We start from the raw sequence: 576,716 nt of genomic DNA, 5'->3' as shown, positions 1-576,716 counted from the left end.
TGGAATTTGAACTGCCCGGGATTTGAACTCCAGAACTGTGTTTGTGTCCCTGTCGGCTTTTATATGTGTTAGGTATTGCGCACTGCGATCTTGGTTGGAGCAGCGTTTGTCAACCACTTCAGCTTGCGGACCGGTGAAATTTAATGACAGATTTTGCGGACAGGTGAACTTTCAAAAATCAATGTCAACCCACGAGAAAACTACGACTAAACTATGCAATTCTAAACAAGGAATTGAAGATTTAACCTATCGAGATATTTTTTGCTGTCTCTTTGATAGTACACGTGTTATGTGTTATGTGTTATGTGTTGGAGGTTTATCTAAGGTCCTCCTCGCCGTATCATCCGTGTAAGCGGTGTCTTATAAAAGCCTCGAAGTGGGCCGTGCTACAAGTCCGCAGCTGCAAAATAAAAATGAAAAAGATTGGCCCGGTGTAAATGACCATAGTAGTGGTCAAACACCACGAACACCACAAACAACAAGGCAAAGTCTTGCTAAAATCACAAACTTGATTTTGCCATAGCTTTGCGCCCTTACGCCCTACTCCCGTACCCCACCGTGTAAACATCTTACTCAGAATTCGCACACGTTCCGAGACGGTTGACACTGTGAGAATGAGGTGTATTTTATGAATTAAAAGCGCAGATTCACGCGTTTGGGTTCAGATATTGTTTAATTTAACCGCGGCGCCGATTCCTAACTCAGATATACGACCATATCCGCTCTCCGGCTCATTATGATTATCGCCGCCGGCATCAACCATAATGGCGCTCGAGCGCCGAAATGCATATTTATCATGGGTGACTACCGCGAGGGGTCAAAAGGACAAGCGCGATTTTTTTTCTGCCTTGAAACACGGGGCTATCAATCTCTGCACTGATACAAACGGGTATCACACGCTCGCGCGACCGGTATCGGGGGTTCACTCATGTTCATTGTAAACTGCGCCAGACACTATACTGTTTCCAGAGTGTCAATTACGTCTCAGTAACGGAAAATATGGATCCCTGGCATGAGTTATAAGATAGATTACCGGCGCGGGGACTTTCCGACGTGTTTGCCGTGCCCTCTGAATCATCCGATAAGATGATCTTGCCCTAGGATGGAATAGTGATGTCGGGTTTGCGAAGTAGGATTTCAAGTCTGGGTAAAAAAGGCACTTGACTAGTTGTTTTGATCCTTTGTGTATTGTGACGCATCGCGGTCTGCGGCGTGAACTCAGCCGACTCCTGATAAGTAGCACAAGGCCTACTTTTCGTTGCGATATGACATTCGGCGAAAATGTCCACCTTGCGACAATATGCGGCGCGCTCTTTTTCGCATTTCATGTCGCTCCGTTGGTAATCGAAATTTTTTACTCATCTGGTTGAATGTTGGATGTGTCATTGTGACGAAACAGCAGTGGTTTTACCGACCTCGGTTATTTACCCTATCACATTATAATCAAGCGCTGGCAATACATGTTTGTTGGAGAACTGCGTACCTACAATTCTAATTGTAACTTAATTTGGAAAAGCTTATACATTCGCATTTGTCCAATTGCAATCCCATCAACCATGTATTAAAGTTTTGTATGGCGTGTGGGGCTAGATTAGGGATGTGGTAGCCTACTCAACCGCCGGTTCGTGGCAAGTTTCCTGCCGGTCCGCCATATGTTTTAGAATTTTATATCTCAATTCCAACATGACAGAAGTTTGGCCCTTGTCCATTAATTAGAGATATAAAACAGCAAATTAAATTAGAATTGCGGAACGTGCCTTTTGGTATGTTATCGCAATACACGGTTTTTGTCTACTTTGGGCGTGCGTTACAATGGTGCGAGTGTTAAATAGTAGCCTACAACTCGTTTTGGGCGATTTTTGCGTGAAAACTGCGGAGACTTTCAAACAACAAACTCTGTTAAATTCCGACACTTCGCAGTACAATAGAGGTTATAGCAAATAGCATAGTCGCATTTCCTTCAAATGGTACGGAACAATCACAATCAGGTTAGTATGTGCGCCTTGCAGAAACTTCAATAGAACCACGTGTTGATATCCAGTATCAAAACACATCGTTAAATGAAGTTTCCCACATTACATTTACGTTGCATGTATTTCTGGTATTTAACTTGACGGGAAATTTTGGTTCACGAGGACAAAAAGGTTGAGAACCACTGGGTAGGGTAAGGTTTGATTTCTGGGTTGGACTTGTGGTTCGGTATTATTACGGGTTTGTAAAATCCCATGCACAAGTGTTCCATGCAAAGTTTGGCATGCCGAACCATTGTGTGCACTGTGCATGCTCAAATGTCGGCACCTAACCGCGGCAAAATAACGCCGCCCGCAATAGCAGCTGGATTCGGTGTGCTCGAGGTCGCAACGTCATGAATCATGATCTCAAGCACGTTTAGCGGTAAAATGCGGCCGGCCTATTCTTCGGCAAGACGCCATATGGAGCGCGATTGTCGGCGAACGGAAACCCTCGTGGTAGTTAAAATTGCCATCGCACAGTTGACGGTGGCCTGACCTTTGCCTGAGCGAGAAATTGAGTATAGTTCAGGTTCGATTTGGCCGGCGTAGTAGCATTCACGTTTTGAGAATGCAGAGGCTTTTAGATTGAACGCTTGAAGTATATAGTGTCCTCGCGTTGTGATTATTGTAGGTTGTAGCCGTGTTGGTCGAATTGTTGTTGCTAATGACTAGTTGCTTATGTTGACCTGCTCGTTGATTGTAATCGTAAAGTATCGATGTGTGTGTTCGCTGCTCAAAACTGTGTACGCCTGTTCAATTCGTTGTGACATTATTTAAGTTTTCAAATCGCAACGCGATGTTTACGCTGGAAACTGAAAATGCACGCATTTAGATGTAGCGCAGTCCTCAGTACTGATAAGAAGAGGTCGTAAATAATGAAGTAATTCTACTTTATGACAACACTAAAGTAGCTTTGGGCTACTTACTGATGTGATTATGTTTTTAAACTACTTCTACTTAGCTGTAGCTAATGAAAATGACTTAATTTTTACCCTTATATTTTCTAAAGTAAACGTAGTTTGGGATAGGTAAGGTATGCATCAGTGTTGCGAGTGAAATTGCCCAAAAAACCTGGCGGAATATCCCCTATCAGGATAGACTGAACAGTGAATATTTTTTCAAAAATTATGTACTTGTGTAATCTGACTACAGAAGGTTACTTGTACTGTTCTCTGCGTACAAGTACATCTTACTTCGACCGCAGAGCCTGTCTCGTACACGCGCATATCAATATCACACGGGCAGCTTTCTTTTTTTCTGTCTCCACGGATTACACTGATTTATAATGTCATATCAGTAATTTTGTGTTAGGCTTCCAATTTCGAACCCAAAGTGTGCGACACCTTGTTCAAATATACTTTTTGACGCAGCTTGAAGGTTTCTATGAACTTCATTTCCTCATTGGAATTGGAGTAGTTTTGTCGTGTTCTGAGAATCGCCACCGTACTTCTACCTACGAATCACCAACGCCTACTACTTTTTGGCGACCTCTGTTGATAAGATCGCAGTCCATATAGGTGGGATTTAAGGTTATTTCCGTCCAAGGCTGAAAATTCAACGACCGTGACCCTTATCTGGAATCGCGGTGGTCCGAATTCAGCATAGTAGCGCGTTGCGATATGGGTGACGGTACTTGAACCGAGGAAGCGTGCTAGCGATCAATGCTACGGGATTAACTCCCTGTCATGCTTCGAAAAATTGCCCTGGGTCGAGGTTTTCGACAACGCGAACCGCGGTTCAGACTTGCTCAGAATTGGCGAGGCGTATCTGAGGCGTGACTAGAAACAGGGGGTAGTAGTGTGCCGTCGCGTCTAAGACAAATCGCGTGTCGATCATTACGTCACTGCTTTCGTTCTGAGTCCAATTATTTTTTTAATCTTCTCAACAGTATAGATTATCCACCACGACCACCAAGAACGAAGGTGTCGATATCCAAAATTAACAAAAAAACTTGGATTTCAAACCGGCGTTTTTCTTCTACAAGCGTGTTTTTACTCCAAAAAGTGGACGAACTCCGATACTTAACACCCCTGTAGTTGGACACAATCATGAAAAGGCAAAATTCCGGTCGCACCTGAAAAATGATGTTGGTCAAATTTTTATCGTGAATAACCCTTCAACGTGCCCTATTTCGGCACTTGGTGACATCTAACCTAACCTTGACCACGAACCCGAATAGATGAATTCATACCTACCGATACCAAGTAACGAATTCACGAAATGCCGTACCGGTACATCTCGATTCATGCTCATTGCTAATATTCAGTTAAACATTCAATTTCGAACATATTACGGTAAGACAATATTAATGTATTGCTTTCATAATAATGATAGGTATTACATTTGTAATGCCGAATTCGCCCAGGGCTTGCACATGAATTAAACCGCGTATCAGTGAAGCACTTATTTCCAAATTTATTGATGCGATATTGATGCATCGATTCCATAATAATAGTTGTCACAATTTTAATGCCGAATTCAATAGTTCCAGAATTCACTGGTAAACGCCAATGCAAGGCCGTACCCTTTCGATGCCCTATCTCTCTATATCGTATTCGTCTGTTGTCCCATGACCCGTATCTGTCGCCGTGCTTTACCTCTAGTCTGCCGCGTGCGGGATTAGATGACGCGCGCTCGCCGAGACAATGACTTTCCCCCAACCCCTGCCGCGCTGCCCCGCGCGATATCCGTATCCCGGCGGCCGACACCTGTTGCCGCGCGCCCGTCGAAATTCCCCGTCGCGTGACGTCATGCGGCGAACCGCTTGATATACGAGAGGCGCGGAGGGCAGAGTTTTCCGACCTTGTTACTTGATCTAGGACGGGTGAGTCGTTGTTTGCCGAAGACGGGCCCCCGCGCTTACTCGTGAGGTCAATGGGATATTGGCTTGTGCGGGAGCGCGTTCGTCACGTGTGAGTGGAAATGTGGTCATGTGTTGGTACTTTGAGATTTCCGGGCAAGATCTAGTGAACTGGCTCTTAACTTTTAGTATCCCGCGGTCTGCAAGCCTTCAAGGAACCCTAAATGTTCGCCGAGTCATAAAAACAAAAATCGACCACGACACACATCACGCTAAACATTTAGTACATTACTGTATATAGAAACTGGAGCACAAAATGTGTGTGTGTGCGCACCAGGAGAATGGTAAAGGAACAAAACAACTAAGATGAGGTTTTCAAGCAAAACGAAGACATTACAATTGCAAATTAATCTGACTTCTGCAGCACCTTTCAACTGCCGGTTCAGAAATGCGAGGCTTCACATTGGAAAGTGTCACCGTATTGTTCGGCCGAAACGCAAAATCGTAATACCAATTGCATAATTAGGCTACAAATGAGCTTCTAAATATTGGAGGTAGAACAGGCATTTCTGAAGGTCGGGGTTTGGGTGTCGTACCCCAGCGAGCCCCTCCAACACCTACGGTTAGGACTCTATCCCAAATGCGGGATTATAAGCGTTCGCTATTTCGGACTGTTAGGGCACTGCCCGATGATTGACTCATACCCGTTGCCAGACATGAGGTGCAAACGGCCTCGCGCTACTCCATTCGTTTGTTTTGCATACGCTCCGCCTGAATGCCACTTTCCTGTAAGAGATAGCTTGAACTTTACCGAGGAGGCAAATTAAGTTCAAGCGTCTTCACCTGCATATAGAATTTGCATCGAATGGGGCGATTTCGCTTTGTCTGTTTTGATACAAAGCCGCTTTCTTTGAATGGCTACACCGGGCATTATGCAAAAAGATTTCAGAGGACTGTTCACTGTTCAGTGTTGATATCTTCAGGTCATCCGAATTAACTGCAGATATGAGCTGATTTGATATTCTGAAATGCAAATTATGAGATTGTGCTATATCATGCCAAATCCATATCCGATATTGACTGAAATTTTTTTTAAATAATCGCGTGAAAATGGCAAATTAGTATAAATTCAATGTCCGCCAAGTTCAAATCCTGCTTCGAAAAAATCTTAAATACGAATCCGGTCCCACTCCGGCCAAAATCCCCAAATCCGCTTTTCACGAATTCTAATCAATCCCTGCTATCGCGCGAGTTAATTTATGACTGAAGTACTATCGCGCGGAGGTTATGGCTCACAGACTGCGGGACATATTTGCGGTGTCATCCATGATTATCTCGGCACAGGCGAACCTTGATCCACAGGTACAACACCAATGGGTTGTTGGTTCGAGTCCGACCGAGGTCGACTCCGGAATTCCTAAGTGTTGCAGGTTTATCTCGGCTCGTCCTCGCCACGTGATCCGCGTAAGCGGTGTCTTATAAAAAGCCTAGAAGTGGGCCGTGATACAAGTCGGTAAATACCGAATGAAAAATAGAGAATATCGGCCTGGTGTAAAATGACCGATGTAGTCGAAACACCAGGAGTATCAAACAAACGAACAAACCAGAATTGAACGAATTATTTTTCTTTTTAATCCACTCAGCTACTTTTGTGATATTCGTCGAATAGCACTGGCGTAGCTTTAGCTTTGGAACATTGCAGTTAGCGTAACGTTCACAGACACGGAGCGTAAAGTTCCCGGGTCATGACCACGCAGCGTATGTTTTAGTCCTTGTTTCCTTGTTTGTTTTTATTATGCAAACTATCGCACGCCTTCGATGAATGTTGCTGTCGATCTCGTACTCGGGGGCAATTTCCTCGTGTACTAATGTTATCTCCTAATGTTGTCCTTTTCCTTGCTTGGTGCACCTGATCCAGATCTTAAACTCATATCATGCCACGCATCGAAGTCGCGTTAAAATCCGTCGGCTGATTCGCAATCGAAGCTCAATATGAGCATGAGCATTAGGGCTCTTCAAAAATGATTTTTTTTTCTCAAATCGTACTGGCTACTTGATAAAATTGTTAGGTTACCTAATTTAAGCCTACACACAAAATTTGGTTCAATTCCAGCCAGTAACCGCTTAGCTACAGGAGAAGAGAGTTTCTATTTATTATATAAAAATAAATAATAAAAAATTTGAAAATTTTCTGTTCACCCCATGAAAGTGTTAGGCTGTCTATAGAAACGATGCTCACCAAATTTGGTTCAATTCCAACCAGTGGAAGCGGCGTTATTGCCGTCGAAAAATTTGGATTTGAATAAAATAGTATTTACGGTGACCGATTCTTTGTTTATTTATTATAGTTGTGCTCACCGTAAATACTATTTTATTCAAATCCGAATTTTTCGAGGGCAATAACTCCGCTTCCACTGGTTGGAATTGAACCAAATTTGGTGAGGATCGTTTCTATACACAGCCTAACACTTTCATGGGGTGAACAGAAAATTTTCAAATTTTTTAATATTCATTTTTTTATAATAAATAGAAACTCTCTTCTCCTGTAGCAAAGCGGTTACTGGCTGGAATTGAACCAAATTTTGTGTGTAGGCTTAAATTAGGTAACCTAACAATTTTATCAAGTAGCCAGTACGATTTGAGAAAAAAAGTCATTTTTGAAGAGCCCTAATGAGCATGTTGATCAAAGTTAGGGTTTGGGCTGGGTCACGTTTATGGTGACACTAGGGTTGTTTGGGTTTAGGTAAGGGTAATGTCTGATTTAGGGTTCGTTTTTATCTTGTTAAGTCGTGAACTCTGAGGTCGGACTTCCACTGCTCAATAGTAGTGCGCGATTTAGGAACGCGCCCGTCTAATGGCAGCAATACAATTCGACTCTCACCGGCCACAATCAATTTCTCCCTATGCGAATACCGGGTTTATCCTATCCGCATTCAAGTTTCGTATTTTCGAGCATCCGGTTTGTCTTCCATAACGGGACGCTAATAACCGCAGACGGCCAAGTACGAAGCCGTTTTTTCGATTTTATACACGCTGCTAATACGGCATCGGACCGTCGGACCGTCCGCGTGTAGCAATTTGAAACCGCGCGGATGTTGGCGTGTGCGCGTTTTCTTGCTGGTGCAACGCGCCGGTTTTGCTTGCACTTCCTTGTTTTTATACCGCTATTGATGGTATACGTGACCTTTTCTATACGCGGGACGGTGGAGGTGTAGGTTAGCAGCGTTGGTGACAGCGTTGAATTAAAGTGAAGGCGTAGATTCGCAGTTCGCTATCGCGAGGAAATGTGTTGTGCTGCAGCGCGCATGGCTTTATTCGGGCTTTGATTTTGGAGTTTTTTATGACCTTCAGGCGTTTTTTGTCAGAGAACTCTACAATACTGATTCGCTTTGTATATTGTAAATCAGAGGTTACCAATCTTTTGTAAACCAAGAGCAATTTGGTTCAGTTCCAACCAGTGGAAGCGGAGTTATTGCCGTCGAAAAATTTGGATTTGAATAAAATAGTATTTACGGTGACCGATTCTTTGTTTATTTATTATAGTTGTGCTCACCGTAAATACTATTTTATTCACATCTAAATTTTTCGACGGCAATAACTCCGCTTCCACTGGTTGGAATTGAACCAAATTTGGTGAGCATCGTTTCTACAGACAGCCTAACACTTTCATGGGGTGAACAGAAAATGTTCAAATTTTTTATCATTTATTTTTACATAATAAATGGAAACTTACTTCTCCTGTAGCAAAGCGGTTACTGGCTGGAATTGAACCAAATTTTGTATGTAGGCTTAAATTAGGTAACCTAACAATTTTATCAAGTAGCCAGTACGATTTGAGAAAAAAAGTCATTTTTGAAAAGCCCTAGTATCCATGCTCAGTTGAATTTCTTCATTTAGAGTTTAGGCATTCAGAGCATTGGGCGGCTGGGCTGCGTTGCCGCACTGTGCCTTGTAGGGTTGGTACACAACACAGAACTCCGCCCCGGGTTGGGTACGCTTGTTGTAAGAATGAACTCCTAGTTTTCGCGAATTCAGAAATTTTAATTCCAGTATAATTTGAAAAAAATGTAGCTACGATTTTATTTCTAATCTGATGTAGAAAAAATGAAAATTTGTCCTAGCCTGTATCTCAATAGGAATTGGTGTGTTCGATTTTCACCTATTGGCAGAATTTTTCACCGGAAAGTGAAGTTAACCTAATTTTCAGCTTACGCTATGTGGTGGACATCTGCGAAACACATCATTTTCGCTAACAATGTATAGCAGCTGATCTTGTTTGTCGCGTATGCAGTGTCTTGCCGTCGCCTACGCGTGTTGCAACGTGGATGACACCGGTGTTGTATATGCATGTGGGTTTTTTGTTGAACCGATCTGGCCTGTCTCAGAAACAATACGCATCGCAATTCACAATGGACTGTCGTGCCGAGCCACGCATCCCGGTGCCGGCAGGCAACGTTGGTACCGCCCACTGCTGGTTATCGTTGAGGTGTTGTACTTGTAAACGTTTTTTTTTCGAATTTGGCAGACCTAAGCTATACGTATATCTTATATCTCTTCAAGACAGACGTGGACAACTAAATGATAATAGTTGACTACTTAGACTAATTCTAATCTAATTTATAGTTTTCCTGAAAATGCTACAGGAGATCAGTGTATTGAGAATCGAACCAAGCTTAGTGTACAGACATTTGCGGTTCTGGTTTGATATGTACTGAACTTGATTGAATTTCCAAGTTTTCGCGAATTCAGTAGTTCTAATTTTGATGAAAATAACAGTGCAGCTAATATTCTAATTCTAGTCTAATTTGAAAAATTGTGTAGCTATAATTCTAATTCTAATCTAATTTGGAAAACGTGGAAATTTTCTGGTTTCTATAGTATTCTATTTCAGGGCTACAGTATGAACGGAATTGATGTCGCTATGACGTCAGACCGCTGATCGTTTACGCGACGTACCTGTTATCGCTTATCAGCGCTCGGAATGCGATTGTGATTCTTTCCCTCCATAAACTCAGAAATTTCGACTGATACATTCAAATTTTCACAGCATTTAACACATCACGTGTTTTTCCTCACTATGAGGTAACCGCCAAGTGCGTTTGTTTCAACTCTAGAAAAATGCTGTAATTCGTGAAACAAGATCATGCTAACGCAGGCATTCCGTAATGTTCTCGTAAACTGCATATCGTTGTAATACTATTTCACCTTATCTGACGTACCATATAGTAATGTCCAATATAGTGGTGTTGGTTCAAACGCATTTTATAAGTCTAGGCGTCGCAAAGGGCGCTGTATCGCGTTCTAAGTAAGATCAGCGTGTAAAGGTTAAGAGACCTGAAACGTGACGCCATCATTAGCAACTTAATCGTGACAGACACCGGCTCCATTAACTTTTAATCTTGGACCTTGGACACTGGTCACCTGTGACGTTGCGCCGGCGATGTCGGGTATAATTTGACTACACTTTCGCGCCGGGAAAATTCCGTTTATTAGGCATAGGCATATTCTATAAAATGCATGTCAGGTCCTGCGGATGAATGCAAATTATCTCGCAACAATGCCAGTGTCATCAAATATCGCGCGTTCATCTTTTCCTGTTGGAGGGAACAGGTGTGTCAGCGCATGCATGGATTCGACTCCGTGTCAAGTGCGTCATGCGGGCGGGGGACCTTTTAGGCAAATTTTCAATGGCACACCTACGCCGTCATTGGTGTTTTACGAATGTAACGCCATACACGCGGAGTTACTCTATCAATAGCGCGTGCAAACCGCGCGATACAGTCATAAGCCGTTTGTCCGGCGTTATGTAATTTATTGTATTGTGGGCTTTTGGCTATGTCGTGACTTAGGTCACGTGGCTTGGTTGGTTCAGAGTTTTGCTTGCTCGTTTCGTGTTATCGGTTGGCGTCTGATAAACTTGTCGGGCCTCGGTCGAGACTTTGGTTTTACGCCGACCTCGCCGTGGCACGGTTCCAGTTTGCTTTTCGATCTTGTACGCAGCATCATCTCTCGCGGTGCATATTTCGACATATCTTGACACCGCCGTACCTTTACTGTACTGTGCAGTAAAACTGTGAAGCATCTTTTTCGTACGATTCACTGCGACTCGCGGGTTGTTTTCTGTGCCGGAACTATATGTACCTTTTTGAATTCTCGAATCTCTGTGCTGTTAATCCGGGATTTTTGATGTGTCTGGTCGGTTTCATGCGTTATGTATGTGTTGATGCGGGATGCTCTTGATATCGGCTGATTGCTAAGTATAACTGACACGTCGTATTAATTTATTACAATATTGACAAATTGTACGTATTCAGTGTTGGGTGCTAGATGACCTTGGTTTGGACGGATATTTCAACGAGATGAAACTGGAGAATTTATCGTTGACTTTCGGAAATAACATCGGTCATAAGAACCGAATATATCGGGTTCCCAATTGGCCGTTTCGTGACATGTAGACTTGGAAACAACGCGTATTTCTGTTATTGACGATAACAACGGCCCGTTTATAATTACTGTACTTCAGTAGCTATGTTGCACGTGTTTCGTATTTGTCATCTGTGTAGGGTTTGCCATAGCGTGTCAGCGATCCGCAATATAGTTTGGTTGAAGTTTTACGCGACCCAGTCTATTTCCGAGGTTTGGGATCAGCACTGGAATGAATGAATGAATGAATGAATGTAGCTTTAAGAATTGTCTCCCACTTTTGTTAATACCACTTCACGACTCCTGATCGCAATCCAAAATCCTCTCCTAAATTTATGTTTTACACAACCCCCGGCACGGGAAGACCTGTTTGCAAGTCACGGGCATGCCTGAAATTCAGCGTAATTTGACTACGCTTCGCGCATCTGTAATCAAATCGCAGGCGATGATTGCCACTTTCGGTTCCAATATCACGTCTGTCGGCGAAGCGGTTTCGTTTGAAATTATTTTTAAAAATGAAGAAGTAATTACGCCGCGATTCCCCGAAAAGGCGTCGTTTGGGATTTTTCGTTTATTTTTGAATTCGTTCAGATCAACGGCTCTGCGAACTTGTCTTTACAATTGCTACACTTCATGCCAACGTATCCCAGACGATGGTACTTTCCGTTTTCGAATTTTTATCACGATGTGCGAAGGCTCGGCACGCTAACATTTGATTTTCAACTTCGTCCCGTCTGACTTTACTTTATGGGGCTCGACTAAAACTCGCGTGTACGGACTTGGTATCAGCGCGCGCGTGTCCGCAAAAACGCGAACGTTCATCTCCCTGCTCTGTGCAGTCGTTTATGCCGAGTCTGCTGATACAAGTTGAAAATTGGTGTGATACATATCGTTTTATTGTTTTTTTTGTCAAATCACGATACCGTAGTGTGGATCAGGGGGTCTCGACCCAAGTACATCTCAATTGCAACATGCCCGTAGTTGGACGCTTTTCCGTTAATTAGAGAAATAAAACATCAAATTTCAAAATGATTTAGAAATTTGTATCGTCTTTTTCTGCATGGTGTCGAAATATAGGGTTCATGGTATATTTTGGAGTGCTTATCCTGCTTCGCAATGTTGCAAATGCTGTACTAAACTGTTTGACAACTCGTTTAAGGCCATTAGACCAATTATATGTCAAAGCAAATAACACTTTTTAAAAGCAGAATTCGTTACGATTTGTATATACTAGTTTCCAATATTTACATTTTTCGCAATGCATTTTGGTTAATTTTGGCTTTTGAAGGTTCGACAGATCCGCAAAATTAGTTTTGTAATTTTACCAGCTATGAAGGAGCCTATAACTCACTTAAAACCAGCTCTATATGGAAGCGAAGGCACCTACATTGCTTTCTCTAAATATACAATTGAATAGCATATATTCACATATTGCAATAAACCCGAATATTTTCGACTGAGACTCGTCAGGGAGTAATCGTCAGCAACTGGTAGAGAATTGGAAAAAATATCGTACAGTACAAAAGCAACCGTATCTCAGTAATTCAGCGCGTGTGTAATCCGATTTTGCGAAAACACTGCTCTGGATGAGAACTATATTTTCTTCGCGTATTTAGCGGCATCCAATTCCGTGGGATCTCACCGCGCGGTAAGCTGTGTACGACAGATCTGGTGCACTGCAAGTTTGCGTTGCACTTTTGCGTTGAACTGGCAATCAAAGGTCGTCTCGGTACGTTTCGCGGGAGATGCCCGAGCGCCCGTATCATTTAACGAGAGCGCAATTTTGTGGGTGTCGAGTGTTTCCGATGCACAGTCATGGCGTACTTTGCAGTTGCGTGACCTTATGATAGGTCGATTATGATATGCATAATGTTCTCTGCGTATTGGCGTACGCCGTTGAAGTACGCCTTTGATAGACTTTTGTTAAGGCAGGATGTGCAGACGCTGAATCGCGCGATCACGGGATTGGTGTTTTGATGAGTGAACTGCCTGCATAAAGTTGGGTGCGCACTTTATGGTATCTGTAAATTCGTATTGGATGTCGTGAAGTTCGATAGGGCTCTTGGTGGTTAAAGGTCGCTTTTGACTGCTAGTGACACGCGTTGATCGGATGGATCGTTAGCTGATTTGCCATTTAAGGTCTGAATTGATGCTATCAGGCTAAGTTCCCCTTGAGGACATTTCACCGGACATACTGACGGGACCTTAGGAGTGTTCTGGTATGGTTGCCACTTTTTTAGGTCATGGAGAACACGGGATTTCGTTTTTGAGAATTGGAGACACATTAGGACAACCAGAAAATTTTCAGCATTTCCGAATTAGCTTAGAATTAGAATTATATCCTCCAGTGTTTCTAACTTACTGGATTCCTAAAAAGTTTGAAATTAGAATTAGGAAAAAAATACAGCAACATCAAGTGGAGTTCATATTAAATCCGAGTTCATTGTCGTGACTACCGGTATGAGAATGGAAAATGTCTGTACTGTAAGTAATTCAACTAGCGGTTTTTCAATACTTTAAACGTAGCTTTACATCGGATTTCAGTCACATCGGAAAGACTGATGATACAAATTGCACGCACCATACATTTTCGACACGCCTCCGCGATAGTAGCTCCGGCCCGTTCAGTTCTGGTTATAGCGGGAGGCCAATTCACTTCCGGCCGTGAGCATAAGCAACTTTCTTAGGTTAATGAACTAGAAAGTTTCGCGGCGCGAGCATAGGATAGCGGTTTCGTGCGGGGCGCAACGGGTTCACGAGTGCGCACGAACTCAACTAGAGTATTGTTATGTAAAGGAGCAGTGTGCAGCATGAGGTGTCCTCGCGGATGCGAAGGTCAATGCAGCAAGCGTCCCGGCGATTGTTGTTGTCTTTTAGCGGTGCTGCCATTGTTTAGGTCACAGTTGAAGTCGTGTTCCGCTTGCGTTTAGTAGATTTTGGTGAACTTTGTCCTTTCCTGGGTCGAGATTCGTTGTTGCGTTTGTGATCGTGCAATTGCGCATGATCTGGCGTTGTGTTTAGCGCGGAATCGCGAATTTGTGCGTGCGCGTCACTTTTTACTGTGTGTAATACATTGGGTATGGCTGCCGGTTGTTTTGCTGATAAAATATCGTGTAAGTAAGTCTCACTGCAGTTGCTGTATTGTTGGCTGAATGTTCGCGTCACGTCACAATAGGCGGGTACCGTCCCGAATTACATATAGGCACTTCCTGACTCTCTTACATTGGACTCTTTCCCTTTTGGTATTCGTGTGGATTAGCCGTGATATCTCCCTACGACCATGGGATATTTCAGATGAAGCAAACATGACTTCTTGGGCAAGTTTTTGTTGCAGTCAAACCCGTGGAAAGCTGCATTGATTTTTTTTGTCAAGTTGCAGTAAAAAATTTGCGTTTATTTTTCACAGAAGTTTCGCGAAAAAGTTGAATTTATGGGCAAGTTCCTTGAAATTGTTGGGGTACGAGATACTCGAATCGATTCGTATCCAAGGCACTGTAGCGAAACTCAGTGTTGGCGACTTCAACAAAATCAATAGCCTGAAAAAAATTGACCCAGCGATAATATAATTTTCGGGGGTCTAGCCTGAATGTGCGTCAATTCAGAAAGGATCTCAAATTTAAACTACAGTGAAATGATAATCTATTTACATATAGTGCCAAATATTTCCAGTAAAAAGTTAGTTGCATGAAAAGTTGCAAAAAGTTGCATGGAACAGAATGGAGAAAAGTTGCAATATAAGATTCCTCCAAACAGCTTAAAACACCATACTACATAACTTCTGAGTATTTAGGAAGCTGCCGGAAGCTGTAAAAAAGTTGCAGGAGTTGCAAAAACTTGCCCTAGATTTCTAATCAGAGATGGCCAAAGAAGTCAGCGTTGCTACTCAAGTACAAGTAGTCATTTCCAAGCTATGCCAAAACTACTTCAAATACTCAAGTAACTAGCTTCAAAATGTAGAGGCCGCATACTTTAAGTAGCTGGTTGGAGGTTGCTTTCTATTGAGTTGAATTGAACGATGTGAGTGAACAGTCTTTTTTTTCGAGTGAACTTCATCCCCGGCGCAAAGCAATCGCGTTTTTTCGCTCCTTGCGTGTAACAGCGCGAGACGCGACGCATTCCCGGGACCGGCGATTGCGAAACTGACCGGTGGTCAGTCGAGTTCATTTTTGCGGTTCCGTTCCTTTCCCAGCACAGTGCGGATTGACCTTTCTCTTGTTGTTTTTCCCGTGCGCGCTGTCTGTTCAACCGTGGACGTCTGACCCAATTTCGAGCGACGAGAGCGAGGGTCTGACCTAGTTTTTGACGCGGGATGGGCGGATCAGGGCAGACTTGACAACTAGCAAATTTTCAGCTTTGCGAAATCAGATTACGATTATTTACCAGATTTGATTTGAATTAGAATTACTGAACTCGCAAAAACTTGAGAATTGAATTAAGTACCAAATTACGAGGGTGTCTGATTTCAAAGACTACTCCAAGTCGTTTCGACACCTTCCCATCTTGTCATTGTATCACAATCTTGTGGTGTATTGATTGGATGAAATTTTAATGTTTAACTGAACCGAAATTTGAAAGAAATTCAACAAAACCCAAGTTCAGTTCATATAAAATTGGAGCTTATGCTCGTAAGCATGAATGGCAAATGTCCCTACGTTATGCTTGGGTCGTGTCGCACTATACAGTTTCCCTGCAACATTTTCGGGAAAACAAGGAATTAGCATTAAAATTAGAGCATGTAAACATTTCAGAAATTAGATTCGGATTAAATTACCGGAATTTGGCTCGAATTAATCTGATTATATAACTGTGAACTAGAATTATTTAGTTGCCTGAGATGCAGCCTTGTCGGCTCTGTGGATACTGTCGACTGGAAAATTTTTTTTTTTCCATCCGTCAAAATTCGGTTTTGGCCTTGAGGACAATTTGTCGCCATTTTGTTTCTATTTTTTAAAAATTCACTCGCTTTTGAGCGTGCGCCAGGAATTCGGTCTCGTCTAGGCGAACGCAATTGGCAATGTCGCTTGGGAATTGGCTAGTGCAACTCCGGCGGCACTTAACCCAGTGAAGCTCATGTCGGGCTCGACGCAACATGCGTCTGGTTATGTAATTTCGTTCCGATGCGTCGCACGGGAGAAATATTAAGAGGTGAACCGGGTTCTTTACTACGTCACGCGGCGATCGAAAAAGAGGTCACGTCGGTGCTTCTTAAATACATTAGATGAGCACTTTACCCCTCTACGTCTGGTTTTGTGTCACAATTCGGCTACACCGACAGGATTGCTATTAGTTTTATCGATTTGTTCTGGTGCGAAATAATATTAGCCCAGAAGTTTGCGCGGGGCAGCGCACCAAACTGCGGCCTCATTCTTCACCGCTATTGCGGCGTGTCAATAAACCTAATATAACGTAGATATAAGCGAGCATGCACCTGTCGTGCTACCTGGCCGAGATTGCAGCGATTCGACTGCGTAATAATGTGTGTTTGTGTAGGAACGCGTATCGGATAACGCCGTTTACGGCTCTTGTGACGTAATATAGCAAGTATTTTTAACTCCGCTTGCCGTCAACCGCGACTGCCGGCCTCGCTGCGTAGCGCAGGTCTGTGTACAATGGAATTTCGTGACCTTGTGTTGATGTGCTGCCGCTGCGACTGTGATCAGCCAGAATTGTGTAGCATTCGACAGTAGGTTAGAATTGAAATTATAGGTACGCATTTTTCCGAATTACATTAGAATTAGAAAGAAAAACAATAAAGATAGAGTTCAGTATCAGTTCATTATTTCCAAACACCACAAGACTGCGGTATATTGAAAAGATAGGAAGGTATCGAAACGACTTGGAGTAGTCTTTCAAATAAGACACACATCTGGGCCATAGGAACGTAAATGGGAGCCATGCACACTGGATGGCAAGAAATGAGGGATAGCGTAAAGCTACAAATTCAGTTCATATCTAATCAGAGTTCATCCTCGTAAGCACGAGAATGGCAAATGTCTACGTGATACTTGGTGCGTTTTCCTGTAGCATTGTCTCGATAACTAGAAATTAGATTAGAATTAAAATTACAGCATAAAAACATTTCTTAAATTAGATTACCGGCATTTCACACTACAGTTAGTATTGTTGTCCAAGTCTGTAATTTACTCTGTCATGTGTGGAGCATAAGTTGTAGTTGTAGTACGGCGTGTCAGCCCCACCCCCGCACTCTTTCAACGGCACTCGCGTCGAGTTGTTTACACAAAGCCGGTCCAAGTCCATATCGATGCGATAGCAGACCTCCAAGTGGGTTTCCCGTTTGTACGTTGACCCGTGAGTCATGCGTGACGAATCTGTTTTGTTGGGTCTGTTATTTAGTCCAAGTCATTTTTTCGCGGTTCTTATTTGCGCTGTGTGTGCCGCCTGTGAAGTTGGTATTGTAGTAATACGGTCGACTTTTGTGGCGACCGCCTGCGTCATGCGAGCGCGAGCCTATGACAAATTTGAGTAAACAGTCGTACTATTGAATGTATCAAATTCAAATTTTTTATGTTCAGGATGTAGAGCGTTATTCAGTTGCCGGTTGACTCCCGGTGGAAGGCAGATTTTTCTATATATATAATCTGATCGTGCACTCCCTCAATTGCTTACTACACGCGACCGACAAGGTCTCAGCTATGCTTGTTATGTAAGCACGCCAGGATTGTGCTGATATTGCAAATTACAAAGTGCCACCAAGTGAAATCAAATTAGTCCTGACATTACTAATTTTGTCAAGTTCTTACTTAAGGACATGCCAGAATGTTGTGCCAGGGCTGCGTTAGAATCTGTTTTGATGCTATGGTGTCGTTTTAAAGTTTAATGCGTACCAGATACGGGAACACCAAGAATTTGACATCCCGTCAATTGAGACATTTTATAGTCTGCCGGTGGAGTTCATTCGAGTTGACCTGTCGCGGTGTCATCAGATTTATGCGCTGCACAATTGCTGTTTAGAACGTTATTGTCAGTGTTGTTGTGCTGCGTATTTCAAATAGATAGCACTTGATGATTGCGCCATCGGCATTGAGAGAGACAGAAAAACCTTACGCGCCCGCATTAAGATCAAGGCATCCCACGCGTTCACCTACCAGCACCGCGATTTACACCCACTTTCGTACCGTCGTAATGTCATGTGTCTGTGCCTTTCACGACTTGAAATACTTCCAGCACGGTCAGGCGCGCCTTTTTCTTGCAATTTCCTTTATTAAACACCAATCTATGCGTCACGAATTACAGTCATGTACGTGCTTCACGGCAATCACGACCACATGGCGTATTGAGGTCGTTACAGATAGATCATTAATAAGTTCGCGAGAACGGGCTAGTGTGTCCAGTTGGCCGTTATCGTGGCGGGCAGAGGTTTCAGGCGGGCGCTGTGTGCTGCAAACGCGAATGCCCTCGTTAAGATAAGGTCATATTCTGCATACTCGGACCGGCGTAGTATAGGCACGCCGGCCGGTGTTGATATGAACCTTGGACTAATTGTAGACCTAGGACAATTATGCGACAAGCTTTACTACAGTGGATGAAGTTCATGTTTTATATGCTTTTTGTTTTATTATCATAATTTTCTAACTATAGAGGGATGTTGGACACCAGTTCATTGGTTTCGTGTTTAAAGTTAGCCCGAGCCGGTTTCTTTGATCTGGAGAAAAGTAAAGCCTATCATGAGGAATGCATTTTGTTTTTCTTATCGTAATTATCTGAACTATAGGATGTTGGACACAAGTTCAATGGTTTCGTGTTTAAAGTTAGCCTGGGCCTGTTACTTTAATCTGGAGAAAACTAAAGCCTATCATGCTGAATGCATTTTGTTTTTTATATAGTAACTACTATATAACTATAGTGGGATGTTGGACACAAGTTCAATGGTTTCCTGTTGGAAGTTAGCCTGAGCCGGATTGCTTAATCTGGAGAAAACTAAAGCTTACCTAAAGCCTATCATGTTGGATGCATTTTTTTTAAATAATTATTTGTACTATAGGGAGGTGTTGACACAAGTTCATCGGTTTCATGCCGAAAGTTAGCTTGAGCGTGATTACTTCAATCAGAAAAAAACGAACTTAAGCCTACCTCATTACGTGATAGCCTGTCGTTCATAAGTTTGGTATTGGCGTAGGTGTCATCTTACGCCAATCAGCCAAAGTGGAGAATGGTAACGAGATATCCAGGCATATTCAGCGTTCGGGGTTGTTGTTGACTACTGGATCATTCCGATTGTCGTCTTTGAAATATAATGGGACGTTGGCTTACCGTTGGTATACTATTTCATTTTAACAAAGGAATTGACACCAATCGAGTTCACACAGAATTATCTTCACTCTCATAGCTCTTGTAAATTCACATCGGCTATTCTGTCAAGGCTACGAATCGCGGTTGCATCTCCGTATATTTGTCCGTTGAGTTTATATAAGGTTGCCTTCGTGAATAGTAGGTCTTGTTTACAGGTTCAGCGAATCGATCGGGTTAAAATAGGCGCTCTGAATGAATTTTATGTGAAGGACGCATACGCTCTTGAATCGGTCAATATTCATTTGTCATTAAATGTTCTTTGTATTATTTCGCGATAAGAATAGCTGTTTGATCAATGCGTGCGCATATACTCGGTCAGGTATGTGGATAGCGATGGTATCCTTCCGGCCGTGAACCGATTTGTATTTGATCAAATACACCGCTCATTGTAACGCCGGACTCAATAGCACCATATTGCGCTGTTAGCACACCTACGTATCGCTGCTGTGGATGACTGAAAACAGCGATATTCCGTATTGTGATGTCACAAATAATGTAAAATGAATCCAAGCGGAAACTAGCCTCGGTGCTGTATGATAGAGATATTCACGCCATAGGAAGTGATTCTACCGTTGAAAGGATAAGTGTGACGAAGCAATACATGGCATTGTACACTTGTGTATGATTTCACTATGTGTGATAATATATATATGGAATGCAAACCACACAGTTAGCATTAGTTCGTGAATGGGAGCTTCCACAGAGCGTTTCGTGCAGACTACTCTAGATGGGCTCGGTTCAAGGGGTGGTGGTCAGGGCTTCGCCAAGTATATTGAGGATTCGTTTCAATTCTGGTTGAAGAAGCTGTCCAATTCATTTTTTATATCGGTACATGTTGCGCCAATGTTTCTGGCTCTGCAATACTTGATGAAAATGGCCTAAATCATGTTTCTACGTACATGGAATTCGTGCTTTATTGCGGGACCAGGGATTCCAACTAATTTTTATTTGATATACCAGCCTGGGCAGTGAGCAGTGTAAAATATCATAACGACAGTCCCGGTTAAAGTTAGCCCAACATAACTGGAACACGGTGTATTTGATAGTCAGTAACTGGAAAGTATCTACTTCAACTTGAACACGCGCGTTAATCATTGAACAATGTCCGCGAACAATTGTTCATGATATCATTGACCCGCACGCAAATTTGATATCATTTATTGTGTAAATATGCGCGGCATAGGAGTTGTGGTGTTATCTGCAATATTGCCAATGGAAGCACGTTTGTCATTCCCACGGCTAAATAGACAGCTCCCGGTTTATACTAGTCGAGGGAACTTGGTCGAGGACAATAGACAGGTGATCAAAAAAGCCGAATTAATAACGCGGAAACAAAAGACGTTAACTGTCACTCTCGGGCGCTTGGCTTTGTGTTTGTAACATCACAACACCATAGAACGACTCTTGTTAATTGATCTTGATTGCGCCCGCTTGTTTGCCGTACCCGGGAGTCGTTTTGATAATTGATTAATAGTGCGACTCCTGGTCGAATTTTCTTAACTGTCCGTTAAGCGCACTAATGACATAGAACTCTGTGACGTTCTAAAGTGCGCCGTGCTCTTGCAGTCAAGTTATAACACGCTGGGTGCCGGTGTCGTTAGCCAGTGTACTTGTGGGTTGGTAAGTTTGTGTTTGCTGACCGCGCAGTGCATTTGTAAATACAAGCTCGAATTTGCTAGGCTGTTGTTGTAGGTTCGCATACTGTGCGTGTATGCAGGAACGCAGGAAGTACGCAGCCTCTGCTTCGTGGCACACTTGGAACTAACGGATGTGCATTGGCAAAAACGCTGACTTGTATACAATCTATTCTATGTTTTTGCGACTTTATGAAAATCGTGTGCGTTTTCTTTGCAGTAGCATTAACATTAGCGTGTATACCACACTGTGTACAGTATCGATAATAACTGGAAGCCAAGTAGAAATTGTCTTCGTCACGATGAGTCTCGACTTGACACTGCGTCGGTTCGAGAACGTCAGCGGTTTGTCGCTGATGGATCACGCGCGGGCTATAGGCATGGGCGGTTTGATGACGTCCATTTCGCCTCCGTCGACGTCACAGTTTTCGGTGTCGCCTCTGTTTCAAAACTCGCCCGCTGCCGCGCAGGCACGCGACAAGTTCTCGCCGAGAAACCCGATGCTGCCTTTGAACTTCTTGCCCAGCCCCAACGGCCTGCGCCTTGCCAAATACGAACCGCCGTCCTTGAAATTCGAAGAGAATCCGTATATTTCTAGAGGTACGCGCGTCTGCCGTGTCTGGATACTGCCGTTGATAGATATTTTACACGAGATCAATAATTCCAATATCGCAGCAGACAATGTACAATTGTACATACTCAATTGCTCATTCGATGGTCTATCTCGGGTTTTAGGGACTTTTGGACCTTTTTTAAACTTCTGAAATGTTGTTATCTGCTCATGAGTTCAATTATAGAAAAACTTACTATAAACTTGCTATATTGAACTTCAATATGTTAGGTTTTTGTATATTAGGGCAAATGTTCTACCTTTTGAAGATTTTCGGGGGTCTAAAAACTCTTAAAATGTTAAAATTATGTGCAAAATGATTCTAAACGGTCAATAGCGTCAGTATGTTTGCAAATTTTGTAAACAGATTACGTTTCAGCTATGACCAATTGACCACGGTTGACTAATGCGCATTGCCAAATCTATTTACTCCAGCTATTCAACTACCTCTTAGGAGCGCACCCAGTAAATGTAGTTATTCAAATTATTTTTGTATGTCAAATTTCATTTTGTATTTACTAACACCCACTGTCGAAAGGCTTGAAATGCGTAAATTTTGCAGTACGAATACTTTGATTTGCTTCTACAATCTACATTGATTTCGAAAATTATTGCCGTGGTCAGCCCCATTTCACACCGTGACCTGTTGCAGATGACGGGAAAGAGGCAAAGAGCTGCCTCATCTGCGGCGACCGCGCCACGGGCCTGCACTACGGTATCATCTCGTGCGAGGGATGCAAAGGCTTCTTCAAACGCAGCATATGCAACAAGCGCGTGTACCGATGCACGCGCAACAGAAACTGTGTCATGTCGCGCAAGCAGCGGAATCGCTGCCAGTACTGTAGGCTTCTGAAATGTCTGCAGATGGGAATGAACAGAAAAGGTGTGTGGCAATAGTTATTGTGTTTGAGTTGAACTTGCGTCAACGCTTGTCGTGGTTTCGATTTATGATTTTCACTTTCCTGTTGCTGTTATGAGTCGCGTTCTCGTGACGACGGATGTGCGATTGTTCGCGGCATTGCATTGTTGCGCAATAAGTGACGGGCTATCTTGTTTTCAGCCATAAGAGAAGACGGCATGCCAGGCGGGCGAAATAAAAGCATCGGGCCGGTCCAGGTACATACTTATCTTGTTATTTCACAAGTTCAGCTGTGACCTGGTGCGGTGCCTTGAAATGTGAATGTATATTCAAGGGTCCTTAGACGTACGAGCATGCGATAATTTACCTTGTGGATTGAAGAAGACATGGTAAGGGTTTGGGGTAGCATCTGTTTTCGGCAATTAGGTCCGCATTACAAAGTGTCGCGAGTCGAAATGTCTGCCTAGGATATTTATGCGCTGGGTAATAATGTCGTGAATTTGAAATGTAAGCGTATCATCGTGTAGGCCTGTGGGTTTTAAATCGACTGTTCTTTCCCCCTGAACGGGGGGGGGGGGTACCAGTGATGCTTTTTCAGGATATAATTTTTCGTTATTGCACCCCCCCTCCCGGCCGTTTAAACAATCCTGTGCTCAACCGCGGGCTGAAATCTATCATGATCCCTAAAGCGGAGCATGCGATACAGTCTTGAATACTATCGCTATCGTGTAATTATTGCTGATTGGTTGATTGTGTCTGAGCGTTCTATTTTGTGGGCCAGGGGTCATCGATCGCGGTCGGCGTATTTAATGATTTATTCAATGCATATCAAGTTTGATGGCGAAAATCTGCATTGATTGTCGCGTGTAACTTATCTATGTCTTAATGTTGCCATATTGCGAACCGGGGCGTTAATCAGGTTGTCCGTTTACCCGGGTTGAGTCGGTGACCCTTGCTGTAAGCATACCTGTGAAACCTTCGATTACCTTTGTAAATACGCTTACCTAATAAAGAGTTGTCGTCAATTCAATACAGTCGCAATTGCATGCGACACTTGTCATGTGGGTCAAATTTGAGTTAGATTTAGGGCGCAATTACTGTTTGTGTTTTAGTTGATGTTAGTTTTGGGGTTGCATGTGCGATATTCATTATAATCTTATTGCTTTGTTCGCAAATCATGTTTTCATGCTGTGAATGCGCAGTTGATTGCGTGTACATGTTTTCATGCTGTGAATGCACAGTTGATTGCGTGTACCAGTATTTTATAGAATGCACAGTTGATTGTGTGTACCAGTATTTTATAGTAATGTATTTGATTTTTGTGCAAGTTTGGGGATCGCTAGGTTGGTGAGGGTTAGTACACCACTGGGCTAGAGCATTTGAATCCGCATTTGCGCCCACGGGCCTTTCTCTCTTTGTTAAACCATATTTCCTTTTTGTTCCGCTCAGATCTCGGAAGACGAAATCGACCGGATCATGTCGGGCAAGGAGTTCGAGGACGAGAACTTCCGCGAGAGCCAGTTCCGGCTGGACGGCGGCATGAACAACCTGTCGCCGGCGGCCTCGATGAACCCGTTCATTCCGTTCTATGCATCCACGATGAGCAACGCCCCCATCTCGCCATCCATGTCGCTGTCCACGCAGAACAACCACTTTCCAGCCACGTCTACCTCCGTTTTTAGTTCTACTTTTTCGCCAGGGTGAGTGCACGGGACTAAGACCACATGTACGAATGATGGTTAAGTTGTAAAATGTAGGACGAATAAAGCTAAATTCCCGTGAATAATCCAGTTAGCGAAATGTTTCTGTGCTGCATTTTAATTGTAATCCAATTATTATGCGAATGATCTGAACACGAGTTTTGTATTTCTTCGTAATTCGAAATTTAATTCAATTTCTAGTTTCTGCGAATTCAGTAACTCTAATTTGGAGAGCTTGACATTTTCTAGTCGCGTGTTTACTGCGAAGCGAACCAAGCCTGGCGAAGAGACATTTGCCGTTATCGTGCTTATTAGAATGAACTCCAGTTTGACACGAAGTGAACGTGGTTTTTGTTGCATATCTTTCCAGTTTCTCAAGTTTTTTGCGAATTCAATAATTCTGATATAATTTTAAAAACAAACTGTGACTATGACTCTAATTCTAATCTAAGAGGGTAACTTTTAACTATAATTCTAATCTGATATGGATTATTTTTTCAGTTTCCCAAGCCCCGCCTCGCGCTACAATCCGTACTTGGCTATGTCCGGCCAGCGAATGTGAGTGTATTTTTTGTGATCTTGCCCCGTGTTGGTTAATGATAAACTTGGATTTCTCGTAGACGCGTGTTTGCCGACCGCTTTTAGTCATGGCCGTGTTGACCGAGAGCGTGCGTTTGATACTTGCCCCGATCTGTACTCGGCCTTTTTCTTGTTGTTTTTCGAAATTGGTGCCGCCGGGAGAACGGCGCGGCTTTGAACGCGCTGGCCTTTCAACGGAGCGGTGGGCGTGGGGATTCGCGATGCGATGTGCGCCGATTTACGTTCGCGGCGTTTTAGAATTGAAATTGTCGGCGATTCTATTACTCTTTACGATGTGTAATATCGGCAGCGGATGTGTTTTGTCGGAATATTTACGGCCGCGTGCCGGATCACTCTATACCGCATATCGCGACTAGATCTGCGCGCAATGATTCGATTACTGGAATACGAACCTAGTATTGATTTTAATGATTATAGTTGAGTGGTTGGATTGGTTGGATGTGCTGATACCAAGAGTTATTTACCAACGAGAATTATAGCTTGAGACACTTTTCCACTGTGGAAGGCTTGAAATCTCGGATGGTCGTAACGCCGCATACGGAACGTGTAGTGCAAAGCTACGCATGTTAGTGGAACTTACTCCTGATAAACTATCAGCATCGCCGCAAAGTACGGTTGAAAAATGCCGAATTATTTTCAATGTGATGCAGGACTGGCCTTATATTCTTTGTGGTGGCATAAAAAAGGGCGTATTTGAAAAACGCGCCACGGTCACGTGACTAGGGACGATTGACGATTTGTGTGGAAGTTGCTTACCAGCCAACTCGTTATCTATGATTCGGGAAGCCGCGTGTTAATGAGCTGGCGCGATGCGGTGTGGTGGTTATCTGACTTTGGAACGTATTGCCGTGAACGTATCGCGACGTGAGATATCACCCAGATAACGTTTTCCGTATTTGTGGCTAGTTGCGTTTGCCTTTCGGCTTTTGACCGCGCCAGCGAGTGCGGATGGGCTACGCTGTGAATATATGCGCGGAAAAGAGGTGTTTTCGTCAGGTTTCCGCCTTAGCGATGGTGAAAATCGGGCTGTGACACTTTCCTGGTAGCAAATCCTGTTTCAACATCGATTCCCATTGGTAAAACGAGTCAACTGCATCAATCCCAGTGAGGATGTATCCCAGAGGTGTGATAGGTGGTACTCGAAAACACACCCCACACCGCTGCTAGGATATAACTATCATTGAGGTTTCGCGTGTTTGACTCGCCGCGAGGGCTGTGAAAGCAAAAAACTGTGGCAGAATGTGCACTTTGCAGTGATTTACACTCTGTTCTTAAGTGCCTTGGTGGATATCGCTGAAACGTACCATTTTGACTGACTTTTTGAGTTATTTGAAATGGTGATATGTTCTCGACTTTACTCTACTATACTATTTCCGCTTAAAAAGTATCGTCTTGGTTTACAGGCGTTCTCCCGACTCATCCACGGAGCTGAGCAGCGGCGCGCTGGTCGAGCAGCTCTTGAAAGCTGAGGACAGGTCCGATCTGAACTCGCTGTCGCAATGTAAATTAATGGAGGCCGGTCAGGTTACTAAGGTACGTGCGGTGTCTTTGCGGCGCCTTTTTTGTCTGCCGGCCGGTCGCCAAACTTCCGATGTATGATACTAGGTCTAGATTATTTCCTTTACTACTCCCTGCGACGCAGAGTCCAATGACGAAGTCCGTCCGATGTAAATATACTTGAGTTGAAGTTTCGCTCAAAAGTGCAGCTAGCTTATTCCAAAACTGCTTTGTACTTTTCAAGTCTAAATTACAAAGGATAGCTGGTATTGCTTAAATCCTGTACAAGAGGAAGTATTTTAAAACGTAACCACTTCAGTAAGAAGCGCCAAAGAGAAACGCGTTCTTGAGTGCTGCTAGAAAGTATGAACACTCCGTAATTGACCACCTCTGGAGGTGATGCGAGTATATTCTTTGCATGTAGCTGTTCATGTCCGGAAGATCGTAGAGTATGGTTGGAGATCGCTCGAGATCGGCCTCTATCTCTGTTATGTAATTGGAGCGTATCCATTGTTACAGTCTTGCGCCGCCACTTCGATTCGTTCACCAGAATAGGAAGGTTCCTACTATGGGAATGTATCCTTAAAGGCGCGAAACGTGCTCCCTCGGGTTTTAGCGTCGCTGGCTAGAGTGCGCCGCGCGCAACACGAGGTGAAACGAGTCCTTATTCCTCGTTTTCCGGCGTCTAGACGCCGTAGGAATTCGATTTGATCGTGTCGGGCGATTCCGGCGGGTCATGTTCGCTAATTTCTTAATCCTAGCGACATACGGAGTCGCGTACCGCGGGCCGAGAGAATACTTAACGACTGTCGTAGCGTCGAGTCCTTGATCTGATTTTCGAGCGATGCGTTGCTGTTGTCGCGGTGCTCCGATGCTGGTAGATTGATAGGACGTGTGTTGGCGTGATGGATTCTCTTGAATTATTTACAATGCCGAGTTCGGTGCGTGTTCGCTGTGACGGAATTGGTCGCGGTGGTTTTAAGGATTCATACCTCGGTCGATGTTTTTCAAATTTGATGTTTGGAAGTCCGTACTGACAATGTGCTCCAGTTTGGTGTTTGAGCTATATGTGGTGAATATGTGATCGACGCAGTTATCGTTGGTAATCTGTTAGTAATGAAAACGTTGTGAATTTATGCTCTTGTACAAGTAGAAGTAGTGATTACAAAGTCACTGAACAGGGAAGTATTTTAACATTAGTTTTGACTAAAAAACTGAAGGCAAAGTTCTTCAAGTTCTAGTAGTAATGGTACTACTGGAACACTGAAGTAGAAGCAGGGTAACTTGTAACTGTACTTCTGTTTTGTGGGCAAAACTAAGGCTAAACTGGTATTATTGCTCATGACCATCTCTACCACGGAGTGATGCTTTTGTCTCTTCCGAAAAATGGCTAACAAAGCCGATTATACATAAATGTCAGCCCTTCTCTTGTATTTTACGCAGGACGATCTATTCAGCTGTCTATGCACTATCGCCGATGAGATGCTGTACCGTCAGATTGTGTGGGTGAAGAAATTGCCGTTTTTCGAGTCGCTCTCCATCAAAGGTGTTTATCCAACGCGAAATCGCGGTTTGTTTCGCTTGCTGAACGTGCGTCTGTTTTTCTTGTAGACCACACGACCCTGCTGAGCACCACTTGGGCCGAGATTATTTTGCTTGCCGCGCTCTGCATACATGAACATCAACTCTTCGGGATCCTGACTGATATAACAAGCAAATACCTGCCCGAACCGGATGAGCTGTCGAGGTAAGCGTGTGGGTGGCGCAATGTATTGCTGTTTTCCTGGATGTGCGCTGTTGGTACTTGGTGTAAGGTCATTTCTGTTGTCTACCTTGAGTGCGGTGTGGGATGCGAGCTAGTCATATCTTTTGCTATGCTGTTCTATATTCAAGAAATTGACTAGTGACTACATATTTCCCGACACCTATTGCTTGTTTTGTCCGAGTGACTGGGTAAGGTCGACCCACTAAGATACTAGAAACGGCTGGTGTTAGTGGCAGTGGCTTTCATTTCAGTTCCTATTTTTCATGGATTCATGCGCGCTGACATTACAATTTCGGTTTAAAGCGACCTCGTCTTGTTTACAACACTCTTGGCATAGTTAGGAAGGAGTAGCTGTTGTTGTGATCGCGGTTGTTATTGTGGGCGGATCGTATCTGTGTGACGGTCTAGTTACCTAATTCTACGCGATTTAACCGTACGTTTGCGCGTTGCCGTGTGTATGGCGCAGGGTTCATGTCGGTTCGGGTGTTATTGCGCCGAAATTTTGATACTTGACCTTCTTACGCGCTGCGGAAGAGTGTTGTTGTCGCGTATGCGAAGATATCGCGTATGCGCGAATACATTCATGCCGACATTTTGTCGGCTGGTAGCTTGTAACTCGATTCTTGACAATATTGCGGAGAGCACTCAAAATTTGTGCTATCTTGGCTGTGGAGTAGATCTTGTTTCAACCGATAAGTGTTATGGACAAGTACATTCGGTTGAATTAGCAAAGAAGCTGCTATTTCATCAGCAACCGATTGTACCGCGACCCACTCACTATTTCTGCAGACTTGTTATTGACTTTTTGCGTGCGATATCGCAAGTGTCTATTTTTGCAAATTCGTGTCCGTGAATTGTAGTCTGAAAGTTGCCGACTTGTCGATTAGCTGCCGTGCAAGTGCATTTCTATCGCGATGTTGCAATATCTTGGGTCAATGTTAGTTCGTCTACAGTTGCCGACATGGTGAACTTTGTCAACGTTGAATGAGTCGACACTTTCCATATGGCTGTGCGGGCAAGACTTTGCTAAAGCTTATATTCATTACATGTGCTCCTGCCTAGGTTTGGGGACCGCGAAATGGAGATTTTGGAGCAGATGACGGTTTTGTATCATAAATTCTCGCAGCTGAAAGTTGACAAGGAGGAATACGTCATCATGAAAGTCATAAATTTCCTCAATCAAGGTGAGATCGTAGTCTTAATTCCCTACTTCGGTCGTGTTCTAGTCGAGACCTGCGCGGAAGAAGTCGACTTGAGAGAATCGACGCTTTAGTTGTTTGCCATTGTGGCCTGCTATTTAGGCTTGGGCGACTAAATGATTGCAGTTGTCCGTCTAACTAGTTGAACGTAATGTCGGTAATCTAATTCTAATCTCATTTGTGAGGTGTTTCCATCCTCTTATTTTCAATTCCATTTAATTTCTGGTTTTCCTGAAAATGCTACAGGAAACGAGCCAAGCTTGGTGTACTACGGGCATATTCTATTCCCAAGCTCGTGAGAATGATGAACTGAATACTTGATACGAACTGAAATTTCTTTCTCATCGTGGAATTAATTCAATTCAAGTTTCTGTGAATTCAGTGATTCTAGTTCTAATCTAATTTAAAAAATAGAAGTGCTAATTTCGCTTTATGGAATTTGAAATTCACCGTGTGGCGATATCTTCAGACGTGAACGGCCTGCAGGAGGTTGAGCAGGTGGAGGAGATCAACAAGAGGTACTGGTACGCTTGTCAGAGGTTCACCGAGCTGCGGGCGTTGGAGAGGAATTCGGACAGGCCCAACGGAGTCGGCGCTACGCGGTTCCGAGATCTGATGCTTTGCCTGCCCGAGATACGCCTGATGGCCAGGAAGATGATGAACACGGACATCTCGAAGCTGCCGCTCCTTTTCAAGGTGAGATACGGTGGTGATCAGTATTCAGTCACCAAGTACTTCTGATTTTTTTTTGATGCTAAACTGGATTTTGCCTAATGCCTGCTTATACTATTGTTACTCGCACATCTATTTACATTTGTAAGCAAAAGTACTTTTTAAACGTCGGTTTTCTTAAAGTAGAGAATAGTTTGTGATGCATGCTTTTATGAGTGAAACTGTCATGGCGGCAAGGTGAAATAGCCCTGCATCACGGTTACTTGATATATTTCCAAAAATTGTAGCCATTTGTGATGTCATTTTGCGTCGGTCGCTACTCTACCACCGGCAATTCCGAAAATTAACTACAGTCCACCGACTGTAGACCAAATCTACTTTTTCAAGTGCTTACTCCAGAGTAATTTTCACGCACTTGAACTACTTCTCACGCCTTTTCTCATTACCACTTGAAGTAGCTCTGACATGTTTTGCAAATGGATGACCTTTATTTAATTTCTGTCGAGTACCAACGCTGACTCGTTTAACCACGTTTATTAGGAAGCTGTCGATGTAATTTCAAAGCGAATAATATTAGAATCCGTGCTTGCGCGAGATTAAATAAGCGCTGGCTTCATCTCGGTCAGTGTGACCACGCGCGCGCGCTCCGCATCGCTTCCCCGCTGACGTAATAACAACTCTCTCCCGCGACTTTTCTCGTTTGACACGCTAGGTTACAATGTCTCTTGCTGGTAAACGTTTTGCGGCTCATCCGGTATCGTAAAGTGTATATAATCTTGATGGGATTGCGATGGGGTCGTTTGTTTAGTGTGAAGTTCGATTATTGTATGATGCGATGCTACGCTGTTTTTACAGGCCGTACTGCACACCTGCCGACTGCAAAAGATACAGGCCGGACGACACGGCGACGCGCAGTCCTTGCACGACGACAACGACGAAAGCGGCAGTGCGAACGAAAACAGGTCATCGCCAACTTGCAGCGAAAGCGCCGTCTCCGGCGAAAACCCGTCTCCCTCCGGAAAAACCGGACAGCCTTGGAACATTCCCCAGCCTTGACACGCTTGTAGCAATATGCAACTCGCGAATCGCGCCGTGTAGCGCGCGCGCGACTGTTTTCTGACCACGACAAAATATACCTCGACCTGTTTCGATACTGTGTTTGGTTTTCATCGTACTCAAACGCTCTAATTTCCCAGGACCACAATAGGACCGTCGCGTCTGTAAATCAGTGACCACGCGTATAATTGAAAGCGCACATTCCAACGAAATCGTGTTGTAAATACCAGCGATTATTTTCATGTTTTTCAGAGTCTCAGGTCGACGGCTAGAAAATCTTATTCTTCATTGCTTTTTTTGTTGATATGGCGTGCCCGACTTGAGCGTGGCCTACCCTTTTTTATTATCAATGCCTATTCTTACTGTCGAAGGTTGGGTTGTTATTGTTGCGTGACCCTATGCTTTTGACGAGACCCTCCAGACTAATTCGTTTTATCGTATTCCGTTTATATCAGGCTTTGGCCGCTCAGGGGATTGTGTAACTGTGAATTTGCGATTTATAAAAACACCTCTTATTCTAAACCGACTAACTCCGTAGTTTGCGCGCGAACTTAACCCAGCATCCTTGCCCGAATAACCCTCGACACTAATTCAGTTCGTACTGTTATTTTTCTGTTATGAAACGCGTAGTTGAAATTAGTCTTGATACTGACACCAGCTTTCCTGTGATGCGTACGGCGTTTTTGAAATGATATTTCGATGTGTGCGAATGTGACAGAGTTTTCTCCGTCATGATTGATATATATTATATACCTCTATTCCTCAATTGTTGAGCGGATTTGGTCTGCTCTCTATACGTTATATGTTCCTGTCATCGACGATTCGATAACTAGTGGTACTACCGCTAATTCCCTTCACCTGTAATTAATACTTTGTACAATTTGTGTGTTTCGGATATATTGATATTTTGGCCGGTTTCAAGCACGCTGTGGACTGCAGAGTTGGTGTTCTTGTGAACTATTGGAAGCACTGTGTAGCTACCGACACTGACGTATACGCTCGACCTCGCAGCATGATTCTGTTAAACACTCTACCGCCGTCATCCCTACCACGATAAAGAAAAGTCGCCTTTTTTATAACGCAGCATGCATTATTTCTAGTCGCCACGCGCGAGTGTGCCTATGCTTCACCGATTTGTCAAATTTCCTTTTATATATCTCGTGTTTCTTCAAGCTTGCTCACGACTTCAAATCGAATCACCAAAGACAAGTCGGGCGCCTTTTTCGCCACTTCTTCAACGCGTCTGTGTGTTTACCGTGAAATGTTATTTTTCTTCTATATATTGTCCCTCGTTTATCAGCTTCTGTGTTCTTCAGCAACGTAGAGACGCCGCCCTCAAAACGCTCTTTATACGCCTACTATGCAGCTTGTGTGTATCAGTAATATGTCGGCTGTCGCGGACGCTTGGTTCTGCCAGGCGCAGTCCTGTTATTTTGCCGTCGAAGGCTGCCGTAGGCCACGTATTTATGTGTCCCTCAAGGCTGGGTTTTAAACACCGATCTGTGTAGTATACTATAATTTTGTGTTACACTCTATCCTTGTAATCGGACGCTTGTAAAAAGTGGAATAGCGATCGTCGCTTTTTTCATATCAGCCTCAGTCGGTTCTGCTTGGATACAGTACCCCGGACGTGACGTCAAAACACCATTTCAGACCGCGCGCATCTTCGCCGGCCATAGTACAAGTGTAAAATCACGATAAGTTGATGTGGAAAGAATATTTGTGCTTTGAACCAGATTCTGTTCGTGAGCGATTTCGCTCTATAGCAATCTTTCTACCTCAGACTTGCTTTTTTAGTTATCTTTCTCTAGTCACCAACCGTGTGGGTGTCGTACTTTTAAGATGCTTCGTTTTTTGCTTTTCCGGATAGGTTTATTGAATTTCTGGTGGCGACTGATGTTATTTATTCCTCGTTTCCTGGAACGCCGGGACCTTTATTCCGTGCTTTTACGTTATTTTTTGTTCGATTGCGAGTCGATGCGACCGGAAAATAAATTCTGATGACAGGGCGTGCTTGTACCATTGCGCATGGGTGCTTAGGGTGCGTATTCCATTTCTACCGTGACCGGGACAGTGGACGAATGGTAGGTACGAGTTGAGCAATTGTACCAAGAGCACGGGCAGTCAGAGGTGGTCAGTAACGAAGTACTTCTACTTTTTGGAAGTACTCAAGTAGTTTTCCTCCACATTTGGTGCTTACTCAAGTAGATCTGATTTTCTCTACTTCTACTTGGTAATATTTAGTGACCTACTTTTCGCTATTTTTCAGTTTGTCAAGTAGAAGTAGTTTAATCCCCCAATACGAAAGATAGCCTGAGGAATTTCGTGGCTGGTTTCACGGAGTACCAACAATTAATATTCACAAATGTTGAGTGAAGCTCATAAATTTTATTCCGCTTCGCGCACAGCAGTTATGGAGTGACAAATATGTTTTCGCAGAAGTATCAGTGAATATAATTTAGGTATCGGATTGCTTGGTTCCGCTCACACCGCATTTTCGCATATATAAAATATTTCAACACAATAAATAGGGCCAGCACCGTAACTGCCGCACCCCAAACCTCCAATTGGGGGGTCCCGAGCTCGAAGGGGGCCCAAAATTATTTCGTGAATTAGCATAAATCATAGAGTATTTTTTGAAAATTTATGCAATTTTTTTTCGCGTTGCGCGCGAATTCAAGTAGCCGTTTATTTGTATTATTGGGTATTAGGCCATTGCCGCGCAACGACCCACCAAGACATACAATCTAGTTTTAGGCCATATAACATGCGACTCCAAGAAGTGTGCCAGAACGATCGGCAGCGAGAAAACCTTGGCTGAAAAGGTCTATGCCCTTATGCTGACCAAAGACTTCGGTATATATACAAACTACATAAAGGTTTAATTGTCCATAGGCGCCTAAATGACTGGCGCCGAATGTTCCTGTCTTTGCAATCTGAACCTCAAGACAAAAACCATCTCGCTGGAAAAAATTTCATGCCAGTGAAGAAATACCAATTTGAAATCGTGTGCGTCTCTTAGTTTAGAAGCCTACGTTCGAGCGATTCTATATTTTTTGATATAGCAGACTGGAAGTCACGAAAGAACACCATGTAAAGAAGTCATATCAACGGGTCCGCCCGCCCGAAGATGTGCAATTATTATTTACGGGTCCTCCCGTTTTCAAGACACTTCACTCAGCTCTACCGGTAAATCTAATTACGTGAGTAGAGAGGACAATAAATTGATAACATAATGTATATGCATGCAATCGCCGATCTGATTGACCGATTTTATCATAAATTATCGAAAATTTTCGCGCCTCGCGCTGGCTCACAATACAGTACAGATGATTTCGTGACAAATGCGAACATCGTGATGGAGGGGTCGTTTCATCACCCTATGGGAGCCCAAGACCCAAGTTTTTGGGGGCATGACGAGGTGCTGTTTCGTTCCTGCCAACGGGTATGCGCCCGAAGATGTTTAATTATTATTGAGTGGTCCTACCTTTTCAAATACACCTCACTCAGCTCTACCGGCAAATCTGATTACGTGAGCACAGAGAAGATAAAAAATGATTACAATACAATTCCCGATCATACTGACCGATTCAATCATGAATTCTAGAAATTTCCCGCGCTTCGCGCGCTTAGGCGACAAAAGCTGATTCACTAAACAAACTCCTAACGAAAATGATAAATAGCGGTAAACAGGGTATCGCCGAAGGGGGGTCTGGTGGGCGAAGCCCCCCAGAAGTTCAGTCTATAACCGTATGGGGGCCCCAAGACCAAAGTTTTTCGGGGGGGGGGGGCTGACGAAGTTCTGTTACGGCCTTGAATAGGGCTCATGATAACGTTTGAAACCACCGTTTGGCAATCTAGCAATTACCTATCATCGTAATCTAGCAGCCCATGACGTGTCCTGCTAATCTGGAAAATCCATCTTTTTTGAAGGTTACACCTGTTTTAGCAGATCACCTTTGAAGCTTTATGGACAAAAGACACGAAATATATTTTCCGTTTTTTTGAAGTGGTATTTGAATTTCAGTTTCAATCCCGAGCATCATACTTTGAGTTCTAATTAGTTTCAGTTCTTTTGTCTGCAGAACACACATGTTGAAGCATGAAAGCAAGTGTAGTAATTAATGCCTCTATTTTTCGAAAATAAAGCTACACTAAATATAAATTTTATGATCCACAATATTTGTCATTAACGCATACTAATCGCGAAAAATGTTTAAACCGTATCCGATACAACTAACTTCTCCGTATTGCTCTTCGCCCAAACTTGGGGCCTTATAATATGGGGTAGGGCGCCATACCATGATATTATCTAAAACGGGGTCTTCTAGTAAACAAAGGGTTAGTACTGCATTTCCATATCAATACTATAATTTGCATCCGATGATGCGAAGAATGCTTATTCTGCCGAAAATCGATACCTCCTGGGATGCATCAATACGAATCAAGTTCTATGCACCTTCCGCAAAGCTCAATTTGCAGCTTTTGTCAGTCCATGCGAACGAATTAAGACTGCTTTCGAAACTACTTACTTGAGTAAATTTGAAGTCAATCAATTCTACTTCTACTTCAAGTAGTTTTAGGGGGCTTATTGATGAGGTACTTCTACTCGTACTTGAGTAGATTTGTTCGCCGTTACTTCTACTTCTACTTGAGTAGCTTTCTTGACTACTTTGACCACCTCTGCTGGCAGTCTTGTAAAGTAGCAGACTCAAGACGCGCACCACTTATCTTTTTCCGCATTGGGTTTTGTGAAGTCAACGGTAGTTTTGGTTAGGCTTGTATCGCTTTAGCGAGTAAAATTATCGCGAAAAATAGTCCATGTACGATAAACACCAAAATCGCTGAGAGAAATGCATTAATTTGCATAGTCGGTCGGTATGACCTGTGCTTGCCTCGATGATGCATCTTTCAAATTGGACTGCTTCTTGGAGGTACAGAACTTCAATATACAATTGAATAGTATATACTATTCAATCTTTCAAATTATAAATTAGCAACCCTCGATTTATTACTAATAGTATGCGGCGACTCGACCCAATGTACTTGTTAGAGACGTGAAGAAGCTAGATGTTGCCAAGTCTGTATCTGTTCCATTGCAGACTCTATCCCACAAATTTCAACGACTGCTTCACCTCGGAATCATTAGCGCATAAGCAGGGCCGTAACAGCCCTTCGTAAGGCCCCCCCAAAACGTTGGTCTTGGGCCCCCCATAGGGTGATATACCGAACTTCTGGGGAGCTCAGATCCCCCTTTGGCAGTCCGCTCTTAGTCGCTACTTGTCATATACATTGGTTGTATGTTTGGCGAGACAGATATTCTCGCTCAGACGTGCGAAAAAAGTCAATAATCCATGATTAAATCGGTCAATGCGATCGGGAATTGCATGTATATTACTGTCAAATTTTATCCTCTCTGTGCTCACGTAATCAGATTTACCGGTAGAGCTGAGTGAGGTGTGTTTGAAAAGGTAGGACCCCTCAATAACAATTAAACATCTTCGAGCGTATACCCGTTGGCAAGAACGACACTGCACTTCGTCAGTCCCCCCCCCAAACTTGGTTCTTGGGCTCCCATAGAGTGATAAACCGGCCCCTCCCATAACGTTGTTCGCTTTTGCCACGAAATTAGCTGTACTGTTTAGTGAGCCAGCGCGAGGCGCAAAATTTTTCGATAATTCATGATAAGAATTCAATAAGATCGGGAATTGCATATATATTGCTATCAATTTCTTGTCCTCGCCGCTCACGTAATCAGATTTTGGCTACCGGCAGAGCTGCGTAAGGTGTCTTGGAAACTGAAGGGCCCGTGAATAATAATTAAACATCTTCGGGCGGGTGGACCCGTTGGTTTGACTTCGTGACATGGTGTTATTTCGTGACCTCCTGTCTGCTATATCAAAAAATATAGAATCACCCAAACGCACTAAACTAAAAGATCACACGATTTCAAATTGGTATTTCTTCACGTGCATATGGAGTCGCATGTTACATGGCCTGAAACTGTATATGTCTTGGTGCGTTAAGGCACGGTAATGGCCAACGCCTATATGCCCATCTCTATCAATCTTGCGTATTTATTTCTTGGGGGAAGAATAAGGGAGACGGGGGACAATTGTAACACTTTTTGTATTTTTTAACATTACGTGTTTTTCTCATGGAAATTTCATTTCTTAAGTTTTATATAAAAAAGCCAACAACTCGATAGTTGATATAAAGACTAAAATGGAGCTCAATCAACAATCAATCATGGAAGTTTTGGGTCGCGAAAATCGCCGCTCAAATGTTACAATCGCCCCGTACCCAGGGGCAATTGTATAGCCTATGCAGCGCAATTATAACGAAATGAACAACGAAAACGGGAGCAAAATTGTATTTTTGCATTAAACTAAAGAAAGAGAAGTTTGAACGCTTTCCAGGCTCTGAATACAATATCACCTTTCGTGCCTTTTTTCATGAGCTCAAAGTATAGAAGAAACACATTCATTCCATCATCTCCCTACACATAGATTCGGCCTCTTTTACCAAGGTGCTGCTGTTCAGCGTCCATAATGGGTTGGGCATTCGGTCACCTGCGAAGTTACGAAACCGACCTGGCTAAATATCTTGGTTGAATGGGCCGAGGATAGTGTAGCAAAACGAGGACACAACATTGTGAGGCGCCAAAGCTAATGGCAGTCTTCTGTTCTGTACAAAACTAAAACAAATTGTCCACACCAAATGACAAAATGTAAGTGGGCCATGCTCAAAGTTAGAGGATGAGGATTCAGTCATGGATAAGTTCTTAATTGACCATTGAAGGTCGACACACCGACAGCCGATCAACATGAAAAAGGGTGGTAGAATCACGGAAATAACCTAACCCTAAGATTCACATCACCACTTCTGTATGGCTGTTCCGACAGATGATCAATGATCATGTTAGAATTGGTATGAGAAGGTAGTATTATTATATGCTAAGATATATTCTAATTTATTGGTTTCCAACCGGTGGGTTACGGTAACGGTAACGGTATCAGTTGCGCCAGTGGTTCTCAAAGTATGAGTAGCGAAAGGTATAAATTCTGGTGACAAACGCACAACAACTATCATTTAACCCTAGGCTGCTCAGGTTGGGGTCCCAAAGACCCCAGGCGAGCAAAAATGTGAGCCATATTTTTATGTGCCGTCGGATTGTTCTTGCCAGACATGTAATCCTAAATGGTGTTATACACTATCATTCGGAATAAAGCATTAGCTGGTTTTCTCTAATTCCTCGCCGCTATGAGCTATTGATTTAGCATGGGTCAGATTTTGAAGGTATAGTGGCCAGACTAAGTATTTTTCTCCTCTTTGTAATCGGACCGATTCCGGCTGTTTATATGATTCTTTCGCATTGTTTATGTCACGTGGCAGTGATTGGTGGTTATGAAAAGACGGTACCACGTTTTGGAGAAAGACTGATCCGACTGCTATAGTCGAAGAAGTGCAGCGAATATGATAAAGTTTTCACCGTGTCTCACTAGGCCCGCACTAGAAGCTGATAACTGCATTGATTATTGGAAGCTCTTCTTTATACCACAAGTGATAGATTTACTGGTTGAAAGAAGATACCTGAAGAAGCCCAAAACTACAAAGAGAAGTACAGGGTAGGGCCAACTAATTCGGTGGAGATGGAAGCTGTCATTGGTCTTCTTCTTCTGGCTGGGGTTCATAAAAGCTCAAGATAGTCACTTGATAAGATTTGGGCAGATGACGGCACAGGACTTGATATCTTCAAGGTAACAATGTCATGCGAAAGATTCCGATTCATTTTGCGATGTCTTCGGTTTGATGACATTACCACACGCGAAGATAGAAAAAATGACAAATTGGCGAAAATTCGAACAATATCGGATATGATATTGAACACCTTCAAGAAAAATTACGTGTTGTCTGAATTTGTGACAATTGACGAAATGCTTTGAGGGCTCCGAGGACGTTGTTCTTTTCGACAGTATATTCGAAACAAACCGGCAAAATATGGCATCAAACTACATGCCTTGTGTGATGCAATTTTGAAATTTATTGCGGGAAGCAACTGGAAGGGCCGTACAAAGTCGACAACTCGGCCAAAGAAGTAGTGACACGGCTGGTGTCTGATATATCAGCATCTGGCCGAAACATCACATTCGATAACTGGTACACCAGTATACCATTGGTGACGTCATTGCTTCACGACCATAAACTGACAGCAGTTGGCACCCTTCGAAAGAACAAGAGACAGATACCTCCTACGTTCATTTCTCTGCGAAGGAGGGAGGTGTACAGCAGCATTTTGGGATTTCAAAAAGTTGACACTGCTGTCATATCTTCCAAAGGGCAAAGGCTCAAAGAAAATTCTTACCATGGTGAGCAGCCAGCATCACGATGATAAAATTGATGAAAGCTCTGGTGACGCTCGGAAATCAGATATAATAACATTTTATAATCAAACAAAAGGTGGCGTCGACGTGGCAGACAGAATGGTGGCAAACTATTCCTGTTCTCGCAATAGTCACCGCTGGCCTCTGACGATCTTCTTTGGATTGGTGAACTTGTCTGCATGTAACGGCCATATATTATCTTTGCTGGCTAAAGGTAGCCGCGCGAAGAAACAAACACACAGAGGATTTGTAATGGAAATTGCGCTGGCCCTAACAAAGAAAAATGCAGTGTCCAGGCAATCAAATACTCACTTACGCGTCCGCACAAGACTCGCGTCTAAAAGAATTTTTCCGGGAGAAGACAATAAAATGCCACCAGCGAAGCTCTCCAAAGCTGCACGTGGCAGATGCTGTCTTTGCGGTAGAACACCAGACCGGAAAACAACCGAGAAATGTGTAGAATGTGGGGACTTTGTCTGCCAAGCACACTCTGTGAAAATAGTGATATGTCAAAAGTGCATGGAGCTGGAGGGTTCGGATTGAATCTACTTTGTTGTTGTCGTTGTTACTCTGTTGCATGGCTGTATTGTCTTATATTGTATTGTTGTTATTTCTTTGTTATTATGATTAACTGGTGGGGGGTGTTTGACCCCATATCGCCATTCGTGTAATGGTGAGCGTCAGCGGGAACTTTTAAATGGGTAGACAGTAGGGTTCAAAAAGGGAAGATGCATCGTTATAACGTCAAGCAAAGAAGTTATTAGACAGCTGTATAGCGAAGTTGGTAAGACTAATCGACCCCACCAAAGCAATCGTGTAACGATATCCCGCCTGAGCAGCCTAGGGTTAATATACATAGTATTTGCTTAATTTATTGCAAAAAAATTTAAAACGCTAAGGTTGCTTTTGTAGTTTCGATGTTCAGTACCATAACCAATAAGCGACACGCGCATCAACGTTGTTACGGCGGTATGGCTTGGTCATGAAAAATGCACGCGCTCGAAATATCGCGGTAAAGACTGTACAAAATAATTGGAGTCACTTACCTTTCGTGAGACGAATGCGCATTTCGCATTTCGTCGCGGGGCTCAATATTTTTTTTATCTGTGGGTCTCATTTGCAGTGTGCGATGCAGGCACAGGACTATTTTGCCCCGGTCATTTCGACGCTTGGACACATATCAATATTGAACGTTTTGCCAACATGTGGCGGTTATTTAATTTCATGGTTTTGTCGCCGACAATCATTTTAGGAGCACAGTTACCAGAGTCGCAAGTTTCCGAAACGTTCTATGTGCTGGTGTCTCCTGGCTTAGAAACACCGAGCGCCAAAATGTCGGTTTCTAATAGTCGCGCTCCCAGAGGTTGCACAGAGCGCACCCCTAAACTAAAGCATCCCAACGGCCGCATACGTTTGTAGTCATTGCTGTATATTTTAAGCATATTTTGTATTTTGTCGATGTATTTTTGGGGGTATCCACATTAAAATTAAAACTGGTCCAACTAAATCGCATGAAGCGCGTATAAAATTTTCAAGATAAATAGAATCTGCCTCTAAAGACTCTACTATATATATTGATATATTCTTTCATTCGCATCCCATCGCCAAGTGATGCCTGTAAAGTCAAAACGGTCATCATTCCCGCCAATGGTCCCTCAATCTTTTGACGAGTCTGCGCAAACTCACCAACTCACTGCGCAGACCATTGGACAACAGTTCGTAACAACTAAAAAAAGGTTATCACTTCAAAATTTTTGCGCGTAACTTAGATTTTCCGTGCGCAGAGACGTGTCAGCACTGCGCATTTGTGTACGTGCGCAGCTTAGAGGGAACATTGAATTTCCCGCCCACTTCACGGCCCATACCTTCGTTGACGTCGGAAAATCTAGCTGATAACTTTTTTGTTGTTTTCCTCTATAATCATCGTATAAACAATATCGTTTTCCCAACAAATATCTATATTATTAGTGTGACAGCCCACCCGTTGTGGGTGTATGTGATGATTGTTTGTTACTATTGTGATGGTACTGTTATTTCTAGGGCCGCCAAGTGTCTAGTACCGACTACGTGAAATGGACACTTGGTGGACCCATGATAATGCATGGGCCTCTTCTCTGAACTTGCTGCCGTGAGGACGCGGAAATAAAGCTGTCTAAAAACTATTGTGAATCTCTTTACAACGACCATATTAGGAGGTCTTCCACATTAGCACCTCCTCGTCAATTTCGAAGATAAGAAACGTTTCAGAGTGGGACGAAACACATTTTCGTGGTGCCTTGCTAATTGCCCACTATCCATCGCCAGACATACTACGAATAGGCATGGTATTAAGAGGCAACAGCGAGACCCGCGAAGGTGGTGTATTACAAAAAGCCTAGAATTGGGTCGTGCCATAAGTCGGCAGTTATGGATTTAAATGAAGAATATCGGCCTGGTGTAAATGACCACAGTAGTCGACAAACACCATGAATTACCTAAATAAAAAGTTAGCGAAGGATCATGTAAACGCGGCACTTTTGCGGGTCAGCTCGGAGATGTCGCGTGAAGTCACTGGAGACGGCTTAAAATTCAAATCGAGTCGAACGTGTAACCAAGCCTTCTGACTCGAGTCTTTATAACCCTGTCATCTATCTCTACCGTCATCACCTGACATGGCTAGCGATCAGGTGAGCAAGACCGAACTGTCACGTTCTAGGTCTTTTGAGAACCAACAACTGATACAGTAACTGACACTAACTATCTTTACAACGGAATGACTAAACAAACGTAACAGGAACTATAGTATCCCAAGCCGACGACGCATTTTTGAGGCAATATTTATTAGCTTCGAGGTTTGAGCAGAAAACAGAACAGAAAACCGATTGTCTTAAACAGTGGTGCGATCAATGGGGAATGAAAGTCAATACAACAAAAACGGTGTCAGTTGTCTTTAGCCACAAAAGGAAAATACCAAATCTCCAATTTAAATACAGTGGTCAGAACATAGCGACAGCAGAATCTGCAAAATACCTCGGAATTACCTTCGACAAGAGGTTATCATATAAACTACATGTTGAATCTGTTTTACATAAATGCACTGCTCGAATAAACTTTCTGCGAATGATTTCAGGAACCTCTTGGGGAGCTGCAAAAGAAACTATGCTAACCTTGTATCGAACTCTTATTCGATCTATAATTGAATATGGAATTGAAGCGTTTCATTTTGGTCACCGACGATATCTAGAAAAAGTCGAGCGTCTACAAAACAACGCGCTGCGGCTTTGTTGCGGATGGATGAGGAGCACCCCAGTTATTTCCATACTGTCTGCGTGTGGGGAAATGCCACTATGGACCTACTACAAAGGTATTTATGTATGAAATTCAGATCCAAGGTGAATGCTGATTTGAAGCACCCGTGGCGAGAGCAGCTTCTCCAGTTATCGTGGGAGGAACAATGGCCGAAAAGAAAGCAATTCGTTTGCTTCAATCAAATTACATATCGACCGAATTGCGACGAAAATGGAGATGGTCTGTTGCAGTTGAGTAAGATAACCCATCCACCTTGGACGTTGCGTCGAGCACGTATAGATTTAACATTGACGAGTCTGCAGTTTAAACAATGCTCCTCTTTGTTACCGCTAATCAATGAACATATCTGTAGACGATTCCCGGGATACTTGCAGATTTTCACTGACGGATCAAAAACTACGATGGGCACTGCGCAGTGATGAGCGGATAGTGATTTACGAGACTCCGAATCCCTCCGACAACTTTAGAATCAGAGGAAAGCTCCCTCCGACTCCGAAGAGCTCAATCTCAGACTCCGAGATACTCCGATGAATCTCGTCAAGTATCCGAAACAGTGGCAAGCATGGTACATGATATAACATGGTACATGTGATAATATGGTTGGCCTCATAGTATTGTTTACTCTCCAGTCCCCAATTGCAGTGAAGATGGCTGATTTTTATGCACTTGGCAATCATTTTTGCATGTTACCCGTCATATTACAACTTTACAAGATGTCAACTGTCTGTGTTTTGGTGTGTAATCATAATCAATAGTGTATTCTGGTCAGAGCTATCCAAAGATATCGGAGACAAAAGTTACAATACTCCGAAAAATTATCTGTAGTAAACTCCGACTCCGCTCCGACCGCCACAAATTCGGCAAAACTCCGCTCCGAATCCACTCCGACTCCGCTCCGATGCTCATCACTGGCACTGCGGCGGCGTTTTATGTATCGCGAACTATCAACGGCGCAACCACTATCATAAAGGAATCAAGTTCCTTCACTGCAGAATTGGTGGGAATAAGCTTAGCTCCACAATGGGCTGTGGAAAACAGCAATACCAGCATACTAATACTCGTGGACTGCTTGAGCGCAATTCAAGCGATTGACAATATTTATGGGCGATCACATCACCTCGTCGCACCAATTTCACTGACGATCCATCGGATATCGGAGGCAGGATACGAGATCGCTATTGTTTGGATACCTGGTCATTATCAAATTCCCGGGAATGAAAAGGCAGATGAATTGGCCAGACGAGCGAGTCAAGCCAGTGTGCAAACGACTGAATTCAAACCTTTCGTACGAGACATCGCTGCTTCGCGTCGGAAGGCGTGCATCGAACTATGGAATAACCGCTATTCACAATCGGATAAGTCACAACAATATAAGGAATGTTTTCCAACCGTCTACCACAGAGCAGACGTGAATGGACTACCGAAAAGGTATCAAGCGATTATGTTCCGACTACAAACCGGACATTGTGGACTAAAAGCACATCTATTCAAATCGGGAATAGCAGATTCAGCCAATTGCTGAACGTGCCGCCAAGAAGAGAGTGTCGCCCATTATTTATTGACGTGTCGAAATTATAGACACCAGAGTAGAGTTCTCGAGGACACGTGTCGGAGGAAGAATATCGCTCCCACCGTAACAAACTTTTTGACTGACACGCATATTTTTCCATACGTTGTGGAATTCGTTCTCGCAACAAAGCCATATATTTGAGTTTATATTTTTTAATGCAATACCCACCCCTAGATGATAAATGACTTTTTGGATATGGTGAACAAAACCACTTGCGTTATAATTGCCAATCAAATAATAATCAACAACAAAAAGAACAGAAAACCACTTTCACACAGTGTTCAGTGAATATAAAACAAACTCTATTGGCTAACGACATTCAGATTCTAATCCTTCCTGATGTTCGTATGCTTAAATCTCTAAGCACATCACCGAATCTCCAGCCAGCGACTTACAGAAAGAGGGTACTGACGAGAATGGAAACAGGGTCGTCTTGCGTAGAAAAAATGTCGAGTTCAGGGGGAGCACAGCTTGATATCATGTGAAACACGTCACATAGTGACACATGGCGACCTGTTTATGGGAGCATTATTGATCGGTACCATGGAAAACACTGACTCTCTCCGATCGTAAAACAAAGAAGCGCCGACATTTTTATCTAAAACTTTCATAACATACTATATTTTCGAAAAGCCTTATTTTTGACATTTTAAAATTTTTATTTTGGGCAGTTTTGGTATTTGGTTCCCGAAATGCCCAAAATAACACGGCCTGCTCATTCTTTATTCCCTATTGCTAGCCCGGAAATGGTTGCGGCCTGCGCTGGCGTAATTATTATCAAGTTGATTGTTGAACACAATGCTTTATCGTTGATTGATGCCAGACATTTATTGTTACGGGAGAAACGTTCACGTGAACTCGATGCAAGAGTTCAATTGCAAACTTCTAACCCTGCAGTGCCACCTTCCCCGAAATTTTACAAGTCTTGCGTAAACCACAAGGAAAGAGACATCAGGAAGACAATATGCATCAGAGGTGGTCAGTAACGAAGTAGTTCTACTTTTTGAAGTACTTGAAGTAGATTTTGCCTACTCACACTACTTTTTAAGTAGTTATGATTTTAGACTACTTCAACTTCTACTTCGCAGTTTTCAGTTTTGTAGGCAAAAATAAGAGTAGAATACCTACTTACTTACTTGTGAACCACCCCTCCTACTTCTACTTGAGTAGAAATTCCGGCGTTACTTCTACTTCTACTTGAGTAGCGACGGTGACTACTTTGACCACCTCTGATATGCATGCTGGTAATACGCGATAAAATGCATCAATTTATAATCAGGTTGAACATATCAAGCAAAATGGCGAAATGCGTGTGGATATTGTGCATATGCATTGTGATATCCTTAAAGAGCCTCAATCAAAGGCTGATAAAGACGCATGCGGCTCCGCAGTTTGACCCCCCCCCCCCCCCGGTCTATAGTCTCACTACTTTAACGTCTCTAAATGAATCTGCAAGTGATGCGATTGTATTTGATAGATATACAAAATGAAAATGACAGTATCGGCGTTCACGATGTGGCAATAGGCCACACTATCGGAATCGATTGTGGGTAATATTCCAATGCCTGTAAGAAACAAGTCACGCAAATCCAAAAGGCAAAGTCAAATACAGATAGGCTGACAGAACTTATAAGGAAATGGTGTGAATGAAAGACAATCAGACACTTTCGTGAACAAGTTGGAAATATACACTTGACAGCGTTCGTGAATTTGATGACAGCGTATCTGGATCCATCATGCTGCACCATAGGGCAAACTTTTCTCATTGTTATTTTCCAAAGCGAAGCCGGAATTGGTGTAGGGGAGGTTAAGGTTTGACGAAAGTTGAGGCCGAGTGGAACAGCATTTTTTGTAGAGCCGTCTTCTTACAACATGCAGTAAGTACATGACGAAATGAACGACGCTACATCCCACGATGCATCCCACACTATAACCGACGGCGACTCCAGGGCTGTCTTGCCAGCTCAGAATAGGGTAGACGGCCGGAGTTATCCCGGTGGCGTAGTAAATAAGAGTAGCCACGGTGTACACGACACCAAATATCATAGGGTATACGAAATGCAGAACATGCATAGGAAATGCGACGACAAAAATTTCGATTACATACACGACGGAATTGATTGCGTGCTGGTGAATGTTAAATGGAACGCCTAACGTCCCCGGGGCTGCCGTTGGCGCTAGTGTCACCCAATACACTATGGTTATTATAATGGCGCTTGTTTGACCAACTGAGTGAAGGATCCACGCAATCGAACGAAGCACGATCAGACATTTTGAATCTGCAAACAAGTTTGTAAAGAAGTAATATTTTATGAACGTGCCCTTTGGAATTGCTAGAATGTCACAAGGTTTTCCAAGCTATGTTCACGAATTTGACTAGGACACAGGGGAATGGGCGGGGTACAGTACGATATTTGGTACATTATACGATAAGATTGGCTGCCTCACGATAAATCTTATCGTATGAGTACTGGACCGATTCCATGTGTGCAAAAAATTCATGCACGGTTCATCTGTAGTGTCATCTTATCTCCACATCATAATAATTATCATTTACAATGTTTTAAAAGTTATCATATCTGCGACAGGATTAATGTGCGTCTCAATTGCGGTTATAAGACCATTACTGCGACCCTACATCTGAAATTTTAATTTTAATTTACTGGCTTATAATCAACTTACTATTTATTATGAAGTTGCCTCTATTCACGTATCCGATGATTGCAAGAATCAAGCTCAGCATGAAATAGATTGCGTTGATGGCATTTCCCCATAACGTCAGGTAGAAATAGCTGGACTGTATACCCGATGGATTGTTGATTCCGCCGTAGATGTAATATGCCATGAGCCATCCGAATTGATAGATGAACATTGCCGCGCGGTAGATGAGATATACCAGCCTGTTTTCAGAATACTGGAAAGGAGTTAGGTTTGAGATATGTTAATTGCTCACATCAAAATTGTGGTCAGCTGTTTAGAGCTACTTGATTCTGAGCGCATTTGGTATGCAGAAGAGGTCAGTGGTCACAGCAGTGATTGTTGCTACTCTAGTAGAAGTTTAGTTTGGGACGAGGCCATCCAAAAATTAATTTATAGTTCATACGGCAGCAGTTGCAGATTCCTCTCTATGGTTGCCGGACATTTGAGCATGTGGCTCTATAAACCCAACCCTAGCCCTCAAATTGAGACGTAGCCTTAGCATAATTTATCCCCAACTTAAAGTCACGCGCGCAAGTGTGGCATGCCCAAATGCCCATTGACCCTGTTGCTACCAATATAAAAGGTGTCAAGATCCTGCTACAGATTATGTATGTTCCCGCGCTATATCAGGGGCGGGCAACATACGGTCCGCGGGCCGGGCCGGCGGACAGTTTCCTGTCTTACATGAAAGTGGCCCGCGGCCCCAGTATGCCGATATTCCCCACTACTTGCTCACTCCGTCAAATTTCAATGAATGTTTGTTATTATATACGTGTGTGTGCAGTGTGCGAGAGCGGAGCTTACGCGTGAGCTCGTCGAAGCGAGAAGACTTGCATTATCGGCATTTACGATGTACTCAACCCTTATGTTGTTTGTGATAATCATGGTCTTTGTCGACTACAATGGTCATTACCACCAGGCCGATATTTCCTATTTTCGATTCCGCAACCACCGACTTGTAGCATGGCACGCACTTATAGGCTTATGTAAGACACCGCTGCAGCAGATGAGATGGCGAGGATGAGCCTAGATAAACCTCCAATACTTAGGTAGGAGTTCTGGAGTCGACCTCGGTCGGACTCGAACCCACAACCCATTGGTTGTAGCTGTGGAATGTGGATTATACCGCTACGCTATCCCGCCACCAACTCAACCCTTATGAATTGATATTTTGGTAAATCTGGGGTACCGGGTAGGGATGGTGTGAACCTCTGAAAGGTTCAGGTTCGTGTGAACGCAAACCTTTTTGAAAGGTTCTGTGTGAACGCGAACGTGAACCTCATGACGTCACGTGACGACATATTGCTAATTCCAACCCTATCTTTCAATGAAGTGATAGCCTATATTAATGTACCCGATAATGAACACGATACCCAGCGACGACTCGGGCCACATATTGCCTCAATGCTTAAGTACATATTGGCGTTTTAGGTCGCTAAATGTATCAAATCAGGCAATCAGATGATATATTAATCCCATAAAATCAATATCATCCGTCACTTTGCCTACAATTTCGACGAGGACTTGCCAGGGAATATAAGCTTACGCCTCAACGGTCTTGGCCATACCGGACAATGTATTCGGCCTCTGAGTGTCGCTACATTGATATTGAGCAGAGTGTAAAACAGGCTGTAGCCAATACCGCAGTCGCACGGATTTGGGTTTAATGATGCAGTAAACACATGAAGACAAGATCCCGCACGCCTGCTAGATTTGTTACATTAAAAAACGATATCAATCTTATTGATTGGTTGAATAAGCATCATTCGCTGAAAACGTGTAGTGTATTTTGCTCGTGATCTTGTGTGATTGCGGGTTAAGCTCATGTTAAGCTGGATGTTTCGAGCAAACTTTTGTAACGAAGCAAGTAAAATTTTTGAGATTATCAAGGTTAATGCTCGTTTTGTGATGATTTTTGTTATGCTGCCAGCGCCATGCATAGAGTGACCCGCAGTTAAAATGCAATAAATTCGAACCAAAGATGTCATAATAAATTGTAATATATGAAAAAGGTTCACAGTGCAGAACCTACCAAGGTTCTGTTGCGAACGCGAACCTCTAAATTTCCGAGGTTCACACACAGAACGCGAACGTGAACCTCACGTTCACACCATCCCTAGTACCGGACTTATTGAACGCCTTGATATCTTGCACCGTTTGTTGATTGATCACAATGATCAGAGAGAAGAAGATATGGCGGCGCCTGTATGACAATGCTGTTATCAAATTGACATTGTCTTCGTCATTATCAAGAGAATTGGCGTTGAAGTGACATTGCTGCTGTTACCATGCATTCAATAAATACGATTTATTCCTTCTATGTGTGGCTAAATGGGCGAATAATGTATCGATCCAGTAATCCGGCCCGCCAAGTACTTAATTTTTCTATGTCCGGCCCGCCGACTGGAGAAGTTGCCCGCCCCTGCGCTATATAGTGGTCAAGGAGGTTTCACACATCAGATTAATGAAAATCTCTCCACCGAGTAGCCTATTTCTGCTTGGCAAAATTTGTAAAGTAGACGCTACTAGGGATTGCATTCATGTACTATATTAAAGAAGAAGCAGTACCAAGTATAGTGCTAAGGAAATGACATATGTTTAGGTAATCTGAAAAAATATAGTAACCTATATGCGATTGACTACTGGTCAATGACCAGTATGGCCATTGACCAGTGACCACCGTTACGCTATCTAAAGTTAGCCAGTGTGATATAATAATGTAGAACATACACCTATTTGAGATGAGGTGTGCAACTGTGCATTTATGTCAGTATTTAGTAAAGTACAATTGTTACATATAAATAATAAACGATGAAGGTTTACTTTCCATCCACTCTATACCTATTATCTAATGTTATCATTCCAATACCTCTGTTCTATAGAAAAGTTTGGCATCTTCATAATCGCAATGGAATCCAAATTTTTTGCATCGAAATTCTTCTCTCAGTCTTGCCATTTTGGCTGTAGTCCATACCTGGTTGGGTTGTGTTCGTATATTCGTTTGGGATTCTATCTTTGTTCTACCAACGATATTAACATACGGCTATGAGCATCGTCAAGCTCAGCTAAAATAGATCGAAAACACGCGTCGGCGTCATTGTTGCGGATGAGCTTACAATGTATGAATGATATGCTGTTCCAAGTTCGTGAATTTGTACTTCCATAGACTTTAACTTATCAAAACACTACCAAGCATATGCCCAGGGTCCTAATTCTTAACAGATCCACATTAATGAGAAGTCAGCAATCCTTGTTCTCAAGCACCTGAACAATATGCCTCAGATCGCAGAGATTCCGCTAATTCAAAATCCAAACTCTATCCAATTTAGAGCATATATGCAAGAATTTTGGTCCTAATCAGAAAAGATTATATGCATACATTATAAATACAGCCACCAAACATGTTCTTAGATATTCGTAGAGATTTTGTTTTGACTTCTAGGTGAGAATGTGTGAGCAGTGAGCACTGCGTTGTGAACTTGTGACTAAGGCTGGGCGAAATCTAGAACCTGAGTGATTCGATTCTAAATCGAGTAGTAGGCTTCGAGCCGTGTCCGCCATTCGAGGATCACCCGTTACGATACAGCCGTAAAAATGATGTGGACATTTCAAATATGTACCTTTCATGCGACTACAAAGAATATAATGCCATTTCTACATCACATCACATATTGTTTGGTATTTTTTCGACCATGTCCTTTCTGATCTTAAAATAGGGTAGCCCTATACGACTTCACAAATATGTAATTTCTACTAACGCGCGCATGTTTCGTATGGTGCGATATGTCCAATCGGGCTTGACAAATTTCCGCTGTGGAAAATAGTATCGAAACTATAATTCCCGCTAATAAATTAACTGTTGAGTGGTTCTGAGGTCAGTTCACGTGCCATAGTTCTTACTTCAATCATAATTGGAAGCTATAGAATGTAGATCATTGTGGAAATACAATCGGAGGCCAAGGTGGTGGCGAGAGGTGTTAAGATTGAATATCGTCGCTAAGCTATAGCTGGATGCCACATAGGAATGGTGAGATAAAATAGAAAGCCGAACATATATTCAGTCAGGCGAATCGGATTCTAAGTAGTGAGGGGATCCGGTTTTGTTACCGGCAATCAGATGGCGCACTACTTCCTATTTGCCACGCCCATTTTCACACCCGAATGTTATATTTTATAAAAGTTACCTTTGTTGTATTAGTACTAACCTTGGTTGGATATAATTTGACGGTGATCACCGTTAGACTATCTCGCAGACTTCTCATACCAGCGGTTCTCAACCCTTTTGTACATGCGCACCCCTTGGCGATGGTTAAAAAAATTGCGACCGACCTGACCCCCATGTACTTATCGTCATGTCAGAAAGAGCACATCAAACAACATAGAGGTGGGCAACCTTTTTGCTAATCACGGCCGCATTTCGATTACTTATGTAGCCTAAGGTCGCATTCCAGGGCATAGCCGCATTGAACTATCTGGACGCAAAATACCCATGGTAAACTGTCTATATCCATTCCCGGTGAACTCCGGATTATTGTAGTTTTCACAACGGCCTATTGTACGCACCGAAATCGCGAGACCAGCCTATACTTTTTTTTCTTTTTTTAGGGGTAACCGGGAGGAACCGCAGTAAACCTCCCCCCCCCCGTCACGCTTGTGACAGCGACTTGGCGTTACACCAAGGCACCATTGCCACAAGCGCCCGTAATAGGGCACTTAAGAGTCGTAGGACTCAAAAGCACCCATCAGGGTTTGCTTCCGTTTCTTTTTACCTTCAAGTTTCTCTTCACTTTTAGGTGCAAACGGCTGGAACAAGTAGGCTTTGGCTGGGGGCGTCTGCGGAGGCTTGTCCCGCCGCCACCATACTTGTGCCTGGGATACTGGCCCGTCAAGCGGACTCAGATCCCGGGGTCGGAATATGAAGGCCAAAGGCCATACTCTTCCTGGGTGTGAGAGTGATTGGAAGTATTATGGTTGGACCACTAGGGTTTCGCACCGGCCAGCGTCCAGTAAGCCGATGCTTATTTTTTTTTTTTTTTTTTTAGGGGTAACCTGGAGGAACCGCAGTAAACCTCCACCCCGTTACGCTTGCGGCAGCCCATGTGGCACTACACCACCGGACTATTGCCACAAGCGCCTTAATAGGTCACTCTTGGGTCCAAAGTACCCAAGAGCTCCCATCTTCAGGTTGCTTCTGGTTGCTTTCCCTTCAAAGTTTCTCTACACTTTTTGGTACTAACAGCTGTCACAAGCAGGCTTTGGCTGGGGGCGTCTGTGGAGGCTTGTCCCGCCGCCACCATACTTGTGACTGGGATACTGGCCCGTCAAGCGGACACAGATCCCGGGTCGGAGCATGAAGGCCTGACGGCCATACTTCTCCTGGGTGTGCAAGTGATTGGAAGTACCGGTTGTACCACGAGGGTTTCGCACCGCCCAGCGTCCAGTAAGGCGATGCTTATTTTTTTATTTTTTTATTTTTTTTTTTAGGGGTAACCTGGAGGAACCGCAGTAAACCTCCACCCGTTACGCTTGTGGCAGCCGCATGGCACTACACCATGTTGCTATTGCCACAAGCGCCTTAATAGGTCACTCTTGGGTCGAAAGGACCCAAGAGCTCCCAAAAGGTTGCTTCTGGTTACCATTTTTACCTTCAAAGTTTCTCTTCTTTTTAGGTTCAAACGGCTGTCACAAGCAGGCTTTGGCTGGGGGCGTCTGCGGAGGCTTGTCCCGCCGCCACCATACTTGTGACTGGGATACTGCCCCGTCAAGCGGTTTCAGATCCCGGGTCGGAGCATGAAGGCCTGACGGCCATACTTCTCCTGGGTGTGCAAGTGATTGGAAGTACCGGTTGTTCCACGAGGGTTTCGCACCGCCCAGCGTCCAGTAAGCCGATGCTTACCTTAATACAACCAAATACTCCAATCAGCCTATACTCCGTTGAGCGCGACAAACACATTCGCCGCATGTACACGATCCCCACGGTTATAAACAAATTAGTCGCATAGACGCGAATTCAAAGGTTATAACAATAGAAATAGATTAGCCGCATGCACTTGGACGTAGCAAAATCAGTCACCACCGTTAAAGTTATTCGAAGCTATTTCCGTCCGATTATTATAGCAACACTCTTGAGCTTAGGACTTTTTATACGTTAAGTCGAAAATACAAATGCAACCAGAGGTGGTCAGTAACGAAGTACTTCTACTTTTTGGAAGTACCCAAGTAATTTTCCTCTACTTCTGGTACTTACTCAAGTAGATCTGATTTTCTCTACTTCTACTTCGTAATATTTTGTGATCTACTTACTTACTTTTCGCTCTTTTTAGTTTGTCAAGTAGAAGTAGTTTATTTCCCCAATACGAAAGATAGCCTGAGGAATTTCGGGGCTGTTTTCGCGGAGTACCAACATTCAACATTCATAAAAGTCAGGTAAAGCCCAGAAATTTTGTTGCGCTTCGCGCACAGTAGTTATTGCGTGACAAATATGTTTTCGCGAAAGTATCAGTGAATATAATTTAGGTACCGGATTGCTTATGGCTCCGCTCACACCGCATTGCTGCCAATATCAAATATTTCATCACTGTAAATATGGCCCACCATAACGTTTGAAACTACCGTTTCGCAATCTAGCAATTACCTATCCTATCGTTATCTAGCTGCCCATGACGTGTCCTGCTAATCTGGAAAATCAGGCTATGTGGAGCGTTACACCTGTTTTACCAAATCACTTTATGGACTTTATGGACAAAAGACGTAAAATATATTTTCCGCTTTTTAGAAGTGGTATTTGTATTTCACTTTTCATTCCGAGTACCATACTCGCAGTACCATACTTCGAGTTCTTTTGTCTGCAGAACATACATGTTGAAGCATAGAAGCGAGTGTAGGCTAATGCCTCTATTTTCCGAAAATAAAGCTACACTAAATATAGATTTTACGATCCACAATATTTGTTACAACTTCTCCGTTTTACAACTTCTCCGTATTGCTCTTCGCCTAAACTTGGGGCCTTATAATATGGGTAGAGAGCCATGCCACGATATTCTCTAAACCCGTAGTTCTAGAAAACAAAGGGTTAACATCGCATTTTCATACCAATACCATAATTTGCATCCCATGATGCGAAAGAATGCTTCTTCTGTCGAAAATTGATACTTCCTGGGATGCACCAATACGGATCAAACTCTCTGCACCTTCAGTATAGCTCAATTTGCAGCTTTTGACAGTCCAAGCGAACGAATTAAGACTGTTTTCAAACTACTTACTTACTTGAGTAGATTTTAAGTCAGTCAATTCTACTTCTACTTCAAGCAGTTTTAGTTTGCTTATGGAAGAAATACTTCTACTCGTACTTGAGTAGATTTTAAGTCAGTCAATTCTACTTCTACTTCAAGCAGTTTTAGTTTGCTTATGGAAGAAATACTTCTACTCGTACTTGAGTAGATTTTGTCGTCACTTCTTCTACTTCTACTTGAGTAGCTTTCTTGACTACTTTGACCCCTCTGAAAGCAACGCTGCCCACATAAAATGCTAGGCAATTCATAGCATGGAACAACTAAAGACATTTCAACATACTAAAGACCTTTACGCTACGGATTTTGTAAAATAAATACTGATTATATGAAACTACCGAACACTTTTACACTGAATTTTGTAAAGTAGATAGAAACTACTTTTTCCAATGTACTAAAGATCTTTGCACGTCGTTTTCTTCTTTGTAAATTAACTAATTTTATTAACAAGTCGAATACTTTTATATCGAATTATTCGAATCGACTATGTACATTGTATAGGTGCGAGGTGAACTAGAACTAGCCTAGCGCAAAACGGATTTTACGCAAAAGTTGCTATTGATCTATGTTGATTTTGATAGTGTTCGATATTGAAGTCGGAGAGAAGGTTTTGCATTCTATATCATGACGATATCATCAAACACTGTGCCGAGTTTCAGGGTTGTCGTTAGATGATTATGTAGTTAATTCAGTTATGGAAGTCGAGTTTGCATACGGCCTATGAGCTCTGCAACCTAGTCAAACACATAACTGAATTTACGCAAAAGTCGGTATTGCTCTGTGATGATTTTGAAGTTGTTCTACATCGTAAACTTTTACACCTCTACTGAACTTCTACACTGAATCTTCAAAAGTAGATATGAAAGGAAGACTAATTGATAGTAACTTAAGTTTTCGACATAAGGTAAGCGCGAAGTATGCAAATTTCGATTTCATACAAATACCACAAACTGTGCCACTTTTCAGAGTTGATAACTAAAGACACAGTACTCAAGTAGGTTTTACCTACATGCACCAAATACTTATGTGTTTAAGATATAGGACCGCTTCAACTTCAAGACAGTTTCATTATTAAGCAAAATTAGACCTAGAACTCTAAGTTTTACTTACTCGGGAATAGCTACTTCTACCGTAATTTATAAGATTTCTCAGACATCGTAGCTTTACTTGAGTGCTCTAAGATGTACATTATACAAGTATTTTGCTATTTAAGCCCGGAAAACTACTTCTACTAAACTCTTACATTTCTACTAAACTTCTACACTGAATCTTGTAAGTAAAGTAGATATGAAAAAGAAAACTAGTCGAAAAATACACGAAGGCCCGATACCCTATATTGGAGTTTTAAAAAATCATTCATCTCTATGAGTCGAGATGTTGTTAAATAACTTATGTTTTCGACATAAGGTAAGCGCGAAGTGTACAAATTTCGATGTCATACAAAGTACCACAACCTGTGCTAGCTTTCAGAGTTGGTAAATAAAGACAGAATACTCAAGTAAGTTTTTGCCTACATGCACCAAATACTCAAGTATCTAAAATATAGGACTGCTTCAACTTCAAGACAGTTTCAGTATTAAGCAAAAACAGACCTGGAATACTAACTTTTACTGATGTAATTTTATACGCATAAACGAATAAACGTCACTTTTACAATGGTTCGGCTTGGCTCCTATACTATTCCACTCGAAGCCTTCGCTATTGGATTGCGCTCTGACCCTGAGCTGTGTCTCGATGCCTACGGGACTCTGCATTTTTTTTCGACTTATTCTCCCCTATGCTAATTTAACATTAGGAAGGTCATTTCACTCATAAAATCCGAAATACTCGTTCGCTCGAGTTAAAGCCTTGGCGCTTGGAGTGGAATTTTATGATGAGGTTCTGGCCAATGTCCAACATGTGGCACATTTCGAAGGATAATTTGTAAAACTCTCGAGGTCTCCACGTTTACGACTTATTTTCAGCTCGCAGTACAACTGAATGCTTTTTTGAATATACACTATGGTAATACCCTACTCAACTATGTGCGGGTATATCACTCTATTGCCCGGAGATAACTCATCCGTCTGTATCAGTTAAACATGATTTTATGCGTATTCAAGACTATGTATGTTCGCGAGGGTTGTGATAGTACATTGATAAATACATCATCACTAATTAATCAATCTAAATATGATTTCGAGCGTAGAGGGATCGTATGGTTACGGTTTCTGCAGTCTCCACATTTTACGACTTATTTTCATTAGACGCAGGCAAGCGATTCCCAAGGTTGGAGCGATGGAAACAGATCAATCGCATGAACGCGATTCTAAAGTAAACACATTAGTCTCATATACGTGAATCCCAAGGATAAAGCAATTGAAACGAATTAGCCGTAGGCGCTCGAATCTCGGGGTTATGGTGATACAAACACATTCGCCGCATGCACGCGATCCCTAAGGTTATAAACAAATGGGCCGCAGTTACGTGAAACCAGAGATTATACCAATAGTAATAGATTAGCCGCATGTACGTCATTCCCTGGAATACTATCTTCTTCAGCGTAATGAGCACTTTCACATCATGGCTTTCGTAAATTAGAACTACTCTCAGTAAACCACTGCGCACTCTTACACTGAACCACAAACTTTAATTCCACTATGTACAATTGTACATTGTATAGGTGCGCGGTGAACTAGAACTAGCCTATAGCGCAAAACGGATTTTACGCAAAAGTTGCTATTGATCCATGTTGATTTTGATCGTGTTCGATATTGATCTAGGAGACAAGGTTTCGCATTCTATATCGTGACGATATCTTCAAACACTGCGCCAAGTTTCAGGGTTGTCATTCGATGATTAAGTAATTAATTCAGTATGAAAGTCGAGTTTGCATACGGCCCATGAGCTCTGCAATCTAATCAAACGCATAAAAGAATTTACGCAAAAGTCGGTATTGCTCTGTGATGATTTTGATGTAGATCCATACCGTAAACTCTTACACTTCTACTAAACTTCTACACTGAGTCTTGTAAAGTATATTGAAATGGGAAGCTAATCAAAAATTCACGAAGTTCCGAAAGCCTATATTGGAGTTTTCAAAAATTATTCATACCTATGAGTCGAGATGTTGTTAAGTAACTCTTGTTTTCGACATAATGTAAGTTCGAAATGCGCAAATGTCGATGTTGTACAAATAACTAAAATCGTACTAGCTTTCAGAGTTGCTAACTAAATGCATAACAGAATTTACACAAAAGTCGGCATTGCTCTGTTATGATGTGGACGTTGTTCCCTACCGATTGGGGAAATATTACATTTAATTTCATAAAGTAGATAGAAAACGACTTCTACTTAACTCTCACACTTCTACTAAACTCCTACACTGAATCTTGTAAAGTAGATAGAAAAGGAAAAGTACTCGAAAAATTCACGAAGTCCCGATACGCTATATTTGAGTTTTAAAAAATTATTCATCATCACGACTCGAAATGTTGTTAAGTAACTCTTGTTTTCGACATAAGGTAAGCGCGAACTATACAAATTGCCACAAACTGTGCCAGCTTTCAGAGTTGATAACTAAAGACACAATACTCGAGTAGGTTTTGCCTACATGCACCACATACTTAAATGCTTAAAATAGAGGACCGCTTCAAGTTCAAGACAGTTTCAATATTAAGCAAAATTAGACCTAGAATTCTAACTTTTACTTATGCAATTTTATACGCATAAACGAAGAAATGTCACTTTTACAATGGTTCGGCTTGGTCCTAGAATATTCCAGTCGAAACCCTCGTTATTGGGCTGTGTTCTGACCTTGAGCTGTGTCTCGATGCCTACGGGACTCTGCAACTTCTTTCGATTTATTCTCCTCTATGTTAACTTAACATAAGGAAGGTTATTTCACCCATAAAATCCGAAATACTTGTTCGCTCGAGGTAAAGCCGTAGCGCTTGGAATGGAATTTTACGAGGTTTTACGATAATATATTCAACATGCGGGCACATTACGAAGGGTAATTTGTAAAACTCAAATATCGCATAGAGGGACTTCGCAAATTTTCGATATATTTTTGCTCTATTTCATAACGATGAGTCATTCTGTACCGCGAAAATGCATTGTAGGGTATAGACGAAACTGATGCCGTTCATCATGGCCATTAAAGAAAGTACATTTCAGCATTTTATTACCAGTAAGTTTATAGTCGAGTACAAGGAGTGGTGATTTCCAAGCGAGTAAAAAAATAAGTATATTGAAGGTGTAGTTTGCCGAAAAACTGAAAACTCTGAAGTAGAAGTAGATGCATTATAAATAGACAATCACTTGATTAAGTATAGTGCAAGCTGCCAAAACCTACTTGAGTACTCCAATATGTACTAGTCCTACTTCGCTATTGAGTCTCGCCCCATAAAAAGTGACTACGGTTTTAGACTATACTTTTACTCGTACTTAACAGTTTCAGTTTTAGATAAAGTTATGAATAAAACACTAGCTCGTTCACCAACTTGGAAATCTTTACATTAACCTATACTTGAGTGGATCAAGTAAATCACATTTAATAATTATAATTTGAATTGTATACTTTACCATATTTTATACAGTAGCCAACACCCCAATCGCAAGGATTTAGTTTTTAGGACACAATAAACATATCAAATCAAGATGGATCACGTACGTCTTCTAGATTTTTTACATTACTCGACGATGCGTTCTTTATATAAAGTTCATTTATTGGTTGAATAATCATCATCATTCGCTGACTACCTACATGTAGTGTATTTTGTTCTTGATGTTGTGTGATTGCGGGTCAAGCTCACAGCAGAAAGTCAGTAAATATTCACAAACGGAAAGCTGATTATTTCAAGCAAACTTTTGAAACAAAGCGAGTAAAGTTTCCGAGATTGGCAAGGTGCATGCTCGTTTAGTGTTTATTTTTTTATGCTGTCAGCGCCATGCATATAGTGTTCCGAAGTTGAAATGCAAAGAATTTCAACCAACTATGATTCCAATTCTGCTAATAAGTTCACAGATTGGATTGTGTCATTGCCATTTTATCAGTTTCTAATGATACAGTAGCCTGCGACGTTATCAGACTCTAGATTCACTGTTATCTAAATAGGCCACGTTTCGAATGTAAATTGTTTATAATTTGTAATGTGTCTGAGCTTCAAGTGATCACGGAGATGTTCATTGCTCAATATGTTCATTTTATCTACCGGGGCTCGTATTGTTCCTAATCGCCGCCGCAGCGCTTACTAACCCTGCTGTCATTTGCGACGTGTAACTTGTGGTACACATGTTTCTCTACGAACACAACAAAGCAAATGAACGGTTGTCGTTATTGTCAGCGCACGTTGAGCCGTCTCAAGACTACGGGCACTCGTTGATTGATTGATTGATTGATTGATTGAAAATCTTGTTAACCTGAATTACTCCACTTCGCTTTGCTGTATGTTATTATATTTTAAATTGGCGTTAAATGCACGTAAATCGAGATCGATACACGTCTCTTCATTGCCCATTGACGGACCAAAGAACTATCTCACTGTTGGTCCGGTTCACAACGACCAAACGGTTAGGGACCACTCTGACGGATTGCTCCAAAGCACCTATGCGAATGGGGTCAATTCCATTCCGTTTTTGCGATTTAGGCTATGAGAACGGAACGAGACGCATCGGGTAAGTCTGGACTTTTTGTCAATATGCGTTTTGCCTGTAGTCATACTACCTTAACTAGAAGTACGCAACTCTAAATGAATCTGCAAGTGATGCGATTGTGTTTGATTGATATGCAAATGACAGAATCATCGTTCGCGATGTGGCGATAGGCAACAGTATCTGAATCGATCGTGTGTAATACTTCAAGATATGTAAGAAACAAGTCATGTAAATCCGAAAGGGAAAATCAAATACAGATAGACTGACCGAGCCTACAAGGAAAGTCGCAGAAATGCAATGGCGTGAATGAACGGCAACCAGACACTTTCGTGAACACGTTGGAAATATATATACTTGACAGCGATAGTGGATTTGATGACAACGTAGCTGGATCCCTCATGCTGCACCATAGGGCAAACTTTTCTCATTGTTATTCTCCATAGCGAACCCGGAATTAGTGTAAGCAAGGTGACGGTTTGACGTAAGTGGATCCCGAGTGGAACAGCATTTTTTGTTGAGCCATCTTCTTACAGCATGCAGTAAATACATGACGAAATGAATCACGCTACATCCCACGATGCATCCCACGCTATATCCGACGGCGACTCCAGGGCTGTCTTGCCAATTCAAAATAGGGTAGACGGCCGAGGTTATCCCGGTGGCGTGGTAAATAAGAGTAGCCACGATGTACACAACACCAAATATCATCGGGTATACGAAATGCAGAACATGCATTGGAAATGCGACGACAAAAATTTCGATGAGATACACGACGGAATTGATTGCGTGCTGATGAATGTTGAATGGATCGTCTAACGTCCCCGGGGCTGCCGCTGGCGCTAGTGCCACCCAATACACGATGGTTATTATAATGGCGCCTGTTTGACCAACTGAGTGAAGAGTCCACACAATCGAACGAAACACGATCAGACCTTTTGAATCTGCAAACAAATTGTAAAGAAATAATATTTTATGGACGTGCTCTTTAAAATAGCTACAATTGCAAAGCTATGTTTAACGAAATTGAATAGGACACAGGGGAATTGGCGAGGTTATATTTGGTACAGTGCGATAATATTGGTTATCGTACGATAAATATGCCGATTCCCTGTGTGCAAAAGATTCATCCATGGTTCATCTGTAGTGTTATCATTATACTCACCACATATTATAATAATTATCATTTACAATATTGTAAAAGTTATCATATCTGCGTCAGGATTAATGTGTATCGCAATTGCGGTGGTAAGACGATTACTGCGACTAGGGAGGGTGTGAACCTTTGAAAGGTTCAGGTTCGTGTGAACGCGAACCTTTGTTAATGGTTCAGTGTGAACGCGAACGTGAACCTCATGACGTCACGTGACGTCATATTGCTAATCCCAACCCTTCATTTTAGTGAAGTGATAGCCTATATCAGTGGTCGGGAACCTTTTTCGTCTGAAGAGCCATGTTAGCCCTATATTTTCCATTTCAACTCCCAAAGAACCACACATGTCAATCAGTTGTTACGTCACAATTGAAAATTCGTGACGTCATGGTAGTACTAATTCAAACTCACTACATGGTATTCGTCGTGTGCGCCATATTTTCTCTGTAAAAACACGTAGGCTACTAATCATCCTGTGATAGCGCAATTCATCGTAAATTGCTCAGAATTTATAATATCTTATATTAATCTAGTATAACTAGAATTTATAATATCTTATATTAATCTAGTATAACTATAGCACTGATTCCGAAAATAAATCTTGATCGACTTTTCACTTAGGCGCGGACATACACGCTGCACTACACGCTTACATTTTAACGGCAGTACTAGAAAGCTACTTATCAATTTGGACGTGGATAGCGAAGCGTCTTTCGTAATTTGGATTTGTAATTGGAATGTCACTTCCAAGGCAGTTTATTTCGCAGTGTCGATCAAGAAGACAATGTGTATTTGAAAAGTAAATTGTCATATAGGCGTCCCCATGTCTGCTACTCTCTTAGTCAACCAACGTATGGTACACTCCAAGACTACGCAGCGGCCGATGCCGGTACATTGAATTCGCGAGGGATATTGGTCGCTGGCGCTACAGCAACATAAATTTTAGGATTTTGTAAACGGGTCCGAGCCCTATTAACCATGGATACGCAACCGGCTTGACCTCTCAAATACGTGTTTATGCTGCTACGAGAATAATTATTCTGGCCGTTAAGAAAATTTACTAACAAGTTGCTGCAATATCGATCAAATTAAGTACAAAATTAAAAATTTGCCAAAGAGCCATATCTTATACCCAAAAGAGCCATATATGGCTCGCGAGCCATAGGTTCCCGACCACTGGCCTATATCATTGCACACGAAACCTAACGACGACTCGGCCCACATAATGCCATAATGCTGAAGTACATATTGACGTTTTAAGCGTTGCCAAATGTATCAACTGGGGAAATCAAATGATTTAATACTCCCATAAAATCAATATCTTCAGTCGCTTCGCCAAAAAGTTCGACGAGGACTTGCAAGGGAATAAAAGCTTTCGTCGTAACGGTCTCGGCCAGACCGGACAATGTATTCGGCGTCTGAGTATTGCTACGTTGATATTGAACGAAGTGTTAAATGGGTTTCCATACTTGCTACCGATATTACCGCATTAACATGTTATACAGCAGTAGCCAACACTCCAATCGCACGGATTTGGTTTTTATGACACAATCAACATAAAATCAAGATTGACTCCCTACGCCTGCTAGATTTTTTACATAAGACAACGATATCAACTTCATTGATTGGTTGAGTAAGCATCATTCGCTGACTGCCTACATGTAGTGTATTTAGCTATTGATGTTGTGTAACAATGCAAGTAAAACTTGTTGAGATTGTCAAGGTGCGTGCTCGTTTAGTGTTGATTTTTTATGCTGCCAGCGTCATGCATATAGTTGCCCGTAGTTGAAATGCAATAACTTTCAACCAAAAATGTTATATTGAAGTGGAAATTATAATATATGAAAAAGGTTCACAGTGCAGAACCCACCAAGGTTCGTTTGCGAACGTGAACCTCTAAATTTCTAAGGTTCACACACAGAACGCGAACGTGAACCTTACGTTCACACCATCCCTAACTGCGACCCTAAAAACTGAAAGTTCAGTTTGGATTTGCTGGCTTATAATCAACTTACAATCTATCATGAAGTTGCCTCTATTCACGTATCCGATGATTGCGAGAATCAAGCTCAGCATGAAATAGATTGCGTTGATGGCATTTCCCCATAACGTCAGGTACAAATAGCTGAACTGTATACCCGACGGATTATTGATTCCTCCGTAGATGTAATATGCCAGGAACCATCCGATTTGATAAAGGAACATTGCAGCGCGGTAGATGAGATACACCAGCCTGTTTTCAGAGTACTGAAAAAGGAGTTAGGGCAGGGATATATTAATTGCTCACATGAAGTGTGGTCAGCTGTTTAGGGATATAAAGAAATGAAATGAACAAATAGATGTTTAGTATACATAAAACGTCTAGTTTGGGACTACGCCATCCAAACATTAATTTATAATTTCATACGGCAGCTTACGGAATTGGTAAATGCCAATTTATGGTTACCGGTCATTTGAGCATATGACGTAATGTAAGGTGACATTTGAGCATGCGACTTTGTAACCCCGACCCTAGCCCCGAAATTGAGCCTTCCCCTGTCATATTTGATCCATAACTCCACACCACACGCTCAAGTGCTGTATGCCCAGATGTCAGTTGACCCTATTTGCTATCAACGCAAAAGTCATCACGTCACGGTCGTGCTACCGATTACATATGTTCCGCTAGTGGTCAAGAAAATTTCACTCATCAAAGTAATGAAAGTCACTCCATCGAGTAGCCTACTTTCTACTTGACAAAATTTGAAAAGTAGACGCTACTAGGGATCGCATTCATGTACTATTGACGTAGTAGCAGTATCAAGTATAGTGCTAAGGAGAGAGCATCTGAAACAGGATATTAGCCTATATTACCATGCTACTGACAAGTGACCACCGGTATGCTATCTAAATTTAGCTATAGTTTGGTACAATAATGGAGAACATATACCTATTTGAGATACGGTGTGCAACAATGCATTTATGTCAGTATTAGTAAAGTACAATTGGTACATATAGACTATAAATCATGATGGTTTAATTTTCATTCCCTACATAACTATTAATAGGGATGGTGTGACCGCGAACCTTTTTGAAAGGTTCTGTATATGTGAACGCGGACGTGAACCTATGACGTCACGCGACGTCATATTTCTAATTCCAACCCTACATTTCCATAAAGTTTTAATGTCCACGATATCTAGCGACGACTCAGGCAACATTAAGCCGCAATGCTGAAGTAAAAGCGCATTTTGTAAGCAACACTAACTTTATGATACAATACCCATATCCACTGAAGACAAATCCAATAAGCCTGCTGTACCTTTTACATGAGACAACGATGCATTGTTTATATCTATTTCGTTGATGTCAATCATTGATACCGATTATTATTGCGGACCAAACTCGCAGCAGGGAGTCACTAAATATTCACAAACGGAAAGCTGAATATTTTGAGTATACTTATTTAACAAAAGCAATTCAAATTATTGAAAAGGGTAAGGTGCATGCTTGTTTAGTGCTGAATTTATTTCCTAGCTGCCAACACTATGCAGAGAGTGGTCCTAAGTTTAAATGGAACGAATTTACAACAAAAGATGTTATAATGACGGTCAAAATTGGAATTCATGAAAAGGTTCACAGTGCAGAACCTACCAAGGTTCGTTTGTGAACACGAACCTTCAAATTTCTGAGGTTCACACACAGAACGCGAACGTGTACCTCACCTTACGTTGAAACCATCCCTAGCTATTAACTATTGTTATCATTCCAATACCTCTGTTCTATAGAAAAGTTTGGCATCCTCATAATCGCAATAGAATCCAAATTTTTTGCATCGAAATTCTTCTCTCAGTCTTGTCATCTTGGCTGCAGTCTACCTGGTTGAGTTGCGTTCGTCTATTCGTTGAGGATTCTATAGCTTTGTTCTATGAGCATCGTCAAGCTTAGCTAAAATATATCGAAAATACTCGCCATTGTTGCGGATGAGCTTACGGTGTATGAATGATATGCTGTTCTAAGTGAATTTCCATAGATTTTAGCTTATCATAACACTACCATGCATCCCGGGCTCCTTATTCTGAGCAACTCCACATCATTAAGAAGTCAGCAAACCTCGTGAGGAAGCAGCTGAATAATATTCCTCAGATCGCGGAGATCGCGCTATTTCCGAATCCAAACTCTACCCAATATATAGGGCATATTTATGCAAGAATTTCGGCCAGAAGAATTTCATATGCATTGCTGAGATTATGGTTATTGAGTGCAATGTATTGGAAGTCGCAAGACCGAAATATGGCAAATGCAAGGATTCTTTGTGCTGACATACGTCCCATCCTTATTATATACCTATGAGTGACACACGGCGTAGTGTAGATTAGATCGTTGAACCCTCTTCCCTCAAATATCCCTCATCATCTAACAGTGGTTCCCAACCTCTTTCGACTCATCGCCCCCCTTATCTATCTCGACACAAATTTTCGCCCACCCCCAATATTTACGGCACCGAAAATGAAAACATATAAACGGGGAATTTATTCTCCTAACTATGATCGCTGGTGAATTAACTAAAAAAACTTAATTTTTTCGAGTACGTGCTGCTTGGAAAACCGGTTTCCGCGTCTTTTCCGCGTGATATTGAGAATAAGCCGTCGTCACGTGCATTTTTGGCCGTGTTTATTGAATATATTTAACTGACATTTTCGCACCAAGTCGCCCCCTTTGGTATTTTCGCCCCTTGTTTCTAAGCGGGGGGGGGTGATATCGCACACGTTGGGAACAACTGATCTGACGCCTGCCAAGTCTCACTTCAAATCCACCCGGATTCAATCAACATAGAAAATATTCCAAACCCAACGCAGGTCTGTCAGAACTCGCAACGACAAATCTAGAAATGCAGTATAGGCTATACAACTGTTGACAAAAGAATAGGTTCGCTCAGGTTGCCATACGGAAACGAATCGTGTGCGAAGTTTATGAGCTACACAAACCGATGTAATATTTACCAGGTCATATTATCAGTTAATTGTCTTTCAACGGAGGATTCAATGTACTGTCGGTAACAAAACGACGACTTCGAATATCTGAAGGCCGCACATCATCCGTATCTATATAAATATTGTCACTATTTGTTCGCCGAGAATCCTGGCACGCACTAACCCATGCGCAAATTCATCAAATTCAATTTTGCTGATGATCAAAATAGCCGCTACCAATATCGTAATAGCGAGTGCCATAACAGCGATCCATTCAACATAGCGAGTTAATGTTAGGGTTGGCTTGGGCTGGGGTTAGGGTATATAGTTATCTTGCTTTCCTGTGATCGATTTGGGGGTTGCGTGTTACGTTAGGGTTAGCTTGGTTTATATTGAATAATTCACTCTCATAACATTCGTCTCTCGGCTATTTTGTATGCGTCGCTATTATGATCTCTTTATCTTGAGAGTCGGCTATTTTAGACGATTACGAAGGAAAGGTTTTGTGGTGCCGCCTCAATATCCACCGTTTGCGTCATTTTTATTCAAGTATGTACATAAAATAGCAATAATTCCATAAAAGAAAACCTTTCCCCATCATCTTGTCATTACGTGTCAGCCGTTACCGAAGTCGGATTTGTAGTCGAGGTCGTAGTAGAAGCCGTCGTTAGTTGGCGCTCGTATTCGCCCGGTTCATCTCATCGCAGCAGTCGATTTGTAGTCGCGGTCGTAGCATGAGCCGCCGGTAGTTGGCGCTCGCGCTCATCAGTCCCAATCATGCATCAGTAAATTCATCGGTAGTTATATTGACCTAATACATCGGCACTGAAACCATAGTGTCCTATATGGTGTCGACTGTCGACACAGGCAAATCTCACGTCTCAGTGAAATTGTATCACGTCACAATTTTCATTTGGCTACAGGCAATTTGACGGTCATTTTTGACCGGCTTGCCGAGCATTAAATTTGGTAAAACAGGTATCAGTCGAAAGCTGACTCTGCACTGATTACGAAAATATCAATTTTATTCCGCTCGTGGCCCTGGAACTCCCACAATCAGCCTCGAATTTTTCATTGTTATGGAGATTGGCATTGGGACGCAACAATGCTGTCTGGCGAAACGAGAGAGTAGCTCAAGAGAAAAAGAGCCAGACAGCATTGTTATCTCACGGGCGCAAAATATCCCATTTGTAAATCTATACTCACTCAATCTCTTCATTGAAACCTCATAGTTACGTCCAGTTCATCGAGGAATGACCATAATCGATCGATGTCGCGACTTAACTCTATGTGACTCTAGTGCAATACTATATGTCTTCATGAACAATATATTTCGAAATTTTGAACATACTAAAATCTCTCTGCGAGCGAGAATTCTTTTATTAATCTGCATTTTCATATGGACGCAACTCGTTTGATCCTATGTATATACCTTGAGAAACGTCACCCTATACCTAACAGCCCGCCTCAGTCTTCATACCGTGATCCGTGCAGAAGTCTCAAAGGAGGTCGAGCAGTCGATGGTCGAGTAGAAGAAGCAATAAATTTCTATTCATCATTTCCACTCTACAATTAGAAGAAGAGGTGGCCAAGACACATGTCAAAACTGGGTCAAGCTAAAGTAGAAAACGAATATATGAAAAGTACTTGTCGAGATAGTGTAATGGTTATGCGTCCGGCTTCTCGGGCGGTAGGTCGTGGGTTCGATCCCGGGTCATACCAAATACTTGAAAATTGGTATCCGCAGCTATCCTGCTAGGCGCTCAGCAATTACGGACAGCATGGAGGAGAAAAAACGGGGGCGCAGACTAGATGACCTCATGGGGCCGTATCGCAACTCCGTCGTCAAAAGCATCTCGATGGTGCAGGCGAAAAAGAATATCATATCTCTCTCTCTACTTGGGTAAAATGTTTAAAAAGGAGTGTTTGGTGAAGACGTCGCATACTTTTTGACGGTATGGCTTCGAAATTGCAATTCTCATCTTAGCGAGTACAGTGCAATTTGGCTAAAAATCTCTCAAGTACGAATAGTTAAAAAGACTTGAGTAGGTAGTGCGAGTATAGGCGATACCTATTTCAGAGCTCCGAAAAAGTCGTACACTGTAAAAGATGTACCGCTATTAGTGATTACGTAACCCACGTACGTCGTATGCGTATAGTACAGGTTCAACATAGAGTCGATAGAGCAAAGTATGACGTAACAATTAATGTTACAAGTAACTGTTTCCAAACATTGCCGTGCACGCGTTGATGGGGCTACCATATTTTCAGCACCCAAAAATACGACATATATTGCCGGCAATAAAAACGAAAGTAAAATTGTTACGTTTAAATTTAACAACATTTTATATTTCCTTGTAGTTGCAGGAAAAAGTTACCAAAACACACACAAAAACAACGAATCAAAAACATTTTTCAGATTCAGTCCATGAATACTTTGCGGTTCCCTTAACATTTGCCAATAAGGAATGGCCATTTTCAAAGGGTTCGTCAAAAATTGTTTACACGAAATATTATTGAAATTATAAAATCCTCAAGATGCTCGAAACCAGGGATGTAACCAAGTCATAAGGTTCCGAGTCACAAGTCAATCTCATTTTTATAGTTTGACTCGAGACGAGTCGAGTCATTTTCAATTAACCTCCGAGTCAAGTCAGAGTCCAAGTTAGCTAGTAGAGGGTCGAGTCCGGGTTTGAGTCATTATGTTCACTGTTCAGTTTTCAGTTCAATCCGGTTCAATCCATTTTTTTCAACTCTGCTCGAGTGATATAGAATGACTCGCATTCATGATATAGTAATTTTCCTCAGTCTTTAAAGTTTCTGGCCCTATTTTCCAAGGATCAGGACTAATAAACGAAATACCAATACTGTGGTAACTTTACTATTCTTCGAAGTTACAATGAAATGTCTGTCTTGGCCGTCCTAGTCGCGAATCAGGTGACTTGGTTCGAGTCATGCACAATGACTCGAGTGCAAGTCGAGTCAATACAAAAATTGACTCGGGTTGAGTCGAGTCGTTTTACGTATTTGGAAAAATTACTCGAGTCAAGTCGAGTCTCCAACAAATCGCGACTCGAGTCATTACAACCCTGCTCGAGACTGAGTCAACGATAGTTCCGTTAAGTTCGATCTTGCGCCAGAAAAATTGTGACAGATATTCGCATGTCAAAACGCCCAGATGTGATAGAGAACGTCGAACCACGTTTGCAATAACAGGAAACGCTATATATATACGTGAATCGCGTGATTTCGCCATGTTTCCGTGTCGCGATGCCTGCGTCTCCATAATGTGTGGTATCGCCGTATTGCCTTATTTTATTTTAAGGCGTAGTATTGAGTCTCCGCACATGTGTGACTGGCATATTTTGGTAGGCAAGTAATTCCAATTCTTTACGATTAGTTCTCTATCTCTCTATCTCTGTCGGTCGTTATGGTTATAGGTGAACTTGACCCTGTCGACGCTAGTAAGTGGATTACGAAGTGTCTAGGTTTGCTTATTTCCTCTTTTGCAATCACGATGCTACTATGTCCTGAAGCTGGAAACCCATCCAGGCCATTTCCTGAATTTAACATCCAAAGGGGCGACCCACCCCATTTTCACCTAAAATTCCAGCGCGCTTCGTTATTGACCACCTGATACTTGATCAGATACGCCACACTGCACTTTGGAAACGATGGCCAAGTTCTGCGTGATGAAGGTGGAAAACGAAAATGTTCTTGTGCCAACCTAAATTTCTATTATCCCCCAAAATCATAAAATCCCAGTCACACACCCCATACCTCGCGCAAACGAAACAACATTTCATGTGATAAATGCTTCTGGCAGACTGCAATTGACAAAAGGCAAACGACGCAAAATTATTGGTCTATCATATGGAACTGTGAATGTATTCTGATCCACTGCATCATCGTAAGCATATCTGTACCTATATATTGTGAAACTTTTTTCTACGGAGAAGTGGGGTTATAATTTGACTCACGTTGAGGCTGAGTCGAAAAGTAGTTTTTCTTTAGCCATCTTCTTAACATATGCAGTAAATACATGATGAAATGAACGATACCACACAAAAATATAAGTGATACAGCACAAGCGACTACGATCCCGGGGTTGTTCCAGTTCAGAATAGGATAGACGGCCGACGTGATTCCGGTCATGTGGTAAATTAGAGTAGCCACTAGGTACGCGAATCCAAATATCACCGGGTATATGAAATGCAAAAGCCGCATAGGGAAAGCAACGACGAAAATTTCGATGAGATACAGGACAGTGTTGATTGCGTGATAATGGATGTTGAATGGATCATCTAATGCTCCCGGAGCTGCCAACAAAGCCCAAGAAATCCAATAAACAACTGTAATTATAACGGCACCTGTTTGACCAACTGAGTGTAGGAGCCACACGATCGATCGGAATGTGATGCGACCTGCATACAAGTTGCATGCAGTGCAGTCATCTTTTATCAAATCCATATGATAGATGCAAAGAATGTAGGCCTATTTGTAACCGCTCGCGAAAAGAGCATCAATCTCATACGGTTTCCGTAGCTACGTCGTCTATATTACGCATAGCAATACGAGCTTCGGTGGTAACACAGATTACGGAATTTGTTATTTCATACGGTACCTTGCATACACGCATTCCCAAAACATTGTGAAAATTTAATTTACTATTGTACTATTCACGTTTGGCACGGAAAAATCGCATTTTCAAATATTTGAATAAAATTGTTTTTGTGCTGGGTATAATTTGTTAAATAATGAGTTATAAACATCATCCGCGAGGACGCATCATGACATCGTAAAAGCTGTCGGGTTAGAATATTGTAGCCAGTGGAGCATTGACGTGTCACCATTTTATGTAGAATATTTTGAAATTTACTGAAGATTAATCTGATATCAGTGGATTTGAGCGGCGTAGCCTAATCCGGGTTTCTGATATAGTCGTGATAAGTAGGCTATTGTTACTGTCAGTTCCTAAGCCAAATTAAATCAGCCTTATATTTGCCTGCGATTATTATCGGAGCAGATCAATAATGACTTGAATATAATAGTAACTGTGCCATCGTAATAGCATTGTTTCTTAACCTGTTTAGCGATGGTACCTCTTGTGCTTTCAATAAGATTTCTCGTACCCCCTGCCCATTTCAACACAATTTCTGATGGTAGCCTATCTATATTAAAATCAGAATGCCCATTCTCATAAAATCGCACATATAGCGGGAAGAAAATTTTCCAGTTGAATAAATTGGTCCGGAAAATATTTCACAGCATATATAGGCGTAATTCCATAATGCATCACGTACCCCTGATGTGGTGCTTCGTGCCCCCAAGGGGTCTAAGGACCCCTGCTCAAGAACCCCTGGAATAAAATCTCCAATCGCCGAAGAATCCATCGTGGTTACAGCTGTGGATCTTACCACTATCTTACTCGTCACCGATACTAACATGTATAAATAGAGCAAACAACACCTAGGATGTAACCAACAATACGTCACAGAATGCCAAGGGTTTCCATACTGATCTGATTAGATATACCACGCAACGCAAGCTACGACCTTCTGATATATTACTATTCCCGATGGCAGTTTCCTAGATTGTTGCGTCTGTAGTATTACCAAGTCACCGTTCCGAGTTGCAAGTCCTTCCCTGATTTTAACGTTTGAACCGACACAACTAGAGCCATTTTTATTTAATCACCCAGTCAATCCGAAATCGAGTAATTTTTAGGGGTGCGGTGTGAACTGTGAACCTCTGAAAGGTTCAGGCTCGTGTGAACGCGAACCTTTTCGAAAGGTTCTGTGTGAACACGAACGTGAACCTCATGACGTCACGTGACGTCATTTTGCTAATTCCAACCTTACATTTCCGTGAAGTGATAGCCTATATTAATGTACACGATACCCAGCGACGACTCGGGTCACATAATGCCATAATGCTGAAGCCAAATGTATCAACATGGGCCCATAAAATCACTATCGTCGCTATCGTCGCTTTGCCAACAATTTCGACGAGTACTTGCAGGGGAATATAAGCTTACGCCTTAACGGTCAAGGCCAGACCGGACAATTTAGTCTATTCGGCGTCCGAGTATTGCTACATTAATATTGAGCAGAGTGTAAAATGGGTTTCTATACTTGCTACCGATATTACCCAATTAACAAAATTATACAGCAGTATCCAACACCCCAATCGTACGGATTTGGTTTTTATGATACAATAACACATGAAGTCAAGATTGACCCCGTACGCCTGCTAGATTTTTTGCATCAGACAGTGATATTAATTTCATTGATTGGTTGAATAAGCATCATTCGCTAACTACCTACATGTAGTGTATTTCGCTTTTGGTATTGTGTGATTGGGGGTCAAGCTCACAACAGAGAGTCACTAAATATTCACAAACGGAAAGCTGGATATTTCGAGCAAACTTTCGTAACAAAGCAAGTAAATTTTTTGAGGTTGTCAAGGTGCATGCTCGTTAAGTGTTGGATTTTTTATGTTGACAGTACCATGCATAGAGTGGCCCGCAGTTGAAATACAATAAATTTCAACTAAAGATGCTACAATGAAGTGAAAATTGTAATATATGAAAAAGGTTCACAGTGCAGAACCTACCAAGGTTCGTTTGTGAACATGAACCTCAAAATTTCTAAGGTTCACACACAGAACGCGAACGTGAACCATACGTTCACACCATCCCTAGTAATTTTACGAAAGGTCGCACCAAACCAAATGACAATTTTCATTGACGAATCATCAACGGGTCATGTTTTATAGGGTTACCATACGTCCTCCTTTAGGAGGATTTGTCCTCCTTTTTCGGGTTTTTAAAAATGTCCTCCGAGGACGCCTTTTTGAGATTTTGTCTTCTTTTTTGAGAATTTTGGTTAAACATAGGGCAAAATTCGACCGAGATACCGTAAAATAGCACTGAACTAACGCACAGGCGGGTATTTCGGGAGCTGAGCAGGAAAATTGACCATTTTTTAGTCAACCGACTGATAATGAGAAAAAAATTAACTGTTATTTGGGAGCTGAGCGAGAAAGTTGAACATTTTTTTTTCAGTCCACCGACTGATGATGAGAAAGAATTAACTGTATTTTGGGAGCTGAGCGAGAAAGTTGACCTTTTTTATTTTTTTATTTTTAGTCAACCGACCACGAAGTGCGAAAAATTTACCATTTTTCTAGATTTTACTCCGGTATTCTAAGTTTGAAAATTTTGAAAAAGTTTCCTGCTTTCCCGATTCCAAAATATGGTAACCCTATGTTTTATCATCATAAACTAGGAATGCGACGCAATGGCTGATCTTCTACCGCATAATAGCTGTTAAGAGTGATGCGATAGTCAAGTTTGTTGGGATTTCAAGTTTTAGAGTTAACTATAAGTTCCTAAATCCAAAAAAAAGATATATTGTACCTAAATATGTATTGTCGAATACTTGAAATTGAAAATGCCGTCACGGGCCGCGTGTTTGAGACCTCGATCTGGTGTACATAGTACCAATTTATTGACAGAAGTCATCCCTCGACTCAAAATATGTTCGCGCCTGGCGCGACTAGAACACACCAAGTTGTAAGCCAAAAAAAATAAATGCTTAGGTCCGGTGTACGCCGTTACATATTCCGGCTCGTTCCTGAATCGCGCAATACCGGGCCTCGTTTGCTGCGGGGGGAGAATGTGTGCTTGTAAATGGCGTGTTTCAAGGACAATGATGGAATTAATCGTATATACGGAGGGGGATCTAGGGGCGAAGCTACACATTACTTGAGTTGAACACCCTGTGGGGGATAAAGACTATCGGTTTCGGGGAGTTGTCCAAGGGACCGCGCTGGGAGATATGGTTTGTTTGCTCAGACTTGTTGAAAATGTGAAGGAGCATTGCTTATTAGTCGTCGGTACTTACAATTACGATGCTGTTGTATGCGGTTGGGTCCATTTCGATATCCAATGAATGCGAGGATAAAGCTCAGCGTGAAATAGACTACGTTGAGAGCATTTCCCCATTGCGTCAGGAACAAAAAACTGAACCTCACTCTCCACCACCGGTTTATTCCGCCATAGATATAATATGCCAGAAACCAACCGACTTGATACACGAACATTGTGGTGCGATAGATGAGATATACCAGCCTGTTTTGAGAATACTGAAAAAAGAATTTAGTCATTAGCACTCTCCCCAATGGTAATCAACTGTGTACTACGTGTAAGCCCATGATAGGTATGAATAGTCATTGATGCAATTCAAGTAGTATTAATGATAATGAGTATGCCTGTAAGAGTATATTCCTGTTATTTGAATGAAATAATGGTTTCTCAATTCTGGGATGGACCTGAATTCTCGCAAGTAGAAAAACAAAACGATATTTTTAGTGCTCACGTGAGTCGTATAGTGAGAGTCTACAGATGTCCCAGACATTTATCTGTTGTGCCTGTTACGGCTTTCAAGCCACAGGAAGCATACCCGATGAATGGCGTGCAGTGTCGGCAAAAAATCGTTTCATTGAGCCGGCAAAAACCTTTACATCTAGAATCTGCATAACTTAGTTGCTTGTTGTTTACGCCAGAATCATCGCGTCACTACAACGGTTATGGTAGCCTACGTTATAAGCTACTGTCTGGCAACACTTTATTGCAATGCAATCGCTCTTGGTGCCTACTGCAGCTTTGCAGCATCCTGAATGGCAAGGTTTATGAAATCGCACAATATTGTTAATTTTCACAGAATCGCACTGTACAAAATACTGATGGTGCTGCTTTAAATATGGGAAATTTCTATATACCAATGGTTTATAAAGAAGTAACGCCAGTATATTTTCGGCTTAATGTATGCGTTCTATGTCCATGACCAGCGTACAAAAGTTAATGGTGCTTCTCCGCACACGGTAAATTTATATATGCTGTCAGCGGTTTACTGCAGAATGAAGTGACACACGATATGTCTGGCTTATGCGCCCTGATAAAGTTAGAAGTACAACCATTGTAAGTTGAGCCGTAACTGCCACACGGGGGATGAGAGGGGGGCGAGCTCGAAGCGGATCGAAATTATTTCACTCACTCACTCACTCACTCCCTCCCTCCCTCACTCACTCTCTCACTCACTCACTCACTCACTCACTCACTCACTCACTCACTCACTCACTCACTCACTCACTCACTCACTCACTCACTCACTCACTCACTCACTCACTCACTCACTCACTCACTCACTCACTCACTCACTCACTCACTCACTCACTCACTCACTCACTCACTCACTCACTCACTCACTCACTCACTCACTCACTCACTCACTCACTCACTCACTCACTCACTCACTCACTCACTCACTCACTCACTCACTCACTCACTCACTCACTCACTCACTCACTCGATCACTCACTCACTCACTCACTCACTCACTCACTCACTCACTCACTCACTCACTCACTCACTCACTCACTCACTCGCTAAATCCGCATCACTTACTTACTTATTTACCGCTCCATGTCACACCAAAACTTCTGAAGTTTTGGCCATCATGCAACTTCGCGAAGTGTGTTACCAAATAAAACCTGGCCGAAAATGGCCGCCACATGTTGACCGAAACCATCGATATATATAACACTGGTCAACACTATTTTTGTTGACTTTGATCAGACAATTGATTTTGACTAACTTATGGGCGCTGAATTCAAAAATGACTTCCGTTTTTCTCTATCACGTCAATTTTTTGAGTTAGGCACCCACCACATTGTCTCATAACCCATATAATAGCACTATTTTCAATATTTTGTGTTTATTGTATAAAACGTTTCAAAAACCACAAGCAGTCGAAAGTGAATCAATGGACTTCAAATAAACATTTGCACTGCTATATTTGGTTGATTTAAACTGAAATTGCTTCTACATGTCAAATAAAGTGCGAGTTTCAGGGTCCAAATTTACGCTAATAACGTATAATTCTGTAGGTCGTCTGGTTTGATACTCGAGCAATAGTCAGCTAACATATGTAAGCTCCAACCTCCTCTGATATCTTACCCCAATCATCTTCAGATGTTGGAGCATGGACTTTTCTCCTTGTCCATCTCTGACTATGTCAAGGTTTCTAGGGAAATTATTTAGATATTTTAGATTTTTTGAAGTCTGCTCTCCGACATAAACATATGGCAGTGACACATGTGTATCAGGGTTACAGCATGTGTATCCTTATTGTCTGACCACAAAAAAACACAATAATCCAAATCTGACTCATATGATCCAAACGTGCTCGTGATATTGCAATAATTCAATGTTTCTGTATTACTCTTAATGTTTCTGTATTATTCACGAAGACTAACTGAGTGTGCAATTCTTACTGCACCTAAGACTTTGCCATCTTGGAGAATGGCACACTTTAGGATCCCTTTTGAGCTACCTATAGGCATTTGCCATTCACTGGACTTGTAAATCGGGATTCCTTACTCATCCAGTAATCCATGGTAACGGTATCATGCCGATGCCAGTATCACGGCAATATCACAAAGCTACCGGAAGTAGGCCTACGAAGAAAAGGCTGTTTCTCTTGATCGAAAGTGAGATGCCTTCTCTACCTTGCCAAGTAATCTTTTCTCACTTCATAAGGATGTTAAAAGTTCCAAAGATTTATATTCCAAGTCCCCAAGCTTATGTCAGATCAATAACTCGTGTTGATGGACTACTCTACGTTCTGAATCAACTTCGATTTCAAAATCTTCATCATTTGGCCTGCTATCCCTAAAATCTTCATCTTGATCCAAATTGTCGAGCGTATAGGAGTTTCAGGTTACACTGGATAAGCTGAATGGGGCATTGAACCTATAGCTCAGTGGTTCCCAACCTGGGGGTAAATTACCCCCCGGGGGTAATTTGGCATTTTTGGGGGGGTAAAAAGGGGTCGGATTTTAAGTAAAAAAATAATTGTTGTATTCATTGTTTTCTTCGTACTTTTGTGAAAAAAAATATAAAAATTCAAAGGTGACTTTCGTCAGTGGGTGTGCACAGCTTTTCCAAACTTCATAATGGCGCCGTCCTATCATAGCAATTTACAGCGTAGCTGGCATGGAGAGTTCCATCTGAATACGATCGATGTTGTGGTTTACAGCGACACCTATCGCTAGCGTAATACTTTTTAGCCGTCATTCAGATTTCAGAACAGAGATGTAAACATTAGCCGTACTAACGCTGTCTTCCGATACTTGTGGAGATCATTTCAATAGTTGCTAAATTAGGATATATAAAAGCAATGTTTTCTTCTGTGTGATGACTGCATCTATTCTGCTGAAGCAGATTCCGAGTGTACATTATTCCAACGAGTGGAACCTGCCTGATTTTTTACATTCTGTATATTTATATCCAGTTATTGCAAATACTCCAGAAAGAACATATTTACAGTGGCCATAATGTGACAACTTGATTGAACAGTGAGCAGTCCGAGCACTTATGTATGAACTACAGACTGACAATATGTGAACCAAGAATGAGTGCAAATTTTGCTGACCTAACTATAAAAGTTGAAATTCCAACTGCAACTCCATACGCTGACAGATCAGTGACATCATTTTTCCAAAAATAGTCAAGTAACTTCTTCTACGATGATATGCGGAGGCTTCTGTGTTATACCGTGTATTTATCGACGGTTGTGTAAATGCGCATTGCGCAACGACGTGAACTACCGTACTGGTATTGGGATACGCGTTACAGCACGGCTCATCTCCGCTCAGTGGCGTCACAATCATACGAAAAGTTAATCGGCGATTGTCGGCCGGCGACCCCATTGTGTGAAACAATGACGATTTAAGACTTTGAAGTCAATTTTCAGAGGGTTTCAGTTCCCGGGCCGGATTTCCACTTATGTTTTTGGAATCAGTGCGAAATTTGCTTTCGATTGATACCAGTTTCATTTACTTTTGTGCTCTGGTCCCAGCTGGAAGATTACCCAGAAACACACTAAAGCAGGTTGAAGCAGCAGCATCTGTACGCCACCACTGGAGGCAGTGCAAAACGCAACATTGCTTACGGAGTTTCCATGCCAGCTACGCTGTAAATTGCTATGGTCCTATACTTCTTGAAGTTGTTTTTTTTCCTCCGTGACTGCTCTCATAGCTCATAGGTCAGTTTATAATTGAGTTTGTTAGAGATTTTATTCTTTGTGTGATAAAAGTTCCTTATTACCACATTACTTCACCTTAGCATTTGATGCACTCTAATCATCCGCTTTTTACGCTCCTCAGAAGAACTGTCATTATGCCGGGCAAGAAGCGACATTATGCAGAGGCGTTTTTGAATCACGGCTTTGTAAACACACCACAACTGAATGGTGACGATCGACCACAGTGTGTCATTTGTCTCAAAGTTTTGACCAACGAAAGCCTAAAGCCGTCAAAACTGAACGAGCACCTCATGAAGCGTCATCCGCTACTGGCCGGAAAGAGTCGAGGATACTTTGAGGGCAAATCGAAGCAACTTCGAGGCATTCAATTTGGATCAGGTGGCATGGCTTCGGAGAAGCTAACGGCCGCTGTTGAAGTTTCGTACGAGGTGGCATACCGAATTGCAAAAAGTTCCAAGAACCACACAATCGCAGAAGACCTTATTATGCCTTGTACCAAGTTGATCGTTTCCAAAATGTGTGGGGAAGATCAGGCCAAGAAGCTGGAAGGAGTATCAGTCTCGAACACCACAATTCGAAGAAGGGTTGATGATCTTGCAGCTGACATCCTTGCCCAAGTCGTTGCCGAAGTGAAGGCAAGTCCTCACAAAATGTTTTCTCTCCAGTTCGATGAATCCACGGATGTAAGCAGCTGCGCAGTTTTACTCGGATACGTTCGATACATTCACGAGTACTCTGTCAAGGAGGAATTTTTGCTTGCCAAGAACTTGAAGACAACAACGAAAGGAGAAGATATCTTCAACCTTGTGAACGATTTCTTGGGCATGCACGGTTTGGAGTGGAACAATGTGCAGCAAATCTCTGTTGACGGCTGTCCCGCTATGATGGGTGGAAACCGCGGTTTCAGGGGCTTTGTGCAGCGGGAAAACTCGGACATTCATGTGGATCATTGCGCACTGCACCGCTACTCGCTTGCGTCCAAATCTCTGCCGGAGAGCTTGAAAATAGTGTTCGACCAAGCAGTGAAGGTTGTAAACTTCATAAAAGCGAAGGAGTTGAACAGTCGTCTTTTCAAGGAACTGTGCAAGGAGATGGGGCAAAAATATGAGGCATTACTGTACCACACAGAGGTGCGATGGCTATCTCGTGGCAAAGTGATCACCCGTTTGTTTGAACTTCGTGAGGCTGTTGAGATTTTCTTGATAGAAAAGAAGTCGGGCTTGGCCGAATACTTTTCAGACCCCCATTGGATTGCCCAGCTTGGCTACCTGGCCGATATTTTTGTTGAGTTGAACAAAGGGAATCTGTCAATTCAAGGCAAGTGTGTGACTGTGATCCACTCGAAAGAAGCTGTAGCAGCATTTATCGCGAAGATGAAGTTGTGGATTAAGCGGGTCAACAGAGGTGTACTGGCACAGTTTCCAACGCTCGACATGTATCTCGAAGGCCTGGAGACAGAGAATGAACCCGACTTCACAGAGGCGTTGAAAGGGAACATAGCTGACCACTTGGGACAGCTAGTCGAGAAAATGGAAGAATATTTTCCGGATTTGGACACCACTAACATGGGATGGCTAACTGAACCGTTCAGGTGTCTTGACAGCCAAGTGGACGACGATGACTTTCCCGCCAAGGAGGAATTCATCGCCCTCAGAATGAGTGAGGCCTTGAAAATTGATTTCAAAGAAAAGAATTTGGATGCATTCTGGATAGAAAGACTTCAGGATGCACCAACATTGGCCACACGGGCATTGAATGTTCTCATCTCCTTTTCGACATCATATCGTTGCGAACAAGGATTTTCGACCATTGTAGGGTTGAAAACCAAAAAGCGGAATCGCCTGGATGTCGAAAACGACGCAAGAATTGCCCTCAGTACAACCAAACCCAGAATTGCAAAGCTAGTGGTAGATATGCAAGCTCAACCTTCGCACTGATTGAATATTATCTTTGTCATTCCACGACAGTTGTCTTGGTGTTTGCTATCCCTTGCTTGCATTTGTTCCTTGGCAACGAACGTCTGCAGCCTTTTTCCACTGATAAACCAATTTATTTCTCTTTCAAACTTGATGTCGCTTTTTCTCAGGTCGGTCTCTCCCTCAGGTAAAACTCCCATCCTGGACTGGACGATCGTTTTTGAGTGTTTAGTGATGAAACGTGGTTTTGATGGAAGAGGGGGGTAAAAACCTGTCTGGAAAGTCTGGTTTTGGGTAACGGGGAGAAAAAGGTTGGGAACCACTGCTATAGCTGATAGCAAATGTCATGTTTATTTTTTTTTTGCCATATCCTGTAGTTTGTATCAAATATGTGTGTGAAATATCCTCGGATGATTGCATCCTCTAACCAAAAATGGGTGAAAACATCGGCCTAGATCGATACCAGTACCTTTTCCTACATAATTTAATCGAGCCCTTGACTATATAACTTATTATATGTTAAAAGTGTGGATTTTTATATGATATGGAAAAGTATAATATGGCTAAATTTATGAAAATTTGCATATTTGGGGCATATGTCGTAGAGAAAAAAGTTGACGTGATAGAAGAAAACCAGTGGCATTTTTGAAATCAGCACGCCAAAATTAGCCTAAATCGAGTGCAAAATCAAAGTCAACAAATTTTTCGTTCAAAATTGGTGCCCAGTGTAGTGGCAATTGCCCATTGGCTATAGGCGCGAAATAGTTCTTCGCTTGCTATTTGAAGTCACCCCCTCAGCTCTAACAGTAAATATGACCGCGTGAACTAAGACAGGATAAAAATGAATCGCTACATGAATAATTACCACTATTATAGACAAAATTCAATCCTAAATATGAAATTTGTTCGCGCTGCACTGGTTGTCTCTCACAGTAAAAGAGCTTTTCCTGTTAGTTGTAAAAAGACTCTTCGCGAAGGGGGTCTGGTTTTTCATCCTATGGGGGAGGGCCAAGACCAAAGTGTTTTTTTTAGTGGGTGGGGGACTGACGAAGTGCTGTTTCATCCCTGATTGCAAGACACGTCTATTTGGGTAAGTATTGAGTAGTGATAAAAAAGAATATCTATTCAAATACATGTAATTGAAAACGGCAGTGTTCATTTTACTATCTGTAACGGGCGATGGTGACAAGAAAATGATGGAACTTGACGTTGCATACCCTACTGCTCAAGTACTTTATTGACTTTTTCGTAATACAGTATATACCTCAGTTCTGTAAAAACGTTCAGACTCTTCATCGTCGCAATGAAATCCAACATTTTTGCATTGAAATTCATCTCTCAATGTTTCCATTGCTTGGTCTAGTTGACTGATTCGCATTCGGATAATCGTTATTGGTAATAATTCTATAAAAATACACGGTTATAAGCAATGCTAATCTAAGCTAAAATACATTGCAAACAGGCTAAATCGCATTCGACGAGCTTACAGTTACAGTGTATGTACGCTGTGCTGTAAATTCGCTTGCTTGGGTGGAACTTGTGGGGTACAGTGTCTTCTTCGTGGTTAAGGAACCACTGCCGTAGCCCGTATAATCATAACACTTTCGAACACTTGTCGGTGTGATTTCATAAGTGCTGTTCGCTCCCAGTAAATCCGCATCCGAAAGCAATAAATAGGGATGGTGCGAACCCTTGAAATTAGTATGGATATTACCTTTCACAAAAGGTTCGCCGCGAAGAATACGAACACTAACCGAAATTACGTAAGCGGTTTCTTACAAAAGCCTGTTCCAACACTAACCGAAGCCTGTCAAGACCAGGTCAAATTCGCAGTGAATAAATAACCATAAACAGTATTTTCGACCGAGTGCATTTCCATCTCACAAGCTACTGATTTCCCTTCAAATACCGCAAATGATCACTGATCCCAATGATCAGGCAGAATACAATTCTATTACAACTTCAAAACTCCATACATGTCACAAATAAACACAAATACGGTATAGAACAATGCAATGTAACAATAGAGACTGACAATATTCTAATTGACAATGCTTGTATAGTATATACATCGCAAACGTTGGAGACAAATGAGGGTCCGCGTCTCGAGGCATTCGATGACAAAACCGAGCACTGATTAGACCAGGAGTAGCCAACCCGTATGGCCCGCGAGGTAATTTTCGAAATAAGTTATATTATTAGGAAACAAATTACCCAGGTAATTTAATATGACCTTAGAAGGCCAACTAAAAATTTGATTAGCCTGACCGCGAAATTTGGGATGTTGATGGCTAAAATATCAGTTCCGACGCAATAGCGTAGCCAGGGGCCAGCCACATATTTTGTATATCTTCGTATATGACCAATTGACCATAAAGTAGAATATTTTGCGTCAGATTTATTTCACTTGAATATTTTCTCTGCACTTTATTGTCACTCGACAATAGTTGGCGTTGGTGAATTGTGACAATTCATATTTTACTATAACGACTTACTGCTATAGGCCTATAGTACTTCGTTTTGACTTGAGCCGATGCAATTTATTGAAGTATTTGCGGAAGGTGCTTGATAACTCTCTCTGTGTCTCTGTGATATCGAAGAAGTTACCGAGAAACGAGAGAATGCACCGCTGACGACGTGATTCACATTCACGCGACGGGTCAGAAGAAGGCGCTCATAACCACTCGCGCTCGATGGCTCATTGTTATTATTATTACCAAGTTAGTCCTTTATATGCGTACTCTTCTGAGAATATCCCTAACGACGTTATTTCTGACGAAAAATTGAAAAAAAGAGTAAGTCGCCTTTAGTTTTCATCCGCGCTTGTCACACGTATCACCCACTTTGGCCTACTCTATTATTAACCGATAATCTTGAAGGTGTCAGCGTACTCCTCAACGGTGGGAATCGAACCAACGCGCTAACCATCGATATATAGGCTACGGATACGTCAACCCTCCTGCGTCCTGACGAGAGTATCTTGTATGTGTTTACACTCAATACTCAATATCCATACGTAGTTAAGGTTGCATTTAAAACAAATAGTTGTTTGAAACACTTTGCTTAAAACATGTTTACAACGGTGTTTTTGAACAAAGGCCTTTTCAAAAAAAATGTGTTTTTTTTTAAGTTGCATAATTATGCCATAATTGTGTAAATACTTTCCGAAATCATGTGGTATGAGTGAGCCTACGGACGACGAATACCACCCGATTTAGCCGACGTTTACGATATGTGGAATGGTTAGAACCCTCGAAATAGTCGGTTCAACAGCGATAGTATACGTAGATATAGATCATTGGTACGGAATAAATGTTCTGATGATGATCACCGCCAACCGTAAAAATGCTGCAAGACGATGTATAGTCCTGGTTAAAGATATTTTTGGTCCGTATATGACAGGGGTTGGAAGCCTACTTCGTCAAAGCAGCTATAATTACCCCTATATTGTCAATTGTCAACACCAATCCTATATGACGTCACAATTGAATATATGGGACGTCACGGCTTAGAAAAATACAAAAAAAAAAAAAATAACAACATGTTCTAAACAAGTCCCTTGTTTTAGACATGTTTGTTTTGAATTGATTTTTTTAAACACAACCCTTCCAATACTATAAGGATAATCAAAGTTAAAACAAGCTATTTTACATCCTTCGTTTTGGAAAGCTCATGTCACACTTACAGAATATGGAAGGTGTCAGTGCCGAGAATCGAGCTTATATTTCCTTGTTGTGCCATCCCACCAACCTGGAAACGGCAACATCTTGTATGTAGTTATAGTCCAGCGTTGAGAATTGGGATGAATCGAGTCCTGAGTCCTGACTTGACTCGAATCACCATTTTTGTATGCTTTGACTTGACTCGAGTCACTTTACAAAAATGTCTTGGCTTGACTAGGCGTATTAGAAAGTGGATGGACTAGTGACTCGACGGAGCAAAATTTACGAGTCAATTTCAAGTCATCACAATAATCGGTGTCGATAAAAACCACGGTATCTTGTAGGGATGGTGTGAACGTGAGGTTCACGTTCGCGTTCTGCGTGTGAACCTCAGAAATGTAGAGGTTCACGTTCACATACAAACCTTGGTAGGTTCTGCACTGCGAACCTTTTTCATAAATTACAATTTTCACTTCATTATAACATCTTTGGTTGAAATTTATTGCATTTTAACTTCAGGCCACTCTATGAACGGTGCTGGCAGCACAAAAAATCAACACTAAACGAGCATGCACCTTGACCATCTCAAAACTTTTACTTACTTTGTTACAAAAGTTCGCTCGAAATATCCGCCGAAAATAGTACTCTCTGCTGTGAGCTTGACCCGCAATGACACAACATCAAGAGCGAAATGCAATACATGCAATCAGCGAATGATGCTTATTCAACCAATCAATGGAATTGATATCGTTGTCTTACGTAAAAAAATCTAACAGGCGTACGGGGTCCATCTTGACTTCATATGTTTATTGTATCATAAAAATAAAATCTGTGTGGTTGGGGTATTGGTTACTGCTGTATAACTCGTTAATGGGGTAATATCGGTAGTTGGAGTATTTGGTTGTATTAGGGCAAGCATCCCTTTGTTGGACGCTGGGGGATGCGAAGCCCTAGCGGTACAACCAATACTTCCAATCACTCTCACACCCAGGAAGAGTATGGCCCTAGGCCTTCATATTCCTGAACGGGATCTGAAACCGCTTGACGGGGCAGTATCCCATGCATAGCCATGGTGGCGAGGACAAGCTTGTGGCCGCAGACTCAAGCCCCTCAAAGCCTGGCTATGCAGACTCGTTGCACCAGAAACAAGAGAGAAACTGAAGCAAAACGAGATGGGTGTCTATGTGTACCACATAGACACCCTGGCAAACCCTACAGGGGGAGGTTGGCTGCGGTCCCTCCAGACCCTAAAAAAAAAAAAAAATATCGGTAGCAAGTATAGAAACTCGTTTTACAATCTGCTCAATATCAACGTGGAAATACTCAGACGCCCAATACATTGTCCGGTCTGACCTAAACCGTTAAGGCGTAAGCTTATATTCCCTTGCAAGTCCGCGTCGAAATTGTTGGCAAAGCGACGGAAGATATTGATATTATGGGATTATAAAATCATTTGATTGCCCCAGTTGATACATTTGACGACGTTTAGAACGTCAATATGTAGGCTACTTCAGCATTGTAGCATTATGTGGCCCGAGTCATCGCTAGGTATCGTGTAAGTACATTAATATATCACTTCACGGAAATGCACGGTTGAAATTAGCAGTATGACGTCACATGACGTCGTGAGGATCACGTTCGTGTTCACACAGAACCTTTAAAAAAGGTTCGCGTCCAGACGAACCTGAACCTTTCAGAGGTTCACACCATCCCTAGTATTTTGCATATGATCGGCTTGTTCGCGAAATAGCTGGTGTAACCTGTGAGAGAGACCAATTATTCAATAATCTTGCGTTTTACTGAGCCTTAATCACAACTAAATTGACCGCCAACGAAGTAATCGGAGCTTACAGCTTACGTTGTCGTAAACTAGTAGTAAAGTAATCTAATAGCAAAATATACCTCTCTCTTCTATACACCGCTCATTGTGTTCTGTTCTAACTTTAACCAAATCTCATGCTTGATTTAAATAGAATTCGAATATAGTTTATAATAGCCTACTCGTCAACCATTGACTAACGCTTGAATTGTATCTCGATCATGGATGTGTAGGTGGGTAGTGTTTAGCATCATCATATCAATTCGTTTCTGCTTTCTATTGTCTATTTTGGCTGATAATTATAGACTGAGGCTATAGTCAAGTTACTCACGTAGTTTAGCAGTTATACGTAGCCTATGTGTGAGCGATACATCGCCCTTTTGCATTCAACTCCATATTCGTTCCTCAATTCAAAATAGATGACCACTCAATTTGCATTTCAAACAGCTAACAAAATGCAATGACGTAATCCTGCCTCGCACTCCGAAAGGGTAACTTGACTTAAATTGTGACTTGATTTGACCCGACGAAGTGGACGAAGAAGCGCTCGATGATGCCGCATTCAATCAATTTAAAACATCAGCCATCCCCCACATCTCGATAAACAACTTCGACGAAAAATTTGTAGAGTTTATGTCTGCTATCAAATCACTGCTGGAACAATTTGCACCTCTACAGTGCCTTTCGAGACGTCAAAGAAAATTGAAGCGAAATCCATGGATGACCACAAAGCTGATTCAACTTATCCGTAAACGTAACCGGTGGCATAACCGATTAGACACGAAGAACTGCCCAGAACATGAACGAGAAAGATTTCGACGTTTCAGGAATCGCACCGTGCATCTCATTTCCAAGGCAAAAGCAAAGTACAATGAGAGATTTTTCAACAGAAACAAAAAGGACACTCGAAAAACATGGTCAGGACTTAACTCTCTCCTACATCGGAAAAAAGGCCATAAGTCTGTTTCGGAAATTGTGAATTCGGATACCGGAAACAAACTTTCAGACCCGGCGGCCATCGCGAATCACTTCAATGAATATTTTTGTAACGTTGGCCCTAATATTGCTTCTTCTATTACAAAACCTGTGTTGGCCAGGTCAGAGGTGAGATCGATATCCCAGTCGATTGTGCTTGAACCTACGACCAAATACGAAGTAGAAGTAGCCATCCACAAACTGAAATCGCACAAGGCCGTCGGCTATGACCAAATCCCATCATGGTTTTTAAAAATGATAAGCCTGCATATCGGTCAATATATGGCCCATTTTTTCAACTTCATCATAGAAAATGGAGTCTACCCAAGCTATCTAAAAAAAGCCAGAGTAGTCCCTGTACACAAAGCTGGTGATAGAACTAATGTTACCAACTACCGTCCGATATCCGTTCTCCCATGCATCGGGGTTGTATTCGAAAAGTTGCTCCTCTCCCGCCTGTCCTCATTCCTCGCCAAAATGTCTATCATTTCCCCTCAACAATTTGGCCTCCGACACAAACACCAAACCACACATGCCCTCCTAACAGTGGCCGAGCAGTATTATGATATCTCAGAGAAGCGAAATGTGGGATGTTGCATTTTTCTCGATCTAAAAAAAGCGTTTGACTGCGTGGATCATAAAATTCTCATCTCGAAATTGGCGCGTTACGGACTTCGGGGCCCACAACTTGAGCTCATGAAAAGTTACCTCACTGGACGCCAACAAATGGTTGCGATCTCAGACACCTTGTCCTCTCCTCACCTGGTGACCTGTGGTGTGCCCCAGTACTCAGTACTTGGACCGGTCCTCTTCACCTTATATGTCAACGACATTTTTGAAACCTCCTCATTGAACACCACACTGTTCGCTGATGATACTCACCTCCTCTCCTCCGCATCTTCGACGGCAGAGCTGGATGCCCTGACTGGTGACCAGATGCCTAAAGTCCATGAGTGGACGGCCCAGAATAACCTTTGCATAAACGCCTCGAAAACCCAATTGCTGACAGTAAATTCAAAAAATAACCTAACCGTGAATATCGCTGGTCAGCCCGTTTCCAACACAGATAATGCCAAATATCTCGGGGTTTTACTGGACTCGAACATGTCCTGGAAGAGTCATATTCAGTCCCTAGAAACTAAATTATCACCGAAGTGCGGCCTGTTCTACAGCCTTGGGCGCTTCATGCCAGCATATGGGTTCTTCTGATGCTCTTTAAATCCTTAATCCAATCGAAGTTACATTATGGCATCCTCTGTTGGGGGGGCTGCCAGTAAAACTGCACTCAAGCCACTGCAGAAACTACAACAATAAGTACTCCGAATCATAGCTAGGGCTCCAAAGGGGCCTGGCTGCCCATCCAATAAGTCGCTGCTGAAGATATTCGGCGTCCTAAACATAGAAGATATGCGGAAACTAGAAATCGCCAAGTTTATGTATCAGTTTCACTGCGGTCGTTGCCCCGAATACTTCAATGACTTCTTTACCTCTGAATCAAAAGCGCACAAGTACAACACACGCGCGTCCACGTCGTCCAAATATCATATGATCGACCGAAAAGATCATCGCTCTATCAAATATGCCGGACCTGATGTGTGGAACAGTATCCCGCCGGCCATCCGGCAGTCGACGAGCATGTCCACATTCAAGTCGAAATACAAGCAATTACTACTAAATAAATACAGTCCATCCTCAAGATTACCGGACCACGACTGACCTATCGATCTCGCTTCCCATGACATGCCGCCCTATTCTTGTCGCTTCTTTTTTCTATACTATCTTCTTTACTTTCATTCAGTGTGCATGCCTCCTCTTTACATCGCCTAGGCCAAGGTGGGTGTCCGATTCCATAGACAACTCCTAGTCGCTTCGACATCTTCCTTTCTTTTCATTGTATCGCATTTTTTGTGGTGTATTGAACTGATAAAATTGCTAATAAACCAATGATGATGATGATGATGATGACTTGAGTCACTTCCAAAAAATGAGTGACTTGACTTTACTCGAGTCACCTTCGACAATCGATTGACTTGATTCGAGTCAAAATGTGCAAGGACTTGAAGGTAGTGACTAGATCCCAACACTACCTCTATACTTGGCGACCGGACTTGTATAACTTCAACACATCGAAATCAATTCAAGATACACCAATTTTGACAGTATCTGTTGATCCACCCAAGTGAACCTATAAACGCGGGTAGGCGTTGCCGACGGGATTCGAACTTGCAATATCTTGCTTCATGTCGGAGGCGTTAGCCAACTTACAAGCAGTAGCACGTTGTAAGTATTCGTGCTACTGTACTGCGACTGTTGCATTAAAATCTCTGTTGTGTCTACGATAGCCGCATTAGTGACTACTTTGACGTCTCTGATGTTACCACATCATTAGAGGATTAGCTCATTGCTATTACACTATTACAAACTCTAGAAGACGAAGTGCTGGGATCCGGATTGTAACACAAAATACCTGTACATCGTGGGTATTTTATACCAGTGATAGGACGCAGTTAGGCTAACTGACGGAAGTACAGTGCGGAAACACGGCGAGATACACCAAAAACCCACCAGCAGATTCATCAGTATTTATTGACACGACACCGATACAAAAGTGTATAAAAAGATTCATAATACTGTATTAGGTAAAGTATAATTACATCTATCACGAGTACAAATTTCACAGATATCAATCGCGCTAATGAGACAAGTAGCTAGGTAAAAAAATACTCCAACTGGCAAGTTACCTACGAAAGAACACAGTTTGTCGGTACAATTCTAGTTAAATCAGTAACGTAATATATCAAAAGTTGAGTTCAAAAAGGGATTTCAATACGCCTGATCAGTGTTTCTCAAATTATTCACAAGAGTCGTATAGTTAGATCTTTGGTATTGTACGGATACACAATTTGGTTGAGATCGATATTTCGGCAGTACTGCACTTTGGATAGAATCGTAACACTAGCACACTACTTTTCTAGAATCTAGGTGTTATGCATAATTTCTCTATGTATCATGAAAACGCACAATCAGCAGCGGTTGCGCGACCAAATTTCTCGTGAGATAAGTCATATCAACAACGCTATAAATTTGACCATGTATCTACGATGATTTTCTACTCAATTGGGTTTGCTCGCAGCTAACAAAAGATGCCTTTAATACCTTCCCAAGGTTTGAGAATCTCAACGGTCGATTTACAGAACTACGGAACCGAAAGAATGACACGCAATCGTCCTATTACTGCAAACGTGCTTCTATGGTACAGTAGAAATTCAGGCATGGCTTTAAGCCGCTCAGTCATGTTGCCTTGACACCGAGCTGCCGATGAAGAAACTGATCCACTTGGGGCAAAGGAGATTCGACCTGTGAAAGTAAATACAGCCCATGACATGACTCACTGCATATCGCTAGAGGTTCAGATAAGTGAAAGCGTGGTGGTAATACCTTCAAATATCAGATTTGACTGTAACACTATGCTCTACTCTGCATATCTGACTGTACATATTATACATCATATACATCATATACATATTTGACTGTACAGTGTACATATTATACATCATATATATATACATCATACATATACATCATCATATACATCATATACATATTTGACAGTAACACTATGCTCTACTCTGCATAGCGCTAAAGGTTCAGATAAGTGAAAGCGTCGTTGTAATACCTTCAACTATCAGATTTTACTGTGACACTATGCTCTACCGTTGCAACGTAACGTATCTGAGCGAGTGAGCAGTCCCCGCCAAATTTACATGGTGCGGGCAGAGGCGGTCAATGTAATTATCGTTGATACTAAAGTAGAAATATAAGAAATGCCCTGCCTCTACTGAATTACAGGACCACGAGAATTAGATACTTCTGATTGTCTAATGAAGGGTTACCATACGCAGGACCGTAACTGCCGCACCCCAAACTCCTCAATTGAGGGGGGGGGGGCGAGCTCGAAGGGGGCCCAAAATTATTTCGTGAATTAGCATAAATTATAGAGTATTTTTTGAAAATTTATGCAACTTTTTCAAGCACACGATTTCAAGTTGGCAGATGTCTTGATTATTTGGTACTCTTCCCCCAAGAAAAACACGCAAATGGACATATCGGCGTTGGCCATTACCGCACCAAGACCTATCACGATTTAGGACATATTACATGCGACTCCAAGAAGTGTTCCAGAACGATCGGCAGCGCGAAAACCTTGGCCGAAAAGGACTGCCCTTACACTGACCGAAAACTTCGTAATATATACAAAATACATATGGGTTTAATGGTCCATAGGCGCCTAAATGACTGGCACCGAATGTTCCTGTTTTGTCAATCTGAACCTCAGAAGACGAATACCATCCCGTAGGGAGAAATTATATGCCAGTGAAGAAATACCAATTTGAAATCGTGTGATCTTTTAGTTTAGTACGTTTGGGCGATTCTATATTTTTTTGATATAGCAGACAGAAGGTCACGAAATAACATCATATGTAACGAAGTCATACCAACGGGCCCGCCCGCCCGAAGATTTTTAAATATTATTTACGGGCCCTATAGTTTCCAAGACACCTCACTCAGCTCTACCGGTAAATCTGATAACGTGAGCAGAGAGGACAAGAAATTGATAGCAATATACATGCAATTCCCGATCTCATTGACTGATTTTATGATGAATTATCGAAAATTTTCGCGCCTAGCGCTGGCTCGCTACACAGTACTGCAGACTTCGTGGCAAAAGCGAACAACTGGGTGATGGGGGGGGGGGGGGCGGTCTTATTATCACCCTATGGAAGCCCAAGACCCAAGTTTTTAGGGGGTCTGACAAAGTGCTGTTTCGTTCCTGCCAACGGGTATACGCCCGAAGATGTTTAATTATTATTGAGGGGTCCAACCATTTTGAACACAACTCACCCAGCTCTACCTGTAAATCTGATTACGTGAGCAGAGAGAGGATAAAAATTGATGGCAATAAATATGCAATTCCCGATCATATTGACCGAATCATGAATTATTTAAATTTTTCACGCTAGGGGGGGGGGGTTTGGTTTATCCCCATATGGGGGGCCCAAGACCAACGTTTGATGGGGGGAGCCTGACGAAGTGCTGTTACGGCCCTGACCATACGCCCTCTTTCAAGAGGGTTTGTCCTCTTTTTCCAATAAATGGAAAGTGTCCCGGGAGGACGCCTAAATGTCCTCTTTTCTAGAAAAAGTTTTAGAACCCTATCTAGTAAGACTAATGAGAGCGATATGCCGGTAATCTAATCCTAATCTAATTTGTGAAATCGTTTATGCTCTAATATTAATCTTCATCTAATTTCTGGTTTTCCCGGACACGCACAGTAGAACTATTCAGTGCGAAATGAGACAAGGTTATGCCAAGCTTGGCGTACAGACATTTGCCATTCTCATGCTTATGCGGATGAAATCTGATTTGATACGGGCTGAATTTGATTCTTGTTGCATTTCTTTAAAATCCAGACGTAAAGGATGTAATGTATTTCTGTCTTCTCAGTTTTTTTGCGTCATATACACCGACTCATGATATAGGCCTACATACACACGATCTGTGCATCTGCATACATTAGTGCATTATGGGCATATGCCGCTGGACAGTGGACAAGGTAGGTGCAGATATAGCCCTCCATGCTATCCCGGTAATGCTGAGCACCAAGCGGGAAGTCATGGATACCAGTGTTACTAATTTAGTCTTTGGTCTGGCCCGGCCGGGGATTGAACCCACGACCGACCGATCAAAGGCGGACGCTTCAACATCACGCTATCAATTTCCAAGTCTTTACGAACTCAGTAATTCTAATTAAAATCCGAAAAATACTGTAGCTTTCATTCTAATTCTAATCTAATTTGGAAATTCTGAAAATTTTCTGGCTGTTCAACTCTACAATCGATACGGCGCACTTTCCGATCCACATAAAATGAAATCATAAACAGAGTAACCCACTTCTTTTCTTTTGTAGCGCTCATCCTGCCCGGACACGAGAGCGAAATTGAGTCGCAACGGGTCCAAAATCGGCTCGGAATGCGCGGTGCGGCTTCGCCGACGAACGTCTGTAACACGAAGTGGGTAGAAAGTGACTTTCGGAATGTGCAGCCGAGCGCGAAAGGAAACACGAGACGGTGTTCTGTCGAATACACGAAACCTATCCGACAGAATCGATGCTTTAATTGCAAACACTCTGGTTTCTCTTTGTAACGTTTTTTTTTTTAATTTGGAAATAGCGGGTGCGAAATTTTGCACTGTCGTCAAGGAGGGCGCGTCTCAAAAAGATAAATAACCCATTTACCAGATCTGGTCAGAGTAGTTAGCGTTAGATAATCAAGTAGAAGCAGAAGTAATGTAAAGTTTTACTCAAAAACAAATTAAATAGCAATTTCCAAGTAGGAATAGTCTTGCGTAAAAAACTCAAAGTAGAAGTAGTCTACAGTCAGAGTAAGTTAAGTAAGTACTGCAAGCAAGCAAAACCTATACTCGAGTACTCGAAAAACCTGGAAGTAATCGGTTGCTGACCAGCACCTATACAGTACCTACGTGTGACCACTGCAATTTTTATTGTTAAAGATAATCAGGAAAAGTCGAGACACAGTTACTCACCATCTGGCGAATAGCCTTCCTTGAGAACGGATTTGATCTCACAAATCTCATCCTCTTGCGTGCTGAATTTCCCAATGAAAACTTTCGGTGCAGTCCGCCGTGAAATCGCACCGGCTAAAATGAGAATTGAAGAGCTTCTTGGAGGTACAGAACTCCAATATACAATTGAATAGTATATTCATATTGAAATGAACCCGAATATTTTCGGCCGACACTCGTCAGGGGTAATCGTCAGCAACTAGTAGAGAATTGGAAAGAACATCGTATATCAACAATCGTATCATAAAATATGACGTCACCAGCATGAAATTTCGAATAAGAGAGCGTTCAATGTACTATTTTTAGATGGTACACAAACTCCTTTCGTTGACACAGCCTTGGCTGGTGTATTTTGCTAAAAGTCGACGCTGAGAAATTGTGCACTGAAGCTGTCTCTTTTATAACCCTTATTTGCGATTAGACAAAGGCGGGCGACTATTATCCACCAGAGATACCCTCGCGAGTGTGATGAGACACCGGGGTCGTGGCTTAACGCAGAACAAGATTGCGTGAAAAGGGCATTCTTCAATTCAAGACAAATCCACACTTCAACTTGATTTAATGCAGTAGGACTTACAGACTTAGAGACTTCTTCAAATGAATCTTTGATACAATTGAATAACATATTCATGTTGAAATAAACTCGTATATTTTCAGTTTACGCTTGTCAGGGGTAATCGTAAGCAACTAGTAAAGAATTCAAAAGGACTTGGTATATGAACCTAAGATGTGTCATCTGTAAAGATGGGTTTTATTTCAATATGGATAATTTAATATACTGTACAAGTGTAGATAGAAGTTCTGTACTCCCAAAAGTAGCTTGATTATTATATCTGCAAGATTGGTTGTCCAACCAGTATAATATATAAGATTTTACGATAAAACAAACCTGTGTGTGCAGTCGCAGCCGAACGAACTCGGGAGTCTTCACGCTTTGGATACATCCTGCAACAACAAAAATGATATCGAAAAAGGTTAACGGACTGCTCTGGTCTCGCTCCAACAAACAGGAAAGACTCATGAAAGATTGTAATCCACCCACAAATTGAGTTGGGCATAATGATACATTATGATTCTGACGTGTCTACAAAGGATTCGATCACACATACCGGTAATTACAAATAACGATCAATATATCAGTGTTCATCTAGTAACTAGTTCTCCTTTTTCATATAAGCTCCGTATTACCATATAAAAAACCCATCATGGTCTTAGGGAGGGGGGGGGGCAGTTTCGTCTCTAGGTAATTTAAAAAAAATGAAGTGAGCAGCTTTATTCACACTGCATAATTCGGATATGCAAAATAACTTGAGTCAAGTCAAGTCATACGAAAAAGTTGACTCGAGTCATCCCAACTATGATACCATCAAATGGTGTCGTCATATGTTGTATATCGTGAACACATCAGCGAAAATGTTGCGAGTCCAAGTTTATTTCTTTTGTAAACAACAGCATTAACGTCTGCGGATAGCATCAAATTAAATCTTCGCGAATACCGTTCACCGCAAACACAGCACCTGTCGAAATAACTGATCGAATTCATTTCGGTATTGACGTTGTGCTCTTCGTTCTTTCGCACGTTGCTCAGCATGCCGACCCGCATCAATACGCCGTCTCTTGCCAGTTGAGTGTGTTTGTTTCCAAGCGGCCATATTTTCGGGGATGGGGCAGGTTCAAGTTTCGATCTGCCTGAAGTATAACGATAAGGTTCATTGTTTCGTGAAGACATGGATAATAATTGGATAATGCTAGTCGTATAAGAATAGCACAAATGTCTTTTTTCAACGATAACTAATGTAATGGATGTTTTTGTGATAGCTGATACGTGGAATATCACAAAATTCGTGGACGAGCCTACAACACCTTGCACTTGGTAATTCAGAAAAAAATTAAATGTATTTCGGGGTCCGGCCAGAAAATTGATGCAGACTGGTTGAGAACCATTGCTTCAGCCTATTCCATTATGATTTTTTTGTCATTACGAGACAATTTACTCACTAGAAGACTTTCAAATCCTTCGTTATTGCCTATGTGGAGAAAAATATCAACCGCCAGAATCAAGTACAAACATTGCATCTTCTTGTGTGAAAATAAGCTCGAAACATGAAATGTCTGAAACACTTACTGCCGCTTTTGAGAGAGACGCTACGTCTGGTCGAAGTTGCAGAAACGAGTCGCGACGGACATTTTGAGACGTTGTCGGCCACGGAACTGTCGTTTCGCACGCTCATAACGGACGACTATAAAGAACATAATACAATTATTTTAAGAATTACATCCACAGCAACATACAGAACTTTATCAATCTCGAGTAACAAGGTATGCTACCGTTAATGGGATCGAGTAGCGATCAATGCAAAATAATTATTGACTAGGGCAGTTATTTTTTTTTATCTAAAAACGGTAAAAACGGAAGATTTTGCTCTAAAAATGCCAATTTTGACATTAAACAACTTCATTTTGACAAAATTTTGCACCAAGTATTCATACTAAGCATTGCTGCACGTAATGTTGGAATCGTAGTACTTTTCTACATTTTTGGTTGGAAATGAATGCCTTTTCGAAGGAGCTTGGCAAGAACAAAGAAAAAGATTCAACAGAAGCAGTTGTTTGCTGGCAGCATTAAAGTTCAGTGTAGGCTATACTGCTTGAGTGTCATTGACACACCTGTTACTCCATACCAAGTCAATGTGTTCACTATTCAGTTTTGAGTTCAATCCGGTTCAAACCACTTTTTTCAACACTGCTCGAGTGATATAGAATGGCTCGCATTCATAATATCATAATTGTTCCTCAGTCCAAACAGTTTCTGGCCCTATTTTCCAAGTATCAGGACTGATAGACGAAATAACAATCACGTGGCGACTTGACTATTCTTCGAAGTTAAAATGAAACGTCTGTCCTGGCCGTCATAGTCTCGAGTCATACGACCTGGTTCGAGTCATGCACACAAATTGACTCGAGTCGAGTCATTTTAAGCAGTTCAAAAAAATGACTCAGGTCAATTTGAGTCAAAATTGTGATTCGAGTCATTAAAACCCTGCCGACCACCCATGGAAATAACGTATGCTATCAAATTCCTGGTAGAAGAGTGATTGCAAGACAGCCTCCCCCCACTCCTTACCGTAACTCCGCTACGGGGCCGTCGAAATTCCGGTTGCAGGTCGATATAATGAGAAGCCGGCCTGCGTCCGCTGATTACAGTAGATTTTTGCAGTGCCTGTGGCGGTGCGCTGTACGTTCTGAAAATTTATGGTGGTTGTTACTGAAATAATTTATGGTGTTTCGTCTATCAGTCCTGCTACTTGGAAAATAGGGCTACAAACTGTTACGATCAGGGAAAAATATGATATTATCAATTTGCGCCATTCTATATCATTCAAGCAGAGTTGAAAAAAAGTGGGTGGAACTCAAAACTGAACAGTGAACACAATGACTTGGACTCAGGTCACCACACTGTGACTCGGACTTGACCCTCTACTCACTGACTTGGACTTGACTCGGTGGTGAATTGAAAATGACTCGACCTGACTCGATTCAAAACTATATAAGTGAGATTGACTTGTGACTTGGTTACAACTTTTTTTGCAAAGAGGCATCTGGCAATTTAGAAAGTAGCCGACCACGGTCAACTGCAAAAAGTGATCCAACTCATAAAGGTGACCCAAACTCATCCCAAATCTGGTTTCTAATTTGAAATCTAAAAACATAACAACTTGAGTACACTGAAAAAGTAGTACCTCGTTACTGACCCGCGATTGCAGCCAACAAGTTTTTTTTATATTGTCTACGTTCGTCATGAGGGTGTGATTATTTGAAATCTAACAGATTAAAAGCGTGATTGAATAGTATACTCATATTGAAATGAGCCCGAATATTTTCGGCTGATAGAATTAAAAACTACGTTCTCATAATATACTCACCTCTTGAACACCCTTTTGTCAGAAGCGCTCGCGAGGCCTAGCCTCTTAGCTCTAGCGACCGAGTGAAGAATGGTTGAGGAAACGGGTCTCTTCGAGGTAAATTCCCACTCTTTTTGCTTCCTGCTCTGCGCCTTTGCGGTGGGATGGTCGTATTTCCACTCCACCGGTTCGAAATGCATCACCAAGCAGTTGCTCGACGTATTCACCAACAATCTGTCGTATAAACACATGAAATGCGTAACTGTTCCCATCTTAAGGAGAGTTATTACTGCAAATTTTCAAATTAAACTCGATATCAACGTCAGAACTTAGGAAATGACGATCCGTTGATGAAAGTATTGAAACATCCAAAGTAATGTCCAGAATAAAGTAGGTAGTGGAATCGGGTTTTAAAATAGTTGTTGTCTGCCTTTAGGGAGAACAAACCTATACTAAGAAGAAGCATGAGTCCATAACTAGCCCGCATAACATAACATAACTAACTCAGGATATTAAGTTCAATCAACAGTTATAAGAAGTCCCTTGATTAATTGATTATTCCTGCAGTAATTACTCGATTTCCCTCACCTGTCTTCTGTGGCGACGATATTCACGATCGGGTCGCATTGGCTGTTTCCCCTCAACACGCGCAGAGACTCACCCGTGAAAATGTTGAGAACTCGAATTTTGCCGTCTGCGCACCCGCTTATCGCGCACATGTACTTGAACTCCAGGCACAGGACCGGTCTGAAGATGAAACACACAACCCTGGACCTTGACCGAGACCCTTTAGCCTAGCTTCATTGTACAGCACATGGTGTGTATTGAGCAGATAAAAATAATAGAGTCGCCGAACATGGTTGTAATGACTCGAATCGCGATTTTCTGTACGAATTTCTGTTTCAAATACGGAAATGACTCGACTTGGACTTGAGTCATTGAGCCTGAATCGAACCAAGTCATATGACTCGAGTCTCAGACGGCCAAGACCGACATTTCATTGTAATTTCGAAGAATAGTAAAGTAACCACACTGTTGATATTTCGCTTATTGGTACTGGTACCGTACTTGAAAATGTGATCAGTTAATATATTTCAAATGCGAACCATGCGATATCACCAAACAGAGTTTTAAAAATGGTTTTCACAAGACTCAAACTCGAAACTGAGCAGTCGACTTGACTCGGACCCGACCCTCTGCTCGCTGACTTGGACTCGAATTTTACTCGGTGGTGGATTAAAATTGACTCAACTTGACTCAAGTCAAAACTATCAAAGTGAGATCGACTTGTGTTCGGAGCCTTGTGACTTGGTTACAACCCTGCTGACGAATGAATTAAATTTTAAAAACACACCTAAAACTGTGTCAATCTTGAAAAGGCCGCTAAATCATTAAAAATGTAAGGGGAGGGCAAAAAAACTTTTACTTCCCATTTGAGGAAGGTAGAGGCTAGAGACTATGGTTTGATCACGGATTCCTGACAAAGAGTTTAATTTTGGTTTAGGTCATATCTAGTTACGAAAATTCAGTGCCTGTACTTAACAACGTGGATTTCGATTATCCTGCTATATTTATGAAATTCCGTGTGGTTTCGAATAGTACCAGGGAGTCTCAAAAAGGTGGAAACTAACGCATCTGAATACTTACTGGGGATGTCTGAATGCTTTCAAACAGATTTTCTGACGTCCAGGCATGCTCCAAAGCAGCAGATAGTCATCGTTACCGCCGCTCAGCAAAAAGTTATCGTCGAATCGCACGCAATTCACCTTCATCCCGCCATGATTATTTAACGTCTTTCGATCAAAACACATAGCATTCGTTACTCATGCATTGTAAGCGTATGCCTATAACTCACTTTTACAATTCTTCTAGATTTGAGACTCCACACTTTGACGAGACCACGTTCGCAAGCGCTGACAATTGTGTCGCCCCTTACTTGAACACAAGTAACCGAAAACTTCTTTGTGTGCTTGAAGGTACATAAGCAATTCCCGGTGGTAATATTCCACGCTGTGAAATCATTTAAAAGTATGGATACCCCGTAAATTCGATGCAGTGGCATATAACTGATTGAAGTAGCAAGAAATTAGAGCACGACCGATATCGCATTTTTGGGCAGATATTTGTTTTGCGAGAATGTATATCAAACACTGGTATCGCTCGAATTATGATAGCATCTGATAGGATATTCATATCTCATGCTTGCAGTGAGAAATATAGATAAGAAATATTATGTGGTTGATGCGCTTGTATTTGTGTGAAAAAATATGCATTGTTATAAATTAATATACACATTCTAATATGGAATTAGTTCTTTAAACACAATACAACAAAATCAGCGTGGTCTTGGTGTCTGTGTCTATGAGACAGGCCGTCACGGTACGCCAAGCTGACCGAGCCGTTTACATGCAGGAAACCTGATTAACCAAGGAAGAATACAAAGTAGCGTACACAAGCAGCATCCGGGAGTCAGAACATAACAGGAAGATAAAACACGCACCAAAACCTCCGGGCTGCCTTATAACAGGTTTTCTACTGATTGGCACCGTGTGAACATCACTCGGGTTCAATTGTATGCGATCGATTCTTACCTTTCACAAGTCCGTCTAAAGAACCCGAAACAAGGATATTTCCGCCTAAATCGAGGGTATTAACGGAGCTTCTATGCCCGTGCATGATCGATTGGCAATATCCAGTGTTGATGTTCCATTTTCTAAATAACAATTGGTCATCGGCAATCAAGATACATATCATTTTCATTGCATATCAGATTTTATAACACTGCAGCATTGTACATCAAATAGTAAACCATGAAAAATTAGTCTGCGAAGAAAATAACTGCATTCAGCAGGTACCTGTAGTTGAAGTCGTTATAGATGATACTTGAGTAAGAGTACAAGTAGTAAGGTGAATCTCTACTCAATTACAAGTAGAGCTTTCACTTGAAGAAAATACTTGATGACTACCGGTACTTGATAGGGATGATGGGTCACCAACTTTTGTTAGTCAATCGTCTGTGATAGCTTTCAAATTTGCAAGACATACCTTCGAAGAAGAAGTACTTTACAACTCGGCACCTGTGTTAAGCTGTCATTTCTATGGTAGGAATGTACCAAAATCTGGGTTTCACATTTGGCCTATTTGCAAAGGTATAAAATGAATTCAATTGCAAAAATGCCAAACCTGACGGTTGTATCATAACTTCCACTGTACACGGAACCTTGGTCTTTAGTTCCCATATAGAGAGCTGTGACAGAGGCCGGATGACCGTGCATACTTGGCTTCTTGTCACGACCTGAATAATGTTCACACTTTGATACGCTAACATAGTTGGGTTGCAGTCAATAGTTGGTACTGGCTATACAATCCGAAACTGTGAGATGAATCGAAAACGCAACCACAAGCGAGAATAATGAATGATTTTCCACTCATTTTAAACTAGCATTTGTCCCAAAATTTGTGTTGACAAATAATGAGATTATTTTCGTGTTTAGATGTGTAATCCTATAACCGCAAGGAAGTGTGTCCTACGCAACAAAGCATCACAAAATAAAGCTTTCAAATGACATATAATTCCAACACTAGTTGTAGTTACGATATTAAAGATTAGCAGGAACTATCTTCCAAATTTCCTTTTCAAGTCACCAAAGTACTTTTGTTTTATACCTCTACCCTAGTGTTAGCCGTCGTTGAAAGTCGCTACTTATACTTGAGAAGGACCATTTGACTATTTTAGAAACTTGGTGTAACTCTGAGTACGAGGCGGTACATGGCCTTTCTTGGTTCAACAATAGAGATTAAATCTCTAGAAAGCACATCCCACATTAGCCCCCCATAGTTTATACCATAATTGCATGTCCTTAGAGAGTATACTCAAAGGATTTTGTCCAACCAGACACTGAATAACTCGGATATTCGATTCTACTAAGCTCTGGTACTGACCTGACGAAATATCTACTGTCCGAATAACTTTGTCCGTCGAGCCAATCACAAGATTATCACCGCCAGCATAACTGATCACGCGATTGGAATTGGATCTGAAAAGAAAAATTGTGATATACATTATCAGAATGTGAATTTGTATAGCTGGAAAACGCCAGGTATAAACGCAGCCATGGTCAAAATATAGGACTACATGTTCCGATATAAAGGCTGATCAAACTTAAGCAAAGCCCAGACTCAGTATGGTATGGAGATATCATATGTTTGGAAATTTGAAAAATGAACAGATACTTCAAAATTACAATAAGGGAATTAAAAAGGGTCGTATGGCAAATAAGCATGACAAAATTTGGTGAATAAAAGATTCTTTGGGACAAATAAATGTGAGATACAGTTTGATAGCTTTCGCAATAGGAACCAAAATAAACCTATTTGAGGTTTGCATACAATAGAAAATATATGTGTAATGAGTCTTCAGTTGTTGATATCCAATAGTAACTTATATGGTTATGTAAAAAAATATAGGAGCATTGTATAGCAAGCATCAGTTACTACTTCATATTTGTAAGGTGGGAAATTATCGAGTGTCAACATAGCCTACCGCACAATAGAACGCCCTAATGCCAATCCAAAGCATATAGGATACAAAACGTTGTCCATATTACATTTGTTTGATGTTAAACTCTAAAAATTTGTTACAAAATCCTATCGCAAGCTTCCATCCATGGATGTGACAACACACAATCTGATTGATCGCCAAATATAAAGTTACACCGCGCACATTGTTTCAGTACAGATCATAACCCAATTTATAAGAGGTATCACCGGTGTTGAGTCTTGAATACATCATTTAATTGTTGCTTCATAATAGCAGACAACATATAAGGCACTGTAACAATGGCCATTATTACCGCACAGATTTCAGAAATGACATTACTAAACATTTTCATTTTAGTTCTTAAATGGATTGGATTAATATATTTTTATAGCATATGCTCAATACAGCTAATCCAGTTATGACAGCTATTTTACACAGCATCTCCACAGGAAATGAATGCGTTTCATTAAAACTTATCAAAGCACAGGATGTTCTGAACAAACACGCCGTAACAATTTTAATCTCAGTGCCTCTACGCACACTAAATCTGTGACAAGGACTCATTTCACAAGTACCACTTAAGGAGGATCGCGTCACAATCCCAAGTTGAAATAAAGACAAAATAAAAAACAGCTCAAACGGCCTTTGTACATCAAAGTTCCGGCTCACAGGAAGAGAGAGTATCGAGTGCTGAATCACTGACAAAGCAAACAAAATCTTGAAATTTCATATCTTTACAATTTATAGATTGTCAACGTAATGGAAGTTACCTTGGTTTTAAATAAACAAATTCTGTTTATGAGACATAGTTGTGTAATGCTGGGAATTTCAAAATTAAGATTACGGTAGTCCAGCTCATATAAAACAACTTACCTTTGGTCAAGCACTAGTAAATTGTACGCTCCACAGTATAAGTTGCGTTCCTCCACTTCCACATGCTTTGTTTCCAATCCGATAAAAAGCGATTCAAACAATTCTTCTTCTCCGTCCATTTTTGGCACCACTCTATCGGTGCCGCGCGAATCTAAAATTATCACGATAAATATTTTGTAGAGCGAGTTTCACACATGTTATACAAAGACTCATAATATGTGCAGTTTTCAAAATTAGACAGCAAGGAAATACAAAAACAGATATTATGAGGGTACTTACAGATATTCCTAGTTTTGACATCCTCCGTCACATCATCTACCACAGGAACGAGTACTCTTCTGATGTTGGCACGGGTGGGATTCGATCCTATGGCAGATACCCCCTGATAATATTTAAAAAAATAATGTGAAAGAAAATGAAAATTCAGGAGAGGCCAATAACACGTCAAAAATGAATTAATTCCATCAGTGGACTGTGATATGCAAAAATAATGTCAAAATTTATGACCTGCAACCTCTACTTTTCTTGCCACAAGCTTTACAGCAATAACAATAATAATTTGGTGCAAACCTGCATGAGAATCGCTTCTTCTTTTATGATTTGGAGATGGAATTCGTCTGACCTGACTTGTGACACGAGTTGGTGCCAGGTTTCATGCACCAGTGCGCAGCTGGATAAATCCTTCTTTGACAGCATGCCTGGAATAGAGTTACTTTTGGTAAACGCATGACAGCAGCAAAGGCAGGGGTTGCGGGGTTCATTAAATTGTTGGCAGCCTTTCCAATTATAGCCCAATAGGTCGAATAGGAAGTAGACTATGACAGGTGTGAGAAGTACTCGAGTATGGCAAGTAATTTGAAGTAGTTTGTGAAATGCTTCGTAGACTTTGGTTAGTCAAGCACTGGTGACAATTTTTAAAATTGCAAGATGCAAGAGTAATGCTGGTGAGTTTGGTCCCAAAACCATTGAAGTAGAAGTGGAAATGTAGCCCCCATGAGAAATCAGTGGAAGCACACAAGACCTTTGAAAAAGTAGCTCTACTATGTTACAACTCTGGGTGAAAAGTACCCGCAATGGCCTGCACCAAAATTCATACTCACCCAGAATATTTTTAGACAGATGTACGGGCAGCAGAGCTATGAAATCGCAGCACTGCGATATCCCGCTCAACGCGGCGTGTGACGTGGTGATGAGGCACACGCGTGAATATTCATTTTCCGAAGTAGAGCTTGCCGACTGCGGAGTATGTGGGAGAGAGTTACGAGCACTCGATTTAGTAATTTTAATCATAGAGGGCGTTGCTTCCCGTAGTCTAGAATCATCTTGCTCCTGGATATCGAGCATCCTAAATATGAAAGTAAATGCAATCAGTAAATGCAACTAGACACCGTATGTAAGAATATCCAACCACGATATCATTGTGACATTTTCCTTTCTTACAAAGATGAAAAAGGATGTACATTTTAACAGAGATATCAACAATGCTACGATCAGTTGTGACTTGCCAACTATCACAATATCAAAATATCATCAATTTAAGGTCTTCATGACTACATGTAAGTGGAGGCAGGTGATTTTTTACTGGGCAATGTAACTATTAGGAAAAGGATAGTATATTAGTATCGATATACAAGTAAAGTAAAGTTTCAAGTAAAACTACGTCATGTACGATGAAAGATCCAACTCTTTTCCGTCACAGAAAAATAAACATTCAGGGACATCACTTCGAATGATGTTGACAGATCTGGCCATCGCATGTTTATGAAACCAATGTTAGAAGGGTTACACTTGACAAAAGTGAAAGGCGGGAAGATCATGACAAACATGGATTAGAGCAGAATAAATAAAGTCAGTGATTCATCGTTCTTGGGATTTCCTGCGAATGAATCAAAGTGGTTCTACCATCGCAAATAATACCGTTACAGTAAAAGCAAAGAGAATCGCCTGCCCAAAAGTGTCTGAAGTAGCGTGTAGTGAGTTAATTTTATATTTCAAATTTGCGAAAGAAGGAAATAGAATCGCACCGGCATATGTCTAGTTTGTGACGTCACTATTTTGAGAGATAACGGTAATAGAAGAATTATATAAAAGCTTTCTACTTTTCTATGTTACTTACTAATTAAATGGCTATTTTACTACATGCATTTTTTTACATGCATAATATCAGTGACCAAATCTAGCCCCTACTGTACATTTTCTCCATAGAGTCGACAACATAGCCTATTTGCTGCGATAAAATATTGTACCGAAATTATGCACAAACCCATATTCCGAAGCGATGGTTGCAATGTCATATACGTCTGGGTGTTCGTCAGTATGGTAGCTATATCTTGAGCTGGTAATGGAGGAAGTATCGAGACCATCGATATCTGCCATGTATGAAAAGTAGGCAGTGTTGATAGTCATAGTAGGCTATAAGTAGAAGTAACGCTGTGAATCTTTACCCAAGTGCAAGTAAAAGTAGCGATATACAACATTATGTCAAAACTACTTCTAAGTCTAGGTAGAAAAAATGAAAAGTAGGCATGCTTAAGTAAGTAGTTTCAACAAAAGTAAATTTGGTCGAGGGGTCGTATAGTTATCGCAATTTTGCATATAAAAGTGGAAAAGTGGAAAAAGTAATGATCATTCTTGCTCACCAATATCCCTGGTCTCTTGCTTTGATATAAGGTCGGCCTTTCGACGATGTAGCAGAGTCTTGCATAGATTGCACGCTTGGTGAGCGATGCCTGTGTCCACACACAAATTCGCGACCGACAACATGAAAGTCCATCTGCAATGGTCGTCGGCTTCCTGAAACCATTTCATACTTTTGGCAGCGCATTCTTTAATAACTGAGGAAAAAAGAGTAATGAAATATTGCAGGTGAAGTTGGTGTTTCGATGAAATTCACAAATAATTCTGATTAGAAAAGGCATAAGTAAAGACACTTGAAAAGAAGGAACACAAACAAGCAATATCCAGCGGTAGGTAGAATGCTAAATGAAATGGTTGTTCACAGATTTTGCAGTGTTCAATCTGATGGCTACAGCTACATAATTATAGGTATTTATGTTGATACCCTGGCTAAACCATGCTTGATCGATCTCCTTATTCATTATCTGCTTTCTCAGCTTATCAATAATTTTGCAGTAGTCGGAGGAAATTTTATTTACAAATGATACCATTCCCTGAGTAATGAAACTATGCTCATTTATTAACATCATAGCTAACTAGTTAGTTAGAGTAACTTTTCATTTGTATGATGCTATAAATTTTGTAATATCATTTTCTCCGTACCAGCATAAAGGCGGTCAAATACTAAAGGGCTATTCATCACCATCGTCATTTTTATTATCGTTCTTGTCAACTCAAAACGACTTGAAAAGGCTAATCAATCAAACTAGCTCTTTGGACTACAAATACAGCAACAAAATGGAAGAATTTGCTAAAAAGAGGCATGCACATCGTACACTCAATGAACTAGCCTGCAGAGTTATCTAAAAGTGGGCAGGCTTTTATCAGGCTGCCTAGTTTTAGTGTAATGTACTCACAGATCGAACAGTCTACTGTAGAACGGAGGAAACTGCATGGTATATTCAACTTGGGAAATAAAATAGCTGTGTAAGTCTGCTAATAATTTTGAAAATTTCTTACCATCTTAGAAGCCTTCTCTGCTTCTCAATTTCTACCTTTCCATATCTCTTGGTAGTCGGTACTGCCTCAACGCTCATCTCGTCTGCTCTAATTTAAAGACTCGTAATACATTACACACTACAGCCTCTGATACAATGTGCAGATGGTTTGCTTACTTTCCGATGAAAATTCTTTATTCCACGGCTTTGTTGCAATGTCATTTGCCAACCCAGGATTTGATCTTGACCGTGTGTATATGTAATCCTTTTGCGATGCCGATGATAAAAGAATTATCAATTTCCTTAGTACAGTTTCATCTTCAGTCCTGAAATGTGAAGATTGTAGTTTGAAATGAAATGGATGTTGTGAGAATTTGCATTCAAGACATGGCATCACAAAAATATGTCCTAATACAATTAAAATCGAATTAAATCAATGAAAATCGATAGAATGTTAATCTGCATTTGTCATGAACTCTTTTATGATTGTAAAATTCCATTATCATTTCATACCTCCTTATGAGTCCTAAAAAGAACTTGCTAATGCCACTTTTGCCAGCACGGAGCAACCAATCTCGAGTGTCATGGAACACATGCTGCAGCTTCTGTATGTTCGGCTGGTGTAGGCTTTGAAACGATGTCGATCCAGTATTCAGGGGTTCGTGATTCATTCTAGATGGGTGCAGCTAAAGATTCTTGAAAACGCCTAATCCTCGTAACTATGATGAAGGACGCATGTTTGATGTCTCCGGTCAGTGATTCGGTCCAGATTCTGATTGATAAAAACTGCTTTCCGACTCCTCAAGATTGTGTCACGAACTCACAATGGCCGCCTAAGTATATACTGACATCGAGCGCATAGTATCAAAATACCAAAAGAGTAACGAGAGATATAGACACAGCAATTTCGATCAATGAACTACTGAACAATGATACTATTTACGAAACTGCACGAACTCATGCGTAACGGAAATGTAAACATATGGTTGCCATGGTTGAATTTTGTTATGCACCACTTCCCGAAATAGTGAGCCATACCATGACTGCTGCTGCCGTAGCGGTACTGCCGAAAACATTACCGATAGAAAAGAGAGAGAGAGAGAGAGAGAGATATGATATTCTTTTTTGCCTGCACCATCGAGATGCTTTGACGACGGAGTTGCGATACGGCCCCATGAGGTCATCTAGTCTGCGCCCCCGTTTTTTTTCTCCTCCATGCTATCCGTAATTGCTGAGCGCCTAGCAGGATAGCTGCGGATACCAATTTTCGAGTCTTTGGTATGACCCGGCCGGGGATCGAACCCACGACCTACCGCTCGAGAAGCCGGACGCATAACCATTACACTATCTCGCTCGGTAGAAAAGAAAGTCATGAATTTTGAAATGTCGAAGTGTGCAATAATTAATGCAGGTTTCTACATTTCATTAGCATAGAAATTTGCGGATTGAACTCGTCAATACCTACATTGCTTACGAACCGGTTACCTACCTAAACCTACATACTAACATACCTTGATTTTTGTGGATGGAAATATTTTGGTGGGGTTGGATACATACCCCAGGATCGTTTTATTGGCATGGTTAGTAATCAAATAAAGTGAAATGTGGAGTTATTCAATGTTTCCTTAGTAATCGCTGCTATACTTTCAGAGTGATAGTACGTATAGTGTACTCCTTACTTAAAATCAGCTCTACGTCTGGTCTATACGCTCTACGGAATGAAAATGTGTTAACATGTGAATGACTGGACAATTTGGGGCGCGCAAAGCATTGAAAAGTCTCGAATAGTGATATAAAATGTCTGGGCTTGAGTCACTTTCCGACATACAGGATGCTTTGGAGAAGATTCTCATAGCTTCAAAAAATCAACCAGGCAACCAAGAAGAGATTTTAAAATTGATCAAACAAATTCCACTGTTATCAAAATCAATTCTGCCCATCCCACAAAATGTATATGCTGTTTCACCTGCGCACAGTGATATCTTGGATTTATTCCAATCAATCTCCAAGCATTTGATCAGCAAACTGAAGCATATCATCCATGATGATGGTACTGAAATGGACCGTCCAAAATCCATATGTGTTTGCCTGGAAAATTTATCACTTCTTGCGGGGTGTGAATTTACGAAGCAGACGATGTCAGAAATCATATCTCACGTTACTGATCTTCTGATTCAGGAAAATATGGAGTTCATGGAAGATATTGTTGGGAATCTCCCTCAAGTCGCGAGCAACATGTTATCTCTGATTTTTCACGTTAAAACATTCACTTTGGACATTTCCAAAGCACTCTTCCTATGTGACTCTCTGAACATGACATCAAGTGAGCAGGAAAGCTTCATTACAGAAGCTATTCTTGAAAAATTAAGTACCGAACTCCTGACAGTAGTCGATGCATTAAAACAACACTCTATCATGTCATCTTCGAGCAAGGTGGCAAACCAGTTGGAATCCAGCGCATGCATAGATTCTGTATCGACCAGTAACCTATTTTCTTTGGGCTCAATTTTGAATGGCTTCATTGACCTGGAGCAGTGTTTGAACGATGGAATACCCTCGAAAGCGAAAAAGTTGAGGTACAGTCCTGACAGAATGATGAAGAGCTTGTTAAAGCATCGCTTGACGAACATGTTGAGATCCAGTCAAGAAGGCAGCTGGTCAAGATCGACCACGATCTATGGGAATTGGGACTGGCAGGTAATCAAAGATATGAATTTTTGGATGAATTATGAATTTTTTTACATTTAATGTTATTTTTTGCCCCTAAAAACTTAATTTTGACCTAATATATGTAAATTAGGTGTTTTCCCACGTAATGTTAGAATCGAACTTACTTATCTTCATTCCTGGTTGGAACTGCCTGTAGGCTACTACTGTAATTATGCCTGAAAAAACTTTTTTGACTCGAAAACTGACAAATTTTTACATGAAAAAATGATATAAAAACCATGCAATGCCCACACAGTCTTGCTTCAGTTAGGATATTGCGGTACGTTGAGCATAACTCCATGTCAACCAATGTGTTTCATTTGACCGTTTATGATTCACAATGGGCCGTCTACATTCTACTATGGTAAAATGTCAAATGATAAGTTCATTCATAGCCTTTATATAGGCTATTGTTCATCGACAGCGCAAACATCTACGATACAAAAGAAATACAGGTTGCAAAAAAAATTTGACTTTATAAACAATATTGACAATAATATTGACAATTTCTGACCTAACGCTACAATTTTAACTTATTTTGACATGTCAAAAAAATCGCCCTAGTCATCAGAGATGATAAAAGTAGTAATTGACGATACTCCTGTACAAGTACTGCTGTACAAGTAGCAGTACTGTAACGATGTCGGTGTGCAGTTGACTGCAGGATTGTAACTAAGTCACAAGGCTCCGAGTCACAAGTCAATCTCACTTTTATATTTTTCACTCGAGTCAAGTCGAGTCATTTTCAATTCCCACCGAGTCAAGTCCGAGTCCAAGTCAGCGAACAGAGGATCGAGTCCGAGTCATGGTATTATGACTCGAGTCCAAGTCCAAGTCATTGTGTTGACTGCTCAGCTTCCAGTTAAAGTCTTCCTAAACCCACTTTTTTAACTCTGTTCGGTGATATTGAATGGTTCGCATTTATAATACATCAATTTTCCTCACTTTTAGCAGTTTCTGGTGGCATTTTCACGCACCAGTACCAACAAACGAAATCCCAATAGTGTGTTGGCTTCGAAATTACAAGGAAATGTCGATCTTCGCCGTCTGAATCTCGAGTCAATGACTTGCTTCGAGTCATGCGCAATGACTCGAGTCCAAGTCGAGTCAATACACAGATCGACTCGAGTCGAGTCATTTCCGTATTTTGAGAAAATGACTCGAATCGAGTCATCCGAAAATCGTGACTCGAGTCGAGTCATGACTCGAGTCATTACAACCCTGGTTGACTGCATGTAAAAGTACTGATATTAATGCAAAACTGCTTAAAATAGAAACATGGTAAGTGGCTGGAAAAGATATTGAGATGAGGCATTGCAGCGGAATGATTAATGATGACTAAAGCACTTTTCAAATTACCGGTATATTTGGTTGCCACATCATCTTGTCATTCCGATTTCACCCACAAACCTCCTATTGTACGTCAATTTCACTCGCAATTTAAGTGAATGCAAATGTATCCAAACGCTACTGTCTACTTGAAAAGAACTGTAGTTTGTCTTAAAAATCTGATATATAGAAACGGAAGAGCATATAAATGTGAGTTGTGACCACTTGAGTAAGTCGTGCAAGTCGACAGAACCAACTTGTGTAGGCTACTCTAAAAAAGGAGTAGGCCTACTTGATTTATGCTCACCCCTGGATACATTTTAACCCAGGCTCCAAACTCTGTGAGTTGGGAACACAAAGCTCGATTTTGACTCTGCATATGATTTAATGTTCATAAGTTCATACAATATTTCATTGTGAACCTTGCATGATAGCCATTGACGGCATTGGAGTTGCAATTGACGCATAATTTGTTCTCCGAGTTGTTGCATCAATTACACTAGGTGTTTTACTAAGCAGCAATTATTATCTTACAGGATATACTACGAGAAATCGCTGCAGCAGTCGGCAATAGCATCACGGAAGCTTTCGAGAATTTCCACACAAAAGAATTGAGCGTGCTGAAAAATAATCAAGAGGACGCTTATCACATTGACAGCTTGCGTTCTCTATCATCCGAGTGGCTGTCCACAGCTCCAAAGAAAACCATCTCGCAATTTAAAGAAGTTCTGGTGCTCATAAAATCATTGTTACCTTACGCAGTGGTAGGCAGTCACCACAAGCCACTGTCATCTCTACTATCTTGTTACATTGACGAAAGCAGCCAATGCTTGAAGATTATGCATTCATATCTTTTGGTTATTATGAATGATTTCCCTGAGAAAGTCACTGCTTCTACCCTTTTTCATGTTATCGCCACCGCGGAAGATGTGATTGAAAGTCTGCAGTTTTGTTCGGTCAATATAAACGCCGACGTCAGAGCTCCTTTTCAAGGGATATGCCAGACTTACAATCACACGAGCGAAACATTGAGAAGTATGGTCATCCAGTACTTGCAAGCTCGCATAAGAAATTGTATTTTACACGATGGTGAGAGCAATCACTTCACCGATCCTAAAGAGTTTGCCGACGGAGATCGCTGTTCCTACGCTGTTGAAAACTGGAACAGATTTTTAGACAGGGTCTGGCGAGATTCAAATTCCACTTTATCGGATGATGACAGAAATGAGATCTTCAGAGAAATATTTCTCAATTCTTTGAACGTCTTGAAATCGAGATATTCACGCTGCCAGCCTTCATACAACAGAACGAAGCAGTTGTCACTAGATATACTGCACATAATTCGAACTTGTGAACGATACTTATCCCTCAACGACAGCCCGCTTTTTTCCAAAAACGATACCGATCACATCCTGTACACTTGCAAAGTTCTGAATGCAGTCCGCTATCTTCTGACCACTCCGATAAATATCCTACGGGAATCCTTGACTAATCTGAGAAGTTACCCGGAAAAGTCGAAAGCCAACGATCGCAAAACGCCGTTGCGTGTTTTTCTTTTGAAATCGACAAAGGGGCATTCGTCTTTGGAACAGTGCTTGTGTGCGTTATTGTGTCATGAAAAATCTGTGCTACGTTTTATATCATCCGACTCTTTCAAGGCGAAGTTAAATTCTGCCGAAGCAAAGGAGTTTTGCGGGTGTCTGTACACTTTCCTTACATCTGGTGTGTCCTTGTGGAGTGACGAGTTCTTCAATTGCGCCCTTGCGTCCGTCAATAATGACTGTCGCGTTTTGTTAGATAGCTGTGTATTTCCGTCGGCATCTCGCACTCCGTATTCTTGGCAGCCGATTTTCTTCCGCAAATTGGACGAAGTCCTGTGCAAGTCGCTCGCGACTCCGATGCAGTTTTTGTGTCATCCGTGCTGGTCGACATTTACGAGGAACGTTATTTCCACGCTTCCTCCAAACGTTAAATCGTCAGTGAGTGACATGGCGGCTAATGACGGATGCTCAAACGACCGCTTGGTAGCGTCACTGATTCTGATATTTTTGGGGTTGAAGCATGCTTTATGCGCGCTTCCTGAATGGCTAATCAAGTTCCTCTCAAAAATCGAAACCATGCTGCAGCATCAAAGTGACGCGCCCGCGATTAACAGCGCAGTCAATGTAATTATTAATGAAACGCAAAGGCTTCTTCGTAATCCTGATATATGGGAAGAACATTGCCAAGTTGATCTTACTAAAGATGGGTTACTTGCTATGCAAAGGGTGGGTTCGTTGTTGTCACAGGTATGCCGAAAAGATTTCAGTTCTGCGTCGGATGGGGGAAGAGTTGCGATCGAATGCTTGCATTCTTTTGCCAAAGAAGTACAGGAATGCTTCAAGCTTTTGCCAGAAGTGGAGACGCATTTGTCGGACGAAGAGCTGTTGCAAGAGTGCCGGTTTGAGATCGCTAACTTACGAGACAGCGATGACGAGTCTTATCAATCCTTGAAAAAGATCAAAGAAGTTCTTTGCAAGCACACCGGAGTGCTGAAATCCACGTTCGGAGATAGACCCGAGTCTGCCGCGGACGTGCTGAAGGTTATGCTCGACTCTGGAACATGTGACGCTTTCAGCCAACTGGACAGGAAAACGGTGGCTCATATTGTGTCGCATCGATGGGAGGCAAGGAATGGGGCTGCTTTAACAGACGAACAAGCGGACGATTTGGGTGAAATTCAAACGCTGCTGCGAGGTTATCTGTGACGGTGGCATTTTAAACGTTGCTACGCAGATTTCCAGTGTCAGAAAGGATGGTTCATGTCACAAATTGTGTGAAATTATCGAACAAAGCGACCGCACTCAAATCGCATGTATGGTTAGGAAAAACCAAGTACCGACTGATTCAATTCCAAGTCGAGTACGGTACCAATCATTGTGACATTGGATGGCAGTTGAAATATGTAGGCCTGACTTTTCCTCAATACCAACTAAATATGAAAATAAATTGTTTGACCCAACAACGAAATTTTTACCACGATACTCTCCCGCGAACATGCATAGCCCGGTACTGATTGCTTGAAGGCTCCTGCATCGGCAGATATCGAAACGATAATTCTCTCAAGTTATCTGATCTGGGTGCAAGTCGAATTGCTGCAATTGATACTCCAATCGTTATGCGCTGCCCTGCTTAACGAATCCAAATGTGAGAGTACCACTTATTTTGTACCTTTTTTAAGCTTTCGACACTTTTACACAATCAGCATTTTATACGATTCTGTATTATGATTTTATTTACTGTAATGCTACCTCTTTTTAGATATGTCAATTGATACATATAAATCTGGGTACGAGTGGTTGATGTTGTATGGAATTAGTATTATCAATGCACCCTTCTATATTGCAATGTCAACCAGGAGTAATATTACACTCTTATTTCAGTTATGTGTTTGTAGTAATATACATATTTTGCTGGTCAAAGATCATGATTTTCTGTAAAGAGCTACCCAGTGTCCGTCCAGCCAAATCTGTAGACACAAAACGTGATAAGCGATATTATACATGTATTTTATTGTCAGATGCAGTGTGTTTCGCTGAGAGCATGTAGCTAGAAATAGCATGTCATGTTCCTGCCAGTAGCAGTGTATTTTTGTGGGGTGTTAAATATCGAGTCCCCCGAAGTCGAGCAAAGTTAGTGGATAGTATTGGTGTTTAGTGCAATGCTAGGATTCGACAGAACAATTTCTAACACTATCATATGTTGGTACAACATTCAAGCAACTGTAAGCGTTAGCTTAAAGCACATTTGTACATAGGAAGCTCTTCCTGAGCATTGAGCAACTTATGTGTGAACCCACTTCTTCTGGCTATACTAATTTTGTAATAGTGGCACATGCAACAATTACTAAAAGTACAACTGAAGGGAAGCATGGTCCTAAACTAACTTTCAATGATACTGGAATACTTTTCAAACCCTGAATTTTCCAAATGACATAGTATTACAGCAACACCCCAACTTGATCAATAACTATGTTGGTAATCTCCGGTGAGGCATGGACGTGTCATAAATAAATCATCATGAACCAGCAGCAGGCAAGACTAGAAATCAAAATAATGAGCCACAATTCGTAACACAAGTTAATTTTGTTTATTACATAATTTCAATTACAGTATAAATACTATGCTCAGAAGCTTGGAAAATAACAACTGAAAAAAAAAGAAAATAGCATTGTTCAACTCCACGGAACACTGCCGCCAGAAAACCCATGCTTGGGAGTTATTTCCAGCCTCCCTTTATAGATATTAAATATTGTAGCACCATTATCTATAAGTATTACAAAGTAGAAGAACTATCACACCTAATCGACAATACGACCATAATCTTCAAGAGGATGTTGGCGGTACACTGTATATGAAAGCATGACCGTTATTTATTTGCATTAACAACATTGCGCATCTTGATGGATCACCGGACTGCTAACATACCGAAATGAACACAGAAACTTGAAACAAAAACATCGTTTTAACGCCTATGCAACAACAACTGAAACGCTTGAACTTACAATCTAAATTTGCCGAAAGAAAAGGAACATCTGCAAGGTTGCAGTTGGTCAAAAATAAATGATGTTTACTAGACTTGTCATGAAACGTGTAAATACTATCTAGAAATTATGTCTACTACCATATTTTGACATTCCTGTAGCGTGGCATCAAGAACAAACACGGACTGAATGTTCGAATAAGTAGAAAGTCACACATTTAGAATTAGAAGTGAGATTTTGGGCAAGTATTCATTCTTAGCGAAGCAGCTCAACGTCACACCCGTAAATATACAGGTTTGGATCACAGGGGTAGAGGGTAGGAAATATGACATCAAGGTCTACAAGTTTTTTCCTCAAGACCGCATGAACAACTGTTCATAATGAAAAAACGACTTTAGACATCAACATCCCAGTGTAGACGCGCGACGCCTCTTACCATGAAATTTCACAGTTCAAGTGTTTTCATCTTTTATAATAAAAACACTAATTGTCTAAAGGTAGCCATGATAACAGTTATAGTTTTAACAGTTTCTATTTACCACAAATGACTGAAAAGTACGGGCTTATCTATGTCACTTTATCTGAAAGTGGAGGTGTCATGTATTGTACTTGGGTAGAGCAAATTGAAATTTTATCATATCTTTAATCCTGGCCAGTTCATTTCCATCAATCAATAGCATCCAAACTCCCCATTTTCAGACAAACACTCCTAAATTGCCCTAAGAACGTCCGTCAGATGTTACGAGGCACTATTTCCCATAATTGCCATGGATCGCAAACACAGTAACAAAATCCACGATACAGACAAACTAGCAGCAGATTCAATACAGAATTCTCCAATACGAAATTGTAGTCTACAGCACATTCGACGCCTGGCGGGCGAATACCGTAACAATATTCTCCGCTAAATCCTGCAATTTCCAGTCAAGCTTTCCACATGCTCAACGTCAATTTGATATAGTCCAAAAACAGTATGACATTATTAATTTTCGCAAGTGCTCTGGATGCCACAGCGTTGTGTTTTGAACCGTCCGTACGTTCCTCCGGGAGGTCAAGATCCTTTTTTCTCGCTGTTTCCAAAATAATGCCTCGACACCTCTTGTATTTTCTTACACCACTTTGTGGCGTTGTTCGTCTTGTCGATTAGGTGGTAGGTACGGTTGGGCGTGTGGACGTAGAAGTTTTTGAACGTCTTCAGCTCGACGGACAGTTTGCTCGTCCAGGGAATCTCGCCCTTCAGCTGCAGGGTCGCGGGGTCAATGTAGATCAACCTGGGACCTTCCGTCAAGAGAAACTGACGCAGCTTCACCGAGAAGCCACGCTTTTTTTCCATCATTCCTGATGAGAAAATGGTATTTAGTTAGTGAGAATTCACTCAACGTTATGATACAATTGAGGTCAAAGCGGTCATCGTTAACATTAAGCGGCATATCATGTCAACTAGCACATAATCCAAACCAAATTTCACAATCACCGAATTCCATCCACAACTCAAAATCCGACACCATAACATCCGTCACAGGAAAAATCCCTAACACATCATGATATGCAAATTTCTTAGAATCACACCGGGAAGTGACGAGACTTTTGGTTAAACCTTTTTGCTCGCGATCGGGTTCATTCTACTGAAATCTCTCGAGAATAATATGATAAACAGCGAGGGGTAAAAATACTCCACAGGCATGTTGCATTGGAAATAATGCTATGGTGTATAGATGTCATCAAACTTTTCAACCTCCTCATTCTCAATGCAGTTACATAATTTCAATGTGCACGGTTCATGTGGAATACGCCTCTACCGCTGCCATGAAATCATCTGCGGTAGGCAAACTTCAGCTCTTGTTTGATTATTCTAAATCATCTATTAATTAATTTGATTAGTGTTACATGTTCCTGTTTAATGGTAGGCCCCTACCGCAGTTGCAGGTGTAACCATAGTGTCCTATATGGTGTCGACACAGGCTAATCTCACGCCTCAGTGAAATTGTAGCACGTCACAATTTATATTTGGCTACAGGCAATTTGACGGTCATTTTTGACCGGCTTGCCGAGCATTAAATTTGGTAAAACGGGTATCAATCGAAAGCTGACTCTGCACTCATTACGAAAATATAAATTTTATTCCGCTCGTGGCCCTGGAACCCCCACAATCAGCCTCGAATTTTTCATTGTTATGGAGATTGGCATTGGGACGCAACAATGCTGAACAATGCTGTGTGGCTCTTTTTCTCTTGAGCTACTCTCTCGTTTCGCCAGACAGCATTGTTGTGTCGCAATGCCAATGTCCATAACAATGAAAAATTTGAGGCTGATTGTGGGAGTTCCAGGGCCACGAGCGGGATAAAATTTATATTTTCGTAATCAGTGCAGAGTCAGCTTACGATTGATACCTGTTTTACCAAGTTTAATGCTCGGCAAGCCGGTCAAAAATGACCGTCAACTTGTCTGTAGCCAAATGGAAATTGTGACGTGATACAATTTCACTGAGGCGTGAGATTTGCCTGTGTCGACACCATATAGGACACTATGGTGTAACCCAGGGGTGGGCAACATACGGCCCGCGGGCCGGATCCGGCCCGCGAAGGGATTTTGTCCGGCCCGCGGACAGTTTTCCGTCTTACATGATAATGTGGCCCGCGGCCCCAGTCTTCCGAGATTCCCCACTATACTTGCTTACATATGTTAAATTTTAGTGACTGTCTGTTATTATTAGGGTAAGTTTTTGCAACTTTTGCAACTTTTTTTTGCAGCTTCTGGAAGCTTCGTAAATACCGATAATGTATGTAGTATGGTGTTTTAATCTGTTTGGAGGAGTTTTATGTTGCTACTTTTTGCATCTTTTGTCTATATTTTTCATGAAACTTTTTTCTGCAACTTTTGTCAAGTATTGCGCAAAATATGCTATAAAACTATAATAAAGACTAAATTAATGGATTTCAAGTGACAATGCGGCCCACCATAGGCGCCGGACGCAGGTATACTGGGTATGCCGTGTTTATCTAGCAATTTTTTCGGGTATGCAGCATACCCACTATTCCGTTAGTCATGAAACTCCCTGAACTAACTGGTAAATTGTGCGAACCCTATGTAAATAAAAATGTAAACATGATCGATTGAATAGCGAAGGAAGAAACAGAACAAGCAGACACCATGCAAATTCTAAACGGCTGGAACCTTTCGAGTATCTCATACCCTCATGATTTCAAAAAATTGTATAAATGCAACTACTGCAACTTTTGTTAAAATTAAAAAAATAAATGCAACTTTTAGTGCTACAAAAACTTGCCCTAGTTATTATACACATGTATGCGCACTTGCGAAGCGAGTGAGGGTGGTGCTTATGCTTACGATTAAGTTCATCGAAGCGAGAAGACTTGCATTATCGGCATTTACGATGTAGGCTACGCAACCCTAGTCCCTAATGTCATTTGTGGTGATCATGGTGTTTGTCGACTACAATGGTCAATTACACTGGGCCGATATTTCTTATTTTTTATTCCGTAACCGTCGACTTGTAGCATGGCACACTTCTAGGCTTTTGTAAGGCACCGCTTGTACCAAGGGTCGCCAACTCGAAACGGTTCGCGGGCCACTTTCAAATTTCTTAGAGGCCGCGGGCCGCATTAATCCAATATCGAGATAAAATAGGCCAAACAGTTGAACAACCACGCTATGTCGTCACCTTCTAAACTCTAATGAATTGACATCTTGGTAAATTTTGGGTACCGGGCTTATCGAACGCCTTGAAATCTTAATCAAGGATTGCACCGTGTGTTTATTGGTCTGAAAGAAGCAGACATGGTGGTGCCTGTATGACAATGCTGTTCTCAAATCCACATTGTCTTCGTCATTATTGGCCAGAAATGGCTTTGAAGTTACATTGCTGTCGTTAAAATACATTCATTAAATACGATTTATTCCTTGTATATGTGGGTGGATAAATGGGCGAATAATGTATCGATTCAGCAATCCGGCCCGCCAAGTACTTAATTTTCCTATATCCGGCCCGCCGACTGGAGAAGTTGCCCGCCCCTGGTGTAACCTATATTATGAGCGGGCCAGATCACTAAGAGCAATAAGCCTGTGTGCCGTTCAGTCGCGAGCACTTTTTAACAAATGAATTTTAACTTGAAATGGTTTGGGAATAAAAATTAGGCTAAGCATTATGATCATTGGTAATGAAACAGACCCATGAATCAAATTCTACCATGGTAGACCCACATCACAATCTGATTTTTATTGCAGTTCGCAGGATGTTGAAAAAGATTTTCACATTTATGCAGGCGGCTCAAGTCAGTACATGCACAATGCTGTGTATCCTTATCACTAGGGCGATTTTTTTTACCTAAAATATCAAAATTTTGACATTTTTTGACCTTAGAAATCTTAATTTTGATCAAATTTGACCTAACGTATGCAAATTAGGTGTTTTCCCAAATAATGTTAGAATTGTAGGCTACTACTTAAATTCAGTTCTGGTTGAAACTGTCTGTCCTTACGGAGTATTTTGGTCTGATAAAAACCTTTTTTGCCTCAAAAGCTGACAAATTGTTACATGAAAAAACTTTTATTTTTACAAAATCTGGCCCTATGAAGAATTCCAGTGTTAACATTACCGTACATATTACGGCAGAAATAATTTAAAAAATTTGTAGTAGACCTACAACAAAAGACTCTTCCCTACATTCTCGGGTAGAAAGTGTCTGTCCTTACTAAGTAGCTTGCCAAGAATGGGGAAAGAACGTTCAACAGCAGCAGTTGTTGGCTGACAAAACGTGTTTCTTCATTCTGGCAATGGTGTCTACATCGCAATTTTTCATCATGCGCGTGTTGATATAAAATCCATGCAATGCCCATGCAGTTTTGCTTCAGTTGGGATATCGCGGTGCGTTGAGCATAACACCATGCCAACCTATTTGTCTATGATTCATGCTGAGCAGACAATGGGCCGTCTACAACAGTAGGCCTATAAAGTAGGCTACAAATGTAAAATGTCCAATGATAAGTTCACCGGCAGTGCAAAACCGACAATCAAAAAAAACTTTGTAAAAAATTTTGACATTTTTTGACTCAACGCTACAATTTTGACCTAATTTTGACCCTACATATTACATATTTCATGGTAGTTGTCCTTGTCAATATTCTCTCTCAAACTATTACACAATGATGCCTTTGCGCAGTAGGCATTAAAGAATTGAAATTTCAAGACAAACTTTTGAAAAGACAGTTCAAAAATGATTACTGGGAATATATGCATTTTAAAAATACAATATCATTTTCAATAGAACAAGCTCCATGGTCGATTGGACGACAGGTAATTGCAATGCATAGGCTATTACTATCATTGATCCTAATCAGTGATCAGCATATAATATCGAAATTGAACATTCAATAATTTCATCGTACAATGTGCAGTATGTGCTAGTGGACTTACACTGCGCGATAAATTGAAAGACTCCACAACTCCCGAGATTTGTTACTCGACCCCTAGTTTGGAAATTCCTGGACTAGGCTATCAAAGAGGCAATTTCCTAGTTCCCATATCCCGTCTACGGGAAGGAACACACAAATTAAGGCAATCACGGTTTTCCGGGATGCTGAATAGAGAAAAACATGGAAATGGTTTTGCCATCAGGAGGAAATCCTTCGACTATGAATTGTAGTTGTTGTTAACAGTTGAAAAAAATGTGCAGGTCTGAGGTCCTAACATGTAGTAAAGTGACCATGATGCAGCAGTAGCAAACTTATCCATACAGTGACTTGGTAATTCCAGGTATTTACAAATCCTATCTTCCATCCATTCATATAGGTACCATCATTGTCCACTGTCACATAAATACAATGTTGTCACAATACAAACTATATATATTATCAAGGTCTAGGTCACATTCGTTTTTATGAGAGCTTATATTTCCTGCTTTGAACGTCATTCTGGTTCCAGTTGAAAATCCAAAAATACCAAGTAGCCTATTGACCCACTGATGAATCATACTTGCCTGCTAGTGGAAGGCATCAGCTGTATAGAAGGGAATATAAATGTCTTATTCATCCATAACAAAACAATCATGCCAAAACAAGCCAACTAAGGATACAAAAGGGAAAAGTGACTAACATTGGCATCCGGCTATGCCTTAGGAAATTCGCTTGGATCTTGTCATAAAAAAGATTGATACCGGTATATCAGGTCAGGGTCACACACTTGTCTGCAAATTCTCCATAAAACATTATCAATGTTTGCATCCCCCATTAGAATTGACGAGTGGTATTAATTTGGAGAAAAAATTCGTCTGATAGGACTCTGTGGATAGGTACCACCTTTATAAGGGTAAATTCCTGCACACAATTTTTTTTGCTACGATACATTAGTGTAGTAGCCTACTAATTTCTAATGCTGTTATGGTTATCACAAGTCAGCAATCATACATAATAAGTCTTTGACCTAATAAACGAAAGATTTTGACCCAAAAAAATCAAAATATTGACGTCTTATTTACCTAAAAACACTCAATTTCATGACGAAATTTTTACCTCACGTATGCAAATTACGTGTTTTCACATGTTATGTTAAAATTGTACTACTCATCTTCATTTCTGGTTGGAACTGAATGTCATTACGAAGTAGTTTGGCCCAAAAAAAACGTTTTTGACTTAGAAACCAACAAATTTTTACATGAAAAAACTTGTATTTTAACGAAATCTGGCCCTATGAAGAATTCCAGTAGTTACATCGCATATTTTGGTAGAAATAATCAAAATTTGTTGTAGTTCAACAACGAAAGATACTTTCCTACATTCTCGGATAAAAAGTGTCTGTCATTACTAAGTAGCTTGCCAAGAACGTTCAATAACAGCAGTTGTTGGCTGACAACGCTGAAGTTGTGTGTACACTTCTGGTGACACACTGTGTTGCTTCATTCTGACAATGTTGTCTACATCACAATTTTTCATCATGAGCCCCTTGATATAAGAACCATGCAATGCCCAAGAAGCAGTCTTGCTTCAGTTAGGATATTGCGGTACGTTGACCATAACACCATGTCAGTCTATTTGTTTCATTTGACCGTTTATGATTCACAATGAGCAGACACGGAAGCCGTCTACAACGGTAGGCCTATAAAGTAGGCTTCAAGCTGGAAGATATCAAACGATAAGTTCATCAACAATGGAAAATCTACGATACAAACGAAATGCAGGGTTCAACAGCATTTTGACTTTGCAAACAATTTTCACAATTTTTGACCTAACGTTACAATTTTGACAAAATTTTGACTTAGTTTGACATGTCAAAAAAATCACCCTAATAATAAGATTCGGCAGGCAGCCAATAAGAATAACAGGAGTGGAAAAGACCACCCTAAGGCCTGAGAATTGAGATCACCACCTTTGATACATGAACTCATATTCAATTTGTCATTACTTGCACTAGCGGCCACAAAACCCTACTGGATGTGATCTCATTGAGACATTGGCAAAACGTCAAGTCATCTGAAACAGTGTTTTTATGCAGATATGAATCATAGCAAGAATCAGCAATCACATTCAAGTCCCGTACAGGCCTGTGACAGTTCACACTCTACAATTCGTGTTGTGATGTGCCAGTGATCTAGTTTACTCCGAGACAGACATGAGTCACAGGTACGTGCCACACAGTTTGCAAGCAGAATCAGCAAATTTGAGGATGATTGAGGATTGAGTCATACCACAATCACCAAGGTTCAACATCATAATGATAGCTACAAGTAGGCGGTACTCTAGTTTCTGCAATTGACTTTTTCGAAAACGAGGTCAACTTCAACATAGAACCCACATCAATAGCTGTACACTACAAAAACAGATATTATTGAAAAACGATTGCAAAATTTTGAAATCCAAACGCAAGTATACAACACAAACTTGTGCCACTAACTGCAACATTCTTAATATCCCAAGGGAAATTTCAGGAAGTTGTCTTGCTATAAAGACCTTCCAATATTCAATCATTATGAGTTAGGTCTATCTTAAATCGTTCAAATTCTATATTTTTATCCAATAATGATAGTGGCCACTCAGATCAATGTAGAATTTTTAATTTACATTAGCAAAATATTTAATATGATTTCAGATGAAACAAAAACAACCAATGCGTTCAAAGCAAGATACCTGAGGCCAACATTCCATGTAGTTGACTCATTCAGATATAGTAGGCTAAATTCACTAAAAATAAATTGTTGCTATCGCTGGGAACGGAATTGATATTACCATATCTTATTGTGCAGTGTTGCACCATATAGAAATAATGCATGCATCCTCACAACAAGCTACAGCGTAATTTGGAAGAAATTTCTAATGTAAATGACTAAGCATAACGATGCTATAATGGTTAATTAGTCAACGTAGCCTAATGGCCTATCCTAGCAATGTATCAAGAATATACAACCCCAAGCCACAATGACGCAATGGTGACACAGGTTACAGAGCTACACTGTGTCTACACTTCAAGTCACCATGGTATTTGTAGAGAAAGGATGCCGACTGTGTCCCAGGTAAGCATAATCATTTCAACATTATAAGAATGGAACATACTTCTACTGAAGTCATGCCATATTTTTGCTATCATTTTTGATAATATTCACTATTCAGATATGGTATTGCTAAATTCATGAAAATCATGAGATACACAAAGAGTACGAAATGCGAGAGAGCACCCAACAGAACTACAATAATCACACTATATTTAGATACGGAAACTTAGGGGGCAAAGATTATTTGTGTGCTTTGAATCATATGATTAATAATGATGACAAACAGGGCTGCAAAAGTTCAGGCGTGTTGATTACAAAAAGTTCAAAGAACAGTTCAAACAGATTACCTAATCAAAACCAGGTGACATCCCTCATCATAATAATAAACTCGGAGGAAACCAAGCTCTCAAACGAAGAAGGCTGCTCAACAGGGACAAATCGGAATGGATGGTCTCGGTGCATTAGGATCTACGAACCGCATTAATTTGATGAATATTAATCATGTTGATGATTCCATCCCATACTTTCTAGATGAATTAAGGAAATAAATGTTCAATTACAAACGATATCATTTTTATAATGATCAATTCTATGATTCTTTGCTTAAGAGCTTGATGGAAACACAATCCTTTGCGTTCAGATGTATAACCGCCAATACTGTATTTATTGCCAAGCGTGTTTAAAATGGCAAGTGCATACCTCGTTTTAGAATAAGCTGTCCTTTGCAAAATGAGTTCCATTCAGTATCTTCCTGTTTCTTCAGCCAGTCTCTCTTCTCACTAGCAGACATGTCTAGTGGCAAACCAGTGCCTTCCGCATCTGCGGGATCGTACGACGCACAGTCGGCAGAACTCTAAACAATAAAAATAGCTGTGGCGAAATACTTTATAGCTAGTTCGGAAAACCATTGGCTGACACAAATTTTAATACCGTAAACCGGGGTAACTTTGGACAATTTTCAACAATTCCGCTTTGTATCTTGGAAATGCTAGGGTGTAGGGGAGGCAAGTTTTGTGTTTTTCATGGGTCATGGAGCAAAGATTAAAATTACCTAATCCAAAATCTTCATGGTCATAAATAAGTACCTTATTTTCGTAAATTATCCGTGTCCAAAGTTACCCCTGCATGTGGGGTAACTTTGGACAATGTAGTTTTTTGTACGCCTTTACACTCTATTGTTTATGAAACCTCGTAAATGAGGCTTATTTGGTAAGTGCTGATGAGAGAAGTGGCTAAAACTGAAACAAAATAGTTTATGTCTGGCCTATTGCATGATTTTTATCTAAATAGGTAGTTTATAAAGGGTAATGTCCCCTTATCTCAATTTTTCCTCATGACTTCACCAATTGGGACTTGGGACTAACATATGGTGATGAGGGGTATCCCACTGGCAGTGTCAGCAATCGACAGCAATCATCAAGCATGTTACCGTGCTTTATTGTCGATTTCAAATATGTTACAGTTCTTTAAAAGATACACTTTCCCTTTCTTATGTCCTCTGACGGATATATTTGTCGTAATTTACGATATCCCATATTCAGCAGGCACATCTTTAGGAGTATGTGATAAGTTTTTGAAGTAGCTTACACCCGATTACAATCTCTCAGCTCATTGCGTACCCATTTTTCATATTTTGGCACAACCCTGAATTTGTTAACTTTCTCATTCCATTTTAAAAAGCCATCAGGCCGGTCATAAGGAATATAGTTGACGATACACTTTGACACAGATGAACCAGCCACTTTCCAGAGCCCTAAATGTCACATTTTCCACTGTCCAAAGTTACCCCGTTCTGATAAAATTTGACGGGCCAACTTTGGACATCATATTTTCTTGTATTGATCTAAGGGTGAGCCCACTGAGATTTTTGCCATGGATTAAGACTACTTAGAGGTATCTGCTGCCAAGTTTTGAATCTATGAATCACATGCTAACTATGCTTGGTTGCAAGAAGTTTAATGGCCATTAATTTTGATGAAATTGACCCCCGCCATTAATTTATCATGGTTGGGTCAAGTTTAACTGGTAGTGAAATGAATCCATCTTTTATTGAGACTACTTGTGGTACTCTTACCACATGAAAAAGAATTGGACATCCAGCGGCAACCCTTTTCCGTCAATAACCATTTAAATCTTTTACTGATTAGTGTCCAAAGTTACCCTCAAGTCCAAAGTTACCTCGGTTTACGGTACCTTATTTTTGTAAATTATCCGTGTCCAAAGTTACCCCTGCATGTGGGGTAACTTTGGTCAATGTAGTTTCTTGTATGCCTTTACACTTTATTGTTTATGAAACCTTGTAAAGTGAGGCTTATTTGGTAAAAGTTGATGAGAGCAGTGGCTGAAACTGAAACAGAATAGTATAATTATGTCTGGCCTATTGTATGATTTTTACCTAATCCCCCTCTCAGCTCATTGCCTACCCATTTTTTTCATATTTTGGCCTAATTTATTAACCTTCTCGTTCCATTTTAAGAAGCTATCAGGCCGGTCATAAGGAATACAGTACAGTTGACGATACACTTTGAGACAGATGAAACAGCCACTTTCCAGAGCTCTAAATGTCACATTTTCAACTGTTTAAAGTTACCCCGTTCTGATAAAATTTAACGGAGTAACTTTGAACATCACATTTTCTTGTATTGATCTAAGGGTGAGCCCACTGAGATTTTTGCCATGGATTAAGACTACTTAGAGGTATCTGCTGCCAAGTTTTGAATCTATGAATCACATGCTATCTATGTTTGGTTGTAAGAAGTTTAATGGCCATCAATTTTGATGAAATTGACCCCCGCCATTAATTTATCAATGTTTGGTCAAGTTTATCTGGTAGTGAAATGAATCCACCTTTTATTGAGACTACTTGTGATACTGTTGCCTCATGAAAAAGAATTGGACATCCAGCGGCAACCCTTTCCCATCAATAACCATTCAAATCTTTTACTGATTAGTGTCCAAAGTTACCCTAAAGTCCAAAGTTACCCCGGTTTACGGTAGGCATACAATTATCACTAGAGCCCGACCGATATTGGATTTTTGGTCGAGCTCTAATTAATAATTATAACACATTGGTAGAATAGCTCGCACTGCATAGTTGTGAGCAAATCGTTCAGTCCATTTCTATTAGAGCGAATCAATAACGCAATTATCTGTCTACTTACTAGCCTATATTTTCTCAAACTTGGTGATGACATCAACATGTGCAAGTGAATGCAACTGCCACATGCCTGGGGATCCAAGCAAAATTTGGCCCAACGAGTCTAGCTTGGGATACGAACGTGTCAAGCTATCATTAGAATATATCACTGACAAGTTTACTTTCTTATCTACTTGCAGGCTTCTAGATCTATATCGCGTAAATATTTGATGGTCACTCAACGAGATCCCAAATGCTTTACAGACGTTCGGCTCGCCCCTAAATCAAAGTCTTACCCTGATCATGACGTTCAAAGCAAGATGATGAAAGCATTACCACCACCTTAGAATCCAGCATCGGGGTATGTGAATTATTTTACTTTACAGATGAATTCTACCGATACGATTGGAGTCCGACAGTTAACGGAGTGGAGACCTAAATTAAGTTGTAGAGCAGGCCACGGTTCTTGCATTGATGGATATCAGCTTACGCCAGCATAGAGGTATCCCGGGATACGACCCACTGTTCTACATGGTTTTTCTTCGATTGATACCACGCTACCATCACCGATAGCATACAAGAGCGTATCTGATTTACGTGAGACACAAATACAAGATCTAAAATCTGAAGACACTAGGTACAGCACGAGCGGAAAATGTGGGACAATATATATCTGACATAGATGAATTCCTAGTCACAAAGTCTGTCAACCAGTAAATCACCAATGCATGAATTTGCACAAATATCAGGAACCTTGCTATGAAAAAACATCAAATACATACCTGTGACCTTGGTTTAGGGCCGGTCGCATCAGAAAGCAGCGCCTGATCAAAATCGTCAACAAGCTCATTAACTCCCTGCACCCCGTTTGTGGGATTGTTCAAAGTTTTCATGAATCTCGGGGGCTGCTCCGTCGTAATATTCTCCCAGTCGACACCTTCGAACATCAAATGCGATTTCAGTTCGGCGTATCCCGCGTCTCGATTTCCGAGACGGTCCTGAGGGTCGATTACCAGCAGCTGTTTCACCACGTCTTTCACGTCCTCGTGAAATTCTTCGGGAAACTCGTACTCGCATTTGATGATTTGTTGAAACGTGAGATATTCGTTTTGCGCTTGAAACGGCGGTTTCCCGCAATTCATTTGATAAATGATGCACCCCAAAGCCCACAAATCCGAGCCTTTCCCGGCTTGCTTATCTTTCAGCAGCTCCGGAGAGACATATTGCGCGGTGCCGACAAACGAACTAGACCTAGTTACTGACACGTCATCGGCTTCTAGCAATTTCGCAGTGCCAAAGTCTGTGATTTGAATGTGAAAGTTGTCGTCCAACAGCACATTCTCAGGTTTTAAGTCTCTGTGAATGATCTTCATCGAATGCATGTATTCGACGGCCTCGATTAGCTCCGCGGCGTAGAATCTGGTGCAAACGAAATCAAATTTCTTAGCAGCCAGAATGCGATCTAAAAGCTCCCCGTTACGAGCCACCCTCAGGCCGAAATACAGGTTTTCTTCGTCTTGAAATGTGAAATAAAGTTTGATGAAAAACTCGTGGTTTAGTTTCTTCAAGCATTCTTTCTCCCTCATGACCTGGAAAGCGTTCGAACACGATCTTAGTGATGTTTACTTACAGCTTAACGCTTAAGCAAATGGCAGATATCGATAGTCACTTGGGTTCACTTCGATTCAATGGAGTTATGTTGTTGATTAAAATTGAGGAGTTTACCTCTGTGCAATGCCTTAACATTCTATTGGGCTATTGGTAAATATCCAAAATATCCAACTGTAACTTGCAAAGGCCGTGGGCACTCAAGAGTCAAATATTTTGTTTGTTATGGAGTTGCAGTCCCGACTGGAATCTCGCCTAATATAACAGGTGAGCAGCGATGATTCTTAAAGTTGAAGTAATTATTCAAAAATGACTAAAAAATTAAAGAATTGTGTGAGCACAGGACACCGATTCCGTACATGACAGCAGTCAGAATCATAAACTCAAGTTTATGGAATCACGGACAGACGATTTCCAATTTCAGTGTAGATAGAAATGTGTGCCATTGTAAATAGAATAACATCAAAGTTTGTGTCATAAACACCACTCATTCTGTGCTTTAGCCTATAGAAACAACCACATCGCATCTAGGCATGAATTACTAGAAATTGCCTATCAAGGGGTAGTTTGGATGATTATTATTCATTAGATAGGCCTAGGCCTATTTAGACAATTTTCCAAGAAAACACTTATGTGACTTGCGAATTAGACCGGTAAATGATCGCTGGTGCGGTTTTCACCTGTCTTTGTCAATCAATACTTGCAAATTGATTCATTTTACATGGGCAGCGCCATCTATATTTTATCAAGAAAAGCACGGCACTTCCGTCCAAATGCAAACTTATCAAAGTGTTGTTTCATGTAGTTAAATCATGTAAGCGATATGCTGTTGGAATTTGTTCCTCATATCCTCAAGACCTCGACAAGACGAACTAGAACTACTTATTTCAAGCTCAAAATCGAGTTGAGGAGCTGGGAACAATTCTCGACATTTGATTTCACTCCGCCAGATGGCCCAATCGCCCAGGTTGGAATCCCGGTACGCTTAGCGCAATATCTTAGGTGTGCCAAGGCGGTTCTCAGCGTCACACCTGTGTGCAGTCAGTAGAATCTTTGGTGTGCACGAGACACCGATTCCATATTGGCCAATCGCCAAACCCAAATCTAATTTATTTACAGCGTACCAAAATTTCAAAGAGTACCGTTAGCTATACTGACCACTCAGACCATTCAACCGCAAACAAGTCTACTTATTCATTCTTAATTGTCAACAAAATATATTCACTGGAAATGAATCAAATGATTAAATGAACGTAACTGAATTCTGAATATAGCAGGTAAGTCATATACCTGCTTCGTTTTCCTCTCTTTGATGATATGGTACTTGCGTATGACTTTTATCGCGAATTCTCGCTTGGAAGTTTTTTCTTCAGCTAAAATAACCGTTGAATACGAGCCCTCGCCAAGGACTTTGCCAAATCTGAAATCACTTCGGCTTTTCTTGCGCTCCGCCATTGAAGCTCCATTCGCAGGTGCACTCTGTGCCATATCGCCCTACCAATCGAAAATATCACTCTACGTGAAAACGCCGTTACAGTCTCTTCACGCAAAATTATATGAGGTCACAACTCATGCCAATTTCTCGAAATTTACAGTCAGGAGAGTCAGCTCCTCGATGACTGAGATTTCTCGCGGATTTGCGTTCGGTTAGGAAGCCATAAAATAGACACGCTTGATCGAAGGCATAGCAATTCCTACCTATTACCATAGATGCGTTACGCGTAAACTTTTTAAATGGCAATGAGAGGGTCCCTGATGCTAATCGCAATAATCGTCAGATTATATATTTTCATCCGATCAAGACAAAAAAATTACTATGCGATACACAAGACTCAATACGATGCTGCTTGGCCAGAGGTGGTCAAAGCAGTTATCGTCGTAAATTTCTACTCAAGTACAAGAAGAAGCAGTGATTTACAAGCATTTTTACTTACATACAATTATTATTATAGACCTAGTTTTTCCTGGTAAAAAACAGACTGCCAATTAGAAATAGAAATGTAGTTTAAAACATAAACATTTGAGTGATGAACGTTAGCAAAATCTGTTCAAGTTCAAGTTAATTCATAAAATTTCGTCACTTCAAATCATCACAAGACTGAGATACCATGAAAGACAGGAAGGTGCCGAAACGACTTGGAGTAGTCTTTGAGATCAGACACCCACCTGGGCCTAGGCGATGTAAATAGGAGGCAGGCACACTGAATGGTGCGAAGCCCTGGCTCCCTTTCTCTCCTATATGTTATGGTACAATGCTATATCACGTGACTTGACCGAGATTATGAAGAGGCTCATGTACGCTGTAACTTACTGCTTGAAGTGGAGCGTTCATATCAGTTACTGCCAGTTAAGTAGGCTTACCATATTTTGAAAATGTGAAAAGAGGACAGTTTTTCAGAAATTTCAGACATGCAAAACTGGAGAAGAATTCTCAAAAACCGGTAAATTTTTCCCACTTCGTGATCGGTTGACTAAAAAAAAAAAAAAGGTCATCACTTTCGCTCACAGCTCAAAATAACGTTTTTCTCTCCACATTGCCAGGTGGATGACTAAAAAAAAGGTCTTCTTTTCGCTCAGAGCTAAAATCACCGCTTTTCCCTCCGAAATACCCGCCGGAGCGTCACTTCTCGGCTAATTTGCGGCATTTCGCTCGCAATTTGATCTAAATCTGACCTAAATTTTCAAAAAAGAGGACAAAATCTCCAAAAAGAGGACAAAAGGGCGTCCTCCGAGGACACTTTCAAAAAAGTCAAAAAAGAGGACAAAATCCTCTTAAAAGAGGACGTATGGTAAGCCTATACAGTTAAGTATTTTGTAAGCTCTGCTATCCGTAACATACGGACTTGCTGTAAATACCATCGCAGACTATCGGGCAGACAGCTCCTCCCATCGCAATTGAAGTAAAAGAAGATAATATAGAATAATAAGCGACAAAATCAGGTGCGTGACTTGTGACGGAAGGCGAGATCGATATGTCAAGTCGTGGTCCGGTACATATTGAGGACTGACTATGACTAGCATTCATTCTGAAAAAATTGCTTTGTATTTCGACTTGAATGTGGACAATGGACATGTTCAACGACTGTCGGATAGCCGGCGAGATCCTGTTCCACACTACAGCGGTCCGGCATACTTGATAGAACAATGATCTTTCGCGTCGACCATATGATACCTGGACGACGCGCGTGTGTTGTAGGGCCTACATTATATACTTTTGATACAGAGGTAAAGATGAAGTCATTGGAATTTTCGCAGCAGTGACCACAATCGTACTGATACATAAACTTGATGAGTTCTAGTTTCCGCATATCTTTTATGTTTAGGACACCGAATCTTTTCAGCAGTTACTGACATCCTCTGTAAGCTACTTGGCTTTAATATTCGGAATGTTTTTATCTCACTTCAATAAAAAATTTATTCCTGCGTTCCTCAATTTTCACAATTTCAAAATATTAATACAAGTCATTATATGAAAACCGAAAGTACTTATTTTCAAGTTGCATAAATTTAGGGTTACCATATTTTCGAATCGGGAATGAAGGACACTTTAAAAAAAATTTCAAACCCAGAATTTCGGGGAAAAATCTTGAGAAAATGGTAAATTTTTCTCACTTCGTGGTCGCGTTTGACTAAAAAATAAAAAGGTCAACTTTCTCGTTCAGCGCCCAAAATACCGTTTTTCCGTCACGTTTACAGGTGGTTGGCTAAAAAAGGTCATCTTTCCGGCTCAGCTCCCGAAATACCCGCCGGAGCTATCCTTCGGTGCTGATTTACGGTATCTCACTCCAATTGTACAGTAAATTTGATCAAAATTATTAAAAAAAGAGGACAAAATCTCAAAAAAGAGGACATTTGGACTTCCTCGGAGGACGTATGGTAACCCTACATAAATTCCCTAAAACTGCTCGATCGATTTTGCTGATATATGAAATAATTTTGGCGCCCCTTTAAGGCTGCCGTCTCTGACGAGTCTGAGTTGCGGCAGTTCTGGTCCTGGCTGAAGGGACCGATATCGGGGACGGCTTTTAATGTTCGAGAAATTCGATCGAGTGACGTCAAATTTGCGTTGAGTAATTAACACCAGAGCGCAATAATATAGCACATGTTGCACAAGTAATTTATGCTCTCCATGGATGATAACCAGGGGGCGCTAGAGCACTTCTATCTGCTATAATTACTGGTGATTGGTCTGTGCAGAGCTAACGTGTCAGACCCCCTTGAACAAATCGCTACCTGGACACCAGCGACTCTTACTTCCTTTCTTACAGTGCTATCGGGCTGGGGTCTTCATCTTCAGTTTCCGCTACATACCGTATGTATTTGTATAGGCATTTATGCTTGCACGCCGCATATACGCTGTCCCAGTGTCCCTACTCCCGTTCACGCAATACGAAATGGATACTAATAAAAGGTATCTGGTTTATCATATCACACAAATAGACAGCTGCGATACACAGACGACATTTCACAAGCTGCGCATAGAGCGAACGGTCATAAAATTAAATTAGAAACAAGAAGATAAATTTATCGCAAATAAATGAAGAAAAGAGCTGCTTGTTACATTAGCTGCGGATACACGTAGCGTAACCTACACTGAAAAAGTAAAAGTACGTAAATTTAAGTCTGGTGCTGATATACACGAAAAGCATGCTTCGGGAAAAGGCACGTAGAACTGATTGCGGGTGGTGCCCGCAAGCTGACAGCAATCGAACAGTGTACAAAGTATCGCCGAGCCGTTGGCTGCTCGGAACAGTCTAATTATTTTCCGTTTTGATCGGGAAATTCTGTCTCTTCTTGTAAGTCCTCCTCGGCACCTTTCTTCATATCGGCGTATTTGCTCTTGAAAAATCCGAGCTGAAAACATATGATTGGTGAGTTAGTCACTCGATGCGATCAAATCAGCTCTAGTGACCTAGCTATAGATATCCATACGATATTATTGGAATCAAATTCCGCATGATTTTATCGTGATATTCGGCATATGTTCAAAGGCGATAATAATAATAGCTATTAATTTATGAATAAATTGATACTTAAATGTACTTTATTTCAAACGGGGCGCCCTACCTGCAGATACTAGTATCTGCGACAAATGAAGACATTCGGTGCTGAGATTATGCTATGCCTGGTTATGTTCCAACCCATTGAGTGTGCCTACAGAGGAGAAGCATTGATTCTCAACAAGATAACATCATCCTGACGTAATTGTCCTGACTTTGATCAATAAATGGGATGAAGGATATGACCATTGACTAATCATCTTGAGCATATCCAGAAGGAATGACCATCGTGACTTTCCATTCTGAATATAATGCAACGCGCGTTACGTAATTTTTGTTCGTTTCGTTATCGTTGAAATTGTTTTGCAAGTATTGCAAGTATTTTACTAGTATGTGTCCCCTCAATAAGACTATAATGTAGGCATCAGCATAAACTAGGTGAACCAAAATCGAACACTACACGATCACGTATCTAAAAGAAAATTTGCATGCAAATAGTACCGTAGTGTCACGTACCTTCCATAGAATTAAAACTAAAGCAATTAGAAGAAGTAGCCCGCCTATCGCGGCCACTATGTAAATCCATAAATTGTCCGCCACCGGAGCGGGGCCGCTATTCGCCGAAAATAGCCGCACGTTGATGATGGACTGTAAAAGAACCGCTTGAAGGAATTTTCCCAGTATAACGTCAAAAACTATATTTACCTCTTCTGTTTTAACGATCGGTCGAACCCCGTTTTCGTCGAGGATGTTTGGAGATTGACTCGTGGTAATTTTGAAGGTGGAACGCAATTCTATCTTTTCGTTGTTCTGCAAAGGAACAGGGAATATACATAGATATCCTATGACATGACTCATCTTTCATAGATCGGAATTTAATACGTGGAACTGAAAGGGAAAATAAGGCGGAGTGGGTCAATAAGTGAGGAGGCTGATGTTACCGCGCAATTAATTAAAACTTGACCGCGCAAGTATATATTGCACGTATGGGCTGAGAATCCCCTTGAAACATCCGTAAATTAAGAAATAACAGTGCATGTCCAATTGCTCCTTGCACAATATACACGACTTGCTTTACGTTTAAATATGCATATATTTGATAGTGTATCTACTTGTACTCGCTATAGTTACGGGTGATAGCCTACTCCGTGCATGGTACTGCATTCTGTAGCATTATGGTTGATCTCGTTTCTACCAGTTATACATAAATGATTATGCCTATATCAGGGATATCTAGAAACTTCTATCTAGATATCTAGGGATATCTAGGTATATCTAGGTATCTAGGTATCTAGATATCTAGGTATATCTAGGGATATATCTAGGGATATCTAGATATCCCTGGCCTATATGCATCTATAAATATAAAACAACTTGCCGACGTTTCGTGCACGCAAGAGATGCAACAGTAACATCACGACATGAGCGATGTAGGAAGTTTTCCTTTCAGTGAGTATATTGAGTCTATTTTAGCCTGATACTGCTTGCTGTGCCATCATGCAGCTTGACATAATTATATAGTATGTTGATGATTCGCTGTGGTGTATTTCATCTAGTACAATAATTCACCAAATCCTGTATTATCACTATAGCATCCTGGCGCATATCGCTCTATAGATAAGTATACATTCACAATTGACATACGCAAATGTAATTATTAATTACGCTTCTTCTTACGTTTGAGGAATTCAACATCAAACTATCCGTCCACACGCGATAATGCGCTTCGAATATCACTTCGTCTCGTTGTCCTAAATTCTTTATTCTGCAATTTACGGTCCGACATCCCGTCGTGTTCTTATTGAGGCAGCTCTGTAGAACAAAAAGAACATAATGAACCGCACCGCATGCCTGACTGCGACTGTGATTAACAGTAAATATGAAATGCTTCGATACATCCGACCGCAATGAGATATACGTTTTCAGCAGCTAACTGATATTCAAATATGACGTAACCATGAGGGAAACGCGTCACAATCTTCGCAATACATTGTCACGATAAAGGGTGCCTACTATGCTATACTTATTGGATTGTACTAGTTCGGCTTGAGTCGTGAGAGGTATAGGAATATATTTGAACGTGGACACCTAACAGAATACACCTAACACGGATATTTGCAACAAAAACTGATTTCCACGCATAGGGTACGATGCAAATTACGCCAGCGACACTTAATGAAAAAAAAATTTGGTTTTACGTCCATTCTGCAGAATATAATTGGTGATTATGGGCAAACAAACCAATTCATATGAAGATTGTTGTTTCTATTCAAATAAAAAAAAAAGAATACGGTGGACCTGGTTCTGTTGACGAACACAACCCTTTCGGGCGGCAGGCAACAGTCTTTTTTCCGTTAAGAGTGTACTTACGTATTGGTAAGTGTCCATCGGCGTGTTTCTTTTCGTGATAGATACTGGAGTGATCGTAGTAGTGACGTTTTCCGTGCTTTGTTGCGGTGCGCCCAGTGACAGATTATAACGGTTCACCTGATCCATATCGCAACTGCACGCAATCTACGCACAGAGATAAATACAATTGAAAAAACAGCCACTACTACACTCAAAGACATCATGAACTAACCCGGCGGTTTGAATTTGGAATTTTGCACTGCACGTCGTAGAGATAAAGAAGCATTTCATTATCGGGTGTCATCATCGGGAAGTCGAGCGTGACTCCGACGTTGGGAATGTTGCTGTAGCCATTTCCGGTGACCTGTCATGGTAGCGTCAGGATTAGGACTATGGGCAGAGTGATGCGAGTATTAACAGAGGTGGTAAAAGTAGTCATGTAATTGAGACCTAACGGTATTTTTGTTTAATAAACTGAAAACTATAAAGTAGAATAATGAAGTAGTCTGTTCGTGAATATGATACTTCTGTTGCGTATTGATCGTTATGAAGTATATATTCAAAGTCAAGAACCACAAAACTATGTCCATCCTGGATTAGTCTCAGAATTTTAATAGATTTAAGTGCTAGTAAAGACCCTAGAATGTTGAAAAGATTTGCAGATTTGGATGAGGTATATTGTGACAACGAGCTGCACCAGTGCACACTGCACATATTTCCGCGTTATAAATATAACTCGCCAAGCGTCGGATGTGTTTTTACACGATTGTGACGTCATCATTTCATTCCAGACATGACAGTGTTTATAGGGGTGGGATAATTTCGATTGCGGAACAGGCTGGACGCAAAAACGTTTTCGTCGCTCACCGTGAATGTAGATATCGCGTTTTCGGTACCGTTGCCAATTTCGGTAATCGACGTGATGTTTCTCGTGTCCTCAGTCGTGTCGTTGAAAGATATGTCTGGCGTGGCGCCCCTGAAGAGAATCAGCATGATCTACTATTGAACACAATGGAAAACTGCATTTATCAGTCACGTCGTGCCTGCTCAGAACAACGCGCACTCGCACATATAACACAGACCTACACATCACAAGCCGAATCAAGCATTCGTATTTATAACGGGACGTGACAAATTTCGGCAACAGTTCTCTGCGCAGATCATGATTCCCTTCGGTTCCATGCTGATACATCAATGCGTGAGGGTGATGTCACACAGGCGGCGCAGTGATATAGCCTACGTCAGCGGACGGGCGAGCAATTAATCAGACCATTCGGGTGGGATGTATTGTCGCAATCTACAGAGCACTGGAATGTTTGATGAGATGACCGAATCGATCTGGAATCGACTATAGCTCTTATAAATTCAAGCGATCACTTTAGATACCCGCGATTGCACACTTTCGGATATTTCCTGGTCTGTAATAAATGTCCGTATGGAAGAGTTCTTGGTAGCATGGGCCACTCTACTAATAAAGAAATTGTGGATAAAAATCGTATTTCAGATTTACACTGTGTCATCCAGCGCAAATTAGGACAGCTACATCATCACCATCCATGCCCAAGCAAGTTGGTGCTGGGAATGAGTCAAATACAGTTATACATACGACGTAATACACCAGGCCTGGCGATTTATGTGTCTCATCTGTTGGGGTTGTAAAACGCACCCATTTTGCTAACACTGAGCGTCAGTGGCCTATATACGCATTGAACCAAGATCAAGGACCACGCAGCCGTGTACTTACTGCTTCAGAGTCATATCAGAGATGTAGTCCAATTCGGTTGTTCGGGTTGCACGGTTATTCGAGGTGTCTTTCTCCTTAGTAGAGCCACTGACACAGAGAAAATACAATTATTTCAAATCTATCCAACGGCTAACCACAACGTGATGATAGCTACCTGATGAACGCTTCCACTTCTACGACAAAGTTATCGAGAGACCCGTTATTTCTAAGCGGATCCATAATCAGACTGAACTCGAAATAGCACTGTTTGAATAAGAATGAATTGAGTTGAAATCGCAGATTCTTGCGAATCTTAAAACCGTCCTAATCATCTTACGTAAGTGTTCGAAGGCATGATGTTGGTTCTGGAATTGTAACGCAAAATCTGAGTACGGAGCCCGTTTTCGTCCGCGGGGCTGGAGTCCTCGACGACGCAGGAATTAGACGGCGGGTTAGCGGCCCGTATCACAACCTTTCAAAGGAAAACAGTGGCGTATTAGATGTTTGTATTTGACTGAGGACAACTAGATATCAGAAGTGTCTTAGTAGGAGAGGTGGTGTGTTACGAAGTAATTCTACTTTTTCGGAGCACACAAATAATTACTATACTTACTCAAGTGAGGTTTTTGCCTTATTTTCACTGCTGCCTATCAGTTTTTAGGCAAAACAGTTTACTTTTTAGACCCTATATGGATTTAGAATGTAGACAGTAGCTTTAGCATCATGAGTTTGCATCACGTTCACGAGGTAAGTTCTCATAAATACCGTGTGTGTAGTCCGTGTATCACGGCAACTATACAGTGTACAGGTTTGACGATTGCACCTATTTTTAATAGCAGTCGTTTTGTGTTAGTCACAAAGATACACATTGATATTTTGAAAGCAGCTATCTCCGATTAATGTGATCCATCACCGAAATTTACTTTTTGAAACTATATATTTACTTGAGTAACTTTCAAATCTCCATGGTCTACTAACTACTTCCATATTAAGCGGATTTGATATGTCTTGGAAATAACAAGGTATGGAAAGAGCGACAAAGAGCCGCGGAATCTGGGCAAAACATGGAAAAAGAAACTGCGACATCGGGCACTAGGTCAAAGTGGTTGCCATGCAATATGAGACCGCAACTGGTCGTTCGGCATCCTCCTATCTGTTCATGACCTCGAATTGTGTCTTATCGCGTTGTACATTGTGTGTGTCTTGTCCAGAAAGAAAGAAATATAATCTGACCATAATCTTATCTTATATCACTTATACTTGTAATTTAGTATTAATTGACGGCCGTACTTCTACTTGAGAGTATCAACGAGGACTAGTTTGGCCACCTCAGGTTAATAGCGAATTTTCAGTACGAAGTGATCAAAAGGGATAGCAGGATGATAGTAGTGCTGTGTAAGGTATATATATTTACAGAAACTAAAGTGAGTACAAGAAATTGGTGCAATCTGTACTTAGTAATACGTAGTTCAAGTTTCGTTTGATACTTCGTTACTGATGATCTCCCAGTTACGTGCAGTTTCGATAAGCAAGAAGAAGCACAGAATACAAACCGACCAAAAGCTTCATAAACCGCTTACGTTTCTCAGGGTGATGACGTCAGTGTACTTTATTCTGACTTTCGCGTCGAAAGCATTTTCTCCGAAGTTGGAAAGGTTCACATGTACCGGAAGCGGAGTGCCTGCCATTTCGGAATGGATCACGAATACCTTTTTGTTTTTAGACAGGTCTTTCTCCGGCGGCCTGCGCAAGAAAAACGACGTCATAACAACAGATGTAGTATGCGACGGTGAGAGGTACTTACGCGTCTTTGGGGTATTTCGGAACGTTTAAAGTCATTACCACGTTCAAGTCGGGATCGCACGTTCCCACGCAGTTTTTGGTGAAGTTCAACGATGCAGATTGCTTGTTGGATTTTGTTCTGAAAGCAATATTTTCAACACCTCAATGACAATGTGAGACAGGCCCTGTCTGTGTGGTCATGCATGGTCGCAAACGTACATGTCATATCATCGTCGATATCAACTGCACTGACTATGATATTAAAAATATAAGGTGATATGCACTACTGTGTTCAAGCACCCACACACCTAACGTGAAACATCAAGGCTAGAGCGCCTTGTGTCTAGTTGGATGAAAAGAAAAGCTATACTCACGGATCTCGAACTGAAGACATAGCGACAGCAGTGTGCGCCTCGGTCAAGTCGTATTCAACCTCAGCTATCACAGATGCGTCGTAGTCTTTCACATTTGTCTGCAAAAACATATTTGATCATATATAGCGCCATCACCATACGAGAAGGATGAGAAGTGTCAAAGGTATATTATCCGATAGAGGGCGTTGACGAGTAGTAGTTTCGTGTCATTATTTTTATAACTTATCGACATAATGGTATGGTTATCAATATGAAAATATCGCGTTCTTGCCTTCATATGCACTTGTTGCGTGAAGCAACTCTGTTTGCTCTTCTTTAGTGCGACCACGCTGGACCACGTAAATTTAGCAGAGCCTGTTTTCTCGTTGTTGTCGCGAAACTCCAGACGCTTCTCGGCATCGGCTTTCCTGGCGTCCATGCTAACGTTGAATTTCATGCCTGTTGGAAACGCAGCCGCGTTTAGGTGGAGGTGAATCGTCTCGTGGTTATGCCTAGTTGATTGATTCCGTGGTTTTCGATAATACACCACTGGCCACAAGTTGGGCTTATGACCTCATTGAGAGTGTGGCTAGAGGGGGTCAGCGTCAGTCATGCAGTATACTATTCACGCAGCTGACAGCGTGATTCACTGCTTGACATGGGCACACGACGTAAGTACAACTATACAGAGCATAACATGCACTGCGAACCTATTCTGTACAAGAGTGCAGTACAAAGTATAAAGTAATGATTGATCTAACAGCGAAAAGAGACGGATACTTTCGCTCTTTGGAATGATGCCGTCTACACGTAATCGTGCATACACGAATCATACGTGGAATTCTAATTTTGAAATAATCAATTTTAGGTCACCATGCCAATGCATGATTTGCCATGCCGCCTATGTCCAAGTCTCCGCACGTTCGCAGAAACAAATTGGTGACGTCAGTTTCGGGTGAAAAATCGCGATTTCAATGTGCATTACTGTTCAGTTGTTCATGGCAATCCTATATAGCATCAGTTGGATCTCTAAAACTATCAGGATATCGTGATGACTAATATCAAGCCATTTTGACATGTGGCAGTTTCGTTTCCTCAAGTCCAACTCAACAGAACTTACTACATAAGAGCTGTTGAGTTCAGTTTTCTGGTGACAGCGTAGCACGTACACATGGCCTTACAAATTGTCATAAGCAATGAGATTTCTACTCACCAATCTGGTCCTCTATGGAATCTCCGGTCGGCGTGAAGCATACTTCGATTGTGGTGCAGTTGACGTATTTCTTGTCGAGTATGCATTCGAAGATATCAATGGCGGATGTCCCCGCAAACCCGATTGTAGCAGCGATGTTAACCACCGGTCTTGATCTGGAATATAGTAAAAACTGAGTATAACAAACCAAATGACGTAAAAAATAGTCTGAAGATTTGATTTGACAATTGCAAGCGACTGGTTCGCCCGTATCGAATCTTCGTATGTTCAATTATTCATGTTTGGTTGCTGGTTGCTAATGCTTAAGCCAATAAATCTCCAAGAACGAGCACGGAAATAATGATACGGTACGGTACATGCGACTTGTAATCAAAATATTCTGGTATTTGGTGCCAATGAAATTTCAGATTGCCCCCTTAGGTTTGGTCTAATGAACAGTACTTATGCACTGTATGTATATCATGCGCATTTGTGACCATTGAGATCATTGAGTTATTTAGTGAACTGTCTGATAAAAGTTCGATATGTCATTAACCTGTTTTCCGTGGAACCTTTCGCTGAGAAAATGAGATCATGCAATCATGCAATTTTTCGATACAGCACATTACCAAGCTATTGGGTCGTTTCGACAAATTCACGATAAATAGCCAGACTATTAAAATGAGTAATGATGAAAGAGTGTGGTTTCCGATACAATTTGAATGTACGGTTCATAGACGGTCATCGAAAACTAAAGGAGTTCAAAAACCGACAAATGTCATTCCGCCTCAATCGACGATGATGTGAGGCATTACCGCGATTATGTATGAAATACTATTTTGTAACGATAACAATAGTGTTTATCTAAATATGAATTGCTCATTGGCTTGACCTTGACGCTGATGCACAATGCAATCTGAGTACGTACATACATCGCCCACGTACCTGAATATGACTACAGTGTCGCTTTTCGGCGCCCCAACGGCTATGTCTGGATAACCATTCGAGTCCAAGTCAACCGCGCCTTGAAGCGATTGTCCAAAATATTTCAACGTAACTCCAGTCAGTTGTGACGCAAGTATTTTCTGAGATTGAAAATCAGAAATAAGTCTATGTTACGCCGTGTCATCGCAGAGTAATTTACCTGCTTAAACATCGGGTCAACACCGTCGGCGCTGCCATGGTATATAAAGACAGCACCGCGATCACCTTCCACTAACGGCGCGCCGATTATGACATCGTTGTAGCCGTCTTTGTTCAAATCTCCCGCGTTAGCTATGGCTGTTCCGAAACGTCCTCCCGGTAAATTATCACCGACAAGCTCGATGGGTTTGTAAGTATTTTTTGCCTGAACGAGAGTTGATAGAAAATTGTGTAGACACGCCTTTTACACAAAGTAATCATCCTACCCATTCCCCAAGAGTGTTACTTGTTTGACTGACGTACACAAATACACGGCCTTCGTCGTAGCTTTCGTTCACATACAGCGGTGCGCCCACTAAAAGATCATCCCGATTGTCGTTGTTGACGTCGAGAGCGAGTACGCTGCCTCCGAAGTAAGATCCCAATCTCCTCTTTGACGGATGGCCCATCAATCGAACGTGGTCGTTGAATTTGTTGTCATTATTCAAAGGTTTGTAGATCACCACCTAGGCGAAGATTAATCAGATAAGTTTGGTTGGGAAAGCGTTGGGTGTAACAAAATTCTAACATGGACGGAACAGGCTAGTGCATTGGCATGCTTCTAATTCGGGAAGCACGATTGAAGACCACACTTCCGCAGCTAAATGGCCATTGAAGCCATGTGTAGAACGAGTTCAAAATACTGATTCCTTATTCATAACGTGAGTCATGGCGCGGTTCCATTGGAAACTTCTGAGAATCATAGAACGGCAATTTCCGCATAATCTGGAACCTATGACTGTTTTTAAGCGCTTCGACGTGTCATCGATACCAAGACTGGATTACGATACGCTGATATCAGAAATATACTGAGTCGGGAAATAAATGCAGGAATTCTAGACTCAGTATGTATAAAGCATCCAAGCCACTTGCTGTTTTTCTCGTGAGAGTTGTTTGAACTTATACACCGGGTCTCATGGGAAAATTGGCCTCGCAGGGGAACGTGTATCGATCTTATAATAAAACTAATCCTATCGCTTTTGGTAGCTGAAATCAATGGATTGAATGATCAGCGCATCGGTACACATTTAGTTCTACAGTCTTCAATCTACTATACGGATAGGCGAAGGGATATATCGTAGAAACTAGCGCAAAATTAGCACATCAAAGTCGCATGAAAATCATGTAAAAAATGGAGGCAGCAATCTAACTTACCGCGCCCATAAGCTTATAGCGAGGAGCTCCGGTGGCGACGTACTCAGTGGTCTCGTCATTGAATGTGCCAGTGGTGACGGAATATCCTGAAGTATCAGAACAAGTCAGTAAATCACGCCATATTTGTCGTCTGGCTTATAAATATACCCATGTAAGATTCCTTTGTCCTGTTTGGCAATACCTTTTGCACCTCCGCATAGGTCGGGATGTCCGCGGTGGTATCATCCATTGTGTCATACTTTGTGACAGTACCAGACCAATCGTAGGCTCCGACAGCGCCCAGGTACAGGCGACCATTCTGAATAAACAATGCAGTTCAATACGCGAACGATATTGATAACTAGGCCTAAGCAACCATTCAGCACAGCATTCACACCACTCATTCTTCAGTCACACTCGCATACAAACGGCGACGCTTTTGCGCATTACGGACGGCGGACGCGTATCGAACACAACTGTACAATATCATGGTTTATTAACATGAAATCTTGACAACGATGATGCTTCTTTCCTGACGACGAAGTATGAAAAGGATACTTACAATCTGCGTAATAAGGAGCTCAGTAGCGACTCTGACTGCAAAGAATAATATGCCATTCTGAGTTCATAATACCCTGATCTCCTAACACAAACAGTGGAACACCTACCAGTTTAACTACTATTATTTCCGGGCGACGACAAGCACTGTCTTTGAAATTCATCACCTCATCGAAATATAAGAGTACTGGAAGGCGTCGCTATATTGCTATGCCATAAGTAGAGCAGTGCAGTGCATGAAAAAGCAGGCGCATGACGCGTTTCCGGCACGCAATACACGCACACACTCATGGCAGGAGTACCAGTCATGACACGGGACTTCGTGCCGTAAAAGGTTCGCTGACGCATCGATTTGCTTGGAATTTCACTTTCTTAGAATGATAGACATTTTGTTTAGCAGGCCTTCTAGCGAAATGCCAACCTGAACAGATTTGCACTACCTTATGGAATTGGACATTTCACTTCTTGAAGGCGTAATAGTGGAAATGCCGATATATTCAGAGTATTCTCATCTGATGTTTGTATAAAATCAGACTAATTAACTTGTCAACTTGTTAACTATTAACGTGGTGGCGATTACACGAAAATAATGGTTTATCACTATATTTCAATTCGATAATGCGCAATTGCTGAATCGATCATTTTCGGACTAGGTGATGACATCACAATCTTCGTCCTTCTTTTGTCTGGCATGGCGGAAATTACCTGACCACAATGACAGGCGCCATAGGCGGAGAATCGAATTTGTAAACTCTCAGCAATAAAAAATTTAGGCTACTTATTATCACTGGACTATAAGACACATGCATGCATCTTTATGATCTTTCACTGAGATGATAACATTTAGTGCCGCCACGCGTATAGGTGACACATTTAGAGGTGATCGATTAAAAGACTATTCCAAGTCATCTCCACTTGAAACTTTTCACTGTATCGCGTATAGTGTTATAAGCTGGTAATTTTTCAAGAAAGCTGGAAAGAAACGGAGAATTCAGAAGTATTTAACGAGAGAAACCATACAATTGCGGGAAGCTACGATGGAAATATGTGAGGGTTAAAAAAATACAAGATTATCATAGCCTACTCGTCGTTACTTTCTATTAATTACAGACGAACAATGCAGTCGCAATCCAAACTCGCATCCATAAGCTGAGTTGTACATTGATTTGAGGCAATAATAAAACTGCTGTACGAAACAGCGATAAAAGCAAATTACAAGTAAATTTCGAATGATTTCAACTGATAAATGACCTCCGACCGAGTACGGCTCATTATAAGAACGTGGTACGACTAACTTTCTATTGGACTTGATAGCGTATAAAATGAAGTTTACATTGTACAAGAAATAGAAAATCGTTGTTGTTATTCACAAGAAAGGATTTGATGCTTTGTCGATTGATGACGGCACCACCACAGCCAATACAACCACGTCCCATTGTACATTGTATGCAATAGGTCATAATGATTAAAGTTCAGCACTGGATCGATTGAATTAATTTTATTGACAGCAGTAAATATATCAATATGGATGGCAGTGGCGAATAATTTCTCTGGCCCGCAGCGGATATTCGTCCGGTAATATGTGCCGTATGGCCTGCGGGGGCATAGCGGTTTTAGCAGATCTTGGTTGATTAGGATTGTGATTTAATAACGTTCCTGGTTAATGATATTTCCCATGTATCCCCAAAATGGACTCCAAGAGAAAGTTCACACATACGCAGAATTGCATTTCATGTCTATGGGGTGTGCTCGAGTATATGTCTTGATCAGTACAACACAAAACTGCGATACAATGAAAAGATCGGAAGGTGTCGAAACGACTCGGAGTAGCTAGCGTGACGGGGGTGTTTTAACGGGTAAGTGGCAATCTATAAGTACCCCAAATTCATTTTACATGAATTGAAACAAACCACTGCATTCATGGAAACATCGTCGGTGGATAGCTCGAGATGATCGCAACGAAAAATGTTGTGATTTGGCAGATTTTGTCGAACGTTAGTTTGCAATGAGAACTATCTGGGATACATAGAACTAATATTGTTCTACTATATACTCATATGTGCTTACTACACCATCTACTGCAGCGGCGGGCAACTTCATCTCCAGTCGGGGCCGGATATGGGAAAATGAAGTAGGCCTAGTTGACGGGTCGGATTCCTGAATCGATACATTAATCGCGTATTTATCCACCTGGATCAGGGGTGGGTAACCTGCGGCCGTAGCAGGGAATTTGTGCGGCCGTCGACAAGTTATTCAATTAGTATGTGCTGGCGGCCGTCGACATGCAAATTGAAATTACGAATTCACTCCAAAATTTTTGAGAGATTTTAACTAATCTTGAAATTTTCTTCGCGTCCCGCGCGTTTCAATGCGACTCGATTTTAATATAGTAGGGTCCTACGCGATCTGAGCCGGAATCGGAATCGTGTGTTCCTCACGAAAGAAATTTGTTTCTGTTACATTCAGACGATTCCAACATATTTCCATTATACCGACAATCCTGATGAGGGGTCAAGAAATAACAGCATGCAAAAAAGTGACTAATAACAATTGGCCCACCCGAAGATGCATATCAATTGAAACTTGCCCTAAATTTTCGAAAGGCTTCCCGCTATCAATTCTACCGGTGAATCTGATCACATGGGCGGAGAAAGGATAAATATTTGATAGAAATATGTGATACCGCTACCATGAAGGAAGGCATTCGTGAGCTAAAAACTTTTCGCGCTTCGCGCGACCATATTCAGTCTTACTAGCTATTCATACCATTACCACTTGCGATTTCGGTGCGTATAAGGCCGATATGAAAAATAGAATAGTCCGAAGTTCACTGGAAATGGAAATGGACAGTTTAACATTGGTATTTTGCGTCCAGTTAGTTAATTACGGCTATGCCCTGCAATGCGACCGCAGGCTATAAGTAATTGAATTGCGGTCGTGGTTAGCAAAAAGGTTGCCCATGCACTTCTGACCTAGATACAAGGAATAAATCGTATTTTATGTAAACTTTATGTTTAAAGCATATAGACCAAAGCAATATTTAATTAATATGTTAATATAATGTACCCAATAGCTGTTGAAGTCAATGAGACATCTGTGGTCGATCACAGTTGCAAACAAGTTGTTCTAACTCTGGCTCCATATCAGACGTAGAAACCCTTATTAAAGACTAAAGACTGACGTAAACATCAGTTTATTGGGACGTAGGTTTGTCTTGTTACTGTTCATGATCGAAAATATTTGCTCGCAAATGTATGTAGACCCGAACAGAAAAGTATAGTTTCAAGGCAATCTGTCTCAGGTTGGCAGATTTGGATTCATTCATTCAGTGACGCAAAAAGTTGTCCATGTTTCAGGTTGGAATTTCTCTTTCATCGTAGAATCTGTCTGCGGGCCGGATCCGGCCTGCGGACCGTAAGTTGCCCGCCCCTGATCTACTGCGAGGCCGTTTTACTTAAGCTCCCCATACCGCACCCTGAGCCAAGCGCCACCATTTCGCCCTCTGAGTGTTCCCGCCCCTTCAAAATCCAAATCGCCCCCTGGGAGCGCTGGAGACAAGGTTAAGAATCACTGGTCTAGATTGTGGTTCTATACCAATACCGAGAAAACCATTACCGAGAATGGACATTACCGAGAAAACCATTACCGAGAATGGACATTACCGAGAATGGACATTACCGAGAATGGTCATTACCGAGAATGGACACCACCGAGAATGAACATTACCGAGAATGGCCAATGTCAAGAATATATAGCTTACTGGGACTGACGTTGTCGAGAAATTTATACCTGAGCATCGATACCGAACGTGGCGACGCCGTGATGCACACACACGACCTGTGCATATGCATAACATGCCTGCAATGCATATATTGCATTCTCGGTAATGTCCATTCTCGGTGGTGTCCATTCTCGGTAATGTCCATTCTCGGTGGTGTCCATTCTCGGTAATGCCATTCTCGGTAATGGTTTTCTCGGTATTGACCGGACACCCTAGATTGTCTACTATGGCTGCTGCTATATCATTACTAACAATAATAAGATAAGATACGGCTGATCGTATATGTAATAAACCAGACATTCGCTTGGCATCCATGGAAAGCGCTGCAATGAAATACGTTTTATAATGCTGTGTTCCAAGCATCACCATTCACCATACTGATAAACCGTAAATAAGTTGTTCGGTCGTTGTATACTGTGTTGTACAAGTGTACACTGTGTACAGTCACTACATTGGCGCGTATACATTTTATGTTGATCTGACTAATTTCTTAGCAGCACGATGTGCGCATGACAGAGTCACAACACAACAGGACTAATTCGAGGACATACACAATCATTCGAGTTCTACTACGGAATTCCTACCTAAGTCTTGGAGGTATATTTAGGCTACTCCTCGCCATCTCATCCGTGTAAGCGGTGTCTTATAAAAGCCTAGAACTGGGCCGTGCTACAAGTCGACAGCTATACGGAATGAAAATGACGAAAATTAGCCTGGTGTAAATGAGCATGAGCATAGTAGTCGGCAAACACCATGAATACCATAAACAACAGCAACACAATCATTGAATATAATCGTTTAATGCAAGTTTTCTGTCACATATTCGTACTTTGTTTTCATGCGATATAACTCCATCTTCCTCGCTGCACAATGTACAATACATATTGCGTCAATTTTTTTCTTCAAATTATACTCGATAATAGATAAAATTATTAGGTTGGCGAAAACCGTTGCACACAAAGTTTGGCTCATTTCCAACCTGTACTCATTGAGTACACATACGGATATAGTCTACTATCCCAATTTATAGAAATGAGCAGTTCAGCGACAGTGCATGGCGAGATTGAGAGAGAGAGAGTCAGGGCTGTTCAAAAAAACTTTTTTTCCTGAATCTTGCTGGCTAGGTGATTAAATCGTTAGGTTGCCTTGAAACAAGACGCACACCTAATTTGAATTCATTCCAAGCGGTAATCGCAGATTTCGTACAGTTTGAAATTTTTGAATTTACCACAAAATCCCAAAAAAATTTGAAATTTTTCTGCCAACCCCATGGAATTGTTGCGCTGTCTTCGAAAACGATGCAAAACAAATTTGACTCAATTCCAATCGTAAAAGCGGAGTTATTTGAGTTTTTCGATGAAAATTCTTGGATTATCCACCTATTTCGGTTCGCTCCTATCGGACGACTAAAAAAGGTCATCAACATTCAAGTGGCCCGTGCAGTGGTTCTTAAAACTCATGTGTCTCTTTGGTCGAAAAGGTTGGCCACCCCTGGGCGATAACCAGATGGATGTCTGCTTCCAAGAACAAGTATTATTGAAACCTTTCTATCATTTCATTATGTCGCAATCTTGTGGTGTTTTGAAAGGATAGAATTATTATTAAACTGATGATGGCTCTAAGTCCAACATTTGGTGGTGCTTGACTTCCCGTTACTCGTTCAAGAAAATGTCGGTTCGCAAATACTTGGTCGCGACACATTCCAGTCTGTGTCGCGCTGTATTTTTATGGCATAAGGTAAATAAGGATCGCGTTTTATTGAACTTCACTACTTTTGTACATTTCACTGATTCCACAAATATATCATTTCTCTTGAAAGCAACAATAGCTGAGAATATCCCGCAGATAGTTGTCGAATATAAAGCAGTGGCGGTAACGACGATATAAGTCGGCATATTTTTATGCTGCCTTTACTTTAGCCGTAATCTGACGTTAGCCATGTGTGCGATTCGATTTCTCTGGATTCCGAGTTGGAAGTGACACGACGGTGCGACCACAGATATTTTAATGATATTTTTGTGTAACTAACATATTCTTCAAGTAAACTGCATATAACGGTTCCGCTAGGCGTTTTCGCTTCTCTTACTTATTGTATTCCACTTTTCCATAAAACTCTAAACTCAATGTGTACTTTTTCTCTTTTCGAATTGGGTGTCAATGTGTTCGACTTGTTCCTAGTGGTAACTATAGGAACTAGAATGAATAACCACATCACAGCAGTCGGGTGGTTATAATGTGGTCTATGACCTTGGCCATGACCATAGACCTACTGAACAGTTGCTTTCTGGAGAGATTATTTAATGGAAGTGCATGTTTCCTTCGAAACATCTCAACATTTGTCACAAATGTGCATGTACTGGATACAACAACCATTTGTCGATCTACATTCAGAATTGCTTCGCGGGCCGGATGCGGCCCGCATGTTTGAAACCCCTGGTTTGGTGAGTCACCTTATTTCGCCTAAACGCGCTAAATCTCTATAATTCACGATTGAATCGGTCCTCTCGATCTGGATCCTCTCTCTGCTGATGTAATCAGATTTAGCGGTCGAGCTGAGTGAGGAGTGTTGTTCGGGCGGACCCGTTGGTATTTAGGGCTGGGCATAATGATTCGAGTACTCGAATCTGAATCGAGTAATAATTTTGATGATTCGAGTCGAGTAGTAAAAGACGATTTTTTCGAGTACTGAAATTATACGCATCTCACCACTGAAAGGTAATTTATCAACGAGAGTTATAGTTTCGATACTAATTTTCACTGTTGAATCCTTGACACCTAGTTTGGCGATAGCGGGGGAGATAGTGTAGTGGTTACGATAAGCGCCCAGCACGAAGAAGGACCGGGTTCGATTCCCGTCGGAGGTTTATCTGGGCTCCTCTTCCCCTGCCGTTGCCGTTCTTACGGCGACAAAAAAGCCCAGACAAAGACCCGACGAAAGAGAGCACTCACAATGAATGGAAAGAACTAGTAGAAAGGGTCGCGGCTTCAAAGAGAACAACATCGAAAAAGGACTGTGACATCGGGCACTCTAGGCCGAGGTGGATGTTAGAGTAAAGGATCGCTACTGATGCGTGTCGTTCGACATCCTCCTATCTGTTCATGACATCGCATTGTGTCTTATCGCATTGTGCATTGTGTGTGACTTGTTCAGATCAAAAATATATCCCAACCATGTTATGTTATGTTATCGTAGCGCACGAAACATATAGTACAAAGCTACGAAGGTTACTGGACGTAGCACATTTCCGAAGTCATGATCATCCCACATTGTCGCCAAGTGAAATTAAATCGGTATTGCCGAAAAAATATCAAAGTATCATTTATGAGATGGATAACAGGCGTTATATTCATTGTGGGGGCACAAACGGTACATATTTGAACTTTGACGTATTACATTCTGTTATGACGTCATAATGAGTGATACTCGATTACTCGACTCGACTCGAAGCATATTACGTAGGCTTACCATACGTCCTCTTTTAAGAGGATTTGTCCTCTTTTTTGACTTTTTTGAAAGTGTCCTCGGAGTGTGGCAGCCGTGCTCTATACTGCCCATTACGTCAGTTGTTGTATCATCGCATCGTGCTTTCACTTCCTCTTTTGCTTCTGGCCGCTTCGGCGGACGGACGTATAATAAAGCTCTGCAGCAGTTGTTGAATCGTGTGTGATCAACTACAGACGGAGGTCAGCTACAATGGCGAGCACGCTAAAAACGTTACTTCATTAATTATGCTGCAAGTCTGAAGATTCCTGGACAGTAACGGTATGCTGAAAGTTGGCGGAAATTCGATTACGGCATTGGCTATTTGAACCGATTGAAGAAGCAGTTTTGCATCGATATGAGAAGTTTGAAGACTTGACTGATGGCTTCACTTCGTAATGACCAGGCCGTGTTATTTTTGGCATTTTAGGAGCCAGATGCCAAAACTGCCAAAAATAAAAATTTGAAAATGCCAAAAATAACTTAATTTTTGGCATATGCCAAAAATAACACGGCCTGCCAATAGTGTATTTCTTTCATAGTGTTGTGTTAACAGGACCGCATTACACGCGAGAAGAGCGTGTGTGAAGGGCAGGATTCTTACTCTATGGTTCCAGCCTACCCATCAGGGCAAAAAGCATGGTGTCCTATATGGTGTGGGCACAGCGAGATTGAACGGCTGACTGCATTTGGTTTACGTCATACTTTCCATTTGTCCAAAGGCAATTTTACGGCCATTTTTGACCGGCTTGCCGAGCGCAAAATTTGATAAAACGGATATCAATGGAAAGCTGCCGCTGTACTGATTACTAAAATATAAATTGTATTCTGCTCATGGATCTGGAACCCCCAAATTCAACCACGATTTTGGCATTGTGATCGAGTTGAACATTGTGACACAACAAACAGTCCAGCTATTTCTGAGCTGCAGTCTCGTTTTGCCAGACAGTCTTGTTGCGTTAATGTTCTTAAACAAGCTAACCTTCCCAGGACTCTTCCATGTGAGTTGATAATATTAAAGCCATCTGACGTGACAAAAGTCCTCCTAAAATATATCGGTAGACTGATGGAGAGGGGATGGTCGCGCTACAAAATAGAATGTGTTGAGAGACAACACAGGTAACTCCTGGAAAAGTATCGGGAAGAAAATTCTCTCCGCGATGAGATCGATGGCACTAGCGCAATGATCTCTTTTCATGATGCTTGGAAGGCGGTTCTTGCCCTCTGAAATTTTGAAGCTCTGAAAACCTCTTTGTGGAGGACTGGCACCATTCTTTCCCTCAACGGCTACTGTTGAAGCCGATATTTCCCAGATTCGTTGGGCGAAAAATTAATTCAGGACAAATTTTGCTGACCTGAGTTTGGAAGCACTGTTACAGTGCACACAATTTAAGTCTATTCAAAAGCTGCAACAATCAAGCGTTGGGCGTGTTTGTTAGGCTTCTCATTCTTTTTGCTTATTGGCACCGATTACGAATGGATACTGCACATTTTGTGGTTTCGTTTGATATTATTAACCTATGTAATCGTTAGGTTTTTTCTTCTTATTGTTTGTTGGTACTGATTATAAGTGGATGCTGCACATTTTTTGGTCTCTATTGATAAACTGACCCAAATAAAGCGTTTTTATGACTAATTCGAGTCTGAAAATATCTATTTAGAGGTCGATGCCAAAACTGCCAAAAATAAAAATTGAAAAATGCCAAAAATAAGCTATTTTTGGCAGTTTTGGCATATGCCAAAAATAACACGGCCTGGTAATGACTGTTTCACTGGCGGAACTGATGTGAGCGCGCGTGGAGGGGATGGAGCTTGTGACTCTCCCGGTCCGATGTCATGAAGAGGGGATGGAGCATGTGACTCTCCCGTTGATGTGGCGCGGCGTTGTTAGGGTTTTAGTTTAGGGAATTGTTCACTGATGTTAGTTTAGGGTTAGTGTTCTGCTAATGTGATGCGGTCATGCGGATGTTTGCGATTTTGTTGGTGATTTTGAACTTGTCGGTTTTGATGTTGCTGTTTTTTTTTATTGTAGTTTGTGAGAGTGCTTTTATAGGCACTTCTCAAGTTTGATGGGGAATAGTGTGGCAGCCGTGCTCTATACTGCCCATTACGTCAGTTGTTGTATTATCGCATCGTGCTTTCACTTCCTCTTTAGCTTCTGGCCGCTTCGGCGGACGGACGTATAATAAAGCTCTGCAGCAGTTGTTGAATCGTGTGTGATCAACTACAGACGGAGGTCAGCTACAGGAGGACGCCCTTTTGTCCTCTTTTTTGAGATTTTGTCCTCTTTTTTGAAAATTTAGGTCAGATTTAGAGCAAATTGCGAGTGATATGCCGCAAGTTAGCACAGAAGTGACGCTCCGGCGGATATTTCGGAGTGAAAAACGGTGAATTTTAGCTCTGAGCGAAAAGATGACCTTTTTTTTTTTTTTTAGTCATCCACCTGGCAATGTGGAGAGAAAAACGGTATTTTGAGCTCTGAGCAGAAGTGATGACTTTTTTTTTTTTTAGTCAACCGATCACAAAGTGGGAAAAATTCACCGGTTTTTCAGAATTCTACTCCGGTTTTTCTGAAAAAGTGTCCTCTTTTTACATTTTCAAAATATGGTAAGCCTAATATTACGTGATTCAGAATCGAATCACTCAGGTACTCGATTTTGCCCAGCCCTAGGTATAACGACTTCGTTACATGATGATATTTCGTGGCCCTCCATATAAATGTTACGTCAAAAGATATTGAAATCGTCAGAACGTACTAAACTAGAAGACGCTCACGATTTCAAATTGGTATTTCTTTACTGGCAAATAATTTTTTCCTGTGGGGTTTAGATCGACAGGACAGGAACATTCGGCACCAGCCATTTAGGCTAATATTGGCAATTAAACATATATGCATTGTATATATTTTAGGGTTAGCCTACCATATTTTGGAAATCTGAAAAGAGGACACTTTTTCAGAATTTTCAGACTTGCATAACCGGAGAAGAATTCTCAAAAAACGTTTTTTTTCCCACTTTGTGTTCGGTTGACTACAAAAAAAAGGTCATCTTTCCCGCCCAGCGCCCAAAATACCGTTTTTTCCTCCACATTGTCAGGTGGTTGACTATAAAAAAGGTCAACTTCCCGCCCAGCTCCCGAAATACCCGCCGGACCGTCACTTCGTTGCTGATTTACGGCATTTCAGTCGCATTTTGCTATATATATGACCTACATTCTCAAAAAAGAGGACAAAAGGGCTTCCTCCGAGGACACTTTCAAAAAAGAGGACAAATCCCCTAAAATGAGGACGTATGGTAACCCTAATATTTATATATATATATCGAAGTTTTCGGTCAGTACAAGGGCATTCCTTTTCGGCTGAGGTCTTCTTGCTGCTGATCGTTCTGGCACACTTCTCGGAGTCGCATGTTACATGGCTATAGCTTCATACGTCTTGGTGCGTCGTGGCACAGTGACGCCCGACGCCAAAGTGCCTACTTCTATAAATCATGCGTTATATTTGTTGGTGGGAGGGTACCCAATAATCAAGACATTTGGCAACAGTAAATAGCGCACAGCACGACCTTTTTTTAGACAGTTGCATAAATTTCCAAAACAAGACTCTAGAATTCATGTTACTTCACGAAATAATTTAGGGCCCCCTTCGAGCTCGGGCCTCTCCAATTGCGATGATGGGGGGGGGGGCAGTTACGGTCCTGCCTACAGGTGGTACCTTCTTTCTACATTTATCCCATATCTCAACTTGTGAGTGAGGTTAAACTGATATTTGACAAAAAGTACTAACTAGTAACTATTTATGTCTCTGCTTGTGTCCAAATAATATCCTGCTGATCAGGAGAATTATTGTTGGTGTCTTGATTATATTTTCAAATAATATCAAATCAGGCAAACGTTTGCAAGGAGTGTAATATTGCACATAGCATGGTTCGCTGTCGCAATACATATATCTATATATGTTATTAATAACATAAGTCAAATCAGGCCAATAAACGAAAATTTGGAATGGTGGTGAATTTTTCCAATGATGAGAAGCACAGGACACATTGTAACGTAATAAAACAGACGACGTCACTATGTTCAGGTCGGAATTCAAGAGGCAAAGGAGTCATCTGGCTTCTTGGCTACGCCTGTGGCCAGGCGCGTAGCCAGGGGGGGGTTTCGGGGGTCGAAACCCCCTCCTTTAGAAACGCGAAACCCCCTCCTTTAGAAACGCGAAACCCCCTCCTTTAACGCGAAACCTTGCTCTTTTTAAATGACCGCTCTGACGCTAATAGTCGGTTGCAATTCAATAAGTCGTATTATCAGTATTGCGCGCGGCGAATTAACGAAAGTCGCGGCCAATTAACGAAAGGCGTGTTGCTAATTAGCCAGATTCGTCCGTGCGCATTGCACTGCACAATGTAACGCGACACGATCTCCCGCTGAGATGATTGGCGAAATCGGGTCATTCATTGTCGCGCGTTCGGCAATCATTGCTAGCCTGACTTACCGCGTCTCCGACAAGCCTAATTCCGCTGGCTTGAATAATCACATCTGCAATAGGCTCTGTGCGCACGATATCGTCACTGGCCTTCACAATCACATCTGCATTGGCTTGGTGTGCATGTGCACGATATCTTCGCTGGCAATCACAATCGCATCTGCAATAGGCCTAGTACTAAAGATATCGATAGCCTAACTACCGCGTCTTGGGCCTACCATGCTTTGGCTCCTATTTCTCGATGGCTTAGATAAAATGCTATTAAGTATAAGCTGATTAGCGATTGTGATTAAAGAGTGACATCTCGTAACTGAATGACCAGGGATATCTAGAACTTCGGGATGGGACACGGTTTTAAGGGGCGACCGATAGCAGGCCGATGTCGATGCAACCATGTACCTAGAAAAAGTACTGAGAAAACATCCAGGACATGTGTTTTGTTCATGTTTATTAGGAAACAACATAAAAAATGATGACCAGGATGTCACAGTTGTGATGGTGACGTCAAAATGGGAAATCGAACACTGGCCTAGCATTTAGCAGAAGCCTTTGAGGTCAGTTTACGGATCTTGCGAAAATTTTTCTTCGGTGCCTCCTCAAGCATCGGTTTGCTATTCAAACGCTTGAGGTGATTCTTTGCAAAACAATTAAAAGCACTTTGCACAATAAGATTGAAGTTCGAATGACTAGATTTACATTCGACTTCCATTAGGCGACAAAGAACAGAAGAAGAAGACACAACATGACGCATTGCATCTAAGAAAACATTGCGCTGATTCATACAACACATCAGCTTTTTTAATGTATCTTCATCTGCTGAAACAGCTGAGAAATACTGCACAGCCAATAATGTAATAGCATAGCAAATTTCAGTCGGTTCAGCAAGTCCTCCACGATCTGCCATGAGAAATATTGTTTTATATTTCTCAGGAATGCCGCCCTGAAGATCTGGAGCATTATTAATACCGGATATAAGCATGCCTTTGCAGTCGTCACAATTCCTACGGCGAAAAATTGAGCGACCAATGTACCCACTAACGTAGAATACAACAGATGCATCAGTATCGTCCACATCATCCGTGTCAGCAGTTTGCATAAAGTCAGCAAGCCACTGGAAATCTTCGCGGTTTGCTGATGCATCTTCCTCGCCCGGTTCATAACTGGTGATTACTCCGGACAGTTTGTCCTGTCGCAGCAGGCTTAGACACCGGATTTTCTTTTCCGCCAGCAGCAATTGCTTCACAGACATGAAGAAATTACCGCCATTGCTCTGGCGGTACATCCCAAATCGGGCTTCGATCGGGTCCGACATTATTTTGCCGGATAATAAATATTGCACATTGTGGTTTGCTTGAAGATACTCCGTCAACGATAGCACAGCCCCCATTGTCTGAATACAGGCCATGAATGTTTCATTGCTGAGACCAGCACGACCCGATTTTTGCCAATCCTTGAAAATGTCTATGGCTCTTCTTAAATAGTTAACACCGGGATGATCTTCACCCATGTGCAGTGGCGTAAAAAATGAATTCCTCTTCCGCAGGGCTGAAACGAATATTTTGTTGCATTAGGTTGAAGTCAAATTACAGCGAGAAACGTGTATAATGTAACTTACCTTTACTTGGGCTTTTAACGGACATGATATTCCAAATGGTGAGGATGAATTCAACATATCGTGAAGTTTCCTTAAATTCTGGATGTCCATCCGCTGCGAAGTGTTTTAGTCCCAGTACCGTTGATTCGCTAAACACGCTCAAAGCGTGCTGGGGCGAAGTTCGAGCAATGCTGCTGGGGTCAAGAGATACTTTTTTGAGCTGATGTGCAACTTTCAATGTCTTGCCTTCTTCCAGAGCATAGAGGTTTTTGATATGGAGGAACTTTGCATGGCATGGCCCATCAAATATATCCTCATTGCCTTTAATAGGGGGATGCATCTGCTTCTTATTCACAAAATGGTTGAAGATGTTTTTGAAATTGTGAGTAAAATCAAAAATCAGGAATAATTTTTTTCCTGGTCGATGAGGATGTTCGATGCTGTGACAAAGTTCTCCATTACAGAGATCCATGAACAATTTCCGGTTACAGACATGATTGTCCGTTGATATTGCTATCACCAGTAGCATATCGTTGATCGTTTCCATTACTATATCAAACCATGTTCGCAGCGTCTTAGTGTCAAGTTTGTCAACCGGAATGAGACAAACCACATCCTTGTACTTCCCGAAAAGTGATTGCACCATGAATGTTAGAACCGTCTTGGCGGTATTCCCACTTTCCGTTAAACCAATGAAAGAACCGCTTGTATATTCCACGCGCTGTGCTGTGTAAACCTCATCTATCATTAAGGTGACAATTTTTTCTTCTTCGGATAAAGATTTAGTCCTTTCCTTCAAATATCTCATATCAAGTTTGCCTGGCGTCACTGTCATATCTTCACATAGTCTACGCAGGTGGCGCACTGAAGATATCCCTGTGAATGACATCGAATGTCCGCAATCATGTTCGACGCGTGCGTACATGCGTAATTGATTTCCACTAGTCTTCAGTTATAGTCCAGTAGGCGTGAGTTATAAGAGGTAAGGTTTGAACCACCTGAAATCGGCGTCATTATAGCACATATTCCATAAAAACTCGTAAATTTTTACTTGCGCAAATCGTCGCCGAGGCTACGTAAGACACAAGACGCAATGATGAGCAGGCGTATTTAATTGTTGGACGCTTTGATAAGCGCGCGAATTTAATTGTTCAGCGCGTTGATAAACGCTCGTATTCAAATGTTCGACGCGTGCGTATTTCATTGTTCACGACAGATCAGGGAGTCGCTAATTACCAGTACTTCCGGACTCGTCGACAAGCTTATCATACGCCTATAATCGCCAACACGGGGATGTTGTATAATCGTTATTTACGCATCGCATGTACTTAACCCTAATGAATCGATGCTACGTTACTAAATTCGGGAAAAATCGAAACCCCCCCCTTTTATTTCAAACCCCCCCCTTATTTTTCGGCTGGCTACGCACCTGCCTGTGGCACAGATAGCAGGGTAGGCCTATATGATATGATAACCAATGAGAAACCCAAATCAAAATTACATACCATTCAAATACAAGCAATACCGTAGACTTGACTTTGAATGGATTCACTGGCTGTTGCTAAGCTGAGCGAAAACAATGAAAAGCTAAGTTCCAGCCAGAGGTGGTCAGTATCAACGTCCATCTACTTTTTTGGAGTAATTAAGTATATTTACGTACTTCCGCTTACTCAAGTAGTTGTGTTTTTAGAGTACTCCAACTGGTGCTTACCAGTTCTCAAGGAAAACTATTTACTTTTTACACTTTGGATTTTGAAAATTATTAAGTAGTTTTGCAATGAGTTTGTATAGCTTTTATGAGTGACATTGTCATGTATCACGAAAATGGAATATATTTGTATTGTATGTTAGTCGCGAAAATACATTTTGCAATTGAAAAAGTAGCCACCTATAATAAACTACTAAAAATATGCTACCTGTGATGAAATCTAATTTTCAAACTACTCGAGGATTTTTCAGACCTTTCTATTTTTACTTCAACTTGAAGTAGTTTTGACGTGGCCTAGTAATTGCTACTTCTACCTGCAATTGAGTAGAAATTTATGGCGTTAATACTTTCGACCACCTCCGACTTTGACTTGGCGTATCTGAAACGACGAATAGAATATAGAAAAAGACAGCGGCATACACACTTTTGGTCACAACAGATCACTTTACAGAAGATACATTGGTAGAATACACAAAAATCTTTACTATTCGGGGGAACATTCAAACTGCAAGACAAAATAGTCCATTTTCAATCGTATATGATCACGAAAATTGCTCTCAGTTACAGGTTGGCCAGAGTCATTTCAGGCTGCTGAAAAATCAAGCATCTATCAACATAAACAGTCAATCCTATTGCATATATTACGTGGTACAAGAAAAAAAGTCTTCAAAAAGGCTGTAAATATTCGACTCGGCCTGATCAAGAAAGCCAATCCAGATCGTCGTCATCATCCCCTTCATCAAACAACGGTGGAGGCGTAGGCTTGGAATCGTCAAGAGAAACCCTGTCACTTCGGTCAGTATCACCGTTTTCAGCAGGCATGGTTGACGATTTACCATCTGACGACTGAACACTGCTATCTTCTGAGCCAGTATTTGCTTGGACATCTGCATTCTCAGCATCACCGGTATCAGAATCAACTGCGTCTTTTTCTAGAATCTGCTCAACATCAGGGGTTACAGTAGATTTGTCAGGCTCCGGCACATTTTCCTGACGCTTACCGTCTCCAGTATCACACTGCAAATGATCTGCAGGAGAGCTGGCGTTCACCGGCTCGCTGGCGTCAACCGATTTCGGCGAAACTTCCTCTGCCGTGTCATTAGATTCTAAACGCACAGCTTCATGCTTTGTATCAGCCGCATCAACTTCCGCATCCTCGGCGCTTTCCTCGTCTCCGTCACTTTCCTCGTTTTCACTCTCCTCTTCCTCCTCAGATTCTACGGATTTCAGCAAACTCAACGTCGTCGATTTGATGACCGAAAGAACAACGGAATGCACTTTACCGCCAGCGTATTCGGTGTCAGGTTCGATTTGCGATCGGATGTCTTGGAAAACGCGATTCATCACCGCCTTTATCTTCCCTTCCGGACTCTCGACGGCGTCCTTATCAGACAGTTCCGATATCTTGTCCTCGTACTGTTGCTTCATCGATATCGCTTGCTTCCGCAAATTTTCGTACTTTTGCTGCACGCCATCCAACTCGGACAACCGGCCTCTCAAGCCTTCTTCTTCGCCGACCTTCGCTTCGTACGCTTTGCGAATTTGAAGCAGTTTTTGTTGGAAGGCTTCCGTCTTTTTAGCGAGACCCTCGTTTTCGTCTTCCAGATCTTTGATCTTGTCTTCCGCCGCTTTCGATACCCTGGCGACTGCGTTTTTACATTTCTCTTTCCAATTCTCTTCGACCGTTTCCTGCCTTTGAAGAGCGTTGTCGTGATACTTCTTTTGAGCACGAGACATTTCTTCTTCGTGCCGCGATTTCGATTCCAGGATATCTTTTTTCAACGTTTCAATTTCCGACTCTAGAGCGCGTTGGGTTTTGACACTGTCGCCTTTTTCTTGCCGCACGGCCGCCAAGTTTTCTTCTGAAGCTACCTTCAGTGTTTCGATTTCAGATTTAGCCGCCGATAATCGCGTCTGTGAGGCAGACAGCTCCTTTTCCAACTGTTCGATACGTAATTGATTCTCCTGCTGTCCGGCAGTTGCTTTTGCCACCTTTTCCAAAGACTTTGCTCTATCAGTGGCGTCAGCCAAGGCGAGTTGCAGCTCGCATATTTTCGACGCGCTATCACTCACCTTGTTCGACAACTCCAATTTCTCCTGCTCCAATTTCAAATTCTTTTCTTGCGTTAACCCCATGTGTTCGTTAAAAGTGCTGCTGCGTTTCGCCATCTGGTCATGACTTTCTTCGATCAGTTTCTGATTTTTTTGCATGAGATCTGTGATTTTATCGCTCTGCTGTTGTACGAGCTTGTCTCTGTCTACAATTTGTTTCTTCACTCGTTCGTTTTCTTGCATGATTCTCTGGATGTTGAAGGATATTTGCGCGGCGTCCATCATATCAAAAGATTGCCTGTATTCGTTATGCTCTTTCGATTTTAATTTGCCAACCTTCTCCGATACTTCATCCACTTTCTCCATCAAGGATTTCAACTTTTTATTACTGCTCTGCGACTCAGTGAGAATGGCGGGCAATATATCAACACCGGGTGTAATAAATTGCTGCTGAAACGAGGGATGATAAGCCTGCCGCGACACATCATTTAATCCTACGACTCCGGGATGATGATAATGCACGTTACTGGGCATGGCCGGTTGCATAACAGGCATTTGTGTTGCATGCATATTCTGTGGACTGTACGCGATCCTTTGATACTCAACCGGTGGAGCAACTGGATTTGATTGCAATCCTGGACTATTTGAATACACACTGCGATTATCAGCTTGATTTGGAGCGTTGTAGACTTCAGGAGTTACAGAATGAGGAGAAACAGGCGATTCTTGTGGTTGCATCGTTGGTTTCACCGGAAGCATTGGCTGGCCTACTCTAGCCATTCTTGATAAAATATCTGCTTTTCCCGTGTTCGATGGATGACCTGCCATTTGTTCATTCAAAGACGCAGTCCGTTCTTTAACCGTGTCTTGCGGAAATTCAGGAATGTTGTCCGACTGCGCAGAAGGAGCATTGTTCAATGAATTCGTGCTGCTAGTTCTTCCATCCTTTTGTACTACTGGAGGAGACGGGTCAGACTGTGGCATTGGATTCGCGTGCTTCATTCTGATGATATCGACTTCGAATGACAATATCGAATTGGCCGGCACACGATTACCAACAGCTTTAGAGCCATACGCCAGAGCTGGCGGTATAATCATAAATCTCTTTCCTCCTTTTTTCATACCCAGCATACCTTCCTCCCAGCCTTTAATTACTTTACCTTTACCAGTTTTGAAACGAAAAAATTTGTCGGTGTTATGGTTCGAATCAAACACAGAGCCCAAAGCGCCATCTTGTGGCTTGACAAGCCAACCTGTATATTTAGCCTCAACAGAATCTCCAACGGCCATGGGCTGAGAATTGGATTCACCGTGATCAAGGTCTTGGGATATCACGCCATATTCACTTTGGCAATGGTATTTTGCAAGACAAATTTGCTTAGCAAAGTTTGTCAACTGCTCCAGTGAGGGAAATAGTATCGACCACGCTTGACGCTGATCATCATGAAAGCTGGCGTAATTGTTAGGCTGAACATTGAACTGAAAGTTATGCGAAATCTTTGCTGTCGTCACTGGTTGTTGTTTGCTTACGTACATCAATATCTTGTAGTCTTTCTCTGCATAATTACTAAGTAAGGCCATCCCGAGCCTGCCCTGAGACTCGTACTGATTTCCAATGTACTTAAAAGCGGATATAGCAACAGCAGCTGCTACACCACCAGCACTAGCAGGCTTCTTTTCCTCCTTTGCCACTTGTGGTTTTTCAGATCTTGGAGGTTTCGGGGCGGTATATGTCAAACTTTGATTGCTGCCAGCTCGATTGTCCATCTGTGCGTTCATACCAAACAGGGATCCAAGGTTTGACGACATCCCGCCAAGAGATGGTGCAAAATCGTCGTCGTTCTCGTTATCACCAAGTGTTAAGTAGCTCATGGTCAAAAACGGACCCTAATCTGACATCAATACGGATCTTGAAACAAAAGGAAGGCACATATATTAGGCTAATATGGAAAAGATATTTGTGTTATAAAATTGGGTCAATTCCGTTAAATCCCATTTCATGTCACTGGCTCAACTCGAATTGACACATGCACAACACATCAGGGTTGTAATGACTCGAGTCATGACTCGACTCGTGTCTGACTCGAGTCGCGATTTTATGATGACTCGACTTGAGTCATTTTCAAAAAATGCGGAAATGACTCTACTCGAGTCAATCTGTGTATTGACTCGACTTGGACTCGAGTCATTGCGCATGAGTCGAACCAAGTCATATGACTCGAGACTCAGATGGCCAAGACCGACATTTCATTGTAATTTCGAAGAATAGTAAAGTAACCACACTATTGGGATTTCGTCTATTGGTACTTGTACTTGCGACCAGAAACTGCTAAAAATGAGGAAAATTAGTATATTGTGAATGCAAACCATGCGACATCACCAAACAGAGTTATAAAAAGCGGATTTAGCAAGACTTCAACTGGAAACTGGTCAGTCACCACAATGACTTGGACTTGTCTCGAGTCATTTACTATGACTCGGACTCGACCCTCTGCTCGCTGACTTGGACTTGACTCGGTGTTGAATTGAAAATGACTCGAGTCAAAACTATAAGTGAGATTGACTTGTGACTCGGAGCCTTTTGACTTGGTTACAACCCTGTAGCACAAACACACAAACTACCACTGAATGGGACGTTAAGCCTACATATTTCAGTCCATGATGTTTTTGCGGCATCCGGCATTTAGGCCTACATATAGGCTACGCGGGGGAGATGGCGTAGTGGTGACGATAAGCGCCTACCGCCCAGGCGGCCTGGGTACGATTCCGCGTCGGAGGTTATCTGGGTTCCTCTTCCCCCGCTTCGCTGTTGATACGGCGACAAAAAAGCCCAGAAGAAAAACCTATGAAAGAGAGGACTTACAAAGAATGGAAAGAGCTGCGGAATAGAGACGAACATAAAAAAAAGGAATAGTGACTTTGGGCACTAGGCCGAGCCGCCGAAGTGCATTGCCTTTTTTCGCATTGCACATTGTGTGTGTCTTGTTCAGATGAAAATATAATCTGACGATTATTGACTATTGATACACCAACTCTTGATATAAATATACGTACGTGATCTGTGCATGCATATACCAATATACCATGACCCGGATTGGAAACAGTGGTTGTTTTCGTCAACAAGTTGCGCGTGAAAGGGTTTCCTTCATAGAATAAAGAAGTAATTAAACGGAAAGTTGCGCGTGACGTTACCACCAATTCTACTCTGGACCACGAGTGCATGATGTACATTAGTATACATATGCCGCTGGACAAGGAAGGTACAGATAAATAGCCTTGTATATGGCTTTACAAGTTTTTCACTACCCCTCCATGCTATCCCGGAAATGCTCAACTCGCCTTGGAGTGGGAAGTCGCAGGTCGCAGCTATACCAGATTTACTGATCAGGTCTTTGTTTTGGTCCGAGCCGGCCGAGGATTGAACCCACAGCCCAGGTCCCTACTGGAATTTCGATACGTTTTGCCTGATATATCAGGTGAGAAGCAATGATTCTCCATGTTAAAGTTATTGGTAATCTTAGCGCTGGCGGCCACACCTCAAAATTCAATATAACCGGTATTATCCGAAAGCTATTGTTGTACTGATTCCGAATATATAATTTTTATCTGGTTCCGGGCACTGGAACCCCCCCAAAAACGAACCCAAAGATGAAAATTCCCATTGTTTTAGACAATCGGAAATCTCCTAAACAATGCGCGATCGAATCCGCGAGCCCATTGTGTCGCCACAAATAGTCCACTCGGACTTACGAAGTGTTCCCAGTGATACTTGGCATAATCCAAACCGTTACGCATGCTGTCGATCGCGTAGGCATTCAACTCAACGGCTTTTTTACAGTGCATTCATTGACGGACGGAGTAGAACAGTGGATCAGTATTTCGCCGGCAATCCCACAGTCGTCGAGCATGTCCAGTGTCCCAATTCAAGTCAAAATACAAGCCGATTTTACTGAAGTTATCTCGCCTATACTCAGATTCGGGAAAAGGGTGTTTTATAATCTGATCATCCCTCGTCAGTCGATCAATAGCCATGATGACTCTAACGCAGTCATATTTAGGCCCTCGCCGATCAATGTCATACCAGGAAAAGCCTTTCAATTCACTCGAACTTTTATCATATTGCTCCTCGTTTATCACTCGATTTCAATGGAAAACGACAGTTCAGCATGGAACACATCAGCGTCACTTCAGCATGTAACTGTATAACCTGTATAACTGTATAACCCAAAAACTTACCCTAACCTAACCCTCTCAACTTATAGGGGAGGACTGTTATGTTCCTGCATTTACGTTTCAGTGTCGTACAACTCTTTCTTTCTTTCTATAGGATTAGTAATTACAGCCAATCATTATTTCCTCGTGTGTCGAGCGAGATAGTGTAATGGTTATGCGTCCGGCTTCTCGAGCGGTAGGTCGTGGGTTCGATCCCCGGCCGGGTCATACCAAAGACTCGAAAAATGGTATCCGCAGCTACCGGCATCCTGCTAGGCGCTCAGCAATCACGGATAGCATGGAGGTTATATTGAATTTTGAGGTGTGGCCGCCAGCGCCAAGATTACCAAGTTATTTAATGAAAAAAATCAAAAAATGAAACATAGTGTGAGGACAGGACACCGATTTCATACAGGGCCCAGGTCAGCATTACGCTATCTTGACAGGGCCAGAGTCAGAGTGCACATCGACAGAGAATCTTGGGGACTTCAGGAGAACCACTGCTTTTAATCTTCAACAATGTGGCGCCATAAGCAAGTACCGTACAGTACAGTACAAAACATTTTCCCTTTTTAATCAGGGTCCCAGGCTGCGCACTGCAGCAGAAGCGGGCCTATGATCTCCTGACCCAATTGCCACAGCACAGCCTAGTTCTGCATTGATGCACACACTTTGACCTCTCTTGCAAGTCTCGACTCTCGAACACGCGACGAAATAATATGAAATTAAAGGTACGCTTATGCAATTCAGTATATTTAAAGGTACGCCTATGCATTATGCAACAGGGTCAAGTTACTGCTGTCAAGTTTTCCAGGCATAATAAATCTAATATGTCACGTTCGGCAAACGCGTCAAGATCATCACCATAATAATATGAGCAACCGCAATAATGGATAAGTGCTTAGTAACGCAGATATAGACTAGATATCCATGTAGTAACAAAGTCCTTCTACTTTTCAGAGTAATCATTGATTACTGTTGAAGTAAGTGTTGCTTATTTTTACTACGTACGCAAGTGTCTCTATTTTTGGACTGATGCCACCTGTACTCGAACAGATTTTAGCATAGCGCCTTTACCATTTTTATCGTATCTTATAATGGCTATGGTTTTTAGTTAAGCAAAACTACTTACTTTTTACATTTTGGATTTTGAAAAGTCATCGCTTTCATGAGTGAAATTTTCATACGAACCAAGTGTAATAGCGTCTGTAGCACGGTAACAGAATATATTTTACAAGGTTCTGCCTGTGGGACTGTACAATGTACACAGAGAGAGAGTCTTTATTTTCATCGAACCAAAATACATAACAAACGGCAGTGATGGTGGTACAGAAAATATGCGTGCACAGTATTCGGTATTAGATAGGAACAGGGTTGTAATGACTCAAGTCATGACTCGACTCGAGTCCGACTCGAGTCACGATTTTCTGATGACTCGACTTGACTCGAGTCATTTTTTTCAAAATACAGAAATGACTCGACTCGACTCGAGTCAATCTGTGTATTGACTCGACTTGGACTCGAGTCATTGCGCATGACTCGAACCAAGTCATTGACTCGAGACTCAGACGGCCAAGACCGACATTTCATTGTAATTCCGAAGCCAACACACTATTGGGATTTCGTCTGTTGGTACTGGTACTTGAATATGCGACCAGAAACTGCTAAAAGTGAGGAAAATTGGTATATTATAGGGTTGCCATACGTCCGGAATTTCCCGGACATGTCCGGAATTTCACTGTAAAAACTGCGTCCGGGAGGAATTTCTAAAATATGCCTAAATGTCCGGAATTTTGAAGGCTTGAAGTAAGCTCATAATATTTTCATAAATCAACATAAACAAGATTATTTTTAGGCAGATATATGCTAGGCCTACATGAAATTTTTCTCCGCGCTTCGCGCGATTTAGCATCATATATATTGGTTTTAATATGGGGACTATCACCCTCGCAAAAACGGCGATCAAAAATAAATAAAAAGTACCATTCATTTACAAAAATAGGTGTGATTGTAAATTTGTAATCATGTAATGGCAATTACAAGATAACGGTATATTCATAGAGTCGGTTTAGGACAGGCCGTTTGGATGATATATTCAAAGATGTTAATTCTAGACCTGGGGGTAGTTTGCCTTTTTTTCTGGGGTTCGCGAAGATGTTGAACGTAATTAGCTTCCAATATAGGCCGTGAGTAAGTCTGGGCAATTGTACCTACATTTAATTAGTAATCAGCTCATCAAATTTCTATCTGGGCCACGGCACATTTTCAAATTGGAAATGGAGTCGCGACCAAAAAAGGTTGGAAACCACCGGATGTGCGGTGTCTATATAGCTCAGTGGTGCAGTGCGCACCGGCATTAGGCTGATAAATAATCTTATCGGCGTGACATGAGCATGACTTAACGATGTACAATTACGCTCCTTGCATTTTCGAAGTCATCATCCTCCACCAGCTCTACCGCTAACTCTGATCATGTGGGCGGAGAGAGGATCAAAATCATACAGTAATATATGGAAGAACCAATAATACTGACACAATTCATTCAAATCATTTAACGACCAGAGGCATATAGTAAGCCCCCAGAAGTTGCATCGAATAGGCTACCCTACGGCGGGTCCAAGATCAGTGTTTATTTCGGCAGGAGGGGGCTGAAAAATGTGGCTTCGGCCCTGTTTACCACTTACAATACACAGCCACATACTCCTGAACCGGATCGTGACTACCTCTAGTCGATAGACAAAGCGTTACTGGTGTGACGTCATATTGATCGACGATGTTCTCACTCCTCACTTTGAAATCCGCTAGTGGGCGCTGAAAAGCGTCCGGAATTTGTAAAACAAAAATATGGCAACCATAGTATATTATAAATGGGAAACATTCGATATCACCAAACAGAGTTATAAAAAGTGGGTTTACCAAGACTTTAACTGGAAACTGAGCAGTCTACACCAGTGGTTCTCAACCTTTTTCGCCTCGCGGACCGGTAAAATTTCAAAAAATGTCTGGCGGACCGGTGAACTGTCAATATTGAAATGAAGTCAAAATGTAAAGCATGCAACCGTTTTTTGCAATTATGTGATGCTAGCGAGTGACATATAGAGGGTTTTCATCGTATTTAATTATATTCAAGATGGAATCCATGCGATTTTATGGTATAGTGCATGAGTATGCTGAGTCGAGGTAAAATTGCCTTGTCCAGATAAACGTGCTACCGCCGAGAGTCGTTTACAGTCTTTCGCGCCGAAGGCCGTGGGTTTAAACGGCCACGCCAATTCAAATAATATTCTTCTCTTTGACTATATCAAGAGAAGAAGCGCATCGGAGTCGAACCAAGCACCTTGTCGCGCTACCTTGTTGATTGCCCACTGCCACCAGACGCAGGCTACTCTGGCAACTACGAATACCATGCGTGCTGCAAGAAAACACATTACAGCAGCTATACCGGCTATCCGCAAATCCGGGCCGAAAAAGCACTTCGTCAGCCCACCCCCAAAAACATTGGTCTTGGGGCCCCCACATGGCGATAAGCCAAACTTCCGGGGGCTTCGTCCCCAGACCCTACACTTGGATAGATGTTTTCACCTGTACTTGTGATCACATCCAGTCTACTCAGCGTAATTAGAGAGTTTACGTAGCTTATCGCGACAATAGCAAAAATTTTCGATCATTCACGACTGAAGCGGTTTTCTCGCGGCCAAATTTTTGGCCCAAATTTCGGAGTCCCATATGTTAACCTAAACTTCATTATGTGTGGATACGTCGTGGTGTGGTAATGGCTGACGCCGAAAGGCATATAAATCATGCGTATTTCTCGGAGAAGGGCATTTAATAAGCAAGACATTTACGGACACCAAATCGTGCAAAGCCCCAAAAGAAATTGAAAAATGTTGGAAAAAGTTTCAAATAAAACACTATGATTTATGTTCATTTTCGAAATAATTTTGGGTCCTTTTCAAGCTCGGCCCCGCTCCAATAGGGCGGTTTGGGGTGCCCCAGTTACGGTCCTGCACAAAATAAACGAATCGAAAACCAATGATCAAACTGCGCTGTTTATCGATGAGTGAGCTCGTATCTGTTCTGTATTTGTCGCTCGCATGTCGTCAAATGAAACGTCTTTAAGTCAAATCGAACATGTTTCAAGCCCTAATGTTACCTCACGAAATTTTGAATCAGTTTAAAATTAGATGGTATATTTATTTTATCAAAGGACAAGCCTTCAACATTGCATCTTGAAATTAAAGTAAAAAATTGTAATATACCTCGTGGACCGGCAGGAATGTCGTCGCGGACCGGCACCGGTCCGCGGACCGGCGGTTGAGAACCACTGGCTACACAATGACTTGGACTCGGACTCGAGTCATAATTCCATGACTCGGACTCGACCCTCTGCTCGCTGACTTGGACTCGGACTTGACTCGGGGTGAATTGAAATGACTCGACTTGACTCGAGTCATAAGTATAAAAGTGAGATTGACTTGTGACTCGGAGCCTTGTGACTTGGTTACAACCCTGGATAGGAATGATCGATAAGACCGTGAAGGTCATCTAGTCTGATCACACCAGCATCAAACAGGTACACTTGACTCTGAACAGTCTAGCTGTAAAGAAATGTTTAGTTAAAGGAAAATAGAGGAAAAAACATTAAACAATGGTGGCAAATGATCAATGAAGCAATGTCTGGGCGAGGTAGGGCAACAGTGTTAGTGTAACGACAAGAGGTGATCAAGTAGGGCTATTTTGAATCTATTATAAGGCAATTCACGGATATGTGGTGGTAATGCATTCCAGATGATAGGTCCCGAGTAGTCGATAAGACCGTGAACTGTGTGTGCATTTGTTTGTGTGTGTGTGTGTGTGTGTGTGTGTGTGTGTGTGTGTGTGTGTGAGTTCAGTATCATCTTCGTGAACAAACTCTCCATCATTGAGGTGCTTTGAGCAAGCCCCGAACTACTGCCATCTCCGGCTAAGAAATTTGGGTGACCACCATGGGCAGATGCATTGTGGGTAGTGAGCTGGACGACTTAGTACAGGCGCTTACGGAGAAGCGTCCAATGTTTAAATATATTTGATTCGTAATGAGTTAGTAGTATTTTATACGAATGGAGCTTTGAATGAATAATTATCGTAACATTCAGGATTTGTTTCAGCCCAATATCTCGTGTTTATATCGGTGTTATCTGTGTAGTTCGAGTGTTCGACATGTCAAAGATATCTCGTTCTGGTGGTAGTGATGCTTTTCCCTAAGCTCCCGTACTAAATCGTCCAGCTTACTACCCACAATGCAATTGCTTCTAGTGATCACGCAAATATCGTGAGTAGCGCACTCCAGTGTTTATATAGCTCTATGACTTTGAGATACAATTTTTGGTAGGGTGATCAAGTCCGCACCACCATTTCTTCCTCCCTGATATCCGGGAATGCCGAGACCCTAGCGGAGAAGCCCAGGATACCAGTTTTAGGTTTACGTAAGCCTATTGGTGTGACCCAGCTGCAGGGTTGTAACCAAGTCACAAGGCACCGAGTCACAAGTCAATCTCAGTTTTATGGTTTTGACTCGAGTCAAGTCGAGTCATTTTCAATTCACCACCGAGTCAAGTCCGAGTCCAAGTCAGCTAAAATAGGGTCGAGTCCGAGTCACGGTATTATGACTCGAGTTGAGTCCAAGTCATTGTGTTGACTGCTCAGATTCCTGTTAATATCATATTAAACCCACCTTTTATAACTCTCTTTGGTGATATCGAACGGTTCACATTTATAATATACTAATTACCCTCACTTTTAGCAGTTTCTGGTCGCATTTTCAAGAACCAGTACCAATAGACGAAATCCAAATAGTGTGGTTACTATACTATTCTTCGAAATTACAATGAAATGTCGGTGTTGGCGGTCTGCGTCTCGAGTCATATGACTTGGCTCGAGTCATGCGCATGACTCGAGCCCAAGTCGAGTCAATACAGAAATTGACTCGAGTCGAGTCGAGTCATTTCTGCATTTTGAGAAAATGACTCGAGTCAAGTCGAGTCATCAGAAAATCGTGACTCGAGTCATTACAACCCTGCCCAGCTGGCTGTTGAATCCAGCACGACCTACTGAGACGAACGCCGTACCATTACGGCCCGGATGCGATTCCCGATTTCGGAGGTTATTTGGTAGGGTTCTGGTTTAAATCAAATTTCCTGACGAGACGCGTGAATGTGGTTTATTATCGGACAATCATGTGCATTTTATATAAACCGGAGATAGCATTTCGTCACCGGCACCAGTATATTTCAGCTATTTGACATAGCGGTAGTCAATCAATATGTTCGTGTTTTGCTATGGATATAGATAGTTGTCTGCGACATGTTGCTGCTATTTCCGAGGCACTGGTGGGATACCGAAAACGAAGCGCAATCCGGAATCTTTACCGAAAGATTCCCTCATCTCTGATGCCTAAGCGTTGCAAAACTATTGCGGGTGGTCCCGATTTGACGCAACACTTTTCCTCGCTACTAAAACAGATCATGCAGTAATGACTCTTGTGACCAATGATCCCTCTAATTTTTGAAGAGTCTGCGCACACTCACTAACTCACTGCGCAGACCCTTGGGTAACAGTGCGTAACGACTAAAAAATAGTCATCACTTCGGATCTTTTTGTGCGCAACTTAGATTTTATGTGCGCAGAGACCGTGTCATCACTGCGCATTTGCGCAGGTACGCAGCTTAGAGGGAATATTGCTTGTGACCAGGCCTTTGGAGCCGGAGCCGGAGCCCGGAGCCGGAGCCCCGGAGCCGTGCATTTTTACCGGAGCTGGAGCCGGAGCCGGAGCTCTACATAGAATTCAGTCGGAGCCGGAGCTGGAGCTGGAGCCAGTTATTTGAGGGGTAGCTCCGGCTCCGACGTATATTTCATAAGATGCTATTATATATGCAACAACCATATCTGCTCAGCTCACATAATTCAACAGCAGCCCTTCGTGAAATTAAGAATCGTTTCCTCTTTGGCGCTACCTTTTCCGACTAACCATGTTCCTGGGGATTTAACAGCAGAGCAGTCGCATGTTCAATGTTCAATTTTCATACATTATAAGTGCCGAACCTCGGAATGCGAAATATGCCTGTGAATATTGTGGGTTTTCGGCATACCCGCAATTTCATCATCAGCACAACCTTGTTGGTCAATTGTATACGGTTCGAAAATAATGATCACTATGTATTACGCGAAATGGGAGAGAGGATAAAAACGTGATTTCGTTGCATCATTGGTTTATTAGCAATTTTATCAGTTCAATACACCACAAAAAATGCGATACAATGAAAAGACAGGAAGATGTCGAAGCGACAAGGAGTAGTCTATGGAATCTGACACCCAACTTGGCCTAGGCGATATAAAGAGGAGGCATGCACACTGAATGAAAGTAAAGAAGATAGTATAGAAAAAGAATGCGACAAGAAATAGGGCGGCATGTCATCGGAAGCGAGATCGATAGGTCAGTCGTGGTCCGGTAATCTTGAGGATGGACTGTATTTATTTAGTAGTAATTGCTTGTATTTCGACTTGAATGTGGACATGCTCGTCGACTGTCTGATGGCCGGCGGGATACTGTTCCACACATCAGGTCCGGCATATTTGATGGAGCGATGATCTTTTCGGTCGATCATATGATATTTGGACGACGTGGACGCGCGTGTGTTGTACTTGTGCGCTTTTGATTCAGAGGTAAAGAAGTCATTGAAATATTCGGGGCAACGACCGCAGTGAAACTGATACATAAACTTGGCGATTTCTAGTTTCCGCATATCTTCTATGTTTAGGACGCCAAATCTCTTCAGCAGCGACTTATTGGATGGGCAGCCAGGCCCCTTTGGAGCCCTAGCTATGATTCGGAGTACTTTATGCTGTAGTTTCTGCAGTGGCTTGAGTGCAGTTTTACTGGCAGCCCCCCAACAGAGGATGCCATAATGTAACTTCGATTGGATTAAGGATTTAAAGAGTATCAGAAGAACCCATGCTGGCATGAAGCGCCCAAGGCTGTAGAACAGGCCGCACTTCGGTGATAATTTAGTTTCTAGGGACTGAATATGACTCTTCCAGGACATGTTCGAGTCCAGTAAAACTCCGAGATATTTGGCATTATCTGTGTTGGAAACGGGCTGACCAGCGATATTAACGGTTAGGTTATTTTTTGAATTTACTGTCAGCAATTGCGATTTCGAGGCGTTTATGCAAAGGTTGTTCTGGGCCGTCCACTCATGGACTTTGGGCATTTGGTCACCAGTCAGGGCATCCAGCTCTGCCGTCGAAGATGCGGAAGAGAGGAGGTGAGTATCATCAGCGAACAGTGTGGTGTTCAATGAGGAGGTTCCAAAAATGTCGTTGACATATAAGGTGAAAAGGACCGGTCCAAGTACTGAGCCCTGGGGCACACCACAGGTCACCGGGTGAGGAGAGGACAAGGTGTCTGAGATCGCAACCATTTGTTGGCGTCCAGTGAGGTAACTTTTCATGAGCTCAAGTTGTGGGCCCCGAAGTCCGTAACGCGCCAATTTCGAGATGAGAATTTTATGATCTACGCAGTCAAACGCTTTTTTTAGGTCGAGAAAAATGCTACATCCCACATTTCGCTTCTCTGAGATATCATAGTACTGTTCGGCCACTGTTAGGAGGGCATGAGCGGTTTGGTGTTTGTTTCGGAAGCCAAATTGTTGAGGGGAAATGACAGACATTTTGGCGAGGAATGAGGACAGGCGGGAGAGGAGCAACTTTTCGAATACAATCCCGATGCATGGGAGAACGGATATCGGACGGTAGTTGGGGACATTAGTTCTATCCCCAGCTTTGTGTACAGGGACTACTCTGGCTTTTTTTAGATAGCTTGGGTAGACTCCATTTTCTATCATGAAGTTGAAAAAATGGGCCATATATTGACCGATATGCAGGCTTATCATTTTTAAAAACCATGATGGGATTTGGTCATAGCCGTCGGCCTTGTGCGATTTCAGTTTGTGGATGGCTACTTGTACTTTGTATTTGGTCGTAGGTTCAAGCACAATTGACTGGGATATCGATCTCACCTCTGACCTGGCCGACACAGGTTTTGTAATAGAAGAAGCAATATTTGGGTCTACGTTACAAAAATATTCATTGAAGTGATTCGCGATGGCCGCCGGGTCTGAAAGTTTGTTTCCGGTATCCAAATTCACAATTTCCGAAACAGACTTATGGCCTTGTTTTCGATGTAGGAGAGAGTTAAGTCCTGACCATGTTTTTCGAGTGTCCTTTATGTGTCTGTTGAAAAATCTCTCATTGTACTTTGCTTTTGCCTTGGAAATGAGATGCACGGTGCGATTCCTGAAACGTCGAAATCTTTCTCGTTCATGTTCTGGGCAGTTCTTGGTGTCTATTCGGTTATGCCACCGGTTACGTTTACGGATAAGTTGAATCAGCTTTGTGGTCATCCACGGATTTCGCTTCAATTTTCTTTGACTTCTCGAAAGGCGCTGTAGAGGTGCAAATTGTTCCAGCAGTGATTTGATAGCAGACATAAACTCTACAAATTTTTCGTCAAAGTTGTTTACGGAGATGTGGGGGATGGCTGATGTTTTAACTTGATTGAATGCGGCATCATCGAGCGCTTCTTCGTCCACTAACTCTCGTCGTCTGCAGAGGTGATATGCTTCGGGGGGTGTCCTTTGTTGTTCTTGTGATGGAAAACCAATATGGTTGTGGTCACTGATTTTTGCCGAAATGACATATGGAATGATTTCCATGTCGCGCGAGTTGGTATATATGTGGTCGATCAAAGTCCTTGACTTTTCGGTTATGCGTGTAGGCTCGGTGATCATTTGGTAGAGACCGGCGGATTTGACGGCGTTGGAGTATGCGTTGCCTTTGTGTTTTAGAAGGTTTATATTAATATCTCCCGCAATGAAACACATCTTTTTGTCGCTGTTGACTTTGTCCAGTGAGCGCTCCAACGCTTTTGCGAATTGGTTCATGTTTTTCGTGGGATGACGGTATAATACGGCCACAAGAAAAGATTTGTGAATTCCAATTGGGTGATCAACTTCCAGCCATAGCTCTTCGCAATCTTTGACATTCAGATCGTAGTCCGTGCAAATTTCGTAAGGAAATTTTTCTTCAATGTAAAGACCAACACCTCCGTAAGATTTCTTTGACTTCGGTGCCGGAGTATACTCGAAGTTGTAGCCCGATATATCAACGTTTTGCGTGGGTTTGGTTGAAAAGTTTATTTCTGAAATTGCTACGAGGGTAGGTGACTTCAGGTCAACGATAAGGTCTTTTAACTCATCATGGTGGGAATTAGATTGCAATCCTCTGATATTTGTATGAATCAAACATGTCGATATGACGAGCACGAGCCGAGAAATTCCCTCTCATCGTTGCTATGAATTGGATGAGCAAATACTCGTTCTTTCGTGATCGGGCTGCGAAATTGGAGTGTTATTGAGTATGCAATTATGCATGCTAATTGGAATTCATTACTGCGCACCATCGTCATTCACCCCAGTAAAGGATTTTCGAGCGTAAATAGAGGATGTCAGAAGAGTAGCCCAAAACCCCATGGTATTTTATGTTGGAGACAAATTACTGATTTGATACGCGATTTCCAATTTGTAATCACCTGTTTCATAAACGTGTAAATGTGCAATGTGCATACTGCATAGTTTAATTCGTTATGGGCATGGTGCAATGTGCATGGTACAGTGCTTAATTCGATTATTCGATTCGTTTCAACGGGAAAATATTATATTCCGATAAACTTGATCGACACCAGATGGACTGGTAACGAGTGCACCAAATCGAACGTCAAACCATTGGCCATTTGGTACAAAACGAATTTCTATTGATCACATCGTTATATCCGCCCATATTGCTCTTACTGCAGTTACAGTTAAATAATAATCGCACATTTAAAAATTGAATTGAGCTGTATGGCTTAATGTTAACGAGTACAGTACCAATGTTAAAACGCCGCATCAGAATTTTAATGCTGTACACAGCAATGGCACGGAGTAAAGTGCGTTCTAGTGTAGGGTTACCATATTTTCGTGAAGCAAATTCCGTACACTCTTTAGCGCCCACTAGCGTATTCTAAAATTAGGTGCATCACATTGACGGTCAATATGACGTCACACTAGCAAAGCATTGCCCATCGACTGTATACACTACACAGGAATGGAGTGGGACAAAGGTGAGCTCTGGTGAGCTCTGGTGATTGCTACTTGCCAGGGTCTGCAATAGATTCCTCCACGGGCCGGATGAAATCATCTGGCGTGCCGTGTCTGGCCTGTCAGGATTGTGTTTGACAGCCCTGCTGTACTGTTAGGCCGGTGCGGCTATCTGTTTATGTGTTTTAATCAGGCCGGAAACAACATTTTTTCTGCCCCCTTCCGCCCAAAAAAGCACTGATCTTAGGCCCACCATAGGGTAGTCGATATAACTTTTTGGGCACTTGCTATATGCATTTGGCTGTTAAATTTTATGTATGAATTCTGTCAATAATATTGATTCTTCCATATATTAGGCTACTATAAAATGCACCAGCAGGATGCACATCCGGTGATTTCCAACCTTTTATGGTCGCGACCTCATTTCCCACTTGAAAATGTTCCGTGGCAAAGCTCAAAACTTGATAAGCTGGTTACTAAAATAATTCAGCTTGCCCAAACTTACTCACGGCCTAGGAAGCTGATTACGTCCAACATCATCGCGATCCCCAGATGAAGACGAGCGACCCCAAGATTTGGAACCACTGTCTGTTACTGAAGCATCCAATCGGCCTCAACCAACTCTAGAAATATACCGTTAGCTTATAATTGCGAATATGATCAGACTTATTTCAGTAAATGATGGTTATTTATATTTATTTAGATTGTATTTTTGGCGAGTGTGGTGCCTGGTGCCCATACTAATATCATTATACGTTGCATTAACTCGCGCGCGGCGCGAAGAACAATTTTGAATAGCATAAATCCGCTTGAAAATAATATTGTTTATGCTGATTTACGAAAAACTTTTGAGCCTGCTTCAAGCCTTCAAGCCTTGTTTCAAACAAGGGCCTTGTTTTAAACATGTTTGTTTTAAATTGATTTTTGTTTTAAATGCAGCCTTAAGTATGAATTTACGACGTTACGATTTCTTGTATGCTCAAATATATGCAGCGATTGCGGACGTTGGATTTCGTTTTGTTGGTGTGTCTTCTTGGAGTTACTATGGTGTTGGTTGGTCGGTACATTATTGTATTCGATTGTACCTACTTGTATAGCGTCACGAATAGGGTTGGGAAAAATCGAGTACCTGCGAGTTATTCGATTCTGCACTGCATCGAGTATTGGGCTTCGAGTCGAATCGAGTAAGCTATTCGAGTACATTGTAAATATGATATGGAATGTTCGAATATCCATCTTTTATGCGACCACACAGCATAAAATATCAGTTCTGCACCAAATTAAATATAATATGGTATTTTTTACCTATACCCCTTTCATTGCACGGTGTGACAATGTCGTCGGTTTATCGCAACTTCAAAGATATGTCATTTCCACTAACTTGCGAAGCTTCGTACTACATGTTTCCACAGTGGAATATAGCAGACTATCGGAACAATAATAATTCTCGTAGATGAAGTAATGGCAAGGACCGTATTATTTCAGAACTCGAAAATATCGTAGCTCATGAAGTATTCAACTCGAATCAATAAAATTAATACTATATAGCCCTACTGGGGTAGTTTTACAGACATATCATTTTCCAATTCCAGTTGAGGTAATAAATGTCAGCTTTTAATGTACTAGATCAGTGGTTCTCAACATTTTTGTCTTCACGGACCCCCGCAAGTTTCAGTTCAAATTTAGCTCAATTATCATCTAACCGTCATCTCTCTTGTGCAAATAATAACTGTAGGCTAGTGACAAACAACATACTATGTGTAGAAATTCGCTGTCAGTACGCAGTCGTGTCTTGGAAATCCGCGGCTTCGATTTGATATAAACGATTGCCGAAAATCTATTCCCCCAAAGATAGCTGGTGACGAATGTAATTATAATATTAGCGAGTAATGCTACCGACGACACCTTCGGGCATAATCGCAACATATATAGCGCCAAAATTGAGAAACAGAATTTTTTAATGACCGTTAAGCCCAGTCATTTCCATGTAGCAGCTCACATTGAATGTATTTTGGAATAGTGATAATAATGTATATTACAGGTGAAAATGGATTCCGTGGCAAGGTTTCAATCCCGTTATTGGGACAGATTAGGAAAAACTTCAGGAATTTCAAACTACTGTTCACAATACATGCTGAGACTGACGACTTCAGATCCAAGATTTGCAAACCTTTCGAAGTCACCCTGATTGACCTTACTACTCCAACTTGTTATTATGCCCACAAATTCCACCAAAACACCCCTAAACGACAATATGTTTGCATCAGTAGGCTATTGAGACTTCGGCAATTAAAATCAGTTTTCACAGTGGGATGTTTCATCTCAGACGGCCATTCTGTTGATGTGAGTCCTGAAGTTTAAGCAGGTATGAAACGAAACTGCATCGTGATTTCCTTATAATTACAAAAAAATAGAATTTAGGTTATCAATCATTTTTCAAATTTAGAAGCTTCGCGGACCCCCGACTGAGAACCACTGTAATAGATGATACACGCTTTTTTGATTTTATAAGCATTTTGCTTCGCAGACTAGAGGAAATGGTCCGACAGGCGGGATCTGATCCGTGGGTCGTATGTTCGGCATCCAAAAAAGAAATGTATTTGCTTACTGTGAAGCTGATCATCGCAACTGTTCCAAAGACTTGTTGGTTTTACAATGACTGAGCTGGGACGAAAAATTGCACACGAGTCATGAATCATGCCATGGGCATTGGCCAAGTGCGATGACAAAAACGTTACACGCTGCTGTTCCATCATTGGGTTATTGGGAACTTGTTTCCGGAGATCAATGGAAACCAAATTGAATTGCGTCATTTGCTCGGTAGTATACGAAATGGAGTCGAGCGTAATTCGAAACTAGCTTACCAGACTGAGTCTCAGTCACATTACTTCTCCAATAGTAATCGAATCTCAGGTTTTATGAAACGTCCAATTCTGACGGCGCACCAACTTTGTGGATAAACGGTACAGATCACGCTGAAGGTCGCTTCTGCAACATATTCGGCGTCGATTCACGAGTTTTACAAAAATATCTACTTGGCTGTTGCTTGTTATATGCAGAAGGATACATGTAAAGCGATTGTGGCTTAGGCTAGCGGCTATAATTATATTTTTAGTGAGATAGCTTCACGCATGATGGTACGAAGACATACTTTCGTTTTATATTACGGAGCGTACATTTACCTATCGACTATTTGCATTGGCACGGACTGCTTCAACATCGAAACTGGATACGGGACTTTTAATCTCACCCCTCCACACAGCGGTACCTATGAAACGAATCTCCAGTTTGGATACTCATTTTCTTTGACGCGCTATGAAGGCTCATCCACATCTGCCGCGAGGTAAGAATAGTAGTTGATGGTAATGCTATGAAGGCTGAATCAACCACATGAAAATTCGCTCTATAGTGCATACTTTGGCCGACGAGGCTCGACCCTAAAGTAAATATATAGCGTTGCCTCGTAAGTACGGAGCCTTATACTCATTGCGAGCATGCGGACTCGTAAAATATATAATTGATATAGGTGTTGGACGTCTCAACCACACGAATACGAATTTCACTATGCATGGCAGTGGTCTGCTTTAATGTGTTAATACTAGGGATGGCGTTCATGTTCGCGTTCTGTGTGTGAAAAGCAGGAATTTAGAAGTTTACGTTCACAAACGAACCTTGATAGGTTCTGCACTGTGAACCTTTTTCATGTATTACGATTTACCGCGTCATTATTACATACTTGGTGTAAATTCTCTGCATCTCAACTTCAGACCACTCTGTGCAAGTGTGCATGGCTCTGGCAGCATAAAAACATCAACACTAAACGAGCATATCCCTTGCCAATCTCAAAAATTTTACTTGCTTCGTTACAAGGGTTTTGCTCGAAATATTCAGCTTTCTGATTATGAATATTTAGTGACTCTCTGCTGTGAGCTTGACTCGCAATCACACAACATCAACATCATCTTGATTTGATATATTCATTGTATCATAAAAACCAAATCTGTGCGATTATGGTGTTGGCTACTGTATAACTTGTTTATGGCATAATATCGGTAGCAAGTATAGAAACCCGTTTTACACGCTGCTCAATAACAATGTCGCAATAGTCAGACGCCGAATACATTTGTCTGGGCTGGCCTTATATTCCCTTGCAAGTCGTCGTCGAGATTGTTGGCAAAGCGACGGAAGATATTGATTTTATGGGATTATTATAGCCTTCAATTGCTTCGGTTAATACATTTTGTGACGTTTAAATAGCAATATGACGTCATGTGACGTCATAAGGTTGACGTTCTCGATCACACAGAACCTTTCAAAAAGGTTCACGTTCACACGAACCTGAACCTGTCAGGGGTTCACAACACAGTTTTCCTTACATTATACCAGCATGGTAGTGATGATACTTATGACTCCAAAAAAAGGTTACTCTTAGTTTTGCGTTGAATTTGATTTCTTGCTGTCATCGTGATCCCGTTGAGATCCAATGATACTCATTATGATCGAGCAATGCACCTGAATTTGTTCCTGTCATCGCGCGACTATATTCATGCATTTTGCTATAATAATAATATAATCATTCTTCATTTTCAGTCACCAAGCCACCAAAAATTCCAATGACGAATGATTATATCGACTTTAGTTGTTTTCCGATTCAATTGCTTTGGGGAGATATTTGTATTATTAATGTTGGAAATTAATATTCTCTTTCTCTCAGACTTCTCATTGGATCACCAGAAACAAAGCAAATCCGAAACCAAGATAACACGAGATTACAGGGCGCACTTCATGAATGTGGTATGTATACGAGCGCGAAACAACATCTAAATACCCAGGTTTTCGCTAATGCGCCCGGGATCGGTCTGATTCGAACGCGACATCGGCAACTAGTCTGCCTGGCTCTGATAGACATGAATGGGACGCATATATGGGGTTCTTTTTGTCACTGTGATAAAATCGAATTTTACCTTGAAGGATTTAGATATCTGCCTGGGCGACGTCATATTGTTGAAGTTCGAAAGCGTCTCACAAGACGTGTAATGATTTGCACCAACCCAGCTGGTTTTGATCACGAAGAGTTTTTATCAGAGCATATCGTCTATTCCAGCGCTTTCCAACCGTTTTGAGCTCCATTCGCACTTTTTTTCTAAAATAAATTTCATTCGCACAAAATAATAGAAAATTGTTATACAAAAAAGAAGATGAAGCTATGCTTAACAATATTTTGTTCTGATGTGCAACAAATTGGCTACCATATGTAGCTTAAGCTATATCAAGGGTCTCATTAAAAAGGCAACTTTTTCGCTCGTTTTGATTTCAACTATTTCACTAAAACCCTTCTCGGTCAAACAAGTTGTTGGGTTTCGTACAAGAATATCTACTAGTGCTGCTTGCAGGCCAGGTCTTAAAATCTGTTCTGCTCTCCTATCCAAAATAGTGCGTATTTTTCGCGAGAGAAAATACTTGCTTGTAGAAATAGTTTTTGAGAGCTGACACAAAGGCTCCAGTTTGTCGAAAGGGTGAAAAATCCGCATGTTTGTGTTGAGACGTTTGCCCTGTCTTCGAAAATAAGGTCCAAAACGATCAAGGAAAGTATTTCTGTCCCGCGAGCATATGAGAAGAGCAAATGAACTCACGAAACTGTGTGTTCTGCTCTGTAGCTCAATCTAACTTGAGAATTCATAACAGTTTAATAACGGTAAAGCAGCTTTTTAGACTACCATCAAAATCTGAGTTTTTGTGGCATCTCGCGACCCGAGCCTCACCCATGAAAAGGAATTCATTTTTAATATTACAGTTGTATGCTACGATTTTACGGACATGTATGACGTACAGAACGCGCACGCCACAATTCTAACCAACAAAGCTCTAAAAAACATGTCGGACGCACGCGATTTCAAATTAGGGTGAATTAAATTGCATGTCGCAGTTGTAATACTGTCTACTCGATTGCAAGAACGAGATTATTCCGTGTCGACAGCGGAGCATATTAAGCCAGCATCGGTCATTTTTTGGCCACGGTTTTGTCGCCGCTTCTGTTTTTGGCACCGCATTTTATCAGCGGTTTGTTGGCCAAAACTTTACGTCTTAATATGCTCCGACCAAGAAGGGATTGACCTCGAAATTAATGAGTCTCGTAGGCCTGAACTCGCTCGTTGCACGACCCTACACTAGTTCATTCCAGCGGTCTTCGACCATGTTTTCCAGAAAAACCAGTCGGACAAATCTTATCATGAATTCTCATGATAAAGCCAAATTTTTTGCGTGTTTCGCTTATTGGCAACAGTACCCAACACAGAGACCTCAACAAAAATTACATACATATTAACAGATAGCTCTGGTACCGTGTCGACCCAAAATTATACCCTTTGCAGTCCATACTTTAATAACCCTTGAATGGGTAAAATTTGCGTTACAGTAACTTGCAAATGTGAGTCTGTGATGATGGTATTTACTACTATCCTCGTGCCTCGCGCTAATCGAATAGTTATTTCGAAAATATGATGATTGTTTAGCGAAAGAAAGCAGAAAGTCCATTTGAGGTCATTCTTCCAGCCTGTCGCAGACTCAGACAGGCTGATATACTGTTTGTCTGCCACACTCCAGATTCCAAACCAGGCTTTTAGTTGCGTAATAATTATAGTGCGACAATATTAATTCACTACGGCTAGTGAGAGCTACGATGAGTGGTGCGTCGTAAGTTAAACAAGTTTTTACAGTTGAGTCGCAACTACATAAGTTACACTGACCTTGAATCTACTATTAACCTTATTAAAATATCCCACAGCAGAAAAATTAAGAATTATTCACGATTTTGATTCGCACCACCTTCGTCATTCGCACTGCAATTTTTTTCATTCGCACAAGTGCGAACTGTTACCCAGGTTGAGAAGCACTGGTCTATTCTATGTCAATATGCCAATAATAATATATCACTGGCAGCAGACTAATCAAATTTTTGGTTCGCCATGCAAGTTCACAATCTGTGCAATCCATTTTTGATGATATAAGAAATTTCGGAAATTACCTCGCGGGCCACTCAAAACCTTCTCGCGGGCCACATGTGGCCCGCGGGCCACGGGTCGGCCGGCCCTGCCTTATGCCCTTCCTTTACTCGTGAATACTTTCTTGTCAAGCCTATGTACATAATAGCACGGTATATTATTTGGTACCACGGATCATAGGAGTTTCATTCTAGCATGTAGTAACACCTTGATTCGCGAACAATGGAATTGGGCAAAATAGGATGATTGGTCGGTTGAATAGTTATGAACCGCTAACACAGTGGCGCTAACGACGATACAAGTTGACGTCTTTCTATGCTGCCTTTGCTTCAGTCGTATTATGTGGAGAATGCTATAGAAATTTAACTCGCGGACGTTGGAATTTGGTATTAAATCGTGATTCGCGGTTCTCCGGAGTCCAGTGCGACCACAGATATTGGAATAAGTTTTTTGTGTAACTGATATATTCTCCATGTATACTGCATATACCGGTTTTGTATTGGCCTTTTCGCTTCTGTGAATAAATAACTACCTTTAAGTTCATTTCCTATAAAACTCCGAACTCAGTGTGCACCGTTTTGCCTTCGCGAAACTGGTTGTCAAATCTGTCAATATCACCCTCTTGTTCCTAATGGTGACTAGAGTGAAACTGCATCACCACAGTCGAGAGGTTTGTGGCCTGTGAACATTTGCTGTCTGGAGGGATTATTTAATGGAAATGTTACAAATGTTCAGGATACTATAGGCATTTTTCAATTTACTCATAATTGCTTCGCGGGTCGGAAGAAATTGTCTGGCGGGCAGCATGCGGATGCTGAAACGACCAGCTGCAGTCTCTTGATCTGGCATCGCTATATAAGTCCATAACGTTCACCAAATATCTTTATAGAATTGCGCTAGCTTTTATGACAATGTACAGGCCTTCAGAGCTGCACGTGCTTATTTAAATCAAGTCATCATTGAAAGGGGTAGCAATATGCATACATCCTGCTGAGCACGGCATGGTATGGTATGGTATGGAACAAGGATTTTCCATACTCAATACTTGCCTTCCTCTCTCCATACCATACTTGCAATTTTCCATACCATACCAACATTGTTCCATACCATATTTGATACATATTCCATACTTTCAAGTATAGTACCTTTTCTAGCACCTGTATTACCGGTATTGATATTTTGGATGTCATTATTGCTTAAACTAGCCATGATGCGAATCTAATTCCTGGTAATAGTTTTACAGAGTCTGTTGTGGTGAGGTGCCGTGTAGCCTACGTTTACTATACAGCTTCCGCGAGCAAAATGAGATAGTCAGCAGATTGTTATCTAGGACCGCCCATAAAAGGGACGGGCAACATACCGCCTGCGACCCGCGACGAGATTTTGTCCGGCCCGCGGACAGTTTCCCGTCTCACATGATAATGTGGCCCGCGGCCCCAGTCTGCCGAGATTCTCCACTACCTGCCTTAACGTCAAATTTTAGTGACTGTATGTTACTATACACATGTGCGCACTGCACAGCGTGCAAGAGTGGAGCTTACGCGTAAGTTCGTCGAAGCGAGAAGACTTGCACTATCGGCATTTACGATGTACTCAACCCTAATGAATTGATATCATGGTAAATTTTGGGTACCGGGCTTACCAAACACTTTGAAATGTTAATTAAGGATTGCACCGAAGCAGACATGGCGGCGCCTATGACAATACGGTTCTCAAATCCACATTGTATTCGTCATTATCAGCGAGAAATGCCTCTGAAGTGACATTGCTGTCGTTAAAATACATTCATTAAATACGATTTATTCCTTGTATATAAGGGCGAATAATGTTTCGATTCAGCAGTCCAGTCCGCCGAGTACTTAATTTTCCTATATCCGGCCCGCCGACTGGAGAAGTTGCCCGCCCCTGCTCCATAAGAATATCATCGCATTTCCGGTACATTGGCATGAGGCACATGCAAGTTTGAAGTAAATATTCGCAAAATAATTTATAATATAGGCGCACCCATAAAATATCCCAGTTGCAGGCGATCTGCGTGATTATTAGTACAGTATTTGGTTGGGGTTAGCGTGGCGAGAATTTCAAACTCTATCTACCCCACTCCCTGATCTATAATCTTAATGCGAGAGCGTTTGAAATATGACCAATAAGATATCTCGGTATGTAAATAGTGTAATTGTGCAGACAAAATTTCAGAGGAAATGTAATTATCAATCACCTTGAGCAATTAGTTCGTTTGCATCATGAGTGCTTGTAAGCTGTCGGCACTCAAGGAATGAGGTAGTTAGAGTGGCCTACATTACCAATTATTGCGTCTCATGATAGACTTTAGTTCGGAGACGAGATGTCTAGACTCAGTAGAATATCGGATCAACATTACTGTTGTCATTATTACATCACAAAATCATGTCATTCCAAGTGCTCTTATAAAACCGTTGCGTGCATTTGTTCCTGCACAGCGTTCAATAGTTCACGTTCACACATAACAAAATCGATCGTATTCCGTGAACAGCGAACAACGTACGCTTCATGAAGCTGATCACGATAAAATGTATAAAATACCAAAGTATGGAAGTATGGAAATGTCGTTCCATACCATAGATTAAAATCTTCCATTCCATACCATACTTGCATTGTTCCATATTCCATACCAAAATATCGATCCATACCATACCATACTTCCATACCATACCATACCATACCATGCCCTGCTGCTGAGGCAGAACAAAGAACACTATTCTGGCTCGTCTGCTGCATTACCCGATCAAGGATATGATATATTACAGTAAATCCTTCTGCATGATCACAGGTATCTTGGTCGGATTGAATAGCAGTTCTCAAAGTTGCAAACTAGTCGAAGCGTTCCAGTCAGAATTCCACCCCGAAGAGCTTTATTCTACCATACGAGTCGACGCGACCGGGATGTCCGTAAATACGTATACCTCAACACTGAACACGTCTTCTTCATTTGGACCGCAGCTCGTGGATATGGTACGATTGGAAACCTAAATTGACGATGAAAATAAAGCGTATACTTTCAATATTCGTATCGATCCCGAGAGTGATGATCCTGGTGATACATGAATGTATGTTCAGGAACAGGCCTAAACTGCATAAAGTGTAGCTCCAGTTAGATTTACAAAATGGGAGGATTTGACCGTAAAAGTACCACAAGATTATAAGCTGGAATGTCGTAATGACAATGCAGTGAATTGGATCGGCAAATATGGGTAACTAACTAACCTTCGTAGATTAGTTTACTACAGGCAAACAGCCATGACCGCCCATGGGCGACATTGTAATAATTGCTGACCTTGTCGATGGATAGCACTTTGTCATTGTCTGCCACTAGTCAAGCACTATGACATCCGCATCATCATTATATACATTTTAATAGGTTTATACCTGTCTATTTACATAACTGAGTCCATATATCGCAACATCTGCTTTTCAAGCCATCTACGAGATTCTCCTGACTATACTTAGTTAAGCATGGAGCCCTTTATGGTAACCTATGGACTAGGCCCGTCTTCCAATGAGACATTGTCATAAATTCTTCCACATTTTGGCATGTACAGCTCCACGAGACTGTTTCAACACGAGATTATGAAAACCATTGTCAGAGGATCGCTAGTTTTGCTTTTCAAGTATACCTCCCAGGGTATTGTGTATCAAGCGTGCCAAGTGCACATTTCTCTACACTTAACGCTCAGATATTGAACGTGTTTGATGCGAAATTTGTATTCGCAGGTGTGTAGACCATTGCGTTCTCATCACTGTGGAAACCTACCACAACTGGAAGGGGGCTGTCTCCTATACGGCGTACTACCTAACCATCACACAGGGAAGTCGTATCCCTTTGATATGGAACCCGTACTAACATGGGAAGAACGATATGAAGCTGCTAATCTCCAGGGCAGCTGGAGCATTTTGAATCCTTGTAAGACAGGTAAGTACCAGATAGTTCTCAATGGTCAGTGTGCGACGTGTGAGCGCCATTGATGTTAATTTGACTAATCGCGAAGACAAGTCCTTTATGCCGTGCTCATTCGATCTGATGTATCTTAGAATGTCGGGCGTATCACCTCATCGACCTTATATTCGTGATTGACGGCTCAGCTTCGATCAAGCAGAAAAATTTCGACTTGACGCTCAGGTGGATTAAAAACGTATCTATGGGCTTCAATATTTCATCAACAGTCAAGATTGGCGTGGTAATGTATTGGTTTTGCTTTACTTTAGAACAGGGGTCGCCAACTCAAAATGGGTATCGGGCCACTTTTCAAAATTCGTAGAGGCCGCTGGCCGCATATGACTTCAATATCGAGATAAAATACAGGCAACGCAGTTGAACAACCACATTTTGATAACTCCACGTCAGTACAACGCTGCTGTGCTCTCTAACATGGGATACGGGCATCGTTACCACAAAAGACATAATATGTTATTGAAGAAATGCAAATACAACAAAAATATCATGATCATCATTTTCATTCTATTTTGAACTATGATCTGCGCACGATGTAAAACATTGCAATATACAGGTGCAGTATTCTCACTGGGATAGATCACGCGAACTCAACGATCAGAAGTTGATTAAAACGGAGATAGCCCTCGGCGAATATACAGACAGAGACATATTCAACGCCACTGTTGACGCAATCAAGGTAAATAATTATGGAATTTTAGTGCGTCAAAACTTATACTCACGCAGTTACGTTTAATTCAACAACAACAACATTAGACGCGCATTCTTTTTACCTGAAATGCACGCATTCGCGGAAAATGAATGTTAATTTTCATTGATTGGAGGTGTTCAAGAAGACCCTTTCTTGCCTTACACGTGATGGAAATCGAGCAATATTGAGACTAGATAATTGATACCCGCCTGGAATATTTACGTTTGTACTGTATTCATCCGTTGGATGATGTGGTCGAGGCATATCCCGTGACATGTCTGCATAGGACATTGTAACAATTCCGCTAAGGGCACTTAAAACTAGCCGTATGATTAAATCATGATAAAAAATATGTTACCAAGGGCCATATTCAAACGTCTGCGTATTACACGCATTTCATTTACACACAATCAGATATAATTGAATAGTATATTCATATTGAAATAAACCCGAATATTGCCCGTCAGGGGCAATCGTCAGCAACTATAGTAGAGAATTCAGAAGAACATCGTATATGTCAACAATCGTAGCGCAAGATATGACGTCACCAGCATGAAATGTCGAATACGAGAGCGTTCAATGTAGTATTTACATCAGTGATTCCCAACCTGTGGTACGCGTACCACTAGTGGTACGCGAAGGTCTTCCAGACTGTGGTACGCGAGTAGATTCTGTTTTTTTTTTCATCGAAGGGTGTTATTGGTTCAGGTGGGGTCGATTTTGGATCTTTTTTACTAGTGATGAAAATACAATTCCATTCATCCCATCAACCGTGGCTGATAATGCCTAGTTTAATATAATTTGCTATTACTAGGGGAATTGGTATTGACTCGACTTGGACTCGAGTCATTGCGCATGACTCGAACCAAGTCATATGACTCGAGACTCGGAAGGCCAAGACCGACGTTTCAATGTAATTTCGAGGAATAGTTAGGTAATCACACTATTGGGATTTCGTACTGGTACTTGAAAATGCGTCCAGAAACGGCTAAAAATGACGAAAATTAGAATATATTAAATGAGAATCATTCGATATCACCAAACAGAGTTATATAGAGTGGATTTAACAAGCCTTTAACTGGAAACTGGGCAGTCAATACAATGACTTGGACTTGACTCGAGTCATAATACCATGACTCGGACTCGACCCTCTGCTCGGTGACTTGGACTCGGACTTGACTCGGCGGTGAATTGAAAATGACTCGACTTGACTCGAGTCAAAACTATAAAAGTGAGATTGACTTGTGACTCGGAGCCTTGTGACTTGGTTACAACCCTGTAGAAGGTCCATTGTCTGCTCATCATGAATCATAAACGGTCATACGAAACAAATAGGTTGATAATTGACATGATGTTATGGTCAATGTACCGCACTATCCCAACTGGAGCGAGACTGCTTGTGCATTTCATGGTTCTCATATCAAGAAGCGCATGATGAAAAATTATGATGTAGACAACATTGTCAGAATAAAGCAACATGGTGTGTCACGAGCAGTGTACGCACAACTTCAGTGTTGTCAGCGAACAACTGCTGCTGTTGAACGTTCCTTCTCCATTCTTGGCAAGCTACTTAGTAAGGACGGACACTTTCCACCCGAGAATGTAGGAAAGCATCTTTCGTTGTACCACAACAAATTTTAATCAACTCTACCATAATACGTGTTGTAGCATACTGGAATTCTTCATAGGGCCAGATAATGTTAAAATAAAGTTCATTCATGTAAAAATGTGTCAGTTTTTAAGTCAAAAACGCTTTTTCAGGCCAAACTACTTCGTAAGGACTGACAGTCCCAACCAAAAATGAATATTAGTAGTACAATTTTACCACTATTTCCGAAAACACCTAGTTTGCATACGTGATGTCAAAATCTGGTCAAAATTAAGTGTTTTTTGATCAAAATCCTCCGTTTTTAGGTAAAAAATCCCCCTAGTTATTATACCCCGCATAGATCAAATACGTGATGATGACGTCATAAATGGTGAGTGCATTTTGGACCGCCTACGGCGCGCGTAACTGTAGGTGGTACGCGAGCACTACATAAAACCTCGAAGTGGTACGTGGATGGAAAAAGGTTGGGAACCACTGATTTACATGATACACGAACTCTCTTTGTTGACACAGCCTTGGCTGGTGTATTTTGATAAAAGTCGACTCCAAGGCACCCAAATGAAAGTGTGAACGACCCTTTCCGAGTATGCGAAATCTGTCGTCTCGATAATTTTTCGCACAGGCGGGATTATCCAACAAGTGTTAGCCAATAGCGGAATTTATGGCCTTTGATTGTTCCGCATCAATCTTGAGCGGATGAGTTAAGGGGCAGCTTTTCACCTAGCGTGTCCTAATGAATCTAGGGGCATGCTGATTTATGCGTTCCTGCAAGCGCTTTGACGTTCACCCCACGTAGCCAAAATCACAGCGACACATTGCTCTGTTGAAGTGCGGGAAGCACGTCTTTACGTGCTGCAGAGAGCAGTTGCGTTGTCGTGACAATCACGTTGGTCTTCACTGTGTCGTAAGACTCATAACACTTTGACCGCTGAAATCAATTGCTTTTCAAAGCGGGTGGAAATAGGGTCTATCCAAGGCAGATGGATGTAAACATCTTTGGTTGTTCGTTAGACAGGCTCTGTTGACTTTTTTTGCGTTAAATTGCGTTACTTTCCTCTCTATGCCGTGGTTGATGACATGTTCAGGGTAAATCAAGTAAGATTTTGCGGATGTTGTCAAGTTCCAAGTTCAGAACCGAACATAATCAACGCACTATGCACGAGGCTGCCTATGAGGTTGATTTCTCTGCGTCTAGGACTAAATGAACTCCAACGAAGGTATTGGCCGTGAATGTCGGTTTCCAGAAGATTTTTCAAATTTATTGGTATCATGCTTTTCGACTAGAACGTCCAAAAATGACAATGAGTTATTTCGTTCTTTTTCAATTGTGTACCGCAGAGCCGGGTGAAGCGAGTTTAAGTGAATGAGAAATCGATCACAGTCGAAATCATTCCTGAATATCGTCTACATATCGGCGGTACAACAATGGTTTGACGGACACATGCTGGGAGAGAAGCTCGCCCTCATAATATCCTCCAAAAATGTTAGCCAAAATAGGTCCCAAAAGAGAACCCATATATATGCCGTCTGTTTGTTTATAGGTAACATCGTTAAAGCTAAATTCAACAGAACAGGTAGCGGCCTGTAAAAGTCCAACGAAAACTTTACGCGGCAATGATGGTGGTGCTAGCTTATCGCCGTAAAGCGCGTTGGCACAAATATCAATCAATAGTCTCTTGCAGCGGAACGCTTGTAAAAAGACTAGAGATATCAAATGAGCTCAGGCACACTTCTGAATTCGGCAGATTCAGGCTTCGTATCTCACTGGCGAAAGTGAACGAATCACGAACACATTCTGTGCCGTACATTTCACGATCAGGTTCCAAGATGCCGATAAGCCATTTTACCAATTGATGTTGAGTAGGCCCGATCATGGAAAGTATAGGTCTCGTTGGAACAATCAAAGGCCATAAATTCTGCAATTGGCAAACACTTGTTGGATAATCCCGAAAAATTATCGAGACGACAGATTTCGAATGCTCGCTAAGGGTCGTTCACACTTTCATTTGTGTGCCTTGGAGTCGACTTTTATCAAAATACACCAGCCAAGGCCGTGTCAACAAAAAGAGTTCGTGTATCATCTAAAAATAGTACATTGAACGCTCTCGTATTCGACATTTCATGCAGGTGACGTCAAATTTTGTGATACGATTGTTGATATACGATGTTTTTTTTAATTCTCTACTAGTTGCTGACGATTACCCCTGACGAGTATCAGCCGAAAATTTCCGAGTTTATTTCAATATGAATATACTATTCAATTGTATATCGACGTTCTGTACCCCCAAGAAGCTGTGCAATGATATATGCCGCACTAAAGAATCAATTGCGTTCAATTGCAGTACCAGAAATCCTCTACCTACACCGCTCACGCAATCAACAAAACCGTATTGTATGATTTTAAAGGAAATGTTGGGAGGTATCCGGATGCGGGGCGAATTATGATTCTATTAACTGATGGTAAATCAACAGACGGAACGTGAGTATAAAAGCGAACAGCGGACACGACCGGCTATTATATCGAAAATGAAATAACCCCATTAAGGAATATGAACATAGTAACTTGCATCATTTGTTTTGGAAATGGTATATACCTACGATATAACGAAAAACTGTAGCGATGATATTGCTACATACCCGATTTGATCCGATATCCGGAGACTAATAAAATCACGCACGAGTCACACACAGTCGCACACGTGAACCTGAACAAGAAGTGGAACTGGCAGATTGCTTGCAGCCTGATTTGAGCCAGAAAACTATAGTAGAAATTTTATGTCGATGATTTATGTCAAGTGATCATTCAACCCGATTTAAGTCCGAAATATTTTCTGAAGTGGATGGTGAACACGGTCCGGCCCGATCTGACTTCCCTCTACCCATATTCCAGACCAAATGGGTGACTGTTCCTGTTAAATGGGCTATAATTCTATCGTTTTCACGCTTCTTGACCCATTTAATAAAAGTACTTATTTTCAGATATCTCGCAGACAGCGCTAGATTTGCATCTGAAAATGGGGTGGTATCCTACGCAGTGGGGGTTGGTCCTCACTACGACCTGAAAGAACTCAGGACAATTGCCGGAAACGACGAGCGCGTATTTGAGGTCGCGAGGTTCAATGGGCTCGACGAAATCGTCAATGGTCTACAGCAGAGCATAGCCCAATCGTTGGAAGGTACAGTACGCAAGCGGTTCAGTTCTTCCAGGTTGCATCATTTCCAATGGTCCATTCGATTGTTATATTGATAGTCACATGTTCAAAGCAATACTTTCATGCCAATAATGATTAGTACCACGGATAAATATAGTACCATACCAAGCATTCTTGATATCCCTATTTCCTATCATCAGCCTACTTTTATATTCGAAACATAGCCTACAAAAGCCCTATATGCTCTCCATTATTTCATCCAGGTTCAACCGTGAATGAGACTAACGAACTGGTACACTGCCAAGCCGGTCTGTCATCCACCTTTGGCACGGTAAGCACTCGACTAAATTAAATGTGTGAAATGACAATAACTATAGACCTGCGTATTGTGTAGCCTACGTGTAGCTCGTGTGTTTGCGTGTTTGCAATTATGCGGATAACTGCGTGGGTATGGGGTTTTGTTGCTGGATTATGAGGTCAATGCGGCTGCGTGCACGATGGTTGTTCGTATCGTTCTGCGGTTTTGTGGTATGCTCACTGGTATTGGTACCGAAGTAATTGGATGCAGACAAAACAGTCGACTGTCAAGTCAAATTGTTTAATGAGTGGGGTACATAAGAAACGACGAGACATTACACAGCGGGAAGTTTCAACTGCAAGGATGAGAGAGAGAGAGAGAGAGAGAGAGAGAGAGAGAGAGAGAGAGAGAGAGAGAGAGAGAGAGAGAGAGAGAGAGAGAGAGAGAGACATGAGACATCCTATCCACTTTCGATTGGGGGACATGCTTGTTTACAGCAAATTTGCGAGAAATTAGCAAGCAAGCATTCATTCTTGACCCTTAACGTTTACCCAAAGCTCAAACATCCAAGTCGATCCAATACATAAAATATGTAGTAGGAAGTAGGCTACAACCCAAATCGAAATGAGGACGAAGAAAGGCCGCAAGGTATAGGAAATGAGGAGCCTTATTTAGATGAATACAAAATTTCATCAGTCATTTAATGCGGGCGTTGCTGTTTAATTTCTTCAGTAAGTTGTATGATGCCTGGCAGTAGCCGTGTTTCGACTCATCCTCTGATAAGCATATCAATATCCTAAATTCCGACAAGAGCAGAACATCCCCGTTCGCAAAGGTGTGTCATGGGCTTGTGAACATGGATGGAAGTGGCTTTTGACGGAGATTCCAGTATGCACGTATCTGTGGAACCGACACCCAAAATTCAGCATCGTCTTTACCCTCTCTTAGGCATTTCAGCGCCGGCCTTTACCGCTCCACGACACACCACGACTTCTGAAGTTTCGGCCAACATACGACTTCGGAAGTGTGCTACCAAATAAAACCTAATACGAAAATGACCGTCGCATGTTGACCGAAACCATCAATAAATACAATTGTCCATATACGGGAATAGACCTGCTCTTGCTATCTGAAGTCACCGACTCCTTCAGCTCTGCCAGTAAATCTTGGACTGAGCGAGGATGTAAAATTAATAGTATTATATGAAATTTCCAATATTATTGACAAAATTCCATCCTTAATATGAAATTTTCTCCCGCCAGGCGTTCTACATACACTAATGCCCGTAACGTACCGTAACCCCTATAACAGTAAAACGTGCCCTACTGCAAAATCAACCATTACCAACATCTATAAATCATCAGAGAAATATTTATTTATGACATCACAAGGAGGGAAGCTTATCCTAAAACTGTTTTCTATACTTTTACACAATCAAAAGTCTAACTAAAGCGTAAGTAGTTTTTCCTATGGAAAACTATCATTATGATGCACCCTGAGGATTTTAGGATACACCCGGTTGAGAGCAACGCACTTGAGTAATGTCATATGGTCACGATGAGACACCCGTAGGCTATGCGATCATGCGCGGCTAACGAGCCACCACCTTTCATTCTGAACATGACTAGCAAGAAGAGCATTATTTCCATATGGTGCGTTCTATCCTGATTGTCGTATCAGCGTTGCGAACACGGCGATGGAGGTTTCATAAAATGCATTTGAGTCAGTCCGGGTGCATTGCTTATACGCCATTATCAAATCGTGATCCATTCCATCACGGCATACCACCACTATGAATAATCTGGGTAATGATTTAATAATAAACATGTGACCATGCTATTGAATCTATTAATTGTACAGGAATCGGTACTGGGACGCTTGATATCAAATATATATATTTCATGACATCATGTAGGCCCTACAGGATGGTGACAATCATAACTGTAGTCTATATATGATATTTAATGCAATATTATGGATGACGGCACCATGTGGGTGTTTCTGAATACTTCGACGCTGACGACAAAGGAAACTGGAATGATGCAAATTCACTTCATGCATTAGTGTGGGCGACACACGTTGCCATTGTATTCACGTTAATTTGCGTATTTGCGATGAGGGCATTGTCGGGAAGAGTCGCCATTCTTAATAACGAAATGTGTGTTGGTAATGATAGCTATTTAAAGCTGATTCGAGGTAGTTCAGTATACAGTCTTATGGATTATGGCAAAATGTATAACTTTCGCTTTAACACCTGATGAAGGAGTCATATTCATTTACAAGTGGATGTTAAATAGGTGTGGAAACTAGCAAGGTTTTACGTTGAGATATATCGTTTGCTATCGGCGCAACAAAGCATTTAAATATATTTAGTTATACAAACGTTGTTTCTTTATCACAGTCTGTAATCCAAATGGGGTGTGTGGTTACCTGAGACCAAGTCGTTCGAACTCCTTCTGGTGCATCGCGATCCTGCCCTGGCCCTGTTTTGAACCTAAGTGAATATTTGTGTACCGAGATGGTAGCACGGAAGCAATAATTGAAGAGACAGTCCCCTTGAAAATATATATTTTAAATACGATATATTAGCCTACGGAGATATGAACAGATAAATCCCAGTTACGTAGTGTGCACCTTTAAAGACTATTATATTCGAGTTGAAATCATATAAAATTACCTAACTGGCAGTTACATTACTGATTACACCAGGGGTGTCAAACATACGGCCCGCGGGCCGCATCCGGCCCGCCAGACGATTTCATCCGGCCCGCAAAGCAATTCTGAGTGAATTGAATTTTCTTTTATATATTTTCAAGCATATTTGTAACAAATGTTGAGATATTTTGCAGGAAATACTTCCATATTTATAATGCCCATTACCCGACAACAACGCTGTGGTTCCACTCTAGTTACCACTATAACAACAAGTCGGTGAAATCAACATCCAATTTCAAGAAGGCAAAAAGTGCACACTAAGTTCGTAGTTTTATACAAATATGGACCAAAAAGGTAGTTCTTCACAGAAGCGAAAACGCCAATGCGAAACCGTTATAGACAGGGAAAATATATTAGTGGCACAAATATATAATTGAAAGATTTATGGTCGCACTGCTGTGTGAATTTCGACCCAATATATCCCCAGACATCAGAGAAACCGGACTCGCGGTTTAATAATAATAAACCAAACTCTAGCGTCCGCGTTTCCAATTAAATATCTTATATTCCTCGCAACCCATATGCAGGGCTAACGCCAGACTACGACTAAATCAAAGGGAGCATACAATATGGCTACTTATATCTTCGTTAACGCCACTATTTCAGCAGTTCTTAACTGTATTCAACTGGCAATCATCGTATTTTAGCCAATTTCATTGTTCGCGAATAGAGGTTATGCGACTTGCCACTCCTACTTTAAAAACCGATCTGCGTATTATCTATATATGCTTTTAAGGTATTTAAGTGAAAAGCAAGATTACGAGGTAACATTTTGGAATCAGTTGACTGATCCGGCCCGCAAGCGATTTGAAGGCTTGAATCCGGCCCGCGACGCAATTTGAGTTTGACACCCCTGGATTACACCATGTAACAAAGATTTAGTTGGGCCGATTTTTTGATATTTCCTATACCATATTCCCTGATAAAACCTGTTTCCGGCATTTTTTGCCTCAAGTGTCGTTTAGAAAGGTCATTTTAAGCTTTTTAAACTTCTCGCACGACCTTTTTCAAGCTCGTTCATTGAATTTTCTATCAACTATGACGTCACATTGATCCATCACTCAATACATAAATAGTTGGTTGTCAGTAACAATCATCTTCTCCGTCTCAGTCAGTCAGTATTGGCTACAGCAAGCAATCTCAAAATCCTTTTCGTTTTGTCCTGTTAATGCACTGGTTGTGGATCTAGTCATTCTAGTGAGTATAAGCTCGTCATTAATGTCAGCATCACAAATGTAATCTGCCTGCTGGCTGTTTTTGATATATCTGTGGTCTGTATATCAGTTTGAAACAAGTTAGGTACAAAATATAGAAGTAATGTTTTTATACTTACTAACTTTACTTTGGCATGAAAATTGGAGATAAAGATAAAAACTGGGCATTTCATGTATATTGCGAAACATACCGATGAAATATGGATGGATGGCTGAAGCGATATCGGCTGCGTGCAGATTGTAGAATAATTACGTGGCGATATATGATAATTCCTGATAACCAGCCGGAATATTTAGACGTGGTTAATGCAGAGACATGCCTTAATTCGATATGGGAGATCGGTATGCTGTCGATAGTTTCCTACAACTCGTCTTGGTTCAAACAAAGACTTCTTGTAAGTTTGTTGGATAAGAGAGGACATTAACAGACAGACAGTGATCGTAGTGATCGTGATTTGCGCCCTATTTTCAGTCAGTATTCCGCGTGAGCGTTTTCAAAATAAATGAATACTTGCTGCATAAAGTATAGGCCCAGTTGATATTAGTGAAAGTGGCACACCAGACCTTAACAGGCGACAAGTGCCAGTGAAAAATCTTGTAATAATAATATTAATATTAGTGGTAGAGTTTGCCACCGTTAATCGCTCTGCTCTCTCCATAAGATGTTTGTAGTCTGAAGACAGAACCATATGCAAATTTCGCTCACCGAATTATACAAGTGATGCAACCAAGTATCTTCAGAGCTAGGAACAGCCTCGGTTCTATTAGTACCGATACAGTCAAGCAGGGCCACAGGCAGGTTAAATCCGATCAGAATATTCTTTGCTGCATTTCCGTGTTTCGAATACGTGGGCTTCTGATTTGAGGATGTATTTCTAGAATCAGGTGGTGACCATGTTTTCATAACGGTAAGATGAACCGGCTTCGGGAAGCATTTCTAATCAGGTGGAATTTGAATCACATGAGGTTACAATACATGACGAATGAAGTTTCGAAAATGCAACCAGTCATTGCAAAATGTTTGTTTGATTTTCATGTTGTTTCGACGTTTAAATTTTCAGTCACAGTCATACCCGCTGCATACGCGTTTTGTGCTTTGCTAAACTGCCTATGCATACTTACAGCCGTACTCACACTCACCCTTTCCCTCTATAAGACAATCGTTCAAGTGCGTGTGACAGGTGAAACGCAACCAATGGGATTCGAAATTGAGTCCACGCGAGGAATACAAGCGGTTCTTCACCTTATTCCTCCACCGCCTGCTTCAGTCATTTTAATGGTCTGAAATACCTCTCCATATTTTAATGCCTTTAATAAAGACAGTGGAGTAGCGGCAGGACCGAAACAGCACTTCGCCAGCCCCCTCAAAACGTTGGTCTTGAGCCCCCCATAGGGCGATAAACTAAACTTCTGAGGGGGTTTGCCCCCAAGACCCCCAACACGCTGTACGTATTCACCGCTACTTATCAGCGATATCTGTTGCACTGTTTAGCAGTAGGTCAGCTTGTATCGCCCAACCCTGGGAGCGCGCGAAAATTTTCTATAATTCATGATTGAATCGGTCAATATGATCGTGAATCGCATGTATATTGCGATCCATTTTTTATCCTCTGTTCACGTAATCAGATTTACCAGTAGAGCTGAGTGTGGTGTCTTGGAAAATGTCGGGCACGACTTCGTTACTTGATGTTAATTCGTGACCTCCTGTCTTCTATGGTCAAACGATATTGTAATCGACCAAGGGTACTAAACTAAAAGACGCACACGATTTCATATTGGTAAATAAATTTTTCCTGTGGGATGGCACTTGTCTTGGGTGATTCAGATGTCCAGGACAGGAACATTCGGCGCCAGCCATTTAGGCGCCTATGGACAATTAAGCATCGAAGTTTTCGGTCAACATCGTTTTCGGCTAAGGTTTTCTCGCAGCCGATCGTTCTGGCACACTTCTCGGAGTCGCATATATGGCTTAAAACTTCATATGTCTTGGTGCTTCGTGGTGCGGTAATGGTCGACGTCGAAATGGCCATTTATGTAAATCATTTCGGGGGAAGAGTATCCAATAATTAATATATTTGTCAACATTAAATCGCGTATAGTGCGAGAAATCTTTGAAAAATTTGCATAAATTTTCATAAAAAAATACTCTATAATTTATGTTGATTCACGAAATTATTTTGGGTCCTCTTCGAGTACGCCCCCAAACTGAGGGGTTTCGGGTGCGGCAGTTACGGTACTGATTTGCGGTCAAATCCGGTTGGGCTTTTTGGGTTCGGACTTGACTATATTGGAAATATTACGCGCTTCAATCGCGCCGAATAACCACCGGACTAATTATCGATCTAAAGATTGTATGTAGTATTTTATAACAGCCATGTTGTACCGGGTTTAAAGTACCGGGCTCTAGCCCACCTACACACCCAGATTCTACCTCTGCGATTGGCGTAATGGGTGAAGTTGTATTGGGTTTTGTTGTTGTTGTTTTGCGACTATATGGTATTATATAGACCTTGAAAATATGCTCACATTGAGTTCGGTTCGAAAAAAATAGAAGGAATATTGCACCCATTTTTCAAATTTTCCCATGCATCTCCAAACAAAGCTATTCATACTATATGACGTATACGTGAGGTTGTGGTCACACACCAAACACAGTCAATCGTTAAGGTAAGAAGAAGAAGTATATTAGAAATTTCGTTCTGCTGCTCTCAAATTCAAGGATAATTAGTTTATCATTTTCGCCAACACTCTTTAAAGTCAGTCTGCGGTTAAAAAGTCTCTCACCTTCAAAAGTTGGCCACTTTCCCAAGGACGCCGTCTGCTGGAAGATAGAATACTGCTCAAGACAGACAATGTATAATGCAATGCACGATGTAATGTAAAGAGACAATCAACCGGCGAAGTATGGTCTCGTAAATCTACTGTCAATGTGAGCCTAATACCTGACGTAACCGGCACCCCCAGTGTTGATAGCGGCCTCGCTAACTCCCCCGCCCTACGTGGTGTGATGAAGCGGTGGGGTGTGAATAGTGTGGATTTTTATCAGTTCTGTAGAAAATTAAATTTGCAATGAGAACTTGGGGATCGCCCTAAATATATCAACGATATAACCACTATGTTTCCACAAAAACAACAGCGGTAATTAGCACCGTGTGCTGCAGGGGTGGGAAACATTTGGCCCGAAACAAGATTTTGAGCGGCTCGCAGACCTAGTCTATATACCCTGAAAGAGAAACTCCAATCTGAAAGCATTCACAAATTTTATTCGTCACTGAATGAATCCAGGTTTGCCAACCTGATAAAGATTACCTTGAATCTACTTGTTCTGTTCTGGTCTACATACATTCGCGAGCAAACATTTTCGACCATGAACATTAAAAAGGCAAAGCTGCGTTCCAATCTAATTGATGTTTACGTACAGTTGTTACTGAAGGTTTCTGTTTTACGTCCGATATGCTGACAGAATTCAAAAAAAACTTGTTGACAACTTTGATCGGCCACAGATGTCTCATTGATTTCAATAGTTACTGAAGTAAATTACGATGATAACTTCATCAAATACTGTTTATGCTCTCAATGCTTTAAACTTAAAGTTTACCTCAAATACAATTTATTACTTGTATAGGTGGATAAATAGGCGATTAATGTATCGAATAATGAATCCGGCCCGCCAAGTATTTCATATTCCCATTTCCGACCCGCCGACTGCATAGACCAGGGGTGGGCAAACTCTTTAGCTCGCGGGCTGCATTCAACATTTGAGCCTCCATTGTTCTCTCACAAATAAATTGACCGCAAGCGAAGTGATCAAGCTTACAGCTTAAGTTGTCGTAAACTATACTAGTTTAGTAAAGTAATTTATATGCAAAATGTATGTCTCTGTTCTCTGTTCTTACCTTAGCCAACCCTCTTGTTTTATTGAAATTGTTGAAATTGAATGAAGTTTATATAGTCCTCCACCATTGGCGCAGGCTGGAATTGTATCACATCAATTTGTAAATGGGTAGCCTACCTATTGCATCTTATCAATTCGTTTCTCTAGTCTTTATTTTGGCTAGTAACTATAAACTGAGGCTATGCAATTACTTACGTAGTTTAGCAGTTATACGTTGATGTGAACGATACAGCGCCTTCTGGCGTGTATATTTAACTGTATATTCGTTCAGCGGTTCAAAATCAATGACCACTCAATCTGTATTTCAAACAGCTAGCAAAATGAAAATGACGTAATCATGCCTCATACATCGAAAAGGCAACTTCACTTATTATTATCATATTCTTTATTCACAGTAAAACTGGTAAATACACACATAATCCGGGAAGCAACCTGCCCCCAGAGGAAAATGGCGAGATTGCAGTAAATTTTTAAAATTTCAGTAATACATTCAAATTGTTATTCCTATGCAATACATGGAGAAGTCAGATTACAGAATTGGCAAGGGTTACAGAGCAGAGGTAGAGATGATTGAAGATGAAGAATCGAAATTACAGAAATTATGCTGTGATTCACAATGTAATTTTAGTCCAGTGGTGCATTCAAGGCCTTCCGAAGAATATGCACAGTGCCCAATAATGTGATCTTTTGGATCATGTCGAATCGAACGTTACCCGGAATTTGTTGGATATGTCTCATGAGTTTTTTGCTTACGGCCCCTGTAGCGCCAATGACTATCGGTACAATGTTTATTTTGCATCGCCACATTTTCTCACATTCCATTTTGAGGTCTGCGTATTTGGAGTGTTTTTCTGATTCTTTTTGCAATATGTTTTGATCAGCTGGGACAGCCAGTTCAAAGAATAAGCATTCTCTTTTCTTTTTTAGTTTGACGATTATATCCGGGCGGTTGCTCCTGATTTCGCGGTCAGTTACAACTGGTACATCCCACAGAATTTTTACTTACTCGTTTTCTGTCACTGGTGTGAGGCTGTAATCGTACCAGTTTTTTGTCGAAGTTATTATTATTATTATTATGTATAAAAACATTTAGTGATGCTTTTCGCATCGAAGGCTTTTTGCACCACGGCGATTAAGACATTTTGATCAATATGGCAAGAAACGTCATGAAAACACAAAATGAGTACGTAGTTAAATGCGACGCATTGACTCTCGTACAAAGTCCAGTAGATCGGCGATAATGTTGCTGTCCGTTAAAAGGTTACATAGCTGGAAAGGTACGTTCTTTGTCTGCGCGATACGTTGTAGCTCTCTTCTTATCTCAGTCAGATGTGAGCAGGTCATAATATAGTGTTCGACCGTTTCTAATTCGCCGCAATGCTCGCACAATGGTGATTCCGAGCAGCCAATGTGGTGGAGAACTGGAGGGAGATGTGCATTGAGTCCGCAGTCGAAACAACGTATAGCTTCGTTGCGTCTTGGTGGGACTGATAATAATTTCACCTCCAGATTTGGTCGGAAGATTTTGTGCTGGCTTCCTGTTTCTGAATCGAGATATTCCCGGTTCCAAATATCTTTGCATTTATGTAAAGCGATTTTCTTTGCATCGTCTATAGGGATGTCATGAAGTGTGATGGCACGATGTGATGATGTCGCCTCCTTGGCCAGACGATCGGCTACTTCATTTCCGGGAATTCCTGCGTGGCCCGGAATCCATATGAGCGTGATTGCTTGCCTTTCCTGCTCTCGTCAACCTGTTGAGAACATTAACGATTTGATTGAGGATAAAAGGCCCATCTGTTCGGTAATTAGCTATACAGTCCAGTGCACTAAGGCAATCGCTGAGAAGAACAGCTTGGCTAACGTTGTTCGTTTCGATCCAATGAAAAGCGGATAATATGGCATATGATTCTACTGAGAATGACGACAGAGCTCCTTGGCACTTGTGAGATATTGTTACATTCCGATCTTTTACGAATATCGCATAACCAGTGGCATCCGTGGTCTTCGATCCGTCTGTGAAAAGATATGTAGATGGTTTGGGTATGAGCCCATTAGTTCGGTATAGGCTACGTCCACAATGTATCGGAATGACTTGAATTGTGACTTGACTCGCGACTTGACTTGACTTGACTAGACTTGACTCGAGTCACCTCCAAAAATCAAATGAATTGACTTGACTCGATTCAAAATGTGCAATGACTCGAAATGACTCGTGACCCGAAGGTAGTGACTTGATCCCAACACTGGTGCGCGCAGAGGGAACATTGCTCGCGGTCCGAATTAAGTCATTTACTTTCACTCTCTATGATGTTTAGCAATTCAAACCTTGCAAAATACATAAGCCTCGAGGTCGGGCTATCGTGTCATCAATGGATTAAAAAATACCATGGTAAGGACATAACTTATCATTATCATGTTGAAATATATCAAGAAAATGTTTAATCAAGTACTCACGGTTATTTGATTTTAGTACGCATTTTCTCAATTGTTTTACAACCTTTGATGAGGTTTTCGCGGGCCGCACAAAACGGCGGGCCGTAGTTTGTTCACCCCTGACATGAACGTTGCCCGCCCCTGGTCTACTGCTATTGTCAGTACACCATTTTCTTCAGGGCCACCATAGCATACGAGCTCCCCTGGATAACTGCCCCGTAGGGGCGCCAGTGTCAAGGTTTAAAAACCACAGCCCTATTCTGTTCAAGGCGCGCAAAATCATTACCCAATTTCAACACATTTAGAAACATGCCATATGGTAGTAATTGTTAAGTTGGTACAAAATATGTTGCTATATCTACCTGTGTCGATTGCCTTGATATTTGGGTCATCTGCTTCAAATGTGGAAGACAGAGCGGATTACGTCTCGACATTTAGTCTGAACTACCAGAATTCCAGCGGCTCGCCAACGTTTCTCGGAGCTGATTTCAGCGTGTTGGATATTGCAAATGATAGTATCGGGTAAGTCGCAGTGTCTGGGAGTAATCCGTGGTGAGATACGGGGAATTCTAGAACCCCACTTTTTAGTTATTGTTTGCGGTTTAGTTTGCAATGAGAGCCGCTCAGGGATATATGAAACCATTTTTTTATTGTATAATCATATGTTCTTACTATACCATCTACTGCGAGGTCATTTTTCTTCAGCGCCCCTATACCGCTCCCCTGAACCCAGAGCCCTCCATATCGCACCCTGAGCGTTTCCACCCCCTTTAAAATCGAAGTCGCCCCCTGGGGAGCGCTGGAGAAAAGGTTAAGAACCACTTGTTAACATTGTACAACATATGCCCGATGGTTTCGAAATTTGAGCTGTTTTTCGATGTCATGTACAATATTAAGAGACATAACGAGTGGTGCAATTATTATTTGCAAGGAGCATAATGAGCCAATATTATAATCACAATGAAAAAAGATGAACATGAGGATCAACATCAATGAATCTTTTTCACTATGATCATAATTTTCGTTCATTATCATCCTTATATTCATAATGGATATAGGACCATAATTATTAATAATGTATGAACTACGAACATGATACAGAAACCCATATGATATGGAATTGTGGGAGTTTACCTTTGTTTCCCCTTAAGTTGGGTCTCTCGCAATCAAAATTCGATTGAATGTCCGTTACGTGTCGTTCATGCTCTCGATTCTTTCGTCAATATATATATCGTGGGAGGCTATATATCTCATAATGAAATTCACCAGGACCAAAGTAGACATTTGTTTGTCGATTGGTCCATCCATTTGAGCATGATAGTGTGGCGAGATAGCGTAGTGGTATAATCCGTAGCCGCTAGACCAATGGGTTGCGGTCTCGAGGTCGACTCCATAATTCCTACCGAAGTGTTGGAGGTTTATCTAAGCTCGTCCTCGCCATCTCATCCGTGTAAGCGGTGTCTTATAAAAGCCTAGAAGTGGGCTGCGCTACAAGTCGGGATCTACGGAATGGTGTAATCGACCATAGTAGTCGACAAACACCACGAATACCACAAACAGACTAATTTCAGCATGATGAGTTCAGCAACCACTTGACACCGACGCACTCGATGCAATACCTATTCCATTGACAAAACCTTACAATATCACGTCAGCGATCACAATCTTAGCTACACTACCCAAGAGGCCTACATCCTGAAGTGATTCCCAAATCACATATGGAGCACTCACCACCAGGGCTTTGGAGCCGGAGCCGGAGCCCGGAGCCGGAGGCCCGGAGCCGTGCATTTTCACCGGAGCTGGAGCCGGAGCCGGAGCTCTACATAAAATTCAGCCGGAGCCGGAGCTGGAGCCCGTTATTTGAGGAGTAGCTCCGGCTCCGACCTGAATCATAAGATGCTATTATATATGCAACAACCACATCTGCTAATTTATCATAATTGGCCAGCAGGCCTGAATTTTAATGCTGTGCACAGCAATGGCATAGAGTAAAGTGTGTTCTAGTGCAACGGGTGCAACTATGTTGTCGACAATTGACAAGTATTCAGTATGACGTCACAAGCCGGCACGGCGGCACCTATATGTCTTCGTTGCTACATCGGATGTTACTGACGCTTGACAGTCTCTAGATTACTATAGATAACTAACCTATGGGTAGATTAGTAATCTATATAGACCAGGAATGGCCAACCTTTTCGGCTGAAGAGGCACATGCAATTGGCGAACGAGTGCGCGGTCTACTAGCCGCGCCAAGCGGGTAAAATTTTATAAATAAACTTGGTCAATAACATTACCTGAGTATTGCGGGTCTATTGTATACTGCCCGCTAGGCTCAGTTTGCAAGGACCCGACTATTCGGCGTCTGGCCACATCGATTTCGAAGGTCTCCGATAATATGCGACAATCATTTTGTGCCTACATTTCACCGTCGGCGATCTTTATGCGAGCGCAAACGCGATAAGACTTTCTGCCGTAATTGCGAATACAGTTAGACTCAATCGGGTAAATTAGGCGTTTTTGTCATTTTCAGTAGGGGGTAGGCTAACAAGCAAGAAATCGTGTGACAATTAAACACGCGAGGCGTGAAGAAAAATTTCGCTACTATTTTAGTTTATTGTAATGTACGACGATTTACTGAAAATGTGACAGGACTGTGGATCCGTCAATTCGTCGAAACTGATATTTTACTCATCAACATCCCAAGTGCCGCAGCCAGAATTGTAATTTTTGGTTGGCATTGCAAGTTCACAATCTGAGCAATTCATTTTCGATAATATAATATGAAATTACCTCGCGGGCCACGCAAAACTATAGGCTTACCATATTTTGGAAATCTAAAAAGAGGACACTTTTTCAGAAATTTGAGACTTGCAAAACTGGAGTAGAATTCTCAAAAACCGGTGAATTTTTCCCACTTTGTGACCGGTTGACTAAAAAAAAAGGTCATCACTCCGCGCTCAGAGCTCGAAATACCGTTTTTTTTTCTCCGCATTGCTAGGTGGATGACTAGACAAAAAAAAAAGGTCATCTTTCCGCTAGGAGCTCAATATAGCGTTTTTCGCTCCGAAATACCCTCCGGGGCGTCACTTCTGTAATAATTTACGGCATATCACTCCCAATTTGCTCTAAATCTGGCCTAAATTTTCAAAAAAGAGGAAAAAATCTGAAAAAAGAGGACAAGAGGCCGTCCTCCGAGGACACTTTAAAAAAAGTCAAAAAAGAGGACGTATGATAAGCCTACGCAAAACCCTCTTGCGGGCCAAATGTGGCCCGCGGGTTGCCCCCCCCTGATATAGACAGGCCCATTCGATAATTTCAGAGCCGGAGCTGGAGCCGGAGCAGCGGTAGTAATGCGGCTCCGGAGCTGGAGCCGGAGCTAATGTATGATAGAAGAGAGCTCGGGAGCCGGAGATGGAGCAGTTAAAATTTACGGCTGCTCCAAAGCCCTGCTCACCACTCACCACTCTTGTTATCTCGCACTGGGCTGCAAGGTGCAAGCCTACGGATGTGCGACGAGAGTGACAAGAAGAAAACGTTATGGTAGGCCCTATAGGCTAGAGTCGATTTAGCATTACTGATTAGCTCAGGCGCAAATTGCCTTTAAAGAAGATGCCACGATAAAGCCGCTGTGACGAGTTAGCTAACAATACAGAGACTAATGCCGAGATTCGCATGCAGCAACAGTATCAAGCGACTCTACTGGTGAAGATTTACTTATTTTATATTTACTCTCGTTGCACAGCGTCATTTTCGGTGAACCGAATGCCAGGAATTCCGACGGAGAGTTGATTGGAGAAACGCACCTGTGCTTAACAACATTACTGGACACGCCGACAGGAAGTAATTGATAAGTACCAATATATTGAATTTGCAATTGCGTGGTGTGAATTTAGCCTCTGTTTGATCCCGCAAGCCTAAACCAGAAAGAGCGCACTCTAATCGCAACTTGTAGAATGAATCTCTTTCGATCCGAATGCCCTAGTGCGGTGTTTCTTGACTAACCTGTTTTTCGATGGTTGCGTGGACCCCCTAACCGTGGAATTTGGGAGGCTGATGACTGAAAAAGATCATAATTTCCGCTCAGTCCTAATTATGGCCCAAAAAGATATTTAATGACTAAAAAAGTATCATCACTTTCGCTTGTGAACAACGGTGAGCTCTGAAAGTAAGGGAAAAGCGGGGCATAAGTCAAAGAAAGATACGGTCCAATGTCATGTAGTACAATGTAGCCTTATAGTTGTAGGTTCAACACTGGCCTTTCACGAACCCCTCAATACTAGTCTGCAGATCCGCCAAAGGGTCCATGACCCCAGCTTAGCAACCCCTGCTCTACATCTCTAGGGCTAGTCCGCAACGCTTATTGATTTTCACACAAGTCTAGCAGGCAATTTCGGTTTGTTCACGTCGCCCGCCCGCTTTGCCCGACTCCATCTGAATTATGCATATCCAAGTTGTGTAAGAGAAAGAAGTGTAATCATCCCTAGTATTGGCAGAAACCGAAGATGACATAACTGTCCCGACTTAGACCCTATATCCAATGACCAGGAGCGCGGAACGCCGAGTCCAATACTACTTTAATATTAGCGAGACGTACAGCTTAACAGCAACTCAGCAAATAAGGAATGACCAATGACCCTACCCACGACAGCGGGTGCAATATAAGGCAGCGTAATAATTACATAAACAATGATTACTAACATCACAATAACCCCGTAGTACGGAACTTGGAAAATATCCGAAACATAGCTCCGGCCGATGTACAATGTACATAAAGGTTTATTTCCACCGGCGAGTTATCATACCATCATGTGATGAGACATTTCGTTAACGTCTTATCGTTATGAGTAACCTCTTACGAATTGCAACAATTGTAGCCTACTCTGGTTGATGCATTATACAGACTGACGTGTGTCGAAGAAGACAAAAGCGCTTTACAACGCCACTCACATCGAACCAAAATTCTAAAGAGTTCAATTAGTATCTTTGCTGTATTTCCGTCAAGCAGGCCAACAATCCTGGATATTTGTCATCTCAAATTTAGATTACAAATAAACATGCAAGTAATATACTGTACTTTACCCGGATTACAAGCGGTGTCTCATAAAAAGCCAAAAAGTGGGCCGTACTACAAGTCGGTAAATACGGAGTAAAATATAAAGAATATCGGCCTGCAGTAAAATGGCCAACGTAGTCGAAGCACCATGAATATCAAACAAACAGACATGTACTTTACGTAAGAACATTTCTTTGGATTAGACTTTGTGACGTTCGTGTTCACAACAAATATGGTGTTTACACTAGGGTTGCCATTTTCCTGTGACCCAAATTCCGGACACTCTTTAGCGCCCACTAGTGGATTTCGAAATGAGTTATGAGCACATTGCCTGTCAATATGATGTCCCAGTACTAAAGCTTTGTTATAGACCAGAGGTGGTCACGATCCGGTTCAGGAGTATGTGGCTGTGTATTGTGTGGCCGGAATCGAAACCACATTTCCTCAGCCCCTTACGCCCAAGTAAACAATTATGTCGATGTAACTTCTGGGCTTGCTATATGGATTTGGTCGTTAAATTTTTTGAATGAATTCTGTCAATAATCTTGGTTCTTCCATATTACTATATAGTTTGATCCTCTCTCTGCCCACATGATCAGAGTAGAGCTGGTGGATAATATTGACTTCTAAAATACAGGGGGCGTATTGTACATCGTTAAGTCATGTTCGTGTATCGCCGACAACATTGTTTATCACTCTTATGCCGGTGCGCACCACGGAGCTTTAAAAACACCCTACATTAAGTGGTTTCCAATCTCCAATTTGAAAATGTTCCGCGGCCCAGATCAAAATTTGACGAGCTGATTACTAACAGAAGTCCGCACCTTTGCCCGGACTTACTCATGGGCAATTTTGGAAGCTGATTACGTGCAACATCTTCACGAACCCCAGAATAAAGGCAAACGACCCCTACGCTTGGAACCACTATCTTTGAATAAAGCATTTAAACGGCCTTAACCATCTCTAGGAGTATACCCTTCTCCTATTATTGCGATTACAATTAGGCTTATTTCAGTAAATGAAGGTTATTTTTATTTATATTTTATTGCAGTTTTTGCGAGGGTGGTAGTCCCCATATTAAAATCAGTAGATGTGATAGTATATCGCGCGCAGCCCGAAGAAGAATATCATGTAGCATAAATATTCCCAAAAATAATGTTATTATGTAGATGTACGAAAAACATTATGAGCCTACGTCAAGTCTTCAAAATTCCGGACATTTAGGCATATTTTAGGAATTCCTCCCGGACGCAAGTTTGAACAGTGAAATTCCGGACATGTCCGGGAAATTCCGGACGTATGGCAACCCTAGTTTACACGAACCAGAATCGTTAGGTTCCCAGTTCTCACCATCCTTAGTTCTTGTTCTGTGAAATTATTCCGGCTGATAATAGTCCACCAGAATGTTGGTATGGATGATCCTGAATCAAAATTGTGAGAGGTAAGATCCACTCCCTTAAAGATATGGACTAATATAGTAAAAGTCGATGTTTTCGAGCCATTATTTGGTGATTGAAAAAACTCTTAGGGCAGAGGTCACCAACACGCGGCTCGCGACTTGATCTGAGATTTCGGAAAAAGCTAAGAAAAGCGTTTGAAATGCTGAAATTGACTTCAATTTCAACATATTGTTGTTGTTGTTTCAAAATAAGCTATTCTCCTGTGCCCAACATCATTATATTCGTCACTAGCTAAAGCGGCTTTGGTGATGGCAACAACATTCCATCGAGGGAAAATAATCAGCTGATGTGAATAGGCATATTGTCTTGACGTGCAATGGCCCACACACTGCCAAGACCGAGACGCTTAGAAAACGGCATAGGGCAGTGGTTCTCAAACTGGGGGGGGGGGGGGGGGGGGGGGGCACGCCTCTCTTATGGGGGCGTGAAAGCATCTGAAAGGGTCGCAGAGCTGCGGTAATTTTTTTTTGCGCTACGCGCGATGTGCATCAATTTCAGATTTTGTGTATAGTCCGGAATTCATATAATATAATTCGCTCATCAACAGTCATAAGCTTCCATGCCATAAAACTATCCGTTGGGATTGCTAGCATTCTGGTTACATTTTGTGATATTACGATAAGGGGGAGTGAAATTACTTAGTATCATAAAGGGTGTGTGTCTGAAAAAGTTTGAGAACCAATGGCTTAGGGCTTCCACACAAGATCAACGTTTCTCGCTAGACCCAATATCGATTCCCTAGTCACTGAAAAGCGTTTCCAGGTATTGTGCACAGATCAAAGTTCAAAATAAGATGAAATGGGTGATAATGATTTTTTGTTGTATTTGTATTCATTTATTAAAATATTACTTCTTTTGTTCATGCGCCTCACGGCCGCTACGAAATTTGAAAAGTGGCCCGCGACCCGTTTTGAGTTAGCGACCCCTGTCCTAGGGGGATATTTATACATATATCTCACACACTGTCACAATGTTATGTTATAATACTAATGTATTTGAAAATCAGTGTGCCTGTACTTCCGCGGAGAACGCGAAAATTTTTCAGCGGTAATGGATGAATTCGGTCAATAATATTGTTGCTTGCATTGGTTCTGGGCCCCCATATGGTGATCAACGTAACTTCTGGGGGTGCTTCGTACCCAAGTCCCTATTTCACGGCTAATCGAAAGCGGATTTCATTGTCATGTAGGTCGACCATTCAAGCGCGTATATGAACAATTGACGATGATCATATATATATCAATGGTCTGGGCTAACATGCATCGGCATTTTCGGCGCCGAAGTGCATATTTCTAGAAATTGAAATAAAATTAAATCCTTTCTGGGGTTGAGGTACTCATATTTACATCAAAATATGTAGGCCCTACATTAAATCGCGCGGTGAAATTTTCAAGTTTATTGATTCTACCAAAAATACTCTTCAAATCTATGTTTATTTACAAAATGATTTTGGGCCCTCTTCGAGCTCGCCCCCCCCCGAATTGGCGCGTTTTGGGTTGTGGCTATATCGACCCTGCATACACGTTATCATTGTCAGATTTACCGGTAAAGCTGATAGAAGGCACTCAATTATAAATCTTCTGCTATATGTTTATACTTCACGTTAAGACTATTCCTGAGTTTCTGGAGGGTAAACGCGGGCGGGTCAATTGTAAGGAATTACTTAGTTGAAGCATGCTGTTAGGGCCTGGCCTCCGGAGAAAGCTGTCGCTACTCAAAAGATCGCTCACACGTACCACACCAAATTAGAAGAAAAACTTCTTGGAGACACGCACGATTCCCAATTTGCGTTTATACACGGAGTGGAATATTTCACTCTGCTGGTCGCATTTGTACCGCGGGACTTAGAATGCAAGAACGGGTCATCCGGCGTGATCTTTGACCACAGGTCTATCGCCTGCGATCTTTCTGGGATCGCACTTCGTTTTTGCCGAAACTTTATCTGCCTCGGTGTGTCTTTTTGGCGCCGACAAGATGGTGCCTCATAGTTCTGCAACCGCACTGCAGCACACACGAATAGTTAGCTTCAATTCTGTGCTTCATGCCTATTTTTATTTAAGTCTACTTTCTCATTTTCATTAATCGGAAGGCGAGTACACAACAACAAAAATCCACCGACACTTATATCACGCTCAAAATTTCAAGTTGAGTAGGCTAGTGCTACACCATCTCATAAGTACCCCACCTTATGTCCACCTTATGGGGAGCTGCTACATAGTCACATGGTCAGCACACACTGGCGTTATGTTCCTCGATTCAACATTTCAGCTTTCCACAACATTCCTCTTGACGGTTGTAAAAAGCTTAACGTCAACGACAGAAGCAGCGATAGTGCACCGGGAAGTGATGGCCTGGGCATGGGAATATTTGAAGCACATGCTGATGATGATCGTTTGGTTAGTATTGCTGTATGTATACAATTCAAATCCGGCTGTAGGCTATCTGTCAAATATGATATTTTCCTACATCTGCCAAAGATAATTGTTGGATCTTGAAACTCCGACACAGACTAAATTCGCCGGAATCGTTTAAATCTCAGAATGACCCTTGAACGGCGTCGTGATCACTGATTATTATTTCTCTTTTCGAATATATTTTGCTGAAGTAGTATATAGGTCACGAGGAGGTGTGATAGCAACTGACTTTAAATAAACCACCGATTAAAAATAAGTATTGTGGTTTACCGACGCCTATTAGCTTCATTCAATTCTGTAATACAATATCTGATAACGGACTATATCAGTATTGGATAGAAATCATTGTTATCTGCTGTCCGATTAGGTCTGTGCTCAACGACGGAGCAAAGTATGCACCGGGTTCGGCGGTGGGGTAACGTTGCCGGGGGATTGCTATCAAGGAAATCCGTCGAAAGATTCGTGGAACAGCCTGACGGTAATGCAACCTAGTAAGTATATGAAATCAGTCTTTTAGACATCCGTGCCCACACAACTCGAGCATATCCGAATGTTTGTTCACCTATATTCATATCTGAACAACGGATCAAAATGACATTTGAAGCCATCATTCAACTTGGACACTATCAAGCAAAACTCGGTGAAACACTATGTCCATGTCCAGTGATAAGCAGCACGACCAGTCACCTGTCCTACAAACTCACTGCAGCGTGCTCTACCGGAATCCGTAGGTGGCCCAGTTGGTTAAGCACCAGCGTCATGACATCAATGGCAGTGGTTCGAATCCCGGTTCAGATCTACTTCTATGCGTCGGAGGTTTATCTGAGCTCCTCACCGCTGACCTCACTGCATATGGGGTGTCGTACGAAAGGCCCAGGAGAACGAAGTAAAGTCGAGCTTACAAAATCCGTTGCAACAGATAAGGACGCGTGGGAGAGAGGGAGACAGGAAGATGTGAATGAGTTCGGGACTGGAAGTCGTCCGCAAAGCGTACCAAAAGCAAAAAACACACAAACATTACAATATTCATGATCGGGCGCAAATGATCGTTTTGGCGATAAGCGCCAAGAATTGTTCAATAAAAACAAAAACAGAACACTACCGGAATGTTTTCGATGGTTTATGAAGTGATGCTGCTACCAACAATAAGGGTTGCGTTTAAAACAAAAACATATTTTAAACAAACATGTTTAAAACATGGCCCTTGTTTAAAACATGTTTTTTTCTAGTCATGACGTCACGAATCTTCAATCGTGATGACACAGGGGTTTATAACAGACAATTGAAAATACAGGGTAAATAACATAATCAAGAAATTCTTTATCCAGGACTACATCGTAATGCGGCAATTTTACGGTCGGCGGTCCTCATCATCAGAACACCCATTACGTACCAATTAGTATCTATATATCCCTGCTATAACTGTTGAACTAACGACAATTTTGGGGGTTCCAGCTACTCCATATCGTGTACGTCGACTATATTGGGTACAAATCGTCCGTAGGCTCACAGTGCATGTTTTCGAAAGTATTTGCACACTTATGACAAAATTGTACAAACAAAGTGTTTTAAAACACCGTTTGTTTTATGTGCAACCCTAGTACCAACTGAACAACATACATGTAGTGCAGAGTGCAGACTTGCACAAACTACACTCATTTAGTTGGTTGGCGGTCAACTAAATAACGTTTTTTAAAGTATAGTTCTACTTCTAGTTCTAGTTACATATTTTGAAATTTAAGCAGTTCTAGTTCTACTTCTAGCCAAACAACTAGCAAGCACGTGTCGGCGTTTTGCGTGAATCGAGATACCGGAGTTATGTTGAATGATGTTTGTGCACTGTGCATCCATTAATAGCGCTGAGTCATCACTACTAACAGTGGCGTAGCCAGCGGGTGGATTTTTGTGGTCGAAGTCTCTCCCATTTCAAACTCGAAACCCCGTTCTTTTAAAATGTCGAATCTATGTCCGATATTTACGATAAAACAAGTAATGTGTTGCGTAGGAGAATGAAGTCCAGTTCAAAACGGTTCTTAACATTTAATGACTTGGGAACCCCTACGCCTGCGCTGGGTAATTATTTTTCTGGGAAGGATAAGCAGAAAATACGTTGGCAGGTTAAGTCAACAGTTTTCGCCATATTCTGCGATGTATTAATTTTTAAATGTCGTCAGTTTTAGTTGAGGGTTTTGAAAAGTGAGTAGTTCTAGTTCTAGTTCTAGTTACGGATTTTGAAAAGTTGATAGGTCTAGTTCTAGTTCTAGTTGCACTTTTCGAAAATCCAGTGTTTTGTACATGTCTGACATTTTGCTTCGGATTCACAATGATTAATATTCGCTCACAGCGCAATAATTTTGCCATCAAGTAATTGATATGCGTCACAGCTACAACATTCCCCGAGTGACAGGCAATAATATTTGTTGTTATATCTATATCTATAGCTACAGTTTTACAAAATTACTCCTGGACAACTTTGTAAAAGCCGCATTTACGCTACAAAGCAAAATATTTAACTTAATGGAAACATTCCAGGTTGTTTCGCTGATCTCATCGACATTATACTTCTGGTGGACGGGTCTGGAAGTATCGATGCAGCAGATTTCTCTTTAGCGAAAGAATGGCTAGTGAATGTCACTGATTATCTGCATGATCGATTCGGGAACGCTATCAGGACGGAGGTTCTACAATTTTCTAACAAAGATGGCTTTTTCCCCCCGTAAGATTGACCATCTTAGCATATATTCTCGCGGTATTTTCATTACCAAATGGATTTCAGCGTTGCCATCGGTGCATCCAAGAAGTTCAAAATTCCGTATGTGCTAAACGATGACTTATCAAGTGAGGAAAGACGTAACCGAATCCGAGCCATGCCACAGTTAGGGGAAACGACGTACACCTATTATGCTCTGCGAAGGGCCATGGAGGTAAGAAGTCTAAGAGGACTTGATTATGTTTTCATGAGAATTGCCTTATATGGTAACTGCATTGAAGCCAACTTTGATTTCCAGCATATCAAGCAAGTTAATCACAATGATATTTGATAGAAGAGTCTTTTTGAACATCCCCAGTGTACAAGAACATTCTTTTCCACGATTTTTCCCGTCACTTTTCCGAATCGTTGCAGTGGGAATTTCGGCAATCTGAACGTTATGACTCAAGCAAAAAGGTGATAGTAGTCATCACGGATGGTGAAGCAACGGACTCCGATGATCTGCCTCGTTGGTAAGCATATTCAGCTATTATAGTTGTAAAGATAGAGCCGTGGTACGTTTCAATAGCTGCAACACCCATGGTTGCGAGCGGGGTTGTAACGACTCGAGTCAAAATACGGAAATGACTCGACTCAACTCGAGTCAATTTGTGTATTGACTCGACTTGGACTCGAGTCATTGCGCATGACTCGAACCAAGTCATATGACTCGAGACTCAGACGGCCAAGGCCGACATTTCATTGTAATTTCGAAAAATAGTACACTAATGGGATTTCGTCTATTGGTACTGGAACTTGAAAATGCGACCAGAAACTGCTAAAAGTAAAGAAACTTAGTATGTTATAAATGCGAACCATTCGATATCACTAAACAGAGTTGTAAAATGTGGGTTTAACAAGACTTTAACTGGATACTGAGCAGTCAACACAATGACTTGAAATCAGACTCGAGACTTAATACCATGACTCGAACTCGACCATCTGCTCGCTGACTTGGGCTCGGACCTGATTCGGTCGTTATTATTATCATATTCAAAAACAATTTTAGTGACGCATATAACAACTAAGGTCTTTTGCGAAGAGGTGGTCAGTAACGAAGTACTTCTACTTTTTCGAAGTGCTCAAGTAGTCCTCTACTTCTGGTACTTACTCAAGTATATCTTTTTTTCGCTTCTTCTACTTCTACTTCGTAATATTTTGTGAACTACTTACTTACTTTTCGCTATTTTCAATTTGTCAAGTAGAAATAGTTTCATCCCCAATAAGAAAGATAGCCTAAGGAATGACGGGGCTGTTTTCACGTTAATTTTCATAAAAGTCATGTAATACCCTGAATTTTCGTTGCGCTTCGCACACAGTAGATCTGGTGTGAGAAATATGTTTTAACGAAAGTATATCTGAATATAATCTAGATACCGGGTAGCGTGGTTCCGTTAACTCCGCATTGTCGCCTACACCAAATATTTCATCACCGTAAGTATGGCCCTCCATAACCTTTGAAACTGTCGTTTCGCAATCTAGCAATAACCTATTATACCTTGCAGCCCAAGACGTGTCCTAATCTGGAAAGGGGGACTTTGACTTTTTTAACGTTAGACCTGGTTTAGCAGACCACCGTTGAAACTTTCTGGACGTAAGACATGAAATATATTTTCCGCTTTTTAGAAGTATATTTGTCTTTTTTTCAATTACGAGTATTATACGTTGATTTCTAATCATAGTTTCAGTTCTTTTGTCTGGAAAACATACATGTTGAAATATAAAAGCAAGTGTAGTAACGCCTTATATTTTTTGAAAATAAAGCCTTACACTATATATGGCATTTTTACGATCTGCTATGTCTCTAATTAACGTTAACTAATCGCGCAAAGTGTTAAAGCCGTATCCCACACAACTTCTCTGTATTGCTCTTCAACTGAACTAGGGGCCTTATACTATGGGGGAGGGCGCCATGCCATGATATTCTCTAAAACAGGGTGTTCGAGTAAACAAAGAATTAGTATCGCATTCCATATCAATGCTATCATTTCCATCCCATGATATGGACGAATGCTTATTCTGTCAAAAATTGACACCCCCTGGGACGCATCAATATGAATAAAGCTCTCCACACCTTCCGCATACCTCAATTTGCAGCTTTTGACAGTCCATGCGAACGAATTACGATCGTTTTCAAAGCTACTTACTTACTTGAGTAGATTTACCGTCAGTCAATTCTATTTCTACTTCAAGTTGTTTTAGGTTGCTTATGAAAGAAGTACTTCCACTCGTACTTGAGTAGATTTTTTCGTCGCTACTTCTACTTCTACTTGAGTAGCTTTCTTGACTACTTTGACCACCTCTGCTTTTGCGTCACTACTTAACAGTTGCTAATCGAATCGATATTGCGATAAGCAAATACAGTCAACTAAACATTTAGTACTGTCTTTTTGTCTTCGCTATGAATTCCCACAACAAAGGTAGTATATAATCGGTAGTTAGTACATTTTCCATGGTGAAGGGCACTCTCAAGTCCAGTACGGCAGCTCTAAACTTTCGTTGGCGTAATTCGCACACTCGATAATAATGTGCTCTGCAGTTTCTTCAACATGGCATGTGGTACAATCGGGGTATCGGAACACCCAATTTTGCAAAGATGGGAGTTGAGACGACAGTTTCCGGTCCGCAATCTGAAAATGGTGGTTTCGACACGGCATTGCGTAGGTATAGTTGGTAGTTTCGTGTATATGTCAGGGAAGAACTGCTTGAAATGTGCTCCAGCGGCGGTTTCGATAAAACGTTGCCTACTATGACTTGAAATCAAAGAGTTGGCCTCGCTAGAAGTAAAAGCTACACTTTGGTCAGTGAAGTCATGGGCCGCTGCCTCTATCGCAAGTCGGTCAGCGACTTCATTCCCTTTAATACCACAGTGTCCTGGAATCCATCTAAAAGAAATATCTAAATGGGTTTCATGTAAGAGACGGTGAGTCAGTTCTAATATTTGATTGGTAATATAGTTATTTTCACAAAGATGGTTTTTTAACGACAGCAATGCACTCAAAGAGTCACTCAGTATAGCAACTCGTTCGATGGAATTTTCTGAAATTCCTATCAATGCATCGAATATTGCTTCAATTGCGACAGCAGCAAAATTAATGTTTTAAAATGCAAATCCTGTTCAGGATTTGAGAGTCAGACGATAGTCCAAATCCCGAAGTTCTCTCAAATTATGTTCAGATGCAAACCGAAAAAACAGAGATGACTGAAATTGTTCAAAACTCACATCAATTTGGAAATATGGATATATCATGTCATGGTGATTTCATATCCGATCCAAATTGAAATCCCTGCTCATCTCTGAATTCTAACACTTTAGTCTCGGGATTTGCTCAATTGCGAAGCTCGTACGACTCCGATGACATCGAAATTCTAGCCAGTATTATATATCATCATTATTTATTTAGCAAAACACCAGAATGACAGGCGCACTGCAATTTTGTGTGCAGGTGGGACAATTATGGCAAAACAGGAATTGTGACCCCATACGCTGTCGGGATTGGCGAGTACCTTGATTTCTATGACCAACTGCGCACTATTGCAAATGGCGGTGCAAATGGCGGTAGAAGCAACGAAAGGGTTTACACTGTTGACGACTTCCTCCTGTTGTCGACCATATTTTCTGAGTTAACCGAGAGCATCACTTCCAATTTCATAACCGAAGGCAAGTGACGGACTATAATTTCATAAGACATATTGTTGTGGTTGTAATGTCTTTTGAGCAGGCCAATCGAACACGTTAGCCGACGACAATCCAGCAAACGATACAGCTAATAGTCAAATGGGTTCGTCAATGGTTGTGCTGCAGGTAAGGCCGACATCGAATTCTATTGCACATTCCAGTTTATAGAAAGAACTTCAACCGCAGCAGGACACCAATAGTTGCACCCTACAATACGGTTTGGACCCAGAATTCCCGTTTTTATAATTACGTTATACGGCATTCACAGTTATTACGTCAGTTATTAGGATAGTATAGTTTTAGATATGTTTTCATTCATTGTTCTAAAACCGGGCGAAAGATCCCACGTATCACGGTAACTGAATCTATCTTCGAAAATTACACCTAATATTATTTGAAGCTCCCATCAGTCATTTTGCGTTTGTCGCGAAAATCATCACTCGACCAAATTTACTTTATAAAAGTATACTTACCCCAGTATTCTTTTTCAGAATTTCGTTTTCCGCTTCCCCTTGAAATCGTTTTGACATGTCATGGAAATCAATACTTCAACTTGTAATTGAATATAGATTGCAGGCGTTACATTTTCTACTTGAGTACGAACTCCGACCACTTTGAACACTTCTGCTTAGAAGCCGACGGTTCTCGGTCACCATGCTTTACAATACCAACTAATATTATTATCACTTTCATGCTGTGCGTGTAGATGTGGTCGGTAACCAAGTACTCTTACTTTTTCGTGTAGTTTTTGTCTTTGTACATTACTTTCTGAGTGGTGATGATTTCAGATTACTCATGGTTTCACTTCGGCAGTTTTTGAAATTGAGGTATTTGCAATTCTTCAATTTTCACAAGTACAAATAGTGTTCTCTGAACGAATTTGGATGCTTGTCATATAATCTGAACGCGTTCTAATAACCTTAGTCTCACACTATAGTTTGGAAAGCGCGCCCATTCTAAGGATGCTGCAAATTCGGAATTTACAATCGGTTATTTATCAAATCAATGTCCAAAATTTACGTTTTTAAACAGACGTGGCTAACCTGCGGCCGTATGGAAGGAAATTTGCGACTTTATTTTTCGATGTTAATATATAGTAGTGCGGCACTACTAGTGCCCTTTGCAATCCGAGCCCCACAGTACAGATACGAACAACAGATGCAAATGATGCGCCCCATATAGATATACCAGCTTGGAATCGTGTGCTCCTTACGAAAGAAATTTGTTTCTGGTACGTTTTGGCGATTCCATAATCTTTTCACTATACCGACAATCCTGATGGAAGGTCAAGAAATAACAGCATGCGACAAAGTGTCTAATAACAATTGACCCACCCGAAGATGTATTATCATTTACAACTTGCCCTAAATTTTCGAAAACACTCCCTCCATCAACTCTACCGGTTGATCAGGTCACATGGGCTGAGAATGGTTAAATATTTGATGATATGATGTGAAACTACTAATTTCAATGACGAAATTCATTCGCAAATCCGAAGAAATTTGCGCGACTCGCGATTTCGGTGCGTATGAGTAAACCGATATCGAAATGGACCGGAAATGGAAATGGGCATGGGTATTTGGTGTCCAGTTCATTACGACTATGCCCCGGAATGCGGCTGCGGCCGCAGGCTACATAAGCAATCGAAATGCCGCCGTGGATAGCAAAAAGGTTGGGCTACCCTTGTGTTAAAAGTATCGGATTTCTATTCCTACGGTCAAATTGAGTGTAAAATGCTTAGCTACTTGTAACTTGCATCGCATCTCATTCTACTTTGATAAATTTTACATGTAGGATGGCTCAATACACGTTAGCCTTGTTGGAATGTACAAGAACAGCGGTGCTGTTAAGAATTACGACAATCCCGCTGATAAGAGCCCGGTTATCACGTCTTATGAATCGATCAAGAACGCACTACCGGATTACACTACAGATTCTTACCTAGGTAGGTGCAAGATGCAAATGACAATCCATCACTGTATTACTCCTTATCGCCAGGCTACACGATGGCATCGGGATATTTCAATGGGAATTTGAGCGGCCAGTATATTGCCGTTGGAGCACCGAGATATAAACTAAAAGGAGCGGTAAGAATAAGATAATCTTATTTCTCTGTCATATTCCTTTTACGTCATATATACTCGCGACATCATCGCTCTATATTTAACATCAGAATAACGTATCGACGTCACTCCGTTGCTACCCAGCTTCAATCAAAAAGAGAAGAAAACGAATATGTTGGGTGCCATGCTCGTGTCATGCTATATTTAATCTGTAGTTGTAGTTTTGTTACATCAAGGGTTGCATTTAAAACAAATAGTGTTTTGAATTACTTTGTTTGAAACTTGTTTAAAAAAATGTCTCTTAAAAATTGGTGTTTTTTCTTCATAAGTGGTATCATTATACATGAATTGTGAAAATACATTAAAAAAGTTTGTGGTATGAGCCTATACGCACGATTTGCACCCGATATAGTCGACGTATACGATATGGAATGGTTGGAACGCTCGAAATCGTCGTCGTCTCAACAGTTATAGCACGTAGTTATAGATTTGCAACGGAATGGATCATTATGTCCATCGACCGTAAAAGTGCTGCCTAACGATGTAAACCCGGTCACAGATATATTTTTGTCCGTTTAAGACAGGGGCCGGAAGCCTGTTTCGTCTAAGAAGCCATATTACCCCATATTTTTAATTGTCATTGTCGTTCCATTATGACGTCACAATTAAAGTTCGGGACGTTCTGAGTAAAAACACACACTATAAAAACATGTTTTAAACAGGCTCGTTTTAAATAGATTTTTGTTTTCAATGCTACGCTTGTTACAGCTAATATACTGAATGCTTTCAGAAACAACCCGACGAGAGACGGAATATGATTTCGTATTATCCTCCATCATGGCCTAGTAGGCCATGACTCCATCTATAACTGACTTATCATAATCCATTCAAATCTCTCACTCTCAGGGTTACCATACGTCCTCCTTTAGGAGGATTTGTCGTCCTTTCTTCCAAGTTTTGGAAATGCCCTCCGCGGACGCCCAAATGTCCTCCTTTCTGGCAATTTGCCGTCCTTTATAGTTTGAAAGCCAGGCGATTGTGCACGGACAACTAAAACGGGCCATAAATAACGCGAAATATGGATTTTGTCGGCAGTGACGGTAAGGTTGATTCAAAAAAAGCCAACCGATTTGACGCGGGAGATGGTCTTTTGCGAGTCCAGTTGGAACAATGACCTTTTTTAGTCGTGAACGCAAATACTTTTGTCAGTAATTAAAAAAAAATTAACAGATGCATGGACTGCTGCTATATATCTTTGATAACTTGTAAAATGCGTCGTCTTTTTTGGTACTCAAAATATGGTAACCCCTGGACTACCAGTGTAATAGGATAATGCATATTTCTCATCACGATTGTAACATACCACACAATCCTTATGAGGTTGCCTTTCTCAAACCATTGTCTTGCCTATTTCATATGAACGAGGTAAAATTCTGTCGCGATAAAACAATTATATAGGCCCGTGGCCTGGCCACTACATCACTCGTACGTCTGACGCTAAAATTGGCATCATATCATCTGTTCACTTCTTCGATATGGAACGAATCATTAATTCATAGCCTGAATGAACGGCTTTGGAATCCAAATTTAAGACAGTATTGAAGTGACGGTGTTCCAACAATATATAAATATTGGATAAATATCTCCGTCATAGGTAGTCGTATACAAGCCAGTGAAGGAATCTTACATGGTGAATTCCGTCACAATCCATCCTTACGAAGACCAAGTGGCTGCATATTTCGGGAGTTGCTTGCTCAGCGCTGACGTAAACAATGACGGATTCGACGATTTATTTGTGGCGTCACCTATGTTTGTTGGAGACAACTACGAAGAAGGGAGGGTGTTCTTCTACATGTCACAGGGCAATAATTCTGTGCTAGAATGGGTTAGTACAGGGGCTGGCAAACTGCAGCTCGCGAGCCGCATGTGACTCTTTCAGCCTTTGATTGCGGCTCTGTAATGATTGCACAAACGCACTTGCGTTTCGCCATTTTGCTAGACAGGTTTGACCTGATTAGAAATTGATGCATTTATCGCGCATTAACAATATGCGTATTGTTTGGTGCTGTTTCTTTCCTAGAAGGTAGCACTAAAGGGATAGAAATTTGCAATTGAACTCACGAATTGAGTTTACATAAACGTTTTACCCGCAACAACGGATGCCAGGTCATGAATCAATGATAAATCATTGTGTTCAACAATGAACTTGATAATTAATTACACCAGCGCAGGTCGCATTCATTTCCGGGCTAGCAATGGTGAATTGGGCTGTTCCATTTGAATTGTAAAGACTAGCAATAACTGCCGAGTTTGGCCAAGAAAATGTCGTCGCTGTTACTGAGGATCTTCCTTAAATTCTCATCAGCACTTGAAAGAACTGCTCCGCACTGCTTAGACGCAGGACCGTGACTGCCGTACCCCAAACTCCCCAATTAGGGGGGGGCGAGCTCGAAGGGGGCCCAAAATTATTTCGTGAATTAGCATAAGTTATAGTATATTTTTTTGAAAATATATCCAACTTTTACAAAATTTTTTCGCGCTGTGCGCGATATCAAGCTGCCAAATAGATTTATAGAAATGGTCATATCGGCGTAGGCCTTTACCGCGTCCCGACGCAGCAAGACATATAAAGTTTAAGGCCATGTAACATGCGACTATAAGAAGTGTGCCAGAACGATCGGCAGCGAGGAAACCTTGGCCGAAAAGGACTGCCCTTATGCTGATCGAAAACTTCGTTATATATACAAAATACTGTCTTGACAATCTGAACCTCACAAGACAAATACCATCCCCCAGGGAAAAATTATATGCCCGTGAAGAAATACCAATTAGAAATCGTGTGCGTCTTTTAGTTTAGTAGCCTATGTTTGGGCAATTCTATATTTTTTGAGATAGCAGATAGGGGGTCACGAAATAACATCATCATGTTACGGAGTCATATACAAACGGGCCCTACAGTTTCCAAGACACCTCACTCAGCTCTACCGGTAAATCTGATTACGTGAGCAGAGAGGACAAGAAATTGATAGCAATATATATCCAATTCCCGATCTTATTGACCAATTTTATCATGAATTATCGAAAATTTTCGCGCTTCGCGTTGGCCCACTAATCAGTACAACTAATTTCGTGGCAAAAGCGCCCAAAGATGTTAAATTATTATTGATGGGGTTCTATATTTCCAAACAGACTTCCCTCAGCTCTACCTGTGAATGTGATTACGTGAGCAGAGAGAAGATAAAAATTGATAGCAATGTATATGCAATTCCCGATCATATTGACCGATTTAATCATGAATTATTTTTAGGCGCGAAAGGTTGACTCATCTAACGGCCCCCAATGTTGATGAAAAGCAGCGGAAAACAGCGTACAGCCTGAGAGGGGTCTAGAGTTTTGCTTATCATCATATGGGGGGGGGCAGATGAAGTGCTGCCACGGCCCTGCTTAGACGTCATATCAGCCTGAATTCAAACACCTTGCAACCCTGGTGGATACGCATCGTATCACTACACTACACAATAATAAACTTCAATCGATAGCCTTCATTTCATTGTGACGTCATAGATTCGTACTTTCGAATTTCCGTGTTGCGGCTCGATAACCGAATTGCTTGTATACCTCTGATACTTCATTGAAACACGATGGTAAAATGTGATCTGAGCATAAAAAAAAACAGTTTGCTTTTCGGTGTATGGAAGTCCGCACATTTGGTCTTCACGACGTTCGCCCAGGCGTAATACCTTGTACGATCGGTGTTAGGGTTTGGACAGCGATGAAAAGACACTTTGGGTACCGAATATTGCGTATTCGAACAACCATACGCGACACAAGATGTACTTCCGTGCCTCATCATCTTCATACCTTCCATAATCGCAATCAAACCCAGTATCAGTATCCACTATCAAAATCAATCCCAACAGGAATAACTTTCTGTTTACCAGGACTTTGGCCCTGTCAGTTTCATGACGTCATTTCATATCTGAATGATTTCATATCCGTTTTTAGGCTTTTCGATTTATAATTTAAACTACTTGAAAACTATAAGGTAATTTCAATTTTCATTATTTTATTCATATTCCTAACCACATAATGTACGAAATAGGGCAAAGTCATTTTGAAGATGCAGTTGACCTTTAAAGCTAAGACTTTTGATATGCGACTCGCGCATGCAGCAGGTCTGCCTGCCCCTGGTCGTTAGTAGATCCCCCAGGCCATGAAATAACTTAAAAGAGCGGAATAAGACGCGACTCATCATCAGATGTGCCAACAAATATACCTCGTGGCCTATATTGATGCACTGCTGAGTTACTATCATTGAATTTCATTGATACTCGGTATAATATATGTGCTTATCGGAATTGAACCTACACAACAGTTCAGAACTTGTATGCCCTATTCGTTAACCCGAAAAGGTTATATTTGCAACTATAGAATTTCTTCTTTGTATTCTCAGGCTAGCACCAATTTCACACCTACTGTGTTATCCGGTGACGAATCGATGCGAGGGAGATTCGGTTCAGCAATGGCGGTTGCTGGAGACTTAAATCTCGATGGATACGTCGACGTTGTAATCGGAAATCCGCTGTCTGATGAAGGCAAAGGTTCCGTGTATATTTACAATGGCGCAAAGAACGGGATTTCTAATAATCCAAGTCAGGTAACGATGGGAAATCCACGTGCATAACTGCTGACCAGCAAAGGTGGTTAGTAACAAAGTATTCTTATGTCTGGCGTAATTGTATCTCCCACTCTGGTGGTTGTGATACGTTGACTTTTGCAACTAAACAGTTTAGCTTTAGACTATAGATGCGATTTTTAATAGGTATGGTGAAACGGTCGTAGCAATTGGGCGAAATACCCATTCCATTTCATATATTTATGGACGAATTAGTCATTTGCCCGAGTCTAGAATATGCATTTTGCAATTCCGAAAGTATGATCAACCCTCAATTATTCACTAAGAGTAGGGTTGCATTTTAAACAAAAATCAATTAAAAACAAACATGCTTAAAAAACAATGCCCTTGTTTAAAACATGTTTTTATTGTGTTTTTTTTAATGTTTGTTTTTCAGCCATGACGTCACTCATATTCATAGTGGATTGACATTGACCAGGGGCGGGCAACATACGGCCAGCGACGGGATTTTGTCTGACCCGCGGACAGTTTCCCGTCTTACGTGATAATGTGGCCCGCGGCTCCAGTCTGGCGAGATTCCCTACTACTTTCCTAAACGTCAAATTTTAGTGACTGTATGTCATTATATACGTGTGTGCGCAGCGTGCGAGTGCAGAGCTTACGCGTAAGCTCGTCGTAGCGAGAAGACTTGTATTATCGGCATTGGCCATGTACTAAACCTTAATGAATTGATATCTTGGTAAATTTGGAGTACCGCGCTTATCTAACGCTTTGAAATCTTAACCCAGGATTGCACCATACTGTTCTGGACACAAGAAAATCTCACGGCTCAGTGAAATTGGTCTACGTCACACTTTCCATTTGGCTAAGGGCAATTTGACGCTAATTTTTGACCCGCTTGCCGAGCATTAAATTTGATAAAACTGGAATCAATCGAAAGCTACCACGGTACTGATTGCGAAAATAAAAATTTCATTCTGCTCGTGGCACTGGAACTCCCCAAAATCAGCCTCGAATGTTGCATTGTAACGAAGTTTGGTGTTGTGACGCAACGATGCCGTCTGAGCAGCTCAAGAGCAAGTGCGCACGATGGTGAGAGTGTGAATACTCATTGCTCGATCGGTTGCGCAACAATGGCCAATACGTTTGCGGTTTTCGCTGCTCTCACTTGCTCCCAGACGGTATGGTTGCGTCACAATACCAAACTCCGTTACAATGCAACATTCGAGGCTGATTTTGCGGGCTTCCAGGCCACGAGCAGAATAAAATTTATATTTGCACAATCAGTACCGCGGTAGCTTTCGATTGATACCAGTTTCATCAAACTTCGCACTCGGCAAGCCGGTCACTATAGGACACGATGATTGCACCGTGTGTTAATTGATCAGAGAGAAGCAGACATGGCGGCGTCTGTATGACAATGCTGTTCTCAAATCCACATTGTCTTCGTCATTATTGGCGAGAAATGGCTATGAAGGGACATTGCTGTCGTTAAAATACATTCATTAAATACGATTTATTCCGTGTATATGTGTATAAATAGGCGAATAATGTATAGATTCAGCAATCCGGCCCGCCAAGTACTTAATTTTCCTGTATCCGGCCCGCCGACTGGAGAAGTTGCCCACCCCTGATATTGACAATTGAAAATATAGGGTAAATATAGCTCCTTTGACGAAATATCTACGTATTTGAGCTGTTGAACCGACTATTTTGAGGTTTCCAACTCTTCCATAGCGTATATGTCGGCTACATCGGGTGGTAATTGTCTGTAGGCTCATGCAACATGTTTTTTGGAAAGTATTTGCACAATTATGGCATGATTTTACAACTAAAAAAAAATCGATTTTTTTTCGAAAAGGCCTTTGTTTAAAACACTGTTTAAAACATGTTTAAAAGAAATTGTTTTAAACACCGTTTGTTTTCAATGCAACCCTAGCTATAGATATCTCAAGTTCCTAACATATATTATTGACCGTCACCCGGGGAAAATTGTAGGTGTGACGCATATTTGTTTTTTAAATGCAGCCCTAGTGGCGAGATAGCGCAGTGGTATAATCCGTGGCTGCAACACCAATGAACTGTGGGTTTGAGGCCGACCAAGGTCGACTTCAGAATTCCTACCTTACGTGTTGGAGGTTTATCTAGGCTCCTCATTCACGTGAGCGGTATCTTACAAAAAGTCTGGAAGTGGGCCGTGCTATAGGTCGGCAGTAACGGAATAAAATATGAATAATATCGGCCTGGTGTAAATGACCATAGTCGTCGAAAAACACCTTGAATACCACAAAATAAAAAATGCAACCCTAAAAGAGTATGCAGCGCTCCGACCAAATCTACTATTTTGAGGAACTGCGTACTTGATTATATTTTATACCCGTCATTTTCTTCCGCTTGAAGTAGTATTGCCATGTCTTGAAAATCGCTACCAGTAGAATAACGTTTAATCGAGTGAAAATTCAAGACAATACTTCTACGTCCACTTAAGTAGCAAGACAACCTACTTTGACCACCTCCATCGAGCGTCATGAGCAGTAAGCATATAACACAGTCGAAATCGTGGCGGTTTAATTGTATAAATAGTATACCTGTATTATTTACTGACTAAATCTTTCCAGGTAATCCAGGCATCGCAGCTAAGTAGGCAATCGTCGTTGGAATATTTCGGCCAATCATTATATGGAAATATTTTCATTGGAAAGGAGGAATACCCCGCTATTTTGGTTGGGGCACCGAAAAGTGGATCATTAACTCTGTTGAGGTTGGTATACCGGGCATTGTGGTCGCTGCTAGATACTGATTGAAGAGAAACGTGTGTCAGCAAATTGAACGTGGATCCCATCATTAAATTGCCGAGTATGATATTTACTTGGTAAAGTCAAGCATGCCAACCCTCTATTGCAGTAAATGTACTATTATAACAGACTATACGGCTTATATTACTCCGTTTAACATGAATAAGTTAGGTGCGTATTGATGTATTCAAAGCCCGGTGACATTGCGGCTAGGGACTGAAAAGGCACTGCCCACTGAAGCGTCTGCGTTGGGACGTAGATATATATCAGGAGGTTCTGGACGCAAACTGGACACCTTGATGCGACACAACAGACAGTACACGGACTGAGACATTGAAGCTAGGGATCCTGGTGGCCCCAGACGACCATAATCACCTATCCGTCCAAATTATTCCTGTGCATCATACATAAACAGCCGAACTAATTTCAGCCTGTAACTATCCGGATGCAAGGATTTCAGAAGTACCAGCTTTACTAAAGCACTGACGAAAGAGTTTTTTGATCGTTTAGATACACATAACCCAATATAATTGAATACGAAATCGTCCGATAACATCAAATCGACTTAGCAAGTTATTTTGTTAGTATACGTATAGGAAAACTACTTTAGTACAGCCCAGGGGTGGGCAATTATTTTCCTCCGCGGGCCAAATGAGAAGTAGAAAATACGTTGGCGGGACGGGTGAAAATTTTTAGCTACACTCTCCAGCGTATTTTCATTTTATTTCTAAATTACATTGTTGGCAAATGCTGCTCAGTGACTGTATTTATATTAGGTAATGAGAATGTGACGGCTAATTAAAAAAATATCTATTTGCCGTCATGATTCGAAAGAATCGAAACAATGTTAAACATGATACATTTTAAAATCTCTTTAAACCCATATCCACGTTCTTCTATTAAGACGCTAAAACAGTGGTTCTCAAACTTTTTTAGGCACGCCTCCCTTTATGATAGTGAGCAATTCCTCGCCCCCTTATGCTATCACAAAATAATAAAAAGTTCAACCAGAATGCTAGCAATCCCAACGGATCGCTTCATGGCATGGAAGATTATGGCTGTCGGACAATACACAGAGCAATAACTACAAGCTGGGGTATATCGCGCAAATTTTCAATAAAATTCGGCTTAGCGCCAACTTTCTGATGCTTTCACGCCCCCCAGTTCGAGAACCACTTCACTGACATGTATATGCAATAGTACAACACTTATTTTCTTGGTCGCTGCCTTCCGAGCAGCGTGCAGCTTAAATAGCCTTTATCCTGAGCGAAGCTTGCAGTTTTTTTTAAACTTTACCCTCCCTTGACCGAATGTTTTGTGTTTTTGTCATAAGATCGACTTTAATTAAAATCCTCAATCTCGGCGACATGCTCGGCAAAAACTGAAAGGATGGGTTTACCCCTGACTCCAGTATACAAATATTTAGTGCTCTAAATTCTACACCTAACCTCATACTTTGCCGCATTGCGTTTATTTTGAATCTGGAATAGGCAACGCATGCTAGGTACGTATAGGTAGCGTAATCGTGGCATTTTTATGAAAAAGGTTCCAAAGTAAACGATACGGCCTATTCAAAAAGTCATTCAAAAAGAAAGTTTTATATTTTGAATTCCAAGGAACCCTTTGCAGGCCACACAGAATAGCTTCGCGGGCCCTATTTTGCCCAGGTCTGGTATAGTCTGGTATGCTACGAACTGACTGAGAAATTTGTCTACTTTTAAGGATGCGACCCATTGTCCGGATAGACTCGGAACTAGACTTCAGCACGCGTTCCATTGATGTCTTCCAGTGCAAGAGGAATGGCCACCGAAACTGTGCGACTTTAACATTCTGCTTAATAGCACACGGCAGTTCGGTAGGAAATATTACGGGTAACGCAATTTCTTTACTCTAAAAATATATTCCAATGCATGCATGACTCCCTTGTCTTCGTCAAGAGATCGTCTACAACCTGACCTTGGATTTCGAACGCAGAACCAGTCCACGAGCCGTGTTTAATTTGACCTCCACCAACGTAATATCTAGAAACGCTACGCTTATAACCAACAATCAGACCTGCCGAAGCTTCATGATCAATCTTTTGGTAAGATCAAGCTTAGTTCATACATATGCCAATTAATTTGACAGCATTTTGCCACAATATTAACCTGCCGACACAGCGAAGATGTTCGTAGAATATTGTGTGCATATCGCATTGCCGCTTTTAATTATTTGATGCCGCTGTTACAGGAAGACGCTACATATTTCGAATCCAGGCTTTCGGCGAAGTTGGAGTTCGACCTGAGCGCTGATCACAGCGCGACGGAACGTTCATCAGTTCTCGATCGGTAAGTCGATACGCTCAGCTATAGATTCAGCTCTTAAAACCGTATTCCGACGTTATCACAGCACATTCGACAAATCCAATATTGCCAATATAACTTGGGTTTTGGAATGTGGAGATTTATGCTCACCGGATCTTGGAGTGTCAGCACGCATTGCGATACCTGAATTTGAGAGGTTGGAACATTGAACCAAGCGTATCGTCTAGAATCCAGATATGGTTTAATATTACGTTTAACGTCGGCGTGTAGTGACAACGCGGACTTGAATACGACTCTTGTCGTTACGGAAACAACCACAAGGACTCCAGTAAAGATAGAAGTGAACGTCACAAATCAAGGCGGAGAATCGCTCTCAACAACGTTGAAGTTATCATACCCGTCCCAAGTATCGCTCAGCGACGTATGAGACAATTTTACGTGTTACATTTCCGTATTCGCGAAAACTGAATATTCATTCTCATCATTAGTGCACAATATGCCAGTTCTCTTCAACCTTTTTTTGGTATAGTCAACCCATAAAGTTGTTGTTACGAACTCATGTATCTCTACATCCTGTTCAGTCAAACGCATGAGTATTGAGTACCAAGTATTTTTGAGGACGAATTTTTCCGAGACAAAAATGACAGATTGCTGCAGCAATATCAAGCTAAATAGCCAATAGTCGATTCGATGCGCATGCTAAAATTACCGGCATAAAGGCTACACAGTACAAACATATCACAATATTGCTTATCATCATATCAATTGATAAGGGTAGCTGACACTTGTTGCCCAAAGCGTCCACCAACGAACCAGAAGTGAATATAGGACTTTATTAGGAATCCAATTCGTGGATTCAAAAATCTGCTGATTACTATACAAAATCCTATAATTTATCTCGAGAGGATTATCTACTCTGGACTGATCAATCCACGGATTGGCCGAAAAATCCATGACACTCGACGTTTTGACCCCGACTCTAAGATTTTGTCGTACTTCAACGGACCGCTTTGTTTGTTTGATATTCCAGTTTTTCGACTACATTGGTCATTATACACCAAGCCGATACTCTTTATCATGGGTTCCATATTGATCTACTTGTAGGCTTTTTTTTTATGAGACATCGCTCCGCAGATCACGCCGCGAGGAGGAGCCTATTTAGATAAACCTGCAACACTTCGTTAGGAATTCTGGAGTCAACCTTGGTCGCATTTGAACCCCTTGAAACTAATCCGTGGATGCCCAATGGTCCTTTAGTTGAAGACCCCCTGGTTTAATGTGACAAGTTTGTGATGCGCCCATACTTTTTCGTACTGGCGCACCCCATGTATATTTCAGTGCACCGTGTACATCGGTTGAAGAGAACTTCAGTATGCAGTCTCAATATAGGCTGTATCCGTCAGTATAATATTAGAGTGGCTTTCTTTTCTTACAGGTTACGTCGGACAGTCCCGACTGTGTGACCGTCGTAGGGTTACCAGCAATTGTCGGTGCAATGAAAGAGCAGTTTTTCAAATATTACGACAGCGTTATGCCTGCGAACTCATGGGTAACTATTCTTCGAGTCGATTCAGGCGAAATACGATTCCTCCAGCTTTACGTTAGAACTCAGATTCACATATGACTTCCTCGAAACTGGTCAGCAGTTTCTATAAAAAGCTATTTATTTACAGTGCGTCTTCGAAATTAAATCTGACTTTGAAAAGCTGCGTGAAGAGGCCACCCGCTCTACCTTCGACATCCGCATTTCCATATTCTCGAAGTAAGGCAATTTGGTATTTTTGTTTTGCGTGGTTCTGCGTCGTAAATTATGTGAGTACTGCGTGCAAGGTCGTAGTTCAACAGTTTCAAAGGAATTCGAACTATTACACCAGGTGCACAGTTATGTTAAAGTGTCGTGCATTCGGCTTATGCATATTCGTGAGACTATGATGCGCATGTGAGACACCCTGCAAGTACTAGCTAATCATTGAAAATGCGCGTGCGCCGGAATATTGCTGTTGAATCTGTACCTATAAATTATATCGCAAGCATCACTTGGGTAAGAGTAACTTATCTTTTTCCGGGTTGTTCAAGAATTTTAGGATTTTATTTTCAAGCTTAATTTCATATGCATATTTGCAACAAGTCCCTCATATATTAATGTCACCGAATCTCTTCGTCCAGCCCACCTCGTCACTAGAAGCGACTATGGTCACAGTCACGTTCATATTAATCAAACTCGCCAAACGCACCAGTACTCGGAATGAGCCGATGAGCATTTCTTACGCACCTGTGATCCACAATTGGACTCATTAGGATCGATTCTGAATGTACACTATGCTTGATTTTGCAAACCCTCTGCTTTTGGATAACAAATACAATGTTCCGTGAAGGACAGGCAATTTATGTTCAATTGTAGCTCAGTTACCATTCAAACAGCGTGAAAGTACAATCGATATATGTATCAGCGTCGTTCATATAAAACTTTGCTGTTGTACTTCAAGTTCGTCCGTTTCTGTCGAGAATGATACACTCAAGGCCGATAACGTATGGGAAAAATCAATCCCGATCAGATATTTATCTGATTTGGACTTGCGCAGGTGAGTTATATTTGGCGGTTGATGAATAAAGACTGAACATTAGGGCTGTTCAAAAATAACTTTTTTTCCCCGATTCAAGCCGGTCACCTCTTAAATCGTCACGTTGCAGTAGAAAACCTTGCTCACCAAATTTCACTCGATTCCAACCAGTAAAGGCCTCCGCAGATCCAATTAAAATTTTTAATTTATTATGGAAAATTAAAAAAAAAAATTTCCAAATTTTTCTGCCAACCCCATGAAATTGTTGAGCTGTCTTCAAAGACGTTGCAAAACAAATTTGAGTCAATTCCGACCAGTAGAAGCGGAGTTATGTGAGTTTTTCGATGATATTTCTCGGATTATCCTTGATTGGTGGATAATCCGCGATTTATCAACGAAAAACTCACATAACTCCGCTTCTACTGGTCGGAATTGACTCAAATTTGTTTTGCAACGTCTTTGAAGACAGCTCAACAATTTCATGGGGTTGGCAGAAAAATTTGGAAATTTTTTTTTTTAATTTTCCATAATAAATTAAAAATTTTAATTGGATCTGCGGAGGCCTTTACTGGTTGGAATCGAGTCAAATTTGGTGAGCAAGGTTTTCTACTGCAACCTGACGATTTAAGAGGTGACCGGCTTGAATCGGGAAAAAAAAGTTATTTTTGAACAGCCCTACTGAACATATATACATGATAACATATAATTATATATATGTCTTTAACAGAGAAACAAGTGACGCATTCATACAATTCAACAACACGGCGACAAGTGCCAATTTCAGTATTAATTCGATCGAGGAAATAGGAGAGAACACTTCCGATGTTGATATTCGTTTCAAGGTATATATTGAGACGTGGTCATTCAATTGTAATGTCTCAAGTAATTATGAATGCTGTGTGAAACGTGATAGATTGAAGAAAAAGGACACAGCAATATACCGCTGTCGGAAATCTCGTTGACATTTCCATCGTACATCGATGATCGTCATCCTGTACTTTACCCGTTCAAACTGGAATGCTCAACGTCAGATAGCGAGGTATACTCTTTACGTCGGAATAAAGCTCTACTGATTATGAACACAACAGCATGATAATGCAAATTAGTAATCGAAATTAAATCTTCGAACAAAACGAAGTACAGACACAATTTACCATGAGTATACTAAGCTTTTCGGCGTGCATGAGATTGGTCACGAAATGTCACGTGGACATGCTATCGGTAATAAATGATTTGAATTATTCTTGCGTGGTCAGATATTGACTCTCTTAGGTTTTTTTTCATCGTCCGTTAATCATGTTCAGTACAGTACACCACAGAGAGTATGATTGAGATGTTTACCATATATTATAATTATAATTATAGATCATGGGTGGGCAACCTTTTTGCTATTCACGGCCGCATTTCTATTACTTATGTAGCCTACGGCCGCATTCCGCGGTATGGTCGCAACTGGACGCCAAATGTCCTCATCAAACTGCTCCACATGTCCATTTTCGGTGAACTCAAGGCAAATCTAGTTTTTCATGCCGACTTGCTATACGCACCGAAATCGCGAGTGGTCATGTTAGGAATAGTTACTGGAACTGGTTAAGATCGCGATTACAACTCACGAATGAATTTCGTCATTAATATTAGTAGTTCCACATAGGCCTACTAATTATTTATCCTTTCTCAGCCCACGTGATCAGATTCACCGGTAGAGTTGATGGAGGGAGTGTTTTCGAAAATTTAGGGCAGGTTATAAATGATGATGCATCTTCGGGTGGGCCAACTGTTATTATATATTCATGACATTAGTTGTATATCGTTATTTTTTGACCTCTTATAAGGATCGGCGGTATAGTAGAAATATATTGAAATCGCCCTAGCATACCCGAAATAAATTTCATTTGTGAGGAGCACACGATTCCAAGTTGGTATTGAAATCCATTAAATCGCGCTCAGCGCGAAGAGAATTTCAAGGTGAAGTAAAATCTCTCATAAATTCGGAAGTAAATTCGTAAATTAAATCTGCATGTCGACCGGCGCCAATACATACTAATTGAATTAGGTGGCGACGGCAGCACAAATTTCCTTCTGCGGCCGCAGGTTAGCCACCCCTGTTATAGATAAAAAATTTGGCGGTTATATTACGATGAAGAGGCATTCAAATCTAGTCTTCAAATTAGAATGCAGTATAATGACTTTTCTATCACAGACTACTTGCACATGCGATCGTTCAGTGATAAACAGACACAATCTCAGAATCAGTGAGGATACGCAAAATGCATCTGACTATTTTAACGGATCTTATGAAGTGATTCCTTCGTCGACTACGTTCGGACGCGACCGAATCGTGAGTAAACAGGGATTGATCAGTGCAGTCTGCACCATGCCTAAATTGAACAGTCATTTAAACTTGTATAACAAGGATACCAATGTGATGTTAAAAGCATTTACAATTAGAAATCCAAATTATTTCAGGAATGCCCCACGAATGACTCTGATGGTCGTCACACCTGCGAGACTTTGAAATGCACCATTTCAAATCTTCGATCTTCAGAAGTTTACTTCGAAGCCAACTTCAGATTATGGACGGAAAGCATCAAAAGCATTTTCAACAAACCGGTCTGTTCCAATATTTATACTTGCTTCAATTCGTGCCAACACAAGAAACAGAACTAAGGGTATTAATAAAATTGTTATACATAGTAAAAAATGAAACAATATCCTAACATCGAATTTCAAACCAGGTATGTTTACGTCACATATGCTCCCACTATACCAGTACGATCGAGTTCGATTACAGATCTTCCCAGCATTTTTGAGTTCGCGATTCACTTCTGATGCAAATTTTATTGCAAGACCCACAATGAGATATGATCAAATGAATGAAAAAGAAATGAGTGAGAAACGTAACCAGGAACCACGTACAGTACACTCATGCAATCTACTATCAATGCGCATTGCGCATTCTTGCATATTATATTATAGATATTATGAAATCAACTCTAGGCTTTATTGGCGTGATTTTCCTACTCGGAAGATATCCAGAAATAACTTATAATTGACGCACACCTATATATTTCACCAACCGCTACATGAATAATCGTATTTTACTTATACCTATAAAACTTTTATCATATTAATTAGTAGATTGTTGACATTCTATGCAACCAAAAGCAGCTCTCTCTGACATATTGAATAGAAAACTGTAACATTAAGAAATGCTTTGCGACCCACTCGAAATAGCTTTGCCGCCCATTATTGCATCCCAACCCACTGATTGGGAAGCGCTGGATTACAATATCACCCGTTAGTTTTCATATCATTCCTCTGGTATGCTCAGTTGATTCCAACAAAATTATACTTTATAGATTCCAAATGCGTCTGTTGAACTGAAGAAATTTCCCAAAATAACAGAATTCAAATATATTTTACGAATTTATTTGCAGCATCCGTATATGTTAATCAAGATAAATTTTTGCAGGGTGTGGATTCCATTGACATCATATCGACTTTCAGAGTTTCAATCAGGAACTCATCATGGCATATCGGAAGCGATGGAAAGACCTTGACATTCCTAGAAGAACAGGTTTCCATTGCACATTTACTGATAAGGGAATTCATGTGTGGTTATATGCTACCGAAAAGTAATAAATAAATTTCTGATATCCATATGGAAAATTATTGATTGTGTCACAATATTCCGTGAGGCATTCCCATTATTATGATCACTGTGAGCAATGACCGCAACAAAATCCGCTAGTCGGCGTCATGTCCTGAAATAATAGAAATTCTCATGATTAGCATACGACCAATGAGCTTATTCCGACAAGATAACTAACCTTTCAATCCAATTGTGAAGCACTGTAGTTAGTATGGTCGCAAATACTAATCTGGTTCATGTCATTTCAATATTATCATCATACATTCAACTATGTATGAAAGTGAGCAGGATATTGCGCCTATATAATATTCAACTTCTTGGCTTCGGTTGAATTGTAGTTTTTTGAGAGTAGCCTATTGGTTGCACCGGAGTCGAATCAATTAAGATTTGTAATATCTCACTCACACTTTAGTCCACTCACACGTAATCCTATATCTTTTACAATCTCGTTTTAGGTAGCAACGACAGCTGCTGAAATCATCCCAGAGATTGGTATTGCGCAGAATGATAACTTGTTAACTATCATATTGTGCAGCGTGGGAGGAGCATTAGTTTTTGCAACTATCATATTTTTCATGTGGAAGGTTGGTAAATATACATTGGCTGGAATATATACTATATGTAGTTGTGAGCTTGCGGTTTATTGGTGTCTCACTAATGTCATGGTATCTGTAGGATGGCAGTGAGTAACGGAGTATGTGTTTCATCAGTTCGGCTGAAGACCCCTTCACATGATTTCGAAAATATATTTTGACATTACTGTGTTGGTATAAACGCAACAAAAAACTAATGAAGAATATCCTAAAGATACCGGTAGAAATTCGATTCGACATGATCCAAAATATCTCTATACTGGGAACTGTGCATATTCTTCGGAGCAACTTGAATACACCACTGGACTAATTTAAACTTGGACTCGAAAACCATAATATAACATCTGTAATTTCGATTCTTCAGTCATCAATTATCTCTAGCCATGAAACCCTTAACTTACCTTATTATCTATTATAATGCAATTCTGTATTCTAACCTCTTCTTTTATTGCATAGGAATGACAATCTGAAATCCTAATACTTTACTTCAATCTCAACATGCCCCTCAGGCGTCAAGTTGCTCCCCGGATTGTGTGTGTATTATCACGTTTCCGTGAACAAAGATGATTATAATAGTAATAGTACTGCTAATTACTGACCTGAACATACCCGCTAGCTATAACCGGTTTGTATAGCCGATATGCTTGATTTAAACTGACGCAATACAGCGGCTGGACACCAATGAGCACTGTCATACCTCACACATCGACAATTTGTCTGGATGACCGCCGCTGGTTGGTCAAAACTTTCGAGATTGATATGTCACATTGTCCGGTCGTCCAAATCGTCGGCACCGAATAGTCTCGTCCTTGCTACATGACCCCCCCCCCCGCGCGCTGTAAACACGATTGGTAAAGGTCATGCTACGCCACACAAGGTTAATAAAACTTCGTTGCGTTCAACTGGTTGTCTGCGCAGTGTACATTCTCTATTTCACACATGACCGTAAAAAGTAGCGTACTAACATTAAAAATGCATTCATTTTGATGTGAGGCCTGGATCGCGAGATGCCAATAGAACTCATATTTTGGTCGCGGTTCAAAAAGTTTAAGAACCTCTGCTCGCGAATAATCGCCATACTCATAACATTTCAGTGCGGATTTTTCAAGAGCAACAAACCCCCCGAACAATTTCTAGAAGATAGCGAGTACGAAGAAACAAACCCATACACTGACGAAGCTTCACACCAACGCGTTTCATCCCCCGAAGACAATATCAATCACATATCTACAGAGAGCACTTTGGATGCAACCAACATCGCGACTATAGAAACTGAAAGTTTAATAGCGGGTAGCGGTTGCGAAGTTGATGCGAAAAAAGCGCCAGAACCATCGTTACAGGAGGACGACGATGAGCCAGATTACGATGAACCTCCTGATGCATATGAAACTCAATCTGGAGCACATGCGGACATATAAGCTTGCTGTGGAAAACTTACATGAAATAGCTGCGTTTCTATTATGGCACTATTGCACATAATTTGTTCGTTCATTTGCAATACTTTAAGTTTCGTGAATTGCCGTATCATATTCATAACTATATCGTAGAATAAACATATGATGCATTATCTGTTGTGCCGCTTATACGCTGCAGCAGAACTCCCTTGTGTTTCGTGCTCCAATCAACTCTTCGTGAAGATCATTCATTCTCACCGAAGAGTTATAAAAGAATGTGACAACATGCAGTCAACCCAAAGGACAGTATTTCTAAAGAAAACTATTTATTACAGTCGGCTTATCTAATGGGACATATTTTCCGGTCGAAAGGAATGTGTTTTTTTAAAGTTTTGAAGAGCTATTTTCACTGTCTTTGAAAATATATCTTTAGTCAGAAAAGGCGTAATATTTAAGATGTCGGGCATAGAACAGCAACTCTCCTCATCGACACAAAAATCACTCGACAGCCTGATACCGTCAGAGTTTGGACAGATATTTCTGTCAGCATAGTGTCCTAAACACTGGTTTAGACAAGCAAATCACAGTGCCCTCTTCGCTTCCGTCGCGCCATTTTTGTCAGTTAACCAAAGTCAATTTATTGCAATATTCGGGCTGGCTTCCTCACCGCGAAATTTGGTTAAAACGGTATCAATCAAATGCCCCTTCGATACTGATTTCGAAAATAGATATTCCATAGTTGCGTACGCTAAAAAGCGATTAGTTCCAGTTGCGGAAGTTTGAAGTGTGAGTTCTGAGTAGTTCTATGGTTTGAGTTGCGCATTTTGAAAACTTTGTAGCTTTTAAATGTCTGATTACGTGCCCTGAATATTCGAAGACACTGCCTCCATCAGTTCTACCGATAAATCTGATCACCTGTGCTGAAAAAAGATCACAAATTAGTATTTATATATTGTTCACAAAACTCATTCACAAACATGTCCGCTCTTCGCGCGACTAGACAATGAATACACACGGGCTCTCCGTGACATTAGTTCTCGCGTTCACTCATTCCAGCTCGTTAGTGAATCTCGTAATATACCAGACCTATCTCGTTACGGATAGTGAATGTGAGTTATTATGTTATCATGTTTTCCAATAATTCTTTTCATATGGACTGGACTGTAATGAACCAAATAATTTGCAAGAGCTTGCAGAGTACTTTGCCCATGCACTTTTCAACCCTTATAAGTTTTTATGTTTATGTAGGGATGGTGTGAACTTCTGAAAAGTTCAGGTTCGTGTGAACGCGAACCTTTTTGAAAGGTTCTGTGCGAACGTGAACGTGAACCTCATGACGTCAAGTCACGTCATATTGCTAATTCCAACCCGGCGGTTCAGTGAAGTGATAGCCTATATCAGTGGTTCTCAACCTTTTTGACCTCGCGGCACACTTTGAAAATGAAAAATAGTTCGCGGCACACTAGCACAATGGTTCTGAACTCTTTTGGCTTACGGCACAGGCAAACTACCAGAATGCGTTTAGCAGCAACCATAGTCTTACAGAGTTGGTCACTGATGAAGTAGCCTACTTCTACCTTTTCGGAGCAGTCAAGTAGGCTTTTCTCTGCTTGAGTTTTCTTTTATCTCAACGGACTTCCCACAAATACGTCTATGAATCGTATCATTTCACATGGGAATCGTTTTCAATTCTTCCCAATCATTTCTTGACAATTTTATTGCAGGCCGGAAGAAGAACTTTCTCCGATTCCGTGCGAGGTTTTGAATTATCCGCTATTACCTCTGATACCACATAACTGGCCTGCTGAGATCTCGTTTAAACTTCAGGCTGAGATTAATTTCATAAGATTGGCTTGACAATAAAGTCTGCCCACTACCGCATTGTCAATTAACCGTCGCATCGAAGAGTTCAATCACAATCGCCACTAACAAATACAGAGGCGTAGAGGTGTATTATGAATGGATGCCAAACGCATTGCCACGCAGATCGTGTAATAGCACCTGTGAGGATAGTATACCTGAATAGTGTTACTGGCAGCCACCCGCAGTTCAATGTTAGTTCCAACAAACCGGGATAATAAACCTCAGCGCCGGTAAAATTTGTAGGCCTAACTGCTATAATTTGATAAACTCTACTTCTCAATTCTCGAAGTTCTCGCCTGCAACATAACGTTGCGTCCTGAGCCCACATTTTACTTGCAGTGCTTGCACGCTACCTAACAATCGCAATGTGAATAACTATGTTGGCAATTCTAATTTGTAAACGTGAACATCACATCCAAATGAGTTCATTCCTCGACGTTGAGAATGCCTTCCTAGGTGTTGGAGGTTTGTATAGGCTCGCCAGACCCCCCCTCACAAACGGTGAACGAAACTTTTATTGTTGTTCATCTCGTATGCACTGTTCCTGTAGTATACATTGTCTATACATCATGATAAAACTTTCAGCATATAAAATAAGTATAATGCAATGCCAAAGTACAATAAACGACTTGTCATATATGTGAATTGATGATTGACCCCTCTTTACGGTACAATACCAAGATTCTTTATGGACAAAAAGATTCCGCGGTTATTCAGAAAATGGAAATAGTTGAAAATGTGCCTAAACCGAGGAGGGGGGCCTCGAAAGCGCGTAAATCAACCAGGGGGCCCTAGGCGACCGCTTACCTCGCCTACCCCAAAAGCCACCACTGTGTGTGGGCAAACTAGCGTATCGCACCCATTGATGATGGAGGCCCCAGTTTGATTGATGGCAGTGCAGAAGCAAGTTACGAAGCGTCGCAGATTTATTAGATTCTCCGCCCCTATGCTGTGCTGTGTTCAGAGCGTCTTTACAATAAAAAGCCCAGAGAAAGATCCAATCCATGCCCTAATGGGGATGTCATATTGAGGTACTAGATTGAGATACCGTAACTACGGTCGCCTCGACATCCTTATATCTATTCACTGCATCCGATTGTCTGTTAACTGCATCGGATTGTGCATCGCGTGTCTTGACCGGGTAAATTCAACAGAAAAACCAACGATGACACACTCAAAATATTTGGATTTTTGTTATACTTCGACATAGTTCACCACATTTGCTCGCGGTACACCTGGGGAGTCCAATTGGCACACTAGTGTGCCGCGGCACACCGGTTGAGAACCACTGGCCTATATTAATGTACACGATATCTAGCGACGACTCGGGCCACAAAATGTCACAATGCTGAAGTACATATTGACGTTTTAAACGTCAACAAATGTATCAAATGGGCCAATCAAATGATATAATAATCCCATAAAATCAATATCTTCCGTAACTTTGCCAACAATTTCGACGAGGACTTGCATAAGGAAATGTAAGCTACACACCTTAACAAACATATTGGTGAAGAAATTTATTGGTAACAATATAGTTCACAGATTTTCATAAGTTTCCCTTACTAATAGTAACCCTGATCAGTTAGAGGACGATGCCGACACCAATCCCCAGAAAAATAATCACCGATAATATCAAGTTACAGTTATTATAGTACTATACTATAGTACGCATACTTGATAAACATCTCTTATTTGCTACATGCTTTCGCCACACAGCATCCTTTTCGGCGAACCGCTCGCTAGAAATTCCAGCAGCGAGGTGATCGGAGCAACACATTATTGCGATGTATCCGTGCAGGACATACTGATAGGAAGTAAGTATTAAGTATTAAGATATACGCATAAATTTATTGACAATGCGACCGGTAGATAATAATTTTTTTATTCCGCTCATTTTCAAAGGTACTGAGGTCAACTCCAGAATTACTACCAGTGCTGGAGGTTTAAAGAATGCGGCGTCTTAAAACAGCCTAGTAGACCTAGTAGGCAGATAATACGGAATGGTATAAATGACCATTGTATAGTCGACAAACACCATGAATGCCACAAACAACAACAAAAAAAGGCACTAAAGTGTTGCATATGAACTAGTGATCACTGATTAGTAAGGCAATTTTTTACCTATAAACGGAAGATTTTGACCTAAGAAATCAAAATTTTGACATTTTATGACCCTAAAAATTCAAAATTTTCACCAAATATTGACATAACGTATGCAAGATAGGTTTTTTCCCACATAATGTTAGAATTGTACTATACTTATCATCATTTCTGGTTCGAACTGTCTGTCTTTATGAAGTATAGTTTGGCCCGAAAAAAACTTTTTTGACTCAAAAACTGAGAAATTTTTTCATGAAAAAAACTTGATTTTAACGAAATCTGGCCTACGAAGAATTCCAGTAGTTACATCACGTATTATGGTAGAAATAATAGAAATCTGTTGTTGTAGTACAACAACGAAATATACTTTCCTACATTCTCGGCTAGAAAGTGTCTGTCCCAACTAAGTAGCTTGGAGAAATGGAGAAAGAACGTTCAACAGTAGCAGTTGTCGGCTGACAACACTGAAGTTGTGTGTGCGTACGCTGCTGGTGACACACCGCGTTGCTTCATTCTGACAATGGAGTCTACATCACAAGTTTTCATAATGCGCTTCTTGATATAAGAACCATGCAATGCCCACGCGGTCTTGCTTCAATTAGGATATTGCGGTACGTTGAGCATAACACCATGTCAACCTATTTGTTTCATTTGAATGTTTAACGAAGAGCAGACAATGGGCCGTCTACAACGGTAGGCCTATACCAGGGGTGGGCAATTATTTTACTCCGCGGGCCAAATGAGAAGCCGAGATATGTTGGCGGGCCAAATCGGAAATTTCAGCTGTATTCTCCAATGTATTGATTTTTTTTTCAAATTGAAAGCAGTGAATGGTGCTCAGTGGATGTGTTGATATTGGGTAATGAGGAAGTGACCGTTAATTACCAATAAAATATTTATTCGCCGTCATATTTCGAAACAATGTTAATCATGATACATTTTGAACTCTCTTTAAACCCCTATCCACGTTTTTCTATCTATACATTAAAATGTATTTAGGGTGGTCAGAACAGCACTTCGTCAGCCCCCTTAAAGAAACGTTTGTCTTGGGCCCCCCATAGAGTTGTCCCCAGATCAAACCTCCATCGGGATACACGTTTTTAACACTACTTCTGGCGGTATTTTTTCTATCGCCAAAGCGTACTAAATTAAGAGACCTGCACGATTCCAAATTGGAATTTCTTTGCTGCAACATATTATGGACAATTGGACATCGTGGTTTTTGGTCAACATAAGGGTCGTCCTTTTCTGAAAAACTTCATACGTCTTGGTGCGTCGTGGCGCGGTAATGGCTGACGCCGAAATGCCCAATTCTACAATCCATTGATCACTAAATCGCGCGTAGGGCGAGAAAAATTTGAAGAAAAATGCATGACTTTTCAAATTAATACTCTATAATTTATATTCATTCACGAAATAATTTTGAGCCCCCTTCGAGCTCGTCCGAACTCATTTGGGGGGTTTGGGGTGCGGCAGTTACGGTCCTTGGGATACTATAAAGCTTATTGTCTTAGTCGCTGGATTCCGAGCAGTGTGCAGCTGGGTGAATTGACTTTGTTGTTGAGCCAACCTTGCAATTCTTCCGAAATTCGCCGTCCCTTGGCCGAGTGTATGTCTTCGGGTTTTTATCATAGAACCGTCTTTTATTATACTCCGTAAACATGGCGACCTGCTCGCCACTAACTACTAAAAGGACTGGTTTACCCCTGACGCCAGTAAACAAATATTTATTCCTCCAAACTTTCTTTGAATTTGAAATTTCCGCATTCTTTTTTGACATCCTTTATGAGTGATGATGACTCATAAAAATCACGGGCACTGATTGAATTGTGTTACGAATTAGGGATTGGGAAACGCATCACATAACAATTTGAAACACAGACCGTGTAATGCGTAATGTGGCAATGGCAATAGAGAAGGTCTGGTGACTTCTTGTGACTATAGTTGTAACGGCACAATTTGCTGCATTATGACTTTATTTCGAATCTGGATTACGCTTGTGAGGTACGTATCGGCTGCGTAATCACTCCTTGTTAATGTACTGGCTTGCTCGTAAACGAATTTGGGGTTCAGTATATACATCCTATGGTTTTGTTTCGCGCAGCAACATTAAAAAGTAAGTTTTATATTTTGAATTTCAAGCAACCTTTCGCGGGCCGCACAGAATAGCTTCGCGGGCCACATTTGGCCCGCGAGCCGCACTTTGCCCAGCCTGGCCTATACAATAGGCTACAAGCTGTAAAATGCCAAATGATAAATTACCCGACAGTGCAAAATATACGATACAAACGAAGTGCAGGTTGTAAAAATATTTTAACTTTGTTTACAATTTTGACTTTTTTTGACATGTCCAAAAAATTTGCCCTACTGTTCAGGTACATTTCACCGCGAACGAGTCGTATGTGGCAACTCATCCACAGGCAGAACGCCTGAGATCTTTGCTACTGATCTAGGGCAAAGTCACACCCACCTGGCATATGTAATGTAGGAAGCAAATTCAAGTTCACGATTGCGCAACCACAATAATACGATGCTATGATACAATGCAGTGCTTTTCAACCAACAAATAGGCTACTAGATTCCCTGCCACTACACCCACTTTCGAACCAGGGCTCAGTACTTGGACCGGTCCTTTTCACTTTATATGTCAACGACATTTTTGAAACCTCCTCATTGAACACCACACTGTTCGCTGATGATACTCACCTCCTCTCTTCCGCATCTTCGACGGCAGAGCTGGATGCCCTGACTGGTGACCAAATGCCCAAAGTCCATGAGTGGAAGGCCCAGAACAACCTTTGCATAAACGCCTCGAAATCGCAATTGCTGACAGTAAATTCAAAAAATAACCTAACCGTTAATATCGCTGGTCAGCCCGTTTCCAACACAGATAATGCCAAATATCTCGGAGTTTTATTGGACTCGAACATGTCCTGGAAGAGTCATATTCAGTCCCTAGAAACTAAATTATCACCGAAGTGCGGCCTGTTCTACAGCCTTGGGCGCTTCATGCCAGCATGAGTTCTTCTGATACTCTTTAAATCCTTAATCCAATCGAAGTTACATTATGGCATCCTCTGTTGGGGGGCTGCCAGTAAAATCTGCACTCAAGCCACTGCAGAAACTACAGCATAAAGTACTCCGAATCATAGCTAGGGCCCCAAAGGGGCCTGGCTGCCCATCCAATAAGTCGCTGCTGAAGAGATTCGGCGTCCTAAACATAGAAGATATGCGGAAACTAGAAATCGCCAAGTTTATGTATCAGTTTCACTGCGGTCGTTGCCCCGAATATTTCAATGACTTCTTTACCTCTGAATCAAAAGCACACAAGTACAACACACGCGCGTCCACGTCGTCCAAATATCATATGATCGACCGAAAAGATCATCGCTCCATCAAATATGCCGGACCTGATGTGTGGAACAGTATCCCGCCGGCCATCCGACAGTCGACGAGCATGTCCTGTCCACATTCAAGTCGAAATACAAGCAATTACTACTAAATAAATACAGTCCATCCTCAAGATTACCGGACCACGACTGACCTATCGATCTCGCTTCCCATGACATGCCGCCCTATTTCTTGTCGCTTTCTTTTTCTATACTATATTCTTTACTTTCATTCAGTGTGCAACTGTGCATGCCTCCTCTTTACATCGCCTAGGCCAAGGTGGGTGTCAGATTCCATAGACTACTCCTTGTCGCTTCGACATCTTCCTGTCTTTTCATTGTATCTCATTTTTTGTGGTGTATTGAACTGATATAATTACTATTAAACCAATGATGATGATGATGATGATGAGATATGTGGCGTTGCTATAGACTCTATTATACTGCCAAGAGTTGCTTAATTGAAGTTTGTTTAAAAGTCTCCATAGCTTTCACGTAACTTTTCCGAGACGAGTTGTAGGCTACTTTTTGAAGGTTTCTTATAACACTTGTACCATTGTGACAAACGCCTTAAGTAGACCATGGACTGTCTATTGCAGGGGTCGCCAACTCAAAACGGGTTGTGGGCCACTTTTAAAAATTCGTAGAGGCCGCTGGCCGCATGAGTTCAATATCGAGATAAAAATAGGTAACGCAGTTGAATAATGAGCAGCCACGTCTTGATAGACTCTGCGACAGGATAACGCTAATATGGGCGACGGCCAAATCATGAGTAGTCATGTTATCAATAACCACAAGGAAACGTCCTCTAGTCGCGCGAAGCGCGAACATTTTTCCAAATTCTTTGGTGAATTTTCCGTCATTAATACTAGTATGGTTTCACATATTACTATTAAATATTTATCCTTTCTCAGCCCATGTGATCAAATTTATCGGTAGAGTTGATGCAGGGGGCCTTTGATAATTTAGGGAAGGTATTAATTATGTGCTGCATCTTTGGGTGGGTCCATTGTTATTAGTCCCCCTCGTTGCATGCTGTTATTTGTTGACATCTGATCAGGATTCTAAGTATAGTGGGAATATATTGGATTCACCCGAACGCAGACCTACCTGAAAAAAATTCCCTACGTGAGGAGAAGAACACGATTACAAATCGGTAGCCTATTTATTTATGAAGCGCATAATTTTCCTCTGCTGTTTGCATCTGTACTGTGAGGCTCAGATTACAAAGGACACTACCATACAAATATCGAAAATCAACTCGCGTTGAACCGCGCCTAGCGCGAACAAAATTTAAAGAATAATTCAAACCTCTCATTTATTTGAGAGTCAATTCGTAAATTCAATTTGCATATTGACGGCCACTAATACATCCTCATCAAAAAGTGTCGACGGCCGCATAGTTTTCCTTCTACTGCCGCAGATTCGCCACCGCTGGACTAAGGAATCGACATTGTGGTCTTTTGGGGAGCCCTAAGTCGTTTTCCAAGCGTCTCGGTCTTGGCAAAGGTGGGCCATTGTAGGTCAAGGCAATATGCCCATTGCCCATTCATATCAGTGAATTCTTCCTCCATGGCAGGATATTACCATCGCCGAAGCAGTATCAGCTAGTGACGAATAGTGATATTGCGCACAGGAGAATCGCTTACCTTGAATAACAACAACAATATGTTTATACTGAAGTCAATTTGAGCATTTCAAAATGCTTTAGCTAAGCGTTCTTCCGAACTTTCAAATCAGGTCACGGGCCGCAAAATATGACCTCGCGGGCTGCGGGTTGGTGACCCCTGGTCTATTGTAACACCAGGTAAAAATACTTTCCAGGCTTCGAAATAAATTTATAATGTGATGTTAATGTCCCTATTTATTGGGCAAGTACACTATTTCTTGCATTTTTGGACTTGAGATATAAATTCTTATATCTGGCGGACGGACGGGAAGCTTGTCACGGACCGCCACCGGACTGCGGAAAGGCGGCTGAGAACCACTGGACTACGTGTTGAATGAACAATGTTCATTGAACATGGCTGGAGGGAGACGCATAACTAGGCCTGCGTGTCGTCAATTAGCTCCAACAGTATACCTGATCAGGTTTGTGTATTGTTCCAATTATTCATGAGCTTTGAAATAATTTCGCGCCCAGCGAGAGTAAAAAAATGAATGCACATTGCACATGCACAGTGCTTTTTTCATAACATTACCAGTAGCGATTTTGGTGAGTAGTAAACCGATAAACATAAACAGATAAGTCTCTCGTTTGACGATTCATAATCAGGCTCGCTCGTAAATCGCTTAGTGGTTTCTTAATGACTTAGTTCACGATCGAAAGGGTGTGTGTGGATCGTATGTGTAGAACAGTTGGTGACGAAATTACCCGTATGAGGCGGGGGACTTTGGGCTGACCCCTCAAATACCGTATTTATTGTTGGTATGTAGGATTATGTGATAACGTACTGTTACGATCCTGTTAAAGCAAAGCCTTTGCAGTTCCATTCAATTCACCAAATATAACTCACCATTTTATGACTGACTACAAAACTAGATGCAATATATTTCTGTACTATAAAGTGCTCACTGTGATCGGTGCGCACTTTAGCGAACCTCGTATATGATTTAAATCGATCTGATATATTTCATCGTTGCTATTAGTCGTTAACAATTGGCCCAGTCTTAAATAGAACTTATCTGTATTGACTCGTTTCAAAATGACTCGATATGACTTGTGGCTCGATGGTAGTGTCTTGTTCCCAACACTGACTGAAACCACGGTTTCCCGAATACGATCACGGACCAGATGAACTTGTTGACGAAGGCTTGCTTACCATTAGTACAAACGAGATCCGTCTGACATCATGTTGCGTAAGAAGAATAGCTTTTTAATTTTCTTTACTGCGTCAAAGGAAATATTTCATATGCCGACTATATAAATTGTTTTCCGTGATTCTACAGTGCAACATCGTTTGTTTTGGCGCTCGTCATTCAGTCTGATCATCGTAATGATGATTCACTTTCGCTAAGGACTTTAGCCATCACATGCTACGCATATATATATTTGCTATTATGCTATTGGCACAGTGAATGATCCATTTCCCATCCATCACCGTCGCCTATGTCACCACAAGTTAGATTATTGATATTACGCTTAAAATTTCCGTGATCAAGTCGGACCTATAGCCTACATAGCGTTATATTCACTTTATTTAATCCCGCTTCTTAAGTCTAATGATGAATTATGGAAAGAATGCATTACAAAATTAGTATATTACAGACACTTGTCACAACAGTGATTACTATAAAATAGCTGGTCTAGAATCACGGCTGTACAAGTGTACTGTACATGTAGGGTCGATTCTGCTTAATTCGGAGAATTTAGTCCCGCTCACTTTTGGCCGAATTAAACGAAAAAAACGGTTTTGTCCGGATTAGGTATAACATCAATTGTTCGTCACGTGGATTTGCGCAAGGCACAATGTGCATTGAAAATACTGCTATGCTCGTATTTAATGAATTGCAGCTATGCTATACTTCAGTAACTGGTACTGATCGGATAAAACTCACAAAAGTTATCCCTACAAAACGATTCAAGAGTTACTATCCACTACATTACTGTACAAAAGGCACATATAGGAATAAAATAGTACAGTAATTCTTTACGGGCTGAAAGACAATTTTCACCTGATAAAAGTAGGCCTGCTCCACAAAACAGTAGGAAAGTATAGCAAAAAGCTTTTAACTGGGCAGAAAACTTTTCTGTGCCATCCTGTTCTGCAAAACAGACGTAATTGTACTGGGGTAAAAGCTGGCAATGGCTTTTATGAGTTCGCTAGCGATTGTTGATGGATCGACTTCGTATCACTGTAATAAACCTACCTTGTGTTAAAACGAACGTAGTCCTGCTTATTGTGCCACAGCCTAACGATGACAATTGCGACTTTGTGTCCGAATTAGGCGGAGAATTGTCCGAATTAACAAGACTTTTTCACGTGCTACATTTATTTTGGTTCCGTTCCAGAGCATTTTCGCCAAATAAAACGGTTGACAGGGCTGTCCGTTATCCGTCGACTGTTCATTGCTTTAGCAGGATTGCAGCTACCGCAGTGATCGACTTGATTCACGCTTTCCCCGCGCAAGTGATTGAGAAAGGAAGATAGTGATTCAATATCCTAGCGAAAATGTGATAGGGGTGCTAAAAGTGAGTGCAAAATACTTAGACTGAGGTTTCCGCGTCGACCAATCGGTGGTGGTCGGTACATTATAAATTCAGGTATATCTATTAGTAGTAGTACCACCACCACTAAAATCCTTGCTTAAATATGGCTATATCTAGCTATGTATAACTTTAATATACCTACCGCAGCTCTGCGATCATTACATTAAAACATTGCGTCATTATTTTTCATATCGAAATATGCTTTTTCGGCAACGAAACGATATATACCGCGTGGCACCGCATATATATACTTTATAGCGACAGCGAGTTAGCTTGAGTAACGCTGGTATTGGTTGCTGCCTTATGGCGACCGCAACGAACCGCGTAGGTGGTCATCATTTATCGCGAAGTCGTTAAGTGCACCAACGGCCTCATTTCGAGAGTGCTTTCTGAAATGCTACTCACTACGATTGTTCTCCATTAGGATCCAATACAAAATTCGTGGCGAGAGGTGAAACCTCGCTATTGCGGAATGGAAAACACAATTTCGTCACATTGAGAGGATATATGCGGCGGTGTTTTAGTTTATCCCCAAACCGCACGGGTATACACCGGATATTATGATTAACGCGCTTTCGTGCTAATGCCTCGTCAGTTTACGTCGAACCAACCAGCAAATATTGAAAATATGCGGTGGCGTAAGTATTCGAGTCGTCGCATTATTCGGGGTCGTGCGCAACGCAAAAAGATTGGCATTTCGCGTGTTTTCAATTGGAAGAGTTGGAATAATAGCAGTGACGTGAGACTTAGTCATATTGCGTGTGCAATTGGTGTCTTCAGTACTATGCAGGTTGAACATTCGTGTTCGTAGTTACGCCTATTTACGTCCACAGTCCTAATCGTTGACGGCAGGGATTGGCTAATAATATGTCCCCTAGTGTGTGAAATCGGCAATTGTTGTAAGACGAGGAACGTCTGAATTCAGGACGTAGCTTAGTTAGGATAGACAATACAGTATATTAGTTGACTTGACCGTACATTCGATGAGTTTTAGTAGTGACTGCAAGAGCAGTATTGGTCTAACACTGATTATTGCATAATACACATACTCTACAGCAGTGGTTCTAAACCGGGCTGCCGTTTCGACCGATCAAGGATGTCGCGAAAAGATGAACTATCCAGAGTTGCCGTCGTCATATAACAAAATTAAGGAAGTCCAAATACTGAGCAGCGTATGGCACGCTGATGATGTAAATAAAGAGATCATCAATTAATCCAGCCAAACTGGATTGAGTCCGTGTTTAAGGCTGGGTAGAATGTGACGATCGCTTTTAATCATTACCATCAGCATCTAAAGCTTCATGAACAACGATATTAGCCTTAGTCATCTTGGTCCTGGTTCATGACCTTATTTTTTAGTCATCAGCTCTCCAAATATTGCTCTCAGGTTACTAAAAGTTCTAGGGTGCCACGAAATATTTATCTATTTCGAAGGGTGCAGAGAGGTCTAACGAGTTGATAACCACTGATCCTGGGATTCTGTACGGCGTTGATCACAGCGATCTACAGCGTGAAGCCATATCCTGTATATCGCGAGATCTTTTCATTTGATCTGGAAGCAGTTACCACGTCTCCACAAGGTCGCTTTGCCATGTCAATGGGGAGATATCAACCCCAATATAGCATAACTAGGGCATACTGATCAAGTCAATGGTTGACCATTTGCAAATCCCAAATAAAGCATCGATCACGCCTGTAACAAATCGTAACATCGCGCCAAATTCTGTTCACGTAACCGCCTCTAAAATGCCACTTCAACAGAAATACACAGCTCGAAATCGGTATAAGCTCGCGACCTAGTATACATTGTTTCCTTCCGTGACACCAGTGAACGATGAGGACAAACTGTATGACTCTGTATCATTATTCGATGCTTAAAATAATAATCCGGGAATATTAATATCCCTATCGAAAGTTCAGATTACGTTCGCCTGCTTTCGTACCCCGATGTACCTCCGGTTGCATGCTAAGAGAAGTTTTAAGATCGAATCATTGCGAGTGTGTTGGAAGAGATGTGCCATTATATTCTGTCAAATGACGAACACGTTTCTCATCCTTATACCTTGCAAGACTCTCATATCTCAGTGAATAGACAGCATGAATATGGAGGACTCGTGATATTCCAGTATGATATAGAATTAGACCGCTGGGGTCAAAGTGCAAGGATCAAATTCGTCACCGTTAGTCATCTTCGAATAATCGAGACTGGGTTAATACACATGCCAAAGTTTGTTACAGGCCTCACGGGTTGTTGACAGGTTGTTTGTCTATTCACGCGCTGCAGGGATTACCGAACCTTCGTGGTTTGACTATACTCTTGACTCGTATACATGTATTTGTATTCTATTACTATCACGCACATTTGAACCGTCAGTATACAATCGAGAGAATCCTTACGAACATTTTTGAATAAGAACTTGGGGAACCTCTTTCACCCGATCCTACATAATATAAGCGGGCAACAAACCCGATAACAGCTTCGTCCGTTTCGTTGTTGTTCATGTTCAGGTTCAATTAATTTGTGAATGTTTCGAATCATAACAAGGGATTATCGGCAGGGTTCGAGCAGATGTTATCAAAGTAGTCAGCGTTGATACTCCGTAGAATTTAAAACCTTCAATTTCTGCTCGATTACAAGTAGAGGTAAAGATTTTAAAAACATGCCAAAATCAATTCAAGTGGAACCAGAAAATGAAGGTTTGAAATGTAATCAAGTAAATGGTTTTAAAATATAGTCTTGGTCGAGTGTGGCATACCTTTACGAGTCGCTTCTTCCGGAATTGCACATTGCATCTTTGCGACGCGCAAAAAGGACTAATGTCATTACAGATAAGTGCAACTTTTGAAAATATCATCAGTTTCCGTGATAAGGGACTATTTCGCCAAGTTATTATGACAATTTCATTCATAAATGTGACAAAATGGATGCATAAAACTATGCAACAAAGTCCAAGCGTAAAAAGTAGATGGTTTTTCGAAAACGTAGAAGTGAGAGTAGTATAAAACATAACCACTTTAGGAAGTATAGTCCGAGTAGGAAAAAATCCAGTGCTAATTCACTCATACTCCGGTTTCATTAGAACTGTCAATCGTAAATCACAGAAATATCGTTTGAATAAATGCCAGGGTCTCGTGTGAAAGCCGTGATTTCGTCAGTGCGTCGACGTCATAGTGATTGCATCATATGTTGGTTGCATGCATTGTTGGCTGTGCAGTGTGCATGTGCATGGTGCAATCTTCCGAGCTTATGGAATACGCCTCACTGCAGCGCTGGAAATACCTTATAGCGACGTAGTTCGCTGTTTCTTTTGTGTCTGACTTAGATATGCAAATACATATACAATCGGAGCATCAATGCTTTTGCTATATAGACCATAACTTTAGTCTATAGGCCTACGGTTCAGAAAGAAAAGTGCTTGCGCGTATTCTAAGTTCATTTGAAATCTGCAGCATACATCACCAGATGTTTGAATGACAGATTGTAGTCGAAATGTTATCATGCATACTATTATTGGCTATCGCGTTCAGTTCTGCAAGCGATGGTTACAACATTGAAGCGCAGCAAGTCTACCCAATATATTTACGCAATGGCGGTTCGCCGACTGGTTATGATCCCTCATCAGTACCCGCGTATGCCGGGTACACCTTCGATGCGACACTGACTTCAAATAATATCAGGTAGGCGAAAATACTATGGCGTGACGAAACATGTATGTGAGATACGGAAGATTATCAGTTATTCTTTCCCCGGTGTGTAAACATATGACTGTGTTAATTCAGTTTTCACTTCGAATAGGCGATGCAATAAGTCTGGAATGTATACGTTATCGAGCATGTGATTTTCCTCAGTTTCGTCCTCGGGCAACCCAAGGATGGAATAGCTGGACGTAACTCTTCAGTCGGATCAATATACTTTTGCAACATCAATTTTACTGATATCTCGAATGGATTTCGAGGACTTTCGACATCTCCTGTCGTTACCACGGAAGCTACAGCGGTCAATGGGCTTGGGAGCACGACCACGACAGCATCGCTTAACACTGGAACTACGGGTATAAGTTATTGAATATAAAGACTGGATAATTACTGTTGTGTTTCTGTTCTTGCTACCTGTGAAATCGAATTTGGAGATTTAGTGTAACATAGTAACCGCCAACTTACTAGACATAAGTTTTAGCATATACCACTTTTTATGTATTTTCAAATATAACAGTGACTGTGCTTCGTAGCGCTGAATCCGTTTAATCAGATACGATTCGTGACAACTTGTAGGAGAGAGTTGTAATTGTCTAATGGTGCTGGTTTTAGATTACTTTCCCATGGATGAATTTTGATTCCGCGGTATGTAGGCTATTCATTCATACTTTTTCGAAGTAGAAAAATAGTTGACAGTGTAGCGCCAATTTTGCCAGCTCTTCGTCATGGCAACGGGGTCCATGTTGAATAGCAATCTATCAAGCAATCAGTATTATTGATATTTTCATCATTTCAAAACACCACAAAGCTGCAATACAATGAAAAGATAGAATAGCGTCGAAACGACTTGGAGTAGTCTTTGTAATCAAACACAATCCTTGGCCTAGGCGAAGTGAAGAAGAGGCATGTGCACTGAGTGAAAAGTAAAGCAGAGAATATAAAAGACAAACGACAAAAGGAGGTGGCATGTGCACTACGATAGCAGAATATCTGGTACTCCAACGAAAATCTTCAGTATTGTGTCTGCTACAGAGATATACTTTGACCGAATTATGTTTTGAATCAACGTATATAAAGGCGCATAATGATGAATTAGGAACTCAAGCAGTGAATCCTGTTATAGTTATACTTGTCCCATTAGCCTTGGCATATAGCCTTAAAAGCGTCTAGACACGTTGCAGTGCCTCCTCTATACATTTACAGCCACTACGCGCACGCAGGTCTCGTTTTCCAGCGACTATTCAGTACCAAACTGCAAACAATTGACGGTATTCGATTCGACAAATCGGGAACAAGTCGGCGACTTCCATAAATTTGATAACGACGCTTTGGGTTTGAATCTAAAAAGAATATCGAACAATAATAGATATGCGGTGAGTCGAATGTCAACCCTTTTATAACTCGCACCAACACGATCACGGAGCCCACGCAAAATTAATTTTAACAGCCTCTCGAAGATATCGATTTCGGTGATTCCGAAGTTGGTGCATCCAAATGGGCAAATGGAATTTTACAGATGCATTCGCTGAAAATTGCCGATCGACAATCTCTAAATGAAACTTACCCCTTAATCTGACCCAGATATTGTAAACTTACCCAGGGATATTAAGCCACTGACGGTGTTTACTGTTTAGTAATCGAGGTATTCTGGACAGGGAAACAGACCTGTTGTTGAATGCAATATCACGAGCAAATTTTTGTAACATGTAGCGTTTCCTGAATACCTAAAGCCTAGAAATTATATAAAGTTAACGCTGAAATCTGAAACCTGAAAAGCTTTTTACCGGAAGCTTAACGAACAGGGGTTGTTGCCACCATACTATACTGTTCGGTTTTCTGACTTCCGTTCCCAAGTATGATCCATTGCATATGTCATTAAAGTTGGTTGCTTACACATTTGTAAGCCTTATCTTAAGACACAAGTGATCGCAATGAAATGTTTTTTCTTTCATTCAAGTTCACTGCGATGAATATTTGATATATGTGCCAAGGTTTGCGCGCAAGGAAGACTTAGGGAATGCCCTGGCGCCAAGAAAACAATCTCCAGCCCTGGAGCCTGCTACTACGGGAATCCAATCACCGACTCATGGAAGTTCCTGAAATGGAATGAATCAAGTAGGTGCTATAAGTTGTACGGTGTAATGGTGTAATGCGATGACTTGGTTGACATGATGTCGCGCCATGCCTTATTAACGAGCCAGTTTTCTTGGAATACGTTCCCATCAAGCCATTTTTATTCGTTCTGAATTTGTCCCCCCAGCTGTTCAATGTCCACAGCAGTGAGCATAGGCGCTGACTTTTATTTTTACATGGGGTGACCAGATGAAAAAAGGGAGGGGTTTGAACAAAAAGGGAGGGATTTGAAATTGTTTAAAATTTACCAAGTTAGCATCTATTTATTACGGTTAAGTACATGCGTAAATGCCCAAAATACATTAGTAGGACAAGCTTCATCGTGTTGACGAATTTACGCGTATAAGTGCACGTAAGCTTGACAGTGAGTCCAGCGGTTAATTAGCGATTCCTCGATCTCGCCTCAATGTCAACAATTCACTATTCACCAACACGCGCGCGAACAATTGAATACGCAACCTCGGTGACGACGAACCACTTCACAAATTAATACTGCGGAAGTCTGCTGTGGAATCTGTTCTGTAATGGCCCCGATTTCGGGTGATTCAGAGCTGTCGTATCTTTTGATAACTCGGCATTACCACACATCTTCTGATGTTTTAGTATGAGCACTAATCAATTATGTCCGTTCGATTATGTCCGTTCGATTTTGTGCGTGACCAATTGCGCAGATTCAAAGTTATTTAATTTCACGCTGTCAGCGAGTATATGACATAACAATCGCACATGTAGAGATAGCAGGCAAATCATGCGAGGCCTGTAGCAGACGTTATAGTTTAGGCCGATGAAGTTATCACACGCGCCAGTCAGACTTGGACAACTAGAAAATTTTCAGCTTTTCTGAATTAGATTAGAACTAGAATTAGAGCTCCACAGTTTTTTTCAAACTAGATTAGAATTAGAATTAGAGCTACAAAGTTTCTCCAAATTAGATTAGAATTAGAATTAGAGCTACACAGCTTTTTTCAAATTAGATTAGAATTAGAATTAGAGCTACTAACCTTTTTCCAGATTAGATTAGAATTAGAATTAGAGCTACTTAGTTCACAAAAACTTGGAAATTCAATGAAATTGTATATGGGAAATGAATACAGCAAATGCAGTTCACATCAAATCACAGTGCGTGGTGCAGAAGGCCGTGAGGAGATAAGCGCCACATATTTTTGTTCAATAAACAAAAACAACAGTGCATTCCCATAACCATGAGAATGGTTAACTTCTGTACACCAAGCTTGGCTCGATTTTTACTATACTTTAATAAAATACTAGGCCTACTTCATTTATGGTAACCGCGGGCATTGCCCATGTTAGTCAGAATGGCGATGTACTAACGTAAAGTTTTAGAAACTAGAATGTTGTTTGCAGACTACAAGCTACTCTAGCAGGCTATTATTCGTCATAATATTTACTATGACTGCACGGTGTAAGTAAGGCGATGGCGACTTGGCACTGGATTTCCCTGCGCAAGAGGGATATTCTTTTTAACTCACTGCAATGGTGCAATATGCCTCGGACAAAGAGGCATTTTCAGGAAAACAATAATTAGATTAGAACTAGAATTAGAGAATACGGACATTTCACAAATTAGATTAGAATTAGAATTAGGGCATAAGAACATTTCACAAATTAGATTAGAATTAGAATTAGAGTATGGAAGCATTTCACAAATTAGATTAGAATTAGATTACTGGCATTTCGCTCTAATTTAGTGACATTAGACAACTAGAATTATCTAGTTGTCCAAGTCTGGCGCCAGTCCTGCTGTAGACTGCTGTGGACTGCTGTAACGATATCAGGCCTGGCCTGGTGCACGTGATAGTTCATACCTGCAAATATAGCGCAGGCCTGCATGCGGACGCGCTGAATCGAACCAGCGACGATAGCGCGCTTCAGATGTCAATGACACATTTTGTATACAAATGATTCTCGCTAATTTGCAGTACGCTGCATGGATAATACGAATTAGTGAATTGGCATTTCAAAAGGACGGGATTTCTAGTTTTAAATGAGAAACTCCCTGGCTACGCGCATAGGGTTTTAATACCGACAACGAGCTGGGTAATATCAGCCCGGGGCCTACCGCGATCGAGATTGACTCCAGAGTCATTTCCTAAGTGTTGACGGTATATCTAGGACAGGTGCATATAATTGTCATTCGATCCACATAAGCGGGGTCTTACAAAATTCTAGAACGAATCCTACGAATAATCATAATCAATACAAATATCGGACTGGAGAGATGTCGAAAGACCAGGAATAACAAACATTACCTAGAGCAGAGGTCTTAAACTCAGATGTGCCCGTGGGCCAATTTCCTATTTTTTGATGGCGCCGCGGCCGCAGCGCAATGTATTTCCAAGTACGCCTTATTTGACGGGACCTTGCAGACTGGCATCCCACACACATCATGAAAATGTGATTTACTATTGTGAATTCACGCCTGGCACGAAAAAATCACATTTTAATATATTTGAATAAAATTGTTGCTGTACTTGGCATAGTTGCTGTATATTAAGCTGTAGACACCAAAACACAGTACAAATGAATCAGGACATCGTAAAATTTTGCAGCTAGCGGACATTCCACGCGTCACAATTATAGGCAGACGTGGAATGTTTTAGAATTTTACAAATATTGTTCTGATATCAGAGCATTGCAGGTTGCAGCAGGACAGCCTAATCCGGGTTTCGGGCATGCATACTCCTAATAACTAGGCTATTGATCAATTCATTACCAAAGTCAAATTAAATCAGCGTTAGATTTACCTTCCAATATTGGAACAGATCTATAACGACTTGAATATAATGATTACTGTGCCATAGCAATAGAAATGTCAAATCGCCGAAAAATCCATTGGTGTTACAGCTGTGAAGGCTACTACCACTACTTTATACTCGCCACATTTAATTGGCGACGATAACAAGGATAAAGATACCCAAGATGACACAGGATGTAACTAACTATACATCAAGAGGGCAACATAATGCCAATGTATGCCTACCGGTCCTTAGATATCTAAATAAGCTACGTCGCGGGTCGCACAAAATGGTCTCGCCTGCCGCATGCGGCCCGTGGGCCGCGTGTTTGAGTATAGATAACTAACCTACGGATAGATACGCAACACACGTCGTTACGCTTGCTTGCCCGGAGGAAATTACTGCTCGGCAATCTGAACGCAACATCATTGCTAATCACATAGCTGACGCCCCGCGTGCTTAAATTCAATAAAGTTGATCTCATTTGAAAGCTACTGTAGTACTGATTCCGAAAATATACATTAAAATCTAATCAGGGCAATGGAACTCCCTTGAAATACACCTCATAGTCTGAAAATTGGCATTGTTCTGAACAATCGCAACCACGAAAAGGCCATTTGTATGGTCATTGTGATGCGCCGCTGCGATTGTTTAGAACAATGCCGATTTTCAGACTTTGAGATGATGAGATTAGCGATTATGTTGCGTTTGCTGAGCAGTAATTTCCTCCGGGCAAGCAAGCGTGACGACGGGTGTTGCGTATCTGTCCGTAGGTTAGTTATCTATAGTTTGAGACCTCTGACCTAGAGTCTTACCAATATGGTCAGTTACTAAAACTCGACTTCGGTTTTAATTCATAAAAACAATAATTACTCTGGTCTTATAGGGTGGGATCATACCACTTCTCTATATTCGCCAACGACCTTCGTTTTTCTTCAATAAGCCATACCCTAAACGTGCAATATATAGAAGAAAGTATATAAATCTTACGTTATAAATCTAAAGAACTGTAGAGGATTATAGATACCATTATGCCAAACAAAAATATAAAGCTTCGCCTTACAATCTCAGCTGTCAGGAAATATGAATGCTCTAGCCACATAGAAACAGTTGGCGGGAAGCCTTTAAACCCGGAAAAACTGTACTAACGAACTTCCTGGCTTTCTAGCATCCCCCATGACAAGCCAAGCCTACCCTAATTTATCAGTAATAACTATCCGGAACGGCGTACCTAATTGCTTAGTGTATGCAACGATTAGTGCCTATAGGTTCAATTAAAACGACACCACCTATTTAACATTGCTATTTGCTCACCTTCCTACCCAATAGATGATATCCACGTTCATGTGTAAAATGCGAGTTTCCATCACCCACGGCGCCACGGAAATTGAGTGCATATAAGCGGTGATGCGAACTCCAAAACACGAACATCAACTTTGAATATAGAGTGGACACAAAACCACTTTAAAAGCGGATCGAATTTTGCCTTCCTGTTTACGCCCACGTCTGTATAGGATAGTGCCGGAGTCCAGGAACAATATTGCACCACGGAACCACATATAATAATTTGCGGTGATACGGGGCCTACGATAAGTTATCGTAGGCTGCGGTTGGTATTAAGTAACCTATATATAACTAGACCATTTGCGTGGAAGCATAGCATCATAGCAGTAAAATACAACAAAAGCAAGCGAGTATATATCGTGCATAATACCGATATTTAAGACTGAACCATATTTACCTGAATTTCAGAATGTTTCGATAACTATATCGATGTCATATTTCTTGTGGACGGCTCCGGTAGTATTGGGAGGGCCAATTTCAAGACAGTGAAACAGTGGGTTATCAATGTCACCAGGTTATTAATGGAAACATACGGCGACGCTGTCCGAACCGAGGTGGTGCAGTATGCCAACAAGGACGCTGCTATTTTTAAGTATTGTCCGAGCTGGTCCCTATACGCATTTTGTGAAAACAATGCAATACATTTTATATTCAGCGTACCAGTGAAGAATTCCAGAATGTTTGAAATACCTTATGTCTTGAACGACCGGTTGTCAATTGAAGAGATAAAAACAAAAATTGAAAACATGATATATCTCTCTTCTCACACGTACACATACTACGGGCTGAGAAGAGCGAGCGAGGTGAGTCGCGAGACAATAATACATGAATATAGGCAGCGACGTGCGGTCCAATGAGGCAGGTGAGGCAGTGGCTCACCTGCCGTCAGGGTGAGTAAGTGAAAATTGTGAAAACCCTCCATGAGTCGATGAGTATTGATATTTTACACCGATGTTCATAAATAACTAAATTTGAACATTTTTTCACCTAACATCATCAATTTGCATATTTATTATTCAAAAATACAGGGCGAAATGAGAATTGAGGCACAGGTGACGCACGGGCGGGTCGTGCCTCACCTGCGACAATGCAATTCATCATAAATAGCACGGAATTCATAACAACGGGTATCAATCAAATGCTATCGTCACACTGATTGCGAAAATCCAAATATTAACAGTGCCAGAGCATCAGAATCCCCCCAAAATCACCAAGGATAGTGACATTCGGCTTATTACAGACAATGCCATCGCATAGAAACAATAGCCAGGTGAGGCACAAACGAATCTGCCTCATGCACTATTCGCTAACAATTGGACAATCGCTGAAACGCACTATCGATTTCGGAATACAGCAGTCCTGTAGGAATTATATAGTAGCGACGGTCAATACGTACTGCGGAGCAAATACATTCCCTTACTTATGTAGCTGTTATATATTTTCCGTTAAATTGTCGTATGTGATAGCTACTTGCATAGCTTGCATTGTCGTTGTTTGTGGCCTTTATGCTGCGTTCAACTGCAATAACTATAAACCCTTAATTGTGGTATGCGATAGCTATACTTACATAGCCTGCGTTGTCATTGTTTGTGGCCAGTGGTGCTACTCCTATAGTGTTTTTACACTAGATTTAGTGTATTTTGACTTGACCTATAGTGTGGTAGTGTATTTTCTTTCGAAATTCGGCAAATCTAGTGTTTGTTTACTGAAAAAATATTTGTAAATGAGGATGATACTTTCATGAGCTTCGAATAATTTATACCGGTACTTGAATAGATGGTAATTATTATCCGTCTTAACTTACCCATTTAGCACAATAGCGACCAGTCCTACATGTGTTGTAGAATGTGGAATTGCAACGGCTATCAGTGTGCAAAAAAATACTATGTATTCCCGCTGCTGTTGTTATTCACATTTTTGGTCTATTTATCAGGTACTTTACGTGCGTGCGTGTTTATGTGTGTGTGTGTGTGGGGGGGGGGGGGGGGAGTCCGTGCCTCATCAGCCATGAACCTCACCGCACGTCACTGATTATAGGCCTACCTAACCCGTATTCAGGGGTCGTCAAATTAGTCGCTGATTTACTATAAAAGAAGTAGTGACCTCCATGACGTGTCAAAGCTACTTCAAGGGGGAGTGGTTTATGAAAGATCCGAAATGTACTCGCGTAAACAGCTTCGTATAGTATATTTCGTCGAAGGCTCGCTTACTTTTGTTAGTTAAACGGTGGTGGCTACTTACGAGATTACAAGATGCATCTTGGCGACTAATGAAAAATGATTAATCACGCTAAAAATAGATACAATCTTCCAAAATACATTCCGTAGTCACGTTGGTATCAAGCGGCTCCCATGACGATTTCACCAGGGCTGTTTTTAACTGACCCCAGCTCCGACTCAAGAGGTTTTCAATAGATCGACTCCAACTCCGACTCTCGAATATTTAAACGCACCAACACCGATTAACACTATTTATCCATACAAAACTCCGACTTTGACTCCAACAATACTACAGATTTACTTTGAAAACTATAGGTCACAGATAGCGGTTGGATGATTTCATGCTACCAATTAACAATTACAAAACATTATTAAGGAAAACACGCTAAATTGTTTCATTGTTACGCTGCTCGAAATGATAATTGTTTTTTTGTGTGTGCAATTAACACGAATGTATTCATTTTGAAATATATATCCTTGCATCACCCTTTATGCGCAAACTTGAAATTGTCAAGTTTATGTATCAGTTCTACTGCGGTCACTACCCTCAAATATTCAATGACTTCTTTACCTCGGTGTCAAAAGTGCATAAGCACAACACACGCGCGTCAACGTCGGTCAAGTGCCATATGGTCGACATAAAATGTCATGGCTTTATCGAATTTGCCGGACCTGCAGTGAGCAACAGTATCTCGCCGGCTATCCGACAGTCGTCGAGCATGTCCACATTGAAGTCGAAAGACAAACAAATTCTACTGAAACAATACCAGTCAGCCCTCAAGTTTACTGGACCACGACCTGACATATCGATCTCGCCTTTCGACATATGCAACCTAGGGAAGGTGTAAACATGAGGTTCACGTTCGTTGATATCGTTGTCTGATGTAAAAAATCTAGCGTGCGTACGGGGCAATCTTGATTTCATATGTTCATTGTATCATAAAAACCAAATCCGTGCGATTGGGGTGCTTTAGCTACTGCTGCATAACTTGTTAAAGAGGTAATATCGGGAAGCCCGTTTTACACTCTGCTGAATATCAAAGTAGCAATACTCAGATGCCAAATACATTGTCTGGTCTGGCCTAGATCGTAAAGTCGTAAGCTGATATTCCCTTGCCAGTCCTCGTCGAAATTTCTGGCGAAGCGATATTGATTTTATGGTATTATCATAACATTTGATTGCCCCATGAGGCCTTGCAAGGGAATATAAGCCTACGCCTTTAAGGTCTAGGCCAGCCAGTAGATACATTTGGCGACGTTCAAAACGTCAATATGTATTTCAGCATTGTGGCATTATGTTGCCCGAGTCGTCACTTTGTATTGTGCGCATTAATATAGGCTATCACTTCACTGAAATGTAGGGTTGGAATTAGCAATATGACGTCACGTGACGCCATAAGTTTACGCTCGCCTTCATGAAGAACCTTTCAAAAAGGTTCGCGTTTACACGAACCTGAACCTTTCAGGGGTTCGCACCATCCCTAGTTCATACCTTGCACGTGCAATCTTGGTTGGTGCCGCTGCGCCACATTGTATGGATTGCGCCTTGGCCAGGTGCTGATGATTGCCTCCAGCGGCCTATTGAGAGGTGTCTGAAAATCTCGGAACGATACACCTTTACGTTTTTATTTTCAGTGGGAATTTCTCCAATCCAATCGCTACAGTGTCAGCAAGAAAGTCATTATCGTCATCACGGACGGAGCGGCAACCGATGCTGCTTATTTACCAAGATGGTCAGTAGCACAATGTTACTGATTCCACAACAATACCAAATCAGGAAAGATCTAGCATTCCTTCAGGCCTTCCGAACTTGAAGGTGGCAGAGATGTAACCAAGTCATCCGCTTCCGATTCACAAGTCAATCATACTTTTATAGTTTTGACTCGATTCATTTTCAATTCATCACCGAGTCAAGTCCTACAGCAAGTCTGGGTCCGGAGGTTCAAGTCCGAGTCCAATGTTAAGATCGAGTCTGGGCCCAATACATTGTGTTCACTATTCAGTTTCGAGCTCAAGCCACGTTTTCGCTACTCTGCTTAGATGTGAGGTGGGCAACCTTTTTGCTAATCACGGTTGCATTTCGATTACTTATGTAGCCTACGGCCGCATTCCAGGGCAAAGCCGTAATCAACTAACAGGTCGCAAAATACCTATGTTAAACCAGTTTTTCTTGGTCTAAGGTTAAACTGTCCATGTCCAATGTCCATTTCTGGTGAACTTCGGACTGGTCTACTTTTCATATCGGCCTATTATACGCACCGCAATCGCGAGTGGTGATGTTATGAATACAGCAGTCACTGAGAACTGTTATGGTCACGCGAAGCGCGAAAATGGTTGAGATCATCGAATGGATTCCTTCATTAATAGTAGAAGCTATCATCACATAATAATATCAAATACTTGTCCTTTCTCGGCCCATGTGATCAGATCCACCGGTAGAGTTGATAGAGGGAGTGCTTTCGAAAATTTAGGGCAAGTTATAAATAATAATGCATCTTCGGGTGGGCCCGTTGTTATTATCATTATCAGTAACTTGGCTGCATGCTGTTTTTCTTGAACCCACATCAGGATTGTCGGCATCCCAGTGCAAATATATTGGAATCGCCAAAATTTTAAGATTGAATAAAATCTCTGACAAATTCGCGAGTGAATTCGTAATTTCAATCTTCATGTCGACGGCCGCATGTTGCCCACCCCTGGCTTAGGTGATATCAGATGCCTAGCATTTATAATATGTTAATTTTCTTTATTCTAAATAGTTTCTTGCCATAATGTTCATGCACCAGTAGGCCTATTGATAGAAATACTAATAACATGGAACTTCACTATTCTTCGAAGTTACTATAAAATGCCTTAGTCGTACTAGTCACTCAATACATAATGTGACTCAAGTGAGTCATTTTTGATATTTAAGAAAATGACTCGCGTCATAACAATCCTGGCAGGTGGACTAAATACGGCCAGACCGGGATCGTTACACCCTTCGCTGTTGGCGTTGGCGATTATGAGAAAGGTGAACTGCGAACGATTGCTAACGGCGGGAAGAGCGACGAGAGAGTTTCCACAGTTGCGACTTTCGAGGATCTTGGGCCGCTCATTTCGGCATTAATCAAAGACATTGCCACCGCCGTCGCGTCTGAAGGTATATGCCTACCAACAAGCAACATAGCGCAATAGATAGCGTGGACTGGTGGTGCAAGACTTGGATGATGCGATTTATGCACCTCTCTTGCCCAGCGGCATATTCACATCATGCACTCAGCATGGTATGTAAGCATGCATGGTATGGCATGTGTATCCGGGCGTTGCTGGGCTAGATGAGCCCGTGTATATACCGCAAAACAACAAGGACAAAAATAAAAATGCCCACTTCACGGAAATCTGATTACTGTAGCCGAGTCGCGTATAAGAGTCATCTTATCTCACCTACAGGACAATCGGCCACACAGGACGACCAAACCGCGGCCAGTTCAGTCAATAATCGCCAGCTCGGATCGTCCATAACGTCGTTGGAGGTATTAAGATTAATTACACCATCAGAAGTTAATTAGGCTACACCAGAGGTAATCTGTAACAGGGTATTTCTACTTTTCCGAGAACTGAAGTATGTTTTGCCTTCTTGTGCTGCTAACTTAAGCGATGGTGCTTTGGACTACTTCCTCGTCAACATCACAATTTTTTTAGACAAAACTAGTCTTATAAAGTAGTTCTGGGATATTCTCCCATCACGTTTATGATTGATATTGTCACTACAACTGGGCGAAATAACCCCGTCATTACGGTATCTGAATATATATTAGAGCTCTTTGCTGCCGGTTAACATCAATTACGTAGGCGTTAAACCTTTCGAATATACAGGATGGTTCACTTCACGTCGGCGCAGTTGGAATGTATCTTGATAGCGGGAGCATGATGAGATTTCAGGTTAACAAAGATTCGTCACCGGACGTGTCAAGCTATAGAACGATCGAAACCGCGTTGCCGGGATTGACAACGGATTCGTATATGGGTATGTGACACGCCTATTTTACACAGTATGAAAAATAAATTTGTTCTTCGTTGAAAACAGGTTACGCCTCGGTGTCGGGGTTCTTTAACGGCAGATCGCACGGGCAATATATCGCAGCCGGAGCACCAAGACATAAAATGGCCGGCGCCGTAAGTTTTGCGATACAAAATTCTCTTTAGGTGTATTGCAATAATTGTGTATGTTAAATGAAAGCAGTTTACCAAGGATGCGATACAGGCAATACAAACCACATGAATGTCAATAAGCATGGCTGTTGGCCCTTGACTGATGGCCAGGAAAAAGTTAGGGATGAGGATAATGATTTAGTCAATGTTTCCTGATATACTGTTATCTACCGTTTTACATTGACGTGACAATGTCATATGAGAGCGACATAGGTCTTTGAAGCCCAGTAAGATAATACATCGGAAATACACTTGTTGGACTGCAATCCAACTTCTGAATTATATTTAACAGAGTCTTCAAAAACTCATCAGGTACTTTCAAATATCGCTCTTCTTCAGGTTGTCATTTACAAGCCATTGCAAAATGATGCGTACGTGGGTAGCACGTTTACGATCTTACCTCCCAATGGGCGTGACCAAGTGGCAGCATATTTCGGCGGCTGCTTAACGAGTGTCGATGTTAGCGGAGATGGACGCGAAGATTTATTTATCGCATCCCCCCTATTCGTTGGAGAAAACAACGACGAAGGACGGGTGTATGTTTACATCTCAAGCGGGAACGATTCAGTTCAAGATTGGGTAACGGGCCTTCATGTTATTCTCGTCAATGATACCTAATACACACAGCACACGTTCAGACTAACGGACTCTTTTCACCCGTTGAGTTGTTTGGGGATAAAGCAGCCCATTCGAGGTTTGGGACGGCCATCTCTGCAGCAGGGGACTTAAATCTCGATGGATACCAGGATGTTATCATTGGAGCACCTCTCGCAGACAATGGACGAGGAGGAATATTTGTTTACCTGGGCGTGGATGGTAGTATTTCTCCAGAACCAAGCCAAGTAAACAATATAATTTATCGTATTGTTCACTATATTATCTAGCACAGCGACTCTCAAGTTTCCTGCCGGTCAGCCAAATATATAAGACTTGTATATCTCAATTCAAAAATGCAGGAAGTTGGATGCTTGTCCTTCAGTTATAGAAATATAACATCAAATTTTAAATTGATTGGGAAGTTTCGAACGTATTTGTATACAAACTGTTTAAAAGTAGACTGTAACCCATTTCGGACAAGCTACATGTTAAAGCTACGGAAACATGCAGACCAGTGGTTCTCAACCTTCATGTCTTCGCGGACCCCTTTTGCACCGTCTCGGACCCCGGCGGACCCCCAAGTTTTAGTACAAATTTAGTTCAATTACCGTGCGACCGTCCTCTGTCTTGTGCAAATATTACCTGTAGGGTAGTTTTGAACAGTAATGAAATGACTTTTCTTGAAAATAACATCATGTTATTATGTAGAAATTTGGAAATTTTTTATTATTTCAAAGCGAATACTGTAGCTGCATTTCTCGAAATACGAGGCCGAGTCTTGAAAATCCGCGCCGTCGATTTGATATAAACGAGTCCAGGAAATCTATCTCCAGAAAGATGGTGGCAAATGTAATATAATAACGCGCAACGTTTTCAAACGACCCCTTCTGGTACGATCGCAAATCGTAACATATATTAGGGTCGCCATACGTCCGGAATTTCCCGGGCGAGTCCGGAATTTCACTGTGAAAACTGCGTACGGGATGAAATTATAAAATATGCCCAAATGTACGGAATTTTGAAGGTTTGAAGTAGGCTTCAAAATTTTCGTAAATCAACTTAAATAATATTCGTTTTAAGCAGATTTATGTTATTTGAAATTCTTCTTCGCGCTGGGTGCGATTTCATACAACGTGTGTTGATATTAATATGGAGACCACGAACGGCCCTCGCAAAAAATGCAATCAAAAATAAATGAAAATAACTATCATTTACAGAAATAAATGTAATTGTAATCGCAATTACAAGATAACGGCATATTCCTAGAGTTGGTTAAGGTCATTTGGATACTTTGTTCATTAATCAACCTATCATTTTTGAGCTGGACCGCGGAACATTTCCAAATTGGAAATGAGCGCGCGGTCACAAAAGGTTGGAAACCACCGGATGTGCAATCGACTGGTGTATTTGATAGTAATGCATGGATGAACCAATATTATTGACAGAATTCATTCACAAGTGTAACAAGCAGATGCATGTAGTAAACCCGCAAAAAGTTGTATTGATTACCCTATGGGGGATCCAATATTAGTGCTTTTTTGGGTGGAAGGGGGCTGAAATAATGTTGTTTCGGACCTGGTTACAACACATAACCAGATAACTACACCGACCTAACAGTATAGAAGGGCTGTCAAACGCACAACTGGCGGACCGGATAGGGTCCACCAGACGATTTCATCCGGACCGTGAAAAAATCTGTTGCAGACCCAAGCAATCACCAGAGGTCACATTAGAAATGGCCAATTGAAAACCTCTGTTTCACCCCACTCCTGTATACAGTCGATAGGCGAAGCTCTGCTAGTGTGACGTCATATCGACTGACAATGTGTTCATAACTCCGTGTAAATCCGCAAGTGGGCGCTAAAGAGTGATTCACAAATTATGGTAACCCTAAGAATTAAGGCACCAACATTGAGAAACAGATTATTAATGACCATATAACGTCCAGACTAATCGTTTGAATCCAGCACCTCATCCTAAAGTTATTCTGGAATAGCGGTTACGTATATCACAATAGAAAATGGATTTTTGCAGACAAATATTTCCAAGACCCTAACAGAACATATAGAAACAGCAATTCGTTCAAGTTATTGGCAATCAAAAGGAGTTGACACAGCAGAATATTTCATATCAGATGGCCATTATGATTATGTGGGTCTCAAAGTTTTAGTAATCAGTAGCGCAACTACATCGTGATTTCTCAAATTAAAAAAAATTACAAATTAGATTTGCAACCATTTTGCAAATTTGGAGGCTTCGCGGACCACTAGGGAACCACTGGACTAGAGGCAAACTCCTAACGAAAAGAGTGTGCATTCACACTCAAAAGGTGGTAGGCCTACACGATAACAGGACCTAACTCCGAATTATATCGCAGTTATAGTTCCCATGTGCCCACGTGCCCACCTTCCTTAGTTAGTACCTAAGTGCAAGCATTATTTGAATACACACTTTGTAGTTGAGAATTCAGAGGTAAATATTGCCGCTGGGCAGCCTTGGAGTTATATGGTGCAATCCTTACATAATTGAGCTTATCTATGGCTACCACGTCTTTTCTAAGACGACAGTTCATTAATGGCATCATCTATCCAGTCAGGGCCGTTTGTGGTAGTGTTACCTAAGAATGAGCTAGGAAGTTCTCAATTCGGTCCGTAAGGAAGCAACTATAATTCCGATCAATCCCACAAGAAGAGCATCCACGTTTGAAGGGGAAATGATGTCATCAATTCATTTCAATATGACCAATTCATTATTTCACAGTTTTCGAACCATAAACATCGATTGCATGCGGGGTATACCTGAACTTGTCACGAGACATTCCCAGTTTCGGTCATATGTGAAAGTTTGGGCGCGTAAGACACCGAACAACACAGATCAGATTCGTGAAACCAGTCAGCTATCTCCGCTATCGCCAATAACCGATCAATATGTATCAATATCGTTACCCCTGATGAATCTCAGTTGAAAATATTCGGATCTTTTCAATATGAATATAACTCTAATATTGTATAATGAAGCTCTGCACCTCCAAAAAGCTCGATCTTCGTTAAATATGTGTTGAAATATCGGAACTTTCAGAATAGCGAAAAAACTATATCTCTGAGTAATTTTCATCCATTGCGGTGAAGGCCTGTATAGCATTTTCGTCAAAATCAGAATTCCGATCTAATTACATATATAAATGGTCTTTTTATTGAAGTATTATGGAATCCTACTCACTTATAATTATTTTTTCAAATTTAATCCATGCGCGCCGCTATAACGATTTGTTAATTGCATGAAAATACTATAAAATCATACAGAAAATTCTTTCGTCAACCCTACGCGGCCCATCTCTACACTACTTCGGACATTCACTGCAAGGTGGCATTGATATTGATAACAACGGTTACCCAGATATTTTGGTGGGAGCTCCAAAAAGCGATTCAATGGTGATTTTAAGGTGAGAGCGCACCATTGTTACATTATTTTTAGCTTCAGAATTACTAAATATCTACTATGGAAAATCAGTATAGCTTACCCTCCACTCCGCATATGTCGAGGAAGTTTTGTTCGAGACTGTGGCTAGACTAGAGTCAGAGGAAGGGACTTACTTCCCTTATATCATCTTTCAGATCGAGACCAATTTCAAAAATATCGTCGACGCTTACGTTTATGAATTCTTCGTTCGAACTTTTTCGGTGTATCAATGAGGGTTACAAAAATTGCGCTACACTGCGACTTTGCATCCTTGCAAATGGTACTTCCATAGAGGATACGATAGGTAAACATATTCCTATTTATTCTTTGACCTTTTATATATCTACTGGGATAGACACACGATGTTGACGATTGGCGTATAGCCAGGAGGGGGCCAAAGGGACCACGGTCCCCAAAATCTTTCGAATGTAAATGTGTTGGTGGATTTTTAATTGATGCGTTCCCACCTCCTGATAAATAAAAATGAAAATAGGCCTAAATAAAATTATGCATGATGTGGGCCCACATGATTGAATCAACTGTATTCGCGTGTGCTACATGCAGTTGCAGGACTATTGGGCGCCATCTTTCCGCCGCCAAAATTACACACCATGGCAGATAAAGTTTTAGCCAACACGAAGTGCGATCCCAGAAAGATCGCCGGCGATAGAACCGTGGCCGAAGGTCGCGCTAGGTGACCTTGTCCTTGCAATCGGAATCCCGAGGTACGAATGCGACCAGCACAGTGAAATATTGCACCCCGTGAATAGATAAAATCTGTGAATCGTGCGCGTCTCAAAAAAGTTTCTCTTTTAATTTGTTTGGGTACGTGTCTGCGATCTTTTGTGTGGCGACAACTTTCTCCGGAGGCCAGGAAATAACAGCATGCTTCAACTAAGCAATTAATTACAATTGACCCGAACGCGTTCACCCTCCAGAAACTCCTGAATAGTCTTACCCTGTTGTATTGACATTTAGCTGAAGATGTATAATTGAGTGCCTTCCAAATATTTGAAGACGCCCCATCGATCAGTTCTACCGGTAAATCTGATAATGATAACTTACATGCAGGGCAGCATTTATGCTTACATGCAGCCGCAACCCGAAACGCCTCAATAAGGAGGAGGGGCGAGCTCGAAGGGGGTCTAAAATTATTTCATATGTAAGCATAAATTTATAGCGCATTTTTTGGTTAAATGATTAAACTTCTAAATTTCTTCGTGCGATTTAATGTACAATGCATATGTCTTGAATAATACGAGTACCACAACGTCCGATTTCATTTTTATTTTTGTTGAATCTATTGAAATAGGCACTTCGGTGCCGCAAATGACCGAGACATGTTGGCCAATCCATTTGATATATATGTGTCCAACTGTCAATTGTTAATATTCGCGCCGAAGTGGTCGACATACATGGAAATGAAGTCGGGCTTTTGTGTAACCGTGAAATAGGGGTCTTAGGGGGGTAGATACCCTATGGGGTCTCAAGACCAATCTAAGTAACAATAATTATTGACACAATTCAGCCATTGGATCTGAAAAACTTTCGCTCCACACCCGAAAGTGCATTAATATTATAACATAACTTTATAACTGTGGGTGAAATATATGTGTTAATATCCCCCTAGAGTTGACTAAATAATGGCCCAAATAAAGGCCCAAAACCATTGATTTTACTAGGCCTATATTTTTTCATATCTTAAAGGGAGGGGTTTTTACCTCTCAAATTTTTGCCCCCAAGATATTAGTTTTTTATGTCTACCTACCAGTGTTGGGATGACTCGAGTCAACTTTTTCGTATGACTTGACTTGACTCGAATCACTTTGCCAAAATGACTTGACTTGACTTGACTCGGCGCTTCAGAAATGTGGATTGACTCGTGACTCGAAGCAAAATTCACGAGTCAATTTCAAGTCATCAAGTAAACTGGCTCGATTAAATATCTGTGTCTTGTGTATGTTCGGATTGTTCGCGATACGCCGATGTCACTTATGTGAGAATAACCATTCATTCACCGATTGTACGTTTCACTCATCCTCCATTGGTACATCACAAATAAATTGACCGCAAACGAAATGAACACAGCTTACGTTGTAGCAGTAGTAGATTAATCTGGTTCTAATAGCAACGCATCTCTGTTTCTCAGACGGCTCAGTGCTCACATTGTGCAGCGCTCATCTTTACCATTTAAAAAATTTAAATCGAACGAATATAGTTTATGCGTTTATAATCTCACAGATGTGTAGATGGATGGGTAGTGCATTGTACGATATCGATTTGTTTCAACTTCCCGAGGCTTCGAATTCGATCTTGGATTTTGAATGAATATAACATACTGTAGCATGGAGCTATACAGTTATACGTAGTTACCAGTTATACGTATGCGTGAGTGACACAACACCTTTTTACTTGCATTCAACTTTATATTCGTTATTTCATTCAGGATAAATGGCTAATTAATATGTCCTTCACGCAGCGAGCAAAATGTAATGACTTTGAATCATCACTCATGGTTCGAAAATTCAATTTGACTTGAACTGTGACTTGACTCGTGACTTGACTTGACTCGACTTGACTCGACTTGACTCGACTTGACTCGACTTGACTCGACTTGACTCGACTTGACTCGACTTGACTCGACTTGACTCGACTTGACTCGACTTGACTCGACTTGACTCGACTTGACTCGACTTGACTCGACTTGACTCGACTTGACTCGACTTGACTCGACTTGACTCGACTTGACTCGACTTGACTCGAGTCACCTCCAAAAAACGAGTGACTTGACTTGACTCGAGTCACCTTCGAAAATCGATTAACTTGACTTGACTCGCGTCAAAATGTGCAATGACTCGAGATGACTCGCGACTCTAAGGTAGTGACTTGATCCCAGCACTGCTACCTACACCCTTGTATATGACGCTGCAGCTGAACGTTGAGTTGTAGAGTTTAAACATGCTATAGTAATGTTTCCCGGTCCGGTTGTATACAACATACAAGGCAATAATTTATATTTGCAACACCATTGGTTCAAGTATTAGTATGAATGATAGAAAAGTACGGCCAACACACGATGTAGCCTACACGAAAGTATTGCAAATCTAATTATAAAACCAAGTATATACGTTGGTTGATCGGTGAGCTATATGGCATACTGCCTTAATGCCCCAAAATATGTATAATCATATTTGATTAATCCGAGTATGGATGAGGGCGACTCATTGAAACCTATATGATGCTCAAAGAAATATATTTTGTCACTGCAATCAATCCTCTACTTCTACTACATTGGCGCTATCATTAATAACGTTTATGTATTTATCAGGGCTAGTATACACCATCACACTTGATTCCAACGTTTTAACCGGTAGCAGAGTAGTATTCCACGAGACAACCTTCAACAAATTGTCGAAAGATGTGACTGTACAACGGGAAAGTCTCAGTTGCTTTTATCACATTCTGGATATGCTGGTAGGTCTAACGTGCCTATGCGGACACTTCCTATCCATCGCGCGAATGCTTTGTAGAATAATATTAGGCAATTTACAAGTACCTTGAAATTCTTGAAGATCTCGATAGGCTCTTCAAGATTGACTCAAATGAATAGTTCGTTACTACTGCTACAGAAGTATAAGTATCAGATAGTTCAAATATTGAACTTAGTAGGGGGACCCATCGAGATGTCGGACTTGAATTTGAAGACGGCAATTCGACTTCAAACAATTATTGGAGTAAATAGATGAATAATTATTTTATGTAGGATAGTGAAGCATATTAGAGTAGTCAAAAGCGGTACGAGCTAGGTCATTCCTTTACTTATCAGTCCTGGATTTGGATATGTCACAAATATATTGCTTTTAATCAGCAAAATGCGACGGATTTCAAGTCTGTAATCGCAGCGCGTGCTACGTTCGACTCTAGTCCTAAATTCAGCAGCACGCCGATGTCGTCGGTCATCGAAAAGTGAGACGCATTCGCGCACTCGGCCTAAACATTTTAATTTACTGCACACGCCACATTTAGAAACAGCACGAAGCGATCCCAAGCTACGCTCGACTGGGCAACTGGATGCGTCGGTAGAGTCTGTATTCCAGACCTTCGGTTATCAGTGAACGTTGCGATACCCAAGTTTAGTAGGTAACGCCCTATTGCAAACATATATATTTGATGCTATCGATTGATTGGCTTCAATACGTGACTTCTATCAATTGAATTCAATCTCTTATTTTGCAGCCCGGATCCGGATTTGCAATCGACGCTCGTGATCACTTCTCAGTGGGATTCTGTGAATATGACAGGCAGTTTTACTAACACCGGGGAGAACTCATTCAATACGAAATTAAAAGTGCTGTATCCACCCGGAATTTCCCTCACACTGGTAAGTATGATTTTAGGGCTTCTAGTCGGTTGTTTATGGTGTTGCTGTTTGTGATGTTCATAGATATAGCCAAAGGGGAAAGCAGCCCCCGTGTCACATGACATGTGGTGACATGTCTTGGAAGTCGATACTTCTGCTTCTGTATAAATTTACGACATTACACGAGTGATAGGTTTTGTTTCCATGGTGTATTTCACAAGCAGACTAAGTAAAAAGACTGAGTTTTAACATTGAGAATCCAATTTTAGATTACTGCTGATCAGTGTCTAGAAGCAGAAGGTACTCCAAAAACAGTCAACGGCAGCACGGAACAAATTTACAAATACAGCAGCCAGGATAACGTATTTAAACCGGGCACACTGGTAACGCACTATAGCTTAGGAATCTCAATCACGGGGTTGTAATGATTTATGTATTTTTTACAGTGCTTTTTCAATTTGACTGCCGTTACCGACATCCTTGGACGAAATGCAACTCTCAGTGATTTTAAAGTCAAATTTTCGATCCTCCCTGAGTAAGTAAAGTGTTTCATTTTATGAATATAGGGTTTCCCATCATCGTCTGTGAACAGAGGGGATCGGTAACGAGGTAGGCTACATCTATACTTGTTCGAAGTGCTCAACCGTCTAACTACTACGGTCACCTTGCCTGTGAAATTATTATTTGTATCGTTTGCCTATCCAGCTCGGAGACGTCTGTAGAGAACAAAACAACCCTGGAAGACAACTACTTTGAAAAATCGGTACCTATCAAATATCAATCGGATATTAGTCTTCGGAGGTAGGTGACTATGTTGTTGTTTAACGAGGATCTGTACTCACTGTACACCTTCACCTTCTATTTGCCTGTGACATGAATACTATTCATACAATTTATATATAAATACTATACATGTAGTTAGAAACGGGCTATGCCTACATCAATCGTTGATCTGTTCCGAACGCTATTTTACAGTGATGGAGGGGATGCCCAGATTACATTCAATTACACCGAAGGGGAACTGTTTAACATCACTTCCATTCCCGAAATCGGACGGAACACCTCAGACTTCAATATCGATTTTCGGGTAAATTGTTTCATCGAATATCTTTCCATCACGGTAGGCTATATGCGGGGGATATTTGACACGGTGGGATTATGTGTATTCAGATTGACGGAAAGGGACACAGCAACATACCATCATCTGTGATCACTTTCACATATCCTTGGTTGCTCCGTGACGAACATCCACTTCTATATCTGTTCAAACTGCAGTGTTTGACTTCGAGTGGCAGGGTAAGATCGATTAATTATCCTCATACACCATGTTTTTTATATAATCGGATATATGTTCCATTTATAAGAGTCAAATTTGAAAATTAAACAATCATCTTCGTAGTCTTTCGTCGGTTCGACAATGTTCAGGATTTGCTGATATCTCGACGTATCATTCATTGAGTTTTAGAATTTGAAATCGCCATGAAGTAATCTAATCTTACGATTTCTCTTAAGGCTCATTGTACGTGTGATCAGACAAAAGTGAACGTATATAATCTCAGCATGGACGGGATAGGTCAAAATGACAACGCAGGCAGTGATGCATTTACTAAATCAACCACAGTTGCCAACTCTGGAACGTCTAGTAGCGATCAGACGGGTCAAATCACTCCTACGGACTTTGTCTTATCTGGTGACGACATAGTAAGCTAAACACTCGTTTTTACCGTTATTAGAATCAGCAAAATCATAAATTATCGCTACTCTCCCATTTTTCGAATCATATCTGTGCCATGGAGAATAAGTTTTTTTTTAGTACTGACCAAACTGTATATCCTGCTCGAAGAAGTAATTCCGTAAATAGTGGTTGGTAATTATTTTGCCTTTCAGGTGTGCCCTATTCGTGATCCTGATAGTAATTACACGTGCGAAGTTTTAACATGCACAATTTCGAACCTATATCTCTCCGAAGTTCATTTCAAAGCCAGCTTCAGACTGTGGACCGATAGCATACAAAGTATATACAACAACACGGTTAGTGATTTTACTGAAATCAGTCTCTATACTATAGCTGATACTGTGCTACTAATGATATTATACGTTGGTATTCCGCCAGAAGATCACGTCCATCGGATTTAGATCAAAGTTGAAGATTACTACAGAAAACTCACTATTATACATCAACAAGGAAGGCGGAAATGTGACCGTAATTGAGGATGAGGTTTGAACTGATTATATTGTATTGTTTATCATAGTATTTGCAAATTTGACCCTATATCAGCATGAAGTTCTCGCAGATAAGTTGTTTTCAAGTTCTATATAATTTAAAAATTGAATGTAGTCTTCACGCATAATGTATTATTGCTAATCTTATTGGTATCAATAAGCGAAGCGATTCATTAAAATAATTGGGTGTCGACATATGGTACACATTCAGTGAGAGAAACCAGGTATAGCTTTTATCCGGCGTTATGACGGTGTGTTGGTGAATTTGCTGTGCATAGCGTACAAAACGCCATCGCACAGAGGCCGCGCTATTGAGTTCTCCATTTGTTCATTGATATTCCAATACCTTAAACATGTTCATCGTTTCTAGTTTATTGTTGTGTTGTTCAGTTGTTATATTATTGATATCAATAAACTACGTTTGATCACAGGTCACTCTGACAGCAAGCCCATACTCCGAGGAGGAGATTATTCCAAGCGAATCCCTATGGATGTATGTTATATTGGGAGCTGCCGGAGGAGTGATGCTTATAGCATTTATCATATTCCTGCTATGGAAAGTACGTGGAAACTTGATAATGATTCTTACGTAATTACGGTTGAACGAATTGAACGTTCCAGAATATTAACACACTGAGGCAACGAAAACATGATATTTGCATGAAAAACGCAGCACTTACATAGTTGGCCTAATCCGAGCCGTCTACCGGTATAAATTGGATCTGATATAAGACATATACATTGTAGAACCTAACAAGGTATTTTTACGAGCGCCAACGTCTTAATTATCACGAACACAAATGTTAAGCGAACGTTTGCACCATCTCAAGTTACACATATACAAATGATACACATATTCATTCGCATATACAAAACTCAAATATCGGCACAGGCTACTTGTATTATTATTAATACAGTGTTCGAAACACAACTCTGTTTATGGTCTTAATCGCAGGGGCGATTCTTCGAGAACAAATACGCGAAAAATTTAGCCGACGAGAAGGAGCCGGACAAGGAGCTGAATTTCTCAGATGAAGGGCAAGATTGCATCGATCATTCGAACAATGGCGATCAAGAGGCCGCTACCGTTGCAGCAACGTGACGAAATGGGATGCACTTTATGAGTCGCGTGACATGGCCGAGGAATCTCGTATAGAACCATACCCGTTGATTCAGATGACACCTCAGTCTGGGAATTCATTGACTTAGCTATACACTTTACACGGACTTGAACTCCTGTTGGGTCTTTAGAAAGGAAACCTTTGACCCATTCCCGATCCACTAATGTTCAGCCGACCCGGCGAAATTTTCAGGATGACCAACTTCTTACAGACTACTGGTTCTTAAACCTGGGCTAATCTCCAAAAGCCTTCGGCGAGCCGCACATTTTAACTGATATGCAAAAACAAAAATATGCCACATAATGCATTACTTTACACTACTGGTGTAAAAATGAACTGTGCATAACCTGGAGTGTTTAAAAGGTAACATCTTTGATACACGTTTATCATGAAAAATTGTTAATTGACATTTACTGCAGTTCTCGTCCACAGACAAGTTCAGAAATGGGTTGCCCGGCATTGAAAAGTTCCTCGCAACATCGTGTTGCGGATTGCAGCATTTCAAAAACCTCCCCTGCGCACGACACTTTACACGACGTACCTCCACAATAGTCACATTAGTCAATTGTGTATTCTGATGGCGCCTAATTCCGTGCAGCCAATATGGCCCAAGGGGTGCGTGTCATCACGAATTATATGTCGAACCCGTGAGACGGGCTCGTTTGAACCCTGGTGAAGAACTAATAAAATGAAAATTAGTTCGGTCCTACATGGCATAGAAGTAGACCCTCCAATCTTGCCTGCAGGTCTAGAAGGTACCAAGATCGATAGGCGTCTTTGTTTGACTCTGCATCATGAAATATCATTCCAATGCACTTCGACACTAGGTGATATTTGTTTAATTTTATAATTAGTGATTCTTAAAGTTTCCCGCATTGAAATGTAGCTTAATATCTTTGTTGTAGTTCTTCTGTATATGACTGATTGTTAAATCACTCTCGTCACACTTTCAGAATTCTGGAAGCCCTAAAGACTCGTGTTCATACACGTATTTTTATCGACCCGTTGCAATTAGACTACTGGACCGTTTCCGTTTCATGCAGTTGCGTTGACGTATAGTTGGTGCGACCGCCATGTTGATGAGTATAACGAGATCCGACCACCTGGTCACAAGACCAGTCATAGAGTTGAGTGTGCTGAGTTTGAGTGATACAATTTTTGGTCCTTCGGTATGATGCGGCTGTTGCAATATTGTGCCTGCATTCGTTACAATATATCCGCCGAATGTGCAAGTCTCTCGATACAGTTGAGTCAGGAGGATGGTAGCCAGCCTTCCTCTTCTGACAGTTATATAGATCATCGACCGAACGGCTACATTAGGTTTACTAGATTCATCGATATTATATTGTATAGCTCAGGGCTTTTCAACCTTTGTGATGATACGCACTTGTGCGAATGAAGAAAATGCAGATGAAAATTGTGCATATTAACTATACTTTTTCTATCGTGGAATAATTCAAATAAACATAGGAAATTACTACGCAGTTTCTCCCTAACTTTTGTCGATGCGCAGCATTTCTAAAAACTTATTCCACTTACGATAAACCACTAATCCTAGCTTTTACAACAACTTTGTCTCTCACCAACCGTATAGTGCAGTGGTTCCCAACCTTTTTCCACCCACGTACCATTTCGAGGTTTCATGCAGTGCTCGCGTACCACCTATACGTTACGCGCGCCGAAGGCGGCCAAAATATTTTCAACGTGTTGAGCTGCCGAAGCAGCGAAACAGAAAATGAACTGCCCATTTTAAGGCGCAGTGTATTATTTCTCTAGTCAGTCTAGTCCAGTGGTTCTCAACCTTTATGTCCCCATTCCCCACTTCAGATTTATTCCGAGCCTTCATTCCCCACCTGGACCATAACAGCACTTTGTTGGCCCTGCCAAAAAAACGTTGGTCTTGGGCCTTGGGTCTTTGGTCTTGAATCGGTCAGTATGATTGGGAATGCATATATTTTGCTATCAATTTTTTATTCCCTCTCTGCTCACGTAATCAGATTTACGGGTAGACCTGAGTGAGGTCTGTTGGAAAAGGTAGGACCCTAAATAAGAATTGAACATCTGCGGGGGACCCGTTGGTATATTGACTTCGTTACATTATACTATTTCGTGACCGTCTACATCTGCTATGTCAAAAGATATGGAAATCGCCAAAACTCAAAGGCACACACGATTTCAAATGGATATTGCTTTACTGGACAATAATTCTCCCTGCGAGATGGTATTTGTCCTGTGGGGCTCAGATCGCCAGGACAGGAACATTTGGCGCCAGCCATTTAGCCAATTAAACATATATGTATATTCCAGTGGCGGCTCGTGACAATATCGGGTGGTGGGGCAAGGGCCGCAAGCGACTTGTTATCAATATGACGTCACAGTAGCGTTTTTCAACGTTCATGATGGTCACATGAATTTCCCGTAAACAATGATTTTGGGATTTTTGGTGCGCTTTCACACGCTCTGACAAATGCTTCAGATCGCGATAACCAATTTTGTTCCAACAAGAGCAACTGCTTCCGGTACCGGCACTGTCGAATAAAAGACAGTAAAAGCAAAACAAGGCGTTTTTATCCTCGCTATAAGTAAGCCATTCATTTTTATCGAAATGCGCTGAAGAAAAGGCACGAGTGCGTTTTCCTCCGGCGTATGATTGGACCAATGGGCAATTTCTAGGCTGATACGGACCTAGTCGCTTTACCTCTAATTTTTGCTCTAAAGGCAGCTGGCTAAACGGCGTACGGAGCAAAGATTCAACACGATTCATGTTCGCACTTGACCTGACTACTTATCTGCAGAAATGGAAATGACTATAAATCGAGAGATTGCGTATGCCTTACTGGAAAGGTCAACGAGGTCGGAAACATACGCAATTGTTATCTCATAGATTGGACAAGGAAATGTCATATTGAATCCAAAGCATCATTCTGAAGAACTACGGATAGCAGCCTCGGAAATTCGGTCCCGGTACAGCTTGGGAGATTTTGACCTTGAGGCTGGAGATTGTCACACGACACATACGGCTTACGGTCTATAGCAGTGGTTCTTAACCTTGCCCCCAGCGCCCCCCTGGGGCGCTGGCGATTTTGAAGGGGGCGGAAACGCTCAGGGGGCGATATGGGGGGCGCTGGGCTCAGGAGGGCGGTATTGGGGGCGCTGGAGAAAATGGCTTCGCAGTAGATGATGTGGTGATAGGACATATCCTTAATGAGTATTCAGAGCAAATTAACACCGAAAACTTCGTTATATATAGCCTTCAAAATACATATAGGTTTAATTGTCCATGGGCGCCTAAATCACTGGCACCGAATGTTCCTGTCTTTGCAATCTGAACCCCAGAAGACGAATTCCAGGCAGGGAAAAATATATGCCAGTGAAGAAATACCAATTTGAATTCGTGTGCGTTTTTTAGTTTAGTACGATTGGGCGACAGGGATATCCCTGTTGGCGGTTCTATATTTTTTGATATTGCAGACAGGAGGTCACGAAATAACATTATGCAACGAAGTCATACCAACGGGTTCGCCCGCCCGAATATGTTTAATTATTAGTTACGGGCCCTACAGTTTCCAAGACACCTCACAATGTTCGCTTTAAGTTTTCATGAGTCTGTGCACACTCAACAACTCACTGCGCTGACCCTTGGACAACAGTGCGTAACGACTAAAAAAAGATCATAATTTCGGATTTGTTGTGCGCAACGTAGATTTTCTTTGCGCAGAGACCGTGTCAGCACTGCGCACGTGCGCAGCTTAGAGGGAACATTGCACCTCACTCAGATCTACCGGTAAATCTGGTAACGTGAGCAGAGAGGACAAGGAATTAATAGCAATTTATATGCAATCCTCGATCTTACTGACCGATTTTAACATGAATTATCGAAAGTTTTCGCGCTTCGCACTGGCTCGCTAAACAATACAGCTGATTCCGTGGCAAAAGCGAACAACGTGATGGGGGGCGGTCGATTTATCATCCTATCGGAGCCCAATACCCAAGTTTTTTCGGGGGCCTGACGAAGTGACGTTTCGTTCCTGCCAACGGGTATATGCCCGAAGATGTATAATTATTATTGAGGGGTGCTACCTTTTCAATCACACATCACTCAGCTTTACCGGTAAATCTGTTTACGTGAGCGGAGAGAGGATAAAAATTGATCTCAATCTACATGCAATTCCCGATCATATTGACCAATTCAATCAGTAATTAGTGAAATTTTTCGCGCTTCGCGCGTCTAGGCGAGAATAGCTGCCTCAGTAAATGGACACCCAATGCAGATACCTAGTATCAGCAAATAGCGGACAGCCGAATGGTGGTCTGGGGGTCAGTATCAACAAATAGCGGACAGCCGAACGGGGGTCTGGGGGTCAAGTCCCCCGGAAGTTTGGTTTATCACACGATGGGGGCCCAGGACCAACGTTTTTTGTTTGGCGGGGGCTGACGATGTGCTGTTACGGGCCTGGTAACGAATAATTGTACCTACGGGCACGCCCGAATATGTTTAATTATTAATTACGTGCCCTTTATTTTCCTATACAACAGCTCACTCAGCGCTACTGGTAAATCTGATTACGTGGGCTGAGAGGATAAAAAGTTTATAGTGACTTATATATGTAATAACCACCTATTCATTCATGCATTATAGAAAATTTTGGCACCTAGGGCGACCAGGCCACACAAACTTTGCTGACCATCGAAATCATAATGGGGTTCGTGGGGGCGAAGCCCTCAGAAGTTTGGTTTATCACGCTATGGGTGCGCAAGGCAATCGTTTATAGGGGGGTTGACGAAGTGCTGTTACGGCCCTCCCTCTTACTCATTGTCTTTATTTCATTCCTCACAATATGAAGTTGGGGGGCGCTGGAGCCCGATAATTTTTGAAAGGGGGCGCTGGAGGAAAAAAGGTTAAGAACCACTGGTCTATAGTGTCTACTGTCTATATGTCTGCTGCAAAATTGCCTTCGGAAAATATATTACCGAATAAATACGTGGACGAAAGCCGAAAACTTGGTACACTGTTACATGAAATCATCGAGAAGTAGCCTCATGACCGTTTTCGGTATGGTACACTGTCAAAATTAATACGAATTGATCAACGCCGAATTTTGCGTAAAATTTACTGAGGAATAGGCTGATCAAGCGATAAGCTGTTAGCCGCCATCGAAAACGAAACAGCTATCGCGCTTGACAGGGGTTGTAATTGTGAGCAAATGGCCCGAAGGCCACCATTCCACGGTGAAATTGACATTGGAGAATATAAAATAAAACTAAATATTTGAATGCAAACCGAGGATGTTAGTAAACTGTTTCATGATATCATCATCTCATCACCTATCTCAGTATGGAACACAGATACACCGGCTTTTGCGTGAAATCCGCAATGCGTTAGGTAGGCTAAGTGTCAGATCAGCGCACATCTCTACCATACTCGAACTTGATAACAAAATTGCTGCCCTAATCATTGAGTGCCAACCTTGAGACTTGGCACAGCGTTCGATACTAAAATCAAGACATACCATGTAAAAGCTCATGACGGATCTAGCTAAGGAGCATCGTTAAAATTAATGAAGACCAATACCGGCTTTGCGTGAAATATGTTTGCGATGCATGACGGATCAGCACACACTCGACTTTGGAAACGGAATTACTACCCTAAACTTTGAGTAGAAACCCTGAAACTTAGGACAGTGTTAAATACCACCATCACGACATGACATACCAAGTTTCAAGAATTATCATGGTGTGAAACACCATCAAAATCGACCTATACCAGCAAAGGTCGACTCAACGCATATCACGGTATCCGAGTTCATATATAGATACGATTGTTACATCACACCTTAGGGGCGACAGGCATATATGCCCCGGTTGCTCGGCCATTTTACGAATAGGAGAGAGTATATCACCGTTTCTTAATTGTGCGCGGCTTTGAGAGAATAGATAGTGAAAGCTTGTTATGAGCGCTACCGGGGCAAGCCCCGGCTAGGCATTCACAAAGCGAAAACACAGAAGAGAATTCGATTTTCGCAGAGACTTCTCTATGTATGGACATTTGCAAGCGAAAGCACAAGAAGAACACGGGTTTCGCTGTGATCTCGGTATATATTGAGCGCTGTGCGTCTATAAATGGTTAAATTGTTATTGAACAGAATTTTAGGTGGGGCAATGCCCCAGTTGCCCTATAGGACGAGCCGCCACTGGTATATTCTATAATATATCGACGTTTTGGGGTACCACAAGGCAGTGTTGGGATCAAGTCACTACCTTCGAGTCACGAGTCATCTCGAGTCATTGCAGATTTTGACTCGAGTCAAGTCAAGTCAATCGATTTTCAAAGGTGACTCGAGTCAAGTCAAGTCACTCATTTTTTGGAGGTGACTCGAGTCAAGTCGAGTCAAGTCAAGTCAAGTCACGAGTCAAGTCACAATTCAAGTCAAATTGAATTTTCGAAGTATGAGTGATGATTCAAAGTCATTAAATTTTGCTAGCTGTGTGAAAGACAGATTAATTGATCATTTATCTTGAATCAAATAACGAATATCTAGTTAAATATACATCCAAAAAGACGTTGCCTCCCTCACGAACACATAGAACTGCTAATAAAATACGTGAGTAACTGTACAGCTCCATGCTACAGTCAGTTATTATCAGCCAATATATAGGACCTAATACGAAGCTTCGAGAAGTTGAAACAAATTGATATGGTACAATTGCCTACACTACCCAATACCCATCTACACATCCGTAAGAATGTAAACGCACAAACTATATTTGTTCGATTTAAATCATACAAGAGGGTTGGTAAATGTGAGCACTGCGCAACGTAGGCCTAAGCATTTACCCGTCTAAGAAACATAGACACATTGCTATTTATATTAATCTTCTACTCCTACTGCTACGGAAGCGTAAGCTGTGATCGTATAGTTTGCGGTCAATTTATTTGTGATCTAACAATGGAGGTTCAGTAGGGCAAGTTTTTGCAACTTTTGCAACTTTTTTTACAGCTTCCGGCAGCTTCCTAAATACTCGCAAGATATGTAGAATTCTGTTTTAAGCCCGTTGAAGGAATCTTATAGTGCAACTTTTTTGCAACTTTTGTCCATTTTTTTCATGCAACTTTTTGCAAATTTTTTCAACTTTTTCGATTTTTCATGAAAGTATTTTCGATTTTGGTGAAATACACGGCCAAATTCGACTGAAACACCGTAAATCAGCACCGAAATAACGCTTTTACGGGTATTTCGGGAGCTTAGCCGAAAAATTGCCTTTTTTTTAGTCAACCGAGCAAAATGTGGTCAAAATGCAACTTCTGCAATATTTGTTAAAATTAAAAAAATAAACGCAACTTTCTCAGGTGTTTAGTGCAACAAAAACTTGCCCTAAGGATCAGTGTAACGTACAATCAGTGAATGACTGGTTGCTCTCACGAGTGACACCGGCGTATCTCGAACAATCCGAACATACGCAAGATACAGTGATTTATTCGACAACGTTTACTTGATGACTTGAAATTGACTCGTAAATTTTGCTCCAAGTCACGAGTCAATGCACAATTTTGATGCTCCGAGTCAAGTCAAGTCAAGTCATTTTCCAAAGTGACTCGAGTCAAGTCAAGTCATACGAAAAAGTTGACTCGAGTCTGACTCGAGTCAAGTCATGACTCGAGTCATCCCAACACTGCCACAAGGGCATTCCTTCTCGGCCAAGGTCTTCTTGCTGCTGATCGCTCTGGCACACTTCTCGGAGTTGCATGTGACATGGCCTATAACTTCATATGCCTTGATGCGTCGTGGCGCAGTAATGGCCGACGCCGAAGTCTCCATTTCTACAAATTCTACGTATTTTCGTGGGGGAAGGGTACCTAATAATCAGATATTCGGCAATATTAAATCGAGTACCCAGCGCGAAAAAAATGGCATAATTAAAAAAACTGCTTTCATTTATGTTAATTCACGAAATGATTTTGGGCCCCTTCGAGCTCACCCCTCCCCACCCCCATAATTGGGGGTTTTCGGTGTGGCAGTTACGGTCCTATTCCCCACTATACCAAGCACTTTTGTCATCACAGAGCAGCCATTTGCTGGTTTGACTACGCAAGACACACAACCACACCTGTACGCAAGATAATCGCCTGTAACTGCAACATAAAACGTATCGTGAACCCATACCAGTAACGCTCAAAATTTCGCGAAAGCGTTTTTGGTTAGGTAAGAATTTGGTTAGGTAAGAATCCCAATGCGTTACGACTAGATCTCCTCCCCGTAGGCCGCCCTTGCTGGAATTGCCACTATCGACGACGACGATCTTACCACGATGACTACGGCTTCAAAAAACACAAAATTAACCCCACCTGAACTAATAACTCCCTTCGGTCAAACAATGCACACAATTTCAGTCGCGTGGATCAGACTTGTTTCGTAGAATTGTTGTCTGCGCGTTCTGTATGTCGCAGATGCCTGTAAAATCAGAAGACCACTTCGAAAATTACATATCAGCTAAATAAAATTGATCGGGTGACTAATACGAATTCAATAACAGAATGAATTGTGTATGGAGTCATTAATACGGCCTGTACTGTCACGTCGACTTGTTTCCGCCTAACTACATTTTCCAAATATCTTCTTTGGGAGACATAGACAATTTCCACGTTTCAACCTCAGTATAATAAAGGGGTGCATTCGTGAAAAGTTCAGCGCAGGAATTTCCGTGATGATAGAAAATCGAATATTAACGCATATGTAAACAGTAACCGAACCTAACAGGTTTGGATTATAAAATTGGATATCAAATTCTGTAACTATTACCATTGACAAGAGTTGACAACAGTTACCTGAATGTTTCGAAATTAGCAGAAGTGGGCTACTTCGCCATACTGACTACGTATGTTCGTCACCAAAATTATGACCCAAGGTATAACATCAGGGGCGGGAACAGGGTTGTAATGACTCAAGTCATGACTCGACTCGAGTCCGACTCGAATCACGATTTTCTGATGACTAGACTTGACTCGAGTCATTTTCTCAAAACACGGAAATGAGTCGACTCGACTCGAGTCAATCTATGTATTGACTCGACTTGGACTCGAGTCATTGCACATGACTCGGACCAAGTCATATGACTCGAGACCCAGACGGCTAAGACCGACATTTCGTTGTAATCTGGAAGAATAGTGTGGTAACCGCACTATTGGGATTTTGTCTATTGGTAATGGTACTTGAAAATGCGGCCAGAAACTGCTAAAAGTAAGGAAATTTAGTATATTATAAATGCGATCCATTCGATTACACCAACCAGAGATGTAAAAAGTGGGTCTAGCAAGACTTTAACTGGAAACTGACCAGTCAACAACGATGACTTGGACTCGGACTCGAGTCATAATACCATGACTCGGACTCGACCCTCTGCTCGCTGACTTGGACTCGGACTTGACTCGGTCGTGAATTGAAAATGACTCGACTTGACTCGAGTCAAAGCTACAAAAGTGAGATTGACTTGTGACTCGAAGCCTTGTGACTTGATTACAACCCTAGGCGGGAAACTTCTTCAGTAGCCGGTTCTTATATGGGAATATGAAATACTTGGCGGGCCGGATTCCTGAATCGATAAAATAATTGCATATTTATACACATATAAAGAATAAGTTGTATTTGATGTAAACTTTAAGTTTAAAGTATAGAGACGAACAACAGCATCTAATGAATATATAAAAGTAATGTAAAGTACATATATAGCGGATGACTGGTGAGTAGGACGATTATTTCTGACCTAAAAACAAAACATTTTGATTTAAAAAATCTAAAATTGGACACTTTTTTATGTTAAGAAACTTAATTTTAACATCGTGTATGCAAATTAGGTGTTTTCGCACATTATGTTAGAATTTTACTACTAAACTTCATATCTGGTTGTAACTGTCTGTCCTTACGAAATATTAAATAATAAAATAATTTTTCATCATGCGCTTCTTGATATAAGAACCAATGCCGACACAGTCTTGCTTCAGTTAGGATATTACGTTACGTTAAGCATCACACCATGTCAACCTATTTGTTTCATTTGACCTTTTATGATTCATAATGAGCAGACAATGGGCCGTCGACAACGGTAAGCCTATAAAGTAGACTACAACTGTAAAATGTCAAATGATAAGTTCACCTACAATGCAAACATCTACAATAAAACGAAATGCAGGTTGCAAAAAAATTGACTTTGTAAACAATTGTGAGATATCTGTTGTCGACCCAAGTTGTCAACAGGTTTTTTTTTTACTCTGGCTCCATGTCAGAGTTATCTTTACAGAGACCTTTAGTAAAGACTGCTCATGAACATCACTTGAATTGGAACGCAGATTTGTCCTGTTAATGTTCATGGTCGCAAATATTTGCTCACGAACTTATGTAGACTTGCAGCCCAAACAGAACATATAGTTTCGGGGCGATCATAGGCATACAGTGGCTGCGTGCTATCCATTATCATGTAAGACTGGAAAGTGTCACTGCGAGCCGCTCAAAGTCCCATCGCGGGCCTTACGATGCGCGCCCCTGGCCCACCTCGTGTATTTGTGACTTAATGTCAATGCATGCCTTGACTTTGATATGTGTACACCACCCCACTCAAAGAAAACCGACTTTGATTGATAGAAATAGGGACTCCGGGCACCGCGCCACGACACTCCAAGACAAATAACATCTTTTGGGCGAAAATTACCGCGTCAAAGTTGGTCGAGACCTTGATATGTGTATTAGATATGTCCTATAGTCTATTGTTCATATAAGACGTCTGAATTGCAATCTGAGAAAATTATATGCAAGAAATGTCAACCTGTGCGTCTCGCAAAAGAAGATTTTCATTTAGTCATTATTGGGCGATTCCAATATTTTGTGACTATATAGCAGGCGGGAGGTAGCGAAATAACTACATACAACCGAGTAATTAATAACAACCGGTCACCGCAGATGTATACTTAATGATCGTATATCGTTTACATTCCTTAAGTTTTCGGAGACACCGCCTCGCTCAGCTCTAACAGTTAATCTGATCACGTGGACAGTAAAATAATCCAAAAGATATACAATTGCTGATATTATTGGCAGAATTCAATAATGATAATAAACACACGCGGCGTGTTAACCTATAAGAAGAATCTCTGGAAGTAGCATAGTCGTAAAATAGGACTCCCCGAAAAACTTGGGTGATCATCCTATGGGAGGCTGACAAAGTGCTGTTTCGGCCCTGGTGACTGGTTGTAGGTTTGATTCACGGTACAGACTGTAGAATTGACAATAGCTTTGAGGGGACTGAAGATAGCCAAACCGATATCGAATGCAAGTATGTTGATTCTGAGTTATAATATGTGAATACGTGACACAACCCCTTTCAAGTGTCATCTCAACGTAACGGCAAAACGCTTGACATCACAAACATATGTTATAGTATTTTTTAACTGCTTTCACCCCTGAAGAGCACAGATGCATCATGCTTTTACATCGTATGATTGAAACAATGATCTCGAACAATGCTAAGTATTGCTACCGGAAGTACTGATGCGCAGGTCAGGCTTGCTTTGCTTTGTATGGACTCTGCTAAGCTCTTATGCTCTCGATTCGTAATAAGTTCATCAGGTGATTATCGTTGAAACAATTCAAAAACTAACCCAGAATTTTCTCAATAGTATACCGAGTAGTGTCATGATGCAAACACAAAATATCAATGACTCACAACAGCCGAACAGATTGTCATGTAGTAAGCTAGCAATTCGTAAACCAGGCCCTCTGCCCAGTTCAGGTCAGTTGGCGACGGAGTAAGTACCTGTGTTGAGATGATGATGTTAATTTCGTGTGTGTGGAAAGTGAACATGGACAATGGACACACGTCTGAGTAACTTATACTTATCCGGAGTGTATATGGACAGGGCAACCTACTCTAATGCGTCTCTGGGCCAATGGGCAAGGTGCAGTTTCACACGATACGTTAGGGTCACGGTGGCTGAGACATTGTTTTCTCGTTATTGGATAGGATATGGCGAGTTGGACCTAGGCCTGTCGAGAAAGATCCCGTACTCGTTCATCCTCTTCATCAGGGTTGGCTCTTTATCGTCTATGGAACGTATAATCCGTTGCTCACTGCCGATCAAGACGCATGATGAGTTCTATATATGTGATGCAGTAATGACAGATGAATGTAGACTTCAGAATGACAAATGACATAATTGAACCGCATTATATGTTGATTTTCAGTAATTTGATATTTGAATTCGTGCCCATTTTCTTGACTCAACTTTATCATGTGCCGTTCATTGGTCTACCTTAATACACAATTACACATGTCATGATTACATATCAGCGACAAAATTAGTCCTACTGCATTTACTGATATTCTCTCCTAATGAGAGTCGTGGGAAAGGCTTGTATTGAAATATATTAGGAATGCCAAATACCATTGTTTATCTGTAATAAAACAATGCAACCAGAGAATCAAATAAACAAAGGTTAACTTTTTCTCAACACTGCAATTTTCTAAACAGCTCGGTGACCCGCTCTTATAATACTCTTAGCCTGCAACTGGTTAAGAACCACTGCTGTACAATGTACATAAACAAAAGATGTCAACACGTATTAGTGTCATCTACTATGCTAAAATATTGCATACAAATATGAAATTCCAGGTTGGTGGTACAAAATCTGAATACTGCTTTCAGAAGTACGTTCATGATGAACGTTTATAATTTTCCATTTGGTTTTGAATTCAACTCCGCTGCATTTCCTTTATCGTGCTGGTAGCTCTTGATAAGTTGGCACACGAAAAGTTTCAATGAACGTTTATAATTAATATACTTCTAATTGCAGAATGCAAGCATCGGGCTCGACAAGTTCTTCAATGTTATGACATGGAGATGCATACTACTGTAGTTGTCCGTTCAGATGATTTAGCAGTGGAAGTAACTAGCCTATGTTATATTTGTATCCTGTCTAAAACCAGTAATGCTGAATTGTTATCCAATCGATGATGTGAGATACATCCAGAGCCTTAGGTATCTATTTGTAAGCATTAAGAGGTACATAAGATATAGCAAATATACACGTTTTGAAATCCATGCGTGAAGTACCAACATCTCAACATAACAATAATTTTTCGTAGCAGATTATTAAGCCGAAATGTTATATCACATACTTTTAGTAGGTGTGTTTATGTGCGTAACCCGAGCTTACAATATTGAAGAAAAACAAGTGCATCCGTTATATCTACGAAATGGCGGGTCGGACATGGATTATGATCCATCACAGCCTGCATTTGCCGGGTATACATTTGATGCCATGCTGCGGGGAGATAACATGAGGTGGGTAAAATAGCAGTGCGACGGAGTAAAGACCGAAGGTTCCACTGCCATATAATACATACAAATGAATATATATTTCCTTATATGCGTTATACTTTCTCAGTGATTGGCCTGTATTTTATCATTATACCGTCGTGAGTTGAGAGGTCGCCTAGCGGCTTATAGCGGCAGCGCACGCTAACGACTTGTATGCCTCGAAAAGACACTATCGGCGGTTACACGTAGTGTCGAAAAATGGAATCGAATAATTCTATTCAAAGTCAATTATTCGACTGTCATTCATTATGACGTCAATCCAGAAGTAAGCTGGACTGGAGGAATCCAAATATGTAGCCTATTACGCGATCACGAAGTAAATGACGAGAGTCACACTTAATTATAAATTGTTTCAAATTTTTTGTCCATTTCATGCGACAGCGATCTGGGACGATACTGCTGTTTGATGACTACTATATACACTATGCAGCAATGTCGTTTTCATGAACTCGGGTAGTGCAGTTAGACATGTGGTAAATGATATTCTACTTAGTATCTGGCTTTCAAGTCTACCACATTGAGATGAAATTATCGCGACTCATATGCCTGACGTTATCCAACTTATAACAGCTCTCCATTTTCCACAGTTTGGTTTTCGGACAGCCGCGCGAAGGAGTTGCTGATAGCAATTCCTCCGCTGGGGCGATTTATTCTTGCAACATGAATATACGTGACGTGCTGAGTGGACTGGAAGCGAATTCATGGAGTGAATTCAGCACGGCAGCTACAGAAGTCGAGGGGTCTGGAGGTATGGCGTTTACAACTGCATTTTACACCGCAAGAACTATGGGTATATATATATACTATATAGGTCATAGTATGTAATTCTAGGTATGTAAGGTTAACGTTCATATCCAAGTTAGGTCCAATACAGATCGGCGATAAACAAACTTTCAGATACAGTCAAATGATTCCCCCAATCTATTCCAATCCGTTACAATGCAAAATTAGAGGCTGATTTGTGGCGTTCCAAAACCACGAGCGGGATAAAATTTATATTTTGCAATAAGTATCGTGATAGCTCTCGATTGGTACCAATCTTATCAATTTTTGTGCCCGGCAAGCCAGCCTGAGTAGCGCCGTTAATTGTCTTTGGTCAAAGGGAAAGAATGACGTAAACCGATCGCAGTGAACCGGGAGATTTTCTTGTGTCCCCACCATTGTAGGACACTGTGGCTTGACCAACTTCTAATTTTATAATCGAAAAATGCATTTACACGAAGTCGCGCGTAAGGATTAAGAAAATTTGTCGAGTTCAAAATAATCTGATTAGAAATATTCCACTTTATGTTGACTTGCGGTATAATTTTGGACTCCAAGTAGTGCATAATAGGGATGGTGCGAACCCCTGAAAGGTTCGATGTGAATACGAACGTGAACATGAACATAAACCTATTACAGCGTCATGTGACGCCATAATGCTCAATCCAACACTACATTTCCGCAAAGCAGTATATTAATGTACAGTGTACACTGTGCAGTGGTACACCAAGGAAGGGATACATAAGGCCCGCGGGCCGGCGGCTCCGGCCTGCGACGTGATTTTGAGCAGTCCGCACACAATAGAGTTTACGGTAGTATATGATAATGTGGCCCGTGGCCACAGTCTGCGGCAATCCCCTACTACTTGCTTATTACGTCAAACGATAGTGACTGTAGTGCAGTGGTTCTAAACCAGGTGTCCGTTAAGCCTCTAAATTTTAGAAAATAGTTGATAACCTGAATTTGTATTTTTCAAACCAGGAAAATCTAGAGGCACTTTCGCTTCATTGCACGTAAATCTATAGAACTCACATCAACGGAAGGGCTGTCTGAGTTGAAATATCCTTCTGTTCAGGCTCATTTCAAATGCTAAATTACCAATAGCCTATATTGATATATACATTTTGCTGTTTTCGCGACATTTTGTTGGAGATTGTGGAAAAAATTAAAAGTTGGATCAGTAAGGTCAATCACAGTGGCTTCGAAATGTTCACAAAAATCCATTTTCTCTTGTGATATACGTAACCATTTCCATGATAACTTCAGTCAGTATCAGAATCAGTTTATTAATATTTTCATCATTGCAAAACACCACAAAACTGCGATACAATGAAGAGATAGGAAGGTGTCGAAACGAACTGGAGTAGCCTTTGAAATAAGACACCCAAGATTAGCTGCTTGATAAAAATGACCAGACTTGACGTTAAAGGTTCATTAAAAAGCTTGGTGATCAATTTTGGTGCCATATTTATTGCGATCATTCCCAAATGTGTCGTCGGAAGCGTCACGCGTTTTTATTGCATTCACCACCACCCATCCCCGTGGAAATGGATTTTCGGCACTCGTTCATATCAAATCGAGGGCGCTGATGTTCGAGACACGACCACGTATTTCCAGAAATGCAGTTGCAAAATTAACTTTGAAATAACAAAAGTCAATCCAATTTCATAATAGTACATAAATACATGAATAGTATGATGTTATTTTTAAAAGCAGTTAATTTGTTGCTGGTTATCACTAGCCTACGGATATCATTTGCACAAGACAGATGACGATTGCACGATAATTGAGCTAAATTTAAACTAAAACTTTGAGAGGTTCGTGGGATCCGTGACGGTCCAAAAAGAGACAAAAGACAGAGAAAAAAAGGTTGGGAACCACTGGAGTAGTGTATAGGTTATTCTTTAGCGTATGCGTGTGAGTAGAGTGCGAGAGTGGAGCTTGCCCTTAATTTCGTGAGCACGAAAAGACTTGCATTACGCATGTACTTAACCGAAATAAATTGATTTCTTGGTAAACCTGGAAAAATCCCAACCTCTCTTTCGTATGGAATACATTAAATGTAGGTTATTCATTCTTTTTTCAGATACCTATAATAGTGATTTTTAGTTATTCTTTAGTTCTTTGTGTGCGACTTGCAGCCAGATTTCAAAAATCCTGTTCAGTACTTTGATCGACCACAGATGTCTCATGGACTGCAACAGCTATTGAAATACATTACAATAATAAATTCATTGAATACTGTTTCGGTTTCTATGCTTCAAAACTACAATTTACATTAAATTCGATAAATCCTTGTGTAGGTGGATAAATACGCGTTTAATGGTCGATTCCGGAATCCGATCCACCAAGTTCTTCATTCCCCCATATCCCCCCGCCTATTGGAGAAGTTGCCCGCCCCTATGGTGTACTGTACACGATAACTATAGCGACGACTCAGCCCACATTATGACAGCATTTGAGTAACATATAATGAGTAGGCCTACATGGGGACTTATTCACCATCACCAAATGTATCAACTGAAAACATCAAATGCTATAATAATTACATAAAATCAATATCTTCCATCGCTATCCCGTTTTCCCAACAATTTCGAGAAGGTAAAGGAATGACAAGCTTAACAAGCCTTAACGGTCTAAGTTCGACCTCTAACAATGTATTTTTAGGGGCCAGTCTATTGTTACATTGATATTGACCAGAGTGAAATTTCTATACTTGCTACAAACATTACCTCAAAATTGAGTTATGCGGTAGCAGTTGCAGTAGATTTGTTTTTATGATACCATAAACATATCCAATCATGATATATCCCAAAGCCTGCTACAGTTTTTACATTAGACAACAATGCATTCTTAATATTATCAGTTTCGTTGACGTAGATCATTGATAATAATTGATATTTCGGCCAAGCTCACACCAGAGACTAACTGAATATTCACAAACGGAAAGCTGAATATTTCGAGAAAACTTTTCAAATAAAACCAACAAAATTTTCGAAAAAGGCAAGGTACATGCTCGTTTAGAGCTGAATTTCTTTTTTTAATTAAAAAAAAAGCACATCGTTCTCCCCGTATTGGTGATTCGAACCCCCAGTGGGTGGACGGAACCCCCAGGTCAAGACTCCATGATCTACTGAAGTGCAGCGTATAGCATATGCAGATAACTCCGCTCTTAATTTTCTTCAAATTCCCGGAAAAACAACAGCAATGGTATATCACTGTGTTAGCAATACTCTATTGCTCGATAAGATATAAGTCTCGTCTTGGGAAAGATTACGCTACGCATGCATATACGGAAGTGACATTTTCAGCTCTCCTTGTTTCAAAATTAACTTACCTATATGATTACTGAATATGAAGTATTGGTTAAACTGTTATGAATATGGGAGTAACATTATATAATAGGGTAAACTAACGGCAACAGACGACAGCGCCTTACCGTTACCTCACAGATGCTACAAACGACTCGTTTCCAAGAGAGTTTACAATACGCAACTGCAAAAAAAGGACGTTGTTCGACGCATCAAGTCTGGACATATACCACAAATTTGACACCGATGCCTTAGGATTGAGCCTGACACGCATAGCCGAGAGCAATAGTTATGCGGTGAGTAGCATGTCAAATCAATATATATTTGGGCATCAATAGCGCGGAGGGTTGTAGAATTTCATACAACGGATACTGATCAGACATGGGGTAATCGCGATTAGTAATCGTAATCGATTCGGACGATTACAGCATTTTCAAGTAATCGTAATCGCAATCGATTACATTCGAAAAATATCCGAAGTAATCGTAATCGTAATCGATTATTTCGCATATCTAATCGATTTCTTTGTAACAGGACGATTATTTTTTACTCCCACCAGGACTATGAAATAAACTGAATATCCGTGAACACGGAACAAGTAATAGTGCGATATTATATCGGGTTATTGGTAGCAGAAACGTCGGGTTTTCACTCCAGCGCTCATTATTACAGTATTAGCTCTGCTCGTCAATGGGTACCGATTGGTTCTTACAGACGATAGCGTAATGGTGGAGTATCAAGCTTCTTGATCGGAAGGTCGTGGGTTCAATGGTATCCATGGCTTCCCGGCTTGGCGGTCTGTATAACCGGGATAGCATTGAGGGGTATTCAGGACTTAGAAAGCCTTCCTTGTCCAGCGGCATCAATATCAATAATCGTTTCACCCGAACAAGTCAAACAATGTACAATGCGATGTAATGAACAGAGGAGGATATCGAACGAGACGCAGAGAGAGAGAGAATGGGGGTATTCGGTTTCGTCTGCACCATCGAGATGCTTTTGACGACGGAGATGCGATACGACCGTATGGTCTCAGCACCCCCGTCTTTTTCCCCTCCATGCTATCCGTGGATGCCGAGCGCCTAGCAGGATAGCGGCGGATACCAGTTTTCGAGTCTTTGGTCTGACCCGGCCGGGGATCGAACCCACAACCTACCGATCAAGTAGTCGGACGCATCACCATTACACTATATTGCTCGGTTGCAGTTGCGCAGTTGCGATCTTTTTTGACTGACATCCACCTCGGCCTCGAGTGCCCGATGTCACAGTTCATTTCGATGTTGATCTTTTTGAAGCCGCGGCCCTTTCTAGTTCTTGCCACTCCCTGTGAGTCCTTTTTTTCGTCGGGTCTTTTCCTGGGCTTTTTGTCGCCGTAAGAACGGCGACGGTGGGGGAAGAGGAGCCCAGACGAACCTCCGACGGGAATCAAACCGGCGCCGTCGATTCGTAGGCGCTTATCGTCATTACTACGCTATCTTCCCCGCAGCATATACACATCATGTATGCCTACTCATGGTATGCTTTTGCTGAGATCGTGTGATTTTATATCATGCGTCGGTGTATATGCCCCAAAAACATCTAAGACAAAAACAAACTGGGTCCTATTCCTCCCTATTCTTAACTGGTGTTCGCTGGAGGTCAGGAAACACAGGCCCGCTTTGGTTGCAGGCCCGGTTAGGATTAATATTCGAATTTCGACTGCTACGATGGTATGCCCTGTGCAGTGACATACGCAGGAAAGTGCGGTGTTCGAAATCGAAACCCCGTCTATCTGAATGCCAATTATATCGCAACTATTCAAAGAAAAGGCCTCAACTTTCTGAATGGGTATCTGAAATGGAGCAGCAGAAGTCAAACATATTTGTAATAAATATGCATAATATTATTTTCATTTTGTTTAAAATCATATTTTATTGGTTTTATTCTAATACTTTGTTGATGTGGAGTTCATTTTGTACACCAGCAATGAATAGTAATGCATCATATGCATTGACGTGGGGTGAGGTTCATAGTTGGTGAGGCACGCTCAACCCTTTCAGAATCGGATGACCGAATAGATAAACGCAAAATGGTGATAAATTCAGTTGACGACTTGTTTCTCTTCACATTGGCACTATTGTTCAGACGCATAGGCTACGCAAGACGCTAATATACATACATGCAATACGTGGAATTGAAGCTAGGTATGCATTAGAAATACGTCACAGTACTGACATGGTCTTGTCTTGGATTGTTAGCTAAAAGTCACAATTTGTTAAAAAGATTATTCTCTGTGTCTCATCTATATATTGGTTCTCTACGCTGAATTTCATACTTACTGGTTATTTTAGGGTGGTTCTGGTGATCTGACATTAATAATATTTAGATTTTTGGAATCAGTGCGACAATAGCATTCGAATAATTTCAGTCATTTTAAATTATGATCCGTTAATGATCAATTGCGCTATCATATGCGAGACTATATCCTTCACCTGTGCTTCCCTTCTCTTTTCGCTCTTTAGTTGAACAATAGATATGCCACTTCCGTGATTTTGGATGTGAAAATGTTTAGATAATCGTAAGCGTTCCCCAGGTTATTAAAGATTTAATAAGCACGTAAATAGGCGTATATAGGCCGATTACTATAAAATACACCGGTAGGTTTCACATCTGCTGGTTTCCAACCTTATATAGCCGGAAGCTCATTTCCAATTTGAAAATGTTCCGTGGTCCAGCTCAAAAATTGATAAGCTGATTATTGAAAAAGTCATCTTGCCTTCACGGCCTATTTTGGAAGCCGATGACGTGCAGTATCTTCTCGATCACCAGAACAAATGCAAATGACCCCCAGGTTTAGTATTTGACTATACTAAAGCATCCAAACGGCCTTAACCTCCTTTAGAAATATACCATTATCTTATAATTGCGATTACAAATAGACTTTTTTCAGTAAATGATGGCTATTTTTATTTATTTTTGATTGCATTTTTGCGAGGTCGGTGCGTGGGCCCCATATAGTTATGTCAATATACGTAGTATTCAACCGCGCGCAGCGCGAAGAAAAACTTCAAATAGCATAAATCTGCTTAAAAATAATCATATTTATGTCTATTTACAAGCATTTTTTTAGCCATCTTCAAGCCTTCAAAATTCCGGACATTTAGATGTATTCCGGTTTTAAAATTTTATCCCGGACGCAGTTTTTACAGTGAAATTCCGGACGTATGGCAAACCCTATTATAGCTACAATGAAACTCGCTGGGGACGAGAAATCGTCCACTATGAAGCTGGAAAACTGATGTAATGTGATATAACAAAGAAATGACGTCACATTCAAAGAAAATTGCGCTCTCATGAGGTCTTTCCATCGCATTCGTTATATTGTCTTTAAATATGTGTTGAAGGCAAAAGTATCAAGTAGTAAAATGAAAGTAATCGTGAGTAATCGTGATTACTTTTCAATAGTAATCGTAATCGTAATCGACTACTTCGAGAATTTGCTGTAATCGTAATCGTAATCGTAATCGCGTTACTCAGAAGTAATCGTAATCGCAATCGATTACATTCATGAAGTAATCACCTCCTGTGTGATACTAATATATAGGTTACAAATGCGGCATCTATATTTAAACGTTATATACGATATTTATTATAGTGCCAGTAAAGGGACATCGATTTTATTTCAGCAATTTCATATTAACATTAGTTGCATTGTTTTTATTGATTTTATATTCCAAGGTACAATTGCATAGTATATTCATGAAATGAGCCCGAATATTTTTGGCTGACACTCGTCAGCGGCAATCGTCAGCGACTGGGAAAGAACATCATATATCAACAATCGTATCGCCGAACGAACAACTAAAGATGTTTATATTCATCTACCTTGGATTGGTCCCATTTCCACCCGATTCGAAAAACAATTGATTTCCGCGGTCAGTAAGTGTTACGACACAGTCAAGAATAACATGATATTTACGACGACGCAACTGCTCCCTTCAATACGTAAAGACGTGCTTCCTGCACTTCAACAAAGTATTGTAGTGTACGACTATAAATGCCGCTGTGATTGTGGCTACGTAGAAAGAACGTTTAAGTGTTTGTATGAACGCATAAACCAGCATGTCCCTACATTTATCAGAACGCGTGCATCACGCTCGGTGAAAAGCTCGCCCTTGACCCATCCGCTCAAGCTTGATGCTGAGCGATCAAAGGCCATAAACTCTGCCATTGACAAGCATCTGTTGGATAATCCCGTTTGTGCAACATATTATCGAGACGACAAATTTCACGTCATAGGAAGGGGGCGCTCACACTGTCAGCTGTGTGCCTTGGAGTCGACCTTTATCAAAATATATTAGCGATACCATATTCTTATTGTGCACCAGTAAATTGCACATCCGGTGGTTTTTAACCTTTTATTGAGGCGATTCCATTTCTAATTTGAAAATGTTTTGTGGCTCAGCTCAAAATTTGATAAGCTTATTACTGAAAAACGGTCAGCACCTTTGCCAGACTTACTCACGGCTTATTTTGGAAGCTGATTACGTTCAACATCTTCGCGAACCCAAGAATAAAGGCAAACGACCCCGAAGTCTCGATCTTTGACTAAAGCATCTAAAAGACCTTTCGACTCTCTAGAAATATACCGTACTCCTATAATTGCGATTACAAATAGACGCATTTCGTTAAATGGTGGTTATTTTTATTAATTTTTTATTGCATGTTTAGTGAGGGTGGTGCTACACATAATAAAATCAATGAATGCGATCTAAATCGCCCGCAGCGCGAAGAAAAAAAATCAAGGGGAATACATCTGCCCCCGAAAAAGAATGTCGTTTATGTTGTTTTACGAAAAAAAAATGATCCTATTTCAAACCTTCAAAATTCCGGACATTTAGGCATATTTTAAAATGTCCCCCGGACGGAGTTTGAACAGTAAAATTCCGGACATGTCCGAGAAATTCCCGACGTATGGCAACCCTAAAATATATCAGCCCAAGCTTTGTCTACAGAAGGAGTGCGTGTACCATCTTAAAATAGTACATTGAACGCTCTCTTATTTGGGATTTCATTCCATGCCGGTGACGTCATAATTTGTGACACGATTGTTGATATACAATGTTCTTTCCAATTCTCTACTAGTCGCTGACGATTATCCCTGACGATTGTTAGCTGAAAACATTCGGGCTCATTTCAATATGAATATACTATTCAAATGTATATTGAAGTTCTGTACCTCCAAGAATCTCTTTAAATATTCCAAGGTCTGCGCATCTGGAAGACGCAAGGAATGTCCAGGTATTACCGCAACAATTTCTAGACCAGGGGCCTGTTACTATGGGGATCCTGTCAAAGATTCATGGACATTACTGAAATGGGACCAGTCAAGTAAGCGCAATTCCACATTTCATGTTCAAAATTTTGTAATTATTATAGGCTACGTATATCGAACGGCCCAACCGTACAAATTCTAATATGATGGTGATTTTGAAATTTTATTAGTCAGCTTCTATGCTGATGAATGAGTTTCTTTAAGAATAGACTCTTACGAATTCCACAATCTTATTGGGATGCAACAGGATATGGCAATATAACATATGGATCAGCTTTTGCTGGCATATTTGATTTTGTTAAAGAAGATTATAATAACAATTGATAGATAAGTTTCAAGGTCATTCAAAACGACGCTTCCCGGATTAGCTGAAATGTTATTCAAGATAGGCGTACATGACAACCTTCCACAACTTGAATTCTGAACTCTTTTTGGGAGAGTATATGCAACAACGAGGTCCAATTACTGCAAACGTATACACGTCTCGCACTCACTGACTGCCGAAAATACTTTTTCTCGCGCTGCGTTCACTCTGCATAGGAAGCTCCCTACCGTCTGCCGTTATAACCGCACCAAGCGTCGGCTCGTTCAAACACGTCAGTGTCTACCTACCAGAGATGAGCGGATTTGAAATTTCTTTGTCCTAATCAAATCCTAACCAGAACATTCAAATCCAAATCCAAATCCTAATCCATAACTTTTCCTTATTCAAGTCCATGTCCAATCCTAATCCGATTCCAACTGGAAATTCAGAAAAAATACTAATTTATGTAATGGAGGGATTCGAAAATTTTCTTTCACAACTAACGATTCACTTGATTCAAGAGAACTTAGTAACCATAAGTACATTAATAACTGATCTGAATAAAGTTTGTCGCCATTCGCCACACGACATTTCAATCTCCCAGAAAATAGGTAAATCCAATCCAAATCCTAATCCGTTCTGAAAAAAATGTCTAATCCAAATCCAATCCCAATCCGACAAAATTTGACAAATCCTGTTTTTTTCAAAACCTAATCCTAATCCATGCTCATCTCTGCTACCTACACCAGGACTGGGCAAGCTTTTTGCTATTCACGGCCGCATTTCGATTAGTCGTATAGGTTATGGCCGCATTCCAGGGTATAGTCGTAGTGAACTAGCTGGACGTCAAATGCCCATGTTAAATTGTCCGTGTCCGTTTTCGGTGAACTTCGGGCGAATCTATTTATTCATATCGGCTTACTACGCCGATATGTTACGGGATTGGTTATAGGTGCCCGAATCGCGAACTTTTTTTCAGATTTTCAGAAATATTTTATTAATATTGGTAGTTTCACAGATTGCTATCAAACATTTATCCTTTCTCGGCCCATGTGATAAGATTGCCGTCGAAAAATTTGGATTTGAATAAAATAGTATTTACGGCGGGCACCATACTATAATAAATAATTAAAGAATTGGTCACCGTAAACACCATTTTATTCATAATCCAAATTTTTTCGACTGCAATAACTTCGCTTTCACTGGTTGGAATTGAATCAATTTGTTGAACATCGTTTCTATAGACCAGGGGTGGGCAAACTTTTGAGCTCGCGAGCCGCATTCAACATCTGAATCCATTCGCGGGCCGCACTATATAAAATTGAGATTATAAACCAAAACGCATTATTGGTGTTTGATTATATAGAGAGGACATGAAGATAATATATATGCCTATTTAAAACAAACCAAAGATTGCTTTGATGATATCGTACACACGTCAGAAACAGTGGCTAGGTTTCATAGGCTGGCCGACCTCAATAACCAATTTGTCAAAACTATAGTAGAGATGAAAGTCGGTTATCCCGAATCTTAAACAAGATTGAAATTTAAATCTGTGAAGAGCGATCTGTTCATAGACTTAGTAATTCCGCTTTCGGTTCAGTTCCAGGCCACACAATGCTGACAGCATCATAACCATGGTAGCTTCAAACACGCTTCTACCATATGTGTAGATAAAATATAAATACCCTAATTCTACGCATACAGAGAACGAATGTACCTAATTAAGAGACGCGCGAATCATTTTTATAAGCACATCACTGAAATGATTAAAACTGGAGTGGCCAATCTGAAATCACACTCGTGACTCGTGAGTCGTGATCCGAATTATGTCAATGTCGTTTAGGATTTCTGTGATGTTTAGCAGTTGAAACCCTTCAAACTTCGTGGGCCTCGAGATCGGGCTGTCGCGCCAGAAATTAAATATAAGAAATAATATAGTAAGTATTTAACTTAGAACAGTTGTTCTTTTTAAGACACGCCCCCCCTTATGATGGTGAAAGATTTCGCACCCCACTTATCGTCATATCACAAAACGTGACATACTCGGATGCTAGCAAACATAGCCGATGGTTTGATGGCATGGAAGGTTACGACTGTGGATGAGAGAATTTTAAATAAGAAATTCAGACTAAATACAGAGCAATAACTATGAATTATATGTAAATCGCGCGAAGCGCGAAAAAAATTCAGTTGAGCTCAGCTTCGCGACCCCCTTCAGATGTTTTCACTCCGCGCCCACCCCAATTTGAGAACCACTGCCTTAGAATTATCATGGTGAAATATACTAAGAAAAAATTTAATCACGTCCCTGCATTAATTCGATTTTTAGTACGCTTTTTATCAATATTTTTTAAATCTGTGTCTTTAGACTCTCGCGGGCCGCACAGAACGGTGTTGCGGGCCGCATGCGGCCCGCGGGCCGTAGTTTGCCCACCCCTGCTATAGACAGACAGCCTAACACTTTCATGGGGTGAACAGAAAATTTTCAATTTTTTTGGTATTCATTTTTATATCATGAATAGAAACTTTCTTCTCCTGTAGCAATGCGGCTACTGGTTGGAGTTGAACCAAATTTGGTGTGTAGGATTCAATTAGATAATCTAACAGTTTTATCAAGTAGCCAGTACGATTTGAGAGAAAAAGTCAGTTTTGAAGACCCCTCCTGCACATGCACAGTGCAGCGTCAACACGTGTACACTGTACACGTTGGAGGAAGCGTAATTTCTGTGAAATATGGATGGAACGCAGCATTGTCATAAAGTGGTATGAAATAGATATTGTCTAAAATACCAAATTACTGGGATCATTTTGTTGGCGGTCGCATAAGAGTTATATATCGGAACTTTGCAAGCCATACATGTTGGTAAGAGCTTAGCTCCCGATTCGGTATCGCATACTCAAATTTGCCCAGTCTTAGTCACAATCAGAAGTGTACCTCTGTATATGTAAAATTAGCCGATAGCCTCAATTGGGAATACAAAACTACGAAATCTCCATTGTTGGTTTTCTTGTTGGGTGGTGCGGCGTGAATATATCGATTTGGGAGTATTCAAGGCCCACAATTGTAATATACGAGATTAAGTCAGTCACGATGTACTTTAGCATGCTTCCACCTTGATGTCATATTTGTTGTGGACGGATCCAACAGTATTGGAGTCGCCAATTTCATGATTGTGAAGAGCTGGCTCGTCAATGTTACCACGTACCTTCTGCAGACATACGGGAACAATGTCAGAACTGAGGTTCTGCAATATTCGAACAAAGATCCTGCTTATCTAGGGTATTGCCTGATGTGTGCCTTCCCTGCGCGAACAACGCAATAGCCTTACTCGATTCATTCAGACTACCAATAGAGAAATCAACCTTATTTGAAATACCATATGTTTTGAACGATCGATTATCAATTGAAGAGATCGAAAACAGAATCATGAGCATGCGGTACCTCAACTCTCAAACGTACACGTATTATGCACTCAGAAGAGTGAATGAGGTAAGATATTTTCTTGTTACCGACCAGTTTATGAATTTGTATGAGGTCTTTTTATATGCCGCGTCAATAACGCAGCAAACACCTAGTCGTCAGATATCGTCGAAATGTTGCAACCATCGGGCTGTTCTGCTATGGCAGGACCACTAGCACCCGCGATAAATTGACCACGGATATATACAATCATTAATACTGCATCTGTATCTTAAGACATTTTGAGGTCCCACTATGTAAGAGATCGTATATTCTATGTCTGAATTGATCAATGAATATCTTATTAGGTTGTGGCAAGACTGCGTAGTAGGTGCATCACCATTGGTTGGTGAGGTCGAGTCTAACCACAACAATTCTTACCTCGGTTTCTAGGCTCAACTCGCAATCCACTTCGCCTAAGCGATGTCTTGCCAAATCCTAGAATGAAAGTGGACGGTGGTTCAAGTCGGGACTAAGAATCATATAATAAAGAAAATCGGACTGATGTAAAATGACCAAAGTCGTCGAGGCATGATAAATACTGAAACAACATACAACTAGTCAGTTATGACAGTTGGTCCATTTTTGATCCAGATTTTATGTATTCCCCCTGTTTAATTGAATAATCGATTCAACGCCTGATAGTTAGGTGACTTGTTTGTTTGTTCGTTTTGTTATATGCATGGTGTTTGTCAACCACTATTGTCATTTACACCATGATTTCCGTAACTGCCGCTTCTAGGCCCACTTCTAGGCTTTCTGTAAGACACCGATTACGCGGATGATGTGGTGATGATGGTATGTATAGGAATTCTGAAGGCGAACTCGGTCGGACTCGACGCTGCACGCATTGGCGTCACAGCCGCGGATTATACCACTGCGCTATCTCGCCACAGACAGGCGACTTGATTTTAGCGATTCTGTAACCGCAGGTGTCACGAAATGAAGCAGGCATGATATAAAATATTTTATCTGGTCAATAAAAACGGCCGAACCTCGCTATTATGGTATCTGTCGGTATATGCTCTTTATAGAGAGAGAGCTGAGATTTTATGTAAACGCTGGTGTTGATATGCAAACAGGCGAAGGAATCATTTGCATGGCTACATACAGAAATGTCCGGATATACCCGTAAAATGCTCTCTGCAATCTTCGGGTTGTAATTGCAGGACATTATGACATCGTAGTATTTATAAACTTAAACAAATAATTTGATGAAATATTCGTAATTTCGCAACTGTGGTGCGGACGTTGTTCTGCTGATTCGAATTGTAAACGATTTTTGTCAATTTTTCCAGTGGGAATTTCTGCAATCTGAGCGTTACGATACCAGCAAGAAGGTGGTTGTTGTCGTTACGGACGGGGCAGCATCCGATTCTCCACTCTTGGAAACATGGTCTGATCAATAATATTTCATATTTACAGAGATATTTGATTGTCACGCCAATGCCATATGGATATGATGAGTAGGCCTATTGCCTGCGACATCCGTCTTTAATTTCCACAGGTGGAAAAAGTATGGCGAGACTGGTATCGTTACCGCATTCGCTGTCGGCGTTGGCGATTACATCGATTTCATAGATCAACTAAGAATGATTGCCAATGGCAGAAATAACAACAACAGGGTTCTAACCGTAGGTGGATTCAATGAGCTACAAACGGTGATATCCGAATTAACCGACGGTATCTACACGGCTATCGATTTAGAGGGTATAGTAAACTGATAACTATCGATGCCATTCGCGGCTTATTCGAGGCATGATGTTTTACCAGGACAATCCACTGACCAGGATTACGAAACCGCGGTTAACAATCGTCAGCTTGGCTCATCTATACTAGCCTTGGAGGTAAAATATTCATTGGCGCTGCATGACGTGACACATTCCCCCAACATGTTCAACAATTGTAGTAGGACTCTCGTTTTGTGATCGAAGTCAGGTTCATATTGTAATTTATTACCGCAAAGTCTGAGTGCCATGTCGCAGTGCATTTGATATTACTTCTACCCCTTTACAACCACTGGTGTGCGGTGCAATCTATAGCCAACGTGCTATATTCACTACCAATTACATTCGGTCACCTATACATAGGCCGGTAATATTCACACGAACGTAACATGTTCGTCTCCGCTATGAGCAATGGCTTGTGAAATGACTAAAATAACTTAAATACTAACGACATTTGAAAATATAGGATGGCTCGCTTCATGTCGGAGCTGTTGGAATGTATCTTGACAGCGGCAGCATGATGAGATTCAAGGTCTCATCTAATGCATCACCCGATGTCACAAAGTACGGCGTGCTTGAAAAGGCGTTGCCTGGAATGACAAGCGATTCCTATAAGGGTAAGTATTGCAAAATGTTATGTCATATAGCTACGATCTCATAGTAGAACATACTTTTGTCTTCTGGCTCTCAGGCTTCGCTTCCGTGTCTGGGTACTTCAACGGTAGATCCGACGGAAAATATATCGCCGCGGGGGCGCCTAGATATAACATGACCGGGGCCGTAAGTATCCCAAAATATAATTCGTTTAATGCATATATTTTACTAGCAATCATGCCTATATTGTGGCGATCATTACACTAAGCGTATATCCGTAGTGAACCCTGTACGTGAGACGATATATTTCGTATATAGGCCTACTCTGTCGCATGGATGCTGCCGGGCTTCGCGGATTGCGAATCATCATATATTGCACAGGGTCTCGAACCATGTTCCATGGAATACTAAGAACTTACCCGTTCCTCACAATTACGATTACAGTTAGATCCATTTTTGTAAATTATGCGTATTTGAAAATTGGGTTGTGTGTGACAGGTGCGACCCTCGGACGTTGGACCTTTCCAGAAAAACCTACGCCCGGAATATCTTGTCATGACATCAAACCAATTTGTACTAATTCAAAAGTCGGCACATTTTCATGATCAGCCACATTTTCATAACTACCTTTTTGCATGTGACATTTATTGGCTATAGTATGCGAACCCAGCACAGTGACTTCGGAAATATAGTAACCAACGACAGAAGATCGCGCGAAACTCGATGAAAGTTTCAGCTGCAAGAAATTCAGCAAATATCACATACTAATTGAAATATCACTCTTTGCCGGTCGCGACCCAAAATTATACCGTTCCCGACCCATGTTTGGGTCGCGACTCATATTTTAATAAGCCCTGTTCTGTTACGATTGGGCAGGTTTTAATTGATTTCATTAGTGTTATCTGCATTTTCATTATTGACCGTTTACGTTCAATGATACGCTCTACTATAACAGGGTTATGCAGCCTTAAATATTAGCGAGCCTGCATGTAAAAATATCCTGCTCTGTTATAAGTTTGATGCAGATGTGACTGATGGTGGCGTCAGATCATTTAAGGAAGGACCATGACAAATGCTTTTTTGCTTAAACTTTAGCACTGGTGCTTTCTTGCGTCATGTTTTGCAGGTTGTCGTTTACAAGCCTTTACAAAACGATACCTACATGGGCAACTCCTTCACAATACACCCTCCCGAAGGGCGTTATCACGTAGCATCTTACTTTGGTGGATGCCTGATGAGTGTCGATGTAACCGGAGATGGGCGAGACGACTTGTTTATTGCATCTCCCTTATACGTCGGAGAAACTTACGATGAAGGAAGAGTGTATGTTTACATCTCAAGCGGAAACAATTCCGTTGAAGAATGGGTCATAAACGATATTGATTGTAGGGCGATTATCCTGGAAATTTGAATCATCTACCTATTGACAGGCTAATGCAAATGATTCGTCGGTTGAGTTGTACGGAGATAAATCGCCAAATTACCGGTTTGGATCCGGGATGGCTGCCGCTGGTGACATAAATCTGGACGGATATCAGGATGTTGTCGTTGGAGCCCCTCTTGCTGATAATGGACGAGGGTGCATATTTATTTATCTTGGTATGGATGGAGATATTTCTCCCGAGCCAAGTCAGGTAAATAACGTTCAAAAATAGTTTATAAGCGCGGTTGGCTGCAATTTGACCCGTTCTCTACCAAGTCTGCTACTGCTATACGTGGTTTGTCAAGATTATACATTCATGTTATATACGCCCAATTTTCCGGACTATAGTCTTCGAATTGAATAATTGACCCATGTAGGCTACTAGCAATAAGCAAGACATCGCAATCACATTGGCATAAAATAGATCACTGGTTCGCACTGGTGGGGAATTCAGTGGTTTCTAGCAGTGTTGGGATGACTCGAGTCATGACTTGACTCGAGTCAGACTCGAGTCACCTTTTTCGAATGACTTGACTTGACTCGAGTCACTTTGTTAAAATGACTTGACTTGACTTGACTCGGCGTATCAGAAATATGGATTGACTCGTGACTCGGAGCAAAATTCACGAGTCAATTTCAAGTCATCAAGTAATCGGTGTCGATAAAAATCAATGGATCTTGCATATGTTCGGATTGTTCGCGAAACGCTGGTGAAACCCGCGAGAGCGACCAATCATTTAATGATCGTGCGTTTTACTGAGCTTCCATTGTTCCCTCACAAATAAATTGACCGCAAACGAAGTGATCGAAGAATATAGCTCAAGTTGTCGTAAACTAGTATAAGCTAGGACAGTAAAGTAATTAATCTCTGGTTTTACGTTAACCAAACCTCTTGTTTTATTGAAATTGAATTCGAATATAGTTTATATAGTCCTCAACCATTGGCGCAGGCTCGAATTGTATCAGATCGATTTGTAAATGGGTTATGTATTTCATCCTATCAATTCGTATCTATTATCTATTTTGGCTGGAAACTATATACTGTGGTTTAGCAGTTCTACGTATATGTGAGCGATACAGCGCCTTCTTGCGTGTATATTTAACTCTATGTTCGTTCATCGGTTCAAAATCAATAACCACTCAATCTGTATTTCAGACAGATAGCAAAATGCAATAACGTTGTCATGCCCCAGACTTCGAAAAGGCAACATGACTTGAATTGTGACTTGACTCGTGACTTGACTTGACTCGAGTCACCTCCAAAAATCGAGTGACTTGACTTGACTCGAGTCACCTTTGAAAATCGATTGACTTGACTTGACTCGAGTCAAAATGGGCAATGACTCGAAATGACTCGTGACTCGAAGGTAGTGACTTGATCCCAACACTGGTTTCTAGTGAGGAATAGACGCATGTGTAAACATTAAATACAGGATAGTCTACCTACATATTTACGGAGACACATGCGCGATTACCGTTACCAGTTTCCTGCTCTGGAATGTATGTATCGTAAATTATACTGCGTGTTGTTCGTAGAAAAAACTCATTTTCAACTGGATAACCAATCATGACGTCACAAACGTATGCAGCACAACCAGTATGCAGGAATATAACGCTTTCGCTAAATTTTGAGGGTTTCTGGTATACAATACGTTCTATGTTGCAGTTATAGGCAATTGTCTCGCGTACTGGTGTGGTTGTGTGTCTTGTGTACTCAAACAAGTAAATAGCTACTCCGTAATGAAAAAAGTTTTGGTAGTGGAGAATGAAAATGTAATGAATAAATCCGAAGTAGAAAATGAAGACATAACGGTTAGGAACCACTGGAATGGACGACATCTTTTCCAAATTTCGAAGTTCATTATCAAATTCGATTCGATTCGTCCAATAAAAAAAACGTATCATAAGATCTACGTATATATTTCGCATGAAATATGATTGATTTTGCAGAAAATTCTAGCATCATCCCTAAACATTCCAACACTGCAGTACTTCGGCCATTCACTACAAGGGGGTATTGATATCGATAAGAATGGTTACCCGGATATTTTGGTGGGCGCTCCGAAAAGTGATTCGTTGGTGATCTTGAAGTGAGCGCATGTTGCTGATTTTTTCCTCCTCATAAGAAGGTCGTTAAGTTTCGCATACATAATTTTATTTGCATTTAGATCAGGTACACAGCTAGAAAAGTTTTTTTTTCTCCATTTTATACTTTACCATAATTATTTTCAATCTAGTACTTAGTCTTGTTTTAGGTCCAGACCGATTTTCAGAGTATGGTCAACACTTGAATTTTTGAACGCTTCACTTGATCTGTTTCGGTGCTTGGACGAGAATCGCAAAAATTGTGCCACGCTAAGGCTTTGCGTTTCGGCAAATGGCACATCCGTAGAGGATCAGATTGGTAATATATATACTTATAAAACTGATCAACGTTTCTCTTTCGAAAGGAGATAGAGCTCACGTATCATAAACGATATTGCCCAAGGAGCTGTTTAAATGTTGGCCCATCATGCAGTCAATTGCGGCCAGCTAATAATTGTTTTCCCGAACCGAAATAAATATTACAAGTTATAGTCTCATCCACAGGTTGAGGCTTGCAGTTAATGAAACGATGCAGCTTTACTAAGAAAAATGATGGGATTCAAGATCTTTTCCTCCGTGTCACGGAAGATGTATAAAACATAATGGTACCCGCGAAATGCAACCCCGGAATTTAATTCATTAGTTTATCATGCATTTATATCGAGAAGGAAAACGACCATTGTAACGCGAGCTTATGAATCTATGGCTCCTCTTAAATAGGAAAATCACTGAGTTGAAACAACGTTAGATATGGCAAATAAGCAGGAGTGGTCAGAAACGAAGTCTGCTTCTATACGTTGTCGAAATACTCGAGTAAGGATATCTATTTTCACTATACTTACTTAAGTAGTTATATATCCAAATTGGTTACACTCCTACTTCAACACACTTTATGAGGCTAATCTTTCTGATCAATAGAGGCCACTTTCATTCAGAAAATTGCCATGACAACTTGGCGATGCAGACCCTTTACGACATTGACTGATTATAATGTCAACAGGACTAACAACGCTACAAATGGATAGAATTTTCGAAAATATATCAAGTTACCGTGATAGACAGACTCTTTGTTTCGGCTGTTTTGACAATTCAATGGACGCAACGCAAACAAAAACAAAAGACACTTTCTACTTATAAAAATCGAATGTGTAGAAAGCAAGTAGTTTTCAGATGCTTACGAGGGTAGTAAAAGGGGGGAATAGTATAAAAACACAGCCGCTGGAGTAAATAGCGTCTTAAAGGCACATCCTGCTTGAGGGATCCGAAAAAGCAGGAGTATTTCGTTGCGACCATCTCCGCAATAAACTTTCTTGAGAACTTTCCAGACCTTGCGTCTTCTAGATTTACTTGAAGAAGTTTTGAAATTCCTTGTAAATCACTAAACTTCTTCCTGATATAGAGTATAAATTTAGGGTGTGCGTTCTACGGCTATATTTCAGCATGGACAATGACTACGTTGACTACCCCCTCTGCAAGTAGTTGAGGAGGGTTTGGCGCTCAAACCAAAATTGAAGGTGATACACGACATTATCAGATGACCCCGTAAAAACATTCAGTGAGACAGAAAACTGCATGCAAACGATGGGCCAATATTAATCTACACATAACATGCAATTCTGTGTCACTGGCAACGCATAGGAAGTACATGCTAAACTAAATGCCACTCTTATATGTAGTAGTCTCATCAATTTAACGTTTGCATGTTTGCCAGGAGTGATATACACGATCGCGATCGATTCCGCTATGCCAACGGGTTCGAGATTTGTATTCGAAAATTCGATTTCTAGCAGGTTTTCGAAAGAAGTGAGCGTGCAGAGAGAAAGTGCTTGCTTTCAACACAATCTGGATATGCTGGTTGGTTAAATCTATGCTATTGCCAGAATGTAGCCTATTATAAATGGAGGATATGCAATGCGCATTGCGCTAGTGTTAAAATTATTGTGGTGATCTTCATACGTTCTTCAAGGTTGTTTTCTTAGAGGTTTCCAGACACCATGCGACTTTAAGTGGATGTTTTTTGTCGACGTGACTCAAGTCACGAATTGTGTCTATTCTTTACGTTTCATGCTCTCCTTCCCATGATTCATGGAACGAATAAACAACATTACATCCCCAAAAGACGGTTAAAGTAGTTGGATTTGGTAGCCTACTTAAAGAAAAATAACGTTATACATTTACAGTAACGATTTCTAAGACATGGTCAAAATTACTTCAGGTGGAAATGGAAAATGCATGTATATAAAGTAGCCAAGTATGTAGTAGCCAAGTTTCAATAAGTACAAGTTAGCTACTTCCGAAATCGCAGAGTATATCTTCTCCACTGATGTACGAAGACAAAATAGGTGCACTAAGTTTAATGTCACTGATACAGTAGCTGTGACTATTTCGCTGATAAAGGCGGTAGAAACATACCGCGAAACTGGTTCTACTTTCTAAAATTGGGTGCGAAAATAAGCATTTCGCCTTAAAAATTGTAATGTAACAGTGGAGGTAGCAACGATACATAACTCTACTTTAGTAAGTCGTGCAAGCAGGCAAAATCTACTTGAGTATTCTGAATAAGTAGAAATACGTTGTTACTGGACATCTTTGGACTAATACTGTATGAAATGCTTCCTACAACAAGCAATGTATATAATATCTATGACAGGGGTGGGCAAACTACGGCCCGCAGCAACGTTCTGTGCGGCCCGCGAGAGTCTAAAGAAACTTATTCAAAATATTGATAAAATGCGTAGTAAAAATCGAATTAATGGAGTGACTTGATTAAACTTTTTCTTAGTATATTTCACCATGATAATTTCAAGGAAGTGGTTCTCAAACTGGGGACGCGAAAGCATCTGAAGGGGGGGGCGCGAAGCTAAGATCAACTGAAAAAATTTTTCGCGCCGGCCGCGATTTACACCCAATTCATTATTGTTGTTGAGTATTTAGTCTGAATTTCATATTTAAAAATCACTCATCCACAATCGTAACCTTCCATGCCATCAAACTACCCGTTAGGTTTGCTAGCATCCTGTTTGCGTTTTGTGTTATGACGATAAGGGGGACGCAAAATCGTTCACCATCATCAGGGGGCGTGTCTTGAAAAGTTTGAGAACCACTGTTCTAAGGTAAATACTTCCTATGTTATTTTTCATGTTTAATGAGTGGCGCGACAGCCCGATATTAAATCCCACGCAGTTTGAAAGGTTTCAACTGCTAAACATCACAGAAATCCTAAACGAGATTGACTATAGATAACTAACCTACGGATAGATACGCAACACCAGTCGTCACGCTTGCTTGCTCGGAGGAAATTACAGCTCAGCAATCTGAACGTAACGTAATTGCCAATCCCAAAGCTGACGACCCGAGCGCTCAGATTGGATGAAGTTGATCTTGTTTGAAAGCTACTGTCGGACTGATTCCAAAAATAAACATTAAAATATGATCAGGGCAACGGAAACCCCTCGAAATACACCTCGAACTCTGAAAATTGGCATTGTTCTGAACTATTGCAGCCACGTAAGGTCCATTGTTATGGTCATTGTACTGCGTCGCTCTGACTGTTTGAAACAAAGCCGATTTTCAGACTTTGAAGGCTATTGCGGGCTGGTTCCATTGCCTTGTTGAATTTTTATTGTATATTTTTAGATTCAGCGCGGCAGTAGCTTTCAGATAAGATCAACTTCATTTAATTTGAGCGCTCGGATCGTCCGCTATGCGATTGGCAATTACGTTGCGTTCAGATTGCCGAGAAGTAATTTCCTCCGAGCCAGCAAGGGTGTTGCGTATCTATCCATAGGTTAGTTATCTATAGATTGACATAATTCGGATCACGAGTGTGATTTCAGATTGGCCACTCCAGTTTTAAGTATTTCAGTGATGTCCTTATAAAAACGATTCGCGCGTGTCTTGGGTAGATTCGCTCTCTGTATGTGTATAATTAGGGTATTTATATTTTATCTACACACGGTAGAAGCGTGTTTAAAGCCAACAAGGTTATGATGCTGTCAGGATTGTGTGTCCTGGAACTGAACCAAAAGTGGAATTAGCAAATCTATGAACAGATCGCTGCTATCAGATTTAAGCTACAATCCTGTTCTAGTAATCGGGACCACCGACTTTCATCTCTACAGTTTTGACGAATTGGTTATTGAGGTTGACCAGCCTATGAAATCTCGCTATTGTTTCTGGCCCATGTAGGCCTACTATATAATCAAATACCAATATTGCCTTTTCGTTTATAAGCCCAATTTTATATAGTGCGGCCCGCGAATGGATTCAGATGTTGAATGCGGCCCGCGAGCTCAAAAGTTTGCCTACCCCTGATCTATGACAATGATTTATAAGTTTTCGGTGAAAACTATTTCATTTGAAAGAATAGCATCTGTCCCCGTAGCATGTCTGCAATAGCGTTTAAAGTTATCTATTTATAGCCTTGGTGCAGAATTGTGGCTGTTTTTAAAAATGCATTCATTCAACAACGTGACCCACGTGATCATGATGTTCGAACATCCATGTCGCTGTTAGAATTCTGCTGACAGTAATTTTGGCAACGTGTCGCTAATTAGTATCGTTATGTTCGCAAAACGCAAGATGAAATAAGGGAGTGTACTAGTGTTTTGCAGTTTCATATATCCTCAGAGCAAAAGCATTCTTTTATCGCATATTTATTGCTCAGGAAAATGCGAAGGATTTCCACTCCACTATCGAAGCACATGTCATTTTCGAAACGAGTCCGAAACACAGCAACACACCAATGTCGTCATTGATAGACCGGTGAGATTCTCTGTCTTCTTGTTAGTTACGATACTTGGAATCCTTTTCAATTAGATTCCACAACGAACGAACTCTAGCCAAACTTGATTGGGAAAAGGAATGCAAAGGATCGGTCTGTGTTCCAAATCTTGAATTATCCGTGGATGTTTCGCTACCAGAGTCGACAAGGTGACGCTATATTGCGATCCCAATCGCCTGAGAGTTTATATTTGTCCCCATTCATTTATAAATATATTCGCCATTGACATTGCACCAATACGATATCGTCATCATGATTTAAACCAAGTCACAAGGTTCCGAGTAACAAGTCTATCTAACTTTATGTATAGTTTTGGATCAAGTCAAGTCGAATCATTTCCTATTTACCACCGAGTCAATTCAGAGTCAAAGTCAGGTAAGTATGGAGTTCAGGTCATTTTGAACTGACTTTTTTGACACTCTTGGATGATATTAATTTCCTCACTTATATAATATACTCGTTTGGTAATTCAAACAGATAAAAACAGTTTCCGGGCTTATTTTCGGGTACCGGTACTAATGGACGAGAGTGATTTAGAATGTATCAAGTCACATAACTTGATTGAGATATATGCAAAGACTCAAGAACAAGTTGAGTCAACATAGACAAAGGGATTCAAGTCGAGTTAAGGAATCGTTGTGACTCGCGTGATTACAACCCTGATCGTCATCAATATCAATCTTAGATAAATACGTAGTCGTAATTAACCTTCGTTTTACAGCGAGGTGCGGAGATTACAGTCGATGCTCGTAATCGATTCTCGTGAGGACTACGTCAACAAAACCGTCAAATTCACTAACACCGGAGAGAACTCATTCGATACGAAATTGAACATATCGTATCCGTCGGGGATATCTCTGAAATTGGTAAGATACCTTTTAGACCGGGGATCGGTATGCAGTGCCTTGCATTGTAGGGCTTCATTTAAATCAAATGACGTTTTAAAAAATTGCATTTGAAAAAAATGTATATTTTGAAATTTTGCACACTTATTATTCAATAACTTTTTTAAATGTTACTTTCGGCTTTGTTTGTTTGTGATATTCATTGTGTTTGTCGACTACTATGGTAATTTACACCAGGCTGATATTCTTCATTTATATTTCGTAACTGCCGACTTGTAGCACGGCCCACTTCTAGGCTTTTTATAAGACATCTGGTGTACATGTAGTAGGAGCCTATGGAAGATTTGCACCCGATATAGTCGACGTATACGATATGGAATGGTTGGAACCCTCGAAATCATTGTTACTTCCATAGTTATATCACCTAGTAGATATACATCATTGGTATGGAATGGGTGTTCTGGTGATGATGATGACCTCCGACCGTAAAAATGCTGCATAGCTATATGTAGTCATGGTTATTAAAGATATTTTTGATCCGATTAGGACAGGGGACATAAGCCTTTTTCGTCAAAGGAGCCATATTGACCCTATATTATTAATAGTCAATGTCAATCCAATTAGCCGTCACAATTACAATTTTGCGACGTCATGGTTAATAAACAAACAAACAAACAAACAAACAATATAAACATGTTTTAAACAAGGGCCATGTTTTAATTTTTTTTTCAAATTGATTTTTCAAATGTAACCCTACTTGTATGTAATCACATGTAACCTTTGTGAGGTGTTGCTAAATATATGTCTTGTTTATGTACCGTACTATTACCAAGGAGTTCTGTACGTAGTTTTCGAAAGGAGTGAGCATACTGTGTACTTGTGTGAACGCTGAAATAAAACCGAACGCGGGATGTAATGTATAAATTTTGGAAACAAATTTAGCCAACTCTTCGTTCCCGGTTCAACTAACTGGATCTAGTGCATCCTCGTCGTCATGAAGTGTTCAGAGGTACAATTACGGCATTCGCTAAATATGCTGACAGCAAAACCTCTTTAGAATAATCCTGACCAGTGCGTGGAGGCGGAAGATGGCCCTGTAGCAGTGCCTGGCGGAACGATGCAGATATACAAATACCGGAACAAGCATAACGTTATGAAACCGGGCACATCCGTAATGCGCTGCTGGTCTTGCTATTGAATATATTGTAATTATTTGAACATTTCTTCCAGTGCATTTTTTATTTGACCGCAGTCACCTACAACCTACGAGAGGATGCGACTCTGGGTGAATATACCGTCGCCATATCGTTACGCTCCAAGTAAATCAAATTTTTTATATTTATATTGTCTCAATTAGCAACTGTTCTGATATAAAGATTCGCCAGTTTATCTCGTCTGGGAAAGTTGCATATCGGTATTCCTTGCCTTTTCAGCTCCGAGGGGAGCGTTGAGAGCTCAACTACCTTGAATGATAACGACGTCAAAAGGTCGTTCCCGATCAGATATCAATCAGATCTGAGCATTCGGCGGTAAGTGAGATATCGACGTATGGTCGGTATGTGCTAGAGCTGGATGTGTGGAGTATACATGGACTGGATATGCACTGGGCATTGGACAATTTTAAAATTTCGCCGGAGCCAGATTGGCACTGGATTCGTACTTTTTATGATACGGCCGGATTAATAGGGAGAAGTGTGCCGGATTTAGTTAGATCATGGGTGGGTATCATTATTTTTCACCGAAGCCGGATTAGAGTCGGATTCGTCCATTTTTTGATACGGCGGAGTTGGATTGGTGCCGGATTCCATTTTGAAGAAACAGGATCGGAGTCTGACTAGGGGATTTGTCGATCTAGTATGTGCGCATTTGAATATTCTTTCGTTATAAGTAAGCTTTTTGTACTTTTTCAAAGCAATACGGTAGGTCTAACTAAACTGAAAGTAGCGCACTGTCGTGTCTCCGTATATACAGTTTGTAAATAGTTTGAGTCTTCGAAAAATGGAATATGAAGGCGGCAGTTATTTATCACACTTTGTTTAAAACATGTTATAAACACCATCATTCTAAACGAAGGCCTCTTTTGTATAATTATTAACTATGTCATAATTGAGTAAATACTTTCCAGAAAACATGTTGTATGAGCCTATATATAGGACGATAAAGATGATTACGACCCGATATAACCGACATATACGATATGGGATGGTTGGAACCCGCAAAATAGTCGTTCCAACAGCTATAGTGCGTAAATATAGATTATTGATATAAAATGAAGGTTCTGATGATGATGACAGCCACCCGTAAAAATGTTGCATGACGATGTAGTCCTGGTTAAAGATATTTTTGAGCCGTATATGACAGGGGTTGGAAGCCTATTTCGTAGGAATGGTGTGAATGTGAGGTTCACGTTCGCGTTCTGTGTGTGAACCTCAGAAATTTCGAGGTTCACGTTCACATCAGTGTTGGGATGACTCGAGTCATGACTTGACTCGAGTCAGACTCGAGTCACTTTTTCGTATGACTTGACTTGACTCGAGTCACTTTGCTAAAATGACTTGACTTGACTTGACTCGGCGTATCAGAAATGTGGTTTGACTCGTGACTCGGAGCAAAATTCACGAGTCAATTTCAAGTCATCAAGTAATCGGTGTCGATAAAAATCACTGTATCTTGCATATGTTCGGATTATTCGCGCAAGGCTGGTGTAACCCGTGAGAGCGACCAATGATTCAATGATCGTGCGTTTTACTGAGCCTCCATTGTTCTCTCACAAATATATTGATGGCAAACGAAGTGATCGAAGCTTACAGTCTACATTGTCATAAACTATAGTATAGTAAAGTAATCTAATAGTAAAATGTCTATTTCTGTTCTGTGTTCTTAACTTAACCAAACCTCTTGTTTTATTGAAATTGAATTCGAAAATAGTTTATATAGTCATCAACCATTGGCGCAGGCTCGAATTGTATCATATCAATTTGCAAAAGGGTAATGTATTGCATCTTATCTCTATTTTTGCTGGTAACTATAAACTGAGGCTGTGCAATTACTTACGTAGTTTATTCGTTCTACTTATATGTGAGAGATACATCGCCTTACTTGCGTGTATATTTAACTCTATATTCGTTGATCGGTTCAAAATCAATGACCACTCACTCTGTATTCCAGACAGCTAGTAAAATGCATTGACGTAATCATACCTCAAAAAGCAATTTGACTTGAATTGTGACTTGACTCGTGACTTGACTTGACTTGACTCGACTTGACTCGAGTCACCTCCAAAAATTGACTGACTTGACTTGACTCGAGTCACCTTCGAAAATCGATTGACTTGACTTGACTCGAGTCAAAATGTGCAATGACTCGAAATGACTCGTGACTCGAAGGTAGTGACTTGATCCCAACACTGGTTCACATACGAACCTTGGTAGGTTCTGCACTGTGTACCTTTTTCATATATTACTATTTTCACTTCCTCATAACATATTTGGTTACAATTTATTGCATTTCACATGTGGGCCACTCCGTGCATAGCGCTGGCAGCATAAAAAAAACAATAAACACTAGACGAGCATGCACCTTGGCAATCTCAAAAACTTGACATGCTTTCTTACAAAAGTTTGCTCGAAATATCTAGCTTTCCGGTTGTGAATATTTAGTGACTCACTGCTGTGAGCTTGACCCGCAATCATACAACATCAAGAGCGAAATACACTACATGTAGGTAGTCACCGAATACACCACATGTAGGTAGTGACCGAATTATGCTTATTCAACGAATCAATGAAATTGATATCGATGTCAGATGTAAAAAAACCTAGCAGGCGCACAGATTCAATCTTGATTTCATATGTTTATTGAATCATACAAACCGAATCCGCGCGACTGAGGTGTTGGCTACTTCTGTATAACTGGATAATGAGGTATTATCGGTAGCAAGAATAGAAACTCGTTTACACTCTGCTCAATATCAACGTAGCGATAGTCAGACGCCAAATACATTGTCCGCGGTCTGGCCTTGACCATCAAAGCGTAAGCTTATATTCCTTTGCAAGTCATCGTCGAAATTGTTGACAAAGCGACGGAAGATATTTAATTTATGGGATTTTTTATATCATTTGATTATCCCAGTTGATACATTAGGTAGGCTTACCATATTTTGGAAATCTAAAAAGACTTTTTCAGAAATTTGAGGCTTGCAAAACCGGAGAAGAATTCTCAAAAATCGCTGAATTTTTCTCGCTTTGTGATCGGCTGACTAAAAAAAAAGGTCAACTTTTCGCTCAGACCTCAAATCACCGTTTACCCCGAATTAACCGCCGGAGCGTCACTTCTGTGCTAATTTACGGCATATCACTCGCATTTTGCTCTAAATGTGACCTAAATTTTCAAAATAGAGGACAAAAGGGCGTCCTCCGAGGACACTTTCAAAAAAGTCAAATAAGAGGACAAATCCTCTTAAAAGACGTATGGTAACCCTACATTAGGTGACGTTTGAAACGTCAATATGTACTTTATCATTGAGGCGTTATGTGTCCCGAGTCGTCGCTATAGGCATCGTGTACATTAATATAGGCGATCACTTCACTGAAATGCAGGTTTTGAATTAGCAATATTACGTCACGTGACGTCATGAGGTTCACGTTCGCGTTGACACAGGTCCTTTCAAAAAGGTTCGCGTTCACACGATCCTGAGCCTTTCAAATGTTCATACCATCCTACTATTTCGTCAATGTCAATCCACTATGCCATCACAATTGAATATGCGTGACGTCATTGCTTTGAAAAAAACACAAAAAACAATAAACCACATGTTTTAGACAAGGGCCTTGTTTTAAACATGTTTGTTTTAAAATGATTTTTGTTTTAAATGCAACCGTGTGTCCAATGCTGTTTTAACAGTAATAAAGGTGATTCCGCAATTCTGCTCCAAGATACGTTGCGGAAAGTATCTTACATCACGTCGATTGACGAAATTGGACCGAACACGACAGACTTCATTATTGATTACATGGTGATTTGTCTTTATCCGCGGTTGCGGCTGGTTATACAATTGTTTTTGATTCGGTAAAATTATATTTAGATTGATGGGCATGGATTCAGCAACATTCCATCGTCGGAAGTCAGTTTAACATATCCGTCGATGCTTCGCGACAAACACCCACTTTTATACCCGTATAAGCTGGAATGTGAAACAAAGAGAGGCAACGTAAGTTTTTCCGGTATCGGCGTAAAACGTATCTACCATTGTCCAGTATGCCACGGTATGAAAGATTACCTTTACCACATTATTGGATTTCGGCGTTTTGTAAAATTGCTTCGAATTTGAAAGACTGCATATCCAAGATATTCTTATCCATATCTTTATCTTACTTTGCCAGAATCAACTGCTTATAATTTAAAGATATAATTTATATATCACTATAGAAAGCAGGGGTTCCAATCGTGCAGTGGCGCCCTAGGGGGGTAAGAGATCTTTCAGGAGGGTCATGGAAAAATTTGAAAAATACAACACTTCTAGGTCTAATCGACTATAACAAGAGAAATAAATGAATATTTCGTAGACATACTAGTACAGCAATAAGCAACTTGTTGATCTGAAGTTTACATTCTTCATTCCACTACCAAATAAGCAATTAAAACATTGACAGAGCGAAAACAAGCTCAACAATCACAATAACTGAATATTTAATAGCTAATTAATGTATACTATCATGGTTATTGTGTGTTGTAGGCTATATATATAATTCACGAAAAGCTGTAAAATAGTGGGACCATTGGTTTTTCAAAATTCGCAACGGGGGCCATGGTGTAAAAAAAGATGGGGATCCCTTGATATACATTATAGTACACAATAGACTGACTATATAGGACTTTAATTGGGCTCGGACTAAGGATAACCAGTCAGAAAACGTGATTTGGTATATACATCTATTCTATTTGCTACATATATTTTCACCGAATTCTATTAAGGCTCATTGCACTTGCGATCAAACAAATGTGAACGTATACAATTTCATCATCGATCGAGATAGTCGAAACGACAGCGACAGTACTGACACGTTTTCTCAGTCGACAGCAGCGATCGTCAACGCTGCGGATGAAGAATCTGGTAGTGGGCTGCCGGGATTCGAAGTCACTCCTACAAACTTTAGTTTGTCTGGGGACGACATAGTGAGCTGAGTACCCGATACTACTAACACGTTTCAACTTCCCCTCTGATCAAGCGGATCAAGCTATAAAACATTTTCGTTTCTTTCGTTAAACGGCGTATCTATATTAAACGCCTTGGCTGTAAAAAGGTGCAGTAATTGACGACAATCCATATAGCAAGATGTTTTGTGAGTTTGAACTTCGGTATTCCATGATCTCACATTACGAAACACTGAGCCAAGCTGAAGCGCTTTCGCTATGTGTCGTTACGTTATAGAACAGGGCTGGCCAAACCGTGGCCCGCGGGCCACATGTGGCCCGCGAGAAGGTTTTGAGTGGCCCGCGAGGTAATTTCCGAAATTAGCAATATTATCAATAATGTAGTGCTCATATTGTGAACTTGCAAGGCCAAAGATTTGATTAGTCTGGCCGCAACACTTGAGATGTAATGACTAAAAAATCAGTTCCGACGCATTGGCAGATCCATGAGCCAGTCACATTTTGGTAGATCTTCGTACACTACAATAAAGCAGAATAATTTGCGATGGATTTATCAAAAGTAAAAAATTTCTACACGCTTCGCGCAACATGTTGTCACTCGATTTCTTGCTTATATTGTTACCCCTTTGTGAAAATGAAAGAACGCCTAATTTATCAGATTGAGTCTAAATATATTCGCTATTACGAGACAAAAGTGTCGTTCAAAATATGCGACCTTGCGTTTGCGCTCGCAGAAAGATCGTCGACTTTGAAACCTAGGCACAAAATGATTGACGGCTGTTGGTCGAAGATTTCGAAATTGATAAGTCCAGACGCCGAATAGTCCGGTCCTTGCAAACTGAGAGCCCAGCGATATACAGAAGGCCCGCAATATAGTCAAGGGACAATATTATTGAGCTATGAACTTGGAAAAATTCTCGTGCATCGCGTGGGTAGTGGCCCGCGCAATAGTTCGTCAATCGAATGTGGCCCTTTAGCTGAAAAGGTTGGCCACCCCTGTTATAGAATCTGATAAATCGATCAATGTCCATGATATTCCAAGCACTGTATCATATACAGTAGTTGATTTCCGGTTAAACCCCCTTCCTATTCGTTTGTTACCTACAATCTTATCTGGCGTTATATCGGAATAAATCAACCTTAAATGCACAATCAATATCGTTATATGAAGGAGATTTGCGAAATTGATTTCATCTTTGTTATGCTCTCCAGGTATGCCCGAATAAAAATCCTGATAGTAATCACGCATGTAAAGTTTTAAAATGCAACATATCGAATCTTTACCTCTCCGAAGTGAATTTCAAAGTCAGCTTCAGATTGTGGACCGATAGCCTCCAAAGTATATACAACGTTTCTGTAAGTTACTAGTATCTTCGCGTGTCATATTGACTGGTTGTAAATTACTCGATCGGGTTTCTCCAGAGAATATCGTCTATCAGACTGAAATCGCGATTTAAGGTCACTACCGAGGAATCAAAGCTCATCATCAAGGAAAGCAATCGGGATTTAAAAGCGATTGAGGAGGAGGATGAGGTGAGTACCGCTCAAGAGGCTTATAATGAAGTTTCAATATTGAAGTGATTGGAATAGGTGTTGTCAATGCGATACCTAAATTAATCTTTCAGTATACGAGGGAAGGTCCATATTACAAAATATTTCCACCTTCAGATCCTTTTACACATAGATATAGTTGTAATAAGCTGTAATACTTTTTACGTGTCGCTTCGTATGGGATCCTTTGAGTCGAATTGTTCTCATTAGCAAACAAACTTCCGACAACTCATCCTTAGTGCAATCGTATCTATGCGTGTTTGCGTCAACGGTTCCTTCATCCAGCCGACTATACTTAAGTTGATAATACATGCGGATTTGAAGTGACGCGCTAACATATTGGCTACATGGTAGATAGTTTTATATTAGTCAAATGTGTTTCTGTATTCAGAAACATGTCGATATTTCATTATTCAAGTTTGTTGATATGATCCTTCTCTCGTCACGCTCCAATGTATACATAAACTATATCTGCTACCTTTCGTTCAATTCCAGGTCACTCTTACAGCTTACCAATCAATCGACGTTGCCGCCGTGAACGACATGCTATGGCTGTATATTTTGTTGGGATCTCTCGGAGGAGTGATTATTCTTGGCGTTGTAGTAGGCGGGCTCTGGAAAGTACGCGAAAACATACTCATGTTTCATACGCTATTGCGTGTATCAATGATACATTATAGAAATTTATTGAAATCTATGACGGATATAGTTGCAAGTTCAATATTTACATATAAGACCATCTTTAATGTCGCATCGAGCACCTTGGTTAACGGCTGATCGACATACACACAGTGTATGTATGCCTTATGCGGAGCAGTTAAATTGAAACTCAACACTTTAAGGACTGCGGTAATGCTAGAATCTTCTCAGTAATGGAGGAGTATCATAAACCCTCCTGCTTTCGTTTTCTGCCTCACATCAGTGGAAAACTACTAGTCATTGCGAGCCTGCGGAGGCATGATTTCTACCCATCATTGGGTATGTGGCGACTACGTGGCGAGTCGGGCAGGCACTATGATTCGAGTAGATGAATGCGCATCGATTCGAGTCGAGTATGGTGAACGAGGACGTTTTGGGTACTGAAGTAACACGCCCGATACCACTAATCAATGGGTATTACAGTTGTAACAATGTATCCTCGCAGTGTAAGCCTTGAAGTATCTATTGACCGAATTACAGCATACAAACCTACTAGGGATGGTGTGAACGTGCGGTTGACGTTCGCGTTCTGTGTGTGAACCTCGGAAATTTAGAGGTTCACGTTCACAAACGAGCCTTGGTAGGTTCTGTACTGTGAGCCTTTTCCATATATCCCAATGTTCACGTCATTATAACATCTTTGGTTGAAATTTATTTCACTTCAACTGCGAGTCACTCCATGCATGGCTCTGGCATCACAAAAATCAACACCAAACGAGCATGCACCTTAACAATCTCAAAAAATTTCCATGCTTCATTACAAATGTTTGCTCGAAATATCAACCTTTCTGTTTGTGAATATTTAGTGACTCTGTTGTGAGCTTGACCCGCAATCACACAACATCGAGAGCGAAATACGCTACACATAGGTCAGTGGTTCATAACCTTTTTGTCTTCATTCCGCACTTCAGATTTATTCCGAGCCTTCATTCCCCACCAGGACCGTAACAGCACTTCGTCAGCATGACCCAAAAAACAGACGTTGGTCTTGGGATGCCACAGGGTGATAAACCTAACCCCAAGCCCCCAAGAACCCCCGCAGCCCCCTGAGCCTGTACGCCTTTTCCCCGCTACTTATCAGGTAGATTGGGTCTACTGTTTTGTGCGTTGCCTTATTTCGACTAAACGTGGGAAGTGCGAAAAATTTGTATAATTCATATTTGAATCGGTCAATATGATGGGTAATTGCATATGTTGATATCAATATTTTATACCCTATCTGCTCACGTATTCAGATTTACCGGTAGAGCTGAGTGAGGTGTGTTGGAAAAGGTAGAACCCCTAAATAAGAATTAAACATCTTCGGGCGGACCCGTTGGTGTATTGACTTTCTTACATTATGCTACTTCGTGTCCTCCTATATCTGCTACGTCAAAAGATATTGCCGAAACTAAAAGGCATACATCATTTCAAATTGGTATTGCCTCACTGGCGAATAATTTTTCCCTGCGGGATGGCATTTGTTCTGTGGGGTTCAGATCCCCAGGACAGGAACATTCGGCGCCAGCCATTTAGCCGTCCATAGACTATTAAATATATGTCTATAATATTGTATATATGTCGAAGTTTTCGGTCACTAAAATGGCATTCCTTCTCGGCCAAGGTCTTCTCGCTGCTGATCGTTCTGGCATACTTCTTGGAATGGCATATTACACGACCTATAACTTTATATGCCTTGGTGCGTCGTGGCGCAGTAATGGCCGACGCCGAAGTCTCCATTTCTATGAATTCTACGTATTTTTGTGGGGGAAGGGTACCCAATATTCAAGATATTCGGCAATGTTAAAATCGCGAAAATTTTTTGAAAAAGTGGCATAAATTTCCAAAAAAAAAAAACTCTATAATTTATGTTAATTCACGAATAATTTTGGGCCCCTTCGAGCTCGGCCACCCCCCCAATTGGGGGGTTCAGGGTGCGGCAGTTACGGTCCTGTTCCCCATTACCCAACACTTTTGTCATCACAGAGCAGCTATTTGCCGGTTTGACTACACAAGACACACAACCACACCAGTACGCAAGACAATAGCCTATAACTGCAACATAAAACGTATTGTGAACCGATACCAGTAACGCTGAAAATTTCGCGAAAGCGTTTTTTCACGTCAAACTAGTCGTGCTGGATGCGTTTGTGATGCCATCATTGGCCATCCAGAGTTAAAAATGAGGTTTTGCGAACAATACGAAATATAATTATCGATAGCCTACGTATATTCCAGAGCAGTTAACTGGCAACGGTAATCAGGCATGTGTCTCCGTGAATACGTAGACCAGTGGTCGGGAACCCTTTTCGTCTGAAGAGCCATGTCGGCTTTATATTTTCCATTTTAACTCCCAAAGAGCCATACATATCAATCCATTGTTACGTCACAATTGAAAATTCGTGACGTCATCATGGTACTAATTCGAAGTCACAATATGTGATTCGTCGTGGGCTCCGTATTTTTGCTGTAAAAGGGTGCTAGTCATCCTGAGATAGCGCAATTCATGGTAAAGCTCAGAATTTATAATAACTGATATTAATCTGCTATAACTACAATACTGATTCCGAAAATGTAAATATTGATCGACCCCTCCACTCTCAAAGTATTCAGCGGTACACCCCAGGCCTACGTTATTTTAACGGCAGTACTAGAAAGCTACTTACCAATCAAGAAAGTGAACAGCTAAGCATTGTTGGTAATTTGGATTTGTAATTGTGATTGTCACTTCCAGGGCAGTTTATTTCTCGTCGTGGATGAGAAAGGCAATGTGTATTTAAAAACTAGATTGCAATTCTCTTCGATCAATCAAGATTACGTGGCGCGCGATGTCATGTACATCGAATTCGCGAGCGACAGTTGTCGCTGGCGCCACAGTACCTTAACTTTGAGAATTTTATAGAAGGGTCCGAGCCCTTAACCCTGGATACGCCACTGTCTTGACCTCTGAAAGATATGTTTATGCTTCCACGAGAATAATTGTTCTGGTCGTTAAGAAAATTTACCAACAGGTTGCTGCAATATCGATTAAATTTAGTACAAAATTATAAATATGCCAAAGAGCCATATCTTATACCCAGAAGAGCCATATATGGCTCGCGAGCCATAGGTTCCCGACCACTGATGTAGACTGTCCTGTATATAATTTTGAAAAAATGCGTCTATTCCCCAATAGAAACCACTGAATTCTCCACCAGTGGAGAATTCCCCACCGTTTGGGAACCACTGATATAGGTAGTCAACGAATAATGCTTAATCAACCAATCAATGAAATTGATATCGTTGTCTGATGTAAGAAATCTAGCAAGCGTAAGCTTATATTCCCTTGCAAGTCATCGTCGAAATGATTGGCAAAGCGACGAAAAATATTGATTTTTGGAGGATTAATATATTCTTTGATTGATCCAGCTGACACATTTGGCGACGTTTAAAAAGTCAGTAAATAGTAGTCTTACCATATTTTGGAAATCTAAAAAGAGGACACTTTTTCAGAAATTTGAGACTTGTAAAACTGGAGTAGAATTCTCAAAAACCGGTGAATTTTTCCCACTTTGTGACCAGTTGACTGAAAAAAAGGTCATCACTTCGCGCTCAGAGCTCAAAATACCGTCTTTTCCTTCGCATTGCTTGGTAGATGACTAAAAAAAAAAAAAAAAGTCATCTTTCCGCTCGGAGCTCAATATAGCGTTGTTCGCTCCGAAATACCCTCCGGAGCGTCACTTCTGTGCCAATTTACGGCATATCACTCGCAATTTGCTCTAAATCTGACCTAAATTTTCAAAAAAGAGGACAAAATCTCAAAAAAGAGGACAAAAGGCCGTCCTCCGAGGACACTTTCAAAAAAGTAAAAAAAGAGGACAAATCCTCTTAAAAGAGGACGTATGGTAAGCCTAGTATATAGCCTACTTCAGCATTGTGGTATTATGTGGCCCGACTCGTCGTTAGGTATCGTGTACATTGATATTTACCACTTCACTAAAATGTAGGGCTGGGATTAGCAATATGGGGTTCACACAGAACCTTTCACACTTGAGCCTTTCCGAGGCTTATACCATCCATAAAAGCTACCCAAGCCAGTTGTTGATATTTGTGTTATGTTGTGACAGCATTGTCACAAAGTGCAATAAAATAGGCATGGACGCGAAATTACAAACTTATCTCTAGTACGGCCGTTCTCAACCTTTTTGGACATGCGGCCCCCTCGGCGATGGTCAAAAAAATTACGCCCTCTGACCTTCCTGCATTTATCGTCATGTCAAAAAGAGCACATCATCTAATACAGAGGTGGACGATCTTTTTGCTAATCTTGGCCGAATTTCGATAACTTACGTAGCCTAAGGCCGCATTCCAGGGCATAGCCGTAATGAACTAACTGCTGGACGCAAAATACCTATGCTAATCCGTCTATATCCACACCCGGTAAACTCCGGACTATTCTACTTTTCACAGCGGCCCATTGTACGCACCAAAATCGCGAGTGGCAATGTTATGAATAATTGCTGGGATTGCATATTGTCGCGCCTAGCGCGAAATTTTTTCACATTCACGAATGAATTCCGTAATTAATATAATAGCAGTATCACATATTACTATAAAATATGTATCCTTTCTCAGCCAATGTGAAATGATTCACCGGTAGAGTTTATGGAGGGAGTGCTTTCGAAAATGTAGGGCTATGTTATAAAGGGTAATGCATCTTCGGGTGAGCCAATTGTTATTAGTCACATTGTTGTATACTGTTATTTCTTGACCCTCCCCATCAGGGTCGCCGATGGTATCGGTAGTGGAAATATATTGGAATCACCCAAATGTACCATAAACAAGTTTCTTTCGTGAGGAGCACACGATTCCGATTCCGGCTCAGATTGAGACGGGCGCTACTATATTAAAATCGAAAAATGAAGTAATGTTGAATTTCGCGGAGCGCGAAGAAAATTTCAAGATTAATTAAAATCTCAGATATTCGGGAGTGAATTCGAAATTTCAATTTGCATGTCGACGGCCGCCAACACATAGCCTACTAATTGAATTAGGTGTCGACGGCCGCAAAAATTCCGTTATACGGCCACAGGTTGCCCATCCCTGATCTAATAATTAGATATGGTATATTTTACGCCAAGTTTGAATCCGCATTCCAGTTGTTCAGTCTTTACCTTTTCTGACAAATTTCCCCAAACTTGTTTGAAAATAGCAAAAAACATTGAACAGGACATCAATTTATTTCAAGTTAGGTTGCACTGAGACTAATCCTAATGCTGGTGGTGACTACAGGGAGCCCGTCGTCGTTCTGTCTTGTCATGCCAAATTTGATCAGTTTTGGAATTGAATTAAATTGTGTGAAAGTAGGGTAGCCTAATTAAGGGTGAAACCAGGCAACCTATATTGCAGGGGTCACCAACACGCAGCCCGCGGGCCGCATGCGGCCCGCCAAGTCATATTCTGCGGCCCGCGACCTGATTTGAGATTTAGGAAGAAAGCTAAAATGACCAATTTGAAATGCTGAAATCAACTACAGTTTTAACATGTTGTTTTTGTTTTAAAATAAGCTATTCTCTTGTGCCCAACACCACTATTCGTCATTATAGCTAAAACGGCTGTGGTGATGGCAGCAGCACTCCATCGAGGGAGAATTAGCTGATGTGAATGGGCAGATTGTCTTGACTTGTACCGGCCCAAACACTGCCAAGACTGAGACGCATAGAAAACGGCTTAGGGCAGTGGTGCCCAAACTGGGGAGCGCGCGCTCCTTGCGGGGGCCTGAAAGCAACTGAAGGGGAGGTGGAGATGCGCTCAAATTAAAAAATTTTCGCGCTCCACGCGATTTACCTCTATTTCATAGTTATTGCTATGTGTGTAGTCCCGAATTCATCTTATAGAATTATGTTATCAAAAGCAATGACCATCCATGCCATGAAGCTAGCCGTTGTGATTGCTAGCATTCTGGTTGCATTTTGTGATATGACGATTTTTAGGTATCATAAAGGGGTGTGTGTCTAAGAAAGTTTGAGGACCACTGGCTTAGGGCTTCCCCACAAGATCAAGCTTTACGTGGCGATGGTCTTTCAGCTGGTAACGTATCTCGCTAGTCCTAATATCGATTCCTTAGTTGCTGAAAAGCGTTTCCAGGTATCGTGCACAGCTCACAGTTCAAAATTTGTGTTGTTGTATATGTATTCCTTTAATGAAATATTATTTCTTTTGTGGTCAAGTATGCCCATCGCCTATGTTAGGTAGCTCACCGTTGTACTGACGTAGAGTTTTGGAACGTGGTTTCGTATTTTACATCTATATCGAATTCATGCGGCCCGCGGCCTCTACGATATTTGCAAAGTGGCCCGCGACCCGTTTTGAGTTGGCGACCCCTGCTATATTGCCTCCAAGTATTCTCAGGCAGTGCAGTTCGCCAGCTATTAACAACAGGTTCCCAGCGCACCGAGCTTTAGGCTACTGCCAAAGCTATGAAGTAATGAATGACTTACACGCGGGAATTGCTCTAAATCCTCCAAGAATATAAAAAATTTGCTCAAATGAAACTGAAATCATGCCTATACTCCGTTGAGAGCGACTGCTGAAGTTTGCAATTGGCGAGCTTTATTGAATACGAAGTAAGTTACATCTTCAACAATCGTCGTCTCAGAATACTTGTCAAACACATGTTTATAGTCAGAATTCATAAAGACTTCGTCAATTTCTCGCGCCCCCCTGAGAGCCCCCTGCGCCTCCCAGGTCAATAACCACTGCTCTAATGTGATGTGCAATTGACAATATACTTTCCCTATTATCATAAAACTGGGGTTCATAAACGGCGGGACACAGGGGCATTTTGGTTCGATGAAAATAAAGACTCTCTCTCTCTCTCTCTCTCTCTCTCTCTCTCTCTCGAGGTAGGCCTCAGAGCTATTTAAAAAATTGTACAATTAGTGAAAATTGAGTTATATTTGTTATGATATTCTCTCAAAAATATATTCATATTATCGACTTATATAGGCTACGTAAAGCTTTTCCTCCGGCCCTGACTAGATTTACTGGCGTGTATGGAGTCACAATATACAATTCGAAACCATGGCTTTCTCCCTCGGCTATGACAACCTACGGCTAAAACCAATGGAAATAATTTCGATTACATGATAACTGGGAGGTAATGCTGAAGTGATCAAGTATTACGACAGTGTCATATGTCGAATGCCATTGCAAAGGGTGTGCATCAAACTCGGACTGCGAAGTGAAGATGGTGTGGATTTACGGTACTTCGGCATGTCATAAAAATGGCCTTAATTTGCAATTTATTCAATGATCAACTTTCTGTAGAAGTATACGGCACCACCGCACGACTCGTAATGTATTGAGGATTCAGCGCTGCACATTAATCTTTGGAGTCGGTTTGAAATGTCCGGTCTTGAAATCATTGTACAATAATGTAAGAGTCGCATGATCTGATAGTGAGATTGGATTGAATGTTCTGACACAACTTCAGAAGGTACAAGACATACTATGTATGCATTGTACAGCTTGCATATTAAAAAATAGTTTTATTTATACATTCATCACGTTATACTTCGTTTTACTCGAACATTCGATTCGAATCTAAGCATGTGCTACTCGATTTACACTCGAATCACTAAGACACTCTATTTTACTCAATCCTAGACTGGTGAGTACGGTAGTGGTTTACGTTCAACGGCCGCACCGAAAATATGTTTAAGGACTTCAGATTGCCTTCCGAAGTATTCGACTCGTGTAGCGTAGAGTAAGCGGTGTTTTACAAAAACCTAGCTACACCATAAAGGCTGTATCAGACGAGGCGATGTCGGCGGAGCGTTAGTGTTTGTTTTATCATCGCTGCCATCGGCCGAATCGCCGCCGATTTTAATTGACAGTGTCAATTAACTCGGCGACATCGCCGGCGATGAGAGAAGTGAGAGATGCGCTCATGCGTATCCATATATAAACCAGTGTCGAGACTTGAATAGCGTCACTTTTGCTCAAGCCGTTTGGCGGACGGACCTTCTGGCGAGGCATTGCGAAACGAATTACTGCGATGTAGTACTAAATTATTGAGCCGCTCCACTTATCCAGTATAAGCCGGCGTTGCAAAATCAGATGCACCCACCACCTTCGAGTAGCATCAGCACGCGCATATTCTTCTACAGCTATCATGGCAGTCAAAACTCGTGCTACCTTCAACTTTTTTGACCTACCCTTACAAATACCATACTACCATGGTTCAGAGATGGTTTCATTCGACAAGACATTGCAGCATGAACACATTGCACAGTCATCATAACCATATTGCAGAATTAGTTTCGAATATTTTCGGCTAGTTGTAACTTTGTTTCCGGATAATTTTGACCAGACGTGACTTTTGACTTCAAGTCGAAAGAAAAAAATCGTCAGCTCGACAACCAAAACGGACAGTGTACCCCTTGTTATAGGACTGGTAGCACTCTAAAGTTGTTTTGTCAAAGGTCCAAGCAAATATAAACCAGCCAACTCTAGGCCCTAAATGTATCTAGCTCCGCTGCACAATTGGGATTCTTCGGAATATTCATTCTGTTCGGATTTTCTGGATTATGGACAAGATTTTTCGGATTTGCATGGGTATTTGGATGAGATTGTTCGTATTCGGAAGGATTGCTCATCAGAGATTTGAGCTGTCGGATGGATTCGGATTCTCAGAAATCACTATCCGCCCATCACTGATCATAATACGGTAGTATGTACGTTGTACAGTACAGTGTACCTGACCTGTACAACAACAAAAAACCGATTCGCAGATGTCAATCATCCCCGAGCAGGTTTAAATGCAACGGGTCAACGCCTTCTGAAACTAATCAAGTGCAACGATCTCTCACATGATGGTAGAGAAATTATCGGCCGACATCGCCGGCATCGCCTCGTCTGATACAGCCTTAAGTGGGTGGTGCTATAACTATAAGTTGATAATTAGGAAATCGCAGATATAATATTAGTCTAAGATGTGAAATGATCCGCATAAAATACCTGACCCTATCGCTTCTGCTTCCCGAGGTCATAAATTCTGAACGATAGCACCGTTACAGGTTGGGTTCTTCAAGAGCAAATACCAATTCGTTGTATCCGAGGAAGATGCGCTACAAGGGAAACGTAAATCCCCAGAAACAACAGAAGACAAAAACTGTGACGACTACGACGAGATTCGGTCCATCTCGAACGAAGGAACAAAATCAGATACATAGCAATCAGCAGATATGGTCGAAGAGGATGGTGTTTACCTTAGGAACATACCTACAAGTTGATAAAGAATTCCGATCGTGACGTTTTAGTAAATAAGATAAACCGGGTCGTATATCCAACTAAACCATTGTACATTATATTCAATTGCATTTTATAGCATGTTACTCATATAATCCTCTTTTCTCGGCTCAAAATTCCTATCGCATATACGCCTAATTGGGGATTTACTGTCACTGTATGTCGGGTTTGCCGACAATCAGATATGCATCACCATCATTTGTTTATATATTTCATCACATATTCTCCATTCGCACCATATAATATTGGGAAAGGACTATGATTAGAAAACAGAATCGTTGATCTATTGAACGATGTATATGCGAATTGTCATCATTTAGATATGGCCTACAACCCTATCAAAATTGATATAACAGTTCACAGCTTGAGGCAGAGAAAGTAAAACTGACCAGCTTTTGTTGTTAGTATTCCAAAATGGTGATCGGCTATACCAGTGGTTCTCAACCGCTGTGCCGCGGCACACTATAGTGTGTCATTTACGTCTCGCAAGTGTGCCGCGAGAGATTTCCTGAAAATTTTGGGATTATGCGAAAAATAATTCTACTTTATAGCAAACAATCAATAATATAAATCGTTCTCGGTGTGAAGTGTGGACATTTGACGAATAAAAATTACTGTCATCCCCGCAATCAACATCAACCGCGAATTCGCTTTGAAGGTTGAATTCTGTTTTGTACGATGTCTATACGTTGATTTACCGCAAAGAAGAGCTAAGAGGGCGGCGCCGGTGTGACAATGCAGTTTTCATATCCTCATTATATTTCTAACCACCGGCGAAAACTACTCTCCTTTGGAAGTGATGTTCACGTTTACAAATTCGAAATACAAACGTCTCCAACTTCATTGTAATTGTTGGGTACTTACTTACTGGTCATTCCCTTACAATGTAGGCTCCGACCGCAACGTTACGTTACCGGTGACGAATTTGAGAATTGAGCAGTAGCCTACAGTTGATCAAATTATGTCAGTTAAGAGACTTCCGCGCCGCAGAGGTTATTATCTCGGTATGTTGGAACTGTTGGAACTATATAATTGAACTGCGGTTTGCGGGTGACTTCCAGTAGAACTATCGAGGTATTGATATCCTCACACGTGCTCCACGATCTTCGTGGCAGTGTTGGGATCAAGTCACTACTTTCGAGTCATTTCGAGTCATTGCACATTTTGACTCGAGTCAAGTCAAGTCAATCGATTTTCAAAGGTGACTCGAGTCAAGTCAAGTCACTATTTTTTTTGGAGGTGACTCGAGTCAAGTCGAGTCAAGTCAAGTCAAGTCACGAGTCAAGTCACGATTCAAGTCAAATTGAATTTTCGAAGTATGAGTGATGATGAAAAATCATTACCTTTTTCCAACTGGATTAAGGACAGATGAATTGGCCATTTATCTTGAATCAAATAACGGATAGAAAGTTAAATACATGCAAAACGATGTTGCATCGCTCACGCAAACGTAGAACTGCTAATAAAATACGCGAGTGATTATAGTTTTATGCTACAGTCTGATTTTATCGGCCAATATAGAGGATCGAATACGAAACCTCGAGAAGTTGAAGAAATTGATGTGGAACAATACACTGCCCAACTACACATCCATGAGAATATAAACGCATAAACTAAATTCGTTCGATTTATATCAAACAAGATGGTTGGTAAAGGTGAGCACTGCGCAATGTAAGCACGAGCCGTCTAAGAAACAAAGATACACGTTGCTATTAGATTAATCTATTGCTACTACGATAACGTAAGCTGTGATTGTTTCGTTCGCGGTCAATTTATTTGTGATGTGACAATGGAGAATCAGTGAAACGTACAATCAGCGAATGACTGGTTGCTTTCACAAGTGACACCGGCGTATTGCAAACAACCCTAACATACATAAGATATGGTGATTTATTCGACACAGTTTACTTAATGACTTGAAATTGACTCGTGAATTTCGCTCCGAGTCACGAGTCAATCCATATTTCTGAAGCGCCGAGTCAAGTCAAGTCAAGTCATTTTTGCAAAGTGACTCGAGTAAAGTCAAGTCACACGAAAAAGGTGACTCGAGTCTGACTCGAGTCAAGTCATGACTCGAGTCATCCCAACACTGCTTCGTGGAAATGTGTTTGGCATCCATGCATAATGTCTATTGTAGGGTTCGCCAACGCGGTGCTCGCGGGCCCCAAGTAGCCCACGATAACCAGATGAGTAGCCCGCTAGCCTGTTTCAAACATTGATCGAACAGCCACCTTTACAAATATTCGTGAGATTATTACCAGTGAGCTTTTAAATATATATAGATTTATTGATTCAGCTATTCTTGTTTCAATCCAACTAACATGTAACTTACCAATGACAATTCACATATGTAAACACTTAAAATGATATAAAATATCCTCAGTTACAGTTAGTAATATACCAACATGTAATAGAATTACAAGATATCGAAGACGTATAGGATACGGCGCGCTGCCCATACAGGCGACATGACGAAATGCCATCCAGCTCTTCTTGAAATGGCGGACGGTTCCGCTATGGTAGCACGACGCCAAGGACAATGTCAAAGTAGTAGATAACATTAGCATTAACATTAACAATATTTGTCCGTTACGTATTGCATATTTTGACACAACTTGTTTCTCTTACACTCAACACAGTTTAGTACCATGTTTCAAACTTTCTGTAACCGATGCCGCTGTCAGGTATATTGAAATCTGGAAGCTGAACAATTGGAAATTGAGATTGTAACACTGCAAAATGACCTCCATCTTAAAACCCACAAGGCTGTAGCAAACTTTTGATGCCTTGTTGACACGAAAAAGAACAGTGGTGAATGCGCAGTAGGGCTGTTCTAAAATAACTTTTTTCCTGGATTCAGGCCATTCGCTGATTAAATTGTCAGGTTACCTTAAAGACGCTGCGCACCAAATTTGGTTCAATTCTAACAAGTATACGAATCCGCAGATCCGATTAAAAATTGTAACTTATTGGGAAAAATTTTAAAAAAATCATATTTATTGACTTTATTGATATCGTTTGCGACTGCAATACGGACGTAGGTACGTCTCGGTAGCTGAGCTGGCGACGAAGTTAGGATCAGTTGAAATTAGGGTTGTTTGGTGAAAATCGCGGTGTTTTGAAGACAATCGTCAAATTTAGCTCGGCACCGAAAGAGTTCTTGACGATTTGACTGGAGTGAAATGTCATACCGTCATCTTATTGGTCACAGATTATTGATTACTTGCTCTTAAAAATTCTTTAGTTTCACCCAGTATGGATTAGCTGAACATAGGAAAAATTTGACAAAACGGGCTCCAAATATCAGTTGTGTTTAGATAAGGAATGGCGAACTGTGCCACCGCTCATGATTTCACTTTTCCGGGCCAAGCACAATATATATTAGTCACAATCGGAATACTCTCGCGAATCAGTAAAATTTTCGACCATGATGGGTTTATCTTAATTCAGAGGTCTCAAACACGCGGCCCGCGGGCCGCATGCGGCCCGCCAGAGTATTTTGTGCGGCCCGCGACAGCATTTTAGATTTTTATGTTTATATATTTCACATATATCTTTACGGATTATAAAGTGAAAATTCCCCCTTACATTGCTTCGAAAGCCTCAAACTATTCATCAAACTTCACTATCACATCAATTGCAAACGCTACCATGCAGTGGAAGATTCACTATTTCGCCACATTTCCAATTCATGATGACAATTCCTGACCCTTAGACTGAAATTTGTAAGTTGGACATAAACGCGATTTTTCCTAAATTACTCAGACTCGGGATAACTCGATGGCAAAATGAAAATGACTCGAGTGGGCTTGGAGTGACTCGGAATGCCGTGAATTTGTTAGAACCATGGACGCAACAAACTAATCGAGTATCAGGGGAATAGTAATAGATCAGAAGGTCGCAGCTTCGTATTTCGCTAACTAAGCAAGTTGTTATGGCAACCATTGGCGATCTGTTAGTTACATCTTTGGTCACTAAACCATGTTATTAAGGGCACTTAAAGGTGAGTACCGTAGTGGGCCGCTCCAACGATGTAACAGCAATGGGCCGTTCGGCGTTCCGACATTTCAATCACAGGGACACATTCATTAATATATTTATGTTATATTTATATTTTTTCTGCTCCAATATTTGAAGATATTTGGCGATGAGATTAATAGCCTACTTATCAGAAGTATACCCGAATCATGGATTGGAATTACAATGCTCAATTTAAAAATGTTTTGATATCAGATCCCTCTCTATTATCAATTTGTTAAATTCAAAATATTCATAGTAGCTGAAAAATAATAACCCGATAGCTTTTATGATGGCATCATACATTTTTCCGCCATATGGTGTCTATATTTTATAATTTATATATATCAAGTGCAACAACAATTCTGTTCAAATAGTTATAAATTTGATGATTCTTTTCGTGTCAGGCCTAAATTGATACAAGAGTAAATTACATTTTGACGATGTGTGTTTACTGTAAGTCTGCTGGATCGGCTCACTTTCAATTGGAATTCATTCCCGCAAAATAAGACATAGAATACCCCTATGAATGCTGCGGCCCGCGACGTCGTCAAAACTGGAAAACTGGCCCGCGAGCACATTTGAGTTTGAGACCTCTGTGACTTAATTTATGCGGTGCGTTCATTTCAGTGATGCAGGGACTGACTGGAAGCTTCATAAGAGATGCTAGGATTACTTTAACCTATTTCGAATTCTTGAAACGTTTCAGAGTGTAGAACAGTGATCCTTAACGTTTGTTAACCCTGAGGATCCTTAAGCAAATCTGCGCTCCTTTGAGGGGACCCGAATCTTTCCTGAGTCAAAAACAGATTTAACATCCAACTACAAATCTATTTCGTAATTGAGTGTAAAACGAACAAAACCATTTAAGATGTGATTTTCACACAACACGGTAACGGCATATAATTAATAGTTATTACAAATCAGCTTGACTTCTACTATTCCAAGGGCGGGCAATATACGGGATTTTGAGCGACCCTCGGACTGTTTTCGGTCTCACCCTCGATGACAGTCTGCCGTCATCTCCAATACTCAGCTTATCACATCAAATTATTTTTCGACCATAAACAATGTTCATTGAACATTAACAAGACAACCTGTTGGGTTCCTATCTAACTGATGTTCGCGTCCGACCAAGGTCTACTTCAAAATTCCTGTATATAAATTTTGGAGGTTTATCTAGGCCAGGGGCAGGCAACATACGACACGCGGGCCGGATCCGGCCCGCGGGCAGTTTTCCGTCTTGTATGATAATGTGGCCCGCGGCTGCAGTCTGCCAAGATTCCCCGCTACTTGCTTACTACGTCAAATTTTAGTGACTGTATTTTATTTTATACGTGTATGCGCAGCGTTCGAGTGAAGCATGTGTAATTTCGTCTAAGCGAGAAGACTTGCATCATCGGCATTTACGATGTACTCAACCCTAATATTGTTTGCGGTAATCGTGGTGTTTGTAAACTACAATGGTCATTTACACCGGAACTATATTTCTTATTTTTGATTCCGTAACCGCCGTAAGCTTGTATGCTTTTGTAAGACACCGCTTATGCCAGGGGTTGCTAACTCAAAACGGTTCGCGGGCCACTTTTCAAATTTCATAGATGCCGCGGTCTGCATGAATTCAATGTCGAGATACAATAGGCTACAAAGATGAACAACGACGCTATCTCATCACCTACTCAGCCCTAATGAATTGATATCTTGGTAATTTGGGGTACCGGGCTTATCGAAGGCCTTGAAATAATTATTAGGGATTGCGCACCGTGTGTTGATTGATCAAAGCATAGTGTCGAGCGAGATATTGTAATGGTTATGGTCCGGCTTCTCGATCGGTAGGTTGTGGGTTCGATCCCCGGCCGGGTCAGGCCAAAGACTCGAAAACTGGTATCCGCGGCTATCCCGCGAGGCGCTCAGCAACCACGGATAGCATGGAGGAGAAAAAACGGGGGTGCAGACTAGATGACCTTGCTATAAAGGCCGTATCGCATCTCCGTCGTCAAAGTATCTACATGGTGCAGGCGAAAAAGAATACCAAAGCTCTCTCTCTCCTATATCGTGTGTACACAAGCGAATCTCACGGCTCAGTGAAATAGGTCTATGTCACAATTTCCCTTTGGTCAAAGGCAATTTGACGGTAATTTTTGACCCGATTGCCGATCATTAAATTTGATAAAGCAGGTATCAATCGAAAGCTACCGTGGTACTGATTGCGAAAATATCAATTCTATTCTGCTCGTGGTCCTGGAACCCCCCAAAATCAGCTTCGAATGTTGCATTTTAACGGAGATTGGCGTTGTGACGCAACCATGCCGTGAGGAGCAGAGTAAACCGCAAGCGTATAAGCCCTTGTTGCACAACCGATTGAGCATGAGCATTCACACTCTCGTGTGCGCTTGCTCCTGAGCTGCTCAGACGGCGTGGCTGCGTCACAATACCAAAGTCCGTTACAATGCAACATTCGAGGCGGATTTTAGGTGTTTCCAGGACCACCAGCAGAATTTGGATTTTCGCAAGCTTTCGATTGATACCCGTTTTATCAAATTTATTGCTCGGCAAGTCGGTCAAAGACTACCGCCAAATTGCCTTTGACCTAATGGAAAGTGTGACGTGGACCAATTTCACATAGCTGTTAGATTTGGTTGTGTCCACACCATATAGGACACTATGATCAAAGAGCAGCAGACATGGCGGCGCCTGTATGACAATGCTGTTCTCAAATCAACATTATATCTTCGTCATTATCGGCGAGAAATGACTTTGAAGTGACATTGCTGTCGTTAAAATACATTCATTAAATACGATTTATTCCTTGTCTATGTGGCTAATTGGGCGAATAATGTTACGGTTCAGCAATCTGGCCCGCCAAGTATTTAATTTTCCTATATCCGGCCCGCCGACTAGAGAAGTTGCCCGCCCCTGATCTAGGCTGCTTCTCGCCACCTCAGCCGCGTAGGCGGTGTCTTACAAAAAGCCTAGAAGTGGACCGTGCTATAAGTCGGAAGTTACGGAATGCAATTGAAAAATATTGGTTTGGTATAAATGACCACAGTAGTGGACAAACACCACCAATATCGCAAAGCAAAAAAACAAACAGCAAGACCTGCCTAAACTTCTTCAATTGTTAAGTTTTTGAGTACATAATTAGGCATCAGTTTACATTCGTGTCTGACGCAATTTGCTTTTCTGTTCTGTTCTTTTCTATCACGAACTATCGTAAGGAAAATTTCAAGTCGGCAAAAAATTTGAAAGCATCCACTCCAAGTTCAGGAACAGCATCAAGTCGAGGCTGATGCGTCAATATATTTCCTCTACTGAATACGCTAGGAAAATGATTTCCAGAATGAGTTTAACTGCTTAGAAAATATCATCTTCGGAGTCAGATATACCGATCATACAAATCCTGAAGGGGGACATGCACATTTCGGTTTGGTCATGGTTGTACTTTGCGGTCGTGACTTTTAACTATGTAGTGAATTTAAAGTCCAAACAACCATTGTTTCTGATTGTTGGCATTTTGCCAACCTAAGTGCCAATAATGGTAAAACGTAAATATCTAATTCTAGAATCAATTTATCATTTTGAAATTTCCACAGTAGAGAGCTGCTCAAAAGTTCCCCATTGTTACTGAATATCGCTGAGCTAGTACATAAGGCACGAGAGTCATGTCAAATAATGAATCGATTTTGACAAAATGTCAACGTATGTGCCAATAAGGCCAAATGTGGCCCGCGAGAAGGTTATGTGTGGCCCGCGTGTCCACGAGGCAATTCTCGAAATTAGTTCTAACATCAGGTAAAATTGCAAAGCCAACCAAATTTTGATTAACCTTACCGCGAAATTTGATGATTACTAAAACATCAGTACCGACGCATTCGCATAACCATGGGCCAGTCACATTTATTGCAGATCTTTATGAGTGACCACAAAGTAGAATGTTTCCTAACAGAATTATTTGACTTGAACATTTTTCTTTGCACAAGATTGATCGTCATTCGATTTCTTGCATTTAGTATTGCAGCCCCCTTCTCAAAATTATAAATACGCGTAATTTACTGAATTGAGTCGAACTACATTCGCAATTACAAGATAACGTGCGATTTCACTTGTGCGCTCGTCGGCGGAAACATTTCCACAAAATGATAGAGGCATGTTGACCTAAACCTTGCTATAAACACTGAATAATCCTGTCCTTGCCAAATGAGCCCGGCGGTATACAGAGGCGACCCCCTATATTTGCAAGTAATACATATATTGAGCGAATTCACTCATTACCTTTGAAAAAATTTTGTGCTTCGCGCGACCAGGACATAAATGGGGCACACTGCACATTGTGCACATGCAGTTGCACCCAGAGTTTTCATGACATAAATGTTAACAATTTTAAAGCGTAGTAATATGAGTTTTGTTTTAAACGTTCCCTAATTCGATTCGCTCCTATCGGACGACTAAAAAAGGTCATCAACATTCAAGTGGCCCGCGTAACGGTTCGCAAATCTCATTTGGCCTTTTGACCGAAAAGGTTGGCCACCCTGCTTTAATGCATCGATTTAGGAGTCCGGCGTGCCAAGTAGGCCTATACTTCAGTTTCCCATATCAGGCCCGACGACTGTAGAAGTTGTTCTCCCCTGTCCTATTCTCTTTCAGAGGATCCAAATAACCACTGCATTAGGCTATGTTTACCGTAAATCATTCAATTTATTTGTTATAGATAAATGTATATGTTTGTATCTGAAAAAGTGTAACAAGTATATTTGCTCAACAAGCGCAATATCCGTGAATGCATAACGACTGAGGATGAAATGAGGATCTCGTTTCTTGTCGAAAACATATAGCTTGTACATATAAAAACTACGACAACGATCGAAGTGCAGCACACAATCGAAGATCGATTCTCTTGACTTAATATGGTAAAACACGCATTTCTGAGCATTTCCTGAATCATGTTAACTCGGGAAGACCGCAATGCTCTGACCACATGCATTTGAACACTGATTTTAGTCAACAGTGGATATTTGACGCCCCAATTTCTGTAGTTCATTGGATAAACGTCCCATGACATCGGCCCTACCCTATACTTGGATCATCCATTAAGCGGCACGTCTTCTATAATCAACTACATATTCAAGTTCAAGTTTATTCATAAAATTTCATCACTTCAAAACATCACAAGACTGCAATACAATGAATCACAGGAAGATACCGAAACGACTATGAGTAGTCTTAAGATCAGACACCCACCCGGGCCTAGGCGATGTAAAGAGGAGGCATGCACACTGAATGAAAGTAAAAGAAGATAATATAAAGTGACAAGCGATAACATCGGGTATCTGTAGGCTATATAGCGTTGCTGTGATCAGGTGTGCGCACATGGACATAGACTCCTATACGAGATTAAATGGAAAATGCCAAATACCCGTGTCGGTGCTTGGAGTCTTGCGGTCACAGCTCTGTTTTCATTGTATTTTTGGGAAAAATTTTTCCCTTTGAACATTATTTGCCAAAAGGTTGCGAGCAGTGTACGGTAACAGGTAAGGCCAATTTCACTGATGAATTCGAAAGAGGTCCTACATATCCCCTTGTGAATGCGTTTGACGTTCAATTATGGGCTCCTGGATGTCACCCAACTTGCGAGTATTATACTTGAGATGCACAGAACAGACTTTGCTTTCTTTATTAGTCAAAATCGCTGTAAGCGACTGGAAGGACGCGGTAAGCCCACTAAACCCGGTATAAAAAAGATTGCTCACTACAAGGTATTAAATTAAGATTGTTTCTTGATGTTACAACATCGGTTTCTAGGTTAGGAAATCCTATTTTAATCAGCGATACATAACTTCTCCTAACCTATTTCAATCGAACACAATAGACTTTACAATAACTCGTGAGGAGGTAGTTACAACAGAGAAGCAACGGTCAGCGCCGTGGTAATAAGTCCAGGGATCATGTGCGGGGTCGAGGTGCATCCGCTAGTCTGCTGCACTAGCGGTCTGGGTTGTGTCACCGTTCTTCCGTTCAGCGCCAGAACCGGTCGGAAATTATTCTCTATGATCACGTTAGCTGCTTGGTTTTCGTAATAAGCAGTGGCCAACTGTATAGCCTGCAAGGGATACAAAGACTTGCGTTATTTTCATAACGTCATCATCAATTCATGGTGGTCTATTAGAGTTTTCGCACCTGGGTGAACAGAAATCGCGTTAACATTACAACATTCTCATGTCATAGTGCTGACGACGTTATTACGAGCTCGTAACATGATTTCCTCCAGAATAAATTTACCCTTCATTTCTTTCCCGGTCTGCAGCCGCCTAAATGTTGTTCTACTGATTCATAATTTAGAAATTAAAATCCTTGTTTACATTTAAGTCTCCCGATTATCATCATTATTATTCACATCAGTGGTGCTTATAGCTTTGTGCTCCACGGCACTACAATGTATACAGTACAATGAATGCATTTATTCGTGGCTTTAATGTTCTTGCACTCTCTGAAGCACTCTCTTCAGGCAGTCTCTGTCACGTGCGCTTCATCATCGTCTCTTTTGCTGCCGACTTACAGCTCGGCCCACTGTGACTGGATTTTTTAAGTCACTGCGGCTGTAGTGAAGTCGGCGATGAGGAGCCCATATAACGAGCTCGTAACATGAATTCCTCCAGAATAAATTAACCCTTCATATCTTTCCCGGTCTGCAGCCGCCTAAATATTGTTCTACTGATTCATAATTTATAAATTATTATCCTTGTTTACATTTAAGCCTCCAGATGAAATGCCAATTGCCATCGTACCGTCACAACATGATTTGATTTGATTGAGAAATGTCTGACTCCGGCGTGGCCTGTCGCAATATAACCAATGTGGCATTCCCCTAAGAATAATTTAGATGTATATTCCTTTATATACGAATGTAGAATTTGATAATAGCTAGCTTTTGAGAAAAATACCCGAGTTTTAAACCTTGGCTTTTTTGAAGTAGAAAGTAGTTATTGGAACGGTTTGCATCACTTTTGTATAATGAAATTATGATAAAATCTCAAGACCGAACCCTTGCATATTGGCAACAATAGGCTACATGCTTCCCAGAATTTCTATATTTGTAGTGTCACCATTCGTTTTGTGTTCGAACACAGCCAACCCCCCAATTTTCTATACGAAAAGTATGCGACACCTCGGAAAATGTCAATTTTCAAAACTACTTATTTGAACCCTCCGACCACTATTAATTTGCTATTTTTCTACTATACTTGAAGTAGTTGTGATGTGTCTTGAAAATAACTACTTCTACTCATAATTAGGTGGAAATTTACCGCATTACTTCAGATGAGATTACAACCGGATGCTCTACCAATTATTTCCGATCAATATTGAGAAAAGGAATTTAGTTCGCGAGTGCTATAGGGATCGCAATCACACCAGGCAATTTAAAATCAAAAAAGAGCCTACTGCTCAACATAGCACACCCAAATATCACTATCATCCGAAAAAATTTATCAGGTGATGGAAAAATGTATACTAGGGTCGTGCACGTAACACCAATCAATTAAATTCGCCGGCATGTTTAACATGAAGCCTCACCTGGGCTTGGGTAATTTCGATAGGATCTTTGAAGACGGTCCACACGACTGACTCGTAACATGGTGGGGTAGTAAGGGATCCCTTGTATCTGTAGTAGTCGTTCAAATTTGGCGGGATGAGTGATTCTACCGAGAAACGGTTTGTAATCGTTCCGCTAGTGTCCTTGTCGACAGCATTGGTTTGTGCGAGATCCAGCAGATTCTGGATGTCCAAGTTGGTCTGAGGATAAGTCACCTGAAAACGCAGATCAATTAAATTGATTTTTAACGCGTATACATGAAACAGTCATACGCAGACTTCGAGCATGCCTGTTCGAAAATTAAGGAAATAATAATCGAAATCGATAAGAATTTCCACGAGGCCAAACGTGCTGTTATTTCGTATGACGAAGGCAGTAGTGTTTTAAAAAAAAGTTTTTAGCTATGTTACAAGCACGTGAAACTTGCATCTCGCCCACTCATATATGTACCGTGTGCAACTCGATGTCAATCTGAGCTGTATTGCCGACTGTGCTGTTAGCATCGAATCGTTACTGAAATAGAAAAAAGCTCAGATCATATAGCCTAGCCAGTACTCACGTCAATGAACCATCCAAAGACAGCTAATCCGTCACTTTGAGAAGCGGCAGTACTGAGATCGGCGTACTTGGTGTTGTAATGAACAACATGAAGTTCTCCAAAGTATTGCCTTCCATCAATGGTGTGCTCGGAACCCCCAGTGTGTGTGCTGCCTGTGGCTGTGCCCCAGTGGATATGGTATTGAGCGGCTTTCGCCGAGAAAGGAAGCAGATTGTTGTCGCTGATTGTGTACCCGTTAGTCAAGTCCACCTGAACTAAATTGCAGAAGGTTGACCTTGCTACATATCATATGAAAAAAGGGTCGTTTTGGCAAAAGACTGTTCATTGCCGATTATGTTATGTAGTTTTCGTGGCATCAACACCCGGACAATTTCTCAATGAGGTCACGAGTAACAAAAGTAATATTGAATAAGTTCCAATGAGTCTATGTATGATATGAATGATTATTCGCAAACCACTTATACCGTTGGTGGGCCTTCATACACCGCTTCAAGGATAGTGATATCTAGAGATTGTCAAAGTAGTCATGAAAGCTACTCAAGTAGAAGTAGAAGTAGTATATTCAAAAGCAAGGAAACACTGATTTAAGTAGAAGTAGAATTGATTTACTTTAAATCTACTGAAGTAAGTAAGTAGTTTTGAAAACGGGAGTAATTCGTTCGCATGCGGACACGGCAAAATCAGCAGATTGAGCTATGCGAGAGGCGCAGATTTCTTGATTCCTGTTGATGCGTAACGGTAGTTTCAAATGTCAAAATGGACCATATTCACTGCATGGAATATTTCACATGGGCGACAATGCGGCGTGAACGGGACCACACAACCCGCTACCTAAATTATATTCACCGATGCTTTCGTGAAAACATATTTGTCACTCCATATATCTACTGAGAGCGAAGTGCCACGAAAATTCTGGGCTTTTCTTAACTTTGATGAAATTTAAATTTTGGCAAACCGTGAAAACAGCCCCTAAATTCTTCAGGCTATCTTACTGATTGGACGATTAAACTACTTCTACTTGACAAACTGAAAATAGCGAAAAGTAAGTAAGTAGATCAGAAAATATTGCGAAGTAGAAGTAGCCGAAATTATATTTACTTAAGTAAGTAGCGTTAATAGCGGAATACTACTTGAGTACTTCGAAAAAATAGAAGTACTTCGTTACTGACCACCTCTGGTGATATCTTTGGCCACAACGTCGCGATATTACTCCTCAATAATTATGCCCTCTGGCGAGATGGATCTATTATTATCGATCGTTATGACGACAAAAAGCATGCACATCTATGTTTGTAAAATCCAGTGGCTTCCCCCCGGGACACATTACTTATTTGGAGACCTTCACGACTTACCTGTGTGACCATTGTTTTTTACGAGCATTGCGTCGGAGAGTGTGTAAAAGTAGCTTCTATCGACGATTGGTAAGTTATCGTCTGTTTGCGCGTTTCCCGTGACGATGTTTATCGGAGATTGGGCTTGAAGGGCACAGTCGCTATAATTGGTTCCCCAATAGGCTGGACCTATAAATCATGTTTCGATTGTAATTCACTTTTCGTACCATATGTCAATTCACAGATTTCAACTGGCGAGACATAGATTCCTCATTCAGTCACATTAGGAGAGGAACTTCACGTAATCGTGGAAAAGATATACAAGTGAATCGCAACTGCACAAAAATCCAATTAGATCAGTAGGCTTACTTCTTCAATATATACTCAGTAATTACAATCGTTGGTAATATTCTTTCGATTATATAGCCACAAACGATAATCCAATGCGTCATACCTCATGTAGCTTCAATAGTAAATTTGAAGAAACGCATTCTAATTGTTTACGGTGAGCAGCACAGCACGAATAAAATCGGTAGGCTCTGGAATAAGTAGACATGAGGGAAATGAGCAGTATGGATTTTGCTACGACTTATAGAAACAATCAAACTAAACTCGCGCGAGCTGTATATCAGTGAAATTCCATTCGATCCATGTAGTTGGATCAATAAATTAAAATCCTTTACTATCACAACCCGTAGACTTATCGGCTACGCATATATAACTATTAGGCTGGAAAAATCGACTATCTGTGTGATACGATACCGGGTCTCGTATTTCACTTCTAATCAAATCGAGTAGTCAAGTAATAACGAGGACAAGTTTTTGCATCTTCTGCCACTTTCTTTTACAGTTTTCGACAGCTTCCTAGATACTCACAATCTGTGTAGGCTTCTATGATGTTCTAATCTGTTTGGAGGGATTTTATAGTGCAACGTCTTGCATCTTTTCTCTATTTTTTGTGACAATTTTTACTGCGACTTTTATTAGATATTGCGTAAAAATGTAAAGGAGTGATTTAAAAACATGCTGTAAACTATTTCTAGTGAGGTTCTATTCTCCTTGATTTGTATAACAACGAGCTATATGATGGATTAGCTTCATCTCACTGTTATCTATGACACAATGGCTTGCAAGCAATAAGTTCAACTACCCCTGCCAAGCACGACCGTGCCCGAAAAATATGTAAATAGATCGCTATGTTAATTCTGTTTGTCTGTTTGTCTATCGATACCCTAATAATTCAACAAAAATTATGAATGCAACTTTTTACCCCCACTTTTTATTGAAATTAAGTGCAAATTTTTCTCTTGTGAAAAAAAGTTGCCCTACAATAACCGTTATGTAGGACCGCCATGGAAGGTTCGCAAATGTAACTTTCATGCAGCACAAATACAATGAATAAGCCAATTATACTGGAAATTACACATAGGAAATAGTTTAGTATTTTTCGACCATATCTGTCTGAGTGAAGATGCTGATATGCTGATACTGATTTGACGATCCTGTATGTCAATCACTATTATTTCACATAAGATTTTCTTGCGCCAGCGCACCCAGCAATGTGCTAGAAATTTTGCATGTAGGGAGAGTATCAATATTTTCACGGCGAGAGAAATTACCAAAACTATAACTCTTTTTGATAAAAGCGGTACATGAGCGTATCTGTTCAGTATACTAGAGAAAAGCCACATTTCAGTACTCGGCTCGTAACGTTAGAATCAATACTGTATTCGGGCTCGACTACTCGAAGCCCTGCCTTCATGCTTACCCGTATCCCCGGTATAGCTCCAATCCGCTGCAAAGGTTAGTTCAGCTGTAAAATTATGACACCACGCATGAGACGCCCGATTAGTAGATCACGATCACTGCAAAGCATTCACCCAGACATGTCGATAAGATGATAGCTTGCCACATATTGATTGAGCTTTGCTGTGATTGAACCTAACGTTTATGAAATGAAGCTGAAAATAGTGGCCGGGTTTAAAATTAGCAGTCGGAAAGGCGCGTGTACTGGAATTCAGTGTTCTTCAACCTTTTTCGTGTGATAGGCTAATCCCTTAAAGTTGTTGTGGCGCATACATACACCCTGTTTACTAGAAGGCATTTACCCAAGGTGATTTTGTGTCGAGATAGAGTAGTGGTAGGATAATCCACAGCTACAACACTTCTGGTAGGCTATAAGTTACTTTGAAATTCATCCACAGATAAATACAGATCAAAAATTGAAGGAGACTACGAGACGATATCACGAATTCAGACACAGGGTTCATATAGCTCGGGCTGGACCATGAGGTTAGAAGTCGTGAATGGGAAGTCGTGATTACGGCAGGACTCAATGAGAAAGGACCGCTGAAAATCATATCTTGCGCAGTTCAGTAGAAAATGGCCGACGGTTTCGGTAATATTACAACGAAGACAGAGCGGAGAGTCAGAACATCCGATTTTAAACGAATGAGCGTTAAGCTTACAGAACATGATGACCTCAGATTCCCGATATGCATGCATTGAAATGCAACTATGGAAACGCTTATAATGCACCTCTTTATCTTCACATGCGTACAGTTCTTGCCAGAATATTGGCGGACAAGTGACTTAGCGTCTCCGACGGTTACCTCAGGGAGCTGATGATTGGGGGCAGACAAGGCCGCTGATTTTGCTTCGCGGTGGGCGATCTCGTTGTTGGGGATGCCTTTGTGACTGGGAAACCATCCAAAGGCTACTTCTATAACTCTTCCAGTTGCCCGATCAAGCAGGTGGAAGAACTTGTCGAAGATATTTTTCGGCGAAGTAAGAGGACTAGATATCGTATTTAACTTCAACACACTAAGAGAGTCTGTAATAATCAAATATTCCTCTTCTTTGCATCCATTATCGGACACCCAGGACAATGCATGAAGAATCGATAAGTTCAACATGAAATACGGAATGATAAACATTACAGTTTCTACTAACCGCTACCGAGCGAGAGGGGATATAGACAGCGTATGCGGTTGGTATGGAGGTCTTGGACCTATAGGTATATATCTCGATAGCTCCGTCTGGGCATTCAACGATATAGTCATGGAAACATGCTTTTGTGATATCTTCATCATCATCATCATAATTATTATTATTATTATTGATGAAAAGATGAGTGACGCTTTTCGCCTGTAAGGCCAGGTGCGTCACGGACTAGAATGAGCGATTTACCAAAATATGGGCAAGAACCGATTTACAAGTAAGTACCACAAGATATAACAAATTCTGCAACATGGGACAACATTTCGGGGATGATCAGTTGATTTTCGAGTGTTGCAGTGATTTTGAGCTCGCGCGCCCTGTCAAATAAAAAGTTCCTATGAAAATCATATCGATTGCACTGCAGCAAAAAATGCTCGACTGTTTCAGGTACTGTACAATGGTCGCATAGGTCGGTGTCGCTACATCCAATTTTATATAGATGCGCTTTCAGGCGGCAATGGCCTGAACGAAGCCGAAATATTATTCGTTGGTAAAGCCTATGTCGATGCATCGATGGAAAGTGGCCATCAGTCAATGATCTATGGAAATTTCGATAGTGACCTCCTCGCTCATTTCGTTGATATTCGGCGTTCCAGGTCGCTCTACAGTATTGGTTTAATAGTAATTGGTTTATTAGCAATTTTATCAGTTCAATACACCACAAAAAATGCGATACAATGAAAAGACAGGAAGATGTCGAAGCGACAAGGAGTAGTCTATGAATCTGACACCAACCTTGGCCTAGGCGATGTAAAGAGGAGGCATGCACACTGAATGACAGTAAAGAAGATAGTATAGAAAAAGAAACCGACAAAAAATAGGGCGGCATATCATGGTAAGCGAGATCGATAGGTCAGTCGTGGTCCGGTAATCTTGATGATGGACTGTATTTATTTAGTAGTAATTGCTTGTATTTCGACTTGAATGTGGACATGCTCGTCGACTGTCGGATGGCCGGCGGGATATTGTTCCACACATCAGGTCCGGCATATTAGATAGAGCGATGATCTTTTCGGTCGATCATATGATATTTGGACGACGAGGACGCGCGTGTAACATTCTTTTAGTGTAAACATAGCACTTGCATATTGACGATTGATGGGCGGGTCATGGCATCCATGGAGGTTGATAGTGATTGAGGATTTTCTCCATTGAAATTTTCCGAAACAACGGGACGTTGGAGTAAATGTGCTCGCGGGCCAATTTCCTAGTTTTCGATGACACCGCGGGCCGCAGCATCTATAGTAGGGGCATTACATGTATTTCGAAGTATAGGCCTTATTTGACGGGACCTTGTATACTGGCATTCCACACACATCGTAATGTAATATCGTAATATTCACGCCTGGCATGAACATAAACACATTTTAAATATTTTCATAAAATTGTTTTTGTAGCCTACTTGGCATATCTTGTCAAAATAATGTCGGGCAACCATTTTTTACGGTGTCATGATGCATTTGTCCCCTTGCGTTATGTCTGTATCTCATTATTTTGACAAGATATGCCAAGTAGGCTACAACAACAATTTTATGAAAATATTTAAAATGTGTTTATGTTCATGCCAGGCGTGAATATTACGATATTACATTACGATGTGTGTGGAATGCCAGTGGCTGCCCGACATATGAGCATGCGACACAATGGAAAACGACAGTTCAGCATGGTACACATCAGCATGCGTCCCTTCAACATGTGACTGTATAACCCTAAAACTCACCCTTACCCGAAACATAGCCTAACCTAACCTAACCTAGACTAACCTAACCTAAAACCTAACCCTAACCCAACCATAAATCCAACCCTAACCTACCCCTAACCCGTAGTTTAACCCACATGCTCATGTGTCGCATGCCAAATTGTCGCATGCCAAAGTCTCGCATGCTGTAATGTCGCATGCTCATATGTCCACGGACCGTAAAAAATGTCGCGTGACAATTTAGAAGCTAGCGGACATTTGACGTGCCACTGTTATAGTTAGAAAGGTTTAGAATTTACCAGTGTTGGGATCAAGTCACTACCTTCGAGTCACGAGTCATTTCGAGTCATTGCACATTTTGACTCGAGTCAAGTCAAGTCAATCGATTTTCGAAGGTGACTCGAGTCAAGTCAAGTCACTCGATTTTTGAAGGTGACTCGGGTCAAGTCGAGTCAGGTCAAGTCAAGTCACGAGTCAAGTCACAATTCAAGTCAGGTTGCCTTTTCGAAGTATGAGGCATGATTAAGTCATTGCATTTTGCTAGCTGTTTGAAATACAGGTTGAGTGGTCATTGCATTTTGAACCGATAAACGAATACAGAGTACATATACAGGCAGGAAAGAGTTATATGGCTCATGTATACGTAGAACTGTTAATCTATTTAAGTAATTGCATAGCCTCAGTTTATAGTTACGAAGTTACCAGCCAAAATAGAGAATAGAGAAACGAATTGACAAAATGCAATACATGATCCACCTACTTATTCATGCGATGCAATTCAAGCATGCGCCAATGGTTGACGAGTATATAAACTAGATACGAATTCAACTTCAATAAAAAAGAAAACGGAGAAATTGGATAGATATTTTGCTTTTAACTGACTTGACAATACCAATATACGACAACAAAAGCTATAAGCTCCGATCCCTTCGTCTGTGGTCAATTTATTTGTGCGAGAACAATGGTGGCATGAGTGGTCGCTCTCACGGGTTACAGCAGAGTTTCGCGAATATGCAAGATGCAGTGATTTTTATCGATACCGATTACTTGATGACTTGAAATTGACTCGTGAATTTTGCTCCGTGTCACGAGTCAATCCACATTTCTGATGCACCGAGTCAAGTCAGGCCAAGTCATTTTTGCAAAGTGACTCGAGTCAAGTCAAGTCATACGAAAAAAGTGACTCGAGTCATCCCAACACTGGAATTTACCAAGGATTGATATGATATCAGAGCTTTTAACCATCCAGCCCAATCAAGGTTTCGGGCATACTCCCGGCAACTATAGGCTATTGGTCATGTAATTTCCAAGGTCAAATTAAATCAGTGTTAGATTTAACTGCGTCTATTGGAACAGATAAATAACTACAGGAATACAAAATTAATATGTCATTCTACGGAAATGTCCAATCACCTGACAATCCATCGGTGTAGCCACCTTTAATTGGCGATAATAACATGGATAGAGAGACTCAAGGTAACTACCTATAACTTTATACATCAGGGTACCAACAGCATGCGAATGGTTGCCATACCGACCTGCTTAGATAGTGAAAGCCGCTACGCTGCGCAGCGCTCGCCACGAGCTTTTAATATAGGCTGTTACTATTTCTCACGACAGTTTGATTGCGTTTGTTGTATCCATGGCTTTATGAACCCACGGCGGTCCAAGTCGCGAGTCCTGTGAACCGACTCCACTAAAGTCATTTTGATTTCATCACCCAGGCAGTCCGACTTCGAGTAATTCCACGAAAAATCGCGCAAAAGTCAAAATCACACTTTTCAGTCACGGATCATCAACGGGTCATTGTGTATCATCATGAACAGGTGATGTGACGTAATAGCAGATCTTCCACCGTATTGTAGTGTTGCGATATTTAAGTTTGATGAGTAATTTGAGGTATTGGGAGCAGTTTAGGAGTGAATTTTAGGTTCCCGAATAAAAGAGAGATATGTAACAGTTACTTATTGTCGAATACTTGAAAATCGGAAATGCTTGCGCGGACGGCACAAAATGATCTCGAGGGCCGCGGGTTTGACACCTCTGAATTATAACCATATATCTGTTGCCATGAATCTTGCAATAGTCAAAGCGCTGAATGTTGATCTGGATGTTGTTTGAGTAGGTAACAGTGATATATCGTACACAGATATTTGTGTCTATAAGGTAGACTTACCATACGTCCTCTTTTAAGAGGATTTGTCCTCTTTTTTGACTTTTTGAAAGTGTCCTCGGAGGACGCCCTTTTGTCCTCTTTTTTGAGATTTTGTCCTCTTTTTTGAAAATTTAGGTCAGATATAGAGCAAATTGCGAGTGATATGCCGCAAATTAGCACAGAAGTGACGCTGCGGCGGATATTTCGGAGTGAAAAACGGTGAATTTAGCTCTGAGCAAAAATATGACCTTTTTTTTTAGTCATCCACCTGGTAATGTGGAGTGAAAAACGGTATTTTGAGCTCTGAGCAGAAGTGATGACCTTTTTTTTTTTTTTTCAGTCAACCGATCACAAAGTGGGAAAAATAAATTCACCGGTTTTTGAGAATTTAACTCCGGTTTTTTTTTTCCGACAATTTCTGAAAAAGTGTCCTCTTTTTACATTTTCAAAATATGGTAAGCCTACTATAAGGTGAAGAGGGGCTCGTTGCAAACAAACAAACTGAGGTGATTTTGAGCGCTAACGTTTACAGAACAGTAAACCTTTTAGGCCTACTCATGGCATGAAAGTGGCTATGTAAATATCAATATAATTGAGAAAGACATTGGATAGCAAATTCCTTCTAGCTATCTATAGATGAGATGACCGAATGCTGCTCTAATATCAAAGCTGCCAAAAGTATTTGCTGTGCATATCAAAAATACAGACATATGCGCAGATAACCATACTAACAACCAAAACAATTGAATGGGGTGGCTGACACTTTCGCATGATTAGCTCAGAGCGACCAACACTAAGCCATGAGTGACTTCAATTTTCGATATAAAAATACGGCCTCATGCAACCAACTGCGGGAGGTGGCGCTTTTGAATCGAGTGTAGGACAACCTCGATAGCATCTCGATGGTGCAGGCGAAAAAGAATACCATATCTCTCTCTCTCTCTCTCTCTCTCTCTCACCTCACAGAACCGAAATTCTATTGCAACGAATCTCAATGACTCGAAGCAATACCAGCCCATGAACTGACAACGCTGACATTTTGACGCAGACCTCCAGACAGGAATTTTCTTTGTGAAAGAGTACCGTACACCATGTAATTATAACGATTGACCATCGGCATTGTTTTGAAATTGTAAAGAAACAATTTTAAAGAGACAGCGCCGTGGTATGAACCACAGCTGCAACAGAAATACGTTGCTGATCCGTGTAAGCGGTGTCTTAAAACGGCTTCGAAGTGGGCCGTGCTACAAGTCGACAGATGTGGAATCATAACAAAGAATATGGTGTGAATAACCATGAGTGTAGTCGAAAACAACAGGAATACCACGAAACAAACAAACAATACAAATACAGCGAAATACGATCGTTTAGCTTTATGAAATGAAAATATGTTTTGTAACACGGGCACTGATTGTCCCAAGCCTCCTTCAAATATATATAGATTTCCAGTCCCTGAGTTAACGAGGCCGATGTTATTTTTGAGGGGGCGACAATATCGAATAACCTTTGCTGATAAAAGCGGCAAACCGTGATGACTATGGCGATTTTTTATTTTGCTTAAAAAGGGAAGATTTTGACCTAAAAATCATTTTTGTTATATTTTTTACATTAAAAAACTTAATTTTGACCGAATTATGACCTTATGTATGTAAATGAGGTGTTTCCCACGCAATGTTAGAATTTAGTGCTTATCTTCATTTCTTGTTGGAACTGTCAGTCCTTACGACGTAGTTTAGCATGAAAAAACTTTTTCGACTAAAGAACTGACCATTTTGTACATGAAAAAACTTTATTTTAACGAAATCTGGACCTGTAAACAATTCCAGTAGTTACATCACGCATTATGGTAGAAAAGATTAAAATTTGTTGTAGTACAACAACGATAACTACTTTCCTACATTCCGGGTAGAAAGTGTCTGTTCTTACTAAGTAGCTTGCCAAGAATGGAGAACGTTCAACAGCAGCAGTTGTTGGCTGGTAACGTCGAAGTTGTGCGCACACTGCTGGTGACACACCGTGTGCTTCATTCTGACAGTGTTCTCTACATCACAATTTTTCACTAATATGCACTTGATGATATAAGAACCTAGGCCCACGCAGTCTTGCTTCAGTTCGGATATTGTGGTACGTTGAACATAACACCATGTCATCCTATTTGTTTCATTTTACCGTTAATGACTCATGAGCAGATAAAGGGTCGACTACAACGGTAGACCTACGAGGTAAATTACAAGCTGTAAAATTTCAAATGATATGTACAGTGTACACCGATGGTGCAACCATCTACGATACAAACGAAATTCAGATTGCAAAAGTTTTTTGCCTTTCCAAACAATTTTGACAATTTTTTTACCTAACGCTACAATTTTGACAAAATTTTGACTTATTTTGATATGTCAAAAAATCGCTCTAGTGATGACGTCGCGATATGCCGAACACACCAATTAAAAGTGGACTCTAAATATTTTGCGGAGGATCAACTCTAAATCTGGATTGCTTCGATTAACATCTGCGGTTGCAAACGTTGTATTTTAACACGCATAGAATCAACGTAAACCCATACGAAATATCCACTAGAGGCAAGAAAAAAGTTAGAATACGGGTTAAATCCTGCAGATTCATGTCAGTGATTACAGAACAATGCCTAGTCCATGATTAGAATCCGCAGATTAGCGATCTCATTCACGGATTTGAAAATCTGCTTTCGATAATGATACTTATTTGCTCAGTGATAATATACTTCCTGATTCCTGTATCGATCCATCTAAAGATTAGCTACGTATCCAGAATTTATATACTCAGCTTTTTGGCCTCTGCCCTAGTGCAGCGATTCTCAACCAAGCAGACTGAGGTGCCATTGGCAATGCTCGAGTTTGCTGTGAGATATTGCGGTATTGCAATACTGCGGCCTAATACTTTGTTTAGCTTGAATCTGTTAGGAATAGATTTCATGCATTTAAAATTCAGCGACGCTAGGATTCGCGATTGGAGCCCAATGTCTACGGTTGTGCGAAGCGGTTCGACGAATTCTCTGGTCCGACTCCGATCCTGAATTGTCCGGTCCGTTTTCGGCCGTATCAGTAAAAGTATTGATCCTGCTCCGATCCAGATCCGGTCAAAATTGAAAAAATCCAGCCGGATATTCAATCCACCTCCGGTCCATGCTATGCACTTAGGTACGGCCGCCTCTGCGTTTCGAGACAAAATCCGTCGAGAAGCACCGGAATACAACCAAACACAAAATATATATATTGTTTGGCGACATTAACGCACTGAGTTTCTTCGCTGCTCTGCGATTAGCCCGAAACATGAAGATATTCGTGATATAGCGAGATGTTTAGGAGGCGTAATGGGGTGTCTTGTCTACAATTATATTGATATTTCCGGAATAAAAGCGACATAGCTTGTAACTATAACCGGTTTGCAAATATTTTCAGTTGGGGTCGCCGGCTTGCAGCAACAAGCCCTTTCTGGCGTTGCCCCACAATTACTCGATGCTGTAGTAAAGTCTGCAAATCTACTTTAAATCAATGCTCTTCCTGCTTAATAAGCAACATTCATTGTAAGCCTACCTTACATAGGTATACATAAAATATTAATGAATAAAGACATCGGTAAGACAACGGAAAATCCAGGTATAAAAGTATCCGCGTGGTTGGCGACTTGCAAAGGTATTGACATGCACCAACCAATGTACCTACCGCAGGCCTATATATCCCGACTCGTTGCTGCCACAACTTGCATTTACCGCATTCTATGCTGTTCTTTAAAATGGCGAAATCTCATTAAGTTTATCGTGTGCTTGAGGTACCACGAACTATTGATACCTTTGACGGGGTGCTGCCAGGTAAAGTAGACTGAGAAGCACTGACTTATAGTGGGACAAGATTGTAACGCACCCTTGTATACTTTTCGTACTAGTGCGCCCGATGCATCGATGTATATTTAGTGCACCCCCGGGTGCACCATGCACGTCGGTTGAGAAGCACTGCGTATTAGATACGTTCGTAGATCTTTTTCAACGTTGTCGACCTGTGGGTATCAGCTGAGAACTATCATTAAGTGCGAGGATTCGTATTATACGATACTAAGTACACGAATTCAATATCTTCGCACATTCATCGCATGCTAAGTTTGCTGATTGATAAATTAGCAAGACGGCACACACGAAATGTCATGCTATACTATTGATGCTAAACACTAGCGAACTCAATATCTTCGTACATTCATCGCGTGTTAAGAACTCTGTTAGATAAATACACATTACAATACAATAACGAATACACGACGGGTCAGGCTACACTTGCGAATTCAATATCTTCGTACGTTCATCGCTTTTTGAAATTACTGTTTTAAACATACGCAAGATCGAAGACACGACATGCTGTACTGTGGCTGTGAGTCATTGATGACTGGATGTCCACTGCACAGCATCCAACCTAGAATGCATAATGAGGTCGCGTAATGCTGCCTTTTGCGAAAGTGAAAATAAGGGTGTGCAGGACGAGCTACCATGGGTTTTGCTCGAGTGCAAGCGAAGGTCGAGAATCGGCTGTAATTGAAATTAACGAATTGGTCCGTAAATTTAATTTTCGCTTCGAAACGCGCTTTCGTGGCATATAAAGGCTGCGAAAATAACAATTCGAAACGACAAGCTGCAGCTAATTGAGAGATTTGAAAGGGCATCATGATATTACCGTGTGATGTATTAATTTGTTACCATGCTCCAATGAAAACAAATCCAGTCAGACTTCAAGCTTTGGGAATTTAATTATCTCTTGCTATGATCAAGAGAAATTTCCTCCATGAACATTTTGAATTGCCGAGTACATTTCAATTCGATGCGAACGCAATTTTGCAGATGTTGCAAAAGAGAATGAATACAACCATGTGTGCAAGATGGCTGCGCACATCCGGGAATCTTGAAGAACAGAATTTGTAAGAGCGGAATAAAATTGACTACATCCGAAAAATAAAGACTATGAGAAATAAAATCGACGCGTTACTAATCGCGAGATTAGAGTAGCCGAATACGATTCACTCAGCCGTTGAGACACTCCCATACGGCATGGGCATGGAAACGTCGTTCAAATGCTACACAAATAATTCCACATCCCGCATGTAACTTGAGATTACCGTGTTTTACAAGCCATTTCGACCCGATACAGCCGACGTATACGATATGGGATGGTCGGAGACCGCAAAATGGTCGGCTCAACAGCTATAGTAAGAAGTACAGATCATTGATACGAAATGAAGGTTCTGATGATGATGACCGCCGCCCGTAAGAATGTTGCATGACGATGCAATAGTCCTGGTTAAAGATATTTTTGGTCCGTATATGACAGGGGTTGTAAGCCTATTTCGTCAAAGGAGCTATATTCACCCTATATTTTCTTTTGTAGAGGTCAATTCACTATGACGTCACAATTGAATATTCGTGACGTCATTGCTCTGGAAAAAACACACAAAATAAAAAACATGTTTCAAACAAGGTCCTTGTTATAAACATGTTGGTTTTAAAATGTATTTTGTCTGAAATGCAACCCTATGTCCAATGCTTATTTAACAGTGAGTGATAAAGATGATTCTGCAATTTTGCTCGAACACGCGTTGCGGAACGTATCTTACATCACTTCCATTGGCGAAATCGGTCCGAACACACCCGACTTCATTTTTGATTACCGGGTGACTTGACTTAATACGCGGTTGCGGACGGTTATGCCATTGCATTTGATTCGTTAAAATTATATTCAGATTGATGGGCACGGATACAGCAACATTCCATCGTCGGAAGTCAGTTTAGCTATACAGGGTTTCTCAAAGGGTGGGCCAGAGGAGCATTTGAGGTTGACCACAAAGCTATTTGAAAAATTTTAGAAAATATGTAAGTTTAGTTATATTTGTTATATTAATCGCTAAAATATATTCATATTATCTAATTATTATTATCTATATTAACGCAAAGCTTTTCATCCGACTCTGATGAGACGCAGTGGCACGTAGGGACTCAGCAGGTGCAAATCGAAAACGGAAAAAAGAAACGATGACTTTTCCCACTAGCTATGACAACCTACGGCTAACAGCAACTAAAATAATTTCGAGTATATATAATAACTTGAAGGTAATGCTGAAGTAACCAAGTATTCAGACAGGGTCATATGTCGTATGCCGTCGAAAGGGGTGTGCAATAAACTCGAAATGAAGTGTAATTGAGTTATAGATTTACTGTATTTAGGCAAGTCGTATCATTGTAAGATAAAAATAGCCATAATTGCCAATTATTGGAAACTTCTGGTGGAGGTATCTGCACCACCGCAACGAATCTTAATGGGTTGAGGATTTAGCGGAGCGCAGTAATCTTTGGAGTCGGTTTAAAATGTCCGTCCTTGAAATCATATTATACATAATGTCAGAGTCACGTGAATTGAATGTATCATTGGATTGAATATTCTGACATCGCAACTTCAGTTATTTGGTACAAGACATACAATGTACAATATTGCACATTGTACAATGTACAGCATGCATATATTAAATAAATCTTTCTCCACTTCTCTGTAGTACCCCATGCAGCAATGAATTGTTTCAAGCTGATACAGATTGATTATATTATTCCCCACAATAGTGGAATTAAAATCCCAATCAAACAGCGGATGCGTGGATGCGCCACGCGAATGGAGTTGAGGACGATCTTAATACACAGAGTTTTAGCCTATGATTTACCGGGGCCGTAACTGCTGGACCCAAACATCCTTTTGCGGGAGCTCGAAGGGGCCCCAAGATTATTTCGTTGGTCGTTTGTTGGAGGATATTTATTAGACATGAAAATTTTCGAATAAATACCATGGGTAAATTAAGAGAAAAATTCGCATAATTTATAGAAATAGGCTTATCGGCGACGTCGATTACCACGCATTGAACAGGATTATGACTTCAAGATAAGAGGTGGCCACAGCACATTTTTAAACCGTAAAATGGGCCACGGTCAAGAAAGGGCTGAGAACCCCTAGTGGATGCTTCGCGACAAACGTCCACTTCCATACCCGTATAAGCTTGAATGTGAAACAACCAGAGGCAAGGTAAGTTTGTCCGGTATCCGGGTAAATCGTATGCCACGGTATAAAAGTTACCGCATTATTGGATTTTGGAGATTTGTAAAATTGTTTCGAATCTGAAAGACTGCTTATCCAACATATTCTTATCTATATACTTACCTTACTTTGCCAGAATCAACTAAACTTATATTTTGAAGAAATATTATATCACTATATAAGGGGGGGGGCGAAGGGAAGCGAGTGGCGCAGTTGCTTAAACACTGCAGTCACGACATCGATGGTTGATGGTTCGAGCCTTGGCTCTGCCATGTTTCTATGTGTCGGAGGTTTATCTGGGCTCCTCATCGCCGATCCCGCTGTAATACAGCGCATTGAAAAGCTCAGACGAAGAGAGAGCCGAACTCTTGAAAGGAGGCAGCGAATGAGCCGAAAAAAAACTCGAAGTGGACAAAAAGACATTATGAAATTTACTGCGCGGGCGCAAATGACCAAGTTGTTGAAAGCGCCAATTATATGTGTCAATAAAACAAATCACTATATAAAGCAGGGGTTCTCAACTCGAGGCCCGCAGACGTTTATTTTGCGGCCCGCGACATCTTTCATTATAAACATAATTATTGCTGACAAACTGACACGGTATTGTAACAAATTAATTTAGACACTTAGCTCTGTTATCGTACCGTCTCTGTTTCGTTTGATCAGTCATTCTTGACTGCAGTGGTTCTCTAACCGGGGGGCGCGCCCCTTAAGAGCGTAAAAGCATCTGAAGGGGGCACGACGCTGCGGTCCACTAAAAAAATTCGCGCTGGGCGCAATTTATCTTCAATGCATAGTTGTTTCTCTGTGTATAGTCCGAATTTCATATTTGAGAATTCTCTCATCAACCGCCATAACCTTCCACGCCGCCAGCAAACTAGCCGTTTGTAGCATTCTGGTTGCATTTTGTTATATGACGATAAGGGGGCACGAAATTATTCTCTATCAAATTAGGGCGCTTGTCTGAAAAAGTTTGAGAACCGTTGCTTTAATGTGCTCTCGTATCTTGATGTATGCTCGACTTCAGATTGTTATTGTTTTGAATCGGTATTTTGCTGGACTCTGGTTCAAGATAATCCCGTGGTAGGCCTGCACTTTAAAAAAATGTTTGACTCACTGCGAACGGTTGTTGAGATTGCCGACGACGTGACAGACGCATCGTTCAAAATTACTTGGAATATCGCTAAATCCAAGACATCTGCTACAGAAGGTGCGATTTCAATAAGAATTTAACATTAGGGATACCATACGTCCTCTTATAAGAGGATTTGCCCTCTTTTTTGAAAGTGTCCTCGGAGGACGCCCTTTTGTCCTCTTTTTTGAGATTTGGTCCTCTTTTTTTAAGAATGTTGGTCATATTGATAGCCAAATTCGACTGAGATGCCGTTAATCAGCACCGAAGTGACGCTCTGGCGGGTATTTCTGGAGCTTTTTTTAGTCAACCACCTTACAATGTGAAGGGAAACACTCTATTTTGGTTGTCCGACCACCAAGTAGGAGAAATTAACCATTTTTTAAGAATTTTTCTCCGGTTTTGCAAGTCTGAAAATTCTGAAAAATTGTCCTCTTTTCAGATTCCCAAAATATGGTAACCCTACTGTGCGATAATTTGCTGTTTCCGGAACTCAGCAGCAAGGACAATATGATCTGACAAATTTCGAAGATACAGTCGTCTGATGCAATCGTGTCGAGACGAGTAACATCAATTTAAGTCGGTCGCAGTTTCTGAATCACGTTGCCGCGTAGACTCCTTTAATCCAACCTCGGGCAAATCCCCCGACATTGCATAACTAATTATCTGGTTGAAGTTTATCGGAGTGGACATATATGCAGAGGAAATGCTGGCTGGGCAAACGTGGGTAGGGGACCAGCGAAAAATATCAACTTGACAAAGCTAACTTCTCTAACTGTTGAAGTGTTGATGCAGGGAGCCAGGCATGGAAGGAAAGGAGAATAGTTCATTGGTTTGCTCAGAAATGGCCCTGAACGCCAGACTTCCTCTCACATCACTCAGAGCTCAATGTGATAATGGCCTCTGTAACGTAAAAGTTACCGTAATTTTATAATTGCTCGATTAAGCATTGAAACAGAGAGTTTGGTTTTCTTGTCGAAGGGTTTTAACTAAGTTGCATATACCGACTTGACAAGAATGCAATGCACGCTCCATGAAGAATTTACTTGCGCCGCTAGAAGATACATATTCTCACAATAAGCAGCAGCTGCAAACTTACGAACGCTGTCCACCGATGTTTTATAATCCATAAAAATGTAGTAAATGCCCGTATACGATTGGTAAATAGGCTGCAGTAGCCTAAATTTAAATGTAGCCCACAATTATATACATGATAATTTGATCTCCGGTCCGCAGCGTCTTTTGCTGTTAAATTGCGGCCCGTAACACAAAGGAAGTTGACAACCCCTGATATAAAACAAGGGTTCCCAACCGTGCAGTGGGCTCCACGGTGCTATAAGAGCTTTTTTCAGGAGGTTCGTGAAAGTGTTCGATAAATACAACACTACTAGGTCTACTCGACTATGACAAAAGAATTGAATGATAATTTAATAGACATACCAGTGCAGCTACAAGCTACTTACTGATATGGAGTTTATCTCATTCCCTTCACCACCAAACCAGCAATTAAGACATTGACAGGGCAAAAACACGCTCAATCATCAGATTACCTGAATTTAAAGAGCTAATTGCTGTACTATCATGTTTATTGCGTGTTGTATATGTATCATTTTATCATTCCAACTACTGATTACTGTGAAAACCAGTTTTAAACCAAAATATTGTTTATAAGTTTTTAGGAATGGCTGAAAAATTAGTGGGGCCATTGGTTTTTCAAAATTAGCGACGGGGGCCACGGTGTAAAAAAAGGTTGGGATCCCCTGATATACAGTATAGAATAGACTGACGAAAAGATTTGAATTGGAAGCTGGTAGTGGGCTGCCGGGATTCCAAATCACTCCGTCTAGTCCGTCAACATCATTGGTTTCTTAGCAATTTCTATCAGTTCAATAAACCACGAAAATGCGATACAATGAAAAGATAGGAAGGTGTGGAAGCGGCTTGGAGTAGTCTACGGGACCAGACACCCACCTTGGCCTTGGCCATGTAAAGAGGAGTTATGCACATTGCACACTGAATGAAAAGTAAAAGAAGATAGAATAGAAAAAAAGCAAGCGACAAAGATGGGGTGGCATATGATCGAAGGCGAGATCGATAGGGCAGGTCGTGGTCCGGTATTCTTGAGGATGGACTAGTATTTATTTAGTATCAATTGCTTGTATTTCGACTTGAACTTTGTTTTGTCTGGGGAAGTCACAGCGAGCTGAGTAGGCTACTCGATGCTACTAAACACGCTGTAACTGCCCCCTGAACAATCTATTCTGCGCATCAAGCTATAAAACGTATTGGTTTCTTTCGTTACGGGGTATCTATAATAAATGTCCTGACTGTAAAAGGTGCAGTAATTGACGACAGAACCTATATAGCAAGATGTTTTGTGAGTTTTAACTTCGCTATTCCACGAGTTCACATACGAAACATTGTGCCATGCAACCTGAAGCGATTTCGGTATGTTTTGTTACGTTACAGAATCTATTATATCGATCAATGTCCGTGATATTCTTAGCACTGTATCAGGAATTGATTTCTGGTTAAACTCCCTTACTATTCGTATGTTACGTAAGATCTTATCTCGCGTTATATGGGATTAAATTAACCTTAAATGCAATCAATCTATTTATATGAAAGGAATTTGCGAAATTGATTTCATCTTTGTTATGCTCTTCCGGTATGCCCGAATCAAAATCCCGATAGTTCACACACTTGTGAACATATCGAACCTTTACCTTTCCGAAGTCAATTTCAAAGTCTGCTTCATATTGTGGACCGACAGCCTCCAAATACAACATTCCGGTAAGTTATTAATATCTGCATATTTCATATTCATTGGTTGCAAATTACACGATCGGATTTCGCCAGAGCGTATCGTCTATCAGATTGAAATCGCGATTGAAGGTCACTACCGAGGAATCATTGCTGATCATCAAGGAAGGCGGTGAGAACCTGACAGTGATTGAAGACGAGATGTGCACCGATCAAGCGTCTTATTATAAAGTTTCAATATTCAAGTTATTGGAATATGTGTTGTCTATGCGATCACTAAATTAAACATTCACTACATACGGGAAGTCCAATATGACGAGATATTTCCGCCTGCAGATAATTTTACACTTAAATGTAGTTGGAATAAGTTGCGATGCTCTTTACGAAACGCTTCGTACGTGGTCATTTGCGTCGAATAGTTCCCATTGATATGAAACTTCAGACAACTCGTCCCATGTGGGAAAGGTTCCTTAATCCCGTAGACCAGTGGTTCCCAACCGATGGGGAATTCAATGGTTTCTGGTGAGGAATATATGCATTTCTTGAACATTATATACAGGACAAGCTACATATTTTGGAGAAACATACGAAATTACCGTTACCAGTTAACTGATGATGTAACTAGGGGCAAGTGTAAAAATGGACCTCACCGCTAGTAGGGTGGAGAATTCGGCGTGATATTTTTACTGCGCATGCGGAAGGTTGAGCTACGACGCGAAACCCCGTAATAATTTGAAAAAAACGAAATTTTTGACACTTGAGTAAATATTTCCAGGTCTGGAATAATTTTCTCAGACAAATAGTACCTCAAGTGGTTACAACGTAATATATATAGTTGGAACAGTGTTACCGTAGCTTACCATGATGATAAGAAAACTAGGACTTGCATCGTCGGGAAGGTACCATACTGAGACACTAATCATGGTCGAGCGTATCAGTTGCAATTATACCACAATGTTACTTTTGCACCGTTACAATATCTTTTCATTGCTGAATATCTTTGTTCATATTTTGGTATAACCATTTATCTAGCCTACTGCAGATGAATCTTGTAACAACCAGAAGTTCAATACCAGAACAGATACTACTTTGGCATACCAATTCTAACGCGATCATGTGTCGAAAAGGCCATACAAAAGTGGTGATGTGCATCTTCGGGTTCGGTTATTTCCGTGATTCTACCACCCTTTCTCATGTTGATCGAATTTTGGTGTGTCGACCTTCAATGGTCACTTGAAAACTTGCCCATGACTGAATCCTCTTCTCCTGACTTTGAACATGGCCCACTTACATTTTTTCATTTGGTGTGAACAAGTTATATTAATTTTGTACAAAACAAAAGAATGCCATTAGCTTTGACGCCACAAAATGCAGTGTACTCGTTTTTCCTAACACTATCATCGGCGTATTTAACCAAGATATTTTGACGAGGTCGGTTTCGCACCTTCGCAGGTGACCGAATGCCCAACCCATTATGCACGCTGAACAACTGCACCTTGGTAGAAGAGGTCGAATGTAGGGGGATGATGGAATGATTGTGTTTCTTGTACACTTTGAGCTCATGAAGAAGGCACGAAGGTTTTTGGTGGATATTCATGGTGTTTGTCGATTGCTATGGTCATTTACACCAGGCCGATATTCTTCATTTTTTGCGTAACCGACCGACTTATAGCCAGGGCATGGTATGGTATGGGAATATGGTATGGTATGGGAATATGGTATGGTATGGAACGAAATTTCGGTATGGAATATGGAAGAGTGCAAGTATGGTATGGTATGGAAATTTCCTAAGTATATGGTGTGGAATGTTCTTTCCATACTTCCACACTTTTCCATACTTTGGCAGTTTTGCCAGAATCATGGCAATGATCCTACTGACGATTTGTCAAATTGATTGCATACCTCAGAAAATCGCTCACTGTCTATGTTCATGTTCATATCTCAAATTGCGATTTATCACTCACCCACCCCGGGCGACATTTATTTGAAGACAACAAAGTAGCGCTACGTGCATATGAAGGAAGATAATATTTATAATGAATATTCAAATCAAATCAAATCTTAATATCGTAAAAACGAATGATATTCGACCGCTGTCGCGTTAGAACTTGCATTTCAACTTGCGCTTCCACTCAGTAAACTACCAGCGGAGTTTTAAAATCGTAGATTCTGAGAATGTAAAAGCTACATGAATATTTTTTATCAATTTTTTGAGCTTGGAAATAATTTCCGGCGCTTCGGTAGGATAATCATCACGCAATATCTATTTGACATGACCGTCATTGTAATTCAAACATATATATAGCTTTTCTTGGAGCGACGTTACGATATGCCGGCCTCCAACACGCATTACACTCCATGAAATATGGTTATCTATGATAAAAGAAGAGACTTCCTGATCTTGGCTAACGAATCTAATGAGTGGCCCGCAGATTGGCGGGAAAAATAGACATTTGATCCGCTGCACCATAATTATTGTAGTGATGTAAATTTATATATTATAAGATATATTCTAATGCAGTGGTTTCGTACCGGTGGGTAATTTAGGGGTTTCTGGTCTGGTATAGACTCACTTGTAAAAAATATTTACCTTATATTAACCTCATTTATCTCTAATATTTAGCTCATTTGCAATTCAGGGATTCGTAATGTCACATCACTGCCTCCAATTAGTGGGAATCGACTGGAAAGCGGCACGCGAACTTCCGCATATACGTTGTTATTTAGTCGCATGCAAAATGGCGAGATTGAAATCACCCGATTCGTTATAATAAGAGTTCATATGTATATGAATATTGAATGTATTCAGCACTGTAAAAACTGTGGCCACCTTACAGAGGTGTTTCAAAAATCACCCATAGGAGGAGGTATTTGTTCCCACCCTAAGGGGGTGGTGGGCTTCCCACACCTATTTTAGGTGGAATATTCTCCTCCCCTATCCTATCCGTAACCACCCCTTCATCCTAACCAGACACCACCTCATCCTATCCGGATATCTTCGTCAAACGACTTCGTTATCGTCATATCTTGATAACCGCTTACACTAGAAAGCTGCTTTTGGGCTTACAAGATGCAAAAGCCACGTGTTTCTATCTCAGTTCCATAGAACAGTGGTTCTCAACCTTTTTGTCTTCGTGGACCCCTTTCGGGTCGTCACGGATTCCGCGGACCCCCAGGAAGTTTTAGGTCAAATTTAGCTCAATTATCGTGCAATCGTCGTCTGTCTCGTGCATATGATAACTATAGGCTTAGTGATAACAAGCAACAAAATGACTTTTCTTGACAATAAGATCATACTATTCATGTAAAAATTGAGTTGACTGCTATTATTTCAAAGCGAATTCTGCAACTACATTACTTGAAATACGTGGTCGTGTCTTGAAAATCCGATCCTGCGATTGATATGAACGAGTGCCGAAAATCCATTTCCACAAATACAGATGGTGGCGAATGCAATAATCACGCGTAACGCTTCCGACGACACATCTGGGTATGATCGCAACAAATATGCCACCAAAATTGACTAATAATTTTTTTAATGAACATATAACGTCAAGCCTGATCATTTCTATTGAGCAGCTTGTCTTGAAGTTATTATGGGAAATGGTTATGTATATCACAGGAGAAATGAATTTTCGTGAACATTTCGAAGTCACCATGTAAATATTCATCCCAATTTGTTCCACAATCCCCAACAACACATCTCTAAACACCAAAATGTTTGTATCAGTAGGCTATTGGCAATTTAGCAGTCATAAAGAGTATGCACAGTAGGATATTTCATCTCAGATGTCCGATCTGTTGATGTGAGCTCTGGAGTTGTACTAGTAATGAATCGAAACTGCCTCGTGATTTTCCTAATTAAAAAAATACAAATTAGGTTATCAACTATTTTGAGGCTTCGCGGACCCCCTGAAAATGCGTCGTGGACCCCCAGGGGTCCGCGGACCCCCGGTTGAGAACCGCTGCCATAGAACATAACACTTAAAAATGAACAGAAAAAAAGTTACAAGCAAATAACTGATTTTATAGGTAAAATTAGGCACTGAAGCAGTGGATAGGATGTCAAAAGCATGTAGTGATTGATCTTGTCACTGAGCAACATACCCCATCAATTACAACTACTTTTCAAAACTTGCTCAAACAAATGAAGCCACCTCCAAGTATAAATAGGGCTCGGGCATCGAATAATGAGTGCTAAAACTGTATTTACAACGGCATTCATCGCTAGTGCGGCCTCGCGATATAGTGATAAGTTTAAATCAGTGACCGTCAAGAGATTTCTTACTAATATGCTGTTGTAAGGTTTGTATCACATGTATCACAAGGCTCCTGATTGAAAACACTAAATTCGGAAATCCACATTCAAAACACAAACATCAATTCTGCATTGGAAACAGAAAAATTTCGTACAGGCTGCCCAAACTGTAATATCATATTTAGTATTGAAATATTTCATATGCTTTTGAGACTTCAGTTTTTGTCTGATGAGGCCATCTCTACGTGTGAATCCTGAAACATGGGCAGATGCTCCAGTCACCACTGTCACAGGTCTGTCCACTGCCTGGTTGTGGCAAGGATGACATCCGTAATGGTGATGACTTGGGTTTTCCGGCTCGAGATCTGACAAGGTCTTGATTTCAGGCGGCTGTGCAATATCTTGAAGCTTAAGTTGACAATTTGGTGGTACGATGTAGCCTCGATGTTCGTAATTGGAATTAGGAAGAATCTGATTCTGGTGTCAATGTTGCGGTTTTAGGTTTGGTTTCATTTGTATATCCTCCTTCAAAGTCGTAAATTGAAATTTGGTACGGTGTGGTTGATCTAGCATAGCTGTAATCTTGTTAACTGCAAGTCTTCGGACACTTTTCTCCTCGTCACCAAGCCTTCCCAGCTAAATATTTTCTGGGTGTACAAAATAAGCATTAGCACAGATAGTGCCAGAGAACAAATCCATGTATCAGGCGGCTGTTTGACACAGGAAACTACAGTGTTGAAATTTTTTGCACCATCAACAATTGAATTGTGCAATTTTATTTCAAACCATGACACAAAATAAGCGTCCATGCCGAATAAAGAAAGACCGTTCAGATTTCTCGATGATAACTCCCCCATAGTACCTTATAAATTTGGCATGTAAGAGTCAACAATCTTGCATGAACGCCTCTAAATATTCCAGATCTGGTTCCAATTGACGACTTTGAAGGATATATAAATGAAACCAAACCTAAAAACAGCAACATTGACACCACTCGCATCAGCATCAGATTCTTCCAAATTCGAATTATGAACATCGAGACTACATCTTCCAAATTGTCAACTTAAACATCAAACATATGGAACAGCCGCCTGCAATCATGACCTTGTCAGATCTCGAGCTGGAAAACCTAAGATCATCACCAATATAGCTCAGTTATCATGGCCACAACCAGGCAGTGGAAAGACATGTGACTCAAGCATCTGCCCATGTTTCAGGATTTAAAAGTAGAGATGGCCTCATCAGACAAAAACTGAAGTCTTGAAAGCAGATAAAATCTTTTAATACTAAACATGATTGCAATGTTTGCGCAGCCTGATAACCTGTGATACTACGAATTTTTTCTGTTTCCAATATAGAATTGACATTTGTGTTTTGAAGGTGGATCTCCAATTTTTGTGCTTTCAACCAGGAGCTTTGGAAACATGTGATACAAACCCTACAACATCATGCTGGTTAGAAATCTCTTTACAGTCACTGTTTTAGACTGATCGAAATCGCGAGTATGCACTATTGATGAACGCCGTTTTAGGTACAGTTTTAGAAGTCACTATTGATGCCCGAGTCCTATTTATACTTGGAGAGGGCTTCATTTGTTTGAGCAAGTTTTGAAAAGTAGTTTTAATTGATGGAGTATGTTGCTCAGTCATAAGATCAATCACTTAACCCTTTTGACATCCTACCAACTGCGGCAGTGCTTAATTTTACCTATAAAATCAGTAATTTGCTTGTAAGTATTTTTCTGTTCATTTTTAAGGGTTAAGTTCTATGGAAGTGAGATAGAAACATGTGGCTTCTGCATCTTTTAAGCCCAAAAGCAGCTTTCTAGTGTAAGCGGTTATGAAGATATGGCAAAATTGGCTATTCTCGGCTTGTTCGGTGTAAGTGCACGACCACTACAGGGTGTACGAACCCAAAATTATGACAGAATTTATTTATTTGCTATTTGGCACCACATATCAAGACACTTTTTTGAAATTCAAAAATTTTCATTTTTCACTCCACCCTAATACATATTGGCAGCGTATTACAACTACTAAAAATACTTACTCAGTTTGAGTAGTATCAGAATACAGTCAAACTACTTCTACTTGTATCTGCTTTAAAACACCATTTGCACCTGAGCAAAATTCTGTCTTTCTACTTCTTCTTCAGTATAGCCTTGTTAACTACTTCCACCATCTCTGGCTCGGGCATATGAACATTATATGGACTTGACAGGCAGGTGTCAATCGAGTGTGCGGACATCCTGAAATTGCTTTGCGGAACGCCATAAGTATGCCACTGCTTCAATGAGACCGTAATGAAAAGGGTGAATGGGCTCGTCAACAGCAGGTCGTTTGAGCAGGAGTAAATGTTCAATTGCTCTCATCTTATTTCATCGGTTGCAGCTAGAGAAAATATGACTGCTCTGCTGTTGAATTCCCAGCAACGTCATTAGTTATGAAAGGTTGCTAGACTAAAAACAATTTATTAGCAATGGGCTATATACCTTTGAAAATAATGTGTCTAAACAAGGGGCGGGCAACATGGCCCGTAAAGGGATTTTATTCGGCCCGCGGACAGTTTTCCGTCTTACATGATAGTGATAGTGTGGCCCGAGTCCCCAGTCGTCCGAGATTCCCCACTACTTGCTTACATAGGTCAAATTTTAGTGACTGTTTGTCAAGATACACATGTATGCGCAGCGAGCGAGGGTGGAGCTTACGCGTAAGTTCGTTGAAGCGAGAAGACTTATTACATTATTGGCATTTACGATGTACTCAATCCTAATGTCATTTGTGGTAATCATGGTGTTTGTCGACTACAACGGTCATTTACACTAGGTCGATAATTCTTATTTTGGATTCCGTAACCGTCGACTTGTAGCAAGACATACTTCTAGGCTTCTGTAAGACACCGCTTATGCCAGGGGTCGCCAACTCAAAACGGGTCGGGGGTCACTTTCAAATTTCGTAGAAGCCGCGGGCAGCATGAATTCAATATCGAGATAATAGGCCACATAGTTGAACAACCATGCTATCTCGTCACTTACTAAACCCTAGGGCAGTGGTTCTCAACCGGGGGTCCGCGGACCCCTGGGGGTCCATGAAGCATTTTCAGGGGGTCCGCGAAGCCTCTAAGTTTGCAACATGATTGATTACCTAATTTTTTAAGCTACGAAGTTCATGAGGCAGATTGGCTTCGTAGCTGCTAAACCTTCAGGACTTACATAAACAGAATGGTCGTCTGAAATGAAATATCCGCGCCAGTGGTTCTTAACCGGGGGTCCGCGAGACCTCTAAATTTGCAAAATGACTTATTACCAATTTGTAACTTTTTTAAAATTAGGGAAATGACGAGGCAGTTTCGCTTCAAAACTACTAAGGCTTCAGGACTCACATCAACAGAATGACACTATAGGATATGAATTATCCGACCATGCCAACTAACTATTACCAATAGCATAGGCCTACTTATACAAGCATATTGTAGTTTAGAGATGTTTTGTTTAGGTTTGGTGAAAATTATTTTTTCCTAAAAGGGGGCTAAATCCACATCATGGAATCCATTTTTTCCTGTGTTATATAGCCTACATATGTGGCAGCCCTGCTCTATAATACTGCCCCTTATATCAGTTGTATAATAATTACGTCGTGGTTTCGCTTGCTCTTTTGTATCCAGCCGCTTCGGCGGTAGGACACTTGATAAAGTCTCTCCAACAGTTTCTGAATCGTCTGTGATTAACTCAGGTCTTACACATATAACCACTATATATTCCAGAATATCTTGAAGATGAGCTGCAGACAGAAACGACTAGTATGGATGTGATAACTTCATTGAACTCTATTTCTCAATTTGGGTGTCAAATAATATGTTTCGATGACACACGAAGGTGTCGTCGGAAGAGTCAGGTGGCAATGTTACATTCGCCTCCACCTTTACCATTTTGGAAATGGATTTTCGGCACTTGTTCATATCACATCGAAATGCGTGACACTATCACATTATTTGAGAAATGCAGCTGCAGAATACACTTCGGAATAATAAAATTCCAGCGAATTTCTACATATAGTATGATTTTATTGTCAGGAACGGTCATTATGTCGCTGTTTATCACAAGCCTATAGTTGATATATGCAAATGACAGATGCCGGTGGCAAGAGAATTGAGCTAAATTTGAACTAAAACTTGAGGGGGTCCGCGGGGTCCGTGACGGTTCAAAAGGGGTCCGCGAAGAAAAAAAGGTTGAGAACCACTGCCCTAGGGAGATCGCGGACTTCCTAATTGATAGCATACCCAGACTCGTTACAGATTAAATGACATATTTCTTTTGAGTTATCTAGCGTACGAAAGTGTAGCTTATGGCGGCTTATATCTAACAGCAGGAAGTTCATCTGGTCCATGCATTGTTTGGCATTTACAGGGATATATAGACCCATGTATCCCTGGGCATTTTCACATGTAAATTGATGTTACCTCGCTACATTTGGAAATATTTCAAGCCCTTCCTATTTTTCTGCCGGCTTATACATACATACATTCGACGGAGGCGCAGCATTGCCTTTACGGTTATCAGTTCACTGCTCATTCTTTCATTGCGTGCTGTTCAATTCTGGGGGTCCTAACTTTCACAAATACCAAGTTTTTACAAAACAAAGTCTTTTTAAATTTTATTGGATGGGGCAATTTTAAAGGGTGGGAATATAGATTTCAAGTTGTGGGGAATAAAGAAAAAAAGGGTTGGGAAACAAACTTCTAATTTCACAATATCTTTGGTATATGTAATTTTGTAGATGATGTTACTGCTAGCATTCCATTACCACACTGTAAATTTACATGTCATGAGATTCTGTTGTGATTTCCGTGTGTCTTTTCCGTGAATCCCGTGTGTAGGCCTATATATTATACGTTTCGTCTTCGATGATTAGGCAACATACATCGCTGACGACATATGATGATAAGGAACTGCGGATATCATTGGTGCATCAGGGCTGTTTAAATGGATGATTTCATCCAAAATAATTAGAATTAAAACGCTGCAACATTTCCACGTATCACTTGAGAGGTTGGGCAAGTCGCGAAAGTATGGAAAAAGTATCGAATATGGTATGGAAGAATGTTGCTATGGTATGGAAAATTGTCAAGTATGGTATGGAACGATTGGGCAGGTATGGAGTATGGAAAATTCCCATTCCATACCATACCATACCATACCATACCCTGCTATTGCACAGCCCACTTCTAGGCTTTTAGTAAGACACCGCTTACGCGGATGAGGTGGCGAGGAGGAGCCTAGATAAACCTCCAACACTTAGGTATTGGAATTCTCAAGGCACGAATAGTGATACTGTATTCAGATGCCAAAATGCGATGGGGCGTAGCCTGCTGGAATCGTTCAAACTTCTCGTTCTTTAGTTTGATGCAATCACACAATTTGTGCTCCCGCTTTCGTTGTTATTTGCGTTTTTTTAGTTGTAAATAACACTGTTATAATTGCCCAGCACGGGTGGTACAAGTGCCCTTGGGTACGGGGCGATTGTAACATTTGAGCGGCGATTTTCGCGAGCCAAAATTTCCATGATTGATTGTTGATTGAGTTCCATTTTAGTTTTTGTATCAAGTATAGAGTTGTTGGCTTCATTATATGAAACTTTGGAAATGAAATTCCCACGAGAAAAACACGTAATGTTGGAAAATGTAAAAGTGTTACAATCTGGTCTCCCCTACCTACCCCCAAATGTGTAAGTTCGAGCCAAAATCGTAAAGTTATTTTCTGCCAACATTGGAATTAATATTTAATTCTAGGCTATATGTCAAAAGTGGTGACCAAACATTCTTCTTTGATTTGCTGCAGCTTGGATTATAGTATACGCAGCAGAGTTGGATCAATTGTAATTTGTAACTGAGCTGAATGTAATATATTACATTTTTTCATGTTATTGTAATTGTAATTGCAATTTGATCAAAATTTTGCTCAATTACAATCTCAATTACATTTTCATGAAAACCTGACAATCACAACATAAAATAATAATTTAATCAATCATTTATTCGTCGCACCAGTGAAAATCCGGTACGAACCAGGATGACGACGAGGGGCCTTAGGGCCTTGGTAAACAGTCACCACATGTAATAATTAGCCTATTTTCATCGGTGTTCCATGCGTGCTGCGTTATAACTAGATAATTCAGTCACGCTAAACTGTTTCCCATACTTCAGTAGCAACAGAAAACTTTGTGAATTTCAATATAGGCTACCCTTGGGTGGCGTGAAAGCATCTGAACGGGGCGCGACGCTCCATCATCATTGCTCCATCATCATCCAGTGAACTGAGATATTTTCCGCTCTTGGCCCGATTCACCTCCATTTTATGGTTATTGCTCGTTGTATAGTCTGAATTTCGTATTGGATAATTCTCTCATCAACAGTCATAACCTTCCATACAATCAAACTATCTGTAAGGATTGCTAATTTTCTGGTTTCATTGTGTGCTATGACGACAATGGGGCAGAAAATATTCACTGTCATAAAGGGGGGGGGGGGCGTGTCTAAAAAAGTTAGAGAACCTGTGGGCTAAACAAAATCATAATATTCCAAAAATAGATGAACAGAAAATAAACTCTTCTGAAACCTGTGCTGAACCATTTCCTACACCACGGTCATTTTTTTACATCTCTGACCACTATCCAGTACCGAGGCTTGTTGCAACAATAGCAAAAACAAATTCAAGTTTCCAACCTAGGCTTTATCAAACTTGATCACGCATTTGTAGATATTATCCCAATCTTACCTCCAATCTTGGCCAAATTTCCTGGGACCAGAAACTTTTCGCACCCTATGTTCATCAAATACAATCAGTTTCCGAGCAAGTGAAAATGTAAAGGCGAACTAAAATATTGCAATTCTTAATTATCAGGAGATTCTTTCCTTTTGCATTTATTTTAATTTTACGCACCTTATCGGTATCATCCTTATCGCTGACGCCTTACCAATTACATTTCATTATCCTGACTCAGCTCTGAGTAGCCTATAATCGTTTGATTACATTTCATTGACTGTCCTGTAGCCTATTAGCTGTTAGTCGCTCAAACCTTTGTTTCTTAACAGTCGCTTGAAATCTTTTTCTGTGCTTGTAGTTTCAGTACTCATGATTAGGAATAGTTCGAATACGTTCGAGTTTTTTTAATTAAAGGGTACATATCAGGAATGAAACATGAATAGCTTGAGATTGTTGTTAATTACGTCGCTACGGTTGTCATAGAACACCTCTTCACAGAATCAATTACCTGCTTAAAAGTAATTGTAATTGTAATTATAATTGTAAATAATTACATATTTAACAGTAATTGTAATTAAATTTGATATTTTTAGCAATGAGTAATTGTAATGTAATTTAAACATACAAGGAAGTAATTGTAATTGTAATTGTAATCTATTAAAATATTGTAATTGATCCAACTCTGGTACACAGCAATAAAAGTTGGAACATCTGAGTTTTTGAGCGTATGTCTCAAATGTACCCAGGTCGTGTGCCTTTGGACCCACCCGATAGGGGTCGATGATACGTTCAAGCAACAAATTTTGAACGTTTGTAATTATATTTTGAAAAGTGTATATATCCGCTGGGGTTGCCCGACATATGAGCATAAGCATGCGACACAGCAGTGAAAAACGACTGTTGAGCATGGGACACTTCCGCATGCGTCACTTCAGCATGTGACTTGATAACCCGAACACTACAACTCTAACCGCAAACGTAGCGCTGAGATTACCATAATATTATTAACCATAACCCTAACGCAGTGGTTCCCAACCTGTGGTACGCGTACCACTAGTGGTACGCGAAGGTCTCTCCGGTGGTACGCGAGTAGATTCTGTTTCTTTCGACCGAATGGAGTTATTATTAGTTCAGGTCGGTCGATTTTGATATTTTTTAAAGTTTCTTGACAAGTGGTGAAAAAACAATTCCACGCATCCCATCAACCCTGGCTGATACTGCCTAGAATAATAGAATTTGTTATTACTAGGGCGATATTTTTGACATGTCAAAATGAGTCAACATTTTGTTAAATTTGAAGCGTTAGATCAAAAAATTGTCAAAATATTTTTGATACCTCCATTTCGTTTGTATCGTAGATTTTGCGCTATCGGGGAACTTATCATTTGATATTTTACAGCTTTTAGCCTACTTTATAGGCCTACCGTTGTAGACAGCCCATTTGTCTGCTCATCGTGAGTCTAATCGTGGAGTTCTGTACCTTCAATAAGCTCTTATCGTGAATCCTAAATGGCCAAACGAAACAAAAAGGTTGACAATTGACATGGTGTTATGGTCAACGTACCGCAATATCCTAACTGAAGCAAGACTGCTTGGCTATTGCATGGTTCTTATATCAAGCAGCGCATGATGAAAAATTGTGATGTACGCAGCATTGTCAGAATGAAGCAACATAATGCGTCACCAGCAGTGTACGCACAAATCAGTGTTGTCAGCCAACAATTACTGCTGTTAAACGTTATTTCTCCATTCTTGCCTAGTTACTTAGTAAGGACAGACAATTTATATCCGAGAATGTAGTAAAGTATCTATCGTTGTACTACAACAAATTTAAATGACTCTACCATAATACGTGGTGTAACTTATGGAATTCTTCATAGGGCCAGATATCGCTAAAATAAAGTCCAGAAATTAATATAAATAGTACAATTTTAACATTATGTTCGAAAACACCCAATTTGCATGCGTGAGGTCAAGATTTGGTCAAAATGAAGTTTTTTTAGGTCAAAATCCTCCGTTTTTAGGTAGAAAATCGTCCTAGTTATTACACCCCACATAGGTAAAATACGTGAAAATGACGTCATAAATGGTGAAAGCATTTTTGACCGCCTATGGCGAGCGCAACTTATGTAGGTGGTACGCGAGCACTGCATAAAACCTCGAAGTGGTACGTAGGTGGAAAAAGGTTTGTTTTTTTTTGGGTATTCATGGTGTTTGTCGACTACTATGGTCATTTACACCAGGCCGATATTCTTTTTCTTTTCCGTAACTGCCGACTTATAGCACGGCCCACCTCTAGGCTTTTGTAAGACATCTCGTACACGGATGAGGTGACGAGGAGGAGCCTAGGTAAACCTCCAGCACTTAGGTATCGGAATCCGGAAGTCGACCTCGGTCGGACTCGAACCCGCACCCATTGGTGTTGCAGCCGCGGATTATACCACTGCGCTATCTCGCCACCTCTTGTGTGGAAAAAGGTTGGGAACCACTGCCCTAACGTATGCCTGAATCCAACGCTAACCCGTAATTTAACCGACATGCTCAAGTGTCGCATGCATAATTGTCGCATGTCGAAGCGTCGAATGTTGTAATGAAGCATGCTCATATTTACACGGACCATCTGCGGCAGGTAGAGCTTGGATTAGAGCAGTGGTTCCTAATCTTTTTCATATCGTTACCGCCAACAAGAAAATGACGGGATGCAATTACCCCTGTTCAAAATATAACAAATTTGTGCTTACACTCAATTAGTTGTAACACTGCACAAACATGACGTCACGATGTACACTGAAATGCCTGTTAAAAAGATCAAATCAAAGGGAAGGCTAATGCTGTTTCCGTGTTATCTATACAAAGAGTAAGATAATAGACAGCATCACATGTAATTGTCAATCGCAAACACATTTCGTTTGGATAGATATTAATACAGAAAATCCTTCTTCACAGCAATAAGTTGAAGAAAATTCAAGCAGAAAGTTCAATGCCATCATGACAAAGACTGGTTATTATTCATTTTGTAATCAAAAAAGGCATTTTGATGATTTCAGAATTAATTTTATAGATTAGACTGGACCGCACTACAGTTTTCAATACTAACAACTAAATATTTCCACGGTATTGTTACTGCATTATAGGTGTGAAGCTAAACGTGGAGACCCCTTGTTTTCTTTCAATTTGCCAACATGCCCAACAATATACGATCGCAGTGCAGCAAAATAAATCGGATTACCAAGCACTTAACTACATTCGGCCCTGTTATCAGTAATTTTTACTATGATATCACAACAGGGATGGTGGGTCAAGTGAAACGTAATATATACAAGATCGCAAAAATATATGTTAGCCTGCATTCATCTTTACGTTTGAAAATATACTGCAGTGCACCGTTATAACTATATAAAAGCGTCAATTTCAATTATCCCCCAGAAATTGGTAAATTAACCCTTCGGGGGTAATTACTCTCAGGTTAAGAACCACTGGATTGGAGTGTTGATCCGACAAAAGATCTGCCGTTATCGGCTGAACATTTGGGGCCGGAGATCATTTTGTAATTTTTAATCCATCGGTAGGCCTACCCCATCTCCCTCTACTTCAGTTTTCCATATCAGGCCCACCGACTGTACAAGTTGCCCGCCCCTGTCCCATTCTCTTTCAGATACAAGTTTGAAATACGTGGCCTCGCCATACAATTTTTCGTATTGTTCGGTCGAAAGGCAACACAGTTATACCGCAGTTGCTTAATTGCAGATTAACTATTAAATATTTCAGGTAAAATTGTCATTTCGATTTCGAAACTAATGATGGTTACCATGCGTCCGCTTTTAGGAGGATTTGTCCTTCTTTTCGGCAATTCTTCATCCTTTATAGCTGCGACAGCCAGGCTATTGTAAGGGTACAACTAAAAACGCCATAAATTACGCGACATCTGGAATCTGGACGTTTCAGCGGGTCTTTCGTGAGTTGAGTTGATTGTATAATAAATTAAATTAAAGCCGATCACCAGGGACAACGGACAAGCAATCAGAAATAAACCACCATAATACGTTAATCATACTATTATTCACGGTTCATCTTCATCAATATTTTAGGAATAGGTTTAATCAAGTCACAGCGGTAATTCGATTTTCACGCAATCAGCTATCAGAATTTGGCATGTTATTGCTTGATGTTTTCGTGGGCACCAAAAATATTGTCCCTGGCCATAGTTTTCTCCCCTCTGCGTTGAAAAGATTTCTTCCCACTATCATAAGCATAAGCATCATGTAGGCTATCGGAGTTGTATTGAATGAACCATATCACTAAACCGTTCTCTGGTTAAGATTTGCTGATCCAGCTGCTTGACAAGCACCTGATGATCTGTCTAAATTTCGTGAGATACTTAGCGAGCACCTCAGTCTCTGAAGCAATGCAACATGACATACTATAATCCAATAACAACGACATTATTTTTACCGTAAATCATTCAATTTATTTGTTATAGGTAAATATATATATGCATGTATTTCAATTAGTGTAACAAATATCTATTTGTTCAACAAGTTCGATACCCGTGAATGCATAACGACTGCAAAAATCAGCGGAAAAGGTTCTCATATCTTGTCGAAACCATATAACTTGTACATATAAAAAGTACAACAACGATCGCAATGCAGCACACAATCGAAGATCGATTCTCTTGACTATAAATATGGTATTTCTGAGCATTTCATGAATTCTTTTATAAGTCGAGAAGAAATGCAGGGGCCATTAGATTTGGCTTTGTACCCATGCCTATGTATGAACACTGAATTTTGCGACAGTGGAAATTGGAAACCACAATTTCTGTATTTTATAGGATAATAGTTGTGCATACTTGGATCATCAATCAAGCGACATATCTATCATAATAAACTATCTGCTATATATTATATAGCTGGATATAACAGTGCTGTGATCAGGTGTGTGCACTCGGACACAGACTCATACACGGCAGTGAATGGAACACACTACATACTCGTATCGGTGTTTTTAGTCTTGAAGGCAAAGCTCTGTTTTGATTGTATTTTGGGAAAACATTTTTTCCGTTGAACAATTATTTGCCAAACGGTTGCGAGCAGTGTATTGGAACATGTAAGGCCAATTTCATTGATGGTTTCGAAATAGGTCCTACATATCCCTTCGCCAATGCATTGAACGCTGAATTACGGGGTCCTGGATGTTGCCCAACTTGCGAGTATATAATATATTATACCTGAGATGCACAGAACAGGCTTTCTCATTAGTCAAAATCGTTGCAATCGATTGGAAGGACGCGGTAATACCATTATACCCGGTATAAAAAAGATTACCTACTTCAAGATATTACATTAAGATTGTTTCATGATGTTATGCCACCGGCTGTTACCGATAAAGAACTTTTCCTAACCTAATTCAATTGGTTGCAATAGACTTCACAATCAATCGTGAGGAGGTAGTTACAACAGAGAAGCAACGGTCAGCGCCATGGTAATAAATCCAGTGATCATGTGCGGGGTAGATGTGCTTCCGCTGGACTGCTGCACCAGTGGTCTGGGCTTTGTCACCGTTCTTCCGTTCAGCGGCAGAACCGGTCGGAAATTATTCTCTATGACCATGTTAGCTGCTTGGTTTTCGTAATAAGCAGTGGCCAACTGGATAGCCTGCAAGGGATACAAAGACTTGCGTTATTTTTATAACGTCATCACCAATTCATGGTGGTCTAGTAGAGTTTTCGCACCTGGGTGCACAGAATCGCGTTAGCATTACAATACTCTAAGGTCACAGTGCCGACGATGTTATTACGAACTCGTAACATGATTTCCCCCATAATCAATTTACTCTTCGTTTCTTTCCCGCTCTACAGACGCCTAAACGTTGTTCTACTGATTCATAATTTAGAATTTAACACCCTTGTTTACATTTAAGTCTCCAGATGAAATCCCAATTGCCATAGTAACGTCACAGCTTGATTTGATTTGATCGTGAAATATCTGACTGCGGCATGACCTGGCGCAATATAACCAATGTGGCAATCCCCAAAGAATAATCGAAATGTCTATTCCTTTGTATACGAATGTAGAAGACATTTGATAATACTAGAGGTATTTCCACTTTTCGTGAGTTCACTGCTAATTCAAATGGTGATGTTTACAGACTACTTATGCTTCTAGTTTTTGAGAAAAATGGGTTTCACAGTTTTTGAAGTAGCAAGTAGTTTTTGCATCACTTTTATGTAATGAAATTATATTAAACACTGACGAAAGGACCCATGCATGGGTACAGTAGTATATATACTTCCCATAATTTCTGTATTTGTAATGTCATCGTTCGTTTTGTGTTCGCGCACGATTCATGCTACATTTTCGCAAACAGCCCACTCCCACAGATTACTACTAAAAGTACGCGACACCTCGGCCAAAGTCAATTTTCGAAACTAATTATTTGAATACTTTTCGGGCCATTAATTTGCTATACTTCTAATATTTGAAGTAGTTTTGACGTGTCTTGACAATACCTACTTCTACTCATAATTAAATGAAAATTTGACGCATTTCTTCAAGATGATATTGCCCCCGGATACTCTACCAATTATGGCCCAACAATATTGAGAACTGGAATTTAGTTTACCAGGAATGCTATAGTGACTGATATCTGCTGCATCGTAATCACACCAGAATATTTAAAATACAAATACAAATACAATACAAAAGTGCCCTAGCACGCCCAAGTATTACAATCATCCAAAAGAATTTATTGAGTGATGTAGAAGTGCATACTCGGGTCGTGTATGTAGCACCATTCGGTTAAATGTGCCGGTGAGTTTTAATATGAAGCTTTACCTGGGCTTGGGTAATTTCGATGGGACTTTTGAAGACTGTCCACACGACTGACTCGTAACATGGCGGGGTAGTAAGCGAGCCTTTGTATCTGTAGTATTCGTTCAAATTCGGCGGGATGAGTGTTTCTACGGAGAAGCGGTTTGTAATCGTTCCGTTATCGTTTTTGTCGGCAGCATTCGTTTGTGCGAGATCCAACAAATTCTGGATGTCCAAGTTTGTTTGGGGATAAGTCACCTGGAAACGTACATCGATGAATTTACTTTCTCGCACGTTCGAAAAACCTCGACCATGGCAGTAAGAAAATCATTAAGATAATTCTAGAAATCGATGAGAATTTCCACGAGTCGAAACGTGCCGTTATTTCGCTTTACGAAGGCATGGATATGAAACCTGCATCTCGCCCACTCATATCTACACATTGCGCGACTTTAAATAAATTATGCCACAGTGCAGAAAAAAATCAAATTAGTCTGTATTACTGACTGTGCTATTAGTAATGAATCGTTACCGAAATAGAATAAAGCTTATATCATAGTCATTACTCACGTCTATGAACCATCCAAAGACAGCTAAGCCGTCACTTTGAGAAACGGCAGCACTGAGATTGGCGTACTTGGTGTTGTAATGAACAACATGAAGTTCTCCAAAGTATTGCCTTCCATCTATGGTGTGCTCGGAACCCCCAGTGTGTGCGCTGGCTGTGGCTGTGCCCCAGTGAATATGGTATTGAGCGGCTTTCGCCGGGAAAGGAAGCAGATTGTTGTCGTTGATTGTGTACCCGTTAATCAAGTCCACCTGAACTAAATTGCAGAAGGTTGACCTTGGTACACATCATATTAAAAAAGGGTCGTTTTGGCAAAGAGACGGATTGTTCATTGTCGAACATGTTATGTAGTTTTCGTGGCATCAATACCCGGAAAATTTCTCAATGAGGTCACGAGTAACAAAGGTAGATGAATGGACGAAAAAGCATGCGCATCTATGTTTGTAAAATCCAGTGGCTTCCCCCGGGGACACATGACTTATTTGGAGACCTTCACGACTTACCTGTGTGACCATTGTTTTTGACGAGCATTCCGTCGGAGGGTTGGTAAAAGTAGCTTCTATCGACGATTGGTAAGTTATCGTCCGTTTGCGCGTTTCCCGTGACGATGTTTATCGGAGATTGGGCTTGAAGGGCACAGTCGCTATTATTGATTCCCCAATTGGCTGGACCTAAATCATGATTCGATTGTAATTCACTTTTCGTACGATGCGTCGGTGGTTTGTCAATGTACAGATGTCAAGTAGCGAAACGTGGTTTGCCAATTCAGTCGCATTATGAGAGGAACTTCACGTAATCGTGGAGCAGATAAACAAAGTGAATCGCAACTGCACGAAAATCAAATAAGATCAGCAGGCCTATACTTATCCAATATATACCATGTCTTAATAATCGTCGGTAATATTCTTTCCATTATATAGCCACAAACGATAATCCCAGGCGTCATACCAAACGACAGCAACATATCTCGGTATGCTAGAACAAGCAATATCATGTAGCTTCAACAGTAAATCTGAAGAAACGCATTTTAATTATTTCTGCGGTGAGCAACCAGTGTTGGGATCAAGTCACTACCTTCGAGTCACGAGTCATTTCGAGTCAATGCACATTTTGACTCGAGTCAAGTCAAGTCAATCGATTTTCAAAGGTGACTCGAGTCAAGTCAAGTCACTCGATTTTTGGAGGTGACTCGAGTCAAGTCGAGTCAGGTCAAGTCAAGTCAAGTCAAGTCACGAGTCAAGTCACATTTCAAGTCAAGTGGCTCCTAGAACTGTTAAACTATGCAAATGCATACTGCATAGCCTCAGTTTATAGTTACCAGCCAAAATAGAGAATAGAGAAACGAATTGATAAGATGCAATACCTTACCCATTTACAGATAGATATGATACCATTCGAGCCTGCGACAATGGTTGAGGACTATATAAACTATATTCGACTTCAATTTCAATAAAACAAGAGGTTTGGTCAAGGTAAGAACAGAGAACAGAAACATACATTTTGCTATTCTATTACTCTACTACTGGAGTTACGACAACGTAAGCTGTAAGCTTCGATCACTTCGTGTAGTCAATTTATTTGTGAGAGAACAATCGAGGCTCGGTGAAACACACGGTCATTGAATGATTGGTCGCTCTCACGGGTTACGCAAGCGTTTCGCGAACAGTCTGAACATAGGCAAGACACAGTGATTTTTATCGACACCGATTACTTCATGACTTGAAATTGACTCGAGAATTTTGCTCCGAGTCACGAGTCAATCCACATTTCTGATACACCGAGTCAAGTCAAGTCAAGTCAATTTAGCAAAGTGACTCGAGTCAAGTCGAGTCATGCGAAAAAGGTGACTCGGGTCTGACTCGAGTCAAGTCATGACTCGAGTCATCCCAACACTGTGAGCAACACAGTACGGATAAAATCGGTAGGCTTAGGAATAAGTGGACAAGAGGGAAAATGAGCAGTATGGATGGCTCTGCGACTTATAGAAACAAATAAACTAACTTGAGCGAGCTGCATATAAGTGAAATTCATTTTGATCCATGCACTATACAGCATTTGAATCAATAAATTAATATCCTTCAGTACCACAATCCGTAGACTTATCGGCTTCATATAAGGCTGAAAAAATCGACAACCTGTTTCATTCGATACCGAATCTCGTATTTCGCTTCTAATCGAATCGAGTAGTCAACTAATAACCAGGACAAGTTGTTGCAACTTTTGCAACTTTTTTTTCAGTTTTCAATAGCTTCCTTGATAATCACAATCTATGTATGTAGGGATGGTTTAAGCTGTTGGGATGGATTTTATAGTGCAACTCTTTGCAACTTCTCTCTTATTTTTCATGACAATTTTAGTGCGATTTTTATCAATATTGCGTTAAAATGTAAGGAAGTGATTTAAAAACATGCTGTAAACTATTTCTAGTCGGGTTCAATTCCCTTTGATATGCATAGCAACGAGCTATATGATGGATTAGCTGCATCTCACTGTTATCTATGACACAATGGCTTGCAATCAATAAGTTCAACTACCCCTGCCAAGCACGACCGTGCCCGAACAATATGTAAATAGATCGCTATGTTAATTCTGTCGTTTAAATTAAGATTTCACGAGCGAATAGACGAGACCGCCGACAATTACATTTTCACTGGGCCACCTTTTTCAGGCTATTGATTTTGTTGAAGTCACCAAGTGTGGGTTTTTCTGCAATGCCTAGGGTCAGGTTTGCAGACCTAGGGGCATGGGGTGTATTATATGACTTGTTTTAGGGGAAGGGAGTTATCGATATGCTGTTTAGTTTTTTTGGGGTAAATTATTCTCGCATTGCGTAATTTTCTTGCTATGTACCGGAAAAAATGTAAGTTTGGCGGTTCGAGTATCTCCTACCCTAATAATTCAACAAAAACTTTGAATGAAACTTTTTACTCCAACTTTTGGTTGAAATTAAGTGCAAATTTCTCGCGACTTTAGTGAAAAAACTTGCCCTACAATAACCGTTATGTAGGACCGCAATGGAAGATTCGCATATGTACTTTTATGCAGCACAAATACAATGAATGAGCCAATTACACTGCATTGTAGATAGTTTAGTGTTTTTCGACCGTATCTGTCAGAGTGAATATGCTGATATGCTGATTCTGATTTGACGATCCCGCATGTCAATCACTATTTCACGTAAGACTTGCTTGCGCCAACGCACCCAGCAATGTGCCAGATATTTTGCATGTAGGGAGAGTAGCAATATTTTCACGGCGAGATAAAAGACCAAAAATATAAATGATAAAAGCGGTAAAGGAGCGTATAATTTCAGCATAGTAGAGAAAAGTCATATTTCTGTACTCGGCTCGTAACGTTAGAATAAATACTGGATTCGGGCTCGACTACTCGAAGCCCTGCCTTGATGCTTACCCGTATCCCCTGTGTAGTTATATAGGTATAGGTTAGTTGAGCTGTAAAATTATGACACCACGCATGAGACGCCGGATTAGTACATCACGATCACTGCAAAGCACTCACACAGACATGCAGCAGTGCATAATTTCGGTATACTAGAGAAAAATCATATTTCAATACTCGGCTCGTATCTTTAGAAATAATTCTGAATTCGGGCTCGACCACGGAAATCATTGTGCCTAGCCTTAATGCTTACCCGTATCCCCGGTATAGCTCCAATCCGCTGCAAATGTCAGTTGAGCTGTAAAAATATGACACCGCGTATGACACTCCCGATAAGTACATCACGAGCACTTAAAATTACTCACCCAAACACGTCGATAAGATGATAGCTTGCCACATCTTGATTGAGCTTTGCTTTGATTAAACCAAACGTTTAAGAAATAAAGCTGGAAATAGTGGTCGGGTTTTAAATTACCAGTCGGAAAGACGCATGTACTAGAATTCAGTGTTCTTCGACAGTTTTCGTGTGGTAATCCCTAAAAGTTGTTGTGACGTACTTTGTGCACCCAGTTTACTAAAAAGCATTTAACCAAGATGATTTTGAGCGCTAACATTTCCAGAAGAGCAGCATTTTCATGACATGAAAGTGTGTATGTGTATGTAAATATCAATGTAATCGACCCAGACGATGGATGGAGGATTCCTTCTAGCTAGATGAAATGACCAAATGCTGCTCTAATATCAAAGCTGTCTAAACCATTTGCTGTGCATGTCATACACTCAGATCACCATACTAACAATCATAACAATTGAAAGGGGTTGCTGACACTTTTATATGTTTAGTTCACAGAGATCCCTATACCCAGCCATGAGTGGCTTCAACTTTCATTATAAAAATACAGCCTCATGCAATTATCTGCTGGCGTTGGCGCTTTTGATACGAGCGTAGGACAATTTCACCGAGCCGAAATTCTATTGCAACGAATCTCAATGACTCAAAGCAATACCAGCACATGAACTGACTGACACTGAACTGACATTATGACACAGACCTCCGGACAAGAATTTTCTTTGTGAAGCAATACCGTACTCCGTGTCATTATGATATAACCAGAGGTGGTCAAAATGGATACCGTCGCTACCGAAAAGTAGAACTAACGCCGGAATTTTTACTCAAGTAGGAGTAGGACTGGCGGTTCACAAGAAAGTAAATAAGTAGGTATTATACGCCTATTTTTGTCTAAATATCTGAACACTCCCAAGTAGAAGTGAGAGCAGTCTATAATAAAAACTACTTAATAAGTAGTGCTAGTAGGCAAAAACTTCAAGTACTTCAAAAAGTAGAAGTATACTTCGTTACTGACCACTTCTGGATATAACAATTGATCCTCGGCCTTGTTTTGGAATTGCAAAGGAATAATGCAACGTATGAGGCGAGATAGTGCAGTGGTATGACCTACAGCTGCAACACCAATGCGTTGCTGATCCGTGTAAGCGGTGTCTTTAAAGTCTCAGAAGTGGGCCATGCTACATGTTGGCAGATATGGAATCACAATAAAGAATATGGTGTAAATGACCATCCTAGTCGTAAAACACCATCAATACCACGAAACAAACAAACAATGCAAAAGAAGATAAATATGATCATTTAGCTTTATGAAATAACAATATGTTTAACAAGGTGGCTGATTGTCGTCAGTCACCTTTAAACATATATAGATCTCCGGTCCCTGAGTTAACGAGCCCGATGTTATTTTCTGAGGGGGCGACAATATCGAAGAAACTTTGCTGATCAAACGGCAAATGTTGATAACGTCGCGATATACCGAATACACTGAATAAAAGCCGACTGGAAATATATTGCGAAGGGTCAACTCCAAATTTGGATTGCTTGTATTACCATCTGATGTTGCAAAAGTTCTCTATAGTACTATAGTAACACGCAGAGAAACAACGAAAAATCCATACAAAATATCAACTAGGTAAAGAAAAAGAACCGAGATAAATCCTGCAGATTCATGTCAGTGACCAGAGAAAAATGCCTGGTCCATGATCAAGATTAGCAGATTAGGGTTCTCATCCAAAGATTTGAAAATTTGCTCACTACTTTCGAAAATCATACTTTTTGCTCAAGGATCATCTACTTCCTAAGTGCTGTATCGATCCATCCAAAGATTTGCCACATATCTAGAATTTATATACTCGGCTTTCTGTACTCCACCTTAATGCAGCTACTCTCAACCAAGATGCCCAGGGTGCCATTGGGAATGCTGAATGGCTAAAGGGTGCCGCGAGATATTGCGGTATCACAATACTGCGGCCTATATACTTTACCTATAACTTGAACCCGGAAGGAAAAGATTTCATGCATTTAAAATCCAGTGACGCCAAGATTCGTGATTGGAAGCCACTGTCTACGGCCGCTTCCGCGTTTCGATAGAAATCCGTCAAAAAGAAACGCAATATAACGAAACACAAACTGGATATATTATTTGGCGACATTAACGCAGTGCGTTTCCTCGCTGCTCTGCGATTAGCCCAAAACATGAAGATATTAGTGATATAGCGAGATTTTGGAGGCGTAATGGGGTGTGTCTTGTCTACAATTATATTGATATTTCTGGAATAAAAGCGACAGTAGCTTGCAAATATAACAGGTTTGAATTTATTTACAGTTGGGGTCGCCGGCTTGTAGCCACAAGCCCTTTCTGTCTTTGCCCCCACAAATTACTCGATGCCAGAAAGTTTGCAAATCTACGTTAAATCAATGCTCTTCCTGCTTCATAAGCAACATTCATTGTCCCTTACTAATAAAGCATGAATGAATTGGCCAGACTACGGAAAATCCAGGAATAAAAGTATCTGCGTTGTTGGCGACTTGCAAAAGTTGTTGGCATGCACCTATTAATGTACAAGGCCTATACATCTCGACTCGTCCCTACTACCACTTGCATTTACCGCATCCTATCCTGTTCTTTAAAATGTGAAATCTCATAAAGTTGAACGTGTACTTGAGGTACTAATAGTTTTTCATACCTTGGGTGCTGCCAGGTCAAATAGGTTGAAAATGGCTGCTTTAGTGTGTCAAGTCTGTGACGCACCTCTTTCGTACTGGTGCACCTGATGCGTATTTAGTGCACCCCGGGTGCACCATGCACGTCGGTTTTTGAGCACTATATTAGATACGCTACGAGATCTTTCTAGAACGTTGTTGTACTGCGGGCATCAGCTGAGAGCTGCCGTTAGGTGCAGGGATTCGTATTATACAATACTAAGTATAAGAATTCAATATTTTCGCACATTCATCGCATGCTGAGTTTGCTGTTTAACTAATAAGCAAGAACATACACACGAAATGTCATGCTATAATATTAATGCTAAACAGTAGCGAACTCAATATCTTCGTACATTCATAGCGTGTTAAGAACTCTGTTTGATAAATACATAAGAACGAATAAACGAAGCGTCAAGCTATACTGTCATTACTAAATACTAGCGAATTCATTATCTTCGTACGTTCATCCCATTTTAAAATTACTGTTTAAAAAATACGCATGATCTAAGACACGACATGATGTACTTTGGCTGTGAGTCATTGCTGACTGCACTTACAACATCTCACCTAGAATGCATAATGAGGTCGCCCAATTCTGCCTTTTGCGAAAGTGGAAATGAGGGTGCGTAGGACGAACCGATATATCTCATCATAAATGTGTACGTATGAATGTCATCAAGGAATCGTAAAAAGAATTTCGCTTCATATCGATGGTGAGCTCCCATGGGTTTAAGTTTTCTCCGATGCCGGAGTTCAAGTAAGGGTCGAGATTCGGCTGTGATTGAAATTAACGAATTGGTCTGTAAATTAAAATCTCACTTCGAAACGCGCTTACGTGACATATAAAGGGCGCGAAAAAATGAAACGACAAGCTGCAGCTATTTGAGAGCTTTGGAAGGGCATCAAGATATTACCGTGTGATGCATCAAGTTTTTACTATGTTTCTATGAAAACAAATCAAGCCAGAACTCAAGCTTTGGTAATTTAATTATATCTTGCTACGATCAAGCGAATTTTCATCCATGAACAATTTTGAATTGCTGAGTACATTTTAATTAGTTTTGCAGATGTTGCAAAAGCGAATGAAAACAGCTATGTATGCAAGATGGCTGCGCACATCCGTGAATCTTGCAGAACAGAATTGGTAAAAGAGTCAGCAAGCGGTATGAAATTGACTACAATCGAAAAATAGAGACAGTGAGAAATAAAATCGACGCTTCACTAATCGAGAGATTCGAGCAGCCGAATACGATTCACTCAGCCGTTAAGACACTCCCACACGGCATGGGCACGGAAACGTCATCTCAAACGCTATACGAAGAATCGCTAATCCCGCATGTAACTTGAGATGATCCCGGATTTTATCTGGCCGTGTTTCACAAGCCATTTCGACTCACATTACAAATCGGTCCAACATCTACATACCTAAAGAATAAGAATGAAATTACATTGGTCTAGGCAAGTAGTCAGGCAGGGTGTTTTGTTGCTATATCTACATGTACATTGTGCAATCATAGTACGAAAAATTGCAGTTACTTCTAATTAAACCAACAAGCGCATTGCTTTCACCGACTTTGAAATGGTTCACCGACAAGTAGGGCTGGGCACAATGATTCGAGTACGCGCATCTGAATCGAGTATTAATTGTGATGATTCGAGTCGAATAGTAAAAGACGATTTTTTCCGAGTACTGAAATTATACGCTCCTCGCCACTGGAAGTTAATTTATCAGCGAGAATAACAGTTTCGACAGTAATTTTCACTGTTGAAGCCTTGAAACCGTGATTGACCGTATCGTAGCATACGAAACATGTAGTACAAAGCTACGAACATTACTGGAACTAGCACTTTTCCGAAGTCATGATCGTCCCACAACATTGTCACCAAGTGCAATAAAATCCGTATGGTCGAAAAACTACCCCAATATCTTAAATATGACGAATAACAGGCTTTATATTCTTTGTGGTGGCACAAAAGGTATATATTTGAACTTTCACATATTACACTCTGTTATGACGCGATAATGAGGGATACTCGATTACTCGACTCGACTCGAGGCATATTACGTGATTAAGAATCGAATCACTCAGGTACTCGATTTTGCCCAGCCCTACCGACAAGCTGCACGAAGTGAAATGCGAGGCTGTGGGTCGAATTGACATGACGTACACATCGATGATGTCACAATTTTTCTTCGGATCGAACTTATACAATGTGAGCATGAAAAAGCGCCTAATATTGTGACTGAGACTACAGTATTTAAGCCAGTGAAACCATACACTATATGTTCATTTCATTGATTCGTCAGAAGTGTCGTTAGGTCACAGTTTGAAGTGAGACCTACATTTCTGAAACACATCAGACCGAATTGTCGTGTGGAAATATCCAAGACAGCACGTATTGTTAATAAATGGGTGACATTCGACGCATGTATCAAATTCTTAACAACCTCTGCAGTTTGCGTGAATTAGCCAAATGCACCAATCCGTATGGAGTGCACGAACGTAGGGAATTATGTTTATACCACTTTATTGTGCATTCTGGGGTCGTACACGAAATCCGAACCCCCTCCCATGGAGTATTGAATCGTGCATTTGGCTCATTTACACCAATTGGAAACGGTGTGATTTCTATGATAGGTACTGGAAAATAATGCCAACTTATTTTGCATCCCGGGTAGGGTAGGAATTGGCACGATTTTCGTATAGTGTCGTGACTATATGGTGGAGCTTATCACATCTGAGATTGTGCTGGACACTTCAACACGTTTTATGTTATTAAATATGCTATGAATTACTTGGTTTAGAAAATGATGCACGCGTGTAGAATAGAAATATTGTTGCGGATATTGATACACTGTTTGAGGTGACAGATATCAGATTGGACATCTGATGGAATGGTGGGCGACGTCCAACGGACGTGCTTGCAACCGGTGTCAAGTGAAGATGCAAAATAATTTTGAAATTCGATAAAAATATTAATAATGCGATATCAACTATACACGTGTCTATACGTCTGCGGAGATTGCATGCAAAGATTATGTCCACCCTATCAATACAATCAATTTCTAATCAAAATTTGTATCAAGTCAACTTCAGGAAATTCGATTTTTACATGTCCGATAAATCAAACAAGATGGACGCAAGGTCACGCGGGTTTAAACAAATGGCTTTTTATACGCCGATCGGCAAGCGTGACGTCGACGAATTTGGAAATTTCAATACTGCTCATTATGAGTATTAATCATCCAAGCGCTACTGACCCTGTTGATGGATCATGAGCTAATACGATCGAACAATCATCAGTTTTGTGAAAGGATCAAATAAAGGTGAATTTTACAAAGTTCGTCTTGAATGATTAAATATTTTTCGTTTCATCAACACTGGACAGTTACCGTGCTTGTTCTGCCTACAACAGAAAAGTAAAATAAAAATATACAATCATAGGGTTTACGCCGAGCCTCCGTCGGTGAGGTATACTTATATGTGTTTCGAATGTTTGTGGCAATATCAATTTCACTTGTCTAATTGTAGTCAATGCAGAGCTGTAAAAACATGCCTCGAATAAAGGCGTATTTCCATATTCCTATCATAGCTCAGGATGCAAATCAGGCCATCGCCACTTTCTGGTACGGAATTTGGCTTGCACACCAATTCTAATGAGTGAAAATAAGTCTCATCGAGATTAATGAGATATACCCCGAAGTCTAGCGGTTTCTGCGCAGGTTTACAAACTTTATTCGTCTGCTAAGAATTTGGTGTGTTTGATCCGTTTACATCCATTGGAAGAGGTGTCAGAGCAAGATTTTGCACCAGAAAGTGTCGTTCACTTGCTTTTACAGTGTGCTTCGGTGGAAATTTGGAAATACATGACTTCCAATTCTATTATATTTTTCAGTCTTTGATAAAAGCATATTGTTGACAGTGACAGATAATATTTAGGAGACGGTATGTGCATTACATATAGACTGTTCAGTGCTCAGTGCTCAGTGCCCTTCGTCTCTAACGCATACGGATGGCTGAAAATTTCCAAGCTTAATAATATAATCAGCGACCATCCGCAATGAATGTGAACGTACATATTTACTAAAACATAGCCTTCTCCTATAACGATATGACTACGAACCACTTACAAACAGTACCGGTAATGTACCGTCACTTATACCGTTTTCTGCAGTCACACACGACGGTCAACTCGTATTGAACCAATCTAGATCGACTTATTCGCGCATGGCGGGATACTAATTTTGTAATCACGGCAACGATCCATAGGCCATTACAAATACCTCGTTTCACGCCACGATGAAGCAGGCCGATTTATTTGGAACACGAAGACCCCGGTGGTCTCAACGCATCACAGGCTCACTGTCATATGGTTTGACTAAAATATTGCCCTATATACATCAGTAATTCAATTGTAAGTAAGATTTGCCGAATCTTTTCAACGGTACATTCCACTGCGTGAGGCTGGGATAACACGATGGACGGACGATTAATAGATTCGTTTATTTGACGACATAGGCATTTGCTATGAGATATATCGCGTGTGAAATACATAACGGGGAATAGGGTTGAGCTCATGTATGGTGTATTGTGATCGTGTGTATACCACGAGCTATAATACGACCCGGCGTTACTTGATGATCCGCGACATATTCATACTTAGATGACAAAGATTCTCATTTGCAAAGGTGCCAGTAATCAAATGACACCCGGTCGACTTGCGAATTACAGGCAACTTCACGGGAATAAGTACGCCTGATAAGCGTTACAAGTTGACAGTGTGCCCGAGACAACGCGTTACATTTGGCCTACCTGTCAATTCGAGAACTCATTTACTCTAGTGACATTGCTGAGTCGTGAAAGCGTACTATATATTTTTGAACACCGTACTGCCATAGTTACCGACGCTTTAATTTATTCTTAAATCCACCTATGTACGTAATACAATTATATATTGGTATTTATACGAGGATAAGTCAGTACAATCAATACGCAATAAAGTCGCGTGTATTATCGTAACACATGGAATTGACGGCGTGAATAAGATTATTCTTATCGATTGTTATGATTTCGAGAGGATAATACAGTTTGGGCTCACCGACACGATTACAGCTGTCGTGAGCAGGTTACGTTCAATTAGGGTTGAATGCATTCCTCATCACGTACTACAGTAGCGACTGTAATTTACGGCAATTGGTGTTGTGCCCCACGCGGAAACCGTGGTACTTAACGGCAACAAGCTGGAAATAGAGCTAATGCAGGGTGGCGAGATAGCGCAGTGGTATAATCCGCGGCTGCAACACTAATGGGTGCGGGTTTGAGTCCGACCGAGGTCGACTTCAGAATTCCGATACCTAAGTGTTGGAGGTTTACCTAGGCTCCTCCTCGCCACCTCATCCGCGTAAGCGGTGTCTTACAAAAAGCCTAGAGGTGGGCCGTGCTGTAAGTCGGCAGTTACGGAAAATAATGAACAATATCGGCCTGGTGTAAATGACCATAGTAGTCGATAAACACCATGAATACCACAAAACAAACAGAGCTAATGCAACACAGCTTAGCACAAGCGCACTGCTTGAAATCGCGTACATGCAACGCAAGACATATAGGTAAAATTTCTATTGTACGCAACTCTAGTTTATGGTGATTTTTTAGGTAACGGTTATATCGTTATCGTGTGATAATAAAAAACACGGATTACAATCAGACTATTGTAGGAACTCATTCCTCCGCGGGTAGATAGGCCTCCATTCTACGTGGAGCTCCAAACAGCTCTCCGTTGCGAATACTGGCACCTATTTAATCAAGTACCCAGAGAGAGAAACACAGCACTTACATTTTATGTCATATGATGAAAACTGATTAGGCGTTAAATCCGAGGATATCTAGTTCTAGATATCCCTGGGCAAATTAAAAAGTAAACCAAGCGACAAAACCCCTATTATTATTCATTGTGACTTTAAATCATATCAACCCCAGTATATAGCTACATACATCTACTACAATCCTATATATAGCCTATTACTAGAAGTGATGATATGTTCTAACCTAACTGTAAACACTGTATGGAGAACCAGAAAGAATTTTCAGATAAAATTGAAAAAAAAATAGTATAACTAGGACACAAACCAGCGAATATTTGAGAAAACCTACTGAATTTCGTTGCTCTTATTCTCTCTCTAATCCTTCCTTTCCCTTTTCACGTCTGCTGTGGCAGACAGAAAATTACATTTGCAGTAAAAGAGAGAGAGAGAGAGAGAGAGAGAGAGAGAGAGAGAGAGAGAGAGAGAGAGAGAGAGAGAGAGAGAGAGAGAGAGAGAGAGAGAGAGAGAAAGAGACAGCGAGAGAGAGAGAAAGAGAGAGGGGTTAATTTACTAAATTTACTATCGACACATCCATGAGAAGTGAGAAAACATACTGTATATTCGATAGTTATCAATAGGACTTGCGAGACAGCAGGGTAACTTTGTGCCTGATCCCTGATAGGCCTATATAAACCGAAGTAGCGCAGAATCCAAAAACTGGCGGGAAACGCCCAAAACTTGACGGAGATTAGTCTTATATACATGTACCATTGCATACTTCACGGCGGTCAGAATTTGAAAAAGGTGCTATATGAAATGCTGCCTTCTTCCAAACTTAGAGCTGTCTCAATTCGGTTTTGCTATTTCCACTGCAAAGACTCGCACGTTTGATTTTTTCTTGTCGACTGTATGATATGTGGAGCCGGTTGCGATTTTCCACGAAAAAATGTGGACGAGGTTATCAAATCGTGACTAGCTCCTAGCGTACGCAATGTTCTGCTAAAACTTCATTGTATCGTTTAGTATGTGGCATATGCCTTAAACAAAATCAGATAACGGATCGATTCGATGCCCCAGATCCATTCCCCGTCTCAGCCGAATACATATGTTTCAGACAGGGCGCGAGTCGCGATATGTAATTTACCAGTTACAATGCTGTAAGACTACTAACTTGACATGAAGTTGGCGTATATCGGACTTAATATTAGCTCTGCAAGCCATAACGAGGATATATTGTCGCGTAGCAATCGAAACAAATGCGCTATTCACTTTAACATGGATAGAACGGAATAATGTGACATTGTGCAGTATAAAGGGTGCATGCCGATTTGACGCAGTGTGAGATGCTAACAGCCAATCGCCTAGCCTAACTACTGCAAGGTGTTGATGAACTGTAATTTACAAGACGAATAATGTGTGGGGGCTAACTGCTTTTCTGGCCACCACTTTCTCAGTAGTACAATTAGCGTGTAAGTCTGACTGGAGGCTAGTAAATAAAGGGAATAGAACTCGTAATTGGGTGCGTTATCCTGTCCAGCATGATACCCTTATATAACAAGCCATCGCGAAGTAAATTAATGTAGGCGAGGAGCATATAATCACAAAGGAGTATACGACAGAAATATCCGTTTCCGAAACGCTCCGTGACGCATGTCTTTTTGCGTATAGGCATTTCCCTAAAATCTGCAAAAGAGTCCGGTATAACTGTCACAATCAATAACGTGTGGAATATTACAGGGACTATTGTAATTTTTGATATACGTGCGCTTTATATAACTGTCGCGTAATTTTATGGCGCTTGGACTGGAAGGAAAGTCGCTTGGATCTCGCTGACAAATTGCGCAGCTTATTTGGGATACTCGAACAAATACTTATGGTATCAAATTGCACACGCGGCGTTACTAACGAGGTAGTGACGCAATAAAACGGCATTGGTTTAAGTGACAGTCCCTGGAATGCGTGTATGCTGCGCAGATACTTTACACAGATAACCTTCATACCCGAAGTCTAACACAGTTGTTTGATTACTTTATTCTGCAAGACAACACATACATGCAGGACCGATACGAGATAACAAAAAAATAGCCTGTTCTCTCGCACGAGAGAAATCGGCGGGTCATAAATGACTGGGCTGGTGCCGCGAGCTGAAAAAGTATCCTTTACTCGTTGAAGGTATAGAAGCGTAAAATATTGTGGATTAGTGGCATGAATCACGTTTCAGATAACTCTGTAGATGCAAACTCAAGTATGTAAGTATGCAATGATGCATCTGCAAAAATGAATCTATATTTCGTCGCAAGTTCTAACAAATCGATGCTTCAGATTCTCGATCGAATAGAGACACTCTACTATAACTCTATCACGTACAAACGTTGCAACATATCAACACCGACGTTCGTTTTTATTTATTTATGTGAAGATGAGTGGAACCGCATCGAACAATCCACATACTGGGGGCACGTACAAAGAACTGCGACCCTCAGTCATTGAAAGGCTATCGAAAGTAGAACCAAGGCTCGAAAACGCTATTTGTCCTGCGTTTAAGAACGACATTGTAGACTGAACTACCACCCGAAAAAGATCGGATGCAGTGATTCACAACCATGCGAAGCATGTGGTACAGAAGAAACCGCAGAGCAATATCTGGTAAATTGAGGAAAATACCATAATCAAATAAAGTGCTTACGACGCCACGCATTGGCGACCAATTGTCCATAGTCCATACTGACCTTGGTGCATATATTTCAACAAGTGGGTCAATATGTGAGATCGACCGGAAGAACGTTATTAACCTATTTACACTGTTTATATACACATGTGTAATATGTAGTTTTCGTGACACATGGTGAATATGCTCTGTAACTTTAGCTTGTCTCTGTCCGTGGAGCGAAAAGCCTTGCGACATGATTAGCGCCACACGACAATATGTTTGTATCTGTAAGAATAATAACTGCAGCCGCGTCAAATTGTTCAAGTTAATTTTGGTAGCATGCGAGGTAGGGCTGTTCAAAAATAGCTTTTTTGAACAGCCCTTATGCTAGGTCAATTTGAGTGTACTCTACACATTTACGGTCAACTGAAACATCGTTCTCACGTCTCCGGGAGAATAAGTCGAAGCAGGCTACTGCATTTGCATACCCGGTGAATTCCACGATTCCCGTTCGACCAGAAAATCGACAGTCATTATTATTTTTTGTCGCACTTGGCGACCGCTCGTGTGAGTTCACAGGTTCATGAAATTATCACGCCGATTGTCGTCATTCCGCCGACTAACCTCTTGGGAAAAGACAATAAATATCTAGCAGCGAGACGTGTCGCGCGCCGCTCGTCAACCCTTAATAACAATGCGGCCATTTTATTGATTCTACCGATATACCGTAGCACAAGTTGATATTCTTCCAGTGTCAAATACTTCATTTCTCTATCATGCTCTCGCAGCTAGCGTAGGATCTGCTATCGGTGAATCATTCAACCATTTGAAATTAGTACGAGGCATGACATGAGTGAAAATGCTTGACTTATCACCTATCATTGATATCATCGGCAAGCTGAAATCACCGCAATTTAGCAGACAAAAACCATAAGACTCGAGGTGTGCTGTCAAATCATAGATCGGTTATTGCTCAGTGCACTCATGAACGCTTGTTCTCTGCAATAAATTCGATCATCGGATTAGTGCAAATCAGAGCTACTAGTGCAAACTATACCTCGCAATGCGGAAATATCAATGCGACTAACAAAATTGTGAATTACTCATAATTAGGGCTGGGCACAATGATTCGAGTACTCGAATCTGAATCGAGTATTAATTTTAATGATTCGAGTCGAGTAGTAAAAGACGATTTTTTCGAGTACTGAAATTATACGCTCCTCACCACTGAAAGTTGATTTATCCACGAGGAGTTTATCAACGATCAACGAGTTTATGCTAATTTCACTGTTGAAGCCTTGAAACCTTGATTGGCCGTATCGTAGCATACGAAACATGAACTACAAAGCTACGAACGTTACTGGAAATAGCACATTTCCGAAGTCATGATCATCCCACAATATTGTCACCAAGTGCAATGAAATCGGTATGGTCGAAAAAAATAACAAAGTATCCTTAATATGATGGATAACAGGCATTATATTCTTGTGGTCGCTTAATAGGTACATATTTGAACTTTGACAAATAATATTCTGCTATGACGTCATAATGAGTGATACTCGATGACTCGACTCGACTCGAAGCATTTTACGTGATTCAGAATCGAATCACTTAGGTACTCGATTTTGCCCAGCCCTACTCATAATATCATTAAGCTCGTTGCACCTTTGTTGGGTGAACCCGATCAATCTCGATAAGGATTGCCTGGAGTGACTGTAACATAAAGATACGACCGAAGTACTGGTGCCCAAGATAAATTTCTCCAAGTCGAAGAAAATATCGACACGCCATTCGCGTTTTGATATCGGCGATTTGTTCGCAAGTATACAGCTGCACTGTACAGTACAGTGTACACGTGAGTCGAACACTGTTAATGACACGTTATGACCTTTCGTAGGTAAATCGGAGCGTTATCGTAAAGGTTCCAGGTATTTCTTACACAGCATGGTTCGAACAACAGAGAATGTACTTCGATTATATGTATTCCAAATTTTCAGAATTTCGTATGAAATTACAGCCTGTACTTGCTCATAAGACCACATGCGTTTAAACTTCAAAATATTTCGTACCACCATCGGAACGAAATATGATGAAATCGGTCTTGCTTGATCAATTCACAAACGTTACCTATGGTGTGTATGGTTCTGTAAATGATCTTTCACCGACCCTATATTCACGCACCAGTGAAGGAGCATATGTGAAGGGGTTTATTCCCTGCCAAGTCGTGAAACTGCTTAGGAATATTGAGCAACATCAAGCAAAACGATTAAATATGAGATTGGTCTGGCGCATTAGGAAACATTTATAGCGACGTTTCGTAATCTGTATGTCATTATCATTAATATGGCCATGTGTAAAAAAAACACAATGCAATGAAAAGATACGACTGTGCCAATTTGGCCTAGGCGAGTGTATCAATCAAACGCCCATTATAACATGCAATCTTGTGGTATATCGATTTGATATAGATTGTATTAAAATGATGATGATGATAGTGCAAGAGAATTATAAAACGAAAACGCATTTTAATGAGGTATGTACATTGCGCACGCAAAGGGGAATAGAAAAAGAAGAAGTGAGAACACGCAAGCAGCTAAAATGAAGAGGCATATGCATATACGTAAAATGTATCTATATTTCAAAAAAGTCGTAATCTGAAACTAAGACTCGAATCTGCGCCCATTCTTTTGGTGTCAATTTCATGTATATACACTCCCATATAGACACATGGTTATTGCACTTGTGAAAAAAATTCCGCAAGCTAGTGCGCTATTGCCCATAATCATTGTGGTCGCGTGACTTCGACCAATTAAGCCTGATCCATTCCAATGGAATTTCACACTTCGCGATATAGGGCGTAGAGGGAATCTGCGGTGCGTGCTACGCAACATTCCCAAGTACGACGCAGGTCAACTTAGCTATGCGTGGTTACAGAACAACTTAAAAGATACAAACAATTTTCTAGACCGTGAAATTTTTATTTGCACCCTCAATGCAGCAGATGTCATATTTGTTTCTGTGGCGATATGAATGGTCAAGATTGGAAGCTCATTAATGTGAAAAATAAAACGGGAGGCTAAGATTTGGAATCTAATTTCCGTGGTTTAGGCAATGTATGCGAGTCAAGTTTGCTAGTGATGGCGCCCAGGACAACGCGTTTGAAGAGCGCGCAATGTCCAAGAATATAGTCGAACATATCTGTAAGCGGAACTGTGTGTGTGCAGTGTGCACATCCCTGAAACAACAATCGCGTTAATTTCTTCATAAATGCCGACCTATTGTGTGTGCAATGCAGCTATAAGATTACCCGAACAATTGGCGGGTTCCAAGATAACACAGGATGCCTCATCTGCAACCGCTGTAACTATCGCATTTTGAGTGTGTTTTATCTAACTCAGAAACGAACTGCTGGACCGGTTTCCGCTTGAATAGCCCACCGGCGAAATTAACACCGGAATTCCACGCCACTGTACTCTGTCTTTTCACAGGCACGCGATTTGCAGACTACGGAGCAGGTGTACTATTTCGGTTTGGCAATCTGAGAAGCATGCGGAATTCGCTCGGCGACTACTGAAAATTGTAAAACGTTTTCTAATATATATGGTATTGTTGGTGAAGTGTGTTTACTATGAATTATTATAGTATTAGAAAAGTCCACAAGGTGTGTCACATGATGAATAATCCCTAAAAGAGAAACTGACTGCAAGATGTTTAAAATGAATTGGTCGCTGCGTTCGCTGACTTACATTACACAATGATGGTATATTATTATTCACACTCAGTACAGGAGTAATCAGGACGCGATACAATATGTGAAATTGCAAATAAGATTTCGGCATTTTACCACATCTTATTGGGAACCCAAACACTACAATACTGACTTCATCTAATATTGATATAGGCTTATCATTTTCCTATGCATCAAACTGTCCAAAACGTTGGCTGTAATCGCAAAGTTCCGGAATATCGCAAACTCATCGATCACTGTGAATATGGTTTAGTTAGACCAACTATAAAGGATCCGACTTATGGGGCAAACGGATTGCTGCATAGGAGGCGATCACGCAATGCCGACAGCCGAACAAACCAGTCATTTTCTGCTGAAAAATTAATTATTGTTGAATAAAACAAAGCATATTGAAAGTGACATTTGAAATGAAAGATTATTCAAATTATCATGCCTTGTGCATTTCAATGCTGTAATTTGTGGACTATCTAAATCTGTATGTAATTTTGCTGACTGCCAACACTTGTTGCGTGTATGCCCCACTTGTTATACAATCACGGAATCAGACTGAGATGGTGGGTCGAGAGCTTGACTTCAGGGATTTCTCAATAGTTTAAGGTTGGGTCATGTCTAGCGTTTGACTTTCCCGTGACTGCAGGAAAGTAATGGGAAGGAGAGAGAAAGCTAACAACATTTATATACTTTGCAGTCCCTTATATAGTGGAAACTGCCTGGATCGATTACTGCTAATTGCATTTATCATTTGAATGTGAGGTATTTGCGATCTTGTTGTCAGGGAGCGTGTTAATAATACCGCTGTTACTTTCACAGCATAGCGCAGGACAGCAGTTCAGTGTGTTTTGTTTTGTAGTTCACCCATCCATACACAATTACAAATATACACTTAAAAAACTGTCACGATAAAGTAGTCACGTTTCATTATTGCATTCTCCCACTGAAGTGACGGTCGTCATGTTACTACCAAAATCTTAAGCATTGCAGCGAAACCAGTATGGAACACATAGCAGAGTCGCCTACGCGAAAACTTGAAAATGGGTGTGGAATTGAAGTGGATTTATAGTCATCATACGCAAGAATGAAAACAATCGAATCACAGTCCATTTAAAATCAAATAAATCATTCAAATTCATTTAAAGTCTAATCAGGTATTTAAAAAAATCGTTCATTCCTACATTCCACTATTTCCCAATGCCGCCGCTAACCGGCATGTGGAATCAACCGATATGAAGATTCCGTTCCGGCTCAAATGAGAAAAACTTAAGCCGCGCAAAGCACGGATCTCGGGAAACGAATTACTAATATATGTGCGCCACCCACATCGTATCCTTTCAATAGAACACATACCAGCGCACATGTAAGACAACAGCATTTCCAGCAACACTTTGCATTCAAAAATGTTTATGACAGCAGTCAAACTTACATATGTCGGCGAAGTAAAATTTACGATTGCATCAGTTACAGCTTTTATGTTTAAATTCGGCAGATAACTAAGATGTTTAGCAACCAACGGCCTATGTCTAATTTTCCAGCTCAAGGTTCAATATTAAGAATCTGTATACTACAGAGGCGTGTAGTCGAAACATCAAGGAAGCGATCCTATAGATTTCAATATTGGTACGAAAATTGCATCGCCGCATTATAAGGGGAGGCAAGGCCTACGATAAATTAAGTTATCGTATAGGCCCGGGGCATCTTTCATAAGACCACACCGATGTATTTTGTAGCGCCTGTTATGTATGTCTTTCGAATCGCTTCTGAAAACCGCTTCGCGAGAGCAGTGTCGTATAAGTATAAGGAATTTATCGCGATTCGATTCGTTTGCAAATCACATGATTGGACATTATACCGAATCGATTCGATTGCTTGTCCAAGTTGCCCGGCATAGGGTGGACTCCGAGTCACAGTATCGTGACTCGAGTCCGAGTCGAAGTCATTGTGTTCACTTTTCAGGTTTGCGTTCAAATCATGTTCAACAGCTCTTTTACAGCTCTGCTTGAGCGATATTGAATGGGTCGCATTCATAATCTTAACAGTTTGGGCCCTATTTTTCGAGTACTGACAGTACTGACCGACGAAATACTAATACTGTGGTAACTTTACAATTCTTTGAAGTCACAATGAAATGCCTGTCTCGGTCTCTATAGTCTCGGTCGTGAATATATGACTGGCGGTACTGAACTTGAGTATTGCTTTCAAAACTACATTCATTGCAGTAAAGAATTTGAAACCTCGAAGACTTTCCCTGTGCCCCTTATCAATAGTCTCAAGTCTCGGTCAAGTCTCAAATCTTGGTCAAGTATCAAGTCTCGGTTTTGTGATGAACAATGAATCGAGTACACGTCAATTCAATGTACAAATTGACCCAGGTCGAGTCGAGTTATCAAAAATCATAACTCGAGTCATTGCATCCCTGTTAAATCCTATGCATTAATCATCAGTTGTACTACCAGAGGTGGTCAAAGTAGCCAAGAAAGCTACTCAAGTAGAAGTAGAAGTAGCGACGAAAAAATCTACGCAAGTACGAGTAGAAGTACTTCTTCCGTAAGCCAACTAAAACTACTTGAAGTAGAAGCAGAATTGACTGACTTTAAATCTACTCAAATGAGTAAGTTGTTTTGAGAACAGTCTTAATTCGTTCGCATTGACTGTCGAAAGCTGCAAATTGAGCTATGCGGAAGGTGCTGAGACCTTGATTTGTATTGATTCATCTCAGGAGGTATCAAATTGCGACAGAATAAGCATTCTTTCACATAATTGGGTGCAAATTATAGTATTGACATGAAAATACGATCCCAATCTTTTGTTTACTGGAATACCCCGTTTTTGAGAACATCATGGCATGGCACACTACCACATATCATAAGGCCCCAGGTTTAGGCGAAGAGCAATACATAGAAGTTATATCGGATATGGTTTCAACACTTTGTGCGATTAGTATACGTTAATACCAAATATTGTGGATCGTAAAATTTATACTGAGTGTAGCAATATTTTCGTAAAATATAGAGGCATTTGCTTTTATGCTACACTTGCTTTTATGCTTCAATATGCATGTTCTGCAGACAAAAGAACTGAAAGTAATTATAACTTCAAGTATGATATTTCGAATTGAAAGTGAAATACAAATACCATTTCTAAAAAACTAGAAAATATATTTCATGTCATTTGTCCATAAAGCTTCAAAGGTGATCAGCAAAAACAGGTGTAACGTTAAAAAAAGCCGAATTTTCCAGATTAGCAGGACACGTCATGAGCTCCTATATTACGATGTGATAGGCAATTCCTAGATTATACGAAACCATAGTTTCAAACGTTATGGTGGGTCACATTTACTGTAATGAAATATTTGATATGGGCGACAATGCGGTGTGAGGAGAACCAAGCAATCCGGTACCTAAATTATATACACTGATACTTTCGTGAAAACATATTTGTCACTACATAACTACAAACTACTGTGCGCGAAACGCAAACAAATTTCTGGGCTTTACTTGACTTTTATGAATATTTAATGTTGGTAATTCGTGAAAACAGCCCCGAAATTCCTCAGGCTATATCTTTCGTATTGGAAAATTTAACTACTTCTACTTGACAAAGTGGAAATAGCGAAAAGTAAGTAAGTAGATAGCGGAATATTACGAAGTAGAAGTAGAAGTAGAGAGAATCAGATCTACTTGAGTAAGTACCAGAAGTAGATTGAAAATACTTAAGTACTTTCGAAAAGTAGAAATACTTCGTTACTGACCACCTCTGTGTACTACATTCAACCGCTCAAGACGCACAATGTATAAAACGATACACAAGACGCAATACGATTTGATGAAGAGATAGAACGATGAGTGTCGAAACGACGAAGTACACTGTCCATGTCAACCTACTGTTAGTGATACCATTGATGCCAGACGTATCAGTGTGCGATCTCGATCTGTCGGACCTCAGTTTTTTACGCTTTCTCGCGTTTGTCATTATTTTCCTTGTATTTATCCTTCATCGGGTCTTTCTCTTGTCTTTTTTGGTAAAGGATCGATGCTAATACCTCGCCATATGGTCCCCGCAAGGGGAGCCTTAAAAAGCCTAGAATGGGCCGTACTATAAGTCGGCACATACGGGATGAAAATAAAGAATATCGGCCTGATGCAAATTACCATTGTAATCTAAAAATACAATTATTATCACGATGAATATCCGCTGTCGTAGAAAATAGGTCCTGATATTGCGGAAGGAGGGCAGGTGAATTCAGATCGATGGAGGGTACACCAGCAAACGGAAGCTACGCTGCGTCAAAACTATTATCTAATCCTTTGTTTTGTTTGGGTGCAATCTACACCAATCACGAACTAGAGTTAACAATGGGCATTCATCTAATTCTTTTCCAGCTTTGCCGGAAGTGGGTACAAATCCATTAAATTATAAACATTACGCGGCAAGTACAGCGGCAAGCTGGGATTTGCCGGATTACGGGTGATTAAAATTCCACAATGTCTCAGCGCGATCATACGCTTATCCTGGATATGCACGCCACGAGTCAGCTTACGTTCGTGAAAGTATGGTTTGAATCGGCGATTCATACAAAGAAATCTTTGTCCCAAATATTCACACCGGCATTCGGATATGTAAATAATAATTCATGATGGAATAGTGTGAGAAATAAGTGTTGATGGTATGTACTAATCACTGTTGCTCATATGCCGCAAGAGTTATATTTGGTTATGTTCATCTGACGTTGGCGTATTTGAAGAAACTCTTGGAGGCACAGAAATTCAAAATACAATTGAATAAAAAATTTATATTGAGAGAGAGAGAGAATTTATTCGGTCCATGAACATTGATAATACACAGATAGATAAATACAAAGCAAAGTATATATAATTCAGAACCAGGCTGTAGCGAAGGGATCGGGAGATCATCAAGTCAGCTACAGCCTGAAAGGATGGTTGCAATATGAAACTTATCACATAACATAACACATTTGCAAGCAAAAAATATAACATATTCACAATGTATCAGAAACAGATGAAAAACTAAGTGGGATCACAGTAGGTAACCTGAATAGACGAGATAAAACAATTGCACTGGCTACATCAGGGGTCGCCAACTCAAAATAGGTCGCGGGCCACTTTTCCAAATTCCTGGAGGCCGCGGGCCGCATGACATCAATATCGATATAAAAGTAGGCAACGCAGTTCAACAACCACGTCTGATAACTCTACGTTATTACAACGCTGTGCTTTCTAACATAGGCGACGGTTATAGTCACCACAAAAGAACTAATATTTTATTGAACAAACACAAATACAACAAAAAGTATCATGATCATCAATGTCATAATATTTTGGACTATGAGCTGTACACAATACCTGACAATGACAACACTCTTTAGCCGCTAAAACAGGGGTGGCCGACATTTTTGTAATTCACGGCCGCATTTCGCGTACTCATGTAGCCTGCGGCCGCATACCGGTGGTTAGTCGTGATAAACTAGCTGGGGCCAAATACCCACGTTATCATGTCCATGTCCAAATGTCCATTGCCGGTACACTCCGAACTAATCTATATGCACATATCGGCTTACTATGCGCACTAAATCGTTAGTAGTTATGTTGTAAAGAGCCACAGAGAACCAATCTGTAGTCGCGCGAAGCGCGAAAAATTTTTCATGTTCATGAGTGAATTTCGTCAATAAATATTAGTATAGTTTCACATATTACTATAAAATATTTATCCTTTCTCGGCCAATGTGATCAGATTTCCAGATACAGCTGATGCAGGGGGTATCTGCGAAAACTTAGGGTTGTTATTACAAGTGTCGACAGCCGCATAATTTTCCTTCTACTGCTGCAGATTGGCCACCCATGGATTGAAGAATCAATATTGGGGTTAGCTATACACGGTAGGCCTACTTGCTAGACAACTATCTCCTCGTAAAGCATGGTCTTTTGGAGCGCCCGAAGTCGTTTTGCAGGCGTCTCGGTCTTGGCAGTGGTGGGCCATTGCACGTCAAGGCAATATGCCCATTCGTACCAGCAAATTCTTCATCCATGGAATGATATTACCATGCCGAAGCCGTATCAACTAGTGAGTAATAGTGATAGTGGGCACATAGAATGGCTCACTTTGAAAAACAACAACATTATGTTTCAACTGAAATCAATTTTAGCGTTTCAACATGATTTACTAAGCGTTTTTTTGAATTTTTTTCAAATCAGGTCGCGGGCCGCAAAATAGGACCTCGCGGGCCGCATGCGGCCCGCGGGCCGCGTGTTGGAGACCCCTGGGCTACATGAAAACAAACTAGGCAAAGTGATGCTGATTGACACATTTATAAAGAATGTTCATATTTTTCCTACAAGATATTCGTGAAACATTTGTTTAAAGATATGGAGTGGTTTATCTTTAATATGGGGTGGAATGGAGTTCCATATACGAGGACCTTGGAAACTGATAGTCTTAGGATGTTCTCGGGGTAAGAATAGATTCATAGAAGAGCCTCGGGTATTGTGTGAATGGTGACTGGTAAGATGAGTGAAATAGTCTAGGAAGATTTTTGGTAGGCTCTCATTGTAGTAGCCATGCATGAGCTTATCTATTTCATAAAAGTGGATATCTTCAACTTTTAAGATGTTCAAGCGACTATATAAAGGATTTACACTATCTCTGCGATTGGCGAGACAAGTCAATTTAATTGCTTTATTCTGCAGGCTTTTAATCCGATTCAAGTATTTGGCTTTAGCTGAACCCCACAATACGACCCCATAAGTCAAATGCGAGTGGAAGAGTGTGTGATATATTGTTAGTCGTGTGGAAAGTGGTAATAGGAAACGAACTTTTCTTAAGATTCCTATGGCTTTCGATAGTTTAATGCAAATTGATTTAATGTGATCACCCCAGGATAGCTTATTATCTATAATTATGCCAAGATAAGATAGAGACGTCTGGAAAGTAAGTCTTTCATTATTGAGCTTCAGTACTATGTCTTTTGGAGTACCTTTACCAAAGAACATACAGTGTGTTTTTGAAGTATTTATTGTTAGTCTATTGCTACACATCCAGTCATATATTTTTATTAGATTTGAATTACATGAATACTCAAGGTCAGCTGTATTACAACATGAGGGCATGAGAGATGTATCATCTGCAAACAGTTGAATTGTGAAGTCCGATACATTGTCTATATCATTAGTATAAATTAAAAATAGGAAAGGACCCAGAACTGATCCTTGAGGTACACCCATTTCAATTTCGAGCTTATCTGTTGAGACTTCACCATTTTTACCAAATTGCCATCTATTACGTAAATAGGACTGTAGTAGCTGATACATGTTACCCCTAACTCCATAGTGAGATAATTTCTCCAAGAGTATTGATCTATCCACTGTATCAAATGCCTTTTTAAGATCTAGAAAGATGCAGATGGTGGATAGATTATTGAAAAGGTTTTTAGAGATGTTATTTATACTATCTATAACTGCATGCTGGGTTGAGTGACGCTCTCTGAAACCAAATTGTTTTCTGGATGTTATGCTAAATTTCTCAACGAAGCAAGTTAGCCTTTTAAGTATTAATTTTTCTATGATTTAAAAACAATAGGCAAAATAGAGATTGGTCTATAATTGGTGAGATCTTTAGGATTGCCTTTCTTCAGAACAGGCGTGACTCTGGCTACTTTCAAAATATGCGGGAAGATCCCAAGCTCGAAGCATTTATTGATCAGTTTAGTGAGTATAGGTAATATTGTATATATGATCTCTTTCAGAATAAAGACTGGAATATCATCTGGGCATAAACCCAACTACCTTCGGCTGACACTCGTCAGGGGCAGAGAATTCGACAGAACTTTGTATATATCAACAGTAGAATCAATGGGGCTGCATTTAAAACAAGAATCAATTTAAAACAAACACGTTTGAAACATAACCTTTGTTTAAAAACACGTTTTAATCTGTCTTTTGTTTGTTTCTGTTTTAGCCAATTTGCAATTGTGACGTAGCAGCGATTCAAATTGAAATATCAAAATATTGGGTGAATGCAGATTCGAATTAGAATATGTTGTCGATTCGTTGTAGAGGCAATCAAAGATTTATGTGTCACTGACGTGTTCCTTTACATGTCGGTATATATGGTTATCCCCCAAACAACCACGGATATCTAAATTTTAGCAGTGAATATCAATTATATACTGTCTTAGTTTATTCCTTCGGACCTTATAGCTTGCCATCACATTTCCAAAGTCTTTGAACCAAAGATCCAATATCCTCTTCACCAATGTGAAGTTATTAGGAAAACCGCTCCGTAACGGTCGGTTTGGGGATTTGTTGCAGCGACACGTCATGCATATCTGAATTTCGACGTTATTAGATCATACACAAACGCATTGCAGATTAATAATGTTATTCATGGCGATTGATATTTCAGATTTAAGCTCCGCTGTTGATGGGCCACGATACTACGGTATATCGTTATTTATAAATGATAACTAACGTTTTGCTAAATTCGCCTATGCTTATATTTACACAGTTTGACAGTTCAATCGCTTTTTAATATATTGCACTGCATCGACGTTTAGCCTCAAGCAAACACCTCTTTAGTTGTCCAGGGCGTAATGGTCATACCAGCAATGGGACTATGACCGCTAATTGGTATTTGATTTGGGTTGAAACAACTATCATCGCATTTCGTGAAAGGCGGTGTCTTGAAAAGTTTTCGTAAGCGTTACCGAGAGCATTAGCTCCGATGGAGTACTGACTGTAAACATAATAAGACGGACTGACTCAACTTTTGATTCCGCGTAAGTGCATGGTGCAATGTTTGACAGTGCAGATCTGGCGAATCAAACCGACGAGTTGTGATGTATTGACGTTATATCATATATATATGTGTGTTCTTACGGCTATAAGACCTGTTATAAATGGCACAGCAAAGAGAAATACCAAGTATGCGACCTTTAGAAGCAATCCTCGCATCTATGATATAAGGTTTATAATATGAACGGACAATAATTTGCAACAAATGGGACGTCAATTAGAAATACCGACACCATTCAAATGTTGTGACGATTTATTCGCCAAATAACATAATATTTTGAGAGCGAGCTTACCAACCTAATATATGGCGACAGGTGATATGATAAACTGACTCAAGTGGTTTGAAATCCCCTTTTTATGATGATGATTGAGCGTTATCTTTGTCGATGATAATGCGGACCTAATGCTCGACGGAATGTCGGATAAGTGACGAGGACTCTGTTCGTCACTGTATATCTTTCGAAAATATACTAGATCTAGAACAGGGGTGTCAAACATACGGCCCGCCAGACCATTTCATCCAGCCCACGGAGCAATTCCGAGTAGATTGAAACATGCGCATTTGTAACAAATGTTGAGAATTTTTGTAGGAAATGCTTTCATCAAATAATCCCTCAAGACAGCAAATATCGAGCATGTCCATTGTCTATATGGGCCACACTATTACCACTTGACTGCAATGTTGTAGTTTTACTAGTTAGTTTCCATTGGGAACAAGTCGGCAACATTGTAACCCAATTTCGAGAAGGCAATAAGTCCATGCTAAGTTTAGAGTTTCATGGAAAACTAGACAAAAATCATAATTATTCACTGAAATGAGAACGCCATTGCGAGACCTCTGTATGCACTTTACATGTAAAATATATTTAGTTGTACATAAATAGAATACAAATATCTTTGGTTGCAATGCGGTGTCACGTCTTACTCAAAAGGGGCACAGCCTCCACAGAAACCCGAATCTCGAATCTCCAACGTCCGCGTTTACAGTTCAATCTCTTGTAGTCGTCACTCGTCACACACAGGGCTAACGTCAGATTACAACTAAAGGAGAGGCAGCATAAAAAGAAGTCAACTTATATCGCCGTTAGCGTCAGTGTTTTAGCGGTTCATATCCGTATTCAACCGGCCAATTATGGTATTTTTGCCAATTCCGTTGTCAGCGAAAAAAGTTGTTGCTACTTGTTAGAATAAAATCCATGCGATTCGTGGTGCTGTATACAATGCAATATACTATTATCTGTAGGCTATATACTTTATGTAAAGTATTCAAGTGAATAGATAGGGCATGAAGAAACAAAGTCGAATAAGTTGACTGGTTGGTGCGGCCCGCGAGAGATTTGAAGGTTCGAATCCGGCACGCGACGCAACTTGAGTTTGACACCCCAGAGATCATCCACTGCTTACAGTGAAAAATGAATGTGAAATCACAATCTATGAATCCTGCCCATATTTTCAAAGAATTGCTGTCACTTTTTAGAAAGTTAATCCTGGTCATGAGGTAGTCTACTGGTGTATTAATGTAATGTGATGTCGGATATTGTACATAATGCCATTTTTTCGCAGCCTACAACTCAATTCGATCAGTCTTGGACGCTAGAGGACAGTATAGTAAAGTAGCAGCTTATTAAATTACCCCTTCAACTTACAGGCATACCAGACGGCAAAATCACACTGTCCTATATGGTGTGGACACAAGCAAATCTCACGGCTCAGTGAAATTGGTTTACATCACACTTCCATTTCCATCACAAAGCAACTATATAGAAATTATCGACACCAGTCATCAACAGCGCAACGCGTTTCCGGACCCCTACACAACAAGCGGGCTAAGCCATTCAATATCATAATAATCGGACATATCCAATGTATACAGCTACCTAGACGGAAAGATCGTCGACGAGTTGAAGGAGAATGCGCGAAAATTCGTCAAAGGGCCCTAATGCATTCAGCGAACCCAGTTCGGCGCTTAAAAGTCATGGAAAGGCCGGTAATGTGTGCTCGCTTCTACCGAAGCACCAAAAGAAAGCATCAACAGCGGAACGTTTCTCTGCGAAGCGATTGCATTTCGAAACACAAGCTCATATTGCCCATTGCCGCGACGTCAGCTAAGCACTGTCACTCTCGCCGCGCAGCCGCTTCTTTGCTCCTGAGCTAAGCTCTCGTTTAGCCAGACAGCATGGTTGCGTCCCAATGCCAATCTTCACATCAATGAAAAATTTGAGGCTGATTGTGCGGTTCCAGGGCTATGAGCGGAATGAAATAAATATTTTCGCAATTTGTACAGCGCCAGCTTTCGTTTGATATTCGTTTAATCAAATTTAATGCTCGGCAAGCCGGTCAAAAATACCGTCAAATTGCCTTGAGCCAAATGTATAGTGTGACGTAGACCAATTTCACTGAGCCGTGAGATTTGCTTATAGGACGATATAGGACACTATGGTAAAATATCAGTGGATATACTCACACGATTAATAGGTCCAAGTCGAATATGATCGAAGATTTCACCATTTAGCTGCGCTACAAAAGGCATTAAACACGGCGACCGGGCTGCACCGCTGCAGTCGGGCCACGCTACCCTAACTGCACGCTCGTCCATTGCTCTTCCGCTATAGCGAGCCCGCAGTTTACGCGGAAAAGGACGTTCCTTCAATTTATCGATGACGCCCGAAACGAAAAGAGTGCGTATTAAAATCCAAACCGTGGTACACAAAAACATGGCCTCCTCAGAATCAAGAAACACGGTTAAATATTACAATCGAATATTACACCAGATTTGTTAGCGATTCAAAAGCATTTACTTATTTGTGTGTCTCAATTGTACGATTTGAGCCAATCAGAATTATCAATCGGCCTTTTCTCTTCCTCTGTATATTTCCAATCGCTATAGCTTACTTCTTCTAACTTCGCCATCTGGTTGGTGACAAGTCCACCATACTTTTCAAGCAACTGAATTTCTGTTTGGATGACATGAAATCCCTGAAACATCCTTCGACGTAATGGCTTGAGTTTTCCAAGTATATGCACCGCGAAAACGTATGTGACATAAAAGTTGAGATAGATGCTGCTGAAATTGGAATTTGATTTCTTCAAGATTATAAAGAAAACCTTGCCCTTGACTCGTATCGAAGGAATGTCAACAAGCAGTGTGTTGCAGTTGTGTGCTGCGTCAAGATTCCGAAAAGTCTTCCCTGGCAAATACCTATTGGTGACTATATGATGTCATGGTTATGTTATGATGTCATGTTATCGATTGCATATATTTTTAAATATGCATATGTTCGATTTTGTATTGTTTTAATTGTAATCATTCTTCAGCGAAATTATTTTTCACAATGTTGCTGCGACCTTTTCATTTATGTTCAATAGTGCTTGTCAAATTCATTACAAATATATAGCAATATGTTATGATTCCATGCAATTATAAGCATCAAGACACGTAAATTAGTATTACGTCTCGTTAGCACACACTGAGCGACAAATTTACGGTATAACCGAATGATAGAATCTGTAAGCGTTGAGGGATCTTATAGACAGGCGGTGCTTTTCGCTATCCACACCGGGTAAGAATAAATGCGCCGAGACACCTGCTTGATATCACCGCTAAGTATGCGGTAGTATTAGTACTCGGAAATGTAAGCTTTCGGAGTAATATAATATCAAAACAAGTGACAAAGCGGCCGGTTTCCGAAGCCTGGTTGCATACGAACAAGGAGGGGTTGTACACGCCGCGAAGACGCAAGCTGGAAGCCGACCGCCGATAGTATAGTAGCAGAGTTGATAGCTTTGAATTTTTGATAGAGATTTAGTTGCCTTTGCTTTCGGTCATTTTGAGAAGACGCCAAAACAAATTATCGAATGACATCATGAGCGATAATCCACCATGGCTTCAAATTTAATCGGCGTAGAAGTGGAGAGGGGAATCCTTTAGTAGAGATAAAGGCACTGCAATATCATTAGTTGCCTTTCACGTTAGTCCCAATAAAAATCGTTCAGCTACTTTCCTATAAGCTTCACCCTGAAAGTATGACGTTTCTGACTTTTCACCACAAGGTAGGATGTCGAACAGGTTTGCGACACCCCTCTGTACAAAATTCAACTTTCAAATCCTCACCAGTTAATGTGTAAATGAACGGAATACACCCATTTTTATAATGCCATATGCATGACCTGTTTACGTGAACAGAAGCTACCTCACCCCATGTATATTGTATATAGACTCATTTTGCAGTGGGGAAATAGAATAATTCACATCAACAGACGGAGGTGCGTATGCAGAATGACATACCGGAAAGCATCGTTGAGTTGACTTGCAACGTACGCCATGTAGAAAGTCTGAAAATCGACCTATTTGTTCACCCATTTAATTTACAGTGTGTGGTAGCAATCAGTATAAGTTGAAGGTCCGTTATGTCTGAAGTGTCTGAATTCGCGTGTTAAATTCAATGTGACCTTATAAGTATTGCTCAGATAGATTGTAGCTGCTAATATTATAATGGACATATAGTTTTAAAAACTTCACTTAGAATGTCATACAGCACCGCCACACGATTCTCCAAAGCTCACTTTGGTTCCACGTGCATTTCTAATGACAGTGTCGATCGGGCATATCGCCTATAACCTATTGTTGTGCTGATCGCCTAATTTCACGCAAGTTTCCTCGTCTGTGGAAGTATGCTGTGATGAAAGTACGGAAGCTATGCACATCGTATTGCGCCATGACGTCAGGCATTGCGTGTACACTGTGCAGTATAAACGAATCAACGCAGTAACCGCGTGACACAATTACAATCATCTAAATGTTATTATAATCAGTCGCCGAACGATGGAAAGTTCAGACATTAACTCACTATCACTTGATCTAGTGCGCCGCTGTCGCTACGCCTATAAATGTCTGTGCTCCTGAGCAGTAGCTGGTTTTGGGTCGGCGTATTATCGTTTGCGTTGGTGCATTGTCACAATGTAGAGATAAGGAAAAGTCACACCGTGAATCTTCGTGAAGCTGCAGAAGGTAGCAATTGGTATGGTGACCAATCGAGCTTCGCGGGGTATACGTTTGATTTGAGGATGAGAGGGGACGGTAACGCAAGGTAAGACACGGATCATACACTATGCTGCTACTAGACCGCCTTTGTTACGCTGGTTATTATCAGTAAGGCTTGGCAAAATAGAGTACCTTAGTGATTCGATTCTGCCAGTATGACGTCATAACAGTACATATGATCTAGATTCTAGAATGTGCCATTTATGCAACCGCAAAGAATATAACGCCAGTTCTGTATCATATTAAAAATAATTTGGTATTTTGAACATGCCTGTTTTATTGCACTTTGTGACGATCAGGGCGTTGATCACAAGCTCACATAAATGACTTCTGTCGCTTATTTTGACGATGATGAGACTGCGTGGTTGACGTTTCCGATCTAAGTTACCGAATATATTGGGTGTGTTTACAAATTTTTGGCTGTGATAACATCCCGTGTCTGATGCTGAAAGTCAGTATTTTGATATGAATGAAGTTTTGACCATCAATAATAAGGATGTTGCAGCGACGCTGCGTATAGTAGGCCACGGTGCTTAAGTTGCGTAATGAGCAATGTGTACTGATATGGATTAGTAAACCTCATCGAAAAACATCCGTAACTATATTCATCATGTTGGCGTGGGTTCGGAATAAATGACAAAATCTGGAAAATGAGTTGGAATAAATCCGCTTGTCAAAAATCGTCTCGGACAACTTGATCGCTTATATTTTATGAAAAAAGTCGACAAAAGCGTTGGTCGTATAATTGATACAAATCGGCAATTTCTTCAGTCATGCCATCGTATTTCGTGCGTATAGTGTGCGTTATCATGAACCGCGTATTAGCAAATCAATCTCAGTGGCATAGCCCGTACATTGTCTGTCTCGCCCGACATTGAAAGCAAACCGATGCATATTTTGTCAAGGCTAATGAATGTCTTGGCAAGGGCTGCGCATTGCAAATACAATCATCACCTTCATTTTTCAGATTAATCTTCGGGCGACCCAGGCCAGGAAGTTTGCGGGAAACCGTCTCTAAGGGAGCTATCTATTCATGCGATATTGCAGTCAATGCGTCCATGTCGTCCCGAGCGGCCGACTTTTCGGAAGTGAACTGCAGTTCCGTCGTAATCTTCCCGGAGAGCAGGCTTACGCATCGTAGACCTGACCATGACGTATCATCGGATGCATTGGGGTTGAGCATGGCGAGAAAGAACGACTCCTTTTACGCGGTACATAGACTGCGCCAATTTTGACCAAGACATATAGGCTTGCGTCACTAACGCAGGCATTAAAGAACCTATCTATAGGGGGAAACTGAGAAGACGAAAATTTGCGGTGGCCGCTTTCTACGTATACGCCACGAGTATTCTTGAGACTTCGTGAACATGAGAGTGGATTTTATGGACATGTTTGCACCACTGTTAAGAGTGAAATGGTCATAACAATCGGGCGAAATAGAATCTGTATGTCTGTCACTGAATCCGTGAATAGTCTGTAGGAAAATTGTGTTTGCGGCGTTACTATAATAGGGTTACCATATTTTTGTTTTCAAATTCCAGACATTCTTTAGCGCCCACTAGCGGCGGATTTTACAATGAGGTATGAACACATTGTCAGTAACTATGACGTCACATCAGCAAAGCTTCGCCTATCGACTTTATACAGGAGTGGAGTAGAACATACTGGTTTCGAGTTGGGCCATCTCTAATGTGAGCTCTGGTGATTGCTTAGGTCCGCAACAGATTACTTCACGGGTCGCATGAAATCGTCTGGTGAACCTTATCCGACCCGTCGGTTGTGTGTGTGACAGCCTTGCTATACTGTTAGATCGGTACGGTTATCTGGTTGTGTGTTGCAACCAATGGATTCTGTCAATAATAGTGGCTCATCCATATAATACTACTAAATACACCAGTAGATTGCATATCCGGCCGTTTGTTATCTTTTATTGCCGCGAGCTTATTTGCAATTTGAAAATGTTCCGCGGTCCAACTAAAAAAATAATAGGCTGATTAATAAAAAAAAATCACCTTGCCCAGACTTGCTCACAGCCTATTTTGGAAGCAGATAACGTCCAACATCTTCGCGATCCCCAGAATAAGGGCAAATGACCCCCAGATTTAGAAGATCTGTCTTTGACAAAACGAAAGCATCCAAACCGCCGTAACCAACTCTGGGAATATACCGCGCGTAATATGTGTTATCTTATAATTACGATGACAATTACACTTATTTCAGTGGTTATTCTTATTTATTTTTAACTCATTTTTTGCGAAGATGGTGCGTGGTCCCCTTATTAATATCAATATACGTTGTATTAAATCGCGCCGCCTGGCCGGAGTTTTCAGAGTGAAATTTCGGTCATGTCCGGGAAATTCCGGACGTATGACAACCATACACTATGACTATGCTATAGTTATGTTGCGCTTCCTCTTGCATGAAAGTACGGCCACCTGCGATTGACTGATAAAAATCTGTAGCTCTTTGTCAAAATTGGGGCACATGATAACTTATCGTTGGCCCCTGTTAAAATTTGCAAAAGTACTTATCGAAATATTTATTTTGTATATCTACTTGAATTCGTTTCGGCATGCCTGAGAATTCGTTACATCTATTTCTAATTTTCGCTGTAAAATTTGCGTACAACAGAAGTACTCGGGTATACTAACTGTACTAATACAGGCATACCGGAGTAAGAACAATGACTTTGACCACACTGTATCTGTTAATTGACAGCATATTGTCTACTCTCTTGATTAGTGCAGTGAAGTTATGACTAAAATCCAATCAATCGGACTGTGACCCGGTTCTGTTTGAGACGGCTCCAACTCTAAAGCGATAAACTCCGATTCATATTGGCATATTAGTAACGACCTCAACTTTATTCATGCTTCACGTGCTCTTTACAGGTATGCGCGCCCATTCGACGTAGATTGTGTCCAAATGTAACTTACGTTCCTGGAGCTTGCTACGTGGGTGGATTGAACGATATCTACTGGGAATATATCAGATGGCCCAATGAAACAGGTAGGCTGAAAATATGTGGTCGTTGTTTATCAGGTATAATTTTTCATTACCGACAGAAGATCCAATAATACTCACTCGTATTCATGTGTAAGCTTCAGTTTTGCAATTTCTACTCACCCGCAAGCAGTCATAGTGATGTCCAAATCATTCCAAAACTATTTTAAGTTGGGGAATAACAAAGGTGGGTTAAACTGAAGTCAATAAAACTTGGTATAGTTTGCGACAATTCATCACATATTTCGCAAATGAAAACCTCCGAAATACAGAACTACATCTTGCAGACTGCTACATAATGATCATCGCTATAGCGCCAAAAATAGCTGTGGTTTCGACCGTTATAACGTAAATCTATATCCAACAACTATTGCATCAACTACTTCAAACAATGTTGGAGTAAGGGTGAAAGTACTAAACAAATAACCAATTCGTTTAGTTTGGGCCTGGTGTAGATAGACAAAACTCAATTGAGTTCCCTGAAAAAGTAAAACTAATGTTTTGTCAAGAGTTACGGGATGTCTATTACTACTACAAATTTTTTCGTTATTCTAGATTGCTTCACCGGTTCTGTAGAGGTTGTCTTCGTTGTGGACGGGTCTGGCAGCATTAACCCAGATAATTTCAAACTTGTTAAGAATTGGGTGATAAATGTAACAGAACAGCTCGTCAGATCCTTCGGCGAAACTGTACAAACACAAGTCGTACAATATGCCCTCGAACCGTAAGTAATATCTTAAAGGGGCACTGCGCTTTAAAAATGATGTGGTCTCAAATTGAAGGTAAAAACGAACAAAAATTTTTGGCCGCAGCCATTTCCTTCGGAACGCCACCGTAATGGAGCTGCAATTTATTGAAATTTCTACAAGACCAGCTGCCGCGGCTGCTTAACCCGTTACATGGCACGATGTCTTCATCGTCGCACTTGCTCGACGCGATAAGGCAGTCACGCAGAGAACGAAACTTAGACACATTTCCTTCATAACATCGGCTGACAACTATCTAAAATTCGTTCTCTGCGTGACTGCCTAATCGCGTCGAGCAAGTGCGACGGTGAAGATATCGTGCCATGTAACGGGTTAAGCTGCCGCGGCAGCTGGTCTTGTAGAAATTTCAATAAATTGCAGCTCCATTACGGTGGCGTTCTGAAGGAAATGGCTGCGGCCAAAAATTTTTGTTCGTTTTTACCTTCAATTTGAGACCACATCATTTTTAGAGCGCAGTGCCCCTTTAAGCTATGCATGCCTGACGATACGCGTGATGCAATCCTGAATTTGTCTTTTCCCTTCCTCCAATCTGGTACATTTGCGTTAAGCCATTAGCTTTCTTTGAATAAGTTAAACACGTCCCAAGATTTATTTGATATTATCATTTAAATTGCTGGACAATAAACAGTGACGAGGAGGATTTGTGTAACTCTCCGGAGTATGTGGTGCCATATACCCTGCGGGATGGACTTACCATTGATGAAATAAAGGAGAAACTTGATGAAATGATCTATATCAACGGTCGTAGAACATACACACTTTTGGCATTGGACCGAGTCTTGAAAGTGAGTAGATGTAAATTATTTTGGAGCGGAAATATAATCGTACGCAACAAAAACATTTTACATCAGTAGCGGGGCGATTTTATAGAATTAGTGCTTATCTTCCAGTGTGATTTCAAGTCAGAAGGCGATGCACATCAAATTGTTGTTGTTCTTACTGACGGCAAGACAAGTGGAGCAACGGATATATCGAATTGGTATTCATGTTTTATTGTATAAATTAACCTACTATAAAGGCAGTGTCAACCTAACGCATATTTCGGACTGTGAGAAATCATAAATCGTAACCATATTAGTCGAATCGGGGATAGATGAATATGACGGTTGCATATCCTATGCAAATGGTGTGTGGATAGTTATCCTATTGCGCCCCAGGTTGTACATGATTACCGAGCACATGCATATGTGAGGATGATAACAAATCATTGTTCATCTGAAGTCCATATATGCAGGCGTATATACTTAAAATTATATTGCGATATCGCACCATAATGTCATAGGCACTTTGTTGTCATTGTTGTGTTCTCATCATCATCCTCAGCAATCCATTTTTGCTTAGCACCAGCCAGCCTAAATAGCCTGCAAAATAAATATATATATATACTACTGCATGTATGCATAATAGTCTGGGTACGTAATCTACACCTTAGTTGCATAGTTCACCGGTATCTTCTCTCAAAAACTCACGAAAATAACGTGGTCGGCTATGGGATCGCAAATATTCGTTTCGAGCATTGTGCGATTGAGACATAAACCGACTGCAAATGAATATAAGGGATATGGTTCAATGTGTCCTCACCCCTAAGAAATGCCAACTTGCTAATACGAAATGATTCATATCTTGCAGGTATCGTAAAAATATACAAGGAACCAAAGTAATACCGTTTGTGGTTGCTGTGGGCAACTATGAAGACTACGCCATGCAGTCATCATATATTGCACACGGGAACAAATACAGCAAAGACAGAGTGCTGACCGTGGATGATTTTCAAAAACTGAGCACCGTGATTGCACGACTGACTGATTCCATCTCGTCCGCTGTATCGTTAGAAGGTGAGATCGATGCGGTTTAAAATTTGTTGTATAGCGGTTAACTGCCCCTAACCCTGAGAAAGAAAGAAGATGATGGATTGCAATTAGCTCATTAGAGAAACAAACTATATCTTGCAAACAACAGATAAAATACCCCACAAGCTCTCCATATAATAGTGTATGTTGGCATCTCTTTCTATAGGATTGAAAATACGGTATTTTATTGGGATGACAAAGATCGATAATCTCAATTATATCCCAAAAATATCAATTTATCTCATTACAGTTTACAATTTCATTTTAATCGCAGTCCGTGGGACTTTTTTGCCTATTGTTATAAATCTACAATCTATACATGTTCATGTCCACCTGTAGCATTACTAGACGTGCATATATGAGTATTGGACTTGCTGAAGGCGAAGGAGTTATATTATAATATGGTATATCAACTATTTGTCGCCCAGCATCTGTCCATACGAAACTATATATCATCTAAAAGGCCGTTTGCTTCTTAACATCTCATCAGAAATTTATCGACGAACGTTATTGATGTCGAAATGATATTGCAGGAACTTCCGCCGGCGCTGGCTCCTCTGATCCAAATGCTGACATTGCCAACCCTCAACTCGGGATATCAATCGCTTTTGGCAAGGTTGGTATAGGTTACATATCGCATGAAATCGAAATGCCGAACGCGAATGTTGACATTTCCGACGCCACAAGAGGTTACATGTTGCCTATGAAATACATTCTATGATGCCGATTTCCGATGTCACAGGATCAATTATTTGTCGGTGGACCAGGAATGTTTCTACAGTCTGGAAATATTATGAGTGTTGATTTGAAAAGTGGCGCAACCCTAGCCCAGGAGGAATTTCCTCAGATAAACGCAGCTTTGCGAAATGGCACCGCTGACTCTCTCGCTGGTAAGCACTGAGCAGATTGATAATGTCTTTTTCCGACTCAGATATGACAAGACAGTTGTATATGTGTAGTTTGATGGATGGATGTTTCCTGCATTTGAGAATTAAACGAGTGCAGATGAATTATATACAATTTATACATACACCGGAATACGCGAATTCGTCAGGATTGAGCAAAATGCACTCACCTGACCTCGTTAGAAATTTAATCCGAAAGATGTGGAATCGTACATTGGCGATCACCGCAGATACAATAAGCAGCCTTCTAACTACTACCTTGGTAAATTTCGGTGAGAAATAGAACGGGTGCGATTTGTTCTATCTGGTCAATATTGATCGATTTGCAATCTTACCAAGCTTGAAAAGATAAGTGGATGCGCTGAACATTCAACGAAAGACCACCAACGCCAGTCAACGTAAAACAACAGTGGGTTTAAGAAAATTGCTCTTTGGACTCAAGATAACAGCAAGAGAGATAAATTAGGATACAGCAAAAATCGATAAGCCTCACACTTCGACGTACACTAATTGCGTTGAAATAGCTCACGTCTATCTCTATGACGACCGGCGACTGATCCCAGCTGTTTTGCCTCTCGCTTAATCGTTACACATACAGGCATATATATAGTATATCTTACGGATTAAGGGCTTTTCGGGGTTGTGAAAATACTTAACTCACTTTGGCACATAATATGCAACGTCTGTTCAAAGGTTTCTCTCTTGTCACTGGGAATTTTGACGGAATTGAATATGTCATAGCAGGAGCACCAAGACATCTATTTACTGGCGCGGTATGAGCATTCTGATAGGTTTATTGTAAGGTGATAACGTATGGACATTTTATTCGACTCATATCCAGGTATTGCTCTGTCAAACACGTAGTGGGGAATCTCCAGTGTGCGATAAGACAATTTTTCCAAATTACGATCAAGTAGCAACATATTTTGGGGGATCTGTTTTGACGGTGGATATAAACGGAGACAAGAATGATGATATGTTAATAAGCGCTCCTTTGTACAGTGGCGATGATATTGATTCAGGTCGAGTGTTCGTATACATGAGTGAAGATGGTAATTCGGTAGAAGCATGGGTAAGTAGTAATGAGTATATTTGGTTGTGTTAATATTTTTCACCTAGCAATGCTGTGTGTCCATGGTGTTTAGACATTTGCAACTTTATGAAGTAATATACTTACCATGTTGCGACCACCAAGCGAGACACACAAGATCGCAACATTTAGCCACTTCTGACTAGACTAGAGTAAGCAATGGTCAACATTTCGTCGTCTTGCACACCTACTGAAGAATAAATCGAGATGGCGAAAATGCGTTAAAAGAGACGCAATGTTCCGTCTAAACAGGAACATATTTCTAGCCTGTGAGTTAGTCCTATCAAACCTTGTTATCTAACCGTCAGAATCCTTCATTATTGATAGTTGCTTCGCACGAAGCGTTCGATCTATTCGTGGCAGGTGATAGCGATAATTTTTATGTAGTCGACCATAGTTACCGCGATTCACCGCAGATTCAACTGAGATCGATCGTTGTGCTATTATGACTTAACACATAGCATAGCCGATGGAAGTGGTGGCACAGCGGCAGCGACGCTTATCACCAGGTGGTATTTAGCCAAGGAATGATATAAACTCCGACTGAAAAATATTTGTATGGCTCAGCTGATATTGGTGTACAAATGCGAGCGTGTTATGTGCAATTGTGCATCCATCCCGATCTTTATGAGCAATAAGTGTAAGATGAAGTGAACTGTAACGCAGCCCGGCTGTATAAACCTATGTATTTGCACTGTAACATGCGTGGAAAACTCCCAAACTGACCGCAAAACGATACCAACCTGTTTCTGGAACTGGATACTGGAGTTCCCCTCCTATAACCAGTTTAATATTGGATGTTTGAATCCAGAATATGCGAGCTAGCTCCAAACAAAGTGCAAAACGCTGCTGCATATACGAAAAAATAGCCCACATAGTTGTATACCAGGGGTTCTTAATTTTTTTATCGATAACCTTTCTAGTGTTGTGTGGATTTGCGCGTACCCCTTATATTTCCCAGGCCGGTGACTGGAAGGTAATCACATCAAACTCAACTATATCTAGGCTATTTCATGCCTACAATTTGGTAACTAATTCAACTATATTCTTTGGCGTAATGATTTTATTTGTAACTTGAAAGCAGTGAATTACATTGTTACTAAATGCTGCTCAGTGGCTGTGTTGATATAAGGTAATGAGAAAGTGACGATAAATCAACAAAAAAATTATTTTTACTTGCCGTCATAATTCGAAACTGCCCTGCCCAGGTTTGTCTATAAAGACATCAAACTGTCCTGGAATACTACGAAGCACATTCTAGTGGTCGCTGCCTTCCGAGAAGTGTGCAGCTTGGTTCTATATATCCCTGAGACCAATTCACATTATACTTCTTTTAGACACGGCGACCAGCTGGGCACCAACTGAAGTGAACAGTAAACTCCAGTTAACAAATATTTAATGCTCCAAACCTTCTTTGCATTTCAGCTTTCGGGTTTCTTTTTTTACATGGCCTGTTCACCCTTAATGGGTGATGATGACTCATAGTAATCACAAGCACTGATTGACTTGTTTTACAAATTAGGGACTTGGAAACTAGGGATGGTGTGAACGTGAGGTTCACGTTCGCGTCCTGTGTGTGAACCTCAGTAATTTAGAGGTTCACGTTCACAAACGAACCTTGGTAGGTTCTGCACTGTGAACCTTTTTCATTTATTACAATTTTCACTTCATTATAACACCTTTGGTGGAAATTTGTTGTATTTCAACTGCGGGCCACTCTATGCATAGCGCTGCCAGCATAAAAAAATCAACATTAAACGAGCATGCACCTTGACAATCTAAAAGATTCACTTGATTTGTTTAAAAAGTTTGCTCGAAATATCCACCTTTCCGTTTGAGAATATTAATGACTCTAAGTTGTGAGCTTGACCCACAATCATCATCAAACAACATCACGGGCGAAATACACTACATATACGTAGTCAGCTAATGATGCTTATTCAACCAATCAATGGAATTGATATCGTTGTCTGATGTAAAAAAAAATCAAGCAGGCGTACGGTGTCAATCTTGATTTCATATGTTTATTGTGTCATAAAAACCAAATCCGTGCGATTGGGGTGTTGGCTTGTTGCTGTATAACTTATTGTTGATGGGTTAATATCGGTAGCAAGTATAGACACCCTTGCAAGTCGTCATCGAAATAGTTGGCGAAGCAACGGAAGATATTGATTTTATGGGATTATTATGTCATTTGATTGCCCCAGTTGATGCATTTGGCGACGTTTAACACGCCAATACGTACTTCAGCATTGCGGCATTAAGGTGCCCGAGTCGTCGCTAGGTATCGTGTACTACTGCACATTAATATAGGCTTTCAATTCACTGAAATGTAGGGTTGGAATTAACAATATGACGTCACGTGACGTCATGAGGTTCACGTTCGCGTTCACACAGAATCTTTCAAAAAGGTTCGCGTTCACGCGAACCTGAACCTTTCAGAGGTTCACACCGTCCCTATTGGAAACGTATCACGCCACAATTTGAAGCACAGTCCGTGTAATTCGTAATGTGACAATGGCAACAAAGAACGATTGAACTACACTATACGGAAAAAGTGACTGCTTGTAACCTTAATTTTTACGGCATACTTTGCTACCTTGACTTTGTTTTGAATCAGGAGTACGCATGCAAGTTACGTAGGCTGCGCAATGGGGGCATACTAATGAACAGGCTTCAAATTAAACGAATTTCCGGTTTACTTTGTTCCAGGGTTGTAATGACTCGAGTCATGACTCGACTCGAGTCCGACTCGAGTCACGATTTTCTGATGACTCGTCTTGACTCGAGTCATTTTCACAAAATACGGAAATGACTCGACCCGACTCGAGTCAATTTGTGTATTGACTCGACTTGGACTCGAGTCATTGCGCATGACTCGAACCAAGTCATATGACCCGAGACTCAGACGGCCAAGACCGACATTTCATTGTAATTTCGAGGAATATTAAAGTAACAACACTATTGGGATTTCGTCTATTGGTACTGATACTTGAAAATGCGACTAGAAACTGCTAAAAGTGATGAAAATTAGTATATTATAAATGCGAACCATTCGATATCACCTAACAGAGCTATAAAAAGTGGGTATTCAAGACTTTAACTGGAAACTGAGCAGTCAGCACAATGATTTGGATTCGGACTCGAGTCGTAACACCATGACTCGGACTCGACCCTCTGCTTGTTGACTTGGACTCGGACTTGACTCGGTGGTGAGTTCAAAATGACTCGACTTGACTCGAGTCAAAACTATAAAAGTGAGATTTACTTGTGACTCGTAGCCTTGTGACTTGGTTACAACTCTGCTTTATTCGGCCTATGGATTTAGTCCACGCTGCAACATTCTAAAATTGGTTTTATGTTTTGAATTCCTTGCAACTTTTCGCGGGCCGCAGATTGCCCAAGTCTGCCCTAAAACTGGTTTACAGACCCAGTTCAAGAACTCTATTGTAGGTTGATGGGAAATTATCTTTTCAACCCCCGCGCTAATGTGTGGCAAATTGCAGGCCAACCGATCATACGTGCCTCAGGTATTGCGTGGCGATGATATCGGAGCGCGGTTCGGCACCGCGATGGCATATGCCGGCGACTTGGACAGGGATGGATTTAATGACGTTGTTATTGGAGCACCACTTGCCCACGACGGAGCAGGGGCGGTCTACATCTTTCGCGGCACGAGTAATGGATTAGAATCAACGTTCAGTCAGGTAAATAGGGAAATTGCGGACATAGATGTGTCTGATCAGGTAGGCCTCAGAATGACTAAATTTGTAATATTATGTGAAAATTCGAAGTTTTATCACCTAATCAGACGTGACCACTAGTGGGTTTATAAGGCATTGATTCATACTCCTGACCTAAAAGATCACTTTTTCGACGATGCACTGTACATTCTATTTTGACCGCTCCAGCCGTTAAAGGGGCACTGCACTCTAAAAATGATGTGGTCTCAAATTGAAGGGCAAAACGAAAGAAAAATTTTGGCCGCATCCGTTTTCTTCAGAACGCCACCGTAATGGAGCTGTAATAAATTGAAATTTCCAGAGTTGCAGCACGCTCCGGCAGTCACGCAGAGGTCGAACTTTATATAGTTGTCAGCCGATGTTATGAAGGGAATAGAATACACTAGGCCCGATTTTGACATAAATCTCCTGACTGGACAAGTGGACATCTTCCGTTGAACGCGGTATCCAAACCACCTTGGCGTGTACGACATATTTCCTTCATAACATCGGCTGACAACTATATAAAGTTCGATCTCTGCGTGCTGCAACTCTGGAAATTTCAATACATTACAGCTCCATTACGGTGGCGTTCTGAAGAAAACGGCTGTGGCCAAAATTTTTCTTTCGTTTTGCCCTTCAATTTGAGACCACATCATTTTTAGAGTGCAGTGCCCCTTTAATACGCAGCTCTTGCTAATGCCCCCAACGCATTACACTCTATAGTGTCTATTTCGTCATAGGAGCTATATGCCTATTTCCCCTATATTTTCAATAGTGAATATCAATCCACTATGACGTCACAGTTGAATGTGCGTGACGTCATGACTTGAAAATAATGTTAAAAAATTATTGTAAAAAACATGTTTTAAACAAGGGCCTTGTTTTGAATTGGTTTTTGTTTTAAACACAACCCTACCGCGTACTATCGGGTATTTCCATGAATCCCTTTACCAGAAAATCCAACCTTCGCATATTACCGCACCTGAGCTTCAATACTTTGGCCAGTACCTACAGGGCAATGTAGATATCGACGATAACGGATTCCCGGATGTAATCGTTGCATCTCCAAAAAGCGAACATCTGACGATGTTAAGGTAACACCCGCAGCCAGTGCATACCGCTACAGGCAATCAAACTATCTACATTAACAGGACAAGACCGATAGTTGATGTTGCGGTGGAGATAAAATTTTCCGATGAAACTATGTCATTTCCTATTTGCTTGAAAAACGAAGGAATCAATTGCACGACCTTGCACTATTGTTTCAACGTCAGTGGTTCTACTTCAGCGAACGGGACAGGTTCGCATCTCGAAAGTCATATCGAAATTTGTTGCAGTTGACTGATTGCTAACATTATTGGGCTCCGTGGAGAATTGATTACCGTAACCGGTCATTTCATATCTCAAACACAGATTATTTTGGCGCTGTTATGATTTAGGGATTCGATACGTATTGCAAATTGATACCGGTAATTCACTCAAAAGAAAGCGAGTTTTATTTTCCGATTCGGACTCAACATTTTCTGAAGATGTTTCATTAACACGACTGTATTCCTGTTATCAGCAGAGCGTGAATTTGAAGGTAATTAGGAGGCATTGCACATTCATGCTTGATTGATTTGTAACTTGCAGTGTCAGTGAAGTCAGATTCATTCAATGCATACACCTCCTTTTTTATTTAAGATGGAAATGTCAAACTCCGATTACGTTCATGCACCGATCAAAGCGGAAATAACTTTTGAACTACAGCAAGAACACCTCGACGTTCTTTTCTCTTCTGTGTTGAACAGGTGAATGGTGAAATCAATTTTTAACCGGCTAGAACACTTTGATTAAAGTCTTCAGTATGACTTTGATCATACTAGGAAATGTAGATATCGCAACTATAGAATATGCTTTTCCTGGTTCGATGCGACTGGGAACAATGCCGTCAGACTCCAGCGGGGCCCATTATAATGATTTGTGGTTTGCCCCATTGATATGCAATCTTCTGTCTGTCAATACCGGGGAATGTTTTTACGACTTATCTGGTCATGGAAAATTCTATCATCATGAACAATTAGCGCAATAATGGCGTGTACAACTGTGTTTACTGTACATGTACATTGTGCAAATATATTTTACCGCAATGCCTATGATTCGGTTTCAAAAGTAAAGCATATTCAACTATTCCTCTGAGCGAATCGTACCAACAAATGTCAATTCAGTTGAGTGTGGAATACTATTTATAGATTTGACACAAATCAAATCTAAAGTTTTGATTGATGGTATACACTCATTTATTCACGGCGTGTATACGGAACGGCTTCTTCTAACTATAGAGTTCGTTGCAATCGATTTTGTAATTCCGACACTGTATATACGTAACGTAGTGTCTAATATACGACCGTCACTTTGGGCGCTTGAATGCCATGCTTGAATACGAATGTCACCAGCATTTTGTACGAAAGCATTGGCCGAGAATTTATCCATCGCGGCCACCACGTAATACAGTTATGTTTGCACCAGAAATCTGCCTACCACTTACTCCGCTGAAATAAAAGTCAGCACCGGTTGCGAGGAGATGATCTGCAACTCCGACTTGAATTTAGCTGCGTATATGCTTCCATCTCCGACATTCCAAATACAAAAGTAAGACCTCCCTATACCGTGTTTATTGTAACAACGTGTACTGTAATATACGTGGTAGAAAACAGGCGCATTTACCATATACACCATCGTAGGGTGCACATCAAACTATCGAAACTTCCTGGTACCGAATTTTGCTTTCACGCCCATACGAATGGTTGAGTATGAGTGAAATACACGTTTTTTGTTATTGTGTGCAGTCAAGATTTAATTGCATGCTGTTGGTCAGCCTACTTGCTATTATATCTTTAATACCCGATTAATATCCACTGTATTGTCGCATCTCGGGAAACAGGCATGTGAGAACTTTGATATGCTGCGAACCACTGTCCATCTGCAGTTATCAGTTTTTTTATCGGTTCGATCTTTTGTAATTACAGTGGAGCAGCAGTCCGTGACATATCTGAGAACGGAACTGTATTAGTAGTGGCACAGTCCACGGCGTCATCTGCCCTACAGATTCGAGTGAATTGGACGAATTACGGCGAATATGCCTTTGACCCTGCCATAAGCGTCAGCTATTCCAAAGGGATATCCATAAACCAGGTCGGTCAAGTCGCACTAAACCTGTCACCATCACCTGCACTTGGGCCAACATTGCGTACTACGATATGTACTATGCTTGTTTGTTTACTTTCTTAGGTCAAAACTATATCTGCGTTTCCACAATCGGAATCTTGTATTTCCCCGCTTGAAGCCACATCGCAAGAGAGCAATAACATGGTTCAACAGATTCTACGTTATCAGCAAGTACTGATGCATCCTAATTCTTGGGTAAGGACCATTATTAGAGACTGGATTTTTGCAAAGGCAGTTTACGAATATTATGTTATTCTGGGCAAGCGAGTATTATCAACGAAAATGCGATGAAAATATTTCAGAGATGAAATGATCTTATGTCATTTTAACATCACAATTTACCAACGTGTAAAACGATGCAACAAGTGTTTCATCTAGACAAAGTTTGGTCGACGTCACATTATTACTTGAATACGTTAATATTGTCGTGGAATGAAATTAAACTATATTGGCTCTTCTTTCTTTTTTAGTGTTTCTTCGAAATAAGCGTCCTAACCGACAGTTTGAAAAACACTCTATTCCTCAGTAACGCCGAATTCAACATCAGCACGTATCTAAAGTGAGAAATTTGAATTTATTTTAGTATTTTGTCCACAGTTTTAAGCTGAAATTTAGAGATGTACTTTGATATACAATTGAATAGCTTATTCATATTGAAATGAACCCCAATATTTCCGGCTGACGCTCGTCAAGGGTATTCGTCAGCAACTATAGTAGAGAATTGGAAGGAACATTGTATGTCAACAGTCGTATATCTCGAAATATGACATCACCAGCATGAAATGAGGTCTAAAATAAGAGAGCGTTCAATGTAATATTTAAATGGTACACGTGTACACATCAGAGTTGGATCAATTGTAATTTGTAATTGTAATTGAATGTACTTAATTACATTTTTCAATGTAATTGTAATTGAAGCATTTTTATTTTGTGTAATTGTAATTGTAATTGTAATTTGCCAAAAATTTTGCTCAATTACAATTTCAATTACATTAAATTGCTATTGAGACCTGACAAGCACAACATAAAATAATTGACTTATAATGCATTCTCTTTAAATGTCGACAAGGAATTTGATGGATCCATTTGCGGAAGTCCTTGACTGCGCCCTTGCGGGCGAAGTTTTTTTTATTTTTACCGCTATGCTGGCCTCGGCTGCCATTGTATACAATTATTAGCTTACTAACCAACGGATGGATTCTCAACACGCGACTCACGATTGAATACGCCGAGAAGCGAACTGCTGAGCCGGCTAAAAGCAGCAGAATTGATAGTCCCATAGCTGGCGATCCAAGCGTCGAAATTTGATATGTATGGTCCTAATCGGAAGCTAGTGTCGCACTGATTCCGCAATAAAAGTATATTTCCAGGCAATGGTACCATCCCAAAATAGTCGTGAAAGTCTGGGAATCGGCATTGTTCTGAACAATCGCTGGGCGTAATTTGTTTGTTTGTTTGTTTTTGGGGTATTCATGGTGTTTTTCGACTACTATGGTCATTTACACCAGGCCGATATTCTTGTTATTTTCCGTAACTGCCGACTTATAGCACGGCCCACCTCTAGGCTTTTTGTAAGACACCGCTGACGCGGATGAAGTGGCGAGGAGGAGCTGGGCGTAATTGATCATTGTTGTGGTCATGCTGCTGCGGCGCTCTCACTTTTCAAAACAGTCGGCCTTAAACGGCTATTTTGGAGCAGTTACATTGCCCTGACGAGATTTTAATTTGTATTTTCGGAATTAGTGCATCGATAGCGTACGATAAAGACCAGATGCATCAAATTTAGACGCTTGGATCGCCAGATCTAGGACTACAAGGTTTGCTGCTTTTAGGCGGCTCTGCAGTACGTTTGTCGGTGCATTCATCCGTGACTCACATCTTGCGCATCTATCAGTGGGTTGGCAATCTACAATACGATTTCAGATCACGATGCTGCATCGTTACTTCGTCTAGCTAACTAACCAGATCACTGGATATTATATAACGTCTTATCTGACAAAGCACGGTTCTGTTTTTACTCCTCATCCTAATTCCTACGTCCCTCGATAAAAATGATATTATTTCTTTAATTATATACTATATACGCAAATCCAACACTTGCATATATTATAATACTTTTTTCAACGACATACTGCATATAGTTCGAAAACGTTTTTTCTTTTTAATAATTAACGGGTATTTGCGCATCATGAATGAAACATGAATACTTGAATTGTTGTTAATTACGACGCTACGGTTGTCAAGGAGCACGGTTGAATTTATGATTATTCAATTACATGTTCAACAGCAGCAATTGTAATTGTAATTGTAATGTAATTGAAGCATGCAAGGAGTAATTGTAATTTGAATTGTAATTTGATATTTTTAGCATGGAGTAATTGTAATTGTAATGTAATTGAAACATGCATGAAAGTAATTGTAATTGTAATTGTAATTACACTGAAATAATGTAATTGATCCAACTCTGGTACACATGTACTTTTATAAGAAGTTGGTAGGTACAATGTTAAAGAAAATCCTGTACTTCACCGAATTCCAACATATAGCACAGGGTGCAAATTAGATAAACGACAGTTTCTGGTATATTGTTTTGCTTACACTTCTATGCCAATGTGAATAGGTCCTTATGGGCATACAAACCAGGGGCTGAGTAGCATCGGTTTTCGTGAACCAGCACAGGAAGGCTAAAAAATGTGGTATCGACGTATTCAGTACCCTCTCCAAATACAAACGCCTTACTTCCAGCCATATATATGAGCAGGTTTTTAAATGTTTCTAAAATCAGATATGCTTGGTAAAAGGATCTTTCGTGTACCTACTGTTCGGTTGCTTCTACCGCTATAATTTTACATGAAATGTAGTTTAGCCATTTGTTAGACTTTCTGCTTACCACCACAACGCTGTCCCGATGCAAATCTATTTCCTCTTTCATGCTGTGACGACTCCAGTTCACCATACTCGCAAGAAATCAATCCAGAAAACAACGCTTGGTACGGGGAGAGGCCAATCCGATATGTATCATATTTGGATGTACAAAAGTCAGTTGCTTTGTAACATTTTGTTAAAGGACTCTAATGTAGGTATATGGAGATGTTTACTGATATTTTGATTCCTTCAAAGGCAAAGCAGTGACGCGAGAGTTACAATAAATTCGACCAATATATACAATAACATCAGCAGTGTATCGAATATTGGAGGAAATTCATCCGATATCTCTATGAGATTCAAGGTAAAATAAAGTAGATAAACATTGAGTTATGGGCTACTTACATACACTAAAAGGTATACTAATATTTATAAAGCTGTTTTTTTTACAATCGCGTATTTTCCCAACCGGCGTTTAATATCTTGGATGTTATGGATGCGTAATGTGCGTGTGCAAATGTACAGTAATAAATTAGCCAAGTACAAGCACACAACGTAGGTGTTGTGTCCTTGGTATAATGTAAGTAAATCATGGTTCCTATTCACCAGATTCCATGTTTCAATAGATCAAATCTGGATATGCAGCTGTGTCGAAAAGCGTGATGAGCTTCCAATGGCCGTGGTTGATACATGACAACAATCCTCTTTTATATCTGTACGATGTCGAGTGTTCGCCCATCGACGCTGGGGTAAGATTTAGTTAGGGTTAGAAACGTCAAATTTTGCATGCTTATTTCATTTTTCAGCCACGTTGAATTGTTTTAATGATACATCATCTTTGCACTACAGGTTTCGTGTTCGTGCGATAAATCAAAGGTTAATCCATATCAGTTACCGATCCAGCCATTGGCTGGTAATGACACGAATCAAACATCTTATACGATAACGCCAGCCACGGAACCAATCGACGCTGATGAATTGGTAGGAATAATAAATTATTATTATTAAAGCACCATTGACTTTCCACTATTGAGTCCAGACGAATCATAGGTTAACTGGGCACAATTATGAACCTCACCTCGGAGTCCGAAGAGGTTTCGGATAGGGTGACCATATTTTAAGAACCGAAGAAGAGGGTACTTTTTTCAACTTACAATAAGATAAATAAATATGGGACATTTATACACATAAAGATGACCATCCAGTTAGTTTAGTTGACTACTGAAAAGATAAATAAAGTCAGCCATCCACGTCGGTAACTTACATGCGGGTTTCCATGGACAATTCCCGTTCGGTTAACCTATTTTTAGACAACCTCCGCGGCAGTTCCAGAAAAAGTCGATTTCCACGTGTACTTTGTAGCAATTTGACCGTTTTTCGTCGTCTCTGAATCGTAGCCTAATACTCAAAACATGATGAGGGCGGACTGAGAAAAATGAGGATAATCCCTGTTTCAGAAGATATAGTAATAATGCCGCAGATGTACGAGCTCTGACGCATCATTCGATAACCCATATCGTGTCAGTCTAGTATACCTGCGTGTAAAGCCATGATTTGCTTCTCGCAAGTTTCAAATGAATCAAGTGACACTGGTACGACCACAATATCGTACAAATATTCTTTTAAAGTTAAATACGTCTGTACTACTTTGCAAGTCATATCAGTCCCAGTAAAATACTGGAGAATAGTGTCGTTCCAAGCAACACGGCTACTGCACTCAATCCCAAATTGTATACTCAACGTTTCTGATCTATAACACTATAAGCCTAAATTGTAACCAGTTGGGGAATTTAGCCTTGATGGGAAGAATCTGATATTTCTATGCGCTTATACAGATGTGGTCAAAGTAGTCCAGAAAGCTACACAAGTAGAAGTAGAAGTAGTGACGAAAACATCTACTCAAGTACGAGTAAAAGTACTTCTTCCAGAAGCAACCTAAAACTACTTGAAGTAGAAGCAGAATTGACTGACTTTAAATCTACTCAAGTAAGTAAGTAGTTGTGAAAACGATCGTAATTCGTTCACATGGATTGTCAAAAGGTGCAAATTGAGCTATGCGAAAGGTGCAGAGCTTGATTCTTATTGTTGCATACCAGAAGGTATCCAATTTTCGACTGCATAAGAATTCGTCCGCATCATGGGATGAAAAAAATAGTATTGATATGGAAATGCGATACTAATCCTCTGTTTACTCGGACAGCACGTTTTAGAAAATATCATGGTATATGGCGCCCTCCCCCATCGAAGAGCAATACGGAGAAGTTGTAGGATACGGTGTAAAGACTTGGCGCAATTAGTAAACATTAATAAAAAATATGGTGGGTCGTAAAAATGCCATATTGTGTAGCTTTTTTCCGGAAATTAAAGGCATTACCACACTTGTTTTTATACTTCAACATGTATGTTATCCAGACAAAAGAACTGATATTAATTAGAACTCACGGGAATTGAAAGTGAAATATAAATACTATATCTAAAACCGGAACATGTATTTCATGGTCCAGATTAGGGCACGCCATGGACTGCTAGATTACGATTTGATAAGTAGGCATAAATGCTAGATTGCGAAACATCAGTTTCAAACGTTATGATGAGCTATAATATTATATACTGTGATGAAAAATTTGATATGGCGAAGGGCGACAACGCGGTGTGAACGGAACCACGCCAACCGGCTACCTAAATTATATTCACAGATACCATAGTGAAATCATATTGGCTATACTTCATAGCCACTGCGCGCGACGCGCAACGAAAATTCTGGGCTTTACTCAAATTTTATGAACATGAAATGTTGATGCTCCGTGAAAACAGCCCCGAAATTCCTCAGGCTATCTTCCCGATTGGAGGATTAAACTACTTCTACTTGACAAACTGAAAATAGCGAAAAGTAAGTAAGTAGATCACAAAATATTACTAAGTAGAAGTAGCGAAAATCAGATCTACCTGAGTAAGTACCAAAAGTAGAGGAAAACTACTTGAGTACTTCGAAAAAGTAGAAGTAGCCTACTTCGTTACTGACCACCTCTGCTTATAATCGCTATGGACTAAGATCGACCGGAAAAGAAGTTCCAAGTCGAGAGAAAGTGATCTATTGGTGCTATCAATATCGTGTGCATTTCCTCGATAATCATCACGGTTGGATCAAATATGCCAAAGACGCCGAGGAAGTTGGCCTATACTTATATTGACAGGATAAACGAACACATAGAAGCACCCAGCGATTTGCGTTGCACAAAGCATAAAAACATGCTTGCATATCCACTGAATATTGCTACTTTTAGAACTGTAACGGCGCATTTGAGACCAACCATAGTTGCGCAGAATTGAAATGCGAAGTTGCAAATCTCGGATTGACGAGGGAGCTCTCATTCGTAGCGCACTTCAGGCTGTGGAGCTCCAGTGTTACATTCCAACAGACCGTGAGTTGAATTACACTCGTGATATGCATATCGATAGGCGATCAATTTTTGAAAAGCGTATTTATAGGCTATCAATTGTCGCAAAGCGTATTAATGTGTATTTCGAGCGAATAATGAATGGAAATATCTGTTTTTATTCAGAACAGGACCTTCCTAAATTTGAGGTCACGACTTTCAATCGCGTCAATCGAGACTCCTGATAATTTATATAGTGAGCATGGGGAACGGATGTTTGACGAGGACGAAGTAAGCAATTTAGGCCGATTAGTGCAAGTTCAACTCTGCATTGACACCGACAAGATTTATTTTTAATATGCATAAAGATAAAAGATGAAAAGACGCAATTCATTAAAACACAATCATTATCGGATGATAAAACCACGCCTTGTCCATTGAGAAAAAACTTTAATTCCTCGTATCCCAAACGGGATATCTTCACGTACGATGGATAGTACATGTAGATTCGTAGTTAGACTGGAAACGTCATCCCAATTAGCAGGACCTAATATACAATAGAGTTGCCCTTCCGCGCTGAACATGTTCGGCTCTGACACTTACGTCTGACTTGATGTTTCCTCGCAGATTATTGTGCAAGTTCAAAAATATATTCCAATCAGGGAGACGGAGACAACAGGCGAGTTAACTTTCGTTATCGTTGCTGCGGCCGTTGGATTCCTCGTCATTTGTCTGCTGACGCTAATATTGTGGAAGGTAAGGCATTGTATGCAAAATTTTTGAGGTCTATCAGGCTACCGCGTGATGGAAAAGTGTCAATGGCCTTCTGAACTGATTTTCAGATTTCAAATTTTCAAATTTCAGATTTCAAATTCGTGTGAGCCCAAAACCATAATCTGTACTAAAAACCATGGTCTGTACTTTCAAGAATTAGATATCAGCGAATCCGAAATCATCCAAGATACACGAAATGGAAATCATCAGTGAAAATTCGCCATTGACTAACTAGATCACATAATGTTAATATTTGCTTATATTTGTGTCGCTTATCCCTTATGGCTCTTATTAAAATTAGATGGTCTCCTTTCAGGCGGGATTTTTTGAAAATAATTACCGCACAAAGCTACAGCAACACCAGTCGAGCGAACAACTCGTGAAAGAAGAAGGTGCTGCCAGCAACGAGGCCGAAAGCGAGCTGTACGAAAACACTGCTCCGTCAAATCAACCTGCATAAATCACTAACACGTTCTCATTTCATCAAGTAAACATAGAAATGACTTCTGTCAGTATGTTTCCGCGGTACTTTGTACAGTGGCCTACTCTACCACGCGAAAGCTTGGTCTACTTTCGTATGGAAATATATCAATATTTCAGTAACGTTAACTTACCATACATTTGATAGGATAGCGTAATTGGAGTTGCCACAGTTACGTACTGCCAGGAAGATATATAGTTATAGATATCCCTGACGTCTACTGCTTATAGATTACATTAATACCTTTGCTAGACCGGTGGATTCACTTTAAATCTTTTTACCAAACGTCCTACTCAGAAAATACACATACACACACACACACACACACCTATATATGTAATGCTTTATATTGACTCCCCTCATCAACTGTTCCCGGCATCCGTCTGTACTGTTAGACAGAAAGAAACACGCACAGTCACCTATATCATTGTGAATGCATTATTGTTTTCAAGTCTTCAATTTTTCTGTTGTTAATGTTCCGGTTAATGAAGCAATAAAAATCTCTCTCTCTCTCCCTCTTTTCACGTGTGCCGTAAGTTCATGGGGAAAGTCCCCGTGGTCAGGCTACAAATTGAGAGTACTGCCAAACGCTAGATCAGGAGTTCTTTACATATGGTCGTATTTAAACTGCGATCCCTGTCGGTATTTTATCGTTCGGACTGCATTGACACGATGTCGAATGAAGCCGACTGCTATAGGAAAGTCAAAACCAACCTACCAAGATGTGCACGTTGCTATTCTAGTTCTTCGTGATGAAACTGATCGGAACGTATCAGAAAAGATGTTCCTGCAATTCCCTATTCAGACCGTCATACACGAGGAGTAAAACCGTGGTGACTTACCCTCCGTACCGTTCGTCATACTGTAACCCTATCCTGCAGGATGTGATTATGCAGCTGCGTCACACATCCACTCACAAACCACTCATCACCAAATATCTCACGTTCAACGCACCAACTTATTGTGAACAGTCCCTTACCTCTTTACTATCGAACTCGACGGAACTTCCGATACCACAGTGGTCCAGGCCTGCGTTGGTTAGGTTTTGACTGAATGTGTTACCTCCTGTAAATATATATACGGCATCATCAATTACGGTGTTCCGGTCGACGTTTATGTTTGCTCTGCGTTGACTCTGATTATAAGGATTACGAACCGTAGGTTAGCAATCTATACCTTGACCATAGTGTCCTGCAGTGGTGTGGGCACAAGCAAATAGCACGGCTCATTGCGACAGGGTTACGTCATTCTCACCATTCGACCAAAGGCAATTAATATTTAGTCTGGCTTGCTGAGCGCTAAATTTGATGAAACGGGTGTTAATCGAAAGCTGTCGCGATCCTGGAACTTTGCAAAATCATCCTGGAATTTTGCATTGTTACGGCGTTCGGATTGTGACGCAAAAATGCCCTCTTCTGCGAGAGTGAGATTGTGAGTGCTCATGCTCGATGCTCAATAAGTTACTAACAATGGTCATTACGCTTGCGATTTGCGCTCCTGCTGACTTGCCTGAGCTGCGCCATCGTCATCTCAGACGGCATTGATGCGGCACAATGTCACACTCCGTAACAATGCGAAATTACAAAATACGAGGATGATTTAGGAGGGTTCCGGGATCACGAGCAGAATAAAATCCATATGTTCATAATCAGTGCCGCAGCTGCAATCGATTGTTACCCTTTTTATGCAATTTGTCTTTCGGCGATGAATGTGGGAACAAACGCATGACATCCACTCCATACATTCCAAACAAAATCCTACCTTCTAGCGCGCGTATTCGCACTTGCAGTTTTGTTATTGTATTTGACAAATTCTCGAAGTTCTTCTCGGTAAAAACCCGACTCGGGTCTCCGGCAATCATCAGCAATTCCTCCATCTCGTATTCAGCGATGCCAACAGCGAAGGCTTGGATTTTGTTCGCGCGCGCATTATTCGTGACACGCGCTAGCCTCCTAAACCGCAACATCGTTATTAGCGCATTGGATGCAATGCATGCTATTAATTGAGAATGTGAAAAACTGCAATCAAATTGTCATAACAAAAATTCGAACAGTGATCACAAAAATTCCCTACAAGCAGTTCATTAATTTAAGTAAAATTCGCTTTTTCAATCGAGAAGTGTTATAAAAATCATAAATAACTTATTCACTTACCGTGAATCTGATGATTTTCCATCGGCCAAGAATATCATTATTCTTTTCGCTTTTGGATATCTACCATTCTTCCCTCGAAATACTTGATTGACGGTTAATTGGATAGCGTTGCTGGCGGCAGAGCCACCGGGTGTGTACTGTAACATGTGAATTGTGAATATTCGTTTTACGAAATTAGCATGCAACACAGGCACCCCCAGCCCTGTTTAATGAGTGGATTTCACGGAACATTTCGGGCGCGGACTTCCTGGCCGCGACCAGAACAGTTAAGGAAGGCGAGGTATAATGAGGCGCAAAAATTACTTCTACAACCAACGAGGGCGTAACCTTGTAAATAACGCTATGAATCCGGTATCTGAATGACAAAATAGTTTACATTTACAGTGAATGTATAGCCGCAGTCTGTGTTCCCAATGTATTCACCCGACAATAGTGAAGCCTATCGTCTAGGCTGGCTGACACGCACCTACATAACTGTAGGGCCTGAACCTACCTTAATGTTGCCGATTGCAGTGGCTAAAGCTTCCTGATCGGTGTATTGGCCAAGCTGTATCTCGACTTTCGTAAATTTTGGTCTCGAAAATTTAACCTGCAGACATAATACAAATCGAAATAAATTTCGCAATATCCGCATCTTTCTCCCAGCGTCATTCGCTTCGAAACTAGGTAGACAAAGTAGCCTGCATCAACTCCACAATCTTCATATATGAAGAGTACTCACGACAGCGATTCTATAAGGCCCGGAAATATCAAAATCTCTTGAAATTCCCTGCATCCAGGCGATTACCCGTCTGAAATTTCCCGCAGTTACTGATGAGGATCCGTCAATGACAAATGCCAAGTCAACAAGCGACGGCTCACAATCTAAATGTATACATGTATGCTTAACTTGCGTCAAGACATACTCATTATCAATGCATGTGGTTAATTCAGCTTTCTCTTAACATGCTGCAATTTTACATTGAGAATTCACATGACGTGATTTACATCAGTTTAGGAGTGCCGGTACCTTTCGACCTAACCAAAGCATATCAAATATCAAAGTGGGCTCGATGCTCACGAAATGCAGATAGCAATGGAATGAGGGCGACTGGGGGGGGGGCGATGGGGGGCGAAAATTTTAGAACACACTGTGATATATAGGGGAGATGTGGTACTTATGGATCAAGAATTGCAAAATGATCTCTCGCCCCCCAATCTTCAGCTGATAAGAGCAGATCTTTTACTGGCTCAGCACTTTTATACAAGCTCTACCTATAGGATATTTTTACATGAATATCCACCAATTGAAAATATATTTATGAACGTTCAAAATTTGTTGCTCGAACGTATCATCGGTCCTCACCCGGTGGGTCGGAATGAACAAGATCTGGGGAAATTTGAGACATACTTAAATGTTCCAAATTTTCTTGCTGTGTAATATGATGTAAGCTACAGCAAGCCAAAAAAAGAATGTTTGGTCGCAACCGTCGAGAAAATAGAATAAATAATACCTCAAATGTTGTGATGAGATCACTTTCGATTTAAGCGCAAACTTAAAAATTTGAGGGTACATACATATTACCCGTAAATCGAGATTTTTACTTCAAAATAGCTCATTAGAGCTGTAAAAGATCACAGGTAAATATCAAGTACAGCGTTAGTGTGTGTAGGCGTGTTTCTGTTGTTGAATGACTAGTCAGTCCAACTATTTTGCTTGATTTGGCCATGGTATCATTGGCCTCAACTCTATAAGTTATGTATTGGAATTGAAAAAAGTCCACCCATGGATGGTATTGAATAGAATATATGTGCCGTTATATAGCCTGGTACAAGCCATACACTTCACATTGCTGGTTTGCATAATTGCTGGTTTGTTCGTGTTGAATGTTACAAAGAAAAATGGTTGCGTCGATCGAAATATGTTTTACACCCCCAAGACAGCAAACATCTGTCAGAGACCCCGTAACTCATGCAGGTCGAAGTTTTTTTGCATGAGAGGAAAGATTCTTTCAGCATACAATTGTAGTGTCCCAGTGTCTCATCGGTACCACATCTCTCCCTATTTATTACCACTGCGAAAAAATGCACGTGAAGACGGCTTATTCTGCATATGACGCGAAAGTTTACTAAAAAATGGTCAACTCAACGGAAAGTAGACGCGAAACTGGTTTTCCGAGCACCTTCTATGATAAATGACATTTTTTAGTCAATTCACCACTGAACAGAGTTAATAAATACATTTCCCGTATATAGGCTATATGTCCTCTTTTTCAAATCCGTAAATATTCCTGGGGGATGGGCGAAGATTTGTGTCGAGCTTGATAAGGGGGCGATAAGTCGAAAAAGGTTGGGAACCACTGTAGTAGAACATATTTTCACGGTTTTAATTGCTCATTGCTCAAGAACTTCAAGAAAGCGAGGATTAAAAAAGACACTTCAACACAACAGATCTTCTAAGGCAGTGGTTCCCAACCTTTTTCATCCCGTGCCTCCCTTGGCCGAAATTTAAGCCAAAGTTCCCCCCTTAGGATAAATCTGCCCGATGATTAAAAAAGGTCAGTTTTACCGCGCCAACATCTGTTGACTGAGAGAATAAGATGGGCTGTACCGAGTGTTTGTTTCTAGCACTTTGTAGACCTACAAAACAATGGTCCTGGTCCCAATCAAACAAATTCTGGAAGGCTTGACTCAACAGACCCCAACACTTCCATTTGTGTTTTCGGCTTACCATGCACCAATCGCTAATAAAACTGTTGTGAAAAATCAGTATGCATAAATTTACTGGTTTCGTGATTTTTTCCCTCAAGTTTGCGCATGCATTTGGCCAATAATATTGGTACTTTCATATATAGGAGGGTGGATCAGAGAGAGATGATATTCTTTTTCGCCTGCACCATCGATATGCTTTGACGACGGAGCTGCGATACGGCCCCATGAGGTCATCTTATCTGCGCCCCCGTTTTGTTTCTCCATGCTATCCGTGATTGCTGAGCACCTAGCAGGATAGCTGCGGATACCAATTTTAGAGTCTTCGGTGTTACCCGGCCTGGGTTCGGACCCACGGCCTACCCCCGAGAAGCCAGATGCATAACCATTACACTACCTCGCTCGAGTCTGACTCGAGTCACCATTTTCTGATGACTCGACATAACTCGAGTCATTTTCTCAAAATACGGAAACGCCTCGACTCGAGACAATCTGGGTATTGACTCGACGTGGACTCGAGTCATTGTGCATGACTCGAACCAAGCCATACGACTCGAGACTGTAAGACGGCCAAGACCGACCTTTCATTGTAATTTCGAAGAACAGTAAAGTGACCACCCCATTGGAATTTTGTCTATTGATCCTGGTAGTTGACAATGCGGCAAGAAACTGCTCAAAGTGAGGAAAATTAGTTTATCAAAAATCCGAATCATTCAATATCACCAAATCGTGTTGACCGGAGTGTGACTCGGACTCGGACTCGAGTCATAATACCATGACTCGGACTCGGCCCTCTGCTCGGTGACTTAGACTCGGACTTGACTCAATGGTGAATTGAAAATGACTCGACTTTACTCGAGTCAAAACTATGAAAGTTAGATTGACTTGTGACTCGGAGCCTCGTGATTTGGTTACAGCCCTGATATAAAACATGCACGTGATCAGGTTCCCTGCTGGGGCTCATTGAAATGTAGGACACCCATTGCGTTTCGGCAACATTCACCAAGTTTAATATGTCTTTTTTCAATCGGGTAGCTGTTCACTAAAAATAAAGCAACGCTAGCGAGCTTTTTGACTTGAATCGATGACGTTGGAATAATTTGTCACTGTCTGTAAATATTGACTTGAAAATATAAGATAAATACTTTCACTTGAGGCCTCGTTGTGATAGCTTCGGCACAACATTTGCTCGCTTAGGATATATTTGATTGAGAGGCCGTCGCTGGCCTACAAAATTTTCTTGCGAACTGCATCACATCTGAACTAGTTTTAAAAAGGGGGGGAGGGATTTGTATGTGAAAAAGAGTTTTCAAATAGCATTTGAACATACTTTCAGCGAACAACAAACAGCCATAAGGAGCATACGTTCGGATATAACTGGTTGACTACATGACAGTTCGGACATGAACAATTTGGGAAATCCGTTACAATTCTGAAGTGGAATTCCTCCCTAAAGATCGTGAAATTCCCCCCAAGGGGGGAATTCCTCCCCGGTTGGGAACCACTGTTCTAAGGTATTAGTGCCGAGGAATGGGAAGTTATCCTTGAAGTTGACCCATACGCTTTCTATTATGGTGGATGTCAAAGCTATAACAAGATTGGCTTGCTTGGGAAACTGACATGAGAATTGCTACTTCCGAGACAAAGCCTAGAATATCACGATTGGTCTCCGGAAAACAACAACAGTAGTCTCATTGATGTATTGCTATTAATGTGGTGGATAAGTTTATTTGTTTTTGTGACTCGGCGAAAATTTGAAGTTAGACGAAAGCTTGCCGGTTAGTAAATGCTAGTAACCACAGATAGAGCAAGAGCCTCTATTTCATGAAATTATTCTCTACGCAGCTTCAGAGGAGGAACATACTTTGCAAGCACGGAGATATTTCTCGCCATTCTCGCGACCGATCACCTCCTGAGTGGTCTCCGGAGTCAAGCATATTCACAGTGGTTAGGAAACAAGCACCAGGCGCGTAAGACTCCGACTCGCAAATCTGTCTGCTTTGAGGCTGACAAACCTAGACGACAAAGAAAATGAAGTGTGGACATGATTAGCATTCCAGACTGCTGCTGGCATTTACGGTATTCCAACGCATTTGGCAATATGCTCGTTTCCTGACATGTATTTGGCATGGGCATGCGTGCATTGTGAAGGAACATATACATTTCACAGGCTTCTTTCTCCATTGCGTGTAGATTGCGCGGTTCATGCAACCAGTTGTCCAATACTAAATTCACGGAAGAACGGGACGGAACAGTCTCGTCGTTGCCGCTATGTTGCCGACAAACCGAATATTGCAAATAAGTGTAGGCCTACGATAGAAGGGAATTGAATAATCCATCCCAAGTTTACAGGTTTATCTGGACTCCTCCCCATCTGATCCGCGTAAGCGGTGTATTAAAAAGCCTAAAAGTGGGCCCTGCTTCAAGTAAATCAGTCTATGGTAAATGAAAATTTTAATCGAAAACCCCGTGAATACCAAATCAACAGGTAATTGAATAAGACCAAGTAAACATCCCAGTAGGGGTATTCGACTCGTAGCCATAACCAAAATCTTTACTTTTGGGATGAAATCTTGTACCGACATCATGAGTGTATTCTATTCACCTTTTGCAATATATATCATGTGCGCTAGAGCAGTGCTCCTCAACCTTTTTCGACGTGGTACACCCTTTTAACGTTTGCTCAAAACTCGTACACCCCTGTTCATCAGGGGTCTTCAAAAATGACTTTTTTTCTCAAATCGTACTGGCTACTTGATAAAATTGTTAGGTTACCTAACTTAAGCCTACACACCAAATTTGGTTCAATTCCAACCGGTAGCCGCATTGCTACGGGAGAAGAAATTTTCTATTTATTATATAAAATAAGTAACGAAAAATTTGAAATTTTTCTGTTCACCCATGAAAGTATTAGGTTGTCTATAAAAACGATGTTCTTCAAATTTGGTTTAATTCCGACCAGTAGAAGCGGAGTTATTGCCGTCAAAAAATTTGGATTTGAATAAAATAGTATTTGGTCACAGAGTCTATTCGCAGCCAGTTAAGCCGCCCGCCACGCAAATTGGAATTTATTTCGTGTCAGCCCCAAAACAGCATGGCATTACGAACGATAATCAACCTAAATGTAACAGTATTGGGGCGAGAGTAGGTAAAGTTACTGCTGCAGAAGCGGTGATTCAGATCAGCGATGATAGCAGGCGCACCAGCCTACTGCGTATCAGGCCTGCCCCACACCACACACAGTCGATAGTAGCACTTGCATCACTAATAACAAAATACTAAATTGCAAATGCATGGCGAAATATTGGACATAAAATCGGCATTTTAAAACAAAAGGTTTTCGATTTCAACATGGAAGCTGTTTCGACACTGGCTAGCTACGTCACTTCATTTGCTGCATTCACTGCATTGCGGTATTTATTAACGTCGGGTAGGAAGCACCGATTCAAGAAGTCTGAGCTATCGCGGTGGTTCCCTCAAAAATCACTAAAAGACAAATGACTAGCTGAAAACATATTTGTTAACTGCATACTTTCCAACACCAAACGGAACCATTGGTCTATTGCCGACGGCTAAATGAATAGGAGAAATATTTGCTTATGACATCACAATCAAGTGGTATACAGTATTACACTTGAGATAACATCGTACCATATTGCTCATTAACCTGTGCGTCAACCTGTACTGGCCCATAAACCTGCCTTTTGTGATAGCTAGCCATCGGCTCATTGTAATTCGGATCTGGTACACCCCTGTACACCCCATCCGAGTGGTACACCCTTTGCAAATTCTGGTACACCCCAGGGTGTACGACAACCCCGGTTGAAGAGCACTGCGCTAGAGAACGTGCCAATATAACGTAACATTGTTGACATATATTACGCTGGTATAAAACGAATATGTACCCCACGCAGCACCATAGTTGTTGTACAGCGCGATTCAGCATCAGTTGCCGGTATACACGACCAGAAAATCATAGCTAAATACCTACCAGGGTCACGCCTTTATCAGCGTGTCGGTCGACAGTTACTGAAGTATATCCCGACGAGCTGAGATTTGCTGTTGGTGTGGGAATGTTCAGTTGAATCCCATCCGTGCATACCGGTGATGAGTTATTATCAGACAAACTTGAAAGACCTGTCAATCAATAATCATATTGAAAACTTGTATCCTACTGTACAAGTATATGCGAGACCGGTCACTAACGCGTGCTAGCCTACATCTTTGTAAGTATTACGCAATGGCATAAAATTACGCACATGCAAACTCGATTCCAGCCAGTGTTTTAACGCAAATCCATATGGCCGACCGTAATTTGACGCATCACGATTGACCCCATGAACCTAACGCGTTTGAGGACTGAAGGAATCGATACGCAGTAGAACCATAGTTCTCTAACATTTTCACGACTAAGTTAAAGTTCTTGAAAAGTTTTGAAATGCATGTTACTATCTATATACGCCATAAGAATCACGTGTTTTGCCGTTATGCAAAGTATTCACCGTATCTGTCAGTGTCCCGAGTGAACGGGACCAACCATATACGCCGTAAAGGTAAGCACGGGATGTCATTTGCGCCCTATCCCTAATACCAGTCAAAACACTGAATGTGTCCAGATGATTCCCGTTGATTTCTGCCCATTCCGTTATTCGCAACATTATAAACAAGCCATAATTGATCCATAACCAGCCACAGCAATGAACCGAGTTTAAAACCATACTTCACGTAAGTTACTGTGATTGATAGATCGTGCCCGCCAAAGGTCTTTCCAAGTACACGCGTACGATTCTCTATTTATGGTCTGACTAATTAGGCATAAATGAATGGCAACCATAGCATGGTCATTGATAGATATCGGGAAAACATGATATAATTAATTTGGGTGAATTAGATCGTCGCTGTAAATAGTGTAAATGGTCATACGTTTTCGTATCATCTCTAGAGAATTCGGATTGGGATATGAAGATCAAATTGATAACGGTATATTTGAATAGAAATTTGATATCCACTCTTTCCAGCAACCCTATATAGTTGATTACTGTACACAAATAAATGAGCATATTATTGAGAAAAGGGATGTCATGGTATCTTAAGTTTTCTTAAAATACGGAGAGGCATAGCGGAAGTACCAAACACGTGCTGTAAAGGTGACGTTATGACGTATTTCTAATGCAAATGTCAAAAATGAAAGGATAGTTTATTACTGCGAACGGATGAATTTTAGCGCGAAGCTCATAGCTATTTGATATGGAAGTCAAATTGCAAATTTATCATATGCTGTCATACAATCACAGTAAAACGAATCTTATGTCAAAGGTTAACAGTTCCCCATACATACATCTTAAATATACGCGATCTTCGTGATTATATTTGAAGATTATTTCTGTAATAATATAATTGAATGCAGAGCTTCCACATAACATTCGGGCGCAAAGTTGAAAAAAAAATTATGAGCTACCGTCAGATATAATTCCCATAGAGACAGGTGCTGTGTTGTAATGTAGGCCTACAGCAACATTCTAATTATAGAAAGCTTTGAGAAGGGACAGACATTGAGACAACTTTTGGTCATGCGCTTCGATTGTTTGGTCTATTTTAAACAACTCATAATGTACTATGTACTTCTTCCACTTGGGATCGTATAAACGACTCAGAAAGAACACTCACCGCAACCGTACTTGATGTTTATTTGATTAAGGCTATGAGCCATCTCCGGGTGCTCATGGAAAGTTCTGAAATGAATATAGATATCTAATTAGCATCAGAAGAATACACAAAGGGGCCGGTATGAAATCAAAGCCGACTTTATCACGGATAAGCACAGGCACATAGCAAAGCACGGAAGGGAAGCCGCCTGCGTACTCTGCCACATTTTTGACTTTTGCATTGTGAAGTCATGTTTTTTCACTACATCAATACACTACGATACTTTTCAAGGTACCAGTATCCTGCCTGTACCAGTAGTTCAATATTAGGGTATATTTACCCAGCCTCAATCGGTAGCCAACAATGTCCTGGGTTTAATGGGATCACGCATTCTCAATTTTGAGCGAGAGAGACAGAGTGGCTTCCGAAGATTTACGACCGTTTCCGGATAAAGGAGGCGAATATGGGACACTGTATGTCTACCATGCAGTCTGCGATCACCGAGTACATACGTTCGTAGCTCAAATTTGCGTCAAGTATGTTGCGTCGCGTTTTGTGGAAAAGATGGACTTTTTCCAACCATGATATATAGGCATGACATTTCTCCGATTAAATTTACGAGAGTGAAGCGGCGCAAGCTGAAAACTTATTACGTCAAGATTCCTTTGACGTTGTTCACTGATCGGTGAATATCATCCTAACAAATATAACTTTTAGGAAAATAAGGCCGATTTTGTGGTAACCGATTTTAATAAATAATAATCTACGAAGGTCAGATTTCGCTTGATATCGAGTTTTAGTAGAATGTTTGACGTGAAAGCAATCAGGTGACGGCAACACGAATGCAAAACTTATTGTAGCCAAAACGTATGAAGACGTGCACGTCAATACGGCCATAACGACACCCAACAAAAACGATTTGGGGCTTTGTTGTCCGGCAATGACATTATTTAACTTCTCCCTCACTTGGATCCAACCGTGTTGCTGAATTGCGTCTTCCATATATGATAAGTCCGTTCTTTGTAGGAATAACTATCGGGATTACCACGTCGATTCCTTGTCTCGGCGTTGAAAGCGGATGTCACACAGAACAACGCAAAACCACTCAACGCTGTTGTCCAAATCATGTTGTCCCAAAGCACCAAATTTTCATGCTTTGATGATGCCCGCAATAAACTTTATTATTTAGGTACGGGTATGAAACGAGATCATGTGTTACGGTAATCAGTCACGAACTATTTGGCATTAACTTTATTGAAATTTTGGATTTCGGGTGCACCAACTATGACAAAATATTTACCGGCATGCAGCTGGAGGTGACACTGTCACACTATATATAAACAGGCCTACTAACATCAATCTATCACCACAGGGCCACCCGTTTTAGCATGCCACGGGTAATCCTTCTCGTTTTATTCCAGCTACCATATCTCACAATGAGAGCAGTCATTTTATCATTTTGCTCTTTCCATGCATAAAAGCCGTTGTAAAATTGGATATGGTGACAAAATCTGATGTGCACAAAATTATGCAACTCCTCTCATATTAGACCAGTCCAGCAGTCGTGCAGTTCATGGTGATATCTACTCTCTGTTGTAGAGTATTATTCGAAATAAATGAACTATATCTATAACTATATGTCCCTTTAAAACACTTCTCTTCTATCCACATATTTAGACAATGAAAGATTTATTTTTGACAATATACACGCCTACTACACCTTGATAATTATGAGTTATGGCGCTAATGAACTATACTCATTTGTACAGTGTTACTAAAAGACGAAACTTTAATAAAACAGCATATGCCACAGCTTCCTAATTCCTACCAAAGGAAATCGTAGATTAAGTTATACAGCAACGTGTTCCGCGGCTATCGAATAAGTCGTGATTTGTATCCCGTCCAAATTTAAGAATGGACTAAGGTAAGAAAACGTGCCGTTTGCTTTTGTCTGCCGTCTGCATCAACGATTTGGCGGAAAAATCGCGGCCACATCCAGAAGTGCATAAAGTGTGCAATTATCATTGTGTCGTCTCACTTCCGCTTCGAGATAGTACATGTGCGTGACCACACTAGGCATATAACAATATAAATCGCTATCCAGTCAGTACACAGTTCATTTTCAACTAACTAGCTTTATTCGTTTCTTACTATGATCATTATCCCCAGTTGCACCTCTAATCATTATTGCTTTCATTACAATATATATCGAACGAACACTATTTAAGACTCAAACACATTTCCGGCGTGTCTTATCAAGAGTTATCGACAGCAAAGGGATTCATACTGATTCAAAGGTGAAAACAATATGACAAAGGATGATGTTGCAATCACAATTGTGGACAATAGAAGTCGCATTGTAGCAATTGCAATAACAAACAGTACAGTATTGGCAATGTTAAAGATAAATAAACGGCAGGCAGCGTATATAAAACCAAGCAAACTAAAGTGATTGGAGATTTGTAAGTTCTAAAAAAATATTTTATTTACATAAAATGGTACTGGTCAACTAAGTACTTGCTCACTCCAGCACGTTTCAATGAAACAATGACCTACCCATCGCAATGACAGTGAACTAATAGCTTTTCGTACCAGAAATATTTTCTCTGAACGCCGAGTCGCCGACCAATCGACGAAGTGTATTCTGTAAAATCGACATATCAACCTGTTTTTGCAACATGTCTTGTAAGCAACCTACAAGTTTCGTACCACGCACCTCCTATTTGAACTACTCTTAATTTTGAGCTGTCCTTACCATGATATAGCTAGTTAATTCCACGAATACGCGAATCCCACGTATCGTGCGTATTCTTTAAAAGCACGAGTGTGTATTATTGATTAGAAAATATATCCGTCATGTCTTTATGAAACACGTGGGCTTACTGAGTGTGCATGTGCAATTGTGCATTTGTGCAATTTGATTGTGTTCTTTGATAGGATCACACGATTTGTTTGCAATACGAACATTGCGGGATAATTTATGTATAGGCATGCGGCCAGCATTCCTGACCTCCAACATTGGCACTCACCTGGAGAAATCCATCGACTCTTGAACTCAGGAAATATCGACTTCTATTGATAACGTACGTGCTTGCGGATAACCGGCTCATACAACTTAAGTTAACGACATGTATATCGCCAAATTCGCGGTACAGAATTTCGCGTAAGCGTGCGCAAGCATATCGCACAGTCAGACTCTCAAACCACCACTCATCCCAATCACAAGTTACACCATTCACTCATACGATACTTACTCTTGATATGTCAGATGAGATCCCGGCTTGACATTGAGATAGTTCGTTCGTTGCCTTCGGGTCACTCTCCCCTTATAAGTATAGGATTGTTTGAAAACGGTTATGATCGGATCCAGATTCATCAGGGAAATAGGCAGGATCATGCAATCGTCAACCGTTATAATTTAACTAGTGTGATGTCACCGAAATAGTGGCGCCGAATGTTACTAGTTTACATCGTGCGGTTAGTACATTCTTTTATTACACATTCCATTTCCAAAGCTACTGTTCTCATGGTATAGTCAGCGAAACGTCGCACCCCATGCTAACCGCCGTGAAATGTTTATTCTACCATTTTATGTCTCCACTCTCTTCTTAAAGGACTTAAAAGGTAATTCTTGAATTCTCCAGGATGCAAGCAATGTCACTGAATTTGAACTCGCCGAAGCGTGGGATATTTTGCATCTATTAAGATATGTCAAATTTCGTAATACGTGGAGTACGTGACAATGACCATCATATGAATAATCGACAAAGGACTTACACAAATTCGTTATTAGGTATAGAAGTAAAACAATATTCTGGTCCGTACCTTCCAGGGACTGGATCCCGGTTTGGATTCTTTTCACGATGCGTTGCAGCAGCTCGAAATTGTTGACAGTAAATACTCTGTCTTGTGATCCCGCGATGCTGCGTAGCTCTTGACGATTAATGAACCGGCCCACACCCACCGCAAACGTTGTTACGTGCTCATCCCTCAGTAAACGTACGGCTTCGTCCAGGTACCTGGGACATGTTTAACTAGCCTAATTCATCGCTGAAATTCAGTGCTAACGCGAACCTTTTGGATGAATATGTCCCATGTATATTGTATATAATCTCTCTACGTTGGACCCTATCTTTCTGATTTTGGATTCCGATGTTTCCAACAGCACAAAGGTATTTTACAATTGTTTACGTCGGATTAATGATTACAGCAACATTTCTCGGGGGACATGACTCGCGAAGGAAATACAGTAGGGAACTGCTTGAACAACAAGAGAATTCACGTTGGATAAATTAACTACTTAAAGCCAAATGCCGGTAATATAATTCAGATCTAATTCGTGAAATGTTTCCATGCTCTAATTTTGATAATAATCTAATTTATGGTTTTCCTGAAAAGACAACAGGAAGTCCACATAGACAATGCGAAACGAGCCAAGCCTAGTGCAAAGACAGCAGCTAGAATGAACTCTGATTGAACCCGGTTTTGCTTTCTTTCAAATTCGGAATGTAGTTCAATTTCTAAGTTTTCGTGAATTCGGTACTTACGAAACTGCGTAGCTATAAATTCTAATTCTAATTTAATTATGAGAATAATTGGAAAAGTTGAAAATTTTGTAGTTGTCCAACACTGGCGCGCTGCAATACCAATCATGTATAGTACAATTTTATAATTTGCAACTCAGGTTATATATTCACGTATTCTATAACATGTACCGACTTCGTGTTTCCAATCGAGATATGATACTTACCAAATGGTACTCTAATACTGACATCTAGCGGAAGATATACGAATAAAATGGATGAAGATCGGAGTTGTTGACTTGTCGGTGGTGCGGATCTGGAGCTTTGGCAGGACCAACATCGCTAACGGTTTTAGGTATACCAACGATTGGGACAGCAATCAGTGACCTCGAGCATGGTCATTACAGTAGGCATGTCGATAGGTGACGTTACGATATGTGCATCGCCATCATCCACATCGCTCGAATTGCAGCAATTTTGAAATGTTAACTGCGACATAATTGAAGTCGCATCACCATCACGCATTTAATATATTTAGTATTCCGAATCAGATATAGAAAAAAATTTCTGCATGTTTAGATTTCGTTAGCTTTCACTTTAATATGATCGGTCATTTTCTTGCACAACATTTTGCGGGCACCGAGCGCCACATTGAACCATTTCCTGATTTGGTCTAACCAGAGTTGTTGCTGTTGTTTATTAAACAAAAATATTTGACGATTTCGCCTGACGGCCATTTGCACTACACTGTCGTTGAACCAGAGTTACTCACTCTTTATCGTCAGCACCTCCGTCTGTCAAGAGCACCATCACTCTTCTCGCTCTGGGGTAGCGAGACCGCCCGGAATTGAAATCATCTCTGACGATTTTCATGATTGCATGAGCAGTATAGGTTGTGAAGTCGTGGTACTATAGAAGTACATTCTTCCCAATTACTCCCTTTTATGTCGAATACACTGCTTGTCGTACCTCGATTGCCCGCACGGCTTCCGCGAAGTCACTCTCGTTAGTGAATTGTCCTAGTTCTATTGCGGTTTTCAGGTATGGCTGACCGTTCCTACCGGCGAAATAATGGGAATACTGCATCTAAAAAGTTTGTAATGTTAACATGAACTCGTTTATTGGACCATAGCCAGACTACATTGGGAAGGGCGCCATAAGGAAAGAAAAGGTAATCTCAGTCGCGTCAAATTGTTTAGAATTCTGCGGGGCACGAGTGATATGGTGACGATAAGCAGTGAGCGACATCAGTTGAGTTAGTCTCTCTGGTATTTCGATACTATATGGCCGACAAACATATGGCGTGAGGATGCCGGGCTCAAATCAGGCGTTTATGGAATCGGGTATTGCTAATTAGCATTTATAATTAGAAACATAACAATTAATATGTTTGACGTTGCACTGATGGGTAATTGTAACATCGCCAATAAACAGTAACGATTTTATCTAACATATTTATAATATGACTCTATTAAAAGCTAAATTTACGTGGTAGTTGGGTTTTGATATTCATATGCCTGAAATTCGCTCCCGCAAATATTTTAATCAGATATGCCATCGCATATTTGGCGTTCGCTATGTCTACGACTACAGGCTGAATCCTGGGAACATACCAATCAACACAGAATGGGGAAGACAAATTGACTCTGAAAATCACTAAAATTTCGATCGAAAACTTGAAAACCGCGAAGTAATTCAGGTGTTACTCCGATTAAAGTTCCATTAACTTGTCACGCCTTGATCACTCCGAAACCCAAATCTCATCTCATGAGTACCTCATGCAGTTTTCGCCGATAGCACGAGTATACAAGCACATTTACGATAGCTTACCACGCCGATTTGAACCGGTCCGGTGATGTTGAAGGCAGCGGCGACCGTAATTATCCAGGTTTTAACTTGTTCAAATCTACTCTTTGTTATCGATCCAGAGCCGTCCACGAGAAACATCAGGTCTATCGTCAATTTAGCGCAGCCTGATTTTGTTAAAATGACATATGGTAACCACTGCACGCCAACCGGAGTAAAAAACCAACACACTAAGAGAGATATGGAAATGTCGCGGGTATAAGGAAGTGTGGTGGCTATGTGTCATGCCTGACCTGAACGGAATTATATGATACGGGGCAGTGAAAATGGACCGGTTTGCCATATGCCAGAGTTATGATGAAATATAATCTCAACGGATTTCATGGATACTGGATGAAATTCATTGACTTTCCTATGCTATATGCGCGGTCTATGCGATATATATATTCCATATACACTCTTAGAAATATTCGTAGATTTACCCAAATTATACCGGTAAATTTGTCCCGTCAGTTATATTAACGGTAAATGCCCGTTAAATTAACATACGGACACGTCAAAAGTAAATTTACTTGTTTTTAAAGGTTAAAAAAATTGCAGATTAAGTTCGTAGAAGCAATTTACGGGATAACCAGTATTTCAGATTTACTTTTTGATTTGTAAAAGCAATTTACTGGATAATCAGTATTCCGGATTTACTTTTGCATTCGTAAAAGCGATTTACTGGATAATCATTATTTGCAACATTGCTATCGCACTTACAATTCGATCATTTTACACGCTTACGGTCTTATTATGGACATATATATGTGATTTTCGTCATTACATCATGTTTCAATCATCAAGTATATTACGACATCGATGGCCGTGCTGAATGCTAATCGGTGAGTGGTATCCGAACATTTAGGCATTTCAGATACCATCGTTTATATCGATTTATAAATAGTATCCTTTGAGACATCAAGGTCTAGCAATAGTAGCATGCCAAGCGAATTCGGTATCTTATGTAGTTTTACTGCATGTATGATCTTTTGTGTAATTATTTGCTGGACCAGTTCTGCCACCATTGTAGACTCCTTAACGCATGTTTGATGCAAACTTTATATCGAAACACTGGAGCTGGCGTATAGCCGCCATGCTCCTTTGCCGTTGCGACGAGAGTAGTAGACGTCCTTTACCTTTTTCCTGCGAATGGCCTTATGAATTGTTCGATCATGAATTCGTAGCTGCTCGAGCGAACAGTACATTATGACGTCATACATATTCCAGACGTAGCGGCGTCAGACGTCAGACATATCTGAGCAGTGAGCACGTGTGGCTGAATGTTCCGAGATAGATATTATATCGGCGCGATGTTTTCGTATTGGATAATAACAAGATGCGTTGTTGTAAGATATTGAGGGTTTCGAAGCCACAGCTTAACTTTAGCTTTAGAATATTGCAAGTGTTGATAGCAGATATTGTAGGTATAGCAGTATCCGAGCTCAAACCTGGCAAGTTGCTCTCAGTCCTGTTTCTGAAGACGTATCTATTTTCGTTACAGTTTAATGGTGAACAGAAGCTATGGCTTATAAGAATGTATTACATTTTCTGACATTGAACTACACGAAAATGGAAGCGTTATGGCATTATGAATCATGACGTCGAATGCTTATGTGATAGAAAGGGATCATTTCGCTTCTCGCTTCTAGCACTGTGCCGTGCGAAATACGTTGGACGTGCGATGCAAGGGAATATTGCCAGAAAAGTTTGCAATCACGCTGGAAAAGATTATTCAGGTACGAAGTCCTAGGCCAGGGGTATCAAAATCAACTTGCGTCGCTGGCCGGATTCAAACTTTCAAACCGCTCGCGGGCCGGATCAGTCAAAATGTTACGGTACCTCAAAACGCCCACCCTTACTTTTCGCTTGAACAGTTTATTATCAATGCTGTATACATTTTGGTATATTACATAACATTCACGATCATATCATATGTATATATTCTAGCAGCACTTTTACTCGCAAACAACGGAATTTTGGCAAAAATTCAAAGAATGGTCTTTTGAATTCAACCGCTAAACCACTGACTCTAACGACGGAATAAGCTGACATAATTGTATGCTCCCTTTGTTTTATTCGTAATCCGCCGTTAACTCGGCGTATGCGCTTCAAGGAACACAAGTGATTTAATTGTAAACGCAGACGTTGGAATTTGGCTCATTATTAATCGTCATTCGGGTTTCTCTGTCTGTCTGGGGCCTTTGAGTTGAAGTGATACAGCAGTGCGTCCAAATATATTTAAATTGTATTTTTTGTAACTAATATATTCTCCATGCGACCTGCATATAACAGTTTCTTTTTCACTTTACGAAGAACTACTTTTTGTCTCATTTTTTCATAAGAATCTGAACTCAGTGTGCACTTTCCGTAGAAATTTTAACAGTCAGTCTTTGTAAAAATAAATTACGGTCAATATTATTTCCGGGAAAATATTTTTCAAATTTACCGGTCTCAGAGTCGTAAAACTGCTGCCAGGACCAGACCAGTAATTTGGCATAGAATATTTTTAACAGTGTATATTACATCTGGGTGTAGCACCCTCTTAATGAACTCGCGCAATATACCAGTAAAGATAGACCGTTGGGATGCGAAATGGAAAGATTGGACATCAAACTCAGTAAGCTGCTAGCGTAGTCCTTACTCTCGACATTTCCTGCCATGTTCTACAAATACCGAACTGCGTGTGCGTAGAGGTCTTAGTGTTATAAGAGCTCGCAAAACAATATTTGGGCAGAACATCATCGCTTCTATATATCTTATCCTGTTGCGTCCATGGCAGTTGACACAGACTTGCATTCGTCCTATACAACGACCCCTATCGTATGCTGAGGTTATTGTCAGAAAAGGCTTTGATATAGCTTTTGAGAGTCTTGAGGCTAAAGAAACGCTGTGATGCAAAAATAAAGTATGTGGGCATTTCTCAACTTCTATGCATTACCATTGCGACACGGTGACCGCTGCTCCCAAGACACGTGATAGGTTTGACTGTCCCCGCGACCTGACGCAGACACCTTTGACAGATAGCACGCTCCCTCGACTTCGTAGTTGAGAGTGCAATTGTGAGATCTCAGGGGGGCACATGTCTAAACGAGTATAAAAGTATAGAAACATTTCAAAAACATTAGTGAATGTTAAAATGATCTATTGTGTTAATATCGAGTCATTCGGAGCTGCCAGATGCTACTTTCCTGCACCGACTGCTCCACTAGCACTACTTCACAGGGGTTTTCAACTGCCGTCCTCACAACTTTCTTAGGGGGCACGATAAATAGTTTCGATAATGAATTATAACATACATATTATCATGGCCCCATATATTCAATGAGAATTATAGTTTCGCTGTTTTTCTCTCAACCTGGAAGCCTTGAAACTTCGAATGATCGTATCAAGCATCCAAAACATGTTGTACCAAGCTACGCACGTACGCGGAAATAGCATTTCTATACAGCCCAACACCATTGTCACAGAGTCGAATGAAGTAGGGCATATATGGTGGAAAAATACGAAGCTATCGTTATGTGGCGTAGAACCAGCACTGTAATCTTTGTGGTCATATAAAAACTACTTAGTTGGCACTTATGATGTCATCGTCAATGATAATCTAATACTCGACTAGGGACCAGAGTTGGATCAATTGTAATTTGTAATTGTAATTGAATGTACTTAATTACATTTTTCAATGTAATTGTAATGTAATTGTAATTGAAGCATTTTTATTTTGTGTAATTGTAATTGTAATTGTAATTGTAATTTGACAAAAATTTTGCTCAATTACAATTTTAATTACATTAAATTGCTATTGAGACCTGACAAGCACAACATAAAATAATTGACTTATAATGCATTCTCTTTAAATGTCGACAAGGAATTTGGTGGATCCATTCGCGTAAACCCTTGACTGCGCCCTTGCGGGTGAAGTTTTTTTATTTTTACCGCTATGCTGGCCTCGGCTGCCATTGTATACAATTTTTAGATTACTAACCAACGGATGGATTCGCAACACGTGACTCAAGATTGAATACGCCGAGAAGCGAACTGCTGAGCCGGCTAAAAGCAGCAGAATTGATAGTCCCATAGCTGGCGATCCAAGCGTCGAAATTTGATATGTATGGTCCTAATCGGAAGCTAGTGTCGCACTGATTCCGCAATAAAAGTATATTTCCAGGCAATGGTACCATCCCAAAATAGTCGTGAAAGTATGGGAATCGGCATTGTTCTGAACAATCGCTGGGCGTAATTGGTAATTGTTGTGGTCATGCTGCTGCAGCGCTCTCACTTTTCAGAACAGTCGGCCTTAAACGGCTATTTTGGAGTAATTACATTGCCCTGACAAGATTTTATTTTGTATTTTCGGAATTAGTACATCAATAGCTTACGATAAAGACCAGATGCATCAAATTTGGACGCATGGATCGCCAGCTCTAGGACTACAAAGTTTGCTGCTTTTAGCCGGCTCTGCAGTACGTTTGACGATTCATTCATCCGTGACTCACATCTTGCGCATCTATCCGTGGGTTGGCAATCTACAATACGATTTCAGATCACGATGCTTCATCGTTACTTCGTCTGGCTAACTAACCAGACCACTGGATATTATATAACGTCTTATCTGACAAAGCACGGTTTTGTTTTTACTCATCATCCTAATTCCTACGTCCCTCGATAAAAATAATATTATTTCTTTAATTATATACTATATACGCAAATCCAACACGTGCATATATTATAATAATTTTTCAATGACATACTGCACCCTATCCTTAATCCTAACCCATAGGTAATTAGGTAAATAACATTTTACATTTCCAATTACGTGAGCCATAATTACCGAGCATACAAAACACGCTTATATTACGTCACAATGACATCTTACATAGCATACTATGTACGGTGTACGCACATAAACGCATTTATTACTACACAATCTGAACTAGACTTGAATCGTTGTTAAATACGACGCTACGGTTGTCAAGGAGCACGGTTGAATTTATGATTATTCAATTACATGTTCAACAGCAGCAATTGTAATTGTAATTGTAATGTAATTGAAGCATGCAAGGAGTAATTGTAATTGTAATTGTAATTTGATATTTTTAGCATGGAGTAATTGTAATTGTAATGTAATTGAAACATGCATGAAAGTAATTGTAATTGTAATTGTAATTGAACTGTAATAATGTAATTGATCCAACTCTGCAGGGACCACGGTCTTTTGAATCCACAGTCTGTGAGGCCCTGACTCCGGAAAGTTTGAGAACCACCGGGTTAGAGGGTATGGAACGTGAGTTGAGTTTGCGTTTTGTAGTAGGAAGCTTGAGTTGGTGGCTGTTGACAGATTAGGGAGTTTTTAGAAACGGTTGGGTTTGAACATGGCGGGATTTACAGCGGGATTATCAGATAAGAGTAGCCTGTTCCTTAATCACGAGAGAATAGGCGTGATTCCTGATGTAAGAGGTAGAGTTGGCGAGTTTGAGGGCGGAGCGATATCGGAGTACCCGACCTACAGCGACAAGGCGTGTACCATAACATGTTGCAATTATTCATCAGCTCTGTAGATTATGAAAATCTCAATTTCAACATTAGCAATTTTAAGCGAGGCAGTAATCGCTGTTTTGACACATGACATTCTCAAAGACTCGCAATTGTGAATTGATATTTTGTCCGTGAACAATCCTATAAACAGAAGTAATCGATGTAGCCAGCCCATTGGTATGAGATGAACACGATTTGGTCAATATCCTACCAACATACGATCCGTCGGTAATCGGTCCGTACTTGTGGCGTTTTCCTGACCGTCAGACGACAGTGATGTCCCAAGACTGTCTCGAAAAGCCATATCGCTTTGGTGCAATTGTCGCGCGATCGGCTCATGTCTTCCGCACTTGTACATTATTCCAATGGTGTAATTTTCATTAAGATCAAAGTCTTCGAGCTGCATACCTGGTAAATCGAAATAGCTAGCATGTTGGTGAGATAAATTACTTGCTGGCGCATAAATATCACCGATGCTGCAGTCATTACTTAGTGTTGCCAAAATATTTTAATATTACTCTGGTTGCTGAGGGCCAAAGGGCCCATCGCGGGGTCGTTCATACTGGAGGCTCTATATCATGTTCTTCTTAACCTTTTTCGACTCATCGCCCCCTGTCTATCTCGAAACAAATTTTCGCACTCCCCCCATATTTAGGGATCTGAAAAAGAGGACATACAAACGGGAAATTTATTCACTTAACTCCGATCGCTGGTGAATTTATGAAAAAATGTCATTTTTTCGAGGTTCTAAGTGCTCGGGAAACCGGTTTCCGCGTCTACTTCCCATTGAGTTGGCCTTTCGTATCATAATCAGAATAAGCCGCCATAACTTTCATTTTTTGGCCGTGTTTATTAAATATATCTCACTGGACATCCTAACATTTTCGCCCTTCATCGCTCCCCTGTCAACCCCTTTGGTATTTTCACCCCCTTGATCCTCAAAATTATCCACTGGAGGGGGGGGGGTATCGTCCACGTTGTGGACCGCTGCTCTATATACAATATAATAAAGACACATACTCGTTTAATACAAGAACGAATATGCGAATACTGGTATATATTCATGTTCAGCTGTATCCGTGCCAGCGAACAGAAATTTAGGGTCTGCATCTGACGTGCTATCATATACCAGTGGAGTCTTTGTCGAACGAGATGGCTCGGTTTTCGTATTCATCACATCAATAATTTCGTGTATAGGCTCTTGTATGGGCGATAGCTAGATTCTCTACTACTATATATGTAGTGATAACGGACTCTGGAGATTGTGACACTTTGGGCCAACTTAATCATCGAATTGAACGCAAGAAAGTTCCAACCGCAATTGTACAAGACTCCAGTTGATTCAGCGATCTTCTCAAGAGTATCAGGGTGGTGTGGCACACTTTCGCCGGGCCGGTTTTGCAATGGGGTGATCTCGGATACTTCGACCGCCTTTAATGGAGCACTAATGACAAATCTGCGGGTAGAAGACATGAATTATATTAGCATATTTAACATCATGTACAATGTACGAAAACACATCGTGTGGTGACACTGAAGAGCCGGGCCAAATGTCAAATGCCTGACTACAGTAGATAACTACCTTCAATACTTACGAGAGTGATCTCCCTCCCAGCACGTTTCCTTGCAACGAATACCCGAAATATACAGGAGTATTTCCGAACGATGGGTCACTACTGTTTTCGGCGCTCCACGAGAAGCCGCGCATAGTCACAGGAGCTGTTTCGATGTTGAATGCGCCAAGAAGATAGAATTTATTAAACATGAGCAATGGTAAAACGTGTAGGCCTACGTGTACAAACATAATTTTTGGAGAATCTAAATAAAACTACACGTCGTCGTCAATTCCAGCATGGTCCAATAACTAATCCAAAATATCTATTTGTAGATTAACGAATAAAAAGCCTATTAGATATATTACAGGACTATTTATGCATAATGCTGCTGTAAGCCATGCTATGCCAACAGCAGCCCCTATGTTGGCCTTGGCCAGTAATCAACTTTGTCTTTAACAAATACGGCGGCGTTCGCTTCAATGTACCGATACCATATGAACGTACCACATCACAAAAAGCGCTGCATTGGAAAACATTGACAACCAAATGCAGTCATTTAAAGATCATCATCAGTCAATAAAAGATATCCAAGACATATACCATAAACCAAATGTTTTACAATATGAATGGATGTGCTTCGCAAAACTAAAGTGTCAACATGAAATGGTTAGTTAGACACCACAGTCAAATTAAATTATAAGTCTTAACAAGGAGGTAGACAAAATAAGAAAAATATCTGAAGAGTAGGTTTTACAAATTCACCGACATAATTACTGAATTGAGTAACGGATGAAGGACCTTTATTGCGGACTGGGTGGAGGTCCAACGTTAACTGTTGTCACTAGTTTTGAAGAATGGTCCCTGTATTTTAAACGCGAAGGTGGCGATGTTTTGGAAGAGTCAGGCGAGAATTAAGGAGAACAAAGTCATAACGATGCCACAAGAGATGGACACGGGCGGTTACGCAGATTCGCGAGACGCCTTCGTGCCTTTAAATCTCCCTTCACCGCTCTCTCACTCTGAAACAAAATTCAACCAACTTGGTCAAAGGGTGTGCACTCCATGCAGTCGTATTTGTGGCCTGGGTGAGCGAAGTTAATAATGACATCATATTTCGTTTGTCTTTCGTGAGTATTTCTACGGAGAGTAAACCCAGAATATTCTGATGGGAAGCTATCATTTTACCTAGCTCCCTTCGCTATGACCGTCTCAAACAGAATCAATGGTAAAGTTTGCACCACGTCGGTATCACTGGGTTTTCACAATATTACCATTTAATATGTATAAAGTACTATTTCTATACATTCGGTACACCCTTCAACCTCGATATATTCACAAAAGCGCGCTGAAGTATGACGCACTACACTTCGAATTTTTTGAGATTGTGTACCCGAATATTACGTCCAGCTACATAATGCTCGGGATCTCAACGCCATTAATACCGTCGTCGTTCCACTCTGTCCCATGGCCTTACTTGTCAGCGACGACGAAAGCCTTGCTTGAGTTTCTTGCTACGTCCGCATCACATAATATTGGAACGCAGAGATATCCGTTTCCTGGCTGTAGCTAAATTATGCTGACATAGTCAATGAGTTATTCCCAAGAACTGTATCCGCACATTACGGTACGACGTTTCTGTGCGATAAGCACCAGTGTTGTGGTATACCAAACACAACAATAGAAATATTACCATTATTCGTCTGTTTTGGAACTATTCTTCTACCTTATCTACGAATCTACGTTATCTCTTCGAGAGCAAAATCCATAAATATGTACGGATTATATTTAACGTTTAGCTTGCATTATATTTTGATGGAAGCGCGACAGCTATCAAGCAACCAACTTACGCGACAGTGTTTTCACTAGGATTTACCTGGAAGGTACCAGTGTTGGGATGAAGTCACTATACCTTCGAGTCACGAGTCATTTCGAGTCATCGCACATTTCGACTCGAGTCAAGTCAAGTCAATCGATTTTCGAAGGTGACTCGAGTCAAGTCAAGTCACTCGATTTTTGAAGGTGACTTGAGTCAAGTCGAGTCAAGTCGAGTCAAGTCGAGTCAAGTCACGAGTCAAGTCACAATTGAAGTCAAGTCGTTGCCTTTTCGGAGTATGAGGCATGCATACCCATTGCATTTTGCCAGCTGTCTGAAATACAGATTGAGTTGTCATTGATTCTGGACCTATGAACGAATATAGAGTTAAATATAAACACAAGAAGATGCTTTATTGCTCACATACGTAGAAATGCTGAACTACGTAAGTAATTGCATAGCCTCGGATTATAGTTACCAGCCAAAATAGAGAATACGGAAACGAATTGATAAGACGCATTACATTACCCATTTACAAATTGTAATGATAAAATTCCGACCTGCGCTAATTGTTAAGGACAATATAAACTTATATCTGAATTCAATTTCAATAAAACAAGAGGTTTGGTTAAGGTAAGAACAGTACTTTACTATACTAGTATGCGACAACGTAAGCTGTGATCTTTGATCTACGATCAACAATGGAGGCTCAGTAAAACGCACGATCATTGAATGATTGGTCGCTGTCACGGGTTACACCAGCGTTTCGCGTACAATCCGAGTATATGTAAGATACAATGGTGTTTATCGACATCGATTGCTTGATGACTCGAAATTGACTCGTGAATTTTGCTCCGAGTCACGAGTCAATCCACATTTTGATACGTCGAGTCAAGTCAAGTCAAGTCATTTTAGCAAAGTGACTCGAGTGAAGTCAAGTCATACGAAAAAGGTGACTCGAGTCAAGTCATGACTCGAGTCATCCCAACACTGAAAGGTACATCGGGCCGATCTGCTATGACGCAGGAAAAACCTCGTCTAGCTTATGAAGCCGTTACGGTATTGAATGCATTGCATACACATTTACACATAATATAATTCTCTCACAGTAAGCAACATTATTAACTACGAGATGCGTAGTTGTCGATTAGGGCTGTTTAAAAACATTTTTCCAGATTCCAGTGATTCACTGATTAAATTGTCAGGTTACCCAAAAAAAACGCTGCACACCAAATTTGGTCCACTTCTAATAAGTATAAGCCGCCCTGGAGCCGATTAAGTTTTTTATTTATCATAAAAAAATTACTACAAAATTACAAATTTTTCTGTAAACCCCATGAAATTGTTGAGTTGTCTTCAAACACGACGCAAAACGAATTTGACTTGATTCCAACCCGTAGAAGCAGAGTTCTTTGAGTTTTTCATTAAGAATATTGGGATTACCCACCGTCAATGCTATTTTGGAAGATCCAGCTCTTTCAACTGCAATGACTTCACTTCTATAGGTTGGAATTGAGTCAAATTTGTTTTGCATCGTTTTTGCAGACAGCTCAACAATTTCATGTGGTTGACAGAAAAATTGAAATTTTACTTTTAAATTTTTCATAATAATTGAAAAATTTAAATTGGCTCTGCGGCGGCTTATACTTGTTGAAATTAAATCAAGTCTCGTGTAACCTGACAATTTAATCAGTGAATCCCTGGAATCCGAAAAACATTGCGTGATGAGCAGAAACAGTTGAAAGCTTAGCTCGCAGCTTACCGTTCACAATTTTACTCCTGATTCGATTACGTATAGATTACATATGGGCAAAGGGCAATGGGCATTTATCAACTATCAGATTTTCACCTGCGACCATGGATGTTTCTTGCGAATCGTAAAACGCAATGCGTACGCATTGCCATTTATACCATTCAACTAACTGTCATCAGGAACAAACTTTAGCCAAAAATCAAAAAATCAAATCAAAGGATAACGGAATCGTTACCATCTCGAAGTGATGCGTGGTTTTTTCAAAAACAATCAATGACACGTTCTGGGAATTCCCCGGATGCGACCCACAATATTCCTGGAAACCTGAATTCAAAAGTAGCGTCCACAAGAAACAACAATTAGTTGGCATTGTCAGCACGAAATAAAGAAACTTTCCCCGCAATATTTGCAATTTAAGTTATCAATCCGGGTTATCTTCTTTGCAGCTGATAATCTGTTGGCATGGCGTCAGCCCGAAGCACCATCGCACCGCCATTTTCCAGTCCCTTCAAAGTTACATAGGTGCGAAAAATAAGTTCAAATATGTGTCGACGATGCAGGTTTCGAATGACATATTACCGAACGAGAACTGACTTGAGCTCTGACACATGCCTGATAAGAAAAGGCTGTTGAAGCTACTGAAACGACATTTATTCGTCAACAGAGATGGCGTGTATTACATCAAAAAACTAGTTGAGTTGTTTTCAACCATCGGAAATTTCTTATCGATAAATGTGCTCAATTGAAAGCAAATTTACGTATTACCGATTTACTCCTCGATTCTGAAATAATTCTAATGTCGCTAAATTTCTGTTATCGTGCAACCGCAATTTGTAACTTGGTTTTATCATACTATTCTGATATTTGATTTGTGCTTTTCAATCAATCAATCAATCAGGTTTAATAATATTTTCATCGTTTCAAAAACATCACAAGACTGCCATGGAATAAGACTGCTCGTGCTTAGAGATATCTGCTGCCAAATTTTCAATCTATGATACACATGCTATCTATGTTGGGTTGTAAGAAGTTTAATGGCGATTAATGTTGATCAAATTGACGCCCGCCATTAATTTATCAATGTTGCGTCAAGTTCATCTGGTAGTGAAATGAATCCACCTTCTATTGAGACTACTTGTTGTACTGTTGCCACATGAAAAAGAATTGGACATCCAGCGGCAACCCTTTTTCATCAATAACCATTTAAATCTTTTACTGCTTAGTGTCCAAAGTTACCCTTAAGTCCAAAGTTACCCCGGTTTACGGTACATCGCAATCTTGGGGTGCATTGATTTGATATAAATTTTAAGAAAAGGTGGAAATACAGAAAAATTTTACTGAATGATATAATAGTCGGCCCGCAAGATTACCAGATCAGGGTCTGACATATATCAACCTCGCTTATGATGACGATAACGAGACTAAAGCATTCGGTAGACCGGTGACAGAGATGATAGAAGAAGCATTCATACTAAAATTATTGGCCAGGCTACGAGCGGGCAATGTGTGCGGTACTAAGATCTACTAACTTCGTGATATGAGGTTCCAGTAGTAGATAACAGTTAGTTATGCACGATTTAACAGTTAGTTATACACGATTTAATAACAGTGTAACAATTATTTCAAGAAGCAATTCACCATCGTGTTCTTGTGAAACCGCTTGTTATGATCTGAGTGTTTCCACTTTATTCCGCTATTTCGTCATTATCCCTGTGTACATTGTTATTGGCCGTGGCGCATAAGGCCGTCAGGCGGTAAGCGCCAAATCTTTTTGTTAAATAAACAACAACAACAACCGGTCCGTGTCAAGTTTCCTGCCGGTCCGCCAAATATATCAGACTTGTATATCGCAGTTCCAAAATACATGAAGTTGAACGCTTGTCCAATAATAAGAGGAATGCAACATCAAATTTTAGTTTTCGAAATTTGAAACGTGTCTTTCCGCATGGTGTCGTAATATAGCTGATAGTCTGCTTAGGACTTTGCCGACGTTACAATGTTGCAAGTGTTGCATTTGTATGAACTGTTTTAAAGAAGTATAGCGTACTGCTCGTTCACAAACAGCTACAGAGCCGTATAGTTTTAGCGAAAATAGGGTGTATGTCCATTGTCCACCCGTGTACCCGTGTACACGAAACCATAACCTACCTCAGAGTTACCTATACCGCTACACGTGGTGTAAATAGAGTACGGCATCCAGGAATTATGACCACGATATAATTCTGAGCTCTGTTCGGTTTTCGTGTACGGCTATTTTCGTATATAACCTTTGGGTGTGAATACCTTTGTGTGTTTCGCTAAGAGTGTAAGACGTCTAACAGTTCGTTAAATTTCGATCGTCTGGCTTAGCGACACTTGAAAGTGACATCGAAGCTAGACTGCAAACTCGCATTTCCCTCAAAAGAAACCGAACAAGCAACCTCAAGTTAAAATTGTATTGTATCGGTACGGTACGACAGTGGTGTTCACTGCTTATTGCTTTTTGAGGCTTTGTGCTCCACGACAATGGCACACTGGCAATTTCAACAGTTCAATGAATTTTTCGTGGCGACTTTTCTTGCACCCCCTCTTCCACGAATCAGTCACTCACTCTCTCTATATCTCTCTCTCTCTTACATGCGCCATCATTCATCCGATATTTGCTGCCGAATTTTAAGCTAGGCTCACTGTACTTTCTGGGCGTCCTAAGTCACCGCAGTCGCAGTGAGGTCGGCGAAACTCAAGTTAGTGTAGTTGTTGACAGCACTTCGGATTGCAGAAACTTCAATAGAACTACGTGCAACCCATCTAATATCAAACGGCAGCATGAAATCAAGTATCCAACATTGAGCTTTTAGATGCTTACATTAATTCAATTTACCATTAGATCTCTTAATGTTGCAGTGTCACCTCAAAATGATGAGACTGTCTTATAGTAGGTTTCAGTTACCGGTAGGGGACGCCTATGTTATCGCATCGTTATTTTCTGCGGTCTCTTGATACTTCCACTGGTGCAACAAATGAATATTTATAGGTGAGCGTCGACGATACTGTGTGAAGGAAACACGTTCGATCAAGAACACACGTTCAACAACGGACTTATCAATATGCAGACTTGGACAATTAGAGAATTCCAGTTCAATAATTTGACTAATTAGTGCGAAATGCAGGAAATCTAAGCTGGGAAATGTTTCTATGCACTAATTTTAATTCTCATCTAATTTCTGGTTTTCCTGGAAATGCTACAGGAGAATTGTTATTCTCATCTTTATGAGAGTTCTCCAACTGTATACTTGATTCAACTCCAAGTTTTTTTTAATTCAGTCGTTCTGATTCTAATCTAATTTGGAGAAAAAAACGTGATCTATAATTCTAATCTAATCTGAAAGAAACTGCGTAGCTATAATTCTAATTTAATTTGATAAAGCTGAACATTTTTTGGTTGACCAACTCTGTGAATAGATCTATGAGTATGGCAAAAGATGGTCACCGCGACTTCGCCTTAGTACGAAAATCCGATGGAGTACACATGAACCATATGCATCCGTCAACAAATTTAGCGTCTTACAACTACAATAGTCTACTTCGGATCTTGTGCGTGCGGATCGGCAAATTAACCAGTCCGAATCCGATCCTGGTTCTTCAAAATGCAATCCGCCTACACCGATCGTATCATAGAAACTATGAATCCCGCTTAATCCGGTTCCAGGCGAAACATAATCCTGACAATATCCACCCATGATCTAGCTTAATACTAGGCCATACACACTAATACTTAGTAACTAGGGATGGTGTGAACGTGAGGTTCACGTTCGCGTTCTGTGTGTGAACCTCAGAAATTTAGAGGTTCACGTTCACAAACGAACCTTGGTAGGTTCTGCACTATGAACCTTTTTCATATTTTACAATTTTCACTTCATTATAACATCTTTATTGAAATTTATTGCATTGCAACAGCGGGCCACTATATTCCTGGCCCTGGCAGCATAAAAAAAATCAACACTAAACGAGCATGCACCTTGACAATCTCAAAAATCTTACTTGCATTGTTACAAAAGTCCACTTTGAAATTCTTGGCAGAGCGATAGAAGATATTGATTTTATGGGATTATCATATCATTTGATTGTCCCAGTTGATATTTTTAGCGACATTTAAAACGTCAATATGTTCTTAATGGGATAATATCGGTAGCAAGTATAGAAACCCGTTTTACACTCTGCTCAATATCAATTTAGCAATACTCTGACGCCGAATACATTGTCCGCCTGGACAAGACCGTTAAGGCGTAAGCTTACATTCCCTGCCAAGTCCTCGTCGAGATTGTTGTCAAAGCGACGGAAAATATTGATTTTATGGGATTAATATATCCTTTGATTGCCTCAATTGATACATTTACCGACTTTTTTAACGCCATTGTGGCATTATGTGACCAGAGTCGTCGTGAGGCATAGTGTACATTAATATAGGCCAGCACTTCACTGAGATGTAGGGGTGGAATTGCCAATATGGCGTCACGTGACGTCATGAGGTTCACGTTCACGTGCACACAGAACCTTTCAAAAAGGTTCGCGTGCACACGAACTTGAACCTTACACCGTCCCTAGCAGTAACACGGGTGTATCAGAAAAGTACAACTCCGGCTCCGTTCCGGATCCTGCTTTGCGGGCAATAGTATATGACTCCGCATCCGATCCGGCCAAAAATACAAATCCAATATCCACTCCATTGCCTATCCATGCTCCACATTAGTATACCAGGAACTCACGTTATAGACTGTGCACGCCAATATAGCATTGGTAAATAATATCGCTGAGGGCAGTAGGAGTGCAAACAGGGCACAAACTTAGCATTGTATCCAAGTATCGATTTTAAACATATCATTTCTTGGTCTATACACGGCATGTGAACTATATACGCAAAAAAAAATGAAAATCAATTAAGTCAAAATTGAAATCATTGTCATCTACTAAGATAGCTAGAAGATATCCACATGGGAAGTTCAGAAGGTGCTCGCTAAGAATATCACATCTATATGCCTAGTATCATCGTCTCGACGCCTTTGCATCAATCACAGTAGAGTGGCGACGTCTCCGCTAGTTGTGGTATTAATGCTGTAATTTTACGAAGCATATAATTTGCTATACGCCGAGCACTTCTTGAAAATATTCGTTATCATAACTTGTCATAAATTGAGCTAAAATTTGTTTGAAGTGATTCCTTGAAGTGATTGGCAGTCGCTTGTGAAAGGAAAATTAGGTGGAATTTCCAGATTGCGGTATATCTCGAATCATCAATCTCCGAAAAACTGTCGTGTCCGTATTTGTGATATTATGAAATACTTACCCTGTCTATCTCATGACTACATCGTCATCAATGTTGCAATCGTCCTCTCTTCACTTTCTATGTAGAACAGCGATTCCCAACCTTTTTTGACACGCGTCCCCCTTGGCGATGGTAAAAAAAATCGCGGCCCCCCCCCGACCCCTCTTACATTTATCGTCATGTCAAAAAGAGCACATCATCTAATACAGAGGTGGGCAACCTTCCTGCTAATCGTGGCCGCATTTCGATTACTTATGTAACCTAAGGCCGCATTCCAGGGCATAGCCGCAATGAACGACCTGGACGCAAAATGCCTATGGTAAACTGTCCATATCCATTCCCGCTGAACTCCGGACTATTCTACTTTTCACAACGGCCTATTGTACTCTCCGAAATCGCGAGTGGCAATGTTATGAATAGTTGCTGGGAGTGCACATTGTCGCGCGGGGCGCGAAAGTTTTTCAGAGCCGCGAATGAATTGTTATTTCTTGAGGATTCCCATTCCTGCTCCAATTAATAAGGGCGCTACTGCATTAAAATCGAAAAATGAAGTCTTGTTGAATTGCGCGGAGCGCGAAGAAAATTTCAAGATTAAATAAAATATCTCGAAAATTCGAGAGTGAAATCGTAATTGCAAGTTGCATGTCTACGGCTGCCAACACATACTAATTGAATTAGGCGTCGACGGCCGCACAAACTCCCTTCTACGGCCGCATGCGGCCGTACGGGCTGCCCATCCCTGATATAATAATACATAAGGTATATCTTACGTCAATTTTAAATCCGCATTACAGTTGTTTAGTCTTTTACATTGCTGACAAACTTCCCCAAACTTGTTTGAAAATAACAAAAAAAAAAAACATTGAAAAGGACATCAATTAATTTCAAGGTAGGTTGCACTGAGACTAATCCTGATGCTGGCAGTGACTACAGAGAGCACGGCGTCGTTCTGTCCTGCCATGCTAAATTTGATCAGTTTTGGAAATGAATTAATTGTGTTGATTTATAGCCAAATTGAGGGCGAAACCGGGCAACCTATATTGCATCTAAGTCTGTCTTAGGCAGTGCAGTTAGCCAGCTATCAACAACAGCTACCTAGCGCACAGAGATTTAGGCTACTGCCAAAGCTATAAAGTAATGAATGAAATGCACGTAGGAATTTCTCTAAATCTTCAAAGAATATCAAAAATTTGCTCAAATGAAGTTGAAGTCAGCCTATACTCCGTCGAGCGCGACTGCTGGAGTTTGAGTTTGTTAAGCTTTCTAGAATACGATTTAAGTTTAATCTTCAATAATCGTATCTTCAGAATGGCTGTGAAACACATGTTTAGTCACAATTTATACAGACATTGACAAAATTGACGAAAATTTATCGCGCCCCCCCTGAGAGCCTCCCGCGCCCCCCAGGTTGAGAACCCCTGATGTAGAACTTCCTACTGTCAAGGTCCGTGACTGGGTGGATGATCCCAATCCATAGTGAACGGATATTAACGCTGCCGGCATTTTCCGCTTGTCATAGTGCGGAGAATATCACGAAAGTAGCGCGCAAGGTCAATCGTTCGCAGTCATGCAAACACGCTCAATCCACGCCACACATTCCACACAAACGAGTACGCAAAGTACGTACACTACGTAAACTAGAATCTGCAATGCACGCATCTGCTCACCTCGGACATGCGTGATGATATTCCCGCTTGGCATTGCGTCAACCCATTGGTGCTGTAGGCGTTACTATTCCCTACACAAAAATAAAATCAAACAAGCATATTGATGCCAGGATTATCATTAACTCGCTGATTGGAAAAGTGAGTTACGCATTCGAGCATATGCATAGGCACAGCCAGGATGATTTTTCTACAATGACGAATATGTAAACTGAACATATAGCTTACATTAAATGTCGGCATATAGTAGGAGCTTGCATACCTTCGAGAAGCTGCACACCATTTTGAATCCTATCAACAATTCCTTGTAACTGATCGAAATTCTGAACCGTGAACACTCGCTCTCTCGATCCGGCGATAAGAAGTAGCTCTTCCATATCGTGTCCTTCCACGCCGACTGCGAACGCCGTCACGTTTTGGCTCCGCATATAGTCAACGGATGATGGTAATCGTCTGGCATGGGAAGAATTTATTGAAATGAATCATCATACAGCTGCGGATTGAGGGGTGATCAGAAACAAACAAATCCCATCCAGGCTTGTAAAAAAATTTCAACACACTCTCGATCTGATGAGTTTCCATCTGTTAGCAGAATCATGACTCTGCGGGCGTCGGGGTAACGGGATGCATCGCCGTTAAAGTCCTCAAGCACTGTTTTATTGATCGCCCCGGCGGTGAAAGTTGAAAATCCGTGATACTATAAAATATAAAGTTCTCCCAGTTACGCCTGAGAAAGTGGCGGAAAGAACGGCTGACAGATTGCAGATGTGATGCTTTTGAGGTTACTGGAGTTGCTGACGATTACCCCTGACGAGTATAAACCGAGAATATTAAAGTTCATTTCATTATGAATATATACTATTAAATTGTATATTGAAGTTCTGTACCTCCAAGGAGCTATTTAAAAGGAAAGCGTGCACCAAACATAATGCTGGGTCTAATTAAAGTTGATAGCGCGAAAAACATTTTAGAAGCGGCCATGATGCTTAGAAAGCCACGGTATTCGAATTGCAGCAAAAAGATTTCCACAAAATGTACAATGGCACTCCATCTCTCTGGTATCGATTCGAGGTCACTCGTCATCGCTTCTTAACCCTTTGAGAATTTTTTGTCACTAATAAACCCAGTATTGCAGGTTCTCGACGCAATAGGTTAGGAAGCAATAATGAACGTCCCGGACACTAAAGAGATAGGCTCCTCCTCGCCGCGCAAGCGGTGTCTTACAAATGCCTATAAGCAGGGCATGGTAAGGTATGGTATGGTATGGAAGTATGGTATGGTATGGATCGATATTTTGGTATGGAATATGGAACAATGCAAGTATGGTATGGAATGGAAGATTTTAATCTATGGTATGGAACGACATTTCCATACTTCCATACATTGGTGCTTTATACATTTTATCGTGATCTGTGCAAGCTTCATGAAGCGTACGTTGTTCGTTGTTCACGGAATACGATCGTCGATCTCTTTTGTTATGTGTGAACGTGAACTATTGAACGCTGTGTAGGAACAAATCCACGCTTGTGCAACGGTTTTAGGAGCACTTGTAATGACTTGATTTTGTGATGTAATAATGACAGCAGTAAAGTTGATCCGATATTCTCTCGAGTCAAGAGACACGACGTCTCCACGTAGAGTCTGTCATGTGACGCAGTATTGGTAATGTAGGCTACTCCAACTACCCCATTCCTTGAGTGACGACAGCTTACAAGCAATCATGATGCAACGAACTAAATGCTCAATGTGATTGATGATTACATTTCTTCCGAAACATTGTCCGCACATCTATACTATTTACATACCGAGATATCTTATTGGTCATATTTCAAACGACCTCGCATTAGGATTATAAATCAGGGAGTGGGGTAGATGTAAGTTTGGAATTCTCGCCACGCTAACCCCGACCAAATACTGTACTAACAATCATGCAGATTGCCAGCTGGGATACTTTATGGGTGCGCATGTACTATAAATTATTTTGCGAGTATTTACTTCAAACTTGCATGTGCCTCATGCCAATGTACCGGAAATGAGATGATATGCATGGAGCAGGGGCGGGCAACTTCTCCAGTCGGCGGGCCGGAAATAAGGAAATTAGGTACTTGACGGGCCGGAATGCTGAATGGATAAATTATTCGCCCATGTATACAAGGAATAAATCGTATTTAATGAATGTATTTTATCGACAGCAATGTCACTTCAAAGCCATTTCTCCCCGATAATGACTACAAGGTTGATTTGAGAATAGCATTGTCATACAGTCACCGCCGTGTCTGCTTCTTTCTGATCAAATAACTCACCGTGCAATCCCTAATTAAGATTTCAAAGCGTTTGATAAGCCCGGTACCCAAAATTTACCAAGAATAAATTCATTAGGGTTCAACACATCGTAAATGCCGATAATGCAAGTCTTCTCGCTTCGACGAACTTACGCGTAACCTCCACTATCGCACGCTGCACAGTGCGCACACCTATATATAAAAACATACAGTCACTAAAATTTGACGTTTAGGCAAGTGATTATGTAAGACGGGAAACTGTCCGCGGGCCGGAAAAATCTTGTTTCGGGCCACATCCGGCCCGCCGGCCGTAGGTTGCCGGCCCCTTTTATGGACAGTACTAGATGACAATCTGCTCACTATCTCATTTTGCTCGCGGAAGCTGTAGAGTAGACGTACACGGCACCTCACCACCGTGAACTCAACCTCACCAAAACAGACTCTATAAAACTATTAGCAGTACTTAGATTCGCATTAGATTCGCTAGTTTAAGCAATGATGACATCCGAAATTTCAATAATATAGGTGTTATAAAAGGTACTATACTTATGATATTGAAGTATTTGAAAGTATGGAATGTATGGAAAGTATGGTATGGAACAATGTTGGTATGGTATGGAAAATTGCAAGTATGGTATGGAGAGAGTAAGGCAAGTATGGAGTATGGAAAATTCTCGTTCCATACCATACCATACCATGCCCTGCCTATAAGTGGGCTGTGCCCGAAACCGGAAGCCACAGAATCATAATAAGTATACTCAGTTTCCAAAAATTTCATCTCGATACTTATAAGTATAATATAAGGTAATAGAGTGTAGAGTGTAGAGAATGCCTTTATCTCTTTCACTGCTTCTGCGAAGTCAATTTGGTTCGAATACTCTCCCATTGCGATCTCTGTTTTCATGTAAATCTGCTCGCTCGGCGAACGATCTTCGAAATAATGTGAGTACTGCACCTGTGAAACGCTGTCATCATGAGATGATCCCTCTACTGTAGATGTTATGACTGGGTGTATAAATTACATTTGGACAAACTATCACAGTGGTTCTCAAACTTTTTTAGACACGCCCCCCTTTATGATGGTAAAAAATTTCGCGCCCCGCTTATCGTAATATCACAAAATGCAACCAGAATGCTAGCAATCCTAACGGATAGTTTGATGGCATGGAAGGAGGTTACTGTTGATGGGAGAATTCTCGAATGTGAGATTCGGAGTATACACAGAGCAATAAGTATGAATTGAAGGTGAATCGCGCCGAGCGCAAAATTGTTTTTCGGTTGACCGCAGTTTCTCGTCGCTCTTCGGATGCTTTCACGCCCCCCAAGAAGGGCGCGCTCCCAGTTGGAGAACCACTGATCTAACACATACCACTCCAACTTGAACTTCATCTGGTCCGGAGATATTGAAACCTGACACCATATCAATTATCCATTTCTTCACGGTCTCAAATCGCGGATTTTGTATCGAATGCGATCCGTCTACCAGAAATACCAAGTCTATGGAGTTGGGGCAGTCTGAAACAAAATCGAGCCTTCGGTATATTTATATTAATTAGTGCTTTCCGTATGATGATTTTCACGCCACGGATGCCGTGTAGTGATATGAATTAGTTGCCGTAAGTTCATATCACCATGGTGCAAATAGAACAAGATGCAATGATTTTAGTGGACAAAATACAACCTGTAATTGTCGAAGTTCGTATTGATTCGTAGAAAGTGACGATTTAAGATAGCATGCATAAGGTTAACAGGAAATACTTCACCTTCATCACAGGGCGCTCGCTTTTGCCACGATATTGCGTTATGACTGCATGCGTTCCCGGAGGGGAGAACATTCGACAAGTAGCAGGTGCCTTCAGCATTAAAGCTATCGGAACAATTGCGCCAGCTCAGGTGCGCACAAGCCTAGGATAGTGAAATAGAGAAGTTCGGCTATTCAACATTGCAATGCCAACGCACGACCCCAAGTTTTATATAGTTTTTCAGGTGGAGCAAATCGACCATGTTTCTACACTACCAGTAAGTGATCCTCTGTTGATGCTAGTGAAATTCCGAGAGCGTCTTTGTGACCGACAGCCATTCCCCCTGAAGGGTTTCGATCCAAACCCGTCTTTGAGCAGTTGTACAGTATCCCGTTTGTAGCGTTATAATTAGACGTTAATATATCCATCGACATATCTAAATCAGAGACAATAAATTAGGGTTGCCATATGTCCGGAATTTCCCAGACATGTGCGGAATTTCACTAAAAAAACTGCGTCCGGGATGAAATTCTAAAATATTCATGAATGTCCAGAATTTTGAAGGCTTGAGGTAGGCTCAAAAATTGTTCGTAACATAAATAATATTATTTTCAAGCAGATTTAAGATATTTGAAACTTTTCGTCGCGCTATGCGCAATTTAGTACTATGTACATTGATATTAATATGGGAACCACGCTTCACCCTCGCAAGAAAAATGCAATCAAAAATAAATAAAAATAATCATCATTTACTGAAATAAGTCTAATTGCAATCGCAATTATAAGGGGGTCGTTCTGGGGATGGCGAAGATGTTGGACGTTATCAGCTTCCAAAATAGGTCGTGAGTAAGTCTGGGCAAGCTAACTTTTTTTAGTAATCAGCGTCTTGGCGAAATAGCGTACTGGTATGATTCACAGCTGCCACGCCTATGGGTCGTGGGTTCGAGTCCGACCGAGGTCGACTCCAGAATTCATACCTAAGATGTTGGAGGTTTATTTACGCTCTTCCTCGCCAGCTCATCTGTGTAAGCGGTGTGTTATAAAGCCTAAAAGTCGGCCGTGCTACAAGTCGGCAGCTATACAGAATAAAAATAAATATTATCGGCCTGGTGTAAATGACCATAGTAGTCTACAATCACCGTGAGTACAACAAACAAGAAATTAGCCTATCAGTTTTTTAGCTAGACCACAGCACATTTTCAAATTAAAAGGAGGTCACGACCATAAGAGGTTGGAAACCACCGGACGTGCAACCTGCTGGTTAATTTTATAGTAATATACGGAAGAGACAATATTATTGACGGAATTCATTCACAAAATTTACCAACCAGATGCATATATTAAGCCCCAAGAAGTTGCATCGATTACCCTATGGTGAAATGTTGTTTCGAACCTGGTTACGACCATGGCTTTGAAGCCGGAGCCGGAGCAAGGAGCCGGATCCCCGGAGCCGTGCATTTTCACAGGAGCTGGAGCCGGAGCTCTACATAAAATTCAGCTGGAGCCGGAGCCGTATCTAGAGCCAGTCATTTGAGGAGTAGCTCCGGTTCCGACGTATTTCATTAGATGCTATTATATATGGAACAGCCATATCTGCTGAATTCACACAATTCAACAGAAGCCCTTCGCGAAATTAAGAATCTTTGCCTCTATGACGCTACCATTTCCCTGGGATATCTAGGTATCCCTGCCCTCTTCCAACTAACCATGTTCCTGGGGATTTATCAGCAGAGCAGTCATATGTTCAATGTTCAATTTTCATACATGAGTGCCGAACCTCGCGGTATGCGAAATATCCCTGTGAATATTGTGGGTATTCGGCATACCCGTAATTTCATTGTCAGCACAACCAATTGTCGGCCAATTGTACGGTTCGAAAATAATGATCACCATGTATTACGCGAAATGGGACTGAGGATAAAAACGTGATTTCGTTGCACATGTCGATATGACGAGCACGCGCCGAGAAATTCCATCCCATCGTTGCTATGAATACGATGATCAAATACTCGTTATTTTGTGATAGTTTTTTAATCGGGGCGCGAAATTGGACAGTGTTATTGTGTATGCATGCGAATTGGAATGCATTACTGCGCATGATCGTCATTCACTCCAGTAAGGATTTTCGAGCGTAGGGGATGGCAGAAGAGTTGCCCGAAACGCCGTTACACTCAGCAAACAATTGTCGCGATGCGAGCTACTCAATGCGATGTCAGAATCCCATGTTATTATATGCTGGAGACAAATTACTGATTTGATACGCGATTTCCGATTTGTAATCATCTGTTTCGTGTATTCACTCTTGATGTCTGCTTGATACTCTAGTATTGCCGAATTATCGCGCACTGTGACTTGTAAACGAGCATAGTATAATTCGTTACGGGCACGGCGCAATGTGCATGTCACAGTATTTAATTAAGTTGTAATATTAATGAAACATCAGATTTTCCGTGGCACCAATTCAGATTTTATTCGATTATTTTCAACAGGAAGATATTATATTCCGCTAAACTTAATCGACAACGGATGGACTGGTAACGAGTGCACCAATATCGAACTTCAAACCATTGGCTATTTGGCACAAATCGGATTTCTATTGATCAGGTGTTGATATGCGCCCATATTGCTCTTACTGCAGTTACAGTTGAATAATAATCGCACATTTAAAGACTGAATTCAGCTGTATGGCTTAATGTTAACGAGTGCGGTGCCAGTGTTAAAAACGCCGCATCAGAATTTGAATGCTGTACACAGCAATGGGATGGAGTAAAGTGCGTTCTAGTGCAACTATGATGTTTTCGACAATTGACAAGGAGTGTCATTATGACGCCACAGGCTCGCACGGCGGCACTTATACCTTCGTTGCTGCATCCGATGTTACTGCCGGCTGACAGACTCTAAATTACTATAGATAACTAACCTACTGGTAGGTTGATAAATCTATATAGAGACAGACCCATTCGACAGTTTTCGGAGCCGGAGCCGGAGCAGTGGTAATAATGCGGCTGCGGAGCCGGAGCTAATTTATGACAGAAGAAAGCTCCGGAGCAGGAGCAGGAGAAATTTAACATTTACGGCTGCTCCAAAGCCCTGGTTACAACACCCAACCAGATTACCACGCCGATTTAACAGTATAGCAGGGATATCAAACACACTACAACCGTTCCACCAGACGATTTCATTCAGCCGGTGAAGAAATCTGTTGCAGACCTAAGCAATCACCAGATCTCACATTAGGGACAGCCCAATTCAGAACCCATGTTCCACTCAACTCCTGTATATACACTATACAGTCGATAGGCGAGGCTTTGCTAGTGTGGCGTCATATTGACTGACATAGTGTTCATACCTCATTGTAAAATTCGCTAGTGGGCGTTAAAGAGTGTCCGGAATCTGGGCCACAAAAATATGGTAAACTTACAATAAATAGACTCTGTGAGGTGAGGCATTGATATATTTCAGGTTATTTTTCTGGTATGATAGAGGTGTAGCATACATTCAACAGTCGAAACACCAGCGGGTTGCGAGTTGGAGTCCTAGTGAGGTCGACTCCAGAATTCCAACCAAAGGTTTGGAGGTTTATCAAGGATCCTCCTTACAATTTTATTTGCGTTAGCGTTGTCTTATAAAACCTAGAACGAAAGTGGACGAAAGTTCTGTCGTAAATGCGATATGAGCTTTCATCCTCAGGGATCGTCATACCGTCAGATTGAATTCAAGAACGTACCGCAAGAATGTAGTTCTCCAAATGAATCCCTTGTCGAAAATATAGTGGGGTTGATGTTCCGTTGTTCATTTCTCTGCTTAGGAGTTCCAATTGCGAATCTTTCAAAGAGGAATTTATTAAAAACTAATTTGTGCCGATAAATTCTCCAAAGTAATAATATTCCATAAACGAGGCCATAAGTTTACAGTAGGCCTACATGTGCATGCTAGTGCGGGGTGGATCTACAAATTCTCTAGTCCGGCTCCGATCCTGTTTTTTAATTCTCTGGTTCGACTCCGGTCCGACTCCTAGGCCGGATTCTAGAAATTCAATTCAATTTATTGCTAACATTTTCATTATTTCAATGCAGCACAAGACTGCGATACAATGAAAGATAGGATTGTGTCCAAACGACTGAGACTAGTCTTCGAAATCAGACATCCGCCTGGCTTATGGCGATGTTAAAAAGAAGTCATGCGCACTGAATAAAAAGTAAAAGAAGATGATATAAAAAGACAGGCGAAAAAAGAGGTGGCAAGTGTCGGAAGGCGAGATCGATATATCAGGTCGTGTTCCGGTACAAGAGAGGGCAACATATAGTATTGATTCACTAAAAAATGATCGAAATTGTCCGTAATCCGGTCCGTAAAACTCCAATAATAATCATCTACGCAGGATATTGATTGGAACAAAACAAAGAGGAAATTAAAAACTCATAGATCAAGCCCAGCCCTTATCTGAAGTAAAGTTATGACAACTTGCCTGAGCATGCGTCTAATTTCCATGAACTGTTCATTGCAACTATTGATTCCAGGGTGGAAGAAGACAAGGCTACCCTTTTCTTTGAAAAAAAGTACTGATCCGTATTTGCATAAATCGCTGTATAAATTCGGATTGTTAAATATACCCTGGTATGACCTGTGAGATCAACCAGTCACTCAATGATTGCGTGTTTTACCTCTATTGTTATTTCACAAATAAATTGACCGCAAACGCATGCAGTGTTCGTATCATTAATATCAATATATCTCTGTTATATAAACTGCTCACAGCGCCCACTGCTCATATAACCCACCTTATTGTATGATTTGAATGGAATGCGAATAACGTTTCTACGTTTATAGTACTCGTCAGTAGGCTGATTATTCTTACCTAAAAAATCTTAATTTTGCCATTTATTGACCTAAAAATCTTACTTTTGGCCAAATTTTGACCTCACGTATGCAAATTATATGTTTTCCAACATAATGGTAAAATTATACTATTTATCTTCATTTCTGGTTGGAACTGTCTGTCCTTACGATGTAGTTTGGCCTGAAAAAAACGTTTTTGACTGAAATACTGACAAATTCTCACGTGAAAAAAAAACTTTATATCAAAGAAATCTGACCCTTTGAAGAATTCCAGTAGTTACATGACGCATTATGGTAGAAATAATTAAAATTTGTTGTAGTACAACAACAACGAAAGATACTTTCCTACATTCTCGAGTAGAAAGTGTCTGTCCTTACGGAGTAGCTTGCCAAGAATGGAGAAAGAACGGTCAACAGCAGCAGTTGTTGGTTGGCAACACTGAAGTTGTGCGTACACTGCTGGTGACACACCGTGTTGCTTCATTCTGACGATGTTGTCTACATCACAATTTTTTATCTTGCGCTTCTTGATCTAAGAACCAATACCCACGAAGTCTTGCTTCAATTAGGATATTGCGCTACGTTGATTATAACACCATATCAACCGATTTGTTATGATTCACAATGAGCAGACAATGGGCCGTCTACAACGGTAGGCCTATGAAGTAGGCGACAAACTGTAAAATATCAAATGATAACGTGACCGAAAGTGCAAAATCCAAGACAGATACGAAATGCAAGAGTCAAAAGTTTTTGGACTTTGTAAACAATTTTGACAATATTCCGACCTAACGCAGCAATTTCGACAAATTTTGACCTATTTTGACATGTAAAAAAAATCGCCCTACTCATCAGCAATTTGAACCGGATTAAATTCTACAATGTAAATCAGGGATTTGTACGTGCTTAGTGTATTTCATGATATCAATTTTATTCAAATTTGAAGTTTCGTAGACTATCCTGTATTTTGGCTGATAACTATAGACTTGGGCTATGCCATTACTTACGTAGTCTAGCAGTTGAGCGATACTACGTGTTTTCGCGCGTATATTCAACTCTGTTTTAAAGGGTTACCATACGTCCTCCTTTAGGATAATTTGTCCTCCTTTTTCAGGGTTTTGAAAATGTCCTCGGAGGACGCCCAAATGTCCTCCTTTTTGTCCTATTTTTTGAGAATTTTGGTCAAATTTACTGTCAAATTGGAGTGAGATACCGTAAATCAGCACCGAAGTAAAGCTCTGGCGGGTAACTCGGGAGCTGAGCCGGAAAGATGACCTTTTCTATTTAGTTAACCACCTGTAAACGTGAAGGAAAAAACTGTATTTTGGGCGTTGACCTTTTTTTTAGTCAACCGACCACGAAGTGAGAAAAATTTACCATTTTTTCAATATTTTTTTTCGGAATTTTGAGTTTGAAAATTTTGAAAAAGTGTCCTCCTTTCCCGATGCCCAAATATGGTAACCCTGCTGTTTTCGCTCCTCAATTAAGGATAAATGCAGACTCAATCTGTATATAAAACAGCTAGCAAAATGCAATGACTTTAAATCATGCCTCGTACATTGAAAATTCAACTTGACTCGTGACTTGACTATAGTAACTTGACTCGTGACTTGACTTGAATCGAGTCACCTGCAAAAATCGAGTAACTTGACTTGACTGGAGTCAAAATGTGCAATGACTCGAAATCAATTGTGACTCGAAGGCACTGACTTGATCCCGACACTGGATCGCGGGCCATGATTTTGATACCCCTGATATACGCTCATCTCGTATCCACAATAGATGGGAAATGTATCGTTATAGTGCGTGAGAGTAATTAGGTCAGCGTTGGCCAACCCGAGGCCCGCGGCTAATTCTCTAAATAAGCTATAATGAATTGCTCACGTAATTTATTGTGAACTTGAAAGATCAACCAATAATGGTGATAAAAATGATTAGCATGGGCGCGAAATTTGGCTAATGGAACAGTTTCGGTACGTTGTCGTAGCATGGAAGACGAGAGATGCAATGCCACCATACATTCGTCCAATAAATTTTTGTAAATTTTCCATAAAGTATAGAGTATTTCGCGGTAAATTCATTTATATTGAACATTTTCTTCACGCTCCACGCGATTTAATGCCAGTGTGTCCCTTGTCTTTAGTACTCCGGAAAATACACCCACCGTAATTTTCCATGTATAGTACGCACCCTTAAAAGGGCGTGTCAAACTGAGAAAAAGCCTGCACCCATATGTATAATACGCACCCCCTGTACGAGCAGGTGATCTCTATAGTCTTATGCTTGCTTCATTGACATCGAATTTGCGCGCAGCTGCTCTATTGCCTAATTTCTCTGCCACTTCAATGACTTTCTTTTGAAATACCATAGTATAACTTGCTCTCATCACCATGATGATGATGATAATGCTGATTAAACAGTGAGTGGAAACTACCGGTAACACCATACGCGTCGGATCCGAATTCTCGCCGGCGTGCCGGCGTGTGTGAATATCTAGCGACATCTATATGACTAAGTGCGTTGGACACGATGGCTGGATGTGATGCGAGATAGTCAAAAAAAAATAAGAAGAAAGGTGTAATTGCAAGTTTTATTTCGAGGGAAATGTTTTCAAAATTCTTGTAACACACCCCCCGATTTTAGGACAAAAGAGTTGATTAAAATGTGCGTATTATACTTGGAAAATTACGGCAGTTAACAGAAATGAATCGAACTGCATTTGCAATAACGAGACGGAATATTCTTTGTATCGCTAGATGCCGTTGGGATGCTTCAGTCTATAGTGGTGTGCAGCCTGTTTGTCCAGCATTTCGGTGCCAGCTATCTCCGAGCCATGACACACCAAGATATACGAAATGTCGGTCAACAGGCGACTTCGTCAGCGAGCTCCCAGAATGATTGTCGTTCAAGAAACCTTGGTCCAAAGTAATCGACGCGTGTCGGCTGAAACCGTCGGTATTAATATGTTCGGGTGCCGAACTCTGCTTTTCCTTGCAATCTGAGCGCCGCGGTTCATATAGAATATACCAAAAATATTGACCAAATTCATTTGTTTGTACTGAAATATTTCCACATCGCGCGGCTAGAACATGAATGCAGAAGTAAGATGAGTCCCGCGTTCAACGTTACTTAATCCGGCTCGCTCATATCGGACGACTAAAAGATGTCATCATTGCTCAAGTGTCCGGAGCATGTGGATATCTAGCCAAAACAATTTGGCCACCCCGCCGCTATACGAAACATGTAATTACTATATTGTAGTAGAAAGCTACTCACGTCAGTATATATATATTAGAGCGGGGCGTGGACAGGAGCCACACTGAATATCAGGCCACATTTTTTTCATTTCTGGCCGGATCTATATACAATTTTTTTTCTGATACAGATGGAGCCAGATTCGTACTTTTTTACGGCCAGAATCACTATTGATGAGCATGACTGTTGTAACTTTTACCAACCACACGCCAATATAATAGCCGCTAATACAAACCTGTGTTCAATACAAACCTGTGAGTTTTTATTGCCAAGTTTCTTTTATTGCAATATTCAATCATAACCTGAACCCGAACCGCATGATCTACTGTTTTTGTAGTTTTCTAGGAGTAGCTATTTGTAATTGATTCTTATCAAAGTTTTTTGGATCGGATCTTGTTCATTTCAAGAATCCATCCAAGGAGTCAATCACTGCCCTATAGCATAGAAAGCAAATCCTAGAGAAAATATTATTGTCCGTGGCGCACAAGGTCGGAAACGGCGACAGGCGCCACTTAAAACTCACGATTAGTAACATACTAATAATAATATTAAGTAAAACAGACATTGTGTTCGGTCGCAAAAATGTACACATTTGAACTTTCCACATCATTTAAACTTTTATGACGTCATAGTACGTGATACTCGATTAAGAATCGAATCACCCAGGTTCTAGAACTAGATTCTGCCCATCCCTAGTTGCAGTAAGGTTATTGTCTACTATCAGACGTCTCAGAGATATGTGCACTCAATAAGTAGATATAGGTGAACTTAACGACAACTAAGAAGTTAACTTACGACACAGTCTGTTCTCCATCTTTGCTGGCAACTTCTCCATGGATAGTATATCCAAAAAAGTATTGCATTTCGTCTGCAGTCGCTGTAAAGTTGGGCGGCTCTGCTACGCCCCAAACGAAACCTCTCCAGGCTTCTGGAGCCGTTTCGATATTGAATGCGTGCGGACATTGCAATCCACTAGTAGTCACTAGAATTATAGCATATCCGCACCAAAGCAGCATATTTCCTGACGCTGTATGTTGAAACCCAATGTTAAGATCTACTGTAGTTAGATTGCATAGGTATTCACTATTCATGTCCTAATAGTAGGCCTATTCGATTCGGAGAAAATGACCGATTTTAGTGTTCAACTCCGTACATGAAGCGAAACAGCATGCGCCAAATCAATCCCTATTTGTTCGAAATGATATAGCCATTAGGAATATAATGACATATCTAACGAAGCGACTGTCTAAACATTGCATCTTCCAAGTTTACTGTATACCCGCACTGCCACTCATCAGCCTAGCTCAGGCCGTCCGCTGTTCCAGCCACGTCGCGAAACTGCATACGACGTATGACCCTGCAGGAATACTTGGTTACTTCAGCATTAACTTCTAGTTAATAAATAATCGAAATTATTTTCGTTGCTGCTAGCCGTAGGTTGTCATGGCCGGTGAAGTAAAGCCGCCGTTTCCCCCCTGACATTTTCAACTTGTACATTGTGACACCATACGTGCCACTATACGTGTCATCTGAGTCGGATGAGAAGCCTTATGTATAGGATACGTCTAATTCGATAATATGAATATATTTTTGAGCGAATAACATAACAAATATACCTAAACTTTCACTAATTCCACTATTCTCCAATTAGCTCCGTGGCCCAAAAAATGCTCCTGTGGCCCGCCAGTGGTTGATAATCCCTAGCTAGATTGACGCCCCCACCAAAAATCTCTAAAATGCGCAGAGGTTCCGACCGGAATGGTGACTCATAATCGTACAGAAACCTCAGATTTCTTGTATAAAAACATGTATTCTTGCCTCCGACATTCATCAAATATGGCGCTTCTAACAACGCTGTTAAAATACGGGAAACTATAGGAATTTCCAAACTTACGGACAGGTTAAATGCGCCCAATGTCATTCCCAACAAACGACTTCTTTATTTCGACGTCATCCATTCATAAGTTTAACCAAATTCCACTGAAGCTTCGAGAATTGTGCGTCACGATCATCGCAATATCTCTTGATTCACGCGATGTAAGCAGCAACTGTTAGCTGCTATGGAAATCAATCTTGGAATTGAATTATGCGCTATATCAAAGAATCGACAAGGGCGGTCTGTATAGGTGTCCGTTGCAGCTATATTGACACTCGGCTGTCGCATAAGGGCTTACCGCATAACTCGTACACAAATATAAATTACACAAATTCCTGAGTAACGCCTTCGACGATACGTTGCTCATCTGCCAGCAGCCTGTCTTCATTTGGTTAACGATTTCATTTGAGTTTTCTTGACGGTGATAAACGGGTCCTCATCTCAAAGTTATAGTTGAGTAATCGGATGCTTTGATTGAGGTGACTCAGGGGCGTTATTGCATCGTAGATACGACGTTTCTCCTTGAATACTTGTACCTGTGTCAAACTAGTATTTGTGTGGAAGTATTTGACATAGTGACTTCGACGCCACAATTCAATCCACCTAAATAGTATGAACGAAACTCCTACCGGTGTCAGAACAGGTCAGCCGCCATAGCAGGCTAATAGAAGAATCGTTTTTTCGAATGCAGTCACTGTACGACACTCGAAAATGAAGGGCAATTTGAGAATCCACAAAATCATAAACATCAATCTTAATAGGCGGGTGAGGTAGCCTATTCCATTCCCCCGACAATAAAAGTACATTGTACCATCACGGATGTGTATATTTATGTGTATCCCAGAATGAAAATACAGACCTTCAACCTGATGGAACCACGTCGATATGCTGCGACAATCCAGGATATAAAATTGTACAATATATGATAAACAAGGTGCGATTCCCATTGAACGAACTGTCACAATTTGCTCTATTTTGGCTATTGTAATTGTAACAGTAATAGTAATAATTGTAATTTAATAGTCAACATCTACGATAAAGTGTATTTGAAGTCAGCGATTTCGTTTTTTTATAAATCCTAAACCACCTTATAGTTGCAGTGACTGTCCGGAGCCCTTATGAATATAGGGATTTATGTAAAATGACCGATGTTTGAAGTTATTGTTTCGCGTTATTCTCAAGCAGTAAGTGCTAAATTACCATATAAGTGTCAGTAATTATTTAGCAAAATATTTTTGGATGTTATACTGGACCTAGAAAGCCGATATTTACGTTTCAAGCGTTGCCGACGACATCAGACGTTGCTGAAGTAATCTGGACTCTAGCATCATGTACCCGGACTGTATGCATTACAGTTTTGAAATTTCCATGAAGCAAATCATAGAGTGGTAGTTATCGCTTATCCCAGTGCTCTTCAACCTTTTTCGTCGAGGTACACCGTTTTAACGTCTACTCGAAACTCGTACACCCCTGACCAAATAACTCACTGATTGCGTATAGTAAGACTAATCCGGGGTGTTCAACCTCCTTGTTATTCACAGCCGTGCTTCGATTTCATTTATAGCAGGGGTCGCCAACTCAAAATGGGTCGCGGGTCACTTTTCAAAATTCCTAGAGGCCGCGGGCCGCATGACATCAATATCGAGATTAAAGTAGGCAACACAGTCAGCCACGTCTGATAACCAGGGCTTTGGAGCAGCCGTAAATTTAAACTGCTCCAGCTCCGGCGCTCTCTTCTATCGTACATTAGCTCCGGCTCCAGCTCCGGAGCCGCATTATCACCGCTGCTCCGGCTCTGAAATTATCGAATGGTCGTCCTGTCTATATCAGGGGTAGCCCGCAAATGTGGCCCGTGAGGTAATTTCCTATTATATTATCGAAAATGAATTGCTCAGGTTGTGAACTTGCAATGCCAGCCAAAAATTACAATTCTGGCTGCGACACTTGGGATGTTGATGACTTAATTATCAGTTCCGACGCATTGGCAGATCCAGGGTCCAGTCACATTTTCAGTAAATCGTCGTACATTACAATAAACTAAAATAGTAGCGAAATATTTCTTCACGCTTCGCGTGTTTAATTGTCACACGATTTCTTGCTTGGTAGCCTATACCCCCTACTAAAAATTTAAAAAAAAACGCTCAACTTACCGATTGAGTCTAACTGTATTCGCAATTACGGGAGAAAGTTTTTTCGCGTTTGCGCTCGCATAAAAATCGTCTCGGTGAAATGTAGGCACAAAATGATTGTCGCATATTATCGGAGACCTTCGATATCGATGAGTCCAGACGCCGAATAGTCGTGTCCTTGCAAACTGAGCCGATCGGGGGGTATACGATAGACCCGCAATACTCACCTAGTTTATTTATAAACTTAGAAAATTTCACCCGCTTGGCGTGGCTAGTGGACCGCGCACTCGTTCGCCAATTGCATGTGCCCCTTTAGCCGAGAAGGTTGACCATTCCTGGTCTATATAGGTTACTACTCTACCCATAGGTTAGTTATCTATATTAATCTAGAGTCTGTCAGCCGTCAGTAACATCCGATGTAGCAACGAAGACTTATAGGTGCCGCCGTGCCGGCTTGTGACTGCATACTGAATACTTTTCAATTGTCGACAACATCATAGTTGCACTAGAACGCACTTTACTCTATGCCATTGCTGTGCACAGCATTAAAATTCAGGACTGCTGTTCAATTACGATAAATCAGCTGATGTGGTTGTTGCATATATAATAGCATCTTATGAAATAGGTCGGAACCGGAGCTACTCCTCAAATAACGGGCTCTAGCTCCGGCTCCGGCTGAATTTTATGCTCCGGCTCCGGCTCCAGCTCCGGTGAAAATGCACGGCTCCGGGGCTCCGGCTCCAAAGCCCTGCTGATAACTCTACGTTATTACAATGCTATGCTCTTTAACATGGGCGACGGGCATAGTCACCACAAAAGAGACAATATTTTATTGAAAAAACACAAATACAACAAAAATATCATGATATTAAATTTCATTATATTTTGAGCTGTGCACCATACCTGACAACACTCTGTAGCAGCTAGGACAGGACTGGCCAACCTATTTGTTATTCACGGCCGCATTGCAATTACTCATGTAGCCTGCGGCCGCATTCCGGTTAATAGTCGGAATGACCTAACTGAGGCCAAATACCCACGTTAAACTGCCCATGCCCATTGCTGGTACACTCCGGACTAATATATTTACGCATATCGGCTACTATGCGCACCTAAATCGTTAGTAGTCATATATGAAGAGCCACAGGGATTCGTTCCGTGATCGCGCGAAGCGCGAAAAATTTTTCATGTTCATGAGTGAATTTCGTTAATAAATATGACTATAGTTTCACATATTACTGTAAAATATTTATCCTTTCTCGGCCAATGTGATCAGATTCACCGGTAGAGCTGATGCAGAGCGTGTCTTCGAAAAAGCGAAAGGGAAGTTATTAATGCTGTGCTGCATCTTTGGATGGGCCAATTCTTATTAGTCCCCTTTGTTGCATGCAATTATTTCTTGACCTCCCACCAGATTTGTCGGTATAGTGGAGATATAGCCTATTTGATTCGCCCAAATGCAGGCCTACCAGAAACAAATTTCATTCATGATGAGGAGAACACGATTAAAATTTTGTATTTCTTCATGGGGCGCCTGCATCTGTACTGTATGACTCAGATTACAAAGGACACTACTATATTAAAATCGAAAATCAGCACGCATTGAACCGCGCGTAGCGCGAAGAAAATTTAAAGAATAATTCAAACCTCTCATTAATTAAAGAGTCAATTCGTAAATTCAATTGCATATTGACGGCCACCAACACATCCTAATTGAATTAAGTGTCGACGGCCGCATAATTTTCTTTCTGCTGCCGCAGATTGGCCACCCCTGGATTAAAGAATCGATATTGGCGTTAGCTAGACTAGGTAGCCTATTTGCTGGAAAGCGATCTCCTCGTGAAGCATTGTCTTTTGGAGAAACCGAAGTCGTTTTTCAAGCGTCTCGGTCTTGGTAGTGGTAGGCCATTGCACATCAAGGCAATATGCCCATTCATACTAGCAAATTATTCCTCCATGGAATGATATTACCATGCCGAAGTCGTATCAGCTACTGAGGAATAGCGATATAGAGCACAGTAGAATGGCTTATTTTAAAGAACAACAACAATATCAATTTCAGCATTTCAAAATGCTTTACTAAGCGTTCTACCGAAATTTTTCCAAATCAGGTCACGGGCCGCGAAATAAGACCTTGCGGACCGCGTGTTGGTGACCCCTGATTTATAGAATACAGTCGCATTCCGGCAGAGACTCGTCATGGCCAATCTGGACGTCATATGCTCTTGCTCCTGTTAAATGGGCTACTGAGAAACTTCGCACCGCGGCGGGAATTGTGGGGTTCTGTGCCACCACTGATTTTTGATATACGCCTTGTGTATAAAATTTTACAATCGCAGCAGCAGAACACCCCGCAGGCTCATTAGCTATGCACTAAAATCGCGAGTATAAATGTCAGGAAAAGCTATCTCGATTCCGTTTCCAGGCGTGCCAGGCGCGAAAAATTTTTGGTTCCGGAGAATGTATTTCATCGATAATATTTTTCTTTCATGTACGACTGCGAAATAGTTATTTATTCTTAGCCCAAGTGATCAGATTAAACGATAGAGCTGACGAAGATGGTGGCTTTGAAAATTTGGGCACAAGATGAATGATGATGCATCTTCCGGTTTTTATTAATCACTTTGTTGCATGCTGTTATTTTTGACCTCCCGACAGGATTGTAGGCATATATTCGAAATATATAATATATTGGAATCGGCCAAATGTACATGAAAGACCTTCATTCGTGAGACGTATACCATTCCAACTTGGTAGCTATTTCTTAATGGTGTTTATCATTTTCCTTCGCGGATCGCATTTGTACGGTGGGGCTCATTATACACTATATTTATTATAGTCAAAACGAAAAATCCTAGTCACCCTGAATCAATGTTCCCTCTAATTTTTGACGAGTCTGCGCACACTCACCAACTCACTGCGTAGATTCTTAGACAACAGTGCGTAACGATTAAAAAAAAGGTCATCACTTCGGATTTTTTGTGCGCAACTTAAATTTTCTGTGCGCAGAGACCGTGTCAGCACTGCGCATTTGCGCACGAGCGCAGCTTAGAGGGAACATTGCCCTGAATCGCGCCAAGTGGAAATGGAATTTCCGAGTTTAAATTCTCTCAAAGATTTGGGAACCAATATGCAATCAAAATTGCATATTGACGAACGCCAACAGCTGCTAATTTAATTGTGTTGAGGTCCGCATAATTATTGTTTAACGTCGTACGCCTGCAAGTTGTCCTCCTCTGGCATGTTGAAATATTGATGAACAAGGCTACAACCTATTTGAAATGCTGAATACTAATCAGGGCCCGAGGTTACAGGACCGTCATCTAGCTAAGTGGTTCCCGAACGCGACCCCCCCTCATCAGAGACGCCCTGGCTACGCCCCTGCAATGATGTACACTGCGCTGTTTATAAGCATCTTGCAGAAAGTACCAATTCGATATTTTTGAGCTCTTGCAGGGGTTTCCCCAAGAATCATTATAATCAGGCCATGAATCAGGTATCGCACACACATGTCAACCCCATCCTTTTCCACTCCAAAAGGAACCAATAATAAGTCCATTACCAACGTTTATATGAAGAGAACCATTTGCTTATGATATCACAAAACAATGAAACCTACTGGCTTACCAGTACAGCATATAAATGAACATATTGTAGGATATTGCACAGCCGTTCGACATGTTTTGAAGCATACACATGCCTGTTTATCGTGATAGCTGTAGTCATTGGTGTATTTAATTCGGATCTGGTACACCCCTGTACGCCCCATCCCAGTTGTACACCCTTTTAAGATTTTGGTACACCCTAGGGCAGATGTCTCAAACACGCGGCCCGCCCGAAATATTAACAAATCTTCACTACCACATCACTTTTTAAAATCTACCATGCGGTAGAATTTCATCTATTAGGTTCATGATGATAAAACATGACCCGTTGATGATTCGTGACTGAAGATTGTGATTTGGTTTGGTGAAAGCTTTCGTAAAATTACTAGATTTCGGATCGACTGAGTGATAAACAAAATGACTCGAGTTGAGTCAAACGTTAAAATCAGAGAAGGACTTAGTCTCGGAATAGTGACTTGGTAATCCTACGGACGCAACAATCTATGAAACTGCTATTAGGAATAGTAATATATCAAAAGGTCGGAGCTTACGTTGCGTGTGGTAGATAGATATCTAATCAGGTCAGCACAAAACCATTTGCATTCTGTTGCCCCCGTGACGTATAGATTGGTTACATCCTTGGTGTTATTTGTTCTCTTTGTCCATGTTATTATCGGAGGCGAGTAAGGTAGTGGTTCTACTCTCCACAGCTGTAACACCAATGGATTTTCCGACAATTGGACATTTCTATTCCAGAGGTTCTTGATCAGGGGTCCATAGACGCCATCGTGGCTCGAAGCACCACATCAAGGGGTACGAGATGCATTGTGGAAATAGTCCTATATGATATGGAATGTTTTCTGGACCAATTTATTCAACTGGAAAATATTCTTCGCGCTACGAGCTGTCTGATATTAGTATAAGTACCATCAGAAATTGTGTTGAAAAGGGACAGGGGGTACGGGAAATCTTATTGAAAGCACAAGGGATACGATTACTAAAAAGGTTTATAAACAATGCTATAACTGTGGCACAATAATTATTATATTTCTGTTGTTATTGATCTGTTCCAATATTAACCGAAGCAAATCTAACGCAGATTTAATTTAACTTTGGCAATGACACTAATATAGGCCCAAAAGCCTATATAAAGTATCACGGCTATATCAGAAACCCGGATTAGGCTTACACCGCTCACGTGCTCTGATATCAGATCAATCATTAGTAAATTCTAAATTATTCTACAAAAAATTGTGGCACGACAATATTGTAACCCGACAGCTTTTACGATGTCATGATGCGTCCTCTTGCATGTCTATAACTCATTATGTGAAAAAATTATACCCAGCACAAAAACTATTTTTAGTCAAATATTTGAAAATGTGATTTTTCCGTGCCAAGCGTGAATAGTACAATAGTAAATTACATTTTCACGATGTTTGCGGAATGCTTGTCTGTAAAGTCAAATAAGGCTTACTTGGAAATTACACATTGAATACCACTATTATTGATGCTGCGGCCCGCGGCTTCACCAAAAACCAGGAAATTGGCCCGCGAGCACATTTGAGTTTGACACCTCTGCCCTAGGGTGTACGAAACTCCCGGTTGAAGAGCCCTGGCATATCCGGATGTCTCCTCATGCTGGTTTCCATGTTGGCAAGGTGTCTTGTGAATAACAACTCGTCACAAAAGGGTTGCATGTAAAATCAAAATAAATTTGAAACAAACATGTTTAAATCATGGCCCTCGTTAAAACACGTTTTTTGATCGTTTGCTGCTTTTATAGCCAGAACGTCTCGAATATTCAATTGTGACGTCAGATACGATTGACGTCGTTCTATGGTTCCTTGAGATTTAATTGGAATATACGGTCAACATGGCTCCTTTGACGGCGCTTCCTCGTTTTACGATCATGAAAAGAAAGTGTTCCCCATGACACCAAATGTTTCCTGTGATCACGCCAAAATTTATAAATGTCAAAAAATTTTTTGCCTTTGAAGAGACGGATATCAGGGTTGGGGGAATGGAGTTATTAGGGTTCGGAAGGGGGGATATTACACACAAAAAAAAATTTACCTCGATTTACCGCGAAATGTCTGGAAGCAGGGTGGCCAGCCACTTGGCAGTAATATAACATTACCGTCACTCAATGTAAATTCAACTTACACCCGTCCGGTAATCTAGCTCTACACGCCAGACTGTAATGTTACAGTCACCTCTGGTATATTCAATCTACATTCTCTCCTGTACATTTACGAGGAGACTGTAATTTTACCTCCTACCTATAACCCTACATGCTGTCCTTTGTAAATCAGATTACATGCCAGCTTCTAAATTCACGTACATCCATACCTATCCCAAAGCAAAGCGATAAAATACAGCAAGTTTCTTCACGCTCTAAAAACGACATTGGGACAACTGTATATTAATTCATGAATCACGATGAAAAAGTATTGCTGCTGGAGGTCTAATTCTTCTGTAGGAGGAATGCAAATATAGCACAAGTGGTCCCAAGAAAAGGTGAATTAATTCCACCGCCGGATAAACTTCCAATTGTTTCTTTTTCTCGTCTTCATTCCTCCTGTGTGACTAGTATCTTGCAGTTCCACTAAAAAGAACTCATGCGTAAGTCGCTATATTAAGCAAAGTTCCTAATCTAGACATGACATTACAATAACTACTAAGACAAATAGGCTAACAAAAATATAACAATTTTTGAAGTACCGTTACTGGTACATTTTGTGACGACGGCTCCGCCTTTTACATGATATAGCAGAGATTCATGACTTACTTTATCTAATGCAGCGGTTCTCAACCTTTTTGGACATGCTCCACCCTCGGCGATGGCCAAAAAGTTTACGCCCCCCTGCACTTATCGTCACGTCAAAAAGAGCACATCATCTAATACAGAGATAGGCAACCTTTTTGCTAATCACGGTCACATTTCAATTACTTAGGTAGCCTAAGGCCGCATTCCAGGGCATAGCCGCCGCATAGCAACCTATATTGCATCTAAGTCTGTCTTAAGTAGTGCAGTTCGCCAGCTATTACCAACAGCTACCCAGTGCACTGAGCTTGAGGCTACTGCCCAATCTATGAAGTAATGAATGACTTACACGTGGGAATTGCTCTAAATCTTCAAAGAATATCAAAAATCTGCTCAAATGAAGTTGAATGCGACTGCTGGAGTTTGAATTTGGCGAGCTTTCTTGAATACGAAATAAGTTTCTTCTTCAACAATCGTCTTCTGAAAATGGTTGTGAAACACATGTTTAGTCAAAATTCAGACATACTTAGTCAATTTCTCGCGCCCCGCAGGTTGAGAACCACTGATCTAATGTATTGAAGCAAAAGGTTCCTCATTTGAGGTGGCATGTGGGCCAAACAAATCCAGCAGTGGATGGAAACATCTCTATGCTATGGCCCGAAAATTACATGAACAAACCAACAGTTTCAACTCCTCTGTGGCGGAGTATGTGGTGTCACAGGTCACTATGTAAGTCGACTAATATCCCAAAATAGAACAGAGAATGCGGCGAATGAAATATTTCAATAATGAAATCAAAGTCATCCCGATGTTGTGCACAGTCGTAGATATTCACGGTAACAAATACTATGTAGTACTGTACCTTTTACGATGCGTATCCCATTCAGCATTCCTAGGAATCTTCAAGGATCCACTTTCTTCACGCACAACAAGCTTCGCTCCACCCGGGTTGGAATCCCGGTACGTTTAGCGAGACACCGATGACCGATTCCATAATGGCGCTCCACCCTTTGCTCAAATCTCAATAATGGCCAGACGACGATACAACACTCGAACGATTTCAAATCGAGTGGTATTCATCCGCTGACATGCCACCAATAATATTTACCGGCCACGTTATAATGTTTGATTTAGGTCGTATTTTTTCATACAGAAACAATTATCATTACATATAGTCCCTTTCTTTTCCATCTAATCTCGTATAAATTGATATATATTCCACGTGATGTTCACTACTTACTATACATATACTTACCCAGACGCTGCCTGTGATGTCACAGTTGTGCGTTGGTTGTTTACTACGAAACTCAGAAAAAGCAGTAACGCGTAACCCTAACCTACTGTAACCTATGACAGATCGCGATGTCCGCCATTAACAAATGGTCAACTTAGCATGCGGTGCTGATATTTCCAGTTTCCCCAACAATATTATACATCCTAAACTGATATTTTAACTTATCAGTCCTATCCCTGGTAACCAACGAAACCGGCCGTATAGCCATAGCCTTATAATATAATATAGTGGCTATGGTGTACCACATTAGCTACGATTGTCAGTTGTTTCTTTTACCCTAGTATGTACCTTAATGAAATTGGTACTAGGGCCAACAATTTCCGTATGATAGACCCCAGTCTCGCGAACGTGGTTGAATCAGGTCAAATCACCACAAAAAATGATATCAGTAACATTCAGTTCCACGTATAACATTGGCCGCAGCGATTTTCAAGCTAATCAATTTTGCCAATAGCCTGATATACTGCAGGAACGATTACCTGCCAGTAATTTTGCGAATAAATTCCGGTAACTTGACTTTACAGCTAAATTAAGGTAATATTACACATCAAAATGTAAAATTACAAGCTACTCACAGCTATGGGCTGCGACTAGTAATTCGTTGCAAAATTTACAGAGATTTCCCAGTAAATCTACCAGATTTTTTTGTGTGAGGGTTAGAGGAGAGGAGGATGTTGGGGGGAGGGGCGATGTTAGGGTTAGGTTAGGGTCAAACTTGGTGTTACGGTATCGCAAGATTAGGGTTGAGAGAGGGGGATATCAGGGTTGGAGGTGAGTTGAGGTCAAAGTTGGGGTTAGGGCAGGGGTGGGCAAACTATACGACCCGCAGCCGCATGCGGCCCACAACACCGTTTAGTGCGGCAAGCGAAAGCCTCAAGAACCGTTGTGAAAATATTGATAAAATGCGTTCTAAAATCAAATTACTGCGGCTATTTGAATAAACTTTTACTTGACATATTTCAACACAATAAGTCATATTTTTACCAGCATAGTCTTTTTATTTTATTGATGGCGCATAAGCCCGGCCTTGCGCTCCATACATTTTGAAAGGTTTCAATTGCTAGATAACACATAAAGTGAAACGTAAACGGCTTAGTTCGGACCACGAGTGTGATTTTAGCAGGTTTATTGCTTTTAAGAATCGGAACCACTGACTTTCATCATTAATTTTGACAATGAGGATGACCGGCTTTTAAACTCTCGTCAATGTTTCTGACGCGTGTACTTTGACATCGAATCAAAGTTGTTGTTTTTTTAAATATACAAACAAATATGCATTGAAAATATATCAATTATTATTTCTATGTTGTATGTCACTATATAATCAAATAGCAATATTGTATTTAGGCATAGCATCCCAATTTTATAAAGTGCGGCCCGCGAATCGATTCAAATGTTCAATGCGGCCCGTGAGCTAAAAAGTTTGCCCACCCCTGGGTTAGGGTATCCCAAGATTAGTTTTAGGAGAGGGTGATATTAGGGTTGGGGGAGGGTTAGGGCTAGGGTCAAAGTTTAGGTTAGTGTATCCCAAGATTATATTTGGGAGAGGGGGGTATTAGGGTTGGAAGGGGGGGATATTAAGGTTGGATGATGGTGATATTTGGGTTAGGTTTGGGTCCAATTTGGGCTTGAGTAACCCAAAATTAGGGTTGAGGAGAGGGGATCGATACCCAACCCTAATTTCCCACCTTCACTAACCCTGATACCCCCCCCCAACCCTGATACCCTCCCAACCCTAATACACCCCCCCACACACACACACACCAACCCTAATCTGTCTCTCCAAAGGCAAAAAAATATTTTGACGTTTATAATTTATCGACGTGTTCATTGGAAACACTTGTTGGAATCATGCGGGAACATTGGCTTGTCATGATCGTAAAACGAAGAAGCGCCCCTTTGACATCATGCAACATTTTTACGGTCGGCTGTCACCATCATCAGAACATCCATGCCATTATAGTTATATAATCATAATTACCGGTTATAACTGTGGAATGTTATTTTGAAATGGCGTTTGTTTAAAATACTATTCAAAACATGTTTTAAACATAGCATTTTTAAACACCTGTTGTTTCAAATGCAACCCTAGGCGGAACGTGGAAAAACGGTTTTATCTTCAAATCGGAAATGCTGAGTCAGCATTGTTTTTGTAAGTGTCACCAATTTGGTCACAAACAGCTCGGAACATTATTTTTGGCCAGGAACCACGAGATTTATGAATCAAGTACAGTTGCACTGTCGTAAATGTCGTAAATTACCACATCGCAGCGGTACCAAGAGCCGTGATTCCCCTTTGAATCGAACATTCCCATAATTTTCTGGGATAAAAGTATTAAAAGCAGCTTTTTTTCTCGACAGAATTGCCTGAAAGACAGCATGTGATTGCATATTCGACGACAGCAAGATCTCAGATTCCTAAAAACAATAGAGAGAAGGGCAGTTTATTTTCAATTTGATATAAATTATGTTCCATCAGGCCGGCGGAATAAGATTGGTCCATTAGTTTTATTGTGAACAAACTTTCGCAATCAGATTGGGCGATGGACATGCAAATAATTATTAATAATTATTGAAGGAAACATTTCGGTAATTTGAAGATATAGGGTGCGGGATTCAACCCTGTCTCCAAATATTCATCATGGTCGAGTTTGAGTGGTGACAATATTGCAAGCGATATCACGATGCACATCACGTTTCTATTGTATTCACACAGAGCCTCTATTAAATTTAATAGCTTACCTGTCATGACGCCGAGATAATCTGTTTCCAAAACCGATGCGCAGTGGAGCAATCTCACAGATGGAGGTTGTCCACCACGTCATGTGGATGATAAACTATACTCTGCATTGAGGCGCGTTACATTCTAGCGCTTGCCTCAACCCGAATCTACCCTTCCAAAACAGCCTCACTGTCCAATTTTCGGATTGAAATCTCGAAATAGCACATGATATACATTACGACGTATACAAGTACATTGCAAATTCTATGCAGGGTTTGGCTCGTAATAAGGGACACGTACGACAACGTTTACATATCTGCATTGTCACCAAAGTTGCTCACTTTCTGAATTCTCGCTCCTTCGTCAAAAACCGTAAATACACGAAGAGACAACAACCCTCTGCCCGAAGAAAGTATGCGCCGTTAACACTCACGCGATGACAGACATCTTCACCCGACACCACACATCCAAACTCGCTATATTACAGTATTAAAACTAATATCTTGGTTTCTACCTGGGATATGTCTGATGATATTCCTGCTTGACATTGCATTAGTCCGTTGGTGGTGTTTGCGTTGCCGCTTCCTGCACACAACAAAACACGAGATGAACCATACAACTACAGGCTACATGAAATATACTCGAATATTTTCGGCTGACACTCTACAGGGGTAACCGTCACTCAGTCAGCCAGTAGTTGCTGTCGATTACCGGTGACGTGTATGAGCCGAAAATATTCGGGTATATTTCAGTATAAATATACCAGTGTATTGTACGCCTAAGTTATAGGATCGTTCAAATTCACTAGACAGAACCATCGATTCATCGTAAAACTGCATGTGCTCTGTCGCAGGGGCATTAAGAGACAAGTAGCATTTCATTACCAATGGTGTACCGCAAAAAATTTAAACAAAATCATTATACGATTGTGGGGAGCGATAGCGATCAGTGCATCATGCTGTGAAACAAGACCGCGATACGTGCGATTGCGAAATTCAAAGCAGGTTGCTATTATGTTTGTTAAAGAGCAGGAGTTCTGATAACGTTTTAGCGCAGACCCTCGAATGGCTTCCTAGATCCCCTATTGCGACCTAGTCCGATATGATTCTTTGAACTGTGCAGTCAGGGTTGAGGTCAGTAAAAAGTTGTGAGTAGCCTAACCGCTGAATTTGGACAGCTGATGACCGTAAAATTTTAGCCCCGTCCGGATCCTAATCACGACCTCATTGACGTCTGGTCTGTAAAAAGAGTGTCACTTTAGTCCAGCCCTCATCACGGCCTGATTGCTAGCTTATATTATTGTTCTCATCGTATGCGGCTCTTATGAGCACTGGAGAAAAGACAAAATATGGACACGTCAAATATAAGGACATCTTATAATTATAAAGATAATTTAGTTCGCTTTATAGTTTTTAGTTATAGTTTCGTCATTGCCCTCGCACGGACCCTCCAAACTAGTCCGCTGACCCCGCAATGGCACCTTCCCTTCCAAACCCATGGTACAGAGCGGTTTAACACAATGGACATCTATTATATCGCACGCATACGATTATATTACCTTCGAGCAGCTGAACACTATTTTGAATGCTATCAACTATCCCTTGTAGCTGATCGAAATTCTCAACCGTGAACACACGCTCTCTCGAACCCGCGATGAGTAGTAACTCCTCCAAATCGTAGCCACCAACACCGACCGCAAATGCGGTCACGCGTTGCCTCTGCATATATTCGACGGAAGCCGACAACCGCCTGCAATGGCATGAAGAAAAGATTGCGAACATCCGTCAATCAGCCGGATTAAGTGAAGGAATCATATTAGCAAGCGAATATCCATTGCGATTTTTATGAATAAATCTGGAGCGATGACTAAATTGTGTACTCACGTAGCGTCTGACGACCGTCCATCCGTTAGTAGGATCATCACTCTGCGCGCATCAGGGTAACGGGACGTTGCGCCGTTAAAGTCATCCCTAATCGCTTTTTTTATTGCTCGAGCTGTGTGAGTCGTGTAACCTTGATACTGAAACACAATTTTCTTACAGTTACGCAGGAGAAAGCTTGTGCAGAGCCGACAGGAAATATCTGCTCAGGCTACATATGTCCAAGGCAAGTCTCGCTAACGCATGCCTTTATTTTTTCCACTGCGGCTGCGAAGACAACTTGGTCAGAATGCTCTCCCATCTCAATCTCTGTTTTCATGTATTCCTGATCTCCCGGGCCCTTATCTTCGAAATAATGGGAGTATTGTACCTGCGAAACGGCACAATGATCGGCTTATTCGTTAACTTTGGTGAACAGATGCCACTTCGATAATATGGCACATACCACACCAACATGAACACGTTCGGAAATATCAAAACCCGCGACAATGTTGATTATCCAATCCTTCACACTCTCAAATCTATTTTCATTAATCGTACCAGATCCGTCCACAAGGAAAACCAAGTCTATGTTGGACATGGAGCATTCTGTAATAATAAAGATATATAGATTTATGAGCCAAGTTCCGTCCGCGTGTTTCATGTAGGCTACATGTACATTGTACAATGTACAGTACATACTAGTTTTTCCAAGTTTCATCTCTGATGCAGCATCGGACGCTAGTCATATAGGCTGCATGCTGCATAATGCGTAATGCGATATCAATGGATTGAGGACAATATTTTCAGCAGGTATATAACTTGTTACGACACCATCTCATAGAAATATTATGATTCATACTTGCTGCACAGCAGCGAATGCATTCAATACCGAAACCATACCCTCGTTACATGGGTATACGCTGAAGTTCGACACTACATATTCTTATACCATTCGACAAAGCGTTGTTTCCCGACTTGTAACCTTGTAACTGCTAATGATAATATTCGTTCCAAGAGAAAAAAAAAACTTTTACCTTCGTCACACGGAGCGCGTGTTTGCCACGATGCTGCATTATTACGAATAGGCGCGTTTCCGGCTAAAGAACCATTTGACAAGTAACAGATCCCTTCGACTTTATGATATTCGGAACAATTGCGTGTGCGTAAATGCGCGCAAGCCTATAAACAGTGAAATAAAAACTTAAGACCAGACTTGTACAAACTACCCATTTAGTTAGTAGACGGTTGACTAACTATAATGGTTTTTGAGTAGTTCTAGTTCTAGTTCCAGTTGCAGATTTTGAAAAGTGAGTGGTTGTATTTCTAGTTCTACTTCTAGTGAGCGGATTTTGAGTTTCCAGTAGTTTGTATAAATCTGCTTCAGACAAATCAACAGTGAGTGAATTTTCTTTCTCCGGCTACATTGCGAAGTGAGAGTATTACGAGTATGACAAATAAAAATGTCGAAGTTTATACCACACCATACCAATATGTGATCTTGTGTTGATTGCTTCTTCCTCCCTCGGTTCCTTGATCTGTCAGATGCTAGCGAAATCCCTAGTGCATCGCTATGAACAACTTCAATTCCTTCCAGATGTTTTCGAGTCAATTCCTTCTGCGAACAGCTGTACAAGATTCCATCTGCGGTGTTTGCATTAAACATGAATTTGTCGATCGGCATATCTAAAATATATGAAACGCATATGTGAATAGTTATAACGTTGAGAAAAGAAATCGAAGCGCGGCCTTCCGTTGGCCAAGTCGTCCAGCGGAATATCAGCGGAATGGGATGAAGCGTTCCGATGAAAGACATCATCCCATCTAACTGAAACTGGTAATTTTATTATTACATCACACTGAAATCGACGTTTGCAGCTGACGCTACACTTCATACCACATATTATAGGCATAGCAGGCAAACATCGAGGATCATTTCGCGACTTGAACGGTATGCGGTAATAAATTTTGACGTCCCAATAGGAGTCGTAGAAATTTTATTCCCAGGAAAATTAATTTGTTCCCATTACGTCCGGTTATTATCGGACTGCCATAACAGTAATGTAATGCATAGAGCAAGCGGGGCAGGCGTAGGCCCTGGAGCAAGTTTTTGCAACTTTTGCAACTTCTTATACAGCTTTCGGCAGCTTCCTAAATACTCAGAATCCATGTAGTATGACTGAGTAACACTGCTGCAATACCTTGGATCAACTTTGCAGACCTGGGCGGGGGTGTTTGGGGTGAGAGATTCGACTTGTTTTAGGAGGAGGGGTTGGGGGGAGGTTATCGCTTTGCTGTTTGGCTTTTTGCGAAAAATTATTTCCGCAATGAATGACTTTCTTGCTGGGTACCGGCAAAGGTGTAATTTCAGAGGTCTCGGCCGGCCCTCTGTGAAATGGGAAAGTACCAAATTTGACAGCTCTGCAGGAGCTGACAGGGAATGTTGGTATATAGGTTTCACACCTAATGAACAGAAAATGGATATGCATAATCGAGGGAATAGCGAAGAAAGAAGGGGAACACGCAGACACCCTGCAAATCCTAAACTGTTGAGCTGTGGGCCTATCGAGTATCTCATGCCCTAATAAATAATAAATAAATTGTCCCATAAATGCAGATTTTACTGCAACGTTTGTTAAAAATATAAGTGCAACATTCTCCATTATTTTAGTGCAGGAAGAACTTGCCCTGGTACCGACTATAGCTCTTTGAGTCACATTGATCTGCGAATCAGTGATGGCAGGGATATATAGGGTATCTATCCCTGGGTGATGGGTAACTGTCTTTTTTACAGCGGCAGCTAATTCATGTACTGCACTAAGCTGAATAAAATGCATTGAATAGTATGTTTGTACGTTTTTAAAAGGAACCGCATTTTCCAGTATTGCATAACTCGACGATATGGGGCATCTAGCGCTGAAAGGTGTTGGTTGAACGCATTTCCATCACATTAGAGGGAGGATAAGCATTCCAAAGTAATGGTGGAAAAAATGCATCAACCCATCTCGCGGAAAATTGCACCATTTTAATGTAGGCCTATACATTGTACTGTAAGTATACCGTGAGACTCCAAAACACCTCCTATGTTAGGACACACGCACAATTCCACTGCACATTCTATTCTACGATGTATATGTGTGTTGAATAATGTATAGGCTATGTATGTAAAACAAAAACGTGATGAGATACAAACAACGTACCGCAAATGTGTAGGGCTCCCGATGTATCAAGTTCAGATAACAATGTGGGCTTTGCCATCACTTGCAGAGGAGCTCCAATTACGAATCTTGGAAGTAGATGAGTATATAGCAGATTAGGAAATAGATTGTATCGTGAATTCGGCGATGTAGTATGCTAGCCTATCTGTAACCTTACAATATCCCAACTGGAAACATTGCATTCAGGTCGGTAGTCGCACACTAATCTCATAAAAATAAAGGATGTTATAAATATAAAATTATTTGGGTAAAGTCGAACATCAGTTATGATATGTCTACTTACGACAAGGAACTTCTCTGATCATCGTCAGCGACATTTCCTTGGAAAGTATATCCGAAAAATTGTTCCATTTCCGCTTCAAGTGAAGTGATATTGGGCGTATCTGCTTCGCTCCAAGCGAAACCTCTTCTGGTCTCTGCAGCCGTTTCGATGTTGAACGCATCCAAAAACCATACTTCGGTCGCGGTAAGTAACATTAATACATATGTACATCGATCCTGCATATCGTCTGATGCCTATACGTAACAATTTTGACCAGTTTTGGTTAACGCGTCCCCATAGGATTGTGTTACAACAACTCTACTGACATTGCGCTACACTGTATAATTATTGGCTCACAGGCATAGGCGCCGACTTACGAGGTTACGAGGTGGCGCAGCCACCTCGTGACCAAATTTACGAGGTGGCGGCCACCTCGTACAAAATCAAACGCTCAAGTGATTTGTTACCAGTAATTAGTGATCAGGCGAATCGATGCGACCTCGTTAGAGACGTCTTCGATTTCGATACGCGCGTGTGCCAGGCGCGTAGCCACGGGGGTTTCGGGAGTCGAACATCCCTATTTGAAACGCGAAACCCCGTCATTTTGAAATGATCATTCTAATCATTCAACTCTAATATTCAGTTGCAATTCAATAATGGTGTAATCAGTGTTACGCGCAGCGGATTTGCGAGAAACGTGTTGTCAATTAGCAAAAAGAATCTGTGATGACATCCCGCTGACATGGTCGCGAAATTAGGTCATTCATTCCCGTGCGCGTGGCAATCGTCGCTAGCCTGATTTATCGCGTCTCGATCAAGCCTGGTTGCGCAGGCTTCAACAATCACATCTGCAATAGCCCCAGTTCACACTATATCAGGGGTGGCCAACCATTTCAGCCAAAGGGCCACATTCGAGTGACAAACTACTGCGCGGGCCACTAGCCGCACCAAGCGCGAAAATTTTTTGAAGTTCGTAAGTCAATAATATTGTCACCTGACTATATTGCGGGCCTGCTGTATATCGCTGGGCTCGGTTTGCAAGGGCTGGACAATGGACATATCGATATCGAGAGCTTCGTCCAACATCAGTCAATCATTTTGTGCCTAGGAAAGCTAGGTTTCATAGTCGACGGTCTTTCTGCAAGTGCAGAAAATGTGACTGACTCATGGATCTACCAATGCGTCGGAATTGATATTTTAGTCATCACATCTCAAGTGTTGCGGCCAGACTAATCAATTTTTTGATTGGCCTTGCAAGTTCACAATCTGTGCAATCCATTTTTGGTAGTACTACTAATTTCGGAAATTACCTCGCGGGCCACTCAAAACCTTCTCGCGGGCCAAATTTGGCCCGCGGGCCACGGGTTGGCCGGCCCTGCACTATATCGTCGCTTAACTGCGCAATTGCATCTACATTGGCGGCTTCGACCTGGCGTGCCGTGGCTCCTATCTCTCGCTGGTTTGGAGACAATGCGGTCGAGTTTACGCTAATTAGTGATTGTTTTATGTCATATTGATTAAAAAGCGACATCGCGAAACTGCATAACATCGAATCGCTGCAAACAGACTTAAACGTGCGAAATTGATTCCCGCTAATACTTGAACGTAACGATCAGAAGATGTGTATCATGTCTCCAGTTCCGAAATACGACAAAGGTTTGAAATCGGTGCCATCGAGTTCGGACATTTTGATTTGCGAAAACTGTAGCCGAGACTGCGTAATGCGCGGGCTTATTTAATTGTTCGTCGGAGATCAGGGACTCGCTAATTGACAGCACTCCCAGACTCTTTGGCAAGCCTATCATACGCCTAAAATCGTCGATACGAAGAGAATATATGATCACCATTTACACATGTACAATTGTACATGACCCGAATTCAATTGATGCTATATTGGTAAATTTGAAAAAAATCCAAATCCCCGTAATTTTTCGACTGGCTACACGCCTAGCGTGTGCTGAGAAGCACCATCCTAGATCTCCTCTCCCGACCAGGCGCCCAAATATACGTTCTGCTTTTCTTGAATCTAAATTATGTGCGCCCATATTCGTTTACAAAACCATTCATGAGCTAGCTATAGCTTCGTGATAGGTAATCGGAGCGCGGAATTGGAGGGTGTGTTGGTGTGTGCCTGCAAATTGGAAATAGGAATTCATTTGTGCGCAGATTCGTTTCTCTAACAAGGCTTTGCCCGTGACATTAATCGGGGAATGTAGCAATACAGCTTAAACACCGATATTATGAGAAAACATCTCGCGACGAAAGTTACTCAAATAGGGTGTCACATTCAAAACCGATTCGAATCGTTTGAACAGGGAACCGTCTACATTCCGATAAACTTGATTGTTGGATGTACTCGTATCGAGAACAACACTATCGAATATTAAACTATTAGGTATTAGATAGACAGTGGATTTCTATTGGTAAGATTGTGGCATGCGTCCGGAAGTGGAATTAATTTTAGCCCAGGGGTGGCCAACCCGCGCCCTTGGAAGGAAATTTGTGCGGCCGTCAACATGTAATTCAATTAGTATGCGTTGGCGGCCGTCGACATGCAGATTAGAATTTACGAATTGACCGATGTACTCCCGAAATGCTTCGCGAACGTAAATCGGGAAATGCACCAATGTTTTAATCATCAAACAATTGCCGTGATGCGAGTTGGTCAACGCGAAGCAAGAACCGCATTTGACAATTGCTGATTGGCCGCGCGATTTCGCGTTTGTAATTATCATGATTGTCTGCTTGAAGCATTCGAGAGTTGTGTGTTACTTGCAAGGCCAGTGCGTAGTGTATTTCGCTCACGCGGGGCATTGCGCGTGAATAACATTGATGCAACTGCAGATTTCGTCGGACGGACTGGTAGCGCAAGCCGCAGTTACACTTCAAATGATCGTACCGTTTAAGATTCCATTTAATAACTCGACTGCATGGTTTAATATTAATGAGTGCAGTGCCGATATTAAAACGTCACGCGAAAGGTTTAACTCTGCACGTACACCAGCGGCATGCAGTAAAGTGCGTTTTCGTGCGACGATGACGTCATCGATATAGAACAGTTATGACCTCACAAGACTTCGCCACCTCGTAAAAAAATAAAAGTCGGCGCCTATGCTCACAGGTACCGACTCCTGTTCTAGGAAATGTTTATGACTTATTCCCAAGCTCTAACCCGAACAGGCGAGTGCATTCCTATTTTATTTATGCTGATTCGCTAAAGACGGCCTCTTTTAATCTCATGCGACACGCGTAGGGCCGGGCACAATGATTCAAGTATATAGTCGAATCTGAATCGAGTATTGATTTTAATGATTCAAGGCTGAAATTATACGCTTCTCGCCACTGAAAGCTGATTAATGAACAAGTTTCGATACTAAATTTCACTGTTGAAGCCGTCAAACCTTGATTAGACGTATTGCAGCAGACGAAACATATAATACAAAGCTACGAACGTTAGTGGAAATAGCACATTTCCGAAGTCGTGATCATCCCACAGCATTGCCACCAAGTGCAATGAAATCTGTATGGTCGACGAAAAAAAATACCAAAGTATAATTAATGTGATGGATAACAGGTCGCATGAAAGGTACAAATAAGAACTTTTGCATATTACATTCTGTTATAACGTCATATTGAGTGATATTCGATTACTCGACTCGACTCGAAGCATATTACGTGATTCACAATCGAATCACTCAGGTACTCGATTTTGATCAGCCCTAGACACTCGCATAATCATGTAATCATTATATATTAAACTTATCTATAAAACAATCAAGTCGCATATATGCTCGAAGAGGATCAGTCGCACCGACAGAAATTCTGTTATTGAAATTTCTATCTTTGATCCACACAGCGAAACCAGTTGAATCTCACGTCACAAACAACATCTCGCAGATATCGATGAATCATTACCCTAAAGAAGTGTCGATTCCAGGCAAATGGGATTACTAATATGGATGTCATATAATATTGGTACCAGGGTAAAGGAGAAAAACTGTGACGGATGTTAGATATGAACTGCAATGCAGGAGTGTGGATCTAGTGAGCAGTATTCCTTGTATGACTGTGCTTTGGCTTTTAATGCCAGGGAGTTCTAGTCTATCCGCTAGTATGGCCGAGACGTGACAAAATATTCCGCACACGATGCAAGGCTTTTCCGAATTTGCTTCTTCGAAGTAGGAGGCCGTTGATTTTTAGAAGTCATGGAACTACAGTTACGGAGATATAGGTGTAGGCGATGGGGATTTTGTGTGTGGCGACACGAATATCCATCATCACGTATCAAAAACGAATGACACCAAGTTCACGATTTGGATGGGTAATGGTGCCTACAGTTACCCTTGGACGCGTCCTATAGTTTACCGCTCGATATTTGCGTCTTTCGCTGTCTTGGATAAACCCAATATCGGGAAGTTTATTATAGCAAATTTAACGATGCGGTTAATTATATCTCTAAATTTGCAGTCACAGCAATCTCTGTCCGTAGGTTAGAACTTTCTATTTATCCATCCTAGATTACTGGGTGAGAGCACTTTATCAATATCCATCGGCTTATAACTTCGCTTTTCCGTTATCTATCTAGTTAAATAGTCCTTTGGATACAATCGACCTCGATACCTATCTCTATAGTCTATAGAATGTTGAATAATAATACGCAACACTGCTACGCGCATAGTGTTATAACGAAATAATATATATGTTGAATCCTCCGCAACTACGAAATCGCAGCGCTATGACTCTTGTTTAGGACGACGGCGCCTACCAATGGAACTTCAAAGTGCCACACAATCAATCTGGCGCATCACGCAATCCTGCATTCACAAACACGCAGTCGGGTGCACAAGCAACACATATAAAGGCCTATCATACATAGCCTACCACAGACATACCAGACGATATTCCAGCATGGCACTGCATCAGTCCACTGGTCGTGTTCGGATTATTGCTACCTGCAAATATATCAAATTATTACGCGTTTTCTTTATGACGAGTCATCAATACTCTCATGTGGCGGCGAAATAGCGTAGTGGTATAATCCACAGCTGTAACACCAACGGGTTGCGGGTTCGAGTCCGACCGAGGTCGACTCCAGGATTTCTACCTAAGTTTAGGAGGTTTATCTGGGCTCCTCCTCGCCGTGCCATCCGTGTAGGTGGTGTCTTATAAAAGCCTATAGAAGTCGGCCGTGCTATAGGCCGGCAGCTGCGAATAAAATTGAAGAAAATTGGCCCGGTGTAAATGACCATATAGTATAATTGACAAACACCATGAATACCGCGAAGAACAACACTCTCAGGTACCGTCCTTCGAACAATTTGTGAAAGACTATATATTGTGTAGGGTCCTGTAGAATATCATTACATATCAGGCCTCGAGATTCGAGATAAGCAATTAAGAGCGAATATTCAAAATATATTCGAATATCGGTTGATTCGAGTCGAATGACGATTCGTCATAACGAATTAGACATTTGGTACATGTTGCAGTAAAGGAATGGTCATCCGATTGCCTTGTTTGTAATAATTTTATAGGTTGCTATCGATAATTCGCTTTTTTGCGCGTTTGATTAGTTCCACAGGAATGGTCACTGCGGGTAGTGGATAACGTTATCATAGATTTTATCATTCGTGAAATATGCTCCACGAGCGTGATATTGCATGGGATCATAATGCCTACTGAGCATTACATAGTACGCAAGGTTGGCCTAGTCAAGAAGTAGGCCTTGGTCGCAGCTGCGTAGACGGGATTCGACACCAGGGTAACAATTCGACTGCGAGTCTTATATTAAGTTTTCATGCGTACAATACTCAGCAACTTGATCATAATATGCAGATATGGTCAAAAGTAGTCAGCGTTGCTACCAGGGTTTTGGTTTTGGAGTCGTAGTCGTAGTTTGTTGAATTGCTGCGACGTCGACCCCGTCTTCGACTCCTTTAAAATCGAAGCAGATGTTCTCAACTGCATGTTACTAAGAAGTGCCATTGCCGATGCAGTTACAGAAGATATCTAGATTTTCCCGTGGGCGGACCTTTACAAGCTGAAAGTTTTTCTGTGAGTACATTTTTTAAAATTTTAAACATGGTTTAATTCACATATTGGTAACAATTATTGCTAAAATGTAATAACCGTGGATTTTTCTGAGTAGATGTACAAGGACGTTGTAATCCAAGTTGTAGTCGGAGTTATGTGAAGAAAAGATTAGGAGACAGAAATGCAGATATAATAATCAGTTAATCAGGAGTGGCTGTACTGACGAAATTGCGAGAAGTGGCTTCGCGACAAAATGACTAATTACACTTAGAATAGGTACAATCGTCGGAAATATATTCACTATTCAGTTACGATGTTATGGTCTATTTCACGTGGTTCTTGTGACAATTTCCCTCATAACGGCGATGCAAACTTATCCCAGAACCACTTTCTACTTTTCGAATCCTTAAGTGCAAAACGTAAGTAGTTTTGCCCATTTAAACATCTTCAAGTAAATTCGGAAGTTCTAATAACAAATCCACTTGAGCAAGTAAGAACGCCGTCATTGTTTTCCTCTGATATACAAAAGATAGGAACTTGACAACCGATAAATATATTGTAATATTGCATTATTGACTAAGATTCAAGTCAGTAACGACATTTTATATGTCGTTTCCGTGAGCAACCTGTGCCGTAACGTGGGTTTTGCCTACCGCAAATTTCACATTATAGACTACTATATATACGTATCTCGATAAAGCAATCGGACTTGTACACCCACTCTTTATCGGTTGAAATGCCATCAGTTACCAGGATCATGACTCTTCTTGCCTTTGGTAACGGGACTTGGGGCCGTAAAAGTCATCCCTCAACACCTTTTCGATTGCATGCGAGGCGTACGTTGTCCAGTGTCCACCCATCATACCGCAAATCAACAATACATACGAATCATGGCTAATGATGGAAGTATACGACCCCTCAACCGAATCTACTATTTTTAACTCATCACTAGTGTACTTTTTAGACTTCAATGTTCTACTTCCACTTGAAGTGGTGTTGGCATACCTGGTATGGTATGGAACGAAATTTCGGTATGGAATATGGAAATGACCAAGTATGGAATGGTATGGAAATTTCCAATTATGGTATGGAATTTTTTTCCATACGTCCATATGATGGCCTTTTTACCAGAATCCGGACAATGATCCAGCTTACGATCTGCCAAATCGATTGCATCCCTCAGAAAATCGTTCACTGACGGATTGTTCTTACCCTATTGGGTGGCGGCACCCGCTTTCAACCTGGATTTTTACTTTGTCACTCCACGCAGAGGGTTAGGATTTTTTACAAAGGGTAGATAAGTGTAATCTCTCGGGAGAGCAATCACCGTATTCACTAGGGATGGTGTGTACCTCATGACGTCACGTGACGTCATATTGCTAATTCCAACCCTACATTTCAGTGAAGTTATAGCCAATATTAATGTTCAGTGTACACTGCACTAGTACACGATACCTAGCGAGGACTCGGGCCACATAATGCCACAATGCTAAGTACATATTGACGTTCTAAACGTCGCCAAATGTATCAACTGAGGCAATCAAATGATATAATATTCCCATAAATCAATATCTTCCGTCGCTCTGCCAACAATTTCGACGAGGATACTTGACAGGCAATTTAAGCCTACGCCTCAGCGGTCCAGGTCAGACCGAACAATGTATTCGGCGTGTGTGTATTGCTACGTTGATATTGAGCAGTGTAAAAAGGGTTCCTGTACTTGCTACTGATATTACTTTACCAAATTTTACAGCAGTATAGCCAACACTCCAATCGCACGGATTTATAATGCAATAAACATATGAAATCAAGATGCACCATGTAAGCCTGCTAGATTTTTTACATCAAGCAATGATATCAATTTCATTGATTGGTTGAATAAGCATCATTCGCTGACTACCTACATGTAGGTGGTGTATTTCGCTCTTGATGTTGTGTGATTGCAGGTCAAGCTCACAGCAGATAGTCACTAAATAATCACTAACGGAAAGCTGGATATTTCGAGCAAACTTTTGTAACAAAGCAGGTAAAATTTTTGAGATTGTCAAGGTGCATCCTCATTTATTCTTGATTTTTTTTATGCTGCCAGCGCCATGCATGGAGTGGCCCGCAGTTAAAAATGCAGTAAATTTCAACCAAAGATGTTATAATGAAGTGCAAATTGTAATACACGAAAAAGATTCACAGTGCAGAACCTATCAAGGTTCGTTTGTGAACGTGAACCTTTAAATTTCCGAGGTTCACACTCAGAACGCGAACAGGAACCTCACGTTCAGACCATTACTACTATTCACTACAAACTCGTTTGAATTTCACTGGAATTGTATCTATTGTTGATGACTTGAGGCGAAATCGCGTGCCACGGTTTGTGTTGTATTGCGTGAGGTACGTTTCATGGTTACGTCGCAAGCACACAATAATTCCACAAAATATGCCCTAAAGTAGGCACCCAAGTTTTTTCACGTAATAATTCGCGAACACAGCAAGCTAATTCTTCCACTGGTGGCTTGATGGAAAGCTGAAATCCGGCGGTTGGCGCAGCGAGAGTAACCCTGAGTTCCGACACCGCTTAGCGGAACCACAGCAGCGAGAGTGAGGGAAACTAATTGTTTGAAGAAAAAAGTAGATTGGAAATACTGAAAAAGACTGAACACCCTGATGTCGGCTGATGAATCTAAGGAGTATGACGCACATATTGGCCAGCGAATCGGTCATTTGATCCTCTGTTTCGAAACACATATTGATTGTAGCGATGTAAATTTGTATTCGAAGACATATTATAATCGGACTATATACCTTACGTTTTATGTAATTTGGTAAATGATACCTCCATATTGCTGCTAGTAGTGCATTATCACACTAGCTTTACATGTCATGAACATTTGTTCCCAAATAATTCCATCTATATTTTATGTTGCATCTTAGATGATCGGGCAACCTATATCGCTGGCATATGACGCAAATAAAATGGGGATGTATTTGGTGCATCAGGGCTGTGTAAATGAATTATTTCATCCAGCATAATTAGAACATAAACGCCGGAAAATGTCCACTCATTTGAAATAGAATATGATCTCAGAGGTTGGGGAATTGCGAAAGTATGGGGAAAAGTATCAGATATGGTATAGAAGAATGTTGCTACGGTATGGAAAGTTGTAAGTATTGCAGGCGATCCCTGTTATCGTTCAACCCCGAGACATCCTGTCCGAGAGTAATTTGCCTCTAGTATAAAACTCCTGATTCGAGACAATCAGTAGACTCATTTGCTAAACCAATTGTTATCAACGTCTGAAATATCTCTTTTGTAATATCTGCGTCTTAAGAAGATCTCACCAGGATACAGGATTCCAGGTTAAGTAGTCAGCCAGCTAAACCTATATTACTTTGGTTAGCTATACTTCTACTCCCAGGAACATTATCTCTGTATCGTTGCAGTATGGTATGGAACGTTTGAGGGTTGTACGGAGTATGGAAATTTCTCATTCCATACCATACCAACATACCACGCCATGCCCTGACTTATACTTGTACTTATTAGGTAGAAATTGGGATACTCATGCAATATCATTAAGTGCCAACACTGTCACGTACCTTGACTATCGCTTGATGTGATAAGTGTAGAATACCTTTATTTTTCGGACTGCCGCTGAAAAGTCTATGTAATTAGAATGCGCTCCAATTTTGATTTCTGTAGTGACGTATGGCTGATTTTCTGGCCCCGCATAGGTAAAATAATGGGAGTATTGTACCTGTAGAAAGTGACAAGAATCGAAAAATACACTGATTTCGAAGGATTGGACCTCAAATCTCTCACGACTCCATCCTGGACGGGCCCTGAAATGTCGAAACCGGAGACGACGTTGATAATCCAATCGCTCACGGTCTCAAATTTACTCGCGGTAATCGACGCCAAGCCGTCGACGAGAAAGACCAAGTCTATCTTCGACTGGGTACATTCCGCAAGCAAAACGAAGTTGACAACACTGGATATGGAGCAGGGCGGAGGGGATCGACAAATTCTCTGGTCCGACTCCGATCCTATTTTTCAATTGTATGGTCCGGCTCCGGTCGTATCAGAAAAAGTACTTTTCCGGCACCGGAAAAAAATGAAAAAGTCCGACCGGATATCCATCCGGCTCCGGTCCATGCTCCGCCCGTGGTTCCGTGAATTTATAAATATGGCTCGTTTATTTTCGTACTGAATTGACGGTTACTTGCGCGTGGTGGGTAGGCTAGTTATTTTTAGTTACAAAAGTCATGCTTATCAATAAAGATTCTGGCCATATCAAAAAGTACTGATCCGGCTCCGGCCGCATCAGAAAAAAATACTGATCCGGCTCCGGCCCAAAATAAAAAAAAGTCAGGCCGGATATCCAATCCGACTCCTCTCCATGCTCCGCCTTAGTATGGAACAGTAGTCTGCAACCGTTAGTGTGCTGCGTGCCAAACGACAACCAGACACTATAGCGCCTAATATATGGGTGAGTTTGGCTTTACAAAGACAATAATATTTGGAGAGATTGAGTAGAACACATGCTTGGAATGCCATCCCCAGGTCGGTCCCCAATCTCAATACTACGGTAGTGCATTTAAAAGTCCAGACTGAGAGGGAGCTGTGTTCCAATTCGGCAGCGGACACCACGATGGGGACACATGGGAGTGAGAGACAATTAACTGAGAGAAGAGAATGAAAGTCATCCTCAAGATTACGAAAATCAAAGACGCTATGGACATTACAAAAAAAATTGTGTCGTGGATCACATAGCCTGAAAAGACGATAAGATCCACTGACTTGGCATGATCCAGAAGATCACTTTATTGCATGTTCCACTGGACCAAATAATATTTGTGCTCGAAAATCACAGCATAATTTCTGTACTCTCGATTCTTCATTTTCAATCATCTTTACCTCTTAAACCCTTGTCAATTCTTCATCCATCACAATTCTGTAATCTGACCTACTCATGCATTGCATAGGAATAACAATTTGACTGTATTACTGAAATTTTAAAAATTTACTTCAGTAGGTTTCTCCCCGGATTATGTGTGAATTTACTAGTTTTACTTTGGATAGAGAATAATAATAAGAGGAAGACAAACAGCGCACAACAAAATCTCCTAGCTATCGACACGACCTGTACGCCAGAGAAGTCAGCATGGAAACAGCTAACCTGTACACTACAGAAAACACCATTGCCAAACCCCCAACAATAGCAAAAGCAGCACGAGTTCAATACAAAAATGCAACACTCAAAATGAGAGAAGCGATATGGGAGTCGATGCCTATTCGTCAGTGGTGTCACTCCTAGTGTTTTAACATTACATCTGGTGTAGGCCTATTTCGACTTGACTAACTGTCTAGTGTATTTTTTTATCAAAATTCTGCAAATCTAGTGTTTTTTCGTGAAATAATTAAATTATGATGTTATTTTGATGTGCTTCATATAAAATATACTTCAAGAAATATTAATTATTATCCGTCTGCACTTGCTCATTTAGCACAAGAACAAACCCCATACACAAATTGACTTGGTGTGGCTCATTTCTATCACTGGCAGAGTGTTGCTCTTAGCCTGAGACCGGTTTTAAGTCTCAAAAGGGAACCGATCGATCGACCGACCGACCGACAGAAAGAAGCAAACATGATAACTTGTCCAAATTCCCTGGGCCAATTCATGAATGATTGCATATTAGGTGTAGCCCATGAGGGATATACAATCAGTTATATGTCCCTGATGTTGCTAAGGATGTAAATGTCATGGAGTACAATATTTGAATTGTAAAATGGCGTGACGTCATATCGCTAAAGTGTAATTTTGGATGGACATTCTTGCTTGCCTATAGTGATTCGACTTGGATGTGTTTAATTTAATAAAATGTGCTTGTCTGTGTAGCCTTCTTTAATCCTTTTGACTGAGTTATTTGACATGTAGCTCCGGCTCCGACGTATTTCATAAGATGCTATTATATATGCAACAACGATATCTGCTGATTTCACATAATTTAACAGCAGGCCTTCGCGAAATTAGGAATCTATGCCTCTTTGGCGTTACCTTTTCCGACTAACCATGTTCCTGGGTATTTAACAGCAGAGCAGGTATAAATGAACTAGGTCAATAATATTATTACTTGGGTATAGTGCGAGTCTACTGCATACCGCCCGCTGGGCGTAGTTTGCAACGACAGGACTATTCGGCATCTGGACATATCGATATCGAAGGTTTCCGCTAATATGCGACAATCATTTTGTGTCTACATTTCATCGTCGACGATCTTTCTGCCAATGCGCCCGAACTGATATTTTAGTCATCAACATCCCAAGTATCGCGGCCAGACTAATCATATTTTTGGTTGACCTGCAAGTTTACAATCTGAGCAATTCATTTTCGATAATATAACAGGATTTCAATATTATAATAGGAAATTACCTCGCGGGCCACTCAAAACCCTCTCGGGTGCCACATATGGCCCATGGACCGTGGGTTAACCACCCCTGATAGACAGATCCATTCGATAGTTTTCAGAGCCGGAGCCGGAGATGGAGCCGGAGCAGTGATAATAATGCGATACAAAAAAGCTCCGGAGCCGGAGCTGGAGCAATTCAACATTTACGGCTGTTCCAAAGCTCTGATAACAGGGATGAGCGGATTTAAAATTTCGACGTCCTAATCCAATCCAAATCCGAAGCTTCAAATCCTACTCCTAATCGATTTTGCATATTCCAATCCTGATCCGATATAAACTTCCTCTTGGAAAGCCTGCCTATTTTGCCTTTAATTCTGTAAAAATAAATAAAACGTTGATGAGTGCCAAAGTACTTGAAGTAACTTTGGTCGAACGGAAAACTTTGTCGCCATTCGCCACAGGATATCAATCTACCGAAAATCGGTAAATCCAATCCTAATCCTAGTCCATTGAAAAATAAATCCAAAATCTTAATCCAATCCTTATCCAGCAAAATTTCACAAATCCGGTTTTCCCTAATCCTAATCCATGCTTATCTCTGAAGTGTATGACGCCCCACTCATTTTATATCCCTCAATCGAATTCAATCGAATGTAATGGATATTATTCATATTCGCGAAAATTTGTTTTAGTTCAGTGCCGAAAAAAATGGATTTGCTATGGGGAAATAAATAAATAACAATATTGTCTGATGTGAAAAAGATTGCAGAAAATGTGATGAATTTGTTGTCATTTGTTAAGTCTTCTCGTAACTTACTTGGTGTTTATCAATGCAACCCCTCCTATTTTATGATTTATATGCAATAGATTTGTCCAAAATTTTAAGACTAGTGCCTTTTTAGTCGATCTAGTGTTTTTAGTTGGCAAAACTAGTGTTTTTCACGAACCTCGAGTGGCAACACTGCTTTTCATGGTTTGCACAAGAAGTTAACTTCACAACCCCATGTAGACGAGCTTTCATGGACATGGTTATCCAGCTCTGGCCCGAAACCGGCAAGCGAAGGATTCATTTTCGCCGCGCAAGAACAATCGCTTCCTACAAAGTACTGTAGCAAAAGCATTCTGAAGCAAGACCCAGACGGCAGATCAGACTTGGACAACTAGAAAATTTTCAGCTTTTCCGAATTAGATTAGAATTAGAATTAGAGCTACAGAGTTGTTTTCAAATTAGACTGGAATTAGCATTAGAGCTACACACAATTTTCTAAATTAGATTAGAATTAGAATTAATGCAACACAGCTTTCTCCAAATTATATTAGAATTAGAATTAGAGCTACAGAGTTGTTTTCAAATTAGACTGGAATTAGCATTAGAGCTACACACAATTTTCTAAATTAGATTAGAATTAGAATTAATGCAACACAGCTTTCTCCAAATTATATTAGAATTAGAATTACTGAATTCGCAAAAACTTGGAAATTGAATGAAATTGTGAATGAGAAATAAATACAGCGAAAACCAAGTTCAGTTCTTATCATATCACACTGCATTTCCATCCGCATGAGAATGGTTAACGTTTATACGTCAAGCTTTGACTCGTTTTGCACTCACCACGGCCAGGTCACCAAGACGCGTGCCACACGATTTGTGATTTTTGAAGAACGAGAAGTAAGGCATTTTGAAAGGCTGAAATTTATATCAGTTTCAACTTATTGTTGTTGTTTAAAAATAAGCCATTCGCCGGCGCTCAACAACACTATTCCGCACTAGCTGAAACGGCTTCGGCGTTGTACGAACGCATGGCTATTATTCGTCACAATAACTACTATGATTGCACGGTGTGGGTAATGCGATGGCGGCTTGGCACAGGATTTTCCTGCGCGAGAGAGATTTCGTCGTTAACTCGCTTCAAAATGCCGCGGACAAAGAGGCATTTTCAGGAAAACAGTAAATTGTATTAGAATTAGAATACGAGCATAGGAATATGTCACCATTTAGATTAGAATTATAATTAGAGCATACAAACATTTCACAAATTAGATAAGAATTAGATTACTGTCATTTCGCTCTAATGTAGTGAAATTAGACAACTAGCGTTATCTAGTTGTCCAAGTCTGCGGCAGTTGCAGAATGCGCCACAACCAAAACGAAACTGTGGCACATCTCATGTCTGGCTGTGGCGCATTTGCAGCTACCGAATACACAGGATCGGTCACTACATTCATCTTGAACTATGCAAACACCCCCACTTCGGCAAAAAAACGGTGTGATTACAGCCCAGCGCCAGTGAAAAAAAACGACAACGTTAAAATTCTGATGGATTTTTCATCCACCGCAATTCTATAATCTGACCTCTTCATGTATTGCATAGGAATAACAATTTGACTCCATAACTGAAATTTTAAAAATTCTTGTCAATTTCCTTTAGGGGCAAGTTGCTCCGCGGATTATGTGTGTATTTACCAGTTTTACTGTGAAAAAAGAATATAACAATAACATCACCACTTGGACTAAAAATTGGTATGATTGCAGTCCAGCTTCAGTGACAGACAAATGACCAAGTGATAGTCTTGTGGGATGTAGGTGTAGCCGCTCCTTCGCTAATCTATACTGTAGCAGAAGAGGATGACTACTTATTTCAGGTTCGTTCCTGGATACACAGACTGCAACGATTGGAGCAGATATATTATATATTCACCAAAACGCCCAGGGCTCAAGCCAATGCGCATCGCACCACTCAACACAACTCAAAACAAAGCAGTCCCTTTTTTCCTTTCTGCGTGCCTGAGTGGTCTTGTCGCGCGGGGGTCAAAGGTCAGGCGGTTACATAGGCCTACCTCTCATAACCGATCGCGAAATCAGGAGCCACCGCCCGGATAAGATAATCCAGCTATAAAAGAGAAGAGAATGCCTATTCTTTGAACTGACCGTTCCAGCTGATAAACATATACTACAAAAGGAATCTGAAAAACAATCAAAACACGTAGTTCTCAAAATGTAATGCGAGAATATGTGGCGATGCAAAATAAACATTGTACCGCTAAGTCACATGGCGCTACAGGGATCACGTCGGACATATCCCGAAAATTCCGGGAACGCTCGATTCGACATGATTCAGAAGATCACTTTCTTGGGCACTGTGCAAGTGTGTACCGCGCATATTCTTCAGAAGGCCTTGGATGCACCACGGACCCTAAATTTCACTTCTATACTCGAAAATCATAGCATAATTTCAGTAATTTTGATTCTCGTTACCTCGCCAAACCTTGCCAATTGTTCATCTACCGCAATTCTGCAATCTAACTTCATGTATAGCGTAGGAATAAATATTTGACTTGATTATTGAAATTTTTAAAGTTTACTTCAATCTTGATATAATTATCCTTAGGGGGAAGGTTGCTCGTCAGATTATATGTGTATTTATCACTTTAATGTGAATAAAGAATATAATAAACATCAATCTTTTGCAACTGCCGGGTAAGGCGGGGGAGGTCTTCTTCTGTTCAGCCGACAATGAAAGTATATCTTACCAGCAGCGATATATATATATATACATGCATCCCTGGATAGAAATAAAACCTTCAACGTCTCGGAACCTCGTCGTAATGGCTGCGACAATCCGGGGTGTAATATTGTACAATTATTGATAAACACCAGAGGTGGTCAAAGTAGTCAACGCTATTCTTGTTTAAATAACATAAACATGTAACTTGCAAATGACAATACATATATATATATATATATATAAACACTCAAGATATCAAATATCCTCAATTACAATTATAGTAATATACCAACATGTAATAGAATAACGAGATATCACAGACGTAGGAGACGGCGCACTGCCTGTGCAGGCGACATGGCGGTCTTCTTGAAATGTCGGGGGGTTCCGTAATGGTAGCTCGACATCCGGGACGATGTCAAAGTATAGTAAACAACATTACTATTCGATAGCAGATAGCCGTGAAGTACTAACAGATTTTCAATATCTGAATGCCTGTTACGTATTGCATCTTTTGACACACTTTTGACACAACGAAGTATATAGTACCATGTTTCTAACTTTCTGTAGTCGTTGCTGCTGTCCGGTACAATGGAATCTGTCATGTCTGGATGCTGAACAGTTGGAGATTAAAATTGCAACGCTGTACAATGACCTCCACCTCAAATCCCACCAGGCCGCAGCACACTTTTATAGTGGTGTATGCGCAGCAGCTATGAAGGTTGCAAGCGTGTTTGCTTCAACTTATCGTTGTGAATCAGCCTTTTCGGACGTGAACTTCATCAAAATCAAACACAGAACACGCCACACTAATGCACATTGCACATGGAACACTCACTCGGAGTCGCAGTGTAAAGTTACATACCAGAGTACAGCGCACTAGTTGATAGCATGTAAAGCCAGGCTTTCCACTGACTGATATAGAAACAGATAACATGATGTCCATGTCCAGTCTAGAGTGTGACATGATTGATTTTAAAATTTGAGTTGACTGTTGCTGTATAATTTATACAAACATGATGGAAGTAATTCATGATTATTTAAAACATCTTAGTGGCTATAGCTAGTTGAAATGAGATGTTTTGATTTAAAAGACTCTCTTAGAAGTCTTACCGCAATGTGATTCCTGCCCATTGCCGAGTGCTATGAATATCAAAGCGGAAATTTAGTCTGGTACGGGTAAACGGCGGGAGTAAAAAGTGTAGCCCGTCGCTTCTATCAATACTAGGGATGGCGTGAACGTGAGGTTCACGTTCGCGTTCTGTGTGTGAACCTCCTAAATTTAGAGGTTCACGTTCACAAACGAACCTTGTTAAGTTCTGCACTGTGAACCTTTTTCTTATAATACAATTTTCACTTCATTATAAGATCTTTAGATGAAATTCTCTGCATTTCAACTTCGGGCCAATCTGACTCTATGCATGGCGCTGGCAGCATAAAAAAAAATCAACATTAAACGATCATGCACCTTGACAATCTCAAAAATTCTACTTCCTTTGTTACAAAAGTTTGCTCAAAGTATCTAGCTTTCCAGCAGGCATACGGGAGCCATCTTGATTTGCTATGTTTATTGTAGGGCTATCATTAAAACCAAATCCGTGTGATTGGGATGTTTGCTAACTTGTTTATTGGGTAATATCGGTAGCGAGTATATAAAACCCGGTTTTATTCTCTTGCAAGTCCCCGTCGAAATTGTTGGCAAAGCGACGGAAGATATTGATTTAGGGTTTATAGCAGGGGCGGGCAACATACGGCCCGCGGGCCGGATCCGATCCGCAAAGGGATTTTGTCCGGCCCGCGGACAGTTGTCCGTCTGACATGATAGTGTGGCCCGCGGCCCCAGTCTCCCGAGATTCCCCACTACATGCTTACATACGTCAAATTTTTGTGACTGTATGTCATTATACACATGTATGCGGAGCGAGCGAGGGTTGAGCTTACGCGTATGTTGGTCGAAGCGAGAATACTTATTGCATTATCGGCATTTACGATGTATTCAACCCTAATGTCATTTGGTGTAATCATAGTGATTGTCGACTACAATGGTCAATGGTCATTTACACCAGGCCGATATTTCTTATTTCTGATTCCGTGACCGTCGACTTGTAGCACGGCAAACTACTGGGCTTCTGTAAGACACCGCTTATGCCAAGGGTCGCCAACTCAAAATGGGTCGGGGCCACTTTCAAATTTTGTAGAGGCCGCGGGGCGCATGAATTCAATATCGAGATAAAATAGACCGCATAGTTGAACAACCACGCTATCTCGTCACCTACTTAACCCTAATGAATTAATATCTTCGTAACTTTGGGGTTCCGGGCTTATCGAAGGCCTTGAAATCTTAATTAAGAATTGCACCATGTGTTGATTGATCAGATAGACGCAGACATGGTGGTGCCTGTATGATAATGCTGTTCTCAAATCCATATTGTCTTCGTCATTATCGGCAAGAAATGGCTTTGAAGTTACGTTGCTGTCGTTAAAATACATTCATTAATTACAATTTATTCCTTGTATATGTGGATAAATGAGCGAATAATGTATCTATTCAGCAATCCGTCCCGCCAAGTTCTTAATTTTCCTATATCCGGCCCGCCGACTGGAGAAGTTGCCTGCTCCTGGTTTATAGCATTCGTTTGCTCAAGTTGATGCATTTGATGACGTTTAAAAATTCAGCATGTACAATTGTACATTGTACATCAGCAATTTGGAAAAATATGGCCTGAGTCGTCGCTAGGTATCGTGAACAGGTACACTGTACACACTGAAATGAAGAGTTGGAATTTGAAATATGACGTCACGTGACGTCATATGTTCACGTTCGCGTTCACACAGAACCTTTCGAAAAGGTTCGCGTTCACACGAACCTGAACCTTTCAGAGGTTCGCACCATCCCTAATCAATACCCAAGAAGTAGCCTAGCTCTTGGTCCACAAAGTTTCAACAGTGTTCTGCTAAAACAGGTGTAAAGCTGAGAAAAAGTCAGAGTCCACTTTTCATGATTAGGACAACCATGGGCTGCTATATTACGATATGATAGGTAAATGCTAGATTGCGAAATGGTAGTTTCAAACGCGATGATGGGCCATATTCACTGTTATGAAATATTTCATATGGGCGACAATCGGTGCGAACGGAACGACGCAACCCGCTACCTAAATTATATTCACCGATAGGTTTGTGAAATCAGGTTAGTCTACTGTGCGCGAAGCGCGATGAAAATTCTGGGCTTTACTCAACTTTTACGAAAATTATATATTGATACTCCGTGAAAACAGCCCCGAAATTCCTCAGGCTCTTTCTGATTGAAGAATTAAACTACTTCTACTTGACAACCTGAAGATAGCGAAAAGTAAGTAAGTAGATCACAAAATATTACGAAATAGAAGTAGCGGGAAATTAGATCTACTTGAGTAAGTACCCAAGTAGCACAAAACTACTTGAGTACTTCAAAAATGTAGAAGTAATTCGTTACTGACCACCTCTGATAAACACGGTACGATCCCCATTGAATGAACTGTCGTAATTTGCTATATTTTGGTTACTGGTATTCCCTAATAAATATATACAATAGATATTAGTCAACATCTGCCCAAAAATATTTGAAATCAGCGATTTCTAGTTTCAATGCGGAACCACTTTAGTTGCAGTGACTGTCTGGTCTGGATCATTTTTGAATATATGTATTTGTGTAACATGATTGATCCTTGAAGGTAGGCGTGGAATCTAAAGGGGTCGTGACTCACAATAGAATACAATCAGCGTTCGACTTATTTTTATCCGCTCGACACACACACAATGTAATACATCGGAGGATGACGAAAAGACCAATTACGGTATGTCAATCTAACATCAATATCGGTTTAATGCCTTAGGACAGGATCTAAGGCGTCACATCATCCATTCCATTTAAATTAAATATAACTACTGGTTGTACATTTTGTAAATTTTAAGAATGACATTTGCTTATATCACTATATGAAACATGTTTTGGGAGTGGGTGGGAGTGACGGTTTTATCTTCAAATCGGACATGCTGAGTCACTATAGTTATTGTAAGTGGCACTAATTTTGTCTAATACAGTTCGGAACATCATCTTCGACCAGGAACCCCGAAATTGATGGATCAAGTGCCGCTGAAACTGTGTAGTTCCTGGCGACACGTTTCTGTCGTAAATTACCACATCATTCAGTTTGATCGATGGGCATGCGAATAACACTGGTCTACAAATTTTGGAGAATATTTTGCGCAAAAAATTTTAATGATTGATTTAGGCTAATTAAAGGTTGCTGAATCCAAATATGTGTTCAGAATTTCTCTATCACGTCAGATTTTTTCGGAATGTATTTTTCTCATTTTTATTCATTAATCAAATTTCAGCATTCGTTAGTAACATTACGGTCAGCGTACAACAGCAACAGATTGAATATTGTTATTGAGATCATCTATAACAGGGGTGTCAAACTCAAATTGCGCTGCGGGCCGGATTCAAGCCTTTAAATCGCCCGCGGGCCGGATCAGTCAACTGATTCCCAAATGTAACCTAGTGTCCTTGCTTTTCACTTTATTACTTTAGTATCGAGCAATACACGGATCATAGGGGTTCTATATTCCAGCAAGTCGTAACACCTTTATTCGTGACAATTGCATTGGGAAAAACGCGATGATTGTCCGACGAAACAGCGGCGCTATAAGTTGGCATATTTCGATGCTCCCTCTGCTGTAATCGTATTCCGCCGTTAGCCCCGCTTATGCGCTGTGACGAATACAAGATGATTAACAGTGACGTGGGCGTAGGAATGTCGATCGCAAGTCGGGTTTCTCTACCCAAGTCCCGGGACCTATATTGGATGGCAAGTGACACAGCAGTGCGATCATAGATATTTGAATTGGGCCTACATAATTGTACAAATAATATATATTTCTATGTGAATTGCATATAACGGTTCTCCATTGGCATTTTCACTGCTATGAATAGCTACTTTATGGCCCAATTTTCCATAAAACTTTGAACTCAATGTGCACTTTTTGCCTTCTCTAATTTGAGAGAGTGAAATCACAACGCCCTGGCCGGATGGTAATAATGTGGCCTATGCACTGCACAAGCTCGGCATTTGTTGTCTTGGTGGAATATTTAATGAAGTTATTTGATGCAAAAATCCTTAACATTGGGTACAAATGAGCTAGATAATATAAGAGATTTTCAATCTACTGAAAATTGCTTCGCGGGCCGGATGAAATCGTCTGGCGGGACGGATGCGGTCCGCAGGTCGTATGTTTGACACCCCTGAACTAGAGCTATTCGAAGTGATCAGCGTTGCTACGCAAGTAGCACAAGTAACGCCTTACATTTCTACTCAATTACAAGTAAAAGTAGTCATTTCTAAGACATGTCATAGCTACTTCAAGAGGAAGACGAAATGAAAGGTCTGAGAATTACTAAAATTCAGTAAATATCCAAGCATATTTGGTCGGGGGGAGGGTGGTCGCATACTTTAAACCAGTGGTTCTTAACCTTGCCCCCAGCGCCCCCCAGGGGGCGCTGGAGATTTTGAAGGGGGGCGGAAACGCTCAGGGGGCGATATGGGGGGCGCTGGGCTAAGGGGGCGGTATGGGGGGGCGCTGGAGAAAAATGGCTTCGCAGTAGATGATGTGGTGATAGGACATATCCTTATTGAGTATTCAGAGCAAATTAACACCGAAAACTTCGTTACATATAGCCTTCAAAATACATATAGGTTCAATTGTCCATGGGCGCCTAAATGACTGACACCGAATGTTCCTGTCTTGGCAATCTGAACCCCAGAAGACGTATGTTAGTGAAGAAATACCAATCTGAAATCGTGTCCGTCTTTTAGTTTAGTACGATTGGGCGACAGGGATATTCCTGTTGGGCGATATCCCCGTTGAGCGATTCTATATTTTTTGATATTGCAGACAGGGGGTCACAAAATAACATCATGCAACGAAGTCATACCAACGGGTTCGCCCGCCCGAATATGTTTAATTATTAGTAACGGGCCCTACAGTTTCCAAGAAACCTCACAATGTTCGCTTTAAGTTTTGATGAGTCTGCGCACACTCAACAACTTACTGCGCTGACCCCTGGACAACAGTGCGTATCGTATCAATAATTAGTGTAATTTTTCGCGCCTCGCGCGACTAGGCGAGAATAGCTGCCTCAGTAAATGGACACCCAATGTAGATACCTAATAGGCTTTCAGCAAATAGAGGACAGCCTAATGGTGGTCTGGGAGTGAAGTCCCCCAGAAGCTTGGTTTATCACCCGATGGGGGCCCAGGACCAACGTTTTTTGTTTGGGGGGGGGGGGGGTTGACGAAGTGCTGTTACGGCCCTGGTAACGAATAATTGTACCTGCAGGCACGCCCGAATATGTTTAATTATTAATTACGTGCCCTTTATCTTCCTATACAACAGCTCACTCAGTTTATCGCGACTTATATATGTAATTACCACCTATTCATTCATGCATTATAGAGAATTTTGGTACCTAGGGCGACCAGGCCACACAAACTTTGCTGACCATCGAAATCACGATAGGGGCAAGTTCGGTTTATCACGCTATGGGTGCGAAAGGCAATCGTTTCAAGGGGTTGACGAAGTGCTGTTACGGCCCTCCCTCTTACTCATTGTCTTTATTACATTCCTTACATTATGAAGTTGGAGGGGGGGCGCTGGAGCACGATAATTTTTGAAAGGGGGCGCTGGAGGAAAAAAGGTTAAGAACCACTGCTTTAAACAGTTATTCGGAGGTTGCTACATTCGAAATCGCAAGTTGTATCGCCGCAGATAACGCAAAATGATACCACCCATTGGTAGAATCTTCGAAAAAAATATACTCAGTTACCGTGATTCAGAAGCTATTTTACGCGTAACTCATGATAGTGGTACAATATTATACTACTTTCTACTTTACAAAAACCAAATTGCAAAAGTAATTAGTTCATCCCGAATACTGTTCAGATAGATGTTGAAGTAGTTATAAAACATTACCACTTCAGTAAGTACTGCAAGTAGCCTAAATCTACTTGAGTACCTCGAAAAGGTAGCAATGTTCGACATATATAATATTTCAAAAACGTGACGTGATGGAGCAAAAATAACGTCAGATTCGTATTCAGCGCCGCAAATTAGGTACTGACCCAAAGAAGTCCTGACGAAAAAATCGTGTAGACCAGTGTAATTAATAATTAGATAACATTTCGGTAATCTGAAGAATGAGGTTTCGGGATTCAATCCTGTCTCCAAATAATCATCGTGGTCGAGTTTATATGCTAACAATAATGTTAGTCTCCATCTTTAACTGCGGTATCACGATGAACATCATGTTTCTATTTGATTCCCACACTGCCACTACAAATTTAATATTTTACCTGTCATGATGACGCCGAGATAATTCGCTTCCAAAACCGATGCACGTTGGTGCAATTCCATAGAAAAAGCATCTGTACCACGTCATGTGGTTGATAAAATTATATTCTATATTGAGGCGCGTTATATTCTAGAGCTGCATTGTCACCCAGTTGCTCGCTTTCTTAATTCACACTCCTTCGTCAGAGACCGTGAATCCACGAAGAGCCAACAATCCTATGCCCGATGGAGTATACGCCGTTAACACTCACACGCGATCACAGACATCTTCACCCGGCACCACACATCCATACTCGCTATTACAACAGAATTAGAACTAAAATGTTGGTTTCTACCTGGGATATGTCTGATGATATTCCTGCTTGACATTGTATTAAACCGTTGGTGGTGCTCGTGTTGCTGCTTCCTGCACACAACAAAACACTAGATGAGCATATCTGTGTTGGAATTGATCAAGAAACTGCTGACTGTGAAATTCGTGGTATCAATGATACACCTATAAGTGATAGCGTCATTCAAAGACACTAGAGAACAGTGGTTATCAGCCGCTAGTCCGTGGCAAGTTTCCTGACGGTCCGCCAAATTTGACACTTTTATATCTCAATTGCCCAATGCCAGAAGTTGGACGCTTTGCCATGGAGAAAGGAAATATAAATCGATTTAGTAATTTGAAACGCATGTTTCTGCATGGTATCATATTAAATAATTTATGGTCTGCTTTAGTTTTAGCGCATGTCTCAATGCTGCAAGTGGTGTGCATAACTGTTGAGAAGTAGGCTACAAATCGTTTAGGAACAGTTATATGCAAAAGCTATAAGGATACGTTTGAACAAATTTAGTTAAATTTCGACAGTACGATTTACCGACATTTAGCAGTAGAATAGCTGCTAGCAAACAGCAAACTCGCATTTCTATGAAAGGAAACCGAACATTACATATCAAGTTAGTAGTTTTAACAGTACTTCGCCTTGCCGAACATTCAAGAGATCCGTGTATAACAAGTCCGAATATCAAAACGCAGCAGTAAATGAAATTTCCAATATTAGCTTTTTAGTTTGATACATTTGTCGTAATTTCAATTTGCGTGAATTTTGATTAGACCCGCGGTTCTTAACAAGGAATTAAGGGACCCATTGGACGTACGAAGCTCAAAAGTAGCGGTTACGAAATGCAGTGTGAAATTTTAGGTTATTTTACGACCTAAATCATTTAGCAAATGAATATAAAGTAGAATATTATTGGCCGTATTTCTTTCGCGTGATTCCTTTTCAATAGTATTCTTACTTTCACTTTGGTTATGCCATCCCCTCCCACAAAAAATATTAGGCTAATAGTAAAAATGAAAAATAAGTTACAGAAGTGAGTCTGGCCTTTTTCGCAACTTTGAGAGAATGGTGGATTGATGCCGTAGGTGTGCTCAGAAGTATGTGGGCCGGACTGCTTGTCAAAGTGATGTTTCGATCCTGGATATGGGGCGCAAGAAACATTTCATGGCAGATAAAGGGATACGAGCGCTAAAAAGGATAAAAAAAAACACTGGATTAGTCTAAAGGTGTTCTGGTCCGCAGACTTATTTTGATGCATTAATAAACATAATATGCTCTGTCGCAGGGACATTGGCGCTATTGCCCGTTACCAAGCACGCACTCTCATTGAGGGAAGTCCAGACAAATCTAAACCATGTTATTACGATTGTGGAGAGAGATAATGACCATTGCACCATGCTCTGAAATAAAACCGCCATTATTGCGATCGAGCCGGTTGCGAAATTCAAAACAGGTTGCCATGTTAGCTATAGCTGGGATTCTTATACCTTTTTAGCACGAAGCCCTGAATACATTGGTCTATTGGTTGCGTAAACCCCCTATTGTGACCTGGTCCGATGTTATTTTTTAACGTCACAAGCAGGGTTGTCGTCGACGTGGCTCAAAATGAAGATCACTTGAAAATTCTGAGTATAGCCGAAACGCGAGGTTTGGGCTCCTGGCGACAATAATATTTAGCCCAATCCTAATCATGGCCTCATTCCCACCAAGACTGAATAAAGGGTTATTACTTTCGTCCAGACCTCCTCGTGGCCAATTACCACCTTGATTGCCATTATAACTATCTAGAGCTGTTGAGTGCACTGGAGATTCAAAATATGGACATACTGTCAAAGGCAAGGACAGATCTGATATATAAGGACAATATAGTTTTACATTTTTTAGTTATAGTTTCGTCATTGGCCTCTCATGGATCTTTCCAAACTAGTCCGCTGACCCAAAAAGGGCACATTAACTCCCATTTAAGAATCTCTGATATAGAGCGGTTTGACATTGCCGGAGACTAAATGCACACCAGACATCTAATATATCACGCGTACACGCGTACCTTCGAGCAGCTGAACACTATTTTGAATGCTATCAACTATCCCTTGCAACTGATCGAAATTCTCAACCGTGAACACACGCTCTCTCGAACCAGCGATGAGTAGTAACTCCTCCAAATCGTATCCACCAACACCGACCGCAAATGTGGTCACGTGTTGCCTCCGCATATAACGGACGGAAGCCGGCAACCGCCTGCGATGGTATGAAAAAAAAGATGGCGAACACTTGTCAATCAGCCGGATATTAGCAAACGAATCTTCATTGCGATTTTTATGAATAAATCTGGAGCGATGACTAATTGTGTACTCACTTAACGTCTGTCGACTTTCCATCCGTTAGTAGGATCATTACTCTGCGCGCGTCAGGGTAACGGGACGCCGCGCCGTTAAAGTCATTCCTTACCGCTTTTATGATTGCCCGAGCCGTGTGAGTCGTGTAACCTTGATACTGGAACACAATTTTCTTACAGTTACGCGGGAGAAAGCTTACGCACAGCCGACGGACAATATGTGTTCCTGCTGCGAATTCCCTAGTCAAGTAAGTGTCGCTAACGAAAACTATTCGCAGAAGCGTACCTTTATTTTTTCCACTGCAGCTGCAAAGTCAACTTGGTCCGAATACTGTCCCACCACTATCTCTGTTTTCATGTATTCCTGCTTACTCCAGTCCAATTTCCTATAATAATGGGAATATTGCACCTGCGAAACGTTGCGATTATCAACATATTTGGTAACTTTGAGTGAAAGCAAGGATGCCAATTCGATAACATGGCACGTACCACACCAACATGAACACGTTCAGAGATATTAAAACCCGCGACGATATTGATTATCCAATCCTTCACCCTCTCAAATCTCTCTTCTTTGATCGAATCCGAACCGTCCACAAGAAAAACCAAGTCTATGTTATACATTGAGCATTCTGAAATCAGAATAGTTTTTCCAAGATTTATCTCTGATGCAGTTAGACGCTAGTGATATAGGCTGTATGCTATATAATGCAAAAAGCGTAATGCGATATCAATGAGTTGAGGATAATAGCTGGTATACACCTTGGTATGACTCATTCTCATAGAAATATTATGATTCATATTAATTTCTGCAGTTCAGCGAATGTATTCGATACCAAACCAGACCCTATAGCAGTGGTTCTCAACCTTTTTGACCCGCGGACTCATCTCACGCTCTCCTATTTGTCTGAGGATTCAAGCTATATATTACCGAAAAATAGGTTTTTAGATTTCTATCCAAGATAGTATAATACGATATCAACAAAAAAGCAAGCACAGTTTTTCACTCAACACACACTCAATTAGAGCATTGTCCTTGAACTTGCTTGACAAGTTTATAGAATTACGGAATTATGGTTGTCAAGGCCTACATCTGATGTCATTTTACGGTTGATATCTATTTCGATAATTCTTTTGATCACCGTCAGAGTTGAAAGGCCAGATTCACACATGTAGGCCTATGTAGTTGGAAATGGCAAAAGAGCTGTTGCAGCTTCCTCGCAAATATCTGAAAGACTACGCTCCATCGACTGCACATTTGCTCAAAATTGAGTCAAAGAAGCCTTTTTAAACTTTGAGAAACACTGCGGCCTATTGCATGACTTTTCGCTCAAGTTCGAGTTTATATATTATTATGCCAAGCATGATTATAGTAACGACGATGGCGCTTGAGAGATTGCGTCTTGGAGAAATCAGAAATCCCTGTACTTTCCATTCGTCAGACTGTAACTGCTAATGATAATGTTCGCTCAAACAGAAAAAAAAACAGTTACCTTCGTAACACGGAGCGCGCGTTTGCCACGATCTTGCGTTACTACGAATAGGCACGTTTCCGGCGAAAGAACCATTTGACAAATAACAGATCCCTTCGACTCTATGATATTCGGAACAATTGCGCGTGCGTAGATGAGCACAAGTCTTGAATAGTGAAATATGAACTTCAGTCAACAGAAAATAAAGTTTCTTATACCAGCAACACTGTAAAATGAGACTCTAGTGTGACAATTAGGGCTAGGCAAAATCGAGTGCCTGAGTGATTCGATTCCGAATCACGTATTACGCTTTGAGTCGAGTATTCGAGTATCACTCCTTATGACGTCACAACAGAATGAGCTAAGTCAAAAGTTCAAATATGTACCTTTTATGCCACCACAAAGAATATAATGCCCGTTATCCGTCACATTGAACATTCGTTGATATTTTTTCGACTAAACCGATGCCATTGCACTTGTTGACAATGTTGTGGGATGATCATGACTTCGCAAAATGTGTTATTTCCAGTACCATTCGTAGCTTTGTATTATGTCTCGTATGCTGCGACACGGCCACTCAAGGTTTCAAGTCTGGTGTAGTTCAGGTTATTGTTCTGGTATGATAGCGACAGGGTTGCATTTAAAACAAACGGTGTTTAAAACTCTGTGTTTAAACATGTTTCAAACAGTGTTTCAGACAAATGTCTTTCAAAAAAAAATTTGCATTTTTCAAACTTTGTATGATTATGCCATAATTGTTTAAATACTTTCGAAAAACATGTAGCATATGCCTACGGACGACCTGCGCAAACTATGGTCGACGTACATGAAATGGAGTGGCTAGAACACTCAGAATGGTCGTTGGATGCTTCGACATGAGTTATAGCAAGTAGATATAGATCACTGGTACGGAATGGGTGTTCTGATGATGATGACCACCGACCGTAAAAATGCTGCATAACGATGTAGTCCTGGTTAAAGATATTTTTGGTCTGTTTAAGACAGTGGTCGGAAGCCCTTTTCGTCGAAGGAGCCTTATTCATGCTATATTTTCAATTGTCGATGTCAATCCACCATTGCTAAAAAAACATGTCTTAAACAAGGTCCATGTTTTAAACATGTTTGTTTTAAATTGATTTTTGTTTTAAATGCAACGCTAGTTGAGACCTTGGTACGCTGATTGACATCAACGAAATTGATAAAATGAATGCGCCGTAGTAGCAAGCGTAGGCCTATACGGGATCTATTTTGATTTGATATGATTAGTCTATCATAAGAATTAAATCCGCCCGATTGAGGTGTTGGCTGCTGTATTAAATAATTTTGAAGTATTATCTGTAGCAAATATAGATACCGGTTTTTCACTCTGATCAATATCAATGTAGCAATAGCCTGAATCCGTAAGAATACATTGTCCCGTCTAGTCTAGACGTTTATGCCGTAACCTTGTTTGTTGGTAAAGTGACGGAAAACATTGCTTTATTATAGCATTTGATCGTGCCAGTTGATACATTTGGTGATACTTAAAAGTAACCTTTCACTTCATCATTGTGGCATAATCTGCGGAAATGTAGGGTTAGAATTAGCAATATGACGCCACGTGACGTCATAGATTCACGTTCTTCTGAACATAGAACCTTTCAGAAAGGTTCGCGTTCACACCAACCAGAACCTTTCATACGTTCACACCATCCCTATAACATGTTACTACATGATACCAATATGTCATCTTGTTTTGATTGTCTCTTTTTCTCTCGATGAGTTATCCTTTCAGATACTAGCGAAATCCCGAGTGAGTCGCCACGAACAATATCAAATCCTTCCGGAGGGTTTCGAACCAGTTCCTTCCTGGTACAGCTGTACAATATTCCATCTGTGGCGTTCGCATCAAACGTGAATTTGTCGACCGGCATATCTAGAACATATGAAACGCATATGTGAATAGCTGTAACGTTGAGAATAGAAATAGAAGCGCGGCCTTCCATTTGCTTGGTCTTGGTTGTTCTGTCGTTATCAATGGAATGGAATGGAACGTTCCGGTACATGACATCATCCCATGTGTTACTGACATTAGGCTGGTAATTCTATTCTTACATCACACTGAAATCGACTTTTGCAACTGACGTGATCACGTGAGTCTCCTTGTCAGGCTCAGGCAAACATCGAGGATCATTTCGCTTCTCAGACGATATGCGTTAATTATATTCCGAAGGAATAAAGCTCTTTGAATTACGTTAATCCACAAATTAGTGATACCGATAATTGGTGATGGTTATCTGACTTCTGTTCCAGCGGCAGCTTGTTCATGAGCTGCACTAAGCAGGATAAAATGCATTGAATAGTATGTTTGTATGCTTTTAGGATTCGCATTCTCCATTATTACATAACTCGACGATATGGGGCATGTTGGGGCTTAAAGGTCTAGGTTGAACACATGTCCATAATATTCGAGGGCGTATTATTAGCATTCCAAAGTATAGTCGTGGAAAACGTACAACACCTTATATTGAGGAAAACTGCACCATTTGAATGTACAATGTATCACATACCGTGACACTCCAAAATATCTCTTATGCTATTACAAACGCGCAATTCCACTTATTTTTCGACATAGACGTTTGTTGTATAATGTGTATATGTGAAATAGAGCGTGAATTTCCAAAATCAGTTAGCTTGCTATCATTAGATAACAACATAGTATACCGCAAATGTGAATAGCTCCCGATGTATCTTCGGCCGCTAATGATGTGTGCTTTACCATCCTCTGCAAAGGAGCTCCAACTACGAATCTTGGAAGTAGATGAGTATAGCTGATTACAAAATAGAATGCACCGTGAATTCTGCGGTGTAGCATGCTAGCCTATCTGTAATCTTACTTTATCCCGACTGCATTGTGTGCAGGTTGGTAGTCGCGCACTAATCTCACAAGAATAACACTGGTCGACATGATTTTTGTTTTCTGGCCAAAATGATGACTGTAAAGTCAATTTTCGTACGCTGATTACGAATATGAAGTCGCTTTTTTTCTCTCACGTCAAGATTTTTTATAATCTGTGATTTAAAATTTTGCCTTGTATAGTGCTAAAACAGCCCGTTCGGTTACGTATTCCTTGCTATTTGGTCACAGCTATCACTATTGTGACGTCATCAGATGTGATCAAAGTACTCACCATATGTACGCAAGTAGAAGTAGAAGTAACGGCATCAATTTCTACTCAAGTAGAAGTAAAAGTAACTTTTTATAAGTATGTAAAAGAGTCATTATCTAAGCCTACTTTTTGATATCCGTATCAATTTATGAATATTTTCTTCCTTTCGAAACATCACAAGACTGCGATACAATGAAAAGATAGGAAGGCGTCGAAACGACTTGGAGTAGTCTTTGAAATCAGGCATCAGAAAACTGAAATCAGACCAGGGCCTCTAGGCGATGTAAAAAAGAGGTATGCACAGTAGGGCTCTTCAAAAATGACTTTTTTCTCAAATCGTACTGGCTACTTGATAAAATTGTGAGGTTACCTAATTGAAGCCTACACACCAAATTTGGTTCAATTCCAACCAGTAGCCGCATTGCTACAGGAGAACAAAGGTTCTATTTGTTATATAAAATTAAATGGTAAAAAATTTGAAAATTTTCAGTTCACCCCATGAAAGTGTTAGGTTGTGTATAGAAACGATGTTCACCAAATTTGGTTCAATTCCAACCAGTGCAAGAGGAGTTATTGCCGTCGAAAAATTTGGATTTGAATAAAATAGTATTCACGGTGGCACCACTATAATAAATAATTAAAGGTTGGTTACCGTAAATACTATTTTATTCATAATCCCAATTTTTCGACGGCAATAACTCCTCTTCCACTGGTTGGAATTGAACCAAATTTGGTGAACATCGTCTAATTATTCGGGTAGAGTCGAAAACTAGTTATAATAAGTTTACTTACGACAAGGAACCTCTCTGATCATCGTCAGCGACATTTCCTTGGAAAGTATAACCGAAAAATCTTTCCATTTCCGCTTCAAGTGAAGTGATACTGGGCCAATCTGCTACGTCCCAAGCGAAACCTCTTCTGGTCTCTGCAGCCGTTTCGACGTTGAACGCGGTCAAAAAACGCACTTCGGTCGCGGTAAGTAACATTAAAACATATGTACACCGAACCTGCATATCGTCTGATGCCTATACGTAACAATTTTGATCAGTTTTGGTTAACGCATCCCGTAGGACCGTGTCGTAGCGTACATTCGCCCGAAGTCCCTATAACAACTCCCCTGACATTGCGTTGCACTATACATAATGACTATATACTATACATAATGACCGATTCCTATTCTAGGAAATTGATATGACTAATTCCCAAGTTCTAACCCGAACAGGCGAATGTATCCCTATTCTACTCATGCTGATTCGATAAAGCCCGATTCTTTAGATCTGTATGCGATACGCGGATATAATCATGTATTCATTGTATTTCAAACTTATCTATAAAACAATCATCTAGCAATGCTCTAAAATGGATCAGACGCAACCATAGAAATTCTATTATTGAGATTCCTATCTTTGATCCGCACAGCGGAGTCAGTCAAGTCTGATATCACAAACCACAACTCGCAGATGTCCATGAATCATTACCCTAAACAAATGTCGATATCAGGCAAATGGGATTACTTATATTGATTTCATATAATATTGATGCCAGCGTGAAGCAGAGAAACTGTGCCGGATGTTTGGTATATGAACTGCAATGCGAGATTGCAGGTCTAGTGAACCGTTTTCCTTATATATGACTTTCATTTGGCTTTTAATGCGCATTCGCGCGAAGTCCCTATAACAACTCTCCTGGCATTGTGGTACACTATAATGACTTATAGGGACCGATTCCTATTCTAGGAAATGTATATGACTAATTCCTAAGTTCTAACCCGAACATGCGAGTGTATTCCTATTCTATTCATGCTGATTTGCTAAAGACGGACTCGTTTAATCTACATGCAACGGACATATATAATCATGTAATCATTTTATTTTAAACTTATCTATTGATCAATCATCGCGAACAAGCTTCAAAATGAATCAGTCTCAAGACAGAAATATTCCTATTGAAATTCTTATTGTTGATCCGCACAGCGAAACCACTTACATATTACACCGCAAACCACAACTCGCAGATGTCCATGAATCACTACTATAGGGCAAGTTTTTGCAGCTTTTGCAACTTTTTCTACAGCTTCCGGGAGCTTCCAATATACTCCGAATACATGTAGTATGATGTTTTAAGGTGTTTGGACGAATTTTATATTGCAAATTTTTGCAACCTTTTCTATTTTTCATACGTCTTTTTAGTGCAATTTGTATCAAGAATGGCGCAAATTGTAAAGGAGTAATTTAAAAAAAATAATATAAAACTATTTCTTGTATGGTTCTCTGTTTTATTTGCCTATCAAAGAGCTAAGTGATGGATTATCTGCATCTCAATGTTATCTATGACTCAATGGTGTGGCAGCTAGAAGTTCAACAATCCCAGCCAAGCAAGACAGTACCGGAATCACATGTAAATAGATCGCTTGACTGATTCACTGTGGTATAAGTTTGAGGTCCTTTCCCATTTCACGGACGGCATTACATTTTTACTGGGTCATATTTTCGGGCTATTGATTTTGTTAAAGTCACCGACACCGAGTTTTGCTACAATGCCTTGGGGCAAGTTTGCTGACCAAGGGTTTCGGATCATGGTATTTAATTTGCTTTATGGACTATCGCTCTTCTGTTTGGCTCTTTGCGTAAAATTATTTCCGCATTGCGTTATTTTCTTGCTGCGTACCAGATAAAAATTTAACTTTCTGCGGTCTCGCCAAGCCCTCCGTGAAATGGGGAAGAAACAGAATTGACAGCGCTGCCGAAGCTAACAGCGAAATGCTGTCATGTAGGTTTCAAACCTAAAGAACATAAAAATTTATGCATGATCGATTGAATAAGGAAGAAACAAACGTAACAAGTAGTTTCAAACAAGTTGTCGGAGTAGGAGGTCGTTGATTTTTAGAGGTCATGGAAGTACATTTATGGACATAGGCGTAGGCGAGGGACAGGCAACATACGACCCACGGGCCTGCGACGTGATTTTTAGCGACCTGCAGACTGTTTTCGGTCGTACATGATAATGCGGCCCGCGGCCCCAGTCTGACGCAATCCCCCATTACTTGCTTACTACGTCAAATTTTAGTGACTGTAGGTTATACTTTATCGTGCGTGTGTGTATAGCGTGTGGGAGTGGATCTAACGCGTAAGTTCGTTAACACTTGAAAGCTTGCATTACAGGCATTTACGTAGGAACTCAATGCTAATGGTTGATATCTTGGTAAATTTAAAACATCCAAACCCATCGTTCGTATACAATATATTTTACCAGAGGCGCACATCATACATGGCCCGCGAAGGGAATTTGAGTGGCCTGCAGACCGTTTTTGGTCTTACATGATGATATGACCAGCGGTAAAAGTCTGCGGCAATTTTCCACTGCTTGGGTAGCCTACTACGTCAAGTTATAGTGACTGTAGGTTATTCTTTTTTTCGGACCCAAATAAAAGTGATCGTTGATTGTTCTTTAGTTCTATATTTTCTTCGTGTCCTACATGCAGCCAGAGTTCAAAGAACCTGTCCACAACTTTGATCGACCACAGATGTCTCATTGACTTCAGCAGCTATTGAAGTACATTACGCTAATATATTTATTGAATACTGTTTTGGTCTCTATGCTTCAAATCTGAAGTTCACATAAAATACGAATAATCTTATAGGTGGATAAAATACGCGTTTGATGTATCGATTTAGGGATCCGGCCCGCCACGTACTTCATTTTCCCATGTCCGTCCCGCCGACTGCAGAGTTGCCAGCCCCTGGTGTAGGCGATGGGAATTTGGTGGGTGGCGACACGAATATCCATCATAACGTATTAAAAATGAATGATATCAAGTTCACGATTTGGAGAGGCATCAGTGACTTTCGCTCCCCTTGTGCCCCAATCTATCGGACGGCATTTGCGTATTAACCTGTCTGGGATTAAGCTAATGTCGGGAAATTTAATATGATAATCTACCGATACAGTTAATGATATTTCTAAATGAGCAGTCACAGTAATCTTTGTTGGTAGTGTCGAACTCTCCATTTACCATCCTAGACTGCTGGGTGAGGGCACTTTATCAATATCCATAACCTCCTAACTTCGCTTTTCCGTCGCCCACTTAGTCATACAGTCTTTCGGATACTATCGCCCCTTCATACGTATGCGTTCAGAGTGTATTGACAACTTCTCTAGCCCTATACTCCGATCCTGTTTATAAAGCTCTGTTCCGAATCCGTGATCCGGTCCGAAAATCTCCGATAATAATTATCTACTGACAGGACGGTATTGAATATTGATTGAAACGATGCAAACAGGAAATTAAAAACTCTAAGAGCCAACCCTTATCTTAAGTAATTATGCCAAAATGGACTTGGCATGTGGTTGATTTCCATGAATGTTGCACTTTAACAACTATTGATTCGAGGGTGGAAGAAGGTAAGGCTGTTATATTCTTAGTAAAAAGCACTGATCCGGCTCCGATTTGACTCCGGCCGTATCAGAAAGAGTACTTATCCGGCTCCGGCCAAAAGTGAGGAAATCCTGCCGGATATCTAATCCAGCTCCGGTCCATGCTCCGCCCTAATACCTATCTCTGCATACTGTTGACTGAATACGCAATACTTCTACGCGCATACTGTTATACCGAAAAAATATATATGTCGCATTTCCCGCAATCGCAGCACTATGACTCGTGTTTCGGTCGACAGCGCCTACCAATGGAATATAGTGTCACACAATCAATCTGGCGCAACACGCAGTCTTGCATTCACAAACACACAGTCGGGTGCACAAGCCGCACATATAGAGGCCTAACACACATACCTCAGACATGTCAGATGATATTCCAGCTTGGCATTGCATGAGTCCATTGGTGGTGTTCGGATTACTGCTACCTGCAAAGATATCAAATTATTACGCGTTTTCTTCACGACGAGTAATCAACACTCTTAGGTACCGTTCCACAACGAATTTATGAAAGCCTATGTATTGTGTAGGGTCCTTGCGAACTGTGCTCTTCAACATTTTTCGTCGTGGTACGCCCTTTTAACGTTAACTCAATACTCGTAAACCCCTGACCACATAATACACCGATACCGTAATGAGCCGCTTTCGATTGCAGCATTACGGTCGCATTCCAGTGGAGAGTCGTCATGGCCAATCTGGACGACAAATACTCACGTGGAATTGGCTACTGGTAACAACTTTGCACAGCGGAGAGCCCTTGTGGTGTTCTGCTGGGTTGTTCAAAATTAACTTTTTATTAAATTGTTAGGTTGCCTAAAAAACGCTGCACGCCAAATTTTGGTCCGTTCCAACCAGTAGAAGCTGCGCCAGAATCAATTGAAATTATAGAATTTATTATAAAAATACAAATTTTCCTGTCAACGCCATGAAGTGGTTAAGTTATTTAAAATAGTGTAGAATAATAACTTTTAAATTGATTTTGATGAATTTGATATGAATATTGTACGATATTGCACATCCGGTCAACCTATTCTGAAGCATAAACTTGCCTATTTATTGTGATAGGTAGTCTGCTGTAATGCGGATCTGGTGCACTCCAGTACACCCCATCCGAATGACGCACCTTTTAAAATCTGTGGTACTCGCAATGGCGTACAATATAGAATCATTGTATCATGATATAACATGCATCGAAATTAGAGATACGCAATTCAGAGCGAATATTTGAAATATATTCGAATATTGATTGATTCGACATCGAAATCACGGCACACATTTGGAATACTGCAGCGACGAAATGATCATCCGATTGAAGCGTTTTGGTAATCGGTTAACTTATTGTTTTCGAAGGTACCACATGCATCAACTTTTCCGTAAATCTAGTCACGTGAGCAGGGAGGGGAGAAATAACCAAATACCCATATATGCATGTACTAATCTGTTTCATGTCAATTCATTTACTAACTAACTTACTCGAAAAATTATTGTAACAGAAGCCATCATCATGTTACGGTACGTATCCCAATCGAATTTAATTGATAAAATTGGCGACATAGCGTATAGTGTTATGATCCACAGCAACAACACCAAGGGGTTGCGGTTTCGAGTGCGACCAAGGTCGACTCCAAAATACTTACCTAATTGTTGGAGGTTTATACAGGCTCCGCCTATAGCCTGGTGACTCGCGTAAGCGGTGTCTTATAAAAGCCAAGAGGTGGACCGTACTAAAAGTCGGTAAATACGGAATCAATATAAAGAATATCGGGCTGATGTAAAATGACCAATGTAGTCGAAACATCGTGAATAAACAAACAAACTGATAAAATTCGCGTTCGCGGCATAAAGTGATGAGTGTTATCATTACTTGCGAAATTATTTTTGTGTTTTTACAATTATATTGAAAGTCTACGAAACTTGCGGCTCTCCCAACTATCGTTAGCTTCCTGGTTTGCAATGCCTTTAAAGGTTGCTTTCGTTTTCACACGCGTTTAATTAGCTCCACGGGACTGACCACCACGGGTGATCCTGGCTAACGTTGCCACAGCTTATTTCATTCACGAAAATATACCCCACAAGCGTGATACTGTAATGAGTCTAATCGATCATGTTGCCTACTAATTATTAAATGATACGCAACGTTGATCTATAGTCAATAAGAGCTAGTTTCATCTGTACAGTCATGATTCAACACGTGGATAATCGACACTCATTAGCATTGGAGTATCGCAAATGAGGCATACCTTCCAGTAGCTGGATACCGAACTGTATCTTCTCGACGATTCCCTGTAGTTGGTTAAAATTTTGAACAGTAATAACTCTGTCTTCCGACCCGGCAATGAGAAGTAATTCTCCTAATACGTAACCACGCACGCCGACTGCGAATGACGTCACGTCTTGCTGCGTCAGATAACTGACGGCTTCCGGCAATTTCCTGAAATGTAGGTGCTTACAATTTATACAAAAATCCCCCGACAGTTATATATGACTGTCCACGACTGGCGCTGAGCAAATTCGGCTCCGATTCTTATATTTAGTTTTCGCACGTACAATACTCAGCAACTTAATCGTTAAAGAAAAACACAATACGCAGAGGTGGTCAAAAAGTAGTCAGCGTTGCTACCAGATTTGTGATAGTAGGAGTTTGTTGAATTGCTGTGACTTCGACCCCGACTTCAACTACGAACGTTCCAAATGTTCTCAAATGTTACTAAAAAGTACTGTTGCCTTTGTAGTTACAGAAGATATCAAGTGTTTCACGTAGGGGGCCGCCAGTCTGCAGCTACGGAATAAAAATGAAGAAATTTCGACCTGGTGTAAATGACCACAGTAGTCAACAAACACCACGAATACAACAAACAAACCAAATCGCAGTGAACCGTAAGATTTGCTTGTGTCCACACCAGACATGGGGTGATTACTTCATGAATGTAATCGATTGCGATTACGATTACTTCTGAATGACGCGATTACGATTACGATTACGATTACAGCAAAATCAAGAAGTAGTCGATTACGATTACGATTACATTGGAAAAGTAATCACGATTACTCACGATTACATTTATTTTGCATACTAGAAGCTATGTTGAAAGACAATATATGGGTTGCGCTGAAAAGGCCTAATGAGATAGCAAACTCGCTTTAAAAAGATGCGTCATTTGTTTGTTACGTCATAATGTATTCATTGCCCATTTTCATAGAGGTCAATTTATCGCGCCCAACGATTTGCATTCTTACCAGGGCTATAACTGCCGCACCCCAAATTTTCCAATAGGGTGGAGAGCGAGCTCGAAGGGGACTCAAAAAGTATTTCGTAAACCAACATAAGTTATAGAGTATTTTCAAGATATCTAATTAACTTGATAATCCTCTCTAGATCAATGATTGCCAACCGCGGGTCCGAGAGCCGCATGTGGCTCTCAGCTAACCAACTTGCGGCTCCCCTTGACGTTGGAAAATCCAACAAAAATAATAAAAAATCAATCTATAACAAAAAATTGATATTCAAAATTTCACTTGCTTTGCTTGGAATCTGGAGTTTATAATTTAGGGTGAAGACCAATTCCTTTGGTGTCGAGTAGCGATTCTCTACTCAGCAACGATTTCGTTACTCGACTCACGTCAAAAAGTATGCTCACACACAAATGCGTCTGGATCGTCACTCAAATTTAAGTCTGCTCATCACCAGACTTAATTAAGTGCAGGAGGTGTTACAACACGTTTTATAACGCTATCTGACCAGCAAACCAATGGATTATTTGACTTGATTGTTAATTTCAACGGCCGCATTGAATGAATGCTTTTCAACCATGATGAAAATGTTTTCAAGTCCTATTATAGTTAATGTGGCCACTGACCCTATAGTAATTTACAACTTGAGTTGCTAGACATGCAGTCAGATATAAAGACATGACAATTTGTTTATGCGTCTCACGAAAGTTTTTCTTTTAGTCTGCTACGTTTGAGCCACTACAATATCTTTTGATTATATAACAAACCGGAGTTCACGAATTAAGAACATATACTAAAGTAATTATAACAAGAAACCAGAGGTCATAATTATGAATTACGTTGCCCCAGCTCTACAGGTAGGTAATTGTGTGGCGAGATAGCGCAGTGGTATAATCCACGGCTGCAACACCAATGGGTTGCGGGTTCGAGTCTGAACGAGGTCGACTTCGGAATTCCTACTTAAGTGTTGGGGGTTTATCTAGGCTCCTCCTTGCCGCCTCATCCACGTAAGCGGTGTCCTAAAAAAAAGCTTAGAATTGGGCCGTGCTACAAGTCGGCAGATACGGAATCGAAAATGCATAAAATCGGCCTGGTGAAAATGTCTGAGGTAGTCGACAAACATCATGATTACCTCAAACAAATAAACTCTACAGGTATATCTAACCATCGCGGGCTGAGAGAGGATTAAAAATTAATAGTATAATATATTGCAATTACTAAATTTCTTGACGAAATTCAGTCTTCAATTTGAGATTACCACCCTACGGGGGCCAAAGAACAACGTTTAGACTGGGGGACGAATTGCTGTTTTTGTCCTGGTTCCAGCTACAACCCACGCTATCATGATATATAAGGCCACGGCCATGGCGGCAGGTCCCAATGTTGAATAAAGAATTATGAAATAACGATAGGCGCCCGTTTCAAGTAGAGTCATATGAGAATAAGACGATGCGAACATAAAATTCTGCCTTCAACTTAATACAGATATTGTACTGCAAGCTGCCGTTACGAGAAATGGCAAAACGGCTCGCCTATGATATATATATCACCAGCTGTTGATTTTTACTGCTTGGTGGTGGAAACTGCAATGTTTTATTTGACGAGTACAAAATTTCAAATCTTTGTCCGGTGTACGTACGTACTGGATAGGCCTACTGCTCGCCAAGCAGCAACGGTCAAACTGCGTTTAACTAAGCATAAGCATAACCATAACCAAACATCAACACACAAGGTACTATTTTAAACTATAGGCAGAGCGGAGATAAATTATACTGCTGCGAGGTAGTGGCGTGTGGAACGCGTTGATAACCTGATATACAGCATGGCGGGTGTTCTTACAATCAGACTAATGGACGACGTAGGTACATCGAATATCTATTTACTGTGGATTAGGGATGGTGTGAACTTGAGGTTCACGTTCGCGTTCTGGGTGTGAACCTCCGAAATTTAGAGGTTCACGTTCACAAACGAACCTCGGTAGGTTCTGCACTGTGAACCTTTTTCATATATTACAATTTTCACTTCATTATAACACCTTTAGTTGAAATTGATTGCATTTCAACTGCGGGCCACTTTATGCATGGTGTTGGCAGCAATAAAAAAATCAACACTATACAAGCATGCACCTTGGCAATCTGAGAAATTTTACTTGCTTTGTTACAAAAGTTGGCTCGAAATAGACGGGATCAATCTTGATTTCATTATGATTATTGTATCATAAAACCTAAATCCATTCGATTGCGGTGTTGGCTACTGCTGTATAACTTGATAATGGGGTATTATCGGTAGCGAGTATAGAAACCTGTTTTACACTCCGCCCAATATCAATGTCGCCGAGGCCTGCGATATTCGTATGCTCCGATGTAGCAGTACTCAGACGCCGAATACATTGTCCGGTCTGGCCTATACAACCTTAAGGCGTCGTAAGCTTATATTCCCTTGCAAATCCTCGTCGGAATTGTTGGCAAAGCGACGGAAGATCTTGATTTTATGGGAATATTATATCATGTGATTGCCCCAGTTGATACATTTGACCACGTTTAAAACGTCAATATGTACTTCAACATTGTGGCATTATGCGGGGCGAGTCGTGGGTAGGTATCGTGACTATTACTTCACTGAAATGTAGGGTTAGAATTAGCAATATGACGTCACGTGACGTCATGAGGTTCACGTTCGCGTTCACACAGAATCTTTCAAAAAGGTTCGCGTTCACACGAACCTGAACCTTTCAGAGGTTCACACCATCCCTACTGTGGATACTTCTTACACAATGACGCGCAAAGCTAATAGGCTGCTTCTGACGTAATAATGAGCAGTGGCGTTTGAAAATCAGACGTTTGTGCTGTCACGAACCTGGTATAACGAACCTGGTATAACATCTTTTCCTTGTTCACGAATGTTCAGTTTATGTCATAGTCCTTGTACAAATAAAAAGTAATCGTTCTTTCACAGAGAAATCGATTAGATATGGGAAGTAGTAGATTACGATTACGATTACTTCGGATTTTTTTCGAATGTAATCGATTGCGATTACGATTACTTGAAAATGCTGTAATCGTCGTAATCGATTACGATTACTAATCACGATTACCCCATGTCTGGTCCACACTAGTGATGGTGTGAACCTCTGAAAGGTTCAGGTTCTATATGAACGCGAACGTGAACCCCTCATTGCTAATTCCAACCTATATTTCAGTGAAGTGATAGCCTATATTAATGTACACGATACCTAGCGACGACTCGGGCCATATAATGCCACAATGCTTTGCCAACAATTTCGACGATACATGAAAAAGGTTCACAGTGCAGAACCTACCAAGGTTCGTTTGTGAACGTGAACCTCTAAATTTCACACACAACCTCACGTTCACACCATTCATATGTAAAACATAAGTAGTTTTGTATATAAAAACATCTTCAAGCCAAAGCGGAAGTTTTAAAAACGTAGTCGCTTAACCAAGCAGTGCATATGGGTAAAGCTTAGTTCAGTGATGCTCAATAAAAGCAGAAGTACTTCGCCACTTAAATCGCTTACGATAATACGTTTATCAATATAGGAACCGACAAATATAATGTAATATTGCATTATTGACTATTATGCAAGCCAGTAATGCATTTTTATGTGTCGTTTCCGTGAACAACACGTGCCGTAATCTGGATTTTGCCTACCAAAAATCTCACATTACAGGCTATAATGTTCTAAACCAGTGTTTCTTAAGCTTTTTTCCTCCAGCGCCTCTTTTCAAAAATTGCCTAGGCCGGACGTCCCGTCCCCATATATTATTAAGGACTGTAGTAAAAAAAATGAGTAATTGGTCGAAGTCCGGTCGGTCTTTTCGGGTTGGAAATTTACCATTGGAAATATTTCGTGCGCGAGTACACACGAATAATCACCTATATAATAAATGTATGTGTTATATTCGGGAGCGAATTAAGATTGTTATAACAACCATCGGGTACGGGCTGATACCATCTCGTTCCAGCCCGAGGAAGACGTCACGAATTCACTTATGCGATTGGCAATACGTTAGTTAATTGTATTAGGTTTTATTTTATTGCTTTTTATGACTTGTAAATCAATTGAAAATGTGGTAGATATCTTTGATCGCTCAGAATAAATTTAGTGCTGCAACCAGTTATTAACTTCAACTTGAATGTATTCCAAACAAAGCCACTTATATCAAAAAACGTCTGTGTGAGGTTGCGGGTCAAAGCACCAAACAGTATATCACCGCTTATGATTAGGGCTGGGCAAATTCGAGTACCTGAGTGATTCGATTCTGAATCAACTATTACTCTTCGAGTCGAGTCGAGTATTCGAGTATCACTCATTATGACGTCACAACAAAATGTACGATGTCAAAGTTTAAATATGTACCTTTTATGCCACCACAGAGAACACAATGCCCGTTATCCGTCACATTAAAGATACTTTGGTATTTTTTCGACCATACCGATTTCATTGCACTTCTTGACAATGTTGTAGGATGATCATGACTTCGGAAATGTGTCATTTCCAATAACGTTAGTATGTCTCGTAAGCTGCGACACGGCCAATCATGGTTTCAACGCTTCCTTAGTGGAAAATATTATCCAAACTATATACTTCTCGTTAGTAAACTAGCTTTCAGTTGCGAGGAGCGTATAATTTCAGTACTCGAAAAGATCGTCTTTTACTACTCGACTCGAATCATTGAAATTAATACTCGATTCAGATTCGAGTACTCGAATCATTGTGCCCAGCCCTACTTATGATACGATGAAGGGGTATTCTGATGATTAATTTAGTACCTCTCAAATACACCTATATTTAGTTGATCATTTTGGCGAAAAAGCTTCAGAGCTTCTTTAATGTACGAAGGGCTCTCACTCTCAAAAGTGGTACAGTGCCTCTTCGATTACGACACGCTGTGCGCTGCTGGATACAATTCCTACTTCGAAACATTTGGCCCGCGCTAGCGTGACGGGAATGTTTTAACTGGTGAATGCCGATCTAAAAGTACGCGCAATTCATTTCACATCAATTATAATAAACCACTGCATTCATGGAAACACGTTGCAAACAGCGCCGGTATATATTCGCGCGCCGTGCGACGAAAGATTCGAGATTTGACAGATTTTCTCGACTGAGAACTCAGGGATATATATAGAACTATTGTTCTAATATATAATCTAATCATTAATCATATGTCCATACTACAACATATATTGTGGAGAAGCCATTTCTCTTCAGCGCCCCCCACACCGCCCCCGAGCCCGACATATCGCCCCCCGGCGGGCGCTGGACTCCATGTTAAGAAGCACTATTCTGTACGTATCTCGATAAAGCAATTGAAATTGTATACTCACTCCTTATCAGTTGAATTGCCATCAGTCAGCAGGATCATGACTCTTCTTGCCTTTGGGTAACGGGACTTGGGGCCGTTGAAGTCATCCCTCACCACCTTTTCGATTGCATGCGCAGTGTACGTTGTATACCCATGGTACTGCAAATCGATAATACCTCCGAATTACTGCTGAAAGTACGAGATCCTTCAACCAAATATACTTTTTAAACTACTCGCGTGAGTTCTTTTCAGACTTCAATGTTGTACTTCCAATTCGAGTAGCGTCGGCATAATTAGAAAATCACTATTTCTACTTGTAGTTAAATAAAAATTGGGTTACTGCTACTATACTATTAAGGTTCCGACACTGTCTAGTACTTTGACAGCCTCTTGATGTGATAAGTATAGCATACCTTTATTTTTCTGACTGCTGCTGTAAAGTCTATGTGATTAGAATTCGCTCCCATTTCGATTTCTGTAGTGAGGTATATTTGATCTTCTGGCTCCATATTGTAGAAATAGTGGGAGTATTGTACCTACAGAAAGTGACAAGAGTCGAAAAATACAGTGATGTCGTACGGGTGGACCTCAGAGCACTCACGACTCCAACTTGGACGGGCCCTGAAATGTCGAAACCGGAGACGACGTTGATAATCCAATCTTTCACGGTCTCAAATTTACTCGGGGTAATCGACTCCGAACCGTCGACGACAAAGACCAAGTCTATCTTCGACTGGGTACATTCTGCAAGCAACACGAAGTTGTCAACACTCGGTATAGAGGAGCAGTCTGCAACCTTTAGTGTACAGCGTGCCAAATGACAACATATCAAACACTATAGCCCGAATATAGGCGTGAGTTTGGTTTTGCAAAGACAAAATATTCGGAGGGATTGAGTAGATCACATGCTTGGAATGATCATCCGCAGGTTTGGTTTAAGGTGGACCAAGAATATAATGATATTTTTACCCAAAAATAGGATCCAAACGTAGATACAAATTAATAATAATAATGTGAATGCACCACTGGAATAAATTTCACTTGTACTCGAAAATCACAGCAAAATTCCTGTAATTTCGATTCTTCAATTTCAGTCATATTTACCTTTGCAACCTTGCCAATTCTTCATTTACTGACCTCTTCATGTATTGCATAGGTATAACAATTTGACTGTATTACTGAAATTTTAAAAATTTACTTCAATCTCGCCATATTTCTTTTGTGGGCAGTTTGCCCACCGCATTATGTGTGTATTTACCAGTTTTACTGTAAACAAAGAATATAATAAGATAGCAAGGCTGTTTAGATCAAAAGAGACAAACAAATTTCTCACAAAGATTTACGGCAAGTCAAATGCTTGTTTATCATCCTACGTAAGTTCCAATCTATCCATATAACAAAGTTTCGACGGCGGATGGCCGCTAGTCAAACCATATCCGATGGTTTCGAGTCAAGGGAACAAATGATTTTCTATATTCTAAAAATGGCTAGAATAGATCGTGCGCGTCAAATCTTTTGGCGTTTCATGGAAAAGGATCTGCGTTCTAGGGATTGCCGACTCCTGACAAAGGCCGAGGCTCTGTAATCAAAATCCGACTTTAATATAGTCATAGATCGTTGTGGTATTGTGCCTTCATTTTTCATATGCCTATAGCGAAAACACGATTTTTACCACTGAATATAGACAAGTAATTGCTTATGACTAGCATACACCGCTGCAACACTAATGGGTTGCAGGTTTGATTCCGAATAAGTCGACTCCGTAACTCCTTTCCAAATGTTGGAGATTTCACTGTGCTCTCATCCCACTCGACCCGCAAAAAGGTTTTCTTACAAGACGCCGTGACTGCAATTGGACCCGCTATAAGTCGGCAAATCAGTAATCATATGTAAGAAAATCGGCCTGGTACGACATGACCAATGACCATAATGGCCGAAACACTGTGAATACGAAACCAAAAGCAAAAGGAAAGTGTCATGTTTGCGTACCATCACGAAATTTGCCAAGTTATCGCCAATTCATTCATTACATACCACGGAGCTGCGGATCAGTATTTTGGTAAATTACAATAGTAATATAAAGCATAATTTACAGTTGTATAGCTACGGGCAGTGATTATAGATCCTCTACGGAAGAAAGTTTCCGGAATCATTAGAACAAATTTCATGGGCGGCCGAGCATTCAAATATAATTTACTCCTTGAAGTGTATTTTTGATCAAAATTTACCCACCTTCCCTACAGGGCGTTCGTTGATGCCAGTTTACAGAGCGCCGCCCATCACCCCTGCCCGATACTACCTCTGAAAGATAGCATGTTCCCTCTGCTTTGTAATTGTAGGAGCAATTAAATGCCCGAAGATGTGCACAAGTCTAGAAAAATAATCTCGAATGTAAACCTCAGGTTAACTCAAATCACCATCATAAAAGAAACCACTTTTATGACAGGCTTCAAATTATAGAGGTACGGAACGTATAATATTATATACTATATATCAGTGGTCGGGAACCTATGGCTCGCGAGCCATATATGGCTCTTTGCCAAATATTTATTTTTGTACTGAATTGATCTATATTGCGGCGACTTGTTGGTAAATTTCCATCACGGCCAGAATAATTATTCTCGTGGCAGTATAAACATGTCTTTGAGAGGTAAAGACAATGCCGTATTCAGGTTTAGGGGTTCGGACCCCCTCTTTTCAAAATCATCAAATTTAAGTTACTGTCACGCCGGCGGCCAATATCACTCGCGAATTCTATGTGCCCGACTCGAAATCTTGAATTGTGCGATAAGTTGATTAATCAAAGAGCATAGCAGACATGGCGTCGCCCATTTCAAAACGCAGTTTTCAAATACACATTGTCTTCCCGATTTACGGCGCGAAATGAAATGTCGTGGATGTGACATTTACCATAACAAACTCGAATTACAAACAACGCCATAGCTATCCACGTTCTGGATTGGCAACTAAGAATAGCACTGTGTAGTCCAGAGGTGGTCAAAGTAGTCAAGAAAGCTACTCAAGTAGAAGTAGAGGTAGCGTCGAAAAAATCTTCTCAAGTACGAGTAGAAGTACTTCTTCCATAAGCCACCTAAAACTACTTGAAGTAGAAGTAGAATTGACTGACTGATTTTCCAGATAAGCAGGACACGCCATAGACTGCTAGATAGCGATAGGATAGGTAATTGCTAGATTGCGAAACGGTAGTTTCAAACGTTATGGTGGGCCATATTTACTGTGATGAAGTATTTGTGTGAGCAGAACCATAAGCAATCCGGTACCTGAATTATATTCACTGATACTTTCGTGAAAATATATATGTCACTCCATAACTACTGTGCGCGAAGCGCAACAAAATTTCTTGGCTTTACTTGAGTTTTATGAATATTAAATGTTGGTACTCCGTGAAAACAGCCCCGAAATTCCTCGGGCTATCTTTCGTATTGGGGGATTTAACTACTTCTACTTGACAAACTGAAAATAGCGAAAAGTAAGTAAGTAGATCACAAATGATTACGAAGTAGAAGTAGAGAAAATCAGATCTACTTGAGTAAGTATCAGAAGTAGAGGAAAAGTACTTGAGTACTTCCGAAAAGTAGAAGTACTTCGTTACTGACCACCTCTGTGTAGTACCGCACCGGCGATAAAATGTATGCGTGTAGCGCAACGTTATGTTACCGCCGAATACTTTGAGAATTGAGAAGTCGATAAGTATTTAGATTTTCGGAATCAGTGTGACAGTCACATTCGATTATTATCAGTTATAATAAATTTTAAGCTACTTACGATGAATTGCGTTATCAATGGTGAGGCTTGGCCCGTCTGTGCCTATCTCTCGTTTCGAGCTTTATTTTTGAACAATAAATACCAGTTTTTACAGAGAAAATATGGCGCACACGAGGAATTCCATGTAGTGAGTTCGAATAAGTGCTACCATGACGTCATGAATTTTCAATTGTGTCGTAACAGTTGATTGGCATGTATGGCTCTTTAAGAGTCGAGATAGAAAAAATAGGGCCAATATGGCTCTTCGGACAAAAGAGGTTTCCGACTACTGCTAGATATATATCCTGAAAATGTATGGGTATATGGCGCACTCTAGACAACTTTTAGAGATTTCCAATCAATTCAAATCGATATTGAGCCGACAACTCGTTTTCTAAATCAGTTACATCCCACGTCATGCATGGTTACGGTACGCAACGGCGTTGAAATGAATTCTTAGTTCCTTACCGTAGCCCCGAAAACATTTACCAATGCATTTTACCAGTAGACGATCCGTCGGCAAATCGGCCGTAACAGGTTGGGATTTCCTGCTATCTGATATCAATGATATTCCCAAACTGTCGTGTTGACTGATATCCGCACCTTGCAGTCTGCGGTCTACCTTTTCTTGATTTGAACAATTATAAAGTATCCCGTTCGTAGTTGCATTGTCAGTAGCAAAATCATCGAGCAACATATCTGAAAACAGATTGAAGTCAAGTATAATAGATGGCACGTACTCGATTTTAGCTATGCTTTAGCCTACTTCCACATCTCTTAACAGTTTGTTATGCAAAACCAGGGATATATAGAACTCTATATATCCCTGTGCAAAACTAATTACTTTTTTACATCTGGTTTTGGAAGGCACTTTTGAGGTATGTTGGAATCATCTCTCTGAATGTAATTGTTATACATGGTGAGCAAAATAGCGTCTGTGCCAAGGTAACTGAGTACATTTGCGACAGTCGCGCCGATTTGCAATGTCATTAGTCATTTGGCTATAAAGTCGACACGATGCTCTCTGGAATTTGAAGAGTATTTAGCGTATTTGGCCACTCGATGAAACCTACGTTTTAAAAATACTTACTTGACTACGCTTCCGAATTGCTACTTTTACTTCGACTTGATGTAGTTTGCCCTGACTTTGAAATCGTTACTTTTCCGTGTACCGTAGTAGCAATGTACAACGCTACGTCGACTTGTAGTGGAGTAACCAAGTCACAAGGTGCCGAGTCTCAAGTCAATCTTACTTTTATAGTTCTGATTCGAGTCATGTCAAGTCATTTTCAATTCCCCACCGAGTCAATGCCGAGCCAGCGTCAGGGCTCAAAGGGCCAATCCCGAGTCGTAGTATTGAGACTAGAGCCCAAGTCCAAGTCATACTGTTTGGTACTGTTCTGTCTCGAGTTCTAGTCATGCTAAACTCATTTTCACAACTGTGTTAGTATGAACCGAATCCACGCATTCGTATTATACTCATTTGTCTCAGTCTTAACAAGAGATAGTCGGCGTAGAAGTATTTTTACTTTGTTGAAGTACTCAAGTTGGTTCTTCCACCTCAATCGGTTATGATTATGAACTACTACTAATTTTACATCACAGGTAGATTAGCTCTGGAATACTGACCGTTTTACTTACGCGACAATCGATATTTCTAGCTGTACTTGAGTGGGAATTTATCTTCTTACTTCGACTTCTACTTGAGTATAAACCATGACTGTAATGACCACATCTACTATAGATTTGTCTCGAGTCATATGACTTGGCGGAGTCATGCGCAATGACTCGTGTAGAAGTCGAGTCACAGTAAATTTGAACGCAATATTAGCCACGCTCAAACGTAATAATGGGTGTCATGATTAAGTGATTTGCTGCGCTCAATACTCTGATATTTATTACCTTTGGCCTTATGTACTTATTACGGCGTGTGTTGTGTAGTAATTTCTCAGGCTTAAATTAGTTGCATCTAGACAAGTGGTTCCCAAACTTTTCTCGGTGGAAGGGCCAAATTTAGAACTTCAGAGTACGGTCGGGGCCGCACAAATACCAGGGCAATCAAAGGAACCCAAAATAGTCATCAAAATATGAAAATTCGCATTGTTCCGATCATTCGCTTGACGCCATTGGCCATTTGTGTTGCCGCGCTCCCGTTGTTCAGAACAATCAACATTTGCTGGCTATTTCGGAGTAGTTTTATTGCCCTGGCGAGATTTCAATTCGTATTTTTGGAATCAGTGCGACACCTGCTGTCGATAAACACCGACATATCAAATTATTCGGACGCTTGGGTCGCGAATCGCGAGCTGTAGGACTACCAATTATGCTGCTTTATGCCGGCTAAGCAGTACCCATCTCGGCGTATTCAATCGTGAGTCACTTGTTGCACATCTATCCGTAAATTAGTTATCAATACCCCGGGCCGTAACAGCACTTCGTCAGCACCCCCCCAAAAAAAACGTTGCTCTTGGGCCCCCCACAGGGTGATAAACCGAAGTTCGAATACCGCCAGCCTCCCCTCCCCAGGCTAGATGACTGCTTACTGCTATTTATCATCTAAATCGGGTGTCCGTTTTAGGCAGCTTCTCTCGACTAATCGCGCGAAGCGCGAAAAATTTCTATAATTCATGATTGAATCGGTCAATATTATCGGGAATTGCATATATATTGGTATCAATTTTTATCCTCTCTCTGCTCACGTAATCAGATTGACCGGTTGAGCCGAGTGAGTTGTGTTTGAAAAGGTAGGACCACTCAATAATAATTAAACATCTTCGGGCGTATACCCGTTGGCAGGAACGAAACAGCACTTCGTCAGGCCCTTGAGCTCCCATGGGGTGATAAACCGACCCCCGTCCCGTTGTTCGCTTCTGCCACGAAATCAGAATCACCGTTTAGTGAGCCAGCGTGGAGCGCATTTTCGATAATTCAAAATAAAATAGGTCAATAAGATCGGGAATTGCATATATATTGCTATCAGTTAGGCTACTTGTCCTCTCAGCTCACGTAATCAGATTTACCGGTAGAGCTGAGTGAGGTGTCTTGGAAACTGTAGGGCCAGTAAATAATAATTAAACATATTCGGACGGGCGACCCGACTTCGTTACATGATGTTATTTCGTGACCTCCAGTCTGCTATATCAAAAAATATAGAATCGCCCAAACAATTATCAATTATACCTATATGTATTTTGTATATACATAACGAAGTTTCCGGTCAGCGTAAGGGCAGTCCTTTTCAGCCAAGGTTTTCTCGCTGTCGATCGTTCTGGCACACTTCTCGGAGTCGCATGTTACATGGCCTAAAACTTTATATGTCTTCGTGCGTCGTGACGCGGTAATAGCCAACGCCGATATGCCCACTTCTATATATCTTACGTATTTTATCTTGGTGGAAGAGTACCCAATAATTAAGGCACTTGGAAACTTGAAATCGCGCGCAGTGCGAAAAATTTTTGAAAAAGTTGCATAAAATACTCTATAATTTATGCTAATTCACTAAATAATTTTGGACTCCCTTCGAGCTCGTTCCCCCCAATTGGGGGACTTGGGGTGCGGCAGTTACGGTCCTGTCAATACCTATATCTATACCTATATCTATAGGTACTGCTCGTTCAACTGGAAATTTAGGGCACATTGCATTGAAACAGCAGTGACGTAATCTTAGCAGTATACTCAAAATTTTTCTGCAACCCTAATTGAAAACTTCAAACTCCAAGCCATGCAAGAGTATTTTATAAATTTAATTTTTTTTCATAAATCGATTTCTCAATATTTGTGTGGGGGCCGCAGAAAGGCTATCTGGGGGCCGCGGTTGGGAATCACTGATCTAGACCTTTATATAGTTCGTAAATGATTGATTGATTGTTTGCTTGTTTTTGCTTCTACATTATGTTATAGCAAGGGCGGGCTACATACGGCCGGCGGGCCGGATCCAGCCCGCGAAGGGATTTTGTCCGGCCCGCGGAATGTTTTCCATCTTACATGATAATGTGGCCCGCAGCCCCAGTCGGCCGATATTCCCCACTACTTGCTTACTATGTCCAATTTTAGTGACTGTATGTTATGATATACGTGTATGCGCAGCGTGCGAGAGTGGAGCTCGTCCAAGCGATAAGACTTGCATTATCGGCATTTACCATGTACTCAACCCAAATGTCGTTTGCGGTAATCAAGGTGTTTGTCGACTACAATGGTCATTTACACCAGGCTGATATTTCTTATTTTTGATTCCGTAACTGCCGACATGTAGCACGGCACACTTCTAGGCTTTTGTAAGACACCGCTTATGCCAGTGGTTGCCAACTCAAAACGGGTCGCAGGCCACTTTTCAAATTTCGAAGAGGACGCAGGCCGCATGAATTCAATATCGAGATTAATTATAGGCCACACAGTTGAACAACGACGCTATCTCGTCACCTACTCCACCCTAATGAATTGATATCTTTGTAAATTTGGGGTACTGGACTTATCGAACGCCTTGAAATCTTAATGAAGAATTGCACGGTGTGTTGATTGATCAGAGAGAACCTGACATGGTGGCGCCTATATGACAGCTCAAATCCACATTGTCCTCGTCATTATCGGCGAGAAATGGCTATGAAGTGACAATGCTGTCGTTAAAGCACATTCATTAAATACGATTCCTTGAATATGTGGATAAATGGGCGAATAATGTATCGAATCAGCAATCCGGCCCGCCAAATACTTAATTTTCCTATTTCCGGCCCGCCGACTGGAGAAGTTGCCCGCCCCTGTGTTATAGGGTAGCGACAATTGGTGTAGCCTACCACGTGCGTTTTTATGTAAGGCTGCGGCCATTAGAAATAAAGGTTTACCCTGGAGGGACGCATAGTGCCGAGTGATCGATGCGTATACTACCACACCAACACCAATACTCCACATTCGAGTCGGACTCAAGTCAATACAACCTTGGGGTCAACCATGGCAATTTTTACTACGTCTGGTGGCAACTACGGCCACAACTGACATACCGCAAGCGTACAGAACTCCCAAAGACTCCGTTTGCTTCAGAGCGCGGGATCCACTCGCACGAAGGCCCAGGGGCACTCTCTCTCCTCCTTCACTCGCGGTAGAGGTGCTTGTGTAATCTCCCGTTGTCTGCAACGGCGCACTCACCGCAACTCTGAAATATTCGAAATGCGACTCATGTTCAGGCATTCCTGTACGTAGCCTACGTGAAGGCTCATTTCGAGATGTGGGGCTTGCCCACGCGTGACCTGCATTATGTGTCCTCCATGCTTATTCAGTGATAGAGATGACCAGCGAGAACGTTCAAATGGACTTACAAATAGAGGTGGTCTTTAGCTAAGTAGGCTACTTCCACGTTTTCAGAGCACTCAGGTATAGGTTTAACCTACTTGCACTACATCCTTACTTATATTATACACTTGATGTTTTGAATTGTATAATGCAGTGATTCCCAAACTATGTGCCACCTCATATTCTCAGGTGAGCCTCGAACAGTTTTAGAGTTTTGGAAAAGAACTGTATACATATTTTGAAAAAGGCCTGAAGACTTGCATATACGACTTAAAGACGCTCAAACTTTTTCAGCAGCTGATAAATACACACAAGTGGCAATGAAACCAGATATGGCATCCTAATAAAGCAAGCTATCTTTTCGCAGAAGAACAGCTTGATTTACGAAAACGGCCATTTAAAATTTAAAGCTATTTCTTCAAAGGGAATTGGATGAGTTCTTTAGCTGTCTACTATATCAAATCCCATTCCATGATCGGAGAAAAACAATCAATATTGTGTTAAAAATTGCAAATTCATGGCTACATGACATGGCTTTTCATTTTTGAGTGAAATTAAAAGCTGTAAACGAGAGACACTGCTTAGAATTAATGACAAAATGCGGGTAAGTTTGTAAAGAATTCAACCTTCTTTCTGTTGTATATGTTCTGTTATTATAATAAAAGCATCGATCTTTCTAAAGCATCCTTTCTCGGCCTAAGTGTGCCACAAGCAATGTTCCCTCTAATTTTTCACGAGTCTGCGCAAACACGTTAACTCACTGCGCAGGCCCTTGGACAATAGTGCGCAACCAGCCCCCCCCCCATATTCCCATAAGGTGATAACTCGAACTTCTGGGGGGCTTTGCCCCCCAGACCCCCGTCGGGCTCTGGGCTTTTTGCCGATACTCATCATCTACATCGGGTGCCGGTTTGGGGTGTGTCGCCTGTACGCGCGAAGCGCGAAAATTTTATGTAATTCATGATTGAATCGGTCAATATGATCGGGAATTGCATATATCTATTGCTATCCATTTTTATCCTCTCTCTGCTCACATAATCAGATTTACCGGTAAAGCTGATCGAGTGAGGTGTGTTAGAAAAGGTATAGGCCCTCTAAATATTAATTAAACATCTTCGAGCGCACCCGTTGGTATAATGACTTCGTTACATGATGCTATTTCGTGACCTCCTATCTGCTATGTCAAAAGACATTGAAATCGCTCAAACGTACTAAACTATGAGACGAACACGATTTGAAATTGGTATTTCTCTACTGGCAAATAATGTTCCCTGCGGGGTGGCATTTGTCTTGTTGTGGGACTCGGATCGCCAGCTCATGAACATTCAGCGCCAGCCATTTAAGCGCCTATGGACAATTAAACTTATATGTATAATTGTATCTATATCGAAGTTTTCGGTCAGCATATAGCGCAGTCCTTTTCGGCCAAGGTTTTCTCGCTGCTGATCGTTTTGGCGCACTTCTCGGAGTAGCATGTCACATATAGCCTATAACTTCATATGTTTTGGTGCGTCGTGGCAAGGTAATGGCCGACGCCCAAGTGCCCATTTCTCTTAATCACGCGTATTTTTGTCGTGGGAAGGGTACCCAATAATCAAGATATTTGACAAAATTAATTCGCGCAATGTTCATGCCACGCGGAGAAGACTATGCGCTAGTTTCTCGCAGATTAACTTCGAGGTAGCTCATTATTGTTATTTATAACTTTGTTAAACCATGTTATTTCGCCATTCCCAGAAAATAATGCGCTATGGAAATGATATCAGTATCGCTCACGCGTACGAGACCATACCAAAAGAAAAGATTTTTCGTTAGGCGCACGTGATTGCAAAGTCTCATTTCTTCACGGAGCGCAATATTTACCTTTGTGGGGCGCGCTTGTACCTCGGTGTCAGACTTCAGCGATAACACTATTTGCCCCAGGCAATGTTCCCTCAAATTTTTCACGAGTTTGCGCGCCTGCGTGGTCCCTTGGACAACAGTGCGCAACGACTTAAAACAAACATCACTTCGGATTTTCTGTGCGCAGAGACCGCTTCAGCACTGCGCATTTGCGCACGTGCACAGCTTAGAGGGAACATTGGCCACAAGCCGAAACAGTTTGGGAACCACTGGTCCAAAGTATGTTTGGGATACGTCTGCATCACTTTTGCCATAAATTTTCATAAGAACCGCATGCACTTGAGCCTGTATCACTGAATATTGTTTTTAAAGATTTCAGGCATTTGTAGTGACAATGTCAATAGTAAGTTTGCGCTGGTGGCAGAGATTCATCTAGTAATGTCGAAAGTAGCCACCTATACGATTAAGTGCAAAAAGTATGCGACCACTCGACCTAATCGTTTTAAAATTACTTACTTGAGCACTTTTCGAACTTTTCCTCTTCTACTTATCTTATACTAGTTTTGAGATATCTTCGAAATCGCTACCTCTACTTGTAATAGGACTTTGCCGCGATGCTTCTACTTGAATAAAGTACTTTGACAACCTGTGCTTTTTAACAGGAATAACATATATTCAGTACCCAATGTTTCTTTTATGCAGAATGGCCCTAGTTTGCAAAGTAATTCCTGCCTCCACGGTTATCACAACGAGGGTATCATCTCATATACTCATATTTGTAACGCACGGGGGAAAAGATATTACAGTTTGCTGTCTTACAGTAAAATATCTCTCCCATCACGTTCAATAGCGTTTCCGCGAAAGGTATATCCAAAAAATGGCTCCCTGTTGGATGTGACTGTGTCGTCGGAGCTTTCGTCATTTCCTTTTACGAAACCGCGTCGGGCGGCTGCTGAGGTTTCGATGTTAAAAGCGTCCAGTACAGGGAAATTACATAATTGTAGAAGTAATAAAGTATAATGCAATCTCTCCATGATTCTAAATGAGACCTGGATATTAGTAATTTATTCTTATTTCCATTACATTCACGCTCTGCATAAACGATGAGTTATTGCGACCACATATTAAAACTAAAAAACTAAACGACTGGAGACCCTCGAAAGTGCACTGGCGAAATATCAATTCGAAGTCAATCATACACAATGCCTGCTTGTGCTAAGAGATAACAATAATTAGGAAGAGTAATAAACAGCTGCGCGGCCACGCAAACATGGAAATATTAATCTTTTTTCGCATCTGAGGAAATTGCCAGACGCTATATCCAGCGTGCAATAAACTATTGAACTATCCTACTAGCCACCACGCGATAATCAGCATCCACAATTACTGCATAAGCAACAATGTCAAGACAATGATCCCGGTGACAGTGACTCCAGAGCACCACAAACCTGCCAACATTCCGTTGCCGTTGTGAGGAGGGTTCTGGAATCTGTCAGTTGATCTTTGGTAAATTAGCAGTAGCAAGACTGCGAATCCCACTGGATTAGAATCCCTTTCTCTCGCGACCATGGGCTGATATGTTGGGGCATGAGAAGACATATATATATATCAATACGACTATGTAGTAAATATTGTCCCTACACAGCTCTAAAACTGTTCTTTCGGTGTAAATAGTACGATTCTATGTATCGAGATGAAAGATATTTCATTAATTGAATCAGATCAATTATGTCGTATTTGAGTAATTCCGCCAGCAATAATTATAGATAATACCAGATTCATTAACCTCGGTATATCACAATTCATGCTCACATTCAGTGAAACATTGATTTTCGTATTTAAGAATACAAAATTAATGCATCACTTTCATAATAATAATAATAATAATAATAATAATAGTTATTTTAATGCCTAATTCACCAAGTCACGAATTTACGCTTTATTCTCGATGAATTAAAATAGTGTCCCGAAGGACATCAATGTTCCGGCATGGAAGTCATTGTCAGAATTGTCCGCTTGATAAAAAATACTGTTGCTGTTTCATGGATGCTTCTGGTTAAGTTATATAATGTTGTCATTTCGAGGAGTTGATAAATGAAACCATCATAAATGAATTCGCCATCTCATGACTCTCGAAAATAGATCAATTTCATATGACACGCAAACATGCAGGCGGTACAATTTCAGAATATCCTTAGCAGCCTGTAAATGTGATAGGATTTTGAAACACTGCATCAACGTTATGCCACTGTTAATCGCTATACTCTCTGACCTGATCAGTCAATACACCTTCCAAGCTGGAAATCTCGCAAATGAGTTTAACTGACATGTCATCACAATATTCGCGCACGAGTCCAACGTGGATTTCACTATCGATACCTGCATGACAACTTTTCACCGGCGATTTCGGCACTGAGCTAATCCATGTCAATTCTGTCGCCGTGCAAGGACTTAAGAAATAAAGACATTATATTAGACTGCAGATCTATCAAGCGCTATCTGTTTACGATTGGTTCAGATACTCGAAAGCAAAGATATCAAAGCGAATTCGTATTCACTTTATAGGTAAGGCGCGCAGGTGAGACATAATTACGTCATGTCATTAGGTTTCATTTACTAGTCGTTCCCATGATAAGTCGAGCGCCTACGCAACAGAAATACGTTCCTATTTCCTGTTCCATTCACTACTGAAGTTTTGCGGAATTTACGGAAAGCAGTACCGCGAGGAACCGCCGTATTCATCTATTCTATAGCAAAGAGCTGTGTAACCTTGCCATGCATATTACGATTACACTCAATCTACCTGTAGTGAACTCGAACGACGCTTTGCTCCGGGATAAAAGCCGGACACGCTCCTCCTGAGCGTAATCTTTGCTGACTGACCAAAATGCATATTGTTACGCGTTAATACATTTCGAAAACAGCAATATGCCAGTTCTTTATCTAGCTAGGCCTTGACCAAATACCAAAAGAGAATCTGCGTCTTTTCTTTGACCGAGACTAGCACACGATATGGTGTATGTGAAAACGAAATATGATCGTTTTACATCACGGAAGATACTTCTGATAATTACCTTAATTTTCATAAATTCAATAGCAATACGAAGTTGGTTATTGTTTGGAATCAGAATCAGCATACGGCAACTCGACGGCGTGCAAGACCGAAATACGGGTGGACTGTAAAGGTGGATTCAGCCAGTGTGGTTTACGGTCAATTCAGTTCATCAACAGTTTATCTCCATTCAATCAGCTGTAAAGCAAAAACCCATTGCGACTTCACAATGTTGGTCCTGCCTCTCAATGGACAAATTAAGCAGTCGGCAGAATCAGCAGAACTTGATAGTTCAATTCGTGCAGTCAGAATAACGAAATATTTGAATGTTTATAGTTGTACAATGTATACGTACGTCGAGATGCTATCATTGTTATTGCGCGATTGTAAACTCTGTGTCAAGCAATATTTACAGACCCTGGCGGCGACACTGACCTTGTAGGCATGACATTTTGGTTGCAAGAAACGGTATCGCTTAGCGTCCTTGACGGGCATAATTGAAGAGTCGAATTCATCCCAACTTGATAATGAGGAGATAAATTTTATCAAGCCAAGAGTGGCACTATCCAGATTCGATAATTTGGTCGTGATTTATCAGCGAAATTTAGGGAGATTTTTTCCAATTCTCGTACGGGCCTCAGGATGATTCCGGTCCCGACAACAATAACAAACATGACTCTGGGCGTAGCAAAATGGTGTGTATCCGGCTCCGATCCTAGTCTGGCCTTATCAGAGATGAGCAGGGATTAGGATTAGGATTTGGAAAAACCAGATTTAGGAAATTTGAGCGGATTTGGATTGAATTAAGATTTGAGATTTTATTTTTAATGGATTAGGATTAGGATTGGATTTACCCATTGCCGAATGAAGACCAAGTTTTTCGTCATACAACGATTTTATAAAGTTTTCGAAGTTATTACTTCATGTGCTTTCACACTCATTGAGCGTTTTATTTCTTTTTACAGAATTGTATAGGCATAAGAGGTTATAGCCAGGACCGTAACTACCGCACCCCAAACTGCTAATTTTTTTGGGGGGCCGAGCTCGAAGGGGCCCAAAATTATTTCGTGAATTAGCATAAATTATAGGGTAATTTTTGAAAATTTATGCAACTTTTTCAATTATTTTTCGCGTACTGCGCGATTCCAAGTTGCACAATATCTTCATTATTGGGTACTCCCCCAAGAAAAAATACGCAAGATTTATGGAAATGGGCATATCGGCGTTGGCCATTATCGCGCCACGACGCACCAAGACATATAAAGTTCTAACCATGTAACATGCGACTTCAAGAAGTGTGCCAGAACGATCGGGAGCGAGAAAACCTTGGCCGAAAAGGACTGCCCTTATACTGACCGAAAACTTCGTTATATATACAAGATACATGTAGGTTTAATTGTCCATAGGCGCCTAAATGACTGGCGCCAAATGTTCCTGTCTTCGCAATCTGAACCTCACGAGACAAATACCATCCCACATGGGAAAATTATATGCCAGTGAAGAAATACCAATTTGAAATCGTGCGATCTTATAGTTTAGTACGTTTGGGCGATTCTATATTTTTTGATGTAGCAGACAGGAGTCACGAAATATCATCATGTAACGAAGTCATACCAAAGGGTCCGCCGACCGAATATGTTTGATTATTAATTACGGCCCTACAGTTTCTAAGACACCTCACTCACACTGTTAGAAAAATTCAGGTAAATTTACCTGTCTCAGCAGTGACAGGACGTTTACCTGTCTCCGGTCACCTTTGCTATCAGAAATCGGTAGCCTTACCGATTACCGATAGCCCCCGGTTACCTGTCTCCGGTCACCTTTGATATCAGAAATCGGTAGCCCTACTAGTGACTGGTAACCTTTGATAGCGGTAATCGGTAGCCTGGATAACCTGAACTCAGGTTACGCCACTAGTAAGTCTGGTGAAGTCAAAGCATGCAGTCCTGACTGCCTGGAGCTCTACCGGTAAATCTGATTACATGAGCAGAGAGGTCACTAAATTGATAGCAATATATATGCACTATGCAGTTCCGTATCTTTTTGACCGATTTTATCATGAATTATCGAAAATTTTCGCGCTTGGCGTGTTTGGGCGAGAAAAGCTGACTCACCAAACGAACACTAAATGCATATGATAAGTAGCGGTAAAAGCGTACAGCCTGTAGGGAGATCTGGGAGGCAAAGCCCCCCAGAAGTTCTGTTTATCATGTGGGGTGGGGGGCAAGACCAACGTTTTGAGGGGGGCTGACGAAGTGCTGTTACGGTCCTAGTTATAGCTTTTTTAAGTGGAATTCCAAGATTGAGTCGGATTAGGATTAGGATTAGGATTCGAATATTCGAAAGTTCTTGATTAGGATTAGGATTTGAAGCTTCGGATTTGGATTGGATTAGGACATAGAAATTTCAAATCCGCTCATCTCTGGGCCTTATCAGCAAAAGTATGGATCCGGATTTGGCTAAATATTGAGAAATCAGGCGGATGTCAAGGTCCATTGATAAATCCATGCTACGCACCACAAAGTATGGCATATCAATCTACGGTGGTGTTCTCAACACGCGGCTTGCCGAATCATATTTTGTGGCCCGCAACATATTTGAATTTGATTATATTGAACGCAATAACTACGAGCACGTTATTGTTCCATTTACATCTTAATTTGGTTACTTACCTCGCTCATGGCATCGTCTCTGTCCTGTTAATATAACTAATTTTTAGATGTTTTCTGGTTTCTCGATATGCTCCAGTTAAAACTGTTATTGGTTTGATATTCGGGTATTCGCGTCTGGACTCTGATTTAAGAGAATGCCGCTGCGTGGTACAACGTCGTTGCTGACTGTTTAACAGGTCTCTGGAAACTCTGTTGTGTACATATTATTATAATTATAGTATCAAGTATAGAAACGAATTTCAGGCAGCAGGTAGATTAGTGGCGAGATAGCGCAGTGGTATATTCCACAGCTACAACGCCAATGGGTTGCGGGTTCGAGTCGAGTTCGACAACAACAACGGTACAGATTCAGAACTTCTGTAGCAGCCGTAGTACTGCTGTTAACCTTGTTGTTATTGTATATGTGGCCATGAACTCTGAACGTGGTTTCTTGTAATCGTGATATTATCCTTCTTCTGGGCTGGACGTCGTGCTGACCGGTCGTGTGACCGCCGGCGCAAGGCCTTTTCATGTTGTGTTATCGATACGTTGCAGTTTGCGATTGAAGCTCCGTAATAAAGCATTACCAATCCTAAAACCGCGGGCCGTTACACCATTGTCCTATATCAGTGGTTCCCAACGTGGGCGATTTGTCGGTCCAGGGGGGCGAAAATAGCCAAGGGGGCGATAGGGGGCGAAAACGGACGAAGGGGCGATAGGGGGGCGATGGCACGTTGAAATGGCTGTATTGGCGTCCATGACCCTAACTGCCACACCCAAGCCCCCAATTGAGATGGGGGGCCCAAGCTCGAAGGGGGCCCACAATTTTTTCGTGAATTAGCATTAATTATAGAGTATTATTTTGGAAATTTAGGCAACTTTTTCAAAAAAATTTCGCGCTGCGCGCCATTTCATGGTCACATATTTCTTGCTGATTGGATACCCTTCCTCCAAGAAATAATACGCATGAGTTATAGAAATGGGCATCTCGGCGTCAGCCATTATCACACCATGACGCACCAAGACATATGAAGTTTCAGGCCATGTAACATGCGACTCCGAGAAGTGTGCCAGAACGAGAAAACCTTGGCGGAAAAGGACTGCCTTTATGCTGACCGACTTCGATATATATACGATATACATATATTGTCCATAGGCGCCTAAATGGCTGACGCCAAATGTTCCTGTTCTGTCCAATCAGAACCCCAACAAAAAAAATGCCATCTCGCAGAGAAAAATTAGTTGCCAGTGCAGAAATATCAATTTGAAATCGTGTGCGACTTTTAGTTTAGTACGTATGGGCGATTTGAATATCTTTTGACATAGCAGACAGGCCACGAAATGTCATTACGTAACGAAGTCATTATACCCACGGGTCCGCCCGAATATGTTCAATTATTATTTACGGGCCCTACATTTTTCAAGACACCTCACTCAGCTTTACCGGTAAATCTGAATACATGAGCAGAGAGAGGATAAAAAATTGACAGCAATATTTATGCAATTCCCGATCATATTGACCGACTCAATCATGAATGATAGAAATTTTTCGCGCTTAGCGCGAATCAAGCCGACTAACTAAAGAGTCCAACAATTTGTGCTGAGAAGTAGCGGTAAAGAGGTATCGGGGGAGTTGGGTCTGAGGGGTGCAGAAGTTTGCTTTATCGCCCCATGGAGGGGGTCAAGACCAACGTATTGGGGGGGGGGCTGACGAAGTGCTGTTACGGTCCTCTGGGAATCAAGTCGGAGAAATCACCTTTTTTGTTAGTCAACTCACCAAAATTTAGCTGGAAAAGTGAAATTTCGAGGTCGAGTCGAAAAGTTGACCTTTTTTCTTAGTAAACTCGCCGGTGAATTCAGTCTGTATGCCCATTTTTGTGTTCCCAATATTTGGGGGCGATGATCGGTGTGGAGTTTGAAAAGGGGGCGATGAGTCGAAAAAGGTTGGGAACCACTGTCCTATATGGTGTGGACATACAAGCAAATCTCACGGCTCAGTGAAATTGGTCAACGTCACATTTTCCATTTGGCTACAGGCAATTTGACGGTCATTTTTGACCGGCTTGCCGCGCATCAATTTTGATGAAACAGGTATCAATCTGGCAAGCTGCCGCTGTACTGATTACGGAAATATAAATTTAATTGCGCTTGGGGCCCTGGACCCCCCTCAAATCAGCCTCGAATCTCTCATTGTTATGCAGAGTGGCACAGTGACGCCACAATGCTGCTAATCAGTACAGCGGCAGACTACTCCAAGTCGTTTCCACACCTTCCTATCTTTTCATTGTATCGCAATTTTGTGGAATATTGAACTGATAAAAATTGCTAATAAACCGAGCCGAACAATGAAATTGCTTTCTCGGAAATAAATGGAAAGCCGATGTCTCGGTTTTGTCAACGAACACTTGCCGTGACGTGACGAAAGTAGGAAATTTAAACGACACCACATCAACAATACTAATTCACAGCTCATGAGCAGGAATGGAGAGTGCCCAATCACGAGCGCAGGAATGGCAAATTAATACGCTTGTGGTTTGCTCATCTGCTCACTTGCTCCTGAGTTGTGGCATCTTGATTACAGACGGTATTGTAGCGTCAAAACGCCAAACTCCGTCACAATGCAAAATTCGATGATGAATTAGGGAGGTTTCAGCGTCACGACCAGAATGAATTCTATATTTTCGTCATCAGGACCGAGGTAGCTTCCGACTAATACCACTCTTATCAAATCGTACACTCGGCAAGCCATTCTAAAAAGTGTCGTAAATTGCCTTTGGTCGAATGGAGAGAATGACTAATTCCAATCGCGGTGAGCTGTGATATTTGGTTTTGTACCACTGTAGGACATGTTTGGTGAATGCTTGTTGGCATCCGTTTCGTTTCACTGCACACGGAAAATCGTGAGACGTCATTCATGGGCAGGAATTTGTTGCCGCATCGTACTGAATTCGCTCGAGAGACTGATGGCGAAAGAGCAACGCCTATATGCCTGGCGATATTGGAATACTGTATTTCGCAGAATCTATGCGAGTGAGGGAAGGATAGTAGTCATTACGTGCAAGAAGTGTTGATACATTCATTGGTTTACTGATAGGCTAGTAATTTGCTGCTATTTTTGCTAATGCATGTTCACGATCAGACAGATAACATAGCAATCTTGCCTGCTGCTATAAGCTGGTACGAACAAAGGCAGCGATATATCACAGTATAATGAACGTGGATCATGAAATAGAACTCCTTGTCCGCGAAATTAAGCGGCTTGGCCAAGAAAGTGAGTGCTGGAGGTTTGATACTGCTCTTATCCTTATAGGGACAAAATCCCAATGAAGCCGCAAATGTGTCATGTAATAGGTAGGCGATCGACTCGAATCGTTCTGTCGCGATTATTACAGTGCTTGAAATGAATTATACAATGCTTGATATTTTGAATTGCTTCGCTATCGTCAATTATGACGCTTCAGGCGTTAGTACTACCGATTATTGCGAACAAGAAGGATATTATTACTACCGATAAGTGGCGATCGCCTAAAACTTGCTGTAATGTTGACAATTGTGACGCGTTATAATTGCAATATTAAAGCTAAGCGCCTGGTTTGCTAAAACCGGTATAGCTCAACCATCAATATATTTCTGCTTTACACCACAATTTCGGAGATTCCTTTAAATAGCAAACATCAATGCATGGCCTAGGTACCATCTCAATGATATTGAGTCAATGGCAATACACACTCGGCCTCGAGTAGTTTGTCTTGGATATACGGATTTTAAAAGGCGGTAACAGGATCCCGATTGGATCAAGATTCCATTTTTTCGATAAGAATTCGATCTGGACCCCAAAAAACTGGTCCGTGCATCTCTTACGCATGCGACAGTTGCTCATGTGGGTAGAAATTAAGGTTAGCATACGGGTTGATTTTGGAGTCGGGGTTCAGGTTAGTCATCGATTTGGCGGTATGTGTCCCATTATAGAATGTAAACGTGGAATGGCAACGACCGATTTTGCAGCTCCGTTCCGCTTCGCTGAAGCTTTACGCAGACTTATTTTACGGCAGCTACTGTAGGATTTGTGGCAATCCAAAAGTTGTCTTCCAGAGCGCAGAATTTGCCGAATCTGGTCTTGATCGAAAGCTACTGTCACACTGACTCTGAAAATGTAAATGAACAATGAACATTCTATAGTCCCATGCTCAAATGTCGGGCAACCATAACCACAGCTTGAACATTTGTGACTTTTTACGCTGCACTGCAACGTCGAGTGTTAGTCGCCCTTATGTCGTAGTATGCAATTATATACCGTTTCCAAGTCAGCAAATAAACACCCAATCCATACCTTTCAGCGACAATTTTTCATTTTACAGACGCCGACGGCAAACTTTCCGTCAAGTTTGGAGTTCTCTTCAGCGACGAAAAGTGCGCGAATATTTTTGAAGCGCTCGTCGGTACGTTGAAGGCTGCGAAGAAACGAAAAATAATCGACTTTCCCGGACAAATCCTGCTGCAAGGCGCCCATGACAACGTCGATGTTGTACTTCTGGAGGGTTAATGCGCTGCTTGCTACGCCTAACACGTGACGGTTCCGTTTGATAAGGGAATCCGACACGCCACATTTATTCAGGCTGTGAGCGCCCGTTACTGCCGATGGAGCGATTGCCAGACTATGCATGATTCCTGACATGAATTAATATACTCCGCGACCAAATCCGAAAAAATACCTTTTTAAGGGAGAATTTCATATATGCGTACTTGAATAAATGGAATACAAGAAAATTATTCCTCGCTCTTAGTGAAATGATATAATCTGCGCGATTGAGTTCTTTAGCTTTCTGTTTTCGCAGTGTGGATGCGCGCATTCAAAATATAGATCAATTATATTGCTTCGTCGTTGGGGGGGGCGCTACTATACTAAAATCGAAAAATGAAGTCAGCGCAGCGCGAATACAATATCAAGATTCATTAAAATCTTTCAAGAAATCGGGAGTCAATTCGTTAAATTCAAATTGCATGTCGACGGACACCCGCACATACTAATTGAATTACGTGTCCACGGCCGCAGGTTGGCAACCCCTGCCATGCGGGATAGCAGAATGTAATGTTTCTATTGGATTAAGGTGAGTAATTTCCGTACTCATATCACGATCGGTTATAGGCCCAGGCACCTTGAATTTCTATCCGTCATTGGTGCGTTACGACTAGGGCTGGGCAAAATCGAGTACCTGAGTGATTCGATTCTGAATCACGTAATATGCTTCGAGTCGAGTCGAGTAATCGAGTATCACTCATTATGACGTCACAACTGGATGTGATAGGTCGAAGTCCAAATATGAACCTTTTATGCCACCACGTAGAACGTAATGCATGTTATCCATCACATTAAAGATGCTTTGGTATTTTTTCGACCATACCGATTTCATTGCACTTCTTAACAATTTTGTTGGATGATGCTGACTTCGGAAATGTGTTATTTCCAGTAACGTTCGTAGTTTTAAACTGTGCCTGGTATGCTGAAACACGGCCAATCAAGGTTTCACGGCTTCCTCAGTGGAAAATAGTATCAAAACTATAATTCTCGTCAGTAAATTAACTTTCAGTTGCGAGGACCGTATAATTTCAGTACTCAAAAAAATCGTCTTTTACTACTCGACTCGAATCATTAAAATTACTACTCGAATCAGATTCGAGTACTCGAATCATTTTGCCCAGCCCTAGTTACGACCGGCTGGTTCCATTCATGGTAGCCTACACGACGCCGGAGAATAGAAATGGGACGTGGCTAGTACGCTCAGCCCTACGCCCGAATGAAGTAGGCCTACATTTAGGCCAGAGGTCTCAAACATGCAGCGCTCCAGAACATTTTGTGCGGCCCGCGTGGAGAGAGAGAGAGAGATATGATATTCTTTTTCGCCTGCACCATCGAGATGCTTTGACGACGGAGTTGCGATACGGCCCCATGAGGTCATCTAGTCTGCGGCCCCGTTTTTTTCTCCTCCATGCTATCCGTGATTGCTGAGCGCCTAGCAGGATAGCTGCGGATACCAATTTTCGAGTCTTTGGTATGACCCGGCCGGGGATCGAACCCACGACCTACCGCTCGAGAAGCCGGACGCATAACTCGCTCGGTATGCAGGAACAACAGCAATTATATTCAAATATTTGAAATGTGAATTTTTTCGTGCCAGGCTTGAATTGCTACATAGTAAATCACATTCTCAGAATGGGTGTGGAATGTCATTCTGCAAGATAAGGCCTACTTCCCTGCCAGGAAAACCATAGACTACCCATTGGATGCTGCGGCCCGCGATGTCATCAAAAACAAGGAAATTAGCCCGCCAGCAAATTTGAGTTCGAGAGCCGTGATTTAGACGAAATCAACCCACACTAAGTGAAACTTACAGGGTTTAGAAAGTTCGCCTGACTTGAACATATGCGCGGGGAGCGGCGGTCTGTGGGTTTGATCTGTCCGACTGAATCAACTACTTGCAGTTCACGATCTAATAACTTGATAATTAGCACTTTCGAATAGGGCTAAATGCTCGGGAAAGGCGAAATCTCTTCACGTATGCGCCAATACTGATAATAAAGTACTCCCAAGTTAGTCAACGCAATTGATTTTGCATGCAGTGGTAAGGTAGGGTTACCATATTTTGGGAATCTGAAATGAGGACATCTTTATCAAAATTTTCAGACTCACAATACAGATGTAAAATCGGAAAAAATGGTAAATGTTTCCCAATTTTGTGGTTGGTTGACTAAAAAAAGGCCATATTTCCGGCACAGCTTCCGAAATACCAACTTTCTATAAGATTGTCCGTTGCATGGTTGAGTAAAAAGTTTTTAAAAAGGCATTTTTCTGGCTCAAGCTCCGAAAAATCCGCCTGACCGTTACTTGAGCGCTCATTTCGTACATCTCAGTCCGATTTCCACGTGCATTTTAACAAAAATTTTTTAAAAAGAGGACAAATTCTCAAATAAGAGGACATTTAGGTGTTCTCCGAGAACACTTTCAAAAAAGTCACAAAAGAGGACAAATCCCATTTAAAGAGGACGTATATGATAACCCTAGGTAAGGTTAACTATAGTCTCACTTGTACTAGAAGTTGGCCGTCCAGTAAATTTGAATTGCCCTGCAAATATCGGGAGGCTGAAGGATGCTGTGTTCTGACTTCACACGACCAGTATATTATGATGGATTGTCATAATCTTGTAATCGTAACGTTTTTACTGCGTTGCAAATCGGTATGCTACTTATGACTACCATGGAATATTGAGATAATAATTTGTTATCATCACATTACATTAATCGTGAACGTAACAACAAAGAGATAACACGGTGCAATTTGCTGACAGCGGCTCATTGGCGCCACAGCCAAAACGACTGACGCGTTGGGCGAAATAGGCAGTTTGTGCAACGCCGGAAACTCCTTCTAAGTTCTCTGCAGAAGAATGTCCGTTGTTCGTATAGAGCAGGGGCGGGCAACTACTCCGGTCGGCGGGCCCGATATGGGAAAATGACGTATTTTGCGGGCCGGATTACATAATCGATCGAATTCGCGTATTTATCCACCTATACAATAAGGAATAGGTCGTATTTAATGTGTGCTTTAAGTTTAAACTTTAAAGCATTGAGACCAAAAGCAGTATTTATTTAATGAATTTATTAACCTCTAATGTACCTAAATAACTATTGAAGTCAATCAGACATCTGTGGTCGATCAAAACTATGCCAACAAGTTCTTTGAACTCCGACTGCATGTTGGATGTAGAAACCCTTAGTAAAGACTGCACGTGAACATCAGTTATGTTATATCGAAACGCAGCCTTGTCTTGTTAATGTTCTTGGTCGAAAATGTTTGCTCGCAAATGTATAAGTAGAGTCGAACAAAAAAGGTAGTTTCACGACCACATTTCTCAGGTTAGCAAACTTGGATTCATTCTGTGACACATACACAGTTTGTCAATACTTTCTGATTAGAATTTCACTATCTGGGTAGAAACTCTCTGCGGGCCACTCAAAATTCCGTCGCGGGCCGTATGTTGCCCGCACCTGGTATATACGTAATATGCATATAACTGCGGCAAGGCATCAACAGTCGAAGTTCGATTGAGCCGCATACGCGCATAACCTATAGTTGGATACAGCACAGGCTCATTTCGTTGTCCGTTTCCATTTCCCGCATACTGAATGTGCTGTTTAGAGTCAAGTGTACCTGTTTGATGCTGGTGTGATCAGACTAGATGACCTTCACGGTCTTATCGATCATTCCTATCTAATACCGAATACTGTGCATGCATATTTTCTGTACCGCCATCACTGCCGTTTGTCATGTATCTTGGTTGGATGAAAATAAAGACTCTCTCTATCGGTCAATCCAACGCGGTGTGTTGCAAGATACCAAATTGCGACACGGTAATCTTGTTGTACCTTACCGGTACGGTGTTTTATAAGTATAATAGTGTAAAAATAAGGCACGAAACAAATTCCTGGTACGAATTACGATGAATTTTATTGTACTGTGTCGACATGTCTTCTGCAGATTGGACTGCCAACGATAAGATAAAAGGGATACGCAGCGAGTATACGAATCCCAGTTCAAAGAGTCAAACCTCGGTAGTACTGGTGTCACTTCGTCTCTCGCCACTCATTCGCCACGCCAGCATCCTGCGCGTCCAGGTACTGATTAAAGATGTAACAGACTTAAGGATGGTGTGAACGTGAAGTTCACGTTCGCGTTTTGTGTGTGAGCCTCAGAAATTTAGAGATTCACGTTCACAAACGAACCTGGGTAGGTTTTGCACCGTGAACCTTTTTCATATATTACAATTTTCACTTCATTATAACATCCGTGGTTGAAATTTATTGCATTTCAACTTCGAGCCACTATATGCATGGCGCTGGCAGCATAACAAAATCAACACTAAACGAGCATGCACCTTGACAATTTGAAAATTTTTACTTGCTTTGTTACAAAAAGTTTGCTAGAATATTTAGTGACTCTCCGCTGTGAGCTTGACCCGCAATCACACAACATCAAGAGCGAAATACCCTACATATAGATAGTCGTCGAATGATGCTTATTCAACCAATCAACGAAATTGATATCGTTTTCTGATGTAGAAAATCTAGCAGGCGTATACGGGGTCAATCTTGATATCATACGATTATTGTATCATAAAAACCAAATGCGTGCGATTGGGGTGTTGGCTACTGCTGTTTAACTTGTTAATGGGGTAATATCGGTAGATAGTATATGGAAACCCGTTTCACACTCTACTGAATACCATAACGTATCAATACTGAGACGCCGCTTACATTGTCCGGACTGGCCTAGACCGTTAAGGGGTATAAGCTTATATTCTCTTGCAAGTCCTAGTCGAAATTGCTGTCATAGCGACGGAGGGTATTGATTTTGTGGGATTATTATATCATTTATTTGCCCCAGTTGATACATTTGGCGACATTTTAAACGTCAATATGTACTTCAGTATTGTGGCATTATGTGGTCCGATTCGTCGCTAGGTATCGTGTACAACTGTACATTAATATAGGCTATCATCATCATCATCATCATCATCATTGGTTTATTAGCAATTTCATCAGTTCAATACACCACAAAAATGCGATACAATGAAAAGATAGGAAGGTGTCGAAGCGACTTGGAGTAGTCTATGGAATCAGACACCCACTAATCAACCAATCACTTCACTGAAATGTAGGGTTGGAATTAGCAATATGACGTCAGGTTATGTCATGAGGTTCACGTTCGCGTTCACACGAACCTGGACCTTCCAGAGCTTCATACCATTCCTAGAACAGTACCATCAAAAGTATATTGTCCGCGCTATAAGTCGAAACATCGGAATCCCTGTAATATTAGTATAGATTTCTGATACCGATCTGAGTAAACAACAAAATTGAGTTAAACAACAAACAAAAAGTTGCCAAAGCAGGTAGATGCAAGGAGTCATAATAGGTTATACGCGTAGAAAAATATATCGATTGGAATAGTTCGATATATTGCGCATAATCAGTTCTCAACAGTTCAGTTACACCAGATTCATTGAGGCATGTGATTCAATTGATAACAACTTACTTTTAGCCTTGAATTCGCGATTTCCCATGTAGTCCAAGACTTCGACACGGCTTAATATTTCGTACTGTGGCGAGTCGTTTACTTTCAGGCGAAATAATCAAGATGAGAGGGTGCGCGTTGTCCTGGTACTTATTGCTATTAGGGTCCGTTCGATATTCTTTGGCTGGAAATCAATGTAAATACCTAACGGTGCCGATTTGCGACGAAGAGCAAACTATTTCCGAAGTAACTGAGGAACTCGGCCGCAGTAATCGCCAGGTTCAGACCGGGCAAGGTTTGCCGGGTAAGCGGGGACCGGTTGGACTACCTGGCCAAAAAGGTGATAAAGGGGATAAAGGAGTCGCAGGGACTAATGGCCACAACATCAGTCTGGACGATGTGGAAGAAGTGATAGAAAGAGCAGTGCAAAGTAAGTGAAGCACTAATCCTAGTTCATGGTGGTAAAAACATAATATGCTTTTCACATTCATCAAAGCCCGGTATATAGTAATTTGTTGTCTCGTCAATGCCTAATGCCAAAATATGAGGGTGTCAAGATTCAAGTCACTAGCACATTCTAGACCGAATGCCTGACTATACTAGTTTAATACGAGTCGCATGCCATAATAGTTAGATACCTAAAATCCATCTTTTAAATCACTGTATGAGGGACATTATAACGTTGTGATGGAATCTTTAAGCAGATGATAGCGAATACTAAAATTGTTTACGTCGGCTGCTGAACCAACCATTTTCGCTTAGCGTTCCAGCTTTGCGTCAGCTCGCACTTGAAATGTTTTATTTGGGTATAGAAAAAACAGAGAGAGACGTGATTATTTTTTAACTTTATTATATGTGGTGTTATTATAGTGATGCCTGCACCATCACAAAGTCCTCGCAAGCTTGTTAATTTGGCTTGACTTCCAGAAAGAATGGCGGCCGCTGTGCAAACGACAGGTGCCGACTTTTGTAAATCAGCGACGGCAGGTGTACATTCTGTGTTTGGTGAATTATATGTCTGTGATGGACATGGATGGACCGTGAGTTTAACAATAACGGTTTTCCCAATTTTCTTACTTTGAGATAATACCTTCTCATCTTAGGTGTTCCAAAATCGAGTGGACGGGTCCGTTAATTTTGAGAGAAATTGGATGGAGTATCGAATCGGATTTGGAAGTTTAGAAGGAAATTTCTGGCTAGGTAAGGTTCCGGCAAGTAGGATTATATTATGGATGATTGTGATATTATTTTATTGTTGTTTCCGAGGTTTGGATAAGATACGCAAACTCGTACAAGGTAGAATGTGTAAGTTGAGGATAGATATTGAAACATTCGACTCTCAGCACGGATTCGCAAACTACAGGTATTGTTGAGATATATTGTACAGATATGTGTAGCCTTTAGTAGATGGTGTTTAAAAACACGACTAAACTTTAGGTATCGTTCCTTAACATACCTGAGTACCAAAATCCCAGTCATCCTTGTTCGCGTGTCAACGACATGTACCTTTGCGAGTAAGGAAATTCTTCTACTTCAAATTAAATAATAAGAAATTGAATCAAGAACGTTGCTATACGCTTATCAAAGCGAGCACTCAGAACAAGGCTACTACCTCGCTTCGCTAGACTGGCCGAGGAAAATCAACAACAGCGCTCTCATTAAAGGATTAATGAAATTTTGTATTTGTATGAATATCGGCAGCATACTTCCTATGCTTTGCAGCCTTACTAATCCTTATTCTGATTATAATTACTACAGATTCCGTGTGTTGCGTGGACCGCTATTTAAAAGTATTGAGTAAATGAAGAGTTTCTTGGATGTACAGAACTGTAATATACAATTGAATAGTATATTCATATTGAAATGAACCCGAATATTTTCGGCTGACACTCGTCAGGGGTAGTCGTCAGCAACTAGTAGAGAATTGGAAATAAAATTGTGTATCAGCAATCGTATCACAAAATATGGTGTCACCGGCGTGAAATTTCGAACAAAGGCGAGGAGAGTGCTTAAGCTCAATGCACTATTTTTAGATGGCACACGAACTTCTTCTGTAGGCACAGACTTGGTTGGCGTATTTTGATAAAAGTCGACTATAAGGCACCCGAATTTCTAATTCTCTACTAGTTGCTGACGATTACCACCGACGAGTGTCAGCCGAAAATATTGGTGCTCATTTCCATATGAATATAATTTTGAGTAAAACGTCAAACGGGTGTGTGTACATTCCGTACCATTCAGAGAAAGGATGGCAAGCACTGTTCTCAACAGCGCCCCACATCAAAAACAATAACGGCATATAGTCCCTGTTGCATTCAAATATAGCAAACAATGACAATTAATACTTTCATGCGCAGCTACTTCTCCATCGGGGATGAAGGAAGCAAATTTCGTCTGATGGTTGGTGGTTACTCGGGAAACACCGGCGACAGTTTCGGAATATTTCACAACGGAAT

At 41.0% G+C, this 576,716-nt stretch overlaps 21 protein-coding genes and 2 long non-coding RNA genes across 37 annotated transcripts in view; 10 read left to right on the top strand and 13 right to left on the bottom strand.

The window, feature by feature from the left end:
- LOC145459304 (nuclear receptor subfamily 6 group A member 1-like) overlaps window positions 1-33,146 on the top strand; it is a 54,304-nt gene extending 21,158 nt beyond the window's left edge. The window contains exons 1-11 of one of the 2 annotated variants that reach the window (XM_080337949.1): window positions 19,210-21,779; window positions 22,442-22,672; window positions 22,850-22,905; window positions 24,098-24,348; window positions 24,850-24,906; window positions 26,352-26,481; window positions 27,889-27,991; window positions 28,057-28,192; window positions 29,273-29,394; window positions 29,879-30,105; window positions 30,937-33,146. In XM_080337949.1, coding sequence (XP_080194075.1) covers window positions 21,314-21,779; window positions 22,442-22,672; window positions 22,850-22,905; window positions 24,098-24,348; window positions 24,850-24,906; window positions 26,352-26,481; window positions 27,889-27,991; window positions 28,057-28,192; window positions 29,273-29,394; window positions 29,879-30,105; window positions 30,937-31,137 — 1,980 coding nt within the window. In that variant the 5' untranslated portion in view covers window positions 19,210-21,313 and the 3' untranslated portion in view covers window positions 31,138-33,146. Of the gene's footprint in view, window positions 1-19,209; window positions 21,780-22,441; window positions 22,673-22,849; window positions 22,906-24,097; window positions 24,349-24,849; window positions 24,907-26,351; window positions 26,482-27,888; window positions 27,992-28,056; window positions 28,193-29,272; window positions 29,395-29,878; window positions 30,106-30,936 lie in introns of those variants that run through there. The other variant, XM_080337950.1, reaches the window with a different exon arrangement.
- LOC145458884 (beta-1,3-galactosyltransferase 1-like) overlaps window positions 1-54,430 on the bottom strand; it is a 214,785-nt gene extending 160,355 nt beyond the window's left edge. Inside the window, exon 1 of one of the 2 annotated variants that reach the window (XR_013921217.1) lies at window positions 52,976-53,017. Coding sequence is in view for 1 of the 2 variants with exons in the window: in XM_080337384.1 (XP_080193510.1) it covers window positions 52,976-53,041 (66 nt within the window). In the remaining variant the exon portion in view is untranslated. Of the gene's footprint in view, window positions 1-52,975 lie in introns of both variants that reach the window. The other variant, XM_080337384.1, reaches the window with a different exon arrangement.
- A 5,360-nt stretch (window positions 54,431-59,790) lies between these two features.
- LOC145458886 (protein rolling stone-like) lies at window positions 59,791-66,396 on the bottom strand. The gene is made up of 4 exons (XM_080337386.1): window positions 65,831-66,396; window positions 64,910-65,082; window positions 63,171-63,402; window positions 59,791-60,946 (listed from the first exon to the last, which is right to left on the bottom strand). Exons 2-4 carry the CDS (start codon window positions 64,994-64,996, stop codon window positions 60,402-60,404), a joined length of 864 nt encoding a protein of 287 aa, XP_080193512.1. The 5' UTR covers window positions 64,997-65,082; window positions 65,831-66,396; the 3' UTR covers window positions 59,791-60,401.
- Window positions 66,397-68,730: 2,334 nt separating this feature from the next.
- LOC145458887 (protein rolling stone-like) lies at window positions 68,731-82,109 on the bottom strand. The gene is made up of 3 exons (XM_080337387.1): window positions 81,398-82,109; window positions 74,015-74,255; window positions 68,731-70,531 (listed from the first exon to the last, which is right to left on the bottom strand). The coding sequence occupies exons 1-3, from the start codon at window positions 81,509-81,511 to the stop codon at window positions 70,056-70,058; spliced, it is 831 nt and encodes a 276-aa protein (XP_080193513.1). The 5' UTR covers window positions 81,512-82,109; the 3' UTR covers window positions 68,731-70,055.
- A 7,048-nt stretch (window positions 82,110-89,157) lies between these two features.
- On the bottom strand, window positions 89,158-107,093 carry LOC145458881 (F-box and WD repeat domain containing protein 10B-like). Of its 2 annotated transcripts, none has more exons than XM_080337381.1 (22): window positions 106,674-107,093; window positions 106,338-106,486; window positions 105,186-105,380; window positions 104,810-104,915; window positions 103,647-103,891; window positions 103,117-103,244; window positions 102,826-102,928; window positions 102,547-102,697; window positions 101,076-101,170; window positions 100,317-100,428; window positions 99,725-99,846; window positions 98,989-99,143; window positions 98,781-98,926; window positions 97,722-97,880; window positions 97,155-97,367; window positions 96,356-96,473; window positions 95,357-95,471; window positions 94,749-94,920; window positions 94,121-94,176; window positions 93,193-93,306; window positions 92,542-92,648; window positions 89,158-89,946 (listed from the first exon to the last, which is right to left on the bottom strand). In XM_080337381.1, exons 1-22 carry the CDS (start codon window positions 106,829-106,831, stop codon window positions 89,881-89,883), a joined length of 2,985 nt encoding a protein of 994 aa, XP_080193507.1. In that variant the 5' UTR covers window positions 106,832-107,093; the 3' UTR covers window positions 89,158-89,880. The 2 variants fall into 2 exon arrangements, with proteins under 2 accessions (XP_080193507.1, XP_080193508.1); XM_080337382.1 differs by lacking the exon at window positions 106,674-107,093 and adding an exon at window positions 106,183-106,269 and having other exon boundaries at window positions 106,338-106,479.
- A 710-nt stretch (window positions 107,094-107,803) lies between these two features.
- LOC145458316 (uncharacterized) lies at window positions 107,804-113,756 on the top strand. Its single transcript, XM_080336648.1, has 2 exons — window positions 107,804-108,857; window positions 110,735-113,756. The coding sequence occupies exons 1-2, from the start codon at window positions 107,958-107,960 to the stop codon at window positions 112,943-112,945; spliced, it is 3,111 nt and encodes a 1,036-aa protein (XP_080192774.1). The 5' UTR covers window positions 107,804-107,957; the 3' UTR covers window positions 112,946-113,756.
- A 547-nt stretch (window positions 113,757-114,303) lies between these two features.
- LOC145458317 (3-phosphoinositide-dependent protein kinase 1-like) lies at window positions 114,304-129,607 on the bottom strand. The gene is made up of 4 exons (XM_080336649.1): window positions 129,256-129,607; window positions 127,140-127,946; window positions 123,921-124,074; window positions 114,304-116,058 (listed from the first exon to the last, which is right to left on the bottom strand). Exons 1-4 carry the CDS (start codon window positions 129,451-129,453, stop codon window positions 115,772-115,774), a joined length of 1,446 nt encoding a protein of 481 aa, XP_080192775.1. The 5' UTR covers window positions 129,454-129,607; the 3' UTR covers window positions 114,304-115,771.
- Window positions 129,608-132,370: 2,763 nt separating this feature from the next.
- Window positions 132,371-461,778, bottom strand: LOC145458237 (integrin alpha-11-like). Its single transcript, XM_080336556.1, has 38 exons — window positions 461,651-461,778; window positions 461,372-461,511; window positions 460,267-460,463; window positions 457,462-457,606; window positions 454,506-454,648; window positions 453,645-453,761; window positions 453,448-453,584; window positions 451,978-452,171; window positions 451,407-451,477; window positions 449,119-449,306; window positions 448,174-448,238; window positions 446,498-446,643; window positions 444,371-444,521; window positions 440,540-440,682; window positions 440,312-440,407; window positions 439,819-439,955; window positions 439,427-439,617; window positions 438,645-438,730; window positions 142,849-142,999; window positions 142,702-142,787; window positions 141,774-142,013; window positions 141,509-141,712; window positions 141,310-141,449; window positions 140,386-140,540; window positions 139,465-139,631; window positions 139,194-139,291; window positions 138,842-138,958; window positions 138,618-138,780; window positions 137,375-137,509; window positions 137,213-137,301; window positions 137,059-137,145; window positions 136,182-136,290; window positions 135,547-135,678; window positions 135,336-135,479; window positions 134,643-134,777; window positions 133,671-133,775; window positions 133,482-133,613; window positions 132,371-132,819 (listed from the first exon to the last, which is right to left on the bottom strand). The coding sequence occupies exons 1-38, from the start codon at window positions 461,761-461,763 to the stop codon at window positions 132,724-132,726; spliced, it is 5,145 nt and encodes a 1,714-aa protein (XP_080192682.1). The 5' UTR covers window positions 461,764-461,778; the 3' UTR covers window positions 132,371-132,723.
- LOC145458242 (uncharacterized) lies at window positions 154,341-162,304 on the bottom strand. 2 transcript variants are annotated; one of them, XM_080336568.1, is made up of 2 exons: window positions 158,008-162,304; window positions 154,341-154,627 (listed from the first exon to the last, which is right to left on the bottom strand). In XM_080336568.1, the coding sequence occupies exon 1, from the start codon at window positions 162,204-162,206 to the stop codon at window positions 158,982-158,984; it is 3,225 nt and encodes a 1,074-aa protein (XP_080192694.1). In that variant the 5' UTR covers window positions 162,207-162,304; the 3' UTR covers window positions 154,341-154,627; window positions 158,008-158,981. The 2 variants fall into 2 exon arrangements, with proteins under 2 accessions (XP_080192694.1, XP_080192696.1); XM_080336570.1 differs by having other exon boundaries at window positions 154,341-154,616; window positions 158,017-162,304.
- Window positions 178,247-192,820, top strand: LOC145458246 (integrin alpha-X-like). The gene is made up of 9 exons (XM_080336575.1): window positions 178,247-179,063; window positions 180,435-180,514; window positions 185,531-185,712; window positions 186,472-186,670; window positions 186,790-186,935; window positions 187,266-187,388; window positions 191,352-191,488; window positions 191,989-192,185; window positions 192,425-192,820. Exons 1-9 carry the CDS (start codon window positions 178,852-178,854, stop codon window positions 192,511-192,513), a joined length of 1,365 nt encoding a protein of 454 aa, XP_080192701.1. The 5' UTR covers window positions 178,247-178,851; the 3' UTR covers window positions 192,514-192,820.
- On the top strand, window positions 202,185-238,242 carry LOC145458238 (integrin alpha-11-like). The gene is made up of 29 exons (XM_080336557.1): window positions 202,185-203,241; window positions 206,462-206,559; window positions 211,501-211,628; window positions 212,014-212,137; window positions 214,179-214,362; window positions 214,423-214,570; window positions 214,771-214,868; window positions 217,842-218,056; window positions 218,118-218,200; window positions 219,869-220,019; window positions 220,073-220,161; window positions 221,792-222,022; window positions 224,591-224,794; window positions 227,392-227,534; window positions 229,291-229,439; window positions 229,506-229,651; window positions 229,798-229,895; window positions 229,957-230,067; window positions 230,142-230,292; window positions 231,307-231,420; window positions 231,545-231,633; window positions 232,358-232,453; window positions 233,160-233,274; window positions 233,346-233,471; window positions 234,633-234,770; window positions 234,899-235,042; window positions 235,905-236,009; window positions 236,540-236,668; window positions 237,772-238,242. The coding sequence occupies exons 1-29, from the start codon at window positions 203,036-203,038 to the stop codon at window positions 238,093-238,095; spliced, it is 4,137 nt and encodes a 1,378-aa protein (XP_080192683.1). The 5' UTR covers window positions 202,185-203,035; the 3' UTR covers window positions 238,096-238,242.
- On the top strand, window positions 252,641-278,046 carry LOC145458239 (integrin alpha-1-like). 3 transcript variants are annotated; one of them, XM_080336559.1, is made up of 29 exons: window positions 252,641-253,314; window positions 253,486-253,688; window positions 254,536-254,705; window positions 255,324-255,447; window positions 259,974-260,157; window positions 260,221-260,368; window positions 263,420-263,517; window positions 264,730-264,926; window positions 265,217-265,299; window positions 265,643-265,793; window positions 265,854-265,942; window positions 266,318-266,557; window positions 266,617-266,820; window positions 269,878-270,017; window positions 270,190-270,338; window positions 273,363-273,508; window positions 273,903-274,000; window positions 274,061-274,174; window positions 274,271-274,415; window positions 274,664-274,777; window positions 274,841-274,929; window positions 275,100-275,195; window positions 275,370-275,481; window positions 275,565-275,690; window positions 275,907-276,095; window positions 276,282-276,425; window positions 276,511-276,612; window positions 277,049-277,177; window positions 277,573-278,046. In XM_080336559.1, the coding sequence occupies exons 1-29, from the start codon at window positions 253,127-253,129 to the stop codon at window positions 277,717-277,719; spliced, it is 4,119 nt and encodes a 1,372-aa protein (XP_080192685.1). In that variant the 5' UTR covers window positions 252,641-253,126; the 3' UTR covers window positions 277,720-278,046. The 3 variants fall into 3 exon arrangements, with proteins under 3 accessions (XP_080192685.1, XP_080192684.1, XP_080192687.1); XM_080336558.1 differs by having other exon boundaries at window positions 252,645-253,314; window positions 276,508-276,612; window positions 277,573-278,045; XM_080336561.1 differs by lacking the exon at window positions 254,536-254,705 and having other exon boundaries at window positions 253,173-253,314; window positions 276,508-276,612; window positions 277,573-278,045.
- LOC145458240 (integrin alpha-11-like) lies at window positions 290,836-334,231 on the top strand. Of its 4 annotated transcripts, none has more exons than XM_080336563.1 (29): window positions 290,843-291,068; window positions 291,692-291,894; window positions 295,319-295,473; window positions 300,424-300,547; window positions 303,901-304,078; window positions 304,141-304,288; window positions 305,557-305,654; window positions 305,766-305,968; window positions 306,032-306,105; window positions 306,452-306,602; window positions 306,677-306,765; window positions 307,706-307,945; window positions 308,010-308,213; window positions 309,953-310,092; window positions 310,258-310,406; window positions 311,802-311,941; window positions 314,754-314,851; window positions 314,906-315,019; window positions 315,592-315,736; window positions 316,773-316,886; window positions 316,946-317,034; window positions 317,149-317,244; window positions 320,618-320,729; window positions 320,799-320,924; window positions 321,689-321,889; window positions 323,081-323,224; window positions 323,291-323,401; window positions 323,915-324,040; window positions 333,157-334,231. In XM_080336563.1, exons 1-29 carry the CDS (start codon window positions 290,887-290,889, stop codon window positions 333,310-333,312), a joined length of 4,110 nt encoding a protein of 1,369 aa, XP_080192689.1. In that variant the 5' UTR covers window positions 290,843-290,886; the 3' UTR covers window positions 333,313-334,231. The 4 variants fall into 4 exon arrangements, with proteins under 4 accessions (XP_080192691.1, XP_080192689.1, XP_080192690.1 ...); XM_080336564.1 differs by having other exon boundaries at window positions 290,844-291,068; window positions 291,692-291,852; window positions 311,799-311,941; XM_080336562.1 differs by having other exon boundaries at window positions 290,844-291,068; window positions 311,799-311,941.
- Window positions 342,076-386,975, bottom strand: LOC145458249 (carbonic anhydrase 2-like). 3 transcript variants are annotated; one of them, XR_013921094.1, is made up of 7 exons: window positions 386,889-386,975; window positions 386,777-386,821; window positions 383,628-383,795; window positions 383,127-383,380; window positions 382,581-382,814; window positions 381,045-381,401; window positions 342,076-343,064 (listed from the first exon to the last, which is right to left on the bottom strand). XR_013921094.1 is itself a non-coding variant. In XM_080336577.1 (6 exons), exons 1-6 carry the CDS (start codon window positions 386,920-386,922, stop codon window positions 381,198-381,200), a joined length of 939 nt encoding a protein of 312 aa, XP_080192703.1. In that variant the 5' UTR covers window positions 386,923-386,975; the 3' UTR covers window positions 380,187-381,197. The 3 variants fall into 3 exon arrangements, 1 of the variants encoding a protein (XP_080192703.1); XR_013921093.1 differs by lacking the exon at window positions 342,076-343,064 and adding an exon at window positions 380,187-380,993; XM_080336577.1 differs by lacking the exon at window positions 342,076-343,064 and having other exon boundaries at window positions 380,187-381,401.
- On the bottom strand, window positions 343,071-356,973 carry LOC145458250 (carbonic anhydrase 1-like). Of its 2 annotated transcripts, XM_080336579.1 has the most exons (7): window positions 356,959-356,973; window positions 348,764-348,844; window positions 348,652-348,696; window positions 346,905-347,072; window positions 345,553-345,806; window positions 344,975-345,208; window positions 343,071-343,502 (listed from the first exon to the last, which is right to left on the bottom strand). In XM_080336579.1, the coding sequence occupies exons 2-7, from the start codon at window positions 348,795-348,797 to the stop codon at window positions 343,299-343,301; spliced, it is 939 nt and encodes a 312-aa protein (XP_080192705.1). In that variant the 5' UTR covers window positions 348,798-348,844; window positions 356,959-356,973; the 3' UTR covers window positions 343,071-343,298. The 2 variants fall into 2 exon arrangements, with proteins under 2 accessions (XP_080192705.1, XP_080192704.1); XM_080336578.1 differs by lacking the exon at window positions 356,959-356,973 and having other exon boundaries at window positions 343,117-343,502; window positions 348,764-348,855.
- Window positions 351,223-354,070, top strand: LOC145458255 (uncharacterized). Its single transcript, XR_013921097.1, has 2 exons — window positions 351,223-351,345; window positions 353,749-354,070. It is a non-coding gene; the product is annotated as an uncharacterized LOC145458255 (long non-coding RNA).
- Window positions 414,187-438,176, top strand: LOC145458241 (integrin alpha-11-like). 2 transcript variants are annotated; one of them, XM_080336566.1, is made up of 28 exons: window positions 414,205-415,667; window positions 416,589-416,832; window positions 418,513-418,630; window positions 419,180-419,348; window positions 420,020-420,176; window positions 420,282-420,370; window positions 421,021-421,226; window positions 421,775-421,857; window positions 421,984-422,131; window positions 422,840-422,919; window positions 422,988-423,218; window positions 426,743-426,943; window positions 427,916-428,055; window positions 428,113-428,261; window positions 428,401-428,543; window positions 428,645-428,751; window positions 429,470-429,592; window positions 429,970-430,135; window positions 430,232-430,363; window positions 430,639-430,727; window positions 433,117-433,206; window positions 433,289-433,397; window positions 433,660-433,782; window positions 433,883-434,014; window positions 436,318-436,455; window positions 436,597-436,701; window positions 437,038-437,166; window positions 437,501-438,176. In XM_080336566.1, the coding sequence occupies exons 1-28, from the start codon at window positions 415,468-415,470 to the stop codon at window positions 437,642-437,644; spliced, it is 3,945 nt and encodes a 1,314-aa protein (XP_080192692.1). In that variant the 5' UTR covers window positions 414,205-415,467; the 3' UTR covers window positions 437,645-438,176. The 2 variants fall into 2 exon arrangements, with proteins under 2 accessions (XP_080192693.1, XP_080192692.1); XM_080336567.1 differs by lacking the exon at window positions 437,501-438,176 and having other exon boundaries at window positions 414,187-415,667; window positions 436,602-436,701; window positions 437,038-437,064.
- A 5,819-nt stretch (window positions 461,779-467,597) lies between the features above and the next one.
- On the bottom strand, window positions 467,598-475,740 carry LOC145458252 (vitrin-like). The gene is made up of 4 exons (XM_080336582.1): window positions 475,258-475,740; window positions 472,704-472,840; window positions 472,406-472,596; window positions 467,598-472,217 (listed from the first exon to the last, which is right to left on the bottom strand). The coding sequence occupies exons 1-4, from the start codon at window positions 475,327-475,329 to the stop codon at window positions 472,117-472,119; spliced, it is 501 nt and encodes a 166-aa protein (XP_080192708.1). The 5' UTR covers window positions 475,330-475,740; the 3' UTR covers window positions 467,598-472,116.
- A 9,641-nt stretch (window positions 475,741-485,381) lies between these two features.
- On the bottom strand, window positions 485,382-559,558 carry LOC145458244 (matrilin-1-like). 2 transcript variants are annotated; one of them, XM_080336571.1, is made up of 16 exons: window positions 559,310-559,558; window positions 556,360-556,511; window positions 551,868-552,064; window positions 549,833-549,971; window positions 548,202-548,344; window positions 548,014-548,136; window positions 547,623-547,759; window positions 541,280-541,470; window positions 539,397-539,467; window positions 531,481-531,625; window positions 530,477-530,619; window positions 530,274-530,396; window positions 530,009-530,145; window positions 529,700-529,890; window positions 499,169-499,239; window positions 485,382-486,673 (listed from the first exon to the last, which is right to left on the bottom strand). In XM_080336571.1, the coding sequence occupies exons 1-16, from the start codon at window positions 559,522-559,524 to the stop codon at window positions 486,539-486,541; spliced, it is 2,313 nt and encodes a 770-aa protein (XP_080192697.1). In that variant the 5' UTR covers window positions 559,525-559,558; the 3' UTR covers window positions 485,382-486,538. The 2 variants fall into 2 exon arrangements, with proteins under 2 accessions (XP_080192697.1, XP_080192698.1); XM_080336572.1 differs by lacking the exons at window positions 485,382-486,673; window positions 499,169-499,239; window positions 529,700-529,890; window positions 530,009-530,145; window positions 530,274-530,396 and adding an exon at window positions 513,608-513,775.
- LOC145458254 (uncharacterized) lies at window positions 494,274-495,992 on the bottom strand. The gene is made up of 3 exons (XR_013921096.1): window positions 495,501-495,992; window positions 494,988-495,118; window positions 494,274-494,479 (listed from the first exon to the last, which is right to left on the bottom strand). It is a non-coding gene; the product is annotated as an uncharacterized LOC145458254 (long non-coding RNA).
- Window positions 531,632-536,670, bottom strand: LOC145458251 (uncharacterized). Its single transcript, XM_080336581.1, has 3 exons — window positions 535,401-536,670; window positions 534,163-534,248; window positions 531,632-533,374 (listed from the first exon to the last, which is right to left on the bottom strand). The coding sequence occupies exons 1-3, from the start codon at window positions 535,619-535,621 to the stop codon at window positions 533,154-533,156; spliced, it is 528 nt and encodes a 175-aa protein (XP_080192707.1). The 5' UTR covers window positions 535,622-536,670; the 3' UTR covers window positions 531,632-533,153.
- A 7,741-nt stretch (window positions 559,559-567,299) lies between the features above and the next one.
- Window positions 567,300-568,963, top strand: LOC145459100 (costars family protein ABRACL-like). The gene is made up of 2 exons (XM_080337703.1): window positions 567,300-567,464; window positions 568,552-568,963. Exons 1-2 carry the CDS (start codon window positions 567,404-567,406, stop codon window positions 568,734-568,736), a joined length of 246 nt encoding a protein of 81 aa, XP_080193829.1. The 5' UTR covers window positions 567,300-567,403; the 3' UTR covers window positions 568,737-568,963.
- A 5,324-nt stretch (window positions 568,964-574,287) lies between these two features.
- The window catches only part of LOC145458731 (ryncolin-1-like), a 5,747-nt gene continuing 3,318 nt past the window's right edge, over window positions 574,288-576,716 (top strand). The window contains exons 1-5 of the mRNA XM_080337189.1: window positions 574,288-574,690; window positions 575,188-575,300; window positions 575,364-575,460; window positions 575,527-575,623; window positions 576,618-576,716. The exon at window positions 576,618-576,716 is cut by the window's right edge and continues 33 nt beyond it. Coding sequence (XP_080193315.1) covers window positions 574,384-574,690; window positions 575,188-575,300; window positions 575,364-575,460; window positions 575,527-575,623; window positions 576,618-576,716 — 713 coding nt within the window. The 5' untranslated portion in view covers window positions 574,288-574,383. The remainder of the gene's footprint in view (window positions 574,691-575,187; window positions 575,301-575,363; window positions 575,461-575,526; window positions 575,624-576,617) is intronic.

This window comes from Botryllus schlosseri, chromosome 16 (genome assembly GCF_051294905.1).
Source record: "Botryllus schlosseri isolate E-star chromosome 16, Bs_hap1, whole genome shotgun sequence".
Lineage (NCBI taxonomy): Eukaryota > Metazoa > Chordata > Ascidiacea > Stolidobranchia > Styelidae > Botryllus > Botryllus schlosseri.
Note: the sequence above shows the minus strand (reverse complement) of the source record. Positions and strands in the feature narration are given on the sequence as shown.

Coding starts and splice junctions, on each gene's coding strand:
- LOC145458886 (XM_080337386.1), bottom strand. CDS start 64,996: ATGACAAGACTGAGAGAAGAATTTCGATGCAAAAAATTTGGATTCTAT. Junction 63,403..64,909: donor AACTTTTCTATAGAACAGAG/GTATTGGAATGA, acceptor CTCCTTTTTCAG/TACTCTGAAAACAGGCTGGT. Junction 60,947..63,170: donor AGGCAACTTCATGATAGATT/GTAAGTTGATTA, acceptor ATTTGTTTGCAG/ATTCAAAAGGTCTGATCGTG.
- LOC145458887 (XM_080337387.1), bottom strand. CDS start 81,511: ATGCGAATCAGTCAACTAGACCAAGCAATGGAAACATTGAGAGATGAA. Junction 74,256..81,397: donor AACGTTTTTACAGAACTGAG/GTATATACTGTA, acceptor TTCTTTTTTCAG/TATTCTCAAAACAGGCTGGT. Junction 70,532..74,014: donor CATACAACAGCATCGTAATT/GTAAGTACCGAC, acceptor ACTTGTATGCAG/GTCGCATCACATTCCGATCG.
- LOC145458881 (XM_080337381.1), bottom strand. CDS start 106,831: ATGAATCACGAACCCCTGAATACTGGATCGACATCGTTTCAAAGCCTA. Junction 103,245..103,646: donor TCTGTCTAAAAATATTCTGG/GTGAGTATGAAT, acceptor ACTCTATTCCAG/GCATGCTGTCAAAGAAGGAT. Junction 96,474..97,154: donor GACAAAAGGGTGTTCAAGAG/GTGAGTATATTA, acceptor ATAAATTTTCAG/AACGTACAGCGCACCGCCAC.
- LOC145458316 (XM_080336648.1), top strand. CDS start 107,958: ATGTCTGGGCTTGAGTCACTTTCCGACATACAGGATGCTTTGGAGAAG. Junction 108,858..110,734: donor ATGGGAATTGGGACTGGCAG/GTAATCAAAGAT, acceptor ATTATCTTACAG/GATATACTACGAGAAATCGC.
- LOC145458317 (XM_080336649.1), bottom strand. CDS start 129,453: ATGGCACAGAGTGCACCTGCGAATGGAGCTTCAATGGCGGAGCGCAAG. Junction 127,947..129,255: donor AAGAGAGGAAAACGAAGCAG/GTATATGACTTA, acceptor AACGCTTTCCAG/GTCATGAGGGAGAAAGAATG. Junction 116,059..123,920: donor ACAGCTTATTCTAAAACGAG/GTATGCACTTGC, acceptor TTTTCTCATCAG/GAATGATGGAAAAAAAGCGT.
- LOC145458242 (XM_080336568.1), bottom strand. CDS start 162,206: ATGAGCTACTTAACACTTGGTGATAACGAGAACGACGACGATTTTGCA.
- LOC145458246 (XM_080336575.1), top strand. CDS start 178,852: ATGATGGTACGAAGACATACTTTCGTTTTATATTACGGAGCGTACATT. Junction 179,064..180,434: donor TCATCCACATCTGCCGCGAG/GTAAGAATAGTA, acceptor TCTTTCTCTCAG/ACTTCTCATTGGATCACCAG. Junction 191,489..191,988: donor GGTAAATCAACAGACGGAAC/GTGAGTATAAAA, acceptor ACTTATTTTCAG/ATATCTCGCAGACAGCGCTA.
- LOC145458238 (XM_080336557.1), top strand. CDS start 203,036: ATGGTAGTAATTGTTAAGTTGGTACAAAATATGTTGCTATATCTACCT. Junction 218,057..218,117: donor TTCCAATTTCATAACCGAAG/GCAAGTGACGGA, acceptor TCTTTTGAGCAG/GCCAATCGAACACGTTAGCC. Junction 233,275..233,345: donor ATGTTGATATTCGTTTCAAG/GTATATATTGAG, acceptor GAAACGTGATAG/ATTGAAGAAAAAGGACACAG.
- LOC145458239 (XM_080336558.1), top strand. CDS start 253,127: ATGTTATCATGCATACTATTATTGGCTATCGCGTTCAGTTCTGCAAGC. Junction 274,416..274,663: donor CCGGAATTTCCCTCACACTG/GTAAGTATGATT, acceptor ATCCAATTTTAG/ATTACTGCTGATCAGTGTCT. Junction 276,613..277,048: donor TGACCGTAATTGAGGATGAG/GTTTGAACTGAT, acceptor GTTTGATCACAG/GTCACTCTGACAGCAAGCCC.
- LOC145458240 (XM_080336562.1), top strand. CDS start 290,887: ATGTTATATCACATACTTTTAGTAGGTGTGTTTATGTGCGTAACCCGA. Junction 315,737..316,772: donor CGGGGATATCTCTGAAATTG/GTAAGATACCTT, acceptor AAACCTCTTTAG/AATAATCCTGACCAGTGCGT. Junction 323,225..323,290: donor AAAGTATATACAACGTTTCT/GTAAGTTACTAG, acceptor GGGTTTCTCCAG/AGAATATCGTCTATCAGACT.
- LOC145458250 (XM_080336579.1), bottom strand. CDS start 348,797: ATGTGGCAAGCTATCATCTTATCGACATGTCTGG. Junction 348,697..348,763: donor CATCTTATCGACATGTCTGG/GTGAATGCTTTG, acceptor ATAATTTTACAG/CTGAACTAACCTTTGCAGCG. Junction 345,807..346,904: donor AAAAAACAATGGTCACACAG/GTAAGTCGTGAA, acceptor TCTGCAATTTAG/TTCAGGTGGACTTGACTAAC.
- LOC145458249 (XM_080336577.1), bottom strand. CDS start 386,922: ATGTGGCAAGCTATCATCTTATCGACGTGTTTGG. Junction 386,822..386,888: donor CATCTTATCGACGTGTTTGG/GTGAGTAATTTT, acceptor ATATTTTTACAG/CTCAACTGACATTTGCAGCG. Junction 381,402..382,580: donor TCGAAATTACCCAAGCCCAG/GTAAAGCTTCAT, acceptor TATCCCTTGCAG/GCTATCCAGTTGGCCACTGC.
- LOC145458241 (XM_080336566.1), top strand. CDS start 415,468: ATGTCTGTGCTCCTGAGCAGTAGCTGGTTTTGGGTCGGCGTATTATCG. Junction 421,227..421,774: donor GTCCGCTGTATCGTTAGAAG/GTGAGATCGATG, acceptor ATGATATTGCAG/GAACTTCCGCCGGCGCTGGC. Junction 430,136..430,231: donor AAGGGATATCCATAAACCAG/GTCGGTCAAGTC, acceptor TTACTTTCTTAG/GTCAAAACTATATCTGCGTT.
- LOC145458237 (XM_080336556.1), bottom strand. CDS start 461,763: ATGCGCGGCTTCTCGTGGAGCGCCGAAAACAGTAGTGACCCATCGTTC. Junction 133,776..134,642: donor TGATGTTGAATTCCTCAAAC/GTAAGAAGAAGC, acceptor GTTCCTTTGCAG/AACAACGAAAAGATAGAATT. Junction 133,614..133,670: donor CGATCGTTAAAACAGAAGAG/GTAAATATAGTT, acceptor GTTCTTTTACAG/TCCATCATCAACGTGCGGCT.
- LOC145458252 (XM_080336582.1), bottom strand. CDS start 475,329: ATGAAAACAGAGATCGCAATGGGAGAGTATTCGAACCAAATTGACTTC. Junction 472,597..472,703: donor GGAAACTCATCAGATCGAGA/GTGTGTTGAAAT, acceptor TTCCCATGCCAG/ACGATTACCATCATCCGTTG. Junction 472,218..472,405: donor TGGTGTGCAGCTTCTCGAAG/GTATGCAAGCTC, acceptor ATTTTTGTGTAG/GGAATAGTAACGCCTACAGC.
- LOC145458251 (XM_080336581.1), bottom strand. CDS start 535,621: ATGCAGGTTCGGTGTACATATGTTTTAATGTTACTTACCGCGACCGAA. Junction 534,249..535,400: donor GATCAGAGAGGTTCCTTGTC/GTAAGTAAACTT, acceptor TCTACTTCCAAG/ATTCGTAGTTGGAGCTCCTT. Junction 533,375..534,162: donor GGGAGCTATTCACATTTGCG/GTATACTATGTT, acceptor CATATGTTCTAG/ATATGCCGGTCGACAAATTC.
- LOC145458244 (XM_080336571.1), bottom strand. CDS start 559,524: ATGGAGAGATTGCATTATACTTTATTACTTCTACAATTATGTAATTTC. Junction 552,065..556,359: donor GGGAGTTCTGTACGCTTGCG/GTATGTCAGTTG, acceptor ATCTGTTTTCAG/ATATGTTGCTCGATGATTTT. Junction 547,760..548,013: donor CAGCAGTCAGAAAAATAAAG/GTATGCTATACT, acceptor ATCGATTTGCAG/TACCATGGGTATACAACGTA.
- LOC145459100 (XM_080337703.1), top strand. CDS start 567,404: ATGAACGTGGATCATGAAATAGAACTCCTTGTCCGCGAAATTAAGCGG. Junction 567,465..568,551: donor TAAGCGGCTTGGCCAAGAAA/GTGAGTGCTGGA, acceptor TTCATTTTACAG/ACGCCGACGGCAAACTTTCC.